This window comes from Astyanax mexicanus, chromosome 3 (assembly GCF_023375975.1).
Source record: "Astyanax mexicanus isolate ESR-SI-001 chromosome 3, AstMex3_surface, whole genome shotgun sequence".
NCBI classification, from domain to species: domain Eukaryota; kingdom Metazoa; phylum Chordata; class Actinopteri; order Characiformes; family Acestrorhamphidae; genus Astyanax; species Astyanax mexicanus.
In genome coordinates this window covers 36,328,202-36,799,361 of record NC_064410.1, presented here as the reverse complement: position 1 = coordinate 36,799,361, position 471,160 = coordinate 36,328,202, and the positions used below count along the sequence as shown (strand labels likewise).

At 39.4% G+C, this 471,160-nt stretch overlaps 3 protein-coding genes and 2 long non-coding RNA genes across 7 annotated transcripts; 2 read left to right on the top strand and 3 right to left on the bottom strand.

The window, feature by feature from the left end:
* Positions 1 to 33,801: 33,801 nt before the first annotated feature.
* Positions 33,802 to 65,050, bottom strand: mylipa (myosin regulatory light chain interacting protein a). Its single transcript, XM_007228520.4, has 7 exons — positions 64,754 to 65,050; positions 62,849 to 63,039; positions 47,086 to 47,271; positions 41,802 to 41,999; positions 40,694 to 40,858; positions 36,693 to 37,104; positions 33,802 to 35,164 (listed from the first exon to the last, which is right to left on the bottom strand). The coding sequence occupies exons 1-7, from the start codon at positions 64,838 to 64,840 to the stop codon at positions 34,982 to 34,984; spliced, it is 1,422 nt and encodes a 473-aa protein (XP_007228582.2). The 5' UTR covers positions 64,841 to 65,050; the 3' UTR covers positions 33,802 to 34,981.
* A 49,532-nt stretch (positions 65,051 to 114,582) lies between these two features.
* LOC125799523 (uncharacterized) lies at positions 114,583 to 118,738 on the bottom strand. Its single transcript, XR_007438506.1, has 2 exons — positions 118,562 to 118,738; positions 114,583 to 114,961 (listed from the first exon to the last, which is right to left on the bottom strand). It is a non-coding gene; the product is annotated as an uncharacterized LOC125799523 (long non-coding RNA).
* An 18,156-nt stretch (positions 118,739 to 136,894) lies between these two features.
* Positions 136,895 to 209,570, top strand: dtnbp1b (dystrobrevin binding protein 1b). Of its 2 annotated transcripts, none has more exons than XM_007228518.4 (4): positions 136,895 to 137,121; positions 194,899 to 195,063; positions 203,883 to 204,026; positions 208,597 to 209,570. In XM_007228518.4, exons 1-4 carry the CDS (start codon positions 137,079 to 137,081, stop codon positions 208,890 to 208,892), a joined length of 648 nt encoding a protein of 215 aa, XP_007228580.3. In that variant the 5' UTR covers positions 136,895 to 137,078; the 3' UTR covers positions 208,893 to 209,570. The 2 variants fall into 2 exon arrangements, with proteins under 2 accessions (XP_007228580.3, XP_007228581.3); XM_007228519.4 differs by having other exon boundaries at positions 136,897 to 137,121; positions 203,892 to 204,026.
* A 1,830-nt stretch (positions 209,571 to 211,400) lies between these two features.
* jarid2b (jumonji, AT rich interactive domain 2b) lies at positions 211,401 to 396,104 on the bottom strand. Of its 2 annotated transcripts, XM_022683099.2 has the most exons (19): positions 395,324 to 396,104; positions 300,770 to 300,899; positions 281,711 to 281,822; positions 257,165 to 257,334; positions 244,962 to 244,985; positions 242,049 to 242,216; positions 238,220 to 238,428; positions 232,645 to 233,923; positions 230,460 to 230,980; positions 224,055 to 224,147; positions 222,219 to 222,337; positions 220,597 to 220,667; positions 220,364 to 220,478; positions 218,950 to 219,055; positions 217,587 to 217,769; positions 216,740 to 216,870; positions 215,550 to 215,733; positions 214,944 to 215,051; positions 211,401 to 213,745 (listed from the first exon to the last, which is right to left on the bottom strand). In XM_022683099.2, the coding sequence occupies exons 1-19, from the start codon at positions 395,372 to 395,374 to the stop codon at positions 213,551 to 213,553; spliced, it is 3,969 nt and encodes a 1,322-aa protein (XP_022538820.1). In that variant the 5' UTR covers positions 395,375 to 396,104; the 3' UTR covers positions 211,401 to 213,550. The 2 variants fall into 2 exon arrangements, with proteins under 2 accessions (XP_022538820.1, XP_022538821.1); XM_022683100.2 differs by lacking the exon at positions 244,962 to 244,985.
* LOC125799522 (uncharacterized) lies at positions 362,637 to 363,536 on the top strand. Its single transcript, XR_007438505.1, has 2 exons — positions 362,637 to 362,914; positions 363,417 to 363,536. It is a non-coding gene; the product is annotated as an uncharacterized LOC125799522 (long non-coding RNA).
* Positions 396,105 to 471,160: the final 75,056 nt, after the last annotated feature.

Genomic DNA, 471,160 nt, shown 5'->3' with positions numbered 1-471,160 from the left:
GGTGTGTAGGAGTTGGTGGTGGAATGGTGGATGTGTGTGTACTAGTGCATTTGCTGTGTGGCTTAAAAATATTTTTTGTTATATAAATACTATGTGTGTGTGTGTTTTAATTTTAGTTAAGTGGTGCTTGTGTATGTCGCTATATCCTCATATCACAGAAAAAAAGTTTATATAGATGTACATCTTAAAAAAAAATAAAAAAAAACGGATTTTGCGATGTATTTTTTTTCTTGATTTTTATTTTCTGCCTAAAGTGGAGACAGGCACATGGTATTTTTGGTGTCAGGTTGTGTAAAGCTGTTGTATTCATTTTATGTAGTTTTTTTGTTTAAAATTCTCATTCTACAAAAATAAAAACAGGATGATGAACACTAAAACACCTCCTCCAGAGATGAGCACCTCCCACTGGTTTATGGGTTCTAAACTATTTCCAGAAACTTGCTCATTTCAGTAAATCAGATGCAAATGCAGTGTAGAGAGGAAGGTCTCTGCAACTTAGTCACAAATGCAATGATATGTCATGACGATTGTATTGTCACATCTCGATTATTGTAATGCACTATTTTCATGTATTAGTCAGGGGGAAATGGCTCGGCTGCCTTTAGTCCAAAATGCAGCTCCCTAAATACTGACTGGACTAGACTGACTAAACAAAATTTAAGTTAAGAATCTTAAAAAAAAAAACAAGTTGATTGTTAGCATTGATTTTTAAATGTCAGTGGGCGAAAATTGAATTACTGGATCTCACAAGATTTAGGCTAGAATGTTGTGTTTCTGTGCTCCTTAAAGGAAATACCATTGATTTTCCATTGATTTCATTAATTGATTTCCATTGATTTTATGTGCATGATTAAATCTTTACCATACAAACCATTTGATTCAGAGAGATTTGGTGAAAAATGCTCAGTTTAGGAGAAGGTCAGTTCTAGAGTGACGTTACCACAAAGCCTCATTAGACTGTTCCATACGTGCGACCAATAGGCTACTGAGGAGGACTCATTTTCATTGGACAGGCCTACTGAGGACCTATTCTAGATTGACTTCAGCCCAGGCTTTGAAATGTACTGTATCCAACATTGGAAAATAAATGGTGGATATCTGTGGCTTCTTCTTTAATATATTTGTGTTTGTTGAGGAGACTTGTGTGAAAATATGTGATTGGCTAAAATGGTGTGGAATAAATAACGGTGATATTACACATTTTTTTCCAGTGTAGTGTCAATCCAAGTAATATATCTAATAGGCAGGTCCCTGTACTGACATGGATACTACTGATGCTCACTATTGCTGCATTTGAGTGCTCATTGGAAGGGTGTATATATTGTATAAACAACTTTATACAACTCCATACAACTGCACTACATTCAGGTGCTTGTCAGAAAATCTGCCTACTAAGTATGGAACAGTGACAAACTATGCCAAAACCGTTACATTGACAACAAACTGTGACATTGACAACAAACTCAAAATATTGCAAAATATTAAACAAATTGAAATAATATTGAACAGTTAGGCGTTGGAGTGTAATTACATGGTAATATTATTAAAAACATATTTGTATATGATCAAAAACAAAAAAAGGTCACATATAGATCATATCATGTAAACGTGTGTGTTATCCATAATCCATTAGTTTTCTGCTTTTAAATATCACATTATTGGGAATTCAAGTGCAGTTTACAAGGGGTACAAATGGCATTTCTTAGTTGCAGTGGGTTTTTAATGTTTTTAATGACATGTCTACTGATCACAAGTAAATACAGATGCTAGAATTGTATATTTGACTCTTTTTAGATAAGCGTTAAATAAATTGTCCAATAAATTCCCTATTTATTAATTAGCAATTGCAGCATGATCTGCCATTATGTGTCTACGAGGAGCAGAGAAAAACAACAGAAATGTTCTACACATGAATCATTTTTTTCCACATTCACAGCTGTGTTTTCTTTAAGCAATACTTAGTATCATTTTATTTGTTATTGTTGTACTTCAGTATCAATCTGCCCATCTTTAGTGTCTAGTGTGTGTGTTTGGGGGAGTGGGATCGATGCGTGTTTGTGGTTTGAGAAGGATTGTGACTCAGCTCATGTGCGTCTGGATGTGTTTACTGAAACTTCCGTTATTGTCTGCTTTCCTCGATTCTGCCTGATCTCTATCTTGTGTTCTCAGTAATTGGCTGGCTACCAGATCAGGAAGAGTCTAGGAAAGGATTTCAGTGCAGTATCAGTAAACCAGTAAGAATGGCCAGTCTTTCAATCTAAACATGAAAACATATTTCTAAAAAAAAATGATCCCAGTACACAAATTGACACACATCTGCTATTTACTTATATACAGCTTAAAATTTACTGGTTAAAACAAGTTATGTAAGAATATATATTAATAAAATTTGTTTTGCAATTTTGTAGTAATTAACACAGTGTCGATTTTTTTTATGTTTAGTTTACAAGATTGGTGTCAGACAGTTATTAATTTTGTGTTGTTTTTTAAAACTCTGCCTACTATATGTAACTGTTGTATTCCCATGGTTATGGTTGCATAAAAAGTCATTTTTTTAACTATGACAATATTCCTTAATTTTTTATTGGTTACATTATTGCAATATATTGGATTATATTCTGAATTGCAACATGATGCAAACATGACATTTAACAAAAAAGAAAATCCAATTATATTTAAAATGTAAACATCAGGGTTAGGCCATGCCCACTTCTAGTTTAATCCTACTACAGATACAGTTGAAGGAAGTGACTTTGTACATTTTTTATGCATGCACTGTGCCTTTTGTGTTCAGATACAAAATGATCTGAATCAGGTAATAATTGTACTAATCCTGTACATGTAAACGCAGTTAGTCTCAGCTGACTGAGCAGATTTTTACAGCTCTATCTGGTCCGTAGGACAGCGTCCACTAATAAACTCACACACTTTAGTCATTGTGTAACTGAGTAGAGCTGAATTTCAGTCTGGACGCACAGTGGAGGCCCGGCTGACCTCCTCTAGTTTAGTCACATGCTCCTTTTCCTCTGCATTGTTCTGTGTTTTTCCCCCTTCCTCTCAATTAAAAGGTTCTATTTTGGTTGAGTCCATTAAGCTTTTATTGGCTCCTGCACACCCCCCACCCATCTCTCTCTCTCTCTCTCTCTCTCTCTCTCTCTCTCTTTCCATCTCTGTCTCTCTCTCTCTCTCTCTCTCACTCTCTCTCTCTCTTTCCATCTCTGTCCAATTCAATTTAGTTCTCTTACTTTCTCTGACATACTTCTCTCTCCCTCTCTCTCTCACAATTTTTAAAACTCTCTCCCTCCTCTTCTAGCACCACCATCTCTCTCTCTCTCTCTTTTTCCACCTCTGTCCCTCTTAATTTAATTCAGTTCTCTCACTTCTCTCTGACAAACTCTTTCTCTGTCTCTCTCTCCATTTTTTTAATCTCTCTCTCCTTCTTCTTGCCCCACCATCTCTCTCTCTCTCTCTCTCTCTCTCTCTCTCTCTCTCTCTCTCTCTCTCTCTCTCTCTCTCTACCCCCTTCTGTTTTTCATCTCTCCTATCTCAACAAACAGCCCTGAGATCAATAAGGCTGAAGGAGGCAGACGGGATGGTTTCAGGGACGATGTGTGTCGGACTGGTCATGGCCGGCTGTAAATAACGTCTGTGTGTGTGTGTGTGTGTGTTTGTGTGTGTGTATGTTGGAGACACCATAGAGTGTGTGTGTGCTGCTCTTTTTCTCTTCCTCGACAGGAGGATGCCTCCCTCGCTGCTGTAACACTCCTGCCAAACTCCCCTGTGACCCTTCACTGCTGACTACTGATTGCTCACGCAGCTTATCCTGCTTATCCTGTGTCCTGTGAACCCCCCACCACTCAAACACACACACATATATTTCTTTTTACCTTTGAGTACAAAATATCTACATATAATATGTCTTAAATGAAAAGCATATATTTACTCATTTTAGAGCATTTCATTTGATACACACACATATTTTTCAAGTTGTTTTTTATTTTTTGACAAAATGTGTATCACTCGTGAGTCGTGACATGGTGTCGCAGCAGGTAGTGTGTGTGTGTGTGTGTGTGTGTGTGTGTGTGTCACACAGTTCCAGGGGCCCGGGAGTGGGTTTGATGTGAGGAGTTTGGTGTGCTCTCCCTGTGTCCCTGCAGGTTTCCTCCGGGTATTCCAGCTTCCTCACGAAAGGACACAATAGGTGGATTGGTCAGGCCACGTTAATTCCGGGTATGCTCCAGTCCCACAGCGACCCTGACCAGAACCGAGCTGATAAGAAGAAGGATGGATGAATCCGGCAGTTGTTCTTTACATAGTGTCATAATTTCACGATGAATGGAACGAAACATAATATTTTCATCTTGGAAAGTATTTTTTATGGCCAGAATATGATGCTACAATGATGATATACATCCAAGCCCATAGCAATACATGCATACATATATGCAACCATTTTCCTGTGTCTGCACATGCTTTTCAGAAGATGAAAGAAAACTGTCCATGTTCATTTACTTTAGTGTGATATAAATCACTGTAAGTAATCACAGCATGTTCCTGTACTCACACGTAAATAAACCACCTAAAGAGCTGTGCTTGAAAAATGACTAGACTTAAAGTGGATCAAGTGCATGAACGCAGAACGCAGCATGTGTTTCCAAAACAGGATGTCCCTCTCTCTCTCTCTCTCTCTCTCTCTCTCTCTCTTTCTCTCTCACTCTCCCTCCCTCCCTCCCTCCCTCCCTCCCTCTGTTTGCCTTTTCCACATTGTTATCGATGCCATACCTTACTTTTTCCTTTTTTCAGCACATCCTCCACCTCCCTCGCTCAGAGTTACATTACTCACTGCAGTTTATATAGAACTGAGCAGTCCTCAGGCCAACCCACACATTTACACCTCATGCGTGTAGATGGACCTAATGAATAAGTATGTATTTACCGCTCTACACTGGAGGAGCACACACTGGTTTGTTTTTATTCAGGGTCAGAATGTGGGTTTACTATGTGCTCTCTCTCTCTATATATATAATCTTGGTGCCTTGATGTGAGGGGACTGTGTAAAAAAGTGTTGTCATTTCAACACAGTAAAATTGAACTCATGCAAATACGGAATTTGTAGATTAATAGCACGTGATTGGTAAATTTTAAACAGTGCAGAGGGGCATATGAAGAAACAATGCATCTTTGTCCTAAACATTTTGTTTATTTAATTTTTAATTTTTTATTCCAATTTTCTCCCCAATTTGCATCATAGCGTGCTCAAGAAAGTGCAGCGACCGAGTTCTGATACATCAGCTCACAGATGCCTTTGGAGTGATGTGGGGAGAGAGCACCATCTATCCACCCAAAGAGAGCAAGGCCAGTCAGGGCTCCAGTAGCCGATGGCAAGCTACATGAACAGGATTCGAACCGGCAATCTCCTGATCATAGTGGCAGCTCTTAGCCTGCTAGACCACTTGGAGACACCTTCTTGTTCATCTCATTTTTCCTAAAACAAGGGTATTGAAACATTATGAGTACATTCTTCTTCTCTTAGAATAGGTATCTATACTCTCTCCAGGGAAGGCTTTGTACTAGATTTTGGAGCATTGCTATGACAATTGCATTTAATTACATTCACCAACAACAGTGTTAGGATAATCACCACCACCCCACCTCCTCCACAGCTCCCTTTCTCTTTTTTAGTGACGGGCCCATCAACATTTTTTCCGTTCTTTTCCGATTAAAATATACAACTGCCATCACAGATACATATTCCAATAAAATAAGTCTTTTCTTTTTTCACTTATTTAACATTATTATTTTTAATCTTATCTCTATTATTTTGGTGTGATGGTTAAGGTCACAGCATGATGCTGAAATTATTTAAAGATCAGAAAAGCTGAACTGCTTGAATGTTTGCTCTAGGAGTGGTGCAAGTTATCTAAAAGCAGTGTATAAGACTGATGGAGTAAAACATGCCAAGATCCATGAAAACTGTGATTAAAAACCAGGGTTATTCCACCAAATATTGATTTATAAATTATAAAATACAAACTTGTTTTCTTTGCATTCTTTGAGGTCTGGAAGCTCTGCATCTTTTTTGAGATTTCAGCCATGAAACGCCAGGTAGAGAGGAGTGACGCGAGCCGAGTTAAAAATACAGGCAGGTTTATTATAAGAAAGGTTAACAGGTTCTGCTAACAGAAAACAAACAATAATCTCACCGATGACCAGAGACGTAGTCAAAGATACAGTCCAAGTTCTAAACCGGAAAACAGTCCAACCATATACCAAATCCAACAAGGGCAAAACAAAAGACATAAACCGAAAATCCAAACACAGAGTCGTAACGAGAAGGCAAAAACAGTAATCCAGAAAACGCTTAGTACGCAACATGAGTTGGCAATACCTCGCGGTGTTTCCTTACAAATGGATGCCTTAAATACAGAATCTAGATAAGAATGAACCGGAAGTAATTTAGTAAACAGGTGAATCAGAGCGTCGGAGCGTAACGTGATTGGGTGAATGTGAAGGGTTATTATTGATGTCATAATCTGGGGAATTCTGGGAAATAGAGTCCGGTAGTGTGGAAGGAGAGCCAGGCTGCGTAACAGTACCCCCCTCCAAAGAGTCCGAAGGTAACAAAGGATGAGGACGACACAAGGAAACAACCCCATCACCCCCAGTGGCAACCTGGACAGGCTGTCCAGAAGCGGGAACGGGATGGACGGAGACCCTGGACCTGGGACGACCCCTTCTGGAGCCGCGGACGGAACTGAGGGAATGGACCGAGTCCGAACCACGACGTCTACCCCTTCGTGGAACCGGAGACCTTCTCCGAGGGCGACCTCTGGGACGTGGTGCAGGACGGGACGGATGAGACCGATGAAAGTCCTCCACCATCAAAGGGTCCAGAACATCAGTTGCCGGCACCCAGCTTCTCTCCTCCGGTCCGTAACCCCTCCAGTCCACAAGATACTCCAGGGTCCCCCTTCTCCGCCTGGAGTCCAATAATCGTTCCACTGCATAAACTGGACCACCTTCCATAACCACTGGAGGAGGAGGAGGTGCCCCAAGCGAAGTCTCATCCAATGGACCAGGGATAACCGGCTTTAGCAGAGAAACATGAAAAGAAGGGCATACACGATAATGAGACGGTAAGTCGAGACGATAAGTGACCTCATTAATTCTTTTGATAATCTTAAAGGGACCAATATACTTAGCTGAGAGCTTCTTATGCATATCTGGCTGCCGGAAATCCCTGGTCGATAACCAAACCCGATCCCCGGGAGAATAGAGGGGGGTCTCGCGGCGCAGGCGATCTGCCTGCTGTTTCTGTCGCTGTAGAACAGTCTCAATGCGCCTATGAGTCTCCTCCCACACCTCCTCGCTCCGACGCATCCAATCGTCAACTGCGGGAATATCAGAGGGTTCGGCTGTCCAGGGCATGATGGGTGGTTGGTAGCCTAAAAAACATTGAAAAGGTGTCATCTTGGTGGTGGAACTAATTAGAGAGTTCTGAGCTAATTCGGCCCAAGGAAGGAATTTAGCCCAGTCATGGGTGTTGTTAGAACAGTAAATTCTTAAAAATTTCCCTAGTTCCTGGTTCATTCTTTCACATTGACCATTGCTCTGTGGGTGATAACCAGAGGATAGACTAACGGATACACCCAATCTGTTCATAAAAGCAGACCAAACCTGGGAAACAAACTGAGGACCTCGGTCAGAGACTATATCTTCTGGGATTCCGAACACACGAAACACTTGGTTAAATAACGCTTCTGCAGTTTCTAAGGCAGTAGGCATCTTACAGAAAGGAATGAACCTAACACCGCGAGAGAAACGGTCTATGACTGTCATGATCACTGTCTGCCCCATAGATTCAGGGAGATCCGTAACAAAATCAACAGCTAAGTGAGACCAGGGCCTAGCAGGAACGGGCAGCGGTACTAATTTACCAGCAGGTAGAGTACGGGGAGTCTTACTCTGAGCACACACAGTACAGGAAGATACAAAGCGGTGGATGTCTGACCGCATATTTTCCCACCAGAAACGATTCTCTAGCAATTGGTAAGTGCGGGTCTCCCCTGGGTGCCCCGAAGTGAGTGAGGTGTGGGCCCATGTTATGAGTCTATCTCTACATTGCAATGGTACAAAAGTCCTGTCTGGAGGGCACTGTACAGGAGGAGGTGAAGTGGAATTAATTTGATCAATCTCATCCGAGATCTCCCATCGAATAGGGGCTAAAACAATACCTGGTTTTAATATAGCAGAGGGTTCTGAAGTTTCTGCACTGTCATCCTCATAAATACGTGAAAGTGCATCAGCCTTTGTATTTCTAGAACCAGGTCGATAAGTAATAACAAAATCAAAACGCGCGAAGAAAATTGACCAACGAGCCTGACGTGAGTTCATGCTTTTCATAGACCTTAAGTACTCCAAATTTCTATGATCAGTTATCACTACAAAAGGATGTAATGCTCCTTCTAGCCAGTGTCTCCACTCCTCTAAAGCTAATTTAATCGCCAAAAGTTCACGATCACCTATTCCATAATTACGTTCAGCAGGAGAGAGTTTGTGGGAAAAATAGGCCACTGGGTGCATCTTGCTGGGAGAGCCAAAGTTCTGGGACAGAACTGCACCCACTCCTACACTGGACGCATCAACCTCAACTATAAAGGGTTCTTTGGGATCCGGATGTTTTAGAAGAGGAGCTGAAGTGAACAACTCCTTGAGAGAGCAGAACGCATCTGATGCTTCACTTGACCATACCAATTTTTTGGCATTGCGTTTCAACAGGTTTGTGAGCGGGGCGGCGACTGAACTGTAATTACGAATAAATCTTCTGTAAAAATTGGCAAAACCAAGAAATCTTTGTAGATCCTTAACAGATTTGGGAAGAGGCCAATTAACTACTGCCAGAACCTTCTTATCATCCATGGTAATACCTTTAGCACTAATTACATAGCCTAAGAAAGAAATGGTGGACAAATGGAATTCACATTTTTCTGCTTTGATGAAAAGTTGATTTTGGAGGAGTCGGTTCAATACTGCACGTACATGGGAGACATGAGTATGCAAATCCGATGAATAGATCAAAATGTCGTCAATATATGCTATTACAAATCTCCCCAACATGTCACGTAGTACATCATTAATGAAAGATTGGAACACGGAAGGGGCATTCTTGAGACCAAACGGCATAACTAAGTATTCATAGTGCCCCCTAGTGGTAGTAAAGGCAGTCTTCCACTCATCCCCCTCTCTGATCCTTACCAAGTTATACGCACTACGCAGGTCTAATTTAGTGAAAATGGAAGCCCCACGTAACTGTTCAAGAGCTACAGGTACTAAAGGAAGTGGGTATGGATACGTCTTCGTGACTGCATTGAGCTGACGATAATCTATACATGGACGAAGACCTCCGTCCTTCTTCTTAACAAAAAAGAAGGATGCAGCCACTGGAGAGGTAGATGGACGAATATACCCCTGAGCTAAGGCCTCTTGCACATACTCCTCCATAGCATTCTCCTCAGTCCGAGTTAACGGGTAGATGCGTGATTTCGGTGGTATCTGATTATCAGTAAGCTCAATGGCACAATCATACGAACGGTGTGGTGGGAGTTGAGACGCACGCGATTTACTAAATACTTCAGCTAGATCTGAATAATTTGGAGGAATATGTGCAAGTGACTCCAAACCAGGACTTTCTACAGTAGTAGATTGGATCAATAATTTAGGGCCAATAATACAGTGATCATGACAGTATGGTGACCATGAGATTATTTCACAATTTGACCAAGAAATCAGAGGATTGTGTCTTTTCAACCATGGAAGTCCCAAAATAATCTGATAAGTTGTGTCCCTCATCACAAAAAACCTGATCTCCTCTGAGTGCAAAGCGCTGACGTTCAGCTTGACTGATGCGGTGGTGTGGGATACGGCTCCTTGTCCAACTGGGGTCCCATCCACCGCTGACAGTCTCATTGGGTTCTCCAGGCATTCTAACGGGATCTGGAGTCTTCTGGCCAGCTGCTCATTAATGAAGTTCCCCTCGGCTCCGGAATCTATCAGGGCTGGAAAAACAAAGGAAGAGGACTGGCAGAACAGTATAACTGATATAATAAAAGATCTTGAATACATGTCAGAGCTAGGTCGGCTTACCCTTTTAGCGTGTGGAACCCCTTCCACACGCTTTCCCGAGTCAGAAGCAGGTGGCTCATATGGACGGTCCGGGTTGCCATGGTAACCATGGGAGAGCCCACCGTAGGACGAGCCTGAAGTAACTTGACGTTGAACTCGGGAAGGGCAAAGTTGACAATTTCTCAACACATGGCCTGCTCTGCCACAATAGAAACAAAGTCCAGCCTGAATTCTCCGCATTCTTTCCTCCTTTGATAAACGGGTAGCGTCCACTTGCATGGGTTCCTCCTCTCTGAGTGTGTCCCGTGGAGTAAATCCAGAAGCACGAGGTGTAGGAAAACGCAGAGTAGACAAAGCAGCTCTACGACCAGGTACCGCGTTCTGTTTTAGCTGATCAAGTCTGATGGCTAGTGATATAAGTTCGTCCAAGGGAAGTCCATCATCCTTGCATGCTAATTCGGCTAACACTTCACTTCTGAGCCCGTTACGAAACATAACCCGTAAAGCGGGTTCGTTCCAACCACTACCAGCAGCCAAAGTACGAAATTCTAAAGCATAATCTGAAACTGAACGATTTCCCTGGCGTAACTTTACTAATAACTCCCCCTGAGATTGTCCGTGATGAGGATGATCAAAAACCAGTTTAAACTCCTTAAGAAAATGCTCGTATGTGCTACCCTCGATGCTAGGCCAGATAGCAGTAGCCCAATCCAAAGCTTTGCCGGTAAGGCGCGATATAAAAAACGAAATGCGCGCTGCATCGACATTAACCGGCGAGTTAACAAAAAATAATGACATTTGCAAGAGAAAACCTCTGCACAAATCGGGGGAACCGTCATATTTATCGGGTTTGCTTACCGGAAAAGCGGCTGCCGAGGGAGCGCTAGCAGGAGAGCTAACCGGGGCCTGGTTAGCGGAGGCTAGGCTAGCTGGAGCAGCTACCCTTAGCTGGGCTAGCTGAGTAGCGATATCCTGAAGGCTAGTGGTGATTTGAGCTAGCTGAGAGTGCTGCTCTGACTGCTGGGTCGTGAGAGCAGTAACCGTGTTAGCAAGGCTCTCAAACAGCTGGCTATGCTGTTCGAGAACCCTCCCTTGATTACCGACTGCCTGCTGGAGGTTATTAAACTCGGCCATCACGCTAGGCGAGGTATTCTGAAACGCCAGGTAGAGAGGAGTGACGCGAGCCGAGTTAAAAATACAGGCAGGTTTATTATAAGAAAGGTTAACAGGTTCTGCTAACAGAAAACAAACAATAATCTCACCGATGACCAGAGACGTAGTCAAAGATACAGTCCAAGTTCTAAACCGGAAAACAGTCCAACCATATACCAAATCCAACAAGGGCAAAACAAAAGACATAAACCGAAAATCCAAACACAGAGTCGTAACGAGAAGGCAAAAACAGTAATCCAGAAAACGCTTAGTACGCAACATGAGTTGGCAATACCTCGCGGTGTTTCCTTACAAATGGATGCCTTAAATACAGAATCTAGATAAGAATGAACCGGAAGTAATTTAGTAAACAGGTGAATCAGAGCGTCGGAGCGTAACGTGATTGGGTGAATGTGAAGGGTTATTATTGATGTCATAATCTGGGGAATTCTGGGAAATAGAGTCCGGTAGTGTGGAAGGAGAGCCAGGCTGCGTAACAAGCCATTACTCATTTTCTGCAAATAAATGCTTTAAATGACAATATTTTTATTTGGACTTGGGACAAATGTCATCCGTAGTTTATAGAATAAAACAATGTTCATTTTTCTCAAACATAAACCTATGAATAGCAAAATCAGAGAAACTGATTCAGAAACTGAAATGGTCTCTTAATTTTTTCCAGTTGTATACACAAATACCCCAAATTTAAATGCATTCAAGAGCATTTCATTTTATTAATAATAAATTAAACCCGGGTCATTTACAGACTGTAGTAGCTTCAGCTTCATTATCATGAGCCCCTCCATGTGAAACCTCAGCAGGTGCTGATTAATCTGTGTAAATTGTACAGTACAGTGCACTTCCTGCCCTCATCACGCTGGCTTTATTCACACTTAAAGGTTAGAGACTCTCATATGGAAGCCCATTGTGGCCACCTAAACAATCCAGCATGTACTTTTTCTCATTATTAAGTATTTTGCTATTTTATTCTTTTGAGATACTAAGTCATTGTTTTAAGATACTAAGTCGTAATGTTGGGATACTTAGTCAATATTTTGAGATACTCTAAAATGTATAAATAATGACTTTTGACTTAGTATCTGCAAAAAATTAAATAGCAATATATTCAATAATGAAAAAAATGTGATGGGAAATAAAATTTTAGGTGATGGGAGTGTGTCTTGCTCTTCGGAGTTTCTACACTAAAATATCTCCGAAAACTACTTTTTAGTCAAAGCAGCAGCCTCAGTTTCATACTGCTGCAGATTCATGGTAAACTGTGGAACTGGAATGCGAATCTGTGATATGTCTCATGTTAAACTTATGGTGGGTTCATGGTCCAGAGCAAGCAGCAGACTGGAATCTGGATCAATAAATGGATTTGTCTTGTTGACCGGATTTCCGATCTGATAATTAAGTGAATATCGGACCGGATAACTATATTGCAATGGATCGGTTCCATCTCTAGTCTCACCCCAAAAGTGCCTGCGTCTGGAACAACAAAGTTTCACTGATCCACAGCTCAATGCTGGGGCCTTTACACAAATTGTGCATAATCTATTTGCAATATTAATATATCTCTTGTCTTTATACATCTATGTACATATTATCGCTGTTGGGCAAAAATATGTTCCATGTAGTTGATTACATGTCAGTACTTATGTAATAACATGCCCAGCTGGCACACAACTGACCTTCAACGTTGAAATGCGGTAATGTAATGTATGACTAAAGCAATGTATGTTGTTGTTTCAGTGTGAAACAATATTAAATTAACATTTAATGTTCAATGGTTGTGCTAACGTTGAAATTTTAACGTTGAATCAACACAATGTCCTCAACCTTCTGCCTTTTGAATCAGCATTTTACATTTCATCACCATATAATTTCTAAAAACGGTTGGATGGAGGAATGAAACAGTGTTTTAATTCTATTTGCAGTAACTGCTTTTTAATTTAACATCATGTTCATGTTCTAATAGTTTTACTGTTTTAGTGTTTTTGAGATTAGATGTTGAATCAGATTGGTAGTGTTGGGTAACTTTCATTATACTCAGGTTTACTACAGTGATGTAGGTTTATTGTTAGCACTCTATTAACCAGAGGATTTTCTCATTTTAGTGAGCTATGGTTTATTAACGGTTGAACATATGAAGTTGAAACAACGTTGCTATATAAACGTTGATTCACCTTTCAAAATCAACAGTTGATTCAGCGTTGATTCAACCATAACATCTACGTTGATAAACGTTGATTAAATGTTTATTCAAAGTTGAAATGCCAGCTGGGTGGTGTATTATTCCGATCATTTGAATCTGGCACTTTATAAATTTCTTGATGACGAATGAAATGCATCAAAATGAAAGATACTGAAGAAGATACTGATGCTTAAAGATAGAGATGGACAGACAGACAGATTGTTTAATTGATTAATTTATAGATAGAGTATTAACTTATTTATTTTGACCTCCCCCAACACCCACCCCCCTCTCTCGCTCTGTGTGTGTTTCCTGGCTGTTTGAAGTCGGTCCCTGCACTTTCCCCTCTGTGTGGTCAGGCATCTGTCTGGTCACTGGCCTTCGGCCCTGAAAGACAAGAGTCATGTGATGCATCCGGACATGGAGGATGTTATTCTTGTGTGTGTGTGTGGGTGTGTGTGTGTTAAAATAAACCATCTAGATTATTTTAGTTGGCTAACAGAATATAGTTTCTGGTAGAAATATGCCTTTCTACTGATCAGCATTTCTGTGTGTGTGTGTGTGTGTGTGCACGCATGTGTGTGGGAGGAGTGCCTTCAGCTTTCCCCCCATCTCTCTCCCTCTTGCTTTCTCTCTGGTACTCCCACACACACCGTTCTTATCTGCTCCTTTCTCTGAGTTGAGAATAGCAATGTGGCGGTAAATCAATGGCTTATCGGTGTGATCACTCCACATCTCAAAAGGTTATGAAATCATTGCATCCGTATAAAATCGCAGATAGTGAGTCAGCTCACAGATTGGCACCGGCACTTTTTAGATGCATGAGGTAATTAGTGGGAGATGGAGAAAGTGTTGGCAGCTCTAAGAATAGTGAGAAACACAGTAAACACGTAACACACGTGACCTGTGCCCTGTATCTCTATCTGTGGGCAAATCCTACATTTTCTCAAGCTCGCCATGGCAACAGCTGTGATGCAGTCTCCTCTGAACAAACCAGAAGTCTGTGCAGCTCATCCTGAGCCTTCTTTCACGAAACTGGACTTTCCAGGAACTGAAACACCTGGATGTGGCCTCGTTAGTCATGTGACTGATCAGATGTAGTCATTTGTATAGATGACCTGTGTGGAGTTTGTTGTAGAAAGTCTCTGTGACTCTCTGAGGGCTGGGTAGTGAAATGGATCGCTTTTATAAATCCTTTTAAATTCTAAGAACTATGTGTCATGGGTATTTCACAACACTTGTTATAAATGTTTATATTCCAGTTGTGCTTACTGAATGTGTCACATTTGTAGTTTTAATAATAATAGGCAGAAGCCTTCAGACTGCTACTATAATATACAGATTTTTGTAGATCTCTGTAGGACAGCTGACTTGATGGCATTGTTATTTTTTTATTTGGTGGTAATGCTAAAAAGTACTTTTGAAACATTATTACAAACAGTTTTGTAATAGTGGTGCAGTTTCTTTTCCGAATGGATGTATCTGGTTATTATAGTGAGGAATCTGTTGTGCTCTCTTTTATCTTGTCTTATCTCTTCAATTGTAAGTCTTTATTTCTTTGATTTAATGATGTGCAAATAAACAGATAAAGACTGAATTAGTACTTATCTGATATCTCCGTTTTCACTGTAGTTCTTGTATCAGCATCGTTAGCAGCAGCATGGTTGCACATGAAACCAGAAAAGGCCATTGTAGACAGAAAAAGATCTACCAAACAGCCTGTTTTAAAAATTAATATACAGCTCTTTATCAGTTTACTGTATGTAGTTTTGCTATTTATAGGTATATGTTTAAGTAAAATCAACATTGTTACTTCTCCCAAATTCCAGAAAAAAACATTGTCATTTAGAGCGTTTATTTGCCGAAAATGAGAAACAGCTGAAATAACAAAAAAGATGCAGAGCTTTCAGACCTCAGATAATGCAAAGAAAACAAGTTCATGTTCATAAAGTTCAGAAATCTATATTTGGTGGAATAACCCTGGTTTTTATTTAAAGTTTTCATGCATTTTGGCATGTTCTCCTCCACCAGTCTAACACACTGCTTTCGGATAACTTTATGCCACTCCTGGTGCAAAAATTCAAGCAGTTCAGTTTGGTTTGATAGCTTGTGATCATTCATCTTCCTCTTGATTATATTCCAGAGGTTTTTTAATTTGGTAAAATCAAAGAAACTCATCATTTTTAAGTGGTCTCTTTTTTCCAGAGCTGTAAATGACATTGCAGGAATGGTAGTGTCACGTCCTGGCCCTGTTTCTTGTCTGTTCTCATGTCTCTGTGTGTTATCCCCTCAAGACCCTTGCTCCTCCATGTTTCTTCCCCAGTACATTTCCATTCACCTGTGTTAATTTGTAGCTCCGCCCCCTAGCCCCATGTGTTTCCACTTCCCGTGTTGTGTATATATCCTCCTGTGTCACCTTGTCCTCGTTGGTCTTTGCACCTTCCCCTGTTGTCTGTTGTTTCTGCTTTCCTTCTTGTTCTTAACCATAGCTCCTTGTTCAGTGTATATCTTCTTGATTATTTCTTGTTTAGTTTTCCCTTGTTTAGTTTATTTTTATCTTGTTCCTTGTTTTTGTTTGTTAGCCTCCCCGTTGTTTATATTATATTCTCCTTTTTGTTTTGGTTTATTTCTCTCTTTCTTTATTTGTTTCTTTGTTATTTATTTAATAAATATATTTTTTTTACCTGCTTTTACGTCCGCCTCCACGTCTTCCTGCCTGCATATTCCTGACAGGTAGCAGAAGCACATTGATGCAACTTATTATAATATTTTGCCCCATCCCCATTTAGGAACACTACTGCTTTCAATTTAAAATAAAAAATCTAAAGGTTTGAATTATTTGGTAGCTGAATGAGAAAAGATGTGTCCAAACTTTTGACTGGTACTGTTAACCACTTGTTACATTCAGAAAGGCAGGATTACACTTTTTTTTAATATTGCAAAAATATGTGTGAAATAATACATTCTTCTGTAGTTTTACATAAAAGTTGTAAAGATTTTAAACATGCACGTCCACCCCTCAGTCAGAGTTGCCAGGTTTGTGGTTTTCCCGCCAAATTGGGCTTGTTTGAAAATGCATTTGCGGGTGAAAATTCAAGGGGTGGCAGGGTGCATTTTTTGGGCTACTTTTAAAAGAGAGACAGGGAGAATAAAATATTAAAGAGGAGAGAAGAGAGTTAAGGAGGGGCAAGAACAGAATCAAGTAAGTAAAAAAACTTTTTTTTTTTGCTAATTATGTTACTAATGTTAAATGGTTTTTGACTGGGATATAAAACTGTTGGCTATAACATAACTGCTAAAACAATAATCTTACAATATTATTAATGATAATGCTGATAATCCTTTATAAACATAATACTAAGTCGTACAGTTATAGTTGTTTTGCCATTTGCTTCAAACGTGTGACAGACATATATTTTGGGCTAGTTTTAGTTTCTGAAGGGCAGGGTTTAGACTGACTTTGGACTGGATATTTTTTGTTGGACCTGGCAACTCTGCCCAGTACTGATCATTCTAGAGGACACTGTGTACTAAATGAACTTGTGCTTGTTCCTATGGCTTCCTATAAGGCTACCCGCTGTAATTGGTGGGTGAATGTGGGTTAGTTGGGTCCTCCTCGTGGGCGTGTTGGCTGAGGCTGCTTTGGTGTTTCCAGTCACTGCATTTGTGTAATGCTAATGAAAGACAGGCTTGTTGTAGTGCATTCACTGTAACACTGTACTCCCTGTCAATTACCCTCGTTCTTTCAATTATCCACAAACTTGAGCAGAGTTCTGATCCATTTTCATTTGGCTGTCATTAGATAAACTGACATATTTCAATGCAGCGCTCAGTAATGGAATTATAAAGTTGGTTACTTTACTCTGAGAAGAGCCAACAGTTTAATCATAACTGATGTGTCAGCTCCGACATGACTCCAACTGAAAGCAGCAGTTTTCCTAGGTGGGGAGGGGAAAAAACATTTTAATAAATGGCATCAGAATGCTTTTGCTACTATTCCTGCAATGCCAGATTTATACATTCTAAAAACAGGGTGGTCTAGTAGGTTTCCTTTTGGAGTTGTTTTTTTTTTTCAGCTTTTGCCGGTTACCTGAGCAACCATGTAAATGCTAATGATGCAGAGACAAGAGCTGATGCAAACATGGAGATATCAGAATGGCAAACTCAGTCTACATCTGCTCATTTACACATTGTTAAACCAAAGAAACACATAAATAGAGAATGGAAAGACCAGACTAATCTGCTCTGAATAGAGATTGCACCATAATGCAAATTTTAAAAGTACTTTTCCGCATTCTCCATGCAATTACAAATTTTCACCATTAAGATCTCTAATTTCCCAATATTTACAGACTGCCACTTTAAAGCCAGCAGCTGTTTTTACCAAAATACACCAGTCACAAAACTAACGGGGGTGGGCTATTCAACAAAAGTTTGTGCTCATTATCATGTTTGTCTGTTTCACATGTGATTTATCCTTTAAGCTGTGCAATCTCTGATATGTCACTCCAAATGAGCTGCATTCCTTCATGCTTCATAAAGTTTTAGTTTTTGTTCAGATTTTAATCAGGACATTTTTTTATAATTCTTTTCATTATATTTCATTCTTTTCATTCATTTTTTATAATTTTATAAAACTCTAATTCTCCAAAATCCCCCATATACAGTGTCATACCCCTCAAGTGAGTATACCCCTCATATTTCTGCAGATAGTTAAGCATATCTTGACACAGTGAAAAGTACTCTGTGTGCACCTTATATAACAGTGTACATTTATTCTTCCCCAAAATAGCTTAATATACAGCCATTCATTTCTAAACCACCAGCAACAAAAGTGAATACACCCCTAAGAGACTACACCCCTTAATGTCCAAATAATACAAAAAAGAACAAATATTAATAAGAATAAGTGTCCTAACTTTTAACTAGTACTGTACATACTTACACTTACACACACACACACAGACCAGTACTCATTTCACCTGATGTTTTTGGACTGTCAGAGGAAACTGTCTGGAAATTCCGCCAGATAGGGACTTGAACCCAAGACTCCAGTGCTGAGAGGTGAACATGCTGTGCGCCAAGCCACTGTTTCATTTGTAAATGAGGTCTGTCAGTGTGAATAACCTAAAACTCTTTAAATTCTAAAGAGTATTCACATAATGGAAATTGTTATGAAAAATGCTTATATTGGAATAGAACCTTTGTTGCATGAGCAACTTGCCCATTTGTAACCACGCCCCCTTGTTACCGGCCCCAGGTGTTTCCCATTCCCTGTGTGTGTATTTATCCAAGTTATTGTCCGAGTCTTGTAAATCCATTGTTGTGTTCCTGGACTGTTATTTGTTCCTTTTGTTAATAAACTACCTGTGTTCACGTCCACTCTGTGCATACTTCCTGCTGCAAGCCTCCCTGACAATCTGAGTGCTCTGTGGTAAGACACAGTCAGAACAGACCTATAATCATTTTCATATTTGCCTGAGAATAAGAGTTAATGTTTTGAAGTAAACATTTAAAATATTGGTGGACTTCTCCTTTAACGTCCAGAACTGTCAGATGGCATTAACCAACAAGCCATGTTGCGAACAGTGTAGTCATGCTGCATCCAAGAAAACAAGTTATGCATCATGCTTCCGTCTATATGCATCACACGTCACCCTATAACCTCTTATCTAATGTTTATGACTAAAACACACCACCTACTGGATAGGGCTTATTTAGATATAGATTATTTATATTGCATACAGTATTCTGCTTCTGATATTACTGACCTTCTGCCTCCACACTGAGTGCATTGAGTGCATTAAAAGACACAGATCACTGCTTTATGAGAAATCCTTACCATGTACTTCCACTCACTGGCCTTCCATGAGCTTTATTATATATACATGGAATTATAACCCATTTCTTGCTGCACAGTTTATAACCACCTCTCTACGCAAGTCACTTTCTGACAGCGGTGTCACTGCTGTCTAGACATTATCTGTGATGGAACCATTTTTAGCTGTAATCACTCCTGCAAGTCACTAGGTGTTTATGCCTCTATTAGCTTAGCACATCTACCCACTGGCTCTTTGCTAAGGGTTATGTTGCACAGTTTTAACACAGTTATGTAACACAGTTTTAGTCTTGCCACAAACTCCCTAAAATATTGAGGATTCAACAAGGCCGTTTTTTTGCCACACTGCAATAGACATTTCTTTCTTTCTTTTTTTAGGTAACACATCTTTGGTTCATCTGCTCCTCTGTTGTGAGTGATAGCAGTTTATGTTGTACTGTATGTAGCATGATGGTTGTAGTCAGCAGTAGTCTGGATTACTTTACCTCTCTCAAACATTTGAGTATGAATATGAGCACTTGTAACAAATTAGACAGCTAAGGTAAGGTTAAATATTCTTAGCTATAGATAAATAGATTGATAGATTCTGGATTCTCGGGACAAATGATCTCCTGAGTCTGTCTGTAGAGTGCTTAGTGTTTACCTGGAGATATTTCTGGAGAGATTTAGCCAGCTTGGCATCATCATTTTTAGATTAGAATTTCTAAATATTCCAATAGAATTTCTCTGAAATTACCTGAAAGAAACTCTTTTTAAATTGACTTCCATCGAAAGTTAAAAAGGTTTTGTCTCTCTCCTGTAAGTTGCTGTTTTGGAGATAGAGTGATAATATTTACTCATGTTTTATCTCTGGTCATTGAGAAAGATACCAACATGTTGTGTTTACCTGCTGTTATGTTCCATACCTGGAAACCCAGGGTGTGGAAATAGGACTGGTAAATAGTTAGTGGCATGATTCTGTTCCAAAGAAAAGGCTAAATCACTGCTTAAACTAAGCATGTTTCCTTAATATCATATGATACATCATGATTGTATTATGAGTAAGTACGGAAAATATTACACATATTGGTACTTTAAGGAAAACTTGTGGTCAAATACTGTACAACAGATAGGTGGAGCTACAAAGATCATGTGTTCATGTCCTACACTTGTTTAGTAATATTACAAAACATTTCTGTTTTTAGTGCCTACAGTTTTAAAGCCTCAAGATGTTGTATAATACAATGATAATACATAAATCATAAGCTCAGCTCCTTCAACAGGAATACATTCATGCATTTTGAAAAACCCAGACCAAAGCGCAACCCATCTGCCCAGACACTGGCAGATAATTGGCCAGAGCAGACCTCGTAAACACTGCAGTCAAGGCAGCTTTAAATGTCCTGTTACAGGCAATTCAGGACAGTGCAGGCTCACTTTATGTTCACAGAGCCTCTGCAGGTTCCCTTTATTAAATCAGGTGTGTTTCAGTGTCAGCTCAGCAGTGTGATTGAGGCTACTGAAGCTGAACAGAGAGACAGCCGCAGGTTTGACTGTGGACGTGTGGAAGTGAAGCTGTAGACAGCACTGAACTGAAAATTCAGCTTTTTTCTGTTTCTCCTCCATGATTAATTGCAAGACATATAATGAAGAATGTCTTGTTGTAGCTTTTATAGAGTATTGGAGTATAGGAGGTGGCCCTACATATTTTTGTTCTGGGGCCTGTAGGATCTCAGTTACATCACCAGAATATAAAGTATCTGATTGCGATGGTTGTTATCACTTAATATATCTTCCCACTCAACTTTACACTGAAATGCTAAAAGTTATGGAATAAAAATGTATGAATCAATCAAGAAGTGTTACCTTAGGGTATGGCTTGAGAATGCCATAGAATGCATAACCAAACGATGCATAAACAAACGATTCTGTCAGAAATCCACATTCAGTGCAGAAGATCCCACATCTACAGCTCTGAAAAAAAAAGTTTCTGTGATTTTACCAAATTAAAAACCTCTGGAATATAATCAAGAGTTGGATGGATGATCACAAGCCATCAAACCAATCTGAACTGCTCACATTTTTGCACCAGGAGTGGCATAATGTTATTCAAAAGCAGTGTGTAAGACTGGTGGAGTAGAACATGCCAAGATGCATGAAAACTGATTACAAACCAGGGTTATTCCACCAAATATTGATTTCTGAACTCTTAAAACTTTGTAAATATATTAACTTGTTTTCTTTGCATTATTTGAGATCTTTTTGTTATTTCAGCAATTTCCCATTTCCTGCAAATAAATGCTCTAAATTAGAATATTTTTATTTGGAATTTGGGAGAAATGTTGTCCGTAGTTTATAGAATAAAACAACAATGTTCATTTTACTCAAACATATACCTATAAATAGCAAAATCATAGAAAATGATTCAGAAACTGAAATATTCTATTTATTTTTTTCTGCTTTCATAGGGTGCCCAATGACTTTCATGTCAGAGACTTTTCATGACAGTCATATCAGTGTATGTTCATTTACCAAAACAACACACTAGAATCTCTTCTTTTCTTCTCTCTTTTCTTTTTTGGAATCTCATCTTTACTCCTAGGGCCTTTTTTAAGCCATCTTCATGCAAGCCATCAACTTTGGCAGATTGCTATTTTCAAGGCGTAGCTACCTGGACATGTCCAACACTCAGCAGAGGAAACTGACCTGCTTGTTCATGCTGTGTTATAAATTGTTATTTTATTTTGTATGCTGTTTATTGTTGATGTCATGTTAAAGTTTGCATAGCTGCTAACTGACACATGCTATGGGTTTGTGCACTGCTGTGTGTCCTTTTGTGCACAAGCAATGGTGTATGTTTGTTGCTTTTGACAATTCACTGCCAAGATAGCAATGAACATCTGACTGTGGATTGTTTTGTAGCTTCATTTCAGTCAGTGGTGCATCTGTGTTTTTCGTTACTAAGATAGCATTACGCAAGAAATGTACCTGAACACACCTCATTTTCAGACCACCATGCCTATTGGAGTAGATATATTCACAAGCTCTGTTGCTATTTAAATGACACAGGAGCAAGGTATGAAAATAGAGTGTAATAGTCTAGATGGGGTGTAAGATAGCAATAAGTATCGCAAAGCACCTTTAAGATAGGGCCCCTCGTCTAGAATTTGTGGTGGTCCCAAAGTGATGAATTGCAAATTTTACACTATTTGTATCAGGGAAAAAAATTGTGGATACACCAACTAGTTGAGGTAGTGACTGGTAGCTGCAGCTGCCTAGCACTATGATTTTTTTTTTTTAATTGATGCTCACCAATCTATAGATTTGAGTGGTGGTGCACTGTTGTTTTACTTCACAGGAATGACCTTCATAAAATAATATTCAAAAGAAAACCTCTTTATCATCATTATCACTAAAACAATTTTAGCATCAGAGGAACATCTTAACAAGCATGACCCATTTTTGGAATGTGTCCTGTGGACTGATGAAGTTGGAAGAGTTTTTTTTTTTTGGCTGTAAAACCAAAAGGTGTTTGGACTTGTTAAGCATTGAGATGTGTATTGACGAAGCCTTGGGCCTGAGTTGCAGTCAATAGCAATGATACATTTAAGTATTTATTATTTTATTATTTTATATTAGTTCTGTTATCTCTCATTTTTAGGGACACACTCGAGGGTTCCTCTAGTGTTTCTTATTTTTTAGTACAGTGGCAGGAATAAAAATGCATATTGCATTATGATATGTAGATGACTGCATCTGTACTGCTCTGTGACTGTCATATCTTTCAGTTTGGAGCTTTAGCAATTTATTTCTGACCAAGCATATCAAAAAAGAGAGAAGAACAGAATGAATTGACTGACATTCCTATGATAATAGAAACTGGATAGACATTCTAGATGCTTCTCTGCAGTTTTGTAAGTTACTCAGTACGAGTAGTAAGAGCTTAGGCAGTTCTACTTACTTCTGCCAACTGTGCACCAGTCCTCAGTAAGAGGGATCCAGCACTGCCAGTGGTTACACCACCTCAGTGTTCTCCACTCCACAGTTAAACTGACTCGGGGTGTGTGGTAAAGTGAGAATGCCACTGAACTGCCTCTAACACACCTCAGGAAAGCCGGCAATTGCAGTCCTAGTCATCATCACACACAGTTTTCTCTGCAGCCTGCGGCAGCTGAGAGAGCACTATAACAGCCTGCACCTGCAGCTTTAACCACTGCCATTTCTCTCACTGTCAGAAACACCAAACTCCTGCTAACTCCCCCCGACTCTCCGGCACTCTGAGAGCTTCCAGAGCGCTGTGAGACTGCAAATTGTGGTTTTAAAGCCTGATTGCATTTAGTAGAACATGAAGTAAAAAGAGGTAGGATTTTTGAAAGAAAATCAGTCTGGGGCTCCAAGTGGTCCAGTGATGATGCATCAGTGGCACTATAAAAAGAGTTGGTGGCTCACATGTATCAAAGAAGGCCAAAAAATGACTAATTATGCAACCCTTGGCCTGTCGCAATAAGATTTTTGTGAATGAAATATAATTTCCAGAAATTAAGCAATAAATGATATTATTTCGATTTTTCAGAACATTTTATTCCACTGACATAATTAATATAAAAAAAGCTTAAAAAAAGCAATCATACCCCTTTCAATTACTCATAGTTTGGGAAATATACAGGTATACTTTTTTTCTTCACCTACTGCAGTCAAAGTTCCTGTGGCATTGTTCATTGCATGAAATGCTAAAATACTGTTTACTGTAATATATGTGAGCAATCATACAAATAAACACAGTAGATGATATCAAATATAACGATTATAAAATATTACTGAGCTCATGTCCATCGTGACAGCTCTATGCAACCCATTATATTGTTAATATTGTAACTTCTCGACTCTCCTATGTATATTATGTATATTATGTCTATTTATCCTTGTTATATTTTATCTATTTTATTCTTTATTTTATATAGAGACTAAAATTAACAGAGGACCCCGCATAAAATAGAACATGAGCCCAGGACCCCCTAAGAAACTAAATTAACCACATTTCACAAGCCTAAACTTCAGGTCTATCCAACAAGTTATCTCAGCACAATATTAATATTTATTCAATACATAATCAGCTCAAAATGAAGCATCCAGTGCTAACTGCTAACATCTGTGGTAACAAAACAAAACACATTGGAAATAGGCTAGCAGGCTAGCATAGCTACAATTTTAAATTGTCTGCTCACAGAAAACAACAAATCACAAATTCTTTGTTTTTTAAAGTACTTCAGACACTTTCTAATGTTTCTATTTACAAGAAATAACAACAAGTTGACTATTTGACTACGTTTTTAAAAAAATACTTGTCATGTACTTGTCAGGAGATATTTTAATAAGCAGAATTTGCCTCAGTTAGACAAATTTCTTAAATCAAGGCCTTTCCAACAGGTATATTATCCAATACTTCTCATAGGCTGGATTAGGGCTGATGTTTCTGGCCATGCTTTGTGAAACACTCCCCTTGGAACTGGGTTAGTAATGGGTTAAAAAAAAAAAAGTCTTCATTTTTTGAAAGTGAATATTAAATGGTTAGCAGTGTTAAACAGGGTTGAATGCAGAAAGGTTGTAAACATCACTAAATGGTTAAACAACAGCGCCCCCTGCTGAACTCCAAAGGGCTTGCATCCCACATATGGTCAGTAAAACATTCAAATGTATTATATTATATGTTAAAAATTGTTCATAAAGCAGTTCAGTCTAACATTTTTTGTTACTTGCAACAAAACATATTTAAATTGTGACATCACCAAATCAGGCTCAGTCTCTGTTCCTGATTTGTATGAAGTGAGAAATTAACGTGTGTTTGTTTACTACATCAAACTTCTTTATTAGATAAATAATGACTGTTATTGATTGCTTATAAGGGCTTTTTAACTCTTTAATGTGCTGTTTTACTTTTTACTTGTCATTTTGGGGCATCCCAGAGAGAACCGAAGTCTATTATTTGGCTACATAGCATTTTAAATAAAGTTTTTTCATTGTAATGAAAACATGTATAGTGGGAAAACTGCCCTTTTTGCAGAAGGGCTTATTGCAGAAGGTATCGAACTTAACTCAACCTGACTGTTCCATCTGTTCCAATTAGCAATGATATTTTGAATAAAAACCTTCACTATAAAATGCTAAATGTTCTCATGAATGAATGCAAACTTGTCTTAACACACGGAATAAACTTTATCAATTGCTGAAATTCTAGATAGAGGAACAAACTTGAACAAAATTATAAGTGCATTATTTTTTTTGTTTGTGTGGTTTGCATTCCTATTTCAAATGTTTGGATCTTTAAAAACACCAAACTATTTATATAATTACCCCATACAAATTTAGAATACAAAAACAAATGCTTTCTTCTTGGTGAGGGCATTAAATAGTTAATGATTGTGTTTATAAAGTTATTAGTGTAGTCTAAATTATTAATTTATTTATGCATTACTATTCATCTTCTTATCTCATTGTCCTGGTGAGGGCTGTGGTGGATCTAGAGCCTACTGGCACTACTGGGTGATTCTGTAAAGAGTACCACACTCACACATTAACACACCAATTCACTGACATCCAGGGCCTATTTACATTAACCAGTTACCCTACTGTTTGTTTGGGTAATTGCAGGAACGGAATACCTGGAGAATAAAACAAAGTGGGGACGTACACCCCTAAACTCTCACAGACCGGTGTGACGATCAAACTTCCAGGCCCTGGTGATTTAAGGGCCTCTGGCAAATAGATGGAAATATAATGTTCTTGAAAGATGATATGAAACAATGAAAATGACCCGTGAGGAACATTGTAAAATGACACTTTGTCAAAAGTGCCTCAGAACGTGATGACACTGATTTCCTCTCACATGATACTGATAATGACTTTTAACAGGTCTTCACATTTTCACCTTCATCACACAGGACAAAGGACATTTCTCAAAGGCTTTTGTAAACAGCTCACGTCAATTCCTTTCAAAGGAACGCTATCTGGTGGCCAGATTAGATCAGTGGTCTGCTGAAGGTCAGACCATATGCCAGATGACATCCCCATCAGACAGGCCAGAGAGTGGGCTTCTCTCAGAGACCAGAGAGGTTTTTAGAATAATACACAAACAAATGAGCTCTGGTGAACATGATGTTCATGTGACAGACCACAGATCCCACTTTGATCCTTCTACACGTTCCCTCCAGTCTGCAATAGATCACACTGAACTGCAGCAGGTAAGAGCAGCTGTGGGAACTGTGAGTTCAGGATTCACAGTATATTTACACTTTAATATTAATATTTTACTACTCTACATGCTGACGAAAATAAAAGGCAATGACATTTGTAGAGCAACAGATTATTGATAACAGGGTTGTCGGTTCTATACCTAAAACTGACCAACTTAATCTTTACCTTTTAAGAAAGGGTTGTTTTATTTACTGTTCCCCAGATCCCACTGGCTGCTTCAAGCATGTGTGCTCACTATTATGCAGGAGTGTTAAACCGGCCCACATTGGGCTGGTGTGTGGTTAATACAGCCAATCTTAACTGAAACTCATCTCATCAGTTGTTTGAAGAATGACCAGGGACACTCCTGCTATAACATAAACAGCCCTGAAAAAAAGAGACCACTTCAGTTTCCCTGATTTTATGTATGCTATTTATTAGTATATTTTTGAGTAAAATTAACATTGTTGTTTTTCTCTAAACTATGAACAACATTTCTCCCAAATTCCAAATAAAAATATTGTCATTTAGAGCATTTATTTGCAGAAAATGAGAAAAGGCTGAAATAACAAAAATGATACAGAGCTTTTAGACCTTAAATAATGCAAAGAAAACAAGTTTATATTTATAAAGTTTTAAGAGTTCAGGAATCAAATTTGGTGGAATAACCCTGTTTTTAATCACAGTTTTCATGCATCTCGACATGTTCTCCTCCACCAGTCTTACACACTGCTTTTGGATGAATTTATGCCACCCCTGGTGCAACAATTCAGGCAGTTCAGCTTGGTTTAATGGCTTGTGATCATCCATCTTCCTCTTGATTATATTCCAGAGGTTTTCAATTTGGTAAAATCAAAGAAACTCTTAATTTTTAGGTGGTCTCTTATATTTTTCCAGAGCTGTATATAGAACTTTGGGTTGTATTTTAGTCATTATGTTTTCTTTACTTAATTGAGGATGATGGTGATAAGAATAAGAATAATTTATATGATTGATTCTTAACAAAAATACTATTTTGTTAATAATACAAACAGTAATAATAGTCATTACTACATTTTATGTTATTATTATTATTATTATTATTATTATTATTATTATTATTATTATTATTATTATTATTATTATTATTATTATTATTATCAATTGCTCTTTACTAAAGAAACCATGCTGACTAAAAATATAACCCAAAGGTACACTGCAATGCTTATTTTAGTCAGCAGGGGGAGCTGTAAAACTGCACTTTAACCAGATTTGGAAACACAGTACTGTTCTGTCATAATAATAATATACATAATAAAGTCCAAACGAAAGAAAGTTCAAGATAATCAGTGCAAGAGAGCTGATTATGTAATTAGACAAACTAAAGCAATTCACTTGTTATAAAATTATAAAATCTCAGATTATCAAATGATAAAACTGAAAAATATTTTGGAAGAGTATTATGATGATAATAATAATAAAACTATTTACTGTTTAAAGAGGTCTGTAGATATATAGTGGGGCTGAAGCTTTTATTGCTTTATAATTTTGCAGAAGACTCTAGTTATGAAGACTTGACAGACAGCCCATCTAAACTGCATAAGACCAGAGTACTGGTAATATGATCTGCTCTCGGATACAGACAGCTAAAGACTGAGTAGTGGACAGTGGGAGAACCAGCCACAGACCTGTACACATTACTGTAATCTAGAGACTCATAATTCACATGCTTACAGATACATGCTTTGTACAGAGACTACAAATATTAAGAGATTAATAATATCTTTATAAACATGCCCAGTGTATTATTATATTATATGTTATACTGGATAATACAATAATATACTTATAATCTGTATAATCTGATCAAATGGTTCATTTCCCTGCTGGTCAGGAATATGGACCATGCTTAGCACTGGCCTGTATGTAAATCAGAGCTGTGTGGGTGCTGTGTGAGTTATCACCCCTGGGGCAGGAGAGTGCTAGATAAACACACTCTCTTTGGATAAGGCATGTTCACTATTGATCCTTATCCAGGCAGAATTCCCCACAACCTCTATGCAGGAGATCACAGGGGTCAAACCCATCACTGCAGTTACAGCCCACAGGAGCGCGCAGTGTGAAAGACCAGAAAGACTGACGTGGTTTAAACTGTGCTTCCACCTTCATTCCTCACTCTCACACAATGCAGAACTTGTTAAAGGTCTCATTCCATCGTTTTTTATTCATTTAAAAATGTCTAGTTGTGGTTTCTAGTATGAATAAATGCCATGTATGCATTTTTTGTGACAAAAAAGGGCTCTGGTGTTTCTGTACAGCCATGCTTTAGTTCACTGGATTAGTGGTCTCTGAAGAAAGACAGGATTTTGACTCTTGCTCATGAATATTTATACATGCAAATATATCGCTTATAAATTGCTAACAGCACTGCAGCAGAGAACGTGGCCTGCCTTCGCCCCACAGTCAAATTTACAGCTGTAAAACTCAGCAAATTCAGCCTTATTTATAAAGATACAGCACTGAGTACAAGATAGATTTAACCCTTAAACTTTGCTTAACAGCAGAAGAACACACCCCTGTTTCTTTCAGCTAAGCTAACGCTACTAAACTCTTACCTCAGACTTGGTGATTTGGTGTTTTGGCTACGTCGAAGCCCAGGTGTCCACTATATATCATAAAATCTTAAGCGAACGGCGTTGAGCTACCTTGTCAAACCGTGCTTCCCTAGTGTATATTTAAGGTCTCTGTAAAACATGAAATCAATCTGAGAACCGATTTAAACCTATAGTTACTTACACAAGATAGCTAACGCTAACTAGCTGGTCTACGCAGAGCTGTAAGCTCTTTAACTAACAGTCTGCTTTTTAGTGCTGCCTGTGGGCGGACCTGAGCCAAGGTGGGCGAAACCATGAGCTCACGAGTTGACATAGACACAGTGCTTTTCCTGATCAGCTTGTGGATGAGATCAGATTTACAAATTTATGCAGAAAACTAATTAGAACGGGTTCACAATCTCTTTTTTGGCCGTTGTAGGATTAAGTGTAAGGTTAGGTTCATCATTTACGTTTAACTAAGAGTTCAGTTGCATTTAATAGACATTAAGTTGAATGTTAGTATAGCATCTATGGGGCGTCTGTAATGGACCATACTAATAAACATGTAACTGAATAATTCACTGAAAATACTAAACAACTTACAGAGGATACTGAATAATTCATAGTAGACACAAAACACATTTACAGTTGTTACTGAATTAATCATAGTAGATACAACAGAATTGATAGTAGTTATTGAATAATTAATGATGCTTAAGAATTTACAGTAGGTACTAAATAATGTATAGTAGATACAACAGAATTGATAGTTACTGAATTATTCATAGTTTATACTGAATAATTCATAGTCGATACTGAATAATTTACAGTCGTTACTTAATATTTCTTTTTAGTTATAACAAAATTGATAGTAGTTACTAAATAATTAATAGTTTATACTGAATATTTCATAGTAGATGCTAAAGCATTTACTGTCGTTATTGAATATTAATAGTAAATACAACCGAATTGATAGTAGTTACTGAATCATTAATAATTTATACTAAATAATTCATAGCAGATTCTGAAGAATTTATAGTCCTTACTGAATAATTAATAGTGGATACAACATAATTGATAAGAGTTACTGAATTATTCATAGTAGATACTAAAGAATTTATAGTAGTCATTGAACTTGAACAGTTGCTAATAGATTAAAAAAATCATAGTAGCTGCTGAATAATTTTCAGTATTTACAGTAACAGAAAGCATACCTACCGTATTTTACTCCTCTTTCCCGCCGTCCTCCCGTATTAGTATTTTCCCGTAAATTTCCCGTATTATAATAAAATTTAAAAAACTTTATTATTGAGGAGACATGGCACTGACCGCTCTGCGTCTCTTAACCAATCGTGGTACCGGTTCAAGGAGAAAGTCCCGCCTTTCAGGAGAAACATCCAATCAGCTTGCTGGTTTTGCGGAGCGCAAATGAGGGTCAGTGTGGGGAAGACGCCCCGCCCCCCGCTGTGAGTTCAGGCAGCTAGTCGGAGCAGCTGATGTTAAAACATGGATATACGGAGATTTTTCTAAAAGAAAGGTAAGGGTAGGCTAATCATGTAAACTGTGATGAGATTTTTCTGATAGCTGCGTAAAAATACTCGTCTCCGAATAAAAACACACAGATTAAACCTTTTAAAAATTAAAACCGAAATGAACTGAAATGATCAGAAAGAAGTATTAATTAAAAAGTATTAATTATGTAGACCCCATTAAAACTAATTTTTACTGATGGAATATATCTGGTCCATGTCTTTTTAGTAAAAGCTCATGATACTATTTTTAGGTCACCAACAGTCAATTTGCAGAATTTGTGCACCCTTTGTTCAATTTTAAATCCATTAAATAAATAAAACATATATCATATAAAAGAGTGCATTTATGCCAAAAAGACATGAAATCTTAACTTTTTTAAATATCTAGAAAAGGGTTATTAATTTGGCTGTATTAAAAGAATGACATATGTAGGAATGTCCACAAAATTTCAGTGTCAACAAAGGTAGGCCTATCAGATTCTGATAATCTAATTGTAGTCTGTAAATGGTTCACATGTGGTTATCTTAGATTTCTTGTAAACCTGTCTTAAAATGTAAGGGATACTGAACCTTCGTTGGGCTGGTGGGACGGCTTTAATCGGACGTAGGAAAATATCCCTTATTTTTAAATCTAAAACTTGACAGGTATGACAGAAAGAGTAAAGAACAGCTGATTTGGCTGTAGTTTCCCTGGGGGTTATCATTATCTCACCTCTGACCCCTGTGTTTGTGTTTGAGCAGCTAATTTCAGGTTATCTGAGCAGTGAGCACGCACTGCTGCATTCTGAGTTAAACACACGGATCTAACAGCGACGGTTCAGTACGTTAGAGGAGCTGGAGTGTTTTGTAGAGCATCAGCTAGCTCATAATCCGTCTAATAAAGTGCAGCGTGTGAGCCGGTCGGTCACATGGCAGGATCCAGGTGAAAGGGCTTGTTTACAGGTTCTATCAGGAGCAGGTGGAGATAAGAGAACAGGAACGAGACAGTTATCATTACCATATTCTACTGTGTAAAATGTTCTACTAGAGTAGAATTCTACTAGAGTATATATTCTTTCTGTTTAGAATATTTATTCTTAATAACGGAATCAGTTCAGTTATTTAAGCTGCTCATTATTGTTTTTAATTTCTTATTGGGATAAAACAGTCAAATTAATTAATATTGTGTTAATATTTTAAGCCTACAGTAAAACCGCAACATGTCACAACCATGATTCATTTTATAAATGGTATGTTTTGTTATTATGTTCTAGGTTGGGTCAGAACCATTATGTGCAATAAATTACCTTTTATTAGAGTATCTGAATTGTTAAATGTGTTGGAAAAAACACTTTTCAAATAAGCAATTTTTTTTCTTTCTGCTGATTTCCACTCTCTCCTCCTCTGATGTATTCCTTCTGTTTTTTAGGCTAATGATGCTCTGTTTCTCTCCCATTAAGTTCTCCTTTAACTGTATGTTGTGGGTTAGCAGTAACAGCTTCCAAATAAAAATGCCACACCTGGAATCAACTCCAGACCTTTCACCTGTTTCATTTTTGACGGATTAACGATAAAAATAAAACATAAACATATAGATAATTTGTCCAATTACTTTTGAGTCCCTGAAATAAGAAGGTTTGGTAGAAAAAGGATTGTAACTCTTAAATGAATAGGATAGTTTTGTTGAACCCCTTGAATCTAAAAGTCTACACCTAATTTCTTTTTATTTGTTTAATTTCAAAGCCAGTGTGGTGGCACGAGTCCAAATGATGAAAATGGAATCACTGCCCAAATATTTATGTAATATGTATGTAATTACTGACTCCAAGCTGCTTTGACTGTATAAAAAAGATAAATATTTTGTATTTATCTTTATACTTTTTATGTGTTGGTTAACATTGGAGTCATGAAGACGTGCAATTTCTTACAATAATTTTCTACAGGTTTTTAGTTGTAAAACTGACCCCACACATAAAGGATGTAGTGAACTTAAGGATAACCTAAGTGTTACATGAGGACAAAGAGAGTAAACCATTAATCAATCATGTTGTAGAAATTACATAAGTTGCTATTTTTTTTCACCTGCGCGTGTGTGATTGTGATTCCTTATTTTAAGTGTTGCTATTCTTGTTTTTTGGTATAAGTATTTTTTCCTGTCTTCATTTCCTCGTGTTTGTATAACTGCTTTCACATTACATAAAGGGCTTCAGACACATTGTAGATCCTTTACATAAAGCCTAAATGTAATTTGTATAGAGAGTTTTGAATATTAATGAAAGTTCTTAATTTTCATACAAAATCTGACGTTAAATCTTTTTTTCTGATTTTCTCCCATTTTTCTTCCAATTTAGCAAGGCCAATTGTCCCACCCATTAAGCTGCTTGCTACTCAACTGTATATCTCCTATTACAAGCAATGTCAAAACACAAGGAGGGTAAAGACTATCACATGCCTGCTCCTACACATGTGAAGTCAGCCACCGCCTCTTTTTTTAAATTGAGTACTGAAGGACATGAGTGATGAAGGAAATCTACCCTCCTAGAAAGAGCAAGGGCATATGTGCTCTCTCAGGGCTCTGGTAGCTGATGTGAAGCTGCATGACCGGGATGTAAACCAGCGATCTCCAAATTATAGCGGCAAATTAATTAATTGAACAACTTGTTCATTTTTTGTTTCTAATTGTTATAAGGAAAGCCCATGCCTGTAAATATTTTAAGGTTAAAATATCAATATAACATACAGTAAACGACCCAACAATTTCATAACTTCTAACATTTTGTTCCAGAAATCATGTCACAACTAGTTATATGAAATCCATTACTGTACTCTATACCCACTGGACCTCTAGTTGTATTGTGCTGAATACTATCAAATCCTCACAGCAATGCTCTAAAATTTAGTAAAAATCTTTCATAGACAGTAGAGACAGTTACTCCAACAGAAGCAAGAGAACCTTTTTTTTTTTAATCCTTAATTTTGGAAGAAACAAACAATAAACAGATGACGTGTGTGTGTGTGTGAGAATAATATTGTTTTTATTTAGGGCTCCTTTCTCTTGTGACCTCATCTGCTGGAGGTAAAACCCGCCCACAGAGTACATTCTGGAAGCTACAGTTGCAAGATATCGCTGGCGAACCAACAATGATGAAATGTTTCTAGCGCTTTATTTTCTGTAAAGGATTAAAACAAAGTCAGTGATGTGTTTAAAAATCACAACTTTATTAATACCTCTCTTGTCCAAAGAAATATAAAAGATCGACTAGATCCTACATGTACAGAGCATAGTTTTTTGCTTCAAACAAACAGAAACAAAAATCTACTTGTACATAGTGAAAAAATATCCCCTGCAGTGACTGTGCCATATATTGTGTCAGCAATAAAGAAAATAATTCCTCTTCATCTTTCAACAATAGTCTGTGCAAAGAAAGAATATGCATACCAAACACACTGTGTTACTGCTACATTAAGGCAAAGCCCTAGGAGTACTACACTTAGGAAACACCTTGGTAAAGTGACAGTGTAGAATAGACTTCTTTTTTTAAAATAAGTTTTTTTTTTTTACGTTTTCCTCACGCGTCTCCCACAAAAAATAAAACTCAAAAGCTTGTGTCAAACAGCTAGCATTGCACCGACAGACCCTCAAGTATCCTTTGCATATAAAACTGCTAGTCAGCTGCAGCTGAAGTTAGAAACAGTACAGAAGCTTCAAACAGAACAAACCACTGAACACCAGAAGAACTAGAAACTTCCTCTACTTTCCAGCCGCTCATTCAGTGTTTGGAGTCTAGTTTTGGCTCCATCAGCACTGAATATCCTCAAAATAGGACAACAGAGAGTGACCACATCCCATGTTCAATTCCTAGAACAGCACTGTACAGGTTTGTGCCCATCACGTCCCTCTTCATCAGCCTGAAAACCATTCAGATCTCAATGGATAAAAATAAAAACTAAGAGAAAAAGGAAAAATACTGCACACTTGGTTCCACAGCAAAAGAATAATATACTGAGAGTGGAAATATGACAATTAAAAAACATGAAATGCAATTAAATAAAAAGTGGGAAAAAAAAACATTCACAAAATGTTTTAAAATATGTTCACAAGCAGAAAAACTAAACAAGTGAAAGTGCACACTGTATGATATGAATCAGGAGAACATTTTGGATAGAAAGAAAAAAAAATATTCAAATTATAAAAGTACACACAGCTTTTCATCAGATCAACTGATAGAATTAAATTAAGATCGAACATACAAAACAAGTAAAAGTTGGCAGGTCTCTTCATTGGTGTTTAAGAACAGGTTTTGTGGTGGGCGTGATGCGCACCGAGTCGTAGGTAATAAAATAAAAGCTTTAGTGGAAGAGTGAACGCTGGGCTTTCTTAGGTCTGGTAGAGCTTTTCGCTGCTGGAGAAGTCTTTGCTAGTGCAGGTGTGTGTGGCCATGCCCCGGTGGATGGGCTCTGGGCTGCCGTTGCCTGTGATGGTCAGGTTCAGCAGGCTGGTGCAGGTGGGCAGGTAGACGTGCTGGATGTGCTCAACTTCTGACCGACACACTGGACACGACTGTAAAGGAGAGAGAGAGAGAGAAATGGATAAAGTCAGCATTTTCATTTCTCAGCGAAACCACTCTTCTAGACCTGATTTCTGTGGCTACATTCACATTAAAAGCCACATAGCTCAAATCCGATTTTTTGCTCATCTTGACTGTTCACATTCACAAATGTAAGTGATCTGTGTGTAATGTGAATGAATCTGTTCCTGAAACGCCTCGCATGCGCACACTGATACGTGAATAAATGTCGCCTTCTTCACCAACAACAAAAAAAACTCATTTGAGAGACGACTTGTAGTTTTATAAAAGGTGAAATGGATGCATTAGCAGCTCATATGTGGAGAATCTTTTGCTGGAGTGAAGAGTAAACAGCTGGTCTGAAGTTCATGCTCAGGTCGAGGAGGAGAAAAAAGGTCAGACTGTTTGCTTTTGCTGTTTTTACAGCTATAGCTGCACAGCTGCACCAAGAGATGTGTGGAAACGAGAGAGAAGCAGGTAGCGCATGTGTAAAAGCAAAAATACGCATGAATTCTAATTTGACCGTTCACATTCATGTTGCATGTCCATGGATTGGATATCTATGAATTACTGAATTACTACACTGTAAATCACTTTCACAAAAAAAAACTTTAAATTAAAGAATACAAAAAAAAAAACTAAACCAGAACTATGTTGTATAATACATTTTTACTTAACAAGGCCTTATTCACAAGTGTTCCCGTTTTCTCAGATCATGTAGCTAAAGTAAAGCTTAAGTATTTGCTCATTCTACCTCAGGCAACTCAAAAGAAACATGATAGATCTGTTGGATCTTTAGTAGAGATAGCGAGAAAGTAAAAGCACACAGGCCACCACAACCAAAACAGATGGGCTTCACTAGCCTTAATCCATCCTCTCCCACCCGGCTGTGAAAAATCAGCTGCTCATTACGGGGGGAATTATCAGAGACCAGTGGAAAGATTAATCCCCCGGCCCAACTTCACCATCTGCAGCAATTCAGCCACAGTTGTGCAACAGTCACATATATCATATCACAGTGACCATTATTCAATTGAAGGAGCACCCAGTCACACTGTTATTATATTCTACACATTGGTCATGCGGTTTCTGACACTGTATGACTGTATTTAGATCTATAAAAACGGATAGACATATGAGCGTTTGGCGTTTTTTCGTTTGATCCTGTTTATGTGCCAATTAAGCCTGGATCAAAACACGTATACCTCATACCTCATTTTTCATTGCCTCACTGTGCATCTATAAAAGTGGTCAATGTTTGAACCATGCAATGTAATTTTTAATCCAAGTTTATAGATAGAAGTGAGTCATATAGTGATAAAATCACATAAGCGTGCCAATTAAAGATTACTAAACAACTCCACATGGTTTGTAGCTGCTGTGTTAACTATTAAAGCATCACCAAAAATAAAAAATCTGATCAACTATTTCTGGAGTAAGAGAAATAGTGTGGCAAGAAATCATTTCTTAAAAATGTGTCACTGTGTGTTTGTGTGCAAGTGTGAGCGTGTGTGTCCTCACCTGAAGCTGTTTGGCGCAGTTCTGACAGCAGACCATGTGTCCGCAGGGACAGAAAGCTGCATCTATCTCCTCCTCACAGCACAGCATGCACAGCAGCGCCTCCCGCAGTTTCTGCAGCTTCTCCTGCAGCGCTCGGCTCTGTTGGCAGCCGCTGCAGTCTAGCACCTCCTGCTGTCCATGCGAAGGAGAGCGCGAGGACGGCGATCGACCCCCAGAGCGGGACATCAAGTCCACGATGCCGGCGTTGTAGAGCGCTCGTCTCGCGTAGTCGTACACCTCCTTTGATGTGCGGCGGATGTCGAACACATACTTCTTGCCCAGGTTGATGTTTTCGTTGAGGAACAGCGAGGCCAGGTGACCCTTGAAGTCTCGACTGTACTGCATCATTACTGCATTCGTTACTGTGTCGCATCTGTGAGAGGGAAAGAAATATACATATTTATTACTCACTCATTATCTTTTTTTTGTTTATAGGAGCAATGAGTAAGAATTGGTATTATTTTTTCCTGGGTTACCCCTATAGTGCTTTAAGCCACAACTGAAAAGAAATGCTCTACACATGCATTTCTGGACAAGCTAAGAGATAGAAAACAATCACTGCCAGTGAAAAAAAATTGTTGGCTAATGCTGAAGAGCAGGGGTCGGCAATTACGTCTTTTTTTTTATATATATATTTTTTGCTTTCTTTTTACTGCTTTTATCTCCCATCAGATACAAGTGACTGAGAGACAGTATCTGAACCAGCTGCGATGATGCAGTCGTTTATCATTAAGCTTTTGCTCAAAGTGCTGACTCAACTGAGCTGATCTGGCATCCATTAGAGATAATGGGCGAGTGGAAAGGTGATGTGCTGTATGTGTGGAAATATGAGGGGGTTGCTGATCAAAGTTCAAGTACAAAGAGCACAGACTGAGGGCAGCGGAGTAATGAAAGCCTTATCTGGAGCTAAGACGATGAGGTAAGAGTACAGAAATCTGTCTCACACATCCATATGCTCCTGACATAGTAGGGTGTGCGAAAAATTTTACGTGACTGGGGCATAGGATCATATAATTGCATAAGCAATATGAAAGGCATGTGTTAGTAGACCATATGCTGATTCAGGGATTGATCAGCAAGAAAAATCACCAAAATTCCTACAGTTGGACTATTTTTTTGAGACCGTGGGTAAAGGGGGGCAAGGTGGCTCAGTGTTTAGAGCACAGAATTATTTATTGATCATAGGGTAGTAGGTTTAATACCAAGTTTGTTAAGCTTCCACTGTATGAGCCTTCAGCAAGGACCCCAACCCTTCCCTGCACCCCAGGCTCTGCACACATGCACACTGTGGGCTTGTGTGCTCCTGATCTAGGCACGTGTGCTCACCATGTGTGAAAGTGTGCTCACTGCATAGATGGGTTAAGGGCGGAGGTCATATTCCATCTGTGCCCAACACAAATGGTGCCCGTCAGCTGTCTTTTTCTTTTTGATACATCACTTACACCCATGGGGAGGATCAAAACAAGTAGTGTTATGGATTTGTGTGTAGGACAGAGCGGTCCTTACTATCTGAGACGTGAGTTACAGAAAATACTGTAGATTTTATGTTAACAGCTCAAATTGACCGTGCCCGTCTTTAGGCATCCGTTTGACCAGCCATAAGACAGGGCAGAAGCTATATGAGGGGGCAGCAGAAGTTACGGAAGCAGTCACATGTGCCTTATGGAACCATTAAAACCCATTTTATACACATTTATGATATTCTGCTTTCTAGTAATGTAATAATTTATGTATTATTATGAAAAGGCCTAGTCTTTTGTAACTTCACTACAAATGGGTGGGGCTAAACTGTGAGAGGTTAAATAAATGTGTGTAAATGTTAAGGGTATGATATTGTACATGATCTCCAAACTTTTTGCCACATTAAAAAAAAAAACACTCTATATTGCACTCTTCTTAAAAACATTTTGTATTTGTTTTGTCATTTAACATTCAGTTACTGGTTAAGAAAAGACAAACGTTAATAGATTTGTTTTGTTATTTCTGCTAAACGTATAAAATTGTTATATTTATACTAAAAAAAAGGCATGTATATTTATGTTGTTGCAGTACTACAGTTTAGACATTTATTTAAAATAATTCAATGTTTTTTTTCATATCACCAGGAATATTGTTATTGTAATACACCCTGAAATATTGTGATATTATTTTAGGGCCATATCATCCAGCCCTAGTAAATGTGTTTGGATTTTGATATAATTTAAAATCTGATGAAGGGACAAATAGAAATACTCTAAACAACTGCACTAAATGTTTTTAAAAATATATATTTCCTATCCTTTAAAGATACCACTTTGGAGATACATGTTTTTTGTGTGACAGTGAAGTGAAGACTAGACTGTATCTGAGGGTTCAGTGTAAAAAAAAAACAAAAAACACACACATCAGGCGCATCAAGTATTGTGGAAAAAAGCACTACAGTCCTTTAAAACTTAAAAAAAATAAATAAATAAATAAATAAATAAATATATATATAAATATATATATATATATATATATATATATATATATATATATATATATATATATATATATATATATATATATATATATATATATATATATATATATACACTGATTATTTAGACCAAAATTAAAGATAATAGGATATTTGCTGGAAGAAAGAAAGGTGGTGGGAGTTTCTGCTGCATCTTGAGACACAAACATGAAAAAGCAGAGGATAATCCTGTATTTTAGAAAAGAACGAACGAAGGACTGTGGGCAGAGCAACCGCCTTCACAATGGAACAATTCAAAGGGCTGACACACTCAGTTTGCACAGAGAAACTTCATATTATAATGAGAGTGAAGGCATTAAAACAATGGAAGTGATAAGTGAAGCGATTCTCTTTATCCTAACTGTAACAATGTGCATAGCGCAGAGATTAATCTTTGCCAGCGGTTTATGAAAACAATCTGAATCCTTTCTTGGTTAATGTGTAAGAAGCTGAACATGAACAACAATAAACAGGCTAGTTCTGGGCAGAGCTGTGAGGTTCAGGGCTGTAACCACCCAGAGTGAAATGGAAATTACCAAAAGGCTTGTACAGCAGCGAACGGGGTCACGTAACAGCAGTGGCTAGATGCAGTTATCTTCAGAATTTAGTGGAGTCTTATGTAGTCTTTAAACTGGTGCTGAACACATACACATACATATACACAAAGGTTTCTAAAATAGCTCTTGACTTGGATGTATGGAACCAAGGTTCTGTAAAAATAATTCAAAAGGTTTTTTATTTACAGAAACTTACAATTCTTTAAAAACAGCTCATTCACTGAAAGGTTCCTCAGGGTTTGTTCATAAATTGCTCACATATGGAAACTGGTTGCCTTAGCAACACCAAATATGCAGGTATATTACTAGAGAGAGTGTTGGACCCTTAACATTTATGAACTTAGTTGGTTAGAGTCAAGTCTCAACTGAAAACATCAATACCCAACTTATAACAGTGAAGCTATATTTTAAACTAGCGCTGCACTATTTATCCATCATCATCATGAACAGGATGTGGGTGACCGGGTCAGCAGATAATGTTATCTAATAAGCTAATAGGATTCTTCAGGTGACATTCAGGGATGCTTCACGATATTAACTCCCATGTTTACACAAGCTGTTGGTGTAAAATTACATCACAAACACAGCGCAACCTGTTGTGGTTTGTAGTGACTATACACAGTAACTATAGCACATAGCACAGACAAGAAGTGAGCAGGATTTAGAGTTCAGGTTTTGATTAATATATTAAGTTTTAGTTTTTCTACCTTTATTAGAAAGTTTCTTTACAGTTTATCTAAATTTTATGTGTCTTTATGAATGTAGAAAAATAAATGTGCTCTTGTTTAGTGCAGACCTCTTTTGCTGTTATAACAACAAAAAAAAATGTAAAGGACTTGTACTAATGTAACCTCCCGTGTGTGTGTGTGTGTGTGTGTGTGTGTACATGCATATGGGGTTTAGCTCACCTGTAGAAGGCGTGCGTCTCTGTGATTGCTCTGTACAGGCCGCTGGCCGCTCTGTTGCTGATTAGCTTAAAGAGAAGGACCACGCTGTCGCTGGTTTCCTTTGTGACCGTCAAATATACGCTCTTCCCTGACTGAGTGGCTATTTGTATTATAGGATAGGATATCCTGCAGAGAGAGGGGAAAACCACACAGCATTAGACCTGAATAGACGCAGGTGTTCATCAGGCATCATTTATACAGCTATTAACAGAAATAAGTGATACAAACAAGGACAGTTCTTTATTGGACTTTTTCCTACACTGGTTTAAAATCTGCTAGTCTTGTTTAATCAATCATTCTTTACATTTATGTAATTTATATATAAAATTTCAAGTATTTTGTCTGCGCTACTGGAGCATGCATTCGATGTGCATTTCTTCTTAAAACCTACTAAGGCAGTTTCAACGAAGCTTTTGATGTACAAAAACAGCTTCTGATTGTTTGAGGTCTGTTCAATTAACAAATACATTAGGATAGATAACTTTAAGAGCAAAGATTTTAAAATCATGTCATTCTAACATACACATGTTAGGACAATGGGGTCAATAAAGCCCAATTTTCCATTACATAAAAATTTACAAAAATGTCCCTGCAGTAGTAACCTCAAGGGAAAGTCTGCAGAACCTCAATTAAGGAATATATTTGAACCTGAAGGATCACACTGTTCTTTTGAGGGTACATCTGCACTTAATGTACAATGCATTTGTATCACACCTTTTTAGAAGAGTATACTGTATACACCATTTGCTGTGGACTTCTTATTAAACCTGTAAAAGGCTGTGTAATATTTCTTCACATTTTTAAACTGGACATTTTCTAAAACAATTAAATTGGTAAAACTTTAAGCGTATCTCTAAGTAATGTTCACACAGCATAACCTGCCTCTCACGGCTGACACAGATTCATATGAACCAGCAGACTGCACTTTGCTCTGTATTTTCTTTTTTTTTTTTTATCAGTATGTGCTCTGGATGCTCCCTGCTCCTACTCGGCCAACAGCAGTCAAGACCCATTTCACAAGTGTGTGTGAAGAATGCTGTACATGAGGCTGTGGTGCTTTTTTGTGTACCTGTTGACCAGACTGAAGTCTTCCCTGCAGACCGCAATGCCCTCTGGTCCGATTCCGATCGCCAGTCTCTGCCCCTCTGCATCCCGGGCCCAGTGCCACTCTACCCCATAATGCTCCAGAGAGGAAACAAGCTGCAGGGCCTGATACTCCACTGAACCCTGACTAACACCCTCCAGAGCCTGGTGCCGTGCTATTATACTGAAAACAAAAACACAAAAGACACAGAGGATAAGATATTGACCTAAGGGTGGTTGATATGGGTAAAATTAATGGATAAATCTGGGCAGCAAAAAGCAGGACCACATTCCACTGTTTAAAATCGTATTAAGCAATTTTGGAGCATTTTATTTGGACATTCATACTGACAAATGGCAAGATAAAACAGATTCAAATTTATTAAGAAAGGAGCAAAAAAACTGCAAAAATGCAAATGCAAGTTTTTTGTGTAAGAGCAAGAGAGTGAGATCAAAGTTCTCATGTTATCTACGCATTATTATTGCCCTTCCTTCGAGCACTTTCGATTCTGGTAGGTACTGATAACTGCACACTGACAGGAAAAATAAATAAATAAATAAATAAATAAAAACTCTGCAAGACCTGCCATTACACTCTTAAACGTGAACTTTATTAAGTTTTTTATTGGCCTCAAACACATCACCTTCAATAACTTCAACATTCATTTGCTTCCCAATAGGTAAAGTATATTGAGCAAGATATTCAAGTGGTTTTAGTACACAATGAACTGCTAACAAATGAGTCAAACTTTCAAGAGAACTGGCTGAGAAAGTGCTGGCTCTTTATTTTCTTTCTATTTATTCACTTTTGTACACAAATTCTCTTAAATTCTTTTGGTCAAAGCATTTCAATTTGATAATACTTAAATAACATATAATAATCCAAAAGTAACACTGTAAGAAGCAACTTTAAAATCAATCTCTTTCTGTACTTTAGCAATTTTATCCTTAATCCAGCTCATATCTTGGATGTAATCTACCCAAGTAAGAGAGCATACTTTAAAAAGAGAAACCAAAAAAAGAAAGAGAAAGGAGGAAAGAAAAAAGTGACATGTCGACAAGTTTTTCTGCCCCGAACATCCTGTAGGTGTTGAAAAATCACTTTGCTACAAACAACAGCCAGCAATACATTATTCAGCCTGCTCTCTCGCTCTCGCTTTCTCTGTGTGCGCACCCTAGGCAAAGCTCCAGCTTTCACAGTCAGCACCTTCACACGAACATCTGCCCTAGAACAGCGCTGGAGCAGAGAGGAAAGAGCGCAAAATCATTCCCAGAGTGCACTGCAGCCACAGCTGAGCCAAAGCATATCTACAGCGGCTTCAGATTAACACACTAATCTCATCAGAAGCAGCAGAATCCCTGCAGCCTGTAAGGTAACCGCTGAATTCAGCGCTTTCATATTTAAGCCACTTTGAATTAGAATGTAGGCCATGTTTTAAAAGGCTAACCTCCAGTAAGACACTCTACACATGTAGACACTCTTCTTATTGAATTTAGTCAAATGGGTCATCACAGGATCATCTTCACAGCTAATTAAACATTACGCTTCGTCTTCTTCGGGCAACTGTAAACAGGCACGCATCTCCAGGGCACGTGGGCTTATGTTTTATTATACATGGTTCAACACAAGGATTGTGTACGTAAGAAGGAACAGTGATTAATCAGTCCCGTCTTAGCCATAGCATAGCTTTAAATAACTGTGCTAGCACAGCATAACGAAGGCTGAACATGGAAAGAACACCAAAATTGTCACAAGAAGAGAGGGTCCAAAACAGGGTCCAAAACAGCAGAACAAGACCATTATGAATTATACACAACCTTCTACAAGGCCTATGATTGTGTTGGTACACCTCAAGAGGATTGCTATTATAGAGTGATCATAGCCCATGACTAATATTACCTCTATTAGAAAAACAAAATACTACTTAGAATAATATAAAATGGAATAGAAATTGACCCTAACCTCTATTTTCTACATCAGGATTTTAGAATACACAACACCACTACTGAGAACTGGAATTATGCCCAATAAGTTTTCTCTCAATTAGAAAATCAGGATTACTGCATAAAACATACTCATTGGGGGCATTTGTTTTATGAATATAGCCCTGATAAACATTTTTATAAAGGCAAAAAAGGCACACAATTATAGGTCACATAAATAGTCCCAAATAACTATTACCTCAAAAGGAGGGTCACTAATAAGCATTTATAGAAAAACAGGACTACCACCTAGAACACTATTAAAGGAAACAGAATGTAATAACCATTTCCCATGTGAAAAAAGAGAAGATAAAGGACAGTACAGAGAACACAATTTTACCTACACATAGAACTGTGCAATACGATGATATTTTATCTTATCATGATAAATTTGCCTCATTGTATTGACAATGTTTTAAAGCATTTTAAGGAACAATTAAATTTGTAAATTAAATTTACATTTTATTTACATTTTATTACAGTGTAAAACAATCCTGTTAAATGAGATGGTGGGCAGCAAAATTGAACACAAATAACTACACTATGCATGAAACAGTATTTAAATATCAGTTTTTTTAAGAATCTGCCACCACTGATGTGTGTGAAAACATGGTGGTAAATACTGTACATCATGACATCATATTTTAACCCTATCGCCCAGCTCTACCTATACACCAATAAGAAAATTAGGCACACCATTATACAAAACAGAAACCAGCCCTGATTATTCCTAATCATGTTCCCTCCACTTAAAATCAGGAGCACTCAGAAGATCTAAACATACTATTTATAGAAGACACAATTGCTCCTAATCACTGTTCACCAAAATGGAAAGCAAAGACCACCAATTAGAACACAAGAGAAACGGTCTAGGCCACAAAAATAGTCCTAATCACCATTCCTGACTTTAGGAGGCAGGACACTTGTTGTAGAGGACAGAAATTAGCATTACACTGAGATAAGCATTTTACTTATCTCAGAGCTAGAGTTCTCTCTAAATTTAGACTATTACAAAAACTGTACAGGTCCCAAAAACATGTGCACTGGCATAGTGAACATATCTTAGGGGAAAAATATGATGAGTAGAAAGAGGCACCATTGAGTGAGAAAAAAAAAATATCCAGAGACCTGGACTCTGACCCTTCAGAATTAAATCCAACATGTGGTTTACAGAGTGTTTGAAGTGGAGGTAACAGAGCTTGCTAAATGATTAAACATTTACCGCCAACAAGCGTTCATAAAATAGGTTTCATTGCCTTTTTTATACCATGATGACTACAGTCCTCCTGACTGGAAAATAAAATTTCACAAAGCAAAACAGTGTCATAATAAGAGTATGCTTTTCCAAGAAGTCATTTCAGGAATAATTTGATTTCAGATTAAACTTATAAATAAAATCTGGCAGAATTTCATTAGATTAGGTCATTCATTACCTAACCAAGTCTATATATAGATCCTAAACAAAGGGCTGTTTGGTGGAATGGGGATTATAACTAGCTCAGAGCCAACAAGCCAGGTTTGTTTGCACATAAACACAGTGGATTAGCTCCCAGTCAGAGAGCTTTAGGAAGACCTGGTGTTGGTAAAACATTGTTGTGCTTGGATGGCAATGCCCTTTGACCTCGCACAAACATACTGCTGCTTTCTTTGGCCCTCTCCCAATGGCCACTGCTCTAACGGAACTTTCCCCACTCAAACTCACTCTATAATAAGAAAGAATCTCTTTATAAATAGTGAATATTTATATTGTACTGCAACCAGAATGGTCTAATCTTTAAACTTTGGTTAAACCAGATGAACCAGGTTTTGGATTTATAAGGAACTGCGAGCCAACTTGCAAGTTTAACTTTCAATGAATATATTTGATGATTTAAAAAGGCTACTACAACCAAAGAGCACATGGAAAACGTGGCCCTTCCAACAAGCTGAAAGTAGTAAAAATACTACAGAAAGTAAAAAACTACAGCCAAATTTGTTGTCTTGATTCTCATTCAAAATTAAAAATCATTAAAAGTTACTTCAACGTTAAATCGATAACATGTTTTTGCTATTGTGTTCTATTAGTTACAGCTTCTCGCTAACAGGCACACGTAATAGAAGTTAGACTAATATATAGCTTCCGACTCACACAACCACAAATGGACAAGAGGAAGTTGTGGTTTGTCTACTCCTTCCTACACTTCCCTGTCTGTCTTACTCCACAACCAACAGCTCAGATCTACTGCTGTTGTTGTGTTTTACCACAAATCTACAGGTTTCAGTTACTATCCTACACCTGCTAGCCTAGCGTTAGTCGAGGCTTTATTTGCACTGACAGCAGTGTCTGTTTGCCTTTAGTAGGTGCACTGCAGTGCACTGTAGTGCAGCGTGTGAGGAATGTTGTTTTTGCATCCGAGAGAGACCATTGGAATGTGTGTCAAAAAGCTGGCGAGGTTACATTCGTTCCTTCGACAACTGGTAAGACGCAAGGCATGATTGGGATGGGCAAAGAATTCCAGAGAAGCCGATGGGAAAATCCTGCTTCCAGATAATCTAATGTCCTAGAGGGATGCTAAAATTAGACCCGTCATGATAATTACGTCATTGATTTATTGTACAATGTAAACATAACCTCAATCATTTTTGCTGACCTCAGTATTGAATGTTCTGTTTTTCTTAGTAGCCTATTAAACATTTTACATTTCAAGCAATTATGTGGACTGTGTGTTGTCTGCATTGTTTTTTATTTATGTAAAGAGTTTCAGTATTAATTGTTAAACCCTTTAATTAAAACAAAATCAAAACAAAACAAATAATTAATCTCACCATCATATGAAACTCAAACTGCCCTTTACATCATATGAATGAATGTTAACGGACAAATCTCAAATAATTTTAAAGAATTTCTTATGTTACATGTTAACTGATGTATGAATGGCTTTGTTTACTTGTTTGGGAGAAATATTAAAAAGAAGGGGGTGAATAGCAAACAATACTAACAATACTATGGAAAACATTTTATACAAATAATAAAATATATAGATATAAATCCAACAAGCAATCATGTGGTTACAGCTTGTAATTACGTTAATTAACTGGCTTCCTATAATATGAGTGATGAGTAGTTTGAATATGAAGGCCTATTTTTAGATAGGAAGCTTTTTTGAAAAACACAGTAGCTAATATTTAACCTGCAGTTTAATTGCCAAGAAGTTTCTACAAAAAAAAAAAAAAAAAAGTAGTTTTGGAATTTTAAAAGGACATTAGAGTGCTATTAGCATGGTAACAGTCATTCATAGTGATGTTACCTGTTAACTGTGGCCTGGTCGGGTTCTTTTCCACACAGTTCGGTGTACCAGTACTTGGCTGTGTTCTGGTTGTAGTCTCCAAACTCAGCCTGAGCCAGAAGAGCGCTCAGCTCCTCGGCCTGTTCCGAGCCCATCCGCAGGTGACCACGGTGCAGATCCTCTTTCACATGCATGAAGAACAGGTGCCTACAGAAAGAGAAAACAGAAAGAGAGAGAGAAAGAGAGAGTAATTAGGAGGAACAGGTGGCTGACTGAGACTGGTGAACATATGCATAAGGTCAGCTGGCCAGTGAGAAAAAGAACAATAATACTATTAGAAAGACAAATAGAACAAAAACTTTGATCTATTTGTCTTTCTAATAGTATTATCTGTTCTCACACAATGAAACATGCCCATCCCAATACAGCCCAGCATGAAACAAAACCACAGAATCCCTACTTTCACTACAGCTGAGCCAAAAAGCAGAAATGAGTCTTTATTGTTCCTTGGGCGCCTAATTTCACTTTTCACAACTACACACGCTAAACAGAGGCTGTTTCATAACCCCTTTCTCATTTGTGTGCGCAAGCATGTGGCGGGAAAGCACCTCCCACAGCTAACTCTCACAGACCCTCATGTGTGTTATCAGCGCTAGAGAGTGGAGCTGAAGGCAAACCTGCTGCTGTACTCCAACACAACGCCGCAGCAGAGTGCTCCACAGTGATAAGCCTGCGTTACCCCCTCCCCTGCAGCACTCTACCACCCTAAATTAAGAGCTTTAAAACGAATTAAGGCCAGTAGTAAAACAACAGGTACACCTTCAAATTAAAGTTTAAAATTATTCAACAAAGTTAATTAAAATACACAACATGCAGACTCAAGTTCCCCACAAAACATTAATTCCTTTCTTACTAAAATTAAAAAATCACAGGCCATTTCTCAATTCTGTTTCTAGTTTATACGGGCTATATATTACACAGTGTACAGCAACAGTTTAGTTTTCATTTTCATAATACTACTAATGATTTAATACTTTATTTTTTTCTAAATAGCATCAACAAATTAAGGGGCCCATTATTTTTGTTATTTTATTTGTACATATACTCATACCATGGCAATATAAAGACATGCACAGCCTTTTTACATAAAAGCATGCACAGCACTGTTACATTCATCATTAATCCTTACTCTCTTAAAAACAGGGAAGAAGTATGTGTTTAACCATTTAAAATGGCTCTTTGTCTGGATACTGATAGTTATTGATGTATGCATTACAATATACATAAATAAATGGATCTATAGCACCCAAATAAGCACTACGCTACAGTGCTAGAGTATAAAGTTTAAAACCCGACAGAACTCTTCATGACAAGTAAGATAAATGGATGCTGCTGTTAATCTCCACTCTTGGGGCAGTTGCATTGTGTTCTGATTCTTGCAGTACCTTCAGCATTTGTTCTTCTATCAGACAGAGGTAGAGAGGGAAATCCACTCATATGGGCCAATAAAAGCACTGGAGGAGCGGGTGGGCCCTCTTTCCTCATAAGAACATGCATTAGAAATCAGATCATTTCCTGCCAATCAACAGAGGCCCCCAATTTGAATTCCTTCAGTGATGATATCAGGAATGGAGGCATGTTTTCCGGTTCTTATCCAGTTGGAGGAGTGATTGCGTCTGCCAAAAGCAACTGCTGCTAGCCCATCAGAATTGAGGAACTCAGGGGGAGTGATGAATAAGAGAGAACAGGGAACAAATGAAGGAACAACAAACACAAAAAAAAATGTAGGCAGGAATCATGTAGCTGGCCAAAACTTTGATACAAAGATTCGGATGGAGTGTGATTTGTTTAATTATTGTAGGGATACAGAAAACCAGTAAATTAACTGCGAAACCAAACTTTTCTTGCCAACAGCTTTCAGTTTAAGGTTTCCAATTAAAACCCACACTGTGAATGTGAAACTTCATTAGGTCCATCAATCTTAACCTACCCAAAACTGTCAAAAACTGTATAGTGGGCCGAGGTCTGATTCTTGGCACAATACAGGTTACACAGTTCAGTTCAGAGATGCTTCATTTCCTTCTCTTTCCTCTTTGTGCTCTGTCTATTTCTCATGTTGGAGGACTGGAAAGATGAGGCAGTGACTCAGGTATTTGCGTGCTGGTTACTCATCGTCCAGCAGCTTTTCCAGGATCCTGAAACGCTTCTTTAGTTTAGTGCTGGAACTGCAAGGCTAATGTAGCTAATGAATAATGCAAGCCGATTCTCTACCGACCAGTACTGTGTAAACTGAACACTGAAAACATCTAACAGTGTAGAGTTGTTCTGTAATCTTCAAAATAGGTTAGATGTAATACTAGACAGGGATGTGTATTGCAAGAACCTGGAAATACAGAATGAATTGGGATGCAGGAGCTATGATTCAACATGTAGTGTTACTGTGTTACTTATTATCTTTGAATATATACTTATCATTAAAATGGATACAAGATATTCAAGAGTATCAATAATTTTCTTACACCCAAGACTACTAAAATAACTAATTGTGGCCTCAAAACACTGAATAAAATGCTGTTATCTACAAAATATGATTTTTGGCCAGAACACTATAAAATTCCATCTAATCAAACATAGCTGCTGTTTACGATCAGTGGGACCACTCCGCTCTTGGCACTTCTGAGCCAGTAAAGCATGATGGGAAGGTAAAGCCCAGCTGTGAGGTGTCCCGCTCTTTTACCCCCTCAAGACCCATCAGAGGCGACACTTTCTTCATAAAACAAACCGAAGCATATCAGCTCACGCCGACAAAAGCTGCAGCCGGCTAAATATTGACTTTGGACGAAAAGGGAACGTGCTGGAATAATGGACGAGAGAAAGAACAAGTCTAAAACAAAAACAGAAGATGTTGGGGACGCATACTACTCATGCAGGCGTGGAAAAATAAACACAGCACAGCGAGACAAAGGCGTTCCGAGCCAGGCCGAGAGAGCTACCTCCCCACATCAGAGAGCTGCACTCATGTGATGAGCTACCTGCAGGCCAAACAAAGCAGACTGGAGAGGGAGGAGGGAGAGAGAGAGAGGTTACTGTCGGTTACAGGCGCGCTAACACACACACACACACACACACACACACACACACACACAGATAGAACAAGAGCCACTGGTTCAGTCCTGTGCTTTATCGCAGTAATCTTAGACTCACAGCCGCTCGGAGGCAGACACACACATCACGTAATCATACCATAAACAGCACCTACTGTGCACATTTGTTCAAAAGGTTACTACAGTTCAGAAATGCTCATTTGTTTCCAATTCCAGTTCATTTTGTTCTAGATCAAGAGTTTCTATTTTTATACATCATTTTTTACTTTAATGAGATTATTATTTATAAAATTATTTTCTGGCACAAAGTAAACAATGTAAAGATTAACTATATATTTTGTAATATTTTGTATATTAAACACTTTACATTATAGAAGCATTTACCAAACATTTAAACAAAAGGTCATTTTTATATAAAATATAATTGTTTACACAACTGTTTAAGTCAACAAAAAGGGTGCTATTATTTGACCATACCTGTTTTTTAAAGTGTTGTTTTATTTACTTTTTCATTTTGTGTTTACAAGGAAAACTAGAAATATCTTGTATTTTTATTTTTGACAATTTATTTTCACAATGAATTAAAATCTATTTACACTGATTTCCAACTCAAGTTAAAGCCTTTTGTCTTTTCCTATAAAGCTGCAATTCCAGAAATACAAGATGAACCAATCAAAGACAGCAATGATGTGCAAATAAGAATTAAAAATGACAAAACATTTTTGAGTAACCAAAATAAACAGACAGCTATTAATTGTAAACATGTTGTAAATAGTATTTGTGTATTAGATAAATAAGAATCATTTTATTGCCTTGGGAAATGTTTTAATCTAGAAAAACAGGCTAAAAACAATAAGAGCTAACAGCACACCATTAAACACAGGAACAAAAAAAAAAAGATTGAAAAGTGTACGTTTTCCTCCCACACAGTTTTAACGGTTAAGTGCTCTGACCTCAGCCCCCTTAACTTTAACTGCAGCCTTATATGGAGAACGTTCAGCAGCTCGGCCAGCGTGGTCAGAACACACAGAGTGAAATTCCAGCTGCTCTGCTCGACACATGCAGCCCCAGCTCTGATACAGCAACACACAATAAGCCAGTGTGCCCCCACAAATCCTTCACACTGAAGCCATAAAAGCACACTTGGGCTGTGGGCTGCTGACTCAGTATTAGCAAGCCAATAGTCAGAGCAGGCTAGATGATAACAGGTGTGCCCCAGCCTCTGTGTCAGCGGCTCTGCCTGCTCTTTTAGAAAGTGCCAACCCAGTCTGAGGGGTCTTAATTTGTGCGCGCACACGAGATAACTTAGCATGACCATAATTTAGCATGACTTTCCCTTTTAATTATTTCTCATGTTATTCACTGATGTGTTATACAAGGTTTGTTTTTATATTATAAACTGCTGTAAAGTAAATAAATGTGCCGTATTGGCAGTTAGCTCTTAGAGGCATAGCAAACTTATTCCCTGCTGGACTAGCGCATGTGCTAGAGTGATGGGTTTGTACAGAGTACATCTTATGGGTGTTAATGTAAAAAGTCAAGACTGTGACATAACAGTTTTGGTGTATTTAAAATGGCCTGTTTTATAGCTCTGTTTTAGTTCTTTTGGATTTATTTGTACAGTAGGACAACAGAATTTAAGATTAATTTCCACATACTAAATTCTCATTACTGAACTATACACCAAGGAAATTGCAGTTTGACATTACAGGGCTTTAACCCAATAACAGATCTTGTGAACTGGGAAGATTGTTCAGTTTCCAAGAATAACCATTTTAAGGCTATATAGTAAAATATTATCATTCCAATTTGAAGTTCCTTAACAGAATTCATAAACAAATGTACCCCATAAGAACCATTTAACCAGAATTTTAAGAATTAAAAATCAGGAGGACAAACGGAAGGGCTTATACGAACTGATTTGATGCCGCTTTTAAAAGGAATAGTTCAAGTGAAATCTCCCATTTTGCAGTGTGTGTGTATATATATATATATATATTTATTTATTTGGCTTACACTACTTACGTAATGTATGGATATGTAAGCCATTTCTTCAAACAAGCATATTTTTAAAAACGCACAACTTGATTAAAGGCTTAAGCCTGCTTAGACTTTCATTAAAGCAATCTTTAATACAGAACAGAGGATGTACCAAACAGTGCCTGTATGCTGCATGTTCTTGTGCTTGTGACTTACACACAGGAAATGGTGATGTCAGCAATCTCCGTTACAGCTCAACCCTCATTACACTGGAATATAAAAAAAACCCCAAGACTCTTCAAGCAGTAAGAAATGAGTGAGTTTTGAATTGCAGGAGCAGATGGAGATATTGGGGGGTGGTGGGTTTGTAGAGCAGAGTTACTTTACACTAGTCCCACTTTTTCCCCCAAATTCTGCAGAGCCTCCTCTGAAAAGTCATCTCTTCAGATGCGTGATCAAAATAATTGGAATTAATACTCAGTTCCGTGAACATGAAGTCTTTTGTGTGATCACACTTCCACCTCAAACACAGGCCACCTGACGCACTTCCACATCCCCAACAGCTGGGGGTCTGTTTGATATGCAAATGGTAGGAAAGAGGAGGAGGGATGGATGGGCTGAAAGCTGACAATTCTTCCACACTGTTGAGTTTCTTCAGGAGATCAAAACCCTGAAACAAGTTCCCTAAGATATAACAAGCTACACATTTAGAGTGAAATAGGACAGGCCTGCTGTATGATTCAACAGGAGATCAGCTCAGTGTGTAAAACCAGACGATTCTTCCATCTTTGTTCTGGTGGGCTTCGCTCTTTATGGGCTCGGTTACAGCCAGAGCTATCGTGGCAGACTCGTCAAATGTCAGGCCCATGCCGCGGAACAACAAAACAAAAGTTTCTCTCAAATGAAACCAAAAGCTTTTGCCTAGAGACGGCGAGCAGTCAGCCAATCAGCACAGTGCGCACACACACCTCGCCGGCTGCGCTCGAAACAATGCGGTTTTAGAGAGTTTGTTAAACAGCACTTGCCCTGAGCTATGCAGCTGGGGTTACTATCAGTCAACGAACTGGAGTAAACTCCGCCACACACACATGCGCACCCACACACCAATGTTCAACCACACCAAGCCAACTTAATCACCACTGCTGCAAGATGCTGCAGACACTATAATTAATGACAGTTGCTGAATATATATAGTCAAATTAAAGTACATGTTCATAAACAAATTTAAAGAACAAGTTAAATTTATAACAAGCTACATCATTTAGAGCAAATTAGGGCAAGTCTGATGTTTGATTTAAACACCACTCAGTTCACTGTGGACATATAAAACACTGTGGATATATAAAAACAATCCACAATTTCCTTCTCATTACCTGACAATATTGAACAAAAGCCCCATTGCAAATAAACAAAGAACTCATTTGCGACAAAACTGCCTCTGGCGAAGGCTGTGCTGAGAAAATTAAAAGCTACCCGGAAAATATTAAGAGAAATACTGCATGCCCTCATCTCCCAGCCTCATTCCTCAGAGGGAGTGTTCCTGGTTTAAGCTCCAGAGAGAGCGAGAGATGTAGGTTACTACAGGTCATACACAGAGGTGGCTAAACCGGTGTAATGTGACAGGAGTGGGGAGTGTGTGTCACTGGCAGGCAAATTAGTCTGAGTCATATGCCTCGTACTCCTGCCACTAAAAAGACCTTGAGATGGAGATAAAGAGTAAACTCAAAGTATGGTGCACTGAACCAAGACGAAAAACAGATAGGTTAGCTCAAGACTAATACAGATATTAATCTCTAACTGTGCCTATACTAGCTGTGCCTGATTAAGGTACCTGATTAATTAAACAGTCATTTTTCTCCAAAAGCCCAACAATTATGCTTTACTGGCCTGTAATAATCTGACTCATTACTAATTGTCAGTATCATGGAAAACACATCTTAGCTATACACAAAAAAAATAAGTTGAGGATCATTTCATATATACACACACATACAGGTTGTTGCATCATTGAGGCTGTGCACTTTAAAGGTAAGTGTTTTTAGTATGTGCATTAATGATGAGGTCACCATTAAAAAAAAAATCTAAGCCCTTTTAGGAAAAAGGAAAATTTGTCCTTGCTCTTCGTATCAAGGAAGGCACTTTGATAAAGAACTCTGATTAGGCTTGAGTCACTGCACTAAACATCAGCACAGTAGCGAGGTATCTGTGCCAGACCTGCGTTGTTCTAGGACAGCATGCTCCTGCCTGTTCTCCCGATTGTTCTGGCAGCTCCAGCAGTAATCAGGCAGGCTAATGAGAGCAGATTAAAGGATTGCTGGTGACCCGGTTGCAAGGATTGAGAGTGGGGTGAGAATGAGGAGGCAGGGACGTCAGCCTGTCTTTTTACCAAGAGCTCGGAGTCAGACTAACACCCAGAACTCCAGCTTGAGGCACCGGTTCCCATATTTACTATATAAAAAAAAACTACTAAAAACCTGAAAACCTTTTTTGAAAATATATCAGTTGGTTAAAATAAAAAGATCATTAAAAAACAAAAAAAGAAATAAGTTGCTCATGCCAAATAAAGCTGATTAGTCAAGAGTTTTTGTGTCTGATATCTGATGCTAGGCTAACATTGTTAACATTTACTGCACATAGACTGTCACTAATCTCATCGAAAGTAATTAGCATTAAGAAAATCAATAAAAACCTGTAAGCTTATACGAAAAACATACAACAAACACTCGAAAAAAATAATGTTATCTATAAGCTAAAGTGTGTGTGTTTGTGGAGGTGTTTGTTGGGAGAATTTTGGAGCATTCGAGTGTGTGTGCCTGCACAATTTCACATGCAGAGCGTCGTTTGTTCCCTGTTCCTGAGGGCAGTGTTAAATTGTAGGGGAATTAATGATTAAAAGCAGAAACTGTCTCCTTCATTACGTGGGGGGCCGAGGCTAATAGAGTTGGCCTCTTAGGATAACCTGAATAACAGCCTCCTGACCAGAATTTTAAACACCCAAACTTAGCAAAAACACACAGGAAAAAACACACAAACAAGGTTAGCCAAGCCTGGCACAGATTGACCTGCAGGCTAACTGTGTGAAACGATGCAAGTCAGCGCTCTCTGTATCTTAGTTCAGGTGTTTGTTTTTTTTTTTTACAGTTTTCTTGGACTATACTGATAAATCGCTAGTGTTTAAATGCACGTAGGGTAGGATCACTTTAAAACTCAGCACTAAAATTTGGGGCAAACTTGGAATGGAATTAGCATCGTCACATTACTGAATGCTTAGCGTTTCGCTAATGCTATAAGGCAAAAAGTTAGGAATTAAACACCTATTTACCATTTACTGTACTCCCACTACACATCACAAACAGCTTAGCCTAATACAAAACTTTAGTTAGATAGATAATTTAATTATTTTGAGGCAAAAGCTAGCAGTAAATGCTAGCACTAGCCTCTGAACATATTCTCTTTTAAACACTCACTTCCTCAAAAACAAACTGGGCTACCTTAGCTCAACCAAACTCGAGCTAAACATACAGTAGATTTTTCTTTTATTTCCAAAGCAAAACAAGAGGGTTATTAGTAGTGTTTTTTTTTTTATCCAAACCTAAAGGCACATACTTATTATTTATACATTACATTTTCCTTGGTAGTTCCAAAGCACTTTTTTAAAATGATAATTTGTAGTACATTATAAACTGTGGGCTCATATCATGAAGTCAAGAACATTTAATCTCATTCTTTCCCTGATGGACCTCTAAGCTCCAGCTGGACATATACCACAAACACACAATTATGTAGGTAAAACTAGTGCAAATCTTGGCCTTGTCTTGGCTTGCACTTCATTTCCCCCCCCCCCCCCTCTACAGCTTCTGGCAGAGAGAGGGAGTCAGTTTGAAAAGTCTGCCAGATAACACTCAGCAGGAGCGTGAACAGCTCTTCAGATTTCACTGGTCCAAAACAGAACTGAGCTGATTAAAGCTCTGAGGAAGAGTGATGGGGCAGAGAGGGAGGAGGCAGAATCACAAACACACACACAAAAGAGAACTGGATATGAATATAAACAGAATATGTTAACTGGCTAAGTATCTGAGGTCAGAGGGAGGGAATGGAGAGAGCGTGTCTACAGTTTAACAGCATGGCAGCGAGTGCCTGAGGTCAGAGGGAGGGATGGGAGTCTTTGCTTTGTGTTTGAGGTCTGGGGAATCTCCTGGAGTATCATCATCCTTTAAGCACTTCTCCAAAAAGCAGCTTTAACCCTGCACAGATGGCCACAGTCTTTAGGCTGCTCATTTGTGGATTTTCCCCAGAATAGTAATTAAAACACCGAACCTGGACATTGATGCACATAAACAGCACCCATGCACTATGTCCATGCCCACGGGGCCATTTGCGCTGACTTAACTGGACACACTGTTAAACAATAGCCCTGTGCAAGAAAAAGCACGAGTCCAATTTTAGAAAGAGTAATTACTCTAATGAACGCAGTGACAGCGTTCTGCCGGTGTGGTGCTTTACCCTGCCTGCTGTGAACCTTACATAACTGCAGCTCTGGCTTTACGGAGCCTTCGCTTAGACTAGCTTATCTTATGTAACAGAGCAGAAAGGAAATCGTGAAAGAGGGGGATGGATAGAGGTGGAAAATTAGAGGCCTCCCAAGGACAGCAGATTGCGCCCTGATATATGACCCCTGCAATGTTCTGTATCAGACTGCAGTCTAAAACCAGAAAACACCTAAAGATCAATGACAATCTGACACACCTCCTTTCTTCAAATGTCCTTCAGAGTCCTTAGTGGTTAATGTAATCTTTTCCAAGTCAACCATGAAAACACAAAATTAACCATAACCATAACACTGATTACTAACAGCCTTGTTAAAGTATTCACAAAACAGAAAACTGGCTTGTTGGAAGCTTGTTGGAATTTACCATTATGTGTATTTGTACCAAACATCACAGTACAACAGTGAGTGATTAATGGACACAGTCACACAGAAAATGGTATAGTAGGAACTGTTGGTTTTTGTTTTTCAATCATTTCTTCCTAACTTTTTGCCTAATTCCCCTGATCACTGTTCAAACTACATTGTGAACCATGACTTATTAAATAATACTAGCTAGCTAAGCTTATATTTAAAATACATTTTTTTATTTAAATAAGATGCGTTTTTCAAGCTATCCTGATCAACTTTTGGGCAGTCTATGTTTTTTCAGGTTTTTTTTAATGTCTTTTCCCTAATGTTAATCAAGATACCAACAGCGAAGAAGAAATAACAGTTAGCTAAGTAAAATAATAATGACTAATAAAAATCATTACAGAATGAAATAGATAAGCAGCTACACAGGTATATCAATATAAAGAAAAATTAGCACTATGTCATTACTGAAACAAAAATCTTGTATCTCAAAAATTATAACTTTATAGGAGGAAAAAAAAAGTTCTTAGCTTTTATTCCTCCACACCCACTCCCTCCCTTTTATTGGCTGATTTATTTACTTTGATTTCCTGGACAATGTAACATGCAGCTATAATAATCAGTACCACCACCTCATTAAATAAAAATAAGGGTGGAGTTAGCATACCTTATTTTTTTAATCACAAAAATGACAGTTGTGCACCTGGGGTTGTCCGGTTTAACTATGAACTATAATATACAGGTTGAACTGGTTCATCATCTTAGAAAGCATTACAACAATATGCAAAACAAATTCAAACACAGCAGTGAAAAAAGGTTATCATGTTCCTCACAAAAAAAAAAGAAATTAAAACACAGTAAAATGAAACTATGTTCGTAAAGCATCATCTTACATTATACAAGTGCAATATCTAAAATCATAACACCAAAGTAAATAAAAAGAAAATTTGCAGCCACTTAAAATTAAAACTGGCCGCAATTGTTAGGCCTCGGTTAGGCCGTACTTCACATCTGATCTCGAGCAGGCATATTCTAGACACAGGCTGTTCTAGATGGTCCAGTGGGAGTACAGAGTGAGGCCTTTACATGCAAGACTCAACACTCATCACACACTCTGAAGCCTCACACAGCAAAGAAAAAAGCAGTAACAGAGAGAGAAAGCACAATCGGCTTAATGTGAATTTCAAATCAACCTAAAAACAGGAGCAGCGTGGCTTCAGGGTGTGTGTGTGTGTGTTTATGCACACGAGAGCTTGTTTGTGGTCGATGCAACGCACCCAAGCCTGAGATAGATGTAGGGCAAAGGTGACGGCACAAAAGAGGGTTAGAATACGAGTGGGATCTCTGCACAGGCTCATCACACGCACGCGCACACACATACACGCTCACTCGGTGGCCTTGCCAGAGGCTGAACAAAGAAGTATTTTCACTGGGTTGGTGCGTGCCTTCCAGTCAGAACTGAGTCAGAAATATCAGGCTGAAAACCGAGGGAGCCATCTGTATTCTACACTCGCTCTTCCTCTCAGCGCTCAGTCACCACACGCTTTCCGCTCACCACGGGACAAAAAGACACAGGCGAACTGGCACTGGCTGCCTCCACCGCCTCTAACTGTGCAGCTGAGTGTGTATGAAAGCCTAAAATGAGTTTTCCTAGGTGATATAATCCATGCATGAAGACTGCATCCATCCATCCATCTATTCATTCATTTCATTCACTGACTTTTTTTTCTTATAAAAGAAACAGCCTGGCCACACACAAACCCCTTCAAAAAAGCACAATATTCCGCTTTTCCTAAATGCAGACAACCTGCCAAAAAATGCTTGGTGTCCAGCGCTTGCTTTCCTACTTCTTGGTTGGAACTATGAGGCTAATGCAGAAGCTCAGAAGTTTATGGGCACCAAAAAAAAAAAAAAAAAAATCAAACTTTTGCATAAACTGTATTAAAGTTAAAGTTTAGACTTTGGACACAGTAGGAAACATAATCTGCAAACATTTTTTTAAACACATATATAAACAATTGTTTATAAATATATATAAAAATGCTATGTAAAAGTATAATTTTATTTGTTTCATCAGCAAGCAATTTCTACAAACTTTCTTATTAATAGTATCTATTCATATCAAATGTATAAAAATGTACACGACCACATGCTGTAGACCATTTTTTTGCCATTAAAATGAAATATGATAAAAGCACTGATGGAATAGCAGACTTATGAAATTACAGTTTGGTTTAATTAGACAGCTGGCTAGTATAATGATCTTAAATTAGCCTGAATTAAACCTGGCTTTTGTGTCAGAAATTGCTACAAGTCTATAAGAGATTACTGAACTCCACATGGTTTGAGGCAAATGTGTGATTATTTAGGAATGCATTTAGCACCATGCTAATTAGTGTATCCAAGATTTTGCCAAGCTAATATAGTTCGTAACTAATCACTTAAAAGCCTTGGCTAATAAGAATACAATCAGATCAATAGGAAAGTAAAGAATCTGACCTAGGGCTGGGAAATAGTCACGATCAATATATAAATCACAATAGAAAATGCTTCAATATCAGTGATGAGATTTTTACGATATTTCAATATTCATTTTACACCATTTATTTGTCAGACGTTTTTAGGTACAGGAATTTTTGGGTAAATTTTCTTTGGTTCATATCGATATCAGAACTCGGTATCTTATCGACGTGAATAAAGAAATACATATTGTAATACATATTTTCGTATTTCCATATCATCCCGCCCCAACTGTTTAGGTTTTGAGCCTCTTTTGCCGTCTGCACTCTTGACCCTTATGGGCGAGACCATCTCTGAGAGAGCAATCATCTGAAAGCCCTCATCTCAAATTATCCTCTCATGCTGCCGCCGTGCTTTCTGTGCCTAGTTATTTCGCTCTGGCCTCCACCCAGACTCGTACCCTTCCCAGCTTAAGTGATATTACATCTGGTTCTGAGGGGATGAGAAAAGGATATCGCTGAGATCTTAGAGAACCAACCACAAACAGAGCAAATTTTAATTAGCATCTTCCTTCCAACCACCACTACCTTTTTAACTCTTAATCAGCCTGGTGGCCATCTGTTTACATCCCACTTTAATTGTCCCCAAAGTCAAATGGTCAAAAGCCTTCACAGCATCAGGTCTTCTTATGGGCTGGTAGCTGTACATTTACACCATCCCTGTTTACTAGTGCTGTTCCTACTTTGTGCTACATTACATTACACTCTTCCACTAGCAAGTCTGCAAATAGTCCAGTATAAGCAGGCTTTATCTTTCTATTTGAAACAGAAGTCTAATTTCTAACATCATTAAGATCCTCACAATTTCTCTGATCAGACACTTTTTGGTTCAACATGATCCTAGTAAACCAGACAAAAAACAGAGAGCAGCTACATTTGATTTGCACGAGGAAGCCTGTGAGAAGAGCGCGTGCTGGTGCGGAAGGACAGCCAGAGTTGGCCGAAAAGTTGGACGTCACTTTTAATGAGCAGAAATTGGCCCAGCCTAGAAGCACCAAGCAACTAATCCACCCCAATCAAACAGGACAGCACAGCAGTCTTCACATAATGATAAAAGCTGTAGAACAGCTGTTTGCTGAGGGGAGTACTAGCCCTGAAGATAGAGGGGGAACAAACAGGACAAACTGTGTGACTAGGTCCATTATGTAGCACTGTGCTAATGAACAAAATGTCCATATATCATACTGGTTATCACAGTAACTAAAACAGCTAGGGGGAAATTAGTTTAATGTTTATCAGTACTGTAAAAAAGTGCACCAAAATACAACTTTCTAAGTTTATCAAGGGCTTGGTCAGCATTTCTTGAACTATAAATAAAGTTAAATAAAGTTGTTGGCTCTGTATTGGTCATATATCAGAATGTGATCTGTAACTATATGAATATAAAACCCAGTTGTAACGCTTGTGGTTGTGAGACAGTGCGTGTTTAAACATGTGATTCGGCCAAAAGAGTATTCCATAAAGGAATTTATCCAGATAACTGAAGCATCTTCTATTGTTGGCCAAGTCTGTCCAACAATAGAAGAAGAGCAAAAGAACATTCCATTGGACAATCAATCCCAAAAGCTGTTAAGTAGCTAGTTCATAAATCCTAATGGTGTGAACTACTCCCAAGCTTAGTTACATTTGCATTTTAATGTCATATAGACTCCACCCCCCCAACTTTCAGTATCATCTTAGTCTCTGTAAAGTTACATATTACTTTTAAGCATCAAAATCATTGGGTTAGGAAAAGAAATCTGAAAACTTAAAAGCAACATTTTGAACAATTGTGAACTCTGAACTGATTACAGTAAACTTGTTTTTAATTATAAAAAAACCCCAATAAATCTACAATAAACCTTAAGCTTTTTACACGTTTTATAAATATTATATTTCAGCCAAACTGCACACCCTCACAGCATCAGGTCTTTTCATGGGCTTTTTCTCTTCACTAGTGCTGTTCATTCTACAGTACATTCCTCTATTAAACTAGCAAGTCAACAAATAGTCAAGTATAAGCAGGCAATATCTTTCTATGTAAAAAACAGAATATGTTGAAACAAATTCTAATTCCAAAAACTTCATTAAGACCCTCACAAATCACCCCAGAGCTGGCAGGCCATATGGGACCCCATTTTTAGCATCAAAGACAGTGAGTGAAAGTCTTGTCTAGGCACGTGTTCCTCCACCCTCTCAGCTGGAAGCCCAGAAACTCGGGGGAACATCCAGCAGACACAAAGGAGATCTGTTACAGAACACGTGTCAGAACGTTTCCAACAAATTATCTTCCAATTTCTCGGTAGAGACACTTTGAAATTTCAGGCCAAAGGGAAAGTGTCAGTGTCTGACCAGTGAACTGAGGTGACCTGCCAGATTTGCTTTGTAAAATAAAACTTTTTCAAGTGCTAAGCAATGGTTCGCATTGTCAATATGATTTTAATATAATTTTGCTCAGAATGGGGAAATAATAATTATTATTTAAAAGAAGATGATGGTCTGTGGTCCATGAGTGAATTTGATGCTCTGCTTCTTCTTTTTTAAAGGAAGCAAATTAAAGCACATCGAGGGACAGACGGTTTAAAGACTGTGCTTATAAATGAATAAAAAAAACAAACATTCACATGTACTAATTAGATAAAAAAAAAGAAAATGGCAAAAAAATAAATAAATACACATCCGCTGGAATAATTAAGAGTGACGGGGGAGGGGTGGGGAACTGGCCTGGCTTTGCTATAGAGGGTGAGAGACTTTCATCAGAGATCAAATTTCAGCTGCCTCTAGGGCCCCATGTGCCTTACAATGACCTAGAGTTACCCTGTGTGAGCGGGGTTACTATAGGACATTCCACTGTATCGGAAAGAAAAAAATAAACCAAACTTCACAAGCTCTACTGGGTGCCATATCGCACTTTTTTCCATGCCTTCCTTTCTCATGACTTGATGTGTATCTGAAGTAGCCCTAGATTTTTTACTTTAAAGTTAAGACTAGAACGTGACAACTACAAAAGAGCGAGGCAGTCTCAGAAGCATACGATTCACATTAGTGAGTTAGTGCGGGGTAAGAAACTGTGCGATTTCTCTAACTAGGTTTTCACAACCACATGTACTTCCCCCGTTTCTCAGACACTACCAATTATTCACCCACAAGCTCACTCTGCCTTCCTGCCTCACACATGTGTCTCTCTAAAGAACAGAAGTTGCAGAAGCAACAATACATGTGCCTGCTGATTGGCTCACACCTACAAACACACATGAAAACACCCAAACATAAATCAGCTTTCCATTTTTGAGCTGGCTTACCTCGTTTGCTCTTGCAGTATTAGATGAGGTTCCACAAAGAACTTGACCCTCAGTCGGAGTCTGCACGGAGTCAGATTGTCCATCTGCTGAGAGATTCTGTTCCTTAGGTTCAGCCAGAGGTTCTCGCCTTTACTGCCGGAGAACTGCAGGCCGAAGTAGTCCACCTCTATGATGCCCAGCCGCCTACATACCTGCGGTCAGAATTCATTCAGTTAATAAAGGACAGGACCCAGAGCATTCCTGAAAGGTGACCTAAAATTGGTCTGAATAGCAAGAAAGCTACATCATGACTGTAGCTGACCAGGTGTGACTAGAGGGATTATTAAAATACTGGGAAAAATTACAATACACATCTATGGGTGTAAAATGTATGATCAGCATGGCATTATGAACATAGATATTTTGAGTTATAAATACAGCAAAATTAATAAAACGTATTTAAGCACAGAAATTCAGACTCACCTAAACATTTAGCATTTGTAGACTTTCATTATCAAAAAGTCATCCTCAAACGTGTCGAACCATATTAGCTCATGACCATTTACTGATCACCTCCAGATACTGATTTACATATTGCATACTGTGAAAATGCCCCAAATACCAATATCTACACCAATATCTCTCACAAAATTCCTTTACAACTGATAGACTACAAGCATATTTAACTAACAAACTGTCAAACGAGTTGTTAATGCTCAAATTTACATCAACATGTCAAAGAGCTAAACATGGCAAAAATATATATATAGTTTTTTATACCAGATACAATTTAGTTCTTTAGAATTACCATTAACAATTTTCTTTTACTGTTAAGTCAAAAATACATTCTAAAAAAAGAAGCAGTTAGCATATTTAACTAAAACCGTGTTAAACACGTTGTTACTGCCCAAATCCACATAATGCTAAATGCTAAACCTAGCAAAACAGATACTTTTTCTGTACCACAGAAACAATATGGTTATTTAAAACGAACCCCTTAAATAGCTATATAACTTTACAACTTTTACTGTTACAAGTTAAATAACTTTTTTTAATGTGTAGGTATATTCAGCTAATAAACTCAGTGTATAACGAGTTGAGACTATGTATTGCCTGGTTTTAATGTTTGTTTGAACGCAGCCTTAGCTTACTTAAGATTGTAAGGATTTGTATTTGTCAGGCAGCCTCTGCTGATTGGTCGAGTCTTTAATTGGAAGAAGTGAATTAATCGGATTCATTAGGTCGGTTTGCTGCTTGATTGTGTGAAATGAATTGGAGTGCCTGGCTGTGGCTCGTGTGTTTCTGTGGTTGGGTCAAGAGGATGTGATCAGTCTCAGCATCGTAACTGAAGAAACAGCAGAGATGAACTATAGTAACCCCGGCCATGCCGCCGCCAACGTCCCAGCAGCCAGTGACAAACAAACACACATACACATTCAGAGAGCTCTAAATAACACCAGTACATTAAATACCACATGAGAACCATATAAATGTTACACTAGCACTGTATTTAGATATTTATTAAAATAGAAACAATGATTTGTCTTTATTTTTTGAGGGTTTAACCAACTATTTGCTACAGCTAGCTGCTTAACCAGAGCTGACTGTTAACTAAACAACTGTCTCTATTAGTTCCTATAAGCTAAAATGTGTTACTGTTGAATCGTAGCTAGCTGGATAATTGGGTTATACTGAGTCTAAAATGTTCTCACGTGTCCCTGACACCAAACCATGCATCGTAATACACACAGCTCTATACACAGCTCAGCTGCTCTCTGGGAGAAAAACAGGGCTGTACAGCTAGTATAACATGGCAGCTTTAATCGTGCTAACGTGACACACATACCCTCTCCATCACACACGCAAATACTATACAATACATGGTGCTAAAAGCGTGTGAAAAAAGCAATGAACCAGCAAACTGACCTTATTCAGACAGTCCTCTCCATTCGCCTTCGCGTCCACCTCCACCTCCATCACCACCGAGTCCGGCCGTGTAACATGGCAAAGCATTTTGGAGCGTTAATTTTTCTCCCTCTCTCTTCTACCGGACCTGCAGTAGATAAAAACTCATAAACCGACCTCCCTCTGTCTCTCTCTCTCACTCACTCTCTCAGTACCCTACATCAATCCCGCTTACACTTTCCGGAGCCCTCTCACTGCGCTCTCCTGCCTTCTCCCTCTCCTGTTCTATCTCTTCTCTCCGCCGTCCCCAGCTGTATGCTATATGAATGAAGCAGCGTAAAAAGCTCCGCCCCCTTTCAGCACAGCCAATTACGTTGGACTCCACACTTAGATTAAGTTAAGCACTCGTTCTCCGACAGGGCCCGCCTTCAGTGCTGTTGTTGACGCTGTGATTGGCTATCAGCGACTTGCTTCGTGAGTATTAAAGATTAAGCCAATCACATCGCAGACTGAGCGACAGTACTAGCCAACCCCAGCGGGGCTAGTCAGAAAACAGGCGGGAAACAAACAAATAGTGCACGCGCGGGTTGAGCGCACGAGCTAGTAGTGCTCGACAGATAGGGCTATTCTCGCTGCTTCACTGATGCCCCTCAGCGGCCATATAGAACTGCCCCAGTTTTTTTTTTATTATTATTATTTTTTTTACATTTTTCAGAAGTTTACCCCCTAAAGAGCCAATAACACCTAAACAATATTTTTTTAATTAATAGCTAAAATGTGTTTCTTTGAAATAATTAAACATACCAGTCCTGCTTAACATTTTTATAAACATTTCCTAACTTAAAAAAAAACGCCTTTATTGTGGTAATTTCTACCTCTGCAGTGCCCTCAAAGGCACTGCTTTCTTCTTTTAGACACCAGCAAGGGTGTCCAGTCCAAAGAGTCTTAACACCAACAAATCAAGTGTTCAAATTATATGTATAAGATCAATTAATTAAATATGTGAAAGCAAATACTGGCTCACTTAAAATAAATACCGTTCTGATATGTTTCTGAATGCATAAAATATGTTTCATTCAGTATCCTTGGCACAAATGCATGAAACCAAGCACCATGCCATGCAGTCTTTTTTTGTGGAACATTACTGTGATCAGAAGAGATCAGAATGTTGATGAATCCTTGTCTCACCTCACCTCAATGTAAGCTAGATGAATGCATTCTGCAGAATGCAAGTGGTGTCCACAAACACTTGGATATGTAGTGAATAACATAACATATTCCTTTCTAGGGGATCCAGACTTTTGGACTGAGCTCCATGAAAAACATTTTAATAGGTCCAGAACACTCCACTTTGGACTGTGTCCTAGCAAAATTTGCTTGACTAAGCCAAGGACTCGTCTCCTGCCAGAGGACAGCAGGGAGAGACAGTGACCCGCAGGCTAGAGTTTACTGCTCTCATCTAATACATATCCACCCGTCTGCACCGCCTTCAGGGTTGTGTATGGTGATGACAGTGAATGAGCAACCAGGGTCATACGTTACCCAGACAGCTTATGATATAAGAAACAGCTGTTCTTAGATCTGTGTTTTCAGACATACTCAATTCCTCCATAGAAAGATATTTACTTCACTTTACTTTACTTTACCTTTCATTAAAAACAAAACAGAGCAATTTGTCTTTAGTTACGTTTCAAGAAATGTGAGGTAGGTATAGACCTACATACGGTAGTCATCAAACCACTGTAAATATGTTTTATTAGTTTGGCCTAAAACAACACTTCTACTGGTTTAATTCAACTCAAATAAAGATACATACACAACGCAATATTTATTATGAAAATCCTACGTTTATAGTTTGTACATACATGTATGTATATGTATGTACATACAAAAATGAACATGTCTGTTTTAAACAATGCAATCATCACTGCACATACACTCCTATATATCCTTTTCATTAGCATGGATGTTAAGCAATACATCTACTAGAGGATAGTTCATTTTGAGACAAAAAACATGACAATGCTAGAAGAGGTGATCATGTATTATCTACAAAAAATAAAGAGGTATATAAGCTGTAAACTCCTCAAAAGTATCCTCCTTCTGTGTTGTGTCTATATTGTAGTAGACATTTTTCACTTGAACTATTGCCCCCATGATTTCCAGGGGTACTTTTTCATTCTCTCTATATCCATAAGCTTTTAGAGAACATGCACAAGTATGGACAAAATGAACACAAATTACAGACAGAATGCTCTGTCCATGTCCATATTTAATGTTAAGCATATATCATTCTTTAATGCAGTCTTTATTTATGTTAAGTAAAAATGCACCAGACTACAATGTAAACAGTGCTTTGTCTATTAGAAAACAGCTTCATATCATGACCAAATTTTAAAGCAATTTTACCCAAAATAAACCATACAAATTAAAACAAAAATCAAAGTAAATATGAGTGCAAGTTTAATATCAGTTTGAATCTCAAAAATATTAGTTCCTCACAGTATGACTGATTGGAAGGCTGGTTATGAGTTCCCATAGGAACTCTCAAGTCAAGTCTCTAGCAATGGCCATTAGCTGTTTAAACAAGTCATGAAAATTGCAGCAGTTTAAAAAGACAGTTTTAAATGATGAGCCAGATAAAAATAGCTGAAACCAAAGAAAACACTATGTAAGTGGAAAAGACAAACACAGCTAACATAACAACAAACTACAAAGCTTTCTACAATAGCGTCCCTGCTTCAGGAGACATTAATCCATGAGGTGGTGAACAGCGAGGTGTATGGCCCTTCCTCCGTGTGTAACACATTAGCAAACAATTCATTGCGTAAATAAAAGTCATTGTTCTTGTTAAAATGCAGCAGCACACTCTATCAGGTTTTACAGAGAGTTTTCTTGTTATTAAATTTAGTGGCTCATAATTCCCAGCCAATATACTCATGTGGGGCTCACATGGGTGGAACATATAGTAGATGGGTTTCAGGTGGGCATGGGCTTTAAGTGAGATTGTACATGTGTTTTCCTTGGGACCCTGTTAGGCTTCCCAAATGGACCCCATCACTACAGCCCACCTTAATCTGACATCCCAAGTTTAAACTCTCCTGGTCCTCTCACTGAGCATGATGATGCCCATCAATGACATTCATATGGAGGTCCAAAATGGAAGACCTGGAAAAAGAGTCTGGTTTGTAGTGGGGCTACCCCTACAGGCCCCACATAGGCATGTTATCTGGGATTAAACGATCAGACCTAATCACAGTTATGCTCTCAAAGAGTTACTCTACCATAAAACATTGGATCTGATTAATTCATCTACTCAGTTTATGGGCTTTGGGCCAGTTTATGCCTTTGGCCAAAGCCCAGCAATGCCATTATCTCATGGTATCACACTCCCTTTGACCTCAGTGCCACTAGAGATCATTCAGTCAGATTTGAATAATAAAAAAAAACTCTCTTTACTCTTAACCAGACCTAAAACTCATAATTCATTGTCATCTTCTTCAGATTTATTATTAAGAAATGCTGACCTGCAATGTCTCATGGAATCTTCCAGACAGCTCAGCGGAGAACTCATGCAGTAGCATAAGGCCACCAGCCAGACTGTGCAGCCAGCTGCAGTAGGACAACGTTGTCAGCTCTGGGTTGGAGGGTCAGCAGCAGAGTGCGCTGAACTGGCAGGGTGTGGGCAGCGGACAGTGGGCAACACAGATTTATCCTGGCAACTCCTGCTTGTTTTGCAGCCTCCAAACAGCCGCAACCCCTGTGCTGTGCCTAATGCAATCGAAGCAGGACATCACCTGGAGTTAGAGGACAGGTGCTGGAGCTGTGGGTGAATGTCTGGGGGTACGTTAAGGTGTTCTGTGGGTCACCAGCCCAAGTCTCGTTTCCTTTATTCCAGGTAGAACAAAATATCTGAAACAATAATTTGGTAAGGAAATCGCCACAGGTGTACCCTCTGTTAAAGGACGTATTCCATTCCATTTTAAAATGTAAATCTAGTATGAATGAATGCCATGTAAGCCGTTTTTTGTGGAAAAAAAGTGCTCTGGTGTTCCTGTACAGCCCTGCTTTAGATAACTGAATTAGTGGTCTCTGAAAAAGATAGGATTTGAGGTCTTGCTCATAAATTTTCATACATGCAAACATATCGCCTCTGATTGGCTAACAGCACTGCAGCAGAGAATGAGACCTGCCTTCACCCCACAGTTAAATGTACAGCTCTAAGACTCAAAGGACAAAATGTTTTTAGAGATACAGCCTTAGTTATAAAGATATAGCACTGAGTGCTAGGTAATGCCTGCCGCAGCATTGATAACGTTTTTTTAGCTAAACACACGCTACTAAACTCTTTCCTCAGACTTGATGATTCGGTGCTTGGACAGTTTCACCACATCAAAGCCCCATAGTCTGCTCTATATCATAAAATCCGACGTGAACTGCGCCTGTTTGACTGGTTTTCTGTCAAGTTGAGCTACCTTGTCAAACCGTGCTTCTCTAGAGTGTATTTAAGGTCATCAACCAGAGATACGATCTAAACCTAGAGTTATAGTAAAATAGGTGGATATTTGTAAATAGGTTTGCTTTAAAATGTGTGGTTACACCTTTCGCTGTCAGTCAGATATGCATCCTATAGCAACTGAAAAATGCAGAGTAATGCTTTAAATTAGTTTTTTTTATTTGAGCAAATTTATTAAATATAAGCTTACAATTTATAATAACTATAATATATATTTCCTGATTAAATATGATATAATGATTTACATGCACCTATTGTCCCCCCTTCTCTGAAGGATTAGAAGGGCCTTACTGCACACCACTGTTAAATGTCATAATATGTCATATATTTAAAAGAGCTTTTCCATGGAATGTAATGGGAAACAGCATATTTTGAAACCAGAAAAAAAGTTTAAATTCAATTCTTTCTTATAAAAAAAAGCAAAAAGCTCTCAGTTTTGCATGAAATAGTCCCTTTCCTCCTGAACGAAATCCAATAACAAAACCAGCTTTGAAGATCTGCAGTGAGCTGAGATTTCTCCATAGCTTGGGAGATGAACTTCTTCCGGCTGTCTCTCGGGGATTAGAGGAATGCAAAGACATCAAAATGGTCAGCGTCTCCAGCCTCTCTGACTTACGGCCTGCTGTTTGTCCACTTGAGATTTCATTCGACACAATATCTGGGCTAAAGGCAAACACGTCTGTCCACATCTGAAGTCTCGCTGTTCAAAAAGACAAGTCCGCTCGTGGAATAAGTCAGTTTAGTGAAACAAATGTGACAGGCGGCAGTTGAACTGAGTTCACTGCAGAGTTTCCGTCTTTGCTGTCTTTTAGATTTCCTGTTTTGAGGACACTGCAGTGTCATTTATATGCTTACATCTGCCAGAGATGTTATCTGACTTCACATTTCACCAAGGCTGATTCAACTGACTTGCCATCTGCAAGAGATGCAAGATTAAACCCGCTTTAGGAGAAATCAGAGGAGACAGAGAATTTGCTGATATTTTGAAACTGCATATTTTAGTATTAGATCTATAGGTCTACATTGTGTGATGTCTTTAATGTACAGGGAGTAAAAAATATATATAAATGTATATAGTGAGTATATGATACACTATCAGATATAATTTTTAAAATTAAGATAAACTGCTGATAAGGCACAGTTTAATCTGCTATATTAACCAGATAATATACTGCTACGAACAAACGCTGTCTCTGCTGCTCCATGCTGTTTACATGTGCAGTATGTGCAGCATTCACTTCGTTTACTTAGCAGACATCTGCGCTGCACGTCCCACTGAAAACACATTTTCTGTGTTCAGTATTAAAGCAGCTTCACACTGCATAGATATACGTGCTTTAACACAGAATCTTCTCACTATATTTACTTTCTTGCTCCCGCACCAGACAGCTATGGCCAACATGCTTGCGTGGTTTATTGGTGCTCATTTTGGTGCGTTTATGTTTATGTCTGTGTGAATCCAAACCAAACAGAGAAAGACAACTCTCCAAGTAAACAAACTCATCAACTGATCCGAACCATAGAAACAAGGTTACAGAGGTCTTAAAATAATACCAAAAAACACTTTGGTAAAATGTGGTGAACATCATTAAGATAAAGAGCAAAATGGCTGAAGAGCTACAGCAGCTAGAGCAGAACGAAGAGGGTGTGGGACTGAGTGGAGAGAAGGAGAAACAGAAAAAATAAAAGTGAGTTTCTGTTTTAAAATCATACAGTCCAAATTGAAAAGCTCTGGAATATAATCAAGAGGAAGATGGATTTTCACAAGCCATAAAACCAAGCTGAACTGCTTAATTTTTTTGCACCAGGAGTGGCATAAAGTTATTCAAAAGCAGTGTGTAAGACTGGTGGAGGAGAACATGCCAAGGTGCATAAAAACTGTGATTAAAATCCAGGTTTATTCCACCACCATTTCTTTGCATTATTTGAGGCCTGAAATCTGCACATATTTTTTGTTATTTCAGCCATTTCTCATTTTCTGAAAATAAATGCTCTAAATGTTATTGTTAAATGTTAAATGTTTTATTTGGAATTCTGGAGAAATGTTGTCTGTAGTTTATAGAATAAAACAACAATGTTAATTTTACTCAAACATATACCTATAAATAGCAAAACAACTACTACATTATGTCTGAAGTGAATGCGTGATAATTTATTCATACAGTTTTACAAAGCTGATGGGTGAATATTAGCTTAGTTTAGCTACATAAGCCTGGTAGCTTCAGTGCAGAAGCAGCAGCAGTGAAATATTTCAGTATTCTGTGGCGTGTTTAGCCGTGGCTGATGCATGAGGCTGAATACAGGGTGTGACAGTAAGTGATTTCAGCGGGACCCCTGGGGCCAGTTTGACTCACAAACACACACACACACACACACACACACAGTACCCTGCAATCACACACTAATAAGACTGAGCCTTATTGACATAAACGAGGCTCACTCTGTCATAAAGCAATATTTATCTGGGTAAAACACACTTTAAGCACAAAGCCTGATCCCGATTCCTTACACTCTCGTAAAATTAGGCCAGCGTTTTCTTACACATCAAGAGGCTCAGTGGAATTCTGATGACTTCCTCTAGCCTAGAACCACTTCTGCAGCTCCTATGATGGATTGCTCTCCATATCAATGGGATTTCAAAGGCATGCAAGGTCCAAATGATTCTTGTTTAATCTGTTTGGTGTCATAAACACCTTGCTAAACATCCACTACTGGATTCTAATGCATTACAAATCAGAATATGGATTAAATAATTCAACTGAATTTAATTTCCTTTGTAAAATGTTTATTTAGCAATATTGTACAAAAACAGCTTGTGTACTGAGAGACGACAAGTCTAAAAAAAAAGAAACTCCCTATGAGCAGAAGAAAGAATCACTGAAAAAAAAAACAGTGCTCAAAATGAATGAATTATATTGTGGCGTGGAAGAGGAAGGAAGACCCGTGAGACTCATGCTGAATGCTCAACAGCTCCTTTATTGAACAGGCTTGCCACTCACTTACAGTCTTTAACAAGACTGGGAGAGCTAAAACCATTACCCCACAGAGCTCAAACAGCCCAAAGGCCACCAACCCAGCTGTGTGTCTCCCAGATGGCAGATCCAGAGTGGTGCCCACCCTCTCTGCATAACCCCTCCCAAGGGAGATGCCCCACCCCGTCATCCTCGCACACAGGAGAACAGAACCATGCCTACAGGCAGCCACACACACAACCCAGAGCCGAAACACATAGCCCCCCTCCCAAGGGTCAGCCATCCCGGCGACCCCACCAACCCAACACAAACCCCTGTGTACAACAAAACATATATATATATTTTTTTTACAATTAGTCGCAAACAAAGTCATTAAGGCGGCCGGGCTGCCTCCGTGCCCGCGGCAGCCTGGAGGGGACGGGCACCACCTGCCAGCGGCTCCGAAGAGCCAGAGTTCAGATCAGGCACGAGTGCAAGGCCAGCAGGTTCCGCACCACCGTCCACAGTGTCCGACAGTCTCGCCCTATAGGGGGCCAGCCTATCACGGTGCACAATCATAGTGCGTCTGCACCACCGGATCTTATACACCACCTCCCCCAGCCTGGACAGCACCAAGCACGGACCCACCCAGGCCGACTGGAGCTTCGGGCACAGTCCCTTCTTCCGCTGAGGGTTATATAGCCAAACCCTCGCCCCCACCGCCAACGGGTCCCCAAAGCAGCGCGTGTCGTATGCACGCTTCTGCTTCTGCCCGGCAGCAGACTGGTTGGAGCGCGCTAGACGGTGCGCTAATTCCAGCGAAGACATAAGGTCCGAGACGAAAGTGGGCGTGTCCGAAGCGTACCCGCCCCCGTCAGGAGGCGCCCCAAAAGCCAGGGAGACCGGCGTCCTCAGTTCGCGCCCGAAGATAAGCAGAGCCGGCGTGAATCCCGTCGTCTCCTGCACAGCGGAGCGACAGGCCAGCAGCACTACCGGTAGGTGCCTGTCCCAGTCACGCTGGTTCTTGTCCGACACCATGGCCAACTGCGCCGCCAGCGTGCGGTTAAAACGTTTCACCAGTCTGTCACTCTGCGGATGAAGGGGCGTCGTCCTGGTCTTATGGATTCCCAGGATGCGGCAGACCTCCGCCATGACCTCCGACTCGAAATTTCTCCCCTGGTCGCTGTGCAGTTCTTCCGGAACCCCGAATCTGCAAAAGAACTCCCGCACCAGGATATCCGCAGTAGTGACCGCCCCTTGGTCCGGCACCGCGTAGGCCTCTGGCCACTTCGTGAAATAGTCCATCGCCACCAGAACAAAGAGATTTCCAGAGTCCGTCACCGGAAAGGGGCCCAGCACGTCCACGGCCACCCGCTCCATCGGGCTGCCGCACTGGTAAGGGTGAAGTGGGGTGTGGGGCGCCCTCGAGGGGCCCTTCTTGGCAGCGCACACGTCACAGCAGTGCACGAAGAGTTCCACGTCGGTTCTACACCCAGGCCAATAGAAGCGTTGCCTCAGGCGCTTCAGAGTCTTGGTGACACCAAAGTTCCCAGCCCCAGGTGACCCATGAACTCCCCGTAGGACCGATCCCCTAAGCGCCCGCGGTACCACCACCTGAAACACGCGCCGCCCGTTCGCCGGATCCTCCCAGGTATGGCACAGCACGCCGTCGGACAAACTAAAACTAGCCCAGTTGGAGCGCAACGCCTTAGCAATCGGGCCCAGCGGCACCACCTCCCCCCACGACGGTGTGACGTTCGCACTGAGCGCGTGTACTGCCCACGGTAATTCGCGATCCGCCCGTTGCGCATCGCGGAGCTGCTCTACGGACACCTGAGCCACCCCGACAGAGCCAGTAACATCCCTGGAGATTGCAGCGCAGCGTGCAGTCTCAGCAAATTTCTCCTCAGCACGAGCACAATGTTTGCAGTCGGCGGCCACACACGGCCGGCGCGACAAAGCATCCGCGTTACTGTGGCCACGGCCCGGGCGGTGCACAACCTCAAAATGAAACTCCTGGAGTCTAGATAACCAGCGCGCGAGTTGGCCCTCGGGCTCGCGGAAACGCATGAGCCACTGTAGCGAGGCGTGGTCAGTGCGCAGCAGAAAGGGCACCCCATACACGTACGCTCGGAAATGTTTAAGGCTTTTGACCACTGCGAGTAGTTCCCGGCGCGTTACGCAATAGTTGCGCTCCGCCTTGTCCAGGCGGCGGCTATAGTACGCTATTACACGCTCGGAGCCGTCCTGAACCTGCGACAGGACTGCTCCGAGGCCGTGGTCGCTCGCATCAGTATCCACAATGAAACTCTCAGACACCTTCGGATACGCTAGAATCGGAGCATTGCACAGGCGGCTTTTTAGCTCCTCGAATGCCCACTCCGCCTCGTCAGACCAGCGGAATTTCACACTAGGCTTAGTCAGAGCATGAAGCGGCGCTGCCACGTCCGCGAACCCACTAATAAACCGCCTGTAATAGGAGGCGAGCCCCACGAAGCTGCGAACCATTTTAGCGCCTCGCGGCGTGGGCCAGTCACGGACCGGCTCCGTCTTTTTGGGATCGGTTTCCACGCCAGCACCGCTCACTACGTGGCCCAGGAAGCTCACGCGCTGCCTTAGCAGATTACACTTTGCCGGATTGAGCTTCAGGTTAGCCGCCAGAATCACGCCGAGCACCATTTCAAGGTGAGACAGTGCAGAGTCGAAGTCGGTTCCGTGCGCCAAGACATCATCCAAATAAACGACGCAGCACGACCGCGGAACCCCGCATAAAACACGCTCCATTAGATGCTCAAAAGTAGCCGGCGAGTTACACAATCCGAACGGAAGCACCGTGAAATGCCATAGGGCTGAGCCGAGCGAGAAAGCGTTTTTCTCCCTATCCCCCGCCGCGAGGGGCACCTGCCAATATCCGCTCCTCAGGTCTAACGAGCTGAACCAGGCTGAGCCAGACAGCTGGTCCAGCGTATCGTCGATCCTGGGGAGCGGGTAGGAGTCAAGCTTCGTGACAGAGTTAAGTCGCCGATAATCCATGCAAAAGCGCCAATTTCCATCCTTCTTTTTTGCAAGGACCACCGGGGCCGACCACGGGCTGCTCGAAGGCTCAATAATGCCCGTACTCGCCATCTCGCAGAATAACTGCTCCGCCGCTATGCGCTTTGCTAACGCCAGACGGTGCGGCCTCAGCCTGATGGGCTGGGCGTCACCCGTGTTTATCGAATGAACCGCAAGGCTAGTTTTAGTACACTCGCGCTCAGACACAGCGAAACTCGTGCGAAAACGGCCGATCAGTTCGCGCAAACGGAGTTGTTGGGGACCAGATAAACCCACACAACTGCGCTCCAGCATCTCCTCTATCGGATCTACACTCAAACCCGCATCCAGCGGACCCTCTACCATATCACGCACCGAATCACACACATTCCCTCCCACCAGTTCACTTACCCCTAACTCGTCGCGTATCTCTACAGGGAGTCCAGTCACCAGCACCGAGCCCAGTGCACAGTCAATGATAGCTCCGACGCGTGAGAGCAGGTCCTTGCCCAGAATGCACGGGTCGTTGATGCGTCCTACCCAGAACTGTTGTTGAAAGGACCCTTGCCGACATCAATCGTCAACTCCGTTAATCCTAGGAGACCTATAGGATCCCCGGTGACTGAAGAGAGAGCGATGAGCTGGCTGTTGTCAGTCACAAACTCGGCCGCTACCTCCGTCGCTAGCTCGGGCCGTATCAGTGAGACTGATGAGCCCGTGTCCACCAGCGCATTCACCGTCACTCCATTCAATGTGCATTTCAGGAAATAGCCACTGAGTCCGGCAGTTCCGGAATCAGATCCCGAGGGTAAGCATAGTGTTCCTGGGGCCACCGTAACCCTCACTGGGTGGTCCCGGCTCCGTTTCCCGGCCGGCTGCAGTGCGCTCGCTTGTGGCCACGCCCCCCGCAGCGCCAGCACTCCAGTTGGGCATCAGACCGGCTCCGACCCCACCTCTACGAATCACGGGCAACCGGCGACGCCCCCCATGGTCCAGGATGGCTTTAGAGGATGAGTTTGGACCGCTCCGCCACCTCCACCGCGGACTCCAGGGTCTGCGGGTCGGCCAGCCTCACGTGTTTGCGCAGCTCGCTCGGCTCGAGGGCGCGCAGAAAGTGATCCAACGTTGTGAAATGTTGGGTAAGCTTGGCGGGTTAGCAGGGCCATCTCCGATGCCTGTCGGCGTCTGTCCTCCACTAGCATTTTGGCGGCCGTCTCCGACGGTTGGCGGCTGAAACGTGTTCTCAGCGCCCGCGTCAGTTCAGGCAGCTCGCAGCGGCACTCGGCGGGGAGCTTGATCAGTACCCTCAGCGCGTCGCCCCGCAGCGCCAGGCAGAGGTTGGCTGCCGTCTCGGCGTCCGTCCAGCCCGCACCGCCCGCCACGATCTCAAGCTGAGCATCCCGGAGGCTTGTGCCGCCATCATCGCGCCGTCCGTTCCGCGAGTCGGTGCCGCTGTCCTTGCGCCATCCGCTCCGTGAGCCAGCGCCGCCGTCCTCACGCCATCCGTTCTGGGAGCCAGCGCCGCCGTGCTCGCGTCGTCCTCTCCCCGGCCACGACCTCCGAACAGCCCGCTGGCGCCGTCAGGTCCGAGTCCACTCCGCTGGAGAGCCTTGCCTCTAGTCCGTTGGTCCGCTGTCTTCCTCCTCAGCCGTTCGATTTCCCCTGCCATCAGCTCAATATCTTCCAGCAGGGTCACTTCTGACACCAAATGTGCTGTGGAAGAGGAAGGAAGACCCGTGAGACTCATGCTGAATGCTCAACAGCTCCTTTATTGAACAGGCTTGCCACTCACTTACAGTCTTTAACAAGACTAGGAGAGCTAAAACCATTACCCCACAGAGCTCAAACAGCCCAAAGGCCACCAACCCAGCTGTGTGTCTCCCAGATGGCAGATCCAGAGTGGTGCCCACCCTCTCTGCATAACCCCTCCCAAGGGAGATGCCCCACCCCTGTCATCCTCGCACACAGGAGAACAGAACTATGCCTACAGGCAGCCACACACACAACCCAGAGCCGCCATAATATAGTGCCATTCAAGAAACCCTTTTAAAGAAGCTTTACAATCAAATCAACTCTCTATATACATTTCTTTAGACTCAGCAGCCAACCAGCCAATAATGTATACCCTCTCTTAACCATCTAGAGGACTGTATCAAGCACTAAGAGCCCTGAGCAAGGAATACCAATTTATAACCGGGTATAGACATTTACACACACATACTTAGACACACTAGGGCTTTTAATTTTTAAATCTTATTTTTAGTTTTTGGGTTATGTTTGGAAACCATCCGGAAAATCCATGCAAACACAGGGAGAGCATATAAACACTACCCAGATAGGGACTTGAACCCAAGACCCCTGCCCTAATAACGATCTAACCACCAAGCCACAATGCCATCCAAAAGGAAAAAAACCCTATGAGCACAGGGAGGTACAAATTTTTTTGTTATTACGAAAAAAAAAATATCTTACCCTGCACCAACTGATTTGTTTTTATTAAACAGCATTTGATTTATGATTATTTCAGTTTTTGACATTTTTAGGGGGGGTCCTAGTGAGTGGGTCGGGTAATTGGATGTGTAAATTGGGGAGAAAATGGGGAAAAATATAAATAAAATGATAAAAAATAAGAAAAAAATCAATAGAAATCAATAGAACCAGAACAGAACCAATTGAAACCCTCTAAAATTAAATAAAATCCACATAGCATCATGATCAGGGGTGTAGCTAACCCTTTTTTAGTAAAAAAGTCCCAGCGCCCCTAAAACTGGAGAAAACATTTTTTTTTGTGCGTCTCTGATGAGCCATAAAATATTAAAATCTTAGAAAATATATTATTAAACAGAATTTTAAGAACAAAAATACAGCAGTCTCCTATCGGTGCACGAACGGTAATCCACTTTCTCTCCGCACACATCAGCAAGCATGCACACACCAAAAATAAAAAAACACCCTTTATTCTGTTGTTGTCTAATGTGAGGTCCCACTCCTGTTACATTCTGTGTGTGTGTGTGTGTGTGTGTGAGTGCAGCCAGTCAGTTAGTCATGGATATCGGGTTGTTTTTCCACAGTAAAGAGCAAGTTCAGGTTCAGAGGAGAGAATAAGGTAAGTTGCCCTGAAAATCTGTACTGATTTTTGAGTAGCTGATTTTAGCTATTTAAATTAGACCAGCTAAGGAAGAATGCAGCTGTGGAATAACAATGTAAAAATGTGCCCAACAGTTTTATCTTCTGCTGAAAAAGTTGTTTAAAATGAAAGTAACATACCTTTCCCCTGTACATAAAAGTTTGTATGTCTGATTTGATACTAAATTATCCCCTAAACTTTTTTTAGGGGAATGCAGTGTGGCTGGGTTTGTTGGGTGCTGTTAGTTGACATTTTGGAGATACATAGTTTTGGTGTGACAGCAGTACTGTATGTACTGTGTATTAAAATTTACATAGATGAGAACACGAGCCAGGTAACTTTTTAACTTTTTCAAAGCCATCATTTCCACAGCACACTTTGATGTTATTTCTGGCATCAAGTATAAGGAGGTGTTCTGGATGAATCTGATCTCCATACATTTTTCATGAAGTGGCATTTACCCTGCAGAGTTGTATTTACTTGGGTCTGTTCCAGGGATTAATTAACATAGATGAATGTGGCAGCAGTAAACAGCGAGTAACAGCATAGCGTTCCTGTTTTCCCCTCTTTCTCCAGAATGACAGATCTCTCGGCAGGCTGTGAAAGGCAGGATTTCTCCTGCTTAATAAAGCTTATATTTCTGGCAGGCCATATTAGTTGTTTCCCCATTTGAGAGGATTAACAACTGGGATTTTGCTTAATAGGAGAATATTCGAACTCTGCCAGACTTCATGGGCTGTGGTACTGAAAGACAGAGCTGATGATGATCAGCCGTGAAGCAGCGAGAGGAATTAAGACAGACGCGTGATGAGGATCAAAGAGGGAAGGCAGGAAGGAAGGAGCAGAGGCGGGAAATGAAAGCAAGCAGACATGCTGTCAGTAAAATCTTAACAAAATCAAAAACATGCTGCTCTTCTGACCCTAAAATAGATGCTGTACAATGTTGTACATTCTGTATATCCCTCTATAAAACACTGACATTGTTCACAGCGTAACAGAGACACACAGTGCACTTGTTATCCACTGTAGTTTATCTATTGCTGCCCTCTTTGCTTTTCATCGCTGATCAATTTCTGACCACAGGGCCGCTGTTGTCCAGAGATTATATAATTTAGATGGTGGATCAATCCATCTACAGTACAGCAGTGACACTGAGATCGTAGTGTTCATGCTACTGTACACCAGGAAGATGGAACTACAAGAGGAAAAGGGGTTTCCAGTAAATTGTCAAGTAAATATAGCAAACCCCTTCTCCATTTCACTTGTAACACATTTCCTCTGTGCACCGCTGAACAGGTAATATCTGCTGTATGAAATTTATGATGTAGAGGCCTTACTAAACATAGCCTGCCTTCAGAAAATGAACTTCATGATTCATAGATTCATAAGACTTTGAATATGGTAGAAAATATGTAGTATTTCAATCCATGACAAATCTTTATGATATGGCAATGTGCTTTACAGAGCACCAAACCCCCAGTGAGCAAGCCACAGACGCCAGTGGCATAAATTCACATTTTTTTTTGTTGCAAGAAACTGTGTTTTTGGTTAAATAAAAGCTTTAGTTGACACATAAATATATTAATATTAATTTATGTAAAATATATACATAAAATATATTAAGAAAGGCATCTAAATATTATTTTCATTCATTTCTTATCAGTATGTGAATGACTGGTGAGTGTAAACTGACTGTGTGTGGTGTGTTCTTGTAATGTGTTCTTGTAATGTGTCTAGCAAGACGTTATATAAATGTAACTTCGTTGATTCATTCATTTTTTCTCAAGCAGTGCTAAAAGGACATACAGCTCTGGAAAAGAAATAGTAGAGCACTTCAGTTTCTTAATCAGTTTGTCTGATTTTGCTATTTATAGGTATATGTTTGAATAAAATTAACATTGTTGTTTTATTCTATAAACTAAGGACAACATTTCTCCCAAATTACAAATAAAAATATTGTCATTTAGAGGATTTATTATTTGCAGCAAATAAGAAATGGATGAAATAGCAAAAAAGATGCAGAGCCTTCAGGTCTCAAATAATGCAAAGAAAACAATGTTATATTCATAAAGTTTTAAGAGTTCAGAAATCAATATTTGGTGGAATAACCATGGTTTTTAATTACTGTTTTCATGCATCTTGGCATGTTTTCCTCCACCAGTCTTACACACTGCTTTTGAATAACTTTATGCCCCTCCTGGTGCACAAATTCAAGTAGTTCAGCTTGGTTTGATGGTTTGTGATCATCCATCTTCCTCTTGATTATATTCCAGAAGTTTTTAATTTGGTAAAATCAAATAAACTCATTTTTATGTGTTTTTTTTCAGAGCTGCATATTGTGCAGCACTTGTATTCACATGCACACTCAAGTCCCTGCACTTGTATCCACTGCACACTGAGACCGAGTCCAATGCTAATTATGTGCCTTAAAGTTACCCTTTACCTGCTATCTTACAGATCCATATCTACACTTCAGCAGGAGCACTGACCTTAACCCAGATATGTAATCATATCTCAATAGGGCAGACAGAGTAATCCGCTTTAGCTTATCGCTGCATTCTCCTCAGTGGCCTACACTGCCCAGTCTAACAGCACGCCAATAAAAACAATTACCAAGCCATAAAGACTGAAAACAAACAGAGTCTGCTGCACGTCTCATACGTTCATGCTGACTATCGCTGTATTTTACTGCACGGCAGAGTGGAGTTCATTTGTTCTACATTTTTCATTCTCCTACTAGGGTCATAACTGTAGAGGAGATACTCTGAGTCATATGTCTTTCTTAGTCTTCATAATCCTCCTCCAAGCTCTCACTCTCTCTCTCTCTCTCTCTCACACACACTCGTGGATAATGGAATGGAAAAACTGGAGCTAGATTTCGAAGCCACCCACTGACAGCTCATCGGTCACTGTTAGAGGGCGAATGTGTGCATAAGAGAAAGCATGAAAGAGACCTGAATAATGGAGAGATTTCTTCACGGCTTAGGTACACTGCTGTGAAGCTGTGAAAATCCTAGTTCACACCTGCCATTAACATGCATGCTGGGTGATCGATCATAAGTGGCCAGCACAAAGTACAGTTGTGAACAGGATACAATGCATCTCGAAGGTGCACAGCAATCCCATCAGTCAAACCACATTCTGAGGTGGTTAACTGCAAAATATCACCTAGCACCTAAGTATTACAATATATTGCAATATATAAATATATTTTGGGAAGTGGAAAGGACTGTTATTGTATTTTGTGGTACCACTTTAAAATGAGGCTACCTTTATAAAGGGTTTATAAATGGTTAACAATTAGTTTATTAATGGTTACTAATTAGGTTGTAAATGCCTTAAAATGATTATTAATCAGTTATAACACATACATAGAAAGGGCAACAATATAGATGGCTGTGGGTTCGACATTTGGCAAACAACTGATTATTAATGATTTTTAAGGCATTTACAACCTAATTAGTAACCATTAATAAACTAATTGTAAACCATTTATTAACCCTTATTTTTATTAAGCCTTATTTTAAAGTGGTACCTATTTTGTAAAGTTTGTAAAGAGAGGTAAAGTATACATCTGACATAAAGAGATGTGGAATTTTAGGTATATATGCCAGCTATTCACTCATTCATTTGCTCCTTAGCTATACAATATAATATATAATAAAGTGAAAATACTTTCTTAGCAAAAAGTAATGAATGTAATTAATTTACATTAACTAATTGCTTTACAGAACTTATATTACACCTAGCTACCACTCTTTTGCCACTCATGGATGCAGGATTTTTCCCAGGAACAGAAAAAAGTGCTGATCACCCCGAGGACATTACCACCTGTAGTGGAACAAAGGAGATCTCAGGCTGAACACCCTTGTATGCTTTAGGAGGGGGGCTCAGCGATAGCATGGCTGAGGTTCTGCATTATACAGCATGCTTTATCAGATGACTGGATGCCCACCTCCTGCTAGCACTCTCCTGACGGTTCCACCCCCAGAAGCTCATGAATCAGCGGCTTGTTCTTCCTCTGCTCCCACTGGTGATAAGAGATATTTCAGGTGGGCTTCTGCTGCAGTCTGTATCAGTATCAGTGTTTTATTACAGGGCAGAAATGCAGATGTTGACCAAAAATGCACAAATTTAGTATAGTATAGTATTTTTTCAGAAAAAGCATTGGACTAAAATGCATTTATGCATCAAAATATCAAAATATGCCTTTGTGATTTCATTGTCCTACAAAGTGATCTTGATTTCACTAAAGAAAGAATACACCTGTTGTATGTTTTTGGAAATTGAGATTACAAAGACAAAAAGAGTGGTTCTTGGCCTGCACATTGAGTTCTAGGACAATATTCTTTAACTAATGTACAGTAATATTGTTCTATTTTCCTCAATGTTATGCAAGTAGTAATTATGATAGATGCTGTTCTCTCTATGACATGTCACTGGATCATCACAGTAACTTAGAAGCTGTCATTTGAAGGTCAATGAAAGATTGACCTTATGAAGACACTTTATATAACCATTGTAAGACAATGAAATCAAATGTCTTCAAGTAAACTAATCAAATATGAAAATACTTTTAAAATTTGAGATAAAATGACATATTTATTGAAATAAGTTGAATTATCTTTCCAAAAATGCTAACAAAATGAACAGAACACGTTTAGGGCAGTGAAGTGCTCTGCTGTGGTATGCACTGAGATTTGCTGAGGTGATAAAATTACATGGTATAGAGCCTGGTGCTTTCTGGATGTTCTCTGCAGTCGATAGCTCTCATTAATCTGCACCTGAGGTCCCTGACTGGGACACCACTGCACTTTATCTCTGTTTATCTCACCTTCAGTTCACTCCAATGCTGGGAAAAACACTGTTGATAGTTTCCAGAGCCACTGGACACTGCAGCTATTCACACAGCCCACTCAGACATAGCTGCACTCTGTTCTATACAAATACAAAATATCAGGACAAACAAGATATGTTGGATGTCTGAAGTCACGATTTAGATGGAAGAGCATTAGAGATTTACAGCTTTCAACAGCTGTCAACTATCCAACTTACCCACTATACCAACTATAGCTTCTATGACCAGAGAATATGGATGCTAGAGCAATGTAGGACAGTTGGAGAGTTTTACATTGCAGACCTTAAATTAACCTGTCTGGTTGTTCTGGCATCTGATAACACAGTATACCACCCAGCTTTCTGGAATAGTTACAGTCATCAGGGAGCTGCTTTCAAAGTGTAAGACAGGAAAGTCATGGACATTGCAGGAGGAGTGAGATCCCTCCAGATACTGGCTAATTAACTAGAGTCTTACATTTTCCAGCACTAGAGGTACATGTCTGGCCTTTTTTTTGCAGTATACAACAGTACAACTTTTACCACTTCATTGCTTAGATAGCTCACTAGCAAGTGACAAGGCCTATAGGCAGCCTCAAGCACCCCCTATGCTATGCCCCTGGTCTAAAGTTGCTTCAGCTTTAGCACTGAAATCATGAGGTTAGCTAACAAGCCTGAACTTTTGCATCATACAAATCTACAGTACATGCATAAATCATCACACACTTGCCCACTCTATTAATCTCTTTTAGACCCGCAAATGTGTTTTCTATGCTTTATGAAACTCACTGCATGGTAAGTGAAATAATACAGGAAAAGGATTCATAATCTGGTACTAATAAGTGGGTTTACACACAGAGCTCAGCCTCATTTCTTTTACCTGAATTCCATCAACCGCTAGGTCTTCACAGAGTCATCAATTAAATAATCAAAAGAAAGTTCATATTCATAAAGTTTTAAGAGTTCAGAAATCAATATTTGGTGGAATAACCCTGTTTTTAGTCACAGTTTTCATGCATCTTGGTATGTTCTCCTCCACCAGTCTTACACACTGCTTTTGGATAACTTCACGACACTCCTGGTGCAAAATTCAAGCAGTTCAGCTTGGTTTGATGGCTTGTGATCATCCATCTTCCTCTTGATTATACTCCAGATGTTTTTAATTTGGTAAAATCAAAGAAACTCATAATTGTTAAGTGGTCACTAAAATGTTTCCAGAGCTGTATGTGTTGTTTATATTACTTGCATTTGGGATGAAGTAAATATCTGCTGCGTAATCTGACCAAAAAAAGGTTTGGTAATGTATGTATTCCTCTGTGCCCAGCTTTGCTCTCGTTACTTGATGATTTTAACTTAAGGCTAAGTTTACAACTAAGAAAGGTTGTGATGGCAGCAACAACAGCAGCCAAGACATCAATCTTGAAAGGATGGTTTGAACCCAATTTATCTTTATTACACCTGTGGTGCAGATATTTCTTGTATATTCTTATTTGTATATCTTGTATATTCTTATTCAATAAAAAAAGATGTTAACAAAAAATATATAATTTTGAATTAAAAGCTTTTAAAATGCAATGAATCCACCAGACCCCGCAGGAATCCCTGTGTAACAAATAAATGAAGACTCTATATGGGTTAAAGTGAACTCAGTGCCACCAGTTCCAGGTAGAATCTAAGTACAGATTTTAACTCCACTACAGAGAGTTAAAAGTACAGACAGCATTTATGTTTCAAGAATAATCAAGCTTAATTTCAAATCAAACACTTTCCAAATAAACCCTTCAGGGGAGCTATGTATGCAATTTACTTTAGTTTACTTTAGTTAGATAAGAATAAGAAAGATTGCATTTCAGCTTTACTTATGGTAAATGTGTGAAAATGCATGGTTTTAAAGTGGCACTTGTGTAGCACCAGGATGGATAAATGTAGAGTTATCACAGCTATCAGAACATTATCACAACACGACAAAAGCAAGTCTTGCATTCTAATGACAGGATATAATTTCCCCAGAAATCACTCAGGACAAACATGGCTGTGAAGCTTTGAAGCGACAGTTGATTGCGACAGTTGGCGAAACGGCGGGAGTCCTCTTAATTAGCTTGTTAATGAGCGGGTTTGCAGGAGCAAAATTACAGCTGTTCAACACAAAGAAATCATCCACTGGATCCAACCACGCAGCGCCTGGACTCCGCAAGGTGGAGAGGGGCAGGAATATATCAGCAGAGACAGAAAAACACACACAGCCTGCTGTCTCAACATGCTCACTGAAACTTTGATCAGTGAGGGTGCTGTTGATAACCTCTAGCAAAAAAGAACAGTTAGCATATTAACATTAACGGATGGGGAAGGGGGATTCTCTGTGGTAAACAAGACCAAACACTGCTTTAATGAGCTCTACTGTCAAACGATACAGAGAAGGTCAATCAGAGAGACAAAAAGAAAGTAGAAAAGGAGTATAAAAAGTAGGCTACAGACACAAGAATTAGCAATAAGCTAACTAACAATTAGTTAGCAACATAAAAGAAAGGGCAAACACATTTGGTCTTTATCTCAACTCTAGATCAGCACATAAAAACAGAAGTTAAGCACTCACAGAGGTATTAACCCCTATGAACCCCACCAAATACATCAATGCCTAGCTTAGCTCCTTCAAAACGTAATCACCACTAACAGTGATCCCATTAGCCTGTTAGCAGTAGGAGGCACATTAGCGCACTGCTGGGGAAGACTTAAGCTCACTCCTACATGTATTCTGGTTCACAGGCTGAAGGAAAGCACACAGTTTAAGCTGGAAATGTGGAAATGAAGCTACATCAAATTTTCATCATAATGTTTTACAGGAAATTATCACCAACTTAAAAAAAATTAGCTGGTAAAAAAAGAAATGTGATCTAAAAATTTAAATGGCTAAAATTTAATGGCGTGCTAATTGGATTCAGCATTTTTTTGCACCCTGACCCCGTCTCAGATGGCTTTTTACTGTAAAAGCAATGTTGGAACTCATCCTAGTTAAATTATGGAGTTGACTGTGCTGGAGCGTGTCAGATTTTCTTCGACCTTGGAAAGATAGTCACAGCTAGAAAAAAACAAGGGCCTGTGCAAATAAAGGGATGAGATAAAAATGTAAATAAATATTAGAAAAAAAATGCAATGATTTACAAATATCACAAACCCAAATTTTATTCAGAATAGAACATTTAATACTTAAAAAATGTTGAATTCAGACATTTGTACCATTTCATTAAAAACAAATGGCCTTGATGGCAGCAACACATCCCAAAAAAAGTTGAGACTGGGCAATAAAAGGCTGGAAAGTAAGTACTCCTAATAAAATTAGATGCAATACAAGCAAAAAGAGGAAAGAGTCTATCAGAAGCAAAGATTTGCATTCACAGAATAATAATTGTGGAACAATTTCAGAAAATGTTTCTCAACATAAAAATGCATAAGACTTTGTTAAAAAAAAAGGAAAGTTACTCCAACAAAAGCAGGATAAATTCAGCCGTATTATACTTTTGTGCATATAGTTTACAGAATGTAATCCATATGAAAAATATAAGATATTGTGATCACCCCAAAATTCTGTATCTTTCTAAAGATGATATTACAAATGATTATATATTTTTGTATATAACTTCATAGTGACTACACTGAAAAAGGCAGTTTTGAGTTTTGGTTGTACATATTACATAACACAATGTAATATGCTATTTCAACTCAATTAAATATGTTTTCCACAATATGTAATTATTTACTGTAGACATAATCTAATTTATAAAGGTAAACATCTCTGCACACATCTGGCATGGCCTTGTCCACAGCTAAATTAACTGGCCACTGAAAGTTTAGAGCTTAAGAGTGACTTTTTGTGGCTTTGTGATGAATTTATTTTTAGGCAGTACAACTTTGACATGTAAATCTCACACCTTTTCTGTTGGTTGGCACCATCTATTTGCATAGTGGTCTTGACTTTTCCTTCTTTGCTCACATTTGCTTTTAGTCTTTCACCTGTGTATATTTGAAATATATGAATTGTGCTTACCTGGCTTCCATGTTGAAGACTGAAAGAGCAAGTTATTCTGCTGCTGAGAGTGGCTTTAAGTTGGATAAATGTTACAAGGCCCCTCTGGAACTAATTAAGAATTGTTCTATCAATTATTGTGAAGGTAATAAGCTATTTTGAATAAACAAATATAAATATATCATTTTTATTAAAGCTGATGTCTGTTTTTGGAAGTTTTGGAATTTGGGGGATTTAGGGCCCTCTCTGGTGAGAAGGGTAATTGCAACAAGCATGCGGAAGAATCATTTTAAACTGGGCAGGTGTAATGCGGTCTCCTTTCAGAGCGGATAAATCCGATTCCAGGTTATGTTCAGCCAGAGAGAGAGAGAGCGCGCTCAGTCAGAAGCTTCTCTCCTTTGTTTCTTTGGTTTTAGTATGAGTAAATGAGCTACTGAGCTCTGAGTTTCCCCTTCTGAAGTCTACATTGCTCCACCATCCGCTCGCATTCAGTAAAACTGAGCCAGCAACTTTAAGCACAACTTTATAAAAATGTGCAACCAATGTACTGCATAGTTCTATAGTACTGTATAATGCATGTATAATGTTATGTTGTCACATAAACCCAACAGACAGTTTTTTTTTCAATGTGTGAACATTGCGTCCACAGCCGTCTACTAAAGCCTAAATACTGAACTTTGGTAGAAACATTCTTGATGCAATACACAACCTGTCCCAGTGACAACACTGCTGTTCCTAATGTGCTGTGTCCTCTCGGTATGCAGCAGCGGTTCTCCACAGAGAGGAAATATGTCATCCAAAAATCTCTGGACTTCATCTGCGAGTCCAGTTCAGTCATTAGCAGCAAACATTCCTGAGCACAAACAAAACGTTCCTGTTCATACTGTCCCTCGTTCCCAGACTGATAGTGTGCATGTCATAAAAATGTGCTTAGTCTAATGGCCTTAACCTTTATGGATGAGCAGCTAAAGCCTTCTTCAGTAACAGAGTGGAGCGGATGTGCCATGATAGCATAGCAGGAGTAAATGCTAACGGAGATCAGGCCTGGAAACAATGGATGCTGACAGGCTGTGGCTCCAGGACCTCAGGCTGTCTGTGCTGGGGAGAAAATATTCCAACACACCAGACACTTTCCAGTACACATACACACAGACACACACACAGACACCACCTGCAGTTCCTCCAAATCCAGCTAATGTAGAACTCTGTTAGATGCTCCAGAGGCTTCATTGCAGTGACAGTACCATTAAACTCCATTAATCGCTCCCAGCTCTCCACTGAGCTGCAGAAGGTCATGGAAGACCACGGGGGGGTGGACGAGTATACGGCCAGTGCACACAGCATTACATCATTAACTAACCCTCATTAGTTAAAGGCCAGTTTATAATATACTGATGAAGCACTACAACTGACCTCAATCAATATAAAAAAAAAAAATCAATGCAATTAATTTAAAGATTTGTATTATTATTTTTAAAGGATTTTCTTAGTATCCTAAAGGCAAAACAAGGACTTAGATACCATATTTTCTTTAAAAATCACTTCTGGGCAAATGTTGATTTACAATAAATTTTCCTTCATGTTTATCATGGTAATATTGGACTATTTAAAAGGTGCCAAACAATTTGCATGCCTTCTTTCATTACTATGAGAAAAAAAAAATTCCACAAAAATGTGTATGGCTATTCTGTTTTATTAGAGTACATTAGAAGGATTTTATCAATAGAATTGCTAATGGTGATTGATAATGATCTTTGTATTAAATGATTTTACAGAAAATTGAATGAGAATGTTTTTGCAGTGTTCTGTGAGTGTCCAGATCAGTCAATGCTTCAGATAAGCATTTCTGTGTGCGCTTTAAAGATTCAAGGTGTTTGGGTATAGAATCTTGTCAATTAATTTTGGGTAAAACCCGACCACATTATTATATCAACAATACATTTTGATATGTAATATATTTAAAAGTCTCATTTCATGTTTTTTTTTTATTAATATCATTAATAAAATCTCTTGTATGTATGAATGCACTTTGGGCCAGTTTTTGTGAAAAAAGGGCTCTGGTGCTCCTGTTTCAGATCGATAGATAGATACTTTATTGATCCCGAAGGAAATTTAGCAAGGAAGTTTCAGGCTGTTTTAGTTCAGTGGAGGAGTGAATGAGGAAGTCTGACAGGATTACTCCTTAATATAATATTTCAGGCCTGCAACATGAATAAAAAAAATCTATTTAAGGCTATTAATGGGGTAAAAAACTAACTAATGTGAATGATTGTAATCATGATTTGGTACAAAAACAGTATCCACAAGAAGCAGCAAAGATGGGCAGAGGATCTCCAGTTTGTTGAAAAATGCACAAGAAAATGATTTAAATGACACAATGAACTCAATGAAAATCAATTGCATTTGCATATTTCTTCCTATACAGTGCAGAATATCATACAATGATTCAAGGATTTGGAAGGAATTTCAGTTTTCTTCTGTCACAACAAATCGTACCTTACTGGGCGCTCGTTCATTGTGTCATGGCAAGGGCAGCTATCCTCAGCCCACTCCTTATCCACTGGGGTTCCCCAGGGTTCGATACTGGGACCCTCTTCTCTTCTCTTCTATACACCGCCTCTCTATGTCAGGTTATCCACTCACATGGCTTTTCCTACCATTGCTTTGCTGATGACACCCAGCTATACCTGTCATTCTCACCTGAAGATCACTCAATCTCTACACGGATTTCACAGTGTCTCTCTGACATATCCTCATGGATGAAGGAGCATCACCTTCAATTAAATCTCTCAAAGACTGAACTTCTGGTTATACCAGCAAAACCATGTTTTCAACACAACTTCTCTATAAGCATCGACTCTCTCTCTCTCTCACCGACAAAGGTTGCTAGGAACCTGGGTGTTATGGTTGATGACCAGCTCTCCTTCACGCACCATGTGGCCTCAGTTGCTCGGTCCTGCCGCTTTGCGCTCTATGACATCAGAAAAATTTGACCATTTCTGACGCAACAGGCCACCCAACTCCTGGTACAAGAAGTCGTCATCTCACGACTCGACTACTGCAATGCCCTGCTAACTGGCCTCCCGGCCTGTGTAGTAATACCACTCCAAATGATCCAGAATGCAGCAGCACGTCTGGTCTTCAACCAGCCAAAACGGGCACATGTCACCCCGCTGCTCATTGAGCTCCACTGGCTACCAGTTGATGCTCGCATCAAATTTAAAGCTCTTACAATCGCCTACAAGGTGATGACAGTACAGGCTCCTTCCTACCTGCACTCACTCCTGAAGGCTTACGCTACCTCCCGGCCGCTGCGCTCCTCCAATGAACGTCACCTCGCTTTGCCAAATATTCACACAAGGCAATCCAGACTGTTCTCATACAGAGTTCCCCAATGGTGGAACAAACTACCCTCCACTACCAGATCAGGAGAATCTCTCGCTATCTTTAAGAAACTCCTGAAGACAGAACTCTTCAAAGAGCATCTACTCTCTTAACACCTCTAACAAACTAACTACTTCTAACCTCACTTCCTTCTTCCACTCCTTCACTCCTCTATCCCACTATTTCCCTTTGACCTCCTTTAGGCCCTATCTAAAGATGTTTTACCTTTAACTTCTATTATTTGCACTTCAATATTGTAAGTCGCTTTGGACAAAAGCGCCTGCCAAATGTAATGTAATGTAATGTAATGTAACTTCTCTGGGCTTCGAGTTATCTGGGATGGACTAATGGCCTTGTCCATATTTCCATTTAATTCAGTCCCTCTCTGTAGTATGAAGTAATGAATGGAGCTGGATTATGTATATGAGACAGGTCCACAACCTATAAGGACCATTAAGGATCTACCTTATTTTATTGTCTCTTGTTTTGACAGTCAGCATGAAAAACATGTAAAAGAGCATCAGGATGGTACCAGGTTATGTGTCTGGCACTTCTGTTATTAAAAGAGCTGCAAGTTCAATGCACAAGGGACGGCTGGCACACACACACTCACAACAGCAGGCTGGGAGTGATGAATTGGCACCTTGAGATGAGAGTTTGGTGGCATCGCTCCACAGGAGTGTGAGCGCAGACGGAAGAATGAGGGATGAGGGATGAATGGCTCCCAGAATGCACCGCAGGGAAGACATGCAGGAGTTCTGAAGAGATACAGACTAACCGCACATGGAGAGCCATGATTTCTCATGACATCACCAACTGTGAATCAGATCTCCTCCTTCTCTCTTTTTTAAATCTGCTCTTTGCCTGGCTGCTCAGTAAATGCTGTGACATAATGATGATGATAATCCGCAGCTGGAAATCTGTCTGAAGACCATTATGTCATCATCACGCTGTGATGCACATGTGTATCTTGGGAAAGCAGAGGAAGATGCTGAGTGATGTTTCGTAGCTTTAGTGTCTTTATGATGATCTGTATAATGAGATCTAGAGGCATTTCAGGTATGGGTGATTATTTAATTAGGGGAAAGTGATATGTCCCTAGGTTATAAATAAATGTTAAAAATACTTATCAAATACATATTAAAGGTATTATTTACTTTACAACCAAAATTCATTAAGATTTCTCTTTTTAAAATATGTTTTAACATAAATAGTTGGGCTTTGTCCTTCATAACAAAGTGTATTTTCTTTCATACATAAAGTATGTCATGCCTGTGACATACTGTCTCCCCCACACTCTATCTTCTGTGATTCCAACCACAGTCAAAGTCAAAGTCAAAGTCAAAGTGGTTTTTATTGTCATTTCAGCTATATACAGAGTACACAGTGAAACGAAACAACGTTCCTCCAAGGACCATGGTGCACATAAACACAGTGTAGACAGAACAATAGTGCAACAGTACAAAAGTGCAGACAGACAATACAACACCATACAGACAAAGAATAATAAATAACAAGACAGTGTGCAAATTTTGCAGTGTGCAAAAAGGACCAGGTGAGGTAGTAATTACTCTATTACACAGTGTGCAATAAAGTCCAGTGAGGAATACACTACCCAGTACACACCAATCAGAGACTCTGGCGATCATGTGACGCCTTCAGGAAGTCATTCTCCGGAGTACTAACACCTGTTGGGCTGGATATATAAACCGGCTCAGAACTGTATTACCATTTTTTCTGTGTACCCTGACTCCAGTTTGTGCCTGCTCTGTGCTACTTCCCTGCCTGTGCTCTACCCAGGACTGTGTTGTCCTGTATGCCCCAGTTTATCCGTATTGACACTGCTTTGTTTGACTACTCTCTGTGCTGCTCCTTTATTCCAAACTATGAAGAAAAACATATGGAATTATTTGGTAAACTAAAGTATTAAACAAATCAGAATACATTTTATATGTTAGATTATTCAAAGTAGCACCACTTGCTTAGATGACAGCTTTGTACACCTTGGCTGGATTTTCTCAGTCAGCTTTATGAGGTAGAGTCACCTGGAATGGTTTTCAGTTAACAGCTGTGCTAAAGTTGTCGGGTTAATTACTGTCTTGTTCTCTTAAAGTATTTGAGAGCATCAGTCGTAAAATTGTGAAGAGGTAGAGTTGGTTGGTATACAGTTAATAGCTTTATTTGAGTTATATTCTAATCCATATTATGGCAAGAAATAAATAATTCTTATTTAGTTCAGAAAAACTAAAAGTTTGAACAGAAGATCAAAAAAATGAAGGTCAGTCAAACTGAAAAATGTCAAGAACTTTAAACAGTATCCTTAAGCTCTGTCACAAAGACCATCAAAAATGCTATGATAAAAGTGGCAAGTAACAAATAAGTAATAAATGCTTCACAGAGTATTTTAGTTTATTTAACACTTTTACTATACTACTTGATTCCCAATGTGTTCCTTTATAGTCTAGATGACTTCAATATTCATTCACTTATATATATATAAAAAAAAAAAAACAATTGAATGAGAAGGTGTGTCCAAAGCTTTGACTGATACTGTATGTTGCATATTTTGAACAATATATTACCACCCCAACGTAGCCTATGGCTTCTATAAGGTAATAAAGATTTGTCTTCTGATGTTAATAGTTGTAAAATTATTTATTTAAGGATTTTTTTGCTTTAAAATAATCTGCACATTTTTAAACTACACAAAAACTGTCAAAACTATCATATTATAAAGCTGTGTTTTTAGCACCAGATAGTGTTTTTTGGTGTTACCGTTTAGTACAACTTTATATGCCTTAAACATATGCTGTACTTCAAAAAACAACTAAACAAATATATTTTGAAATAATGTATTGCCTTATTGTTGTTGTTAATGTAAAACTATGTCAGGTGGAAATAATTCATAGTTCACAATTGATGCTGCATTCAATGAACATGGAGAGATTTTTTTGTTTTTTTTTCGCTTGTTGCTGTAACTGAACAGAGCTTCAGTTCATCTGATAAGGATGAGTATTCTTGCAGCTTAAAGCTGAGGGGATTTCTACACCTCATTTACTGACAACAGCAGAACATCTCATTCACACAGACTCTCCAGGATTACATTGTTTACACTGCAGATTGTTTAGATTACAACTTATACAATTTCCAAAGCTGATTTTCTAGATACATTTATTTTACCCGAATGGTAAAAAAGTTTATGGAAAGAAAAGCAAATCCTTTGCAGATTAAGACAGTGGAGCTTTATGTCAATGCATAAAGTTGCACCTATCGCGGACACCAATATGCATATGTGCACACATTTTATCTATTTGCTGTAGAGAAGTAGTGCCAATATGGCACCATGCCTAATGGCATGCATGGGATAAAATGATATAAAGCCCCTCAGCATTGAGCTGTGGAGCAGTGAAACTGTGTACTCTGGAATCATGATGGTGCACCATCCAATACTTTTGGGATGGGTTGGGGAGTTAAGAATGAGGTCTGGTGGTGATCAACCAAAATTATTTTCTAGCTAAAGTTCTTTTCACTAAATGCAATCAGGTCCTCACAACAATCCTTCTAAATCTATTGGGAATCTTGCTTTCTCTGGTTATTAGAGACAGTCACTCTAACAAAAGCAGGATAAACTTGTTTAAAGGAGAAATCCGTTGTGAAATGAACTTGGAGTGTTGTGAAACAGCATAACTAGCTTAAACTTTTGTTAAGTAGTCTATCTTTAATTGCCCCAGCATTCTGTGACACAGCAATATTTAGCAGATGCTCCCAACAGGCTAACAATGCTAGTGATAGGGGCACTCAAAGAAGCTCCACACTTCTGAGGGCCCTGGCATTTAAATTGAGGTGCTAAGAACGTTACACACAGTACCTTCAGGTAGTTCTCCAGGTGCAGCCATCTTGAAAATAAGTTACAATAAATTGACTGATGGGTAGAGAACAAACAGGTAGGAAAGGGAAGAGATTGCAAAATTTATTCCATGAAAATGCATGAATTCCAGATGTTGCTGAAAGTATCTGAATAATGATTATGCATTTGCACTACATTATACTGTGTATAATTTTTTTTTTTTTTTTAACTACTTGTGCACTTTTAAAGTTCTCAGTAACTTGTTAAATGTCAGGGCTCTGAAAATTCGAACAATGAAGTGTGGAGCTACTTTGAGCTTGAGTTAATTGTGTGAAAATAATTATTTCTGTGCATGAATAATGCTATGCCCCTATTACTAGCATTGTAAGCCTGTTGGGAGCATCAGCTAAAAGTGCTGTAGTTCGGAATGCTGGGGGTGAATAGAGGTGGGCTATTTGACAAAGGTTTGTACTCATTATTATGTTAAACTTCAACGTAAGTCCATTTCACACTGTATTTCTCCTTTAATATCCATGATTTCAGCAGAAATAATGAATGATCAGTCGTCCCAATACTGTTGTCCATATAGAGTACTAAGTTGACAATAAGAATTTGCTGAAATGTAAATTCTTTTCTAATAAAACTAGCATATCACTTTGTATCATATCACTCTGCTGTGCATTTAAAGACATATTGCCTGCCACTGGAATCAAGATATTTTCAGGAATTAAAAAGATTAAAAGAGCTGGCACGCTGCTTCATGTTTTAATTAGGGGCTGATCACAAGTCGCTAATTGAATTACAGATGTTATCAAAGCCTCTCTTCCCTGGATGACTAATGAACCACTAGGCCCAGCGTGGATGTCCCCACTTGTTAAAGAGTGTATGTTACACGATTCTCAGGCACATCACAACAGCTGGTGGTCATTTATCATTTTAATTCTCTATTTATTCTGTAAAGAGAAAGGAAACATTGTTATATCATTTTTGCTGGCTCAGGAAAAGCTGAAGTGGGCTTGTTTAAAGCTCATTAGCTAATGATCGTTCAGCCTGGGGCTGGTGCTGAATTATGGTATGCGATTCTCAGATGGCCTAGTCATGTAAAAGTGCGTGCTGACATATGGCCGAGTGCGTGTTCGTGTCTGTTTAAGGGCAGTATAAAATGGTAATGTTTCTATAATGAATTCTTTTATTAACACTCAGGAACAATAAGTGCGTGAGAGACCGGGCTGGCTGTGCTCATTAGCATGCAGCACGGCCGTTACATTATTCTGGAGTGAATGTGCTGTATTGTACTGGCCGTGTCAGTTCTTGATGGAAACGGGGAGAAAGTAAAAAGCTGTAAATGACTTAGCGGGGATGCTGGACAACGCCCTTTTTCTAAATATGGTGAGTGGATGCACTGTTAGTGAGTGCAGTTAGTGAGATTTAAGGCATGTTTCAGCATGTGAGAGTTTGCCTGAGCTCGCCCAAGGCAACCGTTCACTTCTGTATGAGTGTGTATGAGATGAGTGTGTTGATGGTACAGGGCTTGTCTGGAGGTGTCGTGGCCTGCCTGTGGATGATCCAGTCACTGCCCTCAGGACTGTCATGCCTGTCTGGATCTGCTCAAACTTGCCCTTACTCATCATACACATGTCCTTTCCTCTCTCTCTCTCTCTTTCTCTTTCTCTCTCACACACATGCAAACACACACACACACTATTCAATTGTTCTGGGCCTCTATGTGCACTGTACGCATCCTCCAGAGATATACACGGACCCTCTGGGATCTTCAGTTTCCTTCTTCAAAGCGAATAAGAGAGAGAGAGAGAGAGAGAGAGAGACAGGCAGAGAGAGAGAGACTTTGTCCTCACACTTTAAATGAGAGCTCACTGGCTGAAGGAAGTGTGGGGGCACAGCAAGTTTAAAAATGGAACAGAAGAATGAACTCCACTCAGAAATGTGAAGTCAGGACAAATAGTTGCCCTTACTGTGTGCCAGCCAGCTCACTAAAATAAAGTTAATAACTGCTGAGCTATAATTGGCTAAGAAGCAGAACTCACAGCTAACAGGCGTTAGGCTAATTTGACTTTATAATAGATAATATTTATACAATATTTTCATGTCATTCATGAATAACATTATTACTATTGTTCTTAAACATAACTACTGGTAAATGGTTTGCACATATTTTGGACACCCCTCTTCAAAGGACACATTTTGATTTCATAATGAAAAAAGGTCACATGCTTAAGCTTACACAAACTTAATTAGTATTAACTATTATTCAAACACATTACGTGCAATTATCATTTATTTTTAAAATGTTTCACATTGCTTTACAAATGTGACAGATTTGCACCGATAAAGGTGTCTTATTACCTTTCTCATTACCCATGAAATGTAAAGAATGTTGCACTGACCTGTGGAATAGCTGTGTGTTGGGTCTTCTGCACATTGAATATGGATGTGATTTCTGTCGGTGACTCTAGACCAGTGTTGAGCACGTTACTTTAAAAAAGTAATTAGTTATATTTACTAGTTACTTCTCCAAAAAAGTAACTGAGTTACTAACTGAGTTACTCCACTATAAAATTAACTAGTTACCAGTAAAAGTAACCATCGCATTACTTTTGTGTTACTCGCCCCCGTAACCCCCGCACCCTCCGCCCCCCACCTTCTCAGAGCGTGTTTCATAAGCCAAATGAATAGAGTACACAACATCCTCCCCTCCCATGTGACTCACACACACACTTGCGCCTTTGTCTGTATGCACGAAGGTAAAAAAAAAAAAAACTTAATTGAGCGGCTAAAGTAACGTGCAGTAACGGGGTGTCTGAAATGGTAACGGCGATATAGTGACAGTCAGAGTAATTAGTTAGATTACTCGTTACTGAAAAAAGTAACAGCCTTAGTAACGCCGTTTATTTCAACGCCGTTATTCCCATCACTGCTCTTGACTGATTGTACAGATATTAGCCAACTCTATCCAGATGCTATTGGTCCATACCTGTCAAGTCTCCTGTTTTGGTGGGAAAACTACTGCATTTTACCCCTCTTTCCCGCCGTCCTCCTGTATTAGTATTTTCCTGTAACTTTCCTGTATTATATTAGAATAATAATAAAAAAACATTCCTGTGTCTCTCCAAACTGAAATGTCACTAACAGAGATGGATGGATGCACGGAGAGGGAGGGCATTCCTGCCAAAATAAAGTGAAGACTTCTAGAATTTATTTTTTCATTTAGGCTGTATTATAAGAACTATATATATAGGAATGTCCATAGCAATTCAGTGTCAATAAGGGTACACCTATCAAATTCTTATCGTCACAGGTGGTCATTTTAGATTTATTTTAAACCTGTCTTAAAATTTAAGGGATACTGAACCTTGGTTGAGCTGGTGGGTCGGCTCAACGCGGGCCGCGGAAAATGTCCCTTATTTTTAAATCCAAAACTTGACAGGTATGCATTGGTTCTTCACAAGATAACACCTTAAAACTGATACAGGTGTGTGTATTCCCTCTGGCGTCCCTCAGTTAATACTTCATAATCATTTTACATACTGCTATCCCATGACTTCTGTCATATCAGTGTCATTTTTAACATAAAACATTTTTAAACATAAAAAAGATCATCACCCATCATTAATAGACCTGCAGTCCGCTGAGGTCCCTGAGGTCACTGCAGCTCCTCACATGCTTTTAAAATACTGCAGCAGTGTGTTCCTGCCAGCAGCAGCTGATGAAAGCAGCCTGAATCTGAACGGTCCATCCTCTACCGGACTTCGTTCCAGCAGCAGGGTTTTAACAGAGATGATGTCAGGATAAAAAATGACTCTCACAGCAAAACATCTGCCCACCACCCCTGATTACATAAGCATGACAAATAAGATCATGCCAGGTCTTTCAGCTCAACATGAGCAAAATTCTGAGATTTTTAAAAACACGTTACATAATGTTTTTCATAATAACTGAACACCCATAATTGAAAAGACAGGCTGTACATTTGTGGTTTGGTACTGTTTTTTAAATATTATTATTTGTGGATTAATCTGTTGCTATGCATTACTTTTTAATTACGAATAAAATAATTTAACAACCCAAGGTGTTATTAATGAAAATCCTGTCTCAATTCTAGCTCATTCACAAAATCATAAAAACTGTGTGTAAAATGTGGTAAATATTTAATCCATAAAAAATCTGCATTTATAAGTAGAAGGGGGCATATGTGATTTAATTCATATTAAGCATTATTGCATAAAGACATTTAACATTATGCAATACGGTATATATGTAATTATAAGCAAATGATCATGTTTGAAAAATAAATGTATAGCAATGTTTTATTTTTACTTTTTCAACAATAATCTGCATTTAATGATGTTGTTTAGTCAGGCTCAAATCTCTATATATGCAAACAAGCTCTGTTCTGACTTTTCTTTAGGCCAAATATCTGATTATACAGTTATATACAAACATTTGAGCTCTCTATGTTAATAAGATGTATGTTGTAGATGTATGCTGTTAATGTGGGAAATGCAGCGTTTTATAGCACAATTTCTATTTGATCTGATTTAAACAGTAAAATAAATTATTAACTTAATGGTGATATGGTGAAATGTGTCACAGACTCTTTAAAATCTGTGTAAAGTTCCTTACAGCACTTTGTCCTTCACTTTAACTCATGAAGTTCCCATGTGAGATATACTGTATACTGAACATCCTGAGTGCATCACAGGACAGTGTGTGAATGTAGGTGTGCTGGGTTTGTGCTTTTAATGTATTATTTGCTTCTACAGCTCTACACCTCTAATGAATGTGTTATGTTCCCTAGAACTAGTTCAAATACAACAATACTTGTTGTTATTTGTGTAACATCAGGATTTTGACCTTTAAAATATTTACAGTCATGTTCCCACAATAAAAGATAAAATTAATGAGCTGTTCACTGAATTTATCTGATTACATTTTGAAATTGGTGTCAATATTCAGAAATTGGGGTGGACTTTCATAGGTTAATATGTTCACCTGAAGCACCATATTCAAAGCTCGTCCTACAACTGACTCTGCACATTTTTGTCAAAACTGTCTGGTGTGTATATATATATACATATATAATATTTTTTTTATTATTGTGCATTCAGTTTGCTAAATGTTTGGATAAAAGTTGTCAGTTTCTGCTGCGGGTTTCCATTAATAGACTTTATGAGCTGAAAAGTGAATTCCTTTTAAAAATAAGCCATACTAAGACAATGACATAGATGAGCCACTGTTGTTACATTTGAACCATGGATTAGTGAAAGTGTAAAGAACTTTTTAAGGCTTAAAGAACTTAATGCAAATGATCTTTACGAATATAAAAGCTTTTCACAATGATCTCTTTTACAAACATGGTTCTTTATGTAATCAAAAGTAGTTATTTTATACTACTACTACTTTGTAGCACCTATATTTTTAAAACCGAAAAGATTTTTACGTGTGTTGTGTATGTGTACTGAGAGGAGATGTACACGTGCCGAGTGTATGCAGCACACTAGGCCATCTGCATAAGATAGGAATGGATGACTATCTGTTGACTGTTGTCAGGGTTTTAATCAGTCAGTGGTGCACCTATGTTTTTCGCCACCAAGGTAGCAATACATCAGAAATGTACCTGAACACACCTCACTTCACGCCCATCAGCGAAATAAATTCCTAAACTCTGATACAATTTGAATGGAGCAGACATAAGGTGTGAGAACAGACAGTTGGCCAGGCGTAAGATAGCAATGAGCATCATTACACGCCTTGCACAGGGTGTAAGATAGGGCCTTGTATCTCTCACATTGAATTTGACTTGCTGAGTTGTGTCCTATAAAGTGCACGCGTTTTTTGCACTTGCTGGAATGGTCGTTAAGGGCACTGTGGGTAACTGAGGATGGGGTGGTAATGACCAGCCTCAGACAGGTTAAGTTTGTCTGTGATTTTTAAGTGCTCTCTCTGGGAGCCGCCATTAACCGTAAGTGGTGAACAAACACCAGCAGCATCAGAAGAAGATGGTCAGCAGTTCTGATTTTTAAATTACTTTTGCTCTGTGGAGTTTTTTACAGACAAAAGAAGTGAATGTAGGTATTTCGCTTAGTCAGACTTAGAGAGGGTTATTATTCTGATGGTGAGCACCAGACATTTGACGTCACTTCTTTCATCCCTCTGCAGCTTTGCTTCAAACCCACAGCATACTGCCTTTTCCCCACTGAGAACACTAAAAACAGAGCTGCAGAGAAATGATTCCCTCTCTTCTTCCTCTGATTTAGACATGAGCTCAACATAAAACTTTCCTGCAGATGCAGTAGTCCAGGGAACAGTGCTTCCACATGCAGGTGTGAGTTTGCATTCAGGTGCGTCACTTACGCAACTCCTGCACAGATGATCCAACACTGCAAACGCTGACTCGTCACCACTGAGGATACCATTCACGCTGATGCGGTTAAATCTCTGTAGCAAGCAACTTTCTTTAGGTTCCTGGATTAGACTTTTGCTGCTGTCATGATTTTACAACTCACTTTTAAAATGAGGAAAGTTGTTCTTGCTGTTGAAAAAAGCCAATTTACATCTTTTAAAAAATGATATTAAGAAATTATACTCAGGCAAACTTTTCAGACGACATGCTGACACAAAAAGCCAGCAAACCACTGTGTAGTCTAAACTCATTTAGAAGGAAAAGTGCTGTCACTCAAACAACAAGAGCTGAAACACCAAAAAAAAAAGTGTGAACTTGTCTTAGAATGTCTCACTCATCCAGCTCTACCAGCATAGGAACTATTGGATCAAGAGGTCTTTTGGGATACACCTATAGTTGGTTTGTTCTAGTCCAAAAAAAAATTTCTTTGGTTTGTTTCATTTTTACACAGGGAAACATTTCAAGTGCACCTAAATTTCCCAGAACAAATCTTAAGAAATGGCATTTGTTGATATATGTGTTTCTTATCTTATGTATACACCAGGTTAATGCCTGACTATTGAGCCGTTTAGCTTAAACTTCCAAAGTATACCTGATAAATAGATCCGATTGAGGATGCCTTAAGGTGGGTTTGGTCAAAATCCAAGTGTGATAACAGTTTCCACACCTTACTGAATGAATCACACCAATAATGAAAATGAACCAATTTAAGCAGATTACAAATGCAGGTGTATACAACTATCAAGAAGCCCATTTTACAACTTTTTAAAAATGATATGAATGTACAACAGCAATTTAGCAATTAGTAACTGGGAGAATTTATAAGAATATATTAAATAATTGTAGCTTTCTGGTGATTTTTTTACATGGTCCAATATACAACTCTGGATAAAAATAAGAGACAACTTAAAATAATGAGTTTTAAGCCATTAACCAAGCTGACCTTCTTGAATTTTTGCACCAGGAGTGGCATGACATCATCCAAAAGCAGTGTGTAAGACTGGTGAAGGAGAACATGCCAAGATGCATGAAAACTGTGATTAAAAACCAGTGTTATTGCACCAAATATTGATTTCTAAACTCTTAAAACTTTATAAATATGAACTTGTTTTTTTGCATTATTTGAAGTCTGAAAGCTTCAAATATTTGTTGCTGTTAAACTGTTTGAATACTACCTTTTCCAAATGATGAAATTCAATAATATGATAAAAGGAACCAATACTATAAATGTTATTTATGCACAGAATATCAAACTGTAATGTTGTTTAGCTTCACATACACACAGAAATGTAATGATTTTTCTATACAGTTCCGTCCCCTGGAGGACTCGCGCTTCATGCACTGTTTGGCTGTAAAAGATTCAGAATGCGCTGGGAGGTCTGTGGGTTAAATTACTCCAATTAACTTTACAATTATTATACAGTTCTCAAACGAACGCCCAAAGGCAGCACATTTGTATCAGAGTGGAACGATTTAATCAAATCTAGAGATGACCTGAAGGTGGGTACTGTCACTGAGAATTCATGAACATCTGGCTGTATATGTTGGGATGAGTCAGGGAGTTGTGGATGAACATCCACTGGCCTCACTAATGCTGTAGTTGCAGAGTGCAATTAAATCCCAGGACAGTTACTTTCATCAATATAGTGTATTTAATGACATATGCATTGTATAATTCATATTTTCCACAGTTTTACATGTTTTTGTAAACACAATAGCCTGTAAATACATCACTACAGACCACAACACAATAGAGTAGTATGTGAAGAACAGGCCTGAGTTCTTGTTTACCTGTAAACTTTTTTATTAAAATTTAATTATGTTTTTGAGATATTAGTGATATCACAATGCATGATTTGCTAGAATTTTATCAAGAATGCTCACCTTGCTTATGGAACCTCCCTAATATCAGCTTTTACGCTTTTACTTCCTGGTACAAAAAGAACATTTATTATGGGTTCTGATTTATATAAATTGTGAGCAATTAAAGCAGTAAATCATGAAAAAACTCCCTTATTACAGCAACCACAATTCTGGCTCTGTTTTCTTTTTGTACTGTGCCATAATATGGTCAGATTTATCCGAATCCATTACGCATTTTAAGACTGTATTGCTCTAAGCCAGAACGACACAGCTTACATAATCAGAAACATCCAAGATTAAAATGATTGAAGAACTTTTAATATGTGAAAATGGGAAAATGTCTCTCTAGACACAAACACATCAGACGTCTTAAAAGCCATACACCGTAATACCTGCATTTACAAATTAGTGTCATTAAAAACGCATCGATTTCTCCACCCATAAATGGAGCTGGTAATTAAGATTGCAACACAGTGTGAATTAATGTTTATAAAACATTTAAAAGCTCCTGAAAACCTTACCAAGCTTTCTTTATCCTCCTTTTTGTGTTTTCGTGGTTAGAAAAGAGCCAATATCAGTAATCCCGGTAGTTCACTCACTAAACTGCATTAAAGCAAAATCAACTGGACTAAATGTACACAATGTCACACACATTAACCTTAGTTTACACTTTCAGGTGTCATAATGTGCACATGTTTTGTAGGTTTTAAATATAATTTTCCTGCAAAACTCTTTAAACGTGTTGCTCACTAACAGGGCCACAGAAGAACACAAACAGGAACAGAGTTTTCATCTCTTATTGATAGTGCTGGAGTAACTCTTTCCACTCATTCATTTTTAATAAGGGTGCGTAGATGCAGACCTGGAAGGTAATAGTGACTATGCCTCTATTCAGCCTCTTTGAACAAGGAATTAGAGACTGTAAGAGCAGCTCTGACGTGGCCTTTTCATTTTTTTTAAGGTACATTATTCAGCACAAATGGACTCTGAACAAACGAAGCTCTCAATCAAATTCTAATGGCTCAGGCCTGGATATTAAAATGAGCGAGTTTTTCTCAATACAGAACATTCATTTGTATAAACATGCTGTGTTTGGAAACAGAACAGTTTCATAAATTCTCTGAATGTTTTATTTTGTACTATATGGACAAAAGTATTGAGACACCTGCTCATTGATTGTTGTATTTAGTATTTATTAAGTATTTAGATTCATTACTCAGGTAGAAGTATAGATACTAGGATTTAAAATACTTCTGTAAAAGTTGAACTATCAACTCAAGCTGTTTACTCAATTGTAAAAGTACTGCTTTTAAACTACTTATAAAGTATAAAAGTAAAAATAATGTAAGGAAAAAGCACCACACAGTCCTATAGTGCACCACCCCCTCCCCAAAACACAATTTTCTAAAAGCCATAATGACTATATAAAATGTTACATTAAAATGTTAATGCTGATAAATTTGGTATGCACTAGGCTCCCTGTTTCAGCCGCCAACGTGTGCAGGTGTAATGGATCGTATATAAATCAACATGGTGGTCTAGATTTATACTTCTCATCCAACTACAATCAGATTCACTCTATCTGGATGGAGCGATTTAGCTGAAGTAAAATAGGACTAGTAATGCTATATTTAAAATGTAAGGAGTTGAAAGTACAGATAATTGTGTGAAAATGTGAGAAGTAGTAGTAAAAGCAATTACTCCAGTAAAGTATAAATGACCAATATTTCTACTTAAAGTGTTTCTAAACTAAACGCAGCACCATGTCTGAGTGGAAAAGAGACAAAATATTGTGTTTAATGGTACCAGTGTGCTGAAAGGATCTTCACTGCTAAGCCTAACATATTCATTCTGGAGTGTCAGGTCACTTTTCATGGGATTTCTTCTGGCTACTTCACATGTACAGCCTCTAAATGAGAATCCGGCTCAGTTTTACTGAACGTGTGCGGCGGGTGGAGCAATGGAGACTTCAGAGGGGCTCATTCACCCATAGTAAAACCAAAGAAACAAAGGAGTGAAGGACACTCCGGAGACAAAAAGGATAAAGTAGGATAGAGTCCGCCCTAAAACCAGGATTAATATTGAATTGGCGTTTGAACGGTGGAGAGAGCTCTGTGAGCGCACTCTCCCTCTCTGACTGAACATAACCTGGAATCAGATTCATCTGGTTCTGAAAGGAGACCGCATCACACCCGCCAAGTTTAAAATGATTCCTTTGCATGCTCGGTGCAATTACCCACTGTCACCAGAAAGCTCCCAAAATGCCATACTTATGGACATCAGCTTTAAGTAAAGTAACACAGTATTTGTACTTCATTACGTAACACCTTAGCAGTGAATTAATCATAATTATCAAGTTTGCCCAAGCGTCCTCGTATGATTCATTTTACAGAGCCTAGATATGTTTCAGTGGTTTTGTTTAGCGATCTTAACGCGGCTTTGCTACTGCTGAGCTCAGAATGTAGATTACTTTTTATTCATCAAATAAATCTCAGAGCTCTTGTGATGAAAGTCGAGGGGTTCTTGTGCACATAGATAGTGTGTCCCTGACACCAGAAAATCATGTACAGTCTCCCGGAAATCAGGATATTGCGCTGCTTGCACACATATTTGGGCAACAGGTGGGGGGAAGGCTGTTAAAAACAAATCTCTCTTTCTTACCCTCCTTTTTCATACCTGTCAAGTTTTAGATTTAAAAATAAGGGATATTTTCCTACGTCCGATTAAAGCCGTCCCACCAGCCCAACGAAGGTTCAGTATCCCTTACATTTTAAGACAGGTTTACAAGAAATCTAAGATAACCACATGTGAACCATTTACAGACTACAATTAGATTATCAGAATCTTATAGGCCTACCTTTGTTGACACTGAAATTTTGTGGACATTCCTACATATGTCATTCTTTTAATACAGCCAAATTAATAACCCTTTTCTAGATATTTAAAAAAGTTAAGATTTCATGTCTTTTTTGGCATAAATGCACTCTTTTATATGATATATGTTTTATTTATTTAATGGATTTAAAATTGAACAAAGGGTGCACAAATTCTGCAAATTGACTGTTGGTGACCTAAAAATAGTATCATGAGCTTTTACTAAAAAGACATGGACCAGATATATTCCATCAGTAAAAATTAGTTTTAATGGGGTCTACATAATTAATACTTTTTAATTAATACTTCTTTCTGATCATTTCAGTTCATTTCGGTTTTAATTTTTAAAAGGTTTAATCTGTCTGTTTTTATTCGGAGACGAGTATTTTTACGCAGCTATCAGAAAAATCTCCTCACAGTTTACATGATTAGCCTACCCTTACCTTTCTTTTAGAAAAATCTCCGTATATCCATGTTTTAACATCAGCTGCTCCGACTAGCTGCCTGAACTCACAGCGGGGGGCGGGGCGTCTTCCCCACACTGACCCTCATTTGCGCTCCGCAAAACCAGCAAGCTGATTGGCTGTTTCTCCTGAAAGGCGGGACTTTCTACTTGAACCGGTACCACGATTGGTTAAGAGACGCAGAGCGGTCAGTGCCCTGTCTCCTCAATAATAAAGTTTTTAAATTTTTATTATAATACGGGAAATTTACGGGAAAATACTAATACGGGAGGACGACGGGAAAGAGGAGTAAAATACGGTAGTTTCCCGGCCAAAACGGGAGACTTGACAGGTATGCTTTTTTCAGGTTTCTGTCTGTCTCGCTCTGTCTCTCTCTCTCTTACATACGCACTACACACATGTACAGACACAGCTACTGCCCTGTGAAGCACAGGTTTGCCATGTTTCCTATCCTACCTGCTGAACCCCACTGTAGTTTTTATTAGATTTATTATATTCTGGGTTAAAATGATGGGGGTTAGTTACTGTGTGTTAGCCAACAGATTCCCTGAGTCTCTCAACTACCCACAGCAGCATTGAAAATGCCCAGTTTTTGCCATGACATTTTTTAGAAAGTAGTGAATCCGCTGGATGTATGAAGCAATGTGGCAGTAGGGCATTAGAGCACAACCACTGGATAAATATGGATTCCTGCTGCTGGCTCATCTGGAGGCAGGAAAGGCTCATTCTGGCTTTTCACAGCCTGAGGGTAAAGAATAAAAGCACATTAAAACACTCTACTGCTCAGATCTTGTATGGCTGATTAGCATTGCATAAGTGGAGTTCTGCATCTCTGTGTGCACTGTGCATATTCTCATGTATTTTTCAGTATGAAACGGAGCATGCTGAGCGTGTGCCTTTGCTGAAAGTGTAACGTTCAAGTATGTGAATGGTGTGTGCCGTCATAAAAGTGAAAAATGTATGTATTTATCTACATATGGTAACAACTACATATGATACAATGTATGGACCACAATGTTGGAATATCTGTGCATCCATTGTTTCTTTCAAAAGCATGCATATCAAAAAAAGAGTTCATTCTGATTTTGTGTGTTTCTACTGTTCAAATAAGGATTTCTACTTGATTGTGGACCATTGCTGTGAGCAATTGATTGCATTATTGAGGTCAGGATACTAAATGATAATCATCTCCCCACCTCATCCTTAACTCCCCAGCTCATGCAAAATCTACTGGATGAAGCACCACCTTTCCAGAGAACACAGTTCCACTGCTCCACAGCTCAATTGCGCTAATAGTTCATGTTAATCTGCTCCACATAGTCCTTTTCTATTAGTAATACTTCTCGACAGGCACTAGACAGCAGCACGGAGAACAAACATTGTGACCAGAGTACAAATTAAAAACACACATTATCTCCTGTGCTACCATGCCATCTGTAAACTCAAGGCCATCCTATTGTATGAGTTGTAAGTGCTACAGACACAGCACATCTCCACTTTATCCACTGAGGTACAGTGAAGAGAACACAAAATAACTCACCAGTTATCAAAGCTTTATTTGTAATAGCCAAATATGTTAATGCAACCTCCAGAACTTCATCTGTGGTTAATTTATTTTCTATACAATTTATTTTAAAAAGCGCTAAATCAGTAAACGTCTATTTTCTTGTCTATTTTTATACATAGGGTGCACCGGATTATAAGGCGCATTTTATGCAACAATAGTCAGGCACCAGGGGCATCGCAGTGTTTTCCTTCTCAGTAGACCCACTGGGGGGCAAAAACTGCAAGGCCTGTAAACAAAAAGTAAACAAAAAGTAAACAAAAATGTAATTCTAAAGAAAAACATTTCAGACAATCAGAAAGGCAAAACAAGCACTGGATGTTAATCTACCAATATTTCTCTCCTGAAAATTGTTTATTTTGGTGAGTAAATTGTTTCAGTTTATTTAAAGTAAGCTTAGACTTCCAGATTTTCACTAAAGGTGCTTGCACACTGAACGCGGTATGCCGCGCGGCATTCCGCTGTGCTGCCGCTCTGCTCTACGCTGGCCAGTTGTTGTTGCGTTGGGCTGCTGCTGACGCCAAGCGTCTCCTGCTGATAATAGGCGGAGTTTTCTAAAACCCATCACCTCTGCGAGCGGTGTTTTGTAGTTTTGAGTCTCTACAGCCTCTGTGGATCTGTATATGTTTCTCAGCCTCAGAACAAAGCTCTGATTCTTCTCTTCCTCCTGTTATCTCTATATGAGTGTAGGGAAGTGATGTACAGCTGAGGGGATTCACTAATCGCTATTATTAGTCTCTCGCGCACGTTTATTGTTGTTTGGACTACAGTTTCTCTCTAGTCGCGTGAGTTCACGTCATGCGTTTTCTGCCGAGGTACCGCTTGCCGCGAGGTCAAAGTTGAACCATGTTGAACTTTGCCCGCGGTAAGCGGTAGCGCGGTGGAGGCGTGGTTATGGGCGGGGAAACGCGCCGCTTTCCGCTCTGCTCCGCGGCAGCGACGCACCGCTCTACCGCTCTAGAAACTATTGAATCCTATGGGGGTCAGCGTACCGCGCCGCACCTACCGCGTGCAGTGTGTAAGCACCTTAAAGCTGGAGCATTTGCATTAGTGGCTAAGCACTAGTGGCAAATGCTAATACTGCTCCAGCAGTGCTAGCCGGGGTTAGTAGCAGGCTACAGGCCAATAATACTCACCTCTGAATGGACAAAGAACTAGCGCTTAGTGCGGTTAGTGGCTAATGCTAGTACTGCTCTAGCAGTGCTAGCCGGGGTTAGCAGCAGCTACAGGCCAATAATAGTCACCTCTGAACGGCCCAAGACCTAGCGCTTAGTGGCTAATGCCAGTACTGCTGGAGAACTAAACTGAAACTTCTGTATAACACTGTACTTCAGTAGAATGGCTTTACTGCTTCTTAAAACCTGACTGGTAAAATTTATACATATGGCGAACCAGATTATAAGGTGAACTGACGATTTTTGGGAAAATTAAAGGACTTAAAGTGTGTGCCTTATATAATGCAAAAAAAACTGTACCCAAGCAACTTATTAGGACCACTCTGAAGACTTTGAAGTGCAGTGCCCAGCTCGGACACCTGTGCTGAACAACATTACCCTGGGAGTGATGTGGGGAGAGCGCCCTCTACCCACTCAGCAGAGCAAGGCCAATTGTGTTGTCTCGGACTCTGGCTGCTGTTGGCGAGCAGCATGACCCAGGATTTAAACCAGTGGTGTATTTCTGATAACAGAACTGCTCTTGGCTGGATGTTTTGGGATGTTAGACCCAATCTATTATTATTAAAGAATATTTGATCCACACTGAGTCTGTGGCTATGTTCAGACTGCAGGCAAATCAGATTTGTTTCTTAAATCAGATCTTTTGAGATGACTGATGTAATTGAGATGTAATTTGCAAGTAATCAGATCATATTTGCATGTCCGGACATCACAGACGTATCTGCATGGGTTGCGGTGGTAACAAGGTTGATTAAATATCAAACACCAGATGTGGTTTGTATCTGATGGTTTGCCAAAACTGATTTTCATATGATTTCTGGATACAATCTAAATATGCTAAAATTGTATCTGGGATGACAGTGTAACAATTGCATAACTGGACATAATAAAGCTAGGAAAAAGCAAGGAAAGTGCACAGTGAGCTGAAACACAACCTACAGTACTTAATTCTAATAAAACAGCAAGTTAGTGGAAGTTAAAGTAATTTTAAACAAGATGGCCAACAATATTGAGGAAGGAGGTTCTAATAAATTGGCCAGTGGGTGAAAAAAAGTATCTGGTGAACATTAAGATCCTCCAGGTTGTTCTCTGCAGTGTGTGAACAGTGAGAGTCACGTATGAAATATTTTATTCAAAGAACTCCTCGGGATATCTACAGATTCTGTCTACAGCTGCAATTTTCATACTGAACACAGCGCTTCTTACGTAAGAAGTCACAGAGTGTAAAAACGCTCCCCCCTCTTGATGGAGTCTAATCTCAATTCACCTTGAGTGGTGACCGCTCTGTCAGTGAGAGGGAAGACTGGTGCCCGGCTGGCGCTGCCTGGAAGAGACGCGTCACACTGCATCTAACCCACCCAGGCAGCATGCCAACCGACCGCTGCCAGCCACTCTTTTCCAGAGATCTGCAGAGATTTAAAACCACTCACCAGAACGCCCTCTGCACAGTTAAATATAAAGGCTTCTGAAATGGGAATGGAATCCAGTTCTGGATAAACCAATCACATACTTTGTGTGAAGGATCTTTAAACTTTAAAAAAGTTCTTCACACCCACACATCACATTTACAAATATTAATATTTATAAAACTATCCACCGAAAGGCTCTTTAGAGATGCAAGAGCAGTTGGATTAGCTTTAAAATACCTATTTTTTAATAATACTCCATTTCAATAGTGTTTATTCTACAATTTTCCTTTGGTCACACAAACCAACCAGCTGTTTCTGAGCTCAAGAGAGTACAGTGAATGATGCCAGGCTGATACCCCACACTGTCTCTTGGCCACTGGCACGTCCAGGCCTTTCTCTTTTGCTGCTGCTTGTTCTGGCACATGTGGAGGGGTACGTGAGGGAGAGTGTGTGTGACGCACGGCTCCAGAAGGGGTCTATTTTTAGCACAGCTGGCAGCATTTCTTCCTCCAGTAATTGTTGCTTAACTTTAATGCATGAAAAGGATTTAGCTTCACTTCACTGGCTTTATGTCAAGCAAGGCCATTACAATACTGAGTGAGAGGATTAGGTCTTTCTTCCTGTCTGTCTTCCTTCCTTTCTCTTAAAATCTACAAAGAATGTCTTGCTACTTCCACAATACTGTACACACGTACACATATATAAATATATTGTCGCTGTCACTTACAGTACCAGTCAAGAGTTTGGTCACATCTCTTCTTATTCAGTGTGTTTCCTTTAGAGTCACCTGGAATAGTTTTCTTAGAGGAGTCAGGGGATTGGGGAGATCAAACATTTTTTGTTTACTACATTATTCCATAATGTCCCTTAATTGTTTTATGTATTTAATATTCATTTACAATGTAGAAAATAAATTAGATAAACATTGAATAAGAAGGTGTGTCCAAACCTTTGATTAGTACTGTGTATGGAATACTACCTTTTCATTTGTCAACATATTGTGAATTAGTAGTTGTATGTCATACCAAATCAAAATTACATGATAAATGGCCAATACAACTGCACCAAAATGTTCCAGTCCATCTTCTTATCTGCTTCTTCTTGATCAGGGTCTCATCCTAAATTACTGGGCATTAGACAGGAATACACCCTGGACCTCCAGTGGAAGCTACAGAACCTTGCAGTGAATTTGGATGTGATTTCTGTCACTACCAACATTACCACACACTGCTCTGTCCACGCACAGTACATCCGTGTGGCTGGCACCCACTATTAAACTTCGCTGAAACTCTGAACACTGGGCTCAACAAGATGACACCTCACAACTTATACAGATGTAGACGATCCTAAACCGATCCCTGAGCTAACAATTCATGATCAGTTTAGACACTGTTATCCTTCAACTTTTGGAAAACTTCAACATCCGCAAAGCACTGGAGAATACTGGCAATACTGGAGTCTTTCACATCTCTGTGGAGGAATTTTGGCCCACTCTTTACAGAATTGGTTTAATCCACCCACATTGGAGGTGGACCAGCTGGTGTGCTTTGGATCATTGTCCTGCTGCAGAACCTCAGGAGCCTCAGGATTTTCTAGTAGAGAGCAGAAGTAATCAATGACGTATGTTCTCCAGGACCTGAAGCAGCAAAGCAGCCCCAGATCGTCGCACTACCACCAGCATGTTAATTTTCTAAAATAATGTGTGAGTTTCACCCCAGATGTAACAGGACACAGGACACCTTTCTAAAGTACTGTGGATCAAGATGTTTTTTTTTTTCGGGCAAATGTGAGATGAGCTTTTTGTGCAGGGAGTTTTGCCTTGGAACTCTATTGAATCATGAACACTGACTTTAACCGAGTCAAAGGAAGACCTGCAGTTCTGCAAATATGTAATACTTTTTCATGGCACTGTATACAGCTCTGAAAAAACATAAGAGACCACTTAAAATGATGATTTTATTTGATTTTACCAAATTTAAACCTCTGGAATATAATCAAGAGGAAGAGGGATGATTACAAGCCATCAAACCAAGCTGAACTGCTTGAATTTTTGCACCAGGAGTGGCATAAATTTATCCAAAAGCAGTGTATAAGACTGGTGGAAGAGAACATGCCAAGATGCATGAAAACTGTGATTAAAAACCAGGGTTATTCCACCAAGTATTGATTTCTGAACTCTTAAAACTGTATGAATATAATAACTTGTTTTCATTGCATTATTTCAGATCTGAAAGTTCTGCATCTTTTTGTTATTTCAGCCATTTCTCATTTTCTGCAAATAAATGCTCTAAATGACAATATTTTTATTTGGAGTTTGGGAGAAATGTTGTCTGTAGTTTATAGAATAAAACAACAATGTTCATTTTACTCAAACATATACCTATAAATAGCAAAATCAGAGAAACTGATTCAAAAACTAAAGCGGTCTCTTATTTTTTGCCAGAGCTGTATATATGCACATGTGTCTTCATGATTCCAGTGACTGCAGTTTGTAGGTCAGTGGTCCATACGCCCATTTCAGCTGAACCACACAGTCCTGCTCATATGCTTGGATGAACCAGTCAAATGGTAGTACAACTCACTGGAAAACTGGATGTGTTTTTTTTGCTGAGGGCATTTTCTATTCATCTTATTACTTCCAGTAGACGTAAAAGTAGTGCTATACTACAGCCTGTATATAATCTGGGCTCTGAACATGGAAACCCTGCTGTCGTTAGACATCTGAATCTGCATCAGTTAACAAGCCTGACCTGATTTTGACCGAATTAGTCTTTTGCATTGTATTTCCAACAGTTATGTGTATTAAATGTGTATATTTTAACCCACTGAACCAGTGAACTGGATACTATGCTGACATTAAAACGCAACTGTACAGAACAGCAGGTTCCTTGACATTTGCTGTTAATGAAGCAATCACAGCTGTAATTATAGCGCTGTTAAACGGAACAGTTTAATCATATTGAAGCTTAATTGAATTTGATGTCACTATATTTTAATACAGAAACATACTGCAGTGATTAAAAGCGATTTAAGGTTTTTAAATCCCATTAGTACTGTTTATGATAAGATAGCTCAGTTTTATGATGTTTGGGGCCCTCTTTAGGCGCACTACTATCATTACAGGTACATGTCTGCTTGAATAGCCTGTATTTTGTAAAATTTAGGTATTAATGCATTGTTAAAAATAAAGTCAGCTAAATTGCCACAGATAAAGGTTAAGGTATAATGATATGCAGAGGTGTCAAGTAATAAAGTACAAATACTCGGTTACTTACTTTGGTTATCTATACTTTACTGGAATAATTTTTTTCTGACGTCTTTTTTACCTCTTACATTTTCATTCAATTATATATAAAAATAGCCTTGTTACTCCTATATCAATTCAGCTTGTTTTCATTCCGGCTTCTTTTCGTTCAAAAAAACCTTATCCAAATAAATCACTTCATCCAGAATTTGATTGTGGTTGTATAAACATATACCAGTCCAACACCCTATTGATTTATACTGTGATCCATCACACCTGCACACATAATGTCACACTCCAGCAAGAACATAGCAGACACATATAGCCTAGTATAAAAATGATCTGTGGAAGAGACTCAAGAAAACTCGAGCGAAATTTCACCAACTAAGCTTCTTTAACATATATGCATTGTACTAAAACGCATTCATTTTAAGTGGCTATATACAGTTTTTAAATTGAAACCTCTGGAATATAATCAAAAGGGAGATGGATGATCACAACCTAAAACACCTTTATAAAAAAAAACAGGGTTGTTCCACCAAATATTGATTTCGGAACTCTTAAAACTTTATGAATATAAACTTGTGAATCTTGAATGAATATGAATCTTTGCATTATTTGAGGTGTGAAAGCTCTGCATCTTTTTTGTTATTTCAGCCATTTCTTATTTTCTGCAAATAAATGCTCAAAATGACAATATTTCTATTTAGAATTTGGGAAAAATGTTGTCTGTAGTTTATAGATAAAAAAAAATATGTTCATTTTACTCAAACATATACCTATAAATAGCAAAATCAGATAAACTGATTCAGAAATTGAAGTGGTCTCTTAAGTTTTTAACCGCTGTATGCGGTTAAAACAAGCAGGCTAGTGCATCCCAAATTTTAACATTTTATTTTGACATTATAGTCATTATAGCTTTTACCTACTTTTTCTAACCACACTTTTCTGTGCACAATTTCAACAGGACAATGATTGTTCACATACTGCTGGCGAATCAAGAGATTGTCTTGAAGAAAAGTACAGTGTAGAACATGGATCATTATGGTACTGAGCGCAAAAAACAAACAAACAACACACACATATTAAGTAATTAAGTATTTCAGAAAAGACGCCAGTCAGAAGTTAGTCATTTCATTCATATAAAAGTTTTGAAATGAGTGGAACAGTAAAAAACCCATTAAAACTCGTTTTGTCATCATTTTCTCCCGTATTTGACGATCCATTAAGATAGAACGGCCCATTGAATGAGGGAAGCATGGATAAAAATGGCAGAAGCTCCTCGTCTTTGAAAAGGACTTTGTGTTTTGAACAGGAGAGTCTCTGTAAGTGGCCTCTTAAATTCCTCTCTGCCTCTCTCTCAGTGTGCAGTCTTCCTTAGGGTTGAGGACTTTAATTAGCCTGATGAAAAGCCTGGGTTATACAGCCATGACCTCAGAGTCTGAGGTGAGTTTAGTGGGTAGTTCCTCTACATACTAAGAGTCAGCTCTCAGGAAGCACCTACGGAAAAGCAGAGGGAGCCGAAAATAAACCTGAATGAGCAGCATGAAATAGAACTGAACAAGCATAAAATAAATGCACCTGGCCGTGGACATGGCTTTCCTGTGCACTGAAATCTGTGCAAAAATAGATATTTTTCCTACCATCAATGAAATAAATGGACCTGAATACAAATATCATACAGTACATTCACCCATTGGCCAAAAAAACAAAACAAAAACAAATCAGATTGCCTCAAAACTTGACATGCAGTTATGTCTCAGGCATATATGTAAATGATTATCGCTCTAGTATTTAGAGATTTTAGGTCTTTTGTAAAGAAAACAGCAGAATGCTGCCCCACTGCCCTGAAAAAGGCCATCAGAAGCTAATTTTGGGTAGTGTACCTCTTGGTGAGATGTTGTTGACTTCTAAACATGCTGCTACAATGCACTCCAACACTTTTTGCCTAGTTGACAGACTTTTTCATTTTCTTCCCAATTTACAAGGCCACTTACCCAACCCACTCATTAGGACTCCCCCTATCATCAGTAATGCCTCAACACCAGGAGGGCGAAGACCAGCAAATGCCTCCTCCGACACATGTGAAATCAGTCACAGCACCTCAGTGAAGCTGGCCCCTCATATCATTAGAAATTAAATAAAAATATTTCCATTGGTTAGTGCTACGTTTGTGCTGGTTTGTGCAGCAAAAATTTACGTTTGTGCTGTTATCGTTTTTGAGATATTAAACATTTAATTTTCTCACCTGTTATGTAACCCAGCCCATCATTTGTGGCCAAATCGCACCAAAGTGGTCTCATTGGTTAGTGCTACGTTTGTGCTGGTTTGTGTAGCAAAAATGAACATTTGTGCTGTTATTGTTATTGACTTATTAGGAAAAAAAATATTGAATAGGTGTGAAGCTCGCCCCTCATATAATCAGAAATGGAATAAAAATATTTCCATTGGTTAGTGCTACGTTTGTGCTGGTTTGTGCAGCAAAAATATATAAAAATATTTTTTAAAATATTTTACACACACACAATAAATAAATATATGCACAATAAAGCCTGTGCACTTTACCTATTATACTGACCTCACCCACTTGACCTACTACCATATAATGTACATTCCCTTTAGAATGGTTTATTTAATAAAAATGCAAAAATAACTGTTGACATTACCCCAACAACAGACTGTCACCAGGCAAAAACAATTTTTAATTTACAGTGTAAAATGTAAAAGTTCTTATTTTTGGTTAATGTTCACATTACTCTTTCCAGAATTTGCCTTATTAAGCTAGTAGTTTGCTATAATGAACCCCGCCTACGCGATGCGGGGAGGGGAACTGTGATGATGTTGCTTGGGGTACAGTTCAGAACAGCTTGAGACTGTTCTCAAGCCAGGTCCCCCCCGCGGCTAGGAGTAATGAAGATGAGTGATGAAGATGAGGGTGAAGATGAGGGTGGTGATGGGGTGGAGGCCGGTGCGAGGTCGAAATCACGTAGGTGAGCACCTGGAAGGTATATATACCAGGGGGAGGAGTTCGGGAAATTGAGGCGTGGTTCATATCCCAAAATTTTGTTAATTCTTAACAACACTTAAATTATGGGCTTTATTGGGGGGGCTGGGTAATGCCACCCATTAAATATTTTTTTTATCCAATAACTCTAATAACTAAATTGCACAAATATTTATTCTAATAGCACAAACCAGCACAAACACAGCAGTAGAAACACAACACCACTTTGATGAAATCTGGCTTTAGATGAGGGGCTGTGTTACATAAAAGGTAATAAATTAAATAGTTAAATATTTCAATAATGATAACAGTAAATATAATATTTAATATCTCAATAACGATAACAGCACAAACGTTAATTTTTACTGCACAAACCAGCACAAACGTAGCACTAACCAATGGAAACATTTTTATTCCATTTCTGATTATATGAGGGGCCAGCTTCACACGTATTCAATATTTTTTCCGTAATATATCAATAATGATAACAGCACAAACGCTATTTTTTGCTGCACAAACCAGCACAAACGTAGCACTAACCAATGAGACCACTTTGGTAAAACTTAGCCACAGATGAGGGGCTGTGTTACATAACAGGTAAGACCTATTATGTTAAATATTTCAATAATGATAACAGTAAATATAATGTTTAATATCTCAATAATGATAACAGCACAAACGCTAATTTTTGCTGCACAAACCAGCAGAAACGTAGCACTAACCAATGGAAATATTTTTATTCCATTTCTGATTATATGAGGGGCCAGCTTCACACCTATTCAATATTTTTTTTCCTAATAAATTAAAAACGAAAACAGCACAAATGTTCATTTTTGCTGCACAAACCAGTACAAACGTAGCACTAACCAATGAGACCACTTTGGTGCAATTTAGCCACAGATCAGGGGCTGTGTTACATAACAGGTCAGAAATTAAATGCTTAATATCTCAATAACAGTAAATATAATGTTTAATATCTCAATAATGATAACAGCACAAACGTTAATTTTTGCTGCACAAACCAGCACAAACGTAGCACTAACCAATGGAAATATTTTTATTCCATTTCTGATTATATGAGGGGCGAGCTTCACACCTATTCAATATTTTTTTTCCTAATAAGTCAATAACAATAACAGCACAAATGTTAATTTTTGCTGCACAAAACAGCACAAACGTAGCACTAACCAATGAGACCACTTTGGTGCGATTTGGCCACAAATGAGGGGCTGGGTTACATAACAGGTGAGAAAATTAAATGTTTAATATCTCAAAAACGATAACAGCACAAACGTTAATTTTTGCTGCACAAACCAGCACAAACGTAGCACTAACCAATGGAAATATTTTTATTTCATTTCTAATCATATGAGGGGCCAGCTTCAACTGCTGCTGATGCAGGATGGTCATTTTGACCCAGCTGTTAGAAGTTCTGAGCAGTAGTGTCATGAACCAGGTGTGCTGGACCGCTTTGGACTGATACTGTTTGTAGTGTGTATGTAGCACCAAAATAAAATGCACTAATACACTAACTGTCTAAACTCTGTTAAAGCATGAGTATACTGATAAATCTTTGAATTGATCAGATGTTTATCTTACAGAGTGCCTGAAAGCCCTTTATTTCTGCATAAATATGACCTAAAAGATTTTTACACAAGTCTTAAAAGTAGATAAAGAGAGGTCAGTTAAACTAATCAGACACAAATATTATGCTAAGTAATGTATTTATTTATTGTGAAAAAGTATCCAATATTACATATCTGAGTGGAAAAAGCACGTGAACCGCTAAGATTAGCAGTTAGATGGAAGATGGAATTAGAGTAAGGTGTTTTCAATCAATGCAATGACAATTAGGGCACTGTGTTTTATTAAATGAACAGGGGTCAATAGGAGTCTGTTATTCACATGTTTGTGGAAGTGTATTGTGGCACAAGCAAAGGAGTTTTCTGAGGAAATCAGAAAAAGAGTAATTGATGCTTATCAGACTGGAAAAAGGTTCAGACTGGAAAAAGGTTACAAGACCAAGTGTTTGGACTCCACCAATCCAAGTCAGACAGATTGTGCACAAATAGAGAAAAATTCAAGATCGTCCTTACCCTCCCCAGGAATGATCGTCCTACAAAAATGACTCCAAGAGCAAGGTGTGTAATAGTAGGCGAAGTCTTAAAGGAACCCAGGGTAACTTCCAAACAACTTGTTTGTGATTCCACCATCAGGAGAACACTGAACAACAACGGTTTGCATGGCAGGGTTGCAAGGAGAAATCCACTGCTCTCAATACAGAACTTTTCTCTGCTTGTCTGCAGTTTGCTAAAGATCACATGGACAAGCGAATTATGGGGGGTATTTGGGGGGTCAGAACCCCAATTAAGACATTCAACCCCTCCTAAGGGGTTTAAACAATAGTTTGGGGGGGGGGGGGGGTCAAAGCATTTAAGTATACTTCTTACATATAATGTTAAAAAAAATGCAGTATCTATGCCTGAAAGAATATTGTGATACGATTTCAAGCACCCCTAAAGTGGATCATACCATTCCAGGTCAATAAGTATTCCTCTCCTTTACCTGCCTGCCTCGTTACTTAAGGTACACAAGCTGCCCAAGCTGCAGCATTACGTGTAAGTAACTACTTAGCTTTCTTAAATATGCACTTTAAACACACTTTTCCTTACATAAATATCTCACATGAATTTGCTGTCCCACCTTAAATGCCGCTTATTTACCATTCCGCCTTAAATGCTGCTGTGGCGGCACTCACGCTTCAGGCTGTGGATGCTTCAGGCTTTTAAGGTGGAACAAAACATTAAAATGGGAATCCACGTTCTGTTTTATATGGACTGTTTGTGATTTCTGCAAAACCTAAGCAGAAAACACTTTATCCTTTACTACAGTCTGTAGTAAATGTGAACTGTGAACTTTTAATGTAGAGAACAATTGTTTTAATGCAGAGAAACCGTTAAGGTGGAATGAAAATGTGTTTTAAGGCGGAAGGGAAATGTAAACAAGAAACCAAAAGCTTCATACGCTGTAGTAAGTTAGACCTAGTGAGGAATTAGTTACTCAGATGAGTAGTTTTACAATAAAATGGTCTATTACATTTTTTAAGGTAAGACTTATTTTCTATCTTTTTATTAGGCCACTTTAAAAATTAGCCAAGTTATAAAAATGCATTCTTACAGCTCCCCTTAACATTTATTATTGTAGTCTTAGTGTCAAAATATGTGGATGCGATTGGACAAAAGCCTTATCTACAGGGATTTTCAGTTACATTGTTATTTTCTATTTATTTATAAATAAATAACAAATGATTCATGTGAGAGAGAGAGATCCTGTAGAATATGAATTAATTAATTATGAATTGTGTGTTTTTGCAGGATTAACTGTGAATTTTGCTGTATAATATATTATTTATGACTATAAAGGTTATCGTGTGGTATATATGTGCTACATTAGCTGATGTAATGGATTTATCTTTTACGTGCTGTAGACATTACAGTAAGGAAGCGAGACACTGTAAGGTTGTTAGACTTTAATTTAGTGAAGCACATACCTGCGCTGTACTGGTTTCCATTTACACCCTGAAGGAATACTTGACCCCCCAATTATTACTGTATAATTCGCATCCTGCACAAGACTATTGGAAGAATGTTTTGTGGATGGATGAGACCAAAATGGAACTGTTTGGTTTAAATTAAAAGCACTATGTTTGAGAAAAAAGGAAAACACTACAAAGCAGTAACATTAACATGGTGTTAATAATAGTGTGCATTTTGGTGCCATCAGTGTGTTAGGTTTACTTGTGTTGCTTGGGTCTTTAGATATTTCTCTTTGACTGCTACAGCCTCTAACTGCACACCATCAAGAGAGGGATTTCTTAAACAAAAAGGATTTTTTTTTGTGTGTATGTTGGAATTTATCACTTTTTTTTGTATATTGTGTGTGCCTCAGCTTCAGCCACTAGATGGCACCAATATACCAAAACAATGTCTAGTTTAGAGCGATTTAAAAACCTCAGGATTTCTTCACAGCTGTGAGCCCTCTGTCCAGGAGTTTTTCTGTAATACAATAATAAAGCTGCAGCTGAACTCTGCCTCTTCATCAATCCGATCCAAGACCTCAAAATAATGTATAGCAGAACAGGCTGCACCAATCATGGGCAAGTCCATGGGCAAAGCTTGTAAAGTTTAGCACTACATTTACCTAAATATGTAATAAGGCAAATACATACTTTGTCTAAAAGACTTCACAGAAGATTTTGATAAAAAGAAAGCAGAATAAATAAGATCACACAAGCATGAAGAACAGCAACAGTTACCAGCTACAGCAACAAACATGCTTTCTTTCTATAATTTGTTGTAGGACAGCACTTAGGAGTCATAGTGATAAAGGCCCAAATTGATTTTCCTGCTCATGTAACCTTAATTCAGCACACCAGTTTATCACTAGCTATGTCCTCACTATGAATCCATGTGATTTAACGACTGGATCTGTAGTTTACCACAGCATAGAAAAAAACAAGAAGAAAATGGACATCTGTCAAGATTAGAAGTGGGCTGTATGGGCTTAGTTTTTAGATCAGCTGGATGGATTGATGGATGGATTTAACTTCATAGTCATTGCTTATTACAGGTACACAGCAACACATAGCATATACACAGTTTGCAATATATGGCATGTATAGTAGTAAGTAATTCATATAGTTATATTAATGTGCACCAATGTGTGTGACTTATGTATTACACAATTGATACAATTGATACTGCACATAGTGCAGTTAGCAGCATGCGCAACCCAGAGTGACAATGATATTTAAACTCTTCGTACACTATTACCAAAAGTCAATGGAGCATTAGCATGCATTCAAAACTGTTATTTAAAGTAAAAAATAATAATAATAATAATTTAGTTTAAGTAATACTAAAAACTAATAAAAGTAATAAATCCTTAAAACTCTCTTTAATAAAGAACTGTTTTTGCTACAGAGATTTGTGAGTTCTTTTAAAAAGTTTTTTTCACTTACAAATCTACTCTTGTATATTTGAAGAGTCTTGTCCAGAGGGTCCCATTTTTCCACATTTTCCATGTTAATCTCAGTCTATGCCATGTCATCAATCATCGAGCTTCAGGGTAAACACATGAAAGTTGAGAGTAAGCATGATGCTACAGGAGAGCTTCAATGGGTGCTGCAGATGCCACAGGCACCCTTTGAAGCCAGGTCTGTGCAGTGTGCATCAGGACAGCTCAGCCACGCTAGTTATCAGTCATGAATAACACGTTTCCTATTAGACTTTTAAAAATAGGCTTAAATGAAGTCTAAGTAGTAAAATTATATAGTTTAATAGTTATATACTTTGTAATATTCTTGTATTTGGTTATTTGGCTCACTTCAGGTGCAGGTTATGCCCCATAATTGTCATTTGGTGAAAAGGTGGTTAAAAGTAGCACAATTCTTCAGTTGTTTATGGATTTCTTGTTCATTTTTTAGATTTTTTTCAAATACTGTGATATTTTATCATAGCAGGATCAACAGCTTAAGCTGTGTGAAAGCTAAGTATGGAGCCAATATGAGAAATATTAAGTAAAATTAATATTATTAATTGCTGAACAAGTGTTTTAGACCCTCGATGATAAAACATGATGTTACCGGTTTTAAAGGTTCCTCCCAAGATGACAGGGTGGACATTGAACAGGGAATTCAAAGAGTAATATACAAAAATATATTCAAAATGTGCTTTAACCCTTTCAGACTTGTCATCCCTTACAATAGACATCATGTATTTTTGTTTATTTTTTAGTATTTATTGTTGCACGTAATACTATGTGAACCAGGCAATGAACAAGTTTATAAACCTATGAAATAGTAGCTTGGCCCCGCCAACTGCACTGGAAAAACAGTAGTACTAGGGTAAAGTAATGATGCAAAGTAACAGCTATGTGATTAAACATTTTATAGTAAAAAAACTATTAAAAATATTTTAGTTATTTGGATTTATTTGCTGTATAGATTTTATTCTGTATAAATATTTTAGTCTCTTTTCTGTGCATTACAGACAAAAAAACAGCATTCTTACTTTTTTTTCCATCACTGGAGATTCAAATTCAGGTCTGAAAGTGAAGGTTAACATATTTCTATATTTGTAATAGGGTGCTCTTTCAGAGTAAATCTGGAAAATTTTATTATTACACAGTGTTGTTGTACAGTGTTTTTACTTTCAGTGCATTGGGATGATTGAAAGACACATTGTGTTGTAGCTTATAAGAACATGAGAGAATCTCAGAAAGAAGCCCAGATAGAACCAGCCTCATGTCTTTCAGTAATGTGGACAAAATATGTATATGCTGAGGGTCCCTTAACAGTTCACTTATGAATAGCTCACCTATATTAGTCAACTTCTCCAGTTCAGAGCTGTAGATGGAGCATGGAGCCCCCCTGCTGGATACAGATGTGCTGTGTCCTGGTAAACTGGGCCATATGTAGAGCAGAGTCCTTATTTGTGGTCATGGAAGGCTGATTTTTCTGCAGCAAGTCACCTTATAAAACATATACTTAAAGTTTTTATACATATATTTTGTCTTTAAGGCTTTGTTAGTTGTGCTACATTTATCTATGCACTTTATTTATGCTGAGTTTGTTCATGAAATATCCAATATAAATAATGTGCCTTGTGCTGCATTTTAATTAGCAGGTTTAGTGGGAGTTGGAGCAGTAAAAACACCACACTCTGCTGGACTTCAGCTCACTAGGACCAGATCAGATGGCCCTTAATGAATTACTGTAGCTGTAAGATAAAAATATGATCAAGTTAAAGATAAACTGTAATTTTAAATGTAGAACATAGGGTCTCAAGAATATAAAACTGATGAAATTCAATACCTTTGGTATCGGTATTACCTTTGGTGCCTTTGGTATGTGGCAGTTATGGGGTGGTAGGTTACTATCTGCTCCATCATCTATTCTACCACACACACACACACACACACATACACACACATACACACACACACACACAGATGCAGTCAAGTGGAAAAGTGGGTGTGTTGAGTTTAACATGCAGAGAGCATCACTTGAGCTTGAAACGTGACCATTAGATGCTTCTAAATGCTTTATTCATTATGACCCAAATTAGAAAACAAATGCCTAAGTGAATTCTTCTGTAGTGAAGAAGAGAACAACCTGTCTGCTCATTTTAATGCTGCCTAGACCACAGAAAGTAAAAGAATAGGATGCTGAATTTATATACTAATGCTTGTGTAAGATCAATAGTTCATGCTCGAAATTTTGCACAGTAACTCTTATCAAAGGCCGATATGTGCTTCTTTGTAATACCCATTGACAAACAAAAGCACTTGCAAAACTCGCCATGCATTTGTGTCTCACAGGTGTTGTATTGTCATTGGGTCTTGCCACAACAGGCATAAAAGAGCTTCAGTGCTGCCCTATAAAAAGCTCTAAGGATCTACGTTTGGACAGTGTTCCTCATAGTGAGAGATCTTTGACTGCTTGGCATACACCCCTGTGGTGCACTCTAAAACATTTTGCCCAGTTAACAGACTTTGAGAGGGGCCTTTATTGAGAGACTGAGAGTAGCAGGATGGTCATTATATAATATCAGCCAGCAAAGGTCGACTTTATTTGCAGTGGTGTTGGGAATGAGAAACCTGGAATTTTGAATCCCGGAACCATATTATCTAAAGCATTTGAAGCATTTTTTTTGTGCTCCGCTGCTTCACCTACAGTCGAAGTAGAATTTGCACTTTGCACTCCATCTAAAGTAGGCACACCTTTTTTCCCATGCTTTTCTGGACAAACTGAGAGATACAGACCTGGTACATAGGCAATAGAGTAATATAATAGGATTTTACACAAATTTGACTTGGAACTATGACTGTTTTTACTAACACAGGTCAATGGAGCATTAACATGATTTTAAAGCTAAGTTATTTAGAGCTAACAGTTCTAAATACAGTTGCTTTTCAGTATTTTTAAGAGATGAAGAGATGTTAAAAAGGTGAATGGTGACTGCTATTGGTTCATAATCCCATACAAATGCAATAAGTTGACCACAGTAAACAAACTAAAATCAAAAGAAAGATGGCTTATGGACCCTTTGACCTACATTATGTATTCTGGCTGTAGTGGCACTCCATTTCTTGCAACTCCTTTTGTACCACCTTTTGCTGTCACTCAACAACTAGTATTTGAAAAAAAACTCCAAATCAAAAGTCCAGATCTTCTTTTTAAACGTTTACTTATAAAAAACAAAAGCAAACATTAGACTGGACTCATATAGCTCGATCATTGTATTTAACAGCAATCTGGCTACTCAAATACATGCAGTGGAAATGATGTGTTAGTGAAGGAAAAATAACAGTTTTCACATTACTAAATTAAAATCACCTGAATAAACCTTATTCAGTTATTTTTAACATAGTTGAACCTTTTTATCCAAATAATTCTTCAAATAAAAATCATGCCGTCCTCAACGCCCTTTACATTCAATACAAACACGTGACCTCAAATACTCACATGGCATGTAACGTGACCCGCACATGATAAATAAAAATGCAACACAAATGTAGGATTAACCTTTTTTAAACTCTGGGCACTTTTATTATCAGCAAGATTCAAGAAGGCTCCATTGCACTCGCACTGCACATGAAAGGTGAATTAGGTCATTTCGGACCTAAGCACTTAAGAACCTAGCAAAGCTGCACTCGATTCAAACTGCACGGTTGGTTCTGTATCCTCTATTAAAACCGCCCACATGCAGTGTCAAAAGCAAGTCAGCACATTTCACAGGTCAAATCCCCTATTAGCTCTCTGATTCTGCGTGAGGCTGACACTGTGTACATAATTTTCTCCCTAACCAGGCGTTCAAGGCAGGCTAGAGGGGCTTTTGAAAATCCCAAAAATGCTTAATATTTCAGTCGAAGCCCAACAAAGTGGCAGAGTCAGCCGAGGGAGCGGGACTATCTGAGCTGAGCGTGGCTGCTGGAGATTGGTGGAGCAATTAGAGCAGCTCTGCATTGCTCAGTTTGATCAGTTCTACGCCTGCCACCAGCTTAATGCGGTAATTCAACATTCAGTGAGAATGAGGATTAGCCGGAAAAACTGAAGCTGTGCTGTCTGCAGAGCACTCGCTCCTCCATACTAATGAAGAGATATGTTGTTTAGACATGCAGGAGAATGAATTCTGAAAGCCACTATATGCGTGTGCTGCATGCATTAGTCGCTTTAAATATGTTTAGATGCATTTAGATTGCCTGCACACAAAAGATTAAGATTTGATGCTGCACACTCCCAGGCTGATGCATCGACTGCATGTTTTTCTCGACTGTATCCTTGAATGAACTTTTATTCATTCTTTTTTTTTTTTCCTCCTACTATTATTTTAGGCCACAATGAACAGCGGCTCAGAGGTGCTGATGTTTCCTGCTGATGTCTGAATCGCACAGGCTTGTTTTCCCGAACTGAACCAAGGCCTTTTATTTCCCCAGTTAATAAACATTATTAGCGTGTTGTTTTCTTGCTCTTCCTGAGCTGATTAATTTCCTCCTGTATGAAGCTCCAGGATAGAGAGGATTATTACTGCCCTGCTGTCTGTCCTCCCTTAGTCATTACAGTTTATGAAGCACAGAGAGAATCTGAGAGATGACTTATACTTCGGGGAGATACTGTATGTGGTCATGCAATTGAGCTGTTGCTGGCCATGCCATTTATACATTAAGCATTTAGAACATGTTATTGTTGGCTTGTGCTAAATGGGAAAATACGAACAAGCTAGTTGAACTGTAATATTAATTTGAAATGACTAACATCTCCCTTATTTAATGACTTTCCATGGACAGTGGGTACAGATTCCTCCCTCAGACAAAGTCTGTTGGCTAATCCTGCTGTGTACTGTCTGAGGTTCTCAACCAAAATGCAAAAAAAAAAAAAAAAAGGTGTTCCTTCAACTAATCTAGTGGGTGGGGCTCTGGTAGGAGCGGTGCTGAAGAACCAGCAGCTAAAGATGGCTTAAACTCCAAATATAACTTAAATAATAGAGTATCTGACAGTGATATGCCTATGGCACGCCCTGGACCAAGGCAAGCAGTGGTTATTCTTTTATGCTGTGGCCAAATTCACATATATATTATTTTTACCTGTATTATTTCACCTCTCTGACAAGAGCTCTTGTCTTAATTGGGTTGGAATTGACATGTGGGGCTAAATACAGACAGAGTATAAAGTATTTAAAGTAGTTAGCCTTAGAAAGCTACAGCAAGCTCAGAGAATGACAGATTAATGGGTTAAATGTTGGTTACACTCTAAAAGAAGATGAGAAAATGAGATACTACAGTACCAGAACAAGAATAATGTTGAAGCAACAGAGCAAATGTGTGAGAAACCATGAAACAAACTGCAGAAGTTGAACTTAGCCACTGTTACTATTTCTGTCAGTATATTAGCTGTTTAAACCGCTCAAATGGATTCGCTAAGTCTTCCTAATAGCAATTTGGAAGGAACAGACTGTGAAGAATGGAGAACAAATCCAATTACATGCACCTCAGAGTTACAGCAAAAGGAGTGGGAACGCTTTCTTTCTGCTTCTGAGAGATAAAAAAAGACAGAAGGCTTTATTAAAGATGTGCAAATGCTTATTTCATGGAGCTCTTCTGTGTCTTCATTCCTGTTTATAAAATCTGTACACGTGTTATAAATCTGATTCACAGAGACAAAATATGAAATGAAGCATGTTTACAACACATCATTTATATGTGTATACATCTCATACAATGTGCATATAAACTGAGACTCGTTTTCAGATCTTCACTCTTGTTTATGGTGGATTTTGGTGAAATCCGTGTTGTGTAAGCTTTTCAGAAAATGTCAAGTTGGTTAAAATCGCCCACTGACTCATTTTAAATTGAAATTCTGAACCCTGGTGATGAACGTGGGCGTTGTAGTGCTGGCTTAATAAAATGATTTGTGTGTCTCTGAGAGAGGAAGAAAGAACAGATGGCCAGCAGGAGATATGGCAACAAACTGCTGAGTGTAAACTTGTGTTGGTGTGTGTTTGTGACTGTTTTTGCATGTTTTTGTGTTTATGTGTATACTGTATGTCTGTGTAAATGCGTGTGTGCATGTGTACACAAGTCTAGAAGAGGATTAGACACTATGAAAGTGTCTAATTTTTTTATGTTAAATTAACCAATAAAATCTGAATTCTACTTTTCCCAGAATTCATTTGCACTGGTGAGATGAGTCATTCTGGTAGATGTTCTGTAGAGTAAACAACCAGAATTACTCAGACAGTCTTTTATATTAGCTAACATGTTATTGTGATTGCCCATTCCACCTTAAAAGACGTAACTGTAGAGTAGCTGCATCATTTAAAGCAGCATTTTGTGAGAGTGTATTGCAACAAAAACATTAAGTGAAGGACAATATCTGAATCAAGTAAATTCAATAGAGCATATTTTTTGTGCTCATATTATGTGTGTCTGAGTAACAAAGAGAGAGAGAGAGAGAGAGACTGAAGAAACAATCTGAATGTGATTAAAAAAAAACTAACATAAAAATGAACATAGCCTGAAGTGTAGCACACCCTAGCAACAGCCCCCCACCTCCCTCTGTAATTCAGCCCTCCTCAAGCTTTCTGTCGAGATCACCGGCAGCCTCAAAACTTGCTGACTCCATTGGGATGGTTGTCCGCTCATGCTTCAGCTTCCTCCCTTCCTTTTTCCCTCTCTCTTTCTGTTTTTTTTTCATACTCACACTGAGAGGTTATATTTTTTTCATCAATTCAAAGTCATTTTCTATGTGTGTGTTACAACCCCTGGTGTATTTTTCCTTTTGTGTCTGCCTACGAAAGTACGGATTACAAAACTGTGAGTACAGATTTTGCTCTTTAACTTCTTATTTTGTCACTATTGACCCCCCCCCCAAGGGCTCCATACCTGCCTGTGTTTGTGTTTTATTTTTTTAGGTGCAGGACCATGATTGGCCACCAGGGCCACCCTTTATAAAAATTGACAGAAGAGAGGAGGACGTAGACATTCAGGGCTCCTTCTCTTTCATGACCTGGAACAACAGCCTGCTGAGGCCAACCCAGCACACATCTCTATTTTGTTTCTCTTTCTTTTATATTTTTTTTGTTACAGTTCTTATTCATCTTTGGGTAAAGTGGGGGTGGGTGACATTTTGCTTGATTACCTTGTCTCCTGTTTTAGTAATAGTGAGCTGGGGTAGTTTATGTATTTTGTTTTCATTATTTTCAGTTAGGTATCTTAGTTAGTATGTTTTGTTTATTAATTTGGCCTATGCTCACCCCTAAAGACATTCTCCCCATTTCTGTTTCAATAAAATCATCTTGGTTTATTTAATTTGCAGTGTCTGGTGGTCTGGCAGGGGTTCTGATCATAGACCGTTTAATTCAAAATTATGAAACCAGGTTGGAAAATTATTAAGTATGTAATTTGAGTTGTAATACCAAAAAAATGTTGCAACTGAATAAAAATATAATATAAATAGATTTTATTTAACTACACTTCTACACATGATCATCTGTTTATTCTGTTTTATCACAGTTACCATATTTATTTTATTTAGTTAAGTTTTTATAGGGATGCAACAACTAACTGATTAAATTGATTATTAAAATAGTTGCCAACTACTTTAATATTCGTAAATAGGGTCTACGGTGATTTGTGAGCACCACCGCGACACAACAAACGCCAAACTTACCAGTTTTGTAGCACTAGCAGACCCGAGTCATCAAAAGTATGGGAGCACCTTCAGAGAACAGCATTAGCGGCAGAATGTGCACAGCTGATCCCGCAGAGCAATGCAGCACAACATCACTGCTTCAGCGACGTGGTCAGCAGAGGAAGCACGCTTTACTACAAGTTCACAGTAAGTTATTGTTAACCCAGTTTTTTCTTTCAGTGTTCTAAAGTCTGATAGAGTAGCTAAACAGTACAAGTTCCATCCTTAACACATTTATATCCCACTCACGTTTAGCAAACAAGTCAGCCTTAAGAGTTTTCCCTTCCACGTTCAATTCCACCTTAAATGTGGCCGCTCAACCAGCAGTTCCAAATCAGGCCAGAGTGACAAGTTCTGTTTATTCTCTTACTCAGTGTTACTTTAACCTGCCAGATTGTTTAAACAAGACATACTTCATTTTCATTTTTGTTAAATTTATATCTCACGTGCCTTCAGCAAGCTTTCCGTTCCTCCTTAAATGCAGCGACGGACGCTACATTCAGAGTAAAAAAAAAACAAATACGCAAACATTTGTCTTTTTCAAGGTGTTTTTGTACTCCAACGTTGGGTGGGGATGTTTTTGTGTCACAGGAAAGTGTATATTTACATTTTACAACCTGTTAACCTGCTAATAAATATTTATAATAAAGGCAATGTAAATGTAACATTTCTTAACAATGGTAGATTGTGGGTTCCTTATACAATTAAAGCATTGTTGCTGTAAAATATTAAACATCTGCACAATTTATGCTCAAATATATTAAATATATATTAAATAAGTTAATAAAACAATTTGAGTAAATTAATAGCCATATTTTCTGTTAATCCGATTACTAATCGAGTAATTAAAAAAATAATCGTCATATAATCGTCAGATTATTAAAATATTCTTTAGTTGCAGCCCTAATAATATATATAATATTATTTATATATATTATTTATTTATATTATATTATTTTATAAATTTAAGGACATTTCTGTATATGTGTTATTTTGCATATACCTGGTTAATTCTAAATGATAGACTGAGGTTGGCAATTGATTTAGTTGGCTGGGTATCTTTAAAGTAGGCCTAAGAAGAATTATATCAGCAACGTATATATGTGAGGGTGGAAGGAACTTAAGTTTATTTATAAAGATGCAACTACATTAGTACATTATCATTTACCAAGACCAGAAAATATTATTAATATGCTATATGGGACAATGTCAGCTCCTATTAAAAATGTGCTACTTATGTTTAGGTGGACAACTTTACAACTTACTTCAGTCATTAGCCTCCATTACTGCACCAACAGGATTGAGACTGATACAAAAACAAATGACACTGGCTTATAAGGGAAGCATAGATAAAAGAAACACACACACACACAAGACACACAAGAAACAATTTCCAGAATTGCACTGAGAAGCTGCAATACTTTGCAAGCAGTGGGTAAGAAGTGAGCCTTTTTTAACAGAATTGTGACAACCATCTGGGTGGGCATGGTCTGTGAAACTATGGGAACAGACTCAGGATTCTGGAGATGAGGACCTCTGGTGTCTGCTTGTTTTACTGCCTGTTTTTATTTTTTTTGCACTGAGGTACAAAGGTACACCACTAATGCTCTTGGTTTATTATTATGTATACTGTTCTGGTAATCTGCATTATCCCATCAGTGCTTCAGCTCTCCTCTGCTCTGCTCTTTTGTTAGCAGAGGCCTCTTTGGTGCATCTTGAATGAAGTCCAGGTCAGGAATACAGTAAGTACATGACTCCATTCAAAAGCTACAATCAAACAGAAGTAATAGGGATGCATAAAGGCTGATTGCATGTGTAGATTTGCTACAGTAATAACGCAGTGAATGGAAATAATCTGCAAATGTGCACTCCATCCATTACGCTAACAAAGAGAACACGATCTTCTATTCTCTTCGTGAAGAGAAACATACAAAGAAAAAGGGTTTTTTTTTATTGTAACTTATTTAATAATTAAACAGGTAACGAACAGACTGTTAATAATATGCTGTTGGAAATGAAAATAACAAAAAATGGCATGACTGGTCAAAATTAGCATTGGGCTAATTTAGGCTCATGATTTTTTCAGCACTGGTGTTAATAAGATTAAGAAACAGTAACATAGAACATATATAGAAAAGTTAGGAGCCTGTGAGGGACTGTGGGTTAAAATAAATAGTAATATGAGGGAACAATTTCATAGTGAGGGAAATTAGCACTTTTTAATGTGTTCTCGGTTTGTCAGACTCTAGAAGGTGCTCTAAGTAAGTGGAGAGATATGTAGAAATTGCACAAAGTCACAGTTTCTAAATGTTTAATCATTTTCTTACTGAAAAATGTTATTTTCTCTACACATAACTATATCAAATGTGCCAGTACCACAGAGATCTGTTTAAAGCTTTTCTACTCCAGTTATAAGCCTTTGAAAACATGCTATGGCTATAACTCCAGTACCAGCTCAACAACCAGTCAACACACATTAGCAGCAATGCTAGTGTCTCTGCTGCCCAAAATCCACCTGATAAAAATTCTTAAAAATTGTCTAACTCCATTTACCCTATTTAAGTCTGTCACAATAATTATGTTATCAACTGATCATACAACAACAAAAAAACACTACCTCAATAATAATTGATAATCGTGATTTTTTTAATCTTGTGTTTATTCGTATGTTTGTTCACATATATTACAGTGAACAGTATTTTAGCCAGTCATGCAATAACCAGAAGTAGGTTTTTTTGTGTGAGGTGAGTAGCCTAACTGATGTTGCCTCTTCAGGTGAGCTAATGAGCTACAGTAGGAGGCTTATATCAAGTTGTATATTTGTACTTGCATACATGTGATATTTTATCCATGGTGGACAATGTGCCAACATGTCAGTCTTCTGAGCAAAACATTTTTTATGCTGTTTCTGTTTATAGCTAACATCAGCTAGAAGAATTAGCCCAGCAAGTGTAACAACATGTCCTTGGAAACATGCTCACGTAAAATGACTCGGGCAGCGTTCACTAAATATTACAGTAAAAAACTTTTAACAGTTCTACAGATAAAATTATTATAATATATATTCTTGTAAACAGAAAAGTATTTTTTATGAGGTAGTATTGTGTTAAAGAGGCTAAATTAAATGAGCCATGCTAGATACCCACCATTTTTTTTAACAACATCGACTGATTCATTGATCAGACAGTCTTGCCATTGAAGCAGAGTCTGACCCAGAGAGAATTTGTTCTGTGAGAATTTGCCCCCACTTCAAATCTATTTAATTACCCCTGGACGTCACTATGACTTCTAATAGGCTGTTATGGTATATTCTTAGCTGCAATAACCATCAATATAAATGCACATGCTAATATACATACAAAATACTATATACATAAATAAGTCAGGTATGGTTTTTTTCAGCTGTGCAGAAACACTGTTTATTTGACTTGAGAGCGAATCAAACATGCACCTCAGGAAGAGATCCGCCCCGTGAGTCAAACAGACTAAGAGCTTTTTGATGTAGATTTCAAAGAGCTGCGGAGAGCTTCAGATCGATTTGAGAACAATGAAGGACTAGCACAATTGTAACATCCCCCCGCCACCTCCCTCCCAACTAACCACAATACTGGTATTAAGGAGCATTTGACTTGAATGAAATACTAATTCATCTGAGATTTTGTGTATTTTTTATTGTCTGCTATTCATACAAAACCAGGGCAGGAATATTCATAACAACAGTGCACTTTAGCAGTGTTGATTTGTACTATGTTCAATTCTGAACTCTAGGATATTAGATTTAAATTGTTTTAAAACTAATTAGTCAATAAAGTCCCTGATTTTTTTTTTTTTGAAAAATAATTCAAATGCACTGATATTCTAAAAACCCAGAATGCTATTGAACTCAATAAATAATAAATGATTTTCCTCTAAACTGACTTTAGCTAGTAAGTATCTAATCACAAATCTGTTGACAACAAGTTTATTTAAACATATACTGCATGAACAAAAGTATTGGGACACCTCTTTTTCATTGTTGGTATAAAAAAGTGCTGCTTTTGTTGCAGTATAAATGCCTTTTTGTTTTTATAATTTTATTTTTAATTTTTATCCCATTTTCTCCCCAATTTACACGGCTAATTACCCAACCCACTCATTAGGAGTCCTTCTATCAGTAGTAATGCCCCAACACACCAGGAGAGTGAAGACTAGCACATGCCTCCTCCGATACATGTGAGTTTAGCCACTGCCTCTTTCTTCGATTTGCTGCTGATTTAGCATTGCTAAGTAGCAGCACAGCGCGTTCTGAGGAAAGCGCAGTGAGTCGGTACTGATGCACTAGCTCACAGACGCCTTGTCCTGATCGACATCACCCTTTGCAGTGATGTGGGGAGAGAGTGCCATCTACACACCCCGAGAGAGCAAGGCAAAAATTGTGCTCTCTCAGCGCTCCGGCAGCTGATTGCAAGCTACATGACCAGGATTTGAACCAGCGATCTCCTAACACAGGGAAGCCTTTCTATCTGATTTTGGAGCGTTGCTGTGAGGCTTTGATTGCATTCAGCATCAAGAGCATTAGTGTAGTAAGGATGTTGGATGACCACCATCATACTTCAGACTCAATTTCCCAACTCGTTTTAAAATGATCTGCTCCAGAAAGTTGCCAGTATTTTGTTAGCAATATTTCTCTACAGGGACTAGACAAGCTGTGTGTCAGCAATAAAAGCAACCTTAAGTAGCTACTGTAAATGGGGTGTCCACAATGATTTGGACATATTGTGTTAGATATATTTTGTTAAACAGAAGCAGATGAGATTAACAGTGGAAAATCACACGAGAAGTCAGGCAGATGAAAGCTCGATCCTGGTCAATAAGCATTAGCTTTTCTTCACTTTTATACCTTTTTTCTTTCGTAGTGGACACCCTTAGACGGGCGATCGATTCCGCGCTAATGTGAGTTCAGCACTGGGGGAGGTGTGCAGGGGGTTAGGAGTTTTCTCCAGGCTAGAGGTGGGGGATATGGATGTAGATGCCTGAGGCTAAAAGCTCAGAGAAATGTGGACTCTGGGCTCGTCCTAGGAGACACTGAAGCTTATTAGTTTCTTGCTATGTTTTATATGTTCAAGACAATCAGTTGATCTTGGTGGGAGATGGATGATCCTAACAGATCTGTTGTATTTCTAATCAAAGCAGAGAAAAGAGCAGAGCTTGGAAAAAAATCTTACTGTCTGCTGGGAATATTTGTTACCAATCAAAATTGCTTTTAATTCTTTTAGATTTTTATTTGTTTTTATAAACTTTATAAACCAATGCAATATATACAGTATAAATTAAAGTTAGTTTCAGTATTCTGCTTTTCTTTCAAATAACAAGACATTATTAAAAGATAACTGATATGATTGATGTACTATGATTTATTAATGTCATTATGGTTGCTACTAGTCAGATTTTCTGTCTCGAGCTTTCGATTAATGCAAGTAATTCTTATATATATTCTTTATAGCTCAATGTTAAATTGTCTACAGGTATGGTTATCAATCTGGAAACATATTAACTCTAATTAAATATATTAAATAGAGCAGCTCTAATAATTTAAAACATTTATCTGCAACAGAAAGGGAACAAACATTACCTCCAAGCAGTTTAGTGTAGTTTAAACTAGTTTATAAATAATTAAAATAATACTAAATATATACATTTATGTGAAATGTGAAACATCTAATATTTTATATCTGCACTGCACAGTCATGCTCTAATCCTCAGTGCTCCATCTGAAATTGAATCATATTACATAGCCTCTATACTCACTCTTTTTCTTTCAAATTTTATATTGTAGACTGTAACTGGCAAAACTCTAAAATAACATCATTACTGTTATTAACAAACATCCATATCTTCATTAATTCAATCACTGCTAATGCTCTCCATGCAAGCCCTGCTGAATTGAATGTAGGCTCCAGCAAAGGACCATTAAGAGTCATTGAGTTCACTCAGTGAGTTACTGAGTCCCAGTATTGACATTATGATTGAGGGCCTCTGGGTTTGCTGGAGGGTGCATGCTGTTATTTTTTTTTTTGCTATTAGAACAGCTTTGGGACACAGGCACCAGATCTGTTTCGTTCTGATACTGTTAGCTTTAGTGACCTATGAGAACACTGTGTGTGTGCATGTGTTGTAATGGATTGTTTAATTGTTCATTAATTGCATTAATAAGGAAGTTTTTTTCATAAAAGGTCATAAATTGGATGGCCTAAAAGTCCAGAGCAGAGTCTGGACTAAGTTTCAAGTGTCTGTTACATTGTAGATACACTGCCTGGCCCAAAAAATGTAAATGATGTGGGGATGATGCTGCAGTTGGTCAGGTCTGGGTTCAGCAACATTATGTTCTTAAAGATTGAGGTGAGCTGACTTTCTGAATATACTGAATATAGACCAGGTTATTCCATCAATGGATTTTTTTTCCCCTGATGGCACGGTTATATTCCAAGATTACAGAATGTCAGGATTCATGGAGCTGGAATTGTGAAAGAGTGGTTCAGGGAGCATGAGATCATCATTTTTACACATGTATTGTTCACCATAGAGTCCAGATCTTAACCTCATTGAGAATCTGTGGGATGTGCTGGAGAAGACTTTGTGCAGAGGTCAGACAGCACTATCATCAATGCTGCAAGATCTTGGTGAAAAATTAATGAAACACTGGATTAAAACAAATCTTGTGACATTGCAGAAGCTTATTGAAACAATGCCACAGTGAATGCGTGCCACAATCTAACATAAAGGCGGTCCAACCAGATATTAGAGTTTGTGATTTTTTATTTATTTATTTATTTATTTTTGAACAGGCAGTGTATTTAGTTCGGTTAGTTTTGGGGCCAAATTGCAATTTAGTAAGCTAAATAAAGAACTACATCCTGTCATCATTACCTACAAGGGCAGATTGGTTTCTAGAATGTGGTCAGTACGGCAAGATGTCATTCCAGGTGTTGTGTCAAATTCAGATTCCCCACAAATATATGACAGCCCTTCACATGCAGAATGAGACTTCCCTTATGTTTTCTTTTATTTAAATAAATAATAATCTACAGTTACAGTAGATACAGGAGTCACACATGTAAGGTTTTGCTCTATACTGCTGCATGAAGCACATGCATGTGAAGGTTCTTTTTCTTTTTTTTCTGTTGTGAAATGGATAATGAAAGCATGCCTTAACTTCCTGCGACTGGTCTGATTAAACAGTAGGAACCAAAATGTGTTTTTTTGTTCCAGACCATGGTTCACAGCAGTTGTACACCTACTATTTGGCCTTTCTGTATATTTATTTAAATAATCACACCCAGTCACCAACATGCCTTTGCACCTCTAACCTAACTGTACTGAAGTTCTGCTATTTGTACAACATTTGTTATAGTGTGAAATTATTTGCTTGTGCTGAGAATTTTAAGTTAAATTGCAGCATAATCAAAACCTTGACTTCATGCAAAACAGCCTGCATGGTCCACTGAGTGTGTTTGTATTTGTGTTTGTTTGAATTGGATTGCTGAGCAGAGAGATGTGCTTATCATTCGTGGCAGCACATCTTCAGCTCTCTCTCTCTATTTATCTGTTCTCTTCTTCTCTCTGTCTCTCTCTCTCTCTCTGATCTCCCCCTCATCCTCAGGTTCTCAGTGGTATGTTCCCAGCTACTCACACTCACGGTGTGTTCTGCCTCCCAGTCAGTAAAACCTTTGCGCTGCCTTCACACACACTCATTCAAACGCACGGCTGTCTCTGGTATAAACTCACGCCACAGCATTGTGTGTGTGTGTGTGTATGTATGTGTGTGTGTCTCAGGATGAGCGTCTTCAGGCTCGCTGCGTGAGGAAATTCTTCGTCCGTCCAGCATGTCTTCCCCAGGCTCGGCCGACAGCAGCAAGAGGAATTCCTGTAAGTCTGCACTTCAGTTCTTCTCTCTGCTCGCCTCTGGTCATCTTATTCACTTGTGGGTGTTGGCAGATGTAAGTGTGGGGGCAGGCAGCCCACTGGTCAGTTTGGCTTTACATATCTACATACATGCAATTGATTTCTATTCTATTCTATTCTATTCTGTGGTCTTCTATGATTTTATGTTCTGTTCTGTATTCTTCAATAATTACTAGTCTACTCTATTCTACTGTATTCTACTTATTTATCCCTATGTATCCATATTCTATTTGTTTACATTATCTTTTGCTGTATTCTATTCAGTTCCATTTTGTTCTAATTTACTTACAGTGTTTTCTAGTCTGTGTTCTATTATTTTGCCCTTCCCTATTCTATTATATTCCTATTCTGCTTTGTTCCATTGTTTTCTAATCAATTATTTGGCTTTTGTTCAAATATCATCTAGTATATATCTTATATATTTTATATATATGTTCTATTTTGCTGTCTTGGGTTCAGTTCTACTGTTTTACAGTTTTTTTCTATTTTGTTTTTTCCTGTTCTATTACTTCCTTTATATTTTCTCCATCCATTATATACTCTCTATATTCTATTTAATTCATTATTTTGTTCTATACAGCTGTTTTTTTCTATTCATTTCTGTTTAAATCTATTCCATTGTTACTCTGTGTTATTCTCTCAAGTTTATTTACTCTCACCACATATGTTCTGTTCTGTTCTATTTTCTTTATAATCTATTACACACACTACATGTATTCTCTTCTATTCTATTTTTATTGTGTGTTGGTTAAGGCTCTGGTGGGCTAGCTAAGGCTTACTGTGTTTAACATATTATATATTAAACCTGTGAATTAAAATAGTGGCGTAGTAGTAGAGTTGAGATGAATTAATGTTTGGTCAGTGCTGCAGGTGTTTTTGAGGAGAATTTTTTTTATCTTTAGGTATACATCTTCAGTAACACTGCTGTAACTGTGAGATTATGCATGGTGTAGTGGGGACACGTATGTGCCCACAACTTTCTGCCTTTTTTAAGCAGATGGAAGAGTGTATGAATATGATTCTGTGGAGTGTGTGGGTACTGGACTGTGTGGGGTGTGAGAGAGCATGGAGCTGAGGAGTGTCAGTGCAGAGCTCTGGGGTGTTTGAGTACAGAACTGGGGTGTGTGAGTACAAAGCTGTGAGGTGTCCGAGTACAGAACTGGGGTGTGTGTGAGTACAGAACTGGGTGGTGTGTGAGTACAGAATTGGGGTGTGTGAGTACCGAGCTGAGTGAGTGTGTGTGAGAACAGAATAGAGGAGGATGTGAGTATGGAGCTGAGGAGTATGTGTACACAGCTGTGGGGCGTGTGAGTACAGAGGTGAGGAGTGTGTGTGTGAATGCAAAACTATGAGGAATATGCAAGTGCAGAGCTGAGAGTATGTGAGTATGGAGCTGAGGGGTGTGTGTGTGGGTTTAAAACTGAGGAGTGCATGTGAGTATAGAGCTGAGGGGGGTGTGAGTATAAAACTGAGGGGTGTGTAAGTATGGAGCTCAGGGGTGTATGTGAGTACCGAGCTGAGGGGTGTGTTTGTGTAAGTATGGAGCTGAGGGGTGTGTGTGTGAGTATGGAGCTCAGGGGTGTGTGTGAGTACCGAGCTGAGGGGTGTGTTTGTGTAAGTATGGAGCTGAAGGGTGTGTGTATGGGTATGGAACTTAGGGGTGCATGTGAGTACAGAGCTGAAGGGGGTGTGGGTATGGAGCTGTAAGAATGTGTGTGAATGCAGAACTAAGGGGAATATGTGAGTACAGAGCTGAGGGGTGTGTATACAGAGTTGTATGTTGTGTGTACAGTGCTGATATGTACAAAGCTGAGGGGGGGTGTAGAGTGTGTATATGGAGCTGTAGGGAGTGTGTGTATAGAGCTGTAAGGTGTGTATATTAAGCTGTAGGGTGTGTGTATATGGAGCTGAATGGTGTGTGTATATGGAGCTGTAGGGTGTGTGTATATGGAGCTGTAGGGTGTGTGTGTATATGGTGCTGTGGGGTGTGTGTATATGGAGCTGTAGGGTGTGTGTATATGGAGCTGTAGGGTGTGTGTATATGGAGCTGTAGGGTGTGTGTATATGGAGCTGTGGGGTGTGTGTATATGGAGCTGTAGGGTGTGTGTATGAAGCTGTAGGGTGTGTGTGTATATGGAGCTGTAGGGTGTGTGTATATGGAGCTGTAGGGTGTATGTTTATATGGAGCTGTAGGGTGTGTGTATATGGAGCTGTAGGGTGTGTGTATATGGAGCTGTAGGGTGTGTGTATATGGAGCTGTAGGGTGTGTGTGTATGGAGCTGTAGGGTGTGTGTATATTAAGCTGTAGGGTGTGTGTATAAGGAGCTGTATGGTTTGTGTATATGGAGCTGTAGGGTGTGTGTATATGGTGCTGTGGGGTGTGTGTATATGGAGCTGTAGGGTGTGTGTGTATGGAGCTGTAGGGTGTATGTTTATATGGAGCTGTAGGGTGTGTGTATATGGAGCTGTAGGGTGTGTGTGTATGGAGCTGTAGGGTGTGTGTATATGGAGCTGTAGGGTGTGTGTATATGGAGCTGTAGGGTGTGTGTGTATATGGAGCTGTAGGGTGTGTGTATATGGAGCTGTAGGGTGTGTGTATATGGAGCTGTAGGGTGTATGTTTATATGGAGCTGTAGGGTGTGTGTATATGGAGCTGTAGGGTGTGTGTATGAAGCTGTAGGGTGTGTGTGTATGGAGCTGTAGGGTGTATGTTTATATGGAGCTGTAGGGTGTGTGTATATGGAGCTGTAGGGTGTATGTTTATATGGAGCTGTAGGGTGTATGTTTATTTGGAGCTGTAGGGTGTGTGTATATGGAGCTGTAGGGTGTGTGTATGAAGCTGTAGGGTGTGTGTGTATATGGAGCTGTAGGGTGTGTGTATGAAGCTGTAGGGTGTATGTTTATATGGAGCTGTAGGGTGTGTGTATATGGAGCTGTAGGGTGTATGTTTATATGGAGCTGTAGGGTGTATGTTTATTTGGAGCTGTAGGGTGTGTGTATATGGAGCTGTAGGGTGTGTGTATGAAGCTGTAGGGTGTGTGTGTATATGGAGCTGTAGGGTGTGTGTGTATGGAGCTGTAGGGTGTGTGTGTATGGAGCTGTAGGGTGTGTGTATATTGAGCTGTAGGGTGTGTGTGTGTATATGGAGCTGTAGGGTGTGTGTATATGGAGCTGTAGGGTGTGTGTGTATAGGGAGCAGTAGGGTGTGTGTGTATGGAGCTGTAGGGTGTGTGTATATGGAGCTGTAGGGTGTGTGTGTATAGGGAGCAGTAGGGTGTGTGTGTATGGAGCTGTAGGGTGTGTGTATATGGAGCTGTAGGGTGTGTGTATATGGAGCTGTATGGTGTGTGTATATGGAGCTGTAGGGTGTGTGTATATGGAGCTGTAGGGTGTGTGTGTATAGGGAGCAGTAGGGTGAGTGTATATGGAGCTGTAGGGTGTGTGTGTATATGGAGCTGTAGGGTGTGTGTATGGAGCTGTAGGGTGTGTGTATATGGAGCTGTATGGTGTGTGTGTATATGGAGCTGAGGGGTGTGTGTATATGGAGCTGTAGGGTGTGTGTGTATATGGAGCTGAGGGGTGTGTGTATATGGAGCTGTAGGGTGTGTGTGTATATGGAGCTGTAGGGTGTGTGTATATGGAGCTGTAGGGTGTGTGTGTGTATGGAGCTGTAGGGTGTGTGTGTGTATGGAGCTGTAGGGTGTGTGTATGGAGCTGTAGGGTGTGTGTATGGAGCTGTAGGGTGTGTGTACAGTGCTGAGTGTTTGGATAAAGAACTATTGGGTGTTAGTACAGAGCTGTATGAAGTGTATATGGAGCTGTAGGGTGTGTGTATATGGAGCTGTATGGTGTGTGTATAGGGAGCAGTAGGGTGAGTGTATATGGAGCTGTAGGGTGTGTGTGTATATGGAGCTGTAGGGTGTGTGTATGGAGCTGTAGGGTGTGTGTATATGGAGCTGTATGGTGTGTGTGTATATGGAGCTGAGGGGTGTGTGTATATGGAGCTGTAGGGTGTGTGTGTATATGGAGCTGTATGGTGTGTGTGTATATGGAGCTGAGGGGTGTGTGTATATGGAGCTGTAGGGTGTGTGTGTATATGGAGCTGTATGGTGTGTGTGTATATGGAGCTGAGGGGTGTGTGTATATGGAGCTGTAGGGTGTGTGTGTATATGGAGCTGTAGGGTGTGTGTATATGGAGCTGTAGGGTGTGTGTGTGTATGGAGCTGTAGGGTGTGTGTGTGTATGGAGCTGTAGGGTGTGTGTATGGAGCTGTAGGGTGTGTGTATGGAGCTGTAGGGTGTGTGTACAGTGCTGAGTGTTTGGATAAAGAACTATTGGGTGTTAGTACAGAGCTGTATGAAGTGTCTATGGAGCTGAAGGAGAGGTGTGTGTGAATACAGAACTACAGGTGCTGTTACAGAGCTGTAGGGTGCGTAAGTACGGAGCTGAGGGGTGTGTGTGTACGGAGCTGAGGGGCGTGTGTACTGAGCTGAGGGATGTATGTGTGTGTAAGTAAAGAGTCTTTTGAGTCCTCAGGGTGTCTCCTGGGGAGAGATGGAGACACTGGCGTGGGGTGGGGGTGTAAGTGTGATCTCAGTGCTGTGATTAATGGAGCACTGGGGCTCACTGTGATCATGACACACACACACACACACACACACACACATAAACTCATTCTTTCATCCACATAAATGTTGCTGAGGCTGCCAGACCACTTTAGCTCAGGCATTGATCAGATCTGCTGCAAAGAATTGCCTCTTTATTACAGCCTCTCTCTCTCTCTCTCTCTCTCTCTCTCTCTCACACACACACACACACACACACACACACACACATGCACACGCTATCTCTCTGTCTCTCATTCTGAATGTATTTAACATTCATAAATTTCAAGTTCATTAACGTATTCATGCTCTCTCTATAAAGTTGAGTCAGGCTGTCACCACCCATTAAACAATGAAAGAAAAAATGGGAATGGTGATGTTCTGAAATCTGACTCTCTTTTACATGCGTGTGCATTATGCATAAGTATGGGCACAACAGGTTATGCTGGTGACTCTTGTGCTTAGAGCTATACCCACCCAACATGCTCATGTGTGGCTCACACATGGGTGCAATGTGACTTAGGTGTGTTTTGGACATGGGCTCTGAGTGGGTTTGTACATATGTCTTTGCTTTACAGTTATGTTTACTAAATGGGCCCCATCATAACATCTTGGCCCAATGTGCAGTGTACAAACTAGATATGGCCCAGGTTTAACCCCTCCTAGTTCCTTCAGTGACATTTATATGTGGAGCCAACATGGAACCAGTGAATAAAACATTTTGTAGGGTCCCAGATGGGCTGCATACACAGACTCCACATAGGCATTTTACCTGGGTATGCTCTGTGTCAGAAACAGATGCACTGAACACTTGTAGGTAAGTTGTAGGTGTTATCTTACTGAGGCTGAATTCTGGGGTCTCAAGGTCTGTTAGTGATTCTATATAGATTCGCCATTACATTTCCAACAAAGTTGTGCAGGCATATAACATTCCTCGATCCACAGTGTCATTCTGGTCCATTCATCACAAAAAATGTGGACCAAAATTATCCTCATGTCCAAGATCTTTTGCCATGTCATATGGAAGCTTAAGAACACTGCATTGACCTGTAGGATATGCTTGTGGGGCCTCCTTAAGTAAATATACAGCTCTAAAACTAATTAAGAGACCACTTCAGTTTCAACATATATTTGAGTAAAATTATTCCAAATAAAAATAGTCATTTAGAGCATTTATTTGCAGAAAATGAGAAATGACTGAAATAACAAAAAAGATGCAGAGCTTTCAGACCTCAAATAATGCAAAGAAAACAAGTTCATATTCATACAGTCTTTGTGTATTTTGGCTTATTCTCCTCCACCAGTCTTACACACTGCTTTTGGATAACTTTATGCCACTCCTGGTGCTCAAATTCAAGCAGTTCAGCTTGGTTTGATGGCTTGTGATAATCCATCTTCCTCTTGGTTATATTCCAAAGGTTTTCAGTTTGGTAAAATCAAACTCGTAATTTTTAAGTGGTCCCTTATATTTTTCCAGAGCTGTAGATGTGATTTCTGCAAAGTCGTTTGGAAATGTGGCAACACAAACAAAGCATCACTGCCACCGTATATCAAGACTATGCTGATGACGTTTGAGGTAGAATAGTTGCATGCTCTCAGTTTCTGCTAGAATGTTTAATTCATCAGAGGATATGTTGTGGGTAAATAGTTTAATATAACCTCAGGTATTCTTGTGGTGTAGGATCTCTCTCTCTCTCACTCTCACTCTCGCTCAGTCAGTCTCAGTTCATCCCTGCGTTCTTCTCTCTTGCTCATGCATCTACAATGCCAGCTTTACTTACCATCCACATTAAATATTAATTAGATTTAAATCAGCATACTGCAGATGGGATTAGCTCCTTTTCTTGGATTTCGTTTATTTCCAGTGCTCTACCTGTTTCCCTCTCTGGATCTTTCCCCCCTCTATGTTTATCTCTTTTTCTCTGAGACTCTGTTTTTTTCTCTTGTTCTCTTGTCTCTTGTTCTGTCTCTCTATCTCTCCCTGTGTCTTACTTGTCTCTCGTTCTGCTTCATTCTCTCTATTTCCTCCCCTGTTTCTGTCTTGTGTATTTTACTGGGATCTTCACACTGTAATTTTTCCATACTGCTGACAGTGGCAGGCATGAATTTCACTTGGAGGCCTGTAATTTGTGTGTGTGTGTGTGTCAGATAAAGAGAGAGAGTAAGAGAGAGAGTGTGAGAGTGTTTGTGTGTGTGGTTTAATCATTCTAGGATCTGTACATATGAAATTTAAACCTGTATTGGGTTTAGTGTTGTACACTGGTATCCCACGGGTATCATTTTATCACTTAAGGTATTGTTTCTACCTTAAATCTAAATCTTAATCTTAAATTACTACCTTAATCTAAAATAACTTCTTATTCAGTAAGTTCCATTAATTATTCAAAATCTACTATGAATGATCTACAAACAATTATGTATTCACTATGATTTTTTCAGGATCTACTTTCCATCCTGTATCTATTCTCCTAATCAGTTCTACTATTACGACTCCGGAAGCAAATTTAGTTAGTTGACTTATTTAATGTTTGAACAAAATATTTGTAGGCGAAACAAGTACACGTATATGTTCGTGAAAGTCGTATAGAAACAATTTCATGTATTAGAGTCTTTGGCGTAGGCCCGTCATCGGCCCAGGGCTTGATACATCTGGGCTCTGCAGATCCTGTCGTACACTGAAGACAGGGCGGAGCCAACCCCCGGGCAACCAAACGGGACCAACCTGGAGGCGGCGGGGAGGGAGGAGGGGAAGAGCGACCAACAGCGTCTGAAATGCAGCAAGGTACTGAATGAGTGATCGTTATTTAAAGCAGAAGAGAAAATCTGATTGGATAGGTAATTAGGTGACGTAGCATTGGAGTCTATAGTAGAACTTACGCTGCGCTTTCATTTCTACTATTACGACTCCGGAAGCAAATTTAGTTAGTTGAATTATTTAATGTTTGAACAAAATATTTGTAGGCGAAACAAGTACACGTATATGTTCGTGAAAGTCGTATAGAAACAATTTCATGTATTAGAGTCTTTGGCGTAGGCCCGTCATCGGCCCAGGGCTTGATACATCTGGGCTCTGCAGATCCTGTCGTACACTGAAGACAGGGCGGAGCCAACCCCAAAAGTATAAATTATAAATATACCCACCGCAGATCTTTACCTGGTTTCTACTTCCTGTAATAGAAAAAAAAAAAATGTTTAATTAATAATAGCATAATACAATGTTACGATTTTATGTTGCACCGAGATTGTGGACAGTGGTGTGTTTTATTTATACCATGAATATCCCCATGCATGAGTGAGTTTATTTATCATTTAACTTGTGAATTGCGTAATGTGAGCACATGCTGGATGCATCTAAATGTGGGTGTTCTGTGCAATAACAAGCAGAGTTAACATGAGTGTAGTGCCCAGTGATGCGCTTGATCGCGCCAACTTTCCATGCTGTTAGTATGGGCCGATGCCCTCGTTCATACATGCGCTTGCTGCGAGCCTTGAGCGGGGAGCGCCCCCGAAGCGCAAGGGCGCGAGCCCTCTTCCATACTCTAGATACTAGCTCGAGCGGGGTGCGCCCCCGAGGGCGTGAGCCCTTATAATTCATTCATTTCATCTTTCGTTATTCTTTTATGCGTAGAGGACGTCCCCGAAAGACATACGGTAGCATGCCTTCTTTCAGTCTTTCGTTCATTCATTGTATTCATCCGATCATACGCGGGGAATGCCACAAATATGTAGGCTGCGTGCCTACCTCATTCTTTTACTTATTTCGTTCATTTGTTCATTCTGTATTCATCGATCATAATATTACCTTGCATTAAATTACGTTTAGCCGACTTTTTGTCTGAAGCGACTAAGATACAGCACAAATATGTTATAAGATAAATACAGAAATAGTAGAAGGAAAACATTATACAATAGGGCCTAAAGGAGGTCAGAGGGAAATAACGGGATAGAGGAGCGAAGGAGGAGAGAAGGAAAATGAGGTTAGAAAGAAAGAGAAGAGGTTATGCGAGGGGTGCGCCCTCGAGCAGTCGAGCCACGGGCTCTACATTCATACACTTGGGCGTCGAGCCCGAAAAGCATGCATTGCTGTTAGTGAGGGCCAAGGGCCAAAACATGCATCTAGGTTGGGCGTTGAGCCCTCATGCGCGGGGACCGCCCCCAAAGCATGCGTTGCTGTTAGTAACGGGCTGCGCGCCCTGTAAAACGCTGAGCGCGGGGTTCGACCCCTGAAAAAACATGCTGTTAGTAACATGCAATAATCCTCATGTCATGTCGTCTGGGCTGTGAGCCCAAGATAAAGAGGAGATTGTCTCCTGGCATGTGTTGATGTAAATGACCACGGGCCATAATGCATTAAGCTATAGGTATAGACATGTGATAATCAGCAGTGTTGGGAGAGCATCACAGATCGTTTTAATACTGGTTAATACTGTTAGTGAAGCATTGAAACAAAAGCAAATGTTGATGTATAATAGATCATTTAAATCGCCGGATTGATGCACAAATTAACATACTCTAAAATATGTAGTACTTCCACCGCCTCCAGTGTTTGCTTATAAATAATACTTACTTAGACAGTGTTGAATGAGCTTGCTGAGCGTTCAGCAGTAGGTCCAGTTCTGGTCTAAGTGTGTGACAGGTGTGCTGAAATTACCCGTCTTCTTCAAGTAGCAAATGGTGACGTCAGCTTCGCTGAGGATGTGGCTGCGTCGTTCCTAAAGAGAGCGACCAGCGTAGCAGGATGGAGATGGTCAGCGTTTCCTAATTGACATTTGACAGGTGAAATCTGACCACTGTTTCGCCATAGGGTAGCTATTAGGTGAAACCAAACAGAGGCGCATAAAGTTTAGAAGAGCGTGAAAGCAGATAGCTGCCCCAGAAGTGAAGACAGAAATAGAAGTGCACTTTTAGTATTTTAATTGTAAAACAGGGCCCTGTTATCTGCAACAGAATGTTTCGCGCAAACAGAAATGAAGGAAGAAGTAGAGCTTAAATCAGACAGCGTGAGGCATTGAACTGATCAAATAAATATTGTCGGCGCGCGCTCGTGAAATGCCTGTGCGCTTAAATCCATAAAAGCTGCCGTATGCAGTGGAAACATAGGGAGAATATATAAGACTTGTAAATTAGATTTATTTCTGTAAATGGCAAGCTATATTAAATTGAGGAAGAGGATTTTTGCAATGCCTTTGAGGAGTAAGCATATAGCTGGATTAGAAAACGAACTCGGATAATCTGACTATTACGACGTTCCTTATTAATTGGCATCGATAATTTTGTAGAGAGAAAGTTTGTTACCAATTATGAAATTAATTTATAATTACTGAGTCCCAGGTAATTAAATTGAGCAATGACATAATCGGAGTGCAGAAAGAACAACTTAAATGAGGATCGTGATCACAGCTTCGCGGTCACAACGTATTTTATTAATAATTTCAGAGAAAATAAAAAGTAATGAAACGCACGCGATCACCACCGATCATTTCGTACAGAACTGAGAGGCAGATCCAGGGGCGAGGGTCAAATTAATAGCCAACAGTCGGCAAACTATCGCCCTTGGAAATAAATACCCAAAACCGACAAACAGAGCGGCGCTCGCACCGAGCGCAGCCGAAGAAACGGCGCCGAGGAGAACAATGAGAAATACCGGACCACAACCAAGAAAGCGAGACTAGAAAAGCCACGAACGACACAGCAAACAGAGAACACACGAAAAGCACCCAAGCGAAATCGCGAAACCAGAGACAGATAAAGATACAGATACATAGATATGAAATAGCCCCAAGGAAATGTAGACATCCAGCAGCAACAGCACGATTCATAAGAAATAAAGAACAGCAAGAATAAAGAAACACACTATACACGGATCAAAACACAGAAGAACAGAAAAGATAAGAAGATTAAATTGAAAAGAAAAGGTAAGAAGAAGATAAGCCGGGAAGCAGGTCAGCAGCAAACAGTTTTAAAACGCAGAGGAAGACATATTCCTTTAAACTAAGCTTTAACAACTAATCCATTTTACAGGTACAATAATTCGTAAGAGTATCAGCAGTACCATTATTATTATTATCATTATGTACGGTTTATATAAATAAATATACCAATAAATAATATACTACAGTTGGACAATTCATTGCACATCAGTTCGTATTCTAGCATTATGTCTAATTAGTACTAGCACCACTAGCATTATTATGAACCATTACATATTTATTTTTCGTGCTTATTCCATGTACAGCACACGATGAGCTGCATTGAAACGTATGAAGGTGCTACAAAATAAAGAGTAACATCGGCATCATTACCATCAATATCACTATTATTAGTACTAATATTACTACCATTACCACTATTAGTACTATCAATATTATTACCATTATGAATACCGTAAACTAGGCAGAGCAGTAGATGTCGCCAACTGCCATCAATAATTTACGGAGCAAAGTGCAAGGAGCAATGACATGGAACGCAAGAGACTGAAAGCACTGAGAAACACAAACATGCACATGATACAAAATATGACGAAGAAGCGAATACGTGAAAACCCAATCATGAGTAACTGCACGTGACAGTAAGGGAGGCGAGGTCGGGGAAGAGACGACGGAAGAAGGAAGCAGTGAGCGGTAGAATGGTAGAATGTAGTCAAAAGTCCGGAAAATCAACAGAACAGCGAACAGAAGACAGAACAGAAAAAAGAAAAAGAAAAGAGGTAGAAGAGCGGCCAGCCATAAGGTCAAGAGACCGCGAAGAGGACCATCCACGCGCCGGGGGCAAACGGGCTTCGGAAGGAAGGCAAAAGAAGAACCTTACCTTGTAGGATGACAGCACGCAAGCGCGGGGAAAACCATAGCAGCATCAGCAGAAACAAACGGCCTACCAAAAGCCGGGCCAGGCACGGCAGTAGCTAAACAGGAGGAGGAAGAGGCCAAGCAGCAGAGGACCCAGGCAGAAACACACGCGGCAGCGCAGCAGCAGATCCAGCAGAAGCGCCAGGTAGGGCAGTAGCAGCAGCAGCAGCAGAGCTGGCAGAAGCGCCAGGTAGGGCAGCAGCAGCAGCAGCAGCAGATCCGGCAGAAGCTCCAGGTAGGGCAGTAGCAGCAGCAGCAGCAGATCCGGCAGAAGCTCCAGGTAGGGCAGTAGCAGCAGCAGCAGCAGCAGATCCGATAGAAGCGCACCAGCAGCGCAGTAGCAGCAGCAGCAGATCCGACAGAAGCGCACCAGCAGCGCAGTAGCGGCGAACGAACCAGGAGCGCGCTAGGCAGCACAGCAACATTAGAAGATCCAGGCAGGAGCGCGCCAGTCAGCTCAGCAAATGTCAAAGTTCCAGGGAGAGCGCGCCAGAGGAGAAAGATACGGGCAGGTCCGCGCCAGCCGCAGCAGCAGCAGAGGCCAGGGGAGGCGGAGCGAAGGCAGAGGGGCCGGGTGAACCGGTGCTCAGTTACAACTTGCCACCCTATCGAACCGCGCTATTCTAGTACACAAATAAAGTAAAAACGCTAGAAAAAGCCCCATATTCAAACATGCTTCAGCAGGAATACAATAAAGCCGAAACAAAATATCGGAGGACAGTTAAGAGTAAGGAGGGGAGACCACAACTTAACAGAAAACCACGAAATAAGAAAACAAACAAAGGCCCCGCGCATGGGCACTGGCGTCGAGAAGCACATCACGACGGGTTGCACAATACGACAGAACACTGCGCTACAGGGAGAGGCAACCCGGAAGCAGATCCACAGCGCTCGTCGACAGCGACCAAACCAGAGTCCGAACTCCACGCCGAGACAGCGACCGCCTGAAGGACCGGGACAGCCGGGGCTTATCTCCGACAGTGGGCTGGGGCGGCGGCGGGACAGAGCAGGAAGGGGTAGAGTAGCGGGCCGCCAGCCAACGGCGCGGCGCGTGGCAAGCAGATTGCGTCTTCCGTGCACAGCCGACCGGACGTGGGGAGCAGCAGCCGTCAGTAGGAGCGGGAGGCGTCCGACGACAAAGCGGCCAGCAGTAGGAGGTTAGCAACAGGAGGCCAACACGAGACGCCGGTCGGACACACTAGAAGCGAGAACGGGACATAAGCGAGAGAACTGCGGACAACGTCAGGAAGAGCGACCAACAGCGTCTGAAATGCAGCAAGGTACTGAATGAGTGATCGTTATTTAAAGCAGAAGAGAAAATCTGATTGGATAGGTAATTAGGTGACGTAGCATTGGAGTCTATAGTAGAACTTACGCTGCGCTTTCATTTCTATTAATCAAGGATCAATATACACAAGAGGACCACTAGTTCTGCATAATGGTTATTTGGTTTGTAGGTAGACTGTTCGTTTCTGTTGCTGAGAACGGTCTCGTCCTAATGACACAGGAAGCTAACTAAAGACAGAAATTAGCCGCTATTGCTGAGCTCATTATCTCTAATTATATCTGCCAGTTTCCCTTTAAAACTCACTCATGAAAATGGCAAACATGAAAATTGCCCAAGCAATCAGATCAAATAAAAAAGATTACAGAAACGGATACTATTAACATTGTCTGCATTGCTGCAAACCCTTCTGACCTGGGATAATCTCACCAGACATTCTGTACAGTCAGTCCTTGCAGTTCCTCCATCGCTGGGTTGCCAGATCTACTCCACAGCTGTCTTCTTTCAGTCAGTTATGGAGTGGAGAGAGCAATTGCTTTAATTGCCTGACAAGTCGGCCTTTGTTCTCCTAATAATAAGGAAAAGTAATTACCTGCAGCATGAAGACTGTGAGCGCTCTGCGGTTCTGCAGTGTTCAGTAACTGTCCGTTACACAGAATTCAGCCTGGATGTGCTGCTCATGGAAGGTCACAGCACATCTCTGACACATTGAGGTTAGCATTATCACACGCACGCACACACACGCACACATGCCCAGTGAATATGAGTATAAGATGACATATATATAAATTGTAGGATCAAACATTATTTTTTTAACATTTTAACCAAGATTAGTGTGTAATTGTTTTGGTCCACTAGAGAGAAAAAAGTACATTTTCGCACCCCAAAAAATCTGAGATCTAGGATAAATTTAAATGGCTATGAATTAGCATTATATAACATTATTGGCAAAGGGCAGGTGATTCAAATTTAACACTCTAAACATAATGAAACATAATGAATGTTTTTATGTATCTGTAGTTGACTGTAGATGTGATTTTTCCCAGAGTTTTTTTGTCTGTTGCATGGACAGTTCTAGCCAGATGCTGCCATCTAGTCACAATCACTGCCACCCACTGCAATGTCAACTGCCCTGAACACAAACAGGAACATCACTAGTACTGTTTTGGGCTTATGGTGTAGTACTGGTGATGGCACACATTTTATCTAAGCACTGTCATTAATTCACTCCATCCTGCGAAGACAGACTGTAGAGTACTGGGCAGTCAGATGTGTTTATTTTTTTTTAATGGACTCTGCTGCATGAATGTATGTGACTGTATAAGAGTCCTGCTCACACAGAAACCTCAAGATTTCCAGGATATTGTATAGTATTTGCAGGCATCAGTGAGCTCCTATTAAAATGCGGGAGATTCTGAACTTTTGTTATCTGCGTTTAGCAAGCTGCCCACCACTCAGGGCATCTGTGCTAACTATATGTCACAGTGTGGGGAGTATGGGGAATATGTTTGTCTTGTCTTGTCTGGATTTATATCGGTATCAACATATAGTCCCTTTAAAAGCATAAATCAGACAGATAAACATTAAATTTAGTCTTTAAACACTATTTGTGATGTGTATCCACACAACCAAATACAAAGAAAGTGCTAGTTTCCTTGTTTATTCCCTTGTTGTCCACCAAATTAGAAGGACAAACATAGAGAGAGATTGGTACTGCCACCTACTGGCTTGGATTATACAAATTCATAAATCATTTATCCAAAAATTGTGGACGTCCCTTCTATATTAACACTACTTTAAATGTAGTTCTTTAAAGTTAAACCTGTTGTGAACACACACATTGTGCACATAGTTTGACTGATTATTGTGGAGGAGAATTGCCAATAGATTAAGACTAGGGGGCTAGAGGGATATAAAGCCCTCCAGTGTTGACCTGTGAAAGTACGATAATAATTTGGAATGATGGTGATTCATCCAATGCTTTGGGGAGGAGTTAGAGAGTTGAGATGAAGTTGGGTGGTGGAATCAATTTTTCACAGCAATCATTTCTTTACTCCAACAGAAACAGGATAATCTTGTTTTTAATTCCTTAATTTCAAAAGAGCAGGTGTCCCGATACTTCCATATATTATATTAGAGTTCATTCATAACATTTAAACTCTCATACAAGACTAAGAAACCCCAATGACAAAAAGTAAAGTTGTAAAAAATTTTAATAATATCTACAAAAGAAATAACACTGTAATATTAGTGGGATTCTGAGGGGGAATATCAGCAGTTTGCTTTCATCTTGAAGGTGTTTGGGGTGAGGTGGGACAGGCTGTGGTGAGACAGACTGTGTGTGCTGGGGCTGTGAGAGTGAGATGTCATTTGAGCTGATGGATATTTGCACACAGCCCAGCTCAGGGAGTTTAAACTCTCTCAGCTCTCTGACTGGAGGAGACATCACACACTCCTCACTCTCCTCAGAGTGTTTCAAACAGCAGCTCATCTCTGCTTTACAATGCAGCCTGCTCTGCATGCAGTTTATTATGATAATGCTAAAACACTTCAGGCAGAAATGTCAATTCCTGCCAATCATTTTCCACATCTGTGTATAAACTGAATATATATATCACACTTTTTCTAGATCTTTAATCAGAAAGATGTCAAAACCCAGCACAGATATACTGTATTTATATCTGTTTCGTCCGTTCAGGTCCAGGACTCATTTGGCCCAACCAAGTCAGCTCAATACCGCAGAACATTGTGTTAATATTCTGTAGAAACTGAATCTGTATCTGAAATAGCCGTATTCAATTTTACTTTTAATGAAATGTTATTGGTCTAATAGTGAATCTTAAATATTTCTGCTCAAAATTTCTAGAAGCTGCATTCAAAAATATTCTTACTCCCTCTTCTCTTCTCCACCTCTTCTCTTCCCTTCTCTTCTCCACCTCTTCTCTTCCCTTCTCTTCTCCACCTATTGTAGTCTTTTTTCTCTTCTCTTCTCCCTTTCTCTTCTATTGATGTCTATTCTCTTAACTCTTTTCTTGTTATCACTTTTCTTTCCTACCTTCTCTACTTATCTCCTTTTATTTTTTTGTCTCCTCCTATTCTCATCTGCCCTTCTCTTATGTTCTCTTCTCTTCTCTTCTTCACCCCTTTTAGTCTTTTTTCTCTTCTCTTCTCCATTTATCTACTATTCTTCTCTATTCTCTTCTGTTTATCTGTTTTTCTTATTCTTTTTCTTTCCTATCTTCTCTACTTATCCTTCTTTTATTTTTTTGTCTTCTCCTCTTCTCGTCTTTTTTCTTGTCTTTTTTCTTTTATTCTTGTATATTCTCTTCTGTTTTTGTCTTTAATTATTTTCTTCTTAGCTTTTCTTTTCTATCTTTTCTACTCTTCTTTTATTTTTTGTCTTTTCCTCTCCTCTTCTCTTTTCTTCATTCTAATCTCTTCTCTCCTCCACCGTTTCTTGTCTCTTTTGTTTCTTTTCTTTCCTATCTTCTGTATTCTTTCTTTTATCATTCTCATCTTAGTACTCTTTATTCTGTTCTCTAAACACACATTTTAATGCCTTGTTCACGGTAGATGATATTAAATATGAATAATATTTAAACTAGCTTTGTGCATTAAGGACTATGCCTACACTCATCTCATTTCCTCACATGATCTTTCACTCTGGGTTGAGAAAAAAGCATTTAGCAGTTTATAAAGACAGACGCTCATATGTTCATAAAAAGTGCTGCAGATGTTCCTGATTTATGGGCCTGTGCAGGTTGGCCTGTTTTTGTCTATGATTTCATCAGCCTTTACTTGAAGTGCAGAGGAAACTGCAATGCTTCAGTGCTATTTTTAACTTCATTCATTTATACTTATTTCTTTTACTGCCAGCTTTGAGAAAGAGAGGTGTGATGGTGATAATGAATCTGAGTATAAAGTAAGGCCCGGGTCTCCTCTACTGAATGTGGCTTTGTATGTTACACCTCCATACACTCAGTGTCCTGTAGATTCTAAACAGAAGAATAGGTGAGAGAAAGAAAAATCTTTCTTAATAAGATATAGATACTTATTCTGTATGTCTTTATATGGAGGTTGGTAATGGCAGTGATTTACATAACTTACTAAAAAAAAACCTCTAGTGTTTCTCAAGCAAACCAAACAACTTTTTTCTGTAGAATCTTAAAACAAATGTATAAATATATGAAATATATATATATGCTTTAGGTCAGAGCTTGCATCTCAACTCCAACATCTGTGGCGTGTGAAAGTGTTAGCTTTTTGCCTTATATGTGGCGTTATCCACTATAAAATTTTGTTTAATTTAATAGTTAATAATGTAAAAATTTGGAGTAAATGGGCATTGTGGAGATTGGAGTGTTAAGAAAATATGGGTGGAGTACAGGAGTGCTAAAGGCTAAGCACCAACTAAATAACCTCTCTAAAGATTGCACATTATTTTAGCTTATTAAAATGTAAGCGTGAATTAAAATGAAAATTACATATTTAATTTACTTCAAAACTGATTAATTCAAGTAAATTGACAAAAAACACAGAGGGGTGGAGTAATAAAATGGTAAAAAGATGTAGTAGAGTAAATGGGCATTTAGGAAATGGAGGTGGAGTATTGGAGCATTAAGGAGATGTAGTGAAGTAAACAGGCATTAAGGAGATGAAGGAGGTGGAGTAATAAAGTGTTAAGGAGATGCAGTGGAGTAAACAGGTATTGAGGAAATGGAGGTGGAGTATTGGATGTTAAGGAGATGTAGTGGAGTAAACTGGCATTAAAGAGGTGGAATTATAAGGGGTTAAAAAGATGTAGTGGAGTAAATGGGCATTGAGGGAATGGGGGTGGAGTGTTGGAGTGTTAAGATGATATAGTGGAGTAAATGGACATCGAGGAGATGGGGTGGAATATTGAATGTTAAGAAGATATAGTGGAGTAAACATGCATTGAGGAGATGGAGGTGGAGTATCAAATGTTAAGAAGATGTATTGGAGTACATGGGCACTGAGGAAATGGTGTAGAGTAATGGGGTGTTAGAGTAAACAAGCATTGAGGGAATGGGGTGGAGTGTTGGAGTGTTAAGATGATATAGTGGAGTAAATGGACATTGAGGAGATGGTGTGGAGTAATAAGAAGATGTAGAGTAAACAGGTATCATGGAAATTGGCGTGGAGTGTTGAAGTGTTAAGAAGATGTAGTAGAGTAAACAGACATTGAGAAAATAGGGGTGGAGTATTGGAGTAATAAGGAGATGTAGTAGAGTAAACAGGCATTGAGATGTAGTGGAGAAATGGACATTGAGGAGATTGGGGTGGAGTAATAAGTTGTTAACGAGATGCAGTGGAGTGAACAAGCATTGAGGAGATGGAGGAGGACTATTGAATGTTAAGGAGATTGAGTGGAGTAAACAGGTATTGAGAAAATAAGGGTGGAGTATTGGGGTGTGAAGGAGATTTAGTAGAGTAAACAGACATTGAGAAAATAAGGGTGGAGTATTGGGGTGTTAAGAAGATTAAAAGGGCCTTAAAGAGAAGGGGGTGGAGTAATAAGTTGTTAAAAACATGTAGCAGAGTAAACAGGCATTGAGGAGGTGGAAGTAGAGATTTGGAGGGTTATTGTGTTTATTATTATAATGTGTGTATTAGGGTGGTGCCATTTCGTATAATACACAAAAATTTCGCCTACATTATTGTGAACGATATTATACCTGGGAATATCATGTCATATTATCCACCCCTAATTATCCCATCAGGATACTACTTTTTTTTTTTTGCTGTTTTTAGCAAAAGAAAATTTCACACTGTCCTCTTTTCCCATTATATATCAGATTATATATGTCCAGTATCATTTATTTTACATTAATCCTGGACTTCTGTTACAAGCCTGATAATTCTTATTTTTAATATCTCTGTTAGGGGTGTATGCAGTAATACAATGTAATGTTCATTTTGTTGCAGTAGTGTATTCTTGAAATAATTTCTTTTCAAATCGCCATGAGTGTCGTTATCGCAAAAATACCAGGAAATATTGTGATACTATTTTAGGGCCATATCGCTCACCCCTAGTGTGTATTATTACAGTGTGTTTAAAATGATAGTGTGTAATTGTCATGATCACTGTGTTCATTATGAATGACTTCGGGGCTTTATTAGCATAATACTCCAGCCTGTCGCTGCTGCTTCATTACAGACCCCGCTAGCTGAACCTTGACATGCCTGTCTCTGCTTGTTAGATAACTTCTGCCACACACATCTGCATATTCAAATCAACAGAGAGGACCTGTGCCCTTCTCTTTTATACATCTGCCCTGACCCGACATTAATGCTCTGCAACTACAGCCTAATATGAGGCTAATATACACAGTCTGGAATTCATTTACACACAGAAATGATGCTGTAGATAACTGTTGCTTTAATGAAAGACTGTGAGATGGAGGACTAGACTGTTTGGTTTGTATGTCTGTATAGTGTAAACCAAAGAGACAGGGGATTGCATTAGAGAAAAGGTACACAGGGCTGCATCTAATGGAGTTATATAATCATATCTCTTGCACAAAAAAAACAGACAAACAACCCTAAAATAACATGAACCTGGAAAAAAAAATGGAAGTGCAGTGGTCAGCATAAAATTTTAATTCCTGCCCTGCGGAGTAAACAAAACAGCATCTCCTGTTTTTATTGCTTTTGCACAGCTTTAAATAAAGCATTGAGTCACATATGTAATCCAGCACCAGCATCTGAAAATTTGCCCTAATCATAATATCAATACAGCAGTTTATGGCAGATACACTTCTGTCAATGTGTGTACCTATACACCGATGAGTGTATTGGTGGATTCACTGTCATGTGGTGCTGCTTTCCAGGCTGAGAGAGTAATGTGCATCATCCAGCATGCAGCACACATGCTCTAATAGTTGGATTCTTATTGGTTATGTATTATTATTTATATATGCAGCTAAATCAGAGCAGAAAGTGCTGCACTCTGGAGCATATGTTTTCTAATACTGACCCCTGCCTGTCTCTACGTCTGCTCTGAGCAGCACTGTAGGCCACTATAGTCCTACTGCCCTGCACATTTTCGTGTTTCTCCTGTTTTGACACACTCAAGACAGAAGAAACCTTACTCAAACCTTAGTCCATAACTACTAACTGTCCCGTACTGTCCCGTGACTTTTGCCATGCCTACACAACTTTGGAAACAGAACGTCATCATCCCAGTTCTTCTTAAACCCTCATTAAGGCCTCGCCCGAACTGTGATAATTCACATCGCCTTGTCATGAACACACGGGCCAGTGTTCAGCCTTAACTACAAGATAACACCTTACAATGTATACAGGTGAGATGTAGCACTTCATGATCAACCATTTCTCCTTTTTGGGGGAAGTCCATTATTTCCTTTATTTTTTTAAGTCATTTTATTTTACGTGTTTTCACAAATTAAGAAATATACCACAATAATATAATATACCAAAATGTAAAAAATAAATAAAATAAAATAACTGAGGGAGAAGTGGTTGGTATACATTACCATTAAAAAGTAAGGACACACCCTAAATTCTGTATGTTTTTATTATTTAAAAATAACAACTGCATTGTACATTTTTACTAAAGTCATCCAAACTATGAAGAAAAAATATGGAATTATTTAGTGAAAAAAAGTGTTAAACAAAGTCAGAAAATTACTTGAAGAAATGAAGGTCAGTCTATCTGAAAAAAAAAAACTTTGAAAGTATCCTCAACTGCAGTCGCAAAGACCATATGATGATGAAACTGGCTCTCATCAGGAACACCCCAGAAACGGAAGATTAAGAGATACTGTTTTTTTATTGCTGTTTTTCTATTGGAAAAGTTCAATTTCTATACTGCTCTCTTACGACTGTTATATGTGGTATATAAGTGTAACATGGCTGGTGGGGAAAAGAATTAACCACACACACTCAAAAAAACAACACCACCTAATCTAACACCATTAGTTCTGCAGCTTCAGTGTTTTTTTAGGCCCTACTGCACAGTTTTATTTTGGTTAGTCTTGCACATTTTTTGCATTTACTTCATTAATCTTTGCATGTATTTGCATGTGTTTTCTTAGGACATTTTAACATGTTTACTCTGGTCTAAATCAGTTCACTATTTTGTGAACTCATTTTCCTCTTGAATTGGTTTGTTTTACAAGTGTCTCAAGATGCTTCACAACAGACCATGAGTGAACATTCTCACTGCTTATTGGACAGACCTGACTGGGGCTGAAGCAAGAAAGTAAATACAGGAAGCAGTTCTAGTGTGGATTTCTGTACAGTGCATAGATAGCATTTGATCCTAGCTGTAGTAATTCTCTTGACAATTTACCAACTGGCTATGGGAGCTATTATTAACTGCTCTAAAGTTTGTTTTGGACCGGTCAGGGACCACCTTCTTTGCAAGGGTGTTGCAGTTGCAGTTTTGATTTAGTTTTGGTCTGAATCAGAGTGTGATTACTGTGTTCACTCTTGCTCAAATGAATCTCAAACAAGAGTGAAAAAAAAACATCTGAATCTGATTAAATGTGTGAGTATTGTGTGAGTAACATTATTTTTTCACCTTAATCTGTAACTTGCTAAACACACCTGTGGTATTAGCTTGAAAACACTTTATTTCAAACGGATTTTCACCCTTCTTTTCCAGTGTCTTCTTTCTGAATTAAGGCGCATTTGAAATAATATAAAAAAGTCTTACTTTTAAAAACCATTACAGGCTACGGTGAGTTAGATAATGACTTGCTTATCTGCAGAAGAAGAATGTGGCTTTTTCCTGCTTTCTTTTTCTTTCTCTCTTTTTTCTTACCCCTCCCCCTCCACACACATCCACGCTTACAGTATAGCCTCGGTTGCATTGAGTTGCGTCATTGATTTGACTCTTATTCAAAGTGACCTACAAGTCTTCCACTCGCATGCACACAGTGTGTCATCCATATAAACCATCCTCATTACATAAGGCAGTTCATCCTACAGCTATTGGTAAAAATAGTTCCCAGTGGGACCGTGATGGATGACGTGTGTAAAACGGGTCAGAATTTCGTCTTTTGAGTCTCCTTTCATGAGGACCATCAGGGTGGAGTAATGGACTTTTCCAGCCGGCAATTTGCAGGGTTTGGGCCAATTATGCACGCATGGAGTTATCTTTTATAGCTCTTATTAATGGTGAAAGGTTCACTATAAGTGTCTTGAATATTCATGAGAGTTGGATTCATAACATGAAGAAGCTTTAACCCAACAGGCAGACGTTTTTCCTTCCTGCTGTCTACACAGCATTTAGCTTCAGCCTGAGTAAATGTGTTTCCCTCAGAGCATATCAGTTACCAGTGTCTTCTCTATTGATAATGCTATAAATAACGCTTTAATGTGATAATGTGATATGAGGCCGTGTAGCAGTCTGGCAGTAACGCTAGCCTGTCTGGGAGAAAAAGGCAGACTGACAAGTCTCTGATTAGATAAGAGCACTCTAAACATAGAGTCTTCCCTCAGACTGATCAAACGGCCATTATCTGTCACCATTCTCAGCTATTCTGAGTCGTTTGGAGCGGTATCAACTCCAAGATATGTTTCAGCAATTTACGACCGGTCACTCATGATTTACACAAAAGTTCAACACAGAAACAGACTACACTTTATTGATCTGCTCCTCAGCACTGTATTTCACTATGAGAAATTCTAAATTATGATGTGGGACTCTGCAAAATGATAAAAATGATTTATGTCTGTGGTGTAATATATGACTGATTCTTCAGTTGGAGACACCTTTTACCTTCTGGACTTTAGAAAAATAAAATTGGGATCAATTACTGCATTTCATTGGCTCTGTATTTGTACACTGCACAATGACAATAAAGTTGAATCTAATCTAATGTAATCTAATCTAATTTTGTTTAAAATCACAATGAATAAGGACATAAAATAAATACTTAATAATCGTCTAAACAACACAAAGAGTTGCCAGGTTTGTGGTTTTCCCGCCAAATTTGGTTTGTTTCAAAGTCCAGCGGCGGGTGAAAATTCAGGGGTGGTGGGATGCGTTTTTTTTTTTTTTTTTTTTTTGACTACTTTTAAAAATTACCACGGTCGTCAGAAACAAAAGAAAAATCACAAAAAAAAATTCACAATGTAACCAGAAATTAAGATGAATAGCAATGCTGACTGACTTGCTGGACTGGCTGGATAGTTTTGTTGGACCTGGCAACCCTGCAAACATAAACTGTGCAGCAACAGATTTAGAGCTTCTGTATGCGACTTTAGATCTACAAGATGGACCAGCTAGGAAGAAGAGTCTAATAGAGTGAACAGTGAGTGAGCACAGTGTTTAAACACTCCAGCAGCACTGCTGTGTTTGATTTACTCATCCCAGAACAACACACACACAGTCTGGTTTTGGAACAAGGCCACAGTTGCAAATACTGATGTATAAAACATCACCAATGATTGCAAATGAATCATAATAATTTTGGTAAAGCAATAAATAATACATTGTAGTATAATATAGGCCAAAATTATTACTTTTTTGTTTTTAATTTTATAAAGCATTTTCACTAGTGTCTGACCACTGAGATATGAGTCACCAAGCAGGCTAAGAGAGCTGGAAGGCAAGGAGGGCTAAAAGCAGCCATGTACAGTAATGTAGTATGAAATCTCCATATTTGCCTCACTACATACAGTATATTGCATCACTGCATTAGCTCATCTATCCAAATGCCAATGTAATTGCTAGCCTAAAGGTAGCACACACATGCCCTGCTGAAGAACCATCATCATCCAAAGAACTTTTCCACTCATGTCACTTTTACATTAATCAAGCCTGCAGCACATGTTCTGTACATCTCAGTATATTTGTGTTCTCTTCCGTTTGTGAGCACTCCCTCTTTTTCCTGTGCATAAAGACTGTCTGCTTATTCTACAGCCACAGAAAAGTGAACAAAAAAAAAGAAAAAAATCCTCCATGTCAGCGGCCATTACTGAGACTGTCTGCTGGGAGTAAAGTGTTAAATTGGTGTATAGTAGCAAACTGTATTTTTTAGGTTAAGACTATGAAGAATCTGTTATATTTGAAATGGTATTCAGACAGATTCATCAGCTTTAATGTGAAAGCATTTATATCCAAATTGGGTAAACCACATAGGAATTACCACTATATGCATTTTCAAACACTGCCCCATAAATATGTACAGTAGGGGCTCGAAGTAATTGGCTGCACAGCTGTTCCATGTCCAGATAATTGATGTTTTTATTATTAGTCATTTTTCCTCCAATAGCACACTGGCACCGTAGAATAATCTATTCATGTTAAGCCAGAACAGCAGTAAACATTTCTGGTGATTTTGAAGATACTATATACATGTTTTTATTATTAGGTAAAACTTTACAATAAGAAACCAAGTAACATTAATTACGACAGTAATAAACGCTGTTAAATACCTCAGCTAATTATTAACTGACACTAGTTACGACAGTATTTATCATTATTAAATATGAATGCTTAAAAATGCTGTGAATAATAATGAAATGAGACTTTAGTTAAAAAAAAAAACGGTGTGACTTACTTAAGTCTATAAACACTACCCAACAAAGTCTATTCATCTCATTTAACTATACAGCTCTGGAAAAAAATAAGAGACAACTTAAAAATGATTAGTCTCTTTGATTTTACCAAATTGCAAATCTATGGAATATAATCAAGAGGAAGATAGATGATCACAAGCCATCAAACCAATCTGAACTTTTTGAATTTGTGCACCAGGTGTGGCATAAAGTTATCCAAAAGCAGTGTGTAAGACTGGTGGAGGAGAACAGGCCAATATGCATGAAAACTGTGATTTAAAAGCAGGGTTATTCCACCAAATATTGATTTCTGAACCCTTAAAACTTTTTTATGCATTATTTGAGGTCTGAAATCTCTGGATCTTTTTTTTTTATTATTTCAGCCATTTCTCATTTTCTGCAAATAAATGCTCTAAATGTCAATATTTTTATTTGGAATTTGGGAGAAATGTTGTCTGTAGTTTATAGAATGAAACTACAATGTTCATTTTACTCAAACATATACCTATAAATAGCAAAATTAGAGAAACTGATTCAGAAACTGAAACGTATTTTTTTCCAGAGCATATTAGCTTATGTCCACTAAAATATAAAAAGGTTGAATATTAATGAGTTAAATTGCAGTTAAAGTTTGTACAGTAGCTGAATTTATCCTCTTTTATGTTTTTCGATATAAGCTGCAGTTTTGGGAAATAAACACCCAGACCCCCACAAATCATTTTAGGGTTTGAAAAATGAGAGTCTTGTGACAGGTCAGACACATAAACTCCTGCAGAAGGTTATAAATCACCGTGTCCTGCTCAGAGTTCTCTCCGTATCTCAGACTGCAGTAAAAGCATTAGCTGTGCTGCAGAAACAGCAGCTTTAAGAGATTAGTCATCTGACCAATGAACATTAGCAGTGTGTGTTTCAGAGAGGAGCTGAACAGGAGCATGAGTCAGTGTGTTTTTGGTACAGCATCATTTTACGGGTCAGTGTTACTGTTCGTGACCACAGTAGAGAACAAGAGGAGAACTATTCCAGCACAACGACTCCCAACTAATCACACCTGAGATGCCTCTGCATATACACAATATACTGTACCAGTCAAAACATTGGACACACATTCTCATTAATGTTTGTTGTTTATTTGATTATTTTTATTATTTACCACATTGTAGATTATTATTATAGACTTATTAAAAACTATGAAGGAACACATGTGCAGTTAGGTAGTAAACAAATAAGTGTTTGGCCTTTTCAAACACTTGACAAAAAACCCAACGCAGGTTTGGAATGAGAAGGAGTGCAGAGTAAAAAAAAAAAAAAGCAGTTAACAAAAGCTCAGCACCTCTAGAACTCCTTAAACCCGTTATAGTATGTGATATATCCCACTACTATTTGGGAGATTTTTTTCTTTAGGACTGTTTTTTATAGCAAGCTGATTATTTGAATCAGCAAATAATCATAAAGGTCTACAAACTGTTGCCCCAAAGCAACAAATAAAAAATACTTGTTTTAGTAAGCTTACAAAAACAGTTCTTTACATATATTTATATATGACCCACTTGTATACCTTATTGTAAAATAAATAAATAATGCATGGTATAAAACGGAATAACAACCTAAAGATGGTTTGTTGCCTAAGGGCAACGTCATGCCATAAGGGGTTAAAACAGTTAAAGAACCACTCCAGGTTTCAACTCATGAAGCTGACTGAGTGACTGACTTTCTATAGTATAAAAGATATGTTGTTTAATGCTTTTTTGTTTACTTCATAATCACATATGCATTCATTCAAAGCTCTGGTGTCTTCTATATTTATTTAAAATGTAGAAAATAATAAAGATTAACATTAAATAAGAAGGGATGTGTCCAAACTTTTGACTTGTACTGTATATTACAGCTGTGGTGGCTTCATCTTCAAAAATTGTTGTCCATGTCATGTTTTCGACAGTCATTGAAACTAAAATAACAATGTAAAACAATTTGTTACAAAATATATAATGAAAAATACACGCACACCTACTGACTTCCAGCACAATGACTACAGCCAACCACAGGTAAGATGCTTCAGTACATACAAAAATATTTAGAATATTTAAATTCCCTATAACTATAATTTTATGTGGAAAAAACAATGTTAGTAATTGTTAACCTCATTTTGCAACCTTTTCTTTATCCTTTATTATTAAAGAGGCTGTCTGTGACACTGTGCCTTTAAAGGGATAGTTCGGGATTTTTGACATGAATCTGTATGGCATCAACATGACCAGTGTCGTGCATTCTCACTGACTTACCCCCGACCATGTCCGGTGAGCGGAGTTCTTGTCCAGTATTGTCCGAGCCGAAAGTAGTCCGGCATGTTTGCTGGGGTCACGAAACGAAAGCGTTTTTCTTCCCAAAACAGTACGAGTGCAAAAGAGTGATTTATTTGCATAACAAAAAACGGTGTCTGCAAAAGTCACGCCTCATTATCACTGGGGCACTACTTTCATTTTGGATCAGTGCGCGCGATTGCGCAACCTGGCAGCTAGCCTACGGTTTCGATTTCACTGTTTACTGTTCGTGAACATGTCGGACTACGAGAGCGACGAGGAATATATTGATTTCCGCTCAGAGCCAAGGGGGTATCTTTATGAGCCTGAGTATACTGAGGAGGAACTTGCCCAAATCGAATTGGATCGTGCAGAAAGAGAGAGGGTGGACAGAGAAATGATTGAGACCGAAGCTGGAGCCGCTGCTGCTGCTGCTGCGATACCAAGGGTGGCCGACAAATCCTGGTGCACTTGTTTGAAGTGCGAACTAATGCCGACAGAGGTGGAATGTTACTGCTGCCACGAGTGGGATTTAGTTATGCCCGAGATACAGAACCTGTCAATTGATGAGGACGTCGGCGGGCCAGCTGCTGCCTGCATCACAAACAACAGCAACTTCCCTGCACTCCTGAATGCCGGCGTCTTGAGAACTTTCTTCCACGTTGGGACAGCAGATTTCTTCAAAATCCGTTTCTTCCTATTTCCCGGGCATGGAGAAACATAGTCATCCTCGCTGAAGTGCGCACCGCAAACACGAAGCTTCTTCATTTTCACCACTTTGGTGTCCACATGGAAGCCCATTGCAAGTATCCAAAGTTGCCTGAGAGCAATGTCAGTCACGGGGATACGATGGAAACTGTGCGGAGAATCAGCCACATCTTTGTTGCTACAGCCTGGATAATCACAAGTCCGCACCATTTTAACACACACACATACAAATGTATAAATCTGTGTTCAAGAAGCTTATAAAAGCCGATAAACTTCTCTCTAAAGCTTGCTCTTTGCGTTGCTGGTTTAAGCTGAGCGCAGCCAATGATCTGAAAGACTAGTGCGCTGCTCGCAGTTAGAATGACATGCGCACTGATCCAAAATGAAAGTAGTGCCCCAGTGATAATGAGGCGTGACTTTTGCAGACACCGTTTTTTGTTATGCAAATAAATCACTCTTTTGCACTCGTACTGTTTTGGGAAGAAAAACGCTTTCGTTTCGTGACCCCAGCAAACATGCCGGACTACTTTCGGCTCGGACAATACTGGACAAGAACTCCGCTCAGCGGACATGGTCGAGGGTAAGTCAGTGAGAATGCACGACACTGGTCATGTTGATGCCATACAGATTCATGTCAAAAATCCCGAACTATCCCTTTAAGACTCATGTTGTTAGTTTGGAACATGCCATCAGCCTGTGATTATGCAGGAGGGGAGAGAACTCAGAGAACCTTTGTTTAGAGTTCATGCAGCTTCCGTTTGCCTGATAAGTGAAGGCAGGAAGGAGAGATAACAGGGTTGAAGGGTGGAGACGGGGCGGTGGAGGTTTTGGAAAGAATTGTTGTAAACACATAAACAAGGTAGAGATCGTATTTATAGAACATTAGATAAAATGGAGGGGCTTTAGTTCATTTTCTTAAAACTATGTTATTTCATTACTCCCATGATCTCTGACTTGATTGGCTGCCCTGATTTTTTAACCTTGTTATGGTGGAGCAGAGAAAGCTAAACTACTGTAGGCCAGAAATATGAAAACGTGTTTTCACAAATAGGCAAAATTTTTGCAGCTTTGTTTCCATTTACATTATCCTGGACAGGGATTAAGCCATTTTTACACTCTATTTTCTTGCAATGGATAATACAGGGGTTGGACAATGTAACTGAAACACCTGTAATTTTAGCTTGGGAGGTTTCATGGCTTAATTGGACCAGCCTGGTGGACAATCTTCATTAATTGCACATTGTGAAGGTTCAATTAGCAGGGTAAGAGCACAGTTTTGCTCAAAATATTGCAATGCACACAACATTATGGGTGACGTACCAGAGTTCAAAAGAGGACAAATTGTTGGTGCACGTCTTGCTGACGCATCTGTGACCAAGACAGCAAGTCTTTGTGATGTATCAAGAGCCACGGTATCCAGGGTAATGTCAGCTTAACACCAAGAAGGACTAACCACATCCAACAGGATTAACTGTGGAAGCTGTAAGAGGAAGCTGTCTGAAAGGGATGTTCGGAAGCTAACCTTGATTGTATCCATAAAACATAAAACCACGGCTGCCCAAATCACGGCAGAATTCAATGTGCACCTCAACTCTCCTGTTTCCACCAGAACTGTCCGTCGGGAGAATAAATTATTTTAGTCTAAAACCAGGTGTTTCAGTTTCATTGTCCACCCCCTGTATCTGTTTAGAATCCTGTGTAGTCCAAGACTGTGCTTAACCCCTTTGAAAATGTAGACATTTATATTCAAAAAATTGTTAACACCTCTTCTAAAGAATTCACTTAACTATTGGACATTGAGTAGTGCGGAGGACTGTGGAGCAATGGAACTGTGTTCTCTTATAGACTTTATTCATGCGGCCGCCATTTTTAATTGAAAGTTAGGCTGTGATGGGTGGAACTGGAAGTAAGACCTCACTCAACAATGGCGTGGACCACAAGTCTTCAGCTATAACCACGTTTTACCATGAATGATGTAGAAAAATGGGCTAAAGAATGATGTCAAATACCAATAGCAGTTTTGATAAAAGGATACAGCAACTGCATAGAGGGGTACATTACTAATATCGAAGGTAAGTTAAGGTTTTAGCCACCTTTAGCTAACCTAGCTAATGGTAGCAAGCTAGCTAAGCTGGCGGACATTTCCTAACATTAAAATACTGAAACACAGAAGCCTTGCAGTCAGTCATTATAGAAGAAATGGAAAAGCTAAACTATGGGGAAACGACTACACATTAATGGTGTGTTAGGGAAGGATGCGGAGACATGCTAAATAAAGCTTTATTTAAAAAGAAACATAGATAAATTCTATTGGAATGACATGTTCTGCTTGTTGATGCAGAGTAATGTTATTGTGAACATATTCAGCAGGTATCAGACTCTCCGGCCCAGAGAAACAGCAGCGTGTCTGAGTGTGTGAGAGCAGTGTGTAACGTGTGTGAGGGGGATTCAGCAGAGTTGTAGAGTCTGGTGTGGGATGCAGTGGAGTGGGCAGGTAAGGCTGAGAAACACACACACACACACACACCTCTCTCCTCATGGCTGGTGTGTGTTGTTTGGTTGCTTGGTTACCTGTTGAATATGCACTGTCTTTCCTACGCTCTCCTCCACCACTCAAACCTTCAAAGCACTGTCCACCAACCTTGAGAGGAGGAGAGAAAAGCTGTGAAACCATGGCAACAGTGGGGAGATGTGCAGATATTTTGTCTTCTTTTGATCTTTATCTGTTGTGTTTTTGAAAGATTTATGACACCATGTTTTTGGTTTATTCTTCTTCCTACACATTTTACTAGCTAGCTTTTCCCAACAGCCTTGAAAACACACTCATGTAATGGCATCCATCCATCCATCCATTCATCCGTCCATTCATACATGCATCCATCCATTCATACATGCAATTATCTGTCCATCCATCCATCCATCCATTCATACATGCATCCATCCATCCATTCATAAATCCATTCATACATGCATCCACCCATCCATCCATTCATACATGCATCCATCCATTCATACATGCATCCATCCATCCATCCATCCATCCATTCATACACGCATCCATCCATCCATTCATATATGCATCCATCCATCCATTCATACATGCATCCATCCATCCATCCATCCATGCATCCATCTATCCATCCATCCATGGTAACACTATCAAGTGTATTACCACAGACTTGATCCTGCTTTTGTTGGAGTAACTGTCTCTACTATCCAGGGAAGTCTTCTACTAGATTCTGGAGACATTGCTCTCAGAATTTGATTGCATTCAGCCACGTTAGCAATGTTAATAAGGTCTGGTCCACCCCAACTCATCCTCAGTTCATCTCAAAAGTATTTGAAGGGGCATCGCCATTCCAAAGAAGGATTTATACACATCTAACCCACAACTGTCGCTAGTCATGGGGACAATAGTTTCATGTTTATGTTCTATGAGTTTATGTTCTATTGGCAATATTCTCTCCGAGGACTGGACTAATTGTGTGTGTTTGTGTGTGCATTTGCGCATCTGTGCTAGCAGTGGGTCCAGATTAGTGTGACAATGCTTGCACTAATGCATTGATTAGAAGGGCTATGATATCTATCTATTCGCCTATTCATTTATGTATCTATCTGCCTTTCTGTCTGTTTGTCTCTATCTATCTAGTAAACATTGTGATTGTTATTTTAATTTATGCACATACATTTACTTTATCACATTTTGTTAACTGATAATATTGTGATATCATGGGCAGTGTGGTGGCTTAGTGGTTAGCACATTCACCTCCCAGCACTGGGGTCTCCTATCTGGATGGAGTTTCCATGTTCTCCCTGTGTCTGCGTGGGTTTCCTCCGGGGACTCTAATTTCCTTTCACAGTCCAAAAACATGGAGATCAGGTAAATTGAATACTCTAAAATTACCCACAACAAAATTGAATACTCTAAATTGATCTGGTGCATATTTGTGTGGTATGTATGTAAGTTTGTGTGTGGTCATCTGGTCTGTCAGACCTTTTCCTGTACAGTTTTCTCTAGTTTCCAAGAGACTTTTCATTGTTTTATTTGGACATTCTGCCTTAATAATTTATAATTTCTCTAAAATACAAAAAATACCTCACTGTTAGAATTAGAGAATTAGAATTCTCTACTGTGCTCTTTTTAAATGTGTTAATCTAGTCATTATGATAGTAATCTGGTTTCTTTTCACAGTTCAAAAAGATGGAGATCAGGTAATTTGAATACTCTAAAATTACCCAGAAAAAAATGAATACTCTTGAATAAAATTGATCTGGTGTGTATGTGTGTAAATAAGTAAATAAGTTTGTGTGTGTGTGTGTGTGTAAAGTATGTCCAGACTCTGTCCTGGTTGAAATGCTATAGTGCACAATGTAATCGTCCAGGTGGACTGTTGTTTCCGGTTGAGAGTACGCTGTGCGCTATTGGCTGCCTCTTCTCACCGGTGTGTGGATGAGTGCTGAGTATAAAAGCTTGTGTCTAGACAGGCTCTAAATAAGAGTAACTTCATTCATAGTTAGGACATGCAGGTGTGGATTTAGTTTTGATCATTGTTAGCGCCATTATGGAAATAAGTAAATTGTAACTTAAATTTTGTAATATTTAATGTTTGTTGGAATATTTGATAAGACTGACTGTTGCCTATTCAGTAATGATTTTTGTTTGGTAAGATTTGCTTAATTATATTAATTTATTCGTGACATCATGTGGCTGAGGCATGAAGTTGCATCAGCCACTAGAGGGTCATAGCGCAACGATCTTTGACCGTGACTACATGGAACTAAGCCATTCTCCTAAAAATATGGAAATAACTTTTAGCTTTCTTTGTAATCTGAATATTTTGGTTCAGTAAACAGCTGAAACTTTTAAAGAAGTCTCGCGTCATTGACTTAAGCTCAGGAACTGGTCATTATTTGAATTTTGGAGAAACTGCACCTACAATCATCTTTAAAATTCCCTTCTCAAGTCTAATTCATTCGAATGGCAGTTACCATGAAAGAACAAATTGCGTCACGTCAAGTCCAACAACCAACAGAAGCATGTTAAACTTTTGTTCACACTGAACTTTTCTCTGTTCTGCCTCTGTAGTCTGGGATATTGGTCTGGCTCCGGGCTCATGTCTTTTCTGAGGTTTCTAATTGGCACTGCTTGGTTTTGTGAGTTGGATTCTGGCTGTGTTGGTCAGGGTCTCTTCGCTGTGAGGGATTACAGCAGCAGTTTAAAGCCCTTTGTGGCCCGGCGGGCGTGGTAATCTTTGACAGTGGTGAGCTGTGTTTGTGTGTCAGTGTCGGAATCGATTTCTCCAGACGTTCTGTCCAGAGAGATTCCCTGACAGCAATGGAAGATCAGAGGAATACACACATCCTCTCTGATGTGCACTTTATTAAACGAGACACTCTGTTACTGCAGTTGTCTAGCCAGTCGTCTGTAGGAGGGTTACAGTTCTTCTATCTGAGCTATTACTGATACATAATTGTCTCTACCAGCATGTTTAATAGACGTGTGCTACTTAACTGTATTCATCTGATCTGAAAGGCTAAAGTGCTATATTGTGTTATTATATATATGTGTATATAGTGTTATTATTAAAAGCTTCAATCTACACTCTTGACTTTTAGACCTGCAGCACCAGTTCTTCTCTTTTAGCAGGAACTGAGATTGGACCACTACAGCTACTAAGCTTTGAATCACATTGCTGTCACACAGGCAGTTGACTGTAAAGCCTGTCTTCTTCTTCTGTAGTGGATTTGAGTCTGTCACAATTTTTTCCTGTACAGTTTTCTCCAGTTTTCATTGTTTATTGGACATTCTGGCTTCATTTGCATTTGGTGAAACAGTTTGTTTTTTATGATAGATTTGAAAAGTTCTACTATAAAGTATATGCCAGCTGCAGACTTTATTGTATACTTTATTATAAACTAATTTATTTACGAGAATTGCTGCGGGCTGGGCACTAATGTCCAGATGGTGCACTGCTGAATACACTGAATACGCTAGTTAGAATAAAGTAAAAAACTTGATTCTGATTAAAATAGCTGATACATGGTATATTATAATATGCCTGAATCAGATTAGAACAGCCCAAGAACATGCACATTGTTTTCATTTTTCATTTTTTAGGTAATATTTTCCTCTAAAGAGCCTGGGCAGATTCCTGCTTCCCTTTTTGCCCTTTCAGGTTGTTCACTATAGTACTACACTGTATTATCTAAGCATAATATGGACTGGACTTGCTTGTATTTTACAAAAATGTAAAATGTAAAATCTTTATATAACCAAAACTGATTCCTCATTAGCACCTTAATTTTTAGGGCAGTAGCTGATATTATATGGCATTCAAGACTTCAAGTGCTATCACTGGTCCTGATTTGTCTATTCCAACTTATTAGATGTCAGATATTGTTACGTGAAAAAAAAGTGAAGTAAATGTAGCATTGCCCTCCCTGGATCACATCATGTATTCATCTTTTTTGTTTAAACCACTCAAGTGTTCAAGTGTCACAACCACAACACTACAATTTACATTCATATGTGGAGTAATATCCAGGTAAGGATGCTGTGTTGGTGTAAGAAGCAGAAATGAAAGGGACAGGGCAGGCAGTTATCCTGCTGTGTTGTGTTTGTGTGTGTGTGTGTTGTGTGTGTGTTTGGCGAGGCAGGGTGGTGATGAGGTGTGTAAATATGACCCATTTCTCAGTGTAGGATGCTAAGAGGTCCGGACAGCGTCAGGGTGACTCAGCTGCCTGCAGGTTCACACTCCGTTGCTGTGCAGAACAGTGTGTAAGCACATGGGAAGTCACTCATCAGGACAAATGAGCTGCTTGCCGAGGCAGCAGGGAGAAACTCTGCGTTTCTGCATCTCAAGCTAAGTGTGTGTGTGTGTGTAAGTGTGTGAGACCTAATTTGTCTTTGCAGAAAAAAGTCAAAGGAAAAAGTAAAGTAAAGCTTCATTAAAATGCTCTTGGCTCTATGAAGCCTTATTTTTAAATCCCTCTATGTTTCATTTGTAAAAAAAAAATGTAATTGCACTGACGTGGCAAAAGTCATGGAACAGTGGCTTGTTTGTTCGCACAGACATTTCTAGCCAGATGCTGCCATGATCATAACCACCCATTGCACTGTCTACTGTGAGTGATAATGTCTTCTAAAATGTTTTCTCAGTAGATGCATGTCATTGTAGATGGAGGAATGTAAATTTCAAAAGGGTAATGTCTCATCCATCTGGCACTCACTATCCGAGCTCACTTAAACACCTTGCTTTGTCACTGGCAACACCTCACAGCACATACAGCATATACAGCTCTGAAAAAGAAAAATAAGAGACCACTTAAATTTTTTTTGATTTTACCAAAATAAAAACCAAGCTACTTGATTTTTTGCATCTGGAGTGTCATAAATGTATTCAAAAGCAGTGTGTAAGAACATGCCAAGATGCTTTAAAAACCAGGGTTATTCCACCAAATATTGATTTCTGAACTCTTAAAGCTTTATGAATATGAACTTGTTTTCTTTGCAATATTTGAGGTCTGAAAGCTCTGCATCTTTTTTGTTATTTCAGCCATTTCTCATTTTCTGCAAATAAATGCTCTAAATAACAATATTTTTATTTGGAATTTGGGAGAAATGTTGTCCGTAGTTTATATAATTAAACAGTGTTCATTTTACTTAAACATTTACCTATAAATAGCAAAATAAGAGAAACTGATTCAGAAACTAAAGTGGTCTTTTTATTTTTTCCAAAGCTGTATATGGTGTTAGAGGTATGACGAGATCTCGCAAGATTAGCGCAATATTTCTCATCAAGTGTTAAATGTGTCTTGCAAGACTTAAGCACAGGAAACCAAAACAAATGTTTGACACACACATCCGCCTCTTTCTGTATGTGCTGACTTAAACACATTATTTCATGTTTCTTTAATCGAGTGATCTGCTAAGCATTATGGCATTATGTCCCCGCCCACACCTTCTTGCCTTCACGGTTTAAACTGCAGAGTGACACAGGATTGTGAACACACACAAAGAAGGCAGATGTTGATATTCGGTTTAGATGTTGCCAGGTCCGTATTGAACCCTTAATGGAGATTTCCAGTTGAACCAGGGGGAATTGTAACAATAGTTATAAGGTGTGAGATCATACAGGAAAGAAGTTGCTTTCCATCATCTGATTGCCAAATTTCATGTAAATGCTTTGATCAGGCTACTGACAAACTCCGATATTATGAAGTGCATGTAAATGACCTTTTGACACTACACATGCACTACAGTAAACAGTCAGTAAATACATAATATTGCAATCTATCAAGTTATGTCCATGATGAGGGACCACAGGTGTGGGTAGTTTCATATGTATAATCTACATGTGACATGCTGTATCTACAGTGGAGTATAAAACAAAACAATGAACACCACACTAATGAACACCATTACCACCGTCACCTCAATCGATCTGAATGTGTTAGCAGACTTATATTTCACAGTTCATTTAGAGAGAGAGAGAGTGAGAGAGAGAGAAGCCGCACCCCTCTCTCTCTTTCTGTAGACAAAGAATATAAATCCTCTGTGTAACAGGGAACAGGGCTGTTTATGAATTTCATTTCTCTTCCTCCTGTCAGCACCCTCCCTTTCTTTCTCCCTCACACACACACACACACACACACAGCCTGATCCACATCCATCCATTGGCAGCTCCAAATGAAATGCAGTTCGCTGAGGTGTGAAGGAATGCAGTCACGATACGGCTGTTGTTGAAGTGGGCACAGCAAGGCACTAAATGAGCGACGCTCTTCCCCTGAGAGTGTTTCAGTCACTCCATTAAACACACTCTACACACACCTTCAGCAATTACACCTCCGCTTTGTTTTAGTAAATCAACACTATAGTCATTACAGCGCTCAGGCATGACCTGCCAGACCTACTGCACCTGACCTCACTCAACTGACTCAGGGTCAGCTGAGGCCAGGTTAGTTCAGTTCTATTGAATTCAGTTTAATTTTGTTCCGTTCAGTCAAATTCAGGTCATTTCAGCATGAAATTTCTTTCAGATTAGTTTAGTTCAGTTCATTTTAATCCAGCTTAGTTTTGTTCTCTCCATTTATATTCTCATCAGAAGTGAATAGTTCAAATACAGCTCTGGAAAAAAATAAGGGACCACATAAAAATTATGAGTTTCTTTGATTTTATCAAAATTAAAAACCTCTGGAATATGGGTTATATGGCTTATATGGCTTATGTGGGTGATCACAAGCCATCAAACCAAACCCAACCAAGCTGAACTGCTTGAATTTTTGCACCAGGAGTGGCATAAAGTTATCCAAAAGCAGTGTGTAAGACTGGTGGAGGAGGACATGCCAATAAACTGTGGTTAAAAACCAGACCTTTTCCATCAAATATTGATTTCTGATCTCTTAAAAAATATGAACTAGTTTTCTTTGCATTATTTGAGATCTGAAAGCTCTGCATCTTTTTTGTTATTCAGTCATTTGTCATTTTCTGCAAATACATGCTACATACAATTAAATTACAATGTTTTGTATTTGAAATTTAGGAAAAATGTCTGTAGTTTATAGAATAAAACGACAATGTTCATTTTACTCAAACATATACCTATAAATATCAAAATCAGAGAAACTGATTTAGAAACTGAAGTGGTCTCTTTATTTTTTCAGAGCTGTATATTCCATTAATCAAATTTAGTTCAATGTTTTGAGCTTTTTGGCACAGCTCTATTAGGCAGTGCTGTAAAGATAACAAAATCAAATATGAGTAAATGATACTGTCACTGATATACACTAAAGGATCACTTTTTAGTAAGAACACTATAATTCTACTGTCCTCCTTTAGACCTAAAAACAGAATTCCATGAATTCCACAACATATTGGACTCATTTCTTTAAAAGTCTGGTCTATGTTGACATGACTGTGGCCCTGTCCCAATTTTCCTCCTAAGCCCCTCTAGGAAGTGCACTCAAGGTGTCTGAGAATTTAGAACAGAATTGGGACACACTTTGCCTCAAGTCTTTACACCAGTAAACATCGCTGCTGCTTTAATGCCAAGGACTGGTCGGCACCGGAGAAGCATCCAAAGTATAATCAGAGATGTATGAAGTATTAGAGATCCGTAAAAGTACAATTGTTCTATCAAAAAAGTCACTTGAGTTGAAGTTGAAATACACAGTACAAGTACTAAAGAATTCACCATATTTTTAATTAATTATTAAAAGTAGTTTATTCTAAAAGTTGTTACTCGAGTACTGAAAGTAAAATACAGTATTGTGTTATGTAGTTATTACAGAACGCCTCTTATCATCAAACTCTGTGACAGTGCAGAGCATCTACCACTATGGCAGTGATAATGTGAGTTTGGAATGATTTTTATTATTGTAAGGAGTAACGATGCAGGCCCCCCCCCCCCCCCCCCAAAAAAAAAAAAAAATCAGAGTATTAAGTATTAAACTCATGGAAAATATGTAGTGAAGTAAAAGTAGAAGCAGGAGAAAAAATACATATTTTTCACATTATAAGGCACACCTAAAATCCTTTAATTTTCCCAAAAAGCGTCAGTGCGTCTTTTAATCCGGTGCACTTTATGTATGAATTCTACCAGTCAGGTTGTAAGGAGCAGTGAAGCCCCTCCACTAAAGTACAGCGTGATAAAAGAGTTTCAGTGAAGTTTCTCCAGCACTAAGCAGTATTAGCATTAGCCGCAGTGCTAACTCTTTCACCGTTCCGAGGTGAGTATATCGGATTGTGGCCTGTGTGTTTACTGTGTTAAACCAAGCCACGTGGGACAAACCACTAGCCTATAACGCCCTGGGTTTACTGAAAAACGCAGGGTTCCTCAGTGTCGCTCTGTCGGGCAGCATTTACTGGCGCTTAGTGCTGCTAACCGCGGCTAGCGCAGTTGCTTACCATGCTGTTGAAAATATTGGAAATCTAGGCTTACTAAATTGCTTTATTCACTCAAATAAACAGTTTTCAAGAGAGAAATCTGTGTAGATTATTAGCATGGCAACACCCTAGTTCCTTACTATTATCGTTTGAAATGCGCCTTATAAGTCGTTGCGCCTTATGTATGAAAATAGACCAGAAAATAGATAGTGCGTTTATTGATAGTGCGCCTTATAATACAGTGCATCTTATAGTGTGTAGTTCTACTTTGTTACTATAAATGACTAAGTATATTAAAACACTACAATAAATAAATAAAAAGGGTTTTGTTTTACTAAAGTCAGAATTTTCACACACTCAAAACTATCAATCCTGATAAAGGAGAATAAGAAGGTGGATTCCATTCATGCAGATTTTCTTTTAACTCATTTTCTGGTTGGTTAGTATGAGGTCCATAATAGGATTGCAGTGAAACTTGGGTAATCGCCTTCACAAGTGCTATAATGTGTAATATTGGCACTGCTGTGCTGCGGTCGTATGCTGCATCGTTGCTAGGTTACCTGTATGTGGCAGAGTAATAACTAGAGAGCTTCGGTTACAGTGCATTACCGGCTGATAACGGCACTCATAGAACACTTCTTAGCCAATCACATTGCAGGGTCAGAACTAACTGTGGTATAATCAGTAGTATAATAAATTTTATTAGCACTTCTAACATGTGTGTGACATGTTTTTATTGTGTTTGGATGTGCAAAGTAACATTGTTATTAACTCGTATCACTAACTCCTAACCTGAGGCAATACTAAAAGTGATAAAACAATAAATAAAAAAGACAGATAAATAACAATAAAGTAACAAGTAAAGGTTTGTTAAACGTACTGTAGTAAATCCAAAAACCATTAGCTATCTGGAAATGTCTAAAATTATCTAAATATGTTACTGAAACATGATCAACTCAGGTGTGACATCATTCCTAACTCTGGCATCCGACCTCTAAAGTACCTTGAACTTAGCATAATGCATACCGTTCGTTAATTAATCTCATAGTTCATTAGTATGCATAAGCTTTCATTACATTTTAGCTTTATTAGCCTCGTAGCTCTAATTGCTGTTTATTGAGTCAACAGTTTTGTTGAACAAACACCAAAAAAAATCAACTCCTGAATCTAATTTTCAGCGTAATCAGCAAAAGCCTGCAGTGACCCTGTTTCTATTTTGGATGCACTGTGCTGCAAAACAATATTAACCAACAGTATCATGTTTCATCCCACCCCTCCCTTCTCCCCCCGTCATCAAGAGAAAGTGCTCGGCTAACACTACAGAGAGAGATCATCCCTGATAGTTGCTCTTGCAAATATGTATCAGTACAGAATGAGAATGTCCTGTCATTCCTGTGTCAGAAATGCGTTAATTAAGTGAGGCACGCGCTAATTAACGTCTCTTTCAGTGTCATAAGTGTGATTCAAAACCAACAGAACACACGTAACATACAGCATGTTACACACTGGTTCTGCACGGGTCACTTCAGCCAGTTCCAGCATCCAAATCACAATGTAAGAAGCGAGAAATGGCTCATCTGCTCACTGTGGAACAAGGCAGTCAATAAGTGGATCTAATTAATCCCCATTAAATCCCAGTCCAGATGAAAGCTGTGAGAATAACCTCTCTGCCTCTCTTTTTTCCTTTCTTTCTCTCTCTGCCTCTCTGTCTCTGTTTGCACATTACAGTGCAGCCTATATGAAAGCAAAGTGCCCACATATTCAGTTACTTTGCAGAGTTTTTGCAGTTGCTCTATTGAGGTTTTTTTTTTTCTGGTAGGCTGTTTAATACTTAGTACTTTAAACTGTTATTGTGATTTTACTAATTCCACAAATTTCTTAAATGAAAAATTGACTGTAATGGTTTATATAAACATTTTGCCAGCTGTTACTGTTTTGCCTCACCTTAGCTTATATATATATATATATATATATATATATATATATATATATATATATATATTATATACGTTTTTTAAAGTTATTAACTAATGGAGTCAAATTATTCACAATTAATCACACTTTTTCTTCCTTAAGACTTAGCCTTTGATAATGGGTAAGTGTAAATAAATGAAACATTGTAAGAAACATTTAGACTTGTATTTTTGGTGCCAATCCCGTAAAAATAATAGCATTAAGCACAACAATATTCTGTGACTATATTCATGGATAAAATCATGATTAAATTTTTCAAATGCGGGTAATTCCTTTTTGGAAAGGGGACAGTAATTTTTTTTCTTTTATTTCTTTTATATCTCAGGGTAGATTTGATGCTTTTTAAAATAGAATATAGTAATGTGCTGAGCTTAACTGAAAGTTTTTATTTTTAATAGAGGAAAAAATTGCTAGTGTAGCTCCATATTCCACCTTTAACAGCTTGTGAAGACGAACCGTGCCATCAGCTGTATATTTGTGTGCATGATGATGTGAGTGTCAGAGAGAGAGAAAGAGCATAAACTTTAGCATAAATAAAAGGTAATCTACCTTCTGAACTTGACAGTAAGCGTTGCTGTGTTACATCACTAAGCTCCAGGCTCTGTCAATTTTGTCAAGCATTTAATTTCTTTTAACAAAATGATTGCATCAGTTTTTAGATAGTTTTTTCGACTTCAAGCATTAATGCGTTAATACTGACAGTCCTATTAATAGCTTATTGTCATTGCTAAAAGTCTGTCACTTTACTTGGAGTTTACAGAAAACTTATAATACATAACTGCCAGCTCTGGACTCTGAACTACTCAGCAAAGACTCCACTTTCCAACAGGTGTCTACGGCGTTCCCGCTCCCCCAGTTAGTGATTGTTTCCACCTGGCCTGTCTAGTATAAATACCCCTCAGTTTGCTCGGTTACCTGCTGAGCATTAAATCTAGTTATATAGGTATTCTACAGTGTGTTTCCTTTCCTTTTGTTACCAATTGTTTTTATTTTCTGATTATTTTTACCTTGCCCTGTCCATTGTTTTTTCCTGTTTCCGATCCATTTTTGTATTTTTGACTACTCTTTTGTCTTTGCCCTCTCTTTGCTGGATTTACCATGTATGACCCTGTTTTGCCTGACTACGCTCTGGCATGTTGTTTATATTTGCTGCCTTATTGATACTGACCCTATCTGTCCCTAACAACTACTGTAAGCATTTCCTTATGGTTATAACCTGTGTGTTTGGTATAAGCTATTAATATAGCCATGTTCATAATGCCTTATTAACATATTGTAACATGGTATAAATGTGTTTATAGAGAGCTGATCTTAGACAGACATTACATTATATGGTTACATTACAGTATATGGTTTAATGTCTAATTTGTCAGTGTGAACACAAGTTGAACCAGGACTGAAACAAAAAATATATATAAATCTCTGTTTTGGAGTGAACCAAAGAAACGGAATTATTCAGTGTGAGTACATCCTTAGTGCTTCTGCACTCCAGATGGACTTCACTGAAGCAGTTTCCAAAAAAAATAAAACCATTGTTTTTAATTAGGACACTTAGCAGATTCCAGCACTGCAAGTTTTCTTTTAGTGTCACAGTATTCCACCCAGCAATTTTGCAATTATTGTTTTTTAAATTTAACCCAGAGTTAGATTCTTAAAGGCTGACATCCATAAAGTGACTGATTCACACCTTTCCAACATCATCAGGTGAGAATATGATATCAGTTTTCTCTTTTATCAAAGCTGGATTTGAACATAATAAAACAAAACAGCAGATCTGCTCAGTGCAATAAAATCCTAATAACAACTTTATACTTGCTGGCATCAGGCCCATCACAGCCTCCACACACAGCAGGAGCAGCTCCACAACTACCCGGCCTTTGAGGGAATTGCTACTGATATGTGCTTCACTCTCTCAAGAAAAAAAAAAAAAAAGACTCGCAATGTGAAAAAACACAGCAGGTCAGAAGCGCTCGCACTTTTATGAGTACAAGATGCGCATGTAGCACAGCAGGTGTGGATTTGTTCCCACAGAGCAGCAAAAAAAGTGTGAATTAGCCTTAAGTGTCATAATGAGAACAGTTAGATCAGAAACGTGTGTTATTGTGTAATTAATGATTTTTGAACAGTTACAGATATCACTGTTCTGTCGTCTGCATTAATCAGAGTGGGAAGATGATCAGCAGCAGATTGATGATAAATCTAATCACAGATATATATCACTTACAGTAAGGTTTGCAGTGTGGACACAGCTACAGCAACACCATGATCCTATGCAGAACTAAAACACCTATGACAGGCCTGGGTTTACAATCTATATGCATTTTCTTTATATTTAATTCACTGAGCCCAACATAAACAACATATCTATTTCTATCACTATATCTGCATGTTTTCTTTGGTTGTTCTCTTTATACATTGTTCAGATTTACTTGTTTCTAATGTTTAAGTAATATTATCTATTAGCTAAAATATTCTGGGATTTTAGTGTTTGTGTCACAGAAACAAAGACATAGTAATATGCTTCACAAATTACTCTGATTCAGAAGAAGAATATTGAGCTTTAAAACAGATCTAAAAAGCACTAATTAGAGCAATCAACAACATACACAATCTAAAAACTCTCTGCTGGTGTGTTTTAAATCTTTTTCAACTGAATTCTGACTGTGAGTTTTTCTGGTTTAAGAATTTGACCATCACCTAGCACCTGTACGTTGGTGCTAGGTAATGGTGTGGAGCATCAATAGACAACAGCTTTTTGTGTTACACTTTATGATTTTGATGACTTTGCTTTATATAATGTTTAGGTCTAACCGATATAAAATGCTTAAAAATACTGCACCATAGTTAAATGCTGGAACCTGTGGAAATCTTTTATCTTTTAAATTCTTTTTTAGGCATCTGTAGCTTCTGCACCATTTAAGGTGGAACAGAAAATTCCAGTAATCAGTTGGAGAATAACTCCAGTCTGTTTGGTGTAGCCATGTTTGTTTTTACTAAATTTGGTTTAGCCATTTAAGCGAACCATTCACTAGTTACTCCCCATCAATTGCAATGCTCCAATACATTTTTTCGACCTTCCTCCAATGAAGCATCACTAGATAGCCGATACCCTTGGAAGAAAAGTGCTTGATGCTCACTTCTGATCGGCCAACAAATGCCTGTGGTGACCAGCATCACAATGAGAGGGGTAAAAATGCCATCTATTCACCCAGAGAAAGCATGGCCAATTGTGCTCTCTAAAATGAGATATATTGATCAACAGACGGATTGACAGGCTTGGTTAATGCTGAATGGTTTATGCTGACATTAATCCCAATCCCACGTGTAAGACTGTACCAATCAGAGACCAGCCACAGCTAATCCCAATGTTGAGATCATACATGGGTTAAGAGTGCAGTTAGATAATAGTTAGATGGTAGTTGAGAATATTTGACTTGTCAACCCTAGATGTTTCTTCTTTAAACAAGTTGGTTTAAAATAATTGGAAGAAAGGTCTATGGCAATTAGAGCTAAGATTCTCTGCCTGAAACCGACCCGACCCGAGGCCCGACCTGACCCGGGCCGAGATTTCCCACCGCTTTTTTTGGGCCGGATTGAGTCGGGCTTTGGAAAAAAACAGTCTGTGACGTAGGCATCTGTTTTTTTATAATTTTATTTTTATTCTATATAAAGCTATGGCGTGATAATCACAATATAGCAAAGCAAAAAAAACAATTCACTCTACACTTGTCTATATTATGCACTTAAATTAGAATTTTTTTGTGTTTTTGCACATAGACTATAATCTTAATATAAAATAGTTTAAGTATTTTTTATTAGGACATTTCTTCTGCTTGCTTTAATCAGTGTAATCAACAAATAGTATGAAAATGATTCATCTCACATATGTGCAACCACCCCCTGCAAAAACTAAAACTAAAACAAAATTGCAATGTTATGTTTCAATATTATTTCAATCTATTGCGTTTTATATGTTGGTCTTTCAGTAATAAAGTAGTGAAACATTTAAAATAGTTTGAACATGTATTTTTTTATGAAAAAGAGTGAATTATCCTAATTGAACCATTACCTGTTAGAGGTAAGGAACACCATTGCACTGAATATTGAGTTATGAAATATTTACACTGCTTGTTAGGATTGTTTTGGCTTCAGACATCTTTTGGATTATTAAACATGCATAAATTGACCCGAGATCACCTTTGCTGTTCCTGACAAATTAACATAACAGGAGAGTTAAATTATATTAGATTAGAGGAAAGTCATTCTTGTAGCCTAATTTGCTGATGTTTAGGCCTGTGGATCATTGTTCACAATGTTTGTGTTTTAATCTTTCGAAAATCTGTTATTAATAAACATTTTTCCTAAATAAAAGGTCTTCTTCACTGTTGCAATGTTAATTAACATTATTCTAAACAGATTTCCCGAAAATCCCGAAACATCCCGAAAATGTTTCTTAAAAGGACAGTGTATGGGGTGGGTCGGGTCGGGCTCGGGGAGAACACGCATGGGCTCAGGCCGGGTCGGGCTTGATATTTTGGGCCCAATCTAAGCACTAACAGCAATTTAGAATCTAGCAGAAAGCCAGTCTGCTGAGTTAAACACTGATAACACAGTTTCCTTAAATTTTATTTGCAGCTTGGCTGAACATGCTAAATAATATATTTCCTCCTCAACACATGAATAGACACAATCCCCCCATACCCCCCATCCACTCCCCTCAAATTCATAGTAATAAGAATTCACTTCCTGTTGTCTCAGTTTGAAAAGCAGCCGTCTCAGAGAATCCGTTGCCGTGGAGAGGCAGCGGACAGTTTTACAGTTTTAAATGAAACGCCTCGCTGCTTGCTGTCGAGATCGCTTCCAAATACTGTCAGGAGCTGACAACTTTCAGACTGGCAGGAGACTGCTAGTAGGAGTTGACACTGCAACCGAAAACTTCTCATATTCCGAAAAATAACATTTATTGGACGTGGTGCCAGACTAATGTGCCAGCTCGTGAGCCAAGTTAGGAGTGAATGACATTGAAATCTGGCTTCTATAATATCTAGGAAATCTATTTCATCAGCTTAAACATTGCCTCCTGGCTGACTCGCCATTTCCAGAGATTCCGGAAGGGATAAACAGGCAGATAAACACACACGCACACACACACACAAACACACACACACATGTTGGGTCCAGATGTGAATTGGACAGTTTGGCTGTGGGCCCAGCTTCAGTTCACTTCAAAGGCAGCTTGGAAGCAAGAGAGGAGATCGAAGCCAGTGGCTCAACAGTGCCAAACCCTCACACTCACACTGCTTACACTCAGCTAGTGCTTAAACACTGAGCCACAGCAGACAACAGCTAAATTAGGAGCAGGAATTTTATTACCGGTATTATAATTACACCTCTATGTAATTCCATTATTATACAATGCAGTTTAAATGCTTAAATATATTTTATGATTTTTATTCTGAGCCCCCATCCATTATCATTTTGTTTACTGCCTATTTTCATCCCAGATCTTAGATCTTAGAGTCCATGTTGGGATTGGAACTTATAATCGCCTCACACTTCATGAGCAGGCAGTTAGACTGTTGCTCCACCCTAGATCTGTAAAATTACACTAAATGAAATCATTTTGGACGGACATTTACCCTTCCGTTCTTTCTTAGACCCAGAAATGTAGCGTACATGGTTTTACAGCTCTAGAGTGGTGCAAATGTCTGACTGCCTGCTTGCTAAAAGAGAGAGAAAATCGTAAATTGGAATTCCATCAATACCACTACTCTCCCTGGTCAAGAGGTCTGAAAAAAGGTAGGCCTCTGTAAGAGAGGGGGAGTTGTTTTTTTGTAGATGGGAATAAACAAACAGTAAACAAACAGAGTAGGAAAAATCTTATTCAATATTTATGCAATTCAAGCTGCAGCATTTTAAGCAGAAAAGTGAACTTTACAAAAGTTTGGCAGATAAAGTTTCTAAATCCAGCCTGATATCCAGGCAGGTGGACTATGTTGTTGCTAGGGGATTGCTATAGCATTGTTAGATCGTCATATGGTGTTGCTATAGTTTCTATCTCCAGTTGTTTGCTGTAGTATTACCAAGTGGTTGCTGAGGAATCCTAGGCGTCTTTTTTTCCCCCAGTGTTGTTAGGGGTCTTTTAGATGGCTGCTACAGTGTTGCAAGATGATTGCTATGTAACTTCAAGTAAATTCCATGGTGTTGCTTAGTGGTACCGTGATAGGATGTCACCTGTGCAACAAGTCCAGTCGCGAAAATTTCTCACTACTAAATATTTCACAGTCAACTGTCAGTGGCATTATAACAAAGTGGAAGCAACTGGGAATTAAAGCATTTCTCTCAGTGTCAGTGTAAAATGACACAGCAGGGTCAGTCAGGCTTTATAATGCACAGGTCACCAGCTTTCTGCAGCTTTCTGCAGTCAATCACTACAGACCTCCAAGCTTCATGTGGTCTTCAGATTAGTTTAAGAACAGTAGAGCGTAGAGAGAGCTTCGTGGAATGGGTTTTCATTGCTTTCAGCAATATACGTATCTCCTCTCTACCAACAAACATTTGCATCAGCTTCTAAGGATTTTTCTGTAAAATGGATCGTCTTTAGTGTCACCTCTGAAGTTTAGAACTAGTGTCCAGCCAAAGACCGGCATTTTTGTAAATGTTCTGCCTGATTCCTGATTTCTATTCAAGCATTACATAAAAGGTTTTGTGTTGCATAAGAAATGTTACTGAAAATTAATTAATTAATTAATTGTAATAGAAAATATTTAAAAAAGTAAATCTGCAACTGTCAAAATAATACAATGAACAAAAATGATAAAATCTTATTTTTAAAATCAGTATTTTTCTGAAAACTAATAAAACAGTTCATTGAGGTTTCTAGTTTTTATGTCTATTTTCAAATTTAAGAATTTGGGTTTTATTCCTGTTACTGAATGAAATTTCTTAAGTAGAGTAGAGAGTAGACAGGCAGCTTCTCCAAGTGTCCTTTAGAAGTCTCTAAAGCCCTTAATGTTATTTAAGTTATTAACTATACTTGTGGCCTGTATAAGTGCCAAGGCCTGTTAAGGGATGAATACTCAGGGTCACTTTCCTGGACAGGGATTAAGTTATTAAATATATGTTCCTTTCAATTGTAAATCTCCACAGAAAATGCTGTGTAGTACAAGACTGGGCTTACCCCTGTCTGAGTAACTGCTGCTAAGTGTTTGGGTAAGTAAACAGAACAGAATGGCAGTGTCTCCTGAGCAGCAGTCTGAAAATCTCACTCTACAGTTTCTTCCTACTGGAGCTATGAATAGTGTCAGTAGGTGGATGTTGCAGTAAGAAATGTATATCTTTGTTTCTGTCAGCTCGCAGCAGCTGAACTCTGCAGCTGTCTCTTTTATGAGAAACAGCACACAAACACACACACAGATTTTACCTGTGGAGGCTGTAAGAACAGCTGGTTGTAAGACCTTCCTGGAACAGGGTGAATTTAACCGTGGACAGGGCAGCCTCAGGTAATCCCTCCACCTTCTGTTTAGATACAGATTTTCTCCCTCTCAGATACAGATTTTTTGGAACAGAAATCAGTCTGAAAATCAGGTTATCAAAGTCTGTTTAACCAAAAGATTTGGTTATACATTTAATTTAAAATCCTTTTTTTATTTGTGGCATTATGCAGACACTGTTATCCAGGGTTCTCAAATGTTACCAAACTAAATATCTCTAGATAGTGTGAATAGGCCAGACTCCAAAGACTCCAAGCATGCACAATATTCCACTGCTGTATACATACAGCTCTGGAAAAAATTAAGAGACCTCTTAAAAATGATACGTTTCTTTGATTTTTTCAAATTAAAAACCTCTGGAATATAATCAAGAGGAAGATGGATGATCACAAGCCACCATACTTGAAGTTTCGAACCAGGAGTGGCATTAAGTTATCCAAAAAAACACCAATACTTAGCAAAGAGTGAGGCTTAAGTAGGCCCCAAGTCACATGCAGTCAATCTGGAATGGGAATGTGACCAGGAACTGGAGTAATTTGAGTGTGTGATGCATTCTGGGCATTGTAGTCTGGAGACTGGAGATCACAGGCAGAGCTGAGTGAAGGAGAGACAGGAATGCTTTCAGCAGGGGCGTAGCAGCAAATTCTGGGCCCTGTACACTCTTAATGTCAGTGGGCCCCTATCCATGCCAGTACACAAGGAACGTGAGCTAAAAAAAAAATCAGATTTTCATTGACCCCTCTTCCTACTCGGTAGTCTGGTCCACTTTTCCCCCCATAACCACGACCATGGCTTTCAGCACTAGGCGTGACACTTAGGGCGCTTTTCCACCGGCATGGTGCCGGTGCTGGTGCCAGGTTCCCAAACGGTTCTTTGCGTTTCCACCACAAAATCACAGGTTCTGGGCCAGAAAAGCCGGTTCCGTTCTGGCCCCACAAACTTGCCGGTCTGGAACCAGCGAACCTGTGAAGCGAGTGGCCAAAGGGCAGGGCAGACCTCACCTTCATTCACAGCTAAGAGCAGCAGAAGCAGCTACATGAATGAAAATGAATCAACAGTGGTCCACTGAGGACAGCAGCACAAGTTTCAAAAGGAGCTCAGGTTCTGCCATGTTGTTTTCAAATCACCCCCCGACTTCTGTTTACGCCCACATTCACATACGTAGTGAGGGACTCCTTAAAGCAGTGGAAACACGGGCCGGTTCTTTAAAGGTTCACAGGTTCACAGGAACCGGCTCCGGCTCCAGCACTTTTTTGGTGGAAAAGAGGTATTAGCCCCTTTTACACCTGTTACTTTGGTTCGGACCAAACAGAGAAGTCCAGACGTCCAGACCAAACAAGGTAGGAGTCAAAGCACCCTTAATGACTGTTCCATGAAAGTCATAATAGTGCAGAAATAATTATTATCTTCACATAATCTCACTGGTTTCAGCACACATGGACATAACTAATGGTGCACAGTCTGCCGCAGGACTTGGAAAATATTTAATTTTTTAGCTTTCACTGAGAGGCACATAATAAACAGCACTGTTATCACACAGCAGGCATATAATGGACTGTTCCAGGGGGAATAGTTCTAAGAATCCCATTGGCCAGCTCTTGTGCCTGCTGTCACTCGTAATCACACTGACACAGCAGAGTGGATAAGTCATGTCTATTCTACAAACCGTGCTGCACTCAGATCTGCCCTGCTTTTATATAACACTGATCCAAAGACGGACCACGGCGTGAGTTATGACCAACAGCACGTAAGAGATGAATCATGAGTTGGAGAGGCATTGCTGAGCACATTACATGACATTACAGGACATTTCATGTGATGCCACTTTAATGACACATGACTTAATGTCCCTGTAGTCACATGCAGCTCTCTGTGATTCATCCAACACATTTCATTTCTTAATGCACTTTAGATCAGCATTAGAGCAGGTCTGCAAGGACAGCTGTGTGTGTGTGTGTGTGTGATGAACAGAGTTTTTTATGGTAGCCTGCTCCACCTATTATTTAACCCCCCTTCCCTCTTTTACCCGGAACAGACTACACAAATGTAGCCCGATTTTGACCCGATTTTTGCCTGCGTCGGATCTGAATTCAGTGTCGCGAGCGACAAAGGTCCATGTAGTGTGACACAGTCAAAAAGCATTAATTTGACGTCTAACGAAAAGATTAGCATGTTAGAATTTTTTGTATTTTGTCGCCTATTTTGACATGCTCTGTGCCGTGCTTCCTGACGCTGACCAATAGGAATTCAGAACGTTCTGTGGCGCACAGATGTAAATATGCGCCACATAATAAAATATATTTATTATGTAAATAAAGCGGGATGGTGCTCCTGCAGTTCACTGAACCAGCAAACCAGAAGAAAAATCCAAAAATCTAATGATCATCTAATAATCTACTTCATCCATGAGATATTCTGTTTACATGCACTGAAACTTAGATAAAGTAGCTACATCTTTAGCATACCTTAAGTTCTATCTTGAGTACACAAAGCCTGTGATATCCTCTTTGGGTCACCCAGGAACAAGCCCGCAGTCGCTTCTTCCTCTTCTTTTTGCGTTTTTCTGAGCACAAAATATAGCTATAATGTAGCTAAAATGTAGCTCTAACCGTCAGATTCTATCCTCCTCCCTCGTGATGACCTCCAAACTCACGCAAGGACGTGGACGATGATTGGTCGGTGACTAACGTGTAGTGTTGCCAGTTCCCCGATTACGACACAAAACTAAGATAACTGCTTAATCTGACATAGTGAACATTGTGAGGGACAAAAATTACATGTAGTCTGAGCTTGGCATAAGAGCACAGACACCTGAGATAAAGATAAGGGTTTGGCCCGGCAGGTTGACTGTTCTGAAGTATAAAAGGCAGGGCTTAAGAGGAGCTGCTGTCATGTACGACATCATGTTCTCAGGCGTCTGTTCCAAGGTGCTCTCCTGAGAACCAGGCAGCGCTGTCAAGCGGCATGTCAAAAGACCCTGCTATCTTTCATCAAGGGAAGGAGCAGGAACACTTGCACGTGGTCAGGGTAGCAATAACTCCAGCTGATTCTGAGTCAATGTATAAAGACACACAATATAATATGCCAATTAACTTTAATCCATAATATTGTCTGTAAAATATTGGCTAGATTTCTCTTGTGATACCAAAAGAGCTTAAAACCATTAAGGAGTGGAGTCCAAATGACCTCTGAAAGAGTCTTGGTATCTGGCTCTAAGCACTGTTTGGTCCGGTTAAAAGAAACTCTGTTCTGTTTGTAACTTGAGTGCGATTCGATTGAGCAGGTGTGAAAACAGTAATCACACTCGGGTGCGGATCAAAAGAACCGGACCGAGACCACCTAGAACTCTGGAGCGATTCACTTGTAGTGAGAACGTAATCCGGTCTTGAGCCGACCCAGCTATTAAATATAGTCCTTTTATTCGAGCTAAACTGCTTATGAGTTGCAGTTTAAACTGATATATTAGCCAGATAATGCTAATTACACATTATCACAGCTATGAACAAACACTGTGTCCATGCACACGCAGTCTGTGCTGTGTTCACTGCTCACAGCTGCGTGTGTACATCTGCGCTGCAAGTCCAATCACTGTGTTTGAAAGCGTAGCGTTTCAGCGTTCAGTTTTGTGTTTAAGCACAGATATACAAGCTGGAACACAATCTTCTCGCTATATTTGCTTTTTTTGTACATTTATATTTACTCCCACGCCTGACAGCTCTGACCAATCAGAGGAGACGATGTGCGTTTAGGTTTGTGCATGTGGGAAACCAAACCAAACAAAGGGAGAAAACACTCAAGGTAAACAAACTAATTCGGACCGGAGAAACGAACTACAGGTGTGAAAACCCCGTAAGACATTGACACCAGGGCCTTTAAAGGTGTTTTCACAAAGTCTAAACTGAACTAAAGAACTTTATTATGTTTGGGCTACGTCTCCCAGCAATGATTGGCTGTAGAAGGACATGCTCCAGAAGGTGATATGGTGTCAGTTTGGCCAGTTGTCTTTCCAGCTGTTCCTGACAGAATCTGACTCCCTGAGCTTTACACAACAGGAATGATCTTAACAGATTATCTTCAGATTCCTTTTACTTCTGTTAAAAAAAAGGGTTAATATCACTGCTGAACCATGCAAGAACCATGCATCTCAATTTTTTCCTGTTTTTCTTGTCTTTTTACATTAACTTTCATCCAGAGTTTAGAGCATTCTTGCCTTTTCCTTGTTTTTCATTGGTCAGCGATGATATACAGTTACAGTAGATACAGGAATCACAAGCGTAATCTGTTCACCCAATCTGCTGTGTTTAGCTTGCACGTGCAAGGGGGACACAACCCTGGTTCTTTCTCTTTTTCATTTGTTTAATGGGTGATGGGTGATGATGGTCTGCTTCAGCTTGCTTTGATTGGTCTGAAGGTCTTAACCATCTAAGAAAGAAGTTTAATGCTAAAAGTTCGACCCTAAAACCTAACCCTGACCCAAACCTTAAACATTAAATTTAACCCTAAACCCTAAACATAAAATGTTAAGATTAGAGTTCTAGTTAGAGTTGGATGTAGGGTTACATTCAACAGAGAATCATTTACTTTCACCTTAGAGTTCATTCAATAGAGTTGGATGTTAGTTGAGGCATCTATAATGGACCTTTCAAATAAAGTGAAACCAAAAGTTCTCACACAAATTGGGTCACAGTTCAGCTGGTCTGGGCTAAGACCACCTCTTTTGATTGGACCAAACTGTGGTCCTTTGGTCTGGACTAGAGAGTTATAAATCACCCAGCATTGTAGAGCAGTGGAATTCTATTCTGTGGAATGATGACGCTTTTTTCCAATACTTTTGTTTGACTCCTAATAAAACTCTAAAATAATCTTGATTTTAGAAGAAACTATAACTGAGCAGCTATCCCAATATTTTTGTCCATGTAGTTTGTATCACATTTCAGCTATTAGCGGTTTCAATGTTATAACTGATATAACTGATACTTTAATAAATAGAAAGCAAACAGGTAAAAGCCGAGTGCTGCTGCATGTGAACTACAGCAGGCAATTGGTTGAGCCAAATGTTTGGTGATAATTAAAAGGCGAGATGAACAGCAGAGTCTGGCTTTAGGATAAAAGACGAGAGCAGGAACCCCAGGAAGCTCCAACTGTTCATGAATTCTTCCACACAGCAACACAAAGGATGAGGAGTGGAGAGCTAAATTAGCCTACTTAACAACACAAACCAAACTTGTACAGTTGCATTGCTGAACTTAAGTGGGGCAGCTGCAGGCAAGGACACTTACTCAAATAACAGTATAAAATGTGCTAATGCTGTACATTTTGTTACTGTTACATAAAGAGCAATATTAGTTAATTCTGCAAAAAAAAAAACATTATAAAAAAAGTGTATTTTTTTATCTCTAGATGTTCGATGGTCCGCATTTTTGCTATATTATTATAAATTACCTTGTAATACTGCTAGTGGAGTATGTGAACCTTTATGTTAATGATCTCAAAAAGGCTAATTAGAGTCAATTAGAGTTTGCTCCCCACAAGAAGGATACGCGACTTTGAGCCATGCAGCACCATAAAGAGCTTTCAGAGCATCTATGATCAAAGTGTGTTGGTTTACATAAAGATGGAAAGAGTTACAAAGTGATTTCAAAGATTTTATGAATTCACCAGTCTACAGTAAGACAAAAACAATCTACAAATAGAGACGATCTGGGACTGTGGCGACCCTGCCAAGAAGTGGACACCCAGTCAAAATTATCTCCCAAAAATGTTTATATACTTTTTTCTAATTTCATTAATGATTCAATTTTATGCAGTATTTAGTAATATTCACACTGTTTGCTGTTAATTTATTGCAAATAGGGCTGGGCTATTTTCATGATTAATTTGGTTAATTCGAATTACAGTTTGGTCCCACTTTATAATAAGTGTCCCTAAGTACTATCTAGTTACACAGTAACAATCCATGTAACTACAGTGTAACTACTGATGAAGTACACAGTGTTACAGATTAACTACAGAAGTACAGGTTATGTAATTACACATGTGCATTAAGGTTAATTTTGACTTGTGTAAGTACACATGTGTTCCAGGGTGAGTGTACTTACACAAGAGATAGAGCAAGTGTACTTACACATGTGTAATAATGTGTGTACTTACACATGTGTAATAGTATATGTAGTAGACAATAGCTGTTAGATAAGTTTATACTTAACTTATCACACGCACTATTACACATTGTTACACGTGTAAGTACACTTGCTATATTACTTGTGTAAGTACACTCACCCTGAATTAACCCAAAATTATATATATATATATAAATTATACACATGTGTAATTACATAACCTGTACCTCTGTAGTTAATCTGTAACAATGTGTACTTCATCAGTAGTTACACTGTAGTTACATGGATTGTTACCGTGTAACTACATAGTACTTAGGGACACTTATTATAATGTGGGACCTACAGTTTTAATGCAGTTTTCAAAATGGTGTAATCGAGATTGTATATCTTTACATACAGACTTTTTATCTTTTAAATCTAAAATATCCAAAAACGCTCCTCATTTCTGAAGTGTTTATCCGTCTTACCTTGGTTACCGGTGCCTCCCACAGACCAAAGCGCACATATTTTCTAATTTTCTTGTACCGAAAAAAAAGTGGAAATGTCACCTCAGTGGTATGGAATTGGTACGGTTTTGAGAAGTTTTCAGAAGATGTTGAACAAAACAATGAAATATGTAAACTGTGTCAAAAGTCGGTTGCCTCCAGAAGTAGCAGCACAACAAATGTGTCCCAGTACTTCAAATACAAACATCCAGTGGAATAAAGCATATATTTATCTAGAAATAAATCCTACCGATTCTAATACTTGCAGCGTCATCGCTCTCTGGTGATGATCTGTTTAATTGTGGAAAACAATAATAATGCCTCCTTCAAAGTTTCTTTAACAGTGACTTTCTGTGACTCGTTTACTGCTTTTTATTTAGTTTTTAGCACAAACTCGTGTTCTGAAGTATAATCCAATGTGTCTATGAGTTTCTCTGTGGCTGTGTGTGTACAAAAGTCAGAGCATGATATCAATGCAAAGGCTTGTAAACTATGTTTTAAATAATTGATCCATGATTTGTGACTAGATTTACTCATTGAGTCGACTCTACACTCAACCCAAAGCGCCTGAACACCACAGATCACATCACTTTTTTTTTTTACAGTATTTTCTCACTATTTACTAATGGTATGGTCTGACATCTAATCTACAAGCTTGTTTCTGGTTGCACTTAAACCCCAAAGCAGAAATGTAAGAAAAACAAAAAAAAGTAAACATAGTTTTCAATGTTTTTTTTTTAATAAAAAATTAATTAAAATTAAAAATCTGATTTCTTTAGGCCATATTGCCCGGCTCTAATTGTAAGGTACTTTTATTAAAATGAGCTACTTTATCACAGGTATTGTGTTACAGCAGCCAGCTAAGTACAGACAAACACACACACACACACAAACTCAAAATCACTAAGCATACACACTTACACCCACACACACACTCTCGCCAAAGCGCCAATGTTTTTTTTTTTTTTTATGCCCCCACACACAACATGTTCACATGCAAACTCACACACATACAAATAGATAAAAAGTAATCACACAGCAGCAGACACCCCCTCAGGTCCCTCACCTAATAGAGTGGTCTCAGCTGTCCTTGAACACACAGCAGCCCACACACAGCTGGGAGGGGCTTAGGAGACATAGAATGGGAGAGATAAGAGGAGAGCGGGTATATGTGTCTCTGTGGAGAATGTTGAATGAGAGAGAGAGAGAGAGAGAGAGTTAGCATTGAGTTAAGCAGTACTCTCTCTTTCTCTCTTTCTCTCTCTCTCTATGAGTCAAATCAGTATTCACAGACAGAGCAGTGCTGAGATGTGATATCATTGAGTTTGTGTTTTCCCTGAGGGTGTGCGAGAGACACAGAGGCAGAGAGAGAGAGAGAGAGATGTTGATGCTTTAGTAATTATGTTTCCCTTAAAAATAAAAAAGTTCCTGGAGGTAGGGAATCATGCTCTACTTCAGAATGTCACAGTTCATTTTGAAATTCAGCTCCCTAATGCCAGAAGCACTCATATTGCCCTAGATCATGATGCTACCACCACCATGCTCGACTGTAAGCAAGGGACAGTTGTCTTGGTACTCCTCACCAGGACGCCGCCACACATGCTGGACACCATCTGAGTCAATCAAGTTTATATTGGTCTCATCAGACCACAGGACATCCATGGTTCCAGTAATCCATGCTCCTGACTGCTTGTCTTCAGCAAACTGTTTGCAGTCTTTCTTGTGCATCAGCTTCAGAAGAGGCTACCATCTAGGACAGTACCATTCAGACAGAGCTGATGCAGTTTGTGTTGTAAGGTCTGAGCAGTGCAGGCTGACCTCCCATTTCTTCCAGCTCTGCAGCAATGCTGGCAGCGCTCACATGTCTGGATGTATGCTGTAGACACAACTTCTTTGGTCGACCCTGGGGAGGCCTGTTCTGAGTGGAATTCATCCTGAAAAACTGGTGTATGAACTTTCTGGAGAGCAACATTTCTGTTTCTCACATTCTCAGAGAGTTATTTGCCATGAAGTGCCATGTTGAATATCTAGTGGTCAGTATGAAAATAAAAATTGTACCCAAAAACACCTGCTCCTCATTTAGACCAGAAACCTTGTAACAATAACAAGTCACATCACACCAGGGAGGAAGAATTGTGCAGAAAAGCAGCATCTGGTCTTGTGAAGTCCACATCTCAATGGATCAAAGCTGTTTTTGGGGCAATGGGAACACACACAAGATTTGGCTGATTTGTTCATATAGAGCAACTAAATTCAATGAAACAATTGTAAATAAATAAGGCAGGCACTCTTTATTTTGTATAATTTCTCTAATTTGTCCCATTTTCTCCCCAATTTACACAGCCAATTACCCAACCCACTCATTAGGACTCCCCCTATCACTAGTAATGCCCAAACACACCAGGAGGGTGAAGACTAGCACATGCTTCCTCCGATACACAGCTTCTTTTTGAGCTGCATCAACCGATCAGCCGGCGCGCTCGGAGGACAGCGCAGCGACTCGGTTCTGATACATCAGCTCACAGACGCCCTGTGCTGCGGACATCACCTTAGGAGTGATGTGCCATCTACCCACCCGGAGGGAGCAGGGCCAATTTTCCTCCTTCTAAGCCCCGGCAGCTTGATTGCAAAGCTGCATGATCGGGGGTTCCAACCTGCGACCTCACGCTCATAGTGGCAGTGCTTTAAACCGCTGGACCACTCAGCACCCAGGCAGGCACTCTTTAGACCCTGCTAGTCCATGGCAGTGAAAGAGTAGAGTGTACAGCTCTTTATGTCTCTGAAAATACTCGTCAGCCCTCACTGACCTGAGCTAAAAGAAAGACAAACAAACCCTGGCCCGTGCTGGCAGCTGCTCGCTGTCCTGTCCTGACCAATCACGTCTTTATCCAGGCACTCTCTGTTTGTGTGTGTGCTGCATGTGTGTGTATGTGACTGTGTATGGCATCTGTTTTGATTTAGGTGAAATTCACAGTATGCAGGCGATGTTTAGTGCCTGCATTTAAAAGGTAAAATATTTTTTACCTTTTAAAAGCCATTTAAATACCTGATTAAAGGACCGATTACTTTTGTTTTGCTGTTTTTATTGGGTTTTGAATGCTCGGCGCTGACTCTGCTCTTAATCGGTCTGTAGGCAAGACAGCTGGCGGGTAGGGGCGGGGCTTGTGATGTCATGGGCCCTGCATTGTTTAATATCGCGATATATATATATATATATATAGTTGAAAAAAGAACATTAGCAATGTATTTTTTTTTCCAATATCGTGCAGCCCTACTGGAGAGTGAAATTTAAACTCCACCCACATTTAAATCGAATATTTCAATGTTAACCCAAATAAACAAATATCACAGACAGCAGTGGGTTTCATTTAGCTGATCTGATCTACCACTTTAGTCTAACTACATTGGCAACGTGGCAAACTGAACAATTAACGATTGTATAGATACGATCTGACATACATCAAAACAACCCAAACTGTTCCTCTATTCACAGCGGAGCTGGATGCTCAGAGGGTTCCGGAAGCAGATGCTGGACCACCGCAGCAGCAGCAGCAGCAGGTGAAGTGGAAGGACAGGCAGAAGTTCTTTGAGGAGGCGTTTCAGCAAGACATGGAGCACTACCTGTCCACCGGATATCTACAGATCGCTGAGAGGAGAGGTGAAGAACAGAGCATCTAAAAAACAGCTGCTGTCTCATTCTCGTCCCAGTAACTCACAGACCTGCAGAGCTTAGGATTCTTAAGATTCTGCTTGATAGCTTTTATCTGAGGAGGTTGGATGGTGTGATTTATAAGAATTGATTAAATGATAAATATAAGATAATTCCTCCAAAATCCCATGGAGACGCCAGTTTCATAATGAATTAAAATCACTCCAAATTGTTGCAAATTATAAGACTGTAAAAACTGTAGATTTGTTCTAGACTGCAGAGAGACATTTAGCATTTGGCTAAATCTACATTTACAATATGAAATAGTTATTCTGATTATTGTGGATTGTCCCTGGTATTCAAATAAATAAAACTACTCACTACATATTCATACTGGATTAAAAACACTTTATATTATTTCTGTCTAAATATAAAAAATAGATACACTACATATTCATACTGGATTAAAAGCATTCCAGGTTATTTCTGTCCAAGTATACAAACTAGACACACTACATATTCATACTGGATTAAAACCACACCAGATTATTCCTGTTTGAATATATAAAAAAAAACACTATATATTCATGCTGGATTAAAAATATTTTATATTATTTCTGTCCAAGTATAAAAACTAGACGCACTACATATTCATACTGGATTAAAAAACACTTTATATTATTTCTGTCTGAATATAAAAACTAGACACACTACTTATTCATACTGGATTAAAAACATTTTATATTATTTCTGTCTGAATATAAAAACTACTCACACTACATATTCATACTGGATTGAAAGCACTCCAGGTTATTTCTGTCCAAGTATAAAAACTAGACACACTATATTTATACTTGATTAAAAAAACTCCATGTTATTTCTGTCCAAGTATAAAAAAAATAGACACCCTGCATATTCATACTGAAGCAAAATCCCTCCACAAATATTGAACTCAAATTGTAAAAAAAAAAAGAAAAAAAAAAGCTACTTACTGCAGATTCATACTGGATTAGCTCCTCAATTACACTTTTAAACAGCCTTATGCAAAAATTGGAACTCATTGCGCATGGGCTCCCCCTACAGGTGGGGGATGTAATATACAGTATTTCCACTCCACTGTGGTTAATACAGAGCTGATTTGAATAAATTGTTATTTATATTGTTGCATAATGTTGTGTGAATTACATGAGCTCTACCTCCACTGGTAAAAGTAATCCAGATCTGACAGGGCTGTAGAAAAGAGAAACTAAACTGTGGTTTAAATTAGATTGATTCTACAGGACTAGAGCTTATAACCACTGCTATGTTCTGAAATCTTGTCTTCAGGGAGCTCCAGGTTATATTTTTGCTTTGTTTCAGCTACTAACACACCTGGCTGAGTGGTCTGTAATGTAGAACAGCCTGTACAGGTGGGTGAAAAGCTGAGAACGAGTAGGAGTGTGCAGCATCTGGAGGTCCCTGAGGACAAGATTAGGAAACAGTGTATTAGATCATTGTGTAAATGAACTATTTGTGTACGCCTGTATAAAACTCCATTAAATTACAGGCGGATTGCTGTTGGGAGAGTGGTTTTGAAACCTCTTAGCTGCCGTTACTCTGAATGAGTTTGCCTGGAGCCCAGCATGCAGTCAATAACAAACACGAAACCCTTTCCCTGTGCTGTACTGAATGTCATTTCCTCCGTCTCCTTCCCCCCTCTCTCCTGTTTAAAATGGCCTGTTGCGTGATGGAAGAAGCATTGAAGAGCGGCTGAGGGAGTCATGCTGGAACAATAGATAAATCCCATCGAAACTGGATAATAAAGGACATGGCAACCTTAGGGCTCTTAACCATAAGATTGGATTGTGAGGTCCCTCGCAGAGCTGCTCACAATATGTACAATGTATCAAAATAACACTGTGCATCAGCTCTCAGTAGTCTATTGTCACTATGATCGGATCATACTGCTTCGCCATCAGCAGCCAGAGTCTGAGAGAGCTCTATTGACCTTGCATCTTTAATATAGAACAACTCTGGAAAAAAATAAGAGACCACTTCAGTTCCTGAATCAATTTCTCTGGTTTTGCTATTCATAGGTATATGTTTGAGGAAAATGAATAAAATATTGTCATTTATTTGCAAAAAATGAGAAATGGCTGAAATAAAAAAAAAAGATCAGAGCTTTCAGACCTCAAATAATGCAAAGAAAACAAGTTCATATTCATAAAGTTTTAAGAATTCAGAAATCGTTATTTGGTGGAGTAGCCCTGGTTTTAATCACAGTTTTCATGCATCTTGGCATGTTCTCCTCCACCAGTCTTACACACTGCTTTTGGATAACTTTATGCCACCCCTGGTGCAAAGATTCAAGCAGTTCAGTTTGGTTTGATGGCTTGTGATCATCCATCTTCCTCTTGATTATATTCCAGAGGTTTTCAATTTAGTAAAATCAAAGAAACTCATCAACAAATCATTTTAAGTGGTCTCTTATTATATTCTAAAGCTGTATGTGTGTAACAGTCAATTAGCCTTAATTCTGAAACACAGTTGATCGAGTCACATTAACTGATGTATGATTTCCAGTAGTTCTAGAATATATTGTGACACAAATCAGCTCCACCTCAGTACAGATAGATGGTTTATTCCTTGGTCATTTCCTAATGATGTAAGTGGAAGCCCCTGAAGGCCTGACCAATTGGAGAGCTTTCTTAGCTAAACGTACCTGGATACCACAGAGAAAAACAAAGCAATTGGGTACAGTTTTCTTTTGGGCATAAAAAAAAAAATCCAACCAACACTTTACAATGAATGAACAGAATTAACAGTAGTACAATGCATGTAGGATTTTGAAAACAATAGTAATTATTTGATTATTTTCAAAAATAAAGTTACAGATAAAGTTACAATGGAGTGTAAAGCCTGTACCTAAAAAAAACAGCATGAGCAGCTACTTTTCAATTCTGTATGGTGTGTGTGTGTGTGTGTGTGTGTGTGTGTGTGTGTGTGTGTGTGTACGTGAGCTGGAGGAGTGTGATTGGTTGGGAAAGTGTGTTGCTATGAGAGAAAGAGTAGAAACACTGCGTAAAGAGAGCTAACTCATCCCTCTTTCTGTCCTTTCCCCTCCTGCTGCTCCGATCTAACTCTTCCCTGAGGTACGCACCTCTCTGCTCTGACTAACACCGTCTCTGTCTTATACACACACACACACACACACACACACACACACAAAGCTACCTCTCTTGCTATACCCTGTGTGTGTGACGCATGTACTAACAGCATGGCACACAAACAGCAGCAAGGTGATGAATCCAGGGCTATAAACAGTTCTATTAAACACAGCTCAGCCGACAGGAAGTAAACACTGATTGCCCCTTACCGTTTAGCCGCTTCGTACACCCCTTTAGCTGCAATAAATACAGCCAGACTCTTTGTTTAGGTGTTAATTAGTGTGTTAATAACTTCTGTGTGACACTGCTTTAACTCAGTAACATTTGTAAGCCTTTTAGTATGTAGTTCACATTTTATGTCCTGATACAAACTTTAAAATATTGTTTATGGTGCAATTTCAACCTTTTCAAACAATTATGAGGGATGAGAGATATCTGCTCTAATGCATTAATTTATTGTCTTGTTGCATGACCCAACTTATCTCATTGTCCACTTAGCGGTATCTTTGGCTTGCAGTTCTCAAAGTTCACATACTACCACCACCACCATGCTTTACATATGGCATTAACTAATGTTTTTACTTTAAAAACCTTTGTTAGGTTTCAGTAAGGCATTAGGTGGCCCATGTTGGGCTAAAAATATCCACTTTAGATTTGTCTAAAGAAACACTTTTTTCTCAGACTTTCAACGCTCAAAGTACATTAAAGTTTCAGTCAGGACGTTTTTAATTTACTTTAAAATGGATTTGTACTATTTGTAAAGAAAACCTTCTTTCATAAGCAAATCATAAACAGATAAATCAGATCAAAGCTTACATTTGCTTGGAATGACAGCTTTCCAAAATAACGTGCATAAAACATAAGTATAAATGTACACTATATATCAGTGGCGTGCAGTGAATATAGTGGGTACCCCTCAGCAACCACCTCCAACCCCCCCCCCCCCCCCCCCCAACACCCCGCCACCGGCCGTCCGACACATAGATAAATATTATAATAACTTACGTTTCATATTCTCTCTCTTGACTTAGTTATATTGACTTAATACAAATCAACAGCCCATAAATACAGCTACAAACTACAAAGTATACAATAGACCCAACAATAAATGCTTAATTTGCCTACAAGTAAAACCATTCAACAAAGATCACTCATTTGTATGTCTACAGTACACCAGGTCAGCCAAAACATTAAGTACACACAAAAACTCACCAGTCAGGCGGCCTATTATTGTGAATTAGTTTCACATTGAAGGACAGCCTTTAAAAAGGCCTTTTAATATGATATGACACAATATTAATCTCATTTGCAGCCGCAATTCCATGATAGTTCGCTAACTATTGAACTAATCCAGCACGAGCTCCGTTTATGACTAAGCAACGCTTACACAGCCATGGCCCCGCCCCCGTAGTGAAAGAAGCCATTTTAAAAAGCTTTGATTGGTTAAAACCGCTGTCAGTCAGATTAGAGCAACTGTAGCAACTGAAAGCAACTGAAAAACACAGACTAATGCTTTAAATTAGTTGCTGTTTTTTATTTTAGTTAATTTATAAAATAAATTCTTACAATAGCTATGATATATATTTCCTGATTAAAAATTATGTATTTATTTACATGCATTTATTGTCACTCCTTCTCTGAAGGGTTAGAAGGGCCTCACTGCACATATATATATATATACCAAAATGAAGAGCTAAAATCTTTAATATTGTCTCATTTTCACAGACTACACAGTATTCAGATCTCAATCAATCTTATTCCAATCACATTTGATTACAATATTATTTAAACATGCAAAAACATTAAAAACTAAGTTTGGAAGAAAAAAAATAATTTAATTAATGTAAATACATTTTATAAAGTCATTTAAAAATGTCATATGGTGTCCAGTTTTTGGTCTATAAAAGGTTATTATAACATGTGATTCCAAACTTTTCGATTAGCTGAAGACTATAATAATTTAACTTGTTTCTAAAAACTGTCTATAAAATCTCCAATGTGCTTTTATATCAAACAACTTCTGTTTGAGCACTTCTGAACAGGTGTTGGAGTACAGCGCACAGTGCAATCTTACCGGCCTGATTTTCTGTGCCATTTGGAGCTCAGTGGAATATCAAGGGCAGCATTCACAGACCTTCATTCCTGATTATTAATCAAACCCCCTTGGAGATACAAAAAAAAAACATGCCGATGAGACATGAAACATGGTCCCTCTGATTATTGCTAACACTTCTGATGCAGTAAAACCAACGCGAACCCAGGCTAAATATCACTACAGACTATATGCACATCAGCCTGTAGCTGTGATTAAGTCCTACATTTTATTATTATGTAGAGACTGTATGGGGCATGTTTACAACACAGAAAGAGTGTTTTAGTGATTCAGTTTGATTCAGTTCTATTTTATTTATACAGCACTTTATACAACAAATTTTATCAGAAAACAGCTTTACAAAGATCCAGATACAACAGAGTAACAGTGTCCTTTAGTGTAAGAGGAAGAAACCCTGGGAGGAACCAAGACTCAATAGAAAAACTGAATCCATCCTCTTTTGGCACAAACAAATAACGTAACAAAAACAACTGAACAGAGAGATAATAAGGAACTACTGCTAATGTAAGAGCAGGTTATGAATTAGGTGAGTGCGAGTATAAGTGATCGCTGGACACATGCTTATTGTTAATGTAAAAGTCCATGCAGATTAAACAGTCACAGCGGGCAGTAGAGTGTTGAAGAGTCAGGCTGGGCAACACAGGAGGAGACAGGAAGAGTAGGGCATATTATTACATGCAAAAGACAAGAGAGAGAACAAAAAGAAGAAACAAAAAGGGGAATTGTGTAAAACATTGCTGAGTTGTGGGATGGACCTGATTCAGGAAGGCAGAAACTGGAATGGACTTTCATATCGCGCTGTCCAATGAAAAACAAGTATCTTCATTTTTGTCGATTTTTAGTTACATACATATTTACTACATAATTTGAACAGACAAACTGTGCCTTACACTGTGCCAAGTTTCCAATAAAAGTACATCAAAGTGATCTGAAATAAACTCGTTTTACATTGACTTCCATTGAATGTTTCTTGGAAGTTTTTTTCTCTCTGTAAAATTTCATTTGACAGAAGAGAGAGAAGAAAGGAGTGAAGTAAGAAAGGTTTTATGTCAGGTAAAGGACCAGTGCAGGACCAGCAGGAGGAGTACAGTACCAGTCAAAAGTTTGGATACACCTTAAATTCAGTGTTTTGTTTGTTCATTATTTAAAAAAAAACTCAACTAAATAAAGAAAAAAAAAACTTGAAGAAATCAGAAATCAGTCAGTCTGAAAAATGTCAAGAACTTTAAAAGTATCCTCAAGTGCAGTCGCACAGACAATCAAAAACGCTATGATGAAACTGGCTTTCCTCTGGATCGCCCCAGGGAAAGGAAGAGCAAGAGTTACCTCCGTTGCACAGGATAGGTTTACAAGTTACGAGTTACCAGCCTCAGAAACCACTAGTTGTGGTTCACATTTGTATTTTAGTTTGTTTAACACCTTTAAATCACTACATGATTCCTTCATGTCCCAAGATATTCTGTATGACTTCAGTATTAATTTACAATGTAGGAAAAAACATTGAATGAGAAGGTGTTTTAAAACTTTTGACTGGTTCTGTAGTCATAAAAAGCACTAAAGTAATCATGAATAAAAGCCTCAGTAAGTAAAACAGAACAGTGGTATTGTGTAATCAGAGTGGTACAGGACAGTGGTAATGTGTACAATAGACTGAAAACTTGTAAGAAAAGAGACATTTTCAGTCTAGATTTGAAGACTATTAACACCAGATCCTACCATTGATAGTAAAGCTACTAAAGCTTATTCTACTATATAATACAGTAGTTTTCTGTGTAATTTTGTGTAAAGACCGAACAGGCCTCACCTACCGCAGGACAAGCGTTTAATTTTTGATCTGATTCTGAGCTTTATGAGTTCTTTCTCCTCGTTCTGCCCTGCAGCCGGTCAGAGACCTGGCTACGATAGCAGCACATCAGTCATCAGCCAGGACCTTGAGCAGCTCTGAGGAGCTGAATAGCAGCAGTGTGTGAGATTAACCTGAAAAAGCCCTGCTCAGCTTCTTTAACAAGATATGAGGATCAGAACGTACTGAATGATTTCACTCTTCAGTCAGAGCACATTACGTACAGTATCAGGACCTCATCTACTGAAGATTCTAATGTAGTAATGACCATAATAATAACAACATAAGAATTAAAATCTACCATGTAAAATCAATACTTCTTATAAAATAAATCACCATGTAAATAAAATAATATTTTTCTGCATCAAAACTTTACTTAAAGGCTAAAGCCAATGGTGCAGTTTCCCAGACAGGGATTATAATATTTTTCGCACTATAAGGCACACTTAAAACCCTTAAATTTTCCCCCAAAAAATCATCAGAGCACCTTATAATCCGATATGTATAAATTTTATCAGTCAGGTTGTAAAGAGCAGTAAAGCCACTCTACTAAAGTACAGTGTTATACAGGAGTTTTAGTTTAGTTCTCCACAAGTATTAGCAGCAGCTGCTAACCACGCTAAGCGCTAGCTCTTTCGCCGTTCAGTATTATGAGGTGAGTATTATTAGCCTGTAGTCCGCGCGTCTACCCTGTTAAAACAAGCTACGCTGCTAATGCTAATGCTGCTGCACCCAGCCTTAGTGAAAATCTACATTTACTGTACATAAACAGAAGCGCTTTACTCACCCAAATAAACAGTTTTAAGGAGAGAAAGCAAGACCTACTGAATTAAAAGGGAAAACATGGCAACACCCCTGTTCCTAACTAGTGTCGCATAATAGGCATCATAATCCAGTGTGCCTTATGTATGAAAAGAGACCAGAAAACAGATGTTTATTAATAGTGCACCTTAGAATCTGGTGCGCCTTATAGTGCAAAAAATACGGTAAGCCCTTTTTCCTTTAATATTCCAAATACTGTGCCTAAAATGAAGTGAAATTAAACTCAATTAATAAAATTGGAGCTGTCAATGTTAACGCATTAACTGTGCAATTAATTTAGAAACATTTAACACGTCATCCTTTAAACGCAAATTAATCATGCAACCACATTTACAGAGCCTGGTGACATATTATCAGTTCTATTTAGCGATATAAAACAGTGTTAACACTACAGATTATTTTTTTTTAATGCTGAAATATCTCTAAATATCTCTCGTATACATAAAATATATATAAATAAATATCTCTTGTTCTTTCTCTCTCTCTCCCTCTTGCTCTCTCTTCACACACAGCTGCTGAAAACCACCTCTCAAAGATTCCAATTTAAAAAGCGTCAAAACTACCCTTAGATATTATTATAAAGTAAAAAATGCTTCAGTCTGCCAGACAAACCATATTGCACTATTATTCAACCCTAAAACACAGTATAACTAAGTATTTTATGTAACATTTTTTATTTAAATTAAAATATCTATTATTAAAACCCTTGTGATTAATCACAGAATGTTGTTGTGATTAATAAGGTTTTTTTTACTAAATTTAAAAATATGTAAAATATAATAAAATATAATATAAGTGCATCTTTAAGGTCTAACCTGGACTCGAATCCTTGCTGTAGTGTAATTGATGGCGTAGTGTAACAGAATGACAGGAAGTACTGACTGTGCCTTTGCTGTGGTTTCAGAGCCAATAGGAAGTATGTCGTCTATGGAGGTGAACGTGGACATGCTGGAGCAGATGGACCTGATGGACATGTCTGATCACGAGGCTCTGGACGTCTTCCTGAACTCAGGAGGAGAAGACAACAGTGCAGCTTCACCTATGCTTGGTACAAATACAGTAGAATCATATTGGATTAAAATCTCTCTACAAGTTTTTTTTAAGGGCAGTCTCCCAGAGAGATGGAACATTTTGAATAAAGATTTCTCCAGTGAAGGCAAAGTTTAGTGTATTAATAGTCTTAATCACTGTCTGGTAAAGTGTTTAAAATTTAGTTTAAAACATGCCATCAGTTTATGGCTATTTGGGAAGAGAAAGACAAGAGGGGAAAAAAATCTCAGAGAACTTTGGGCTGCAGTTTGGGCAGCTTCAGCTTGTCGTAGAAAGTGAGTCCCCCTCTCCTATAGTAGAGTCAGTTAAAATCAGTCTATAGTTCTTACTTTCAGGCTGTAAAAACTACAAACACTGCAGATTCATACTGGATTAAAATCAGTCCACAGTTACTACTTTCAGGCTGTAAAAACTACAAACACTGCAGATTCATAATGGATTAAAATCAGTCCATAGTTATTACTTTCACACTGTAAAAACTACAAACACTGCAGATTCATACTGGATTAAAATCAGTCCATAGTTATTACTTTCACACTGTAAAAACTACAAACACTGCAGATTCATACTGGATTAAAATCAGTCCATAGTTATTACTTTCACACTGTAAAAACTACAAACACTGCAGATTCATACTGGATTAAAATCAGTCCATAGTTATTACTTTCACACTGTAAAAACTACAAACACTGCAGATTCATACTGGATTAAAATCAGTCCATAGTTATTACTTTCACACTGTAAAAACTACAAACACTGCAGATTCATACTGGATTAAAATCAGTCCACAGTTACTACTTTCAGGCTGTAAAAACTACAAACACTCTAGATTCATACTGGATTAAAATCGGTCCACAGTACTCACTCCTCACTGTAAAAACTACAAACACTTCAGATTCATAATGGATTAAAATCAGTCCACAGTTATTACTTTCACACTGTAAAAACTACAAACATTGCAAATTCATACTGGATTAAAAATGGTCCACAAATCTAATTTTTTACACTGTAAAAACTACAAACACTGCAGATTCATAATGGATTAAAATCAGTCCACAGTTCTTACTTTCACACTGTAAAAACTACAAACACTCTAGATTCAGAATGGATTAAAATGACTTCATAATTTTTACTTTTACACTGTAAGAACTACAAACACTGCAGACTCATACTGGATTAAATTTGGTCCACAAATCTTATTTTCACACTGTAAAAGCTACGAACATTGTAGTTTTTACAGTTTGAAAGTTAGAACAGTGGACTGATTTTAATCCATTTTGCATCTACAAAAACAGTGGAGTTTCATACTGGATTAAATTTAGTCCATAATTCTTACTTTCACACTGTAAAAACTACAAACACTGCAGATTCATACTGGATCAAAATCAAAATGTTGACAATCAAATACTTTACAGTGTCATTCCAGGTAAAAGGTAAATAGTTCAGGTTTGGTTTAAAAGAGACCAAAGCATATTAAGCATAATTGAACCTTAACAAACATTAAGCATAAGAATAAGTATGATAATGAACAAGATAAACAGAATAAACCGCTAATCACAGACACACAAACCCCTCTCCACATGTCATATCTGACGTATCTTCCCCATGAGTCTGTTTAGACAGCTACACAAATTAGAGTTGACATGGCGTACACGCAGTCACACACTGAACACGCTGTTATTTGTGTTAGCTGTCCAGTGCTGCACGCTGCTGTATCTCCCGGGTCTATTTTTCCAATTAAACCCCGATGAAAAACACATGCTTTCTGAGATGAGCCGGGCTTTTACCCAGAGACATCTCCTCATGTTCAGGGTCCTGGAGGCCCACCGTAGCCGCAGAGCCGCTGCTCCTCGCGATCGCCTCCTAAATCAGAGGTGACATTTACAAAGGCTTCACCGCAGCCCAGAGCAAAAACACACACGGAGATGAGCCGCGCACCGGGGAGGACAAACAGGCTTTTCAATTAGCGCTAATTACATTAGGCAGGAGTGAAAGGCTAGCTTTCGCTGTAGCTCTGTGGATTATCCCGGCTTAGCCAGGAGAGTCCACGGCCTCGGGGGACTGGACTCCATTCTCTCTCATTGACCCGTCTCAGCCTGGACCACAGAGCATGTTCTTCATAAGCAGCAGGTCCAGGTACCTCCTCCTCTAAACTATACAATATTTACTTTAACCTGTACGAAATATTAAATTACTGACCTGTCTGAGGAGTGCTTTAATGGCCAGAAATTAATGTGAGTGTTTAAGAATCTAGACAATGGCTTTATAAAGGGAAGTCTCATACTTTATAAAAAAAAAACACCAAACAACTTGGTGATAAAGGCGAAAGTAGGAATTATGGTTGTGTTCAGACTGCAGGCAAACTGTCAAATCAGATTTGCATATATAAACATGGAAGACATCAGTAACTAACATTTGTCGTCCATCATTTGGACACCCAAATTATAATTGCAATCATTTTAAAGTACCTCCAAATATAATTTGAATCTGATTTGATAGACTTGGTTTTGAAATACTTTCTGACTGTTCAGATCATCCAAAATCAATCTGGGTACAATCTAGCAGTGGCGTTAAGTTAACATAGTGGGTACCCCTTCTGCAACATTATATGACAGTTTCACATTAAGGGACAGCTTTTAAAAAGGCTTTTTAATATGATTTGACACAATATTTGTCTCATTTACCGTTGCAATTCCATTGTAATATAAAAATCCAGTTCGCTAACTTTTGAACTAATCCAGAATGTGCCCCGTTTAGACGGTCATAGCCCCGCCCCTGAGTGAAAATCATGAATCTGATTGGTTAGATTGTCCTGCGACTTTGCTAATATACTCATTACTACACCCTTCAAAAAATCAGTAGAAGGGTCACGCAGACACGTGAGCAGAAGCCATTTTAAAAAGCTTTGATTGAACAGCTGTCAGTCAGATAAGAGTCCCGTAGCCACTTAAAAACGAAGAGTAATGCCTTGAATTAGTTGCTGTTTTTTATTTTAGTTAATTTATAAAATATATGCTTATAGTTTACAATAACTGTAATATATATTTCCTGGTAAAAAATTATGTAATGATTTACATGCACCTATTGTCACCCCCTCTCTGAAGGGTTAGAAGGACCTCACTGCACACCACTGTTATCTAGATAAACGCCAAAATCAGATTTGGGCAAGCAGTCTGAACACAGCCTACATGCTACATGCTTTAGCCTGTTTTAGCATTGTGGTGAATTTTATAATTATCCTTTCTGTCTGACTAGTGATGCTTCTCTACAACATGTACATTTTGCATAAAAGCAATTAAAACCAAGCAGCAGTTTTCTCAGAGAAGGCGTTTTTCGAAAAACGCCTTTCAAGGTGGAGATTTATATATATATATATATATACTAGCCGTATAGACAGGGAAAATGCATGTCTGCATTTTGTTTAAATTAGCTTAGCCTGTTCAGAATGAGCCTGAAACAGGGACAGCACCTGGATTGGTTCTGTTTTGTGGAATTGTGGATTTGTGGAATAGTTACATGTTTACAGCTTATTTTAAAGTTACTCTCACATTACTTAACACAGCAGAGGCACTACAGTTTTTTTTTTTCCTGATCCTCCTGTCCAGAGGAGGACCGCGAACGGAGATTCTTTTCATATTATATGTTTGTTGATTACACCTATTAGGCAAGCAGAAGAAGTTTCATACTAAAAAAAAATACTTTTTAACTATTATACCTAGATCTTCAGTCTCTAAAACGGGTCAATTTGACCTGTAACATAACAGGAAGGTTAATTTAGTTTTAGAAAAGGGGAGGGGCTGGGGCGCGGAGTGGTCCAGCGGTCTAAAAGCGCTGTCACTATGAGCAGGAGGTCGGAGGTTTGAACCCCGCTCATGCAGCTTTGCCATCAAGCTGCCGGCGCTCAGAGGGAGCAAAATTGGCTCGCTCCCTCCGGGTGGGTAGATGGCGCTCTCTCCCCACATCACTCCTAGGGTGATGTCTGCAGTACAGGGCTTCTGTGAGCTGATGTAACAGAACCGGGTGCGCTGTGATTCATCAGCAGCAGCAGCTCGAAAAGAGGTGGCGGCTGACTTCACATGTATCAGAGGAGGCATGTGTTAGTCTTCACCCTCCTGGTGTGTTGGGCATCACTAGTAATAGGGGGAGTCCTAATGAGTGGATTGGGTAGTTGGCTGTGTAAATTGGGGAGAAAATGGGAAAAATCAGAAATAAAATTATAAAAAAAAAAAAAAAAGGGGAGGGGCTAATTGAGCATGAGTGAAGTGAGGAAAGAAGGATGTTGCACAGCCAATCAATCACTCTGTAAATGCCTGGATTTGTATTGAAGAGAATCTGAAGATTAAAAAGAATCAATCTTATACAAGTATCGATCAAAACCCAATACCATCATTAGTATCAATACTATCCATATTTTAAATCTATCCGCCCACCCCTACTCTTCACCCTCCCCCCGCCAGCCTAACAGGAATTGGGACATCCTACCCCAAGATATGCCTCAGCTCTGAGTTGTAATCTCATTCATTTTTGTCTCATTTGTCTGATTTTGTGTGTGTGTGTGTGTTTGTTAGGTCCCGATGTGGAGTCGTTCACCACTGAGATCACACTGCAGGTTCCCACGCAGGCCGAGCTCCGGCACAAACTGGCCTCCCTCTCCTCCACCTGCACTGACTCCGCCAGCCAGGACACAGAGGCCGGAGAGGAAGAGGAGGAGGATGAAGAAGAGGACAGAGGAGGAGGAGGAATAGGAGGACCCCAGCTGGTGAGGAGAGATGAAGGAGGAGTCTGTGGAGATTCTTCTCTACCACAACCAAATCCACCAAGAGCCAAGAACTGTGCGAAAGGCCCCCTCTCCTCAGCCACATAGAGATCAGAGGGAGGAGGAGAGGAAGGGAGGTGATGGTGAAACTGTGTGCTATGCACTCGCTGCGTGAGAGAAGGTGTTTTACGTCGGTCGTGTTTTATGACCTTCTTGGATTTTGTACAGAAATTCCTCGTTTTGTGGCGTGCAGTATTTCACCCCATTCCCCTGCGAGTAAATGTTTCTCCCTCCAGCTGCTGCCTTTACCTGTTGTTCAGATATACAGTATAACTAATATATATTAAAGGGTCCGTGTCTTACAGGTCAGTCGTATTGTAATTTTCTTCTTGTCTACAGATTTAAAACACCTTCTTACAATAGAACAGTCTTAAAAACTGATTTCTGTGGGATTAAAAAACTGTTGGAATTATACACTGGAGATGAAAAGGCAAAAATAGAAAATACTTGTTGTTTTTTAAACATATAAAAGATGGGCAGAGCTGCTCACAATACTGCACCCAGTCAGCAGAGCTGCTAGAGATGTTGTAGCTTCACTTTTAAAAGGTGTTGCACTGATTATGCTTCCATATGATCATTGGTATCAAGCAGACAGACCCTATGGAAGCCCTGAAAGGACGGGAAATAAAAATGTTTTATTTTTATTATTATTATTTTTTTGTCAACATTCAAGTTTTCGGTTTGTGTATCCATCAAATCCATTAAAAATATTTCCAGAACAAACTACCCAATGCCAGCACAATTTTTTTTCATTGCTAAAGCAAATAAGACGTAGGGAAATGCTGGCCAACAATTACCAAACGGGAAATTACCACAAGGGAAATGAGACTTCTTTTGCCTTCATTGTGTTCCGGCCATGGTGGAAAATGTGGGTCACTGTTTGCAGACATTAAGTTATTGAGTTATTAAAACAGCAAGAGGTCAAAATACTGTTATTTTTTCAGCCACTGTTATTTTTTTGAGATTCACTGGTGCAACTCAAAAAACTAGAATACAATTGAAAAGTTACTTAATTTCAGTAATTCAGTTCAAAATGTGAAACTAACATATTATATAGACACAATGATCTGTTTTAAGCGTTTATTCATTTTATTATTGATGATTATGGCTTACAGCCAATAATAACCGCCAAAAAAAAAACAGTTTCTCAGAAAATTAGAATATTACATAAGACCAATTGGTACTTTTCCTCAGTGTGGGCAGTGTGCTAAGTCCAGCTGGAAAAGGAAATCCACATCTCCATAAAAGTTGTCAGCAGAGGGAAGAATGAAGTGCTGTAAGATTTTGTGGGAAAACACTGCACTGACTTTAGACTTGATAAAACACAGTGGATCAACACCAGCAGATGACATGTCTCTCCAAACCATCACTGATCATCAGTAAATTTTGCTTTTTATTTGTAAATCAAGGGTTCAGAGTCTGGAGGAAGAGTGGAGAGACACACAGTCCAAACTGCTTGAGGTCTAGAGTGAAGTTTTCACCAATCAGTGATGGTTTGGAGAGTAATGTCATCTGCTGGTGTTGCTCCACTGTGTTTTATCAAGTCTAAAGTCAGTGCAGTGTTTTCCCACAAAATCTTACAGCACTTCATGTTTTCCTCTGCTGACAGCTTTTATAGACAGAGGTTTGGATTTCATTTTCCAGCAGGACTTGGCACACTGCCCACACTGCCAAAGGTACCAACTGGTCTTCTATAATATTCAAATTTTCTGAGACACTGATTTTTGGGTTTACGTTGGCTGTAACCCATAATAATCAACAATCAAAGCAATAAACACTTTAAATAGATCACTATGTGTGTATTACATCTATATAATATAGGAGTTTCACATTATGAACTGAATTACTGCAATAAAGTAACTTTTTAATTATTGATATTCTGTATCCACGCAAGAGGTGAGTGTACAAATGCTATGCATCAACTGTGATTCATTCGTCATAACTGGCTTTGTTTTATATTTAGACTTTGTTTAAACACTGAATATAATTATAATCAAGTTGATCACTTTCATTTAGAAGCCTTAAATTAATTCCACAAAGCATTTGAACAAACAACTTGCAGATTATTGTGAATCATCATGAATCACTTGGCTGGTTTATGTGTGTTTAGCTTACTATTTATAAATGTTGTATTTTAGTCAATCAAAAACTCTTCTGGCTTGTAATAATAGCATACTAAGGATCAGCATTAAAAATCCGGATGGAAAGTGTTGTGATTTTTTTTTTCATCAGGCAGGTAATTATATAGATTTAGGCAACACTTAATTTTAGTAGTTACTTTATAAACGTTGTAGATGCTTTACTTAGCTTTTCCTCTGAACCTCAACACTAAACCTAAACCTCATCTAATCCCAACTTTGTAAAGATTCAGTAACAATTTTAATATTTATAGTGAATCTACTGGAGGCTACTGTGTCTTATTCACTACTAATGTTAATTAAAATCTAATATAGGTAGATATGAAGAATCTGAGTTTCATTCATTTGTGTGGACAGTGGTTCAGTAAAGTAGGTAGAAAATGAAAAGCACACAATGAAAGACAGACAGACAGACGACTTGAAAAGAACTGACCGTGAATTGTCCATACGTTTTTATTAAACCTTAAGTACAAACTGGAAAAGTAAAAAAAAAAAAAAACTGGCAATATAACCAACATGAAATCTTCCCATGTGTAAGGAAAGGCTGAGACGCAGTGCGAATAAATTAAGTTTGCCAGACGGTGAGCAAATCTTTCATACTGTAGAAAAAGGAACAAAAACAGCAAAAAATTCTGAATAAAATACATTGTAAGGCCATAAAAACTTGACAACCACTTTTTTTTTGAAAACACCTGACCTGGCTTTCATTTAAATACTCCTAAAACAGTTCAGTCTTCGGTAAAGGACAACAACCAACAAACTGGATTATAGGTTTTTTTCTTGACAGTCACCACTGGCAAGCTCAGTGCAACATGAGTAGCTACTACATTGTTGAATTTTCAGTAATGAAAATGTAAAAACCTTTTTTTTTTTTTTTTTTAGGTATTTTCCCTTTTCTTTAAAAAAAGTAAAGCTAAAAAAACGAAAGAAAGAAACCTGGGGGAGGGTCGGGGAGGGGCATCGCTACTCCATATCTTATTTCTCAGTGATATAAGCAGCACTTAAAAATGTTTCCACGTCACCAGAGGAACCCTGTAAGCATTTAAACTCCCACAGATGAAGAAACTGAAAGGTAAGGCTTTTCTTCATCATGCTTTTGTCCCCTCCTTCTGTCACCCTCAGAAAAGGCTCAAGTATTTAAAGACATTTACAGGAGTATGTACAAAATGTTGAAAATGGTGTTTGTTGAGATTCTTTAGATCATTCGTGACTCATCTGCAAAAAGGGAAAGCAAGAAAAAAACTAAAAATGAGGAGAAAGAAGAAAAAAAAAAAAAAAGATCCTCAAGACTCGTATTTCACATTTTACACCCTCTGCCTAGTGGCTCTATTTGAGACAGCACATCCAAATGAAATTGAAAAGAAAAAGTCCAAACACAAATAATAATAATAATAACAATAATAATAATTACAATAATATAATAATTAATGTTAACTGGTACAGATGAATCAATAGGTCTGAAAGTATGGAATGTTAACACGATTGCACATGTAGAAGCGGAAAGCCTCCGGAGCGTTTCCGTCCTGTGGTGTATGAAGGCAGATAGCACTTCTTTTCATTTACCTTTTTGTATTGATTTTATACAGTAAAAAACAAAAAACAAACAAAAAAAAATCAAAGCACCAAAAGTCGTTGGACCTCCCAGCTGAAGATCAGGCACAGTTACCACCATCTCTACGTTTCAGCGCAGAAGACCCTGCTGTCTCCACCAGGGGGCCGCGACCTGAAGCACAACTTTGCGCACGCACACGCGCTGCTGTGAACACCAGTGTTCCCCTATCCGCAGAGTAAAACCAAATAAAACCAAGTAAAACCAAATAAAACACTCCTCACATCTAAAATCAGATGGAAAACCCAGAATTAATCAAGCAGTCCTTTCACTTTCAAGTGTTACCTCGCCTTTACGTTCCGTTCCTCCCCACACAAGCGCGAGCGTGGGGACTGAAGAGGTCTAAAGTATTCATTTTTACAAAAGAAATCAAAGCAAAAGCTAAAACAAGCACAAGCCCCAGCTTGGCGGCCCTTATTTATATCAATAAAACCCCAAAATGAAGAGAGAACACAAACGAGAAAAAAAACAAAATAATAATAATAATAAAAAATAGAGCACCATCGTGTGCCTCTGTTCACAGTTCAGGCTTGAGTAAGAGTGTGTGTGTGAGTGTATGTGTTTGAATGTGTTTGTATGTGTATGCAGTCCACAGGGCCGAAGATGAGGAGGAGGAGGAGAAGGAGGAGGAGGAGGAAGAGGGACAATCTGGATAAGAAGGTAGAAGTCAGTCTCACCTGCTAATCAGATCTATACCTGCGAGTACATCGCAGCTTAATGCTAACTAAAAGAATCACAAAAAAAAGTAAAATAAAAATAAAACCTTCTTACGCTCTAGTGCAAAAAAAGGCAGGTTCTTGCTCACACACAGCAAGCTCTTGCCGTACTATCTGTACTGAGTCAGGGGACGTGAAACAGGTTCTAGAGACAGTGAGCAAGATAGAGAGAGACAGAGAGAGAGATAGAGAGAGAGAGAGAGATGTGATTGGTTAAAAGCAAGGAGTAAGGACAGCCGTCTCTCATGAGATGGCCGTGGCAGCACTTTTGGAGAGCTGGGCGGGGCTGGACAGGTGGGTCAGAGACACCTCCACGGTGGCTCTCTTGCGGGGGCCGCGCTTGGCAGGCGGTTTGGCGGGGCTGGAGCCGTTACAGTTCTCTACTGTGGTCTTCAGAGCTTTACCGCACACCAGATTCACCAGACTGTTAATCTGCTCCTGCAGGTGCAGAGACAAACACAAAGCAAGGGTAAAAATAATGCGCGTTAATTGGAATATATGGACACCTTTAAGTCAGGTGTTGCTGGATAGGTTATGAGAGAAAAAAAAAATCCAATCCAATTCTGTAATGCATCAAATTCTGAGACATAGAATACTGTTTCCACCTTGCATTAATATGCACTTGATATCTAGAGATTGTCTAAATATTGTTATTGTCCACTTTGAAATATATACCAATTTATTTTATGTTTTATTATGTATTTATTTCCCTTTGTTTCTTGTGTGTATTCTTTGTCTACTGTAATGATGCTGCAGGAATTTTAATTTCCCTGACTGAACTCTCCCTAAACGGATCCATCCATCCATCCATCCATCCATCCATCCATCCATCCATCCATCCATCCATCCATCCATCCATCCATCCATCCAACCAACCAACCAACCAACCAACCAACCAACCAACCAACCAACCAACCAACCAACCAACCAACCAACCAACCAACCAACCAACCAACCATCTTTATAGGGGAGAGATAAAACCTTAACTTTTCAATGAAAGTCAATCTAAAACCAGCTTATTTGAAGGTAATATTGGAAATTCAACCAAAATGAAGATACTTGTTTTTTAATGGACAGCGATGATGTACTTAAGCCAGATTTACTTAAGCTTTCATCCAAAATGACTTACAAATAATGACGTGCATTTAGAGGTGTTAGGAGAGTAAGTGCTCTTTGAAGAACTGTCTTCAGGAGTTTCTTAAATGTAGTGAGGGACGCTCCTGCTCTGGCAGTGGAAGGGATTTCGTTCCACAATTGGGGAGCTATGTATGGAACTGGGGGAACATAAGTCTTTAGGAGTCAGTGGAAGTAGGAAGGAGCCTGTTCTTTCATCACCTTGTAGGCAAATGTAAGAGCTTTGAATTTAATGTGAGCAGCAACTGGTAGCCAGTGACGCTTACTGAAAAATAGAGTGAAATTACTGAAATAAGATGCTACAATTAAAAGCAGCTCAATTTTTAAATGCAGATGTTTTTAGAATATTTTTATGAGGCACTAATGCAGCCTTCTCCACTGATCTTGCTTTGTATTGTACTTCAGAGCTGCCAGAGCTGAACAGATCCCTGCCAGCAAACTCGTCTCAACAGCTCCCCTCACAGGCTAGTTTAAATTCTGCCCAGAGAACAGCGATCCTTACCTCATCATAGCGGTACATCATCTTCAGTCCACGGCAGGATTTCTGTTTCTCCACATAGTGTAGTGCACATTCCAGACAGAACACCACATTCTCATTCTCCTGTACCACCTGAAAGACACCAGGCCTGTTTAGCTCTCTGCACACAAATACTCCAGTATAATACTCCTCAAATGATGCAGCGCTGCTGGAATAACACCCTGTAAAATTGGACCACTTCTACTGGTCCATTCGTTATAAAACATCTACGCAATATATAAAGAGCAGCTGCCGTTTTTAAATAGTGTTCAGGACAAAATATGAACTTATGGGATTTTGATGACAGCCACAATATGTTATACTCTCCTTTTTAAGGAATGTAGGAAAACCTGTTCAGCTAACCAATTAAATTCCAAGAGTCACTATGAGGGTCCAGACTTTAGTTTCTCGCTCTCAGAACGGCAGAACTCACAGAAGATGCAGATTTGTTTCATACTTAAAATTCAGATTAATAACTAACAGGTTTAACATACATTTAAACTTAATTTAATTAACTAGATCAACATGAATAAATCAAGCACATCTGAATAACTAATGTGCATCATGTTGTTTAAATAAACACGTCCTCACCATAGACAGGTAGCAGAGGTGCTGGCATGTTTGGCAGCGTCTCTCGGACGACTCCAGCGCCAGCCACTTGCGGGGTTTCTTCCTGCCCTCTCCTGTGGGTTGGTTGCTGTCGTGAGTGCCGTATCGAGCAGAAGAGAGCAGGCCGGCCTCGTAGAGTTCCTGCCGCTGCCTCATCTCTATGTTCCTGTACAGCAGAATCAGAATCACCTCAGTATATATAGAGTATAGAGTATATATAATATAAATACTGTAAACAACCCTAACTCTTATACATATATGACTTGCAGATCAATGTACCTAGATTTGAAAAGTATGGATTAGATATATTAGTTAACATGACGATATGTTACTGTTATAGTTTTTTTTTTGGTGCATATATCATTCATAAGCACAAATACTAGATCTATTCTGTCCATAAAGCTCGGAGGTAATATAAATAATGTCAAAAAAATCATATCATCCTTCACAAAATGTCCTCAAACATTGTGTTGTTTAATTTATATATTGCCCTCCCTGACCAAAAGAAACTGACATAAAACAGTGCGTAAGTGGTGAAACAATTTAAATGGCCTTTGATATTATACATATATTTCTTAAACACTCTTTATTGGTGGGTTTATTGTGGGGGAGGGGGTTGAGATGTTTTGAGAAAGAGTGTTGTGCATGCACAAACTTTTGTGAGTGTTTTGTTTAGTTATAAAATGTTATTTATCATCTAAATAATGTTGTGATGGATGGTGAATAAGGGTGTCCACTGACAATGATCTGCCATTACGAGTAACCTACGGCTCATTGGTCATTTAATGCTCTCTTCTGTTTTTTGATCTGGTCTCTTTATTCCACCCTGGTGATGCTACAATACATATACAGTTACTTATGAAAAGGGTTAGGATTAGAATTACAAATCAAGGTCATCACAAGGGTATTGACTTAAACTTAGATCAGGTTTTAGGTTTGGGTAAAAGGATCAGACTGTGTGTTATGTTTAGAACGAAAAAACTATTTATTCAACTGAAGCTCCTTGAATAAATATTGAGCTCAATCTATGTAAATTCCAAGGTAAGCTTGCACAAAGAAGCTTCTACATTAGAACTGCAACTTTAGTGTTAGGAATAATTCACATATCTGCAAGGCAACATCTGCTTTAACATCTGTTCCTCTTTATGCAGTGGAGTGTGAGCTGCACTGACCTGAGATCTTTGAGCAGAGAGGAGATTGTACTCAGCAGAAGTGCGTTCTCTCGTTTGGACTCGGATGTGGCGATCTGGTAGAGCAGCTTCTCCATGGAGAAGGGCTTGGCTATGCGCCTGCATTTCAGATCCTGATCCAGGAAAACAAACAGAGCAAGCAGGGTGAGAATTTACTGCATAAACAAAACAGGAACAGAAGGATAAATTATTAAATAAACAGAAAACTTCCTTAACCCGTGACACTGCCGATACTCTTTTGCATAAGCAAAGAGAAAAGCACGTTGAAATCTGTACTTCTTGTGGCTGGAAATGTTTAAATGGATCTTTTCTTATGCTCATCACTAGTTACTGTGTGTAAAATTGTATAAATATATTATGTGCATCAATCTGAACATGTTAACCTGACTGAGTCAATCCTATAATATTAGAATCCATCCGAATTCACTAACATTAACACTATTAAAAATAATCCAATGACCACTAAAGAATTTCCTAAAGATTGCTACAGAAATATACACCCATTCTAGTTAGAGGTGTAAAAACAGATGATGTGTTTTGTGTATTTTATTAAACTGTTAGAAGGCTTAGCTCAGGAAATTCACCTCTCTTAAACTAACAGCATTTTCTAATTTCTATCCTGATTTTAAACTCAACTCCTTTTAGTTTAATAGCTAAAACCCAGAGGGTCCAATACTTGAATCCATACTACATGGTAATTATTGAATAAAACATCCTATCAGCTAATTATTATGCTGATAAAAAAGCTAAAACCACAATACAAAAAAAAAACAACAACTGCATTCTCAGTCCAGAAGGTGGAAGCAGAGAGCAGCTGTTCCAGGCTCACCTTAGCAGCCTCGTAGCCCACGTTCATCCACTGCGGGGTGGCAAAGTGCACCGTCTCAGACACACTGTAACCACAACACACCTTGGACACAAACGTTCCAGGGAAAACCACCACAAACTGGCCGCTCTGCTGCACCGTGCGATGCACTTTTATACCCTCACGACTGAGCACCTCTGGAGAGATCTGGAAAAGAAAGTTAGAGACAGAGAGAGAGAGAGAGAGAGAGAGAGAGAGAGAGAGAGAGAGAAATGAGATCATCTGTTTAACAGTTCCTGTGTTTCAGTTGGTGCTTGATTTCTATTGGTTTTGTTTGTAAGGACAAGTTTAGGATACAATAATGTGTGTAAGTGAGTGAGTGATATGTCTATAGTGCGTTTATTCACTGATGTGTGTGTGTGTGTTTATGCATGTTCACTGCACAAATGGTTTAAAGGTGGAGGACAAATTCTATGTTTGTCTTGTCTTTACATGTATTGGGAGTTTTGAGACACCTGCTCATTTATTGATTCTTCTGAAATCAAGAGTAATAAAATGAGTTTCTCTGTCTCCATTGATTAGGCAAGGCTTTAATGTTTTACTGTCAATATCAAAAATGGCATACGTTTGAAATATATTGTGTAGATTATTGTTACTTAGCGGCAGAGGTGTGAAGTTATGAAGTACAAATGCTTCATTAACCTTACTTTAGTAGAAAATTTAGTTATCTATACTTTTACTGGAATTTTTATTTTTTTATTTTTATATATTTTTTTATGTATTAACACAATTATCGGTACTTCATACTATTTACATTTTAAAAATAGACTCACTGCTTCCATTTCATTCATTTCAGCTATTTTTTCTCATGGCTTGTCATTGTTAAAAACAAAAGGAATGAGAAATAAATATGCAGCTAAAAGACGGAGTCTACTGCATCTCAATATTTCAACCATATCATTTTAATAGAACATTATAGTCATTATGGAGTCCATGAGTAATGGCATTTATTTTCCTTACCTTACTTAAACTTTTATACTTTAAATAGTTTTAAAAGCAGTACTTTATTTACTTTTACTTGAGTAAAAAGCTTGAGCTAATACTTCAACTTCTACAGAAGTATTTTAAACCCTAGTATCAGTATTAAATCTGAATACTTTTGATGCTTTTGCTAAGCGAACACTGAACAACTGCATACCTCAACAAAAGAGAGTTTCAGTAGAGGCTGTTTAAGGATTTGCTCTATCGTCAGAACTCCTAATGAGCATCCCGTGTATAAGTGGATGAGGTGCTGCTTAAGTGGATGTAGTGATGCGCAGTAGAAGAACTCTGTAGGAAAAAGTGGGGTTGCTGAAGCTCTAATTAGAGCGTGTGTGTAATCCCTCACCATTATGTTCTTCTCCAGCATCTCGAGTCCTGGAGTGCCGTTGGCCTGCAGCAGCGTGTGCACCACATTATCAAGCTTAGTCTTCTCCTCAGCAGGAACAGAATACCTGCGCGGCACAGCGGGAAACACTCTGTCAGCTCAGTGTGTACGCATGTGTGTGTGTCTGACAAAAGGAAAGAACTGGTAAAAAGCTCTCTCTGCTGTCTCCTCTGTGCCAGCTATGTGTTGCCATAGCAACAGGCTGTTTTTTTTTTTTTTTTTGATGAGTCAGTCTTGTGCACAGACACACACAGACACAGACACACACACACGGTCGGTCGGTCGGTCTCTCTGAGGGGCATCACATGCTGTGATCATCTCTGCTTTTCTGCTTTCGTGGAGTGCTGCTCCCTCTAGAGCCCCACCGGCCGCGAATATAGCTGTATTACTGAGTTCATACCACAATTCAATAAATCCATTTCAGCAACAGAATCAGTGTAACAAACGAGGCTGTGGATAGGCGGGTACACACTTTATCCCAAGACCTATCCTAAACAAAAACGACTCCACAGTGTATATATCTATATGTACTGACAAATAAAACAGAAGTAAAATACATCGTTTAACATGCTTTTATCATTATTTGAATGCAACCATTAATTAAATGGTAGAATTATGCCTATATTGAGTTTTTCTTTGGCCATTCTCTGTATATTTCCAAAAAATGCATGTAAAAAACTTGGAATAGTGTTTACATGCTTTATATTCTGCTAACATGCACTGCATTGCATTCATCCAATCACATTCATCTACAGTATTTATTAACTCAAAATGACAATACACGCAGTTATCAGTATTTTAAATTGTGTCCTTTAAACTCTTTTAAAAAATATATAAAAATATAAAAAAATGCTGTTTTTACCTAACTAACCTACACTAACTAATATATATATATTTTTTTTTCTCAATTTTTTATCGTATTAGAAGCCTGTGTTAAACATTTTTAGTTTATATTCACCTTTTTCATTCAGTATAATAAACATGATTAAAATGTCTAAATCATATTAAATTAGTAAAACTGAGCTCCTATAACTTTGCCTCATTGGCTTTAGATCCATCAAGCTTTAATACCTGAGCTGCTGTTTGTTTTTTTCCCCACTCAGTGAAGTAGGCGGGGCTTAGCTACTGTTTCATTGGCTTGTAAATTGTTCATTTGCTGGTTCATGCTCTATTCTGATGGACAAAAGCTAGTCTCAATTAGTTTTATGTGCAACACAACGTAAATGTCTATTGTAATAAATGAAGGCTTTGAAAGGGTTAATAAACAAGTAAATACAAAATATTCATGTAGTTAACATACAAACATATCGTTTAATCATATCTTTAAAAAATGCCCTAATGATTTTTTTTTTCCTAATTCTGTCAGCAAACTTACCAAATGCAATCAGCACCAGTGTGTAAGTAATCAATATATGGAAGGCGGTTTTGGTCTCGAGACCAGCATGAGGTAGAAAAGACCATGCCAATGTTCAGCCAGGGAACAGTCACCCCTGCAGCAAAAAAAAAAAAAAAAGAGATTAAAAACTGAGCATTTCAGTACATACAGCTCATCCCATCGTTTTCTTTTCACTAAGCCTTCTTCAAATTCAACAACAGCTGAAGACTCACCGGGCACAGCACCAAGATGGCGCAGAATGGATCCAGAGTTATTGGGGAGGACAGTGAGGTTCCAGCCATGTCTGAGAGACAGAAGGAGAGAAAGAAGAGTGAGTGATGTTTATTTGCTGCTCGCCAGACTCAAAAACACACCACCAATCTTAATATATTGTGATAAATAGTCTATATTAGGGTATTAGTACTGCTTTTCTCTTCACTGCAGTAACAATACAGCACTATTCCACTCTTATACTCAACTTTTATACTAGATATTGGAAGATATTGGAAGTTTAATTAAGATTAAACAAGCTACACTACCTTTTTCCCCTTTATTTTTGCCATTTAAACTCTTCAGGTCTTCCAGTCAATAACCAGACATTAAACTTTTTTTAATGGGCCTTTAAGGTAACAAAATGAACAAAAAACTGAAAAAAGTCATTTTAGTATTGTAAAAAAAATTATAAAAAATAAAAATATTTTAAAGTATAAAGTTACAGTGAAAGTAGTAAAAAAATAAAAAAAATGAATAAACATATATATATATATCTATACGTGTATATATATATATATATATATATATATATATATATATATATATATATATATATACACGTATATATATACGTATATATATATTGATTTTACCAAATTGAAAACCTCTGGAATATAATCAAGAGGAAGATGGATGATCACAAGCCATCAAATCAAAGCTGAACTGCTTGCATCTTTGCACCAGGAGTGGCATAGTTATCCAAAAGCAGTGTGTAAGACTGATGGAGGAGAACATGCCAAGATGCATAAATCTGTGATTAAAAACCAGGGTTATTCCACCAAATATTGAACTTTATAAATATGAACTTGTTTTCTTTACATTATTTGAGGTCTGAAAGCTCTGGATCTTTTTTTGTTATTTTAACCATTTCTCATTTTCTGTAAATAAATGCTAAATTACAATATTTCTATTTGGAATTTGATAGAAATGTTGTCTGTAGTTTATAGAATAAAACAACAATATTCATTTTACTCAAACATATAACAAAAAAAAAGCAAAAAGGGAAACTGATTCAGAAACTGAAACGGTCTTTCCAGAGCTGTATATTGTTTTAAAAAAGAGAGAATTATTTGTAGCAAACAATTAATTGGTTAACAGCTTACAGATGGAAAGTAGCAATGGAAATAAACTGAGCTTTGGAAATAGATTAAAAAAATATATCAATTTAAAAAGTTTTTGTTTGTAGTAAAGCAGTATTGGAAAAGATCGTGTTACTGCACACTCTATTGCAGCATTTACATGCTTATATTCAGACTTAACATCTAGACAACTAGAAATTATAACATTATAACAACTAGAAAACGACACAGATAACCAACATAAAATTATTTAGAGAAATTACAGATGAGGCCAGAGCAGTGAGTACTGTTTTGTACACATTCAAAAGATTTGGAAACTGAGGAAAACTGGTACTGGAAGAGTCGAGGTCTGGCTGACCACATGGCAATGCCTGTACTGTGTGGAACTGAACACCTTCATCAGCAATAGGTGCATCTCAGCTCAAGCTAATCCAAGCCTTGAGTTGTAGTGCTTTAAATAAAAACACGTTAAATATTAAAGAAACAGCAGGAAGAGCTCGTACTTTGAGAAGGGCTCCGACTTGCCGACGGGAAAGCCGCTTCCATGTGTGCTCGTGTCCACCTTCCCATAATGCACTGATACATGGCAGTCCCTCTGATCCACTATTCGCCAGTACTCTTGCTGTAAGCAGATGAGTGGGGTTGGAAGAAGGGCAACAGGAAGAAGGAGGGGAGGGAAGGGCGGTGGGGGTCGAGGGGGGAAATGATGTATAGTAACAGATAACAGTATTAATTCCAGCTGGGAAATGTGGAGGTTTATAGCAGCATAAAACACAATAAAAAGGATATATGATGTAGAATATGTGAGAATACTGATTATTATTGTACACAGATGCATTTAGATTTATTAAATGTATCTATCCAGTTCAAAACACATGACAGACAGGTGGTTGTTAAACGGATATTTGCTATGATCATGGTAGAGTGTTGCTAGGGGGTTGCAAGGGAGTTGCTATGATTGTGCTAGATGGTTGCCTTGGTAATTGCTGAATGTGTAAAGACAGTTTTATCCATGATATACAGGCAGTTGCTAATGTTTTGCTATGCAGTTGCTAAATGGGTGCTCTTGTGTTTCCCTGGGTGGTTGCTATGGTGTTGCTGGGTGATTTCCATGATACTTAGATGTATCTAGATTTATTAAATACATTTAGCCAGTTCAAAACAGATGACTGACTATTGTTAAATTGCTATTAGTGTTGCCAGGTGTTTGCTCAGGAGTTGCTATTTTCTTGCAATACAGTTGCTACATGGGTGCTCTATGTGTTCCTGGGTGGTTGCTATGGTGTTACTAGGTGATTTGCCATGATTTTCAGGCAGTTGCTATTGTTTTTTTAATGTTGTTGCTAAATGGATGCTCTAAATGTTCCTGGGTGGTTGCTATGGTGTTGCTAGGTGTTTTGCCATGATATACAGGCAGTTGTGATTGTGATGCTATGCAGTTGATAAATTGGTGCTCTAAATGTTCCTGGGTGGTTGCTATGGTGTTGATAAGTGATTTTCTCTAATATACAGGCAGTTGCTTAATGGGTTTTCTATATTTTACTGGATGGTTGCTATGGCGTTGCTAGGTGATTTGCCATGATTTACAGGCGGTTGCTATTGTGATGCTATGCAGTTGCTAAATGGGTGCTCTTAATGTTCCTAGGTGGTTGCAATGGTGTTGCTAGATGATTTGCCATGATGTACAGGCAGTTGCTATTGTGACTCTATGCAGTTGCTAAATGGGTTCTCTGTGTTTTACTGGGTGGTTGCTATGGCGTTGCTAGGTGATTTGCCATGATTTACAGGCGGTTGCTATTGTGATGCTATGCAGTTGCTAAATGGGTGCTCTTAATGTTCCTAGGTGGTTGCAATGGTGTTGCTAGATGATTTGCCATGATGTACAGGCAGTTGCTATTGTGACTCTATGCAGTTGCTAAATGGGTTCTCTGTGTTTTCCTGGGTGGTTGCTATGGTGTTGCTAGGTGATTTGCCATGATGTACAGGCAGTTGCTAAATAGGTTCTCCATGTGTTACTGGGTGGTTGCTATGGCGTTGCTAGGTGATTTGCCATGATGTACAGGCAGTTGCGATTGTGATGCTATGCATTTGCATAATGGGTGCTCTAAATGTTCATGGGTGGTTGATATAGTGTTGCATTTTCTATTTGTAACCATAATAATATTTAATGAGTAACTGGGCATTTTTATGAAACCTCTCTGGAGCATCTTTAGTGTACACAATTAATATAAATGGGCATAATTAAGGTAAATACGCAGGTGCCTAAGTAAATGCTCATTGGCCTCTAAAGGAAAAGTGTGAAATACAGTTGTATGTCTTGTGTGTGCATGTCTTTGTACCTCAACATCAGATGCTCCTGGCTCCTTGTTAAAGCACATCATCATGGTATTCCTGGCTATTCTGTAGAAGATAGTCAAAGACACTGATCTGCCCTGGAAACAGAACAGAAACACACAAACAAGAACATGTCAGAAATATCAAACCAACAAAGCAATGGCTTCTCATTAAAACTTAAAAGCATTAGGAAAGCATTACAGCCTACACTAGTGTCTTTAATAGCCTGGAAAGTGTCCAAGTCACCCTGTAGTATCATCTGTCAGTGTGCAAATGTTTGCATATGCCTTCAATGAATGTGTTTGATAGTGTCGGACCGGGGGAGTAGACAGGGAGCGTGCTGTAATGTCCGCCGGGACAGAATGAGGAGAGATAACACAGTGGAAAACGAATGAAGAATGCAGATGGAACCAGCATGTCCCCTCTGAACTCTGTATGTTTCCATATACCGAAAGTGCACGAGAGAGTGCGCATGTGTGTGTGTGCGCGTGTGTGTGTGTTTACCCTCAATGTGAACCCTCCTAGAGACGCCCTTAGAACACAGAAGGACCTTTTGAAGGGGTCTGTAAATCTGCCTGCACTGGGACTAGATTTAAAAACCTGCTGAAAAGCTGCCCACAGCCCCCTCCTTCCTCTCCAACACTGCAGAACATCACTCAGTATGGAAGCACACGCACAGTATGGCTTACATTAAAACTATGGGCAGAAGAAGGGAGTGGAAGATGGAAAGCAGGTACTGTATGGAGAGCTCCTCTGCTTTTAAAGTGGACTTTAAAGCAAGACTGCACTTTTTAAAGGTGTATTATGTATAATAGAGAAGAGAGAGGAACACTGTTAAAAGGCCCATATGCACTGTATATAAAACACTATAAGGACTATAAGTATTGGGTAAACAGCTTGTTTAGCCCTGCATTTGTTGGATTAACAGGTCTCCACTGTGGAGGCAAGTGGAGAAAATTCAGGAGCGTTTATGTGCTTCAATATGTTTTTTATATATGCCAATCCTCTCTACAGGGACTAGCCAAATTATGTTTTTGTGCATTTGCACATCACTAGCTAAACAAAAATAGCTAAATCCATTCATTAGAAATTATGTCCACAAACATCTGTCCCAACACTGTATGAGTCTGCATGCAGTAGTTGTGCAGTTTTCTGTTATCATTATATAGTGAAACATGCAGTGCTTTATTAACAGCTACAGTGCTCATATTAGCTGAATCTAATGACACTATGTAAGTGTGAATGCAAAAGTGAAGGTTCTGCTCTCTAATATTATTGTTACTATAGTCATGCTATTAAAACCGTTACAATAATAAAATTATTTTACTTTTCAGACTATAAGGTGCACTTAAAATCCTTAAATTTTTTCCAAAAATCAACAGTGTGCCTTATAATCCAGTGTGCCTTATGTATGAATTCTACCAGTCAGGTTGTAAAAAGCAGTAAAGACACTCTGCTGAATTCCAGCATTACAAAGAAGTGTCAGTAAATATACTTCAGCAGTGAAGCTGGAGCAGTATTAGCATTAGCCGCTAACCACAGACCTTTTACCGTTTAGATGTAAGTAAACTGGACTGTTGCCCGCGTATTTACAGTGTTAAAACAAGCTTTGTGGGATGAACCGCTAGCCGATAGTGCTAACACTCAGATTATCTTAGTGTAGCACTGTCGGGTGGCATTTACTAGCGCTAAGTGCTAAAATACTGAAAATCTAAGCTTTCTGTAAGTAAACGGAAGCTCTTTACTCACCCAAATAAACAGTTTTTAGGAAAGAAATATGTGTAGACTAACACTCAGCACTTGCTTGACTTTGAAAGATTTACTTTTTTTGTTTAAGAATTACAGTTTTGTTTACTTAGGCACCCCCAGCAGCAAAGTCTGATAAAAATAGAAGGGAAACATGGCGACACCCTTACTATGTTTCTTTCTATTGTCTTTTAAAATGCGCCTTATAATCCGGTGTTTCTTATGTATTAAAATAAAGCAGAAAACCTGAAACCTGATATTACAGTGCGACTATAGTTGGTAATACAGTAAATAAATTTGAGAGTGAGAGACAAATTCAGGTTACGCTAGTGGTGTTAAATACACTCTGTGAGCCAAGCCTTGGATGGTTTGATTATAATTCTAAAGTTCTAATTTATCTTTAAACATCAAAATTCAGGTGGCCTATTAAAAAATGAGTACAATACAAAAAACAAAACAGACAAAGTTAGTCAAGCTCCTTGGGGGAACCAATCAAAATTATCCCTAGAGCTGGGGGGCAGGACTTTCCTCAAACAGTCTTGGAGGGTCTGCTGAAACTCCAGTATCCAACAAATGATTTTATTGTGATTTTACGGTGCAAAATAAAGTGTGTGATGTTGCAAGAAGGTTGCCATGTACAAGGTGGTTGGTTCGGTGTTGCTAAGTGGTATGTAAATGCATGCTTTACTGTTCTTAGGTGGCTGATATGGTATTCCTGCTACTGTGGCTGCTCAGTGGAGCTATAGTCTTGCTAGGTTATTGAGGTCTGATCATTTTGCTATATGGTTTCCATTATATTCCAGGTGGCTGACATGATGCTGTGAAGTGGTATCTAAATAGACCCTACAGTGTTTGTGTCCCCACATTGTTTGAAATGTAATATATGTAAGTATTTCTCTGTGCTGCCTCACTGAGATAGGACTTAATGTTCTTGAGGAATGTGAGCTAACATGGTCAACTATCTAGAGGGAGTCAAAACACAGAACACAGACAATGTTCATGATCGTGGGACTCTGGGTCAGTCTTTTAACATTACATATAGTCCTCTGTTAGTCTTTACACAGTAAATGTTCCATTACATCGAATCGAAGGCGCCACTCACTTTCTAATATAACTATAAACTGAGAGAGAGAGTGAGAGCGAGAGTGTGTGTGTGTGTGTGAGAGAGAGTATAATAGAAGGGATTCTCTCTTATGAGTAAGAAAGCTCAGCAGTGACCTACATTTATGCTCAGCGCAGACGGCAGACCCAATATAGCCAATGCAGCCGGGCTGTCTGACACACTCACAGTAACTTTACCTTCAACAGGGCTGCAGAGGGCCTGGGAAACTTCTGACACACACAAAAAACACTGTTCTTCTTCCTCCTTCATTATATTCTCTCACTTCACTTCATTCTCTCTCACATAAAACACACACAATGTGAGCTCACATACGCAAAATGACCAGAAAACTGTTTAAAGAAAAAAAATGAGAAAAAATGGGAGAACTCTGGATCTATACAGTATTATCTAATGAAACAGTGATCTGTCTGTTCTGTAGTTGCTTTGCAAAACACACTTACTGGCTAATATGGAAGAATATATGTCAGTAGTATGTTTGTAACCTATAAAAACTGCCTTTAATCTGTCATCTCGTTCAATGTTTTCAGCACTGTATCCCCTTATGTACACATACATGCAGATATACTCATTAGGTCTCATTAAGAAGTGTTTATATTACTGTTTATAGTAATATAAATCGATAAGATTGTGAAATTATAGACAACACAACCAAAAAGTTTGCAAATGTTTACAGGTCAGGTCAGGTTAGTCGAGTTTAACGCCACATCAGCTCGTCAGCTATTTCGTGGCAGGAAAGGTAACGTCTATTCACAAGGTTCTATGATCTCGTCCTCAGAAGAGGACTCGTAGGTCGGTAACAGTACAGACACATTCACTCACACACTCACACCTAAGGGGCAATTTCCAACCAAGTTCCAATTAGCCTGAACGTGCCGTCTTTGGACTGTGGGGGGAAACCGGAGAACCCGGAGGAAACCCACGCAGACACGGGGAGAACGTGCAAACTCCACACAGAAAGACCCGGGTCGCCCCAGCCGGGTATCGAACCCAGGCCGTCTTGCTGTGAGGCGGAAGTGCTACCCACTGCGCCACCGTGCCGCCCTGCAAATGTTTACAGCTTCCATAAAACATTAGAATGCGCAGAATGGCTGACAGAACAGAATTTATTTTATTTTATTTCTATCCCCTTTTCTTCCAATTTACAAGGACAATTACTCAATCCACTCATTAGGACTCCCCTTATCACTACCGATACATGTCAGGTCACCCACCGCTTCTTTTCGAACTGCTGATGATGCAGCATTGTCGAGTAGCATCACGGCGTGTTCAGAGTAAAGCGCAGCGACTCGGTTCTGATACATCAGCTCACAGACGCCTTGTGCTGATTCACATCGCCCTTTAGAGTGATGTGGGGAGAGAGCGTTATCTACCCACCCAGAAAGAGCATTGCCAATTTGCTCTCTCAGGGCTCCAGTTGCCAATGGCAAGCTGCATGAACAGGATTCGAAGCGGCAATCTCCTGGTCATGGTGGCAAAAAAATTCTAGAAATGACAAGCTGAGAAATTAACCCAGCACTCTTTCTAACTAGAAAAAAAATGATTCAAGTATATAATTAGAGTATATAGAGTACAGAAGTTTTGTCAGACCAAATGAGAAATTTCAGACAACAATCAACAAAGACAACAGTTATTAGCAGGTATAAAGTTACCTACTGTAGCACATTTGTAGCTGTACAATTTATTGATACCTTGACCATGAGTTGCCAAATATTATTTGAGTGGCAAGTTAAAATGTGCATCAAGCTCTACAGTGTTGCCAGGGCATCTACATCCAGTTTACTGTACGTGACTGTTTCTATCACAAGCTTGATCTGTGTGAATTCAGCAACACTTCCATCAAACCCAAACACACTGCATACAACAAACCCTGCCGACTGTAAAAGCCCACACAGATGTATGATGAGGCTGTCACAGTAAGTCCCTGTTTTCCCTCAGCCTGTCTCAGACTGCTGTTCCATTTCACTCAGTGTGTGTTTGTGTGTAAGAGAGAACACAGTCATCAGCTCGGGTTTTGGCACATGCTTTGGCAGCTCAGCGGTGAGTCCTTCCTACGGTCGCTAAGCGCTTTATTACCTGAGGAAATGGCACAAGCGTCGTCTTGGCTGACTCCAGTAAACACGCTGGATTGGAAAAGTAAATCGACCGCTTTTTCAGACAGTTAATACACTCGCGCTACCTGACAAAGGCTTAACACACACAATGTACAAAGGCCACTCTATTGACTCAATGCTAAGTGGAGGCAAGCAACGCTGTCCAGGTGTGGTTCCAGAATAAAACTGCTGAATGAGCACAGACTGGTATAATGCATATGCAGACAGGAACCAGTCACCTGGCTAATAAAATATATATACAGCTCTGGAAAAAATTAAGAGACCACTTTTATCTCTGAATCTGTTTTTCTGTTTTTGCTATTTATAGGTATATGTTTGAGTAAAATGAATTGTTGGTTTTATTCTAAAAACCACGGACAACATTTCCCCCAAATTCCAAATAAAAAAATGTTATTTAGAGCATTTATTTGCAGAAAATGAGAAATGGCTAAAATAACAAAAAACATTTAAATCAAAATTCATAGTTTTAAAAGTTCAGAAATCAATATTTGGTTAAATAACTCTGTTTTTTAATCACAGTTTTCATGCATCTTTGCATGTTCTCCGCCACCAGTCTAACACACTGCTTTTGGATAACTTTGTCACTCCCAGTGCAAGTTCAGCTTGGTTTAGTGGCTTGTGATCATCCATCTTCCTCTTGATTATATTTTAGAGGTTTTCAATTTGGTAAAATCAAAGAAACTCATCAATTTTAAGTAAATAAATAAATAACATGCAAATATGAGCCAATAGCATCAGGTGACTAAGTGTGGCATGATGGTTCATGTCAGATAGGGGCTAGTTTAAGTATTTCTAGAACAACTGATCTACTGAGTCAAAAAAGGTGCAATAAAGGAAAAATATTCAGTGAACAGTGAAGTTTTGTAGATGGAAGTAGATGGTTGAGAATGGAGGTCAACAGAGAATGGCCAAACTGCTTAAAGCTGTCAGAAAGGTTATGGTTATTCACAGACCGTTATGGTGTGGGAAATGTTTTTTGGTGCACTCTAGGTTCATTAATAACATTAATGCAATCAATCATTGCTTAATTACTCAGCCTATTTGTGTATTGCTGCTGCTGACCATGTGTATCCCTTCATGGTTACCCATAATATTACAGCATGGTAATGCACTATTCCACAAATAAAAAAATATGCAGAATCTGCATTAAACATGATTCATGCATCATGTCAAAATGGACCAGAATCTCAAAATCCACGGTTGAGTTCTGATCCACAGAACTGTTGTTCTCAAAACAGCCTTAAAACAAGGTCCTAAACTGTATAAGTAGTGTGTTTCCTAAAATAAGGGTGCATATTCTTAAAAAAAGTGTATTTTGTTTCATATTCCACCCGACAATGAATAGATCCTAATGTTTCTCATCGCATACATTCTTTGGAACCCTTTTCAAAGCAAATATGTCACTTGTAGGTGTGGGAAAAGCTTCTTACCTTGTATATACACTTGTGCTGGTCACTGAGAACCCCTTTATCCTGCTCTTCCTCCTCCTTGATCTTGTCTTCGTGATGAGTATCTACTTTGTCCCCTTTCTTTTCCTGAGAGAAGAGTCTGCGGCGGCCGGCCTGCCGCGGGGGTTCCGGCTCCACGGTGTGGAAGCCGTTTCGGAGGGCCAGTCCAGTCAGGCCGTTTTTGGGCTCATAGCGGGGCAGTGTCAGGGTACGCTGGGAGTTCTCAGAGTGGCCCTCCAGGGGCCCCCGGCGGCGTTCCAGCATCTCCTTCTCCTTGAGAACCTCCTGCTCCAGCTGCCGCTGCTCGTCGGGGCTCAGCTGGTCGTAGCTGAGCAGGTACTGCAGGTACGCCTCCTGCAGCTTGGCCAGTCGGTCCTGCGCTGACCTGGGGATCCGGAGCAGGTCGGCCAGCCGGTTCCACTTCTTCAGGTCCATCACCTGCTGCATGCCGCCCATATCACTCACCAGCTCCGAGAATCGCGCTAGATCCACCTCACAGCCGCCTGCAGGGAGAAAACATGAGGAGAGGATGAAACGACAGAGAAGAAAGATAGTGAGAGAAGAAAAGAGATTTATGTGTTTTCTTGTTCATGAGCCAATCAATACACAAGCACTGCTTGGGAAACACATTTAAAGAGCAAACTGGATATTGATGGATACAGAAGTGAAATTCAATCAGTTTCACAGTTCATTACTTTAAAAAAAATACAAAAAACAAGTCATATGTATTTGTTTCTTGATAGTCAATAAGAAAAGCATGCCTTTGTAGCAGAAAAGTGAATATGAATTAAAAAAATTAACACGAATCAGTGTCCAGCATTTCCGACTCTCCAAATGAAAACGCTCCAGCACTGCAGCTGCATTCTTACTACCTCAGTAAACATTTATTCCAACCACATAACCTGGACCTTCACTCTGAACAGAGAGTGCGACTGGAAACCAAAGGCCAGGGGCGGGTTGCGAAGGCCGTAAACGCTCAGCTGTGCCTCTGGCAAATCCACAGAGACAGGCAATTTAGGTGAGCTACCATTTCCTAACCTGGGCTGACAGCGGGCTTATATCTTAACATGTGCTTTCATTGCGGTTTGTGAAGTCACATGATTTGCCTGTGCGGCTACTCAAGCAGCATATCATTACTGAAACATACTGGAATCAACTCTTATGTCATTTGTGATTTTGCCGACGTGTTTAACCCCCATTTGTGCTGTGCAACCACAGTTTTCACTTCATTTGGAGTGAATCTAAATGGTGTTAGTACTTTATGTAGCTGACAGAAAGGGGCTGGGTCAACAGCTCTGTAATTTTTCTGAGTGATGTAAAAATCTGCCAGTACAGGACAGTGCAGTAGTGGTTTGTAAAAGGCTGCACTTAAAAAAAAGTTACTTCTATAAATCATTAACACACTAACTAGTGCAGTACCTAACCTGTACCTAATCAATTAAACTAATGATTATTTATTATACTTATATGCGTATGACTATTGATTATTATTTAAAAGGGGATTTCTGTCTGTGTGCACACTCCTCTCCTAATCATCTACCATTAATAAAAACATTGTTTGCACTTTAAAGCATTGTTCTGCACCAAACACTACCACCGTAAACACCTTATTAATGGTGAAGCACTATTAGGTCTGCAGTTTGGGACAACCATTTTCAGTGAGTGTTGCCAACTTTGCGACCTGTTGACCTACCTTATGCCCAAAACACTGCCTAATAATTTCCTTTTCATTCTATGTTTTTTTAAGGTTCAGCTCCTCCTCTCCCTGCCGCCATCTTTTTAAAACCTGAGCAATTCTAATTTTATAATTGTCACAATTATAATTTTAATTTTATCATTACTTGTATATTATAGATTCTGTAAGTGTTTCTTCTTTATGCTTTTAAGGAGAGTTTCCTTTTGAGTACTGGCTCCTCTCCTTGGTTCTTTTTACGCTCTTAAGCTGAGTTCACACAATGGCGGCATCAGAAACATAAGCAGAATTCTAAGGCAGGAAAAGCAAAAGCATCCAGTCATGTCTTAAACAAAGTTTACTCTATATTGGGCAAAAAAAAACAATAGATAATGCCGTTATTATATAACACAGCCTTTAACAGTCTTTGGGAAAGTGAAAGAGGGAAGGAAAGAGTAAAAATAAGGCTGGATTACTCTAATTCAATTCTCTCACCAATGACTGGAGGGTCTTCCATGGTGATGCCCTGAGATTTGAGGTGCTTCTTGATGCAGGCGAGCTTCTGTACATTCTGGCCCCAGCGGCGCCCCAGTTTGTGGATGCGCTGCACCTGAGTGACGAAGCGCATCTCGTCGTTCAGTTTGCACTCGGGCCTCCAGTCTGCGGGAGGCAGGACCCTGCAGAGCCCGCAGGGTTCCACCCTTTCTCGAATAGAGTCTAGGTACAACAGGGGGTCCTGGAACTCCCGGGCGTTAGGCCTGAAGACGGGAACGTCCGGCAGGGCAGCGAATCCTGCCCTACTTCGCTCCCTCTCTTTTTCTCTCTCCTTTTCACGCTCCTTTTCTTTCTCCTTGTCTACTCGCGTCTGGGGCTGAGGTGTGGTTGGGGGCTCTGCTGGTTTGGAGGGCTTGCTGTTTGAGGTAGTGTTAGCGTAGCGGCTAAAGGCCGCGCTGGTCTGAGCCCTCTGCTGTGCTTGTCTGATAAACATTAGTTTGCCTGCAGAGGCTCGTTTGGGCCGCTGTCTGGCTGGCTCCGGGTTGGCGGGGCTCTGGTGGGCAGCAGGGGAGCCAGGGGCTGCAGGGGAAGCAGGAGGGGGGGCAGAAGGACCCGTTTTTTGAGTGGGGGAAGCGGCCGTCTCTGTGATGTTGTGTCCGTTAGTGAGAGCGCTCGTGGCTTTGTCCTGACCCAGAGCTTTTTTACTGCGTGTTTCTACCAGAGGGCTAGGCTGCAGCTTAGGTTTCTTAGCCTCAGAGACGGACACTCTGGACTTGGCCTCTGTGCTCTCTGGTTCCGTAACCACGGATGTGTCCATCCTGCGCTTAGAGTTGCGCAGGTTGTGTCTCCACTGCGGTCCTTTGTCCTCCTCCTCCTTGATGCTGTGGCGGCCGTTCAGCCGGCAGTTGAAGCGGGTGTTGGCCTCGCTGTGGACCCCGTTGGATAATAGCACCTGTCTGCGGGTTTTTGCATTGCTACTTTGGGCTTTTCCTGAGTGGGGGGGCTGGGAGCCGTGGCCGTTGCTGGCTGGTTGGTGTTGATTGGTGCTGTTTGCTTTATGGGCGCCACCAACAGCAGCAGCAGAAGAGTGCCTGCTGTGGTTGAGTTTGGCTTTCTTCACCAGTTCTCCTTTCGCTTTGGTGTAGGTGACGTGGCCCTTGGTCACGGTGGCTGTGTACTTCACAGTTCTGGATGGCAGCCGGTAGTCCTTCGGCTTTTTGGCAGCGGCTGTGTTCGCGCCGGCGGTAGACAGTCGTGAAAGGCCGTTCATTTTGGAAACCTGGAAATGAAGAAACAGAAGATCAGTCTCTTGCTGGTATAGGTGCATTCAATACACATCCAATATATCAACAATATGTGACAACACATTCTTACTGCATTCTTACTGCAGACAAATTTCCACAGGACAGACTGCCAACAACTGCCTGTTTAAATCACTCCAGTGCACAGTTTATAGCTCAAAATCCCATCCCTGCTCATAAAATTCACTTTTTATATGGTATGGTTTCCTAAAGCTCTGTAATTCCGCTTTAATGCTCCAAATAAGAGGTTGCAGATCAGAGGCCCCCCGCTGGCTTCAGAGCGCTGGAGACGAGGCTTAGGTTACAACCAGGCTCTCATTGGCTAAAGGCAGTTGTGGGAATTAGATTGGGCCGGCGTGTTCTCAGACCGACCAAAATAACAAATAAAACTTCACAGCTGAAACTTGGAGAGCGCAACCTAGTGGGTACGCCTGCTGACCTCTGCTTCAGATGCTGCAGAGTTAATACAATCCTAAACATGCTCACACCCAAGTGTACACACAAATGGGAACATTGTGCAGTCCCGGCGAGTATTTGCTCCACTTTGGAGGCAGTGTTAAGTGAAGTGTGCCTAGGCTGCAGCGATCCATCAGCGGTCTGAGCCAGAGGACAGACTGGCGCGGGCCTCTGGAGCAGGACGCTGTATTGTATTCCTATCAGGTGGGGCCCAAACACAAAGAGAGGCTATTAAAAGATAAGGGGGGAGTGAAACGTGAGCTCCTTCATCAGTCGTTTCCCCTCCTTGTCAGCCAAAGAGAAAAGGAGGGAGGCGGAGAGAGGGAGGGAGAGAGAACGAAAAGAAAGAAAGAGAGAGAGAGAGAAAGGAGACAGTGTCGGAGCCCCAGGGTGGGCATGATGGATGCTCTCTGCAGGTAGCATGACAGGTGTAAGGTGGCTCTACTGTGGCTCTGCAGCAGCTCCACCCTTACACAACAACTAGTGGTACTAGTATTCAGTCATTGTGTTGGACCAAAATGAATGATTGTGAATGCAATAAACATTAATTATAGTTTTTTTATGTGATTAATATATACTTATTTTTTTAATAATACATATGTACAAATACATAGATGCCTACTGTACAAACAGGCAGTTTCAGTGCACAGGAACTGGATGGTCAATGTGCTGTGCAATACAGAGTATGTGCTTGCAAAGCCAAGCCAATCCTACTCAGCAGAAAAAAGCAGCCGCTCTCGCGCTCCGTCAGCAGTTGTGAATGTTGCCAGTTCAGTGACTGATTCTACCAGTAGGGGGCTCACTGACTCCATTACTGTGGATCTCTTGAGGCTTTTTTGCGCACGTGAGAGCAAAACCACTCCGCCTGTGAATGTTTAGTCTGTCGGAGGAGGTGGAGTGAGCAAGTGAGGGGGCGCGAGAGAGAGAGAGAGAAAGAGAGAGAGAAAGAGAGAGAGAAAGAGACAGAAGCCTTCAGCAGATCTGCCTGTCACCAGTCTGTGCCCAGTAGAGCAAAGCGCCCTCACTGCTCCTCCAGCAGAGAGAGAGAGCGAAAGAGAGAGAAAGAGAGAGCGAAAGAGAGAGAAAGAGAGAGCGAAAGAGAGCAAAAGAAAAAGAGAGAGAGAGAGAGAGCAAAAGAAAGAGAGAGAGAGAGAGAAGGAACTGGGTTTAAATGAGGATACAGAGCAGTAACGATTGGAATGATGAAAGAAGAGAGGAAAGAAGGAGACAGATAGTGAACTGAAGAACCAAAGACAGTGAAAGAGTGACACTGACATAAAAACAGACAGACGGGTATTTAGGACATGCTTTAGCTGCGTGTGTGTGTGTGTGTGTGTGTGATTCTAGAGTCTAGATGACATCATGTGTTGTTGTAGACCAGCTGCAGGATGGCAGAGAGATTTAACACAGAACATCTGCAGCTCATAGGATGAATCCAAACACCCAAATTTAACCCTTTAATCTAGGAGGGGTGTGAAATTTAATCACTGTAGGCCGAAGATTTAAGCATGAAGTCAAGCCTGTGAAATACAGTACATTCTTGGTTGCACAAAACTACACATGCATATCTCCCATGCATGTACTCATACCCACAATCCCCACACATCCTCTCAGACGCCAGTTTGAGTTAGAAGTGCTGAATGCATCTCTGCTGTCTGTATGATTTAAACAAAAGTTGCTAAATGTTAAGTAACTCAATAAATGCTATTTAAAATTAGATAATGCTGATTTTGCACTTTAAACAGCAGTTAAATACCTGTCCCAGACTGCAGCTTTTAGAGGTTGGATTTGTCTTAATATGTATAATATCTGCTCACTCTTACTGTTCTAAGCACAGCAGATACAGTGTGATCAAGATACAGGCAGATAAGAGGAGGATATCTGTGTGTGTGTGTGTGTGTGTGTGTGTGTGTGTGTTTCTGGTCAATACAGTCACTGATAAAGGGAACAAAGTCAGGTCAACTGCTTTACTCAGTTCAATAACCCTGCTCACCACTGCTACACAAAGACACACAAGAAAAACAAGAAAAGAGCAAGAGAAAGAAAGAAAGAAAGAAAATAAGAACAAAATTAAAAAATGGGAAATAAGAAAAAAAAGACGAAAGAAAAAGATAAAAGCTAAGACAACTACTTGAGAAAATAGCAAGAAAAAGAAAGAAAGGAAGAAAAAGAAAAAAAAACAGAGAAAGACAGACAATTAGACACAAAGGGAGCTAAAGAGAGAGAGAGTGAGACAATGAGAGACAGAAATAGAGATAAAAAGAGAAAGACATTAAAACAGACAGAAGGAGAGAGACAACAAAAAAGAATGGAACAGAGAAAATATGACAATAAGAAAGACAGAAAGAGAGAGAGAGAGATGCAATGAGAGAGACAGAGAGACAGAAAGAGATAGATACAGAAATCACTGAAAGACAAAATGAGAGACAATGAGAAAAGAAAAAGAGAAAGAAAACACAGAGAAAGACAGAGATAGACGGAAAGAGACGAGAGGTAGACACAATGTGAGAGACACAAAGAGACAGAAAATAGAAAGAGAGGCACAATGAAAAAGACACAAAAGAGAAACTGACCAAAAAAAAGAAAAAATAAGAGGAAACAATGACAAGAGAAACAAAGAGTTTGACTGAGAAAAAGAGAAGTACTTTAACTGGTGAATCTTGAGAAAGAGAAAGTGAGCCATTCACCCTGTGATGAAAGAAGAAGCCGCCTCCAGCTCTCACTTGTGATTAGCTAATGTCATTATGAGACTGAAAGTGCTGCTGGACTCGGGCGAGACTGATGCTGCCTCTCTGTCTGAGTCAATTCCAATTCAATTCAGCACAGCTTTATTGGCATCACTGCACTGATCAGAAATGTTCATAGCTAAATATATATTCAGAAGTAGAAGAGGAGCAAAGTTAATCATAAAAAATAATAATCTGCCTTAATTTAGATGCAGTAAAATTCAATACAGCTTTATTGGCTGGAGTCTACTGAATAGAAGGGCAGAGAATAGCATTTAGTCACATTCAGTCACCAAACTTACGACTTTTTCTTTGCACTTAATCCTCCTATTATCTTTGGGGTCAATTTGACCCCATTCAATGTTTAAAGTCTGTAAAAAAAAGACTGACACTAGTTTTGTGATTCATATTTACTGTAATTTCTTAATTTGATGAAGACAATACATACAAATTAAATGTTTTAAATTATTCAATTTCAATGTCCGTTCAAAGGCTGGTTTATTTGCATTAAACATAAGAAATATCAATATTTTACACACATTTGTGTGGTAATAATGTTGAGGTCACTATTACATTCAGTTTTATAATCTTTCTCTAAACGTCTCATCACTTTAGGCCCTAAGCTAACAACACAACACTTATAAAACTTATATAATACTAATAAACCATTACAATAAATATAAAATAACTGGCAAATCAACTTTGCTAACAGGTTTATTTTTAAATTTAATTATAATAATTTTCTAGAGGTTTAAATTGCTGGGATCATATTGATTCAGAGAATAAAGGGTGTTAGTAAATCTGAAGATAGTAAGAGGGTTAACAGCTAAATTAAGTAGAACGATTTATCATGATGCAGTAACAGAGTCTTTCTTAGCCTCCCTTTTACATTGTGTGAAGACAGATGTAAAAAAAGGAGAGTGGGCCTATCATTAAGCAATGAATTTAAAAGGGCCGGCAAACATTTCATCTTTCTGTATAGAAAAAGCAATTTTTTTGGACACGCTTCCAAAGCATCCAACTGCTTTCATATCAGTGATTTGCTCGTGTGTGATAAAAACACAGCATTAGAATATGGAGTTATGATTTTACCTGTTTGCGTAGTTCCTCTGCCGCTCCTCTGAGGCCGTGGCTGTGGGCAGTGTGGTTTCTGGTACCAGTGTGGTTTCTGGTACTGGTACACTGGCTGTGCTCTCTTCGAGTCTCCGCCCTCTCCGAGCGATCCTTCACCACCGGCTCTCTGCTCTTCGGCCTGAGCGTGCTCTCCCTCTCCTTTATCAGCTTAGTGTGGCCGTTAAACACTGGAAAAAACATACAAGACTAGATGAATAACAGACGTATGAATAAAATCTTAATTTTAAAACCTGTGTATATGATCCAGACATCAAACATGACATTACAAACACTCTGATAATGCACTAAAAATACACAAAAATCAAGGGCTTTTACCCAAAACTGTGTAAATTCCTTTCCATCACAGTCACAGGACTTACAGTTTCACAGCAGTTACTGCATAATTTATAGTTATTCCTAAATAACATAACAGTAGTCTCTGTATAATAAACCCACAGTTAAAGCGCTAATTCAACCAAACTGCTCTCCATGCAGTGTGCTTTATATGCTAGTCACTCTTAAATCACTCCTCCGAATGACTGTAATTAACACATATTCAGTCCGCTCTCTTTATTTATGACAGACTGGCTTTATTTTTACTGGGTTTTAATATCAACAGGCCTGACCGTGTGGGAAAAAGCTCAAACGTGAGCTCTGTTTAGCAGCAGCTACTGCGACCTGAACTCAATAAAAGGTGTTTAATTTAGAAATGTAAACACACCGCTAGGTTACTGAGGTACAGTGTATGAAAGCTGAGCACTGTGGTTTTTCCTGCTCAGTGAGAGAAGCACACACACACACACACACACACACACACACACACTTTGCACTATATTAAAGTGTCAAGCTTGACATGAGCCAGCACATACAGGGGGCTGCCTCTGACTCCACAGCAAGAGAAAAAAAAAAGGAGGAGAAGAGGTTAACTAGGGAGAAGCAAAGAGGAGAGGAGGAGTATGACCCATGTTCATAGTCTAATACAACAAAACTACAGCTACAGCTAAAACAATAACAAAATCTACTACTGCAACTACAAAAACTACAATCTTTACTACTATACAAACTATGACATCAACAACTGACTACAAAAACTACTACCACCACAACAACAAACATTACAGCTACAATTCTAACCATAATAAAAACAACTACTACAACTACTAACACAACAACAATCACTACAATAAAAATCACAGCAACAACAATAAGAAAAACTACTACGGCAACAACAACCATTACTACAACTACTGCTACACCAACAACACAAATACTGCATCGGCTAGTAGAACAGTTACTACAAGTCATGCAACAATGAGGAATATGAATATATATATATATATATATATATATATATATATATATATATATATATATATACATACTATACGCAAAAAAAATCATAATAATAATAAAGCTATGTTTATTACAACAAAACTACAAAAACAAAACAAAAACTACAATAACCACAAAAAAAACACAAAAATGTTCTAAATTTCTGATTTTCAAATGAATTCCTATGAAACCTAACTTTAGCCTCAGCATTCAAAACACCAATGTGGGGAGGGTTGTCCTTTAGACCCACAGAAATTTGGGTTCTAAAAATGTACAGACACAAATCCACACACAGACACACACACACACACACCTGAAAGCGTAGTGCTGGCTGACTGACCCTGGTGAGTAAGTCTAGAAGGGGAACTCTAAACCCTGGCCTGGCTACAGTGGGAACTGCCGAGTCCAGCATGCTGGACATGACAAGTAGTGTGTGTGTGTGTCTCTCTCTTTCTCTCTAGGAAGATCTGTTGGACAGCTAGAGCTCAGTCTAGCACCAAAACCTGCAGCTCACCAAAAAAGACCTGCAGAAAAGTTCACTCAGAGCACAGTGGAAAACCTGTAGCAATAACCTGATTCATACAAACAAAAGACAAGCATCTACTAATGATCTTACTCTCTTATCTTCTGCACTGATGGATGTGTGTATGTGTGTGTGCTTGTGCAAGGCAGTGTGATACTTTGATTGCTGCTAAGCGTGACACGTAAAGTGAAGCGCGTGCCACTGATAACACAGCAGCACAATTACACAGACCTGTCAGCTCATAACTTTCATTACCACTGACACACTGTTTTGTTTTTAACACGACGTTTCATTAACAAACACCCCTGACACTTCACCACACAACCCCAAGTATGCATTCACAGAGAGAGAGAGAGAGAGAGGGAGAAAGAGTGAGGGGAAAGGAACGAGAGAGGAACCTAGATATGGAGGTGTGCCAGTGAAAGAGTAAAATAGTGAAAGAATGGGAGGAAAATGGGGTGGGGAGCATTGGAGGGGGGGGGGGGGGGTAGACAGAATGAGACAATGTGTGCTTGAGTGCACGTGTGAGGTGCTCAGGTGTAGAGCGTGCAGTGGTGTGTGTGTGTGTGTGTCTTCACACACAGCTGTGAGCTGAATGCATAAACACCTTGTTACCGCCTTTCTCACCAAGTGATAATTGGAGTGGAAAGATGGAAGCATCGTGTCACTCCCACATGAATTTCTCTGAGCCTCCACACACACACACACACACACACACATACACACACACACACACACACACACACACATACTGCACACACACCACACATCAGTCGCTCCTCCTTTAATGCAGACCATTAAAACATGCCAAACTGTTTCCATCAATACTCTGTAATTCATCAAACTAAATGAATTTAGCCCTTTCAGAGCATATTAACATCTCACTGTTGTCCAATCTAATCCTCGTAACTATGGTTTGATTTTGTTTTATGCTATTTAATAACAGCAGCTGTCCCTGCCTTGTATGAACAGCTGACAAAAAAGTTCCAATAGAAATAGTGAAACATCACATAAGAAATAAAGAAAAGAGAGTGAGAGAGAGAGAGAGAGAAAGTGAGTGAGAGAGAGAGAGTGTGAGAGAGAGAGAGAGAGAGAGAGAGAGAGAGAGAGAGAGAATAAGATACTGAGCCCTTCTGAAGTCTCCATTGCTCCACCAGCCACTCGTGTTCAGTAAAACTGAGCCGGAGGCTGTACATGTGACGTAAGTACGTAAAGACGCGTGATGTCTTCACGTCCAGTTTTTAGAATAAATATATATTAGGCTTAGCAGGGATGGTCATTCCAGCACACTGGTACCATTAAAACAATATTTTGTCTCTTCTCCACTCAGAAATGCTTCTGCTTTCAATTTAGAAACAAAATAAAACGGACTGTATATTTTAGGACATGCAGTTAATATATGGAAAAGCTGCATAATACATACAATATTTACACTTATATTTATAATATTTATACACATCTGTCCTTTTATATAGAATAATGCTGGAAAACTGGTCATGTGAAAAAGAATGAATGTTGACGTTTGTGTTGATACTGGGAACATTGCATTTTCCAGTTTGTCAAAAAAGTGGATTTTGTGGAGAAAAAGGAAAAAATCTTTCAGCCGGTCCCTCTGTCTAAAATAAACAGCATTTAAAAATGTATTGCGAACTTTTAACAAGCCGTATATATTCCCAAAAACATGCATTTCACAAACTGTTATAAACCAATGCTTAAATGCTCCTTAAAGGAAACAGATGCATATTTTTTATATTATATCAACAACATATCAGTGGAATAAAATGGCCTTGACAACAATATTCTTTATAGCAGCCCTTTCTGGGATGATTTACTGTCTGTGATCACGATGGACCTAGTCACCCAAGTGATATATTGCATAATATGCAAATTATATATGACATATAGAACCAAAAAAGTCCAACACGCTGAAGCTCAGCTGTAGTCTAGACTTACCCTGCCCATTCAGTCTGCCAGGAGGCTTTCCTTTGCGGGGTGTAGACTGGCACGATGTTGACGCCACACTTGGTGTCTTTTCCTCCTCGCATTCTTCATCATCGTCCAGCTCATCCTCCTCCTGAGAACTGCCAAAGTTGATCATGTTACTGGGCAATGCCGGTGAGCCTGAAAATAAAAGAGAGAGAGACAGAAACAGAGAGAGACAGTTAAAATGTGTATTCAAACACTTTCTATCATAATCATTCCACATTTTAAGATATTTTTTGTTAATTATGTAATAAAAGCTTGTAGACAAGCATTCTAAAAAATAAATCTATTGACAGCATGCCTAATATGCCAGGTGTGGTACTGGCAGAAAAGAGTTTTAAAGCTCCTCCCAGTATTGAGATGTAGAGCAGTAGACTCATACTCTCTGGGATGATGGTTAGAAAGCTTGGAATGAGGTGGAATGGTGATCATCCAAGGCTCTTGTAAATGAATACAATCAAATCCTCACAACAAAGGACAGTAGAGACAGTCACTGCATTAAAAGTAGGATAAACTCTTCTTTAAATACCCTTGATTTCAAACTAAACAATAAATGAGAAGGTGTCCCAATACATCTGTATATATGTGTATATACATATTGGATATTTGCATTTTTGTCGAGAGACAACAGTGCAGACTGTTTTCTTTTATGACTTTTCTTTTAAAATGATCAAATGGAACCACACATAAATGAATAAACTGAAAAAAAAAATAGACATTACAAATATACACTCTCAACAACAACAGTCTTGACATAAATCACAGATCTAATGGGTTTTCATGACACACAAAACAAGCGAAAAGACTGTCTGAATGACTGAACCGGAGCACATTATACACAGCTTCAAATAAAACAATGCAGATCGCGCCGACTCGGCCGAGACCTATTCTCTCGTGCGCCACTGCGCATTCAGATAATGACCAGACAATAAAACAGGAGGCAGGATTTCAGGACCGGTTCATATTAGCCCCAGTGTTCCTGACCTAACTGAATTACAGAAGGGAATGAGACATTTCTCCCAGCATATGGACTGGCAGCTCTGGGATCTGTTTGGCTAATTGGAGAACAATGGATTAGCTAAGGGGAAGTGGCATGTTAAAGCGATGCAACATCACAGAGAAGGAAAGAAGCAGCGCTGCTGTCTGAGGGTAAAGCAAAAGAGGGAAGAAGGGCTGAACAATGATGACAAAAAAAAAATAAACAGCACTGTGGTTATACTGCAGTGTTTGAGTAATTTAAGCATCATGGCCTATTTCAGATGATAACATGTTAAACATGTTAAATATTCTTCAATTAAAAACAGCTAATGCGCAGTATTATAAAAAAAAAAAACAACAACAGTTAAGAACACACTTTTCACATGCATTTCTGGACAAGCTGACAGATGCAAACCTGACAGTAAAATAACAACATGAAGTAAAATAAGAAAAAGTGAACAGAAAACAGTTGTTGCAGTAGTAGCGAGTCGTGCCTGGAGTAGCAATGGCATTGGCACTACTGTTCTTATTACAGTCAGTGGAGTATCAATATTATTCTCAAGCCATTTTTTTATTATTTTGTATTTATATATATATATATATATATATATATATATATATATATATATATATATATATTTATTTTACAGTAGATGGTGTACACTGCTTCTTTAATGGTAAACAGTACATATTGCTGCTTTTAAAGCATCAATACAGAAAGATAGCAGTGCTTAATTTTATGCACCATTTTACTGGTAGGACAGCTAATGTAAAAAAGTAAAAGTGAAGTGTGTTTAAAAAAAAAAAAAAAAAAAAGTTTAATGTAAATTATTTATGGGCCATTCCACCATTTATGTGTATATATGTGTGTAAATGTGCACACAAATTTTTTAATATACATTTTATTATCAAGCATTGTGCCTTAGTGTATATTGAGCTAACTGCACAAGTAAAATATGTAATAAAAAAAAATATATATATGAACATAAAAAGTAACAGGAATGAGTGCCAGTAACAGGAGTGAGTTCCAGTAACAGTGATTTTTTTTTTTTTGTCGGAAATATCAATTATTTGAATATGCAGTTAACCATTTCTTTAAAATAAATTTTCTTGAGAGAAAATCAAAGAAATTAGTGGACTTGCTTTTAAACATGCTTTTTAAACATCACAAGTTTTATAACCATCTACAGCTTAGAAACCATGTAGAAAAAATTAAGTAAAGCTGCCTGAGATTGACCAGTATGTTTTTAATAGTTAAAAATATGTGCTATTAGATTCAGAGTTCAAAATAGATAAAAAAAAAAAGGTTTAATTTGGAAGGGTTGCAACAAGCAAACGCACCCATTCGGTGGAATGGCCCGTATGTATAATTAGAAATACTTTTTACTTTTATAGCTTTATTGTTCCTATGTTGCTTATTTTGTATTTAGTTTTAACAATAGCAGAAGGAAGTAATGCTTCATCATCAGTGAGATGAACCTGGGTAAAGGTTCTCACATCTGCAGGTCTGCGAGTAAACAGTACACAGAGTGTGACCTCAAAGGTCAGAGTCAAGTCTGTGAGGTCAAAGCTTGCAGTCCACAGAAAAACAAAGGGTGGTTTAAGAAGCACAGTCTCAGAAAATGAACTGATATAACACACACACACGCACACACCACAGCTGCATAAAGATGGGTTAATGGCTGTTGTAATTATAGCCTTTTTCAGTCAGTAAAGACCAGTGCATCTACATTTGTATCGCTTAAAATCTTTCTATTTTAAAACCTCTAAAAAGAGGCATCAATTTCACACCAAAAACACACACATGATTAATGAGGTTTTCTATGAATGAAAAATAAATAAATGAGTCAATGAATGAATGAATGAACATTCTTCAATTTGTTTTAGTGTTTGAGAGTAACTAACCTTCAGTTGGCCACGCAGAATAACCTGAAATTAAACGTACAGTAAAGGCTGGGATTAGTCGGACATCAATCAGAGGGTGGATCATGTCACCACATTTAATGGATAAAAAAATGATAATCTTTAGAAATCACATTTTATAATGTCCAGCAGTCATGGACAATATGATTTATCATGTGCAAAAAATGATGCTACACATAACCTCTGATTGAGGTGGACACTGTTACTGAGAGAGCCTCTTCTGAAGACTCAAAAGCAGGGTAAAGTTACATTTTATGCAATAAAATAATTAATTGGAGAAACCCTTTAGCTCCACATATAAAAAGAGAAAGAACAAGAATAAAGAAAAATACCACATATCACAAACCAACAACAAATTCACATACAGACCATCTGAAACTTTTAAAATGACTGACTGTCCAGTCAGGTGATGAATGGGTAAGAGCAGAACAGAGAAAGAAACTTTGTAAAAAAAAAATAATAAAATAAAAATAATAATAATAATAATAATAATAATAATAATAATAATACAAATAAATTAACAATTTACCCATTCTGCAAATGCTGTCTAGTTGTCTGATATCTGATTAGCACAGCTAATGTAGCTAATGTAGCTAATGTAGCCAACAAATGCTTTAAGCTTGTACCCTCGCTATCACACCATGCAAATAGAGCAGACCATATAGATTTAGGTTATCATTCCCTACTGATTTATAATAGCTTGGCAAAGCAGTACGGTGTGTAAATCCTAGACATTCTTTTAAGCAAAGGGAATTCTTTATTTTTCAAAAGAGCGAGAGAAAGCAAGAAAAAGAGCAAAAGAGAGTGCTCTCCACATCCAAGAACATCTGTCTCAGCTTTTCACCTTTTTAAACAACTTAATTCCTCAAGAGAAAAGCGAAGGGTGAACAACAGAGCGAACAAACAAAGCCGAGACGCGTCCAATCAGCTCCAAATGAGTCAGCTCATTAAGAAAATGGCTGCTATTACTCTGCACTCCTGCTTTTAGTGGGGCGAGGGGTCAAAGGGCCAATAGCTCTCAGGCTTGTTCAACAAGCGCGGGGGACCAACAGGGAGAACTGCGGAAATTAGTTTTGCTGAAGGAGGCACTGCATCTACGACCAGGAGCTGCGCTGCAGTCAGGAAATGCAGTGAAGATGTGTCTGTTATAATTAGTTATATACGTTACAGTGTAAAAACAGTATTTAAACCTGAAGAAGCCTGATAACATCAGTTGTGCTGGGTTATAGATGACATTTTCAATGTTTAGTTCAATTCTTGTTGGGACAGAAATCAGGGAATTCTGTGAGGATACAGGATGAAATTAGGATAAATAGGATAAAATCTAGTTGAGACAGAAATTTTGGGTTAAAGTTCAGTTGGGACAGACATTTGTGAGGCTTTTACTAGACTAGTTGGTAGATAAATTTGTCAGGTTAAAGTCCAGTTGGCACAAATATTATTTGGGTAAAAGACTAGCTGACAATATTGTTGAAATTACATTACAGTCCAGACGAGACAGAATGTTCTTAGATAACAGTCCAGATGAGACAGAATTTTCTTAGATAACAGTCCAGATAAAACAGAATTTTCTTAGATTACAGTCCAGATGAGACGGAACTTTCTTAGATTACAGTCATTATGAAACAGAATTTTCTTACATTACAGTCCAGATGAGACAGAATTTTCTTAGATAACAGTCCAGATAAAACAGAATTTTCTTAGATTACAGTGCAGATGAGACAGAATTTTCTTAGATAACAGTGCAGATGAGACATCATTTTTTTTAGATTACAGTCCAGATGAGACAGAATTTTCTTAGATTACAGTCCAGATGAGACAGAATTTTCTTAGATTACAGTCCAGATGAGACAGAATTTTCTTAGATTACAGTCATTATGAAACAGAATTTTCTTACATTACAGTCCAGATGAGGAAGAAGCCTGATAACATCAGTTGTGCTGGGTTATAGATGACATTCCAGTCCAGATGAGACAGATGAGACAGAATTTTTCGGATTACAGTCCGGATGAGACAGAATTTTCTTAGATTACAGTACAATTGGGACAGAATTTTCTTAGAATACAGTCCAGATTATACAGAATTTTCTTAGATTACAGTCCAGTTGGGAGAGGTTCATCAGACTGCAGCTCAATTGGGTCAGATTTAGGAAATGGCCAGATGGAGCAGAATGTTGTTGTGTTAGAAAGAATAAATTAAGAATTGTTAAAATAAAATAATTCATTGTTAACTCATTTTTGATGTTACAAATCAACGGCAACAGAATTAGGTTGTATTCAGACAGACTTTAGAGGGATTCAGATCATTTTTGCCAGGCTACAGGCAGGCTAGAACAGTGAGCTTGTTGTGGGTGGGTCAGGTCAGACTTTGCCAGAAGGTTCTTGGGCCAAATTCAAGTTTGGAACCAAAATTTCAGGCATGATTAAAGCTCTGGACTGCAGCGAGGAAACCCAACACAGGATGCTGCTGTCCTGTAATCTGTCACAGACGCCCCTCAGTGTTTATATCCTGCCCCAGGGGAGGCTGGGTAGGGCACCGGAACTGGAGCTGCTGGAGCCAGCCACCGCAACGTCACCGGCTAGATTTAACCAGATTTATAAGCGCCATTCTGCTGCCGGTCTCTCCATTTCATGCTGCTCTCTCGCGTGCTCGCTCTCACTGGCACCGACTCCAAGGCTGTCAGCTCCCAGACAGAAAGAAAAATAAGAGCCAGGCCTTCCCCAAGCTCCAATTATACATGCTTTCATATTCTTCACTAGCTGACACAATTCATAACTAAGGGTGAAGGCGTCCATTATGATTGTCAGTTTTAAACCATGCACAGACATAATTACAACCAAAAACTGTCTACTTATAGACCTCTTTCTCCCTCATTCTTTTTATGGCATAAAGAAAAGCAAGAGAGGTTACAAATGGCACTAGGAGAGAGCCAATCACATGTCTCAGGGAAAGACTGCTCTGTTCTGATTGGGGGCTGGTTACCATGTGAGATGGAGAGGGTTAGGAATGAGTCAGTGGCTGGTTTTACTGTTTGCCCCTCATGGCTGAGCTACACTTACACACAGACTTTCAGAAAAGCTTCTGGTCTGCTTATGCTTAACTTTTGTAATATTTTAAAGGCATTTAGAGATTTAGATATTCTTTATATATAAAAAAAATCTGTTACTTTATTCCACTGTAATGTTATTTACAAATTACAATGATTAGATTTCTTTGTAAGAAAGTGGGTCCATATTTTAACTATACAACTTACAGTCTCTTAGCAGCAAAGTCTAAAAGAAATGGTTTGAGAAAAACTACAGAATTCTGTATTGTAGCCATGAGGCTGACAAGTTACAAATAAGGAAATGTACACCAATTATCACTGTCACTGTATGCCTAGCTCTTTTCCTGACCTCAATTATTAAAATAAACTTGCTTATTTTTTTGTGTCCACATAAAGTACAGTTTGAGAATTTTTTCCTGGGTTACAGCTGAAGTCAACAAGTATTTTAGGAGGGTTGAGCTTAGGTGCAACAGTATTTTGTCAGTTTACAGCTACAGAGTGATAGTATATTGCCGGTTTACAGACAAGTTGAAACAGAATTTGGTCAGATTATATTGAACGCCAATAAACATTGTGCTAATTGTGCCTAACGTCTAACTCATCCCACCCTCACCTTACAAAGTGCATGGGGTTCCTCAGTACTCCCTAATGGACTTGCTTAAGTGATTTCTGAGACTGAATAACTAAAAGCATTTATTAAAAATGTAAATGTAGTGTAAAAATGAAAATAGCTCATTAAAAAGGCTGCAGTTTAAGTGGTTAAAATGAATAAACCCCACTCCCCAATGGGTGTTCCACCTCCTGCAGGGTGTTCCACAGTCAGAATCCACGCAGGTTAACAGTGGCCGTGGGGTAATCGGGCGGGGTAAAGTGCAGTGCCGCTGAGCTAAGAGCTGTCAGGGTGAAGTGCCCCCTGTAGCACCTCCATCACACAGCATATGGTCATCCAGCGTAGCGGAGAAGAAGGACGGGGCGGACGGGGAGAGAGGGGGGCTTCAGTAGGAGCAGCAGGCAGAGAGGCTTTCAATTACATTGTCTCTGGGCCGCAATGGCGGACAGAGTTAGGGAGGATTACGGATTATATCTTCTATAATTTACATTCCTGAATGTCTGCAAATCCATTAACCCAGTTTGCCCTCAGCGCGAGGAAGCCGCCAAGCAAATTCAATCAGCCTGCAAACCCCCCGCACTCACACACACACACTCGCAGGCTAACAGCACACGTCAGTACGCTTAATTGAATTGAAATCAGCTATCTTTGTTCCTTTGCTGAGTAGTACATATATGCGTGCACACGGTCATGCACTCGCATGCATGAGGTTCGCGATTCCTCTTGACCAGAACTGGAGGACTACCAGCAGCATGTTCTCAAAGAGGTGAATGGGGGCACGCACTAGGGCTGCGCGATATATCGTTTAAGCCTTGTCTACATGACATGCGCATACGCCATAGTCACAACGCAGAACGTGCAATGTCACTTAAGGCAATTAAATCAAACACGTCATGTTGCAATGTTTTGATTCTTGACACAAGAAGTAGATACACAGCGCTGTCTCTGTGTCTGTGTGAGTGACAGGCTGCTGCTGCCTGAGAAGCGTAAGGGGAGGGGGGAGGGTGCAGGAGTAAACACGAAGTAACCTAATGGCCTCCTTCCATATGGTTGAGCACGTGCTTATAAACGCATGTCTGGAAAGCTGTGCACCTCAGTCCAGCACAGTTTTGCACAGATATTTCCAGTTACAGCTGAATTCACACTTTTAATCCCAGAAAAATGTACTTATTTACCTTTTAAAAAGCTATTTAAATGCCTGATTAAAGGGCCAATTACTGTTGTTTTGCTGTTTTCCTCTGATTTTGAGTGCTCACCTGTCAGAGGCGGAGCTGGTGACGTCATGGGCCCTAAACTGTTTAATATTGCGATATATTTTGTGTATATAATATCTACACATACATACACACGCCCATGTACGTTTGGTTTGAATAGCACCATCTATGAAGTATTGCAGTATGTCCCAATTATATGTAAGCAAACCCATAAAATATGTAATAAAATTTTACACATTATATATTTGCGTGAACAATATTGTCACAGCCTCTTTATTTCTGAAGTTGTGTAGACCTTTAACATTTCTTGATCCACAGTGTTATGTGTGTGCTGGAAACGCATCATGAAAGGCATTACCACCCACAGTGGACAGCTCAGTAAATGGTAATGATAGCGACTGGTGGCATCTGTCTAGGACAGTCCATGCAAAAAGCAGAAAAGTAATTCTAACCAAAATTACAACCACATTTCTTTTTTTTTCTTTTTTTTTTTTTAGCTTTCATTGGACATTGCAAAAGTCATGGGACAGCAACTATGAATGTATGTACGCATCTACAGCTCTGGAAAAAAAAATAAGAGACCACTTAATGATGTTTTTTCCTTGCTTTTACCAAATTGAAAACCTCTAGAAAATAATCAAGAGGAAGATGGATGATCACAAGCCATCAAACCAAGCTGAACTGCTTGACTTTTTTGCACCAGGAGTGGCATAAAGTTATCCAAAAGCAGTGTGAAAGACTGGTGGAGGAGAACATGGCAAGATGCATGAAAAATGTGATTAAAAAACAGGGTTATTCCATTAAATATTTCTGATTTCTGAACTTTTAAAACTTGGATATGAACTTGTTTTCTTTGCCTTATTTGAGGTCTGAAAGCTCTGCATCTTTTTGGTTATTTCTGATATTTTTCATTTTCAGCAGTAAATGCTCTAAATGACAATATTTTTATTGGGAATTAGGGAGAATGTTGTCTGAAGTTTTTAAAATAAAAAAAACTATGTTCATTTTACACAAACATAAACCTATAAATAGCACAATCAGAGAAACTGATTCAGAAACTGAAGTGCTTTCAATTTTTGTACAAAGCTCTATATGCAATACAAATTGCAGAGTAAAAAAAAACACAAACACATACACGTTACACTGGAGATCGTTGTGTTTACTCATTGACAGCCTTATCTGACCTTATCTACTCATTTCTGCTCTTTGAAATTTTGTGTGTGTGTGTGTGTGTGTGGGCAGAGATAAAGCAGAATCAAAAGATACTGAGTTGCAGACACCGCCAACAATGATCTCTTGTATGGTCTGGGTTCCATGTCTCCTGCATGCTGGGAGACCGTGTATTATATTTCGCCCAGCGAGAGAGCATGTGCACACATGCACACACACCCGCGCACACACACTCGCATACTGGAGCACATCCAAACGGATTTCTCCACGGATATAAACACCCATCAGAGCCGGGATTTAAAGTGGCATGTCGCACGTAAACAGAGCAGTGCAGAACAGCGCAGAGGAATTCCTGCTGTGTGTGGCTCACATTATGTTACATTGCATCAGAAAACGAATCCTCCCCGAGAGAGATTAAAAAATATTATTGCATGTTAAAGAAATAAAAATACAGCTCATTACACTGTACCCGCCTCTGTAGAGTAAACGCTGCAGACACAAGAACAAAGAAGAGGAAACTTCTCGCCGCCTTTCCGTGAGTATTTGTGACTATTCATTAGTTATAACATCACCAATCACTAATGCTACTACTGTCCACGGCCTACAGAGACCGGGAGAGTCCAAAAGAGACCCAGCGGCCCGTCTAAATTCTTTATGTTTGTCTGATAAGATAAACCTTTAGTTTGAAGTCAGCCAAACCTCTGCTGTTGAACAAATGACTGTTTGACCTTCACTGCCTTTACCCAGAATGGCATTGATCTTTTTCAGAGAGAGGGAAAAATATTTACCCACTTCTTACACGCTCTCTTTCTCTGAAAGATCAACAGCCAGCACTCCCAGAGACCAACCCTGGAGTGTTCATACACCCTGCCTCCCACACACCCACACACTCCTGCTCCCAAAATCCTCTGTAGACGAAAACAAGAAAGACGAGCTAAAATACGCTTCAGAAGCTCTCAAACAAGTTCTCTCTCACTTATTCTCATACAAGGGTGTACAAAAGCTTTAGGCGCCCCTAATGAAAATTTGTTACACTGAACAACAAAGAGTATAAAAGATGAACTTTATGCATTTCATAAAATGAATAAAGCAGAAAAAATGTTTTTTCAACATTTAAAGCAAAAATAACAGATATTTAGTTTTTTTTTTTTTCTCAATTGGCAGTAGAGCTAAAGAAACAGCTGTCTGGCACTCTTCTCTGCTGTTTCATTAATTCATGATGTAAGGTCAACCTAAGCTGCAGGTAAAAAGGCCCAAGCTCAATGTTTGTGCAGTTTACACAGTCTTTTTAAATGTGACAAACATCTGAAATTTATTTAAACAGTTCACACTTCTAAATGGAAGTGAAAGGACATAAGAACCTTTTGTCCTTGGAGCAAATTTGACGATTGAGCTCAAAGGTGAATAAATTCTGATTTGTTTGTCCAAACTAAGTCGCAGTAACTAATATGGTATATAATATGTATCGGATTCAAAACCACATATACATGCAAGTGTAAGCACAATTCATACTGATACAGGTCGGATGACACATCAGAATCACATCAAAAATAAAAGTGCCAGATCGCTGGTTCGAATCCTGGTCACGTAGCTTGCCATCAGCTGCCAGAGCCCTGAGAGAGCACAAATGGCCTTGCCATATGGGTGGGTAGATGACGTTCTCTCCTCACATCACTCCAAAAGGTGATGTCGCTCAGCACAAGGCGTCTGTGAGCTGATGTATCAGAACCGAGTCCTCCGAGTGCACTGTGATGCTACTCGGCAATGTTGCATCAGCAGCAGTTTAAAAAGAGGCGGTGGCTGACTTCACATGTATCAGAGCAGGCATGTGCTAGTCTTTACACTCCTGGTGTTGGGGCATCACTAGTGATAGGGGGAGTCCTAATGAGTGAGTTGGGTAACTGGCCTTGTAAATTGGGGGGAGAAAAAGGATAAATAAACAAACAACAACAAAAAGGACATAATCGCATCAAACATATGGGTCACACTGTGGACTCCAAACTACAAAGAATGTCTTGATTGCAAAGAACAAAGGTATGTTTGGGGTAAAAACAGTGCAGAATTACATGAAACAAACACCTCTCCAACTGATGGACGCATGAGGATGGATCAATCAAGCCACTGACTGCATCGTGCAGCCAATGGCATGGGGATTACTGCACCAGTAGAAGGAAAAATGGATTTAACTGAATACCAGTAAACTCTACAAACAACTACTTCAGGTTTGTAAAGAGAAAAAAAGAAATAAGCCGATAAAACATAGGTGGCATCAATAGCAGGAAAATATTCCACAACTACTTTAAAAAGCACAATCTGACGGTTGTGCCATGGCCATCACAGTCTCCAGACCTAAAGATCAGGGTATTTGATGCAGTACAGCTACAGTATAAGCCTTTTTTCCCTGTATTTTCTACAAAGACAACACACACAGACTCCTCATCTTCTATCTACAAAGCAATCGCCTAAGAATCCAGACTCTACCAGAAGATCTGCAGGGGTTCAGAAGCTTCTCACTCATCACACCACATTACTCACTTTCTCTATGTGTGCACATACACACACTCGAGACTTTCTCAGCCAGCAGGGAAACAGTGCAGTTCCAAAAGCATCAGGCAGGAATTCTATAGGGACAAATGTAAATATTTTGCCAGGGATTCAGTGATGTAGGAGGGCTTTAGCAAAGCAGGGAGGCCTGCAGATCTGTCACTGGACTACGGCTGGAGAGTAATAACTTAATTCCTGGAAGCTCAGCATGCTTTCAGGTTTTTAATTTCACATAAATCTTAGCAAAATCTGTGAAGGCATTACATAGTAGGGGATTGGTTTAGGGTTTAGCTCACACATTAAGGTTACAAAGAAGTCAAGAGAATAAATTCTGTGTATAGGCTTGCTCCTCAAGTGAATCTGAGTGAATAGGGGCTACATGATATTTAAAAAGAAAAAAAAAAAAAGACATTGCAGTTTACTTAGTTTTATCTGCAATATGTATTGTGATATTAAAAGATTCAGGACATTTTATCTTTTTGAATTCAATAATACAACATTTGATGATAAATATGACATCTATGCATTCAAGACCATGGCCGTTTCAAGGCATTTGGGGGCCAAAAGGAAAATGTACCCCTTTCTACTCTACCCTTGCTTGCCTTGTTGCCACAGGCCTGTTTCATAATCAAATAAAATAAATTATATTGGGCAGAGGATTTAATTGAAGCTGCCTTATGATGTTGCACAGTCCGCACACATTGCAACTATGTGACTATGTTGAAACAATCTACAGCTCTGGAATAAAAATAAGAGGCCACTTAAAAATTAGGAGTTTCTTTAATTTAACCTAATTTAAAACCTCTGGAGTATAATCAACAGGAAGATGGATGATCACAAGCCATCACTTTTTGCACTAGAACTAGCATAAAGTTATCCAAAAGCAGTGTGTAAGACTGGTGGAAAAGAGAACATGCCAAGATGCATAAAACTATGATTTAAAAAAAAACAGGGTTATTCTACCGAATATTGATTTCTGAACTCTTAAAACTTTATGAACATGTACTAGTTTTTTTTTTTCTTTTTTTTCAAGATCTGAAAGCTCTGCATCTTTTTTTTTTTTTTGGTTCTTTCAGCCATTTCTTAATTTCTGCAAATACGTAAATGCTCTAAATGACAATATTTTCATTTGGAATTTGGTAGAATGTTGTCTGTAGTTTATAGAATAAAACAAAAAGTTCATTTTACTCAAACATATACCTATAAATAGCAAAATCAGAGAAACTGATTCAGAAACTGAAGTGGTCTCAAGAGAATGGAAAAAAACAGCAAAGGAAGTTCTTGGACAATTTCTCTGCTGTGGTCTAATATTGAACTGCTCAGAACTGCTCACACACACACACACACACACACACACACACACACACACTTACGCAGGCCCAGCCCATCCCAGCACGCTCATTGCAGTTTATCATGCAGCCATAAAAGTGACAAAGGGTCGTTTGGCAGCTTCCCTTTGTATCGAACGTGTTTTCGTAATGCACTGATAAATGAAAAAGGCTGGCCCACAGTCATTTAACCTGATCTATCTTTCATAAAGCTGAGACCACTTATCAATTTATCAATAATAATTGAGAAAATGCTCTTTTCTCTCTCTCCATAAGCAAATCAAACAATGTGGTTGGTTCAAATAACTTTATTCAGTTTAACAATAGCAGAAAGGCCAGGCTCTGTATTTATTTCTTATTGTACTTTTAAGACTAGTTTTTAATTATATCTGAAGGTTGAGCCTCTGTCTCAGTCCTGATGTTGAATGTTTTGTCTGTGCTGTGGAGACTGGCTGGCTAGAAGGGGCCTGGCCTGGCCTGCACTGTGGCTTGTGTCGGGGAGGGAAGGGGAGGGGAGAGGGAGTGTAGTGCTTTATAATATAGTGTGGGTGTGTGTGTGTGAGACTGTTGGAGGGTGGATACACACCAGTTTTAAAACTCTGGCTCTCTCCAGTGGCTTTTTCCACACAGTCCCCAGAGAGTAGCACTGCACCCTGCTGACCACTGACACAGCCCTGTGGCACATTTATTTATAGATGATGCTCCCCTGCTGAGATCAGGCCTCTGTGAGTGTGTGTGTGTGCGCGCTTGTGTGTATGTGTGTGTGTCTGCGATTTCACTCCCACATCTCATGCAGTCTTAATGCCATTTTCATATGGGTCGTGCCCATGCAAAATGGAAGGGCATGTATCCGTATGAGAGCCTGTGTGTGTGAGTGTGTGTGTGTGTGTATGGGAGAGTGTGTTTTTATAGGGCAAAAATGATCCTGTAAAGTGCTTATTGCAAAAGCTCCATGTTTCATTTATAAACTAAATAAAGTATATATTTAAAAGCACTTCCTTTTGGTTAGCCTCTTTAAAAATCTGGGTCAGGTTAAGGGGTTAGACTCAGAAAGGACAAGTAGTTACATGTCTAATCTGTAAGTCAAATTATTTCTTAATTTAAATGCTGTACTAACATAATTGGGCTGGATAAATACATAATTTTTGTCATCGTTATTATAATGTGCTCATATGCAATAGTTATACAGCCATTTTCATTTTCCATGACAGAACTACTAGAGGTGGATTATATCTGGACAGTATCATTGATCTTTCATACACAAAAAAGGCATTTTAATGAAATTATATTAGGCGTTAGACATTATTTTTCTGACAATAAGGCACACCTAAAATCCTTTCACTTTCCCAAAAATCGTCAGCACGCCTTATAATTCAATGTGCCTTATGTAGGAATTCAACCTGTCAGGTTGTAAGGAGCAAAATTGTGTGGATTAAGATCCAGTGTTTGTTTGACGTTAAAAGAAAAGGTGTTGTTTACTAAGGCGCTTCCCCATTAGGAGGGAAAGATAGAGACACCCTTGCTTACTTCAATATAGGGACCCTTACTAATGTCGCTCAATGCACCCTATAATCCGGTGTATGAAAATAAAACAGAAAATAGACCTTCATTGATTGTGCGCCTTTTAATCCGGTGCACCTTAAAGTGCAAAAAAAATGGTAATTGACTTACGGTAAAATCTGGTGGAAATGACTGTACTTTTTTGTTTTATATTGCAGGATAAAATATTGATGTCAATTTTTAACAGAATCGTGCAGCCCCTTATTAGGTGTTTCAGACAGAAAATGTTAAGGTATTCCTGGTCAAATAACAGATATCTTAATAATGTTTAAGGTTTAAATTAGCAAATTTTATACAAAAATGTATATATTTAAAAAAAAATACAAATAAATATATTAGAATGGCACATGGCATGTATACATCCAAAACAGCATCTCAACCCTTTCAGATCCTGCATCTATTATAATAGACATCACGTATTTTCTTAATATTTAAATGTTTTGTTGCATGTAACACTATTTAAGATCAGAATAGACCACGAACCAGCCAATGAACAAGTTTATAAACTAATAAAACAGTAACTTGGCCCAGCCCACTGCACTGGAAAAACAGCAGTACTAGAGCCATTGAGGCAAAGTAACAGCTCATTTATACTAATTTAATGTGATTTAGAACACTTTTCAATAACGTATTTTAAACTGCACAGCCTCACTGAGCCAGTGAGAATAAAGGTTTGATGAATGGAGGGATGAGGAAACGTTGCGCTGACTTACCTCGGAGGCAGAGGAAGGTGAGGAAATCCTCGGTCTTGGGCTTTCTTCTGGAGAGGTCAATGATCTGTGCGGCTGGTGTGGGCAGTGAGGGGTCATTCAGCTTCACCGGAGTGCTGCTGGGAGAGTTCGGCTGAGACTGGGCAAACTTCCTCTGTGCTTGCAGTCTGGGTCTGTCAGAGAGAAAGAGAGAGATTTACGTTTACATCTAGTGACCAAGTGAACATCTACTGACAATGTACAGCACAGAACCTCTTTGCTAAGGAGTAATAGACTTGTCGGATGCATTTAAAAAAAAAATTAACCCTAGGTTACTCTTGTTCTTATATATAGGCTCAATGGGAGCCCAATGTTACATTACTGGGGTCCTACAATTACCCTACCTTTTCTATACAAGCACTTTGCTGTGGCCAGTTGTATTGCCAACCCAATCCCATAGTAAAAATGTGTAGGATGCTTTGGGCACACTATCAACATTCCAATCCCAAATGCAAACTCTGTAGGAATTGCATGAATATTTCAGATACATGGCATGGATCATCGTAGGACACCTTTAAGAACCTCTACAACTCTATGTTGCCATGCCATCTGCCATGATGTGTTGACCCTCGTTCATTATTACAGGCTCATTGAGAGCCCAACATTACATTATTGAGGTTTTCCCACTAGTGACCCCTTCCTTTTCTGAACAAACACTTTGGTGCTCTATTTCAACAGGGGTTGACAATGCTCTTCCCCATACTGTTGCCAACTTTAGAGATTGCTTTACAGACAGATAGATGCACTCAAATCCCAACTGCAAAATCTGTAGAAATTTTATGAATATTTGAGATGCATGGCATTGATCAATATAGGACACCTTTAGGAACCTCTACAACTCCATGCTGAGATGTCTGCTATGTTGCATTACATGTGTTACACCCAAATGTGTTTCACACAAGCGTAGCTTAATAAATATGACCAAGCGTTGTTCATAACCCTCACTTCTTTCTGGGTGCAACTATTTTTGCAGCAATTATTTTGACGATAAATGTAAAAACAGATAAAAGGAGACAAGGGCGAAAACATGAGAGACAACGTATGCAGAGCAAGGTCGAAACAAAGAAAGGGAGAAAGAGAGAGGGCAATGGATGATTACATACAGTAAAAAAACAAGGGAAAAAATAAAGAAGGGGTGAAACAGAGAGATAGCTATAGAAAGACCAGAGAAAGTGTATACAGAGAGTGAGAGAGAGAGAGGGTGAGAGGGATGGAGAGAGAGAGAGAGAAAGAGAGTGCACAGACAACATGGATTAAACACACGCTCACACACACACTCTCTCTCTCTCTCACACACACACACACACACACACACAAACACACACACACAGCCACACAGCCTGCTTTTGTGGCCACATTATAAAAACACTGTTTTCTGCAAATCCGCGCTTAGCAGCAGGTCTCAAATGACGCTGCCTGCAGCTATAAATTCCTCTCAAAGGATTTGCTCTTGTAATGGTAAAACTCCACTCTGGCCTTTATTGTTGCCGTGACTAATTCGGTCAATCTGGATCAGCCTGTGCCCGTGCTTCCTCCACGCAGACCTGCTCGCTCTAATTGTTATCGGAGCGGCGCTGGAGTGGAGCTCGGCTGGGTGTTACGGTACCGCTCGTTTCTCCGAGGCTGTGGATTCCTCTTATTCGGCTCCAGAGAGGCACCTGCCAGCTGCTGTCCGGCTGTAATTGCTGACTTCTGAGTCATGTTGAGGCTCCGAGATGTAATTAAGTTCTCCGATGCGCGCTGCCAGAACCTCCGCAGCAGCTGACGACTGATAAAAAGCACAAAAGGAGGAATCGTGCTGCCGACAAGACCTCCTCTTCTGATCTGCGACTCTGCTCTTTGCTCTGGATCTTCCACTCTGGGTTGTGTTTGACACTTTTCTCACCTGCTGTGATCCTTCTGTTGTAAAAGAGCTACCAGCATAATACGTGTAGAAGAAACCGGGCCACAAGACAGGAGCTGGACTGATGATTCACATATTTTATCATCAACCAACCACATCATACCAACCACAGTGGAACAATGGGCCAACCACACTGTACATAAACATGCCCTCTTAGATTCCAGACCATAATTTAACATCTCTGGTTTGCGCTTCACCAAATACTGATGCACATAATTTGGAAAACTGTTTTTGTGCCTTTTGATAACTAGAAAAAAGTATTTTCTAAAAAACTTTGTTTTAGGGGAATCACACTAATATACAGCCCTCAGTTCCTGAATCAGTTTATCAGATTTTGCTATTTATAGCTATATGTTTGAGTAAAATGAACATTGCTGGTTTTTCTATAAACTACAGATATTTCTGCCAAATAAAAATATTGTCATTTAGAGCATTTATTTGCAGAAAATGAGAAATGGTTGAAATAACAAAAAAGAAGCAGAGCTTTCAGACCTCAAATAATAAAAAGAAAACAAGTTTATATTTCATAAATTTGTAAGATTTTAAAAATCCATATTTGGTGGAATAACCCTGTTTTTAATCACAGTTTTCATGCATCTTGGCATGTTTTCCTCCACCAGTCTTACACACTGCTTTTGGATCACTTTATGCCTTTACTCCAGGTGCAAAAATTCAAGTAGTTCAGCTTGGTTTGATGGTTTGTTATCATCCATCTTCCTTTTGATTATTTTCCAGAGGTTTTCAATTTAGTAAAATCAAAGAAACTCATCATTTTTAAGTAGTTTTTTAATATATTTTTTTTCCAGAGCTGCATATTAGTATTGTATAAACATCATGATTATACATCATGACAACATTAGATTAACGCAAATATCTAAAATAATTTGTAATAATCTGTTTTCCTGTTAACTCTCGCTAAAATGCCACACATTTCAGCTCCATTTCATCACTTCACCGCCGATCACTCCTCTCAGCTCTGAAAGCGATTTGTGCCAAACACATTCTCCTCGCAGGAGAAACAGAGGGAAGAAAAAAAGATCAAGAGTCATCTCCTGCAGTACAAATTAATCTCACATTCAATCAGACGCCTGTTAGCGAGATCTTCTCCACAAAGCACAACAGCGGCGACAAAGACGAGACAGCAGCGCTAATCAATTGTGACCAGTGTTGTTTTCTCCAGACACATTGTTCCTCCTGGGCTGTTTTCTGCTCACGTGTCTCTGTATCTGAGGGAATGCGCTACGCTGCCTGCCAGAGCTACGTTTATTTCAACAAACCGGTATGAAATCATAGTGTGCCAAGGCCCGAATAAAGGAGAGCACTTTCCTGTCAAAAAGCCCAAAACGCCAAGCACTCTGAATCAGCCTTCAGTAACACAACGTGGCCCATAGCAAATCACATCAATTTACTCCTGATAGACAGCGCGCTGGAAATGGCTTCTCTGGAGAGCGGGTCATTGGGCGAGCGTGCCGAGAGAGACGGAGAGAATCTGTTCAGCTGTAGGACATGTGGGGTCAGAACAGCACCTGTTAATGAACAGCCAGGTTTCAGCCAGACAGCTTCAATACAGCATGCACACTTAGACTAGCACATAATCACACAGTGTGTTTGGAAAAGAGAACCGAAACCATAAAAAAAACACCTGCAAATATTCAACATCAGAGAACGACATGAAATATGCAAAGCCTATTTCCTGGACTGAGCGAACGGCGGGAAGTGTAGGTGCTGCTCAAAACTTACTGCACTACAGTTCTGCAAAAGAAAAACTGCTCACTCTGATGAGTAATAACACAAGTAAATCACTGCAAATGAGAGAGAGAGAGAGAGAGAGAGAAAGAAAGTGAGAGAAAATAAAAAGGGAGGAAGAGAAAATGAGAAAAAGAAAAGGGAGAGAGAGAGAGAGTACAAAATCTCTAATAGATAATTCATAAATCAGAAAAATTGAAAGGGGAGAATAAAGGAAGACTGAGAGCGAAGCGAGATTAAGCGTGCAAGAGAAAAACAAAGTGTGAGAGAAAGGGAAAGAGAGTGAGAGGGTTAAATACAGAAAGGTAAAGTGAAAGACAGCAAAAAAAAAATACATAGGAAGAATGCACAAAAGACAGACAGCGAGATGCAGAGAAAAAGAGACAGTGGAGAGAAAAAAGAGACAATGTAGACGGAAAAAAGTGTAAAGACAGAAAAAAAAGACAGTGAAGACAGAAAAAGAGACACAGAAGACTAAGAAAAAGAGACAGTGTACACAGGAAAAGAGAGACCGTATAGACAGAGAAAGACAGACAGCCAAAGGCAGAGTAAAGAGACAGTGGAGACCGAGAAAAAGACAACCAGTGGAGACATAGAACAGAAGAAAATAAGGACAGAGAAAAAAGAGACAGTGAAGACCAAGAAAACGACTGCCATTGAGAGGCAGAGCAAAAGACAGACAGCAAGAGACAAAGGAAGAAAGACAGTGAGACAAAAAAGACAAAGTGATACATATCACACGAGGCAGAGCGAGACAACTAGGGAGGGGACGAGTGAGACAGCAAGATAAAAAAGCAGAAGCAGACATAACACAGCAAGAAAGACAGAACAGAAAAGAAAGAAAGACAGAGCAAAAGAGACAGCTAGAAAGAGAGCAAAAAGAGCAAAAAAGACAATAAAAGACAGAACAATACAGGAAAGCTAGAAAGCATGCGATACAAAGCTACAAAGACAGATAGCAAGAGACAGAGCAAGAAAACTAGACAAAGAGAGAACAAGAAAGACAGATAGCAAGAGAGGGCGAGAGAGAGTAAAAGATCAATAGCAAGAGACAGAGTGAGAACGACAGTGAGTAAAAGACGGATAGCGAGGAACAGAGCAGGAAAGACGGATAGGTAACAAGAGACAGAGTGAAAAGGATGAATAACTAGAGATAGCAAGAGAGTGAGAAAGACAGATGGTGAAAGAGAGTAAAAAACAGATATGCAGGTGTAATTAAGCAAGTTAATGTGGTAATGTTGGTCACTAATGATGCCGAGAAAGGCTTGAACTGTGAATTCTTTAACAAAGTGCTGTTTTTTTATTCCCTTTCTTTTTTCCCCTCTGCTCAGCAGCAATGTATTAAATATTTTATTATTATATTCTTCTAAACAGACCAACAGTGAATAAATTACATGAGACGAATGGTTCACAAAACCATCCAGGCCTTTGACCTCCAGCTCATCTGGAGCACGGCAGGTTTGACAGAGTCACGCTCTCCCACACACACCTCTATCCTTTAACTCCTCTCCGGTCCAAAGTCATGTTCTTTCACTGAGCCAGGGCAGAAAAAGCAGATCCCTGGCTAACACTCACGCCAGGCCAGGAGCTTGTCCCTAGCACTAGCCAACTAACGGACACCACAGCCAAACTCTCTAAAGCTCAGGCTGCATTTCCTCCCCCTGAAACCAGATACAGCCCTGAGCGAGAGACATTAGCTTACCAGCAGTGGAATAGGGTATACAGTAAATTAGGGGATGCACAGACTATCTATCTGAGTAATAAATTAAATATGCAACGTTGTGGGCTGCAATCGGGTAGCCAACAAATATTTAAATCATTTACAGTTAGCAGAAATATCCTGAAATCTGTTTTCTGTCCCAATATTCTTTACTACACCAAATTTAACTCTACTACTGGCAGCTGTGAAGGACAGATCAGGCAGTAGAACCACTGATTAAGATTAAATACAGCTACTTCACTAACATGCAAAACAAGGAGTATCAAACTAGTATCATGTCCCATGATTTTTGTCATCTGTAACGGAAGCTAAACTACGATGCACTGACCTGCAGGAGTGCAGGACTTTCTAAATTGAATGTGAATGTGCTTTCCGTCAGCTGCTTGTTTGTTTGCTTGCTTTGTTGACATATTCCTGACCATGAGCATGAGCAAGCAGGCCAGTGTTTGACCTCACTCACAAGATAACACCTCAAAACATATACAGGTGTGGGCATTCCCAAGCCACACGCAAGTTAAAAAGTTAATGTTACTGTAATTACTACACTGCATCACAGAGCAGCTGAACATGCTTAAAGAAAATCACTGTAAAAATGAAGAGATCACTTTTTTAGAGCATTATTTTGCAGAAAATGAGAAATGGCTGAAATAACAAAAAAGATGCAGAGCTTTCAGACCTCAAATAATGCAAAGAAAACAATGTTATATTCATAAAGTTTTAACTGGTGAAATAACCCTGTTTTTTAATCACAGTTTTCATGCATCTTGGCATGTTCTCCTCCACCAGTCTTACACACTGCTTTTGGATAACTTTATGCCACTCCTGGTGCAAAAAATCAAGCAGTTCAGCTTGGTTTGATGGCTTGTGATCATCCATCTTCCTTTTAATTATATTCTAGAGGTTTTCAATTTGGTAAAATCAAAGAAACTCATAATTTTTAAGTGATCTGCATTTAGATGTCATTTAGATGCTATAGTAAGAATGAAGCCATTTAAGCTCTCTGAGACTCCTAGCCATGGCTGCAGTGGCACAACCTGGAATCATACCTACAACCATTTATGAATCTATAAATCTATATTGGTGAATCCTCTAATTCTAACATTGCAAGCTAATTCCCTAGTCAGATCAATGAATCACAACACATTCTTATATCCCCACTGGTCAATTTCTTAATTGTCATTCACTGCGCTCCCACATCATACAGAGGAAGCAAAGGAAGAAACAGAGTCAGAGAGACTTGCAGCTGAGGGGGGAGAAGGAGGAGGAGGAGGGTGAGGCTAAATATGAGCCGAAGAAAGAACAGCAGATTCTGGGCTGGTGACAGGCAGAGGAATGTGGACAAATGGAGGGGAGAAGAGACACTCCCTCAGGGACACAACAGTGGCTATATTTCAGAGCAGATTAAACACTGACTGACACTTTATCAGAATGTCAGAGAGGAGTTTTGAGGGAACACATTTCAGAAGTCCAAGCCAATGTGAAACAAATGGTCCCCACAAGCTCCCTCCTAAATCACATAACAATCCAGCAAAAAGCCAAGCACCTTTATAAAACTGCAGATTTCAACAGGATTTGTGACTCAAGTTCAAGGAGCTTTAATCTAATTTGAAGTTCAAGTCCAAGGAGCGACTTGGACTTGAAAGAACTTGCGCCTCTCCTGGCTTCCCTTGGAAACAAATAAGAAGAACAACAGGGCAGAACCTTTCAAAGAAGACAAAGCAGCTAAATAAGGGCTAATTAAAGTTGGGCTGACTACAATTGAGGGAGAAAAAGGGCCCCAACCACAAGCCATAAGCACTGTCAGGGTTCAAAGGCTCAGTCTAGACTGGTGCAAAAAATAAATAAATAAAAGAACAAAGAATGACGGCCCACTTTTATTGGACCTTTCATTGTATGCGTTTTCCTTTTAAGGACGTAAAAATCATTTGTATGGTAACCAAGCCTACAGTAGCATTACAAAAAAAGAGGACAAATGACAGACAAAAAAGAGTGAGTACTGAACGATGACAACTGAGCATAGTACACCTTCTGTGTCTTTCAGTTGAACGGCTATTACCCTACACATTACAACCAAAACCACATTAACCACCTAATTCAACAAAGCACTCACAGAAGTTTGCATGTTCCAATGTGGAACTAATACTGCAAAGAACAATGCAAGTGGAGTGCAAGTGGTCTACACTGTTTAGTAAAAGTAAAAGTTTGTATTTTTGGTAGTTGGTATGCCTGCACTGCTCTGTTCTGCAGTAGACCACAAAGTAAGGAATGCAAAGTAGGGTAATATGCTGTTCATTAACCAATCAGAGTTGCTGCACTCTGCTTCGCAGTGACAAATTCACATTAGTTACATTTCTAGGGAATTGTGCACCAGGCTACAGTGTAGGTTTCACCGCTACATTTATGGTACATGTAGGCTACATTGTAGATTCGATGCAGAAGCCCTAACAAGTAATATACTGTTCAGCCCCAGATGACACAAAGACCCTCTCTGGCCTCTCCACAAACGTACTAGATGTAAACACTGACTGTGCAGAGTGTATTGAAAGCAGATGGAGAGAGAAGGAGACAAGGACCCAGGGAGTCCAAACAGAGCCTTAGAAAAGCAAAGCAGGCAAAATGAAACATGAGCTTCCCAGGGAGCACCCCCTTTCTAGTGCTTCATCACTTTGGCCATTTTTGAAAAATGAAGCGCCTGGACAGGGCCGACGACACTGACGTACTTGCTGAAGGGCAGCTATGACTCTACACAGCGAGCGGTGCTTTCTTTTTTGGCCTGATTCAAAGGGCTCGAGAAATATAAACCATTCAAACACAGTGTGCGCTCAGATTAGTGGTGCGCTCCTTTGTCTCAGCGTGCAGTCAGCAGATAAGGTCAGCAAAATGCAAGGATCCTATATACGTGGATCCACATGTCAATGTCTCCAATGTCTGATTCAACTACAAACCTTAAATTAGCTTCTTAGTAGTTCACCAATAATTTATAGCAGCTTTTGAAAAATAAGCCTTAAGATTTACAGTGATAATATGTCTGCAGCTTAAGGGCTTTTAAAGCCTTCCCTGACTTCTCGAGAACAATGGAACACTCCAAAGGCGGAGTATTTGCTCTGGCTTTGCTCAGACTGAATATGGTCATAAATCACATTTGTTAAAAGGAGGGGGTAGGAGGGGGGGTGACTCCTCCTTGACCACATCCTCCACTCCTCTCCTCTATCACCCACTCGGGCTCAGAGCGGAACTAAAAAGGGGCAAGAGGGAGGGGGCAAGGGACTGGGCTGCTCCGCTTTGGGCATCCCACTTCCGCAGTAGCCTCGCTTACTTCCATCCTGTACAGGAGATCCTGCAACACAATAAGCCCCATGGAGCTTCCTGACCCATGTGGTCCTTAATGGGCCAGATATGGGCTCTCTGACAATCGTGTGGTGGTTTAATGAGAGGCCAGGGCCATGCATTATTCAACACTGATAAAACCCACAATGGCCTGAGATCATCACGGGGAGGGCAGGACGCCGATCCCGTTACCATGCCTGTCCCGGAGACTGAAGACAGGAGCGCTGTGTGAAAAAAAGCAAAGGCAGATCGGGTCCCATTCAGAAGGCAGGAAGGGAACACATCTCCACATCTCTGGCACCAGTCCCCTTTTCCCACTGCAGCTGGTATAAATGGAAGCAGAGCACATTTTCGAGTTTCTACAGACGCAAGTCTCCTTTTCCAATCACTCTAACTTAACTTGCTTTGACCTGGAGATGAGGGAATGGACCCAAAGATGCAAAAATGGCTGAAGCTGGTGAGATTATTAAAAGAAATGGTGGGGAGAAAACTACTAATGAGAGAAAGAAAAGGGAAATATGCAGAAAGAAAGATGGAAATGATGGAAGGATCCTTTCAGAATGAGAGAAAGTGAGAGCGAGAGGAAAGAGACAGGGAGAGGGGGAGAGTAGTGAGCACCTGCGGATTACTGCAGGATGTCCCCATTCATCCCAGTATAATCCCCCTCCTCAGCCTTCAAAGCACTGCTGCTCTGATGTTCCATGTGGGGCTGTTCTGTGTCATTGATTAGCTTTCAGAGTGGCAGCAGCAGAAAAGAAGCGGCCCTGCACCACCGGAAAGCTGCAGCAGCGCAGCCTGGATTCCTCCAGCTAAATGAAGGGTGGGAGCAAGGTGCAGGGAGGAGGGGGAACATGCGAGAATGCTTTTGTAACCTTCGCATTACCTTGTTTTACAAGCAACAGCTGCCACAATCCGCCGAGAGGCAATTCACTGCATGCACTCATGTTCATCAGCAAACAACGCAGAGCTTCATACTTGCAAGTGTTAATGAAGACACACACATGTAGAGGTGAAACAGAGGTGGAATCGGTTCGATTCAGGTCACAGCGGAAATTTGGCACACATCTGCATTTTGTTACATGCAACACATGTTGAATGCCTTGCTTTGTTAACTAGTTACTTGCAAGAGAGTGCCACAGTGATCTCTTTATCCAGAGGCAATTTTTCCAGAGTCAAAGCTTAAGATCATGCCCAACCTTGCAAAGCAAAGGAACTTGGTTAGAAAAAAAGTCGGCCAGCTTAGAGAGCGAAGGACGTAACCTCTTTTGTCACTCTTACCAGAGATGCTAATGTAAAGTGACAGCTTGTGGGCTGAGCTGAAGAAAGTGGTGACTCCTCACGTGAGAACCCAAGACTGAAAGATCTGAAGATTTCTGAAAAGAACAATAGACTTGGAGCACTTCAGGTTCTAGATTTCTTTCATTGAGCCAACACTGGATAAGAGGATTTAAGCCTGTGATCCTAACAAAATAGAAGGTGCCAAAGTACTTAACACAAAAGGTGCCAATTATTGTGGCACCTGAACAGGAAGAGAAGACTGTGGGTTTGTCAGTGAGCCAGGTCACTGCAAAACCTTCAGTAACATAATCTCACTCTAGAGCTTTGAGGCTCGCAGCGTGAAGACAAACAAACAAGCAATTCAGGACTGGGGCCTGCGATTTTGCCAAACAGTGCGAGTGTGCTTGTCTGTCGTTAGCTGAGGTTAATGCTTGTCTAAAAGAGCACCAGAGAGGGGTGAGGAAAAGGGGGAAGGGGGCTTCAACAAACAAAAGCTTGGCTACGGCGCCAGGAGTAAACAGGGCAACCCCCCTCTACTCTTGCCCTGGGGTCAGCACCCCCTCCACATTTACGCAGTATCAAAGCATTCCTCATCTGCAGGAGTCACTCCTAATCTCAGCGGCAGAGCCGACTCCACTCCGGATCAGACAAGAGGAGCAGGGGTGAGGCACGGAGGGAGGGAGAGAGAGATGAATGAATGGAGGGGAGAGATGGATGAAGCGATGAAGAGCAGGGTAGGCGCTGATAGACCCTGGGGGTGCAGCTATTTGAGATTTACCGTGGGAGGGGTGGGGAGGGCTTTTAAACTCTTTGTGGGGAAACACTGAATCGAGCAGCCCTTTTCTTCCCCATCACGGGAATATTAACACCGCTCGTGCAGCCCGTAAAGCTAAAGAGATAGTCACCAGTGGAAAACAAAATCTGTACTGAGTCAGCCCCGATCTGTCACTAACATCATCGAGACTCTCTGCCAAGAATCTGCTGGAAATAAATTCTGCAGAAAGCTACTGTGCAGCCACAGAGTGGAAGTAAGGAACCTCATGATATATCTTTCAACAAACAATCTGTCAGGAATAATGAGACATGACAAGCAAAAACAAATCTATATTTCCGTGAGACATCCAAAATGACAAATGACCAGTTGAGGCATACATCAGAGACGTTTCGCAGGCTTAAGGCACCACTTCAACATCTACGTTTGAGTCAATTCTTTCTTAAACAAGGACATCTGACATTGACGCAGATTCCTTACACAGTTGTCACTGTCTTCTATTCTGTGGCAGAAGAGTACACACAAATCAGAATCAGCTAGAATCCAAACAGTCTGGACTACGCATTAACACTCCACGGAAAAAAACTGACATTCATTTACACTCCTTGTCAGTCCAAGCAGAAAAGTCATCAAGTTAATCACAAAGATTACTCGCAGGACATTAATGACCAAGTTGTCTTAGATTATTCGGTCACAGAATCTCTGTTCACAGCTACTGGCAATTGTTCCCTCTCTGTCTCTCTCTCAAAGCAAAACAACTCCAGATGGGCCACATGTTCCTGATAAACTCTCCCAGCAGTGCCTGCCAGTATGCAGCAGCTGGCTCTGTGGGTGCAGCGTACAGCCAGCAGCACACGAGCAGAGCAGCCCAGTGCCCAGGGTACACTGTGCCTTAGCGGTACATTGGGTCAGCAGAGATGGTAACCCCAACACTACACAGAGCAAGCAGGGGTAAGGCCAATGTGGCACTGGGTCAGCAGGTGGCAATCCCAAACCAACGTGGGAAAAAAAAGTCCTGCAGTGAGCTAGAACTCAGTAGGGATGGTAAGCCCAACATCACATTCAACAGATGGTAACTCAAATGGACCAAGAGGCAATCACAACACTACAATGGAAAGAAAAGCTTCATCACTATACTCGATCAACAGGTGGTAACCTTAAGGCTAAACTGCCTGTACTTTCTGTTATGTGCAATGGCTATAACAATGTCTATGACAATGGCTGCCTTGTGTGTTCTCCAACTGCTTGGTGCATTATTATTGTGCACATCCACAAAAATGTACGTAATGCCTACACAAAGTGCAGTTCACAAAAATATTCAAGAGGCAGTGCAGGCACTCAGCGGTCTCAGAAGGGCAGAAAGTTTTGAACAGCAGCTTCCAGCACCTGTATTAGATGTCCCTGCCAATGTAGAGAGTGGACACCTCTATTGGAGGCCTCCGGTGTCACAGTTAGCACAACTATGTGAATTGTTCCAATCACAGCATAGTTGGCTGTCTACGTAAAGGTATGGCCAAACAACAAGCATTTCCCTATCCAAACTTTGCACTATATGGAGTGAGTAGGTGGAAACCTCAACACACTGGGATTTCCATTGGGATGCTAACACAACAATGCACTGGGTGGCATTCCCAACACTTTAATGGGTCAGCAGGTGGTAACCCCAACAGTGCATTTGATGACAACCTTAACACTTTACATGGCCAAGAGGATTGAGAAATCAATCTTAAACCAATGTGGTGTTGTGGTTGCCATCTAGTACAACAGGTGGAAACCCAAACATTCCACCTAGAGGCAATTCCTACACTGGGTCAGAAAGTGGTAAATGGACTTACTGAACCTTTTGACCTTAAGCATCACTTGTCTATATCAGTAAATTAGCAGAAACTAACCATAACATTACACTGGATGACAACCCCCCACAGTGCAATGTGTCAGCACATGGTAAATCCAGTATTGCACTGGGTCAGCAGGATGAGTAACACTAACACCAACACTGAACCTGCTCCAAACTATCATTCATGTAACAGTCAGCGCTGCAATGCATATACCTTGTAGGTACAGATGTTACTGCTTGCAATGTATCTGATCCCAGAAATAGCCTTGGCAGCACAAATCCAACAGCAGAAGGAGCCAGCTAGGCCAGAGCTGCTGAGAGGAAATAGGAATAGACATTGCTCCCTGATGTAGTAATGACAAGCAAGAAAGCCAGTCTGAGCTCCTGCCTGGAAATAAATGAGTGTGATTTTAACGCCAGTCCCTGGAGAGAACTACACCGCAGAGAAGTACACTTAGTGTAAACACAGGCACTCGATCTGAGGCGTTTATTGCTTTTCTGTCTGCCTGAGAGTGCACTGTGGCCCAGACCAACAGAGATAGCCATGCACTGAGGTGACCTTTGACCCCTGACCTCACTGCCCAACCCCCATCACCACCACATATCAGGTCATCAGTCAGGTGAACACAAAGACAAAAGATCAGAGAGGTCAGCAGGAAGCAAATGTAACTGAGTCCCCAGGGATCACTCTCAAACACTTACTCTCATTGAATATCTCTGCTGTACGAAGCAATTTTTCCTATACATGTCCCTGAAGCGAGAACAAAAATAGCTCATCCACTAGAGTTTCTTTTTACTGGTGGCTGTGAAGATGGTTATTCATACTTATGTACTCGCTCGGGCAAGGTCAGGATGCTGCACCGATCGCACTGAAACTGCCCTTTTGTGTGCAATCTTAAATTCTTAAAATCTTAAAAACAGCAGACAATAACAACAGGTGCAGTGTGAAATTGCTTATTGAGGGAAAGTAACACACAAGTCAGTAGTCTCACAGTAGTAGTAGAAGTCAAACAAGGTTTACCGCCAAGACAGCTCATAGGCTATTTTCCTGGCAGGAGGGGTTATGTTAGGTAGTGTTCAGATATGTTTTAAATCCAATAAGCAATACGAATTTAAACAACGTTCCAGGATTGGTTTAAGAGAAAATGTGATTTATAGTAGATGGTATACAGATTTGGCATCTGTCTTGATGGTACAGTTTGCAGTCCAGTACTAAATGGCTGATTGAAAGGGAAGTCTGGCAGGTTTCACTTTGTGGAGAGTCTTCTTCTCTTAACAAAAAGAAGTGTGTCAACCTGGTATGTCTAATCTAACATCTAGTATAGTGTATATGACCTGATCCCATCTGCTATGTATCATTCTGCTATGTATATTGGGGTTGATCTTGTGTAGTTTATTGGATGTTTATCTGTCCCATTCGGCCTGCCATCTGTTCATTACATAGGAAACCAATAATGGTCTAGCATCAGTTGGCAGGGTCTTGCACACAGTAGCCATTAGCCCAGTAGCTTTCTTCTCAGCCTGGTCTGCCCGCTCATTCAACCCAATCACAGAAGCCTAAAGTTTTGAAAGAGGGAGACAGTGCACATTCAAAGCACACTTGTAGGTTAGTTTTAAAAGACTTTAAAATTATTGGGTTCACAAGAACCTGGGTGTTTTAGTCATGGTCTATATGATTACAGTAAGCCAGCTAGGCCAGAGCTGCTGAGAGGAAACAGGCTGACTGGGTGACTGAACAATTTACTGACTTACTGTCCCTTTAAGGTTCGGGCAAACATGTTGAGAAGCTAAATACTTTTGAGGGAACTAACTTGAACAAGGGACACCCTGAACAAAGAACAACTGATTTTTAGCTTAAATATGCAATTATTATATAATAATTTAGCTGAGATGGTCAAATAATTTAATCTATATTTCGGTAGCTGATGTAGTGTTGCCAAATCCTCACAAAATCATGCAACCCTTTGTTCAACATTTAGAATGCAATACGAATGCAATAGGCTGTATAACCCCATTAAAATCAGCAGAGAAATCTGCTCAGAGAACTGAATGTCTTTTTTTTTTTTTTATCCGATCTGATTTACAATCCTATTGGTAGGTTTCAAGGTCTCTTGTGGTGGAAGCAAAGTAAAGGCAGTAAAATTTGCCACTAACTGGATATTCCTCCCAATCTCAGCCCAGTACAGAGGGAATCAGATGCATCAGAGCTAGCTAACACTGCAAACAGTATATGTTGAGAAGCAATGCACAAAACATTACAGAAGCCCTGCACAATGATGCATTACCAAGTTTGCCTGGGTAGCTTAACAAGGCATCCACCCCCAACTTTGATTGGTATCTCAAACACTCTTCAGTCCATCTCGAACACACAGCATTCAGCTTTAACCTAATTTGCCTGAATTTTTTTAAAGGCTTAAAAGCTAATCTAAGCCTGTCTGTTGCATAATGCAAATCGAGGGTATCACTGAGGCTGATTAACTGAGATAAAAGAACAAGAGATAAAGAAACCCAAGAGAGAGAGAGAAAAAAAAAAGAGCATGAACGAAGGTGCCAGAGTGAGTCAGACCAATACCCCTATAAAGACCCTGGCTCTATCCCCTGTCCCCTCTTAAGACGTCCATCACTCTTTTTATAGGCCTGAGACTCAACAGGCTGTGCAGTTTAACGATGCAGCAGGCCACCAGAGCTCAGACAGGTGCTGTTAAACTGGCACAGGGCCAGACAGGGTGACCACATGATCCCTACAACTGCTGAGCCTAGTCTTTGGACACACAAAAAAAGCTAATAGTTACAAGAGCATGGAAAGAAGAGCTAGGATGTTGGGTGTAATGTAGGGCCATGATAGAACAACAGAAGTGTAGAGGAACGATTATGGCATTCTTGCAATTATCACCAATTGTGGACAATGCTTGTCTTGTTTTTTTTCCAGACAAATTGATTATTAGCCTAAGTTTGCATTCTAACCAACTGCACAAAGGCATCAAGGTGGCTTTGGGTATAATGCCCGTCGCACATTTCAAGGGACCTGGGACTTTGGGTTCAAATTATGCTCTGGTCAACGTCTGTGAGGCCCTGGCAAGTTTCTTTTGGGAAATCCTAGTCTGGCAACTTTTCCATTAGGTCTTCCTGTTTTGGACACAATGACTGCAGGTAGGTTCTGGGCCCACCGCAATCCTGATCAGGAGGAATTCGATCAGAAGATGGATGACCGGACTGATGTGAAATGTGCAGGGCCAACAATGTGTTGCTGCGTGCACATACTTGGCTCGTGTACATTATTTACTTTGTGAAGTTCTAACACAATTCATTATTTGCCCAATCATCAGCTGATTGCATGGAAGTAGCACCCCCAAAGGAGACTCCAGCACAGGCAGAAAGAAGAACAATTGGTTTATGGTAGTGCATGCTCTGTATTGTTTCTGCCACATGCGCAAATACCTTTATAGACTGAGGTATAGACTGTGCCAAGTCATCTCTCACCAGCCACCACCGCAGTGGGAGGAATCACACTTTCAAATTGCATAGAGCCTTACTGAGTCACGCATTCAGTTCTATCTGTGCATTGAACAAAGAAAACATACTCCTTCCCTTTGTTGAAAGACTCCCTCTCTCTGCATCTTCTGCCAAAGGAGACGGGCTCTCCTATCTGTAGTGCTTGCTTGCATGACTGGATACATCAGCTATACACACCATTAGAAAGCCCACACAAACACAATGCACACCGTTAAGAAAGCCCACACAAACATGCCATTACAAAGGTCACACAAACAGTCAGGCAAAATTAACTTAAATAACCTGTGTTTTTTAAAAGCAAACAGCAAGCAAACACAATGTGTTCACAGTCAACCAGTTCTCAGTCCAAATTTCAAACCAAACCTGTAGTGAATACTGGTCATAACCTGGATAATCAAATCTGACAATCACAAGAGCACATCACTATCTCCCCTCCAGTCAACTGCTCTACTTTCCATCAAAGCAGAATCGGGCATATTGAGTATTCACCTGCGAGGAAATTCTCTAGGCTGAGAGAACATTCCTGCCCTGTGAGTCAGCAGGTCTTTGGAGCCAGCCTCGGTACCTGATCCTCCACTACTCACGCTAACCCTCGCCGCCCCTCCTCATAGGCCCGCCGCATGCCGTCCCTCCACAAACATATGACTCATTACTCCGCTGAGAGAGCAATCAGGCCTAATTGCTCTCTTCACAACCGCCATCGATTCCTCATGCCATTCGCCTGCGCCGTTCGCCATGTAGCATTCCCAACACCAAAGGGATTTACGGCTAAATCAATAGAGCCATTATACAGCCATATGAACAGGTGATTGCTGCGTGGCTGGCGCGGAACGCGCACGTTGAAGCGAACAACAAAGTGACTGCGGACTCGAGAGCGAGGGACGCAGACGGAAGAGCCGGTTGGAACTGGCGAAGCACAAGAGAGTGTTTTGGCACCGACTACACAGCGCATGCGAACAAACACTCCAATGATCTCCACTGTGAGAGGGGGATTTCAAGCAAGCAAACAAACTAGCAAGCACAAAACAAACAAAGAAGCCCTCAGTGCGGGCCCAAGCTCCTGCCAGTCTTGATGGGGGACCCCGCGTGCCTGGTGCCCGGCAATTGTAAACGAGGGGTGGCTAGATGTCACTTCGGCATTTGGCAGCACGCGAGTTTCTCTCGGCCTCTCGCGGGCCTGGGAACGCAAACAGTGCGCCGCTCCCAGCCGCCTCCCCTCCAACCTGGCCGCCCCCAGCACCTGGGCCTGCATCTGGGTCTCCTCCCTCCCCTTCATCCCTCTCCCTCGCTTTTCCCTCTCCGGTTTCAGAGGCCAGGTGGGAGAGACTCTGGCACCTCCTCAATCGGCCTCCTGGGCGCTGTCTTTCATGGGCACGGGACGCCAGGCCAAGAGGAGTTGCAGCATGCACGTACATACACGCCAGCACTAGACATTAATAGGCTTTGGAGGAGGGGGAAGGGCATTGAAAAAGAAAAAAAAAAAGAGGGCAAGAAAATCTCCTGGATCTTGATCTTAATGTTCCAAAGGTGTCGATTGAGAGGCCTGGGATATGCAACTTGCAGACACTACAGTCACCTTTGAATGATACATTAGTCAATTCCAAATGTAAGTGGTAATTTTTGATGAAAACCTGACCTTTTGAACCAGGGAGGGAAACCGGCTTACTGAATGAAACACAAAGTTTGGTAAAAGGATGAAAATTGCCCTTAAAGTCAAAGCCAGGGAGCAAAAATCTGTTTCAATATTTGTTCATTTCTGACTCGCACAAAAAGATGCAGAAAGCAGAATAGGAGCAGGCAAGTACTCAGCATCAGGTGAGCAGGTTTCTCATTAAGGCTGAACAGGCTGCAGGAGCTGCCACTCTGACTGGAGGGCTAACGCTAATGAAAGGCAGAGGAAGGCACTCCAGAGTGAACAGAGCGTTGCTGTTGACATGTCTTCTTTGTGCTTATTTAAATTCTTGCTCAGGACATTCCTCTCTCTCTCCCTCTCTAGATTTTGGTCTCTGTCTCTCTTTCCTTTCCAGTCTAGCCATGTCTGTCTCCCCTTCTTTGCCTAGCGTGCTCTCTCTCTCTCTTTTGCTCTCATTCATGGTCTAGACCTGTCTGTCTTCTTTTTCTTTTCCTAGCTCCTTCTCCCTTTTCCTCTGCCTAGCTCTCGATCCTTTCTTATTCTTTTTGTCTCTCTCCTATTTCTTAGCTTTGTTTACACCATATCTGTCCCTTTCCTTTGCTTTCTCTCTTTCAATTTCCCTTTTTGTTTTGTTCTCTTCCTTCTCTCTACTTTCCCAGTCCTATGTATAGCGCTGACTCTCTTTCATTTTAGTTTAGCTCTCGGTCCACTCTCTTCTGTCTCGGCCTAGGGCTCACTTTTTCTTTTTCATTCTTACTTTACTTGCATTATCTAATTTGATCTATTCTTTCTTTCTTTGTCTTTCTGTATTCCTCACTTTGCCTGCCTCTCTCTGCCTGACCCTTATTTTGCCCTTTTCTCTCTCTGTCTCCCTCATTCTCGTTCTTTCGTTTTGGCCTTTCTTCCTTTCTTTGTCTTTCATACTCTCTCTCCTGTCTCTCTCCAAGTTTGATTGAAAGAGAGGTGAAGAGTTCATGTCTCATTCTTTTTTACCTGCTCTATTTCTCTGCTTTTTATTTCCCTCTCCAAATTCTAGTTGGACATTTTCTTATATTCATTGGTTTCTCTCCCAAACCCACTCTCTTTCTCTCTCTTGCGCACTCTTCCCTGCACCTTCTCTCTTCATTTGCCTAGGTCTTCATCCTTTTTCATTCTTGTGCTCGCTCTCCTGGCTCAGCTCTTCATCCCTCTCTTCTTTCTCTGCCTAGCTCTCACTTCTCCTTTTTTATTTTTACTTTAGTTGCACTAGTTTGTCTTTCTTCTATTCTCCCTCACACTTTTTGGTTTTGGCCTCTCTTCTTTTCTTTGGCACTCTTTTAAATAAGAGGTGTCCCTTCTTCCATTCTTTGACTGTCTCTCTCCAACTCTCTCTTTCTCTCTAAATCAAACTTAATCTCTCTCATCTTTTATCTGTCTAGCTCTGTAGCTCTGTCTCTGTCCTCTCATTTCCTTTTCTGAAAAGTGACTCTTATTCTTTACGTCTCTCGCCCTGTATGACTCAATGTCATCCTCTCTTTCTTTCCCTCTCTTTCTCCTTGCCTCCATCTGTCTACCTGTCTGTATGTCTGTCTGAGTCTGCTGGTGCTGAGCTGGTTTAATGATGGTGTCTAGAGGGCACTGCTCTGATTAAAGATTGTGGTGGGGTATTAAATGACAGGTAGACCGGAGGCAGGTGCTGCACGCTGATCCCCACCCACACATACATGCAACCAGACACACACACACACGTAAGTGCATGCTGTGTGAAACACACAAGTACACCCACACAGAGTCAAACAGGGTTTTCTATGTCTGGGGGTGAATAGTGAATGGCTTTGTCGGGAGGGGGCCGTCCTGGACATCTGCTGCGGCCTGGCCGCTGTGCGCTGGAGCTGCTGCCGGGTTTGTGTGGGCTTTGGCCAGCACCGCCTTTGATGCAGCGTCTGTGCTGTTAGTCGTTTTGTTCCCATGCAGCAGCCGGAGCCGAGATTGATTCAGCATTCAGGCCTCTTCAGAGAACTGCCACTTCAGTGGGCCTACACAAACTGTGTCTGCTGCATGTGTGTGTGTGTGTTGAGAGGGGGGGGTTCATTATAAAGAGAGTATGAATGGGTTTTTCATAAGGCTAATTCTCTTTGTCTATGGGCTTTCGCTGAGATAAAGCCCATGGCCAGAGTGTATGAGTGTACACAAACACTCATACAGCAGATCAAAGCTAAAGCTCTTGTCTTCAGAAACAGCTGGAAGGATGCAAGCACATCTTTAAATATCTGATATGCCACTGCAAGTCTGCTATGGCAGAGCGAGTCAGCTTTCCAACAAATAAATCTGGTGTGGGCTTTAGTTTTGAAAATAAAAAGTAAATGCTGTTGTATATTATACTTTTTAATACCTTATTTTATAGTCCATATATAGAAACAAAAACAGCAAAAAAAAAATCCCATTTGAATCGACATGTGGTAAATTATTCCCTCATATCCTGTGTAAAATAATATTTTAAAGTCTTTTATTAGTATGAAGTCAGACAAAGAAGCTTTATTTAGGTTCATTCTGCATGGCACAGATGGGTCATTCAGATCTGTGCCAATCCTCAGTTATTATACAAAATAAGGGACTTATCAGAGTCAGGACACTTCTGGCACCTTTAAGCAAGCCATTGTGTTACATAGCATACAGCTATAAGATAAGAGACCACTTAAAAATGATGAGTTTCTTTGATTTTACCAAATTAAAAACCTCTGGAATATAATCAAGAGGAAGATGGATGATCACAAGCCATCAGTTTAAGCTGAACTGCTTGCATTTTTGCACCAGGAGTGGCATAACGTTATCCAAAAGCAGTGTGTAAGACTGGAGGTGGAAGAGAACATGCCAAGATGCATGAAAACTGTGATTAAAAACCAGTGTTATTCCACCAAATATTGATTTCTGAACTCTAAAAACTTTATGAAGATTAACTTGTTTTCTTTGTATTATTTGAGGTCTGAAAGCTCTGTATCTTTTTGTTATTTCAGCCATTTCTCATTTTATGCAAATAAATGTTCTAAATGACAATATTTTTATTTGGAGTTTGGGAGAAATGTCCGTATTTTGTAGAATAAAACAACTGAAGTGGTCTCCTAACTTTTTCCAGAGCTGTATAGAGTACATATATTATGAACATGAAGCTGCTGATTTTAAACAACACTTTTACTATCAACTCATAAATCAAGAAGCCACTCCCATCTAAGTAATTTATGTAAGAATTGGTTAAATAAATAAAGAAATTGTCATTAAACTGTGTACCTGTACTCAGATGTAATGACCATAAAAGCCTCTTGGTCAGTATCAGATATTAACAAGTGGTATCATGCCACCTCAAATGTATAGGTATCCATCTATTTTGTTTACAGCTGTTTAGTCCTGTCCAGAAAGAGAACAGGGTGGTAAAAGAAGGATAGATTGATGAGTGAAGAGAGGAACAGCCCTGGAAGAGGCAGCCACTTTTACATAAGGTGGATTCATACCAGAGCAGAGCACAGGCCCCGTATTTATGAGTTCCAACTCACAGGATACATGCACAACTATAAGGCTGTATAGATGCCTGGAGTGTGTTCAAATTACATATGCAGCGAGTCGGTAAGGACCACAGTGGTCGTTCTGTGTGGAGCGTTGATGGATGAAGGCCTCCTGTATAGGATGCTACTTTTCTCCGCTGCGCTAAACATCTCAGCCTTCAACTGCACAAACTGTGTATTTTGCTAGGATACATTCCACAAGACCAGAGAAATGTGAAAGAGCAAGGACTCACTGCATCCAGTAGCTCACTACTCATCAACCAAGCTCATTTTTACAACTAAATTAATTTAATTTAATAAGGCAGAGCAATAAGACTTCAGCACAGCAAGAATGTATGAACGTATAATTTAGTATGTTAAACATAGCATCCGCTCCTAAGTTTGCCCAAGACCACCCACATGTTCCACAACGCTTCTGTGAAAAAGGTCAATGAACTGATTAGATACAAGTGCACAACACTATGTTTAAAGGGAGGGGAAAAAAGCAAAAAATATGGCACACCAAAACCTCATCCAAACTGTGAAGCATGGTGGAGGGGGCATCATGGTTTAAGGCTACTTGGATGTCCCAAGGGGATCATTAAAGGATCAATTGAATGGAATGGTGGCAGTGACTTCTGCTAAATGAGGATCTACAGGTCATTAAATTAAAGGGTTCACTTACTTTCCAAGCTGGTACGCATATTATAACAGAGTTATAATGTCTGCTTATTCTCAAGCATTTTTCAAACTAGGCAGTGTAATATGGTGTGGTACTAATCCAGAACTATCTGCACCCTGGTGAATCTCCCATCTCTACTATTCATCTTAAAACCCAGTAAAAGAAAGGAGTGCTTTCTGAGACCCAATGCTAGGCTATCAACTCTTAACCATCAGACACATGCCATCCATTATCATTAATCATTTCGCCCAACTGCTTTTAACAGCTAAGTAGATTTGTGTGTTTATTGAAAGCTTGTTTGTGATTAAGTGCTGTGTGACACTAACAAAGCTGTTCATGGCTAACAGCCTTCGGCTAACATTAGCTACACAGTACGGCTGGAGGATATGAGCAAGAACTAGACCACAATGTATTTATTTATTTTGGTCAACATAATTTCAATATTCATGAGAACAATAAAGAAGCTCCAAAAACTAGTCAACAATGCCCACAATAGATGCCACTATCTACAAACTTTTAAAAGTTATTTCGAAAAACTAAACATCACTCAGTGACAGATGATGATTCTAATTGAAGACAATGAAGATCTCCAAACATCATTAACTGACCTGCTTTAGTTAGCGTATTTTTCACACTATAAGGAACATTTTAAGCGACACTAGTAAGGAAAAGGGGTGTCGCCATGGTTTCCTTCTAATTCAGCAAGTCTGGCCATTGGGTGGTGGTGGGGGGATAGTAAAGCTAAGTTAAGTAAAGCTAAATGAAGTAAACAAAACTGTAATTCTTTCTTTTAAAGTCAAACGAGCACTAGATGTTAATCTACACTGATTTCTCTCCTGAAAAACTGTTTATTTGGGTGAATAAAGTGCTTCCGTTTATGTACAGTAAGCTTAGTATTCCAAATTTCTCCAGCACTAAGGCTGGAGCATTAGCGGCAAACCGCTAGTGCTAGCTAATGCTACCTGACAGTTACTCTGAGGAACCCTGAGTGTTTTGGTAAGCCAGGGTGCCATCAGATAGCTTTTAGTCCCACATAGCTTGTTTTAACACAGAAAACACGCAGACTACAGTCCAATATACTCACCTCTAAACGGTGAAAGAGCTAGCGCTAAGCATGGTTACTGGGTATTGCTAATGCTGATTGCTCCAGCAGTGCTAGTCGGGGTTAGCAGCAGGGTACAGGTCGATAATTCTCAGCAATGAATGGCAAAGAGCTAGTGCACTGATGATTTTTGGGAAAATTAAAGGATTTTAAGTACGCCTTATAGTGCAAAAAATACAGTTACTTAAAAATATATATATATTATTACTTTGCCCTTAGCTTAACTGATACTCCTGCCCGTCTTGCACTGGATAGATCTGTGCTCTGACTCACATTCTCACACACTCGCAGCTTTAGAGACAAATAGACAAGTCAGCTGCTTAAGCTGAGTGAATACTTTCAGAAGGGAGCATCAGAAGGGTAGCCAGCTGCAACTCCCCCTCCCTCTCCCCCACAATCTCTCCCCCAAACACCCTCATACACCTCTAATAACTTTCTATTCCAGCTTTATGACCCAGTGTGTAATTTCAGAGCATTCCTAAGTGCTCACATGTGGTGAATTTGTCTCTGGGCTGTTTAAGCATTCAGCATCATTATCCCACTTTTCCAGCACATACCACACAAATCACTGAATCCATGCAGAGCTGAGCTCCAAATGAAACTGGATCAATTGATGAAAAACGAGGCTCCGCTGAGTACGGTGGAAAGAGCATTAGTCCTACACTGTGGCAAACGTCGCGGACGCGGTCATTCTTCCAGCTGCGAGATGCTCATTTTTGCGCTACTTTCGGCACGTACGTATTCGTGCCTCATGGTAAAGAAAAAAAAAGTGAAAAATTGAAAGGGGCGAACAAAAACAAGTGCTTTCTTCTCTTTTAAGTGCCTTTACATGCACTCATGCCACAAAAAAATAACCACAAGAAATTGCAGAAGCCGTTAAAAGCGTTAATTACACTCTGTACACGCACACATTAATCTGCCTTCCGCCTTAAATATTAATTCAAAAAAATATTAAGCATGCCTTGAAGAGGCTAATTAAAAATGACAAGAAATGGAAATTCATTTTCCACAATTAACTGCGTATTAAAGGGCTCCCCTCGTACTAAATGAAACTACTATTTACACTGTATTGTTGAACTGGTCGTATATCATTATCTTGCTAATAAGCCCCACGCGTCGCTCGGTATGTATTCACGACTATGAGAGCCAATCTGCTCTGACTGCAGCAAATTAATGGAGGGACCCAGAAAGGCCTAGCTATTCAAAAAAGTCAACAGTGGCTTTGCTTTTGCTATTTAATTTTATTTCATGAGCATCATACATTGCTTAAATACAGCGTAAAACTACTGCATGATGCTCACAAAAAACACCACACCACCACATCAACACCTCTACAATTTTAACAATATCAACACCTCACCTGAACTTCACAACTCAGGCCCAAAAGCAACGAAAAGCCTGCAGACACACACTGGGCAAAAGTGATCAACCCCTGCTTTAGACGGCACTGTACTGGTCTGAACTGTGAAAGGCCCCACTCACCTTTTCTTGGCTGCACCGTCCTCCCAGTACTCACTGCCTCCATCATTGCCTTGTGAACGAGAGCCATCTTCTTTGTGTCCCCCTTTAGATCCAGAGCCATTCAGCTGGACACCTGCAGACACAGAGAAAGAAAAAGAACAAAATGCCACCATTATTATTAACTGCATGTACAAGCCCTTATTTAATCACGTGTGCAATAAGGGTCATGATGTGTTACTGTCTAAGAAGAGGCCAGGCTGTTCAATCAGTAATTAAATTATGAACAAAGCAAACAATCAGTTTACAAATGCGATCGAGTTTTCTGACTCAGCTGCGAAGCTCACGCAGATTGTCAGATTGACAGATTGTCCGTAGCTGATCAGTGAATATATAAAAGTTTAGAATGTGTAAAATGCTTGTCGTTACTATGCTAGTGGTGGTGGTAAATGACCTAGCTATGGTTAGCAAACCTTACTGAAGCCCAGTGATTACCTGTTCCAAAAAAAAAAAAAAAAAAAAAAGGATTATCCAGCTTGCCATTTCCATGGCTGCAGCACACTGTTTTGCATGCTACTATCTATACCTGGCAACCTGGGGTGTGGAAATGAGACTGGGGGAATGGTGGTCGGTAAATTCAGAGACCACAACCCACACAGCTTAAAAAAAAGCTGTCGTTGCTTAAACTCAATGTTTCCTTAACATCTGATGATCCATCCTAATCATGTTATGAGTTGCTGCAGAATATAACCCTTAATGGTCCTTTAAATCTATATAACAACTGATTTCCTGCAGTCATCAGATTAATAAGTGTTTGTGCAAACACTTTTTAAATGATTTGTGTTCAAATGTTTGAATATAAGTAATCAGAATTAGCTACATGCAAAAAACTTTGTGTATATAAAGTGTATATAAAATCACAAGCTTTGGGTATTATAATACAAGAAATCTGCGTATTTCAAGTAATGCTTAATAAATAATGTTCTTTTTTCAGAGAAAAATGTCACACTAAGTTTATAGAGGACAATTCTTTCGCTTATATATCAAGCTTCTTCTAGAAACTCATAGAACAACGTTCCTTTGAATTGTGCCAGTCTAGCGAAACACTGCATACAAAACAAGGTTGTACAAGTCACTTTATTAAATCAGATGAATATGATGAATATGATTCTGCATGCATACACAAATCTTATTCATCATGTGATCACGTGGGGTCAAGCGTTCAAAGGCGAGACAGTTTTGCTCGATTTGCAAACAACAAAAGTCAGTCGTTTGAAGGCGAAAGCAGCATTAGATGACTTTTACAGAAAGGAAAAGAAAGGAAGGAGTCAGACAGAGTCATCGGAGGATGTTTAGTGAAGCAGGCTGCGCAGAAAAGCGTCTTCACACTGAGCTCACGCAGCACATTCAGCACTGACAGACAAAAGCTCCCCAATGAACATGAGTAAACATTACAGTGACAGAGCCAAGATTAAAAGCCTCTCATCCAAAGATCAGCTCCGTCTTCCGCAGAGACAGCCGAGCACCAGCCCGGCGTTCCAGCAGACTAATTCAGGCCACACTGAAGACGCATCAGAGTCACCGAGACAAAGAAGTTTGTGAAAGACGTCCCGGAGAACAGCGAGAAGAGTCACCGAGAAGAGATCATAAATCAAGCAGTAGAGACGTAACCGAGCGCTGAAACAACACAAACCGAGCTGCAGTTTATGGGAATTAAAAGACAAATAGATGCCAAGTCATCAAACTGGCTCGAGCCTTTGTTTTCGCCCATCCTCTCCTCAGGCTGTGGGGTTTAGCATACCTGGCACCAGCGTTCACATTAACAGATGGTAAATCACCAGGTCTCACAGTGCCTCCAGGCTAAGCTACTGAGTGATAACTCCAACCTGAACAACGCCAAACCCACAACACACAATGTACTCTTTACATGATTAACATTAAAATAAGAAGAATACAAAAACATCAAGCAATGCCAAAACATAACATGGTTATTAAAACTATTAAAAATAATAATTTTAAGAGATTTGCCTTTCAATAAACGCTTTTCAATAAACAGGCCAGGGGTTAAAAAAAAAAAAAAAAAAGATTGCAAAACAAACTTACAAGCATTTCCTGGAACCTTTCTAACTAACTTAATACTTTCGTAACTTGAGTACGCCTTAAAGTGAAGTTTTGTTCTGCTACAAAAACATGCACACTTTTTTTTTTTTTAACACAACTACGCATCAAACCAAGTCTGCATAGCTCAGATCGTCTGCATTTTCTGCAAGTTATTCGTACATTGCTAGCATTCATTGTTTAAAGAAAACAATGCCAAGTTGCTTAAAGGTTTAATTTTGTGAACAAAAAAAGCATTTAATATGTTTATTTTAGGGACTTTTCACAACATTAAGGTTGTATTTGTTTCTAAGAACCATAGAATCAATAAAAAAAACATTTAGAACTTTGAGTTTCTTTTGAAAATGGTCAACTAAAGGATTCATTGGAGCAGTGACATATAATCTTAATATACGTTTGGTTTTCTAAAGGAAAATAACAGCGTTAAAAGTTTAAAGGTGCTTCACATAATTTTAACCTTTGACTATATGGTATCTATGCTAGAACTGGTGACTAAAGCATTCTTTAAAGCATTTCTTTATATAAGATCTAGAACCATATATCCAATCCAAGATAACAAAAAACATATCCACAATTACTTAAATTAAGAGTTAACCAAAATCAAAATTCATACAATGATCACGTGTTCTATGGTTTACAATGTGTTTGCAGCACATCTTCACTACAGAAGTTCAAAGACATACAAAAAACACGCACAACCTTTTTTTTTCTACTGTTGTCATTGTGGTTTCAGGAGTGGTGAGGAGAGCAGTCGTAACTTCCAGACTACAAACATCAGGTAAACAACAGAGAAGGAGGGGAGAAGCAGGGAAAAACAAGAAGCCAACGGTAGTTTTGGTTGCTATCGGTGGCAGGTTTGATGAAGAACCTGTTTGTACAGAAGAAAGAAGCAAGGAGATGAAAAGGAAGCAAGCCCAGACAGCCAGCTGTTTGGGAAGAAACCGCAGTGTGTCATCGTGAGCCTTCACACGCACCCTGCCTCACTGCGGTAGGTTTGGCCTCCTGAGACTGATACACACTCTCTCACACACACACACACAAATGCACAGAGCTAAAGGCTGTCATCGAACATCACTGTGGTCTCGCTTGTAATAACTTCTGGAATTGCGATCAACTGAAGAGCGTAAATCATCTGTAGAGGATAAACGCAGGCACACACACACAGACAGAGATGCATGAACAGACACATATCTATAGCTAAAAACAGAAATACACTCACATATATTAGATTTTATATATATATATATATATATATATATATATATATATATATATATATATATATATATATATATATGGACACATATACATACAGTGGTGTGCAAAAGTTTAGACATGACAGGTTGAAATCTGTGGTTTTAGATGCACTCAAAAATCTGTTCATAATAGGATTACTGCAGTTATCAGATTATTAATTATTCAAGTCATGTAAACAGCACACACTAATTTCTTGAATCAAAGTATGGTCTAAAAATCAGAGAAATTAAGAAATCCAATAAATTGAACTGGATTTAAACTTTTTTTTTTTTTTATCATTTTATTTCTATTTTTTCCCATTTTTTCCCCAATTTACACTGCCAATTACCCAACCCACTCATTAGGACTCTCTAGTGATGCCCCAACACACCAGGAGGGTGAAGACTAACACATGCCTCCTCCGATACATGTGAAGTCAGCCACCGCTTCTTTTCGAGCTGCTGCTGATGCAGCATTACCGAGCAGCCAGCGCGCTGGGAAGAAAGCACAGCGACTCGATTCTGATACATCAGCTCACAGACGCCCTGTGCTGCAGACATCACCATAGGAGTGATGTGGGGAGAGAGCGCCATCTACCCACCCAGAGGGAGCAGGGCCAATTTTGCTCCCTCTGAGCGCCGGCAGCTTGATGGCAAAGCTGCATGAGCGGGGGTTCGAACCTGCGACCTCCTGCTCATAGTGACAGCGCTTTAGACCGCTGGACCACTCCGCGCCCCGGATTTAAACTTTTTGATTGTTTTTCAAAGTGCAAGTGGTTCATTAGTCTGTGCATGTGTGAAAACATATCATGGCAAACGTAAGGATTTAAATAATCTTTATCTCCTGGCATGTAGTATCTGTGACGTCATGTCATTCATTTTATAAGCTGCAAAGTAAAAATTTAGATATTTACTCATGTAAAAATAAAAATGTTATGCTATTACCTAATTACCTAAGTTCATATAAATATGTTGATTGGATTACTGACTAACTTCAATGTTCTGCTATAATCGGATTATGAACACAAGCCGTGAATTGTTAATTGAGTTAAAGGTGAGCTAAGCTTTCAAACATGTCCACAAAGTTAAAAAAAAAAAAAGAAGCCACAAAGTGCTTCTCTAAGCAGCTGCCCAACACTATATTATGCCAATGTCCACAAAGCTAACTATATAAAGATTAAGAATTATAAGAACATTGCAAGAGTTGCATTGCATTGAGTTTTCAGAATATAGATTCCTCACTATGAAAAAGTCTAGAATAGTAGAGGTCAAGTTGAAAAGGACTGTAGGATTGCTGAAACGTCTACACAATGACGTTTGCTGTGTTGTGGCAGCGTAATAGCAAAAAAATGCACACATACCAATGCAACAAATGCATAAAATGCAGACTCAACAACAGATACCTTGATTTGACAAAGAAGCCTCAATTAATAAAAAACAAATACTTTCTTAACTTAACAATGTTTTACTTCTACTCCTTTCATTTTCACACAATTATCAAAACTTTCTACTCCTTATATTTAAAAAATAGCCTCAATACTCCTATTTCATTTTAGCTTGTCTTCTGGGGGGGGGGGGGGGGGGGTAGTGCACTATTGGCTCCTGTGGTGAATCATAAGCTTTTATCCTTAATGCCATCTTTCCTCTTACATTACTTTTATACTTTAAGTAGTTTTGAAATCAGTACTTTTACACTTAAGCTTTTTATTTTTATTATAAGTTAGAGTTGATACTTCAACTTTTACAGAAGTATTTTAAACAAACCTTTGCTTCAGAGTAACAACAAATTACCAAATAAACAAGTGTATACTTATACACACACACACCAACTTTACAGGAACTAACCCTAAACCCAACTCTACAGGAGGAATTACCACAGCTGATAATATTCTTTACCTTCATTTTGAGCCATTTATTTAGTTCTGTTTTTATCTACAGATTCCATGTTAAAAAAAAAAAAAAAAAAAAAAAAAAAACACACCCTCACCCACACACAGAACGCTTTGACAGGAAATTGTCTATATTCTTGCCCTTCGCTGCGCTGTTTGGACTTCAACTGACCCTACAAGACCATTAAAACCAAATGTGCCTTCATCACATGCCAGAACGCTGCTACACAGAAAATATGGGAGCAAAAAAAAAACTGAGAAGTGTCTTCATTACTTTATGCTGAGAGCTACATAACTAGAAACATTTGTATTGATTCTGTCTTCTTTTATTAGGATTTTCTTTATTTCAGGCTCCGCAGTGAATATGAGCCATCATCAAGTATTATATTAAAACTACTGTGTAATCAATCATTCTCTCTTTTTCTCTCTCTCTTCTGTGAACCCAAACATTTTCCCTGAGTTTCTTTTAAATCACCAGCCAGCCTTTATAATAAGTCAAAGTGAAACACGAGGAAGACAAAGATCTTATTAAACCTCTCTCCAAAACATACTTGAAAAGCTGTAAAACGATGAGGTTTTTTACAGACCACCATGGCTGGGCTTCAAAAACAGACAAGAGCTCTCCAGGGACAAAACCTTGCAGTTCAAGATGCAGCAAAGCAGAACCATTAAAATCAAAACAGCTACTAAAAAGAAAAGTGAGCGAGATAGAAAAGAGAGAGGAACGATTTCCTACATTTAAAAATTAACTGCACAAGCGGAAAAAGGCAAACGCAGAGAAAGCCACCAGCTCTTGGCCCAGGCTAGTGAACGCAGGCCAGAGAAAGGCCAGGGCAGGCCGGGGCAGGCCAAAGGAGGCCGGGGCAGGCCAAGAAGAGTCCGGGGCATGGAGAAGCATGCCAGGGCAGGGCAAAGGAGACTGGGGCAGGCCAGGGCAGGCCAAGACAGGCTGTAGCAAGACAGTAGGTAGGCATAAACAGCATCATTTACATATGCTGGTTTTGCATCAGCGGCTGTCTGAGAGGCAGCTTTTGTCTGGATAAAGCCTTGGATACACCACCCCCTATACACACCTTCCACAGACAGACAGACAGACAGACAGACAGACAGACAGACAGACAGACAGACAGACAGACAAGAGCTGCACCAGTACACACATCAGGTTTAAAACAACCTTCATCTGAGATGTTCATCTATAAAAGTCAAAGTTATGTGCTTTTTTCCCCTTTTACCTTTCTCTTTTCTCTCCTCTCTCAGTTTTTATTTCTCTGCCATTTAAAATGAAAAGGCGTATGTAGAGGAGTTTTGCAATTGGGGCATAATGTGCTGCATTTTGAGATCGTTTAGCTGCTTCATGTTGTCAGACAGGTTTTAACACTTAACACTTAAGTCAACCACACTTCTGTGAAATCAACCCGTCCAGTTAGGAAGCAACACTGACTGTGAATCAATTTTACCTGCTGTTGTGCAAATAAAACAGACAACAGGTAGAAATGAGAGGCAATTAGAAAGACAACCCCTATTAAGGAGTAGATCTGCAGCTGGTGACCACAGACCTTTTCTCTGTTCTCATCCTTTCTGGCTGATATTTTAGTCACTTTTGCATTTTGTCAGTTCTCTCAGCATAGAGCATCAGATGTAGCATGAGGCGGTGTGTCTACAACCCACAGAAGTTGCTCAGGTAGTGCAGCTCATCCAGGAGGGCACAGCAATGTGAGCTGTGGCGAGAAGGCAAGAGGGTTTGCTGTGTCTGTCAGCACAGTGTCCAGAGCATGAAGCAGATATCACGAGACAGGTCAGTACAGCAGGAGACGTGGAGGGGGCCGTAGGAGGGCAACAACACAGCAGCAGGACCGTTACATCCTCCTCCTTTGTGCATGGAGGAACAAGAGAAGCAGTGCCAGAGCCCTGCGAAATGACCTCCAGCAGCCCGCTAATATCCAGGTTTCTGCTCAAACTGTCAGAAACATGTCTGTCATTTGATTTTCAAACTTGATTTTGAGTATGATTCCAAATAGGAATAATAATAATTTGGAATAATAAAACATAGGATAATAATTTGGATTTAATTTTTTATGTTATTTTCTATTTTCTCGATATATTCTACTATGTAATTAAGAAAGATTCTCAACTGGAATATTTTATTAATTGAGATCTAGGATGTGTTAAAGTGTTCCATTTATTTGTCTGGCAGTAATCAAGTGTGATTAATTACAATTAATTTATTGGGGGGCCATATATATATTTTTAATAAGGTGCATTTTATTATTACTTGTCACATTTGTTTGATATCAAAGTTTGTTTGGTAATCTGAAAAATGTAATTATTACACTGATTATTATGCTGCATTAATTGTTAATAGAAGTTTTGCATACAGATTCATCTTCATCTTCATCAGATTCTCCTATTCTATTGGCCAGAGGTGGGTGATATGGCCCTAAAATAATATCACGATATTTCATGGTATTTGTGCGATAACGATATTCTTGGCAATATGACAAAACGTTCAATTAAAACATAAATACACTACTGCAACAAAATGAAAATTTAATTTTAATATTGCATGCGATATGATATGGCACACCTTTAACTGAAATATTAAAAAATACAAGAATTTTATCAGATTGTAACAGAAGTCAATGATCCAGAATGTCATGATACTAATAACAATGCACTCCAAATATCCCCATATATCCAGAACTGAAGTAAAATGAATGATACTGGACAGATATAATCTATCTCTAGTAAATATATAATGGGAAATGAGAACAGTGCAATATTTCAGGGTATAATATCGTTCACGATATTCAAATAAGTTGGCGATATTATCACATACGATATGATATGGCACCACCCCTACTATTGGCAACACTTTTCTACAGGAACTAGAAAAGCTGTTTCTGTGCACATATGCAATACCAACCAACCCATAGGTGCAACTTAAATTAGATAAATGCATTAATTTGAAGGGGTGACCAAAAAATTGGACATCTACTGCTTGTAATTTCTGTACTGTTTCTGTACTGAACTGATTCTGCTTGCGTTTAGCCCTGAGAAAGACGTTTATGGGCGAACGGCTGGAGAAATCCAAGAGAGCAAAGCCAGCAAACGATACACTTGAGAGGATAAGTGGCCTTTTTATTCACCTGCCAAGTTAACAGCGGCTTACTTTCACTTTCTCTCACTAGGTCAACAAAACAAACGCTGACATTTAAAGCTTTAAACACATTTCACAAAACCTGTGAAACATTTAAACTACATTCTGTTTTCTTCACTTTAGATTTAGATTTTAGTTTAAATTTAGATTCATTTAGATTCAATTTTGCAGCTTTTTCCAAAACACATGAAATGATGTGCTGGTCAATCTGAGTGTATAATTTGCTTATGCTTCATAATCTTTCATTTCATATTTATGTATGAATACCAACAATCACATAAAATGGACACAATGCACAATACTACTGTTCTCTGATAGCATATGATAGCAATCTTCCTCCTCTAGATTGTTGTCAGCTAACTCGTCTCACAGCATTCCTTCTCCAGAACATTTGGTCTGTTCGGGAATGATGCGCTTGTGTACACACTTTTGATTTGAATGTTTCCGCATAGCAACTCTATCTTATGTTCCCATCTCTTATTCTCTTACATGGAGGAAACTTGTAGGTTTTCATGAAACTAGTGGACTAGCAACTGATACACAGGCATACAGCAACATAACTTGTGACTTGTGGCACCATATCAACCACCCAAGAAGAGCTTAGCAGCCAACAGACATGGCAGACCCTACTGTAATAACCAGCAGTACCATTGCGAGCATCTAATAATCATTAGATTAGCAACATTTAGCAATCATTGGACATTGTATACCATACTATACTAATCAGCAGGTCAATAACAAACACCTAACAACCAGCTCGCAACATCCTAGCAACCACCTGGGACACCCAAGCAACTGCAAAGTAATATCACAGTATAGAACACCACAGAAACTGCTTACCATATTATTCGCACTATAAGCTGCACTGGTATATAAGGCGCATTATCAACAAATGTCTATTTTCAGGACTATTTTCATACATAAGGCACATAAGGATTTTAAGGCGCATTTAAAGCAACACTATAAAAAACTTCTAATTCAGCTGCTGGATGGGGGGGCTAGCTAACTATGATAAGCAAAGCAAAGCTAAGCTAAGTAAACAAAACTTTATTTCTTAAAAAAAAAATGGAAGTTAATCCACACAGATTTCTCTCTTGAAAACTCTTTGGGTGAGTAAAGTGCTTCCGTTTATTTACAGTGAGCTTAGATTCCCGAATTTCTCCAGCACTAAGGCTGGAGCATTAGCTTTAGCGGCTAACCTCTAGCGCCAACCACCCGAGGAGAGTGCTACACTGAGGAACCCTGAGTGTTCCAGTAAGCCAGGGCAGTATTAGCTAGCGGTTCGTCCAACGTAAATTGTTTTACTAGACTACAGTCCGATATACTTCCCAGTGAATAAAGAAAGAGCTAGAGCTTTTAGGGGCTAATGCTAATGCTTATGCTGCTCCAGCGGTGCTAGCCAGGGTTAGCAGCCAGCTACAGGCCGATAATACTCACCTCTAAACAGTTAATTAGCTAGCGCTTCACACGCTTAGCCGCTAATGCTACTCAGTGCTGGAGACACTAAATTGAAGCTCCTGTATAAAGCTGTACTTCAGCAGAGTAGCTTTACTGCTCCTTACAACCTGACTGGTAAAATTCGTACAATAATGTGCACCAGATTGAAAAAATTAAAGGATTTTAATTGCGCCTTATAGATGCGAAAAATACGGTAGTTATAGCACAGCATGGAGCATCAAAGAAACTGCTAAGTGATAGCCTACCATGGATTTCCATTGCAAATGCTTAATTATAGCATTTCATGAGACATCATAGCATCATAGCTTAGCATCCCTTTTTACAAAGTGTTTTAAGACCACCACAGACTCAGACTGAGTGTAAATGGAGGCCTCAGACAGGGAAACCCCTCCTTACAGGCCTCTATCCAAATGAATGCATGTTTAACTAAGCCCACTGCCCCACAACGCACATATCCCTGCCTCGCTGGACAGATAAAGGTTATGAGGGTCATGCGGTGGTCCCCATTAGTGATGGGCCAGTAATAACTGGGCCGCAACGAGGGCGCAAATGTGGAGGCCGACACGTCCAGCGCAGAGAGAGCTCCGCTGTTCAGACCTTAATTATCCTCACAAAGCACATGTCCGCAGTCATCAACGCTGAATTATAACGCCGCTAATGGAGTACGCTGCACTTACACACCTATTACACACAGTCCTATTCACACACACCCACTGTGCCCAGGCCAGACAGACAATGTTAACAGAGGTGGGGGATTAATAAATAAATAAGCAAACAAACATAAAGGCACGGGGCTCCGGGGATAGAATTCGGCAGCTGGTTTTGTTCATAAAAATGTTAATGTTACCGTTTCCTCAGCACGGTCAGGCTGCTTCAAGCGACTGCAGTAAAACACAGCAGCATAAAAGGAATCGTCGAGGCTGCGTTCCAAATGCCGTCGCAGTAACAAGAGTCCGTTATGTGCTTTTGCTTTTCGTAGAGTTCTTTTTTTAAATGAACAGTAGCGCCACATCGCTCAGAGCACAAAAGCTCCAAAATTGAACCTCCTCAGTGCTTCATTGTCTGCTCTGCCAGCTCAGACGAGTTCTGAAATGACAGACACTGACTGTCTAAACCTGACATTGCATGCACTTCACTCCTTATTACACTTAAGCCTAAGTCTACAGCTATTAATCATGTTTTATAGTATTTAATTAATCATCATCATTATACCACAGTTAGTTCTGAACCTGCAATGTGACTGGCTGAGAGGCTATTGTTCTATGAGTGCCATTATCAGCCGGTAATGCACTGTAACTGTAATGCTCCATGTATTACTCCGCCACATACAGGTAACCTAGCAATGATGCACTACTTGCAAGACAAACAGAGCCGCTACAAACAGAGCAGCAATGGAACTATTTTAACACAGTTTTTATAGTGTGTTTATAACCAAAAATATCATATTTTCTCATCCATTTTAACTCAAAATATTTAAATAAACAGCAATAACGGAACTGTGGTATAATCATAATAATACACTCAAGGTTCATGCTATGATGTGCAATAGCCTCGTGTCTACGCTTGCAACACAGCAGTGCCAATATTACACGCTATAGCACCCCCTCTCATTTATTATGGCTTAATTAATGAGGGAATTAAACTGGTAAAAAAAAAAAAAAGACAATTTTATGATGGTATACAAATCATTAAACATGAATCTCTGAGTCAGCACCATACAGCCAAATTATTTTTTTAGGCCTACAACGTTATTAGCATAAACCACAGCAACATTACCAACCACTCAATCAATTTCAACTATCTCAAACAGCTCAAACAATTCAGACACTACCTTATTAACCCTCTGGTATTACATAGCAACCACATAAAAACACCATCAAAAAACATGTCAGACCACTGCAAACAATTAGCACCACCATTACAACCAACTAGCAAGCGACAAGGAAATGGCTCATAACTATGGGGAAGTGGTGGCTATAGGTTAAGAGCAATGGATCTTTGACAACAAGGTTGCAGGGCAAGCTGCTCTTTACCCTCACTGTTGCCCGTAGCAATGGCTCACTGTGTCATTGAGTGTTTGTGTTCACTAGTATGTGTGTGTGTGTGTGTGTGTGACTTATTCTATCTGTACTTCATCATAGGTATGGACACTATGGTTGTCTTGTCTAGAAATCAAACAATCTAAATCAAACAGCACCAAAAGAGTGTGATAGAAGGAGAAAGAAAAAAAGAAATAAAAAAGAGATGAGACTGAGATAAAACCTGAAAACAGAGAAAGTGAGCAGAAGAAAAAGTTAGACGAAAAATTAGCAAATTGGCAAACTAGCAATATAAAATGAAAAAAAATGTGTAAGTAAAATACAGAGAGAACAAAATATAAAAAGACTAAATCAAGAGAGAGAAAACAGAAAACGAATACTTAAAGCTAGAAAGAGAAAAAAAGCTATAGATAGAGCGGTGGAAAAAAAAGAAACACGTGAGAGGCAGAGAGAGAGAGAAAGAGAGAGGCAGAGAGAGAGAGAGAAATGGGGAAGAACTGGCGAGTGTAGGAGCGAGCACGCGAGAGAGCTCAGACAGTGATTGCAGGTTGGACGCTAGACTCGTAGTGACAGAGGGATAAATGAAGAGTGACAGTTGCTATAGCGATCACTCCTCTCCCCGCTCACATGCAGGAGCGTCTGTCCATCACTGTCTACACCCTACTGCCAGCCACACCCCTTAAAAAAAAAAGAAACACACACACACACACACACACACACTAAAGAACAGTGGGAAGATATAACAAAAGAACTGGTATTATTAACTATTATTATTCTATTAAGCATTATCATTGTCGCCACCACCACCACCACCACCACCACCACCACCACCACCACCAGCAATCAGTCCTGCAATAGCTCACAGCTGTACAGGAGGAAACCATAAATAACACTGATCCTTTAAACATCAATTGGTACTATTGGCAATGTGGGCATCGTGCCAAGTCCTGCTCGAAAATGAAATCTGCTTCTCTATTAAAAGTAGTCAGCCAAGATAGCATAAGGTGCTATAGGCTTTCCATGAAAAAACACTGCACTGACTTTTAGACTTGATATAACACAGTGGATCAACACCAGCAGATGTCCTGTCTCTCCAAACCATCACCGATCATCAGTCATTTTATATTTAATTTGTAAATCAAGGGTTCAGAGTCTGTAGGAAGAGTGGAGAGACACACAGTCCAAGCTGCTTGAGGTCTAGTGTGAAGTTTTCACCAATCAGTGATGGTTTGGGGAGACATGTCATCTGCTGGTGTTGGTCCCATTGGCTGTGACCGAAATGGCTCCCTATTTACTAGTTAGGGCACTATTGAGTATGTCAGCCATTTTTCTTTGAGTGTCCGAATCATAAGGGGGGATTCGAACGTGATTTTGAGGGCACTAAAAACTCCCATAATGCATCATGATTTATAGTAAACTTCGCTGCTTACTAAGCGAGCTGAATGTGTCCCAAAATGCTTTGCGGGTCTCGCAACTAAGCAACAGACAGCCGAAGAAACGGAGCGGACAGCGAGCCACCAGGGTTGCCAGATTGTTACAGTGGGATTCAGATAAAACCAATTTACAGGGTAAAACGTGTTTCAAATCCACAAAATTACAGAGAAAACCACCCAAACAGCTGATGTTCGTCATATTAACAATATTACAGGGTTTATTCCAACATGATCTTAACTAAAATACCATAAATATCTTAAATATCACTGATTACAAAACAATATATTTAAATGAGTTTATCTGCATATTTGTATTATGTGTTTTGTGCCTTGTATCATTGGACACACGAAACAAAAACTTAAAAACAGTACATAAAAACAACCTTACAAGCAATGAAAGAAAGAAATAACTTACTCACATATAATAACGAACATAAACACAACTTCAAATTTCCATCATCAGGACTAAAAGCTCTGTCTCTGCAGGGTTAGATATCTGCAACACCGCCGAGTTAAATTTCCAAACTCTTTACACTTGGTAGTTTTGTTCACCTGTCAAATCACAGCATTTCCTCCAGACAATTTCAGACACAACTCGACATTTGGCATGATACCACCCAATCTGGCAACAGAGCGAGCCGGTGTACGCTGCTATTTTTAAGGTTTTCTTCATGTAGTTCAGTAATGTGAGGATCTTCTTCTAAACAGCGTAAAAATAACAAACCAATAAATAACTTCATGATCAGCTCAGAGCTTCACTATCTTTAAATCAGAGCTCAGCTCGTGTGTTTATGGAGTTTTAAACACGGTTCAGCCCCTCTCTCACCTGTTTGTGTTTATGCGAACGGTGCTGGCGCATGATAATGATGAGTTAGTGTCCGAATTCACTCCCGTTTTACCACTAATTAGTGAACTTATTCGTATCTCCCTACATAGCGCAACACTAATGAGGGAGTAGGGAGCCATTTCGGTCACAGCCAGTGTGTTTTATCAAGTCCAAGTCAAGTGAACTTACTGAAATACAGTAGCTTTTCAGATGATATTCAGGAGGCCCCACACAAATATTGCACAAGTCAATGCAGCGTTCTTTAGCTTTTGTAGGATGGTAAGTGGCGAAAGTTATTAGACAGGACACAAATTCCTGTCCCGTGACTTTTGGTATGTCTGTGCAAAGTTTAAATTTCACCCTGTTTAAAATATTTGTACCATGCTTGAACGGCTTCTTAAACTTAGCGTACGATATTATGTTGTAATCAGATTTGATCACAAGTCATTCTGAAATTAGTTTCATTTCTGTTGACATTTTAAAAGCTGTAAAGAGACTTTCATGCATACATATTCAAGTGCTATACACTGACTCATATTTCTGTTTCTACTGCAGAGTGAAAGGTGTATTTGCCCTGTATCAGTCTCTCTCTCTCACTTTATATTTGTTTGTTTTAAGCTGATGTGACTCCCCTGCTGTGTAAATCTGACTGTACTCTGCTCTCTCTCTCTCTCTCTGTAAAGACTCATGCTCGAGTGGACAGTAAGGTTAATGTCCTGCTGAGCTTTATACAGTTTTGTCCTCCTGCTCTGCTGCCAGGGGAACAGCCACGCTGCCTAGAGAGAATCCCAGCTTATAAGATAAAGAAATATAGATGTAAGCTCCTTATAAGACACACATTATAAGAGTAACACAGCTTCCTGGCTGGAGAGGTAGAGCATGTGCAGGACTGGCGTAATCCACTATGCAGAATCACAAATCAGAATTCTGCTTACGGCCAAACGATGCATTTGTTATCTTTCATAATGCTGATCCATGTGGATTTAGCTACATTCCGTAATAAGGTTAAACAGTTAAATACTTTTTTTTGGCCATTTTTAGAAAAAATGGTTCTACCATTACATTGCTAAACTAAACACGTTTGTATACATGTAAATAACTCCATGCTTTTTCTGTGTCTATTTCACTTATTGGACACTTATTGGATACATCTACACTAGTGCTCCCTACTGCCTGGTTTACCTAAAATATGAAATACGCCATGTAAGCTATATAAAATAAGCTACTTATCCGCTTATTTTGCAATTATCCAAACAGAAAAATTGGTATCATAATACACAGGTATATTGGTATCATAATACACAGCTCTGGAAAGAATTAAGAGAGCACTTCAGTTTCTGAATCAGGTTATCTGATTTAGTTATTTATAGGTATATGTTTAAGTAAAATGAACATTACTGATTTATTCTATAAACTACGAAAACAACGTTACTCCTAGAGCATTCATTTGCAGAAAATGAAAAAATGGCTGAAATAATAAAAAAAGATGCAGACCTTTCAGAAAATCAAAACTGATTCAGAAATCAATATTTGGTTGAATAACCCTGGTTTTTAATCACAGTTTTCATGCATCTTGGCATGTTCTCCTCCACCAGTCTTACACACTGATTTTGGATAACTTTATGCCTGCACTCCTGTTGCAAAAATTCAAGCAGTTCAGCTTGGTTTGATGGCTTGTGATCATCCATCTTCCTCTTGATTATATTCCAGAGGTTTTAATTAGGTAAAAACAAAGAAATGTATCATTTTTAAATGGTCTCTTATTTTTTCCAGAGCTGTTTATCCAGATTAAGTGGAGCTGTTACTAAAAAGTATAGGATAAATCCAGGTGTGGCAAGTTTCCCCCTGCCTCTGTCTCTCTGGGGAAATCCCTCTCAGTTCCTTTGTGTGATAGAACAGCATGGCTGGCTCTTGAGGTTTGTGTGAGGGGGGAAACCTAGTGGGAGTGTGAGTGCTGGTGTCAGACAAACAGCATCAGACAACTTCCAATGTCCATAGAGCTTTGTTCTTATACCTTCAGCCAACATAAACACACTGTAGACTTCGTAACCTCTCATCATTTAACAACATTAAAAGGAAATCACTCAATTTTGACTGGATAGGTATCACTCACTTATCCAAGTGTAAGTCCTTTTTACTCATGCGCATTTAACCTGAAGTGTTCTGGATATTATCCAGTGGAGATGTCCACTGGACATTAAACAAACTTTTACTTTTAATCACAGTGTGTATATTGACAATATACTTCTATTATGCATCCAGCAAATAAAAAAAAAAAAAACACTTCTTTCAGTATGATCCAAAACCAGAATAGTCAAATTAACACAAAAAAATACTGACTGCAGTGTTTTCTAAACAAAAGTGAACTAGACTAGACTAGACAAGGATTTATAAACGTTTTAAATTAAATTAAAAATAAATTTCAATGTTTTTTAAATGACTTTTTCATGCCTCTAAAACAAATTTAAATTACCATTTTTTAAACAGTGCAGCCATGGACAATAAAACCAACAAAAAAAATCAACTAAAACTATTATTAAAATTGATTAAAGTAGGCCTAAAATTAATCTGACACACTTTTTAATGATACAAATGTGTATCAGATCCTGAGAGCTCCATTGTGTAAGGCTAATTTACTGTATTAACACTGAGCTGATGTATTTGTTAGCTCAAAATACATTTTCTCCATCGATAAACAGAAACACAAAGATTTGTAGACCAAATTTCCATGACTTTTCCAAAACTATCTGGTAATTTATATTATTCCAAAACTTATCCAGGTCCAGAAATTACTTTTTTTTTTTTTAATTCCATGACTTTTCTAGGTGCTAGACACTCTAAAAATGAAAAAGCAGCATCATGGAATCGATGATCACAACAACTGGAATGAAAACGACTGCAAAACAAGGTGCTACTTTCATTTTCTGCGCGTCTATACTGGGCTCAACAAACTTGACAAAACTTGTGGTTTTGGACGGAAGCTTTGAAACAGTCTAAACCTCACAAAGCCCAGAGAGTAGGCCTCCGCCTCCATAAGCCCGGAGATGCTGCATAATGCCCAAGAAACTGATGTGTATGTTAAAACACTGACACAGACACACCAGAAGGTCTGCTTCTTAGGTTTGGCACTGAAGCTACTGAGGCAACTGCAGCATACATAAATCACACACTTGTCTCAAAACCTTATGCAATCTGAAGTAGACTAGCACACGAGATTCCTGACACTCTATGACTGAAGTGCCCTCTTCTCTGCTCTGACGCTGGTGGAAGACATCTGGCTGATGCTCTTATTTTCTTATTTTAGAGCTAACTGCATTTAAATAATGTTATACAGGTAGGTGAATGTTATTAATGAATGTTATATGTGGGGTCTGAATTTATTTTGATTATGTTCGCATGTTCTCAGAAAGCATACGGTGCAGACAGAATAGAGCAGTACCCATTAAAAGTTTAAGGGCAAACTTTTTTTTTTGTTGTTGTTCTAAGCACATTAGTTTGACTTTCTTCATTGTCACCATGTTTGATGTTGCCAGATTTGCTTGATTTTGAACAGTTCACTAGTGAACGCACTGACTAACATAAATGCCAATGTGAAGTATGTGGGCAGTGATGATTACATGCAAAGATTGGTAAAACATTTTCCCACTATAGCTGCAACTAATGATTATTTTGGTAGTCGACTAATGTAATGATTATTTTTTTGATTAGTCGATTAGTCAACGATTATTTTTACCATGTCTTCCATCTCTAAAAAATGATAGAAACAGTTGAACATGATATTTAAAAGCCAAATAAATTTCTAGATGTTTTTTTTTTTTTTGTCCCCAATTTACACGGCCAATTACCCAACCCACTCATTAGGACTCCCCCATCACTAGTAATACCCCAACACACCAGGAGTGTGAAGACTAACACATGCTTCCTCCGATACATGTGAAGCCAACCACAGCTTCTTTTCGAGGCCCTGTACTGCAGACATCACCCTAGGAGTGATGTGGGTAAAGAGAGCACCATCTACCCACCCGGAAGGAGCAGGGCCAATTGTGCTTCCTCTTAGTGCCGGAAGCTTGATGGAAAAGCTGCATGAGCGGGGGTTCGATCCAGCGCTTTAGACCGCTGGACCACTCGGCACCCCCTAGATGTTGTTTAAACACGAAAATGACTGAAATTAGTTATTATATATGTAATCTGTTGTGTTTAGGCCCTTTGAAAACACACAGTAAGTTGAGTGAGTCATTTACCCATCTCCCATTGCGCTTCTGTTCCCAGCACTTTGAGTAATACGATACTGCTACAAATTATTATTAACGATTGGTTGACAGTGAAATTTATAGTCGACAAATTTAAATAATCGACATTGTAGATTATATTGACTAATGCAGCCCTATTACCCACAAATCTACAACAACTGCACCATGAATAAACTACACATTTTACCCTTGTCCTTTGTGTGAGTTTAGTGTAATTAGCCTCCAATTAAGCAACATCCCACCAATTACAGTATTTTACAAACTATAAGGCGCACTATCAATGAACGACTATTTTCTGTGCTGTGGTTAGCAGCTTATGCTTATACTGCTCCAGCCTTGGTGCTGGAGAAACTTCACTGAAACTTCTTTATAATCTGTATTTCAGCGATGTAGCTTTACTGCTCCGTACAACCTGACTGATGAAATTCATACAGAAGGCGTGGCAGATTATAAGGCGCACTGACTATTTTGGGGAAAATTAAAGAATTTTAAGTGCACCTTATAGTGCAAAAAATACGGTAATCAGCTCTTATCTGAACTACACTGGAAACAAAACAAACTACACAAGAACAGAACACTTCTCCATTATGGAGTACAGCAAGGGTGTATCCTAGGGTTCCCTAAAAAGTATTCTTAGATTCTCAGAGACAAAGGCTACAGACCCAAACATCAACTTACCGTTTTTGGCTCCATCGCTGAGGCCATCACCAGGCTGCCGTTTCTGTGCACTTTTAAACTCCTTCAGCGACAGATAGAGCACCTTCCGCACCACTCGCTCCTCCGACCAGGGGATCCCATCACTGTCATCCTACAAACATAGAAAGAAACAGGTCAGTCAGTCTACTCCACTTACATTACTTCATTCATCATGAGAGGAGTTCTGAGGTTTTGACATGACAGCAAATTTTACCATATGTTTAATGCTCAGAATACAGACAACATTATAATCAGTATCATTAAACAGTCAGAACAAGGAAAATCTAATTTATCCAAGAAGTCTGGGAAGAAAGTGGAGGCAGACATGCACACACAAACACACACACACACACTCACATACACACCCACCCATATGCGCACACTTCCCCTCTTACATCAAATGAGAGGATATTATTGTAATGAGGTCACAGACGCCTTTCTCTTACATCCTTTTCCAATCTCCCCATATTTCATAATTCATTGTATCTTATTTTATTTTAAACAGCCACTCGTCACCACAAACCCACAGAGGCAGCTCCTCCACGCTGACGTGCACTTCCTCTCCCTAAATACTCACTTCCTTTCCAAGCTTCTCGACACCAGAGAAAGATGTGCACTGTGGGGGATTTTCATGGAAGCTCCAATAGAAACATCTGGTTAAACTGTATTTGACTTGTATTTAAACACTGCGTGAGCTGGTCACCATTTCCATATTTTACACAGGTCCAAAAAGCATGACTAAAGGAAGAAAACACTATTTTCCATTTATTATTGTAAAATCTATGCCAACAATCAATTGATAGCGGATAATGAATGGACAACTTAGCGACTGTAGTATTCAATGAGCTGAAAGACACTTTCTAAAACATTGCTTCCATAGATTTAGCCATAAATGTCATATTTATAAAGACTTAAATGCATTATTTATATGCCTTTAAACCTTCATATAAAAACTATTTATATGTTCTACTGAAAGTCAAGATTTAACACTTTTAGACAGTAAATGTAGCAGAGTTATAATAAAAGTGCTTTTAATAGGCTGGCTTAACTACAGGCTTACAATAAGCACAATAAAATCTGTGCTATGTGTTAGTGAGAGAGCGAGTGAGCGAGAAAGCAAGTAAGTGAAAGAGCATAAGAGAGAGAGAGAGAGAGAGAGAGAGAGAGAGAGAGAAAGTGTGCGAGACTGAGAAGTGAGAGAGACAGCATAAGAGAGACAGAGCAAGAGTGATAGTGTGTGGAAGACAGAGAGAGAGAGAGAGAGAGAGAGAGAGAGAGAAATAAAGACTGAGTGAGTGAGAGAGAGAAAGTGAGAAGTGAGAAAGAGACACAGACAGAGAGCCCGAAACAGAGAGCATGTGTGTGAGAGCAAGAAGCAAAAGAGACGGCATGAAAGAGACAGAGCATAAGAGTGTAAATGTGTGAGAGAGAAAGAGAGAGACACAGACAGACAGAGCAATAAAATCAGAATGAGTGAAAAAAAAAGCGAGAGAGAAAGTGAGGAGTGAGAGAGAGACAGAGAAATAAATAGAGCGTGTGTGACAGTGAGAAGCGAGAGAGCAAGAGACAGAGCAAGAGCATGTGAGTGTGAGACATAGAGAGTGAGAAAGAGAGAAAGTGAGGAGTGAGAGAGACAGAAAGAAAGAAAGAGTGTGTGCGAGAGTGAGAAGCGAAAGAGCGAGAGAGACAGCACAAGGGAGACCGAGCAAGACCGTGTGATTGTGTGAGAGAGAGAATTGATTTATAAAAACATCACACAAAAATCACAAAATGATTTAAAAAAATATTTATAAAACGATATAAAAGAACGCAAGAGAAAGAAAGAGCAAGTGTGAGAGTGAGACAGGGAGGAAACAATAATTAAAAAGAATGAAAGATCTTGAGCATGAGAGAAAATGAGAGAGAACGTGTGTGAGAGTGTGGCAGAATGAAAGGAGCATGTGCTTTGGCAGTACGTGTAACAGTGAAGATATGAAGTCAGATTTTGTCTGAGAGTTCTGTAGCTGATGTCTGAGACCCTGCTGAGCTCTGCAGCTCTGCAGACAGAGAGGACAGATCAAAGCTGTCCAATGGCAGGGCACTACATGGCCACGGCAAAGAGGAAATGACATCACAAGACGTGCCTCAAAGTAAAGTCAGGAGCCGAGGACGGAGAGCCCTTGCTCGAGCTGATGCATGAAGGCTCCTCTTAGAGACTCAGTCGCAGTTGGTGGGGAAGCCTGAGCCGGATGTACAGACACACAAGGATAAATAAGCCGTAAACCACGCAACAGCACAATAACAATAACAATGGATGGAACAATGGTGATACGTTTAAAAACTCATTATAGGCCTGTCAGGACAATTACATTATAGACTTATTCCACTATTTGTATAATATTTTATGGCATTTAAAGCTGATGTCTGTACATTTTAGGATCTGGGGGATTTAGAGCCCTCTCTGGTAAGAACAGGTAATGGCACCGAGCATGCGGAAGAATCATTTTAAACTAGGCAGGTGTGATGCGGTCTCCTTTCAGCGCGGATGAATCCGACTTCCAGGTTTCCAGGCTCTTTGGTTTTACAATGAGTGAATGAGATACTGAGCTCTGAGTTTCCCCTTCTGAAGTCTCCATTGCTCCACCAGCTGCTTGCGTTCAGTAAAACTGAGCCGGATCCTCTTTTAGAGGCTGTATCTGTTACGTAAGTACATAAAGATGTGTGACGTGGCCAGAAGAACTCCTGCAAAAAGCAACCCGACACCCCAGTTTTTTAAAATAAATATATATTAATTAAGATATGCAGGGGTATTTGTTCTAGCACACTGGTACCATTAAACACAATATTTTGTCTCTTCCCCATTTAGAAATGCTTCTACTTTTAGTTTAGAAACAAACTGAAACAACATACTGCCACATTAATGGTCTTAAAATGCAAAATATATTGTTTATTGTAATTAATAAAAAGAATTAAATTGAAGCCAGGTTGGCTTCTATTTTATGCTAAAACCTATATATCTTTTTCCAGTGCACAATATATTTCAGACATTCCACTTACGAAAAAACACATAGACCGTCTAAAGCGGAGAAAAGTGACAGCGCAACCGCTCTCTTTCTCTCTCTCTCTTGCCGTCTCTCCCTCTCTGTTTCTCTCCTGCAGACAGAGCTAAATCCCTCATATGCCCTGTCCCATTACACTGCTTCCAGGGAATACACACACTTTTACTGACAGAATGAGATTCGGCCTCTCTGAGGACCCATTACTCACACGGAGGATCGAGTTTTTCCCTAAAAACACTCGCAGGACAGAACCCTCCACACAGAGAGACCCACCACAGAAAAAACCTGATGAATCTGGAGAAAAAAAAAACTGCCCAATTAAAGCAGGAGGATCTGGAGTGGGTTCATTGTTTTCTATGGGGGAAATATTAAGGAGGGTTTTTTTGGGGGGAAAACGAAAGGCATGTGTGCATATGTGTGTGTGTGCGTGTGTGTGTGTGTGTTTGTGTGTGAGCCAACACTGACAGGTGAGCTTCACATCTCCCAGCAGACGTGCACACACACACGCACACACACCCAACTCTACGCATTGACGCTCTGCAGCACCTGACAGAAGCTGATTGGGTGTGTAGAGTGTGAAACCACCAGAGCTCCTCGTTAGAGGCCCCTATGCACGTGTGAGCACACACTCAGACACAAACACACATACATACACACACACACACACACACACAAAATCCCAAATTAGACATCAATACAAAGTGGCAGGTTTTGTAAGGGACCTTGTATTATTGCGCTAATGTGCAAACAGCACAGTCCTTCAACAGGGAACGCTCATAATTGCACACGTGTGTTTGTGTGTGTGTGTGTGTGTGTGTGTGTGTGTGTGTGTGTGTGTGTGTGTGTGTGTGTGTGCGCACGCATGCATATGTGCTTGTGTGTGTGTGAGAAAGAGTGAGAGCTAGGCTAAATCCCTCGAAAGTGTGTGATGCTGTCACAGGATCCCCACAGCACAACACAATGGCAGGTTGGCAGGTACGCAGCAATTTACCCCCAGACTTCCCATCAGCCCCTCTCTCTCTCTCTCGCTCTCTCTCTCTCTCTCTCTCTCTCTCGCTCTCTCGCTCTCTCGCTCTCTCGCTCTCTCGCTCTCTCGCTCTCTCAGCGGTCTGGCACAGTGCCAGCTGCTCTCTCAATAGTGAATTACTGCTGTGGGCAGTAATTCAAAAACAAACAACTTTTGCTGTAAAAAGCGCTATATAAATAAAAAAGAATTAAATCAATTTTTTAGTCCTCTCTTTATTTATTTGTGTATACATTTTATTATTCCAATTATTTCTCTCTTTACTTATATTTTATTGCTTAATATTTTAGCCTGTCCACTTATCCTTTTATTTTGAAATATTTTCTCTTATTTAAATCTTATACTGTGTGCTGTTTTTTTTTTTTTTTAATGCTTTTACCATTTAATATTTGTTTATGAAGTTCAGTCCCTTTAAATTGTGAATGCTCAGCTGTATTGTAAACGAGGGCTACCCTTAATAATTTTACAGGGTGAAAATAAAGGTTGATTGATTGATTAAACAAGAGAAGACCTGAGAAACAAGCCTATTGGGTTGTTTTTTTTTAGTTTTATGAAATATATCTACATTTTTACATTTTGTTTTTCAATTTTGTCAATCAGTAAAAATGCACCAAAATAATAGACTATAAAATATTTTAAATCCAAGGTTCTTATGTTTGAATATTATCCTCTTATCATCATCATAGCCTTCGCTTGTATTGATGCTTTTTTGGAGAAAGCTGTGGAGCAGTGGGACTGTGGAATCAGTGGAAATGATGGTGCACCATGCATTTAAATTAGCCTTTTTTAAAAAAATATATAATATTAAAAAAATCTTTCCCTGATCTTTCAACAATTCCAAAACACACCCCCCCTCTCTACACACACACACACAAATCTGCGCTCTAAACTCTACAGTGAGCTGGAGGAATGTGGCTGATTTTTTTTTTTCCTCCGCCACAATCTGGCAACCTGCCAGCTTTATTTCCTCCGCAAGAAATTGCTGAGCTGTGTGCATGGTGTGAGTGTGAGTGTGTGTGTGTGTGTGTGTGTGTGAGAGAGATGGAGAGAGAAAGAACTCACAGCTGGAGGCTCAACATTTATGATATCACACAAAGACAATGATGACAACAGCAACAACAAAAACAAAAACATCTGCAAAACTCGCTGAAGATAATTCATGCCTGTCTGTTCCACATTAATACCGGCCGCAGAAGCCGCTCACTAACACACACACACACACACACACAAACACACTATTCACTCCTCAGGCTGAGACACACAAACACAACCACAACTACAACAGAGAAAGAAAGCCTCTGACGAGACACTCCAAAAAAAAAAAAGACTGGTGAGTTGTTACTGTCACACAAAGGACGACTGTAAACTAACTTTACAGGAGATGCGATCTTGTTCAAGGGAAATTGTCTCTTGGCCTTACCCTAATAAACCTCAAACATATTATCTAGTAGCCTTACTGCATTATCTTGTGGCCTCACCGCATTATCTTTCAGCCTTCATCGTGCAGATCTTGTGGCCTCAACACATTATCTCATGGATCTCAGGCCCTCATCTTATTTTTGTGGCCTCTTCACATTATCGCAAGAACTACTTTACTTCCTGCCAGGATTTACCTAACGAGGGTTATAGCAAACGTTCAACAAGCTCCAATTGAATTTCAAGTGTTTGTGAGTATATGTGCACAAATAAAACGGTGTTTGTGACCGCTGCTGAAATCAATGACTACTCTGAACAATCGTAAGTGCCTGTGCGTGCTCACGTACGTGTGTGTGTGTGAGCAACTCAAAATGAACAGCTTTCTAGGGTTAAAACACACACACACAGACAGAAATGAACAGTCTTCTCTCTATTAAGAAAAGAAAGCTAACAGACAGGGGTTTAAGTACAGAGCTGCAGAATCAACCAATCACATTCAAACTGGAGGAGAAACAAAGAGAGAAAAGCCTAATTTATCTGCACACGGGACACCCGCGCTTCTGCTGCAGATAAATATGCACTGGGAAGGGATTCATTAGCGGTGTGTGTGTGTGTGTGTGTGTGTGTATAAGGGGATTGCTCCAGTTTTAAAAACAAAACGAACGCACATTCACACGAGCGGCCTAAATATAGCTGTGCTCCTCATCGTCTGGAATTCATTGGCGAAGAATGTTGGCCCCGCGCCAGCTGGGAGACTTCACTTAACATGCTGAAATTTGTTACAACAACAAGCGCCACCCGAACAGACAAAACCAGAACACAAAGGAGAGGGAGAGAGAGAGAGAGAGAGAGAGAGAGAGAGAGAGAGAGAGAGAGAGAAAGCAGAAAGGGCTGCGAGAGAAAGTAAGAGCTGTGAGAGAGAAGTAGTAGATCTGGCAGAGCTGCAAGAGAGTGAATGAGTGTGATAGACAGAGAGAGCTGCAAGAGTGATACACAAAAAGAGCTGAGAGAGTGCTGAGAGAAAAAGAAAGAGCTGAGAGAAAAAGAAAGAGAGCTGAGAGAGCTGTGGCAGCGAGTGAGAAAGCTCCAAGACTGTAAAACAGAGAAATACATAAAAAGAGAAGCACAGTGCCGAGAGAGAGAGAGAGAGAGAGAGAGAGAGAGAGAGAGAGAGAGAGAGCTAGAGCTGTGATAGCTGTGTGAGAGAGCTGCAAGAGAGCATAAAAGAGCTGTGAGAAAGTGTGAAAGCAAAAAAAGCTGTGAGTGCAAACCGTAATAGCACAAGAAATAGCACAAAATAAAGCAGAAAGAGAGCTGGTAGAGAGAGCAAGAGTTGTGAGAGTAAATGCAGACAGAGAGAGAGACAGAGAGAGAGACAGAGAGAGAGACAGAGAGAGAGACAGAGAGAGAGACAGAGAGAGAGACAGAGCACAGGAGCATGAAAAATCTGCAAGAGATAGAGACAATAAAATGAAATAAAAAGAGAAGAAAAAGTACTAAGACAGAGCAAGAGCTGAGAGCGCAAATACAGAAAGAGAGAGTGCGAGGAAGAAAAAGAAAAAAGAGAGAGAGAGAGAAAGTCTGCAAGAAAGCTGCAAGCATGCAGGAGATATAGACAATAAAAAGACAAAAAATAGCTGAGAGAGAGCAAGAGCTGTAAGTGTAGACAGACAGACAGGCAGACAGACAGTCAGTCAGTCAGACAGACAGACAGATCACAATAGTGTAAGAGAACTGCAAGAATGCAAGAGATAGAGACAATAAAAAGAAAGAGCAGAAAGAGTGCTGAGTGAGAGAACTCCAGTGCTATGAGACTCCCTTACAGAGCAACAGGGATTCCTCACCTTTAAGCCACACATGTGCTCCAGATGTACAGGACATAACTTATTTTCTCTCTTTCACACTCTCTCTCTCTCTCTCTCTCTCTCACTTTTAAATCAATAGCAGGTGAGGAGACACTCCGAGAGATGTTTAATGAAGGAAAGTGGAAGAGAAGAAGGAAAGAAGGAGGGAAAAAAATAATAAAAAAATAAAAAATAAAGAGTACGAGAAAAAGGTAAGGACAGAGGTAACCAAGGAAGGAAAAGGAAAAAAGAAAAACATGTGCCAGACGCTCTACATTTCATACACTACCATGACTAAAGTTAAGCTATAGTTCTCTTTACAGTACTATACAGAAGTATAGTTTTATTGATGCAGCATATCTCACAGACTCTATGTCACTTTGCATAGATAAGCAATAAAGCATATGTTGATATGGCTTGAACCTGCCACTCGCATCTCTACTGGAGAACCAAAAGAGAAAAAGGAGAGAAAGAAAGAAAGAAAGAAAGAAGGAAAGACAGAAGAAATGGCAGAGCAAGAGCAAAAGCAAGAGACAGCAAGAGAAAAAGCGAGTGAGCGAGCGAGCTGTTAGTGGTTACATGAGGTCAGTGAAACCGCCTCATTACACCCAAACCTCACCGCCATGGAATGTACACACACGTACAGGGAGCATGTTCTATAGGATCTCCTTGAAAATGGACCACTTCCATCTGCCTGCTTTCAGCAGGTCACGGAACAGCAGTCAGACTGAGCTGCTCACAATCGTGAGCTGCACCTGCGAGATCTCTGTCCTGATCTACCTTTCTCTCTACCTCACACTCTCTCTCACAAATTAAATGAATAAAATAAATAAAAATAAACTCCTCAATCAAATCATGCTGAAATTGAACTTGAGTAAATTATTTGTAAATGTGGCTCTTTTAATTCCGTTCATCGTTCAACTCTGGCGAGAAAAAAAAAAGAATATAATTAAATTCCAATTTTCGATACCAGATTTTGAAGTATAAAGAATGAACGTCTATTTTCTGGTCTAGTTTCATGCATAAGGCACACCAGATTATAAGGGCATTATGAGACACTTGAAAGGAACAAGGGTGTCTCCATTGTTTTCTTTTTAATTCAGTACGTCTTGCCGCTGGGTGGGTAAATTAATAAAGCTAAGCTAAGTAAACAAAACTGTAATTCATAAATAAAAAAAAACGAGCGCTGAACATTAATCTACACAGATTTCTCTCCTGAAAACTGTTTATTTGGGTCAATAAAGTGCTTCAGTATATTTATAGTAAGCTTAGATTTCCAGATTTCCACTAAGGCTGGGTGCAGCAGCATTAGCATTAGCATTAGTGGTTAACTACAGTGCTACACTAAGGGACCCTGAGTGTTCCGGTAAGCCAGGGCAATATTAGCTAGCGGTTCATCCAACGTAGCTTGTTTTAACATGGTAAAAGCACAGGCTAGGTCTTGGGGCATCACTATTAATGGGAGGAGTCCTAATGAGTGGGTTGGGTAATTGGCTATGTAAACTGGCGAGGAAATAAGATTAAAATTAAGAAAAATAAAAAGCGCAGGCTTTTTTTAAGCTAGCGCTTAGCATTACCTGCTAAGATGCACTGACTTTAAAGTGCGCAATATAGTGCAAAAAAATACTGATACGGACACCATCTCTGACCTAACTCTTATATATCTTATATATTGTTTTTATATATAATATAAAACTAATATTTATTGGTTGAGTAACTGCACACATGAAAAGTTTCAGACATATGAAAAAACAAACATTGGCACTCACAATTACACGTGCAATTAGGAAATCATGGTAGTAACTTTTCCAGCACTGTTCAATGATGTCTTTCTCAAAAAAAATAAAATAAATAAATAAATAAATAATGCAGGTCACTAGCTTTTGAAACACTGGTCAGCTAACGGCAAACTGAACCTCCAGCAACCCATGCTCATATAATGAACCTTTTTCACAGTCTCGTAGATTCAATCCAAAAGCTGAGGTCAGCTGGGGTGCTCAGCACTTTTATATTTTCCATGAGAAAATGTTGAGTGCTTGACTTTAATCATGCAGAATATCACCCTCATTTTAAGGTCTCTCTTCTAAATTCTTCAGCCACCTACAAAGAGCAGCCTCAAGTCAGTGCATTTCCAACCCAGGCCAATGGTTTTCTTCCAGCAAATGGAACGGCAAGGCGTAGTTTACCGCTGTTCTGAGCTTTCCAGCCAACCAAAACACTGCCCTGAGTGACTGGTGCCCGAGCAGCGGCGGGGTCTGCGAGTGCTCAAAACTGCCAGCGTGAGGGGCTGGATTTCTTCAGCTCTAATCCTGAACACACTGCGAGCTTTCTGATTAAAACTCACAGTGGCTTATTAAAACACCAAATCAATCAATCACGCACGCAGCATAACAGCGAAACGAAAGGCATACGAGACTCGCTGCTCATTTTTCACTCTCTTCAATCTCTCTCCTCCTTTCCTGTTCCCTCTCTTTGAGTACACTTTAAAGTAGGGATGTATCGATGTGGGAATTCTGGGCCGATGCTGATATCTGATATTACATATGTATATATCTGCCAGTGACTATACACAATTATTACTTATAACACCCTAGTATAAGCTTAGAAACAAATGTATAATTAATTTCCCTTACATTTTACCTTTCATCCAGATGTATGCAATCAATAAAATGCATCTCATTGATAAAAAGGTATCTCATTGCTTTGGTCAATGTCGGCCAATTGTTGCACTGAGGCCAGTAATTCTTGGTCCCTGTCCAACATAAAACAAATATATCAGCAAATATCAGTTGAAGTCAGACCAATGTTAATGTTCCTAAAAGAAATATACAGCTCTGGAAAAAATATATAGGTTTATGTTTGAGTAAAATGAACATTGTTGTTTTATTCTATAAACTACGGACAACATCTCCCAAATTCTAAATAAAAATATTGTAACTTAGAGCATTTATTTACAGAAAATGAGAAATGATTTTTCAGACCTCAAATAATGCAAAGAAAACAAGTTCACATTTATTACGTTTTAAGAGTTCAGAAATCAATATTTGGTGGAATAAACCTGGTTTTTAATCACAGTTTTCCTGTATCTTGGCATGTTCTCCTCCACCAGTCTTACACACTGCTTTTGGATAAGTTTATGCCTTTACTCCTGGTGCAAAAATTCAAGCAGATCAGCTTGGTTTGATGGCTTGTGATCATCCATCTTCCTCTTGATTATATTCCAGAGGTTTTCAATTTGGTAAAATCTAGAAAATCATAATTTTTAAGTGGCCTCTTATTGTTTTCCAGAGATGTATATATTTCTGATCTTCTTTAAAAGCCTGTCTGGTTTGGGCGAAGACCTGCAACGTGACGCACGACTCTGGTGTGGAATTAGGACAGACCAAAACTAAACTGAACAATTTCCTGCACAGCCATTCCAAACCACAATCAGCTGGAGCGCTTGGGGCTGTTATGAATTCTCGAACTGAAGCGGTCTCCCATGACCTCCTGACTCGGCCGCGAGCTGCTGTTTATTTGGAGCTGAAGGGAAGGTGGTTCGGCCCTGCAGCTGGGAGTGTGAAGATGGCAGAACTGCACAAACTTTGGAGGAAATGGAACAAGAAACATGACTGTCAAAAAAGGCAGTCGTTATCTGAGACATAGTAATAGCAGCAGTGGTTTGAGATGCAGTAGTTGGAGCCTAGGCCATTGTTGTACTCCAAGCGGTAGTTGTATTCTATGACTGAGGAGAAGTAGTCTTAAAACACAGATGTAGAATAAGACCTAGTAGAACTAGTAGTAGGAAATGCTAAGATCTATTAGAAGTTTAAACACAGTAGTAGCCTATGCTGTGTTGGTAGTAGAAAGTCTAAGAAAGAAAATAGTAGTCCAAGGCCCAATCCCATTTCAACCCTTGGCTGTATCCTATTTACCCGACTTGAGTCCCAATTCTCGTTAGGCTGGAGGGGTAGGTTAGGGGAAGGGATAGGGCTTGTTAGCCCTTCAAACTGAGATTTTCCAAAAGCACACTTCAAACCAAGGGGTATGAGAATCACTGGTAAGAAACCCAGAAATGTAAATGTTTTCCCTGTTAAAAGTGACTATCAGCATTATATTACTACAGTTTAATGTGTAGTTTTAATGTTTTAATGCCATATTTTTCAGCAAGCTAGCTAGCTAACTTTTCCGTTGCACCTTAAATGGTGCAACAGCCGGCAGGGGCTGCATCATTTAAAGCGGAATGGAAAAATAAAGTAAAATAAAAGCTAATCAAAGCTAATTTCAGCTCACCATCACAGATAAATTAAGAAATGGACAATATTAGTTCATTTCTGAACCCCCCACCCTTTTTGAAGACATACAATACCCTAAAATTAGCTAGTTAGCAGCTAGGTTACTGAACTTTAGCAATCCGGATGATGTAGCTAGTGCTTGAAGGGTTGCACCAATTCTTAGGGTGGAGCATTTCACCCCTCAAAGACAAGGGGTAGGGGTAAGTGGTATGGAAAATGTGGTCATAAGGCCAAACGTGTGTCTCAGACTGCCTTTATTTAGCTTACAGCACAGTATTGAGTGCAGAATATTGTTTGATGAAAACTGATTTCATCTGATAAAATTTGTGAACATATATACATTAAGAAACTGTAAACACTGGAAATGGAAAAAAAAAGTTTAAAGAGGAGTTTTAAGAGGGCTGATAAGGGCTGTAAAGGAAGGTGAGAAACACATACAGAGATAGACTGACAGAGAGAGAAAGAAAGAGAGACAGAGAGAATTGAAAGGTTTGTGAGCACAGGGCTCAGGGTGAGTCACTAAACTGGAGGCACTCTGAGTATTCTCTGCATTTTCACATTTACACACAGACACACACATACACACACAGAATGAGGCTAATTTCCTCCTGTGGTTGGCAAATGGAGAGTGTGAGAGGTGGTTTACATCTGTATGTGTGTGAGAAAGGTGTAGGTGTGTGTGTGTGTGTGTGTGTGGTTTGAGAGAGGAATGTGCAGCATCAGAGCAGAGAGCAGAGTGATGAGGAAAGTGGATGGTTTCCAGCAGCACGGCATGCAGGCCTGCTGCATGTGGTTCAGCTAACCCTCAACCGTCAAGAGTTTAATCCACTGCTGGAATCTAATAACATACTAATTACAATTACACCGTGTATCAACGCCTATCTGTTCTCATGTCAGGAACTGACGAATACGGCAAAAAGGTAAAAACGAGACAACAACACAACAAGGTGTGGTGTACAAGGTGCTCACTTAAACAACCCTGCTTTACTGCTCTTCTTCTATCTGCTTTTCTCATCTCTTTCTCTCTCTCTCTCCCATCTCTCTGATGAGATCTCTGTAATGGATCTGACAGTCCCACACACACACACAAACACACACACACACACACACACACACACACACACACACACACACACAGTACGAGTCTTTAATAAATAAGCACGACGGGGTTTCAGCAGCATGGCTGCACGCAGCAGCGGAGGAGCACAACAAAGCTGAAATCAAAGTGTGTAATCAGTATGGAGGGATTTAGAGGAATCGCACTGACAACGCTTCTTCAGGATGGTGAAAAGAAATCGCTGCACACAAAACTGGCAACATCACCCACCACCCACACACCTTTGTATGTATAGTGACATGAAAATAATAGTTATTATGAAATGTGTGCATATATATATATATATATATATATATATATATATAAAGTATTGGCTGTATAAGTTGTAGGGTGAACACTCAGGTGTGAAATTGACTTTGAGTGTATTAATACATGATAAAAAAAAAAAAAAGTACTTACCTTTATTGAATAGCCCACCTCCGCTCTCCCCCAGCTTCCCGGGATCCAGTATTTTATGCACTTTGCCCAAACAGCATGTATAATGAGTAAAATGAGTGAGACGTGGCAAGTCTTGCCCCTGCAGATAAATCTCTTTTTCCACCTTTATTCAGGCTCAAAGTAGCTCCACACTTAATTGGTAGAAACCAGAGAGCCATGACATTTTAAAAGAGGCATTTAGAACTCTGTTTACATCCCATAGTGCAGGTAAATCTCCAGGTGTGGCCATATTAAATGTAAGTCACAATAAGAGTACTGTCGAGTACGAACGGCAAAACATTTTGAGCAATGTTCTTATAATTTGTTGTTGGTTCTTTGCATTCTAATATCGACAGTAACCAGATATTTTCAGCAACAGCTGGAATTCATGCATTTCCAAGGAATTTGCAATTTCGCAATCTGATCAATTTGGCTTTTAATAAACTACTCGTGCAGTTTCAAAGTACTAAATGCCTCGTTTTAAATGTCAGGGCTCTCCAGATTCTACCACTGAAGTACGAAGTTACTTTGAGCTTGGATAACAGTCAAACAAGATTTATCTGCAGAGGCAAACTATGCCCCGTATCACCCAGTCTAAAAGCCTGTTTGGGCAAATGAACAAAATACTGGATCTCAGAAAGCTGCTGGAGAATGGAGAGGGGCTTTTCAACAAAGGTAGCTACTTTTTATCACGTTTTAATACACCCAAAGTCCATTTCACACCGGACTTCTCCTTTAACAAGAAGGAGAAGTCCGGATACAGGATACAGTCTTACACACATATACATACACACACAAACTTAAACATACCATACACATACACGCCAGTACAATTTTAAGTACTCGATTTAACAGATCTCCATGTTTTTCTGGACTGTGAAATAAAACCCACACAAACACATGGACAACATGGAGTCTGCACCCAGAAAGGGACTTGAACCCAAGACCCCAGTGCTGGGAGGTGAACGTGCAAACCAATAACCCACTATGCCTCCTGTTGTCTTGTGAGTGAGGCTGAACACTGGTTCATGCCAAAGCAATGTAAATTATCTGAGATTGAGGTGATCAGACACACTAGTACTTGGTTACAGTTACAGTTACAGTTGGTTACAGTAAGTGGTTATGATTATGACCTGTGCTTAAATAGATCTGTGTGAGGTTAAGGGGGAGGAGTGAGAGTAAAAGTATGTTGTGGATGACATATATAAATTTAAAAATAAAAAGTAAAAGACCACTTCACTTAAATTAAGAGTTTCTTTAATTTTACCAAATTGAAAACCTCTGGAATATAGTCAAAACGAAGATGGATGATCACAAGCCATCAAACCAAACTGAACTGCTTGAATTTTTGCACCAGGAGTAAAGGCATAAAGTTATCCAAAAGCAGTGTGTAAGACTGGTGGAGGAAAACATGCCAAGATGCATGAAAACTATGATTAAAAACCAGGGTTATTCTACCAAATATTGATTTCTGAACTCTCTGAAAACTTTATCAATATGAGCTTGTTTTCTTTGCATTGTTTGAGGTCTGACAGCTCTGCATCTTTTTTGTTGTTTCAGCCATTTCTCATTTTCTGCAAATAAACGCTTTAAATGACTATTTTTATTAAAGATTTGGGAGAAATGTTGTCAGTATTTTATGGAATTAAACAACAATGTTCATTTTACTCAAACATTTATCTATAAATAGCAAAATCAGAGAAACTGAAGTGGCCTCTTAATTTTTTCCAGAGCTGTGTATATACATGGTATCTTGTCACTGTCACTCAAAAAACATACTAGATACTAGTTCCTGTGTTCCTGCTAAAGTTGTGTATCTTCATTTCAGCTGTTCAGCTTTTGACCTGATGTGAATTTAGTTATTTCACTTTATTTTTGATATTTTTTTATGAGGAACTGATGAAAAATCACTTCTTCCATTGACTTTGACTAAAAGTTAAGACGTTCCTTGAGTGACAGCGACAAGATATAGTACATATATATGTCATCCACAACCTACTTTTACTCTCTCACTCCTCCCCCTTAACCTCACACAGCTCTATTTAAGCACTGTGACCCACTCACAGACCCTACATGGCCTGACCACTAGCTAACTCTGCACAAGCACAGCAACCACACACTCAGACACACACACACGCACATGCACCCACAGACTCAACCGGGCAAAAGTGGAGTGCAGAGGGGTGAGGGACTAAATCAGCTAAATCAGTCATCACTACCACAGTGATTAAACCAAAAGCTCTGGCTTACAGAACACGTCAATCAGGCGTGCAGGTGGACGTCCAGAGCAGCCCGCTCACTAAAGCCCTGATCAATAGCATGTTCGCTCAATACATACACGCTGTATGCCTTCTGTTATGCTAAGCAGGATTCAAAACCAAGCAGCTGAATGATAATATTTAGTCCTACTGGGCTGTGGAGGCTGATGGAGGGGAAGGATACAGGCTCAATATGATCCCTGTGCGTTGTTAAAATCTATCAAGCATAAAACAGATGAATGCAAAACCAAAGACATAGAATTGCAAGAGTTTATTGATTTCTAAGTTAATATTTGACCTTTTATTAGTCCATAGAAGCAGATTCAAGTCAAAAGACAAATATATTATATGTTGATCTCTCATGCGCTTTTATCATTTAATGACATTTAAGAACAAACTAGAAAGAACTCCTGGGTTTTTTTAATTGCCATTTTGCACAATTTTAACTTTTAACATTTGTAATATGCTTTATTGGCTGTGTTGTCTTTTTGTGAAGGTAACACTGCACAGAAGAAAAGGTGCACCAACCAGTCCAATCTTATTTTTTTTATTTTGATTTGCCTTTAATAATATTAGTGGTGTAATCAATCAGAGTTCAGGAAGCACAAAAACCACTGATTAATGGCAAAGTTTCAGTTTAACCACAGCAATATAGAACTCAGTTTTACTGCTGTTTAATTCATTCCTTCAATCTTAAAACTGATCTGCAATGAGACACAAACGGTCAATCGCACCATGTCAAAATAAAAGTCAATTATACAAATTACTCACATTTGTCTATGAGAAGGATAGGAAACTAATGCTTGCTCTTCTAGTAGCCAGTTAGAAAGCGATAACAAGGACATGGTTATGGAAAGCTTATCTTCCTTTTTTTAATATGCAAAAAGGTCAATTAAATCGAATATGGAAACAATTCATTCAAGACCAGATCACTATTGGTATTAAAAATAACAATAATAATAATAATACCACTATACTAAGTTATGCAATGTTTAATGTATAATAACCACATTTGATGTGTAAGGTGTTTTTTTTGTGTGTGCTTATATTACTTTTCATTTATGTATATACATCTTACAATCTTAGAAATACAAGGAAATGCCTGAATTAAAGTATTAGAGGCTCTCTCTGATGGGATGTAAAAATGTGTAATGTAAGGCTTCCTTCTTTCCCAAATAAGAAAAAAAATAAATGATAAAAAAGTCTCACATTTGTCGGTTCTCTTTTTTTTTACTAATCCAAAAACTAAATGATCTGTAATTTAAAGACAATGATCTGATTCTGTAACACCACTATTTAATATACTGTGGCGTGGAAGAGGAAGGAAGACCCGTGAGACTCATGCTGAATGCTCAACAGCTCCTTTATTGAACAGGCTTGCCACTCACTTACAGTCTTTAACAAGACTAGGAGAGCTAAAACCATCACCCACAGAGCTAAAATAGCCCAAAGGCCACCAACCCATGTGTGTGCTGTGTGTCTCCCAGATGGCAGATCCAGAGTGGTGCCCACCCTCTCTGCATAACCCCTCCCAAGGGAGATGCCCCACCCCTGTCATCCTCGCACACAGGAGAACAGAACCATACCTGCAGGCGGCCACACACACAACCCAGAGCCACCACAATACTCTTGATTTCAGAGAAGATAAATACAAACAGTGCATTTGATGACCATTAACTGTTAATGATGATTAGAATTACATTTTGTGTTTATTGTAGGCAGAACTGCATTACCACACCATGACCACACCAGATCATTTAGTTTACATAGCAGATTTATCTAGCATATTCAGCTAAACAGAGCAGAGTCATCAGATCGTTCTCACACACACGTACACACACACCTAGCTGTCCCGTGATGTGCAGCACTTGTCATGCTGTGTTTTTAAGGTCTCTGTCGGGCTGCCTCTTTAAATAGGGGCCTGAATCAGCACTCAGCTGTGCGTGCGTGTGTGTTCGCTCCCACCAGCTCTGGATGTCAGAGGAAGAAAGAGACAGATACAAGCAGAGCTTATTGTTCAGCGATACCTTTAAGTACGGTTCTTGTGCTCAAGTACAGCAGGCGTTTTTCTCAGCGTGTTTGTGCGTGCATGTATATATATGTGTGCGCGCGTGTTACATGTGCTTTTGCGTGACCCTGACCCATCCTTCTCACCCGCTTTTCACCCCACACACCCCTCCTTCCCCCTGGCGCTTTGTGTCTCCTGTGTAATTGACCAAGGTTAGAGTAACTTGTTACCTCCAGTGCCAGAGACTGCCAATTGGAAAAAGGCCAGGAGGTATGTGTGTGTGTGTGTGTCTGTCTGTGTAAGGACGTGAGCTGACGGCAAAGCAGACGCTGAGAGCCAGAAGCAGCAGCAGCAGCAGCAGCAGCAGCAGACTGTTCATTGTAGAGCCTATTTCCCGGTGGAGGACACTTACACAGCCTTTCAGTTCAGTCCAATTCCATTCAATTCGAGCACATTGTTATTTCAAACACAAAACACGTACCACATACAGTACAGCGCTTCAAGACCACGTTCCAAATGTTTCGCAAATGTTTGCACTCGGTCCCTACGCTCATATATCGCTTTTTTTCTGCTCACAGCGTGGCGATGGACTTTTATTTCAGTGTATAAAGGTGAAATATGCTCATAAACTCAGCCAGTGGTCTATTTATAGCTCTTCCCCTGGACTCTGGACTCGGGTGTGGAAAAGGAAGTAGATTACATAATCCTGCCGTGGACATGCAGGGAATCCCTGAGCGTAAAAAAAAAGCGCAGCAGCGATCTCTTTCAGCTTGCTGACTCATGCCAACTCTCTTGTAATACTATCAAAACTTAGAGCAGCACTAGAGCATTTCATTTCAGTTTAATCTGCATCTGCACAGCAAGGACGATCACCATGGACAATAACTCTGAAGGATTTATTGCAGCTCCTATACAGTGGCCTCACAAATGTGTGTTACAGTGAAAAGTAGGGGTGAGACGAGATCTCGCGAGATTAAAACGTGACGATATTTCTCGTCAAGCTTAAACCTGTCTCGCGGGGAAAGGTGAGGTGAGCTCCGCGGTACAGTTAAAAAGCTCCACGTGACAGTGCTCTTACTGTCCCAAAGATTCACAGCCCTAGTAAACACGCATACGTAAATAACTATGCATAGTTAAATTACAAGAAATTTAGGAGAAAAAAAAACACAAATCATAGGCTTAATATGAATGGTTGTGGTTTGCACTTGTTGTTTGCACTATATAAGACCTAGAAAAGTTTTATTTGTATTTTTTATTCTTATTTCTATTTCTTATAGAATCAATGTGTGAGAGAAACCAGTCCGTTAAGTTTGAGTTATATGATTTTGTCAAATAAAACTCTAGTTTTCAAGCCATTTTTCATTTTTGACGTTTTCTTTAAAATTTTATTTTTAAATCTCGTCTCGTCTTGTTCTCGTGAACCCAGTATCGTGTCTCGTCTCGTCTCATGATATAAGTGTCTCATCACACCCCTAGTAAAAAGCTAAGAAGAAAACTGATCAGAAGAGAACTGATTTCTAAACAGCCGATACATTTTTTTTAATATGTTAGGAAGCTTATTTCCAACAAAATGGCCTGAAAAAAAAATTTAGTCACCTTGAATTGTGAGTGATTAGTAACTCTCCCTTTGTAACAAACCTTTTAAATTAGTTTGAGGCATCAGTTTTGAGTTTCACTCATTCTTTCCTGCAAAAGGAACCTTGCATGCATTGCTCTTTAGAGGTCTTTCTACAGATTATCAATTATATTTACACCAGAACACTGTGAAGCTCATGGCCCAAAGCATGATCAACCCACCCTGGTGATTCAGCTTCTACTTATTTTCTATTTCTATGCAGGTAAATTGTTCAGAACTTAAATTATGCCATTTTTTGGTGCAACTGTGACTGTTAGAACTGTCTAAAATTATCTAATGACTTTTTTATGAAGGTTGTTTTAAATGCATTTCCAATTTTTATCCCATTTTCTCCCCAACTTACAAGGCCAATTCACCCAACCCACTCATCAGGACTCGCCCCTATCACTAGTGATGCCCCAAAACACCAGGAGGGTAAAGACTAGTACATGCCTCCTCCGATACATATGAAGTCAGTCACCTCCTCTTTTTGAACTTGCTGAGTAGGAAGCATGATGCGGGGAGAGCGCGCCATCTACCCACCCAGAGAGAGAAAAAGGCCAATTGTGCTCTCCCAGGGCTCTGGCAGCTGATGGCTACAAGCTACATGAACGGGATTCGAACCGGCGACCCCTCAATCATAGTGGCAGCGCTGGACCTCTCGGAGCCCTTCATGAAGGTTGTTGCACAGTAGAACAGTGCACCATCATTGTGTCTTTTTGCAGTCAAACTGTTTGGATTATTTACCTTTATAGCAATCAAATTAGAATTAGCATTGGCATATCATTTCTCTCAAGGTTTTGGGATCTTCCAGACTTTGAAGTAACTAACTCCCACAGTAAAAGTTAATGGTCAGTTCTTTATACCATTACAATTAGACAAAAAACTACCTGAAAACCTTGTATTTGTTACTTTTGGACATCGGTTCAGCTCATACTTACTCAACTATTTCTAGTATCGAAAAAAAATATGACTGGGGCTTTCCATATGTTTCTATGACACTGCATACTAGTAAATAAACATTCTTACTGGTGCACTTGAACTGTGAACACAACTTACTCTAGGAATACTTAGAAATACTCCAGTGTTGATAAGAATAGTCTCTATCTGCACCCTCTGCTGTTTCACTTCAGCAAGCCTCTTCACACAAGAAAAAGACCAGAACCGAAGAATACACACTCAAAAAACTCACTTCTAACAGAAGCCAGTGGTCGGTGCTCTTTTAACATAATTGGATATATTTCAGCATTTCTGAAACCATTCAATATCTGGTGCAATAGTATCACAAGGTTGGTTACTGCAGACAAAACCACTGTCAATAGACTTAACAAAAACGGAAACGCGCTTTCAAAACATATTCATAACAGAAGCTGCCCTTGAAATCTGATCAAAACAGAAAGGAATACTCCAGCACTTTTCAACTTTTTCAACCTCCATCAGCTGCATCTGTACAGCAAGGTTTCCTGCTGTGGACAATAACTTTGTACGTTTCCCAGGTGACTTTAGCCCCACTGACAATAGGAGCCAACTGGCTGTTGCTCTCAAAACACACCTGTAGTAGAACTCAATGGGCAGCTGCTCTCAAAACATAAACTGAAAACAGAAGGCAATCTTTTATCTCAAGAACTGATTTGTTTATACTGTATATTGTACATGAACACAAGTATTAAGACACATGATTTTTTTTCTTTTTCCTTCGGAAATCAAGGGGTATTACAGTTTATCCTGCTTCTCTTTTTTTTGGAGCATTGCTGTGAAGATTTAGAACCTCTAGCCCACATGTTCATGCATGTAGCTTTAACGAGCACATTAGTGAGATTAGTATGTTGGATGATCACCACACTAACTCATCAACAACTCTACAACTCATCCCAACAGTACTGGATAAAGCATCTTCATTCCATCTTCACTCCTCAAGCCAAAGAGCATGTCTTTTATTTTAGCTGTCGCCATTCTACGTGCACTACCGTTTTCTCGCTGCTGGCTTTCATGTGCGTGTATTGCTCAACTGAGTCAAATTAGTACACGTAAACGGATTCATTTGTTTAGAATACTAGGCTTATTTTAACCCTGCCAAAACGTCCGCAGTGTGAATCTGTTTTTCTTATGAAGTGAATAAAATCGCACTTACTAATTTGACTCCTTTGAAGTTAGTAACTAGGCTATATACAGTATTGAAAGCATCGAACTCTAAAAATGTTTAAGTTAAAGTAGTTATCAAAAAAAAAAAAAAAAGCTTCAAACTTTCGGTGCATCGTGCAACTCTAGTGTCCACAAACATGTGGGCATTGTGGGCATATAGCGTTATAAGCTGACTGTGGAATCGCTCATATTTATATATTAGTTAAATATATCAGCACCTTTGTCTTTACTGTACACAGTCCCTACTGGTGAGTGTGGCTTCAGTTTATATTTTGGCTTTATCGGCACATTTGCGCTTGTTTTGTGTTGCATCATGGTCCTGGAGAAACGGACGCTGGATGTTCTTGTGTATGGTTGATACGACAACAAAGTCTCTTGCAGCTGAACTTGAATTATCATCATCATCATCTGTAGCACATGATCAACTACTATATCATACACAGACAATACTCAAAAAACACACAATTGTGATGAAAACCGTTGCTAGTTTGTTACAGAATTTAAAAAAAATAAAATCTTATCTGGTTACATATTCTATTTAGATTCTATCTAGATACAAAATGCATTTACAGTAAATGTCTATTTGGAAAAGGACTGGTTAATGGCAAAAACACTCTGGCCTCTTAAAAAATGTGCACCTGCATTAAAAAAAAAAGACCTATAAGTGTATAACACGATTAGAATTTGCTGAATTTGTAGCATGTGTTTGATTGCCTGAAACGATTTGTGGTCTCTGGTAAAGTAAGAACAGATTCTTGTTGACTTAAACTTTTACAAAAGAAGCCAAAGGATAGCTGCTCTAAAACAGAGCTAATAAAACACCATTATTACAACAATGTGGTGTTAATCTAACATGTCCAAAACTTAGAGCAGAACAAAAGCAACCCCTGGGTTCAGAAAAAGACATTAAACGCTATGCTCGTGCCCACTGGCTGCTGTTAGAAGTAGTCCTCCACTGCTTTCTTTTGTAAGTGTGTTTTATGTTAATATTTTTTCTCTGCTCTTTAGCTAAACACTGTGAAATTACTGCCTGTGGTAGCTGACCATAAGAGCTGCAGATGTAACTGAACAAGAACAGCCTAAAAAAAAATGGTGTACAGTTTATAAAAGATTTGTGTGTGAAAGTGGGAGGAGTGGGAGGAACTGATGCTCTGCTCTTCCTCTCCAGGCCGCAGTCTGCTGAATGATTTTATTAGAGAACCCCAGCAGACAGCTGTGTTCCAACACACACGCAGCTCAGTGAACAGAGGAGGAAAGAGAGGAGACAGAGATTAAAAAAAATGCTCACCAAGATTTTTATTTAGAGGGAGAGAAAAAGAGAGAGAGAGAAGGAGAGAGAGGGGGGGGGGGGACAGAGACAGAGAAACACAGAAACAATAGGAGAATGCAAGAGACAGAGAGACAGTAAAAGAGACAGAAGAAAGCATGCAAGAGACAGAGTGAGAAATGAGAGACGAAGAAAAAATGTAAAAGGCAGAGAGAGTGTGCGCGAGTGTGTGCTCGACTATGTGCAAAACATACCAAGAGCATCAGAAACCTACAGACAAGCAAGAGACACAGCATGAGAGGCAGAAAAGAGCATGAGAGCATGTGGGAGAGAAGCGTGAGCACAGGAGACATACAGAGCCAGAGAAGTAGCAAGAGAGAATGAGAGTGCGAGAGTCTAAATGTGATTAAGTCATAATGAGAGACAAAGTGAGAGAGACAGAGAGAAAGCTAGAGAGAGACAGAGAGAGAGAGAGAGAGAGAGAAAGCGAGCGAGAGACAACAAGAGAGAGAGAGAGATTGAGAGTGTGAGAGTCTTAGTGTGATTAAGTCATAATGAGAGACAAAGAGAAAGAAAGAGAGAAAGCGAGAGACAGAGAGAGAAAGCGAGAGACAGAGAGAGAAAGTGAGAGACAGCGAGAGAGAGAGAGAGAGAGAAAGAGAGACAGGGAAAAAGAGAGGACACCACAAGACATACTTAAGTCCTATCCGGATGGGATTAGTTTCTCAGGGGGACGTCTGTGAAAAATATTTCACACTTCTACTCCGAGATAAAACTCTTGCAATTGAAAAAACAGGAGGACCAGTGAGTTTTTTTTATTTTATTTTTTTTTACTTTTTTGTTCACATGACATGACGTTCAGTAGCTCCTCCATTTCCACTCGCTCTTGTGTTTATGTGGATTGGCGTTAAAACGCCTGCCCAAAGTGTAATTACAGTGCGTGGTGGGGGGGGGGGGGGGGGGGGGGTGGGGGGGTGGGGGAAGCTTTTTTATTAAATGCCAGTATGTAACAGTATGTATTGTGAAAGGGCAGTCACTTGATATATAATATAAAGCATGTTTTAAGGAGCCATATGCAGGTATCTGACACAGGATTCATCCCTGGCTCTAGCCAAGCCTGTGTAAGATATTACATGAGATACTGAACAACTGCCCCACCCCTCCCAGTCCCTTTCCCTCTCTCTTTCTCTCTCCAGTTCTCCTTATCCCTCTCTCCCCCTCCCTCCCTCTCAGAGGTAAATCAATCTGGCACTGCTCTTCACTGAAATGAATTGCAGGGGATTGGCGTGGCTGCTGTGCTGCTGCTCGCTGCCGTAGCCATTATTATTCATGGAGGCGCCGAGTCTCCGGGGAGTTCAGAACAGCTCGGCAGGCCTCACACCCCGCTCTCAGCCACTGGAGTACCACCAGCTCGGGGGACACTGTAGTAATACTGTACATGCACACACACACACACAGGCACAATAACACACCAGCTGTATGTTTATATTATATTGCTACCTTTTTCATATGCCACAAATGTTTGAAAGCTTAAACTTACAATTAAAATCAAGCTTCTCAGTGACAATACATGTTTAACTCTCCTAAATAAGGCTTCTGATCGCTGCTGTCAGGATCTGATTGCTTTTCTATTGGTTAAGATGATTGGTCACAGGATGCTCACAGGACACTAAGAAGTCCTGTGATTGGTTAGAAGCTCATGAGAGGCTCATATTGACCTACTTCTGCAAAATCGTCACAATCAATCAAGGTCAATATTGTAATGCCAATTAAACAACACTAAAAAAGCCATGATGAATCCTGTTTATGTAGCTTGTCATCAGCTGCCAGAGCCCTGAGAAAGCACAATTGGCCTTGCTCTCTCCCTTCATCACTCCAAAGGGTGATGTTGCTCAATACAAGGCGTCTGTGAGCTGGTGTTTCAGAACCGATTCGCTGCGCTTTCCTTCCGAGTGCGCTGTGATGCTACTCGGAAAAGCTGCATCAGCAGCAGTTTGAAAGAAGGTGATGGCTGACTTCCCATGTATCGGAGAAGGCATGTGCTAGTCTTCACCCTCCTGTGTTGGGGCATCACTAGTGATAGGGGGAGTCCTAATGAGTGAGTTTGGTATTTGGCCGTGAAAAATTGAGAAAATGGACAAAAAGTTTAAATAATTGTATAAAAATTAAAATAATGAATACAGCTTCGCCTACAGTTTTGATGGTAAACTGAATAGCGAGCTATACAGACACACTTACACAAACGTATAGACGCTCACAACTGCACAGGCTGTTGGCACGGATCCGACGCAGAGGTAGAAATCGGCCTTTAATCCAGCACTAACACCCAGTGAGAACAGCAACCTGAACCTGGACTCACTGTGTCTGTAAGAGAGGCCCTAACCTTACACCTCAAAAACAAATAGAGCAGTATGTTATTTTCCAGTGGACCAGCTAAGGCTTTCCTTCTGGGAGAGAGAATGTGTGTGTGTGCATGTGTGTGTGTCTGTGTATGTGTGGAGCAGAGGTTGTAGTGCAGCAGAATTAACTCCTCTCCTCAAAGCTGGGGCAAATATTTTCCAAACAGCTGGTCGGCAGGCGGATAACAAACTGATGGAGGAATAGAGAGAGAAAGTCAGCTAGAGAGCCAGAGATTGACACAGAGAGTGAATGACAGGAAAAAAAGAGAAGAAAAGAAAAAAAGACAGCAAGAGAGAGAGAGTGACAAGAGTGCGAGTGTGAGAGAGCAGGAGAGAGAGAGAAAGTGCCTGTCAAGCAAGTGACACTACTGTGTGAGTAAACTGGCACACACGGGCAAACAAAACAGCAGCGTCCTGGGATGCCCTCCTGAGGGTACACAAACACACACACACACACACACACACACACACACACACACACACACACACACACACACACACACACACAAACACACACACAAACACACACACACACACACACACACACACACACACACACACACACACACACACACACACACACACACACACACACACACACACACACACACAAACACAAACACAAACACAAACACACACACACACACACAAACGCGCGCGTGCACCCAGAGCCAGAGAGTGCGAGTGTGAAGTGTTTATGCCAGAGCACGCTCCTGACTCAGTGCTGGAGAGCGATACTGAGCAGCTGTGCTTCTGAACACAGAGCGATCAGAGCGCTCAGCTGCTGACTAATGGAAAAGATGAACTATTAGTGGAAGGCTGGCATGCAGGGCAGCACGACTAGCACAGTCTTTACGTTCTACAGCAGGAATACTGGAAAATGTGCAGGAGCTACGAGACAATTCACTCTCCTATAGTAAAAACTGAGGCCTACAGCACTGTGCAAACATGCCTGAATGACCAAAAACTGTTTATATACATGTGATGTTAAAACTTCATGTTAATGTTAAAAAAAAGGTAATAGGTAGGGGGTTTACATCTCACATTTGAACAGATTATTCAATAAGCTTCGGTACAGAACAGCGTTCAAAAACACATTTCATACAAAGTCATTCCATACAAACCTAGTTACATACAGTACATTATAGCAATCTTAAACCAATAGCCACGCATGGTCTATAATGTAGGCTGAGGATTGGTTATCAAAATTACATTATTATGCATGTCCTGAAAGCTAAGGTTTCTGGTTGAAATAATCTGATCCAATGATTATACAGCTCTGGAAAAATGTTAAAAAGAGATTGAAAAAAACTGAAAACCTCTGAAATATAATCAAGGGGAAGATGGATGCTCACAAGCCATGAAACCAAGCTGAACTGCTTGAATTTTTGCACCAGGAGTGGCAGAAAGGCAGTGTGTAAGATTGGTGGTGGAGAACATGCCAAGATGCATGAAAACTGTGATTAAAAACCAGGATTATTCCACCAAATATTGACTTCTGAATCTGAACACTTAAACTGATTCAGAAACGTAAGTGGTCTCTTATTTTTTTTCAGAGCTCTATATAGCATAGACACTGTGGTTCTATTTTGTTCTATTCTATAGAAATTAAGTCAAAATTGTCCACCGTGTTGTCAAATTTTCACCCAATCAAATTTTCCTTGCAGACCAAACATCTCAGGCCGCCTTTCCTGAGTTTACAATGCAGCCTAAAGGACCAGAAGCAACGTTTATCCATTAGGTGTTAATGTTTCTACAGTAAAAGGGGAAAAAAAATGTCCATCAGCTCTGACCTGAAACCAAAGACAAAAAAAACCTTCAGACCTGTTCAAAGTGGTTGATTATTTACACCAGCAGTCCACATAAGTTACTGTAATGAAGAACTGTAAATACAGGGCTTAGAAATTTAGAAAATGCTGGCAAGGAGTAAACCAACCATCTAATTACATTTTATTTAATCATTAATTTGTTTATATATTGAAGCAAACAAATACAAAAAATGTACTTTCCAGATGAACAAGCATTTGCCTATTTTACCTACTATTGTTTTGTTTGCCTTTAATTAAAAAAGAAAAAATACATAAAAAAAACTGATAACTCCACAGATCTTTAAAATAATCATTAGATAACCCTTAATCTAACACCTAACAGAGACAACGGACATTTACAATGTAATGCAGACTTCTGCAGAGTACTGTAAAGAAACTGCTGGGTGTGTTCTGGGGTTCATCCCAACTGTGCTCAATGACGCATCTTTCTCTCTCCTCGTCTGTCGCTCTCTCTCTCTCTCTCTCGCTCTCTCTCTCTCTCTCTCTCCCTCTCTCTAACAAGCTTCATAAATATACATCAGCTGGCTTTGGACACGTTGGCAGGGTGAGTGGTTCTTTAACTGTCAGGGAGTAACAAGCGTTCCCTTCAGGAGTGTTTGGCTGCATCATTACCCACGGGCCCTGGCACCGCGCGCCACGCCGGCCCACGCGTCAATCACACCACAAAGAGGAGGGCAACACACGGGCCAGGGCACGCCGTGACACTTCAGCCATCGTCCCATTCATGCTGAGGGGAGGGGGGGCAGGAAAGGGGGGCAATTACTAGCCAGCCACCTCCTACCCATGTGCGGAAAACAACATCCGCACGGAGATAAACAAAGAAGGCTGAAATTAATCCTTTTAAACTGCAGGGAGAGTACTAATGTAATGCAGTAATGTAAAGTGGTATTATTGAATTACTGCAATGGATTATTTAGTAAGAACTTTAAATATCCACCTTAACTGACCAAATGCTTGTATACTGGATTTATGCCTATATTGAACAATTTAAACATATTGGAAAAAAAAGAAAACATTTTCTACTTCATTGCACACACTTAACTTTCATTTAAGCTGTTCTTCATATGTTTACTTCATTAACTTCCAATTCTTCTACAATAGCTAACAGACAACAGCTAACCTACAATGAATATTAAATCATTATGCTGACTGATGGGGGCAGGGAGAGTCATTCTACCCACACAGAGAGAACAAGACCAAGTATAATCTCCTCAAGTATAGGGACTTCCAGCCGCAGATGGCTAAATCATTAACAATACCTCCAGTGCTTAAACAGCTGCACCACCTAAAACTCCCACATAAACTTTATTTAAGTTACATTCATATTAAAAGCCTTACCAACAATTCCAATGTAAGTGATCTGTATCTGTCTAATGTGAATAAATTTATCCAAAGCATGTTGTTTTATGCATGCATAAAAGCAATAAGACACATCAAGTGTTCACATTTATTATTATAAAAGTGAATCGATTCAGATTTGAAAAATTTGGATTTGAAAAGAAGCGGTGGCTGACTACACATGTATCTCAGGAAGCATGTGTTAGTCTTCACCCTCCTGGTGTGTTGGGGCATCACTAGTGATAGGGGGAGTCCTAGTGAGTGGGTTGGGTAACTGCCCGTGTAAATTGGGGAAGAGAGGGGGGGGGAGAAAAAAAAACAAAAAAAAACAACAACACATATTCCACCTTTGACTAAGAAACCCACACCTGATTCACTGACTGACAAGTAGCAGCTCTACTAACTGCTCTGTCAACTGCGTCTTTCACTACCTACTGTCATCTACTTCCTACTTTAAAGAGCTAATCAAGCATTTGAAACTGTAATTCTGCTTTTGGAGAGCGTGTATAAGTGTGTGTGGGTGGGTGTGAGAGTAGTTATTACTTTCCCGCTCCAAACACACCCGGCAGAAGACCCCGCACACATATCACTTCACTCACATGATAATTACTTGATTAGCTGTAGCGATAATTGCTGCATGATCCTCTTGCACCTCGCCTCCCCTGTGGTAAATGCTAATGACAGTGCTAGATCAGCTGATCGGGGGGCTAAAGCACGCTCCTTAAAGCTGCTGTGCTTCTTCGCAGGGGGTCTGCGGCCTGGTAGAAGACCTGGACAGGAGTAAAGCAGTGAAGAGGAAAGCTTGCTACGCTTTTATGGCGTCAGTTTATGATGACAGTGGTGGATCAAAGGTCCAGTCACCTTGAGATAACCTGAAAATGTGGAGTTATTAAACCACTAAACACACAGAGCTTTTTTTCTTTGTTTTTATACACTGTGGGGTCATATCTGCAATAGATATATGTATGTACATATGCACACAGACAGACACACAGACAGAGACACACAGAGACAGAGACACAGACAGAGACACACAGAGACAGAGACACATAGAGACACACAGAGACAGAGACAGACAGAGACAGAGACACAGGCACACAGAGACAGACACATAGAGACACACAGAGACACACAGAGACAGACACACAGACACAGAGACACAGAGACAGACACACAGAGACAGACAGAGACACACAGACAGAAAGACACAGAGACAAAGAGACACAGAGACACACAGAGACACACACACAGAGACAGACACACAGAGACACAGACAGAAAGACACAGAGACAAAGAGACACAGAGACAGACACACACACAGAGACAGACACACACACAGAGACAGACACACAGAGACACACAGACAGAAAGACACACACCTGATGGTAGTGCTGGGCGATAAAACGATATCGATAGTTATCGAGGAAACTATATATCGCGATAAGTCGGGGCGAGAAATTCGATAAACTAAATTTTCTATTTCCCGTTTAAGTAGCGTTGTGAAAAGGCGCAGCACGAGATCAGGCAGCACGCTGAACTGCTGCTCAGCCCAGTACAACCCCTCCCCTCCCCTCTCCACCATCCCCCTCCGCCCCACCCCCCGAGCCCCTCCACTCTGAACTCCTCACATAGCGGCTCCTTCTCTCCCATTTACTGGATAAACTTCATTTATACTATTCAGCGGCGCTACACTGGAAAACTCACCTTTTAAATATGAGGCATGCGTCTCCAAGATATTTAGAGAGGTGAGCTTGTTCAGATTTCTGAAGGCAGGTAAACGCTGCTCTGTTTGCTGCTAGTTAGATTAGCTTGTCTCCAGTTTAAAGTTAGCGATGTTTAGGTGTAAAAGGGATCTGTGCAATCTGTCATCATTAGCTAAGATGCTTTCACTGCTTTTTACATTCTAATAAACTAATGGGTAACGCACGTTAGCCGTGTTAATCCACGTTTCGTGTAAATTAAGGTTAACTTCAGCACGAGTGAGGGGTTAGTATATAAACACACAGAAAGGAAGCACTTTCCATCTTTTTTCCTAACTCTCACTGTTTCTGTTAGAAAACCCTGAGGGCAGCATTCTCCTCTGTCTTTGTGTTTTATAGTTTTTAACAGATAGAGAGTCTGTTATGCTGGATATTTTACTAAATACAGAAGATTATATAATCTGTCTAGCTGTATTTGAACTGAGCTAAACATTGCTGTTACTGAACTGGAGTTTTAAATACACTTAAGTAATGTAAGTCTAGTCTACTGAAAGCCAGTAATGTTAGTATAAATCTGTACTGCAGTAGAAGTGGATCATTTCAGAAACTTGACTTTATTCCTCCCACCTCCATTATAGGCCACTTTTTTTTTTAAATATTTAAATGTTAGCTTAATTTAAATGAAAAAAAAACTAAAGGCTCTTATTTAAAAAAAAACATAAGCAGTAAATTATCTAAAATTACAACAAATAGAAAATAGAAAAACAGTAAAACATATGTAATACATACTTTTTATATGACCAAAATTAAACTAGACTGAAATCTGACTAAAACTAATAATATCCGATAGACTAAAATGTAACTAAAACTATTATACATTTTAGTGAAAAGACTAAGACTGTATCAAAATCACCTGTCAAAATGAACACTGTGATATACTCTTGTATTTTGCTTTATGTAGTTGCCTGCATTCAGGGAGGGGAATGATCTTTTGATTAAATATAATTGTATAAAAATAAATAAAGTGTTATTGCAATTTAAATTAAACAGACATATAATGTAAAGGGTCTTACATATTTTTTAGTTTATATATTTGTCCCCTTTTTAAAATTAATTTAAAAGCTGTACCCACCTGGCAAGATGTTAACATCCTAGTGTCTGTCCACAAGGCTCTGAGCCTGCTAGTGATTTTGTCCATAACTCCCTTATTCTGTCACTTCTGAGTAAAAATAGAAACCTTTAAGTGTAACAGAAAGTGATTTGATTTATATCGTGATACATATCGATATCGGCTGATATGAAAAACTATATCGTAATAAGATTTTTTTCCATATCGCCCAGCCCTACCTGATGGGCCAGGTCTTGTGGTGCTCCTGTGTTTTGCATACACACAAAGATTTGTAGCACTTCCTTCACACACACACACACACACTCTCTCTCTCTCTTTCTCTCACAATCACATACACATTCTCTCGCACACACACTCTTTCACACAGGCTCTATTATGTGCCCTGGATCCATATGGACCAGCATTAACTGAGAGCAATGGGGGTAGGAGTGAACATATGTTGGCCATGTCTTTCTCTCACTCTCTCTTTCTCTCTTTTTCTCACTCTTTCTTTCTCTCTCTTTCACTCGTGCACTTGCACAAAGCACCTTTTAATTTTTTGAATGTTTGATTTTTTTTTTACAGGACAGGTGCAACCAGACTACAGAACTGCCCACTAATAGAGCTGAGCTCATATATTACACCTCAGCAAGACATTTACACACACACATGATTGACACCGTATCTAACAGGAACTCTACACACACCCATATGTACAGACACATGCCCCTCTTTCAAGTCCTAAACTCAACACGTGTGTGTTTAACAGTGAAAAGCAGTGAAAGAACATTCCTTTACAACCCTGCTATGGCATCATAGATTACATTTATATTACAAGGTATTTAGCAGACAAATATATATTTTAGATTGGGCAACATATAAAAACAACACTACTGTCATTATAAGCCATTTTTCTAAGCCATGGAAAAATTAAGAGATCACTTAAAATGATGAGTTTCTTTAATTTTGCCAAATTGAAAACCTCTGGATTATAATCAAGAGGAAGATGGATGATCACAAGCCATCAAACCAAGCTGAACTGCTTGAATGTTTGCACCAGGAATGCAGGCATAAAGTTATCCAAAAGCAGTGTGTAAGACTGGTGGAGGAAAACATGCCAAGATGCATAAAAACTGTGATTAAAAGCCAGAGTTACTCCGTAAATATTGATTTCTGAACTCTTAAAACTTTATGAATATGAACTTGTTTTCTTTGTATTATTTAAGGTCTGAAAGCTCTGTGCCTTTTCTGTTATTTCAGACATTTCAATATTTTTATTTGAAATTTGGGAGAAGTGTTGTCTGTAGAAACAAAAATGTTCATTTTACTCAAATTTATACCTATAAATAGCAAAATCAGAGAAACTGATTCAGAAACCGAAGTGGTCTCTTCTTTCAGAGCTTTATATAAAGATACTATAATAACAAAGTAATAACAACCTAAACAATACGCTTTTAATTGTTGAGACAATTCAGATGTTAGAATGAGCAGAATATGCTTTTTTTTTAAATGTCTTAAATAAATAAAGTATACATAAAATATAATACCAGTTAATTCACATCACTCTCCTTACTAAGAAAAACAATGGGTCTACTGAGGTCAGCAAAAACTGATTGAGGTCATGCCCTTATATTGTATGATAGGTCGATAATGCAATTATCGTGACGGGCCTAGCTTATATAGGATCTACAGTAAGAGCAGGAAGGTTCATAAGGATATAACATGAACTTTAATCCTTACTAAAACATCCCTATCAGCAATTAAATCAGTCTTGTCCATTCTATAAGGTACTGATAAAAGAACAATTTAAATTAAGTAGTCAGTCAAAGCAGAAACTCATCCAAGCAATGTTTCGATAGGCTCCACAAAGCGGGAAAAGCAATGAAAAGAGATCCCGATCGGGTTAAAGATCATTCCTCAGATGGAGTGTCCAGTTTTTGGGGGGATTCTGGGTTTTAAAAAGTCAGGCCAAGCAGGTGGCCTGAGGGTCGAAGGTCGCTCCCACCAGTCACCTCGACGGGAATGACTTGGCTGCAGCACTGAAAGGCCCCGTCAATCACAAACGAGTGCATTTCCCCCCCATCCCTTTGGGTCCTGACACCCCATCTCCCCCCATCTCCCCCTCGTCCGCCCCCTCCCTTCACCCTCCACTAAAGAAAAGGTCCTTTACATGACAAAGTGGTGCCGATTTCATGAAAAAAGGGGAGCAAAAAGAAAAAGGAGAGAATGGAAAAAGAATCCCCTGGGGTACTAGAATCCCCTATCGCCTCAAACCATCCTGAAAGGTTGGACTTTTAAAATAAAAGAGAGGCTCAAAGGTTGTCCCTCCACCCCCTCCTCACTGTAGAAGGCCCATACGCATTACACTGCGCCTTATCTGAGCACATTCAGCCCTCGGAGGCCATGTAAGAAAGCCGGGTTTGATTCATGCTAATCAGCTAGTACAGCACATAGCTCTTTATTTTCGGGTAAAAGAAAAGCAGAACTGGGTGATTTACGGTGCGCGTTGGTAAAGTGAGTCTTCTAATATTTTAGATGCAGATGTTTTAATAAACAGCAAAGACTTTGATATACAGTCTTAAATCATGATATTGATTTAAATTGACCAGTAGGATTTCTCAGAATATACCACACTGTATGGGAATCCATTAACCTCCTAAAGCCCAGACCTTTGCATGGTGTGCATGGTTTTTAATTAACGATTATTAGAACCTAACAAGCAAAAAACAAACAATGTCCTTAGTTGGGGACTGTAGTTTACCTTAACATTTATAAACTATTGTTGCCAGTTGGGATCAGAAGGACCCAATTAGTCCAAGAATTTTTTTCTCTCTCTACAGTGAGTAAATAAACATAAAAGGATTAATTTCACACACACAGAAAATTGGATAAGAATTCTGTACCTGGCCCATGTTTCTGACTGGACTGGCTGTGGAAACTTTTGACTGGGATTGCCACACTTTTGTTTTTGATTAATTGAGTGTTGAATGTGATCATGTGACCACTAGATTATACAGTAGAGTCTCCATATAAGACCAAAGTGTCAACGTTTTACAAAATTATTAAGTACTAAGGAGCAGAAAAGCAGAAATGTGATGTCCTTGTGTGAGGACACAAGATCTTAACTTTTAATAAATATTTAAAACATTTTCAAGACGTGATTTTTTTATTTATTTTTATTTATTTTTTTTACAATTTTTTGGTTTTATTGTAATAAATGTTGCTGTGTGAAGTAACATGCTTTTTAAGTATTAACCATAATAATAAATCCCTATGACAAGTCAAGGCATAAACACTACAAGACTGTTGTGTCTGAAGTTTGTTTGTTTGGGTTTTGTGCCATATTAGCAACATGTTGGCTATTTTATGGCATCAACAATGTTCATAACTTGAGCATCACAGACTTAAATCAGTGTCTTCATATGAAGGACTTCCAGAAAATTAGTTATTTTAGCTGGTAGAATCTTTTCAAACAGTTCTTTAACATTTGTAGCCCTATAAAATTTATTTCTGGTGGTTCTCTGAAGTCTGTGGAGTCCAAGAACTGACTGTTCACTTGATGCGTAATATGTCTATCCCCCTCTTTGACAGGTGCCATTGTAACCAGATAATCAAGGTTATTCATGTCGTCATTGAGGTAAACTGAGATGCTGCTGCGGTCATACCATCGCTTGCAGACAAGCACTCAAAAGTTTTGGACAGAATAGTGGATGGATGCCAGCGTTTCAGGGTGTCCTCATGTCTGTGTTACTTTCTGGCACTTTCCTTTTAGATAGGTTGGTATAGGCTGCTGATCTGCTTGAGTTGTTACATACTCTGTACTCTGTAATCCATTTAGAACCAATTCCATCTCTTCACTGGATCTCTTGTCCAGCCGGACCAATTGACCATAGGCTTTAAGCTCTTCAGATCAGCTGCCTGACATCCAGCTACTGCTGCCTGCCCTGATCTACATTACTCTCACTATCACTACTACACAGACTATCAGTACACAACAATAACATCAGACTAATGTGCTGGACAGTGACTTTTTTCCTTCATCATACATCCATTTCTTGCCTCTTAAACAAGAAAAAGAGCTAAAAAGGCTGGGAAACATCACTCTAATTGTATCCCGTCACAAACACGTAACCAGTCCCCCCCCCCAACCCCATCTCCCTCGCTCTCTTTCTTTCTAACATGCGCACCAAACACAGCCAATTACTGCTGGAAAAAGGCTAGCATGAAATAACAGCACATTTGAACTACGTCTCAGCCTCCCCTGACAATGAGCTATTACACCTCACCTTGATCCAAACAGCTCCACTTAATTAATGCCAGTGTGCGAGAGCAGGCCGGCCGGGCTCGGCTCAAGCTTTGCTTGCTTAAAAAAAAAAAACGTGACACAGGCTGAGGGATTCCGCTGCTACTGAGAGCAGAATCCAAGCGAAAACAAGGTCATCGCTGAAGCACCATTTAAACACGGTACAAAAGAGCAGCTCGCTGAAGGAGATGAAATGAGGTTTGCGTGCTTCGTCTAGAATCCCATCTCGGGATTGTCGATCAAAAGGTCAGAATAAAGACGTTCAGAAGAGGAAGCTTCGTTCCTCCCACCTCCCAGCGGCTGGCCGTGAGAAATCTAGACACATGAACACTTTAAGGGGTCAGAACAACTAGGTATTTAAACATGTGCCTACTCAGCATACAACAGTTTAGCCCCTCCCATTAATACTGAAGTTATAAAGAGTGTTGCAGCTGCTGGAATGCTTTTGAATGAGTACGAGTATGAGCCAGCCAATCAGAACAGGTAGATTTATGTATACCAGTTTAAACAGAGGTCTTAAAAGCTTAAAAAAAACCTTATAAAATCAACTTGTCGTATTTTGTAAGCATTACATTAAACCAACCATGACATTAAAAACAGTTGCCTAACTTGAGATTTTTTTGTGTAAGTTATGTTATAAAAAAGACTACTGAAAATGAGACACAAGCAGGCTTTTAAAGGGTTAATTCAATTAAAGGTGAAAAAACTAAAGCATTTAAACATGTGGCTATTCAGCCTACAGCATTTAGCACCTCCTATTAAAAGAATTGAAGTTATATGGAGTGCTTCAGTGGAATGACAGGGCAACCAATCAGAACAGAGGTAATTTACAAGGCAGAGAACCAAAGACAGTGCTCTAAGAAATAAATAGGTGCTTCTGAATCATATTCATAAAATATGGATAAAATACAGCAGCAAACTATAAAGAAAACACAAGAAAAAGAAAATAGAGGCCTAAAAACTGAAGCCCCCAATACAGGCACATACCAGACTTTCTAAATTTAAGAGACAAACTGTCAATGAACTGAATGTGTGCGAGTGTGTAAATGTCTTCATTTCTTATTTCCGTTTATCTAGCCCCCCTCATCCTCCTTCCTTTTCTTCAAGGGCATTAGAGGAGAGCGTTTTATGTCGTTCGGGCTCAGATGACCCGTGACCTCTCCTTATCGTCACGCAGCTCCGCGTCTTGTCTCTGGAGCCAGAACGTGCGTTCCACATCTACAAGACGGCAGTGCCTACGAGTGCGCCAGTTATTAAAAGAGGTTAGAACATGGCGAGTAATTAAAGGACTATCTGATAGCTGTCAAAAGATGAGGAGTGGTGACGGGTCCCTCCAGTAAAGCCTTCTTCCTCGAGCCTCAGTCACCGGCGAGGGAAAGCAATAAAGCACACCACATCTTCCCTACACCTTCACACGCACAAAAACGTCCATCCATCACTGCCAGCAGCCGCAAAATAAACAATCATACGAGAGATCAATCAATGTCTGTTTAATGTGCCGCGCGGCCCGTGTTTGCCGTCCCCTCGCCTGCTCCAGCCCCGCAGACTCAAATTATACATTTAGAGCAGAGCAGGCTCACTGAATTTGCAGCAGCAGGAGAAGCAGCTCTATCACACAAGCTTTGAATATCATTTACAAGGCAAATTCCGTACCTGTCTTCAGCAGGAGAGCATCAGTCTAAAGGTGGCAGGGTTAAAATGCATTTATTTTTGGAAATGTATGTAGGCCTGCTACAATAATTACATCATCGACTTATCGTTTAATAAATGGACATGACCTCGATCCTTTTAATAATCGTGATATCGTCCACTGTGTTTGCGCTTACAAAATGCACATATATTGTGACTGCACCACTGAGGATAGAGGCCACTGTGACCCGGTAGTGTGGAAGCACAGACACAGGGAGTGAATGAACCTTAAAACATACCTTTATTAGAAAAAACACCAAAAACCCAACTTAAAGAAACATAGTAACGGCTCAGTGTGGCTGTAGTCACTTAACTGAGGCAGGGTCTTTATGCCAGTCCAATGCAGGCCAGCTAGGACAGACCGAGGCTGCACGTCATGGTGTGGGGTGGACTACGCACATTGCAATGTGTATAACCTTAAAAAAGGCTATAATTCCGTTGTTACGATATTATGTTGTCATTATATAAGTGCCATTTAATGGTGTTAAAATGCCAACAAAATCTTTTATCTCAAGTTAGGCTCACACTGGCATTTGTTCCACAGGCGAGGCTGCTGGCAGCAGGGCAGCGGTGGAGGCAGCAGCGGTCATGTTGAGACAGGCGGAGGCAGCAGCAGCAGCAGTTCATGCAGGTGCCTGGCATGGCTGCCTTTTGGCTGTGGTTGGGGGGAGGAAGAGGGGCAGAAAAAAAAACAGCCGTGTTCCACAAGGGGGAGGGCTGAGGGGAACTGAACTGAGCTGTGTTTCCATCACATGGTGCACACACACACAAACACAGCTTCACTTCATTCTTTCATACTCACAAACACACTGCACCTCAGACTTTGGTTATTATATATGTTACACATTACTTTATATACAATGACATGCAATAAGTTATGGGACAATAACTGGTGCTCCAATGATATGACTTGCAGGATATGAGTTTTTGCCTCATCTACATTTTTTTTTTCCATTTTCTCCTCAATTTACAAGGTCAATTACCCAACCCACTCATTAGGACTCCCTAAATCACTAGTGATGCCCCAACACCAGGAGGGTAAAGACTAGCACATGTCTCCTCCAATACATGTGAAGTCAGCCACCGCCTCTTTTCAAACTGCTGCTGATGCAGTGCGCTCGGAGGAAAGTGCAGCGACTCGGTTCCGATACACCAGCTCACAGACGCCTCGTGCTGATCAACATCACCCTTTAGAGTGATGAGGGGAGAGAGCACCATCCACCCATTCAGAGAGAGACAGGCCAATTGTGCTTTCTCAGGGCTCCGGTAGACGATGGCAAGCTGCATGAACAGGATTCGAACCGGCGATCTCCTGATCATAGTGGCAGCGCTTAGCCCTCTGAACCACTCGAAGCCCGCCTTCATCTACATTTAATATAAAGAAAATTGCTTGTCTGTTCACATGGACATCTTAAGCCAATTCACACTGCAGGTCATGATGATTTACTGTTTTTATGACGTTTTAATGATGTATTTTAAGTATACATGTAACACTTTGGATCGAGAAAGGAATGAAAATAAAAAAAAAATCCATCCCAAGCCATCTGATACTATGCATCAGACCTCGATCAAAGTCTGACGACTTTTATATCACCTTGCCAGGAGCACATTGGCCTGTGTTTAATGGGCATGTGGGCATTCATAATCAAATGACATGCTGCTATCTCTCTCCACAGAGAGAAAAAAAAAAGAACGTACAAGAGCAAGTATTCAACTGACCGCTCAGTATCCACTGACCAAACACAGAGTTTCCAACCACCTTCACAAACACAGACCACTATGTGGCCACAAAAGCAATCCGCTCTGTAACACGATACTGTTCAGCCTCCTCCAGAACTCCAGAACACACACAGCGACGCACAGCTGTCTGCAGGCAGCGACCCGGAGGTGGTGGTGTGAGAGTGGCTGTGTGTCGAGGCCAGAACTCACATTAAGCCCAGCAGATGAGAGCTTCAGAAGTGCCCCGATGTGTGTTTGAGCAGCTGAGCGGCTCCGGTGGTTTCGAGCAGCAGGAAAGAGAACGTCCAACCAAAGAGCGGCTGTGCTCCATCCACACAACACACCATACTTAAACACACTTTCTTTTAGGGTTAGAACCACATCCAAAATCTGGTAGCTTTTGCATAACGGGACCGTTTGTGTCCTCTAAATAAAACCTCCACATCAGCACATATCAAAGGTGGGGGTTGGAGTTTGGGTTCAATTGTCCTAACTGGGATGTTTTGTTTTTTACGTACAAATGAAAATACCCAACATGTAGGTGTATTTCACTCATTTTCAAATGGTGCGCACCACAGCTAGTGTGTGAATCCTTCTATACAGATATGATTCATGTTTATTTATTATTCATAAACCTTTAGGGCATTACTTCACATTAGTTTACACAAAATGTGATGCTACTCGACGTCAGTTCAAAAAGAGGCGGTGGCTGACTTCACATGTATCGGAGGAGGCATGCGCTAGACTTTGCCCAAAGTCACAAGAGCTATATGCACTATTCAGTACATATTTTTCAGAAGTCATTTTTACAAGTCCCTTTTCACTCTATACTCATCATATATTGGATCTGTGAAAGATATGTGTGAAATTACACTATGCAAAAAATATTCTGTATAATCAACAAAATCAGCAGTCTTCTACACCAATTCTTTGTTGGCTGCTTAAAAAGTTTCATGTTCACATATAAAAACATGTCCCTACGGAACTAGTGTAGTTCTTCTATGGTATTAAACTAAGAATCTAAAGAACCTTAATTTTAAACAGTGAAAACCAGCTGAGTATATACAAAAACACAATACCATGCATGTGCCACCAAAACTGAACAGTTCTGAGAATACAAATCTCATTGCTGCAAATCAGCATTGCATAACATTAGCCTTTCCAGTTACTAATTAACCAGTAATTTCACCTAACAACATTTTCCATCCCTCTGAGTCACATATTTCACACAGTTCATTAAAATCATAAAAAAAAAACGTATGGAAGGCTTTCCTTCAGTCGAACACTTCCAGAACCTGTTTAGCTACAAAATCAAGAAAATCAGCATGAGAGCCTTCCCAACATGTGCTTCTATCTTAGAGATATTTTTATAACTAGTTCTGAACTTTACAACAACATCATTTAGCTGAAACTCACTGAGCGTGTTTAAAGACACCCCAAAGCATTTTTTTTATTTTATTTTTCAAAGCTGGAACACATCAGTTTCTCTGTACAGAGCATTGGACCCCCGTGATGAGCAGAGCAAATCACTGACATTGCACACATACACTCCTGTTTAAGCTGGGTTACATAATAACCAGCTAAACTAGACCCATCATGAACTACTACAGTTCAGTATCAGTCTAACCAAGTGAACAGGCACATTCCATACACAGTAATCACTTACTACACACTCACCTCACACACATACTGTACATACTTGTAGGCCACATTCCAATTATTATAATTAAAAGAACAGTTCTTGCAAATACTGTATGATACTATGACTAATAGCTATCAGCGGCCAATTAAAATGCCTGGATTTGCATAATGCACATTTATGGCTCTTCACATTTTATTGCCAGCAATTCTTCTGTTCAACTGCAGTTACATAAGGCCCAGTTACAGCCAACTACACCTCCTTATAAACTACAACAAGAGTACACAGACTCACAGAGTGAATCAACACAGTACTCACCCTGCAGACACACGTCAGCTACATTCCATGTCCCTCAAAATTAGCTTGATCAGCAAAACCAAATACAACTGTAAGTAAGCCCCCATTTAACATGGGATTCTTTGTTAAATATGTATGCCTCATATATTTGGCAAATCAAAAAATATTTGTCAGAAAATAGGGAAATATTGTAATAAATGGCAATTTTTGCATTTTGCAATTTCGCCATTTTTAATGACACAATGATTTTAAAGCAGGGGTCGGCAATTAAGTTAAGCCGCGGGCCATTTTCCAAGCCATTACAGGGCAGGCCATAAAAAAATCTGTTTTATAAAATGAAGTGTAATAGAGTGGAGTGCTACAAACTACTAGCACTCCAGCCCAGAGGGTTGTTGAACCCAATTTCAGAACAGTTGATCTCAAAGCAAGTAAACCCAAAAAGAAAGGAAAAAATAAATAAATAAAAACACACTGTTTTTTTATATGGGATTGAACCCGTGTCATCAGGGTCGCGGTCCATGACACTACCGCTGTCCCAGCTAGTGAATTGGGACACGGCCAGGGAAGGAAAAAAAAAAAAAAACAACTCCCCAGAGAAGCATTTTATTATTATTTTTATTAATTATTGTTTATTGTAGTCATACTGATATTGCTACTTTTACTGGGGGCATTTTTTATTCTGTTTTTCCTAAATTTGTTTAAAGTCATATTGTGATTTGTTGTTATGTCTGCTGGGATATTGAAAAGCTAAGAGTTTAATAAATATTTTTTAATTTTAGTATTTGTTTCGTAATTAGCTTTTTATTTGAAAAACAAGACAAAAATGTTTTCTGAATCTGGTGTTTGGTTTCCGCATAAATTTCAGTTAGTACCAAAGATGTTAACGTCAGAGCATTCTTAGTTTTACATACTGCTAAATCGAGTCACCATCACTCACAGTAGCCACATTAGCTGCTCTGACTGACCTACTGCTTATAAAGAGTGCAGCATTTCTGAAATGTCAACACAAGCCAGGCAACATGACTGAATGAATAAATATGTTATCATTAAGTACCAACTGGCATTACTCCATTCACATGATAACATTAATTAGTGACTGTTCTGTTTCATTTAGAAAAGAATTTGCTGGATGTCTTTGATTGACCATCCCAGTAACGACGTGTGTTTGTGTATGTATGTTTGTTAGCTGCAGAAGCTGCATGAGTTTGCAGTGTTACTGAATCTCAGTTTTGAACACCAGCCCACCACCTGTCTGGGGGAATCACACAGGGAGAAGAGGAGGAGTTGTGTGTTGGGTAAAATCAGACCCCTGCTGTTACTGCTGGTGTGTGTGTGTGTGTACATGTGTGATAGAGAGAGAGAGACAGAGAGAGAGAGAGAGAGAGGGAGAGAGAGAGAGAGAGAAAGAGAGAGAGAGAGCTGTTCCAGATTATGCAGCCCCTGCAGCTTCTCTCCTCCTCCAAGCCTCAGTCCACTTCTGAAATAAATAGGGCAGCAAATTCAACTCAGCAGTGCAACAAGGGGAGCGCAGGCAGGCAGGCAGGCATCAGCATGCTGATACAAGTGTGTGTATAACATGTGAATGTGTGTGTGTGTGTGCGCGTGTCTACATAAAATCTAAAGTCTATTAAGTCAATTTTAAAGCATCTTAACTTCCTGTTAGTGATCATGATTGACTACGGCTGGTGGAATCGAAAGGCATACAACAAAAGAGCTTGTGTCACAGCACTCATTGTATTAACACCATACAGCATAATGGGAAAGTCCAAGTAGATTTAAGAAAAGGTATTTTGAAACCATTTATAAACAACTGCAAACCTGAAGATTCCTTTAGTTAAAATCTATAGTTTAAAAAATAGTCAAAATGTCACCTCCAGCTAAAAGAAATCTGTCTGGTTCATATGATCAACAACCCAACCCGAGAACCATAAATGCACAGACCTTTTAATGAACTGGAAGATGCTGGAATACTAATGTTGCTGTCAACAGTCAAGTGAGTTAAACATCCTTTGACTATAATGTTTAAAAAGTTGGAACTATTGCAAAAACAGTTACTTAACCTCTACCTACTCTGCCATATATTTACTGTTTAAATGTTAAGTGTTAAAAACTTTCCACCTACCAAATACAAAAAGGGCCATTAAAACCAAATATAAGATGTGTTGTATGTATATTTTTGATCTTTTGTTGATTTCTGAAAACCTGGAAAACGTATGCTCTGCATTCTTGTTTTAGTTCTATTTGAAATGTATGCTGTACACTCACTCATTCAGCCCGCAGACAAAGAACAGTTCAAAGAAATGACTGAAAGACCAATATTGCTGTAACATTCCTGCCCATGATGAGTGTATGTAAACATCCAACCACAACTGTATATATGTTGCACATTGATGTTTAGCAGCTGTACTGGATGCGTTTGAAGGATCTGTGCCTTTTTTTGTTGGCAGAGAACCACAAAAAGTGACCTCCTTTTATGCCAACAGGGCACTGCAAGATACCGCAGCACTCAACAAGTGACGGACTGAGTGATCTGAAGAGCGAGGGCTCCTTTAAACAGTACTTATTGCATGCCTTACATTTTCCCCCCACTTAATTAAAATAGCCTCTCATTATGACTTTTACCACTTGTGATATTTCCAACACTAAAATTATTCCTCCTTCTATAAGTGTAGCTCCAGAATTCACCAACAGACAGGTAAAACATGCTCTGATGCATCAGCCAACAGATGCCTGTGCTGACCAGCACCACAATATAAATGATAAGCAGAAAGAGAGTGCAGTCTGCTCACCCAGAGATATGATATCTATAATACTACTCATAAGCATAACATGTCATGATAAAATGAATCACCACCCCTACAGTAAAGAAGGATAAGAACGAATAAAAGACTAAAATAAAATCACATTTTTGACCTAATGTCTTTTACTTACTCCAATATTAGGGTTTATTTTCTTAGCAAATAAACACTTACTGCCCAGATAAAAGGTGCTTAAGACTCTTACACACACACACACACACACACACACAAATGCACACACCTCATATCTTGAGCTGCTCCTTGTTAGCGTTTCATTACTCCGCCATCACTGTGAGATTCCGCTCCTTCATTTAGTGCCTTTAGCCTTCAGCCTGTTTTACACACCACTGTCAATGCTCCCTCACTCTCACTCTCGTCCCTGCCAGGGCTGCGGAGCAGCTAATGGGCCCATTACACTGCTAGCCAGCAGCACAAACACACACGCACACACACACACACACACACACACACACACACGCTCGGCAGCAAAACGCAGCCATTTAAACTTTAAGGCAACAATTCCCTCAGTCTAGGTGCTAATAATGAGCGTATATGCCAGGGACATTTACGGCCTTTTCCTGTCCAGGTCTGAGGCCCATCAGACGCTGCTCTTTAACTCAGCCCTACAAGGCGTTTAAACCTATTCTGGCGTTTTTATGCTCCCTCACGATGACTCTTATGCACATTACGTGATTTATGGAGCTTCGTAAAACTTGTCGTTTAATTTAAACTGTTTTTCGGTAACCGGCCTCACAATCATTTCCTTGTATTTGCCCAACGTGCGCTTCCAGCGCTTCTGCAGGGCTCAGATTTTTTCACTTGAAGGGGAGGAAAAAAAAAAAAAAAAAAAAAAAAAAAAAAAGGAGCTATGCAGAAACGATGGGGGGTGAAAAAAACTACTGCACGCCACTCACAATCATGGCGACTTCAGCCGGCTATAAATAGACACTTGGAAAACAAACGCGGTAAAGATGTCTGAACATGCAGAATCGATTCGAGTGCTGGGTTCAATTTCCCTATGAATGGCAAAGCAGCTCCACGCTGGTAAATTGTCAAGTTCCATTACACAGACATTTACAGTTAGAAACGCTGCTCTCGGGTAAAAAGAACTTTTGTTTATTTGCGAGGGGAAAAAATAAATACAGGAATCGAAAGACATTAAGCCTCGTGTAACAGCCTGACCACAGAGACATATGGTTAACATTGGCCTTGTTTTCTCTGCGCTGCATTCGCGAGAGCCACTCAAACAGTTCTGGTAAACCCGGCCGTTAACTTCCTTAGCCAGGCCATCTTCATAAGCAGATCATTAGAGAAGGAAGGGGATCAATAAATATAGGATAACTCATCCAATATGATAAGCCAGCCAATTTGCCTTTCTAATAAAGAACAGAACAGGCATCTCTGAGCTGTGACTGGTCAGGAGGATTGCAGCACAGTTATTGGAGATGTTGGAAGGCTGATTTCTTTGTTGAGGCCTTCACAGGTATCGGCAGAACTAAGCACAGTTTCATGATGAAAACTGACCAACGATACACTGTGTGGTTCTTGTACTGAACAGCAAGGCATTGCCCTTCTCTTCCAACAATACACTGTGCTCTGTGCTCCAGTCACAGCCCTGTGGGGGTCACACAGGACACACAAGGAGGCACTGCACTCCCTGATTTCCTGTCCACAATTAAGAAGGCCAATAAAGTGGCCAGTGGCTGGCAGAAGCTTGACACACAGAGCTGTTCTGCAGGAGGCTGCGTGTGCGTGTGTGTGTGGGGGGCTTGGGGGAGTTAGAACAACAGCCATCCATTCAGCCAGGCCAGGAGACAAGGTCTAATGAGTTTGCAGAGTACAGGAGAAAGCACACATAACTCAGAGAGCGCGAGAGAGACACAGAGAGCATGAGAGACAGAGAAGAAAAAAAGAGAGAAAGTGAGAAAAGAGAGACACAGACATACTAAAAACAGGGAGACAGAGAGAGGGAGCAAACGAAAGACATATAGCTCTATCCGGATGGGATTATTCATTTTCTCTTTTGTGGGGGTCCTCTGTGATTTTGTGTCAACAACCATGCATGTGTTTTTCCCAGAATCCTCTGAGAAAATTACAGGCTGAATTATCTGTTTTTTTTTTTTTTTTGCCGAACTCCCTGGTCCTCCGGTAATTTTAGTCCCGTCCGGACGCACATCTCTGAGTTTCGTCACCTCGCATTTATAAAAATAAAATAGCTATTTGTCCACTGCCACGCATCGTAATTACACTTTGGGCTGGCTTTTCCACAGAGATCCACGTAAACACAACAGGGAGTGGAAATGGAGGAGCTACTGAACGTGATATCACGTGACAGAGAAAGCCAAAAAAAACTCACTGGTCCTCCTGTTTTTTCAATTGCAGTCTGGGTGCAAAAGTTTTATCACTGAGTAGAAGTGTGTAACATTTTTCATTGAAGCCCCCTGAGAAACTAATCCTGTCCAGATAGGGCTAAAGACCGAGAGCAAGTGAGAGCACATGCAAGAGCACACACAAGCAAGAGCAAGACAGCTCTGTGGTGTTGGGAGTCTGTGCTCTCTGCCGACGTCATGTTTTACAAATTTATCTGTGCTGTATTTATTTTTACACCTGTGTGACATGCTCTCCTCCAGCAGCGCTGCCCGAGACACTGCTCAGACACAACGCTACAGCCCAGACACACAAATGCTAGCTACACTGGGGGGGGGATGGAGGGGGTGACCTGGCGCCAAGAGAATGACTCCCTCAGACGTGCTCAAAGCACTCACTCGCTTGCTTGCTTGCTTTCCTCCAGCAATAAACTCTCTCTGTTTCTTGCTCTCCTACAGGCTGTTCTGTCCATCCATATACACACCAACATCTCAACAGCCTCTTACAGGTCAGCCCATCCTCAGTCTCAGTCTCACAGCAAAACCTTAATTGCTCAATTGTTTTTTTGTTTTTTTCATTTATTCATGTATTTACTCATTTGTCTCCCTCTCGCTCTTATAAAGAAGTAATCAAAGCAACCATTCAAACATAAGTATAAGGGCTTGTGAGTAATAAACATCATTAAACAAAAAGGAGTCATTCAATAAAAGTTTGTGATTAATCATGACTAATAAAGAAAAATTATGGTGCTTCTATGTATTTTTCAAAGGGAGGAAAACCAAAATTAATGTCAATAAATAAATAAACTGTGGAAAACTTGCCGAGTAAAAGTTTTAGGGAGCGCTTAAGCATCAAACACAAAAAAGCGCTTTATTGAAGGAAATCAACACCACTGCAGCTTGGATATGAGATTGAATCCATAGTTCAGTATAAATAAATGTAATCTACCTTCTAAACTCAACAGTAGCAAAGCTGCTAATATGTCTGTAACAAGGCTCTGTAAAAAAGTGTGTATTACTGAAGGCCAACAGAATAATAATAATTAAAAAAAACTCCTATTAAATTCAACACAGGAGTGATGGGATGAAAGACAGGGCAAATAAGAGTGACAGAGAGGTGTAAAATAAAAGCATGAGAGGAAAAAAGAGCGAGAAAGAAAACAGGAGAGAGCGAGAGGGAGAGGGAGAGAGAGAACACAAGAGAAAGAGAATACTGCTTTAAACAATAGTTTACAGCAGGGTGGGAATAACTCAGGAAGAAGGAAGGGGGAGGGAGACAGAGAGAGATGGCCTTGAAATAAGTCAATAGTGCATTAAGGAGTGGGTGGAGGAGAGGAAGAGAGGCAGAGATGCAGAGATAGACAGAGAGAGAGAGAGAGAGAGAGAGAGAGAGCGAGATGGAGAGTGTTTTTTACGATTCTTTATTTTAAAACAAGACATGCTGTGAGAGCACTCTGCAATTACTTTAAGTAACATTCAGCATTTATATAAAAACGATAAATAAAAATATTAACTTTTGAAAAACCATCCATCTGTTATCCACAATCAGGCCTGGCTTAAACTCATACAATTTATTTCACCTTGCCGTGAGCACACTGACCAGTATTTATCCACGCTCACAAGATAACATCTCACAGTTTATACTTGTAACTATAGGTGTGGGTGCTCCAAAATAGTCCCTTTAATGACCAGTTTACACACTGCTAGCCCATGCTTTTTGGTCTGTAAAATGTTCTGACATTAGTAAAGAAGCAGAACACGTCCACTCTGATCAGGCTAATCAAAGGTGTTTAAAAAGTAGCAGCAGCAGCACTGAAGGAGATCCCCAACCAGCGGCATCACTAATTACCCACACTCCAACCAGCCAGCCAGCCAGCCACCTGCAGTCCGACAAGTTCAAACTAAAACACACACACAGAAGTACACACACACAGAAGTACACACACACAGAAGTACACACACACAGAAGTACACACACACAGAAGTACACACACACGCTCACGCATTGTCTAATCAATGGTAATAATAAGTGGGCCGGATTAGACCACCTCCCTGAAGCCCAGGAGGTGCCATCAGATAATCCAGCATTGATTATTCCACAGGTCCCCACTGATCCCTGAGAAAACAGCAGAAAAGCCAGCACTAATGTCAGCTGCTTAAGGTGCAGACACACGTTCTGTCAAGTGTTTCTCAATGCAATCAGCTCAATTCAGCACAAGCCGGAGGCAGGGCGGGAAATCAGGTTTTAAGGGCCGATTTCTGCCCTCACTAACTGCAATTCAGGGTCCATTACATACATATACAAATGAGAGAGAGAAAGCTTTGCAAAAGAACATTTTTACTCACACCGATTTGCTCACAAATATTTACATAAGTTCCACACAAATATAATACACTGCCTGGTCCAAAAAAGTTGCAAATGATCTGATTTTTTTTTTCTTCCCTGATGGCACGGGTTTAATCCAAGATGATACTGCCAGGATTCATGGGGCTGGAATCGTGAAAGAGTTCAGGGTTCAGAGAGCATGAGATCATCATTTTCACACATGGATTGAGAGAGTTCACCACAGAGTCCAGACCTTAACCTTATTGAGAATCTTTGGAATGTACTGGAGAAGGTTTTGTGCAGTGGTCAGACTCTACCATCATCATCAATGCTGCTGCAAGATCTTGGTGAAAAATTAATGCAACACTGGATTTAAATAAATCTTGTGACATTACAGAAGCATATCGAAACAATGCCACAGTAAACACGTGACACAATCAAAGCTAAAGGCGGTCCAACAAAATATTAAAGTGAGACCTTTTTTATTATAGCTTAATAACTGTGTTTTGAGGGCACAAAGCAAATTGTTTACATTCAGTTACAAATATGCTCATCTTAGCAGTTTAGACCCCACCCACTCACATTGTACTTTCTCAGCACAGATGAGGCCCAATGCAGGACAGCCAATCAGAATCCTTCTTATTCATCTACAAGTCCTCCATATAAGGGAAACCATAGGGCCATAAATATTAAGAAATATTTAAAACAAATATGACTAGTTGCAAAGATGTCCACAGTTTTGTTCAGTAAGTTCCACAGTAAAGTCCAGAATATTCCATGAAAATAACTTTCATAGCAATTTTACCTCAATCTAATAGCTTTGATGTTGCTTTAAAGAATAAAGTAAAAAAGCTTTTTTTCCCCAATACATATTAAAAGATTTAACCAAAGATCTCTGTTAAACTGCCACTCTCAATATAAAAGAAACAAGCAAACAAGACAAAGATTGAAGGAGAGGAATATAAAATAAATATCTAAATTCAGGAAGGGTTAGGCAAAGGATAAGATTTCACAAATTGACCCAATATGTACGCTGAGCACTAAATTGCATGTCTGCAGTAATGGTTTCATGGAAGGGTTCACTTTACGTTTCAATATCATGCTTCAGAACACACTTCATTCTGTCGCTTCCACTTTATCTACCACCAGGCTAACGGTCGCGCTGCTATCTGACATCACGCCCACTTTCTCTCTTCAGCCCAGCCCAGTTTTCCACTGCAAACATTTGCAAGCCAATTAGCCCAGTAACAAATGAGTAATGAGTCTGTATTTATACTTTAATTGTAGCTAATAAGCAGCTATTACACGGAACACTTCACTTCTGGGCTGAAAGCAAGTGAAAAGATATAGTTTCATCCATGTTATTACACTCCAGACATGGTGAGCACTACACGTAATATGAATTACAATGTTAAATTTTTGCACCAGGAGGGCAGGCATAAAGTTATCCAAAAGCAGTGTGTAAGACTGGTGGAGGAGAACATGCCAAGAGGCATAAAAACTGATTAAAACCAGGGTTATTCCACCATATGTTGATTTTTGAACTCTTAAAACTTTATGAATATGAACTTATTTAATTTGCATTATTTGATGCCTGAAAGCTCTGCAACTTTGTTATTTCAGTAATTTTTCATTTTTATTTGGAATTTGGGAGAACGTTGTCTGTAGTTCATAGAATAAAACAATTATCATTTTACTCAAACATATACATATAAATAGCAAAATCAGAGAAACTGATTCAAAAACTAATTACTAATAATACATTTTAATATATTTTATTTGTAATGCACTTTACATTTCAAGGAAATCTGCTAAAGAAACAAAAGTGGTCTTATTTTTTTCCAGAGATGTATATTGCCCCCATCATATCCTAATATTCCAAGTATTCTGTGTATCAATAATTAGTGTAATAAATTGGTATTAAGTGTATATATAACTGTGAATCTGCTAGATATAGTCATGTAAAATGAGAACTATAAAATAGGAATTATGATTTTTTTTCTTTGTATGCAGCAAAAAAAGCAATATACATTTTGACAATGTTATTGTACTGGAAAAAGCAGATACATCTTTGTAAATTATCGGATATTATCCCACAATTCCCTTATCAGTGGATCTCTAAATAGAACAGTCAAGGACTTCATTAGGATTGATTTATTTATATGTTGTTTTTATGTTTTTGTGTGCAACACTGATATCACAACACTGTGCAGATCTAACAGCCACGGTGTGTTGACACTGTGCATTGAGGTGAATAAGGAAGGCCCGTATGAGCACACACACACATACAACCCACAACAACAAGGTAATCACTAGGTTCCCCTTAATTACACGAGGGCTTCCATTTCCTGTGGGGTCACCAAAACATCCTGTCCCTGCAGCAGCCGCTGCCGTGTTTCCTAACTGATGACAGGCCTTATAAAAACACCAAAGCACTGCAGGTGTGCGTGAGTAAGTGAGTGAGTGTGTGTGTGTGTTTGTGTGTGCATACACATCACATAAAGCTACATTTTAACCCTGACCAGTCTGGATTTGCTTGTTTCAGTGAGCTACTCGATATAGAGAGCTCTCCTCTGGATGAAACCATCTCTTACTGCTTCATCAAGCCAGTTTAGCAGAGAGCCAGACGCTAACCAGACGACTTCAAAAAGACTGTGAGAAGACTTTTAATAGACTAAATTTGACACCCTCTTACATTTAAAAGCCACATACTTTTAACTGTCCAATTCCTAAAACGTTCCCGCGCTTGCCTTGCGGATTCCCCTAGCTCTCCTATTGGTTGTTGACATTGTTAATAATCACTATTTGCGTGAGGCAAGACTCAAAACTATTAAATAAGAATATTGAACACCAGGATGAGACTGGCTTAAACCTTCAATCCTAACCACCTTACACTGAACCATCGAGCGAACACGACCGCAACCCGACTCTCACTTTAAAAAATCGTTTGGTGTAATGTCGGCATGGGTAATCCATCAAAACAGACCTTTATAACCACTTACAGACCAGGTTTTGTCAGTTATTTATTGTTCAATTTCTAATGTTTTACTCACATTTATTTATTTTGTTAATAATTTTCTCACCATTTGTATCTTGATAAATCAATCTAGCCTCATGCAGGACATGCACAAGCTTCTCCCCCATACAACCACTTCTTCCATTCAACCTTAACACTAACAGGTCCTTAGACGGATAAGACTCCTTTAGTTAGCTGCAGGCCCTTCGGCTACAATAAAAAAAAAAAGAAAGGAATTGGGCCCCCACTTCCTCCAGGAAGTCCCCCAAGGAGCAAGATCAGGTGTGTAACAACATATGTTTTTATTTAGCTGTGACAAAGTTCAAGGAAAGTGTCCCATAGCAGCAGAGATTTATAGCAATGAAGGAGTAAACACGAGGTAACCGCATGCCTTCATTCACATGGCCGGGCACGTGCTTGTAAACGCACGTGTGGAAAGCTGTGTGCCTTGGTTCAGCACAGTTTTGCACAGATATTTCCACTTTTAAAAAGCCATTTAAATGCCTGATTAAAGGGCCGTTTACTGTTGTTTGCCGTTTTCCTCGGGTTTTGAGTGCTTGGTTCAGACTCGGGTCTTGTTTAGTCCGGACGCAAGACAGCACACAGTGGGGGCAGAGCTGATGACATCAGAGGCACTGCATTACTTAATATTGTGATATATATCGGTGAAAAAAAGTGCAGCCCTAGTACTTAAGCACTACATGTTAAAACAAATTAAGTTATAAGCAACACTTAAGTACAAAATAAGATAAATACTTTAATACTTTCATTTAGGTGAAGAGCTTAAAAAACTCTTCAACTTCTACTTAAGTCACTTTTTTGATAGAGCACTTGTATATAGAACTAGAGACCCAGACTTGAATAAAAATAGATCTCTGCATAGCAGTCTTGGTTGATGGGGCATGTTTTTGCAATAACAATTCGTATGTTTGCAATGCCGCCTCTAGCTACTTCATTCTTCATGCTCTTGCTTTTCATTGGTTCTTTATGGAACCTGTACACACCATTAGGTTACATCCACGGTTAGGTCACTAAATAATTGAAAAAATAAAGCATGTTTGGTACACTGTGACCCCTCTGAAACCTACTGTCTAGCACCAGACTCGTACAGACTGACAATCAGGTCCAAAAAATAAAAAATCATGTAGCAGAACACATGCACACCAAACACACTCACAGAATCAATGCCTGCTACCCACCCTGAGAAGCCCGCAGAGACACACACTCCATTAAAAAATGTGCAGTCACGTTCTTATTAGCATGAAAGGGAAACCTCATCATCAGTTCTCCTGCTGCTGTTTGGAACGTGTGCACTGATTATTCATTCTCATTCCTGTGCAGCACTGTCTCCTGGGCTACTGTCACACAGCCGGGTACAAGACTGCTGTGTGTGTGTGTGTGTGTGTGTGTGTGTGTGTGTGTGTGTGTGTGTGTGTGTGTGTGTGTGTGTGTGTGTGTGTGTCCTGCAGGCGAGTCAATGAGCAGACAGGCTGTGATAGGTTCTTGATGTGCGGCCAGAGAGCAAAAATGCGGCTCGGGAGCCTGAAGACAAAAGCACACCCATACAAGCAGCGCTTCCGGAAGGTCCGCCCTCCTGAGGGAAGATGAGTGGAGGAGCTCGCACTCCAGAGACTGTCGCTCTCCTACTGACATTACATTATGCAGACCAGCGCGGACACAGACACACACAGACAGGCAATTTCTGCAGCTGAATATAACACACCATTTAATCCAGCCAAATCCAAACAACTGTTGAAGGTGCCAGACTTCCCTTCATCAATCACGACCACACAAGTTACACAGCAGTTTTAAAGAAGCCGCTAAATATCAAGCAAGAGTAGAGAAATAATAATAGAGAAAGCTCAGCTAACATTACTATAGCAAAAAGACACCAAGAATGATAAGTCATGCTGAACGCTTTATTTAGTTTGAGTAGAGCGGAAAAATGAACTTAAACCTGCCGTTTACAAACTGTTAGTCCGCTTTTTGGCTTCTTTCCAACACAAAACACAGCTGGTGAAGGGGAAAGTGGGTGCCACACTACATTGTTTGGAATGAATTACTTTGTCTTTTCATTTATTTTGCTAAACTCAGAAAAACTGCAAAATTTCTGCCAAATATTCTGTGCATCCCTAAAATTTCTTAAGAAAAACTCCAGCCTAGGGCTGCACAATATTTAAACAATGCAGGACCTGTGAAGTCACCAGCCATGAGCTGTCTCGTGTCCAGACCGATCAAGGGCTGAGTCAGTGCAGAGCACTAAACATTGCAACATGACATGTTTGATTTAATTGCCTTAGGCAACATCTCAAGTCCTGCAATGTGAGCATTTCCCATGCACACATCGCGATGACAATGCTTAAACGATAAATCATGCAGCCCTACTCGAGCCTCCCCACTCTACATTTACAGATGTAAGCAGATGTGTAGTTTTGTAAATTCCATTAAACACAGTGAATGAGTGTCGACACAGGTCGCATTATTTTTCTTTTTTCAACATATTGAAACTCATACACTCTTAACATTTACCACTCTGAACTAACCACTGAACTCTAACACACTACCTATATGCCATGGCTGAAAGTCATGCATGATAGAGGAGGGAAGAAAAATAATAAATAAATAAAACAAGCTCACAGCAGTCCATTAGGGCTTTCCAATGTGGCAGCGTGAGCCTGACCTGAATCCAGCTGTCAGAACTGCGTTCAGCAGCCTGTTCTGTACAACTCGAGAGTCACACTCACACAGAGATGACTGTTCACTCACTCACTCACTCGCGTGCTCTCTTTCTCTCCCTCTCTTTCACTCGCTCTCTCTCTAAAAGCTACAGCTTGTCTAAGTCACCCTGCACTCAGTGGCTAATGGAGGGAGTCCTGTGAGAGAGCTTACACTTGACCCAGTGCATTAGAAACACACACACACACACACACACACACACACACACACACACACACACACATTCTTATCAGCGCTCCGGCCTTTAGCGTATGTACACAACTGCCTGTACACGGTCAGACTCAAGAACTGAGGCACCAGACTGTGTGTGTGAATGAGTGTGAGACTGAAAAAGAACAAGAGTCAAAGGGCACAAGATTGACAAAAAGAAAGAATGAAAGGAAGAATGACAGAACGAGAAACAGAGAGAGAAAGCAAGACAAAAAGAAAACAAGAGACTTAAAAAGGTGAATGAGAAAAAGTGACCGTGAAAAAAACAAAACGACACGTCAATGAAAAAAATGACAGAAAGTAAGAGTGAAGAAACAGATATACATTAAAAGAGAATGAAAATGCAAGAAAAAGAGAAAAAGAGCAAGAAAGAGTGACAACATGAGCGACTGAAATAGAAAAGAAGAAAGTGTAAAAAGAAAAAGAGACTGAAAGAAAAAGCCATAGCAAGAGAGTGAAAAAAGAATGAAAAAGACGTAAAGAAATTAAAAACAAGCGAGACTTAGTGCAGGAACAAGAGACTGAAATAGAATTTGAGAAAATGAAAGAGAGAAAACAAGAAAGTAAATGTGTCTTAAAAAGAGAATGAGGGAGAAAGTGATACAGAGAGAACAAGTGAGACTTAAAATGTAAATGAGAGAGAGATTGAAAGAGAATGAAAGAAAAAAAGAAAAGAAGCAAGAGAGAGTGAGAACATGAGCGACTGAAATAGAAAAGAAGTGCGAAGAGAAAAACAGACCGAAAGAAAAAGCCATAGCAAGAGAGTGAAAAAAAGAATGAAAAAGATGGAAAGAAATTAAGAACAAGCGAGACTTAGTGAAGAAACACAAGAGTCTAAAACAGAAGTTAAGAATGAGAGACGCGAGTAAGAAATCCAGAGACTTAACAAAGAAAAAGAGAAAATGAGAAAGAAATAAGAGAGAAATAGAAATATTAGAATGAGTAAAGCAACAATAGTAAGCAAAAGACAGCAAAAGGCAGATAGAAGAGAGCGATAGAACCAGAATAACACAAGTCATAACATTTCTTAAACTCCAGCAGACAAACTGACAATCTTTTTCATAACCACTGCCCCCCCCCCCCCCCCAACACGCGCACACACACACACACACACACACACACACACACACACACACCTCTACAAGTGTTCACCACTGCTCTGCTGCTGTTGCTGCCGCTGCCACTCCAGTTACTATGAAAACAGTTACTGTGTGTGTGTGGAGTCAGCTTAACACAGAGCACATGCAGACATCAATCATCAGCTAAATTATTCCTAATGCTGTTAACACCACTCACACACTCCTTTCCTGCTACACTTCTCACCTGCGGGATTACAGCGGCGCAGGCAGGGGGACCGCAAAAAAAGGAAATCAAGCGCTTCTTTTTCCCCTCCTTTCATCTGCTCGTCCACCACTCCGCCTGCCTTTGCCTGAGGTTGCTGTGCTATTGAAGGCAGGGACCCGAACTGCCAGAGAAAAGAACTAAAGCGCAGATGACTGTACGCTTCGACCTTGTCTCATACCTGACTACAGTCTCCTCTGATTGTCTGTGCCTTGTACAGTGTTTCCAGAAGTTTTCTTCCCTTTGTTGAATAGCCCACCTCCCCTCTCCTACAGCTTCGTTCTAAGACACAGTAATTTTGTGCTTTTTGCCCAGCACTCTGTACAACGGCTGTATTGAGGCATATTTTGCCCAGATAAGTAACTTTTTACATCATTATTCAGGCTTAAAGTTGCTCCACACCTCCTTGCTAAAATCCAGAAAGCCCTGACATTAAAAAAACTAAATTACTTAAAACGTGCACAAGAAGCACGTTGGCTGCTATGCTATGTGGAGTCTCTGTATATTTGTCTGTCAATACCAGGTCTTTCAGTACAATGATGACGGCGCACGGAGCTGAAAGCTAGCGGCACGGGATGTAAACAGGGTTTTTTAATAAGCTTCTTGTGCACTTTTTAAGTTAGTAATGCCTCGTTTTAAATGACAGGGCTCTCCGGATTCGAGCAAGGTGGTGTGAAGCTACTATGAGTATTGATATCGGTGTAAAAAGAGTTTTTATTGGCGTTTTATGCCCCGAAACGACTGTTGTACAGAGTGCTGGGTAAAAAGTACAGAATTACTGGATCTCAGAAAGCTGTGGGAGGGCAGAGGTGTGCTATTCAACAAAGAAAAGTACTTTTTATCAACCAAAAAGTCAACCAAAAGTCAATTTTACACCGCAGTTCTCCTTTAATTTTGATGCACCAACTCTCAAAATCCCAAATGTTCTGGATAGAGTTAATTCATACCAGAGATGCACTACAAAAGATCTGCTGCTCAATGGTCAATTCTGGGGGTTTTATAGCCCTCTAAACCACACTTGATTTTGGGCAGAGATTATATAAGCTCTATCAGTGATTGGTGGACCTTATTCACTAGAAAATCTGTCCTCAAACATTTGGACAGAAATTGTCCAAATATCAGAGATAGACCCCTTAAAACAAACCAGAGCCCAAATCTCTGAAGTCCCCAAATCTTTAAGCACACACACATGCTTTTCTAAGTCAAAATGTAAAACACATTCACCCAGATTCATGTCTCACCTCGCTGCAGACCAGTGGCCGGCCCACTCAGACGCCAGGTTTGCAGGGTGAGCGCACTGTGGGAGCTTAAAACACAGTCCTGCCTTGCGGGGGACTCTTTAATTCCCTTCCTCAGCTGCTTTATTAAATGACTATGATTAGAAGGAATGCTCTCTCCAGGTGGTCAGGGCTGGACCTCCATCACTGGCTCCATCGTTAAACGGTGCATGTGACCGTCAAATACACACACACACGCACGCACACACTATGACACACTCCCTATTCAAGTCTCGCCAATCTTTTCTGTCCAATTAGTGGACCAGGCCCCCTCCAAACCTCTGTACAACCGCACACACAGCCGGACAAATCACCCCCCCCCCTCCACTTCCCCAAGATGATTAGGGCAGACTTCCCCTCATAAACGGGTCTCATCCCCAAGTCATCATCACTTCAGCACGAACGAAAACACACTGAAAGGAAACAAGGACACAGGCTTAAACCCAAAACCACATCACTCATCTCATTTCCACAAAAATAAAGAGTCATTCTACCAACTGCATAGCGTCACCTCTCCTCTGCTGACTCACAGGAGGATGACATAAATGCATGGATGAAAAGAAAAAAAGAAAGAAAGAAAAAAAACATCCTCTGTAAAGCCGCAGAGAGGCCAATGACCAAATCCGACTGCTGGTTTTCCACTTTGGTTTTCGGGAAAGAGTTAAAGACTTCAAACTGCCAGGAAAGATGGAGTCAATCAAAATAATATGAAAATGAAAAAGAAGAAAATGAAGAGATTGGGCTTACAAGAGATGTGGGTTATTTGGGAGCCTCTCAAGCAAATATTAGCAAATATTAACAAATATTAAAAAAAAAAAAGAACTCTTGAAACTGTACACAGAGAATTAAAACTGCATTATTGATGCACCTTCCACTTTTGAAAGTCTCACATTGGCTTAGGGGGCAGGTCTTATGCTCTGTGTGCACTCACACATTACATTCACACACTTAGTCATTTAAGTATAAGTCTACCAGCTCTTTTAGCCTAGTTAAACCACCCTAGTTCATTTTCACCTTTGAAAAGGGATGAGGCATACAGTCTCCAACAAATCCATCTGATCATCAGAGACCGTATCAGCAAGCCCTGACATGTCTTCCTGTCATTCAGACAGAGACAGACAGATACTTTATTTATCCCGTAGGAAATTTAGGGCATTTATAAATGTATAAATATGTATAGCATTTATAAGTATTGAACTAACAAATAACTTGTATATGGGAGAATATCATCTCCATCATGCTACTGAACTATGTAACTTTGATGAAGCAGACAGGACAGGACAACACTTGTGAAAACGTCTTAACCTGAGTCACATTAAACAGAACACGTGCCTTTTTTACTTTAAATGCTTGTTCTGTTCTGCATGTGCAAAGTGTCCTTTTTAAGATCTGGTTTAAAACGCAAATAACACTTCCTCTATAAAGTCTATAAACAGTCTGATATAATGATACTGTTAAATGTTAAACTTGAAACCTGAAGAGAGACCACAAACAGAGCGATAGGACAGGGCTGTGAGGGAAAGAGAGAAAGAAAGAAAAAGAGTATATCCAGCTGTTCCTCTGGGCTCTTGTCCATCCCTCTGGTTCAAAGCGAGTGGCGGGTGGAGTTCAGGCTGTAACCTGGATTTAACCTCTCCTAATCACTCGCTTTTCCCCCATCACTGCAAACCCCTTCCTCTCTGCTTTCAGTCCTCCTCCAAACACTCCTCCTCCTGTTCCCTTCCTCTTCTCTTTTATTCAGTGGGGCACTCCTGTTCCGGGGCAGGCCATAATTAAAGTGTAAGGAGAGCTCCCCTCCGCACCATCTATCAGCCTTATCTCAAAGAGCCAGGCTGAGATATGCTGATCCACAGTTTGTTTACAAAGCAGGGCTCTTTGTGGCACACAGATGGGTTTTTATACGGTGTCAGGACATGGGGTCATACATGTGTCGTGTGTTTTGTTTTAGCCTGATTAAGGCTGACGTGAAAACAATGCAATAAAGCAAGAAGGGAGATTCTTTCGGAAGGTGTGGTGGTGAATTTTACACGCAGAACCTGTGATTAACTTTTAAGGAGTTGCCACACAAGTACGTATGTAATAATAATAATAATAATAATAATAATAATAATAAATAAATAAATAAATAATATGCATCATATGGATTTCCTGTAAAAGGTTTAATAGGCTGTGTAAAAAATACCTTATACAATTCGTCACCTGGAAGCTTTCCAAAGGCAAATCCTACAGTAATCACTGAGGCTACATTCATATTAGGTTTAGGTAAGTAACCGATTATTAAATGCCTATAATACATTTTTCAGTAACTAATTTGACACTAGAATGGAAGTCCCACAGTTGCCAGGAAGGCACTAATAATTATGAATCTACATCCAGACACTAAAACTGTTAAGGACATTAATAATGTGTGTCACGTTGTGTACAATTCTCAGGCACAAAACACACCCATCTTGGTACACACTCTGTAAGGCATGTGCTGCATGTTTCACAATCTGTGGGTGGCAAAAAGCTAATTATGTAATTGACCTAACCTCATTCTTCATTGCCATCCAGTGTAAAAATCCACTCTAACCCTAGAGCAAAAGCATTAAAAGGTTAAAAGGTAAACAAGGCTTAATGTATTATTTATTGTAAACAAACAAGTACAAATGCACTAATTTAAGATATGTAAGTCTGGAATCAAAAGAATCAAGTATATATGTAAAATTAATACTTAATTTAAGATGGCTAAAAAAAGCTTCAAGCCAATCTCAATCCAAAAATTCTAAGTATTTTTTTTAGGCCACACTGTCAGTCTCATTGCTCATTCCAGAAATTCCTGAGGCTAGACGATGCCTTTGAATCTGAATGTTCGCCTGAGTGACGGAGTGAAGAGTAAAGGAGAACGAGGAAGAAAGAGAAAAACCATCACCTATGAACATGACAGACATGCGACATCAGGGATGCGACGGAGGAGAAAACAATTCAGACACTGCTGTGGAGACTCTCACAGACTTCCCCTCTCTCTCTCTCTCTCTACCATGCTCACTCACTCACTCACTCTCACACACATGCACACACCCACCACCCACCGAGCCAGACACTCCTCTGTGTTGGCGTAAGCTGATCTGTAGAGCTCTTTTACAGTGTGAATGGATGGAGTCCAGAAGCTGTAGAAGCTATACTGTAGAAGTAGAATACTGTCTGTACCTTCAACCACATTCTCATTCTTTTTTTTTTTTTTTAATTCAGGCTTTCATTTTGTTAATGAAAATGAATGATTGAAAATGCCATGCATTTAACAGCATATTCAGGATCATGAGCTCTGTCTTCGGTTGAGTAATACACTACACACCTTTAGACAGTGGCTATTTTAAAAGCCAGAGTTGGTGTTATCTTACAAAATTGTCATGACTGGAGCTGTACAGATTTTTTTGATTACCAAAAGTCCCATATTGTTCACAGTTGGGGGATTTTAGGGTTATGTTAGCGATTAGCATGATAGCTAATTACACCAGATTCTTAAACCCATTGACACCTGGTCACTTCATGCATCTTAAGTATCGCAATTACTTCCAGATGAGGCCAAGATGCATACACAAAGCAAGTGTATAAACAACCAAGACACATTTGATTCGAATGGGTCTCAGACCACCCCTTGGTGTGGTTTGAGTGATCACATTTAAAAAGTTAGACACAAAGTTTAATACTTGGATTTTATTTTCTCACAGGAAAAAACAACTCATCCCAGCGCATGAATCAAATTTGCACTGCAATAATTTGCCAACAAAAGCCATGTTAGAGACAACTTAAAAGCTCTGGATTTTCACAAAACCTACAAAGTCATTGTATAATATAAAAATATATTGTGACTGACAGTGTCACCAAAGCCCTATTCACTGTATTGGATAAAACCTAAATCCAGTGCAATACTAAAGAGCAACAGCTGAAGAAATATACAGTTTTATCTTGTGCTTTACAGGGATTTGGAGACTTGCATAATGCCACAGTTCCTTTTTATTCTCCCTTTCCAGATCATGTTCCACCCCTCACTGCCCACTTCTGTATTTGGTATACAGTGGGAAGTTGGTGGGGATGAGAAAAAGCTGTCTGCAGGGGAAGGCCAGAGAATATTTTTGGATGCAGTGAATCAAAGGAGTAGCCAGCCAGCCAGCACGGACTATAAATACTCCTATGAGAGCCGTGTTTGGAGGCAAACCATGTGACCAGCACATCTCGACATGTTAAATCCCAGCGTCTTCAGGCCCTGGCAGCATTCTCTGAATAAAAGAGACGTGTGTGCGCGTGCGTGCGTGCGTGCACAGTCTAGGCTTGCATTGTGTGGAAATGTGCATAGCATAAAAAGTAAATGCATTCGATTCACACCGCATATCATCTCACAAAACCTGAAATTGAGAGGAAAAAAAAAAAAAAAAATCATATTCGTATCGTAACACCTCCTGTAGTTAGCCATGCCCCAGCTCTGCCTGGCAGAGGAGAAAATTCACTCAGTCATCGTCATTGTGAGCCGAAACTCGAGCGAACAATCCACCGGGGCGAGACAGCCAGGCTTTCTCACCACGGACACTGGTCTATTGAGCCGCACAGAGCTGCGGGAGAAACGGGATACGGATCGTCCCGGCCCCTTCCCACCCAAATCTCTCCTCCAATCCAGCAGAAAGAACTATAGGCGACTCTGCTGGGGAGGGAAAAAAACAGCTCTACAGTGTTCTTATTGTCCAGGCCGGTCACCCACACGTGACAAAGCCCAGCTCGATCCCTCCCATCCTGCAGGGACAAGGAGAGAAAAGAATGAGTGCAGGAGGGGGTCGGGAGTGGGGGTAAGGCCAGACTAGGCTAGGCGGATATAGCGTCACCTCCAACTAAACCTCTAGACCCTAAGTGGGAGGGCAACTGGACGTGGAAAAGGGGGATTGTGGGAAAAAACAGAGTGCCGTTCAGACACTGAGGCAGACGATCAACATCCTGCAGAGTCCCTGGACAGGATGGAGGATGATAACATCACCTCGACTTGGCCTAGGGGCTGGACACATGTCACAGACATTCAGAAGCAGAGCTGAAACTGCATGATAAATGGAGCTACTTCAGAACCCCGTTTAATTATACTGTTCACAAACAAAGACAAACGATCATTCATCTTCAGAAGCATTGTTAAGCAACAACAAGGAAGTATCAGATAATGGTTATCAACTTAATGTGTTGTCATGTCAAGAACAACACTCAGAGAGCTTATATCACTATTACAAGACTTACATTGTGCTTTTGCTTTTAATAAAAAGGTTCTTATGTAAATAAATGTTATTTTCAAAACAAAAGAAGTCAAATTTTGCCATCAGATATAAGCTGCGGTCCAATCTGAAGGGAGCTGCCCAACTAGGCAGCATTTTCAGGCAGCATAGGCGCGCTCCCGAGAAAAGGACTGTCCCATTCGGAAGGTGGCATGTGCTGCCTACCTGGGCAGCTGCCTTATTTTACCCCGATTCTGAAGGCAGCGTGAGATGTATCCTTCACGGCGAAGGCAATCCCATGATGCATTTCACCAGCTCAGAGTTCCAGCGCTCAGATTTAAAAACATGGCGGACGGAGCCGGCACTGCGAGGGAGTTTCTGTACAAATGTGAGTAATTCCCTCCTGTATTTCCACTCACCGCTGCGTGGGTTTATCAAACTAGCATATTTTAGACTGTTTTAAGTTGTTTTCCATCGTTGTTTTCGCCTGTACTTCATTTAATGTAAGACCTGACCGGCGGAAGCTACCGTTAGCTTATCGCGCTAATTTACCGGGTAAGCTAACACGCATCTAGCCGACTTACAGAGTACCAAACGCGGCTGCAGCGCTGAGGAAACCCCCGCTAGGAAACAAAGACACCCTGGCCGTCCAGTGTAAAAAGTTTTAACTGTTTTAAGTCACTGTTACGTATAACTAAGTGATTTACTGTGTAAATAGTGTAACACTGTAGAATAACCTGTAATTCAGTGATTTAATGTGTAAATAGTTTAATTGTTAGAGGGAATAACTAGAGTTACCTGTAACTGAGTGATTTAATGTGTAAATAGTGGAATTATGAGCGTGTTCTCTATAAACCGCTGTTACTAATTCAGATTTATTTTTTCCACAGGGATGAACGTGGGCCGGGGAAGGTGAACTCTGGTCAGACCGGCTGGAGGCAGCGTTAGCTCCCTTTATGAATATATATATTTTTTCTTTGAATGTAATAAAGTTTTCTCTCTTAACATTATTATTTTTGCTTGCTGTGTGTTTATTGTCACTATGCTTATTGTAGTATCACATCTCAACTAGTGGGTATGGGTAAATAAAAAAAAAATAAAGTTTATGAATCATGTGTTTTATGCAACTAAAAGATAAAGATATAATAAAAATTAGCTGACTGTGTATGAATGTACTATTGTGTGAAACGTAGCTTAGTTTGATAATTTAGCTCTGGCTCATACTAAATATTTATTATATTATGGTTTCATTACTCATGCATTTCTACAAAGCATCTAATCAAAAATAAAATAAATGCATACATAAAACTGACCATACTCTGAGAATGAAGTGAGGAAAAGTGTATAATTAAAGTAAATCATGAATATTTAAATATCTGTAATATTTGGATGAGTAAAAGAGAAATAGCTGCCGCTGCATTGAGATTTATCCCGAGGTAAGTGATCATTAACTTTAGTTATTTATAAACAAGCTCACGGGCACAGCGCGCTAGACGCGATGACGTATGCTGACTCCAGAGCGTGTCCCGAACGCGCTGCCTTATAAGATCCCTTATGGGTGAAAATGCTGCCGAACGAGGGAGCTGCCTTTGAAGGCAATGACTACCTAGGCAGCTCCCTTCAGATTGGACCGCAGCTAAAATGTCTAAGTAACAAAACTTATAAATATTATAAAATATTTCAGGAAATGTTAAGACACTTTTATTTGTCCTCTAAATCATGACAATTATTTAATCAAATTTATGTCAAAAAATGACAAAAATGAAAATGAATTTCTATTAATTTCTTCACGCTCATAATTGCAGAACATATAGTATTTTCAGCATTTCCAGAATTAAACTTAACTTCTTTTATGTTTACAGTACATGTTCAGGCCAAAGATCAAGCCCAAATATAGCCGTGTCTATTTCGAGGCCTCATTCCGAGCGATTGAAAGCACTTCCAGTTTGGCTGGAAACTTGTTCTGCATCAACTCAAGAGCCAGGAGGATATTCCCCTGGTGGCAGTCCCTAAGAAGCCTGAGAAACAGCAGGAAGCCGCTGCTGATTAGATTCTGTGATTCTGTTGGGTACACAAGTTTTTCATGGTTCTGACTCCCACTCACTTCCACCCAAACATGTGTAACTGTATGTTCAAATCTTCTCAGCACTCACTCACTCACTCGCTCAGATTCACCACAACCATCAGCCGAGGCAACAAAAGGTTCCATTAGATGCTCAGTAACTCACGCAGGCACTCACACACAAACCACCCACACACTCTTATCTTTGTGTCTAACAGTCAGTGCCAACGGACGCAGCTCGCAACAGAGCACTAAACCTATCATGCTTTAAAGTGATATAAGGGGTACAGAACGAGGGGAAAAAAAATGCACAAAAACGTAAACAAGGCACGAAAACAAACCACTTTTGATTTCCACTTCTAACACCTCTCCCACTTCTTCACACACTGTGATGACTATTGTAGGCACTGAGAGCCAAGAGAGATGTTTATATGACTAATCAGGAGTTTGTTAGCTGATAATCTTTAATTATTTACAAACTTGTATTTGTATAATTTACGGCAGTTATTGTTTTTAAATTCCTTCATTTTGTATTTGAAAGCATTTTAATGTGTATTTCTGTCTTCTTTTTATTTTATAATTTTGTTTGTCGTCAAGATCATTATTATTTGAAATATACGTTATATAAAGGAACACATGACAAAAACGTTTTGACACTGTAAATCTAAAGGTTGTACTTTATATATTTGTGAAAAGTTCATGATAAATGGACCAATAGAAATACACCATTATCAACATTAGTGATGTCAATTAAGTTGAAAATGTGACCATTCTGGAGATACCTTTTTTTATGTGACTGCAATGATAACTGCTGTAATAACTAGTAATTTTGCTTTGTCTGCAATAACAGCCCTCAGCTGCAGGCTGAGGACAGGTTCTCCTGGAGCCCTGTTTGTCCGGCCTTCAGCAGACGATTGATACCGAGCATAAGCCGGCTTCCTTTAACTCCTCACGCACCGTTTGACCTGCTGGTATTTGCTTTCTCTCCACAGACAGTCAAACTGAAACTGCTCTCCGATCAGTCAGTTTGGCTTCCTGTCAAATGTCAGAAAAGTGATGGGGCATACAGAGGGAAACCCCATTTCCCCAGACATGAATGAGACATCGGGACTCCTCTACGTAACTCCCCACTTCACATGCGCACACAAACAATCTCACCCAATCGGAAACATCAAAAGGAACGATCACACTATTAGAGTCAAAATTCGCAATCACGCAATGAAACCCGTTTAGCTTCCTATAACTGAGGGAAAGTGTTTTTCGGGGGGCGGTGACACTGTATCAGTGCTATAGCAGTTCTTATGACTTGGCTAAGTGGCTGATTTTTGAGAATGTACACTGGTTTCCCCCTTCTATCGCAAGCGTAGTCAGTCATTCAAGAAATGTTCGGCTTCAGAAGCTGCCTTCTTTAGTTCAATTTGAACTTTTGCAGCCTCGTAGGTTTGTATTTGAGAATTTATAATTACGATAAATATTTTTAGCTTTCATTTCCCAGACAGGGACTAAGCCAATTTTGGAAAATAATGCTTTTTGAATAGGGATTTATTTATTGAATGAAAAATATAGTCTACATATAAGTTTAATCCCTTTCTGGGAAACTGACCCATAAATGTAAGTTATTTTTGTTGCTTTTTTGTTTGTTTTTTGCTAGAAACAGTATGAAGGAACAGCTTGGCCTTTAGCCTTTAATTTTTCTTGAATGAGTGTAAAAAATTATAAAAATAATTGGTTTTCATGTAGTGTTGCTACATTAATAACTAAATTACGACCAAATGTCAATTACTTCAATTGGTTATAAATTACATTAATAACTAAATTACGACCATATTTCAATTACCATCATTTTTATTTACCTGCCTCTGATTTAGACTGTGGGCTAATTTTCTACAAACAAATACAATTTTGGGTAAAAGTTCATGTAATATATGCAATTTTAGACAAAACAGCTTATTTGGAGTATCTGTGTCTGCTTTATTGATATTTTTTTGTTTTTAAAACACAATTTAAATATAAAACAGTAAAACTGTTTTTCTTTGTGTGTAAAGCTGCGGTTTTAGGAGACACAATCAAGAGTTTTATCAGCGAGCGGCGTTTTACCTCACAAATTAGCATCATGCTAACTGAATGCCTGAGCCACCACGCGCATCTCAGACACGCTCGCTCGTCCTGGTGTTTGGAAACACAGCATGTGATACTGTAAATAAATTACCTATAGCTATAAAACGTGTGGGGACAACTGTGGATATTAGAGTTTACAGGCCAGACACCCTATCGAGCAATACAGGACAAGCAGAAAGATCCTCCACAGGAAATACCAGACATTTCTCCAGTACAGCTGCAGCCGACCAGGCCTAGCGTTAGCTAGCTAGCGCTGCTCCGCTGTTTACCAGCCCTCAAAGTCTCCTCAAAGGCCTCCTGAAAGTCTCCAGGTTTAGAAAGCGAGAGAGCGAGCCAGCGGACAGGACGAGCAGGTGACTCACGACCACACACACACTCTGAGAGGAAGCAGTGACAGTAAACAGAGAGGGGCAAAGGAGAGAAACACACACACACACACAGAGGGAGGGGGAAAAACAGCCCGATGCTGAGAATTCACTGAACCTCTCTCGTTCTATCTCTATCTCTCTCTCTTCTCTTCAGGCTTGGCCGCTCTCTTTTCTCAGAGTGAGGTCACCCCGCTGTTATGAAGACGGGATTTTTTTCAGAGCAGCGCGTTAGTAGCTATATGAGCGCTAACGATAAAAGAATGCTGAGTGGGTTACTTACTGGATGGAAGAAAAACAAGAATTTACAGATTTCAGATTTTTCAGGTCGGGGGAAAAAAAGCAAGAGCTCGGCAGCGAAGGAAGGATGAAAGTACTCGAGTACAAGAAAGAAATACGGAAAGCCAGAGCTGGGACCTGATCCAACTCATTTAAAAAACGGCAAACCTGTCACACATTTTCCCCTTTTCCTTTAACGATGCACCGTCATCCTGAACATCTGAATTAAAGCCAATCTCGCTGATGTACGTGTTGCATTTTTAAACACCAGTTTCTGTCACAGCGCTCGCTGCGTTTGATTTACAGAGACTGCGAGCACTAAGGGGAAGACTGTAAGTGTTTTTATTGGAGCCAAATAAACTGATTGAACAATATTTGTGTCTGTTTAAAGAATTTAATGTAGCCAGATGATGCAGACTGAAACAAAACATGATGCCAGTAGAATTGGGTAATTTAAACATAATAATCATAATAATAATAATAATAATAATAATAATAATAATAATAAAAATCATACCCAATCCTCTCTGCCTTGCCTTGAGTTGTTACAAGCAAGTTGAGGCCAGCTTACAGACAAAACAGGAACATTTTAGCTGGCAATTTTTTTTTTCAGTTCAGTTCAAGGAAAAACAGCTTAACAGTAACAGTAGTCAACAATAGTCTTCTAATAATTCCAACTGCTCAAATGCCATCCTTCAGAGAAACATGTATTACCCAATATAACTGACTAGTTATTTTAATTGTATAAATTATCTGAAATACAATATTAATGACCTAAGCAAGGGGTGCTAAGCATCCCAATAAACACTTCAAAATATAGGCCTATGAAAGAAACTTACTCATAAAGCACAAACCCAGAATTACTCATAAAACTGAGTGTGATGTAGCCACGTTTAGAAGTGACAGAAAAAGTCTTGATAATATGCTGACTGTTACCATTTAAAGCCTGTATTGGTGCATTGTTATGAACTTCAGTATCAGGAGCATTATTGCAGAAACTGTATACATCATATATGAACCGATTAGATAATGTTTATTATCTCTAACAAGGGCAATAATATTAATATAGCGATTAGATTGATAATCTCAATAGTTATAAACATGTGATAGGCTAATAATAGAACAGCGATTATATCTATATCTGTAATCACACTTTCTGGGAAACACAAGCTACTGTGTAGCACACATGTGAACAATGACCGTTATTAAAGTTGTATCATCATTGCTTCTATTACTTATGGACAGGTTTTACACCAAAAACAACAGCAACAAATATATACACTATAGAAACTGCTCAATAACAGTTCACTCAAACATCAATCCATAATGTCCCCATATATTTTCTTTCATTTTGCATTTTAGCCATTACAACTTGGTCATACACCTAAAAAAAGAAATATTATATCACCCAGTCTAAATGTGCAGTATGGCAGTATTTGGAACAATCTGTGGGACTTAAGCTCCAGCTTTGCCTTTTATTAATCAACTCAAGGCCAGACAAAGCCTCCAGAAGCGGCCCACTACAGGCCAGGTACGGCTAGCCAGGGCGAGTTTTTCACTCAGCAGAAGCACTTTTGTTCTTTCTCTGCAGCTGCAGTCCGTCACAGGCCCCAGACAGAAGGCAAGCCTACACAGATTGGACGGACCAGCCTTGTGACTCCGCCCCATTCTTCTCCACTCACTACCTAACAACAGCAGCGTGCTGCTCATTCTCTTTCACAGCCAACCGCTCTCATGCTTTCTCTCTTTCTCTCAATTATACTCGTCCTTCTGCTGGAGTTGTGATTCGCTGACTGGACATACAGTCTCTCCTGTGCTTGTCAGATCTCTTTGTCTGATTAAATTAAATAAAATGTGGACAATGTAGAATAAAAGAAAAATATTTAAAAAAATGAGAAAGGAAGAGATTTAATACACATGGTACTCAGTTGCTCTCATTCTCTTTCCTGGTAACAGTAAGAGTGCTGGTACCATCCAGACTTAGCATAGAAACCAATCTAGAATTTTGTGGTTGCGCAGACTCACATTCACTCACTCACACTCTCTCTCTCTTTCGCATACAGACACTCACGCAGCCCCTTGGGCCCCTTGCATGGCAGGGCAGCGGTGGTGGGAGGTCATGCTGCGTCTTGGAGGAAGGAAACGCACTGAGAGGCCCAAGCAGAGCTCTCTCTTTTTCTCCCCCTCTTACTCTCTTTAACTCCCTCTGTCTAAACAAGATCTCCGTCCTGACCTAGTTTTCATTCATCATGTTTGTTGAGAACAGAAATGGTATTTAAAAAAGGTACAAACAGCACAAAAAAAAGATATAATAATAACGGGGTAAAAGGTAATTATACTAATATAATGTCACAATATAAAGGCATTTACACCACCAAAAGTACAGTTCTCAACAATCACAATCTACCATTGCAGAGCTGTTTAGAGTCAAACAAGAGACAATGCATCATTCTGGCAAGGGTGAGGCCGTCATCACCGATCACCATGCTTCAGGCTCTCACACTCCCTCCCGCACCCCATCTCGGTCTCTCACTCGCTCCTTCTCCCTCTCTCGCTTTCTCTATTCGTAAGGGAAAGAGAGGCCCCTTCAGCACAGAGACGTGTTAACAACAGACTGACAGATCAGAAAGAAAGTGAGAGAGATGGTCTTTACACTATTATATCTTAAAAAATAAAAATTAAACAAAAGTGTACATATGTAATCATGTAATCATGGAGCACCTTTATTTTTAACAGAACTCTTTTTGGTTCCACAACAACCATTTTGAAACCATTGTAAAATATTTATTGTACCTGAAGACCCTTTAAATCTTTAGGTTCTTATAAGCAACTTAAAAGGTTCTTTATACTATAAAGTTCTGTTCTTTTTATGAAACCAAGGATGGTTCTTTTATGACTAACATCACCATTAAAAAAAACAATCAGCAGCTTTATTTTTAAATATAGTATGTAGTACGGAGTCTGTGCAGGTCTTAAGTGGTTCAGTGGTGACCCTGAGGCCCAGGGGGCACAGACATTCATACTGACCGCATCTCTGCTGTGTTGGGAGGGGTGGGTAGAGGGGTGCATTTGGTCTCGTATATCAGGGCCTTAATTATTCTGTGCGCATCAATGCTCTGGAACATTGAACATTTAACGCTTTAACTGCCGTCACTCATACAACTCGCTTGATTTGATTTATTGCAATAATCTAATCAAATCAAGATTTCTGTCAGCGTGCAGCCATGCAAAGCGAGTCGTTTGTGGCCACTGTCAGAACAGACCCTTGTCTAAAAAATAACCGTACAGGTCACAAGTGCAAACATACATTATATATATATATATATATATATATATATATATATATATATATATATATATATATATATATATATATATATATATATAAGAATTAATCATAATTCAAGCATTGTGGGAATGTATGAAAATGTAAGGGGCAGTTGATTTATTTTTTTGCAATAAAACAGGAAAACAGCAAAAAAAAAAGAAAAAGAAAAAACTCAGGTACTCTCCAAGTTCAGTTAACAAGACCGGTCCAGTGGGGATGAGTTTCCATTAAATTACAGTTTTTATCTGGCCTCTCGGTAAAAGTGGTAGTTTCCATATGGACAGACAGGTGAAGTTTGGATATAATGAAGGCTGTTCTCAGTAATCACCGTGATTTTCCTGATTGAAGTGGAGGGCTCTCATGTTACAGGATGTCTCTACACGGGCATGCTTGGCTGAACGAACCGTTGAAAGTCATACACACCTGCTCAGACACATGCGTACACTAACAGGTTCCTATAAGCATACTCTGTGCCCTTGCTTGCACAAAAAAGGATTTACATATTTGTAATATTTTAGTCATTATTATCTACTAATTCCTTGATTTACTTTGTGATTAGTCACATGTCTAGATCTGCAGTTTTACTTTTAATTTAGACCAAAAGGAGAAGGAAAAAGTCTGACAGCACAAGAAGAGGAAGCAGGATGGAAGATACATGAGAAAACAGACACTATGACAAAGACAGTGGAGAAAAAAATAGGGAAGGAATTAGTTTATATGACAGGATCTCCCTCTTTTGCACCTCATCCATTTCTTCAATAGTATTGATTCACCCTTTGCCAGCGAGCACCAAGAACAACCTCCAGAATTAGCGCAATCCTTCAAATCCCTGCTGACAGGCAAACACAAGAATCATGCAGCAGCCAGTTCTGAGAGAGCACCTGCCAAAAACAGCTAAAAAGCTGAAGAAAAGAGCTTGAAAAAGCTCCAGGCCCCATTTAGCCATCACTCAGATGAATCCAGGAGAGAGGAGTGCGAGCAATGTAGAAGGACACATCTGCCATTCTTCTATATCAGTCTATATCAGTCCATTCAGATATTAACGGCCTTGTTTTGCAGCTCTATTTACATTTGCATTAGAAAGTTAAGGACATGGGGGGGGGGGGGGGGAAGAAAAGAAAGAAAGCAAAAAAACCACACACACATAGGTCCCAGTAAAATGACTGAATAGAAATGAAAATAACTTCTTATGCTTCGTTCCTCCTGAAAGCAGAAAAAAAAGCTAGTGTAAAGTCGTCTCAGACCTTGAGTGGTACCAGTTGTATGAGGCCTTGAAAGGTACTAGAAATAGGAGAGGAATGAATGGTGGAGAATGAGCTCCAATAAAAACAGAATATTAGGCAAAATTCAAATATTCCTTTCAGTGCTGCCAACCAAGGAGAACCGCTGAATAAATAGTCAATACAGCTGAAATAACTAAGACAATACTGAGAGAGAAAGTAGAGCAGAATCAGGCCACGCTCATGGAGCACACCACGGCCTGTCTGTCTATCTTCTTTTCCAGCAGCTCTGCTGAATACAGTAATGTGGAAAAAAGGTATAGGGGAATATTGAGCGGAGAAAAGCCTGTATGTGTCAGTTTATATAGTCACGGTAAGTTGATAGAGAATAAAGTGTTGCTGTAAGTTAGTTTTAAAGTTTTAAAGAGAAGTAATCTAATGGTGCAAAACCCACACATGATTTATTACTAATCCCATGCAACCAATCAGCAAATATGTTTTATTTTTCTTTAGTTGCCAATTGAGAATCCTTAAACAGTGGACTTAGACTGTCAGTGGTCCCAATTTCATAATCACGTCATCACAACAATTAAAATCTACATCCTAGGTTTGTAAGCAACATTAGCATAATGTAGGGTGACCAAGAATTCTCCCCCCTCCCTCCCCCCCTCAGATGTGTTCCCTTTTTTGGGATATAAAAGCATGTATCTGACTAGGATTTCTTTAAATTGTGTAAAATATCTGCTTTGTGCATTTATTTTTTCAGTCACACCACACATTCTATGTATGGAGCTTTAACATACATCTTTAGTTCTTGCCTATTGTTCAAAACTAGGCAAAAACTAAAGGCAAATATAAAAATAAAACAGAAAATAATCCTGTGGTTTCAGCATTTGTAGCCAAATATATTTGGACCAAATATATTGAAAGCAAATCAATAAATCAAATTAGTGTCTCACACAATAACTGAATAATGTGACATTTTATTTTTGTCTTTTTATGTTTTAGTAGTTCTTAAGGCAACTGACTGAATTTTATTTTTGTATTTTTATCATAATTTTCACATTAAATTATTTTTTGTAAAAAAGAAACAATCATTTGCTTTGTAATTATTTTTTCGTGACTGAAATAAATGTGGGGGTTTTGTATTAGTCTTATTTAATGAACAAATGTTTATGTATTAATGTTCATAAATGTAGTTTTGAACTCCCTTCTTCCCTCACACTTACACAGACACTGTTCTACAACTAGTTGAATCCCCCCAGCCGCAACACCCAAACTACAATGAGTGTCCTTGTGTTCTTTAAAAAAAATCTAAATATGGCGTTTCCTGTTGTAAACTAAAGAAGCAAGTCACATGCCGAACATGTCTTCACTTGCCAGCAGCATCTGGAGTAGAAGATAAACCCTTTTCATATGATTTTCACCAAACTATTCCTTCAAGAGTTGTAATATGTAAAGGAAAATGCAGCAATGACACACACCCAGAGATAGACATGCATAGGAGCTTATGCTGGATTCATCCAACATACACATTAAGGATGCGCAATATGGCTCAAATATCACATAATACTGACTAGATGTGGCAGATTTTAGAACCTGCTGTTAAAATCTGATTCATAACCGCAGCAATGCATCCAATTAAACAGGACTAATTATGCTAATCATGCAGCTCCGAAAAGCATATCACCACGATAACAAAACGTCTCACAATAATGATAAAATATCTGAGTGCCCACATCCATGAACACTCGTAAAAGCACACGTAAATAACCTGTAAAAACAAGACAACGCATTTAAACACATGCATCACAGTTTCCGCATGTGTGTGTGTGTGTGTGTGTGTACGTCTGCTCCTGTGTCTGTAAAACACACTCTTCCTAGCTGCTTTACAAGCCACAGCCAGACGCACAGGACATGGCTGCAGGCTAGAGGCTGTTCTGAGCTCAGAGGGCCTGACTGACAGCTGCAGGCATCAGCATTCATCACACACACAGACACACACAATTAGGAGCGTTGGCTGAGTCAGGGCAGGAAGGACTGCCTCGTCTCTCAATGCAGAACTCAAGCCGCCCACATTACCCAGCATGCCAAGGCTTCTATAGGCAGGTCTCAAGTTACCAGCAAAAGTGTGCTGTGATGGTTCAGAAAAAAAATTATATGTTCAGTTTTTTTTTTTTTTTCTGGTTTACGCCAAGCGTAGTCTAGCAGCCGAGAAACGCTTGGGTGTCTGAAGCTAGGCCATTTACAATTGCGTTAAATTATATTATTTGAGATCAATTTATGCATCTGATATAATGTTCATATAAATGTATGATAAAGCCATTTTTAAAGAGCAATGAACTGTTAATTATCAGGCATTTTCAAATATTGTAAGCAGCATATAAAATGTTATCCTACATATGTAAATAAATTAAATCCACTTCCTAAACAAAAAACAGACATAACAGGCCTTTCACGTTCATTGTAAACATAATAGGCAATATTGAAGTCAGCAAAAATATTGGAGGTCAAGCTCATATATTGTATGATAAATCAATATATCGATATTATATAATCAATATATCAATTATATCAATTAATCAATATATCTGGTGCTACAAGGCTGAAGTAGTTAACAAATAATGGAAGATAAAGCATATAAAGCACACCCATCAATTAGTATCATAATATTTAAATTAATCTTACACGCACCTCAAATTCAGTCGTGTTGGTAAACCATATACTCTTTAATATACTTGCTTACATGATTTCTGGCACTGTACACAATACAGTATGGAAATAGTCACGTAACACCATAAGCAAGACTATGAAATTACTACAGAACAACTCCATGACCTACAAATGCCCTTACTGACCTACATATTTCATGGAAATGCCACACACACACACACACACACACACACTGGCAGAATCATGCGCAAGCTCGCACATGTGCCTCTCGCATTTAGTTAAGCCTGAATAACTAAAGCATTGTGACCGGCGTGCTGCCGTGCTGCTCGCTCTCACAGGCTCGGCCTTTTGCACCGCTTTGCCGCTTAAACAGCGTCCACGTTATGCAATATCAATAACACAGATTACTGCACAAGAACTGCACGAGCTAGCGAGGCCAGCCAGGAGCAGCCGTCGGCACGGATTCTGCGGATTCATACCCCATAAAATGAGCTGAAGATGGGCCACGGATATGCAGCCAGACTAGCACAGACTACATGATTATGTTACATCATATTACGGTGCATTAGCTGCAGGAAGAGAACAATCACAGCTGGGCTCACGCCTAGCCAAAAGGAGTTTAGGCCTGTAAAATGATCTCAGGTCAGCTCAGAGGCTTGGACGGGCTCTCCTCTGGGAATTCGGACAAAAGCCTTCTGCGGCTGACAAACCACCAGCTATTAGCTGGCCTGCAATTAGAAGAAGAGGGGAAAAAATAAAGGAGAAAGAAATCGAGCGCACAATTCAAAACAGCCGCGGCGATTCCGTTCCGAAGACTGCATTACAAGCTTGTATTCTGGCTCGAGTGCGGTCAGAAAATAAAGAGAGGGAGCCAGTAGTAGAAATGCAGCGTGACTTGACAGCGAAGTGATATTCTGTTGTGATAAAATCAATGAGAGCTGCCACAGTTTCATTTCCTTTTATCTCTTTATCCTGTTGTCCTGGTCAGGGTCGCGGCGGAGCTGAAGCATATCCGGAAACGCTGGGTGTAAAACAGGAATGCACCCGCCATTCTTTCCATGAAAAAGGTTCTCAGAGTAATGCCATTGAAGGACTACAACATTTGTACTAAAGATGTGTGTAATAAAGTGAAGAACCTTTTAAAAGGCTTAAAACAGCTTCTATAAGGTTAAGGGTCCACATCTTTAAGACCCCTCAAGCGCAGAACTCCATTTGTTAATTAATGTTTCTATTTTTTTGGATTTCAGAGAATGTTTTAGGGTTTTTTTAAAGCATTTTTTCTATATGCATCATTCTCTTCAATTATAAAGACAACAGGAAAATTGCTCTGTAGCAAAAAATAAATCACTGTTTGAAGAAAGATATTGATTTTAAAATTATAACTAAAAACACTTAATTATTAAAAAACTGAAAATATATGTGCTGTTCTAAAACCAAGGATCAATGATTCTGATGACGACTGCTCTCATTTTCTAACAGTGTGCCTTCCTGTTTAATAGCGCTGGTGTATTTTCTGGATCGGCAATAAAAAAATATATTATTTTGTATTTCTATTTGTATTACTGACTCACACAGACTTTAAATGATAGATAGATACTCAGTCTATATGTTTTCACTGCAGCTCTATTTCAAGCCTAAAAGATTTCTTACTGTAAAAACTAACAACAGAAATAAACTGTATTCCTTACTGTTATTGTTCTACTTTAAGAATTCATGGTGCATCCCAAATTATGGTGGGTGAGTTTGTGGAGACAAGAAAACTCATCAGGACTGAGGGAGACAAAGTGACAGTGAGCGGACTGATACACATACAAAAACCCAGGAAAATAAATGCATTTACTGGCACATTTAAAAAGCTTAGTTATCAGTCATGCAAGTCAATTTCTATTGTTTTGCTCTTTGAAAAACTCAATCTCCTGTCAAAATAACCAGTATGTTACGCAATTACAGATATAATATATAGTGACAGCCCTAGAAAGCACTTGACAGAGGCCATGGTGCGGAGCGTAAGGGGTTAACAGGCGCTCTCTGTGCGGCCTGAGAATAAGGCGAATGGACAGGGTGATAAGATTACCAGTTACTCTGACGGTGAGGGATGCAACCGCAGCAGAAAAGTGACAGTTGACAGGAGCACATGAGCCGGCTGACCACAGAGAGGCCCCTCAGCAGGCCTGCTGCCTGCTCGCACACACAGAACACACACACACACACACAGAAACAGAAATCAAGCTTTACTTAGGCTAAGCGCTCTTGCTCTGCTTTTGCACTCGTAGCGTGTTTACTGTGCATGCTCTGCCATAGCCCTCTTAATCTGCCCTATGAATAACCAGGCCCAAAACACCCCAAAATAGATTTTTTTTTTCTAGCTGTAAAAGAACATTATAAAGCTTTACACAGAGATACCTGGTGTGGAAGACATCAAGGCAGATGCTGATCTAAAACACTCCAGCGTGGAATGAGGGAGACTATGTATAAAAAGCGTGTTTAATTCAGCCGCAGATGAGTATCGGTTAGCCGCTTCAAAGCTGCCTCTGAGTGTATCCACGGTCATAAGTGGAATTAAATTAATGGATCGCAGCACGATTATATTCTCCTATTACACATCACTTATCACAGAGCTGAGCTAAAATCTATACTTTATTGAGAGAGAACACAGTCAAGCTGTACGCTTCTATTACTCATCCATTTTGCATACTGCTATATGCTGTGTGTACTGCTCCTACAGCACAGCGTGTGTTGAGCATGTGCTAATTGAAATCAAAGAATAGATAGCATATATGGTTCTCTTTTACAATTAATTTTGCCCACTACTGTGACTCAGATGATGTGACTTGACACAGTAAATGTGTAGAAACACACATTCATCTATATAGTGTACGTAGCACAGTATTTCCACTAGCCTACATCTAAAGCAACATTTTGCTGCTGCTAATCTTTAAAATTGCATTAAATATAATGACATCTTTACTTTAAAACTGTCCAGAGGCTTTTCTTTTGAATTAAGGAAGTGTAACAAGAGGAAGAGAGAGAAATAAGGAAGACAGGGAGGAGAGAAAAGGAAAAAAACTAGCTAACATTAAGTTATACCCCAAGTACTGCAGACTTTCCAGGTCTGCCGGAAGTTGTCTACCGCATATCATGTCAGGTATTGCTCAATTCCTGATTGTGGCACCATACCCCATTTGTCCAAAGAAAGACACAGTAATCACTTGACCTAAAATTTATACAGCGGAAGCAGGCAGTCTTCACTGTTACCTCAGCTAACCCTGTAAGCTTGTATCTTTCAAATTGAAAACAGATGGTTTGTAAAGAATGATGATGCATGAAAAGCATGGCAAGTGGTGCTAAATATTTAATTTGATTAAATATCTATATCTATATATATCTATATCTATATCTATATCTATATCTATATATATATATATATATATATATATATATATATATATATGCAAACACTGTGTAAAAATTAACTAAAATATGGCGATTCAGAACAGTAAGGTTAAAAATGCTGAAATTATCCAAACACTGTTACAATAGTTCTTTTGACCTGGAGCCAAATTCATATGATCTGTCTGGATTAGGCCTTGCACATAAAGCAAGGTGTTTGGCTCCCACTTAGACATTTTGCTTGAACAAAAATAAACCAATCTCAGAGCTCAGAGCTGCCAAATCCTAGCAATTAAGAATTTTTTTCACCTCATGGGTCAAATCACTATATCTACATCAGAAGCTTTCAGCAAAGATGCCCAGAGAAGGTACATACACACACAAGGCTGCAAACACAGACAAAAACTTGAATTCTGATTTTACTGCACCCGTTATAAGTGTACATACATGAGTTAAACCAGTCTGCATTGCTTTGATTAGCCAAATAATCTACTTTTGTATATATGCTGTAATTACACATATACACAATTACACTGTCTGACACACTCAGTCACACATCCCCCAAACACTGTATTAGCTTTATGGTGGCGGGAAGGTGAGAATGAGAATTTAACACTATAGTCTTGCCTTACTTAACAGCTTCACAAATGTGGGTGATAAACATTTGCTCAAAAGTACCCTTCTTTTCCTTACTCTAAATTTGTTTAATTAATTTTATTCACCAAAGCAGCAATATTGTTCACTGGTACATTAGAATAATAAAAACAAAAAACAGTTTACATCTTTGTGTCATTCTTGCGCTTACTATTTTTTCTTTATTGTGCTTTTAAATCTAAAATGTGTAAACAGACCCAGCTTAAGCTTATTTGCAACTTCAATATAAATGGGCAATCCTACACTGCTAAAACCTAATTAGAAATTAAAATGTTATGTTTGCAGCATTATTTCCTAGTTGAATAGAAGTGAACGCTTCATTTAAGAACAGTGGTGTATTATACCACCTACACTCAGAATTAAATGTCTTACTGTATTATATAAAGGGCAGGTTTACTGCTCATGTGTGCACATAAATTCATCTCCATCAGCTCACATTCTATCATGGCTACAAAGCTCCTGTCGCTGAGACTTTCCACAGGAAGACACAGGCAGAAAAACTCTTCTCACACACAACTTACTGCGAGGAAATGCGAGACCGTGACTAATTTTTGATGCTTTGGAAGATTCAAATTCAGAAGAATTTGTGACAGCCAAATTACCGGCTTCCAAAAGAAAGAGTGACTAAAACCTGTAACTTTCTACCCTGCTTTCTACCAACACTGAGAAAATCTTACTGGAAAACACGCAGTTAATGTCAACAAATGCAGATATTACACAAAACTGCTTCATAATGCAATTGAGGTGCTCTACAGAAGGTGTAGCGGTGAGATAGTATAAGGTGAATTAAACCATATTACTTGGTGAAGCTCAGATCTGTTAAAGAAAACTAAATGACATATATCCATAATGGCATAATGATACTCTACAGCCAAATGTTATTTAGAGTTTTTCAGTATTGATAGATATGAACAAAACAATTAACTGCAAGATGTAATTTAGCTGTCTGCAGTTGATTACATAAATTCATAAATACATAAACAACTACATACATAGTATGTTTTGTTTTGGTCAACATAGAATATAATTCATGGTAAATTGATATATCTGGTGATACTGAATTTCAGAGAAAAACAAATGTTAGATTGGAGACATTTTCTGTGCAGCTTAAATTGATGGCTGGATGCAAACGTGTTCTAAAGAGATCTCAGCTTACTTAACACTAGATCCTTGGATCAATAGCAGCTCAAGGCCTTTTTTTCTGCACACCACCAGGCAGAATACAAATATTAACTGAACTTTAAGTGAAAACCAACTGAACCCATTAAAGAAAGTCAAACAGCCAGCCACCTCAGTCTCAAGTATGTTGATTATATCTGAATAGCTGAATAAAAGTGTAAGTGTAAACGCATCCAAAATGCATTGAAACCCAATTCAAATCAGATACAAATCCATGACCCAAACTACTTCAGGAGGTGATTCAAAAAGCATTTCAGCCACATTGTATAACAACGTTAACGCATCAGTCTCTTCAAGTTGCAGTCAACAACCACCCAGCACAAACCCTGCCCAGTACAGCTAAATTACACATTCTATTCCACACAGCAATCAGATTTCAGTCTGACTAAGAGTTACAAAAATTTAAGGCAGTTTCACCATGGCCCATATTTATTAAACAAATCTTAGATCAGTAATTTTACTCTGAGATGCTTGATAAAGGAGGCCCAATGACCATAACTAATAATGGCACCTCCATGCACACAGTTCAAGGTATATCCTCCTAAACTATTAATAATTAAAACACACCTAAATAGATTGACCTAAATCATGCTAAAAACATTTCTGTAAACTCAACAGAAAACAGCAGAAAACTTGTTGACTTGACTCACTTTGGTAACAGAGGCCAAAGCGGGCAGCTGCACTCAAAACACTTGTAACAGAAACCCACGGGCAGTTGTATCTGTCCACTGGCTTCAATTACAGGTGTTTTGTTAATGCGTTTTCTTCTCTTTCTCCAAATGCACTGAAGCTGTACTCTACGGCAATCGAGCGTACGCAACAGATGCAGCAGATTAGTGAAGAAAAATGCTGCAGTGTTCCTGTAAGGTTAACTTCCAGCAGCTGAGAACAGGACGGGAACGCCTTGAGGACCAGTTAAACGCGTGTGGTTTAGTGAAATTCATCATTTTATAAATGGCCAATTATATGGTTTTGTTTCATGCGTGTCTCCCAAAAGCAGCAGTACATTTGTCGAGTAGCTGATTCATGACGGAGCAGCCAAGACACTCATGCTCTCTCTGTGAAAAAACAGCCAGAGCTCATTATGGTCACTATTTTCAGACCCTCAAGTGCAGACTCAGAAAAGAGAGAGAGAGAAGCTGAGACAGAGAGAGAGAGAGAGAGAGAGAGAGAGAATGAGTGTGCGTGTGTGTCTGCTTGCACCATGATGGTTGCTATGACAACATGGTGGCGAGGCCCCTCTTTTTTGTGATTTTTTTGGTCACTATGGTAACATAGTCTTTAGGTGGGTTTAAATGATGTGTACTCATCTAAAGTGCCGGTTCTGTTTAGTTAGCATTAATCTCTAGCTGCATTCCAAAGCCTAGGCTGCAGCTGAGGTAGGACGGGTCCTCTGTAGGATGAGGATTCATGGTGACGGCTTGTGTGAACATCACCTAAAGACATTAAAGGGTAGAACACGTGTGCTTTTTCATTTCTTTACAGAAATAATTTGACAATATTTTAAATTAAACTCTGGAGGCTTTGTTTTTCGAGTCATTTCTGCTTAATTTTGTAGCGCTGCTTTTCTTTTTCCCTCCTTTGCTTAATATGAGCAAGAATTAAGAGTAACCAAGGACGACAAAGGATACATACATTAGTTGCGTCCTACAGTTTGCGCAGAACATTAGCTGTATTTCTCCTCACCTGTATATGAAGTACATATGTATGATACAGAAAACATTTTTTTTGGCACTTTTCTTGACTGCATAAAATTTTCCTAGGCTTGGGGTGTGTTCCCTGTGAACCTGTATCTAGCTCTACCTCACTCTACCTCCAGTCCAGTTAAGTCATGTGAGCACAGTGTGCAGCGTAAAGCGTAGTCTGCACCCTCTGTTGCAAGTAATTAAATTTAAGTTTGCTGTTATGCACAATACTATTGCAGCACTTTGTGTGTTCATTGTGAAAACCCCATATAACGATAAATTCACAAAAATAAATTTATCTTACATATAAATATAAAGTTTCCTTCACATTGGAACATCCTTCTATGATGTAGAGACTAAGAACTTTAACTTGGGCAAGTGCACGTGCGTGTATGTGTCTCTCCACTTCTCCCGAGTTAGGCCGCTGTGTAAAACGTGAATTTGGAGCGTTGCAGAGCCCTAAGTGCCTCATTAGTCAAAATGACTGAAACTCTATCTTGGGCCGAACACCAGCGATATTATCTACGTGCCGTTAACTTTGTCTTTGATTGTCAGAGGGGTCTGAGACCATGCCCTGGAGGGCTGTTATCCGAGACGGTGGAGAGTTCACCTCAGACACAGCTTAACAATATATAGCTTACACAATGCATTTCAGAACTTAGGCTGCCCAGACCAGACATAGAATGCTCAGTCTACCAGAATGCCCTTTTCTCAAAGAGTGACTAATGACGGTACTTGAAGTTTCTTCCACTTATATGTATTTTAATAGGAATGCACTGTTGCTGCTGTAACTAAACCTTGCATCTCCAAAATGCAATTATTGGACTATTTCTACAGGAATGTCATTTGCAAAAGCACGTAAACCTAATGTGCAAATAAAAACAATAAACCTCTCCATCTACACGGAGAGTCTCAATAACATCAATTAACATCCGGGCAATAGAATCACACAGCTCTAATCCTTTAAGGAAAACTAGCCAGGTTTAGCGGCGCGGGATGAAATACCTTTCTTCCTATGCTCAATTATACGGACCATTTAAGACCATATCTATATTCATTAGACATACATTACGGGTGTCATAAATCTGAAGCAAGCACATGAATATCCAATTAAGAGCCACAAAACAGTTGTCAGCTGGCATTAATTGGAGGTAGCTACCTTTTGGGTGTGTGGTGGTGGTGATGGTGGTGGGGTGGGGGGGTTTGGTGGATGGCTGTGATGTGATCTGCTAAACAGAATTTTTTTTTTAATGCGTGATTCACAAGGAGAAATATGTCTGAATATGATTATGTAAAGAAAATGCTTAAAATAGTGTTGTAAAGAAATCATTAATACAAATCTACCACTGAATCTTGACATTTTAATTAATTTATCATCATCATCATCATCATCATCATCAGTTATGATTTCCCTTTTCAATGTTTTTTTTTAACATATCTTGGAATGCTTCCATTTGTGCAAGAGGCTACTAGGTATAGTACTAATTCAATATAGTGGGTTCTGTGATTTGTAATTACTATTTTGGTGCTACAATGATTCATGTCTAAAAATAAATACCCACTATTACCCATTGTTTAGTACACTCACAGTTTGTGTGTGCATGTGCATAAAAATTATGTATAACTGTAGTTTTTGAAAAGTAGGCCTGAAAACCGAAAATGTAAAAAATAAAAATATAAACAGGCAGCACACTGTTGTTATTGGTAACTATGAACAAATCAATAAGTGATCCCAGCCTTACAACAAATAAGTAAGCTGAGAGAGTGAGAGTGCGAGCTGGAAGAAAGAGAAAAAGTGCTTCACATGCTTAAAGGCTGAGCTGCATGAGCTAGCAACAGGGAAAGCTTCCAAAGTTTCATTTGGCCCAGTAAAACAAAACAACTGAAAAAACATGAGTGAGAGAAGCAGGCAGGCAGAGAGGCAGGCAGAGAATCACCAGCAAGCAAGCGCACGTGTCCACAGTCTGATCTGCAGCCAAACAGATGATTAATACTGTATACACAGCTCACTCTCTCACTCGCCCTCACACTACGTAAATATTCAAGCTCTGAAAGCAGTGGCCATTCCTGCCGTGCTGGCGTCTCCACAGCGACACGCTGTTCAGAATCACAGCTGATCTACGGCTGACACACATACACCGAGACTCTGTTTACACGCTAGATTTAAGCCTATTTATCCTCTACATTCAACCAAAACAACAAACTAACACAGGCAAATTTCAAATACATGATAATGCATATTAAACAAAACAAATCTAATAAAAATCCACCTCCTCTTTACTAGATCTTTTTGTGATAAACAAAAGTCAAATATTGATTATATATCAAAGCTAATCAGGTTAAGCAGGTTAACATATGCTATGAACAGTTGTTGTAACATAAGTGATGATAAAAACAGCTATATGGTGCAGCTCTAGTTAATACATGACGAATAAACCTGATTCTGAAGCTGAAAACACTGGACAAAGCGCTTTTCCCTCAGCGTCCCTTGGGCCTGAAAGAGGCCCTATCTGCCCCGGCCTCTGTTTCACTGCACTCAAACAATAGCAGCCACATGGCACTCTGCGAACAGACACACACACACACACATACTCACACCACACACAGGCCAGAATGCTCTACGTAACACGCAACTTCTTACAAAAAGCCTGAAAGCCTGAAATGCCTGAGAGTGTTAGAAATGTGATTTTCAGCTTAAGGACTTTAATAAGAGCCTTATTTTTAGGTTAAGGTGCCATGTGTCTTGTTCTTTTAACAAAAACAGTGTTTTTATATTTATATAGTCTAAAATAGAACATATACATATATTTAAATAGAAAGAATGTATTGCGAGTGTGAAACTGCTATGTAAACAGTATATAAACAGTGTTTTGTGAACCACTAATATCAGTTACTGAAATCATGTTACACAGGTAGGTGAATGTGAATGAAGTGTTATGAGTGTAGGCCATTTATTTCACACCGGACACAATGCACAAGCCATGAGGTTAAAGTGGTTTCTGTTTATTTGTGATGAGAACACAAGCTATTTACAGACATGTTAGTTGACCTACATGGTTAAATTAGAAATCCTGTCTTGAAAACATTAGAATGCCATGGGCTGCACACACCAAAAGCAGACCCAAAATATATTTTTGCTCTTTACCTGTACTCCACACTGAGGTCGTACAAAGCAGACCAATAATATATCTGCTGGTGTGAAACATTACAGTGCTAATTATATGAATGTAATAAATGAAGCAGTTACCATGTTTGTCTGATACAGAATCAAATCTTAGTTTGGTACAGGGAGGCCAGTGATGTTACCTACTGCCCCACACAAACTAAATGTTTTTGAACTTAAAATATAAAATACAATAAAAAATAAAAAAGAAAAAAAGACATATGATATGAATATAAATTGATATGGCCTGAAGATTATTCTTGGTGATAGTGATAGGACAAAGCATTAACTATTTTTTATTTTATTTATTTAAATATACTACTGCAAGAAAGTTCATATTTAAAAGTTTTGCTTAGTATACATTTATAAGTTTATAAGTTTTTACATTCAGCAGAAACAAAAAAAATCTAAAAACATTTAAAAACATTTCAAACAGTAACTAAATTTTTTTAAATTAATTTGTGTAAGATAATAAAAATAAGTAATGCACAAACACTAAATCTACCACAAAACTAAAAAAGCAGCAAAATGCAGCATATTTAGTGCATGTTAACTGCAAACAATTACATGTAAATAGAGTAAAGAGCTAAATTAATACAAGATAGACTTTCAAGAATATTGCAATATCGCAATATGGAGTTTTTATGGCGCAAAATATTTTGGCGATATTATTGCTTATACATCACCATTTCAGAGGCATCTTTTGCCTCAAGCAAAGTAGCAGGCCAATTTCCGATGCCACCTGACAAAGACTTTAATCCTTCTGAAAAAAAAAAAATTCCTTTCTCTCAAACACATGAAATGATTAAAGTGTATGTTTACTCTGCTCATTACAGTAAATGTGCTCAGAATGACTGATTCCAGAACTGACTTAGTTCCAGCTAAAGCCAAAATCAGACTGAACTTTCAGGCACACCTGTGAGAGACCTAGTCATGCTCTGACTGTGCTGTGCTTTTCTGCTGCAAAAATGCTTGAGTAGCTTGACTTTTCAACCAGGCTCATCAGTTCAGATCTTGTTTAAACTGTTCAAATCATATCATGTGGTATTAAGCAACATATCTTAGCTTTATTAATCCAAGTCTACACCTCTATGAAGGAATCAAAGCAAATCTGCTGAAGACTCGAGACATCCTACACTTGCCTTTCCCGATGACCCAGCAGAGCCTCTGGAACTGCTACCAAAGAATGCACTTGTGGGTGGAGCATGAATACATCAATTCTGCGTTCTTGACTCACAGCTGCAGAAGGGAACTGAAAGGTTATGGGAGGGGGGAAAAAAGGAACCAGCCATTCATGGCACTGAAAAAAGCATGCCAGCAACTCAGTAACACTCTGCATTAGGTGTCTCTCTTTTGGAGTGAGATAAAGTCTGAGAGTGCTGCTTCTAGATGCAGCGCATGTTAATCTCAGAGCCTGGCATAGTGTAGGTGGACATAAGAAAATTTGGGAGTAAAGAATTAGACTACGTTTAAGAAGAGAAGAAGACAAGGCTTGTATAGATACTTTATAAAGCAGTGTGTTGGACAGCACTAGCAGCTTAAACACCATCTTTAAATTTCCTCTAAACTGCACTGTCAAGGAACTTAAACCCAAACTAAAGACAGATCCACTTCCACACTGTTTACTGAGTGGATAACACTGGAGCTGAGACGGCAGCCCACATACACAGATACACAAATACTCCAGCTTGTTACTGTCACTGCTGTTACATATTCTGTCATTTTTAAGGCCCTGAAGAGGAGTTCAGCAATTCAGCAGCATTTTGAAGCCAGCGGCCTAGCGCTTCTACACCAACCTGCCATATCATTACAACCACTGACAGTTAACAATTATCTGGTGACAGTGGCACCTTTCAAAAGGGCGGAATGTTTATATTAGTCCAAAAAATGTGGTTACAGACAATTAAACTATGCAGTCTGGGCACTGCTGCAAGAGGCATTACATCAATAGCCAAGCATTGAGTTTGTATAGCAAGACTGTGCATTTTAGAGCATTGGCCAGGTGCCACGTGCATTTGTGTTTGCATACCTGCATAAAAGTATGTTTCTGGTCTTAGGCAGAGTTAAGCAAGTGAAAAATCTGTTCTTAAAGTTAATGTGGTGAAAAAATAAAAATTTGGGAACATATAAGTATCTGAGGCACTTTGACAGACTTTGGTCAGAACATCTTCAAAACAACAGGCAGATCTCATGTATACCGAGTGGAGTGATCAGTATCTAACAAAAGTGACCCAAGCAGAAACAATTAGCAAACCAGTGAACGCATTGATTTTAAGGATGTGCTGCAAATGTCTTTGCTACTACATAAACACCTCCCATCACAACTTAGGCTGCCTTCATATTACAAGCACATTATATTGCTCACATTGTCCCTGAAACATCTCACCTGTGCACATTGATACGTGTTATAAGCGTTGCCTTCTTTACCAACAAATAACTTTTTTTTTTCCATATTTGAAAGATGACTTCTAGCTTTATAAAGGGAAATAAAATCATTTTCAGCTCATATGTGGAGCATCTTTTGATTGAATGGAGAGAGAACAGCTGGTCTGAAGTACATGCTCAGGTCGAGGAGGAGAAAAAAGGCCAGACGGTTTGCTTTTGCTGTTTTTGCAACTATAGATGCACAGCTGCATGAATTCCGATTTGACCATTCGAACTTAGCCTCAATTAGATACAACCAATATGCTAATCAGCAGATGCTTTAAAAGGTTCCTCACAAATAGCAGGACTTAAATTATCCACTCTCATTGTCTTGTTAGCATAAAAGAAACCCCTAAAATCTTTTGTTGGCTGATCATTTTAGAAAAAAACTGTTTTTAAAAACTCAGTAACTACTCAGCTTTCTTTCTGGAAATGTGGTTCGCATCCATCTGCCTCAATACTGTGGAAGGTTTTCTTTTGATCATTAAAAAAAAAAAAGAATCAAAAAGAAGAAAATAGCTCAATCAATACAAGCCAGGTTTGTAGGGCTGACTTCACTACCTTTATTAAAGCTAATCTAAACATCTGATACAGTTGAAAAGCGCCGTTTGACGGATTGAGCTTGATAACAATATTGGCCAGCATTAAGCTCACAGCGAACCTGCTCCATGGTGTCAGCCAACCTCTTCACCTCCGTGAAAAAGAGCCCTGATCTTTCTGAGCCAGAGCGCATATCAAAGACATGCCGCACCTGCTTTTATGTCAGCAGAGCAAACTCCTCACGTTACATGAGCATATCCGCATATGTAGCCTGCTTGTATTTGTGTGCGCGCGCGTGTGTACACTCTAGTTCAGTCTCACAACGGCCAAGGCTGAGGAACTGTGCTCCCGTGTGTGCGCGCGCGACAGGGAAAGCAAAGGAGTCAAAGGTCGGGTTGCGTAATTCGCAGCACAGTGAAACAGCGGCCCCAAACACAGAGCTGCCAGAGAGAAGCCAAAAACAGCAGCTCGCTCTCGGAGCACATCACTACGGAACTTCCACCGTGACGCAGTACAGTGGAACATCGTCAGTTGGCAGACAACTACTGCAGAGGGAAAAGAGAGAGGGGAAAAAAAAAGACGAGATGAGAGAGACAAAATAAAAAGCAGAAATAAATATATAAACTTATTAAAGCGGCCACGTTTGCCAGCTTACTGCGTTCCAAGAGATCTGGCTCAGCTTCTTTTTGGAGCACGGCCAGCTTTCTCACACACACACACACACACACACACACACACACACAAGCAGTTCTGTTTTACATTTACTCTGCCAACAAAGCTGAAATATAATGATTTTTATATTTTCATAATTGTTCCTGTTTGCTTTTTTCCAGTTTTAACAACAACAAAAAAAGCACACAAGCATTCGGCTTAAGACTTATTTAATACCTCATCAAATTAAAAACATATCAATTCATATATTTTTTTTTTTATTTATAAATACATATGAGAAACGTCCTTTTTTTGTACAATTTAAATTTAATGCAGTAAGTGAACATGTAAAATTCCCAAGTCCACACAGTGAGTGAGAAACTATGCTGTAACCAAAACAGTGTCATGAAAACCATCACACTTACGTATGTTCTGTTCACAATCAAGTGAAAACTGAACTTTATGACCTTAAATCCCACTCAGAATAAAGTTTTCAAAGAGCACCAACTTCTCAAAGCAACATCTTTTTAAGCTCAACTGAGCACAAAAGTTTAATTAGTAATAGTAGCAGTTGTTTCCATCACACACCACAATGAAGACCGCTTGACTATTTAGTGTAAAATACAGGAGGCTAAATTCCTATTAGAGTAAAATCTACATACAGAAATTATGCTGAGTTTTAACAAGTCTGCTGCTTGAATAAAGTAAAACAACTTGTAGCCACAATCATTTACCACAATTTTAAAATAATTCACAACCGCTTAAAATGTACGTTTATCAACAACAGCTTGTTTAATTTACAGATATAGAGAGGTGTGAAAATGCTTCGGTACAGGAAACACATCCCTTTCTGACACATAAAAGACCACAAAGGTAACATGTGAACGAGTAAGGTACTAAAATAGGACATGTGCTCTTTAAGGTGATAGCGCAAAAAAAACGGTTACAAACCCAGGCTAACAACCAGCTTGAAAGCAAAGCACTTTTAATGAAAAAGGGGGTCAGGCACGACTCGTGAGTGAAGTGAACTCGGAGTGAACGGAGTCTGTAACCCTAAGCCTTTACAATAGCAGCCCTCCTGAGGTTTGATCCATGAATTTTGCCATGTCACACCCTTTTAGAAAAACGACCATTTGCATTAAAACAGAGGGTTAAATGAAGCGCACGGGGCAGGCACTGGTGCATGTGTGCGCAGAGACACACACACACACACACACACACACACACACAAACACACACACAGAGAGCTTTCTCTTCACAAATGGTCAGAGTGCCCACATTTACATTGTAAAGCTGAAGGTTGGAGGGGGTGAAGGAGAAGGGGGGGGCAACGAGGGGCTTTGGCCATGGTCTCTATTTTTGTTTCCTCTTTTTGTGCCACACACACACACACACATACACACACACACACATATGCACACACACACGCACACACAGCGGATTTTTCAACTTGGCCCTCATCAGTTGTGTGCCTGATGAAACAAACACTGACAGCTCCTTTACATTTGCAAAGGCCCCTGCAGCAGCTGTGCTCGTCCCACCACACACACACACAAATCAGAGCCTGACCCCAGCTGAGCGGAGAGAGAGACAGAGTGAGACACAGTAAGAGAGAGAGAGAGAGAGAGAGAGAGAGAGAGAGAGAGAGAGAGAGAGAGAGAGAGAGAGAGACAGAGAGAGTAAAGGCGAGAGAGCGCAAGACAGAATATGGAGAAATAAAGAAAAAGAGGAAAAACCTGAGAGGGAAGATGTGGAAAAAAGAAAAAAGGGGGGGGGGGGGGTAAGAACACACATGCACACTTACTCACTCACTCACATGCACACAGAATGGCCATGGGTAGGCCCCTTTTCCCCCTGCTCCGTGTGCCATGTTCACTTCAACAGAACAAGAACACAAATGAGCGCAGCGACTGCCTTCATTAGCCGAGGCCTCAACTCCGAACCAGCGTGGCTCCCCAATCTAAAATATCCGTCAAAGATAATTACTCAGAGACGCTGTCTCTCTGAGGGGGCGCGCCAGGACGGCCTTGCTGCTCGCAGCCTCTAAAGGAGGTCATTCTGAAAGCAGAAGTGGGAAGAAGTGTGCTAGCCAACTTTCTTCTCCTTTTAAAAACGTGCATCTATTAGGGGTGTAATACGTGTGTAGTATTTTATATTTTTTAAGTTTAAGTTTCTTTTGCTCAAATTAGTGTTGGAAGAAAATTCAATATATAAATATATTGCGATTGAAAATGTTTCAAGAACATATAAATTTACAGCATCTTTTACTTTTTAGAAGTTTATACGCTGACACACCTGATCTGGTGTCCTTGGTGGTTTTTCCCATGGATTAAAAATATAATCAGAATACTGCAACAACTGAACTTAAGGAATATTAGGATATTGTGATATAAAATTTGCCCATATTTCTCAGTCATAGCTTAAATGAACAAACTGTGAAGCTTTTAAACATAATCAGCCTAATAAACCAAACTCATCCCCAAAAAGCACAACCACATAAATATGTAATCCCTGTAAATTATATAGATTTTTTAAAACCATTTTCAGCACTGTACTAAAAATATTAAATCTATACCATCAACCACCTACCAAAAACAACAGCATTTACATGCTTGCTTTTATTATTCTTCCCCATTCTATCCCCGTCCTCCTGCTTTCTCTCAGATGAATTTTAATAACAATCACAGCACATCAGATGTTGGGGGAGCAACTTCCACTCTTGTTCCATGGGATATGGTTAAGCCAAGCATGTATAATTGTTTTACGCTAATGACAGGGAGGTTAAATTAGAAGGGCCAAGAGTTGTGCGATGAGTGGGGGGGGGAGGCCCACGGGACGGCTCCTCCAGGTTGTTTTTGTTGTTCGCTTGGTTTAGCCAGCCCGGAGCAGACGTGATGGGATTGGCCATGTTCTGCACGCTTCAACACCACACACACAAACACATACACAAACACACACATAATAAATCAAGAAATATGGTCACTACTTCTTATATGCTTTATATCCTAAACATAAAACAAATATTAACAACAAAAACTAATTCAATCAAACTCTACTCCTTATTCTACATACAGCTTAAGCACACCAAATCCACTACAGCCGACCCAGCTGTGAGAAACCTGATCATCCTGATTTTCACACACATTAAATATTAAGCATATCATTTTTCTGAAATCTACTGGCCACACACTGAACAAAAAAGAACAAAATCTAAACCAGCAGTCATTGTTTCAGTTCTGCTCACATGCAGAGATCGCCGTTTCAAAGGCCTGCTCCTATGAGCCAACTCTAACCAGAGGGAAAAAACACCCTTTGCCAATAAATTCAGCTAACTGAAAGATGAACGACCTTCAGAAAGAGCCTTTTAGAGCACTTTCATTTATATCAAGTTTACAGCTGAGCCTCAAAAAACGTGTGCTCTGGTTCTTTACCTAGAGAGACAGTCATGATGTGGCCACCCCAGCCCGTCCACTTAAACGCAAACATTTTCAAGTTGTAGTTGCAGCAAATCACCTTAAAAAAAGAAGTGCAACCTCCAACTACAGCAGATGACCCCACATGCAAGCACATGTACATCCATAAAGCACTTATTGTACAGATTCTTCCAAACTAACCTGTTGCCAGCTGATCAAGGGCAATACCATATGTTCTTGAAAATGTCTGGATAATTCTGTGGTTAAATTTGAACCTTTCAGACCCTGCCCTGAAAGCTCACACTACTCATCTGCTCTCATTACATCTGTTTTACATTACTGTTATAATTAACATCAGTTTCAGAGGCCCCACAATAGAACCCTGTGGGACTCCGCAAGATATGCTCAACCAAGTGGTTCACAAAAAAAAAAGTCATAACAAGCTTCTGCATTAGGACTGAGAACTGAATAATAAACATAGAGTTCAAGGGATTAAACAAAATCAGAGCAGTTTGGTGTGAAACGCTCAATTCTAAAGAAACACACAAGTCAAAGTGTGGTTTGATAGGAACCAGATGTGGCCTAAAGTGTTTAATTCCATAAGAACATGAAATATTCCAATAGTTTTGAGACACTTTTGACCCAAAACCTCATTTTAAAATGCAGGCACAATACAATATGGAATATTTGTGATCAAAAATAAAACTTTTGTATACAATTTGCCACTACTTTACTACTGTAAGCATTACACATAAAACCAGTGATTCTGGATAGTAGATAGTTGGCTAGGTTTGTGTTTTGTAACACTGTAAAAAGAAATCTGAGTCTTTATACAATACTTTATACACTATAGACTAGACTTCTTCACATGTGGTCAGTGTCCCACACATTTTGGCATCAAATTGTGTGTTAGTTTTCGGGTTAAAGCAGAGATATTACCAATAAGTAATATGGATGTAAAGAAATATAATCCCACGTTGACTGATCGTGATTTTGTTTACATGGTGACACATGCTCCCTTAGGTAAATATACTACTACTGATTTGGCCAGTATAATTTGACTAAAACAAAAAGTGACCAATGCAACCCTGCATGTCTAAGAAAAGTTAAGGGCAGAGACACACGTGATTGCTTCAGTTTCAGCAAACTCCTATCCTTTTTTCTTCTCACTCTTACAAGCCATTTAAAGTTCAATTAAATTCAAATTTATTTATATAGCACCTTTTCAAACAAAAGTTGTCACAAAGCAGCTTTACAGAGAAACACCAGTCCAAGCCTCTTATGAACAGCACCACAGAGATGCCAAATAAATGTGGTAACAACCTTAGGAGGAACAAAGACTCACTTAGAGGAACCCATACCCCTCGGGTCAACCCAGACAGTATAAACAGATAACAGAACAAAAAAAGCAACAGTATAGAGAGATAATGTGGAGCTATAGTTAATGTCGAATTAGGTTCTGAGTTACGAATGTGAAAAAAAACATCTCTGTGGCTCTGGGACTCCAGCATTTACCCTCAAGCAAATGCATTCTAATTTCAGTCAGTGCCTTATAAACATGCTGTGATGCTCCATACAGGTCTAATGCACTTTTTAACCAATACATTTCCATGACTTTTCCATAGCTTCAAGGGAAATTTTCATGACCATATGATTTTTAAAACATCTGTGCAGACATGGACAATAAAACTGAAAATCAACTCAAACTATAATCAAAATTGATTACAGCAGAGCTCAAATTAATTTTAGAAAAAAAAAAAACATTTCTTTAAGCAACGCTGACACACAATCTTCAATAATAAAATGTGTGTCAACCCTCTATCGTAAGGCTAAATTATTGAACTAACTCTGAGCTGATTATTTGTTAGCACAAAACAGCTTTTCTACATCAATAGATGGAAACACAAAGATCTGTAGAGCAAATCTCCATGACTTTTCAAAAAAATTCTGGATATTTTGATTTTTCCAAAACATCCAGGACTGGAAATTACTATTCTGAAATTCCATGTGTTTTCCATGTATTTCATGACTGTAGGAACTCTGTCCATATCTCCAGCATTAAACTAGAGTAGACAGTATTCAGAAATCTTAAAAAATACAAATCCTGGGCTTTTAAAGGGTTAAACTGCTCCAGGCTCACACAGCTGGCTCTCTACTGAGGCACACAGGGCTTTGTTAGGCTGCTCTTAATCAAGCCAAGTGGCCAGAATAAAGTTAAACAAGGCAGACTGTCCCATATCCTTCAGCACGAGGCTTTCATTCATTGTGTTACTGGAATTGAAAAGGGCTTCGGTTAGATGTTTTAGGTTTTTTTTAGCTTTATCTTTCAGTCCTCTCACTGCAATGCGTCTGGATATTCTTCTTTTATGCCTCCTTAGCTAAAAGAACGACCCCCATAAATAAGCAAGCTTAATCAGCTAGCTAGCTGATGGCGTGTATGCCATGATGCAGATGGAGCAGTGCGAGGAGGTTCCGAGTGGGATTTACGCCAATTAAGCTAACAGCTAGCTAGCCAACATCCCAAATTTGCTTGGGGAGCGAGAAAGACTGAGAGACAGAGAGAAACACAAAAAAAGCCCTGTGGAGAGGCTGAAATGTTGCAGAAATGACCTCCACTAGCTCAACCTTGGCAAGGCAGCGAGCAGCGCGAGGGGGGAATAATGCACGCCAAGCAACTTCCTACAAGGGCAGTTTTGGAGTATTTATTTACCCCCTAAAACATTGGACAAAAGAAACTCTCCCACACCGTGGGGCTGGGGTAGACATTTATATTTAAAAAAATAAATAAAAAATGAGCCGGGCAGGAGCCCCACAGCTAGCTTACGTTAGGTTAGCCTCAGCAGAGTGTAGATAGAGTAGTTAAGCTACGAACAGGGTGTGTTGACAAAACGTGTTTTTTTTAAAGCAGTTTATGTAATGTGTGTTTGTGCGTTTAGCTTTTGTTTATCTAACCTAGCTACTTTTGTTGTTGAGGGGAAACGGAACTCGGAATATATACAGCTAGTTAAAGCGCCATGGCTGCTTTCTCTCTCTGCTGCTCCGCGAGAGACTGAAGCGAACAAAAGCCGAGCTGGTGATACTTAGGTTTAATAATAATAATATCGCTGCTGGGTGTTCGCTAACCATGTTAACGCTAGATATCGGTCCTTCACAAGCGTTAAAAAAACAAGCGTGTGAAAGGCTAAGCTAGCTATTAACTAACCTATCTAGGTTATGTTAACCTACCTAACTAACGTTAACCATAACATTCAGCCAGGTTTGTTTGCTTGCTTGCCACGAGTAGCAGCATTAACTAACCAAGGTTATTATTACGTGAAGTGAAGCAAACAACAAAAACCGTACGACAACCAGCCAAATATAAACTTGAAAAAACTCTGGGGGAAAAAAATCTTCTGGAGGCTTTACAACATGGTTCTCCTCAGCCCTGCACGGGTTCGGACATAAACACAGCTTTTTCACAAACAAACCAAACCTTAACTAGAACTTGTAACGTTATGCCTGTATTCAACCCAGTTCAGGCAAACACACAAAAACACAAACACAGCAGTTATAGGTTACCTCACTACAGATTCATACACACAAGAACTCGCACTCAGAATTCAACCGCACCGCCAGCACAGAAAACAACGTAACAGCTAAGTGTGTAAACTTACGTATTTCTTGAGATTTCTCTTAATATTTCTCTTAGGCCGTTCCTTGCTCATCCTGCAAAAAATGTAATAATAAAAAAAAAAAGAAAATCCCAAACGTGTGTCCCTAAGGAAAGAATCGCCACATGAATTTGGTCGTCTCTCGCGTCTCCTCCTCGTCTCCGGTGCAAAACCTCCAAAAAACAGTGGGGAGGGAAAAAAACAAAAAAAGAAAAACACAAACACGATTTAAATCCCCGTGTGTGAGTTTTGCCTCTGCTCGCACGAGTAGTTATTTAGGAATCCCCCACTCTCGGCTGTTAAACTTCCTTCTGCAGCTCAGCACTGTCAATAAAATCCCACAAAAACGACTCCGCGGTCCATAGCGAGCAGAGAAAGCTGGACGCTAGCATAGTTTAAAAACATCAACAATAACTTCCATTAGTTGTTTAGCGTGCTAACTAGCGTGTTGCACGAGATAAGCTACCGCTGGCATATCCCGGCTTTTAAAAAAACATTAACCGTTAAAACGCCTGTTTCTCTTTTTCTGCCGTGTGTGTTGTTTTTTTTTAACGGCCAGAGTCACATCTTATTGCGAAATAAATATATTAAACAACCATTAAAATAAAATAAAAAAACATCTACACGTAAAAAAACAATGTGGTCGCGTTTCTGGCTTGAGCGATAGAACTGAGCAGGCGATGAGCGAACTCTCCGGCACCACGGCTCGCTAATATGAACAAGACCAAGGCTCTCTTTCTTCCCTCGGCGCCGCGGCGGATCGGTGGTGCCTGTTTTCCCACCCGTATTCAGTCAAGCTCCGCCCCCTCCGAGCCAGGATTTGAGGGGGTTTGCCGGCGCGCTCCCGCCTCCTGCTGAGTTCGTACTCGCTCGCATAACCATAGCAACCGCTGAACACGGTGAAACTTTGCTCGGACTGCAACCTCCAGCCGCGTTTACCCTCTGATTGGCCGGCCCGCGTGAGTGTGTGCTGAGTTGCCAATCACAGTGCCGGGGGTAGGACAGGAGTGGCCAATCGAAAAGTAGTAGGCGGGGTTTGTGTGAAAGTGAGTGGGATAAGAAAAAACACAACAGCGGGAACTTTAAAGGGACTGCGCTGATGAGGGACCGAGGGAAAATGCTCAGCCTCGATGAAAAACGATGAAGGTACCTATACGAATTATTAATCGTTCATTTTGTGATAATAATTTAGGTTTATTCCTAAATAAAAGTTTGCTAATAGCAATAAGTAAATGATATATAGTTACATATTATTTATTTTAGTACACCTTCGTTTTTCTTCTTTAAATGACTAGTTTGTGTTAAATGAGTAGGCTAGTCATTGTTACTTTGTCAGTGTGCATTGTTTACTTATATAGGTAATTTACATTAAAGGTATTTAGCAAAGATTTGAAGATTTAAGATTTGAAGCAGGTCTAGGATTAAAGTAATTTTATCTTATGTTCCACCTGTTTTTAAACCTAAAATTCCACCTTAAATGGCTTAGCACGTAAGTTACAGTGTACCCTTTATATTAGCTTGTTGGCTTCATCCAGCATCACTACCCCAGTGTTAGTCACAAAAGCCATGTTCACTTAAGACTTTGAGAGCAAGGCTTGATACTGTCACCAGGTTATCAAAACGTTATGTTACCAGATCACATAAAATAGTACACAAAACATAAGAGGCGAACATTTATTAAGCCACAACACCTTTTTCAAAATTCTTATTGTTAACATGCCAAGGACGATTCAATGCAGCCAATGGTGGTCTAGGTTCGGCTAGGCTAGGTTTGCCATTTTTCCCGCTTGTACCTCCTGTTTATGGTGTTTTGTTTATGTTAAAGACTTTTTCCTCAGTTAATGTTTCCGCAAAGAGACAAACTAAAAAAAAAGTTTTCAGTTACGCTGCCTGTGCATGGCTACAGTAAGTTAGGTTACATATCACCCAGTTTATTTGACAAACACGAGGACTGTTGACAAATGAGTCACACAGGAGGACGTGAAAGTACAGATGGAGCTGAATGAATTGAGAAGTGATGAACTGCTGATTCACAAAGAAATGTGTCACATCAAGCGGGAAGTCGATATCAACCACTTTCATCATCATCATGGGTGAAAGCACAACATCCTTCACATTCTGGGAACAAATGACTTGACAGATGCAAAACCTACTACACCTCCTTCTGTGACAGGTTACCGCAATACTGAGCAATGGGGCTGTGTGAGCGTGTGTGTTTTTAGCTCTTCGTGAGGACTAAATGTCTCCAGGATGATGGTAAACAGGAACATATTGATGTTGTGGGGGCGTTTATCTGCAGTTTTCAGTTAAAGAAGAATAAGAGGCCAAACTTTATTGATTCATTTCTGAAGTTGAAGAAAAATGTTTAGCATTTTTCTATACTAATATTTATCTACAGTTACATAGAAGGAGATGAGCAAACCCTAGAAAGACAGTAATACAAATATCTTTGTGTGGGATGACAAGCAAGAACCATATCTTCCTTTTTCCTTCCATAAAGGAAGGTCTGGCCTAATGCAGTGTTTCTCAACATTGCTCCTCACTCCTAGCCTAACGTAGTGTTTCTCAATCTTGTTCCTCTACGCTGTAGGAGCATTCCTCCTCTAACAAACAAATTTTACTTTTAAATGGGTTGCAAATAAGCCATTGTATTTGAATTAGGTGTAATTCATTTGGGCAGTACTATTTATAAGTGGCGGAACTGTCTAAGGCTACGTTCACATTACAAGCCACATTTCACAAGTACAATTTTTTTGCTCAGATCAGATTTTGCTATCTTAACTGTTCACATTTACAAATGTAAGTGACCTGTACCTTTGTGTAATGTGAACAAATCTGTCCTTGAAATGCCTCACATGCACACATTAATACGTGTACATGTCACCTTCTTCACCAACAACAAAAAATGTCATATTTGAGAAATGACTCGTAGTTTTATAAAGGAAAATGGATGAGTTTGTTAGCAGCTCATATGTGGAGCATCTTTTGCTGGAGTGGGGAGAAAACAGCTGGTCTGAAGTACATGCTCAGGTCGAGGAGGAGAAAAAGGCCAGGCGGCTTGCTGTTGCTGTTTTCACACTGCAGCTATAGCTGCACAGCTGCACCAAGAGAAGTGTGGGTACGAGAGAGAAGCACGTAGCGCATGCGTAAAAGAAAACAGACACATAAATTCCGATTTTATCGTTCACATTCATGTCGCATGTACATGGATCGGATACGTATCCAATTTAGGACCACATATGGAAGGGGGCTCAGATCTGATTTGAAAAAAATCGGATTAGGCATGTTCACACAGCCATGAGAAAAATCAGATCTGTGTCACATTGAGAAATCAGATTTGAATCACTTCAGCCTGGTAATGTGAACGTAGCCCAAGTGTTGGCACTATCATCTGGAAATTGGGTGATGCCACAGGCAGCCATCTGTGACTTTGAGTCCCAGAAAGCATAACTAACCTCACTCTATCTAGGTGTGTGGATGGCTTGGTTTTACATAATCACTTTGCCTGTGCAAGTTTCTTACTGAGCTAATACAACAGACCTGGTAATTAGTGTTCTCTTCCAAGCATGTTTAAGTGTTTATTAAAGCTGCAATAGCAGCAGTTAAAAAGCTGGGGTTAGCTGGTTCTATGTAACTTGGAGTAAGCAAATATTTGCATACACTGTTTCAGGGCTGGTAGAAGCATGTGATTAGGGGTGAGCAAAAGTCAGAAATTTTAGAAGTGGCAGTAGAGGGAGAAATAAAGCACATGAAAAGCATATCAGGTAGGGCCTTTCAGTTATGTTAAACAGACTGCACAACAGAAGAGTGAAAATAACTTTCATTAAAATTTTCCCATGTATGCTAATATTTTTAATCTTGCTGTGTGATGTGTATGACACTCAGTATATCGCAGTGCTCATGTAAAATGGATGTGCGGTCCCATTACCCTCTGCCTTCCGAGACTAAAAGGTTCTGAGCAGCAGATTTGGCGTGAGGCGCCGCAGTATCAAAGCTTCTAACTCGGTCATGAATTAGATGAACAGGGATCATGAGCAGGGATCAATAACTTAAAGATGAATAATTTAATTGCTGCTTGATGTTGCCAAGATATCATGTATCGCATTAAATCGCCGGCCCTGTAAAAACCCAAACGGGGCACATTTGACTGCGTTGGCCGCATGCAGGGCTTGTTCAATCAATAATAAATTGCAGGAGAGAACACAATTATGGGGAGCATTTCTGTTAAGTTTAGATGTAAAGTGAGACCAGATACCCGGTGTGATGGGGGAGGGGGTGGTGGCGGAGGAAGAGCACAACCTAAACAGTGCCTGTTGTTTTTTTTCTTTCTCTTCGTCTCCAGCACTCCCTCCCTGCTCATTTCCTGCTAATGGCTAAAAGCAGCGTTCTGTCCGGCTGCTGATGGAGGACACTGGAGGATAAGCTTGACGGATGTGAGTGTGAATTTCTGCCTGATGCAGGCTGTGGCCTCTGAGGTCAACTCTCAGAGAGACCAATATCATCAGGATATCATTTACTCTTTCTTAATAGGCTCCATGACAGCAGCAGCTAATGATTATTTCTGCAACTGATGAATCTATTGGCTGCTTTTCAATTAATCAGCTAATCAACCGTTATGCTGTATTTCCTCTCACCTTGGCCAAATGAATGCATATACTGCTTGTAGTGCAGTGCAGTCTGTCAAAATGACCGTGTGTATCGTTCCAGTATCCTGTAAATAGTTCTAGTGAGAATTGTGGATTAATTTTAATCCAGTATCAACCTGCAGTGTGTGTAGTTTTTACAGTTTTACAGTAATCATTGTGCACTATTATTTTTTTATTCAGTATGAGTTAAAAAGTTCAATTTAGTATAAGTCAGTGGTGTGCAGTAAGGCCCTTATAACCCTTCAGAGAAGGGGTGACAATAGGTGCATGTAAATCATTACATAATATTTAATCAGAAAATATATATTGTAGTTATTGTAAACTATAAGCATATATTTTATAAATTAACTAAAATAACAATCAGCAACTAACTCATAATTAGTTTGCGTTTTTCAGTTACGGGACTCTTATCTGACTGACTGGCTGTTCTAACCAATCAAAGCTTTTTAAAATGGCTTCTGCCTACGTGTCTGCGTGACCCCTCTACTGATTTTTGAAGGGTGTAGTAATGAGTCTATTAGCAAAGTCGCAGGACCGTCTAACCAATCAGATTTGTTGGGGCGAGTTTTGCAGAAGAGGTACACACTATCTGAACTGCACGCCACTAGTATAAGTGTGGTGTGATTTTGAATCCAGTATGAATCTGCAGTGTGTGTAATTTTTACAGTTTGACAGTAACAATTTTGGAGGGATTTTTTTATAACCAGTATGACTCTATGGTGTGTAGGTTTTACAGTCAGTCTGTAATAAATGTGGACTGATATTTAATTCACAATGAATCTACAGTCTGTGTTTTTCTGTCTGACATTAATAATTGTGAAGTGATTTTAATCCATTATGAATTTGCAGTGTGTGTAGTTTTTACAGTCTGACTGATAACTGTGAACTGATTTTAATCCAGTATGAATCTGTATTGTGTGTAGTTTCTACATCTGGTAGTGATAATTTTGAGGGATGTGTTGTAGCCAGTATGAACCTATGGTGTGTGTAGGTTTTACAGTCTGACAGTAATAATTGTGAAGTAATTTTAATCCAGTGTGAATCTGCAGTGTGTGCAGTTTCTTCAATCTGACAAATAAGTGTGGTGTGATTTTGAATCCAGTATGAATCTGAAGTGTATGTAGTGTTTACAGTCTGACTGTAATGATTGTGAAGTGATTTTAATCCAGTATGAATCTGCAGTGTGTAGTTTTTACAGTGATTTTAATCTATGTGTGTGCTTTTAATGACCTGATAGTTATATTTGTGGAGTGTTTTTATACAGTATGAATCTGCAGTGTTTCCTTATAGAGTATATTATATAGCATATTCTGATGCATGAAACTAATCCAGCTCCATTACTGCCTAAGAATGAACTGCTAACACTATGATTGGTCTTCATTTTATGTAAACGTAAACTTTACATTTAGAGAATAAGTGTGTATCTATAGCTGATTTAAAGCTGGTGGTTTCTTTAGTTCTTTTTTCTCTGGAGCAGGAAAATGGGTTTCTGTTGCAGCACTGCTGATGTCTTTCTGATGTGTTTTCTTTCTGGTGGTGAGTGCTTTCTGCTGTCTCCTGGGCTGTACACTCCGCTGTGAGTGACAATTTACACACAGCTGAATCAGACCGAGACCAACCGGGGCTTACAGGTACCTCTGAGACAAAGACTGAACCACTCTCATCATACAGTTGCAGGACGAAGTTTAGACACTTCAGGCAAAGTTACAGTGAATAGCTGAGTGAGTACAAGATGACCTGATTTCCAAAACAGCAGCAAGTTAAAGCTCATATGTTTCATACCCTCTGCATGGTCAGTACTCTGATCACCCTCTGTGGTGATTTATCACAGCTATTAAGTGCTTTTTGTATCTAAGATTCCTTCAGTTCTTGTTTGTGGTATTTACACCCACTCTTCATTTTTAAAAGCTTTCTAGTTTTGTTAAAAATTCTCAGGCTTTCTCTTTTGAGGTCAACCCACAGACTTCATCAACCTATTGGAGTTTTATTTCTTCTTTGAAAACGTCTGATGCTGGATTTTGTGACGATGATGTAGGAACGTTTTCTTCTGATCATTCTTTTATGAAGGCAATATTTGTGCGGGTGTTGCTGCACAGTAGAACAGTGCACAACTCCAGCGTCTGCTAAATCTTTGGAAGTTTTTTTGCAGTAAAACAGAGGTATGGTAGAGCTCTTCTTTTCCTTTTGTTTCTTTAAATTGACATTTCTTGGCTCTCTTTGTATATCTGCCTTCTATTTTGTGAGCATCAGTTGTTTTTATTTTCAAGGTGTGTCAGCCAGCTGCTTAAAGAAGCCTGTGGCTGCTGATTGGTGAGACAATCATTTGGGAAAAAAAGTCATATCTCTAACAATCTAATTTAGGTCTGAAACTTGTAAAGAAAATGGAAAAAAAAAATTTCCTTAAAATGTTGGGGTACCTTTTTTGTGCTTCTTTTATTTGTTTTATTTTTATTTTCTTATCTGACATGCAACAAATATAATAATTTAATTGTGTTTAAAATGTTTTAAGAATCTTTTATTATTTTGTTCTCTACTTACCTAAATTTTCACAGTAACAGGTATTTAAAGCAGGGGTGGACAAACATTTGTGTTCCATTTTATATATACACTGTACACACACACACACACACACACTTTAACGGTTAAACTTGTGTTGTGTACACATAGCTGCACATATGCATACTAAAAGGTTCATTCTACATACACACACACACACACACACAGCATAAACACAAATACACACTGCAGTTGCAGTAGAGCAAATCTCAGACCCATACACACAAAGTCTGTCTCACACACACACAACCACCCACGCCTCACAAACAGACACTTCTCACACACATTCATGTGTGCAAACAAACGATTGCATATTTGCAACAGAGCTGATGCCACAATCATACACCACAGCTCATTTCACACACTTACTCTCTCTCTCTCTCTTACACACACACACACACACACACACACACACATTGTTAATAGAGCAATTTGTCCTTATGTGCACCTCCATAGATGATTTACGTCACTGTGAAAAACTATTTGCCCTCTCCTCCCCTGTCCCACAAAATTGCACTACCGTCACCATGTTTAACTGTTGTTATGATGTCTTGATATGATGTTATTGTCCTAGATATAGTCCCCGCTTTACACTGGATGTAACACATGATTTCCTGACTATTCATTGGACAATTATTAACATAACATAATTGCAAAACATGTTTATTTAGTGTGAAGTGTCTTAATGTCTTAATGTGTCTTAGAGTCTTCATGTTCAGCTATTTTTAATTAAATGTTCCATTAACAATATGCACAGTTCCAAAATTGGAGCAGACAAACAGTGAAAAAAAGACACTGAAATAGGATGTAAAGAAGACTGTGTTGTTTAAAGTTCAAAGGCACTGGGCAGGACAAGACAATGACCCACCTAACAAGCGAGATGACACCTTTGTGAAACCCTGGCAACAAAATGTATAACACTCTTGGGAGCACAAACACACCAGACAGTTCTGGTGAAATAGTGTAGAACCATTTGGTAGACTAGCTTTGCGTTAAACATTTGATAATGTTGAAAAGGCAGCCTAAAAAAAAGCTGTGTGTAATGATCGGACCACCTATAGGACCGGTCGTTTCCAATCACTGGAATAATAAGAGAATCATCATCGCTGGAACACAAGCTGGAATTGTGTGCAAAGACTAGGCCACTCTGTCGTGAGTGTAGCGAGTATTCTGAGCCTAGTGAGCAGTTTATCATTGTGTATTCAATGTATGTGAAAGAGTAAGAATAGAACTATGTGTGTATGTAAGTAGTGCATTCAAAATCACATCAAAATTACATCTTCATTTATTAAAAAAAAAATAATTTTTAAATCCTTTTTTTGCATTGTATCTTTAGTGATGTCCTAATGTTTCCACCTCATCCTAGCTTATAATTATTTGTGCAATATTTTTGTGGGGTTTTTTATTTTATTTAGTTGTGTTTAGCTGTGTTCTTGCATTTTAAATCTCTCACAGATACCATCATAAAAAGCTGACTTTATCTAAGGTGAGTGAGGCCTGCAGTTCTACTGTCTTGGTTGAGTTGTTGCTGTGCTATTGGAGGAATTGTGGTAGTCCAGACACTTCAAAGATTTAGAAGAGGAAAAGACTTTCATACGTTTTTGTTTTAGGCTATGTCATATCTTAAAAAAAACACTGATCAGTGTCATGCTGCATACCATTTCATTCAGTGCATACTTTCTTCAGATTTATACAGCATTTAAGCGTTATTTTAGTTTTTACATCACATGTCTAATGCGAGAAACAACATAGCCAGCTTGCACAGATGTGAACAGATGTACAGTATGTTTAAACAAGGAAATTGCTCATTCTGATTCTGTACAGCACCGGATTGGGGGTTTTGTTTTTCATAACCTCCAGTACATTATAATGAGCGGTGTCAAATCTTCCAGTTAGAGCAGTAAACAGAAAAATTCGCAAACCCAGGCTGAGTGGGTGTGAATGTGTTCCTATGAATACAAACACAACTGACAGCTCAACATCTTCATTTATTTTAAGCTTCAGACAATTTACCAGTCCTTTTTTATTACCAGCTCCATTTAAAAGCAATAGCTGGAAATAGATCATTTGATGTTAAACATGGTGGCGGGTAATTTGTTTGAGCCGGTGTTCTGTCGAATTGTCCTACCTTGTCGAACCGTGCTGCTCTAATGTATATTTAAGTGTAAAAATACAAAAGAAGCACTAGTTTAGGGCATGTACCCAGTGAAATTGCAGTAGATTATTATTAGATTATTATTAGATTTGGATTGCATAAATCATTGTATCATGGCAAAGTTTTGGCAAATATACCTCATTAGAAACTGCTTTTGTATTTATTTATGAAAATAATTGTAATTATTAGTTTCCATTTACACCTTTGTGCAGTGACAGAACATCCAGGTTGTTTAATGTATGTAAACCCCCCTAAAACAGATTAATTATAAAAATAAAAAAAACACGAGAAATAATTAAATTGCGTAGGTCAGCGCATGCACAGTACCTTTGGGAAGCATGTATCGATGGTTAGGACAATTGGGCAGAACACCGGCTCAGCTGCTTAAACCGTTATTTTACCAGGTGAAATGTTTGAAAACCACTTTTCATTTAAAAATCACAGATTAACGAAAAACAAACATAATTTATCAACTGATTAAATAGAAGGAGTAAAAATCTAATTGTGTCTGTCTAAAAGGGTGTGTGAGTATGCACTAATTAGATCCATGATGATAAGCAAGAGCAACAGTCCACTATTATCTGTTTAATTTTAATCTTGAATGTAGTAAAAGGTGCTAAAATAGCAGGTTTGATTTGAAAAGTGTTTCAATCCTGTGATGCTCCAAAGCAAAATGAGTTGCAGCCAAAAATACTGAAGGTTTTGGGAATGGTGACCTTGTGACCCTAGTGAAAAAAAGTAGATTAAAGTATACTAAGCATTATTATGCTATAGTGCACTAAAGTGTTCTTGTAGTCACATTATTAATCAGTATATTTAAAGAATACTAAAATGGAAAAACGTTTTTGTACTTATTATACTTTAATTGTATACAAGAAAAAAAACTATTTTAAATATACTTAAGGAACATTTAAACATACATAAACTGCTTCATGTATGTAACTCCATATTTTAAATATGCTTACAGTAAAATTATAATCCATTTAATGAGTATTACAACTGTATCACTATTATACACAGAGTATATTAGAAAGAATACAAAGAATTGATGTTAAATATATTTATATTAGAGTACAAATAGGCTTCTTGTTCCTGTCTTTTGTAGGTTGCACACTTCTTGTCTTCTGGTATACTTAATTGGGTATAAAAATATATATTTTAATATATTCTCATACAATTTTAGCGTGTTACAAATTTAAATGGTATTTAACACTAAATCCTAAAATTTACTTATATTTACATTTTCCTAATTATAATTGCAAAGCATTGAAATACATTTTAACTGTTATATTAATGTAATAGCTAAATATATTTTGAAAACATTGTACCAATGTAGTAATTTAATTTACTTTCTAAAAAGTTACATGATACATTGTACTTTATGGGAACTATTTCAAATAAGTATTTTAGAAGTATATTGAAATTACATTAAATTAAAAGTGTACTTCATAGTAGTTTAGTTTCTTTTTAAATACACTATATTGTACTTTTTAAGGAGTATGATCAAAGTTTACTTTCAAACATTTGATGAAAGCATAATATTAATGTACTTTTAAAATACATTTTAGTAAGTACATAAATCTGTGCATTTCTCAATATATTTTAAGGACAATTAAGTATTTTTTTTTTCACCTGGGTATTTACAAAACCTCACCTTACTACTATATTCAGGAAAGTGATGGAGGAGTAGAAAATGATTCTATAAAATATTCAGTTTTTAATATCCCTGTTTTTTGCTGTACAGCTTTACAACTGTGACTGAGCACAGGCTGCATTGCGCAGGTCTTTAAGTGCCTCTTTAGGTGTGTGCTCACACACACACACACACACACACACTTACACACACACACGGACCGTATGGAGTCTGTATGCTCTCCGGTCAGCCGCAGTGAGGGGCAGGCCAGGCATTGATTAAAGCTTTCACTCTTAATAGAACTAATTGTTGAATGAGGCAGAGCAGGCAGGCTAATGCTGATGCTAATGCAGACTGAGGCTGGGAGGCAGAATCACAATGACCGAATCAAGATTGATTTACAAGGCCAGCTCTAAATCCATATTCATGTTAAAAGACTGAAATTGAAATAAATTAAGGGCGCTACTCGAAGCAATACGCGTTTCTTTTTTTTTTCTTCCTGTCTTCCTCCCCCCAAAGAAAAAAAATCACCATCAGCGCTAATTGTTAAAACAAATTTCATTTGACAGAGCGTAATTACAGAGCACTTTTTTTAAAATTCTGAATCATGTCAAATTGCGAGGCTAAACTGTTGCTTTGAACAACATATTTCACAGCCCCAGTGCAGAGTGATGGGGGCTCCCTTTGAGGCGACTCCAGCAGACTGCAATTAGCGGAGAAAAAGCAGCTTGGAGGGGAGGGAGGGAGGGAGGGAGGGAAGAAGGGGTGGATAGAGGGATGGATGGAGGGGGGTGGATGGGGGTTAGCAGGGCTGCATTAACATACACTCACTTTTCTTCCCGGCTTTTGTGCACCAAAAAAAAAAGAAGAGACAAAAAAGAGGAAAACTAGGCAGAGGGTAGCGAGAAATAAATAAATGGAAGTGATTTAATAACTTAAGGAGGGTCAGGGTGCTGGAGCTGAAGGCTTGCAGCTCGTTTTCGTTAAAGATGTGTTAACTCCACCCCTCCACCCACCCCCACACCATCCCCGTCCCAAGACACACATCCACACACACACTTCCCTGCTCTTCTGAGACCAGTCTAGATCACAAACACGCACAGGGGGTTTACGGCCCAGGCCTCCCACCAAAGGGCCCCCACCAGACCCGGTCTAGCAACACCGATAATTGGACACCTTGAGTCTGAAAATTCCCTCTGAAAGTAAAGCTCACTGAGCGTAATTGCATCAGGTAAATGAAATGCAAACAGCGCTTAACTGTGTAGAACATCGGAGCAAAACAAAAAGGAGGATTCATCCATTAGTGCAGACTTGCTGTTCCAAAAATAAGAGAAACAAAGAGAGAGAGTTTGCTGCTGTCTGGTCAGCTGAAAGGATGAAGTCGCATTCTAGAGATAGACTACATTCACATTTACAGGCTAAAGTGACTCTGATTTTGAAGTGATTTGAACTGATTTTTTGTGTGTGAATGTGCCAAATCCAATAAAATTTTTATCCGATTTAAATCACTGTCTTACGTGGTCTGTATCTGATCCATGGACACGCGACATCAATGTAAACGCTCAAATCAGAATTCATGCGTCTTTTACCCACACATCTCTTGGTGCAGCTGTGCAGCTATAGCTGCAAAAACAGCAAAAGAAAACCGCCTGGCCTTTTTTTCCTAATGAGAGCCAGTAGCCAACTGCGACTGCAGTTGAGGGTGCTTTCAAAGTGCTTGAATATTTTGTTTAATCTTCTTCTCTCTTTTTGTAAAAAAACAAAACAAAAAAAAAACAAGTGTTAACAGGTAACCTCTGTTTTATTTTAAAGAAACACTTTACCTGAAATGGACTTTCAATATAAGTACCCCGCAATGCAAACAGTACTGTTATTCTGCCTTTTTAAGAAAAAGTGTTTGTTGTCCTTTAAGAGCTCATATACAGTTGTAACTCCATGCCTGCGTCCAACATTTCACTCTTCTGTACTGTACTTTTTACATTAACTAATGCATTTGGGTTAGACCCAAAACATACTTTACGAAAGTACACAAACCCATATGCCAATGCCCAAAGCCTATCTTGCTGCAATGTATTGTAAAGCATTTTTTAATGCAAATACATGGTAAATCTAGTCTGTGTACTTCGAAACATCTGCATTTGTGTTCTTGCATAAAGTTTGTTTCAGACCTTTTGCAAATGAATGTACTTCTGTAATTGATGATGATTATAGGTAAAGTACCAGAACCAGTTATTCCTACATTTTAAATAAATACTGAAGTCATCCAGAATATGAAGGAACACATAAGGAATAATGTAGTAACTTAAAAGTGTTAAAGAAACCAAAATACTGTGTGAAGCATCTGGGGTGTGTGAAGCGGTTTCTGAGGCTGGTCATTCTGATAAACTCTTGGTCTTTCTTTCCTGATGAGAGCCAGTTTCATCATAATGTTTTTGATTGTCTTTTTGACTGCACATGAGGATACTTTCAAAGTTCTTGAAATCTTTTAGATCGATGTGTTTAACACTTTGTTGTTTACTAAATAATTCCATGTGTTTTTCTACATAGTTCGGATTACTTAAGTATTAATCAAAATGCCGAACATTTTTAAATGATGAAAAAAAAAAACCCACTGAATTAAATAAGTGTCCATTTTGACTGGTACTGCATGTTTACAAGTCGCACCAGTGCAACCCATATGCAATTAAATCTGAAACATCACAAGCTTTCTTTCTATGTATGAGAGGAAATAAAAGTAATGTGTCTGTTATAAGGGCCTGATAGAGTAGAGGACTTTGGGATGGGTAACATTAAGCCTGGTACTGATTTTAGGTGACTGGTAATCAGTAAATAGAGAACAGTACTGAATAAAAGTTAAGAAGTTGATGAAGTGTGTGTTTGTTAAAGCTGAGCTGTAGGTGAATCATCCACTCTGCTGAAGCTGTTTTGCTGCTCATTTGTGCCGAGCTGAAGCTCTTGAAAGCAGAATAAGGCAGGTGGGGGAGTGTGTGTTGTCATGTGAAAAGAGTCAAGGAGCACCGGCTTTGTCTCCAGACTCTGCTGGAGCTCCGCTGCTTCACGACGGCAACGTCGTCTCCTAGAAACAGCACACACCCTGATCATGTGACTCAGGATAATCATGCATAACCATGACTTTTTACTCTATGAAAGAACTTCACTCCACAGACTGATGTTTCAGATGCTGTACATTCAACCACAACAAAAGAATCATGGGGTTACATTAACAGATACTCAATTGCACAGTGAACTACAGTTACAGGTTACTTTATATATTTGATCATAATCATACATTTTTATTTTTATTTGTTTTAAAAAGTATAAACAGTATATACAGATCTGGAAAAAAATAAGAGACCACTCTGATGTGTTTCATCTTTTTACCAAATTAAAAACCTGTAGAATATAATCAATAGGAAGATGGATGATCACACATCATCAAACTAAGCTGAACTGCTTGAATTTTTGCACCAGGAGTGCAGGAATAAAGTTATCCAAAAGCAGTGTGTAAGACTAGAGGAGAGGAAAACAAGATGCATGAAAAATGTGATTAAAAACCAGGGTTATTCCAACAAATATTAATTTCTGATTTCTTAAAATTGTATTAATATGAACTAGTTTTCTTTGCGTTATTTGAGGTCTGAAAGCTCTGCATCTTTTCGTTATTTCAGCCATTTCTCATTTTCTGCAAATAAATGCTCTAAATGACAATATTTTATTTGGAATTTGGGAGAAATGTTGTCTGTAGTTTATAGAATAAAACAACTATGTTTCTTTTTTCTCAAAAAAAAAAAGAAAAAAATGTACCTACAAATAGCAAAATCTGATTCAGAAACTGAAGTGGTCTCTTAATTCTTTCCTCCTTGCATTTTTCTCTGTCCACCTAAGTGAATAATCAAGAACATAAACAGATAATTTGTAGTATACATTAAATATGTCATAGTAGATAAAAAATAAGTCACTGTAGTTACTGTAGTTTATTCATAGTAGATACTGAAAAATTCATATTAGTTACTGAATAATTCATAGCGTATAGTCACTGTCCAATGCAAAACAAGTAGCTCTATTTTTCTTTGATTTCCTCAACCAATATAAGTAATTCAAAATGACCTGAAATAAACTTTTTTTACCTCGACTTCCATTAAAAGTTTAGAAGGTTTTTTTCACTCTCCTGTTAACTTGCTGTTTTGGAGATACTTGTTTTTCATTGGACAGCGACAATATATAGCATAATTCACTGTAGGCATTTAATAATTTATAGTAGACACTGAATAACTAATTGTGATTAATTCATAGTATATTCAGAAATAATACACAGTAGGTACTAAATAATAATAATAATACTAATAATAATAATTCATAGTAGTAAGTAAAGTAAAGTAACATTTTATTACTAATGGTCAAACAGAAATGAAGCAAAATTCCATTGGAATAAAATCTTGTAAAATTTAACAACGTCTTTCTTCTTTTGTCAAGTTACTAATTTAGAGACATGGCTTAGAGACAGGCTCTGACCTAGAAGATAGATAAGCTTTCTAACGCTACATTTCGGCTGCAGAGTTAAAACACGCTTGTGCTGAATTATGCCAGTGCCGCTTGCCGATAGGCCTGGTTAGCCAGCGCTCCAAACTGGCTCAGTTTATCGTGCATGCAAGTTTAATGAATGAATTCCACCCACGCAGCCATCAGTAATGAAGCGCTGCTCTTTGTGAGCGAGGCTTGGTGAGTCATGCGGGTCTGGGTTCTGCCACAGGTGGGTGTTTGGGTGAATGGACGCCTCGGGGCAGCTAGTCTAGCCTGGCCTTCTTTCATGCCCTGGACACCTGCACCAGGCACAAAGGCCAGTGCTTTCGGCCCATTGTGGGAGAGAAAGAGGGATAGAGGGAGAGAGAGAGAGAGGGAGAGAAAGTAAGAGAGAGAGAGAAGGGGGAGGCCCACTGACCTCAGCCACATGGAAACAAAGTAACACAAACGGGCCACGGCCAGCCAACAGCTGGAGAGCAAAATGATGGACAGCCAAGTGGGTGGTCCGAGAGAGAGAGAGAGCAAAAAAGAGTGGACTAATGACTGGAACAGTCTCCACAACAAAAGTCCCCTACCTGGTCACTCCACTCAGACTTTTTAACAAGCTCAGAGTGGTCCAGAGCCATTCTGAGAATGTTTGTCCTTAACAAAATGTTGAGCACTTGTTTTAGGTTCGCACAGAAAACCAAAAGGCTCTTAGGGTGAACAGAGTAAAAACATAAGTAAGTAAGTAAGTAGGTACCCATTCTTTATTAACAGTCATTATGTTACGTTTGGTACTGAATATTCTTTGGTTCCTGTATCAGTTTACTCCTTGTTTTTTATGTTTTGGTTTATTTCGTTTTATTTCTAGTATTTCTATTGTGTGTTTTTTGTTTATTGTCATTAAATATTTGCATTTGCGTCTCCTCGTTTCCCTGCTTCACACACCCTGACACTATAACTCTTTAATCACCTTTCCTTGTGTGCATAGAGTTGCATAGAGTGTTCTTTTATTTTCCTTCATTGTAGAGGTTTAATCGGGCCCAAAAAATGCAACCCGACCTGAGTCTGTGCACGTTCTTCCTGAGCCCGCCCTGGCCCACTCCAAGTATCAGTCATTATAAGCCTATATAGATATAGGCTATATATATATATATATATATATATATATATATATATATATATATATATATATATATATATATATATATATATATATATATACAACGTTATTTTAGTAAGTAGAGCGTTAAAAACTGATCTTTTACCTACAATTCCGAGTTGTAGGTACCTGTTCCTTCCTTCTGCCCCCAAAAGTTTCCATTATCTTACCCCTTTTAGGTGCGCATCGCTCCAAATGAGCAGTATAATAATATAATGTAAACGTGCAGAAGGCTTTGACTGCAGACATGAATGCACTGCACAGGCCAGTTCTGAATGATTATAACATTCTAACACGTGCAACATCACAAAGATCACAGGGTGATTTGGTACATTGTTATATTGTGATTATAATGCCATAGCTTTATATAAAATTAACAGTCGAATAAAAAATGTAGGCCTACATGTAGAAGTTCTCCACTGGAAGGTGTGTGAAACCAGGGGAACTTAAGGATTTACGCGCGGAAAGCGCCAAGGACGGAGATCGGAGTCCACCACACCAAGAACAAAGGATACCTCCAGGTAAGTTCAAAGTGCAAAATTTATTCAAAAAAGTGTACTTAAATAAAAAAAGAGAAAATAAAGAATTAAAAAATTAAAGGACTATAATGCAACTTAGCATTATAATGCAAATCTCAGCAGGTAAGTTACAACATCCTAATTAAATACATACAAATATTAACATTTTCTACAATGTGCACATATTCTCATACAGATTTGAAATGGCCATTACATCACAACATCTACCGGTAAGTTTTCTTTTTAATTAACTTAGTCTTTTTCTTTTACAGGTTCTTCACTCCAGCTCCCCCCTCTCCTGCACTGCCATGGGCCCTTCTGGCTAGTACAAGAAGAGGAACTGTAATGGCTGCCAGTCCTTTGGAACCCCGTTCTCAGGTAAGTATCTCCATGTGTTTGTTAAAACAATTGTCTTTACAGAACATTAAATGTCCCAGCAACAGCTTTGGTGATGAGGGAGACCTCTTACCTCATCACACTACATCACAGACCCTGACAGGACCCAAAGAAAGTGGTGAAAATTCTCGGCCCGACCCAACTCAGGTTCGGGTTGGGCATTGGATTGGGTTTGGGTCTGGCAGACAATCTAAACTCTACTTTATAGAGTATTGGTTTGTTGCAAGAAAGACTAATTAACACAAGTTAACTGATTCACACACAAGTGTCTTTATTACATTCACTTGAGACACATTTATATATCTCTCTTCACTAATTGTGAGACCGCTAGAAGCAACTGCCTGGACCTCTGTTGAATTGTATCAGGTCAGTCACTTATTTTACATGATATATTTTATTTTTAGATATTATCTTTTCACTTTAACAGTAAGCGATAGTTTTGAAACCTATATTCTTTTTAACAAAGCCAAATTCTATTGACCACGATTGCAGTTCTTAAAGCAATAAAAGAGAAATTAATAATCTGAGGAGGTGAATATTTTTTATATTTTATAGGCACCATAGAAAACCGCTGAGCTGTCCCAGCAGACTGCACCACTCATGCAGGCCATACCTTCCTTCATCATAGGATCCCATTCAGTTTTGGCGTTATGTAGCCGCTACAGAGGCCGAGACTGACTCCACAACACTTAACGCTCTACTTAACTCCACGCTAAGCAGCATCAGGTGCAGGCCGGACGTTTTTTGAGATTCGTCAGCACTGTTTTTTTTTTTTTTTCCACCCTGCGGTTGACAGGGAAGCGTGCTGAGACCTGGCGAGTGGCTTCTTCCTTTCAGAGGAGAGCGTTTAAAAAGACATTTAAATTCAGCTGTTGTCCTCGAGCACCGAACGCAGTCATTTTAATTAATCCTCCAGGATTATTAATAGCGGGTCAATTGAGTCTGTTGTCTGAGAAGTCATTGTCATTCAGGCACGGGGCGATATTTCTAGTGTTTTTTTTTTTTATTCTTTTTTTTTTTCTCTCCTCTGTGCCGAGCTTATCAGGGCTGCATGGTTTGCATGATAAAAAAGCAGGTAATTCTTGCGGGAGGTCTGTGGTTTTTTGCATATCCCCTGGGCCCTTGTAATTTAGCTACATATGTCCTTTTCTAATAGGCTGTTTTCTCTCGCTCGCTCGCTCTCTCGCTCTCTCTCTCTCCCTCTCTCTCTCTTTCTTTTTTCTACAGTGAGGGGTTTCTCTTTTTTTTAACATGCTCTGTTTGTCTGTTCTATGGCCGTACCAGCCTGATTTGCAATTGAAAAGGCTCGATTGTACTTGAACTAACTGAATAAGCACAGGGTCGGCCCGAGGAGAGGGTGAAAGGGAGCAAAACGTGGGCCGGTATGTGTGTGTGCGGCCTGGACTCCGTAAGTGTGTGTTCGACGTCACCGCCGGCTGTCCGTGCCATTGGTCTGGGTGGGTTCGGATTTATCCGTGAGTGTCACATGCATTAATAGAGTAAAACAGGGGAATTAGCGCCTCAGGTGTTGGCCTCGTCAGCCCCACTCCCCGCAGAATACACACTGTCCAAGTTCATTTGGGGCCGTCTTCCACGAGCATCTGCTTCATCTCTCCAATAAGGTGCACATTAAACGACGCTGTCAGAATAATTCATGCTAATTGGATCAATGGGATTCACCGCACATCTCTTTGTCTTCGAGTAATCTCATCTTCAGGTTAAGAAAAGGTTCCACAAAGACAACAAAGATCCTCTTTAACAGCATTATGAATATTAATATCACAATCGTACCTTTATTACCCGTCTTGATTTTTAATCTGGACAGAGATTTTCAGATTTAAAAACTAAACAAAAAGGCCTTTTCATAGTATTTATCATCAATATGTACTCACAAGAATTGTTTACAGCCATACACAGTTTAATTCATATTTTATACATGTTATGGTATCTCTTGTAGTCCACCTTGTTGATGTACTGTACTGTTATAGACACTGTAACTGCTGGATATTGGCGTTCTCTGTACCCTGGCTCTATATCATTGGTCAATTTCTGACCACAGTTTTGTCCAGACCACAGCTCTAGACAAAAAAAAATTAAGAGACTTTGAATCAGTTTCTCTGATTTTGCTATTTATAGCTATATGTTTGAGTAAAATAAACCTTGTTGTTTTATTCTATAAACTACGGACAACATTTCTCCCAAATTCAAAATAAAAATATTGTCATTTAGAGCATTTATTTGCAGAAAAGTAGAATGAGCTTTCAGACCTCAAATAATGCAAAGAAAACAAGTTCATATTCATAAAGTTTTAAGAATTCAGAAATCAATATTTGGTGGAATAACCCTGGTTTTTAATCACAGTTTTCATGCATCTTGGCAGGTTCTCCTCCACCAGTCTTACACACTGCTTTTGGATAACTTTATGCCTTTACTCCTGATGCAAAAATTTAAGCAGTTCAGCTTGGTTTGATGAAATACCAAATGTAGATATTTCTGATTAGGTGGCCTGAAACCCAAAGTATATACAATTTAAAAATGACAAGAATGGAAAAAACTAAGGTAGGTGTTTTAAATCAAATGGCCAGTGAGTGGAAGAACCAAAAAAAGTAGATATTTTCAATGAAGTGCCCAGAAAGTAAAAGAACTGTACAGTAGAGCTTCCAATAAAATAGAGCAGGTGTTTCCAAAATATTGACAAAAGAGCAACAGAACCGTGCAAATTATGTGATTTAAATTAAGTGACCAGAGAGTGGAAGAACTGTCCAAAGTAAGTGTTTCCAATAAAGTGGCCAGAAAGCAGGAGAACTGTCCAAAATATATGTCCATAAAATGACCGGAAACCCTAAGAGTAATTTAACTCACCTGAGGTGTGTGTTTATGTGGAACTTCAGCTGTTTGCCTATCAGTTACAATTGAAGGCCGAAGCGATTTGCCTTTCAAATGTATCATTCACACGGCCGGCGATGATCCACACCAACACCAGCTTTTACTTCCCTGTATTTGCATGCTTTCTGAAGGCTGTGTAAACCTGGAAAGTCTTTGTTATTGTAGAGTTAGGGGGATATTTGTCAGGATTTTGTATCTGTCTGTGTGCTCTAAACAGAGGAGAGAGGAAAGTGCTGAATCTGTACACTTCACTTTCATTTACTCACAAATCAGAAGATGTATGTGTTTTCTTCTCTTCCACCGGCTGAGTAAGAACTTTTCTGTACTTGGGTGGGCCTGGTGATCACGATTTCTTTTTATCTACAATTTATACAGAACAGTATGTAGAGCCTATACCCTAGTGTCTTATACCCCAGGATGTAGGGCTCATACCCCTATGACAACCTACCATCTCATATATTTTCATATATATTATGATTATTTCATACCTATATGAACATTTCCTGAAAGTTTCCTTGCTGCTGTTGTTTTGGCTTGCTTACTGGGATTTTTACGTTTTGTAAGTTGTCGTCCTGCTGCCATATTTCTGTAAAGCCACCTTGCAAGTAATCATAAAAAGCCCTATATAAGTACATTTTGATTATATTGGATTTCATTATTCTACTCCCCAAAGAAATTAAAGGAGTTTTTAGAACGTTTACATTTACTAATTTATTACTATTTTTAAGTTTTTTAGCTTTTTAGCTCCATTCACCCCCATTCATAGTGTTGTAGTGTATTCTACTGTTTAACAGTGATTTCCTGATATAACAGGATAGAGTTCAGACTCTGACCATGCAGAAGATGTGTGTTGGATCCTTGCTTCTCTCGCGACATGATCCCATCGACTGGGGCAGATATTAAACCTGCTAGATGCAGACGTCCCAAGTCTCCTGGAAGTTGCGGGAGTCTACCGCATATCAATAACGGCTCCCTAATGCCTACGAGTCAGATAAAATCTCCCGAAATGTAGCACATGCACATAGGCGACACAGACTTTTTAGGGTAAAGATGCTCCCCTCCTGTGCATATTCACGAATCACATGCAAAAAAAAGGGTTCTGATTGGCTTGTTCTCTGCAAAGTGTCTGTAAATCAGCCAATCAGTTTTTAGTGTGGGTGGGCAGTGTTTTTTTTTTCCCATCCTGGACGGAATGCTTTCAGGAGCATCATGGCTCCCATCAAAACTCATTTCACCTCTGACTACTCTAAAGTATATCCATGTCTGATAAAAGTAAAAAAGAATAAAAAATTCTTGCTAACTGTACAGATGTCATTTACATATGCAAGTATTTAAAATGTACAAGTTACAAAGCCTGTTGAAGCCTGCTGAGGAGTAAAGTTTGTGTTAAAAATGGATGTGTAAACACAAACAACAATCTTTGGTGGATTAAAAACAATACAAACATTATAAATGAATATTGGGGATGAAGGGGTGTGGGGAATGGACGAGGTTACACAACTCTCAAATTACTGCATTATACATACAGTGAATTGGGCATAGTGTGGCATAGGGCTTGTGACAGGAATAAAAGGTTAACAAGGCCTCCTTCATTAAACACTTCTGTATTTTTCTGCTGCAAAAAGCCCACCAACATCCCCAACAACAGGCTGGTGATTGTGATGATATTAATAATCATTACGGTCGATTACAATATGGTGAACAGACTGGCTCCCTGCGGCTGTGTGGAACTTCATTAGGACTGGCCTGATTGCACAGCGCCTCGCCTCAGAGCCATTTACAAGTAATCACCATCTCAAGGCCATTACCACCACCAGCAGCAGCAGCACTGAAAGAAAAGCACAGAGCCACCAGCACTGCTGCTGTAATATGTGTGTGTGTGGGTGTAGAGGAGGGTGTTTGTGTGCATGTTTAGTTTAACCTATGAGGACTGTGGATGTGTGACATAGTTGCGATGAGGAGGCAGTGTGATTTAATAGGATCTTTTTGACTCTCTCTCACTCTGTCCTTTTCTCTCTCTCTCTGTCTCTTTTTCTCTCTCTTTCTCACTTTATAAACACTCACATATTAAAAAGTGAGGTCTATGGTGCAAGGTGGACAGTAACTGTGGTTGGTTTTCGTAATCATATGTGTTGGATTGCAATTTTTTTCCTATATTGTAAATGAATATGAAGACTACAAAGAAATACATGAGGAATCATCTAGTGAACTTAAAAGTGTTAAACCAACCAAAACACTCCTATCTGGGGTTCCTGTTAACTTGCAGTTTCTGAGGCTTGTAACTTTAATAAACTCCTTTATCCTCTGCAGCAGAATTAAGTCTTGGTCTTCCTTTCCTGGGGCGGTCCTGATGAGAGCCAGTTTCATCATAACGTTTTTGGTGGATGGTCTTTGCGACTGCGCTTGAGGATACTTTTGAATGTCTTGAAATTTTTCAGACTGACTGTCCTTCATACCTTAAAATATTTTTTTCTTTAATTAGTTCTGTAGTTTTTCTTTAATTAGTTAACTAGTTCTTACTATAATATGTATTAGAACATTATTCAAATAGAGATTTTCACTGTATTCTACCTTCAATTCTACCTCTTTGCAACACAAAACAACTGTAATTAACTCTAAACAAGTAATTAACTCTTGACAAGTTCAGCACAGCTGTTAACTGGAAGCCATTCCAGGTGATTCTACCCCTTTAAGCTGACTGAGAAAATCCAACCAAGATGTGCAAAGTTGTCATCTAAGCAAGAGGTGCTAATTTAAAGAACATAAAATATAAAACAGATTCTGGTTTGTTTAACACTTTTTGATTACTAAATAATACAGTATGTTTTTATTCATGGCTTGGATGACCTTAGTATTAATGTACAATTCATCCACTTTTTTTAATAATGAAAAAACACTGAGTTTAAGATGTGTTAAACTTTTGGCTGGTACTGAATGTGCATCATTTTTATTTATTTATGCTACATGTTTCATTCATAAAGATCCACTGTTAATGTACTACCAATTGTTTTTCATTTCAATCTACAGCAATATAATTTGTCACTCTTAATTCTGTGTAGTAACTGTCCTATTATCACTTCTGACAGCCTGTATGCAGTTAATAGACTCAGAGTACTGAGTTTGAAACCTGTGTGATTGGGCATTAGGGGTTGATGTGAATCAGCAGCAGAACGTCAGGGCCTGGTTGAGCCATGGCTAAATGAGGAAAGTGTACTGCTGACTCACCAAACACAGTCAGCGCTCCTACAAAACGTGACTGCACACAGCCACCACAATCCATTCTGACGCAATTACCGAGATATGCACTACGCAGGAGCCTACTCAAGTACCAGGCAGCTTTTTTTCATACAGAGGTGGGACGAGTCACGAGAAGACAAAAAAGTAAAGTAAAAGTGAATAGTGAAGTTATAACTACTTCATTAAAATGATTTAGAAGGAATTTTGCAATAAATCCTAGGGACCTCTATTCATTATACATTAGAAATGACCAACAAAACCAGACATGGGCATTTTAATTGGTAATTATAACCAATTAAAAAAAAGGATTATTCTGAATATTATAAGTAACTGATTTTACTTCCAATCATAATAGCTCACAAAAAGAGGGTTTTTATTGTATTGAGTTTGTAATGAGTTCCCATGATGTTCATCAGTCACTACTTGTGTTAGATTGTTAGTTAGTACTACATACATATAGTATAGACTAACAGTCTTAGTCTGTTCACATACAGCTCTGGAAAAATTAAGAGACCACTTTAGATTCTGAATCAGTTTCTCTGATTTTTGCTATTTATAGGTTTATGTTTGAGTAAAATGAATACTGTTGTTTTATTCTATAAACTACAGACAACATTTTACCCCAATTCCAAATAAAATATTGTAATTTAGAGCATTTATTTGCAGAAAATGAGAAATGGCTGAAATAACAAAAAGGATGTAGAGCTTTTAGACATCAAAGTTCATATTCATAAAGTTTCAAGAATTCCAAAATCAGTATTTGGTGGAATAATCCTGGTTCTTAATCATAGTTTTCATGCATCTTGGCATGTTGTCCTCCACCAGTCTTACACACTGCTTTTGGATAACTTTATGCCACTCCTGGTGCACAAATTCAAGCAGTTCAGTTTGGTTGGATGAAGGAGCATCACCTTCAATTAAATCTCTCAAAGATTCTCTCAAAAACTTCTGGTCATACCAGCAAAACCATCTTTTCAACACAACTTCTCTATAAGCATCGACTCTCTCTCTCTCTCACCGACAAAGGTTGCTAGGAACCTGGGTGTTCTGGTTGATGACCAGCTCTCCTTCACGCACCATGTGGCCTCAGTTGCTCAATCCTGCCGCTTCACGCTTTATAACATCAGAAAAATTAGACCGTTTCTGACGCAACAGGCCACCCAACTCCTGGTACAAGAACGTCATCTCACGCCTCGACTACTGCAATGCCCTGCTAACTGGCCTCCCGGCCTGTGTAGTAAAACCACTCCAGATGATCCAGAACGCAGCAGCACGTCTGGTCTTCAACCAACCAAAATGGGCTCATGTCACACCACTGCTCATTGAGCTCCACTGGCTACCAGTTGATGCTCGCATCAAATTCAAAACTCTTACAATCGCCTACAAGGTGATGACAGAACAGGCTCCTTCCTACCTGCACTCACTCCTGAAGGCTTACGCTACCTCCCGGCCGCTGCGCTCCTCCAATGAATGTCACCTCGCTTTGCCAAAAACTCACACAAAGCAATCCAGACTGTTCTCATACAGAGTTCCCCAATGGTGGAACAAACTACCTTCCACTACCAGATCAGGAGAATCTCTCGCTATCTTTAAGAGACTCCTGAAGACAGAGCTCTTCAAAGAGCACTTACTCTGCTAACACCTCTAACACACTAACTACTTCTAACCCCATTTCCTTCTTCCCCTCCTTCACTTCTCTATCCTTTTATTTCCCTTCGACCTCCTTTAAGCCCTATCTAAAATGGTTTATCTTAATTCCTATTACTTTTGTACTTGACTTTTGTAATTCGCTTTGGGCAAAAGCGTCTGCCAAATGTAATGTAATGTAAAAAAATGTAATGTAATGGTTTGATGGCTTGTGATAATCCATCTTCCTCTTGATTATATTCCAGAGGTTTTTAATTTGGTAAAATCAAAGAAACACATTATTTTTAAGTGTTCTCTTATTTTGTTTTAGAGCTGTAGAGATTTCTAGCCAGATGCTGCCAGTCATGATCATTACCTCCCACTGCACTGTCCACTGTGGGTGGTAATACATTCTATAACATCTGTGGATTCAGGAATGTTTAATGGCAGCTCAACTTGGGAAATGAATTGTTTCATCCATCTGGCACCCAATATCCGCCCTTGCCCGAACTCCAATAAGATAAAACCTCACAAGATAAAACCTCCCAACTCATCCCCGAGGTAAAACTTTATGATTCATTTACAAACTCCTTTTCCTTAACTCTCTTCTTGTCAGTATGCTATTTGCTATGAAGTAGGTTCAACCACAGCTTTACTTGTGCTCAGCTCTCTGTGTGATAAAGTTTTATCTGCTTGATTTGTTATATAACGTCTGTCACACAAACAGTTCAGCCCATTATACAGATTGTGTTTACAACAGGGCGTTGAGGAGTGTCTCATGAAGTGGCTGATAGGAAGTGAGGGTAAACACAGATAAGGTCTGGTACAGGGAGCAGTTTTTCAAACAGTGCTGATGCCTTTGCTGATTTTGCTTCCTTTGCTTTGCTAGAATTAGTTTTTTTAATTATAACTAATTGATTATCTTATTTGAATGAACTGAATTAATGAAGGATGGCATGAAGGATGTCAACTAACACACTGTTAAATCATGTCATGCCATTTTACAGTTCATAAATGCATTTTTGATTAACAAAAACAGGTGTTGCAGATGGGCTTGTAGATCCTGCACCCTAGTAGGTTGTTTAAGATGGCTTCTCAAATGGCTGGTCTCATAAATTCTTGATTGTTGATAAATCTGGCAACCCGGCAGGCCAAGGAAGTGTTACAATGTGGTGGAGACATTCCTGGAGAAATTTCTGTGTGTGGGTAAACATTATCCTGCTAAGAAATGCCAACTGGAAGCTCAGTTATTAGAAGCAACACGTCCAACCGTCGACCATGCATTGTTTTTTTGTCCTTGAATAGGAATAAAAACGATATAAATAGAGAATAAATCTATTACAGTCAGTGACGTGCAGACGCTATGGCCCAATGTGCTTGGGCAACTGCCCTTTTGCCGTCCTTGGCTGATATTGCTCTTCCGAGGGAGGGGAAAAAATAATATAGGCAAATATGATTTCATATTTCAACAAGATTTTCTTTATAATTCGTAATTTTGATTGAAGTTTCGTAAAACAAAGTTTTCAGAGTCAATCATTCAGATTCAGACACCTCGAAAGGGAGGGGCACGGGCGTAGCGGGGGACATGCAACATGCTTCACTAGAAAGAGAGAGAAAAAAAAAAACGCAGCACACGACCGGGCGGCGCTTCAGCCGACTAGCAGAGACCCAAGAGGAGTTTGAAAAAGTTCTGCAAAAGTTGTTTCTTCCAGTATGAAAAACTCTTTTAAATGGAAAATTGAGCTTTGAATTGCAATCACAGTGTTCAAATCTGTTGAGTATATTTAACTTCAGTGGCTTCTTATGCATCAAAGTGTGTTTTATCTTGTCAAGATTTCAACTAAATAATTATTTGACAGTTTGGGTTTACAGGCTGTTATTAGAAACTCAGATAGGAGGTCTTTTGGTCCGGAGATGCTTAAAACACCTTAAAGTTTTGAGTGCTGATAAGAGCTGATATCACAAGTAAAGCAGAATATTTGAGGCCTTTGGCTTTGTGTTTTAAACATTATTATCATTAACACTGTCACAAATATTTACATGTGAGCCTGTTTTCCTCTAAATAAACCTGATTAAGTGTTTAATATGTTTTTTTAAGCAAACAAATAAACCATTAGAATTTAGGTTTAAAATCTTTTCGAAGGTAGGTGTTTTCCAGTCTTCTGACCGATGGCATTTGAGTGTAATTTCCCTAATGGCCTTTCTACATTGTAATATCAGAGTGTGAGTAATATCAGAGCTAATGGAAGTACTCCTCTCTTCCTCCTTTTGAGTTAGTCAGCAGTGAGAGGTGGACAAACCAGCAATCAGTGTGTGTGTGTGTGTGTGTGTGTGGACACAAACAGAGTATTATTCTGGGTTAAACAGACCCAGAACAATCTATGAAAGAAACATTTCACTGCTTATCTTTTCCCAGCAGTGTCACACTGAACACTGACAGTGAGCTGCTTGTATAGAGTCTGACTGGGAAAAGAAATGAATGTTGTGTCTTGAGTCTCTGAGTGTTGAGTCTAAGTGGAGTCCTGAGTCTTAGGAGTGCAACAAATCCAAGTTAACTCTCTGCACGTGAGTGCAGAGTTGAGTCATGAGTAGCAAATCTAAGTAAAGTCTGCATCAGTCCAAGTTAAAGCCTTTGGACTGAGCTCAGTCTTTATGTACCAGACCAAGTTAAGCCTCACACCTCAGGTACTGTATTTAAATCTGAGTTGTGTTTCTGGCATGTGTCTATGAAGTGAGTGCGAGTTAAGTGTTTGTTATGCAAATGTAAGCTGGGTTTCTGAGATCTTACTGCAAGTTGAGTCTCTGAGATGTAAGTGTGAGTTGAGTATTTGAGATGCAAAGTGTGAGTTGAGTATCTGAAATGTGAATCGGAATTAAGTATCTGGTCTGCAAATCTGAGATGGATTTCTGAGATGTGAGTCTCTGCAATGTTGAGTTGAGTCTGTGGCATGTGACTCTAAGATGTGAGTCCAAGTTGAGTGTCTGACATGTGTCTTAATTAAGGCTTTGAGATGTGACTCCTAGTTACGTTTTAGAGATGTGAGTCCAAGTTGAGTCTCTGAGATGTGAGTCCAAGTTGAGTCTCTGAGATGTGAGTCCTAGTTGAGTCTCAGAGATGTGAGTCCTAGTTGAGTCTCAGAGATGTGAGTCCTAGTTGAGTCTCAGAGATGTGAGTCCTAGTTGAGTCTCAGAGATGTGAGTCCTAGTTGAGTCTCAGAGATGCAAGTCCAAGTTGAGTCTCTGAGATGTGAGTCCAAGTTGAGTCTCTGAGATGTGAGTCCTAGTTGAGTCTCAGAGATGTGAGTCCTAGTTGAGTCTCAGAGATGTGAGTCCTAGTTGAGTCTCAGAGATGCAAGTCCAAGTTGAGTCTCTGAGATGCGAGACCTAGTTGAGCCTCTAAAATGTAAGTCTTAGTTGAGTCTCTGGTATGTGAGTTCAAGTTGGGTTTCTGGAATGTAAGTCCTAGTTGAGTCTCTGAGATGTAAATCCTAGTTGAGTCTTTGATATGTGAGTCCTAGTTGATTCTCAGAGATGTAAGTCTTAGTTGAGTCTCTGAGATGTGAGTCCTAGTTGAGTCTCTGAGATGCGAGTCCTAGTTGAGCCTCTGAAATGTAAGTCTTAGGTGAGTCTCTGAGATGTGAGTTCAAGTTTGGTTTCTGCAATGCGAGTCCAAGTTAAGTCTCTGAGATGTGAGTCCTAGTTCATTCTCTAAGATGTGAGTCCAATTTGGATTTCTGGAATTTGAGCTGAGTACCTAACACTTAAGTTCTAATTGAATATCTGAGATTTGAGTCCATGTTGAGTCTTTGAGATATGAATCCAATTTTGGTTTCTGGAATTTGAGTCTAAGTTGGGTCTCTGAGATTCACATATGAGTTGAGTCTCTGACATGTAAGTCCTAGTTGAGTCTCTGAGATGTCAGAAGTCAGAATGAATGAATCAAGAACAGAGAACCACCTGGAGCTACCACACACGAGTACTCTGGCTCTGAGTGTGTGCTGAGATCATACATGAGGTGCATTCTTCTTCTATGCTTCATCTGAGAATGAAGAGAACACAAAGTAAGATCAGTACCTAGAAATATCTGAGGCTTTGCCATTTTTTAACTCAATGTTGTCATTTCTATCCATGTTGTTATTTATTTATTACCTGCTTATTAATGAGTTTTAAAGTAGTTGCAGCCTAATTAATAACAATTAATAATCTAATTTATAAACCATTCCTAAACCCTTTATAAATGTAGTCTTATTTTAAAGTGGTACCCTTGGTTATGTACTGCATAAGAAACTAATGCATCCAATAAGATTTGGGGCTTTTTTTTTTACTGTGTATAGTGGTGTTCAGTGTGTGCAGTAGGCCTGAGGTTACCCAATATCACCTCAACCCACACCCAGCAATCTGCAGCCCAGAGATTACCTCTCTCACACACACACACACACACACACACACACACACACACACACACACACACACACACACACACACACACACACACACACAAAAACACACACACAGTATATCCTGTCCGGGCAGGCCAGTATCCTAACGGCCACAGTCAGCGGTCAGTTACAGATTAATTACAGTGTGTGTTTCCACACAGCTGGAGCTGATTGATTCAGTTAACTGTACAGAGCAGCTCAACACTGAGAGATGAGCTCTGAATATCAGTGGTGGCAGTTTAGTGTAGATCAGGAACTCTGCGTATCAGTGGCCAAACTAGTGTCAGACACACACACACACACACACACACACTCTTGCAGTTGAACTTTAAGGAGTTTCCTCAAGACCTCTCTTTCTCATTCTTCTCACTTCCTCACGTCCTGCTTTTTCTCCTCATTTCCCATTTAAGTCTTTTTCTATCTTCACTCTCTTTCTTTTTCTTTCTTTCTGCTCACTTCTTAACTCTCTCCTACTTCCAATCTCATTATCCTCACATCATTTCTCCCTTTCTCCTCATTCCCCTTCTTTTACCTGCTATCTCACTCTCCATTTTCTCACTTTCTCTCACACTTGCCTTTTATTTCTCTTTTTATTCTGTCATTCTCTCACATCCCATCCCTCTCTCTTTCTTTGTCTCTCTTTGTCCTCATCTCTCTCACTTTCTTACTTCTCATTCCCCACATTTTCTCTCTTTTGCTCGTCACTTTCTCTCCATTGTGTTCTTGTCATTTTTTCTCATCTAATTTCTCTTAATTTTCTCTTTTTTCTCCTTATTTCTTTAACTTAATTTCTTTTAATGTCTCTCTGTCTTGTCAATTATTTCAGTCAATGTTTTAATTGTTCTTTCCTTCTCCTCACTTTCTCTCCTTTTCTTATTAACCTCCTTTCCCCTTTTACTCTTTCTCTACCTCAATCTCTTTCTCTTTTACTTTCTTTCTACTTACTTATTCAATCTCGTTATCCTCACTGTCTCCCTACTTTTAAACTCTTCATTTTCTCATTTTTCTCTTTCTCCCCGTTTTCCTTCTCTTACTCACTCTTGCTTCTCACCTCTCTCTATGTTCTGTCTTTCCCTCTCATCCCTCTCTGTCTGTGTCTCATTGTCCTCCCCCTCTTTATTTTTCTTTACTCTGTCATTCTCTCATACTCTCTTTCTTTGTCTTGCTTTTGTCCTCATCCCTCCATCTCTTTCTTTCTTCTCATTTCCCTCTCATTTTCTCTTTTGTTCATCATGACCCCTCCCTTGTCTTTCTCATTTAATCTCTTTCACCTTATGTCTTCTCTTTTTCTGCTCATTTTTTGAGTTTTTTTGTTCTTATTTCTTTCATTTATTTTCTCTCTTGCTTGTCAATTTTCCTCTCTTTTCATTGCTCTCATACTCTTTACATCTCTTTCCTCTATTTCTCATTCTCTCTTCTACTTTTCGTTCTCATCATGCTTTCTTTCTCTCTCTCTCTCTCTCTCTGGAAGAGATTAGGCTGAAGGGGGCAGGCTGAAACGATTACTGATAACACTGATGAAGTCCCGCCGTTTGAAGTGCACCACTTTCTCTCTCCATGAGTGTGTGTGTGTGTGTGTGTGTGTGTGTGTGTGTGTGTGTGTGTGTTCATACGCTCTACTGCCTCCTTGGCCGAGTCTCCAACACTAAAAGTCATGTGGTAAAGAAGTGGAAATAAAGGCGTGCGGAAATTCGAGCGCTTTGAAGATGGAGGCCACTTTACTTCAAACCATGTGGGTCATCAAACGTATGTCATCAGGCTCCATTATGAAAGACTTCCCCTCGTGCCGAGACTCTCTGCATTGTTGTAGAGCCTCGTGCTTCGACATCCCAGTACAACAGTTGTTCTTGTCTCGGGTGTATTTTTGTCACACAGAACACTGCTTGGCATAAAACTTGTGTTTTCTTCCTTTTTTGTTTCTTTTCTTTTCCTTTTTTATTTCTGGTTGAAGGGAAGCCAAGCTGTGAGCTCTGTTCACACACACACACACACGCACGCACACACACACACACACACACACACACACACACACACACACACACACACACACACACACACACACACACACACACACACACACACACTCGCAGCTGGCAATTACTGCAATGAAAGATGAGACAGAAGAGAGTGACTTTTCTCTCTCTTTGTCCAGATTTTCAAAGCCGCTTTGGATCCTGTTGATTTTAAATGCGGGTGTAAATAACAGTGAAAGATACAATTTACTGCAAATATTTAGACAGTAACGTTTCCCTTCAGCGCATTAGCTCTTGTGTCGTCCAAGCCGGCCTACTGATTGCTACTGGCTCACTTTATGAGCCGAATGTGATGAAGTGGCTCTCTCTTTTTTTTCTTTTTTTTTTGCATGTTTGTTTTGTTAAGAACTCCTGTTCCACAACCAAATTTCATTTTAATTATTTTACATTTATTTAATATATGAATTAACAGTTAAACACTGTACCTCTAATTTAAGCTTCATTGTTCTTTACATCTAGAGATTTGTTTGTCTGTATGGGCTTGTTTACACCTGGCATTAGCATACAAATTTGGTATCTAGATTAGTGGTGTCAATTGATACAAAATTTAATCAGATTAATCAGGACAATATACTGTGACTATTTTAACTGTGATGAAATGTACTTGTTCTTCTTAACAAGCGAGTTTTTGAAGTGGATATTTAAATGGAAATAAAAGAATGAATGTAAGAAATGTAAAATGCAATTATATTTATATTAGTGGTGTCAATTTTTCCCATTTTCTCCCCAAATTACCCAACCCACTCATTAGGACTCCCCCCCTATCACTAGTGATGCCCCAACACACCAGGAGAGTAAAGACTAGCACATGCCTCCTCTGATACACGTGAAGTCAGACACCGCCTCTTTTCAAACTGCTGCTGATGCATCATTGCCGAGTAGCATCACAGCACGCTCGGAGGAAAGCGAAGCGACTCCGCTCCGATACATCAGCTCACAGATGCCTTGTGCTGAGCGACATCACCCTTTGGTGCGATGAGGGGATAGAGAGCGCCATCTACCCACCCAGAGAGAGCAAGGCCAATTGCGCTCTCTCAGGGCTTTGGTAGCTGATGGCAAGCTGCATGAACAGGATTCGATCTCCTGATCATAGTGGAAGTCTGTCATTGTATTGTTGATATTGGAGCTTTTTTAGTCATCCAGTAGAAAAAGAATCCGTACGTTGGGTGGGGTCGGGGCAGATTATGATGAAAAGTGGGGTCAACCTTGCTGACGTAATTAACTTCCGTTAAAAAAAATGAACAGTGCCTTACTGATTTTAAATTAATCGCGTGTGTTAACACTAATCTGGAAGTAATGCTGGAAAACAAAACGAGTCACAAGCAGATAAAATGAAAAAAAAAAAGTTAAATATACAGACAACAGAGTTGGCAATACTTTGCAATGAAATTAAGATACAGACAGGGTTTAAATGCACAACATAGTAACTAAACACAGCTGAAATTAATCCATTTTATAGAGAAGATGATTGAAAAAACTTTTTTTATGATTGGTTGGTATGGGGCATTTTACAAAAATGCTGGGAACAAGGGATTATGGGAATCGTAGTTGAATTGTATCAAATTGGAAGCTGGCTGGAGATCTGGAAGCATCACAAAAAGCTGCAATGAAAGAAGAGATAGAAAATGCTGACCTTTACCTTTTTTCCATTTTAAAACCATATTTAGAGCCTGTTGACTTTAAACCCTCAAGTAAAAAAGAGTGTAATTAACTGCAAATATATGTAAAGTAATCATTTCTTCGGCACATAAACACTTGTGGAGAAGGAGTTCATAATTAAGCTGAAAGAAAAGATAAAGACTGCACTTTTATAGTAGATATTTGTTCTGTTAACAACAGGAGAAGAAGAAGAGAAGCAGAGAGGGTTATTTATAGATGTGTTTTTATATGTCAGTATTTACACTACTATTAGTAAATGTTATTTAAATGTGAACACCCCCTCCTGCCGACGTCCCCTGAGGGAGGAAAGCTGTGTTTTTGTGGTTTAGGCTGTTTAAAAGCTTCATTAGAAGATTCATTAATAACACAGGAACTTGATGTGACTGGAGTAATCGCTGCTAATACACAACAAAGAGGATTCCTGACTAAAAACACTGTTCTCACAGAATAGAGGAACAGCAGTAATATTAATTGTGTCAGTCAACCTGTTTCTATGTCTGTCTCTTAGTATGTCTAAGTGTCTATCCCTTGGTAGGTCTATGTGTCTGTCTGTCTCTATGTCTCTTGGTATGTCTGTCAGTCTGTGTCTCTGTCTCTTGGTATGACTATCTGTCTGAGTCTCTGGACTCTTAATATGTCTATATCTATCTGAGTCTTTGTCACCTGGTATGTCTATCTGTCTGAGTCTCTGTCTCTTGGTATGTCTGTCAGTCTGTGTCTCTGGACTCTTAGTATGAATGTCTGTTTGTCTCTGTCTTTTGGTAGATCTATATGTGTCTTTGTCTCCTGGTATGTCTATCTGTCTTTGTTTCTGTCTCTTGGTATGTCTATCTGTCTATGTCTCTGTCTCTTAGTATGTCTATCTGCCTGAGTCTCTGTCTCTTGATATGTCTATCTGCCTGTGTCTTTGTATCTTGGAATGTCTATCTGTCTGTGTGTCTGTCTCTTAGTATGTCTATCTGTCTGTGTCTCTGTCTCTTGGTATGAATATCTTTCTTTATCTTTGTCTCTTAGTATGTCCATATCTGTCTGTGTCTTGGTCTCTTAATATGTCTATATCTATCTGTGTCTTTGTCTCCTGGTATGTCTATCTGCCTGTGTCTCTGTCTCTTGGTATGAATATATGTCTGTGTCTCTGTCTCTTGGTATGAATATATGTCTGTGTCTCTGGACTCTTAGTAGAAATATCTGTTTGTCTCTGTCTCTTGGTAGATCTATATGTGTCTTTGTCTCTTGGAATGTCTATCTGCCTGAGTCTCTTGCTATGTCTGTCTGTCTGTGTCTCTTAGTATAAGTATCAGTCTGTTTCTGTCTGTGTCTCTGTCTCTTGGTATTAATATGTGACTGTCTCTGTCCGTGTCTCTGTCTCTTGGTATAAATATCTGTCTTTCTCTTGGCATGTCTGTCGGTCTGTCTCTGTCTACTTCTCTGTCTATCTCTTTGTCTGTCTCTATCTATCTAGCTACAGATTTACTATTCCATCTATCTATCCTATCTCTGTCTCAATCACATTTCCCCATCAGCCCCTAATAATCAATGTTATGGGCTGCAATAATTAAAACACAGTTTCTGATGAAAAGTGCTGCATCCATACTGCATCTGTTTTCAGGCAGAAAAAGAGATTTTATAATGATTTCGTATTTGCTGAAAATGCCTCATCAAAAGTGACAGTGTGGAAAAACCTGAAACGTACAGAGTTCCCTTTTTATCTCAAATGTAGTCGATCAGCACGGGCTAACATGGTTACTGTTCACTTCTGAAGGTTGGTAGTGAAGCCATGAATCTAATATAGCTCACAAGTAAAGGAAGCTCGTACCCCAGCAGTGCTGACAGCTTGAAGGGGGAAATGGTGGAACAGTATTCATTAAAATCCCTGGAGCATCCAGGTGAGGATAAATGCTTGATAACGGGTTTCATTTTCACGTGTAAGCTGTGGTGCGTTCATGTCATGTCTAAATCTGTCATTATGTGAGAAGATGTTAGAACATATGCTCAGGATTTCACAGCTCCACGTTCTTCCGTGTTTGCACATACGCACGCGCACACACACACGCGCACACAGACGCACACGCGCGTTTATTATGCTATGCTAAGCCAGGCAGAGAGACATGTGAAGGGGGTCATTTGAGATTATTTTTAGGCTTTTTATATGACAAATACATATTTAAAATACAATAAACATACACACACGAAGACACACACACACACACACGCTCAACTACCTCGTGCCTTGTCTTAGCAGGCCTGGGAGACGCAGCGTGATTTGCAAATGATAGCTTGCCACGGAGGCCAGAGTAAATCAGAGTCGCTGTTTAAAGTGAGTAAAAGCCTGCCACTTAACCCCCCCACACACACCCCCCACAGCCTGCCTCAAGATTGCCTGCATTTTTATGCAAATCACAGGGTTTGTCACATATCCCACGAGCCCCCCTGCATATCGGCCCTAAACGCCTGCCCACCGTGCCCCCCCCCTCCCACTTTAAATCCCTCATCCCACCCCTCCCCCCTCTGTTTTTCTCTCAAATCCTCCCCCCTCTCTTTTTAGGGAGGGGCAGAGTGGCTGATTTGGAAGGCATTGACCCCTCAGCCCACGCTGTGTTATTTGCTATGGGTTAGGCAGCTTTACACACTTGACACGGTGAAAGCCTGTCAAGTAGGTTTCCTTTGGAGTTTTATCATAAAACAACATCACCTGAGATGGCTTTACACTCCCGGCTTTACTGTGTGGCTTATCTCTTCATTTTTTAGGTCTTTGTGAAGCACTGGGTAAAAAGTTCAAGTTTAAGGAGTTCAAGCACTATACCATGTGCAACGGTTAAAAAAAAACGTGCTGCTTTCAACGTATTTGTGAATAAACCCTATGTTCTATTCATGACTTGAATGTTATTATATAGATTGCAGATAAAAAAAAAAACCTCTGCTCTCGCCGGTTTGAATCCTGTTCATGTACCTTGCCATCGGCTACCGGAGCCCTGAGAGAGCTCTTTCCCCACATCACTACAAAGGGTGATGTCGCTCAGCACAAGGCATCTGTGAGCTGATGTATCAGAATCGAGTTGCTGCGCTTTCCTCAGAGTGCGCTGTGATGCTACTCAGCAATGTTGCATCAGCAGCAATTCAAAAAGAGGCAGTGGCTGACTGACTTCACATGTATCGAAGGAGGCATGTGCTAGTTTTCACCCTCCTGGTGTTGGGGCATCACTAGTGATGGGGGAGTCCCAATGAGTTGGTTCGGTAATTGGCTGAGTAAATTGGGGAGAAAATAGGGGGAAAAAAATTGCCAAATCTCTTGGCTTTTGCTCAGTCATGTAGTGTGAAGTTGAACTGTTGAAAGATGCTCTCTGAGCTGTCTACAAGTTACAGATGCCCGGCATCTAGCAGGTTTAATATATAAACCAGTTGGTGACTGTGAATCAAGATCTGCAACTACCTACAGCTCATAGGATTGCGTAGAAAGTAAACCACAACTCCAACCAACATATCTTTTAAATGGCACCCATAGTTGTGGAGTGTGATTCTCCTTTACAGCATCCAGAGGATTTATACGTGATGGCAATGGTCAGAGCCAGATCAGCACCAAGAGCTCTTAGAGCTTAGAACTGTTGGTGATTTTGTTGGTCAAAATCCTTATAGAAAAGCATGTTAATTCTTAGTGCTTTCCTACCAGGGTTGGACCGGCACCATTCTGGTTTGTGAACCTAACTTCAAAGCAGTTTGCTGCATTTTCACCAACAAAAGTAAGTTTTGGAACCAGGAACATTTGTTCGTAGCGGGAACCAAAAAATACAAGAATACTAAAAGAACCAGTGTGTGATATGTGGCAATGTTGCAATGCCACAGGATAAAAATAGTTTGTAGCATATGGCTTGTTCTGTCTAATTCCCTTGTACAAATCTTCATATCAAGGAGGCTCACAACCCTCCTCGACCCTCACTGTTCCTCAACCCTCCACTGTTCACAGCAAGCTGATTTTGAAAACTGGAAATGTGAGTTGCCAGAGAAACTTTACATTATGAGGAAGAGCTTTAACCCTTTTTTTCAAGCTTATTCTCACTCGCAAACTTTCATCATGCATTGTTAAAAAAAATAAAGGTTATTTTTGTAATTATTTTTTATTAACTTCTTGGTTTTCCATTTTTATTTTTATTATTAATTTTAGTTTTTTTTTTTTTACAGCAATACATTCAGGATCAGATCAGATGTTCCTGCAGATCTGTGGCTTTACAGTCATGAATGTTAGTTTGGAATCATGAATTAAATTGTGTTTAGTTATTTTTATAGGCTTTTCAAATAATTTAAATTATTTATCTCAATACAAGAAGAGCTATTGTTTACATATTACAGTCATTTCCTGACAATAAAACAAATGGAAAAATGTTAATGAAGGTACACTTGCCTGTTGATACACTGGTTAAAATAGAGGCCATTAAATATTTCTAGACAGAAAGTAATTTCATTGGTTTAACAGCTTTGCTATAATGTAAAGTGTCATTCTTTACATCAATAATTGATGGAGTGATAATAAATGTGTCAATTTTTCAGGTTTCAGGTCTTTTTTTTTTCTTTTTTTATCTCATCATAAAACGACATTCCCTACATAGATTACTCCTGCACTCCAAAGTTTACTGTTCAGCTTATCTACCTTACAGCTTATTCTGCTCTTTGTGAAGTTGAGGAATCTTTCTAAGTGTGTGAATTGTGGTCCTTTCAAAACCACACAAATGACTCGGGCATTCATGACACACCACTCCAAACAGTGATTCAGCACAGTGCTACGCTGAGGCAATAGTGCTTCATCCTACACATCCCACACTGTTTGCTCTCATGTGAAAGCAGTTGCAGCAACATGAATCACACCAAGAACCAAGAGTTCAGAATTCAATTACATTCACTTTTACTTGGACAGTGTTTTTTTTAGGAATTAAACCTCAAAATGAGAAACCTTATAAGAGCTTGAAGAAAAACAATTGAACATAGTCAAGAATTAGCAGATGAAACTCTTTTTGCACGTGAAGGAGAACCATTGAGATGATCTAAAACTCAAAAGGAGAAATTCTCATTATGACTATGAGAAGAACCGAGACTCCAAAGGAGAAAACCATTACAACCGTAAAGAAGAAACAATGAAAGGAGCCGAGACTCAAAAGGAGAAAACCATTACGACTATAAAGAAGAAACAATGAGAGGAACCGAGACTCAAAAGGAGAAAACCATTACGACTATAAAGAAGAAACAATGAGAGGAACCGAGACTCAAAAGGAGAAAACCATTATGACTAAAAAGAAGAAACAATGAGAGGATTTGAGACTCAAAAGGAGAAAACCATTACGACTGTAAAGAAGAACCAATGAGAGGGGCCGAGACTCAAAAGGAGAAAACAATTATGACTGAAAAGAAGAAATGATAAAAGGAACCAAGACTCAAAAGAAGAAAACCATTACGACTGCAAAGAAGAAACAATGAGAGGAATCAAGACTCAAAAGGAGAAAACCATTACGACTGAAAAGAAGAAACGATGAAAGGAACCAAGACTCAAAAGGAGAAAACCATTACGACTGAAAAGAAGAAACAATGAAAGGAACCAAGACTCAAAAGGAGAAAACCATTACGACTGCAAAGAAGAAACAATGAGAGGAACCAAGACTCAAAAGGAGAAAAACATTACGACTGAAAAGAAGAAACGATGAAAGGAACCGAGACTCAAAAGGAGAAAACCATTACGACTGCAAAGAAGAAACAATGAGAGGAACCAAGACTCAAAAGGAGAAAACCATTACGACTGAAAAGAAGAAACGATGAAAGGAACCAAGACTCAAAAGGAGAAAACCATTACGACTGAAAAGAAGAAACGATGAAAGGAACCAAGACTCAAAAGGAGAAAACCATTACGACTGTAAAGAAGAAACAATGAGAAGAACCGAGACTCAAAAGGAGAAAACCATTATGACGGAAAAGAAGAAATGATGAGAAGAATCGAGACTCAAAAGGAGAAAACCATTATGACTAAAAAGAAGAAACAATGAGAGGATTTGAGACTCAAAAGGAGAAAACCATTAGGACCGAAAAGAAAAAACAATGAGAGGAACCAAGACTCAAAAGGAGAAACCATTACGACTGCAAAGAAGAAACGATGAAAGGAACCAAGACTCAAAAGGAGAAAACCATTACGACTGAAAAGAAGAAACGATGAGAAGAACAGAGACTCAAAAGGAGAAAACCATTATGACGGAAAAGAAGAAATGATGAGAAGAACTGAGACTCAAAAGAAGAAAACCATTTTGACTCTAAAGAAGAACCAATGAGAGGAACCGAGACTCAAAAGGAGAAAACCATTACGACTGTAAAGAAGAAACAATGAGAGGAACCAAGACTCAAATAGAGAAGCTCTCCAAGGTTGGAAAGGAGAGCCACTAAGAACTGAAACAAGATAAGAGCGAAGTTTGTAAAGTAAAAAGCACTGAGAGGAACCAAGACTCAAAAGGAGAAACTCCCGAACTCCCATATGGACTTATGTAGCAAACAAAAAAAGGTCCTCCACAACCCCCTGATCTAAACCTGCTCAACTGAGATGGTGATTTGGGATGAGCAGAAACTCCTTTAAGATGCTGAGAAAACTGTTTCCATTACTGTTTTCACTTTTTGTTTACGAATTAAATACTGCATGTGCTCCTAAGCTTTAATATAGTATTCAGAATAAATTTAAAATGTACAAAAAAATAAGAAGAAAGAAAAAAAACTTTTGACTGGTACTGTATGTTTTTCCTCTTAAGGCCATTTCCCCAGATCCCCAGATTTACAGTTAATAATGGTGACTCACTATTGCCAATTTAGCCCAAGACGGCACTTAATCCATGTCTGGAAAACCAGCCCATCGTGTACAGATTAGTCTACTTTAAAGAGCACTCTGCTGACACAAGCGTTAAAATAAACACACTGCTTTAATCTGAATAAACTACTGTAATCTGTTATTAACATCAATACCCTTGATTGCAATACAAATGTTATAGTGTATTTTTGGACGATACTTGTATTTACAGTGTGTAAGCAAATAAGAAAAATGGATTTAAAACCAGACACATGCCAGATATAACAATGAGTCAAATGATCTATATACACTTAGCAAAAGGGGTTTAATAATGCATAAAAAGGTAATATTTGCAAGTGATATTGTGATATAGTCCACGCCTGATGTAATCCATGTCCAGGATACTGGAATCTTATACCATCGCAATGCTCATTGCTATCTTACACTCTGCCAACAATATTTTCTTGCCGTCGTTTAAAGGCAATTATGAATATATCTAGGTCAATATGTGTGGTGGTCTGGAAAAAAGGTGTTTTTTTAGGTAAATTTCTGGCAGATTGCTGCCTGCTTCGGACTCTGGACTGCACAAAACTCCCACACTTCCCAGCATGCACTCATATCGGACTTCCCTGACCCCACTGATCACATGATTCTACGGTGTTCCTTCTCTCCGAACTTCTGAATGTTCCCACCTGACCTCCTGTGTATATATACCCCTCTGTTTGCTCTGTTTTCCGAGTATTGAATCTAGTTTCCTAGCTTTTCAATGATGCGTTTATTTTCGTATCACTGGCTTTTTGATACCAACCCTTTTCTGTTTTTCTGAGAATTGTAGAAGAGCTGCACCATTAAAATACCAATTCGCGAAAATACCAAAAGTCAGAGCCACTTGGCTCTTGAAGGGAATAGCAAGTGACATGCTGATTGGTTTATTTCATGTTACACCCTAAAAACACTTGTGATTAACTAAAAAAATAATTAGTTTATGCCTTTTCTGCGTTTCGAGCTGCATACTTTTCCTGACGTTACGATAGCAAACACATACTGAGATGCACTAAATCAAGCTCTCTCTCTACCTCTCTCTCTCTCTCTCTCTCTCTCTCTCTCAGGGTCATGTGAAGGCTTGTTTCTTCCAGTCTGTGATCTATGAAATGAGCTGTAAGGGTGTGAGAGAGCGAGAGCAGTGGAAGTGAGAGGTTGATTAATGGTAAGTAGTCTAACAGGTAGGGACAGGAAATAGTGACAGGAGAACAGAAATCTCTATGATTTCATTTATTTTTTTAAACCTTTTTCAAGTAATAAAATTATAGTTTGTTCTTTCTTTTTTCTGTCACATCAGCTGGTACGTTTTTTTGGGGCCTAGCAGATACAATATATACAATATAAGCTATAATATACGGTATTGGACAATGTTGGCAACCCACAGTTTTATTAGTGTTTGCAAAAATGATTACCAGTAACAGGTATATTCACTGAAGTGGATATGAAGTGTACAAAATACAAAATATAAAGTCTAAGAGGAAAAAAAACAATCCATTTCTCTTCCAATACCTCAAACAACCTGTGTTTTTCAACATTTTATTGATCGCAATGCTGTAAATGTCTCCTCGCTTTCATATATTGCTCTGAAACTGGGCAGAAGGGCCGCGTTCAGTCAGTAAATCTGTCCAGTCGGTCAGTTCACATCTATAAATGCAGAAGCCGCCGCTGCTGCTGGGTTTCTTTAGTCAGAGGAGGAGACGGGCTCTAAGCCCAGTATCAGCGGCTGTGGCTACAAAACATAAACATTACACATTTAATACATCAGCTTCCTGTTTTCACCATCAATCAAAGCTGATCGGTGAGGTTTTTCGAGTCTTGCTGGAAGGTCAGCTTTCCTCTGAAAAGTTTCTTTAAGGAGGAATGGGAAAAACCCATTACACACCCCATACAGTTACAAGTTAGTTACAGTATAGAGTGTGTTATGAGCCAGTGGTGTAACAGTATAGGGTGTGTTATGAGTGAGTGAGTGGTGTAACAGTATGGGGTGTGTAATAGGTCAGTGGTGTAACAATATGAGGTGTGTAAAAGTGTTATGGTGTGATGGGTGAGTGGGTCAGTGGAGTAACAGTGTGGAGTAATACAGTCAGTGGTGTTACAGATGGTGGTGTGTTAAAGGTCAGGGGTATAATAGTATAATGTGTTTTAAGGGTCAGTGGAGTAACAGTGTGGAGTGATACAGTCAGTGGTGTTACAGATGGTAGTGTGTTACAGATCAGTGGTGTAACAGAATAAAGTGTGCTAAGGGTCAGTGGAGTAACTGTGTGAAGTGTGTTACAGATCAGTGGAGTAACAGAATGAAGTTTGTTAAGGATCAGTGGAGTAACAGTGTGGAGTGTGTTACAGATCAGTGGTGTAACAGTATGAAGTGTTTAAGGATCAGTGGAGTAACAGTTTTTAGTGTGTTACAGATCAGTGGTGTAACAGTATGACGTGTTTTAAGGATCAGTGCAGTAACAGTGTGTGTTGTGTTACAGATCAGTGGTGTAACAGTGTTTAGTGTGTTACAGATCAGTGGTGTAACAGAATGAAGTGTTTTAAGGATCAGTGCAGTAACAGTGTGGAGTGTGTTACAGATCAGTGGTGTAACAGTATGAAGTGTTTTAAGGATCAGTGCAGTAACAGTGTGGAGTGTGTCACAAATCAGTGGTGTAACAGAATGAAGTGTGCTAAGGGTCAGTGGAGTAACTGTGTGAAGTGTGTTACAGATCAGTGGTGTAATAGTATGAAGTGTGTTAAGGGTCAGTGGAGTAACAGTGTGGAGTGTGTTACATGTCAGTTTTGTGACAGTGCAGAGTATTTCGGTCAGTGGTGTTACAGGTGGTAGTGTTTCAAAGTCAGTGGTGTAACAGTGTGGACTATGTTAAAGATCAGTGGTGTAACAGTATGAAGTGTGTTAAGGGTCAGTGGAGTAACAGTGTGGAGTGTGTTAAAGATCAGTGGTGTAAAACTATGAAGTGTGTTAAGGGTCAATGCAGTAACAGTGTGGAGTGTGTTACATGTCAGTTTTGTGACAGTGCAGAGTGTTTTGGTCAGTGGTGTTACAGGTGGTAGTGTTTCAAAGTCAGTGGTGTAACAGTATGGGGTGTGTAATGGACCAGTGAAGTAGTAGTTTAAAGTGCGTAATGGATGAGCATTGTAACAGTGTAGAGTGTTACAGGTCAGCAGTGTTACAGGTGGTAATGTGTTAAAGATCTGGGGTATAATAAGATGGGTCAGTGGTGTTACAGTGTGTAGTATGTTACAGGTCAGTGGTGTAACAGTATGGGTCAGTTTTGTAACAGTGTGTAGTATGTTACAGGTCAGTTTTGTAATAGTGTAGAGTGTTACGGTTCAGTGGTGTAACAGTATGGGTCAGTTTTGTAACAGTGGGTAGTATGTTACAGGTCTGTGGTATAATAAGATGGGTCAGTTTTATAACAGTGTGGAGTGTGTTACAGGTCAGTTTTGTAACAGCACAGAGTGTTACAGTCAGTGGTGTTACAGTATGGGGTGTGTAATGGACCAGTGAAGTAGAAGTGTAAAGTGCATAATGGATGAGTATTGTAACAGTGTAAAGTGTCATGGGTCAGCAGTGTTACAGATGGTAGTGTGTCAAAGGTCAGTGGTGTAACAGTGTGTAGTCTATTACAGGTCAGTGGTATAACAGTATGGGTCAACGCAGTAACAGTGTGGAGTGTGTTACAGGTCAGTTTTGTAACAGTGTTGTAACAGCTGCATGACATCTGCACTGCACATCTTGTTGAAAACACTGTGTTTGAAAGAGCAATGTTTCAGTGTTCAGTTTTAAAGCAGCTTCTCACTACACATATATACACGCAGAAACACAGAATCTTCTCACTATATTTACTTTCCTGCTTCTGCACCAAACAGCTCTGACCAATCAGAGGAGACGATGCGCTTGTGTGGTTTATTGGTGCGTATTTTGGTGCGTTTAGGTTTATGCCTGTGTGAAACCAAACCAAACAGAGGGAGAAAACTCTCAGAGTAAAACAAACTCATCAACAGATTCGGACAAAAGAATACACCCTAATGCTTCTTTCCCTATCTTTCTCTTTTCTCCATTTTTATTATTTAGCTTAATGTCATTTTCATGTGCTCTCTCTCTCTTTCTCTCTATCTCTCTCTCTCTCTCTCTTACACACACACACACACACACACACACACACAGTAGTAGTATCATTTCCTGTGTGATTACTGTGAGAAGAAGCCAGTATCAGCCTGCCCACACTAGCAGTGTAGTAAGGACTGAGACATTCACACCTGCTATAAATCCATGGGTGGATGATGAAAGCAATGTTTTAGCACCGTGCTGTAATCTCTCACTCATACTCACATGTTTATAACTTTTTTGAAAATGCCAGAAAGTGATCTGTTTTTTACACTGTGTGTATATTCCACGACAAAATGGACCAGTAGAAATGGTTCTGTTGAAGTAAACCAAGTTGTTTAACATCCTTTTAAGCTCTATCTGGATGGGATTAGTTTCTCATGGGTTTCTCCTGGGGTAGTTTTATGGGGGTGCTCTGTTGTTTTATTCATGTCTGGAACAACCATGTATGTGTTTTTCTCAGACGTCCTCTGAGAAAATTACAGATTTAATTATCTACTGTTTTTCGCATGAGCTCCGTTTTCCTCCGGTAATTTTAGTCCTGTCCAGACGCTCATCTCTGAGTTTCATCTCATTGAGTTTATTAAAATAATAAATTTGTCCACTGCCATGCACTGTAATTACACTTTAGGTGCGTTTTTCCACAGAGATCCACGTAAACAGCTGCTGAACATGATGTCATTTTACCAAGAAAGCCAAAAAACTCACTGGTCCTCCTGTTGTTTTTTTTCAATTGTAGTCCGGGTGCAAGAGTTTTATCACTGAGTAGAATTGTGAAATATTTTTACAGACGTCCCCCTGAGAAACGAATAATCTGTATCCAGTGATTTGACCCCTTAACTGGGAAAAATAAACAAGTTACTACCCACTTCCACACTTTAGAGATGAAACAGGAATGATGTGTACCCGTATTTACTGTGTGATTAAAGGGAAGTATCTGTTAACCCTGACAGGATATCCAGCCTTCTTCTTCCTCCTGCTCCTCCTCATCCTCATCAAATGCAAAATTCAGTGTATTTGGAATACTCTAACATGGGCTGATGCAAAGCACCTCAGCACAAATCCATTTATAATTTGAATAACAAATGAATCCTTTTAGAGGCGGCAATGTAATTTCCAAAATGTGCTCCGCTAATGATCTGACTTCACACACATCACTTTTAGTTTGGAGAAAGGGTTACATCTCCATGACAACTTCAGAAAGCTCTGAGAGGAGGAAGCAGCCAATCAGAAACAGAAAATGCAGTGTGCGTGTGTGTGTGTGTGTGTGGGTGGGGAGGGGTGCTATTTTGCTTTTAAAATTAAAATATCATCTTTTTTACGAGTGTCACACATATTTATAGCCAAAGTCAGACAGGGAAACATTAATTAAGTATGAGAACAGATGCTATTGGTATGCATCAGAAAACTTTTATAAATTGTTAAAGGGCCCATATTGAGCAAACGGATTCCTTTTCTAATAAATATTAACAGTTTGATGTAGTTTGTAAACATTTTAGAGGTTTCAGAATGTATCATGCAGAATCCCCAGACCATACAGTTCCTATACAGAAGCTTACAGCAAAAGTGTACTATTTTAAATTAATTATATTACATTACATTACATTTGGCAGACGCTTTTATTCAAAGCGACTTTTAAATAATGATGTATATTTAGAAAAGAGGACATACAGACCACTTCCGTTTCTGAATCTGTTTCTCTGATTTTGCTATTTATAGGTATATGTTTGAGTAAAATATACATTGTTGTTTTATTCTATAAACTACAGACAACATTTCTCCCAAACTCCAAATAAAAGTATTGCCATTTAATGCGTTTATTTGCAGAAAATGAGAATTGGCTGAAATAACAAAAAAGATGCAGAGCTGTCAGATAAATAAATAATGCAAAAAAAAAAAAGTTCATATTCATAAAGTTTTAAGAGTTCAGAAATCAATATTTGGTGGAATAACCCTGGTTTTTAATCACAGTTGTCATGCATCTTGGCATGTTCTCCTCCACCAGTCTTACACACTGCTTTTGGATAACTTTATGCCACTCCTTGTGCAAAAATTCAAGCAGTTCAGCTTAATTTGATGGCTTGTGATCATACTCCTATCCTCCTATTGATCATCTTCCTCTTGATTATATTCCAGAGGTTTTCAATTTGGTAAAATCAAAGAAACTCATAATTTTTAAGTGGTTTCTAATTTTTTTCTTACAGCACTAATTTAGTTCTGTAAGGTTAATCTAATTAATTTGATTAATTAAATTATTGTTTTAATTTGATTTTCAAAACGGATATTCAAGATTGTACATCTTTACATATAGAAGCTGCCAGGAGGAATCTCAGTAGATAGTCTTTTTTTTCTTCATTTCTTAAGTTTACTATTCATTGAAATGTAAAGGAAACAATAGCTTGCGCATCAGTTTAAATTGTGCTGTCTGTTTACAATAAAAAAAACTCTGAAGTTGTTATTTTAGAACTAAAGATTGTTTGATAGAACTAAAGATAGATTTGAAGAATATCAAATTAATTATTTTATAGTATCACCCATTCCTTTATACACCTATTCAGCTTAAAGCAATTAGCCCCGCCCATTTCCAATGAAGTTATAAGGGTGCTTTAGCCTGGTCTACCTTTTTTTAGGCTAAGACACAATAAAGAACAGACAATCATTGTTATGTACCCATCTTAAAGGGACAGTGACAGTAATAAATGTATGGTGTAAATTGTCATTACAAATGATTTATGTCTGTGACCTAAAGACACACTGGCACACTTGCAGACACATACAAAAACAGTGGCACAAATACACTCATCTAGACAAGCAGACTCACACACACACACCTCCACTTCCACTAGCCATACTGAACTAGGAATAGGAAGTTATGGAAGAGAGAGAGAGAGAGAGAAAGAGAGAGAGAGATAAAGAAGAGGAAGCCCAGCTGGAAGAGCACAATGGCAGTGAGGGTCTGGCAGGAGCTCAAGGCTGAAGCAGGGAGTGTTTTCTGTGTTTTTTTACTCTCTTTCTCCTGGTTGAAAGCGCGCTGAGTGTGAGGCTGCTGGCGGTGTAGGGGGGCGTCAGGGTGCTGTGGGATGGAGGGGGGTGGGGGGTGTTGGGGGGGTGGCAGGCGAGGATTAGACATTAATGCGTTTCTTCAGCAGCTTAATCCTAATGATTACACCAAAATAAATACAACTTAGTCCCATTTTATCTTCTCAATTTAATTCAGTGAGCAGGTGCCAGCGAGCCTGCGCCGGCATTAAAAAGCACCGGCAGCACAGCGGCAGCCAACAAAACACCCAATATAATCATTTATACATAGGATTATTTATTTATTTATTTATTTATTTATTTAATTTAATATTTATTTACTGCGATTTCTGTGAATATTGAAAGCGTTCTGTATTTATTCATTTATTATTTATTTTCTGTGAAATATACCAATTTAGAAAATCTATTTGTTCTTTATTTATATATATAATAAATCTTTGGTATATATATATACATGAATTTAGAAAAGGTTATCAATTAAAAAATGTATTTATTTATTTATTGTAATTTCTGTGAATATTGAAAGCATTCTGTATTTATTTATTTATTTATTTATTTTCTGTGAAATATATTATGTATGAATTTAGGAAATCAATTTGTTCCTCATTTATTTATATAATACATTTCTGATATATATGTCTATTTAGAATATATATATATTCTAAAAATAAATATATATATATTTATTTTTGTATTTATTTATTTTCCATTAGTTTCCATTTGTTTTTCATTATTATTTATTTGTTTAAATGCAAGATTTGTGAATTTAGGAAACCTTATTTATTTACTATTTACTTTATGCAAAACATATTAATTAATTTATGAATGTACTTATTTATTCATTTATATTTATTTTTTATGAGTTCTGACAATGTTAAAAAATATTTTAATTTATTTATTTATTTATTTTTACGGATAATCAAACCACATGAATAAAACCACTATGAAGAATACCGTAGATTATCTGGTTATTATGACAGGTTTTAAGGGGTGGGGTGTTCATATTAAGCAGTAAGTGAACAATCAGCTCTGGGAGTTCATGTGTTGAAGGCAGCAAGTAAAAGTGGGCCAGATATGTGACACTGATGTGTGGCAGTGTGAACAGCAAAAAACACACTGAATGACATTTTCAATAAAAAAAAGTGTGTGGATTCAATTCTGGTTGTGATTTTTTTTTCTAATTCTTATTTAATTCTCTTTTACTGAGTCATATTCCGGGTTTCATTAAATTTGTAATTCTGGTTGTGATTGTAATTCTGATCCTCATTTTCCTTAATATTTTAATCCTCATATTTTTTTCTGCTTTAGATTTAGATTCTGATTCTTATCGTTATGTTGTCTTTATAAGTCAGTCAGTGGCTTTTTTCTGCATGTTGTTCTGATCGGAATGACGCTTGTTTATTGTGTTTTTCTTGCTCTCTATATTGGCGGAGTTGTGTACTGGAGACTTTGTGGATGGATTAATGGATGTGGAGGACGTGGACGCTGTGATCTGTGTATTTGGGGACGTGTGCTGTTGTTGTTGTATGTTTCCATGCTGTTGGAGCAGCGGTGAACAAAAAGCCCCACTTAACAAGGCTGGGAGTCTCTCTCTCTCTCTCTCTGGAGAGACTGCTGAAGCTGATGTTATTAATAGCACTGTGTCGTTAAAAACAGCCAAGAAGCACCTCTGCTCCAAACACACCAAAACATCTGCTTCTCTCTCTCTTTTTCTCTCTCTTTTTCGCTTGCTCTTTCTTGTTCTCATCTTTCCTCTTCACTATTTTTTACTACTATTTTTTCATTCTTAACTTCTATCCAGTTCCCTCTTTCTCGCTCTCTGTGTAACTATATATATATATATATATATATATATATATATATATATATATATATATATAGTGTTACATCACTAAAACATTACATTACATTACATTACATTTGGCAGACGCTTTTGTCCAAAGCGACTTACAATATTGAAGTGCAAATAATAGAAGAGGTTAAGTACAAAAATAATAGAAGTTAAAAATAAAAACATCTATAGATAGGGCCTTAAGGAGGTCAGAGGGAAATAGTGGGATAGAGGAGTAGAGAAGAGGAAGAAGGAGATGAGGTTAGAATTAGTTAGTTAGTTAGAGGTATTAAGAGAGTAAGTGCTCTTTGAAGAGTTCTGTCTTCAGGAGTTTCTTAAAGATAGCGAGAGATTCTCCTGATCTGGTAGTGGAAGGTAGTTTGTTCCACCATTGGGGAACTTTGTATGAGAACAGTCTGGATTGCTTTGTGTGAGTGTTTGGCAAAGCGAGGCGACATTCATTGTAGGAGCGAGTGCAGGTAGGAAGGAGCCTGTACTGTCATCACCTTGTAGGCGATTGCAAGCGCTTTGAATTTGATGCGAGCATCAACTGGTAGCCAGTGGAGCTCAATGAGCAGCGGAGTGACATGTGCCAGTTTTGGTTGGTTGAAGACCAAACGTGCTGCTGCATTCTGAATCATCTGTAGTGGTTTTACTACACAGGCTGGGAGGCCAGTTAGTACGGCATTGCAGTAGTCGAGGCGTGAGATTACCACAGCTTGTACCAGGAGTTGGGTGGCCTGTTGCGTCAGAAACGGTCAAATTTTTCCGATGTTGTAAAGCGCAAAGCGGCAGGATCGAGCAACTGAAGCCACATGGTGCGTGAAGAGAAGCTGGTCATCAACCATGACACCCAGGTTCCTAGCAACCTTTGTCGGTGAGAGAGAGAGAGAGTCGATGGTTATGGCAAAGTTGTGTTGAATAGAAGGTTTTGCTGGTATGACCAGAAGTTCAGTCTTTGAGAGGTTTAGTTGGAGGTGATGTTCCTTCATCCATGTGGATATGTCTGAGAGACACTGTGATATTCGTGCAGAGATTGAGTGATCATCTGGTGAGAACGACAGGTATAGCTGAGCGTCGTCAGCAAAGCAGTGGTAGGAAAAACCATGTGAGCGGATAACCCGACCTAGAGAGGTGGTGTATATTGAGAAGAAAAGAGGTCCCAGTACCGAACCCTGGGGAACCCCAGTGGGTAACGAGTGGGCTGGGGACAGCCGTCCTTGCCATGACACCCTGAACGAGCGCCCAGTGAGGTACGATCTGAACCATGACAGCGCATTGTCTGAGTTCCCCATGTTCGAGAGTATAGTTAGGAGGAAGTCATGGTTGACTGTGTTGAAAGCAGCTGAGAGGTCCAGCAGAATGAGCACTGAGGACTGTCCTGCAGCTCTAGCAGTTTTTAACGCTTCTGTCACAGACAACAGAGCCGTCTCAGTAGAGTGCCCTTTCTTGAAACCAGATTGGTTCTGGTCCAGGAGGTCATTTTGGGTGAGGAAGCCAGAGACTTGATTGAGAGCTGCTCTTTCTAATGTTTTAGAAAGAAAAGGCAGTAGTGAGACCGGTCTGTAGTTATCAACCTGGGCGGGGTTGAGAGAAGGCTTTTTAAGCAGTGCTGTGACCTGTGCTTGTTTAAAAGCAGTCGGGAACACACCAGATGTTAAAGAGGCATTGATCGTGTGAGTAATAGCCGGAATGATTGCAGGTGCGATGGTTTGCAGAAGGTCTGAAGGAATCGGGTCAAGTGGACACGTGGTAGGACGGCTACGTGTTAGGAGAGCCAGTGTCTCGTTCACAGTGAGAGGAGCGAACGAGGAGAAAGCGACGCCTTCGGTAGAGGGATACCGGGCAGCAGAGCCCGTGACAAGTGTGAACATGTCATATAAGCCCCAGTTTCAATTGCAAAAAAAAATCAATTATCAAAGAACATGTAATAATAGCAGCTCTTGCTTCCTCTTCACCCCACCCCAACCCTAACCCACACACACGCACACACACAGACACACACACACACAGACACACACACACACCCCACCTCCCTTTCTGAAATCCATCCGTCTCTGGTGAAGGCAGCGGCAGTATAATCTTCTACATCACGTTTTAGTGCTCTGTGTTTAAAAGGCATGATGACAGTGTTATAATTTAAAGCTCAGACGGCGCCACGCTTCTCTGCAGCAAGAGAGATAGAGAGTGGGAGATAGAGAGAAAAATAGAGAGAGAGAGAAAGAAAGAGAGAGGGAGTCCAACAGCTTGCCCATGTACGACAGCATGTAGTATTACGGCCAGTTAAGTGAAGACACAGATCAGAGCATTGACTGACCCCTCCACTGCCGCTCTTAACCCATGTGTTGTCCATTTGGACAGTGTTTCCTACACGTGCACTTAAATGTAATTGTGGTTCTATTTCAGCCTCAGGTAGTGTGTATGGCTTTACTGAGATTTACTGCATCGTTTCTGACTTTCCAGCACATCTATAATACAGCCGGAGAAAGAGTTTTTTTGGACGGTCCACTGTGTGAGCTTTACTGAGGCTTTAAGCTAAATCTTTAGTGCTTTTTTACGCTGTTTTATTATGATACAGGTCAGCTGTCAGTTGTAATATGTTTATTAATGCTCTGTGTGTTTTAGAAAAAATAACATATTTCCACCAGATGAGAGAAATCACTGAATCACTAAAATGATCTACATACACTACAGATCAAAATTTCAGAATACCTCAATTCTTTCCCTTTATTTTTGCTCCTCCTAGTTCAGCTCCTCCTATATATATGTAAATGTATTGTAAACAAACCTGAAGAAATCATATATTGTTTCAAAACAGATGGAGTCCTTTTTTAGCAAACAATTAATTTGTTAATTTGTTACAGCTGGTAAGAAGGATTAGAACAGATTGTGTTGCTTAAAATAACATATTTACACCAGATGGGAGAAATCCCCAAATCACTGAATTCTTAAAATAACTAAAATCATTATCATACACTACTGGTATATATTTCCACCAGATGGGAGAAATCACTAAATCACTAAAATCATCTAAGTACACTACCAGTCAAAAGTTTTAGAACACCCCCATTTCCCCCCTTTTTTGTCATTTAAACTCTTCAGATTCAGTGAAGGACAGATGAACTAAAAATTAATAGTTTAACAGCTTACAGCTGGTAAGTAGCATAAGAACAGACTATGTTATTGCACTCTCAATTGCAGCATTTATACACTTACACACAGCACATACACATACTCATGACAATCACTAAAAAAGGAGACAGAAACACAGATAACACTGTAACTATTACTAAGTCTTTTCTTTAGAGAAATTACAGATGAAGCGTGTTTCCTCTTACTCTTAAAAACTGGAGAAAACTGGTACAGGAAGCGTCAGGTCTGGCTGACCCACATGGCAACAACACCTTTAGCTCAGCTTAACACTGGACTAAGTCTCAGTTTCAGCAGTGAAGAGAAGAATTAGAGGCCTGACAGGTGAAATGCAGTAATAAAGTCATCTCAAAGATAAGAAAACAAAAAACAGCTTGTCTGGGTCATACAGCACTGCTACTGGACATCTACAAAATAGGGGTGTTCTAAAACATTTTACCCATTTTGTATATTTTTTGTTGTGTTTTAGAATTTGTTCACACATGACAATGTGGACTAAAGTGTGATCTGGGTAGTATTAGTTTCAAACTGCAGTTTTATAAATGCATTATGAACCTGCAGAAAGTGGCTTAATATTTCTAATGCCAGTCCTAATACTGATATGGTCTAATAATCACTGAATTGCGTGATAATCTGTTAATAATCACGACACAGTTTCCCAAAAAAAGGCCTTTAAGTTATTTAGGTGATCAAACTAGTGTTCAGTGTGAACAGAGATTCTTCATTTAATGTTCATACAACCTCAATCCCTGAAGAATTAATAAAAAAAAACAGCATGCAATGACCTGCAAATCTTATGTACATACATTTGTTTTACAATAGAACATTAAACACAGATGTTGAAAGTGAGACATTTTACCATTTGTTGACAAAAAACATTGAATCAATTAGATCTAAAGTAAATCATACTAATAAAAAACAGCCATAACAGGAGTAATTTGACACTAAGTCACATGATTGGATATAAAAATATCTAACATTTTCAGTTCATAATATAATTAAAAAGATTCATAGAATCTGGAGAAATTCCTGTGTGGAAATGTCAAGGTCGATGTTCAGTGCTAGATGCTGGTGATCTTCGGGCCCTCAGGTGGCTCTGCATTAAAAACAGGCATGCTTCTTTACTGGATGTATCACTGCATGAGCTCTGGAACACTTTCAGAAATTGTTGTCTGTTGTCGTCAGTCCGAATCCTGTTCATGTACCTTGCCATCAGCTTCAGGAGCCCTGAGAGAGCACAATTAGCCTTGCTCTCTCTGGGTGGGTAGATGGTGCTCTCTCCCCACATTATTCCAAAGGATGATGTCGATCAGCACAAGGCGTCTGTGAGCTGATGTATCGGAACCGAGTCGCTGCGTTTTCTTCCGGGCACGCTGTGATGCTACTCGGCAATGCAGCAGTTTGAAAAGAGGCGGAGTCTGACTTCACATGTATTGGAGGAGGCATGCACTAGTCTTTACCCTACTGGTGTGTTGGGGCATCACTAGTGATAGGGGGAGTCCTAATAAGAGGGTTGGGTAATTGGCCATGTAATTTAGAGAGAGCATGGGGAAAAAATGTGAAGAAAAAAAACAAAACCATGCGAAGAAAAAGACATAAATCCAACACAATCCAGAAACACCAGCAGCCTCTCAGGGCCAAAGCTCATTTAAAATTTAACATTTTGATTTATCTCACCTCAGAACCGGTTTCTATTTAATTTTAGTCAATTTTAAATAAAATATTTTTTACTTTTGTGTGGAATTAGAGACATTATTACATTAGAAAACTCAGTCCTGAGCAGATGCCGTTCCTCTGTAGGAAACTCAAATAACTTTTTTTTCAGTTCCTCAGATACCAAAATCACTCAGTATTTGTATTTGTACGCTCCTCTTTGTCCTGCAGCTCCATGTTCCAGAAATGTTTCCTCCTCTCCACCTCCTGTTTGAGGAAAAGTGCTTTTGTTATCCTCCTCCCTCTGTCCCTTATTCTATTCCTTTTTTCTGCCATCAGTGCATTTTTGGCTGTAACGGTATAGCCGTCCTGCGGAGACTCAGTCACATTCCTTTATTCCTTTATTCCACATTCCTTTATTGCTCGTGACACAGTGGAACGGCCTGGCGCAGGCCTCAGGTTTCCTCTTAAAAAAGAAAAAGAAAAAAGGGCCTCCTGGCTGACCATCAAACCACTGGCCCTGGAGCCACGCACCAATCAAAAGCTCACCTGATTGCTGTTTTTAGCCCCTCCCCCTCCCCCAAACCTCCTTTCATTCATGCCCATTGAAGTCTTTCCAGAGCGGCGCTTGGACGATGCTATCGCTGTCTCTTTCTCTCCAATTAGAGCGAGTCTCTGCTCCGGTTGGACTGGGAGACGAATGGCAGCGACTGTGTTTGCGGGGGGAGGGCATGACCTCCACAGGTGGTGAGGGGTATCCGGTTCCCCCCTTAACCGTTATGTTCAGTCTTCCAAAACTTAAAGGCATATTTCAGAAGCCTGGATATGATTTCTCCAAATTACACTGCCTGACTAATGTTTGTGGACACTGACTAGTGAAAAGCATTAATACAACTGAGCGTGTTCTTTTTGTAGGTTTGCATTAAAATAAACAATCAAGAATAATTTCATTTTATGGAACCATTATAAACAATAATAAGTTTAATGCTTCTTTACACACAGTTCACTCTTCAATCTATATGTCTGGAGGAAGCAGAAAGGAGACGTTGAGAGAGGACACAATTGCGAGTATTTAATGAAAAAAGACAATAAATAAACAAACAAGGAACCAAAAACTAAAGAAACACGGAATACATGAGGACTAGAGTAACATATAACCTGACTGAAACACAGAAACAAGGAGAACTATTTATACACACAGACAAAGCAGGAAACATTACATTACATTACATTACATTTGGCAGACGCTTTTGTCCAAAGCAACTTACAATAGTGAAGTACAAAAGTAATAGAAGTTATTATTAAAAATATTTTAGATAGGGCCTAAAGGAGGTCAAAGGGAAATAATAGGATAGAGGAGTGAAGGAGGGGAAGAAGGAAATGAGGTTAGAAGTAGTTAGTTTGTAAGAGGTGTTAAGAGAGTAAGTGCTCTTTGAAGAGCTCTTAAGCTCTTAAGAAGAGCTTAAGAGCTCTGAAGAAACGGGAAACACCTGGGTCCTGGTAACAAGGGGGCGGAGTTAGAAAAAAAAACAGGTAAATAAATGCAGAGGAAGTTATATAAACTCAGGGACAGACCAGAAAGTCACAAAACTGGATGAGAACATGACACTAAATATGTCTTAATATATGAAAACTAGGGAACTCTGTTAAACTGTCTGTTTTGGAAAAAAAGCTGAAACAGCTTACAATTTTAACAATATTAACATTGCCCAGAAGTGGAGCTGACTTCTCTGAACTTGGAGATATACTGTATAGGATGGACCATCACACAGTGGAAATAAGTGTTGCGGTCTAATGAATCAGTTTTTTTTTCAGATCTGCCTTTAAGATACCATCTTTTTCAGGGATGTGCTTGCACTTTTCAACAAGACAATGCAAAACCATATGCTGCACACCTTATGAAAGGTATGGCTGCGGAAGGCAGTAGGTGTGCTGAATGCAGGAGTTAATGCATATTAACAGATGAAATGAAGTTGAAGTTGACTGGGAAAAATATTAAATATATTTGTCTCATATTGTCTGCAATGAAATAAAGGTCACATTAAATAAAAAAAGCTTTGTTTTTTTTTATTGTTGTTTCTTACATTATCTCGTTTGCTTCAGTCTCATTGTGTTAGTACTCGTGATAAAGATTCCAGTGACAAATGCAGAAGCTGCAGATCATAAATATCAATGAGTTAACAGAATGACATGCGAGGTGCAGGGTCAGGATCGACTGGCACCCCGGCTCTTTGCCCTGGGCTGAATTTATGCTTTTCCAATAGCAAGTCGCCCCTTAGTGATGAAGTCTCCCCTGGACTCTGGATGCTGTAGATTGAATTCAGCTTCATTTGCTGAACGTCACCTTGAACAAATCCGCGTGATTAGTTACAACAGCTCCCATAAGCCACTTTATCTCCCCAGAAACTCCAGCATCTCGCACTATCCAATTTATACACACACACACATTTTACATCTTCCAGTAGAGCACCCCCGATCCTGCACTGCTCTCTCTCTCTCTCTCTCTCTCTCTCTCTCTCTCTCACACACACACACACACACACACTATTTCAGCCATGTTAATTGGATTTCTTAATTAGTTCCAGTAATAATTATTAAAGCGATATATGGGCGAGGTGAGGGATGTATCCTACTCCTCTGGTCTCTAATGCCCACTGTTAAACTGGGTCATTAATGAAAGCAGTCGCTCGGTACACACCCACCCAAAGAACTCCAGTCATCCTGCGAAAGAGCCGACAGTGAAGCTGCTGATGAAGCTACAGTACTTATTCACTTACACACGTTTCTGTTTTAACCTTGTCAGAAAATGTAATGCATAATGAAAAATCTATATGTCTGTGTATAGTCAACTTTCCCTCTCTCTTTCTCAAGAAACTGGTAAAAAAAGTGCCATACAAAATATAGAACATTTTATATTTATTTATCTATATGGTTAACCAATAAATCAGATTTTTTTACATTAGGATTAAACTGGGGGCAAAAGTGTCTGATCATGTAGTGTACTTTTTACTGACTGATACTCACTGTTTTTGATATACAGCAGGCCCCTAAAAAAACTAATTCACTGTTCTTTTTTGACATGCACTTATTTATTTGTCATTTTCTTTTCATCCCTCTGCAATTCATCCCTTCTGCATTTCACCCATTCCAAATTTCACTCATCCCCACTTTGACCAACAGCCACCAAACTTTATGAACTTCATGAAGGGCATGTAACAAAATTTACTTTATATTTGATTTTCTATTGTACTCATTATATTAAACATCCAGACTATGAAGGAAGGATGAGTAGATGCTGGAGTAGCTGCAATGGAGATAGATAACTGACTTTAAGCGAGGCTTCCAGCGAGGGGGAGCAGGAGAGGAGACAGGCTGGCTAGGAGGGAAGAGGTGCTCATCGGAGGCAGTGAGTTCGAGGTCCATTGTCGGAGAGCAAGCGAAGTGCTAGCAGGTGGGTGCGAAGATTCAACTGATGCAAACTTTCGTCCAGCTCAAATACCCCGAGTTCCCTCCCCTTTTTTTCTTCTTTCTCTACTTCTTGCAGGCGTGGTCCACACTTAGCAAACTGAATTTCTTTTTCATCCCTACTGCAATTCACACACATTCTTTTTCACCTATTCCAAATTTCAATCTCCACTTTCAACAGCCACCAAACATCCACCAAACTTTATGAACTTAATGAAGGGCTTATAACTAAATTTACTTTATATTTGTTTTTCTATTGTACTTATTATATTAAACATCCAGACTATGAAGGAACACATAAGGAATCATGTAGTAAATTAAACATTGCTAAACAAACCAAAATACTAAGTGTCTCTTATCCTGTGCAACAGAGGAAACTCTTTATCTACCTTTCCTGGGGCACTTCTGATGAGAGCCCGTTTCATCATAATGTCATAGTTAGGACAGAGAGGACTCAGACATGTACAAATGCAGATATTGTGTTAATAAAAAAAAAAAAAACAACGGTACAGGGTTGGTCAAAAACGGAAAAAGGGAAATCACAGCAAACAGGAACCACGTAGACAAAAGAATGCATAGCATAAACAGGGATAGTCCAGAGAATCATACACAGGGAATTCAGCAGCAGAGATAATCCAGTAGGCAAAAAAATGTTAAACAGTCCAGGTCAAACACGATAAATCCAATATCAGAGGAACAGGCAGTAATCAGCGTCGAAAAAACAAAAAGCAAGGTCACACACGAAATAACAGAGACTAAAGATAGAACGCTTTGTAATGAGGTAGAACCAACAATACTTGGCACAGGTGTGTGCGTGGTGTGCTCTTATATAGTGCAGGTAATCAGTATTCAGGACTTCCTGGAGGAAGCAGATGAGGTGTCACGTGATCGGGTGTGTGTGATGTCAGCGGGTGGTGCATTCTGGGTAGTGTAGTTGTTAGGCTGAGAACCTCCGTTAGAGCTGAGTGTGGGAGGAACAGGAGCGCTTTCAGCACCAGACGTGACACATAATGTTTTTGACGGTCTTTGCGATTGCACTTGAGGATACTTTTAACCCTTGTGTGGTGTTCGGGTCTGTGGGACCCGTTTTCATTTTTCATCAAATGATACAAAAAAAATATTTTTTCTAACTCAAACTCATTGGCATTGGCTCATTTTTTGTAAAAAACATATATCAAAACACATTTTCGATAAACCCACACTGTACACCCCCCCCACACACACACACTTATATTACATACAGTGTGTTTGGCCATGGGCTAATAAACATTGCTTCATTTGTAAATTTGAAACTAAACAAATTTTCTACTCATATCTTGAGTTTAATTCATTTTCTTTTACATTTTATTAAAAAAAATAATAAAAAAGAGTAGCACTTTTTAAAAGAAATGTAACATAAGAAAGGTAAAGGGCAAATATTAACCATGTAAGCTGTTTATATTGCTTGCAATTTAGGTGAAGCGAGCATGTGTAAAGCATTTTAATGTAAAATTGCTTCATTTTGCTGAATTAAATACAAGTAACAAAGTAAACGAGCAACAAAAATATGAACACCGCACAAGGGTTAAAGTTCTTAAATTTTTTCAGATTGTCTGACCTTTATTTCTCAAAGCCATTTTTTTACTCAGTTGAAAAGTTCTTGCCATAATATGGATTAGAACATTACTCAAATAGAGCTATTCACTGTATACCAACCAACTCTACCTCTTCACAACTTTACAACTGATGCTCTCAAACATTTAAGACGATTAGACAATTAGGCAGTATTGTGCAAAAAGCATTTGATCACAATGCTATTTAGGTAAATAGTAACACCCCTCTGGCAGATATCACAGCCTGTTAACACACTTTGTAGCAGCTGGTAGTGTTTCTATGCTTGATGTATAAATATTCACGCTTTCTTGTTCAGCTTGTTTAGATTACTCTCCGATTTTTAAAGATTTTTTTTTTATTCAGGAGACTGAGATTCATTCCAGCTTCAGACTTTTTTGAACCTCAAACATATGACAAGAGTTTCTTTTAATCAAAGGCTTGCTCTCATATCAACAATTATCTCTAGCAACTAGACAAGTAAGTGACCAGGTGTAAAATGGATTATCCAATCCAAATAGAAACAACTGGGTCATAAAAGCAATTAATACATATTGGAACTAAGGCTTCATTCACACAGCAGGTAAGAGTGGCCAAAATCCCATATTTTTCATCATACATGACAATTCTGATTTGGACTACTTCAGTATGTGGTATTGAAAAATCTGATATGTATCTAATTTGTAGCAGTGTGACTCTGTCTGAGCAGCCAGATTGAATTCATACAACGTTTATGTCTAGGAGAAGGACACAGGAGCCACAGGAAAGCATGAAAGTCTTCATTTCATAGTCTTTATAGAAAGGGCCGGCTCTCTGTGGCTGAATAAAGTGCGTTTCTTACATAAAGCTTTAGCAAATTCTCGCTGATAAGCTCAGCTTTAGATTCTGTCAAGGATGAAACTGAACCTTCACATGAAGTACTGCTCTTTCGCACGCAGGTGTTACACAGCGCAGGCTGTTCAGATGAACGTCAGATTTACTCACATTGGATTAAGTGAGGTAAAAGTCGTTCCGCAGCCAGACACCAAGCGTTTAAACCGCAATTGTCTAGTCTACTCTTATATTTACAGATCATACAGCACCATTTAACACTGTTTTCTCAACTCTTCTTTGTGTACATACCAGGCTGGGTCCAATCGATGGACGTTTCTTGTGAACTGTAGTACTATACAGTATATGTATGACTTATGTTTATGTTTTTAGTCAAATGTTACAGATTCTTTTCCATACATACATATTTTATAAGACCTTTTAAATCTAAATCCTAGCTTTAATCATATCTTCAATAACCAAGAAGAAATCTTCATACTCTTTCAGTTTTAAAAAGATATAGAGCAAAAATTACCAGGAAAGTCCTGACAGTGTAAGAAAACAAACACGCAAATACTAAAGACGCACACACACACACACAGTGAAGGAGAATGAGTGTGTGTTGGTAGGAGGTGTGTGTAAATCGCAGAGGCAGAGGCTGATACACAGAGAGGTTTAATTAGCCTGTTTAGTTCAGTCGTGATGCCGCCAACAATCGCTGAGGGATTTGGAAGATTTGTTTCAGCAGCAGCGGGAAACACACTGATATGACATTTCCCCAAAACAATAAGAGCCTAATCACGCCTACCCTGCACACACACACACACACACGCACACACACACACTTAGCTCAGTGCCGTGAACCGTGGCTTCCAGTCACATTTACTACTGTAAACCAAGACAACAGATGCTTTTGCCCTCTGGCCCAGAGTGTAATGCAATCAGAAAATCAACTTCTTCCCATCATAATCAATTACAGCAGGAGCTATGAAAAAAGATGTGTGTGTTTTAGATCTGATTACAGTCAATTGAGAGATAAACAGCACTTGGGGGCGTATTTAGTGTGTTTGTTCCCAGTTTATGTGGCAGATTTAGCCTTTTTCACATTGTCTGCCTGTGGGGTCAAAGCACTTGTATTGTCTTGTAGGTCAGTCATGTTTGTTTCTGGGTTTGCTACAAATTCAGGACATTTGTGTCTTGACAATGTGTAAAAAAACCAAACATAACATTGTTGTCAGCAACTTTGTAGGAGAAAAGGAAAAAACCTTTGTAACTTTTAATGGAAATCAATGTAATAGAATTTATTCCCATGCATTTCAATTGGTCCATTCACCATGAAATTTATAATACGTCGAAAAGTAAAAAAAAATGAGGGGCGCCGTGTGGTCCAGTGGTCTAAAGCGCTGCCACTACGAGCGGGAGATCGCAGGTTGGAACACACGTTAATGCAGCTTTGCCATCAAGCTGCTGGCGCTCAAAGGGAGCACAATTTGCCCTGCTCCCTCCGGGTGGGTAGATGGCGCTCTCTTCCCACATCACTCCTAGGGTGATGTCTGCAGCACAGGGCATCTGTGAGCTGATGTATCACAACCGAGTCGCTGCGCTTTCCTCAAGCACGCTGTGATACTGCTCGGCAAAAGAAGCGGTGGCTGACTTCACATGTATCGGAGGAGGCATGTGTTAGTCTTCACCCTCCTGGTGTGTTGTGGCATTACTAGTGATAGGGCAAGTCCGAATGAATGGGTTGGGTTAAAGCCGTGTAAATTGGAGAGAAAATGGGAAAAACTATAAATAAAATTGTAAAAAATATATATATATAAAAATAGAGATGCGAGGCTTTTGTGGGACAGTAGTGACATCTGCAGTGATGGGATAGCTGAGTGTGTATTACTGGGCTGCAGCTGTGTGTTAGTGGTTGATGCTGCGGGACGGCAGACATGCTGTCGTGTGTTCAAACGCCCAGGCTGGCCATATGGGATGGTGCGGAATTGAGGACACGTCTCTGATAATCGTTGACAACACACAACACCTGTTTTCTCTTCACATGGGCCTGTTCTGTTCTGCTCTGCTCTTCTTCAGACACTGCGAGGTCCAGAGAATGCGCATCTTTCACCTTCATCTGCTGAGAAAACTGCATGTGCTTTAATTTATTAGAATTTATTTTGCACCAGGCACGATTATAATATATATATTTTTTAATATTATTAGATTTAATTCCAATTTATTCAAAAAAATACAATAAAAAAGACAGTTAAAGACCTTGAAATGTAATATGTTTGATGAGGTTGAGGTCAGGACTTTGTGTAGACCTGCACATTTTAGACAAGTTTCAAGTTAAATTGAACTCAGATGTTGAAGAGATGGTTCAGATGGAACATCGGTTTGAGCTAAATGGTTAAATGGTACAGTTTAATCTGGCATATTGTTGTCAGGGCCAGACAAGGATGAGACTTGTGTGGATACAAATAAATAGCTTTATTAAGAGAGCAAGATCTTACAAGCATAGTCGAGACAAACAGGTTCAGTACCAGCGAGTTGTAGCAGAGAGAAACCATACCATAAACGGGTAACAGTCCAGAGTTCATACACGGACAGGCAGTATCACAGAGAAGGCAGTTAAACAGTCCAGGTCATACACAGTAATCCAATACGAGGGCGCAGGCAAAAATCAAAGTCGGAAAAACACAAAAACAGGATCATACACGGGATATCAAACAAGGGCTATAGAAACGCTTTGTATTGCAGGATAACCAAACAGATAGTCGGCGAGGTGTGAGCGTGAGCATGGTCCTTAAATACTGAGGGTAATCAGTACTCGGGACTTCCTGGAGGTGTCATGCGGTGTGTCGTGTGATCGGGAGTGAGCGTGATGTCATGGTGCATTCTAGATATTGTAGTTCGAAGCTTGGAAATCGCAGGTAGAGCTGAGGTGTGCTTTCAGCAGCAGACATGACAATTGTCCAGATAATTATTATAGTTAATTGATTAAGACTGGGCCAACTATTCAGAGCATACATTTAATGTATGAGAGTGAGTCTAAGTTTAGAGTTTGTTAGAAATGTTTGCCCAGCAACTCCTGTTGTAAAAACAAAGTAACAACTGATCAACCGCATCAACTCTTTAAATCTCAAATCAAATGATTCACAACAAAAGCTTTAAAAGGTTTATGAAGTTTGGTTTTAAAATGCCTATTAAAATGTATGCAGTACATTAATTGTAATGTACAGTATATGCTTGCTTAAAATTGTGGATGAACAAACAAAGCTGTGACTTTTTGGCGAAATATATATATATATATATATAAATAAATAAAAAATGTAGCATCATTCATAAATTCATAAAATGCTATTAGAATAAAAGAGAAGATTAAACAGCAGAAAACTTCATTTTTTGTGTGTCGTAAAAGCGGTTATTTGTATGTTTGCGCACATGAATTAGTGCCCGTTTGGCTTCAGCTCTACCCATATATGTGTGTGTGTGTGTGTGTGTGTGCGTGCAGGCCGGGTGATGGCTGCGCTGCAGTAATGGCTACCAGCTGGTGGCTGGCGATCTGTGTAGAAGCGATGATGGAGGACTGCCTGGACTGAAGCCCTCTCTCTCTCTCTCTCTCTGTCTCTCTCTGCCGTGGCCTCCGGGGGCCTGTGGGGTCCAGAAGCTGGCCCAGACGCCCTCGACTCGGCCCCCGCTGGCTGTTATCAATTAGAAGGCTGGCTGGAGCAGGCTGGGCATGGCAGCTGTGGGCTGCAGAGAGGAGGAGAGAGCGAGTGTCCAGACTGAGCACGTGCAGAAGGGCTAAGTGGAGGCTAATGGCAGCCAGCTACCAGCACCGCCGCACAAGACAAGCATGTCAAAAATTCAGCAAAAAAAAAATATATAATTAAAGTCAATTTTCTCTTTCTCCCACAAGTAGTCAATAAGGCAAGAGTAGACACGTAACTCTATTATGCCACAACCCATAGATTCAATTTAGTTATGATTATTTAAGGCCATTTTTATTTCTATGTATGCGCTAACACATAAGAACAACAGAGAGGTACCACATAAATGAGTCTCTTAGAAGTTTAACCTGCAGCAAAAACTTTATAGGCAGAACAGTTCACTCTGTGGCCTTCTTTGCAATGTGGCCCAGGACCTATATCTCCCTTCATACAAAGAAAAATGAAAAAAAGAAAAAAAACCTCTGAAGAACCCACTTTTATAAAAGTAGTCCCAGTTTCAGCTCCAGTTCATGAAGAGTTGCACGTGAGTAAGAAATGAAAAAAGGTAGAGGAGGGTAAATTCAGTTCAAGGTGAATCATGTAGAAACACGAGGGAATTGGCTCAGTTCCCATTAGAGTAAAAAAACACTTTTCACCTTTTCCCACTTTCATATACGACCGGGCTGCCGATCAGCCCACATCTGCCTCAACCGTCTCCACACCTCAACTGCAGCACAGCATACTCTCTAACTCTAACTGCAGGACAGAACCAGAGAAACATCAATCAAAGAAATAAAAAAGAGAAAAAGGAAAATAGAATGAAACAACAAAACAGAAAGAACAAAAAAAGAGAAAGAATTGACAAAAATAACTGAAATAAATAAAGAAAGAAAGAACAGAAGCAAAGAAAAGAAAATGGATTAAGGAACAACATAAATACTAAAAACATGAAAGAAAAGAAAGACAAAAGAGAGAAAACTGAAACAATGAAATAGGAAAATAAACACAAGGAAAGTAAGACAAATAAAAGGATGAAAGAAAAAGAAAGAAAATGAGCACAGAAAAGAAAATTGAAAAAAAGAAGAAAAGGAGGCAAACAACCAAAAGGGAAGAAAGAAAGAAAGAAAGAAAGAAAGAAAGAAAAGAAGGACATGAAAGAAAATAAAAATAAAAGGAAGAAAATAAAAAAAACGAACAAAGGTAAATAGAAGGAAATAAATAAATAAAAAATAATGAAAAAGAAAAACAGAACAAAGAATAATAACAGAAAAAAGAGAAAGAAAGGCAGGAAAAGACCAGAGAAAGAATAAATCCATCATTAATTAAGCTTTTTTTAATCTGTGTATGTGGATGTGAGAGAGTGTATGGGGGGTGTTGGGTTAGGGGGCTTGGGGTACGGGTAAGTTCTGTTACTCAGGGAGGTAGAGAGAGAGAGAGAGAGAGTGTGTGTGTGTGTGTGTGTGAATGTGTGTGTGGGAAAGAGAGTGCTCTTTCCCGAGGACCTGCGTGTTCCTGCAGAAGTAAAGCTGTGTGTGAAGGTGGCAGAGGATGAGAGAGCAGAGCTGTTCAACTGAGTGAGGACTTGAGGACTCAGAGCGGCCTACTGCCCTCGCTTCCTGCACACACACACACACACACACACACACACACACACACACACACACACACACACACACACACACACACACACACACTCACCCGGATATTTCACACACGAGAGCGAGGGAGTGTGTGTGTGTGAGTGTGTGGGAGTTATTGGAAACAACACAGAGAAGCTGAATGGAATTGAGTCATGTGTGGTAACAGGACCACATCAGTGTGTGTGGGTAAATGTGTGGATATGATTTTTGCAGAGGGGGGCACGTGTGTGTGTGTGTGAGGGGTGTGGGGTGTGTGTGTGGGGGAGTAACTGGACAAAATACAGAGACACCAAATGAATTTCTGTGCTAACCAGGACTATTTCAATGTGTGTACATAAATAAAGATGTTTCATAATAGCTTATAGCATCTATTCATAAGAACAATGTACATACTAGTGTTATGATGCTTAACAACAAAGGTTTGTTTGTTTTTCTATGACAACTTGATTATTGTAACATAAAGCTGTCTGATTTCTTAAAGGGGGACTCTGTGTCTCTTACTCATGGTGTGACTGTATTGTTGCTCTAGTTTGAAAATACCTATATATATATATATATATATATATATATATATATATATATATATATATATATATATATATATACCTGATAATGTAATAATAAGATATAAGATTAATAACTTGTTAAGTCGATGGTATGCTAAATTTATAGAATTCTATTTAGGGGAATGAGTCGAAAAACAATTATTAGTAATCAAGTTTAAATTTAAATTAAATTCAGATTAAATAGGCCACATTCTGAACTGGCCATAAGCAGGTATTTTGTGTTACAAATGAATTACATATTAAACATTTTATTAAAATACCAAATCTATCTATAAACACCATTTACAAGCTAAGATAACCTGCCAAAGAATAAGTACTGACCATTCAGGGTTCCCTAGTTGTGAATTCTGTGCATAGACATAGTAATATCAGCCCCATTGTCATTTCACAATGTCCATCTTTTGTTAAAACCTTTTTTTTTAAAACCCTTAAAATCTTTTGTTTATTATATACCCTCAAAATGAACCCTAGGACAAGTTAAATGAAGGTTCATCTAAACAGTGAAATATAAGGAATGAGCTTTGCCTTATTTACTTTAAGTAACAGCAGGGTATTCTTAAAATATTAGGATACTTAAAAAAAAGTAAAATGCACCCATTAAGTCGTTGTTGGTGATACATTGTGTAACATTATTGTCATTATTGTAGGCATAGTGGGTATAAAAACAGGATGGACTATTTAAATGAGGACTATTTGAAACAAGTGACTTTCACAGGTAAAATGAGATATTTAACAACCTGTAAAAATACACCAGAATGCAGGAAATGGCACCTAAATCATCTTTTGATCTTTTCTGGGAGAGGACCTCCAAAGCTCAAATTAAAAATAATTCTCACGCCCCTGAATAGAAATAAGAAAAAGTAATCTTAACATTTCTTTTACTTTTTAATTTTGCACCATTTGGAATGTATACCATGTCCTAATATTAAGAGTACCTATTTTTCCGCATTTTTTAAATCCTCAAAGCAATGTATCAGAAAATCAAGTAGAAATTCTTCTCTGGACAGGAGAGACAGTTACACCAACATGAGTAGGATAAACTCCTACTATTCAATCCTCAACACATGCTCTGTGTCTCTGGCCATTATAGTAATGCTGTAGGTGTTAAATGATTTACTTTAACTGGACAGACTAGTTTAAATAGATTGTATTGTTTAAATTAACAAATTTTTTGGTAAAATTTAAAACTTGGTAACATTTTAAAAAACAGCCCTCATTTTAGACTGTAAGTGTAAGTGTTAGTGTTAGATCCCTATTGGTACTTAAATGTATGTACAACAGCAGAAAATGACAATCAGAACTTGTAGTGTGCTCTTCTTGTATGTTTTTTAGGCATGTATAAGTGATATATGTATTGCAATAGTATATGTGGCAAAAAGTTACCCAATTTTTACTCTCTTCTCCCTGAACTAACTTCTACTCATTTTTTTTTGCACCTACATTTAAATTTCAGTAAGACCCAGCAGGTATTTTGTATGTACTGGTTGATACAGAAAAGTTAGAGTGTGCAGTAAGTTAAGACAACTTACACTCTATAACATGAGCTGTATTACAGTGTTAATTGAAAATGATACGCTTTTGTTTCTGATGACTGTTCTGATCTTTTGAGTAAAGCATCAGTTCATAAATGAGTGAACGAATCGCTGAATAACCCACACACCACACAGTCACGCTGAAGCCAAGCAGAGCTGACTAATGCGTGGTAACCAGAACCACTTCACCACAAAGCAGCAAAAACAAAGTGTGTGTGTGCGTGTGTGTGTGTGTGTGTGTGTGTGAGAGAGAGAGAGAGAGAGAGAGAGAGAGAGAGAGATAGAGTGTTTGTGAATTGTTGGACACTGCTGAGAGAGAGGACTGAAAGGAGCTGAGTCATGTGTGTTAAACGGGACCACTTGTGAAGGAGTGAGTGAGTAGATCAGGCAGTCTGGCGCTCAGGGTCAGGCCTCGCGGAGCTTTTCTCCGCTGCACTGGCGTCTACAGGGGGAACGTGATGTGGGGCATGTGGCTCGTTGGCATTCAGTGCCGGCCTCAGCCTTTGTTCTGCCTCGAGCGGAGCGAGAAACTGAGGTTAATTTTTCACCGCTTTGTGCTCTTTGTGCTTAATGAGTGTTTTGTCATGCAGCTATTTAAAAATCCGGTCACTCGGCTCGAATAGAGGGAGAAGAACCTTATTTTTAGTCCTGAGCTGCACTGATATAATCATCAGATCCTGTATAATTAAGGAGGAATTAAAGGCTACATTCATCAATACTCCCAGCATATTGCTGGCTCGTCGGCCGGCGTGTCTGTTCTTTTTCTCGTTTGATGTACAGACAGTAACTCGTCTTCACTACAAGCGAGGCAGAGGGGCGGGTGTGACTGTAAATCTGTAGTGTGAATGAGAGAGCAGCAGATATGCAGGCTTTCTTTAATTAGCACCTACAGTGGAGGTGTGAGAGTTTCCTACGGGAGTGGTGACTTCCTGTTGGAAAAGTCTCTGGTGAAAACACCTGCCGTACTGGCGCGTGCATATCTCCCCGGAAAACCAGCCCTGGAACTTTCCAGCAAAGTTGGTGTTCTCATTTTTCTTTTCCACCAGTGTGTTTATTGACATTTCTATCATTCTCTTTCATATGATGGTGGTCCTGTTCTGGGTGTGTCATCTAACCCCTCTATTTGTCTCCCTCATATACAGTTGACATTGTGTTATTATCTGCAGTAACCCTCCCTGCTAAGCATGTGACACAGTTAGATAACGGTGAAGGTACTGGTTTCACCAAGGCCCTATGTTCTAGGTGTGAACCTGAGATACAGAAGCACTGGCTGATTAATTAGCGTAATTAATAATGATGCATGGGTTAAGGTCATCTTGGCAGTCCAACATGCTGTACAGTGGAATTAATGTTTTTTTGCCCCCTACAGATTTATTTTGTATTTGATTCTACAGGTCTGAAAGTAATCAGGTCTGGCTGTGGCTAGCGAAATTGAACACGGCTTTCCGAAAAAATGGTGAGTTATTACAGTTCATTTATGGAAAGGCAAACAGTTTTTCACAATTAGCTGGACTGGTTTGGAAAGTAAATAAAATCATCATTTAAAAAGTGTTTTTTTTATATTTATTCAAGTTATATATAGCTCTAAAAAATAAATAAATAAGAGACCATTTCAGTTTCTGAATCAGTTTCTCTGATTTTGCTATTTATAGGTTTATGTTTGAGTAAAATGAACATTGTTGTTTTATTCTATAAACTACGGACAATATTTCTCCCAAATTCCAAATAAAAATATTGTCCTTTAGAGCATTTATTTGCGAAAAATGAGAAATGGCTGAAATAACAATAAAAGATGCAGAGCTTTCAGACCTTAAATAATGCAAAGAAAACAACTTCATATTCATTAAGCTTTAAGAGTTCAGAAATCAATATTTGGTGGAATAACCCTGATTTTAATAATAAAAAAAAGATGCATCTTTGCATGTTCTCCTCCACCAGTCTTACACACTGCTTTTGGATAACTTTATGCCACTCCTGGTACAAAAATTCAAGCAGTTCAGTTTGGTTTGATGGCTTGTGATCATCCATCTTCCTCTTGATTATATTCCAGAGTTTTTTTAAATGTGTAAAATAAAATAAAAAACTCATCATTTTTAATTGGTCTCTTATTTGTTTCCAGAGCTGTATTTGTCTGCTTATAAAGTTTTTTTGATAATCTGAAAAATGTACAAAACAAAAGAAATCTGTAGGAAAAAAAAATACTTTTTAATGCCACTGTGCAGCATGTTTGACATTTCAGTGCAAATTATTAGATTGCCTAGATTGCATTAACCCATGCATCATGATGTTACCCAAATTAATTAGCTAGTACTTTTGTGTCTCAGGCCACTGTTATATTAAGCTAACCTGAATTATCCTACATGTTGTAGATGTTAACAGTCTTCAAAGGTTATTAAAAGGTTATTATTAATGTATTACTAGATTAATAAATTACGTAACATCATGCTCAGTTTAAAGACAATCTATCTACATTTTTCTAAAATGCCAAACATAAGATCAACTGGTACAAATGCCAATGTACTAATTGTACATAATGTAGCGACATTTCACTGAAATGCCCAACTGCTTCTAGTAATGTAAGATACAATTAAGCTCATACAAAGTACTAAATGGGATAGTTATATTATAATAAGATTATATAATTATATTACACTGAAATGTTCAGCATTTTTTAGATATTGTAGGTAAAATGTAAGATACAACCTCTAAAGTCCCAGATGAATAATTTGAGTAGCATCAAGTCAAATCAAGTCAAGAGGCTTTTATTGTCATTACATCTGAGTACAGGTACACAGTGTAATGAAATTACGTTCCTCCGGAACCATGGTGCAACATAGAACAACAAGCAATAGACAACATAAAGTGCAGGAGTGACGACAGTGCAACATAAATAACAATAAATACAATAAATACAAAGGACGAGACAATTTAAAGACAGTGACAGGACAGTGCAGTACCGATACGGTATAATAAAGTGTATAGTGAGGATAAGGTGCAGAGATGTGTGACATACTGTAACACATAGAACATATATAATCACAGCAGTTACTGAGGTAGAGTTTACACTTTTTAAGAGTGCAGCAAATATTGCTGAAGGGAATAAAGTCATGTCAGCCTCTGTGTGCTGACTGGGTGTGTGTGTGTGGGTGAAGTTCAGTTCTTTGTGTGTGTAAAGGGGGGGGTGTACAGATTAGTTTTTGTGTGAGTGTGTTGGGTGAGTGGTGGGTGGGGTGGGGGTTCAGTTCTGTCTCTGTGTGTTGAGAAGCCTGACTGCCTGGTGGATGAAGCTGTTGCAGAGTCTAGTAGTGCAGGCTCGGATGCTCCTGTATCTTCTGCCGCACGGCATCAGAGCGAAGAGTCCGTGTGAGGGATGGGTGGGGTCGTCCACAATGCTGGTGGCTTTGCTGATGCAGCGTGTGGTGTAGATCTCGGCGATGGAGGGAAGAGAGACTCTGATTATCTTCTCAGCTGTCCTCACTATCCGCTGTAGGGTCTTGCGGTCTGAGGTGTTGCAGTTCCCAAACCAGACGGTAATGCAGGTGCTCAGGATGCTTTCTATAGTCCCTCTGTAGAACATGGTGAGGATGGGGGGTGGGAGATGTGCTTTCCTCAGTCTCCGCAGGAAGTAGAGGCGCTGCTGGGCTTTCTTGGTTATGGAGCTGGTGTTGAGGGACCAGGTGAGGTTCTCTGCAATGTGAACACTCTAAATTCCAAACACCAAAAACGCCAAAACACACCAAACCATGTTCTAGAGATCAATTGGTAAAATACATGATACAAATTCAAAAGTAATAAATGCACACAGTGTAGCTGTAGGTTTTAGAATGGGTAACATCATGTTGAGTTTTAAAAAATCTATTTCAGTTTAAATGTAATGTCCAACATGTTTACTATACATTATTCACTGGTTAAGATTAATGATGATAATTTCGGAACATCATGATGAGTTCCTAGCTAAACTGCCCAACAAAATATTGATTGAGTAATTGAGGTAAAGCCTAAATTATTTTTCATGTATTTGTTCTTATTTGTGTTTTACCCACAGTAATAAAAAAAAAAACATAACCAGTTATTAACTAAAATATTTTGAGTTTACATAGTTAACACAATCACATAAGGAACTGTAAAATAAGATTTTTCGAAGATATCTGTTATTTTTCTTCATGTAAGAACTGTATTTATAAATGTATCCAGTTGGGAACAGGCTTGCAGTGGATTTCTGTGTGTATCCGTGTTAAAGAAAGTGTGCTAACTTGTTAAGTTTTTGTTTCATGTCTCATTTAATCTCTCTCAGGCATTGTGAGAAAACGTGAAGTTCACAGCTGTCTCTACAGCCGAGTGAAGCTGAAAGAAGAGCAAGAACAGGAACAGTGTGAACAGGTGATACGTACCATGGCGCCCCCCGAGGCAGACGTGTTTGCTCGCTCCGCTCTAGAATGCCGGTTTTTACTTCTTTTTTGCACTTTTTACTTTCTCTCTGCAGTGCACAAATGCCATGCACTGATAACTTATGACAGACAAACGTTACAGGACATTGGATTGCAAGATAACCCACGTTTTAACGGATTTATACCGCCGGAGCTGCAGCCCATTGTTCGCTCCCAAAACCACCGTCACCACCGCGAGGCAGACCCAGACATACCGACCGAGAGCGCGTGTGCTGACCCCAGAAGAGTGCTTCGGAGGCGGCGACGCAAGCGGGGCAAGAGGGGAGGGCTACATGCTAGGCTTAAGGCTCGCACTAGCAGACCACCAGTGCCTAGCCTCTTGCTAGCTAATGTGCGCTCTCTGGAAAACAAACTGGACGAGCTGAGAGCAAGGATTACATCGCAGCGGGAAATGAGAGAGTGTTGCGCTCTGATTTTCACTGAAACCTGGCTCTCGGATAAAGTTCCGGACAGCGCTATTCAGCTCGAGACTCACTCCGTACACCGGGGAGACCAGACGGCTGCCTCTGGTAAAGCTACGGGAGGAGGTGTGTGTGTTTGTAAACAACGCGTGGTGTAGAGACGTTCAGACAGTTCATCAGCACTGTTCACCAGACGTGGAGTTTCTCCTGCTTAAATGTCGTCCCCACTACCTTCCACAGGAATTTTCAGCTGTGTTTTTATGCTCTGTTTACATTCATCCACGAGCGAACTCCACAGCAGCGCTCGGTGCACTCCATGACGTCATCAGCGCACTGGAGACGGCTCACCCTGATGCCGTCATCATCACAGCTGGTGATTTTAATCAGTGCAACCTACGGACTGTATTCCACAATTACTACCAACATGTGGATATTCCTACACGTGATAAAAACACGCTGGATCACGTGTACAGTAATTTATAAGATACGCACCACGCCTCCACTTTGGACAATCAGACCACATCTCCCTATTCCTGTACCCAGCATACAGGCAGAGACTGAAACAGACAACCCCCACAACCAGAACAGTGAAAATATGGACTCCGGAGACTGAGGGCATCCTGCAGGACTATTTTGCTACAACAGACTGGGATATGTTTGAGGCTGCAGCCACTATGGGGGACTCTTCAATCAACATACAGGAGTATGCTGAGCACGTGTCCGGTTACATCAGCACGTGTGTGGACAACATCGTGCCCACCGTACAGGTGAAGAGGTTCCCCAACCAGAAACCTTGGGTCAACAACCAGGTACGACACATGCTGCGTGCTCGTTCTCTTGCATTCAGATCAGGCAATGAGACTGAGTACAAAGCTGCGAAGTACAAACTGAGGAAGACCATCACAGTGGCCAAGAGGCAGTACAGGGAGAAACTGGATGGCTTCTACTCCACTGCTGACTCAAGGAGGATGTGGCAAGGCCTGCAGCACATCACAGACTACAGGAGCACCACCAGCACCATCAGCTCCACAGACAGCCTACCGGATGATCTCAACACATTCTACACCCGCTTCGAGACCTCCAGCAACAACACTGAGAGGGGTACACACACCCAGCTCTCCCAACCCGCCTCCTCCACACTCTCAATATCACCAGGCCAAGTTTGCAGAGCTTTGAGTAAAATCAACCCCCGCAAGGCAGCAGGACCAGACAACATTCCTGGGCGGGCCCTCAAAGCATGTGCGAATGAACTGGCTGGTGTTCTGGCCTCCATTTTCAATCATTCCCTCAGCCAGAGCATTGTTCCCACCTGCTACAAGACCACAACCATCGTCCCCCTCCCCGAGAAGAGCCCCCCCACCTGCTTGAATGACTACAGGCCAGTAGCTCTCACTCCGATCATTATGAAGTGCTTCGAGAGAGTGGTGCTGGCCCACATCCAGCACAGCATACCGGACACCCTGGACTCACTGCAGTATGCCTACCGTCATAACAGATCCACCTCAGACGCCATCTCTGCTGCCCTCCACTACTCCCTCTCACACCTGGAAAACAAAGACTCCTACATTAGGATGCTCCTTGTGGACTACAGCTCTGCCTTCAACACGGTCATCCCCCACAAACTAACCCACAAGCTGTCCACACTCAGCTTGCACCCCTCCCTCTGCGACTGGCTCCTGGATTTCCTGACTGGCAGGCCCCAGTCTGTAAGGATTGGCAACAGGACTTCAGCCAGCATCACCACCTACACCGGCACCCCACAGGGATGTGTCCTCAGCCCCATCCTTTACACACTGTTTACCCACGACTGTGTCGCCTCACACAAGGACAATATCATCCTGAAGTTCGCTGATGATACCACGGTGATAGGACGCATCATTGGCGGAGATGAAGCGGCCTACAGGAGTGAGGTGACCAGGCTGGTGTTATGGTGCGAAGACAACAATCTCGCTCTCAACACGGTCAAGACAAAGGGGCTGATAGTGGGTATGAGAAAGGGGAGGAGACCTCATCAGCCACTGTTCATCCGGGAACTTGAAGTGGAGAGAGTGAGCAGCTTCAAATACCTGGGCGTCCACATCAGTCAGGACCTCACATGGACAATAAACACAACGCAGCTGGTCAAAAAGGCTCAACAGTGGCTGTACTTTCTGAGGAGACTGAGGAAGTTTGGGATGTCTCCCAAGATCCTCAACAACTTCTACAGCTGTGTGATCGAGAGCCTCCTGACCAGCTGCATCACCGTGTGGTACGGCAGCACAACTGTGGCAGAGCGCAAACGTCTGCACAGAGTGGTGAAGACTGCTGAGAAGATCATCAGGACTCCACTGCCCTCCCTGCAGAGCATCCACCACCACAGAGTCCACAGGAGAGCTGCATCCATCCTCAAAGACTCCACCCATCCCCAGCATGGACTGTTCACACTTCTGCCCTCAGGCCGGAGGTACAGAAGTGTAAAATGCAAGACCACCAGGTTAAAGAACAGTTTATTCCCCACGGCCATCAGACTCTTGAACACACCTAAGGAATGACCCTGCCTTCAGACTCTAAACACACCTCAGGTATAACCCTGCGATCAGACTCTTGAACACAACTCAGGAATAACCCTGCACTTTACTTCAACATGTTTACATTGCAGCCGTCACTTTACTGTTAATCTTTTTTTTTTAATATATATAGTTAATGTCCATAACTGCATTATTTCGCACTTGCACTTTTTTTTTATACATTTCTTTGCTTAAGTAACTTTTATTTTTTTTATGTCTTTGACAATTAGTTTAATATTTATAACCTTATTGTATTTTTTTGCACTTTTTCTATCTTCTATTTGGCATTCTTGGCGAAAAGCAAAGAAAGAATTTCATTGTACACTGAAACCCGTTTCTGTACTGTACATATGACAATAAACTCTTTGAATCTTGAATCTTGAGACATGAATGTGTCTTAATCAGTGTTTAAAAAAGAACTGTTGTTATTGGTCAGATTTGTGATGAGAGAATGCAGGAAGAAATTCAAGTGGCATGAAAGAAGTCAGAGGTATCAACATTACATAATATGTTTACACACAATGTGGCCAGAGTTCAGTCCTTTTATCAGTGGAGCTGTTATTAAATGATATAATATTATGATAATATGGAAAACAGTAATAAAAGATTAGGTAATGGCTATGATTAGATGCCTAATCTGGAGCCACTGTTATCAAATTGCTATACATAGTGTACATAATTTAATATGACATTTCTTAACCATCATAAAAACCACCACAATACATACCACAATAGTGTTTATTAGTATAAGAAATATATATCTGTTTATTTTTGTGATTTCTTGATCAAAAATTCTTAGTTGCCATGACATACATAATATTATTAAAGTTTTCATGAAATTGAATGCTTTACTATTATGTCACTATTTGAATAGTATATTAATTATAACGGCAATTAAGTTTATCAATTATTGATTGCAGATTTTTTCCAAGCCATTACGTGGCATGCCACAAAAAAAATGAAGTGTAATGGGATGGAGTGCTACAGACTCCAGTAGCTCTCCAGCCCAGAGGGTTGTTGAACCCAATTGCAGAACAGTGGATCTCAAAGAGGTAAACCCAAGAAGA

Excerpts from the sequence above, each read along its gene's own strand:
- mylipa (XM_007228520.4), bottom strand. The coding sequence starts at position 64,840 with ATGCTTTGCCATGTTACACGGCCGGACTCGGTGGTGATGGAGGTGGAG. Across the intron at positions 37,105-40,693 it reads GAGACGCACGCCTTCTACAG|ATGCGACACAGTAACGAATG; the intron begins GTGAGCTAAACC and ends TCCCTCTCACAG. Across the intron at positions 35,165-36,692 it reads ACTGCGCCAAACAGCTTCAG|TCGTGTCCAGTGTGTCGGTC; the intron begins GTGAGGACACAC and ends TCTCCTTTACAG.
- dtnbp1b (XM_007228518.4), top strand. The coding sequence starts at position 137,079 with ATGTCTTCCCCAGGCTCGGCCGACAGCAGCAAGAGGAATTCCT. Across the intron at positions 195,064-203,882 it reads ACAGATCGCTGAGAGGAGAG|AGCCAATAGGAAGTATGTCG; the intron begins GTGAAGAACAGA and ends CTGTGGTTTCAG. Across the intron at positions 204,027-208,596 it reads TGCAGCTTCACCTATGCTTG|GTCCCGATGTGGAGTCGTTC; the intron begins GTACAAATACAG and ends TGTGTTTGTTAG.
- jarid2b (XM_022683099.2), bottom strand. The coding sequence starts at position 395,374 with ATGAGCAAGGAACGGCCTAAGAGAAATATTAAGAGAAATCTCAAGAAA. Across the intron at positions 257,335-281,710 it reads GACGGTGCAGCCAAGAAAAG|ACCCAGACTGCAAGCACAGA; the intron begins GTGAGTGGGGCC and ends TCTCTCTGACAG. Across the intron at positions 244,986-257,164 it reads CACCTTCCTCTGCCTCCGAG|GTTATTCTGCGTGGCCAACT; the intron begins GTAAGTCAGCGC and ends GTTTAATTTCAG.